A 517112-nucleotide genomic window follows, 5' to 3' on the forward strand; every position below is an offset into this window, starting at 1 on the left:
GCCCGGATGAACACTATGAACTTTTCTTTTCCCCCACAACATCAGTGAGCTCTCATTGCTACTTATGCCATAATGGGGTGAACTTGCTGCCCCCACCCTGGGAATAACCATGTAACAACACCTGGATCTAGAGGACTCGAATCGGAGGATAAACATGAGTCGCATTGAGACCCAGTTTATCTTCAATATAATTTTGCTTTGGATGCTAGTAATGATGGAGATGGGATTACTAGCTCCCACGCTGTGTGACGACCATCCTACCGCGACTTCTGTCCGGCCGCCAAGCTATCACAGTGGAATGCTTCCTGGACAGGTGAAGTGCGATAAGCTACGGGATGTCGGAAGCAACAGGAATAATCGTACAGTTGAAGATGTACGTATTCGTCTGGAGCATCCATTTCTGTCAGTGGACAATGGAGTTGTACCATCAACCTCTTACCAAGGTAGGAAATGTGGATAGTATTTTATATACAAGACTCGTTTTATCGTATTTATCGATTTACACCGTTCGGCTTGAGAATGTGTGGGTGATGTCGTCGAGGGAACCCTGCCAACAAAATATACGGAAATTAGTTGCGCTAGTTTCAAACAAAACGTCCGTGGTCAGCGAAAGCAACAGTCCTTCGCTAACAATAATTAAATAGTGAGGGAATTGACAAACATTACCGCTTCAGGAGAGTGCAATATTAAGTGGTGCTGAATTATCTCTCGCATTTCATATTTTTTTGAAAAATAAATATTAGGTAGCGATAGTTAACGGATCGTACAGTCAGTTATCTGGATATGTTTACGATGGTGGTACGTTTTCTTTGTTAATGAAATAGTTTTCGTAATGAATTAATTAAATATGGATAACACTAATTAAAATGCGTTAGCCGTTATAAAGTGAATTTTATTGTGTAAAAATGTTACAATATATAAGTTAAACCCCGCACAATAGAACTTAATAATTAGTGATGTTTTTGGATTCCACATTTGATCCTGTTATGAAGAAGGAAAAACCTTTCAGGAAAGATTTGGTGGCTGTTAATAAACTGTACAGAGCAGAAGAACCCAGAAACATCGCCCGTTATAAACTAGTTCTGTTTTGTGTAAATTTAAATTACTTGATGCAATACTTTAAATTACATAATACAATTCACAAGATAATAATTTACATGGTTGAATTAGTGTTATTCACATTTAACTGATTCGTTATGTAAAGTACCTGTAAAGTACTTCTCCATGAAATATATATAAATATATATATTTTTTTTTTTGTCGTTGTTTTTGCACGAAAATAACTAAAACTGTAAGGTATCACTGTGTTATGTTAATAAATTGTACATTCTTTGGTTTCTTCCGTTTTCCTGATTTTTCTGCAGGAAAAATTTAGTTTTCGGATGGGGAGGGGGGCATGAAATTCCCACCCGAGACTGACTGACTTGCCAAGGTGTAAAAAAGAGCGTGACCGAATTCAAACCCTGACCTTTTTCACACAGTGAGGAAGGACCACTGTGCCCTCCCGTCATTGAGGGATTCGAATTTAGGTCTTTTCCACCCGATGTTGGCAGGATGGTGATTATACCAACGAGCGAATTGGATGGGCGAAACAAACACTGACGTGAATTTAGGCGGCTTTAAGGGAAATAGATATCAGTAAATATTGTTATTAACGGCCTCAAGCGTGCGCTCATAACCGTAAGTATATTATGTCTGTAAAGTGTGTGTTCGTGGGTTGATTTCGTGTGGGCTGAAATACCATAAATAACTCACGGGAGAAAACCTTTGCCCGAGATCGGCCGACTACAGTCTCGAATGAAGCGGACTTGGGAAATTCCTGTCATCGACGTGAGTCGAAACTCAGCCTTTCCAAACGATTGACAGATGGCGATGTATCATGCCGGCTGGCACGATAGAAGAAGGTGGGGGGGGGGAGTCAACACAGAAATAAAAGTGAATTGGAGAAAGTAAGAAAAGAATAGAAAATTGGAATGTCATATAAATGTTGTTCACATACATGATATGCATGAGGGAGAGACAGAGTGAACGTGGTATGCTTTCTGACGTAGGAATTAGATAAACATCAATTAAAAATCTGCATATGAGAACAGCGTGTTTGTGAGTATATTAAGTTTAAAGGCAGCTAAGGCCATGAGGTGCCAGTATATTATGTTTCTGTGTGTGTGTGTGTGTGTTCTTCGGTTAGTCTGCTTGCATGGTTTTTTCTTCCTTGTTTCTGGAAGGAAAAACCTTTCAACCTTTGCCTGAGCCCAACTAATTTGGCGACAGTGTGAAAAGAAGCCCATAAAAATTCTCTCTCTCTCGACTGGATTAGAATCTAGGTCTTTCCTACATCGTATGGAACGATGGTGATTGTAACCGCAATGCTAACAGGACGAGAATACCTCTGCTAGCATAGATGCAGAACAAAATGAGGTGTGCAGTCGGTTGGAAGAGTTGTGTAATTACTTGATGGAGTAACCACTCGTTAAAAGCATTTCTTTCTTCCATAAATAGAATTATCTTTCCTTTCTTCAAATGCATATTTTTGTCATTTAAACGTCAGCAAGTGGATAAAGAAGGGCATGCCATGCATATTGATGCTGAAATTCTTTTCTTGCTCATTAAGGATTCTTATTATCATTATCATTAAATGGGAGGAGATTAATTTTCCTTTTTGTCACTCAAAGACCCGCCATCTGCGAGAGAGCTAAATATAGAATGAGTGAGACGTACTGACAATAGATTCCTTTAAATCGGTGTAATTATATGGAAACGTTAAATGGATAGAATCGATCTGACTATAAAATTCTTTGAATCCATAGAAGCAATTTCCTTTGTCCTCTTTAGTTTTCTTCTCCCCCACCTCCTGTTACTTTCTAAGTGTTCTTTATTTTCCGTGTTTTTTTGTTTTTTTTTAGAGGCATTAGCAACTACCATATTGCTCCGGGAATATGCTGTGGTCATTCCCTGACCTTTCCGCATTCTCCGTATTTGGTGGTGACGGACTCGAACCCCGGTCTAATCAAGAAGCGTGTGCTACGCACTGCTGCTTCCCACCTGGCTACGGAGGCGCCTATTTTCCGTGTAATTATGCACACCAAAAATTGCCACTACAATACTTTCCTTTAGTCAAAAAAAAAAAAAAAGCGAAGGCAACAGTCCGATCAACCTTCATCATTCCTGTATATTTGAAGCTGACTTCAAATCCCAATCTGTCTTGCAAAAAGTGCTTTTTTTGTTTTTTTCGAGCCAATGGAAGAAGAGGGCGAGGCAAATAATTACATTGTTGTCTTCCATTGAAAGACAACAGCCTCCATAACGTTCACCAACCTCGTGCACGTGCTTCATTATCTGATACATGACCACGCACGGCATCATTTGATGTTCCATTGTAATGTCAGCTGATAGTTTGTATATTTGTAAATAGTTTAATATTTTATAAATATTTTAAATATTTGTATAGTTTGTAAATATTTTAGTCCTGCTCTTTCGGATGCAACAATATTCATGCATTATCGAACCAATCGAAAGGCCTTTTCTTAAGTGACCTATGTAAAAGCAGGTAAATAATTACTTAGTGATATTTATTCTATCTTGAGAATGCCACGTGGTGGAGTGTAGCCAGTGGGAGAAGTGGGATGCAGGTTACGTAGTACAAGTGGGCGGGGAAATTATCACTACAAATGCACTGGTTAATAATTACATAGGTCATTTCCCGATTAGATATCGATCATAGTGGCATAGTGTTTGGGTAAGGCGCCACCTGTGGTTTCCCACATGTGCACAATCAGTACTCTTGGAATGAATACAGAACCTCTGTAAAAGCCAGAAAAGTGTTGCGCGTTGTAGTTTAGGGTTGGATTCTGTTTTTTGTGCTGGCTTCTTGGCCGCAGGACCCCTAGTGGGACTCCACGTTGCCCGCAACCACTACTCGGAGGTGAGTCAGGCTGTCCACAGTACTCTGGCTGCTCTCCATCAGGGTTTTGCCTGAGCTTCCTGACAGAGAACAAAAGAAAAATAAAGGATGAGTGAAGGAGATAGCTAAAGGATGGGAGTAAAAAAGGGGGAGGAAGAACATCGGTGCGTTTCAACGGGTTTGTCTTTTATGTACAAAAGATTTGACTTTCTCCGTCATACCTCTGCATTTTACGTAGAAAAGTATGTGCGGGTGTTGGCAAGCAAAGCGAGCAGGGGATGAACCCACTATTAAAATAAAATTTCTACATAATCATTTTTATTAAGCAACTATGTATATAATTAGTATTCGGTAACCGGTTGGTCAGCTGCATTGACAAGTAACTAGGCTTTTAGTGCGGAAAAAATATTAATTGGAAAAACTTCCATCTCGGCGTTAGTAGGATGCAAAATTCAAATTATTATATGAGGGTTACCCGTAATTGATTACATAAACCCGTATTTCTGTCTGTAAATTGCCTGTTTTGCTGGACGAAAAAACCCCAGTTTCTGGGGGGGGGGAGGATTCCTTGCTCTCTATGCCTGAGACCAACTAACTCAGCCACGGAGTGAAAAAACCCCATTCAAGTTCCTCGCGTCATCAACGGGATTCGAACCCGAGCCTTTTCCACCCGGTGTGGGGAAGACTGTGACGATACCACTGTGCTACTGCGCAGTATTAGTAGGACACATAGTGTGCATAGTGTTAGGCGCCACCTGTGGTTTCCCACATCTGCGCCATATGTACTCTGTGAAGAGATATAGTACTCCTGTAAATTCCAGAAAGGTGTTGTGTGTTGAATGTGTAGTTTTCTGTGTTGGGTTCTGTTGTGTGTCCTGGCATTTGGCCGCGGGCCCCCCAGTGGGACCCCACGTTGCCCGCACACACCACTAGGATGTAGCCAGGCTGTCCATTTTTCTCTGGCTAGTCTCTGTCAGGGTTGCCTGAGCTTCCTGAGCGAAGACCAAGTAAAAAAGAAATAATAAATAAAATAAAATAAAAATTAATAATAATAACAAAAAAAAATAAATAATAATAGTAGGATTGCAGCAGAGCGTTGTCTATGTTGAAAAATAAGCGATCGTGTAACTAATACGCCACGACATCCTGACAGCCCGAAGAATGACCGAGACTGGTCTCGGTCATTCTTCGAGCTGTCAGGATGCACTTCTTAACCTCAGTGTGAATGGAAATCATCTCCTTTCGGCGGATTCTGTTAAATTTTCTCGAGATAATTCTTGATACTTTTCATGAGCATTGCGAGCATTTTGGTTATTAAAACTTGATTCACGTTTTGTCACAGATAGGACAGTTATTTTAAGTATTTACCTATATTTAAATATGTACTATTTCTAAAAACATATGCCACAGTCGTTTGGCCAACTGCTACAAAATCAGCTTTGAATCACCTCTTTCAATGAAATTCTTCTGCTTGTCATGGAGATCACAATTTGTACCTACACCTTTAACTGATAGATAATTAAGCTGATTGACAGGTTATGGAAAATTGGATGCTTCCTTTTCTGGGAGTTTGTAAGGTGGAGGATTTCACTGTATGAAATCTAGAGAGCAGTCTGATTTGTATTCACTTCCGGCAGGATCCGGATAAGGGCTATTGTAAGAAGAATTTTGAACTTTTGATTAATTTTTTCTAGTGTTTTTATTAGTAGTAGTATTAGGTTCAAGTTTTGTTTTGTATCCTCACTGCAAGTCCCTCTAGAAGATTTTGCGTCACGGTATTGCCTTTTAGACTTGTTAGCATATATGCATAATTCTTCATCATGCCCATCCATTCGTCTAGAATCACTCGGCTCCTAGTGGATGGATTTTCATGAAATTTTATATTTTGGCCTCTTAAAAAATATTTTTCATGCCAGTCTGAATTTAACTATAGTTGGACTAATTGAAATCCAGAAATTATTATATAGTTTTTTTATACATATCACATAAGCCATCCATATCCGTTTGCACAGTTATTACAAAGGAACTTAACTTCTACAAAACTGCCCTGTTATTAGTAGTGTTGTAGATACAATTAATGGGCATATAGCAGTAAAAAGAGATAGCCAAAGGAGTGAATTTTTTTTAAACAATTAGAAATTATGTCTGCCACTACTAGAGGCATCGCAGTCGCATTAACAAAATAGCAGTGCCGAAAAAGCAGACACAATTTATACTTGTCAAAACCAGCAACAACAGTTCAGAAACGATTTCGCAATCTTGTTTTAGAAGGTTTTTAATTAATAGTTGCTGTCATGTTATATGACGTTATATAAGAAAACTCATTTTATGAAGAAGCTTCTCAGAAAAAATTCCGTCTACGATGGCAATTATTTTAAGTATTTATCAATTTTTAAATATGTACTATGTTTTTCGTGAATACTGGATGTAGTGTGTAACTCGTGCAAATAAAACAGGCAAACCAAGTGTGAGTGATCAAACGGTGGAAGAAGTGAAACGTTCAGTTCAACCGTTTGGAAAGTGCAGCAGCCGAAGTAGCTACAACGGTTGCAGCCGAAAGTGCTACAGCGTTTGCAGCCAAGTATCTACAGCGTTTGCAGCCAAGTATCTACAGCGTTTGCAGCCAAGTAGCTACAGCGTTTGCAGCCAAGTAGCTACAGCGTTTGCAGCCAAGTAGCTACAGCGTTTGCAGCCGAAAGAGCTACAGCGTTCGCAGCCGAAAGAGCTACAGCGTTTGCAACTGTAAGTGTTACAACGTTTTCAGCTGAAGTCTCACCGCTCAAGTGGTGCAAGCGAACCACTGGATAGCGCTCAGGCCTTCATGATGAAGGCGAAATGAAGCGTACCAATTTGTGGGGAAATTGTTACGCTTTACCAACAATGTGGTTGAACTGAAATTGGTACCGTTACCAAGGAATGTGGTTGAACTGAAGGCTAGGATCACTGCTGCCACAGCAAAAGTAACCACCTGAAACTGCGCAAAGTGTAAGAAGCTTGATTTTCCATGGGATGTTTGTCAAATAACCGCTGGTTTCCATATTAAAAATCTGTAGCTGTAGATCAAAATTTTAATTGTTCCTCTTTAATGCGATATATTTGCCTTCCCCCATTTCTAAAATTATGATGCTTACGAATGTTTAAAGTTGTTAAGCTACTTTGTAATAACCCTGTATTGCAGTTGAATTGCTAGTTTGTATGTTTGTTGCCGTGCGCTGGTTAGAGTAATGAATGGGCAGTGCAGCGGATACGCAGAAACGAAATGTTTTTGGTTCGCACATAAAAATAGTTGCTTTTGACTTTTTTTTCTGTTATAAATCCGTAATTCTGTTCTTGCAATGCAAGAACAGTTACGGATCAAGTTAAAACCAATTACAGTAGAAGCTCTAGATTGATATCCGCTAAATTGATCACTCCCTTTAAACACACTCTATCTAATGTCCACGGCAGCACACAGAATCAGTACTCACAGCACACTGCAGTGTGCTGTGGTTACTGATTCAGCGTGCTTGCGGCTAGTCTAGTACATCACCCATTGAGTTATATGCGTTCCGAGAGGTCAATTGTGTTTGTTCTAAATCGCGTTTGCACAAGTAAAATTATTTGTTATTATAATTAGAGTAATAAATGAAAATGTATTCCTTGTTATAAATCTTTTTGGTGTAGAAAAATTTATAGCAAGTGACGGATAGCTTAGATGTTAAATAAAAGTCATGGTATTCGTTTTATTGAGTATTAGCAGGGAAAGAAAGATTATCTGCTGAACAACTTGCTAAACAAAACTTTTACAGAAGATTTAAGGTCATTTATCAACGGAAAAATAATTGCAAAGCAACTTGACAGTATCAGCGCCACAAGGATAAATTATAAGATATTATCTACAAATGTTACAGGAAAAAAAAAAAAAACCAGAGCCTACCACAGCAGGATACAAAAATTCGAAGATTTTTTTTTTTTTTTTTTTTTGATTTGGTAGTTGTTGGCGCATCGGCTTCTGTGGCCATATTGCACCTCCCAAGGTTTTTGCAGTACTTTGATCCAAGCCCGAGGCGCGAATCGAACCCGCGACCTTTGGGTTGCCGGGCAGGTACTTTACCCCCTCGGCTAGCCCGGTCGGCTTAAGAAAGGATCACGGTATTCGCCAGAGAAAATGCGACTGCAATTCATACACTGGTGTTCAAAGAAAGTTCATCAGCTAGGAATTTCGCAGTTCTAAACCTTTTTCGCGTGGTATGTTGCATTAATGACTAGCATCACAAATAGAAATATAAACAAATTATATTTATTAATAGTTAAAACAAAGCTAAGTAATATTTGACAGGTGCTCTCAAAATATTCCAAAATTAGCATTTTAAACCTTTATAACAACAGTTTTGATAAACAGGACAATTATGACTGAAATGTTATCAGAAGCCCTCAGTTTGCTTCAGTTTATCATTTTTAATTGAAAATAAAATGAAAACTTCACCAGGTGCAAACTAATATTTAGTTGAACCTCCTCTGGCCCTGCTGATAGCAGCAGCACACCGTCGAGGCATTGACAAGATTAATTTCTGAAGATAATAAACTATAGATAGTTCGTGGTTCCAAACACGAATTATGGCTTCCTGAAGTTCACAAAACAAAGGGTCTTTGATTTCTTTCTGGCAACTGCAGATTCCACACAATGCCAACAGTTCTCTATAGTATTCAGGTTCGGGCTGTTTCCTGCCCAGCTAAGAGTTGTAATGGGCCGTTCTTCCAACGATTTTTTCACCTGTAACAAATGTAAACACATTACTGTCGAACCTGTAATGCAGAAATGAAGCTAAACTACAGAAGTGCCTACTTACACTTTTCGCCAGATGACAAGGAGCAGATTCGTCCTGAAAGATGCAGTTACTTGGCAGGTTGAAATGGTCTCTAACGGTTGGCAGCAATTTGCCTTCCAATATAGCCAAGTATCAATTGACATTTACGGAACCTTACGGACATTTACGAATCGTTTGTCTCCAATCAGAGCCATGCAGATTGAATTTCTTCTCATCCGAGAAAATAACTGACTTCCACTGCTTCCCCGAGCAGTGGAAGTCAGTTCCCAGTTCGAATCCCGTCAATGACGCGAGGAACTTTAATGGGCTTCTTTAACTCCGTGGCTGAGTTAGTCGATCTCAGGCGTAGATAGCAAGGTTTTCCCCCAGAATCTGGGTTTTTTCGTCCAGCAAAACAGACAAATCGACCATAGAACACACGCAATTAATAATAGTTTGGTTTTTTTAGTGGAAGTCAGTTATTTCCATTTGACATGCTCCTTACACCAAATTAATCGGGCCTTTTTCATTTTTTGTGTGAGGAGCGGCTTCTCTTAGGACGATAGCCTACACGTCCATTTTTAAAGTGGCATCCGCTGACTGTTACTGCACTTGCTACCACTCCTTTATGTTTTTCCTATTCTCTTTTCAGCCCAGACTAAGAAGTTTTACGGTTTTTAAGGCATAAGCGCTTCAAAACGCGATCCTGTTTTAGCGTAGAGACTAGTTTGCATCCGGTTCCTTTTTTTCCTATCAGCAGAACCAGTATTCTTGAGTTTGGAAAGAGTTATATGCGTTCCGAGAGGTCAATTGTGTTTGTTCTAAATCGCGTTTGCACAAGTAAAATTATTTGTTATTATAATTAGAGTAATAAATGAAAATGTATTCCTTGTTATAAATCTTTTTGGTGTAGAAAAATTTATAGCAAGTGACGGATAGCTTAGATGTTAAATAAAAGTCATGGTATTCGTTTTATTGAGTATTAGCAGGGAAAGAAAGATTATCTGCTGAACAACTTGCTAAACAAAACTTTTACAGAAGATTTAAGGTCATTTATCAACGGAAAAATAATTGCAAAGCAACTTGACAGTATCAGCGCCACAAGGATAAATTATAAGATATTATCTACAAATGTTACAGGAAAAAAAAAAAAAACCAGAGCCTACCACAGCAGGATACAAAAATTCGAAGATTTTTTTTTTTTTTTTTTTTTGATTTGGTAGTTGTTGGCGCATCGGCTTCTGTGGCCATATTGCACCTCCCAAGGTTTTTGCAGTACTTTGATCCAAGCCCGAGGCGGGAATCGAACCCGCGACCTTTGGGTTGCCGGGCAGGTACTTTACCCCCTCGGCTAGCCCGGTCGGCTTAAGAAAGGATCACGGTATTCGCCAGAGAAAATGCGACTGCAATTCATACACTGGTGTTCAAAGAAAGTTCATCAGCTAGGAATTTCGCAGTTCTAAACCTTTTTCGCGTGGTATGTTGCATTAATGACTAGCATCACAAATAGAAATATAAACAAATTATATTTATTAATAGTTAAAACAAAGCTAAGTAATATTTGACAGGTGCTCTCAAAATATTCCAAAATTAGCATTTTAAACCTTTATAACAACAGTTTTGATAAACAGGACAATTATGACTGAAATGTTATCAGAAGCCCTCAGTTTGCTTCAGTTTATCATTTTTAATTGAAAATAAAATGAAAACTTCACCAGGTGCAAACTAATATTTAGTTGAACCTCCTCTGGCCCTGCTGATAGCAGCAGCACACCGTCGAGGCATTGACAAGATTAATTTCTGAAGATAATAAACTATAGATAGTTCGTGGTTCCAAACACGAATTATGGCTTCCTGAAGTTCACAAAACAAAGGGTCTTTGATTTCTTTCTGGCAACTGCAGATTCCACACAATGCCAACAGTTCTCTATAGTATTCAGGTTCGGGCTGTTTCCTGCCCAGCTAAGAGTTGTAATGGGCCGTTCTTCCAACGATTTTTTCACCTGTAACAAATGTAAACACATTACTGTCGAACCTGTAATGCAGAAATGAAGCTAAACTACAGAAGTGCCTACTTACACTTTTCGCCAGATGACAAGGAGCAGATTCGTCCTGAAAGATGCAGTTACTTGGCAGGTTGAAATGGTCTCTAACGGTTGGCAGCAATTTGCCTTCCAATATAGCCAAGTATCAATTGACATTTACGGAACCTTACGGACATTTACGAATCGTTTGTCTCCAATCAGAGCCATGCAGATTGAATTTCTTCTCATCCGAGAAAATAACTGACTTCCACTGCTTCCCCGAGCAGTGGAAGTCAGTTCCCAGTTCGAATCCCGTCAATGACGCGAGGAACTTTAATGGGCTTCTTTAACTCCGTGGCTGAGTTAGTCGATCTCAGGCGTAGATAGCAAGGTTTTCCCCCAGAATCTGGGTTTTTTCGTCCAGCAAAACAGACAAATCGACCATAGAACACACGCAATTAATAATAGTTTGGTTTTTTTAGTGGAAGTCAGTTATTTCCATTTGACATGCTCCTTACACCAAATTAATCGGGCCTTTTTCATTTTTTGTGTGAGGAGCGGCTTCTCTTAGGACGATAGCCTACACGTCCATTTTTAAAGTGGCATCCGCTGACTGTTACTGCACTTGCTACCACTCCTTTATGTTTTTCCTATTCTCTTTTCAGCCCAGACTAAGAAGTTTTACGGTTTTTAAGGCATAAGCGCTTCAAAACGCGATCCTGTTTTAGCGTAGAGACTAGTTTGCATCCGGTTCCTTTTTTTCCTATCAGCAGAACCAGTATTCTTGAGTTTGGAAAGAATTCTACCCACTTTCGACTGATTACAAGACACTCTATAAGCAGTATGACGGGAAGAACATCCTTCCTCACTTAAAGCAACAATAGCACTCTTTCTTCGTGACGTCAACTGCATATAACTCGCCATCCTGACACAATCAAGGAATGGCTGCAACTCTTGCAGAGCGTGCTTATATAGCTGAAAGTAACAGCTGATGCAATATTACGTCATCACATATGCGTGTCAATCTTATCTGATGCAACCTGTAAGAAATATTGCAATTACAACAATTACAATTTTAAGGGGTGATGCATTTTCTTTGAACACCAGTGTAAATTGTTTTTTGTTGTCAGTAAATCCACTTAATTCTAGAGCTTTTAAAAAATAAAAATTGTTCTTCCTTACCAGTATACTATTACTAACAAAAATCACATGGATGGCTTCTGCATTTTTCAAAGAATGTTTTTTTTTTTTTTCATGAATTTGTCTCTTCTGTACCAAGAGGGTACAAATTTGTATCAAGTTTTGCACTGTTGATAGTTGCGTTGTTCAATTGAAAGCCATCGCAATTTCTCTCGAAAGCATTAATCGCAATTCGGGTAAAAATGAATCGTTGCAGTGTGGAGTTGGTCCGAAACGACGGAAAGACATTCATTGGAGGTAACACGACCTTTTAAATGGCATGAGCAGACCCAGTCCATACTGAAAGAACATAGATACCATCTCCAGCTGCTTGAGTGGTGGATACGAGACAGTTTTGATGCATGGCTTTGTGAGCTCACGTCACACTTTCACCCTGCCATTGGTGCAAAAAGTGTTAATCGAGACTCTTCAGCCCACTTGATCTTTTTCCACTGTTCCATAGTCCAGTCTTGGCTTTGGCTGTATCATTGCAGTCGAATCTTTTGATTGTTTTAGAGAAAGAATTGGCTTTCGTATTGGCACAGACATCACAGATTGTTCAATTCTCACTGCATAGTTTGGTTAGGAATGGATCTTCCTTTGCCAAAATTAAATTTTTCAGTCATTTTCTGCACACTGGACCATCTATACTGAGGCACAATTCGCTTTAAATTCCTGCAGTCTCATTCTTGGAGTATCGACTTTCGTGCTGCATTTCTTATTTTTAGAGCTGCATTCACTCATTGTGTACTATTGAGAGGTATTATTATTAATATCAATTTATTTCCAAAGAAATGTCCCTTTACAGCTATCCAGCACAGGGTTACATGATAATGAATAAATATTGCCATACTATTTACAATCTATGTACTGAGTATTCAAATGAATTGATACAATATATGGCCTAAAACAGCATCTGATTACATAAATACATAATCGTAGATACATAAATATAACAATAAATGGATAATATAGCATCCCGGAAGTTATATCACCTACAGTTTGACCAGGACATACATATCTGCCAGAGAGACAGATCTGTACGTTTTGTCCTTGCAGAGCTTCTGACAGTCAATGGATAACCTGTTAAATATTTCCATGGAATTAAATCGAAACATGTTATCCAGGGAGGTCATGCTGCGCAGCTTGGATCTGAATGGCAATGCGCTGGTATGACATCTATTACGATCAGACGATCTAGCAATAATATCCCATATATCAGGTGAGCTTAATTTTCCGGAGAGAAGCTGGGCGAAGATCACGAGGTTCCTGGAGATTATATGATACTTCCAAGGTAGCATATTTAGATTAGAGAGCATGACAGATTTTGATATTGTAGGTTGTAGGCATGCGACATTATTTAGCCATTTTAAAATCCAGTATTCCAGGGATAGGAATCTGGTTTGGTAAGCTGGAGGTGCCGAGGACCATATCGTTGAGGCATACAATGGAATTGGGGTTATACAACGGAGAATATAGTTAGTGATAAGATGTGGGTTATGGAAGTTGGAGATCTTAGCTTTCGCCACACCGGTATTTTCCTTTGTCTTCTCATTTGTAGCTCCTAATGAACGTGCTCTAACAATAATAACACCTTACTGAAAATCGGAAAGATCACTCGTCTTCCCCATGACCAGATTGACTAAGAAGCCCGAGAAAAATGTACAATATTTATCTGATACTATGGAACTTTTAATCATATCATGTGACAATTTACATTTGTATACCGTAAGTTTAATTATCTGTTGATGTCAATTACAATATTATTTATATTTTTTTGGCCAGTGAGTGTCTGTTTTAAATTAATAAAAAATTCTTAAGGAACTTACTTATGCTTTTTTTTTAATTCTCTGCTTTATAAAGCCCTCGAGGAGAGCGAAGCGCAGCGCGTATAAGCACCGTCCTCCCCATCCCGATTGGAAAATTCCCGGGTTTGAATCCCGTCATTGACTCGAGGAATTTTTATGGGATGGGCTTTTTTCACAATGTAGCTGAGTTAACCGGTCTCGGGGGGAGTGTTACGTCGCTCTCCTCCCCAGAACTTCGGGTTTTTCTTTCAGCAAACAAGCAAATCGATCATACAAACATCAATCGATCATACAAACAAGCAAATCGATCATAAATCGAACATACTCAATTTAAACACATAATATAGTCTAAATCGCTGATGAGCTCAAAACTCTACAAGAAAAACAACAACCCCTCTTTAATCGATTACTGGTCCCGATTAAGTCGGATAAAAAGGTTTCTACTGTACAAGTATTCAGAGTTATTCCGAGTCTGTTAAAAATCTCTGATGAATTTATGGATAATTTCAAGTAATCGGTTTATTTCAACTTCTTTGAAAATTGTTATGCAAATTTTATATTGTAACATTCATTTACTTGTTACACAATCGAGCACACAAAAATTGCTTTAAAAAAAAAAAAACACCTTTCTTTTATTGACATGTTGCTAGAATAGTAATCGATTTGACGACTGTTATATGTTTATGTTGTTTCTAGATTGTCTTTGGAATAATTCAGTTTCCAGTTTCTTCTCGTTGTTTGTTCATTTTGTGAACAAACGACGAAAGGTAATGTGATGAAACAAGTAGTACAACGACAGCAATTTATAATTTACAAGACACGACGCTGTGAACAGGCGTGTGGGCTCAATAGTGCGCGAATATTAGCAAACAATTACACAACCGTTATTGTCGAATGATTGCGTGTGTTTGTGTGTTAATACGTGTTATACACGACATCCCATTTAGTGTTACTGTTGTACTGTGATATGGACAGTTGTGAGTAATGCTTATACACGTATAACTTTGAACAATGGCTCACAGGTATTCCGTTGTTTGGTGGTCACACGACCCACACTGGCGCATGTGAAATCTTCAGTTCTTAGCTGTAATTGATAGGGAAAAAAAAAAAAAAAGTTTACATTTAAGAAGAAATCAGCTAACAGTTTTCTGTGGGATAGGGAAGAAACAGGCAGCGCTAAGCAAGGTTTTAGAGAACGAAATGTGTTCTACTGTGTAAGTTGAACATCGATTATATACAAGTAACGAGGAAGATATCAGCGAGAATTTGGAGGGCGAGATTTTAACTTGTCAGTTTGGTAACTGAATAATTTCATACCACATTAATTCATTAAATATGAGTATTAACGAATTAAATTCTTGTAACTATATTGAATACAGTGACTTCAGGTAAGCACCTAGTACGACGGGAGGGCGGAGGGGAGAAAGGGAACATATAATAAGCCAAGGGCTTTTTAAGAGTTGATCTCTGAGAACAATCAGCTGTACATCGACTTTGAAAATAGATACTAAAATCATTAAGTTGAACAGATTCATTCACGATTTGCCAGCCTTCTACATAGTGTGGAAATGGGCTGGGTTCGAATTCTTTTAAGGCGGGAGTAACATTTTTGAGCACATTTCACACTCTGTTCGAGTTAGCTGTCTCTGGCCAAGATTGCACAGTTTCATTATCCGGAAACTTGTGTTTTTCATTCCTCACTGACATACACTGTGCTGCCACTTTATTAGGTACACCTATCTAGTAGCGTGTTGAGCCTCCTTCAGCCTTCAAAACAACCTGAATTCGTCTAGGCATGGATTGAACAAGATGCTGAAAACGTTGTGCAGGAATGGAGTACGATGCAGACATGAGTTTGTCACGCAGTTCCTTGAGATTCGACAGAGGTGTAGGCCTGCAGCGAACATACCTTTCCAGCTCATCCCAAAAATGTTCAATAGAATTGAGATCCGTGGATTGAGTGGGCTACTGTAGCAAAGAAAAGTCATTGCCATTTTTCTGGAACTGTTTCATAGTGATTCGGGCTTTGTGCACCGGCGCATTATCCAGCTGGAAGTAACCATCTGATTGAGGATAAACTGTCAACATGAACGGATGCACTTGGTCAGCAACAATGTTTAGGTACGATGTGGCATTCACACGTGAATCTATAGGTATCAATATACCCAACGTGTGCCAAGAAAACATTCACCACACCATAATACTGCCCCCACCACCTTGCACAGTAGTCGTCAGACATGACGGGTCCATGGATTCATGTTGTTTTTGCCAAATTCTGAGCCTTCCATCAACATGATGCACCAGGAACTTCGACTCGTCAGACCAAGCAGCTCTTTTGCAATCCTCGATAGTCCAGTGTTGGTGTTCCCACAAGAGGCGTGTTCTCTTGTTCTTCATTGATAACAAAGGTACGCGATGTGGCCGTCGGCTGTTGTAGTCCATTCGCGACAAAATGCAACTAGTGGTCCGTTGCGATATTTTGTTCTGCTCATCAAGGTTGTATTCTGACGTGATGTGCGGCATTGTGTTCCGTCTGTTTGCTTGCACAATTCTAGCCATCCTCCTCTGACCTCTCTCTCTCATCAACAAGCGATTTTCTTCCATAGGAGTGCCGTTGAGAGGATGTTTTCCGTTCGTTACACTATTCTTGATACACCTTTGAAACTGTGATGCGTGAAAAGTTCTGGAGAGCTGCCGTTTCAGAGATGCTTTGTCCAGCACGTCTTGCACCTACTACCATGCCACGTTCGAAGTCCGTTAGATCACTCCTTTTCCCCATTCTTGCTGCGGTTTGTACGCTTAACTGATACTAGAAAGGTTGTTCTACCGCATTTATATCCACAACTGTGATCATGTGACTTGCAATGTTGTGGGACAAACCATCGTAAGGGGGTGGGGGGGATCATGGCGACCAGAGTTTTGAGTTTTTTTTTTTTAAGAACGCCTCCTGCGTTCTTTTTCTTTAGTTTCAATTTTTTGACTAAGGGGGCATACGCCCCTTCTGCTCACCCCTGAATACGCCCCTGTGAGAGAGCTGTTAAGCCGACCGGGCTAGCCAGGTGGGTAAAGTGCCTGCCTGGCAACTCAAAGGTCGCGGGTTCGAATCCCGCCTCGGGCTTGTATCAAAGTACTGCAAAAACCTTGGGTGGTGCACTATGGCCACAGAAGCCGATGCGCCAACAACTACAAAAAAAAAAAAAAAAAAAAAGAAAAAAAAAAAGAGAGCTGTTAATCGGTTACTGAACTAGAGCCACGAATATAAGTAAGAGGTGACGAAGGTTGAAGTTCGATCAGTTAAAAAATTTCTTAATTTCCAAGGCAAAGAAGCAAAACAATCTATGAGGAGATGAAAAGTGTTTATTGGGAGGATTTCCCAGCATGTAAAACTGTGAAAAATTAGAAAACACAGTTCAAGTGTGAGAAGCAGTGTTCACGATTACCCAAGACAATAACAGCCATCTCAGCCATTGACCCTGCTACTGTGGCTGAAGTGGAACAACTTATCCACGAAAACATACGTCTAAATTTTATAGCAGAGAAAGTGAACATTAGCTACAGGTCTGTTTTCGCCATAATGCACGAGTCCCTGTATATGTTTACGGTGACAGCCCGATTGGTTCATAAATTGTTAACACATCTTCAAAAGCTTCACAGGAAAGAGTGTTCCGCACAATTGTTGGAGTTTTGCAGAGAGAATGTTGATGTTGTTTTGACCAAATTGTGACGATGAAGAATATTGGATACGTCATAATGGCCCAGAAACAATAGTTGAGAAAACAATGGAAACCTTCATTCTCACCAACCCTCAAAAAAGCCAAGATTCAATTGTCTGCCATCAAGATGATATTGTCAGTCTTCTGGGACTCTAAAGATACCATTCTTAAAAAAAATATCTCGCAAAAGGCAACAACATCACTGTGGGTACTGTAGAAACCTCCTGGGAAAGTTAAGAAAGGCTATTAAGTTGTAGACGCGGGAAGCTATCTAAAGGTGTTCGCCTCCTGGCCGACATTGCTCTTGTTCACAAGGCTGCTATCACAGTGCCCACCTTGCAATCAGGTATAGCTTCGAAAATTTGCAGCACCAACCTTATTCATCCGAACGCCTTGAGACTTCTCCTCTTTTTTAAAATGAAGAAAATCTGCAGTTCCGTTATGAAACCGCAGATTTCAGGTTAATAATTTTCTGCTCATGAGTGACGAGTTATATTCGAGGCGTGAAAGAGCTTATCCACAAAGAGGAAAATTGTGTAGATCTAGACGGTAGCAACATGGAAAAGTATGAAATTGCCAGCCGAATTTCAAACGCCTAAATAAAATATTTATATATGAGGGTAAATACTTATTCACCTAGATCAAATTCCTAGATCAAATATTTCTAGGTAAATACTTATTCACCTAGATCAAATATTTCTAGGTAAATACTTATTTACCTAGAAATATTCGAGTTAGGGATTTAAGAATACATGCAATTTACAGAGTTCATGGCTGTGGTTGCCTTTGTCATAGATTACACCAATTTACAAGACACAATGTTTCATGGCCTTAGTTGCCTTGGAGAAAATTCAGAATATAACAACGATTTAAATTTACAGAATGCTTCTTCATCTTTTATGAAATCTTGCAGGTTTGTCATTGTAAACGACCCACAACCAACCCACCGTTACTCCATGATTTTGTTTCTGCGTCTTGCGTTGGGTCAAATCAACATTTTCTGTGAATAATAAAACTAAAATCTAATCTCAATTTAGCGAGCCATTCATACCCTTGGCATCACATGTTTCTTCAGATCTGATTCAGAGACATTCTGATGCAATATATCTGTTTATTTTCGGAAAGGTGGATGTCAATTATAGGTAAGTATTATCACTCTTGCTTCGCGAGAATTGAAAAACTTTATCGTGCAGTAATTACATCTGCTAATCAAAGGGTAATGAACGAATGTACTTAAGGAATTAAGTTAAAAAAAAAAACAAGAACTGGGTTTCGAAACATAGGGTACCATTTTTTTTAATTCTGTAAATGTTTAATTCGTTAAATGAATGAATGAATGTAGTTAAGAAATTCAAAACGAAAACAAAACTGGGTTTCTAAACGTACAGCATCATCTTTTTAAAATTCTCTAAGTCCATTTCCTGCTTATCAATGTTTCTTTAGTTAATGTTTTTTTTTAAACAATTAGCTAATGTTTTTTTTTTCCCTCCTTCCGTACTCTTTCAGAGCAAGTGTGATAACTGCCTGTCTATAAATTATTAACCATAACTTCGGTACTCTCATTAGCTTATGGAGGATTTAAAGTAATGGCAACTTTTCCCCTGGCACAAAATAATTGTGGTTCTTTAATGGGATACAATGCCCTGTTGTACTGTTTTTTTCTTTCTTTTTTTTAAGTGTCCTAATATATTTAAAAACAATTTTTAAAGTTAATTTTCATGGCAATTAAATTGGCAGTCATCCGACTCATAGTGGTCCATTAGATTCAGTTAATGAACAACAGTTTAGTCTGGAATGAGGAATAGAGTTTCGTTCATGAAAGGATGAGGAGCAGGAGCTTCTTCTATCTAACTTTCTTAACGTAAAATCATCTCGGAAAATGGTTTTACTGCTAAGATTAAAGAAGATTGAGATTCAATGAAAGAAAGTTAAAAAAAAATGAACATTCTGAGTAAGTTCTAAAGTCGTGAGAAGGACATGCAAGTCAAATGAGTGTGATAGAATGGGGTTAAGAGATTGTGAGCAGAGGAAGATAAAAAAAAAAAAAAACAAGTTAGTTGTTAATGGACTTCGTGCGTTATTTCAGGTGCATTAGCAAATGGTAAACAATTCATGATTTTATAAGTCAATCCATCGACATGAAAATTTATTACAATGATTTCTAAAATATTCTAAGTAAGCATTGAAATTTTAAAATGGACCAGATGGATGGCTCTTATTCCAAATTTATAGTAATATTGCTGTAGACGAAACTGAGGAGGGAATGTATTGAAATTAGAATTGAATGTAGAACCTTCCCACGGTTAACAGAAATGTTGAAAATGAGGGATGTGAAATTGTAACTAGATCTGAAATTTTCCCAAGGACCAACAGAGCACAGGTTGAAAATTTGGCGTCGATCCGACTTTTCGTTCTAGAATAATACGAGAAATATACTTTTATTTATATGAATAGGTTTCTGTAGTCGGGAGGAGTCAGGGGAGTCTATGATTGATCTTAAAAGCATTCCAGGGACCAACTGAACATACGTTGAAAATATGACATCGTTCAAACTTTTGCTTATAATGTATGAACATCTGATTACATACTTCCTTACAAGTTAGGTAACGTACGCAGTGATTTATATTTCAGGGGCATTCTATTTTTTTTCTTAAAATTAATTGAATCTTTTTTTTCTTTTCCTCTGATTAACTGAAATGAAAAGTAAATCTAGTTATCTTATCAATTAATTACTAAGATTATTACTTTATAGAACACAATAAAATTCTATAGTTTTCGCTTAGCAGTTCAGTTGAATTCCAATTGTATAATATTTATTGCCCTTTCTCCATATATCTTTAAGTTTCTTTTCTCTATATATACAATGTCCTTGAAATCTAGTTGGATATTTATTGAGGGAATGGTTCATTAAAACTTAAGAAGCCAAGTCTACACTCAGTTTGCAGTAGGAGCTGGAGGTCTGCACGTGCCGAGATTTTACAATTTTACCCGGACCGACCCGAAGGCTACTGTTCCTACCCGATCGTACTCGGTCCTCGACTGAGTGGGGCCGAAACGTGAAGACCAGCTCCGCCGAGCCCGTCAATAAGTCTAGTTGTGTGCCTTTCCATACAACCAGCAGTTTCGTTAAGATTTTTTCCTACATCGTAGCTGTATCATGTGATTAATCAAGTTATAACTCCAACTGATGTTTGTTCTTTAAAAGCAACGACAATTTATACTCTCCCTTTTTCGTGTGCCTTAAAGACCGAACGTATTAAATGAAATCAATATTGACTCATTCCATTTTTGCGCTAAAGTTTTAGCAGTCACTAATTGCACGGAAATACTACTCTTAGATCAAAACTGGAATACATCAATTTACGTAATTTTGTAAAATTATTCCACCTACCAGGAAACCTCTGCGTAAGCTTGTCTGATGGTATGCACTTATGAGGTGTTGTAAGTTTTATGTTTTTATGATGGTGTATCCTCGACCGTATTGTAGAATTACAAACAGGTACCATTCTGAACATTGTGTGTGACTGTAAATAAATGCAGAAGTGAAACATGGAGCTAAAGGAGGTGGCAAACGAACTAAGCAAATCCTTAGCCAAGCCATAATTATGAAAGCATCCTTGGACAAAGGGGAAGTCTCCACGGACTAGAGATGGGCAAGTGTATCCCCAATTCACAAAGGGGCAGGGTGACACGAGTAATTACAGATCAGTTTAACTTCTGTTCCGGGTAAAATAATAAAGTCACTGGTTAAAGATGCATTGCAGCACCATCTAAACAAGACTGCAGCAATAATTCAGACACAGCATGGGTTTGTTAAGGGAAAGTCTTGTCTAAGAAATTTGATTGGATACTATGATGTGGTTACAAAGGAACTAATTTTATTAAACAAAACAACAAGCGGCCCCTAGCCAGGAACTGGAAAATCCGCTATATACATACGGTACATACATATATTATATACGGTGATATACGTAGAATCATGTTAATTACAATGTCATAAGTGTAATTAGCATTAGCATTAGTAGAGGCATTTGATGCAAGAAAGCAAGCTTATGCAGCATCAGCCAAAAAAAAAAAAAAAAAACCACTTCCACTTCACCCCTCTGTTCGTTCAAAATACCTGTCCAGCTGAGCCTTAAACTTATTTAGGCTATCAACTTCCACGACAAGGGTTGGAAGTCTGTTCCACCAACCAACCACCCGCTGGCTAAAGGCAAATTTCCGCACGTCTATCCTACATCTGTCTTTCCTCAATTTGAATTTATGCCCTCTCAGGTGATTATTCTGAGCGAGAGGAAGAATCCCATCAGCATTGAGCATGCTCAAACCATTCAAGGCTTTATACACCTCTATCAGATCACCTAGTCTCCAGACACTGTAATTTGCAAAACTTAAGCCTTTCTTCGTAAGAAAGTCACTAATCTTGTTGCCCTTCTCTGTACTCGTTCCAGCAGCTCTACATCCTTCTTGAAATGAGACCTCCAGACCTGTATACAGTACTCTAGGTGTGGCCTGACCATTGCCTTATACAAGGGAATAATCACCTCCTTATCCCTGCTAGAAAAATTCCTATATATCATTGACAATACACCATGAGCTACTCTTGCAGCCCGTCTGCACTGCTCAGAAAACTTCATATCTGCCTGTACAACCACCCCCAGGTCCCTTTCATTCTCTACTACTGTCAGTGTAGTACCACAGAGTTGATACGTTGCTCTGGGGTTGCTGTTTCCCATGTGTAGTACTCTACATTTGTCAACTTTAAACTCATTTGCCACCTCTCAGCCCATCTGCTCAACCTTTCCAGATCCTGTTGCAGCAGCATAGTGTCAGTAGTGTCCTTGACAACCCTGCCTACCTTTGTATCGTCTGCAAACTTCGACATTAAGCTTGATATGCTATAATCAATATCATTTATGAATACAGAAAACAATAATGGACCAAACACTGAGCCCTGAGGGACTCCACTAATAACATTAGTCCACGACGAGCAGTGTCCATTGATTACCACTCTCTGTCTTCTCTCCCTCAGCCACCCCTTTATCCACAGCAGCAATTTGCCTCCAGTGTCACACTGCTCAATTTGTGCAGCAGTCTTCCATGTGCAACAGTATCAAAAGCCTTTCTAAGATCCAAGTATATAATATCAAAGTTATTCCCTGCATCCAGTTCCTTTGTGACTGCATCATAGTATCCAATCAAATTGGTCAGGCAAGACTTCCCCTTAACAAAACCATGCTGTGTCCGAGCTATAACTGAAGTCTTGTCTAAATGATCCTGCAGTGCTTCTTTAACTAGTGCCTCCATTAATTTTCCTGGAACAGAAGTTAAACTCACAGGTCTATAATTACTTGTGTCAGCCTTTGATCCTCCTTTGTGAATTGGGGTCACATTTGCACATCTCCAGCCTGTGGGTACCTCCCCTGAGTCCAAGGAAGCTCTCATAATTATGACTAAGGGTTTGCTTACTTCCTCTGCTGCCTCCTTTAATATAACTGGATAGATCCCATCCACCCCGGGTGCCTTTCTTTTGTTTATCTTCAACAATTTCTCCTCCACTTTACTCTCAGTTATTACAAGATTCTCTAGCTTACTGCTAGAGTTGAATACACCTCTGGCTTTCCCCTCGCTATATAGCTCCTCATGTGTGAATGTCGATGCAAAATATTCATTTAGTTTGTTAGCTACCTGAGCAGGATCATCAACAGTTGACCCATCGATATCAAGTGGTCCAATCTGATTCATCCCCTTCCTTCTAGAGTTTACATAAGTAAAGAACTCTTTGCTGTTTTTCTTTGCATCCCTTGCCAAAGATTTCTCATAATCTGCCTTCGCCTGCCTAACCTCCTTTGTAACTTGGTTACAGACCAGCTTATGTCTATCATAGGCCTGTGTCACATGTTAATTTATATGTATCCCATTCATGTTTCTTCTCTGCCATATGCCTCATCAGTTCATCTGACATCCATTTAGGCTTAAACCTTGAACAATATTTCTTGGTTGGTATGTAAAGCCTAGTAGCTTCCAAGATACGTTCTTTGAATGCTTCCCATTTTTAATTTGCTGTTGGTAACATCATCAGTTGGTTCCACTGTATAGAATTTAAATACTGTCTCAGTCCATCGTAGTCGCCTTTACGAAAGCAATAACCCTTCCCTTTACCCCTAATGATAGTTACCTCTTTGAGTAAATCCCACTTCAGCACACTGTGATCACTGCCACCTAGTGGTTCATTTATCTGCAGATTCTTAATGCATGAAGAATCACTGCTGATAATCAAATCAAGAGTATTCCTCCCTCTAGTTGCCTCCCGAACATGCTGATGTAGAAAACAATCATCCAATAAATCCACAAAAGCCTTGCTAGTGTGTGAGTGACCAGCCCCCAAATTCCAGTCAATATCTGGGAAATTAAAATCTCCCATTATAAGACTCTCTGATTTACTGGCCCACTCTATTTCCCTGTACAGTTCCTTATTATACTCATCAGAGTCATTAGGCCTATTGCACACTCCTACTCTCAATTTTGATCTCCCAATGCTTATGTCACACCAAACTGACTCGACACTGCACAGTCCAGCGATGTCCACTGGCTTCACTTCCTTGGATTTTATGTATTTCTTAACTAATAGCATAACCCCCCCCCCTCCCTTCCTATCCAGTCTATCCTTTCTGTAGACGTTGTACTCCCCAAATTCCAGTTCTGCATTCCTTATATCTGTGTGACACCACGTCTCTGATATCCTAACAATATCTGCCTTTGATGTTTTGAGCAATACCTCAAATTCATCAAATTTATTTACTAAACTCCTAGCATTGGTTTACACGCAAGTATACATGCACCTATTTCTATTCTTAGCTACCCTAACACAACCCATGTGTTTACTTGTACAGCAATGACTCCCAGCAGTCTCTGAAATATCCTGCATCTTGTTTTTAGGCTTCTGCTCATTCCAATAGAAGCAGTGCAAGAGTGTCTTTCACCTCTGCCAGTGGCTACTGTTAATCTATTCGTCTTTGTCTCACCCCAAGCTAGCAGTTTTCCGACCCACCTAACACTGCCTCGATAGCAACAGCAAATATTCTTGCACCCTTTCTATTTAAGTGTATCCCATCCCTGTAGAAGCAATCTCTCCTGTTAACAAGTACAGTCCAGGCTGAAAAAAATTCTACCCCTTGAGCCTTGCACAATCTTTCCAGGGCCGAATTGATCGACAAGGCTGTCATCATATACTCCCTCCTATCGTGTCTGGGCAGAATTGCAGACACTTTCAAATTCAACCCTATTTCACGCCTTTTTTTCAACAGTGACCTGTACTTGTTAAGCAATTCTGCCGGTCTCCTACTCTTGATATCATTAGTGCCAACGTGTACAACTATATCACCTTTTGTGCCCTTAAAAGATGATATCTGCTCTACAACGTCATGAACCTTTGCCCCTGGCAGACATGTTAATGAACATGTAACATGTCCACACAGAAAATCACATCACGAAACTAATCAGAAGAATGAATTGTGGCACAAGGAACCACAGGATAGCAGTCTTTTCCTATCTTAGGAAGGACTAACGAAAACCGCACCCACTGGAGGTAGTGCTATACCAGTGGGTGGTAGCTAATCCCGTACCCACAGCTGCCCAAACTGGGATACCAGCTAAGAAAAAAAAAAGAGATAGCAGGTGATATCAGTTTTAAGAGATATCGATAGACATAGCAGGTGTTGGTTTGGTTCCTTGTTGTTGAGATGATGATAGACTCGAAGAGAGTTGCTTTCTTTTGTTGAAAACAGCAGAGGAGAATTGTTGTAGAGCTGAGAACGATTGAGAATTTTTAGTCAGTGCCACTTCATTTCCTTCGGAAAAGTTGCTAACAGCAGTTTGTAATGTAGATCTGTTGTCGTGGTACAGGTTGCAGCGATACAAAATGTGCGTCCAAGTTTCCTCAGCACCACACAAGCAGAGATTGGTGTCAGACAAGCCAAATTAAAATAGTTTGGAGTTGATGGAGCCGTGTCCAGTAAGTATATATGATGTTGTTAAGCTGGAAGAAAACAGGGAAGTTAACTGCAGGAACAAAAGAGCGGGTGACTTGATCAGTAGTACTGGAACCCCATTGTGATTGCCACACATTGATAAGTTCATTCCAGATTCTCCGTTACTCGTCTGATGTTAGCAGTTAGGTTGCATGAGATGCCGAGAGTCTCGCCAGGAACCCTGTGCTTTAAAGCCTAGTCCTTTGAAAATGACATGCAGGTCTAGTGGCAAGACTCCTGCAAGGAACTGCAGAGCAGCAGAGGACACTGTCCTGCAGGCCCGGAGCATGGCAAGCAGCATAATCCGTTGAATGGAGATGAACTTGGAACGGAGTTTAACATTAACGGCTCTATGGATCCAGACTCCCTAAGCATATGTTGTTATTGGTACGAATACTGCTCTATAATATAGTATGAGAGTCTTCTTATTTAGTCCCCAGTCCAATTTGGAAATGCGGATAATTGCTGCAGTGAACTTCTTAATCTTCGAGGCGAGGTGATTAATATGAGAGGAGAAGGTTAACTTGTCATCTAAAATTACGCCAAGGTGTTTTAATTCAGGTACAAAAGGGATTTGCTTACAGTCTATATATTAGGAGGTCTTCTGTAATCTAAGAATTGGAGATACAGTGGCACATCTTCAATCTGCGGTGACCTTCTCTGAATCCAAGGATGCTCTCATAATTATGGCTAAGGGTTTGCTTATTTCCTTAGCTGCCTCTCTTAATATAATTGGATAGATCCCATTCACCCCAGGTGCCTTTCTTATGTTTACGTCAACAATTTCTCTTCCACTTTCTTCTCAGTTATTATAAAATCATTTAGCTCCCTGTAAAGAATATAGAATTCCTCATATGTGAATGTAGATGCAAAATACTCATTCCGTTTATCAGCACCTGAGCAGATCATCAATAATCAAACCATAGATATTATGTGCATAGTGTTAGGGTCAGACTCCACTCGTGATTTCCCACATATGCGCCATATGTACGCTGTAAAGAGATACAGTACTACTGTAAATGGCAGAAAAGCGTTGCTTGTTGAATGTGTAGTTCTTTTGCGTGTCCTGGAATTTGGCCGCAGAGCCCCTAGTGGGACCCCACGTTGCCCGCACACACCACCAGGAGGTAGTCAGGCTGCCTATTTTTCTCTGGCTGGTCTCCGTCAGATCGCCTGAGCTTCCTGAGCGGAGACCAAATAAAAAAGAAAAAAAAAAGCATAGGGATTATCTATTATGCTCAAGGAAGTCAATTTTTGGTTGATCGAACTATGGCCAGTTATTCGATAAGTTGCGTAAAGACCTGGGGAGAACCACGGTGGAGCTTTGGGGAAAACAAGTGAAAAGTCGGGAATAAATGTTTTTGTAATTTGACCCTTGTCAGTGTCTGTCCATGTGGCCTGCCAGGTCTGTAGAAGTTTGGCTGCAATTAGTCTATTCTCAGTCTTACTCTTGAGGGTATTAATGGTATACCCAAGAATGGACATTCGTAAACCCTGGACAAGTAATAATAGAGACCTCGACGGATGACTATCTAGATCGAGCGGAGGGACGCCCGCAAGGACCTGTGGGCGGCCGAACTGACTGTGCAGCAGGCCCTGGTGGTAGTAGTATACGTCGCGGGATAGTTTTTAGCTTGCGCTGCTTGCGGATCAATGTAACTTGGTGAAATCAGACTCCGGAGCCGTATGTAATGATTGGTAGAAAGATGGATTTGTAGAGCAATTTAAGCCTGCGGCTGTTTAACCGTATGACCGGCTGTCCGAACAGTGAGAGCTGTATAATTCCTGACTTTGGTATGGAGATGAGAAATATGCGGGAAAAAGGTGAGCGTGGAATCCAAGACGATGCCCAGGTCTTTAAGTTCTAAACGAACGTTTATTGTTGTGGATTTACTGATGACCATGTTTAGTACATGTTTAGTATTAAAAGTTGTTTAAATGGCACACAGAAGAAAATATGCCCACGGCATGTAAAAGGCTTCGAAGGATTTGAAAAAAACGAATTATACGAAGAGGTTACAGATAAGATTGTAAAGGTTGCAGAGCTACTTCAGTTGAAGGTTGATGCCAAAGACGTGGAGGAGTTAATAGAGGAAGAAGAGAAGGAATTATCTAACGAAGAACGTATTGACTTGCAGGCAGCGATAGCGAAAGAAGAAAATGCTGACGAAGCTCAAGATGAACTAAATGAGGAGCCGACACGCTTCATCACCAGAGAGATGGAATGACATTTCGTGAAATTGCATCGGCAATGGTGGATGGATCCTGACAGCGAACGATTCTTAAATGTTAACAGAGGGGTGAATGATATACAAATGTACTTGCTTGCTGCAAAGAAATCTACGATTAAAAGAAAAAAGCCACCGTCCAGTCATCCATTAATATGTTCTTTCGTAAGGTTGAGCGGCCGACCCCTTCTAAATCTTCACAGCCCTCAACCTTCGCAGCGGCTTACTTATTAGCTGAAGACTTCGATTCTGGCAATGATGCTCGAGAGGTAAAACTTACTGATGTTATGCCTGTCTCCTCTCTTTTCTTGTAATTTTATAATTTGAATTTTTTTTTAAATTGCACACTTTTGTAATTTTTCCTGCACATGAGATAAAAAATTGAATAAATACAATAAATAATTCTATTTATGTTCGTCGAACATTTATTTTTTGATTCAATCAATTCAGCGAGCACAGTTGCGCGTGCTGCACAAGCATGGAGGAAATTCCGATTTACGTAGCGTTCCGTGGAACGCAAGCCTTACGTAAGTCGGGGAGTTCCTGTATATGCAAAACGCTAGAAGCTGTAATGACGTCACTAATCTGTTTAACGATTTAACTCAAAACCTATTGCTCCTACTTCAAACTCAGTCTAGACTTTTCTTGTATTTTGATGAACCATTCCTTCAATAAATATAGACGCGATTTCAAGGACACCCTGTATATGTACTCTTCAAAGCGACTCAACGTTCACGAGTCTTAAATAATGTATGCTAAGCGTGCAACGACTGTCTAAAGCTAACAATATTGCATTAAAACCACATTTAATCTATGAATTTCTTTCTTTTCGTACAGTGCATGGAAAAAAAGAAAGAATAATTGCCGAAAAATAATTCTGTTTGTCCGAGTTTAATGAAATTTGGGATGGCTCGGTAAACCTTTCTTATATGAACCAAATGTAATATTTCATAAAAATCTGTTGACGGGGTGTCCCTCTTACATGCGGACAGACATGGTGAAGACAATAGGTGCTTATGCATATATGCTAATGCGCCTAAAAAAGAGATTTTAAATGAGGAAATCGCTTAAAAAATCCCTAAGCGACATGTACATAGGTATTGCATTTATAATTAACGCAATCATACACTAGAATGAGTAATTAGAACAACTGAGATGAGCTGCCGTTGAGGAAATCGAGGAAATATAAGGTTGATTTAGAGGATTAAAGAACGGAATGGACTTCGTTGATATTAGAATTGAGAATGCACGCTTTTCTTGAACATAATTTAACTCTTGGGGATCGAATGTCGTAAATAAATGTCACAATGGTTTAACTACTACGATTATTACATTGTTCTCAGAGAAGTATGAGGGCACAAAAAATGCACGCGCTTTGAGGGACTTTGGTTCAAGCTCCCTGTGGCAGTTAAATATGTTTTGTACAGTATTCTCTTTATCTTGTAAATTCCTCTGACCTTATATGGTCGTCCCAGCTATAAACAGAAAAATTTAATTTATTTTTATTTATCATACGTCAAACTTTCTCACTGTATTCAGACATCAATTCCAGCTTCATTCAAATAAATTTTAGAATTTCCCCGCTCTGTCCAAACTTCATTTTCAGCTTCATTCAAGCAATTTTTTGACTGATGTAGAAAAGGTGCGCTTCCTTGCATCATTTGGCCATTCTAATACAAAATTTTCAACTTTCTTCACTGTATTCTTGTACTTGAATATTACAATAACATAGTATTTGAATATCTTTGCAGTATAGCAAATGAAGCTCACTGTTATAGACATTAAATTGTAGAATTCTTGCCTTCTTCTGATTATCTTTTTCATCTGTTCAAGTAATGAAATTTGTGATATTAAATGTTCATGTAGTAATGCGACGTCAGTTGAGTTCAGTCTGATGAGCAATGAGGCTCGTCTTTGTAAACTCGTAGTTCCATAGATATTAAAAATCTTTGTAACTTTTTTTTTTTGTTTCTTTTTAAAATAACTTCATGACACATTTTGAGAGGGTACATGTTCAAAATATCACATAAATTTACTCTTGAAATCATTAAGTCGTTAAAATGTTAATTTATTCCGAGTCAAAGGGTTTGAAAGAATTCTATTATTAAGGCACATTTACTTGGTGGCATTGATGTTTCAAGCTAACTGTTAATGTAGAACAGCATGACCAACTCTGGCATGTTGATGATCTTTTGAGCTGCCTGTTTTCGCTTTAGCATCGATTGTTATTTTGTTTTGTTTTGTTTTTGGTCCTAAACAACTAAAGCATGTATTTGTATCTGTAAACTACGTATATTATGGTCTGTTTTCCTAGATAGAAAGAACCTGTGCACCGCTCGGCCGAGCTGGCTGACTAAGCCATAGTGTTGTGTTTGTGATGATAAGAAGTTGTACCTATTATTATTATGTACCTAAGCACTGCAAACTGTCAGCAGGTGTAATCTCTTTATAGGCTGAGGCATTCAAACAAATGAACGCTGCTGGATTAAAGTATAAAAACAAAATACAAAGTTTAAACAAACAACATTTCATGTTTCTTTAAAGTAGCCACGCTATTTCATTGCGACCTTATATCTGTGTTATCCATAATTAATGCCTATGCTCATGAAAATTTAATATTTTCATCCCGAAGTGCGTTAGGCACTACGTAAAGGATAATAATTCAAGCACACTATAGTTTATTCAAGGGATATGTGAATTATGTATAAACTTAATGCTGCAACCTTTAATGTTTTAACTTAGGTCGCTTTCCCGCTGTACGTTCACGGTGACGTATTGAAAGTTTCTGATAGACTGTTTTGCAGGTTTTGGATTACCATATTCTGGGAAGAAATACTAACCATTTTCTTTACCGAAAATGGAAAATAACTATACTTTTCAGCCATACGATTGTAATATTATTGCAGTATATTAAAATGTGTGTGTGTGTATGGGTGATTAATATACTGAATGTTCGATGAAACAACAACGTGCAAATAACTCAGCCACTTTACTATTACTGGTTTTGCTATTACTCAACTAATATACGATTCTAATTGATTTGGGTCCTTGCGGGTATCACAGTGGTTATAATTTTTTCACAACGTGGCCGAGTTAGTCGGTTGGCATAGGTCACGGGCACAATATACTGATGTATTCACCATCGTCCTACGTGGCTTCTGTAGTAGAGGATGCTCCTTCTCCTGTTCCAGTCAGCCTACAGCATCCTGCCGGCATTCGCACTCTTTTTAGCATACACGTAGCATTTGATTTGGGGCTTAGCATACACGTAGCATTTGATTTGGCGCTTAGCATACACGTAGCATTTGATTTGGCGCTTAGCATGCACGTAGCATTTGATTTGGCGCTTAGCATGCACACAGTATTTGCTTTACAGCTAAGCATACACACAGTATTTGCTTTACAGCCAAGCATACACATAGTATTTGCTTTGGCAATAAGCCTACACAGTATATGCTTTGGCGCTCAACACACACACACACACACACACACACACACACACACACACACACACACACACACACACACACACACACACGCGTAACAGTATTTGCTTTGGCGCTTAACACACACCCAGTGAAAGTCATCAACGAGTTATACAAGAAATACAGAGTTTGCATGTATGACTTTCCCACGTTTATGATTAAAATTTCCAATGTTTTCATTACTTCCAACAAACTTCCATCTGTCGTTGTGGAAGTTGATAGGTTAAATAAATTTAAGGAGGAACTGGACAGGCAATTGGAGCAGAATGGTATTAAGGGTAAGTTGCTACAATGGATAAAAGGATGGTTAAGTGGGAGAAGACAGAGGGTGGTAATCAATGGGTGCTGCTCTTCGTGGACTAATGTTATTAGTGGAGTCCCACAGGGTTCGGTGTTGGGTCCACTGTTGTTTTGTATATTTATCAATGATATTGATGAAGGTATATCAGGCTTAATGTCGAAGTTTGCAGATGACACGAAGGTTGGCAGGGTTGTTAATGACAGTAATGGCAGTGTGCTACTGCAACAGGATCTAGATAATTTGGGCAGATGGGCTAAGAAGTGGCAATTGAAGTTTAACCTTGACAAATGCAAAGTACTGCATATGGGTAGAAGTAACCCCAGAGAAACGTACCAACTGTGTGGTACTACACTTAAGGTGGTAGAAAATGAAAAAGACCTGGGAGTAATTGTGCAGTCAGATATGAAGTTTTCTGAGCAATGTAGACAGGCTGCTAGGACAGGTCATGGGGTTTTGTCAATGATATATAGGAATTTTGCTAGCAGGGAAAAGGAGGTGATTGTCCCTCTGTATAAGGCAATGGTCAGGCCACGCCTTGAGTACTGCGTACAGGTCTGGAGGCCTCATTTTAGGAAGGATGTAGATTTGCTTGAGCGTGTACAGAGAAGAGCAACACGATTGGTGAGGGGAATGAAGGGATCCTCTTACCAAGAGAGGCTTAAGTTCTGCAAATTGCAGTGGCTGGAGACTCGGCACCTGCGCGGTGATCTGATTGAGGTCTATAAGGCCTTGAATGGGTTGAGCACGCTGAATTCTGATGGGATCCTCCCACTTGTTCAGAATACGAACCTACGGGGACATAAGTTCAAATTAAGAAAGGACAGATGTAGAATAGATGTGCGGAAATTTGCCTTTAGCCAGCGGGTGGTTAATTGCTGGAACAAACTTCCATCTGTCGTTGTGGAAGTTGATAGGTTAAATAAATTTAAGGAGGAACTGGACAGGCAATTGGAGGGTATGGTGTGATTTTTTTTTTTTTTTTTTTTTTTTTGGCTGATGCTGCATAAGCTCCTACACTTGCTTTCTTGCATCAAGTGCCACTACTACTACTACTACTACTACTACTATTACAGTTATTCTTTTACACATCTTCAGTGAAACTTTAAGAACAGCTTCCGTTTCCCAAAGTGGGGAACAGTACTGCCTAAAACCCATCCCGAATAATAAAGACCTGAGATTCGGTTGCGAACTGAGATCAGTTGAAAATCCCTTGATGTTTTAGGTTTGTGAGAAGACCCTCCCGACTCGACGTAAGTCACTTCTTACGTCGTATTCTTTTCTACCTTCATTCCGTTATCTCTGCTGGCTCTACGCAACTAACCTACTCGAAACTATTTTGAACGTACAGACAAAAATTCAGTTCGTGAAGCGCAGCTTGAATCAATTTTCCCGTAAAATCAGCATATGATAGGGTTTAAGTTGAAGCCTTATTTAAAATACAAGAAAAACCACTTTATGGTCTGTAGTAACCACCTTAATCATTCGCTGTAATTCGAAAATGTGTTATGGGAAAAACAACTCCTTGTAGTTCACAATGCATTCGCTCGATTATTTTCTGTCTCAAGAGGAGGATTCCATGTTGTAGCATAGTGTCTTGTCTGAAGCCACATTTTTTAGCAGAATCCCCTCCTGACAAAGTTCCAATACATGCTATATGCCAATATTAATATTATATGCCAATGGTTTGATTTTATTCATTCCCTCAAACAGTCCAAATAGTTGCAATTCAGCATCAACATGGCGTGTTCCTTAAATGAGTTAGATTTAGTTAACTTTGAAATATCGGTCCAGATGTCTCTTTCAAAGAGGAGAAAGACAAACCCCATGCCTAACGCTATCCCCGCTTACAAGATTAGAAACATCATCTATCACAAGGCCTTAGTGTGGTTCTTGCGATTGTTGATTCCTGGAACAGGATCTTCCCTTTCCAAAGTGTCTGATGAACGTAAGGGTTAAATTCTTCGTTCTCTCCAGTCTACACGACAGGAACTGTTCGCCGACCGGGCTAGCCGGGCGGGTAAAGTGCCTACCTGACAACCCAAAGGTTTCGGGTTCGAATCCTGCCTCGGGCTTAGATCAGAGTAGAAAATGCGAAAACCTTGGGAGGTGCAATATGGCCACAGAAGCCGATGCGCTAACAACTAACAAAAAAAAAAAAAATAATAATAATAAAAAAATAAAAATTAGGAGCTGTTTAGTTTCGACAATACCAAACTTATTGCTCTGTTTAACCATGTGGGGTAATAGTGGTGTAGCTCGTTATGCATCAATGTTTGGTCATTTACTCCACCAGCATAAAAATAAATAAAAGTATTGGTATTAACTGCCCCCAAGAGTGGGGGCAGTTAATACCAATATGCGCTCATAACCGTAAATATATTATATTTTTAGAAGTGCATATTCACAGGCCGACTTGCATGTTATGAGAACTGAAAAACCGACGGGGAAACACTGCATTCGCCTGAGATCGGATAACTATGCGTATTTTGCATCTACATTCATACATGAGGAGTTATTAAGGTAGGAAAATGCCAGAAGTTTATCCAATTGTAACAGAATGCTTAATGATTTTGTAATAACTGAGAGCAAAGTGGAGGATAAATTGTTGAAGCTAAACATAAGAAAGGCACCTGGGGTGGATGGGATCTATCCAGTTATATTAAAGGAGGCGGCAAAGGAAGTAAGCAAACCCCTTAGCCATAATTATGTTTTGTTTGTTTGTTTTGTTTTGTTTTTATTGGCGCATTAGCTACGGAGGCTATAATGCGCCAAGACCAAGTCGTATATAAAAAATTTTTAAACTTTCAGTGACCTACATAGTTAGGTCACTATGTCAAGATGTATAAAAGAAACATGTAAATTTTATATAAGATCAAAAATGTTTATTGACTTTAAAAAGGTAAAAACAGCAGACACATGGTCATTGTCAGATAAAATCTGATTGAGTGTATACGGCTCAGTCAGATGATTAAAAGCGGTAAAACGGATATTACCAAAATCTGGACAATCAATTAAAATGTGTCTCACAGTTAAAATTGTGCCACAGGACACACACATAGGAGGGTCATCAGCCCTCAGCAGAAACGAATGAGTCAAATGACTGTGTCCTATGCGGGTCCGGGCAAGAACAACTTCCTCCTTACGATTCCCGCGCAGACTAGACTGCCACGGTTCAATTACAGGCTTTATATTAAGGGAAATGATTTGGCTGCGGCGTCAGCCAAATCAATTCCCTTAATCCCAACGTGGCTCGGAATCCAGCAGAAGCGGATATCATATTCACGTTCCCGGAGGAAGTGAATCTTCTGCTGAATGCAAGACAGAACCGGATGAGGATTATATATCACAGATGTTAAAGCCTGTAACACACTGAGAGAGTCAGAATATAAAATGAACCGTTGGTGTTGGCATTCACTAATGTGTTCCAAGGCTAACTCTATAGCGTGCAGCTCTGCAGTAAAGATACTGCATTCAGAGGGAATCTGCTCCGATGTAGTGGTGTCTGTAAAGACAGCAGCAGATCCCACATATAATTCCGACTTCGAACCGTCTGTGTAAACTGGCGCGAAGTCAGAATGTTCAGCTCGGTGTGCTGAATGAAGCTGCAGGTAGACAGACGATGGAGTGTCCGACTTTCCCCAATTCCTAAGGGACAAGTCACATGCTGAGAAATGAGCATGCCAGGGTGGAAGGGGTTGCTTCGGTGTTTGGGCAACCTTGTCTACCTTGATATTAAGTTCTTTGAGTAGCTCTTGGAGACGAATACCAAAAGGTCGGTTGGCAGTCTTACGGGTGTTGTACAAATTTTCCCATCGTGGCTCAAAAACGGATAGCCACGTAGGATGGTCTGGCAGGGATTTCAGTTTTAAGGCGTAGTTTAGAGACAACTGCTTACGTCGAAGCGATAACGGCGATTCGTTTGCTTCGACGTATAAGCTCTGGACTGGAGATGTTCGATATGCTCCAATAGCAGTACGGAGAGCCAGATGATGGACAGGATCCAGCCAACGAAGTACACAGTCTCTGGCCGAATTGTATACCAGGGACCCGTAATATAGTCTGGATCGTACAAGTGCACGGTAGATGCGTAGTAGGGTGCATCGATCGGCACCCCAAGATGTAGAGGAAAGAGAGCGCAAAATATTCAGCCCTCTTGTGCACCTTGTTCGGAGTTGACGGATGTGATCCAGAAAGGTCAACTTTTTGTCAAATACGAGTCCCAAGAATTTTGTATCTGCTGCTATTGGAATAGAATTTTGTCCGAGCCTTAATTCAGGTTCAGGATGAAGATTACGCTTACGACAAAAATGTACGCAAACGGTCTTCTCCGGCGAGAACCTGAAGCCATTTGCAAGTGCCCAGGAGTTGAGACGATCAATGCCTTTCTGCAGTTGTCTTTCAATAACCCTCATGTTGCATGACTGACAAAATATGCTAAAGTCATCAACATAGAGGGCACTGTTTACGTTGGAGGAAGTTGTTCTGTAATGGAATTTACTTTGATGGCAAAAACGTGACACTTAATACTGATCCTTGTGGTACTCCCTCCTCTTGGCTAAAGGAACGAGAGAGTGAGGATCCCATACGAACTTGGAAAGATCGATTGGCTAAAAAGTTTTTAATAAAAATGGGGAGTTGCCCCCTAAGACCCAGGCTATGCAGATCTTTTAAGATGCCAAATCTCCAAGTTGTGTCATACGCTTTCTCCATGTCAAAGAACACCGACACCAAGTGTTCGCGTTTTAGGAAAGCATCCCGGATGGATGTTTCCAGTCTAATAAGATGGTCCAAAGTGGACCGGTTCCTTCGGAAGCCGCACTGGATATTGGAGAGAAGGTCATTCGATTCTAAGTACCATGTTAAACGAGAATTGACCATTCTCTCCAGGATTTTGCACAGACAGCTAGTCAGAGCAATAGGACGATAATTTCTAGTGACTTTTGGATCCTTTCCTGGCTTAGGAAAGGCAAGAACGATTGCCTTGCGCCAGGAATCCGGAAACTGCCCTTCAATGAAGATTCTGTTATACAGAGAGAGCAGATAATCCATAGATTTTGGTGAAAGATGTTTAACCATTTCATAATGGATGCCATCTGGTCCAACAGCACTTGCTTTGGAAAGGGCGAGGGCTCTTTTCAGTTCCTGAATAGTAAACGACTCATTGTAGGGGTAGATGTTCTTAGACTGAAAATTAAGAGCCTGTTTTTCCAGTTTATGTTTCAGGACCAGGAACTCTGGGGAATACGAAGATGTTGCAGAGATGTTAGAGAATGTTTCCCCAAGAGCATTGGCTATTGCAGTTGGATCTGCAATAGCGCATCCATTATAATCTAGGATTGAAGAAGGGTGGGATGTATATTTTCCCTTCATTTTCCGGATTTTATCCCAGACTACTTTAGAATTGGTAGTCTGGTTAATAGATGATGTGAAACGGATCCATGATTCCTTCTGACTCTGACGGCGAATGTTGCGTGCTTTGGCTCGTGCACGCTTGAAGGCTATTAGATTAACAGTGGTAGGATATCGACGGAATATCCCCCACGCTTTGTTTTGAGCCTTTTTTGCTGCTGTGCATTGGGAATTCCACCAAGGTTTGGGATATGGTGGAAACCGGGCAGATGTTTTTGGAACAGAATTTGCAGCTGCTTGGACAATGATTTCTGTGATGTACGTTACTGCGTCACTGATAGGCTCCTGACTGACTGTACTGAGGTCAAAATTTGCCTGATGTTCGAAGGCATTCCAGTCAGCCTGATCAAACTTCCACCGTGGTAACCTAAAAGGAAGACATGGTCTCCCACTGTGTAACAAGGTTAGCACAGGGAAGTGATCACTTCCGTATGGATTCTCCTCCACTTCCCAAGTGAGGGAAGGGAGTAGAGTAGGGGAGCAGATAGAGAGATCAATGGCAGAGAACGTACGGGTAGGCATGTGGAAGAAGGTGTTTTTTCCAGTATTTACAAGGGAAAGGGCATTGTCATTGAGCATACGCTCTATGACCCGTCCCCTTCCATTGATGTTAGCACTACCCCACAGGGTGTTATGTCCATTAAAATCCCCAAGAAGTAAGAAAGGGGGTGGCAACTGCGTTACAAGATCATCAAGGTCTTCCTGGGAGATGTCAGTCCCAGGTGGCAAATAAATAGAGCAGACTGTTAATAAAAATCCCACTGTAAGGCGAATTGCAACAGCCTCTATGCTGGATGTAATTAGCAAGGGCTGAACTGGGGTCTGATTACTCACAAGGATAGCCACTCCTCCATGAGCAGGACCATCCGCAATTCTATCCTTACGAAAGATTGTGATGTTATACATGGTGGGATCATCATTTGCTTTTAGATACGTCTCCTGCAAGCAAAAGCAAACTGGCTCGTGCTTTTGCAGGAGGGCCTTGATGTCATCAGTATTTCGCCGGAATCCACGACAATTCCATTGTAGGAATTTAGCCATTATTTTGGCTTGGTGGGTCCATCAGGCGGCTTCCGAAGTGCTGAGGGCTTGATTTTATCAGTCTTGGCTTTATCGTTTTTGGGGAAGAATGGACGCTGTCCCGTGTCCATTTCTTCCTCCGCAAAGAGTTCCAAGACTGATTCATCCGGTACCTCCTTGTGCTCGACATCCATTGTTTCTGTTATTACTGTTGGCTCTTTACCACTTGGTTTTGGTAGTGGTGGAGCATTGGGAGGTACGGATATAGGAGTGGCAGCTGACTGCGTTTTTTTGGTGGGCTTTTGTGAGCTCAATAAATAGCGGGCAATCGGTGTGAATGACTCTCTTGGTGGTACAGTCATCTCAGTCTGCGTACCGATAGTGCACTTCGCAGAAACCTTCTGGGCATATGAAGGTTTCCCGCTATTTATTGGTTGAATGCGTTTTCTTGCCTCTGGGTAGGAGATATTCAGCTCCGTTTTCAATTTCTGGATCTCTTTTTCATCCTTCCACCGCTGGCATGCTCTGGAGTATGCAGGGTGCTCTCCTTGGCAATTTACACAGATCGGTTTAGAAGCCGAACATTCCTTGCTCTCGTGGTCTTTTGCACCACATCGAGCACAGGCAGGGTTACCACGACAAGCCGTTTGTGAGTGTCCGTATTTTTGGCATTTAAAACACCTCAGTGGGTTTGGAATATAGATCCTCACTGGGCAGTTTAAATACCCTGCCTTGATGGAACTTGGAGGCCGTGGGGTGTTAAATGTTAGGATGAGAACTCGGGTAGGGACGAGATTCCCTTCCTTCCGCATTGATATTCTCTTTACAGCTGTCACTCCTTGATCTTTTAGTTCAGAGCAGATCTCTTCAGAGACATGAAGAAGATCCCACTCTGAAATGACACCGCGTGAAGAGTTCAAAGTTTTATGGGGTGTTACATTGATCGGTATTCCCCCTATGGATGTCGCGTTTAACATTCTTTCTGCCTGCTTTGTGTTTGAAGCTTCGATTAAAAGATCACCAGAACGCAGCCGTTTAACGGATTTTGGTGATCCTGCCAACCCTTCTAATCCTTTCTGGATGAAGAAGGGTGACATCTTCCCAATTGACTGCTCTCCGGTGGAATGGAGAATGAGGAAAAGCGGAGTTATAGATGGTGGTTTATCCTCAGTTCTGGCTCTTTTGGCAGAATTGGTGTCATTCTCATCTGATCGGTTAGGTAGGGGCCTTGTTGGGGCCCCAGAAGAAATTGGATTTAAATTACTCATGAGAGTAAAGAAAAAATGTCTGATGCCTAAGTACCTCACCCACCACGGAGCCCTACGAGGGGACGCCCACTCGTGAACTAGCAGGTACTGCGTACACGAATGGGACGCCGAGTTCGCTTAGAACACCATACCCACGTTACCAATAAGTCTTTATCCCGTCCCAGGACCATAGGGAGGGAGACTTATTGGAACGCAGTTGACCCTAGCAGTATAATACCACCCGCCGATTGATCCCAGTCGAGCCGGTCCGGGACCACCCGTCTCGTCGAAGCAGGGGCCAAAGTGGTGTATTAAGGCTGGGCCCCTTAACCACCAGGATCCCCCTTTCCGCTTCCACGGGTCGCGGCGCACGGCTGCACACGCCGGATTCCAATGTTGTAACCCTGGAACCAAGGTATGGGCGTTGGATCCCAGCGATGCTAATCTGGAAAACCAGCAGCATCACTGGGAGGTCCCCTCACCACGTACAGGTGCCCACGTTGAGGGGCCATAATTATGAGAGAATCCTTGGACTCAGGGGAATTCCCCACGGACTGGAATGTGTAAATGTATCCCCAATTCACAAATAGAGATCTAAGGGTGACACGAGTAATTACAGACCAGTTAGTTTAACTTCTGTTCCGGGGAAAATAATGGAGTCACTTGTTAAAGATGCATTGCAGGATCATCTAGACGAGACTGTAGTGGCACCTCCGTAGCCAGGTGGGCAGGAGCAGCAGTGCGTAGCACACGCTTCTTGATCAGACCGGGGTTCGAGCCCGTGACCACCAAATACGGAGGATGCGGAAAGGTCAGGGAATGACCACCGCATATCCCCGGAGCAATATGGCCTTAGTTGCTAATGCTCCTAAAAATCAAATAACAAACAACAAAAAAAATAAATAAATAACGAGACTGTAGGTAATAATTCAGACACAGCATGTTAAGCGAAAATCTTTTCTGACAAATTTAATTGGATACTATGGTTACAAAGGAACTAGATGCAAAAATAATTTTGATATCATATACTTGGATTTCAGGAAAGCTCTTGATACTGTTGCGCATGGAAGACTACTGTACAAATTGGAGCAGTATGGTATTAAAGGTAAGTTGCTACAATGGATAAAAGAGTGGTGAGTGGGAGCAGACAGAGGGTGGTAATCAATGGACGCTGCTCTTCGTGAACTAATGTTATTAGTGGAGCCCTCCCAGGGTTAGGTGTTGGGCCCACTGTTGTTTTGTATATTTATCAATGATATTGATGAAGGTATATCAGGCTTAATGTCGAAATTTGCAGATGATACAAAAGTTGGCAGGGTTGTTAATGACAGTGTGCTACTGCAACAGTATCTAGAAAATTTGGACAGGTGGGCTGACAAGTGGCAACTGAAGTTTAACATTGACAAATGCAAAGTACTGCATATGGGTAGAAGTAACCCCACAGAAACTTACCAACTATGTAGTACTACACTTAGGGTGGTAGAAATTGAAAAAGATTAAAATTTCTGGGAATAATTGTGCAGTGAGATATGAAGTTTTCTGAGCAATGCAGACAGGCTGCTAGAGCAGGTCATGGGGGTATTGACAATAATATACAGGAATTTTGCTAGTAGGGAAAAAGGAATGATTATCCCTTTGTATAAGAAAATGGTCAGGCCACGTCTTGAGTACTGGAGGCCTCGTTTTAGGAAGGATGTGAAGTTGATTGAGCTTGTACCGAGAAGGGCAACAAGATTGGTGAAGGGACCGAAGGGGTCCTCTTACCAAGAAAGGCTTAAGTTCTGCAAATTGCACTACGAGGTGATCTGATTGAGGTGTATAAGGCCTTGAATGGGTTGAGCACGCTGAATTCTGATGGGATTCTTCCTCTTTTCTCAGATTATGAACCTGAGGGGGCATAAATTCAAATTGAGGAAAGACAGTTGTAGAATAGATGTGCGGAAATTTTCCTTTAACCAGCGGGTGGTTAATTGTTGGAACAAACTTCCATCTGCCGTTGTGGAAGTTGATAACTTAAATAAATTCAAGGAGGGACTGGACAAACGTTTAAAGGGAATGGATATATGAATTTTTTTTTTTTTTTTTTTGCTAATGCTTCACAAGCTCATGCGCTTGCTTTCTTGCATCACATGCCTCCATTACTACTACTACTAACTGCAATTTCGGATCAAGATGATTTTACAAATTTCTTCTGTCGTTGACCAGTATCGAATGCAGATTCCCCAAACGAGTGGCAGATGGTGATGTATCGTTCTGACTAGACTGTTACAGAGAGCCCTCCGCCAGCATACTTAGGGCAGTTCTTTGGGGTTTGAGTAGTGGCTTTTGAGATCCCTTAATATTGTATACACTAGAGGTCGGAAAATGGTATATCGCACTGCATAGAAATAAAAATATAATTTTCGAGAACGCCAATGCTATAAATCTCATCAAACAAATGATTTTTTAAACATTTAAAGTTACAATTTTAATACAGTTTAAACTTTATTCGCTTGGAGAGGTCAGAGTTCAAAGCCCGTCAAAGACTGGAACAATTCGTAAAGGTCTCTTCAATCGGGACTGTCGTGTTAGTCAGTCCTAGAAGGAAGGAGCGAGTATATTTCCAATGGTTATTCAGGATGGTTTCCACACCCGCGACATGAAAATCAGTCCGTGAATGCACACTCATTCCGCCGACCGGGCTAGCCGAGTGGGTAAAGTACCTGCCCGGCAACCCAAAGGTCGCGGGTTCGATTCCCGCCTCGGGCTTGGATCAAAGTACTGCAAAAACCTTGGGAGGTGCAATATGGCCACAGAAGCCGATGCGCCAACAACTACCAAATCAAATCAAAGCACACTCATTCCTTCTGTTTAGATTTATCGATTCACTGTAGTTATCACTGAAAATTGTATTTTTTATGTGTGTTTATTTTAACTATAGAGGATGCCATGGCATACATGTTATGCCTCTTAGTGTAGTTTGTTCGTTTCTTTCTTGTATCTAGATCTTATGGAAACCACCATGGACAGACATCCTTTCGATTTTATTATTGAATTCATTTTCCAGTGTTTTATGTTAATTGTATTCTATTCTTTCATTGTAAGTGCAGATGTTCGTCTTTGGTTGGTGGGGACGTATTTTCTTGAACGTTCAGTCGTGCGATTTCATTACTAGAGATGGGTATCAGTATTCATGATTAGCCTTCTTTTATTAATATGGTTGTTTTGATTAATTTGTTTTAATTTGTCAAGGTAGTTTGAGATACATGCATGTTTTAATTATATTTTATTTATATTAGGTGGTCCTAGCATTTAGGAACGTTTCGGAATCCCGCCTCAAGCTGCTTCTTGAATATAGTTACTATTGTAGTTCAAGGAGCTACCATTAGATTTACTCACTGTCACCCAAACAAAATCCTCACAATACTATCATTATATTGTTATACAAGGTGTCTCAAAAATACATGGCATAACTTCAGGAATGAGTTCCTCATATGTAGACAATAAAAATATTTTATATCAGCATAGTTCCAGAAATGCTTGGTTTCCGAGTTTTGAAGGTCTGTCTATGACACTTAATTGTTCACATCACCTTATAGTAATTGTTCAAAATGTCCACCTTCTGCCTGAATACAGGCCTCACATCGCCGTCTCATGGACTCACGAAGACGATACCAAATTCCTGTCATGTTTCCTATTGTCTAACAACCTGCCACAATTCGATTGCGGAGAGTTTCTACATCAGCTACCGGAGTCGAATACACCAATGACTTTAAATGGCCCCACAAGAAGAAATCTACTGGGTTTAAATCAGTGAGCGTGGAGGCCAGGCAGTTTGTCCACCCCTCTACTTCAGGAGTCGTAGATCTTGGTAGCCTTCTGTCGGCAGCACGAGGTGTAAAGGTCCCATGTTCACAAAGGCGGCGATGGATACCTTCAAACGTTTTCCTGTCTGGACATCTGCGTTCTGGGAACCTTTCGTGGTACAAACGATGAGCCTCCAGAGCATTGCCGTCCGCCAAACCGTACACAAAGTGCATATCCGCTTGCTCCTGATTTGAGTACATGGTCGGAATGGAAAACCACCAGATTCTGTCAGTACCTTGTGATAGAGGGCGCTGTATCGTCCAGTGTGGCTCATGTGTTCTGAATGTGCTCCTGCTTTTTGAGATATTTAATGCGTTCATTGACAACCCCCTTATGTGTAAATATGTTTTCCTAGAAGTTAAAGTTGTGGTGAGTTCATAGGTGATTTTTTGGTTGTTGGGACCGTGGGGTTGTGGAATTATTTGCATGAGATTATATTACAAACTGAGTAATTGATTTCATAGTGCTTATACATATATCACTGAAATCTCCCATAGAGATACCATTATCCCATAGACTTTGTATGGATGATAATGGCGACTTGAAATATTCCTTTTTTTTGAAATTAGTCATGGAGACGGAAAACATTTACTAGCGCCATCGCAGTATTTTGACTTAATATCGTTTGTTCATTAGTTTACTTAAGCCTTCTGCTGGATAACATTGTGGGCTTGTTTGGGCTATCATTTCTCAATCTTAAAGTTGATATTTCTCCTCATCTATTGGTCCTTGGGACCCCGTTATTGGTAGGTGAGGATCTTATAAAAATACTTAATTTCAAGAATTTTTCTGGCGCCCTCAGGCTATTAGGGACTGAGATCTAGACACTGCTTTTCGAAGATTTCAGAACTTCCCTTCCACTTTCCATCCAGCTGGATAAGTGAAATACATATTAAACATAGACCTATTGATATAACTCTGTCTTTAGGGTACTAATGAGTATCCTATTAGGATTGAGAAGACAAGTTTAGAACAAGAGGATAGACAATAGTCGTGTGGTTTTTTTTTTTTTTTTTTTTTTTGCCTACACTTATCTGACATGGATACTGACTTGGACCATGACCAAGTTAGGATACTGACACAAGATATTGACATTGAGAATTCTTCTGGATCAGAGTCTACGGATTCATCTAAGAAAAAAAAGGGATGCAGGGGGAAGAAAACTCCCAAAACTCCTAGAATTACTCAAGCTCGAGGAGATAAAAACATTGTGGTGGAGAGTCCCTCTGTTTCGTTGGCTTCTGAGCCGCCGATGGTCATTGTCGATAGTAACTCGATTCCAACAGAATCTTCTGAAGATCTTTCTCTAACAGAGGGATTGGACCTGGGTGGGTCTTTGAATGCTTCAATTGTATATGCGACGGTTGCCAAAATCAGGAAAGCTCTGGGAGAGTTTCTATCAAAGGATTCTAGCAAGATAACTAAGTCTGCCTCTAACCGCATTCATAGTCTATGGGCGGATCTAGAGGCAGTTACCACCGCAATCTTAATTGACAATGAACGACTTAAGACCAAAGCATCTGAATTGGAAATCAGAGCAGGTCTTTTGGACAAGATGATACAGATCCAACGTGATCTACATCCTCATAAGACTTTTACGGAAGTTGTTCGTGGTGGGACAAAGCGAAATAGACAGACTCCTGAAATAACAGAGATTCCTCTGCTAACGTCTTCAGTGGAGGTGGCAGCTTCTTCGGGCAGACCAATTGCTGATGAAGATAGGATGGATTCCGGAAGTGGGATCTCTGATTCCGAAAACATACTAATACTTAGGCCCTCAGCAGAATCTTCCCTGGCGTCTAGCCAGGATATCAGGAAGGCAGTTACTGAAGTGATTAAAAAAGATCACAAGGACATGAAAATCAAGGGTGTACGTCTTTTGAGAAATAAAGGTGTGTTGTTAGAGACAACAAATCCTGATGATGCCAAGAAGATCTCAAGTGCTTCTGCATTAAAAAAAGCAGGATTATCAATAGAAAAACCCAGATTGTCCGATCCTACAATTTTGATCTACGGTGTCCCGAAGGAATATTCTAAGGAGGATATTTTGGAGGATTTAATTAATAAAAATTTAAAAGACTTTGGTTTTAGCCAGGAGGAAGTTAAGAATGAGATTACATTCAGATTTAACTCTGGCACCGGAACCAGAGTGACCAATTGGGTTATTGGTTTCAGCCCACGCCTTATGGGACACGTGATTCAGAGTGACAAAATTTATCTAGGTTTCACGTCACATAGATTTCGTAAGTTTACACTTGTAAGCAAATGCTTCAGATGTCTAGGATATGGTCACAGTGCGCAGTTCTGTTCCCATAAAGCTGTATCTTGTGGCCACTGCGGGGGTGGAGGCCATGTTTTTTCTGACTGTATTCACAAGGAGGAACCACCACAGTGTGTTAATTGTAAACGTAGAGGTAGGGATTGTAATCACTCGGTCAGGGATAATAAATGCCCTGAGTATCTTAAAGCTATTGAATTGACAGACCGAAGAACCAGACATGAATAATACAACGGTAATTGATTCAACAAGTGTTAACCTGCAATACGGCGAAAAAAAATTCTTCAGATTAATGGGCAAAGATCTCGTGCAGCGGCGGACGAGATTAGGAAAGCTGCTGATGATCTGGGGTTTGATATTGTATGCTTGCAGGAACCGTATTACTCTTCTCAGGTAGGGGGTTCAGCGTATAAAGTTATAGGATATCCAATTTCGGCAAGGATTATTGCCTCAAGTGACGATCGACCCAAGGCCGCCATAATTATCTTTAACAGTGAACTAGTAATAACAACTATATCAAGTGAATGTTCTGCTACCACAGTTTGTATCCTGGTTTCCTCCAGGGACCAGTCGTTTTATCTGGTTTCCCAGTATTTTCCTCCCTCAGAAGATATTCAGCCAGCCTTACACAGACTTGACAGGGTATGTAGCAGATTTTCAGCTAAAAACCTACTAATTACAGCAGATTTCAACGCTAAGTCTACACTTTGGAACAGCGGCTTTTCTGATGCTCGAGGCGAGCAGTTGGTGGATCTGATCTTGGATCATAATCTCTGTGTAAAGAACTTGCCAAATAAACCATATACATTCTCGACGACAAATGGTGAATCTAATATAGATGCTACTTTAACCTCCATTAATCTGGTGGATAGGGTGCAAAATTGGGACGTCAATCCGTATCTAATTAATAGTGACCATCGAGCAATCACCTTCTCGATTTTACCGGAGGATAGGCAAGTGAATATAACAATAAGGGATTTAAGGCGTTTTCGGATGGACAGGGTGAACTGGACCAAGTTTCGTGAATATCTGAATACAATTTTTAATGGAGATAACAAAGTAATCATTAACACCTTAACAGCAAAAGAATATGTTTTTCTGGTTCAATATCATTTATATCAAGCGATGGCCTACTCGACGAAAAGAAAACAGACAGGAAGAACTTCTGTCCCATGGTGGTCTTCGACACTAGCTGAATTGAGACAACAAACTCAACAAGCACGAAAAGCATACCAAAGGAATAGGCATCTATCGGACGCAGACACTCAGGCTTTGAAAAATGATTACAGAGACTTGAGGAAGAGGTACCATAAAGCAATTGCTGATAGCAGGCAAAATTGTTGGCAACGTCTGGTGAAGGAAACAGGAAATGCTGACCCTTGGGGTATAATCTATAAGCTTTCAAGAAATAAACTTTTGTGTGGTGAAATTTACAACACGATAATTAGAGAGAATCAAGAAACTTCGGACTGGGAATCTACAGTCGAAGGGATAGTGAGTAGCCTATTTCCGGAAGATTTGCCGTTTATGGACAGCCCTGATCAAGCGGAAATTAGACGCATTAATCGTGAATATAAGGGGACAACCGAAACTGCCATTTTTAATATGCTTGAGCTAGGTGCTGCAGTAGCTAAACTGAACCATAAAAAATGTCCTGGCATTGACCTCATTGAGAATCAAGTAATTGGAAAATTTTATGAATTCTTCCCTGAGATTTTATTAAACTTATTTAATAAATGCCTGCTAGAAGGGCTTTTCCCTCTCGAATGGAAGCTTGCGCTCTTAAAAATCTTGCATAAACCGGGAAAGCCAAAAACAAACCCCAGAGCATACAGGCCAATCTCTTTATTGGCAAATCTTGGCAAATTATTTGAAAGGATGATTGCCCCAAGGATTTTTAAATTATTTACAGAACATAATCTCTCCTCTGATTGCCAGTTTGGATTCAAAAAAGGACGTTCCACTGAGGACGCAATCTCAACCCTGCTGACTTACATTCAGGAGGCAAACAGCAAATATGTTCTTGCTGTTTTTATTGACTTTGAGGGCGCTTTCGATTCCCTTTGGTGGGAGAGTGCTCTCAGGTCACTGCAACTGGCAAAGTGTGATGACTACCTGTTCAGAGTCCTCAGATCTTACTTTAAGGATCGACAAATTAGAGTATGTGCAAAGCATTTATCATACACGACTACCGTTTCAAGAGGATGCCCTCAAGGTTCAGTCTTGGGACCTCTCTTTTGGAATGCAGTGCTAGACCAGTGGCTCACGAAGGATAGCGATGAGTTCATCAAAGTTGCATATGCAGATGACTTGGTGGTGGCGGTGCAGGGAGGATCAAGACAAATTCTCGAACAAAAAATTCAGTCAGTTTTGAATAATTTAGTGGCATGGGCGGGTTTGAATAAACTAAAGATTTCTGTCACCAAGACCAATTTCATGGTGTTTAAACACCACTTCGATTATGGAAGGCCGCCAAAGGTAACCCTATATGGTACTCAAATTCCATATGTACAGAACACCAAATATCTGGGTTTAACTTTAGATGATCGTCTCAGGTTTCATGTACATGTCACTAAAATCAATGAAAAAATCAAAAAGTTCGTAGCTGCAGTTGTTAGAATTTCCCGCAAGGAATGGGGTTTATCCAAAAAAACTCTGGTATTGTACTACAAGACGATATTTCTTCCCATTGTAGATTATGGTGCTGGTATTTGGTTTGCGGCTGCTACCAAGGTTACAACTAAAGCCAAGCTTCTGTCCCTGCAACGTACAATGTTGCTTACAGTTATACGCGCTCCAAGGACAGTGTCGACAAATGCCTTACAGGTTATTGCAGGTACCATCCCCTTGGATTTACACATTATTTTCCGAGGTATTGTATATAACTTAAAGAAGGGAAGGGCGTTACAAATATTGAATATCACCTCTAATCCAAATAACAACATAAAGGAGGAAAAACGTAGAATTTGGGGCGAGCTTGTGAATTGCTGGCAGCAACGTTGGGATTTCAGTGAGTATGGAACCATTACAAGAGGCTTCATTCCAGCCGTAAGCTTTGCAATGGACAGGAGGGTGTCGTCTTGGTTTGCTCCCACCATGACAACGAGTTACTTAATCACTGGACATGGCTTAAGGGCCAAACTATTTGAAAGAGGATTAGAACCTGACCCCTACTGTTCGTGCGGTGAGGTGGAATCTTGGAGACATGTCATCCTTGAATGCGGACTGTATACTTCAGACAGGCAGGAATTACTAAATAGGTTGCCAAACCTCACGGAGAATAATTTACCTCTCTTGGTTCAGAGGTGGGACATCTTTGCTTTGCTTCAGGAATTCTCGGCCAAAGTTTTTAAAAGAAGACAGGAGCTAAGAAATCTATTGCAGGATACCAATTAAGGGAAGTGCTGCACATTTGACGACAGAACACTTCGTGTAATGTCATCTTTATAGGATGTTTCTTGTCTACAGCGAGATGATCTTCTGCTCCTGGACACCCAATTCAGGCTTGCATTTGTGGATGGACTCTAAAATGGAGATAATGTTAATGTTTCTAAGTGTTAAATTAATGTAAGTGTATGTATTTGCTATTTGCATGTAAATAATCGTATAATGTTGCTTTTTTTTTTTTTTTTCAACAAGTGTACATTGTTCTTAGTTGGAAAATTTTTATTCTTATTTTTTATTTTATTTTTATTTTTTATTTTATTTTTATTTTTATTTATTAATTTTTTTTTTTTTTTTTTTTTTTTTTCGCTGGCCTCCAAGTTTGGGCAGCCTTGGGGGCGGGATTGCTGGCACCTACCAGTATAGCACTACTTCCGGTAGGTGCAGGATTTGTGCATTACAGCACACATAGAGAATGGTGGATCCAGGTGTTAGTTAATCCCTGGTGGCGAAATGGCCTGACATAATGCTCTTTTTTTCAGGCCTGTTTTGCAGACGTTCTGAGCTTTCTCAGGAGTAAAAGGTGGAGATGGGCTTGTGTCTAGGAGCCACCCTTCATATCAGGACACACACAATCAATGTACAGAAAGACTACAGTATATATAAGAGCATGTATATAAATCTGTATATAAATATTGTATATAAATTGATTAATATTGTATGTAAATTGATTAAGATAACTTGAGAATGTATATACAGTTGTGTGTTAATAAATAAATAAATAAAATAAATAAGTACCTTGTGATGAAGGAAATCACCTGCGGGAGTAAGACATTCCGGTTAATAACTCGGGAACCAAGCATTTCCGGAACTATGTTGATATAAAATATTTTTATTGTCTACATATGAGGAACTCATTCCTGAAGTTATGCCGTGTATTTTTGAGACACCCTGTATACTATGAACATAATCTTCTTCGTGAATATCTGTAGATATTCATACTCGTACCATAATGACATCCGCTTCTCAAGAACTGAGGCAGCACTATGAACTGTCAGACGATCCATTGAATACACGATCCAATCTGAAGCACCATGAACCCCTAATATTCATATCCACAGATATGGCATTGCTGCTGTGAAGGGTCTATTGTATATACCACGTTTGTATACAATAAAGATTATATATATCTTAGTGCGAGAACTAGGCAGCAACATGAACTGCCATTAAACAGACGATGGATGCGGAACACACCATCAATTCACCGGTGGGTGCAGGATTATTGTGTTTAACTGCACAGAATGAGATAGTGAACCCAGGTCCGTCTCCTTGTGCCAGGGACGGTAGCCGGGTTGCGTTTATCTATTGATGTCTGTTCACTGGTGGTAGAGAGACCTAAATACGGTTGAGAATTTTCTTTTGTTTTTATATATAGTGAACACAGGTGGAGATGGGCGTAAGCCTGGGAGCACACCTCTGTTGTCATTTAACATTAGGAGTAAGTTGCTCACCATATAATTAACCATGTAATACGTCCATGTTTATTCCAAACCGGTAAATATCATGTCATACTGAATTTCTACTGGAATTCTGCGTCAACCAGATATTATCTCTTTATCAACTAGAAATGGCTTCATAACGCAGCAACGTCCTGAATCTTTTAAATGTCGATCTCGCAAAGTCTTGGAATGCCATAAGGTTCTCTCGAGATTCTACCAATACCTGCTTATCACTTTCTCTCAGGTTATTTAGGCCTAGAATTTTCGATATTAACTGCAACCTGAAGTCCTCATACCCTTGAAATTGATATAATATGTGCTCCCAAGTCACCTCTAAGCCCAAAAGCAGTTAATTCGTTCAGATAAGGCAAATTTATGCAGTTTAGCAAAGATTGACCTATGAGCAGACAGAAGGAAATACAAGGAAGATTCACAGCAAACTAACTATTCCTTAAATATGCTGGATTCTTTACGCATGGGATTTTGGTTGGTTGTTTTAGGATTTTATGGTGCATTAGTATCTAAGGCTATAATGCGCCATTACGCATGGGAAAAATTTACGGGTAATCTTCCCCTTAACTGAATGAGTTAAGCACTCTTGCCATTCCATCATTAAATATCCCCTCATCCTATTTTTTTCTCTTTTTGAAGACTGCGAAATAGAATGACAGAATAGAACTGAACGAAGAATGACATTGCCCTAAATATCTGATGTAAGTCGATGGTCAGTTCCCCACCAACTACTTGAAGTGCTGGTGTTGGGACGGTTCGACCTGCTCCAGTTATCCTTAACAGTATAGTTTTTTAATTGGAGAACAATTTCCTTACCACTGAAGTGTTTTCTGTATGTTGATACCAAACAGAAGCCGCATATGTAGCTATTGGTATAAAAATGCAAAATACACCAAATGTAAGCTTTTTCCTTTTATGCCCCATTCTGACTGCGTCATTCTTGAAATCGTTGCCTCACTGCATTATTTTTTGACATAGTTTCTTTGTTTTTTTGTGTAAACACCGTTAATTTATGAATTGTGCACCAATATGATAAATCGTGCATCAGGATTCGTGATTTAACTTCAATCTGAGATCTAGATTCACCCTCCACCAACGCTTCCATATCATCTGCGTAAGCAATCATATTTATCTGATTGCTTAATGCAGGTTGCCTACATTAGGCAATCAGATAAATCAAATCGTCACGCAGCCAGTTTTCCAAAACCAGCAACATTTAAGCCTGTTAGAAGATATCTATTCCAAACGCGATTTTTTTTTTTTTTTTTTTTTTTTTTGTAGTTGTTGGCGCATCAGCTTCTGTGGCCATAATGCACCTCCCAAGGTTTTGCAGTATTTTGATCCAAGCCTGAGGCGGGATTCGAACCCGCAACCTTTGGGTTACTATTCAGGCACTTTACCCACCCGGCTAGCCCGGTCGGCCCAAACGTGATCGAAAGCCTGAGAATAACAAGAAAAAATTCATGGATTTCTTCAAACGTTTCCATATAATTTGTCCATTTCGCTAGTAGATCAGCACTGATGGAATTCATATTAGCAATTGTTGATTTGATGAAAAGTTTCAAGACGATATAAGATTAGTTCACGGTTGATATATTTCTCCGTTACTTTTGAAAACTATTTAGGAGGTAAGCGCAAAGGATTGACAATTAGTAAATAATTGCCTAGTTGGCAAATAGTAATAATTCATAATTTATAACAAATATGAGCGAAAAAGCAATGGGTTTTTATGGGAGAACCGAGAAAATTTTGTTTCTGCACATCCGTCACATTGCTCATTCACTTCTCTGACCAGCGCATGGCAGCAAACATAATCTTGTGCCTCAGCTGTAATATGCGGTATGCGGATAGCCTATGCGATGTGTATAAAAAAAATAATTGCCGGATTTCTATTGGTTCGAGTTTAATGAAATTCGAAAAGGGTTCGCAACTCTTCCTGAAAGGTCCAAATATAAAATTTCTTGAAAATCCATCCACTAGAAGTCGAGTTATTACATGCAGATGGATGGACAAAGAAATAATAATTATTGGATTACTATTGGTCCGATTTTATTGAAATTCTGGATGGCTCTAGAAGTCTGTAAAAGTCCCAGATATAACATTTCATGAAAATCTGTCCACTGAGTTTTAAGGAGCACAAAATAAGAAATAATAATTGCCCGATATCTATTTATGGAAACAGATTTTACAAATTATTTTAATAAAATATGGGAAGGTTATTCTTCTAAATACGATAAATATTTTTCATGCAAATCCATCCAGGGGAAGTCGAGTTGTTAAATGGTCCGATTTTAATGAAATTTCGGATGGCTAGACAAAAAATAGTTAGAAGGTCAAAATTTAAAATTTTGAAAATCCGTCCACTGGAAGTCGAGTTATATCTGGAAGATGAACGGACAGGGTGGGGACAATAGGCACTTTATGCTTATATGCTAACGCGCATTAAAAAGGAGAGCGAATCAGATAGTCCCCTTATTTTATCGAATTTGGAAAGTTATAGAAAGCCTAGCAGAAGGGGTGACCAGTTGAATATATACTTTTCAACGACCGTTAGAGTCGAACCACGAGGGATGGTGAAAAGCAATCAAACTGTTGTAAATTAAATGGTATCAATCTCGGAAAATTAAATGTAATGAAATTGATATAAATTAAATTATATTTGATCCAGTTATACTAAAAAGGATGCATGTGAATGTATCATCCTGTTCAGGATGTTAATGATATTATCGTTTGACTCGGGGAGATCCCCCTGGACTGGAAAAGTGCTAACACCTCCCCAATCCACCAAAGAGATGCGAAAGACGTGCTAGACAACCGTAGACCAGTGAATGATTTGACTTCAATAGTGCGTAAGATCATGGAGTCTCTGGTTAAGGATACAATGTGGGCCCATCTCGATAGGAATATGCTTAAAGGACCACAACATGGGTTCGTGAGGAAAGGGGCTTGCCTGACCAACCTACTCGTAGTTAATTGTTATGGGCTAACTGCACCCCTAAAAAAGTCGCACGTAGGATTCGAGGATCTGTTCTCGGTACCTCTGCGCATTTATGATACCCCTATCAAAAACATGAAGAGGAATGCGTCCGTTGATCGTTATTCCGTCCCACACGAGAACACCGCCTCCACCGTAAGTGTCCCTTTCTCTGATGTTGGAGGGGTGGTACCGAATTTCTCGTTGTCTCCAGATGAAATAACTTCTAGAATCTATTCGTAGGCTAAAACGTGACTCAGAGATACTAACTGTACCCTATTTGTCAGGGCTCCAAGTCACATATTCATGTTACCAGTTTCGACGAGTTCAGCAGTGATTTGGGGTTAAAGGGATGTAAACCATTGGCTTCTTTGTGTCGAGTTGATTTGTATCGCGCTTTCTTAACACAGTCCGGTTTGAAATGTTTTAACCTATGGGTGCAGCAACCAGACAGATGACAGGACATCGTAGGGTTCCGTCTTGCTGTTAGAGCCAGATAGCGGTCTGTTCTCGTGGACGTAGTCTTCGCGAGACCTTGGCCAGCTCTTCCTGTAATGGAGTTCCTGTCTGATGAAACTGCTTCTATAGTGTCGAGAAGACACTGTGTGACACAATAAGCAACATGCCACCTTCGCCTGCAAATGTCCGGCTTGAAGTCGGGCATTTGCAGACGTCTAATGGCCGCCATCTCAAAGAATCATCTAAATGACGATGACTTGCCATCCTGAGTACTGGAGATGTGGCTGTCCCACTGAGCAAGCCAAAAAAAAAAAAAACGGGAATGAAGTGATATGGTTGCAACCAATGTTTTTATAGGCATGAATAATTTTCATAATGTGCGACTCCGTAAGGTGGTAGATCGATTTCTATTGGATATTCGGAATTTAGATCCCAGAGTGCCTATTATATCAAATGTTCGCCTTCGGCGTCACTGTTCACAATAAAATATTTTTAAAAAAACATTTTGTTCTATTAATTTTGTCGATCAGTTTAATACTAAGTCTGTAAGTTTCGATTCACGACCATACTGACTTTTAATGTACGGCTGTAAGGGTAGACGGAAGAAATTTTATTGATCATTGGCAGACAAAAAACCTGCATCACCTTAAAAAAGTAACATTTGTAGTGAAACGTATAAGGTATTGTTTGATTACAGTCATTTTCTTTGTCGCAAAGCAAAGGTATTGTGTCAGATAACGCTTCTATTGCATCAGACAGTAATTGCAAGGTATTGCGTCAGATAACGCTTCTATTGCATCAGACAGTAATTGCAAGGTATTGCAATTACTGTCTGATGTATCCTGTAGTATTCTGTTTTACGGATGTGTAAGCATGGCTCCATATGTTCAGTTGACACAAAAAAAAAAAAAAAAGTGTAGCTGCTGCTCTGTCCCAGGAAGGACTTTCTACGCATGCTATCGCTGATAAAATAGGCTGCACCAGTCAACAGTATCCCGGGTGCTGAAATTAAAGCGTGAAAAGACCTGGAGAAGGCTGCAAGAGAGATTACGCGTTCCCAAGATCGATACTGGAATCGGCTACGCCTTCGTAATCGCAATGCTAGTGCCCCTGATCGAAAACGACGGGTATACAAAATGGCCTCTGGTGTTGAAACAAGTGCACTAACTGTCCAAAGACGGCTTTCGGAATGTGGTCTGCATGCCTATCAGCCAAAGAAGAAGCCTTTGTTGACCCAACAAATGAGGAAAAGCGACTTGCTTGGCCTAAAACACATGTTTCATGGACAAAAGAGCAATGAGAGCGTCATCTTTTCTGACGAATCGAAATTCAACCTGCATGGCGCGGATGGGAAGTGATACGTTAGAAGACAAAAATCGGAGGCATACCATCCTGAGTGCATAACACCGACTGTAAAGTTCCCCGTCGGTTAGATGGTCTGGGGATGCATAACAATCAAAGGGGTGGGGCGAATTATGTTTATTAACAGAACGGTGAATGCAGAAACCTACACTGCTATCTTGGAGGAGTGCCTAAAACCCATTGTTAGGAATCACCACACAGACCTCCAAAACTGCACTTTCAACAGGACTCAGCACCTTGCCACACAGCAAAATTGGTCAGTTTTATGCTATTTAGATTTAATGATGAGTTTGTCTTCTTGTCTCACAAGGCTTAAAACGTACTTACATTCCAATGTTTTCCGTCGTTTTTCTCCCTTAAGGTGCAGTCATACCTCAGAGATGCTGGAATTACAGTATTGGACTGGCCTGGCAACAGTGCAGATTTGAACCCTGTTGAAAATTTCTGGTACATAATGTCGTGTAAAATTGCTCAGGAGAAGCCAACAAGTAAGATTCAGCTGCAGCAGAGCATTGTAAGGGTGTGGTACCACGAAATTGGGCAATCGTATATCCAGAAGTTGATTAACTCTATGCCAGATCGTTGCAAGGCTGTAATTGCAGCTCGAGGAGGAACAACAAAATATTGAGGACTTATTTTGCTGATTTATAGTACATAATACTATTACGTTAACTTGTTATTTCAGTTTGTACACGTAAATGCAATAAAATGTATATTTGGTTGTCATGATTGCCATTTGTATGATTTCTGATATTTCCATTAATTACTAATTTTACTCTTTGGGAAGATATTTATGGCAATTAGGTAATTAGGTGGAATCTCTTTATGGGATTTCATTCACAGAGATAGATATCCCATCTAACAAATACATTTCTGCATCCCACAATGCTGCGCAAAACGTATCATTTGCAAAATTCATTGTCAGCCACTGCATATCTTAGTGGATACGTGATTTCGTGATTGCGGGATTTCTGACAGTACACAATTTTCTTGAAGAGATATTTGAATCCTTTAATCGTGCAGTGTATTTCTTTACTGATTTCTAATTCTTTCTTCTGCTTCATTTTGCTGTTTTAGGACTTTATCATCTTCAAATGTTAGATGACACGTAGAAGCATTTCGCTATCTGCATTAACATTAATGTTTTATAGTAATGTAATATAGATCGCGGTATATTTAATGCTTTTCGCTATCCAGTTTAGTTTTTCAAAATGTATTTTCCAGAATAGTTCTGTGATCATTGATTTTCATTTTTTGGCATTCACTTTTAATTGGTATCTCCTCAATCTCTTGCAGTTTCTTCCTTCCTTGTATATCTTCAAGAGTGTTCCTTGCCTATTGCACTCTTTCGCGTACGCTGGACTGGCAATCTCACTTTATGCAAATATTAATTCCTTAATAAATAATTTAGCTTTACTTCCTTGCGCTTTAATTGTTAACAAAAGAAGATATATACGAATATTCGAACACCTTTTTCTTTTTATCCAAGTGATCTTTCCAAATCGTAACCGTAATCAGGTTAGTCTGTTTTGCTGAATAATAGCATTAAGGAATTTTTTTAAATAAAATGCTATCTTCTTCCCTTTACATGTTTTGAAGTAGGCGTTAAATTAATTAATTTTTAGATGATTTTTTTTATAGAAGAGTGGTTTTTGCACGTTGTTTTTATATCGATCTAGTTCCGAGCTGTGTTTTTTTTTTTTTTCAGAGCTTTTCATGTTGTCATTTATCAATTTTCTCTCCTAATGCCTTGCAGACGGTGAGAATGACATTGTTCATCAGTGGTTTGAATCTCATTTTTATTCTGCGGATGCGTGCTGTTTCCATGGCAAGTAGTTTTTAAAGTAGTAACCCCCAAGCATTCACGGTTTTTATTGTTACATGTCCGATCACCACTTTGCGAGTAGCACTGAATTAGCTATTTCTGCACTTGCATCTACATCACTACAATTAATCACAGTGCACTTCTGTGAGCTCTACAGATGCGCATTGTTCTGGCGCACCATAGAGCCAACAGTTGCGCTTGCAGGAGACCGATCGATATGAACGGTATGGAGCAGGTGGTTTTGTCACGTTGATCAAAACTTTTGTGAGAGTAGTTATTTGGGTGACCTTTTTGGTGTCTCACGAAGGCCGTGCGTTTGCTATGAAAGATCTATCAACAGAAAGAGAACTCAATACAGTTGGGTGGAGGCCACTAGTTGTAGGTGCTGAAAAACTATTACCTAAATAGCAAAGGTCCATGGATATGTTTAACGGCACTTTTCGATCACCCTCACGTGGAACTGAGGAAAATATTTTAGATAAAACTTTCATATAACGGATGTTGAATGGCCACTGAAAAAGAGTGAAGGTAGAGCGGTCACTTACTTTTATTTTACCATTATAAAAGGTTTAAAATTATGAATTCAATTTTTTTCTGAGTAAATTTGCTTAGCTGCATTGCAGAAAATGATGCCACTTGTTTTTCGGACGCGAAATATCGAGCTCTCCCCACCCCACGCGGTTGGGATCTTCCTATGCCTATCACTGTTTTGTCGCATATTCTCCAGAATTCAATAACATACTGACCTTTTTTCTTGTACCATTATTTACTTGACTGTAAGTTTAATAAAATTCCTCCTTTCAATAATCTTAATTCAAAAATCACACGGTATAATAGTATTTTATTTCTTTAATTATTCATTAATAATGACACATCATGTGTCGTCTCCTTCTTAACATATTAACTTCTAATATCCACGAAATTTGACGTTTCCAGAGACGGATAGTGGTATCAACGAACTTTCTTATTGATCACTTTTCCTTTGACCAAGTGTCATCAGATAATCAATCTCTGTGATGCATTGGAAAGACTAATTGGGCTCGTTGATCTCCTCTTAGAACTTTCTATACACTATAACCTGCTATGGCACAGAATGAAATAAACGGAATGAAAAGTCCTTTGAGAGTTTTTTGGTACCAGACGTAATCATACTCCCTATTATACGGCTTAATTATGTAGCACTGCCCTCCGAGTTCTGGATAGACCTAATGTCATGAGTTTCAAGAAAATAGAGATACTCCTTTAAATTCAATATAACTGAGTTTTACAATAATATTTTTCGTGAGAAATATTTGACCGTTTGAGATTAAATAAATATGAACACATTCTTTACATCTCAAATTTTTTGGTGTACCCTAGCTCTGGGACAGCAGTACATGTTCTGTTGCTATCATCACTGTAATATTTCTTCTGTTGTAATACACTGGTGTTCAAAGAAAGTGCATCACCTAGGAATTTCACATCACTAACCCCTTTTCGCGATGGTATATTACATTGATGACTAGCACCACAAATAGAAATATAAACAAAAGATATTTATTAGTAGTTAAGGCAAAGCTAAGTAAAATTTGACAAGTGCTCTCAAAATATTCCAAAATAAGCATTTGTAACCTTTATACAACAGTTTTGGTAAACACGACAATTATGGCTGAATTGTTATCAGAAGCTCTTAGTTTGCTGCAGTTTATCATTTTAAATGGAAAATAAAATGAAACGTTCACCAGGTGTAAATTAATATTTAGTTGAACCGCCTCTCGCCCTGATGACAGCAGCACACCATCGAGGCATTGACAAGGTCAGTGAAGATAATCAACTGATAGTTCGTGGTTCCAAAACGAATTATGGCTTCCTGAAGTTCAGGGTCTTTGGTTTCTTTCTGGCAACTGCAGATTCCATACGATGCCAACAGTTCTCTATATGATTCAGGTGTGGGCTGTTTCTTGGTCAGCTAAGAGCTATAATAAACCGTTCTTCCAGCCATTTTTTAGCCTGTAACAAATGTAAACACATTACTGTCGAACCTCTAATGCATAAATGAAGCTAAAGTAACTACAGAAGTGCCTACTTACACTTTTCGCCCGATGACAAGGAGCAGAGTCATCCTGAAAGATGCAGTTACTTGGCAGGTTGAAATGGTCTCTAATGGTTGGCAGCAATTTGCCTTCCAATATAGCCAGGTATGCATTGGCATTAACGGAACCTTTTATAAACTGCAGGTGACCCACACCGCGATACGAAATGCACCCCAATATTATTTGGCTGGTAGCGAATTTCACTGTAGACACGATACAGTCTGGATGGTATTCTTCATCACGTCTACGGCAAATCGTTTGTCTCCCATCAGAGACATGCAGGTTGAATTTCTTCTCATCCGAGAAAATAACTGAATTCCACTGCTCCCCCGAGCAGTGGAAGTCAGTTATTTCCATTTGATATGCTCCTTACACCAAATTAATCGGGCCTTTTTCATTCTTTGTGTGAGGAGGGCTTCTCCTTAGGACGACGGGCTACAAGTCCATTTTTGAAGAGGCGTCTTCTGACTGTTACTGCACTTGTTACCACTCCTGTATGTTCTTCCCATTCTCTTTTCAGCTCAGACGAAGAAGCTTTACGGTTTTTAAGGCATAAGCGCTTCAAAATGCGGTCCTGTTTCAGCGTAGAAACTAGTTTGCGTACGATTCTTTTTTTCCTATCAGCAGAACCAGTATCCTTCAGTTTGGAAAGAAGTCTACTGACTGTCAACTGATTGCAAGACACTCTATAAGCAATATGACGGGCATAACATCCTTCCTCACGTAAAGCAACAATAGCACTCTTCATGGCGTCAACTGCATATTATCGCGCCATCCTGACACATGCAAGGAATGACTGCAACTCCTGCAGAGCAGCGTGCTTATATAGCTAAAAGTAACAGCTGATGCAATATTACGTCATCACCCACGCGTGTCAATCTTATCTGATGCAATATATAAGAAATATTGCCATACACGTACGTTGTTCGGATGGCAATTAAACTTTAAGGGGTGATGCACTTTCTTTGAACACCAGTGTAGTAGTAGAGGATGTGATGGAAGAAAGCAAGCTTATGTTGCATCAGCCAAAAAAAAAAAAAAAACATTTCCCATTTCTTAAATACATTTCCTCTAAACATTTGTCCCGTTCCTAATTGAATTTATTTAAGCTATCAACTTCCATAATTTATTTAGGGCAATAGCCTCAGGTTAAGAAAAAAGTTAACTAACGTATAGGTTTGTGCTATAGCATCATGTTTATACGTAGCCAACTATTAAGTAGTTAAAAATTGGCATCATTTAAATATATCTCATATTGTGAATGCCTTCACAACCAGTTGCCATGGTATTGCACTACATCAAATAAGTAACGCTTCTCTAATAGAGAAGACTACTGTTACTTATTCTCGACGGATATCACCACCCAGACAGCATTGTTTCAGAGCTTATATTTCAGCTCTGAAAACGGTGATATATATTTAAATTATGCCAATTTTGTAACTACTTAGTAGTTGGCTATGTATAAACATGATGCTATAGCACAAACCTATACGTTAGCTATCAACTTCCACAACGACAGATGGAAGTTTGTTCCAGCAATCAGCTACCCGCTGGCTAAAGGCAAATTTCCGCACATCTATTCTATAACTGTCTTTCCTAGATTTGAATTTATTCCCACTCAGTTTCGTAATCTGAGCAAGCGGAAGAATTCCATCAGAATTCAGCGTGTTCAACCCATTTCAGGCCTTATACACCTCAGTCAGATCACCTCGCAGGTGCCTAGTCTCCAGCCTCTGCAATTTGCAGAACTTAAGCCATTCTTGGTAAGAGGACCCTTTCGTTCCCCTCACCAGTCTTGTTGCAATTCTCTGTACAGGCTCAAGCAACTCTACATCCTTCCTAAAATGAGGCCTCCAGACCTGTACGCAGTACTCAAGACGTGGCCTGGCCATAGCTTTATACAAATGGATAATCATCTCCTTTTTCCCTACTAGAAAAAATCCTGTATATCTTTGACAATACTCATAACCTCTGGCAGCATGTCTGCATTGTTCAGAAAACTTCATATCTGACTGCACAATCACTCCCAGATCTTTTTCATTTTCTACCAACCTAAGTGTAGTACCACACAGTTGGTATGTTTCTCTGGGTTTACTTCTACCCATATGCAGTACTTTGCATTTGTCAATGTTAAACTTCAGTTGCCACTTCTCAGCCCATCTGCCAAAATTTTCTAGATCCTGTTGAAATAGCACACTGTCATTAACAACCCTGCCAACCTTTGTATCATCTGCAAACTTGGACATTAAGCCTGATATACCTTCATCAATATCATTGATAAATATACAAAACAACAGTAAGCCGAACGCCGAACCCTTGGGGACTCCACCAGGGTTCGGTTTTGGGCTAATGTTCAATGACATTAGTGCACGAAGAGCAGCGTCCATTGATTACCACTCTCTGTTCTTCTTCCACTCAACAATCCTTTTATCCCTTGCAGCAACTTACACTTAATACCATACTATATGCATAGTTGTTGTTGCAGGGTCTTAGGCGCACCAGCATTTCAGGTCATGTGCTCTATAATATGTCTCTAAATTGCGTGTGTTCTGTAGTCGATTATCTGTTTTGCTGGACGAAAAAAAAAAGTTTCTGACAGAAAAAAAAAAATGTTGCACTCGCATTAGGCCGACTAACTCACACACGTTGTGAAAAATACCCATAACCATTCTTCGCGTCATTGACGGGATTCGAACTCAGTTCTTTTCCACCCCGTGTGGGGGGGTGGTAATTATACCAACTATGCTATCCATGAGGGCCATATATGCATAACACGCCTATTATCTTCACCATGTCCATCTGTCTCTCCTCATGTAACAGCTCGACTACCAATTGACTGATTTTCATGAAATTTGAAATTCGGACCTTTTAATGATTTGTCGAGATATCCTGATTGTCATTTTCCTTGTGTAATAACCTCTGTTTTTCCTCATACTTTCAGTGTTTAGGCGCTCTAGCATATTTGAATAACGCGCCTATTGTCTTTCTCATATCTTTCCCTCTGTCCGCACATCGGTCCATCCACATTTAAAAGTTTACCTCCCAATGGACGAATTTTCGTAAAATTTTAAATTTGGACCTTTTAAAAGATTTATATAGCTGTTCCAAATTTGATTAAAATCGGACCAATAGAAATTCGATAATTATTATTATTTATTTTTCATACACATCACATAGGCCCATATACCATATACTGTAGATGAGCAATAGATATTATGTTTTTTGTTGATATGCGTTGGTTAGCGGAATCAATAGGCAATATGGCAGATGCTAGAAACGATTTTTTGGTTCGCGCATAAAAGTTTTGCTTTTCTCTTTTTTTTTTGTTGTAAATCGTGAATTATTACTATCTGAAATGGAACGCACTGCGTACATTAACTGTCTTGTTTTTCTCTGTTGATGGATTTATATTTAAAACCAATAAATAGTAGACATCACAAGCACACAAGGTTGCTTGCGATAAGGTTTCTAAAGCTGAAGATACTTCTACTGTAATCATGTACAGACTTTGTAGTGTACGGAGCTGCAATCAGTAAAACAAGCATGAATGATTAACAAAGGCCCTATTAAGCACGTACAACATGTACAAGCAAGCGTGCTATGTTAGAGACCTAAAGAAAAATTGCTGGCAAATCCTTTGAGTTGAGTTTAAATGGGGAATATTCCTTTATCATACTGCATGATCGTCTTCGGAATCAAAATATTAACGGGCGCTGCACAAGCAAGAAAAATCAAAAGAGCGGCATCTACACAGCAATTTAAATGGGTGCGGTTGCAATGATTATTTTTTCACATGCTTTTACTGGTGGTGTTGCCTGGGTTTAGTCAGTAACGGTGTATAGTTGCTGAAAGAGAAGGCCTTCGATTCGAATTCCATTGGCAGGATAATTTTTCTGATTATTTTCACTGGGTGATGAGAGGCCAGCCTCAGAAGAAGGTAATGGAGTTCATAGCAGGATAACTCCGATGCTTTTCAAGGCATCGGAGTATATGAGATTATATGAGTATATTGTGGCTTGATATTCCTTTGCAAATATCAAAATAATTTAACCTAACACTACTGATGTGCTTTCTGAATGTTAGTGAAGTTTTTTCAGATGTTGGGAACACATAGTCAGATTTATTGATTATTTTTGAATGCTTAACACTCAGATACTTGTGTGAATCGAGACATTTTACTGTTTCGTTTTCTCTTGCAGTTATCCTGGACCTGAGCGAATTCCAAGATGTACATACGATGCGGCTCGCCTTGTCATCCCTACCTTCTGGGGATTTTCATGACCTATCGGAAACCGCAGTGCCTTGTGACGGGACCAACAGCGTCGTGTTCACTTTGCCTTCGAAATCGAGTGAGCTGAGAATAATGTGGAAAACCCCTGCGACTGCGAACGACACAGTCACCATAATGCAAGTGATGTCACATGATTTTTATTTTAGTAAAAAAAAGAACTCTGTTGTAACGTTAATATGTTGCTATACATCCTTGTCCCTCCTTTCTGTGCAGAAAAGCGGATATATCTTTAGCTGTCGGCTAAACAGAGACGTGGTCGATCGTATAACCAAAGTATCAGAAATACTTTGTTTATACTTCGGGACAGCCGCATAAGGCTACAGAAGCTTACACGAGCGAAATAGAGGATGCATTAGTTTGAACAAATCGAAAGGTCTGGGTTTGATTCTCTTCGGAACGGGAACAAGTTTATGGACATTTTTCACGCTGTGGCCAACCAAGTCGGTCTCAGGATAAATTATTTCGTTTCTCCCCCGGAAATTGGAGTTTTTCATTCAATAAAACAGACGAATCAGCTACAGAATACACGTAATTTACTGTTATTTTAAACATATTGATGCCTCATAGCCTTAGTTGCTTTCGCGCAAAATTCAAAATAACAAAACATTTTACTTAAGATGAGATTCTTAATTAGTTTCCAATATTTTGTCAAAATATCGTCGAGATTATTTTTCTGTGGTTGTCTGTTTTCGGCATCAAGAGCTGTATTTTTGCAGTCCTCGTTTACTTCGGCTTCGCTGTTTTTCGCTTTCTGCTCCTAATGACGACTGTCCAGGAAGAAGACTAGACACATACTTTAAAAATGAATCGGCGTTCTTGTTTCAGCCTTATTTTTCTCTGTTTTATTCAGAATGAAAGTAATGCAACCTTCGGCGTGTTAACTAAATGGCTATTCCGTTTAATAAGACTGAACGCTGTCGTCCGGGCATAAAAGAGCTGCGTGGCAGAGAAGCTGTCACCTTTGCTGCCGCTTCGAATGCTGAACAAATCTAAGCAACTGTTTATGAAAACAGAAGGATCTTCTTTTCTTTCGATCTATGCCTGAGCTCTCTAAATTATTCCTGAGGCAAATGGATGCGACAGGTAGGAATGTAAAATTTTAACTGCATGTGCCAGGTGCAATCATAAATATTTAAGATTTTCGTTTTTTTTACGATCACGTCGTGGAGAGGTGCGTAATGATATATTCGCGACTCCGAGAGGAATGTACTTCTGCTCAAAGATACAGTTCAGCTACACTTCTGTATCATTTTAAATGAAGATCTTTTACAGCTCTCTTCAGTTAGGGTCCAGTACTGTTAGTGAGACTTTTTTTAAATTGTATTTTGAAGTGCTTTCCTTTTATTCCGACCACCACTACCAGAGTTAGTGTTTTTACGTTGTATCATTTCTTCAGAATATATTTGGTTTATAAATGAGTCTAATTACACCTAAATTCTATTAGTAAAGGCAAAATGATGCAAGAAAACAAAGCTTTATCAGCTTGCGTGTGTGTCATAGAGAAAAAAAAAATGTGAAGGTCCTAAAGTCTCGAAACTTTATTAGACTGTTGGACAGACAACTTGAGTAGTCGAGACCCGCTAATTTTCGTAAAATCGGATAAATGCTAATAATTGATTGTAATTTTTCCTTGTAGAGGATCTGCGATCTCATTATGGATTTAAAATAAACTTTGTGGAGATTTTGAAAACTGCAGTACAGGTTATTTTTGGAAATTTTAAAGGAATATTATATATTTTATTTTAAGGCAGAAGAATACTCTTACTTGGGGTTTTAGCGTTAGCATTAGCATTAGCATTAGTAGAGGCATTTGATGCAAGAAAGCAAGCTTATGCAGCATCAGCCAAAAAAAAAAAAAAAAAAAAAACCCACTTCCACTTCACCCCTCTGTTCATTCAAAATACCTGTCCAGCTGAGCCTTAAACTTATTTAGGCTATCAACCTCCACCACAAGGGATGGAAGTCTGTTTTCTTCAGGGACGGCTGCATCCGGGAGAGGTGTAATTCAGAAGGTGTTGAAATTGCAATTATATGGAAGGAGGACGAAGGAAAAAGCCAGCTTTTGTCCTAAATCCTTGACGTCCTGAAGCCTGATGGGGACTTTTCGTTAATGCCATCTTCAAAGGAGGGTGAATACGTGTTGAGGCCGTCTTTTATAGCTCGGGCACGTTCCATTGCTGTATTTCAAAAGCGTGGTGGGGGGGATTGAGTTTTGCTAACCACCGGATTGCTAACCACCCTTCCGACCAAAATCTTCAACAAACTTGGAAAGCTTATCTTGGATACCCTTGTAAATATCATTTATGAAAATTAGAAATAGGAGGGATCCAACACTGATCTTGAGGGTCACCACTTGTCACGCTTATCCACTCTGAAGTCTATTTACGGCAACTCTGTTTCTCCTATCTTTTAGCTATCCTGCAATCCACTGTAGGATCTTACCGGTAGCTTCAGCTTCTTCCATTTTATATAGCAGCCTTCAGTGAGGGGCTGATCTCCCCTTAATGAACCCATGATGGGATTTATTCAGGATACCATTCTTGTCCAGATGATCCTGAATGGCATCCTTAACCATAGTCTCTGGTTTTCCCTACCACAGATGTTAAACTCTGTGGCTTATCGTTACCTACCTCCTCTTTGGCACTACTGTTGATTTGGGAAACATTAGCACTTCTCCAGTCCAACGGAATCTTTACGAAGTCCTGTACACTCTCATTAATATTCCCAAAAGTTTGATACCTATGCAGCATTTTAAATTACTACTGAATATATACTACTTCCCTTGGAGCCTTTCCCGCCTTTAATCTCAGTAGCTTTTATAAGAAACGCTTGTTTGAGATCATTATATCGCTTATTTTACAACAGTTTGATACGTTAACGTTCTCCAGAGTTTCAAGTTTGTTTTCGAATGTAAATATTGATGAGAAATATCTGTTCAACTCATCTGCCGTGTTTGCTGGGATTTCTAAGGATCCTCCTCAGCAACCAATTAAGGTACCTATTAAAGTTGCTCTCTTCTTTCTCGTGTTCACCCATGAGAAGAATCCCTTATCCTCGTTCTTAGCTCTCTTTGCTTTCTTATAATCAGCTTTTGCCATCAGTCCTACTCCATCAGTGACTTTGTTACATATTCTCTTATAATGCTTATACAAATCGGAATCACGCGAGTGTCTGTTACTATCTCATGCTTGTTTCTTTTGCTCAATAAAAGTCTTAACCTCACCCGTTATCCATTTCTTTGTTTTACGTTTATGGAATTTTACCACTGGTATGATTACTTTTGTAGCTTCAAGGACGAATCCTTCAACATTTCCCATAATATATTTGTATCCAATACTACGACAGTAGTGGCCGACCGGGCTAGCCGGGTTGGTAAAGTGCCTGCCTAGCAACCCAAAGTGTAAAGTGTAAAGTGTAAAGTGTGTTTAGGGTCAAACGGCACCAGGGGTTTCCTCCATCTCCGCGTTGCTTTCATTGTGAGTGAACCAGTTCTCTGGGAAATGCCAGAGATTTAAAAGTGTATGGATATTGTATATGTGTAATGTCATGTACCGTTGTTCATCTGGTCGTTTAGCCGCTGGACCCCTACTGAGGCCCAACGTTGCCCCACTTTCGCCCCGTGGAGGCAGACCAGGAAACACCAGTAGACTAAGATTTACTCTGGCAGGTCCTGCCGCTTAATTTCCTGAGATTTCGGCGGCTAGGACCTAAAAAAAAAAAAAAAAAAAAAAAAGAGGAAAAGAAAGTTAAAAAATAAACTAAGATATATATATATATATATATATATATATTTTTTTTTTTTTTTTTTTGGTAAATTCTATGGGGAATAACGCTAAATTTTTGAAACGCCGAGTGTATGGGCGAAAAACGTAATTTGGAGATGATTAAATCAATTCCGATGTGTAGGGCATTCGCTTGCGTATGTGCAGGTAGAGTGGGTGGGGAGACTGAAGTCTGGGGGGAAAAGACAGAAGTATGGAGCCGAGAGAGGAGGCAACTCCAAGTCACAGTGGGGCATGCCCATGCCCCACCAGAAAGGAAAGTGGGAATGGCGAGAAGGGGATGAGACAGTAAGACCGTCTCTCCCCCCCACCGGGGATATGGGTATTAAAGATGAAGGAGGCTAGGGTGCCCTCTTCAAGTCGCCAAATGGCGTTTGGCAGCTGTGCTGCGTTAAGTCTCTTTTCTTCAATATTGAGTCGATTTCAGTCCAGTCGCTCATGGGGTAAGCTCCGTCCTTGTGTTTTTCACTCACTTGTCTCAAGGTTTTTCTCTGTAGTAACTCTGTTGAATAGTATTTTATGGTCTTGTACAGTTTAACTTGTGGTGATCTTTCTTCAGACACGATTTATGGTAATTAGCAGTTTTCTCCTCTCGAAGAGGTCCTGCGCATATTGAGAAAGTGCTCTGTATTCCTCTTCTGTGTCAGTGAAGTGGGATTCCAGTCCTTTCGGAAGGTAGTGTATCTTTGTGATCAGGATGCCTCTGAGATCTTCGTATTCTGGGCAGTCGTAGACCAAGTGGTTCCAGTTCTCGATCTCCCCACATGTGCAGTTGGGGTCCTCAACAAGGCAGAACCCAAGCAGCTTCTCCTTAAAGGGACCATGACCAGTAAGGAGCGAAGTCAAATGCTTCCCCGGAAAGTACCAGGCTGGTTGCTTGGGATATATTTTGCTGAGGTTGGGAAGGAATTTTCTTGTGATTTCTCCTTTTGTTGTATCGGTCCATCTTTGTTGCCACTCCCGAAGTAGGTAAGCCTGTAATCGGACTTTTTCTGTTTTTGTACTACTCGCTGGGTCAATTATGAAATCCTGGAAGGTGGCAGCAACCCCCCCTGGCATGCAGGAAGAGCAAGCCAGCTTTTACAGTCTCCAAATCGAGGGGGAGCGCTCCAGCAAGCACCTGCAACGCTGGTGTGCTTACTGTTCTGCATGCTCGTGTGGTTGTTAGTAAAATGGTCCTTTGTATCGTATCCAGAGTTCTCCTATTGACTGCAAGCGTCGTTTTGCTGTACCACACTGCAGCAGCATAAGTTATCGCAGGGATGAAGGTTGCCTTATAATACAACATTAGTGCTGTTTTTTTTAATCCCCAGTCTTTTCTCGTAACCCTCGCCACCAGTGCCGAGTAACGTCTTATCTTCGTCCTTATATATTGTAGGTGAGGTTGAAAGGATAAGTTTTTGTCTAGGATAACTCCTAGATATTTCATTTGGTTGGCAAGTTTAATGGTCACACCTTCTATTTTAATTTGGGGTGGACGCCTTATTTGTAGGGTTCCTTTTAGTAGAATAGATGTGGTTTTCGTCGGTGAAATTTTTAACTGGTTTCTTGTAGCCCAATTTTGTATTTTCTGCAGAGCTTGGTTTGCGGTAGTTTCCAGTTGGGCTCTTGAGTCAGCCTCAATGGTAAGAATAAGGTCGTCTGCAAAGGCCTGGGCTCCGATCAGCCCCAGGTCCAGGTTCAGGAGCTCGTCGAGAACCATATTCCAAAGGAGTGGCCCCAAGACAGACCCCTGCAGGCAGCCCCTGTATACAGATCTTGTGACATTTTGGTAGTTGGCATTTATTTCTACTTTCCTGCAAGATAGATAGTCCTCCATTACCTTGTATAGGTTGATAGGGACTGCAGCCACCCTTAGTCTGGCTAGGACGCTCGGCCACCATAGTGAGTCGAACGCCCCAGCAAAATCAATTGAAATGACTAGTAGGTATTTTTTTCTGCATTCCTGTGCCTTCCGAAGCAGGTTTCCAAGTGCATCCACTGTGGAGGAACCCGGCTTAAATCCGAACTGATTCCTAGCCGCCAGGTTTGTCCTCTCATAGTGGTTTTTGATTCGCTTGTGCAGCAGTCTCTCATATAGTTTGCTGACCACTGAGAGCAGTGCAATAGGTCTATATGACTCTGGGCAGTTTTTAAGGTAACAACTTGGTGTTTGCTGTTTTCCATGCTGTGGGGAATTTGCCTGTTTCCAGGCACCTGTTGTAGAGAGTAAGTAGTAAGTGCGGTGCAAATTCTGCAGTTTTCTTCAAGATCTCTGGTTCGATCATGTCCAGTCCTGGGCATTTGCGATTTCTGATCTTGGTGGCAGCCTCACTGAGCTCTTCCAGGGTGAAGGGGGGTTCAATTGTCGAGGTGTTATAGATTGCGTTGTCCTTGCAAATTTCGTGTTGTTCTTGCATGGTTAATATTGCTGGTTCCTTGAAGATTTTGTCCAGTATGTTGCCCATTGACTGCTCCCAAGTGGTCGTTAGGTTTCCCTCCGGTGTCCTGGTAGTACTAATGACCTCGCCCCTGGGAAGCTTATTGGTTATCACCTTGTAGACTATGCCCCAGGGGTCGGTGTTTCCAGAAGTAGACACTAGGCGCTCTCAAGAACCCTTCTTACTTTTTTTTATGGTGTCTGTGTAACGGTTCCTAGCTTCTCTGTAATGTTGTCTCAGGACCTCCACCTCATCTTCGGGCCAGGTTCTGCGAGCTCTCTGGAAGTCTTTTCTTGTTTTTTGCATTTGTCGTCGTAGTACTGCAATTTCTGGTGTCCACCAGGGTACTGTGCCAGGTTTTGGGTTTTTTTTTTTTATCACTCGATCACTGATGTTTAGTAATAATTTTGTAGTTTCCCTCTGAAGGTCATCCGGGTCGCTCCGGGGGTTTATGTTTTCCAGATTGTGTCTAATTGCCGTGGTGAGCAACTCTCTATACAGTGTCCAGTCTGCATTTGCGACTGCATATCTCATTTGTGGTTGGTTTGTTTGAGTTATTCTTGTTAGTTGTCTTTCAACTGAAAAGGTTATTGCCCGGTGGTCTGAGGTGGTCCATGCTTCCTCCACCCTCCAATTAGTCACATGTCCGGCCATACTCCTGGTGGCCAGGGAGACATCAATTGTGGCCTCCCAGAGGGTGCTCGAAAATGTTGGCAGATGGTGGGGTCGATTTAGTACAGTTAGATAGGATCCTGCAAGGTAGTCTTCTAAGAGTTGTCCATTTCGAGTTCCTCGCCTGTCTGGGGTGAGGCTGTGCCATGCCGGGGAGCGACAGTTGACATCAGCTCCAATGATGACTCTTTTATTTGGTAGGGTGTCCTGTAGGCATCGGAGGTAGTCGATTGCAAAGCCTATATCTTGTCCTGGTCTGCAGTAGAGTGCCACGACATATAGAGATCCTAATGCAGTGCCAAGTTGTGCACAAGCAGCCCATGGAGTACACAGCTGTGTGATTTTAGTTGCGCTGATGTTGGTGTTTCCTACCAGAACGGCAGCCAGCCCATGGGGTGTCGTCATCCGTGTGGATCACCTTATAATTGTGTGGGTACCCTGCGACCTGCTTTAGATGTGTATACGGTTCCTGGACTATAATGACATCCAAGTTTTCGTCTTCGGCTTTGGTCCGTAACTGGTCAGCCACTGATCTGGCCCGTTGTGCGTTAATTTGGATTATTTTCAGCATATTTGTGTTATAATTCTTAATTCTCGTTCCCATAGTTGATCCTGCTTTGGTATAAGGTCTTGGTTCGTTGGTATGTAGGGCATTTCGGGTCCCTAAGTGAGTGCTTGTGGTCTAATTTCATAGTCTTGCAGTTAACGCAGGTGGGTTCCTTATCTTTGTGGGGGCAGGCGTTAAAATCGTGGCCCTTTTCAGAACAGTGGCCACATGTTGGGGTGGTTTGCGCACATGTGTGTGTCGTGTGGCCAAACTTACAGCAACGGTAGCATTTCGGTATGATTACTCGTTCGTGATAGCGGTAGCTTCCCCATTCAATGAAAACCCTTGTTTGGTCTTTCAGGACCTTCCAGGCCTCCGGGGTAAGCTCAACTACCCAATTTTTATTTATTCCGTTTCTCGCTTGTATGAAGTATTTGGGTATTACTGTTTCTTGTGGGTCCTTTCCCGGGATTTTGCTCTGTAAGTTCCTGTGGTACAGCTCAGACGCTAGTTGGTTAGGTGTGACATCCTTGCCTACGTCATAAATTATTATCGCCGGACCTTTTCTTTTTGGTGGCTCAGCTGTTAGGCCCAGGGCAGCAATCTTGGGGTTTTCAATTATCTCTTGCATCTCTTGCTTTGACTCGGTTTCGATCACGAGTCCTACGCTCCTTAGTTTGCGTATTCCTCTTATTCTTGTTTGCTGGAAGTCGTCCTTCATAGTGCTTATTAGTTTGTTTTTGATTTCGTCACTTGTACCAATTTCCTCGGTGTTTTTGGGTCTTAATATTACAAGGTTAGGCGTTGGGAGTAGCGTTTTTTTCTCTGGTTGTTCCTTAGCTGGTATCTTTATTACAGTTGGTGGGTTCCTCAGCGCATTTGCGTAGGTAGGGGCGCGCTGTTGCATTTGTGTGCCCCTACATTCCAGGTAGGCCTCTAATTTGGCCGCGTTTTTTTTTGCCTCGCTGTTGACCTTGTGGAGGACTGTTTCTAGTTTAGTCCAGATTCCCACAATCTCGCCTCTGAGGGCTGCAGTGATTCTGTTCGTTGACTCTTTTAGTTTGTTTTCGAGCTCTACCCGAAGGGCCAGTACCTGGTCTAGCGCAGAGCCTTCCGGCAGCCTGGGGTCAATGTTTGGGGATTCAAGCTGTTTGCTTGCTTCTTCGTTGTTTTCTGTTCGTACATCCTCTTTATCTTGTTGTTCTTTATGTTCGCCTTGAGATCTAGTCTCCCTTCCCAACTTCGGGGTGGCGTATTTCTTGTACTTCTTTTTGGGCGTTGGCTGTGGCAGTGCAACGTTGCAGTCTCCACTTTGCTCTATTATTTGCAATTCGTCGTTTTGATCTTGTTTGTGATGTCCTCTTGTTAGTTTTTCTTCGTCCATAGTTTGTTCTGTGATTTTCTGATTTGAATTACTCATTTTGTCCCAGTTGGTGTCTGACTTCGGATCCTCGAGGCTGTTGCGGATTAACGAGTTCAGGACCTCTCCGTCCGGAAGAGCCTTTGCGATGATAGCAAATGATGCCAACCGTGAGTCCGTGGCAAAATTTGTTGCCTGACAACGTTCAGTTCAAGTTTTTAACTTCCCCCGTTACAATTTGGCGGGGGGGGGGAACGCCCGAGAGGGAAACTAGTCTTTGAGAGATCAAACTAATTTCTGTTGGGGTTTTCTATGACGGAGGTTATAATGGTGAACACAGTTTTTACACTAATGGTGTAGTTACGATGATTTGATCCGTCCATGAGAGTCTATGGCAGATGGGGGGGAAACACTAGAATCATTGTTCCTTGCATTTAAGTCCACAATAAAGTTTCAATTTTGGGGCAGAAGCACTATTCACTGTTACTCTGATTGGGACACCTCCCCAGTCAAGTGCAAATACTCTGTATAGTGCCTTTAGATGGACATTCGCAATTAGTGAAATGCCGCAGTCAAGGTCACAACTGAAGGAATACAGTAGATGTGTTTACTCACTAAGTCCTGCGCCGGAGGGGAATGCTACACATTCCTGTCACACAAGGGGGTATACATTCCATTGTCACACGAGCCTCCCAAGTCAAGTGCAGGGTATTTGCGTGGCAACCACAGTGTAATTGGTGCCTCTCTATAGCCCTGCTGTCAGCCGCATGGTGACCAGTACGGTCTGGCAACAAAGGATACAGATAGAAAACGCAAATAACCTGCAAAGTTCCCAGTAAATGAGCAAAAGTTTCTCACCCTGAGATCCACTGTAGTAATTCTTCTAATTAGTACACTTTTCATTAACTAACAGGCACTGTAAACACATATTCAGAGACAAAACCCAGGAGCGCGGAAAACGTGCGTCCACACTGGACGACGGCCAAACTAATCACCAGTCTAGCAACCCAAAGGTCGCGGGTTCGAATCCCACCTCGGGCTTGGATCAGAGTACTGCAAAAACTTGGGAGGTGCATTATGGCCACAGAAACCGATGCGCCAACAACTAGCTGAAAAAAAAAAAAAAAAAAACGACAGACAGTAGTGACTCCAAGTTAATCAAGCATAAGAAATATCTCATTCCATTATAGGCCCCTCTATTGAATTGAATCTCTCGCCTTTACCTTTAACTACATAGGTTTCCTTAGATACAATCCATTTTATGGATTGTATCTAAGGAAATTTGATTTATGGTATTGTGGTCACTGCTTTCTATTGGTTACACGACTGTCAAGTTTTTGATACAGTTATGCTCCTTAGTGAGTACTAGATCTAGAATATTAGGGTCCCTGTACACTCTCAAACATGCTTGCATAAGTTGCAGTCATCCAGTTTGTTCAGTAACCTGTTATATATAATGTATATCTGGTCCACATTCCAGCTTATAAGCGGTAGGTTGAAGTCGTTCATAATGAGATAGTTGTATTTGCTAGCCCATTCAAATTGTTCTTATGAGATTTTTTTAAAACACCTCAGAGCCATTTGCCTATCACATAATGTACACTCAGGGAAGATTCTTGTTGCCTTCGTGCAGTTTTTTGATTAGAAGAATAACTCTGCCGCCCTCCGTCCTTTCTCCTCTCTCCTTAACACAGTATTAACCAAAATGAAATTCTTTATCTGACTCTGAGTGGCACCACGTATCAGTAAGTCCAAACCACATCGGCATTATTTGACCTGATCAAAAGCTCATATTCATTTAATTTGTTTACAATCCTCCTGGCAATTACACAAATTAAGTTCTTATTTTTTAATTTATTACTTTTGACAATTCTGATGCATCACTTATAGTTACTTAAAAGTGTTTTTTCACGTGCTGCTCTCGACTGATGAATGATTTTACTTCTATTACACTTTCCCTTTCAGTGTTTAAGCTTTCCCTTTCAATGTTTCAATGTTATTAATGGTTGGACTCAAGCGCTGTCAGAGATATGGTGCAAATGTAATTTTATCCCATGCCCAACTGACCTGATGAACATTATGGATTCGGTTTCTGTGAACCCTTAATATACCCTCGATGTCATTAGCAAAATATTTTGCTTGTGCTCTGTTTAAGTGAATACCAGCTTTATAATGTACATCTTTACATATAGATGGTATACTGTTGTGCAAAATTTAAGGACCAGCCAGATTTTCACTTGTAGCTTCTCATAGGAGTGGCCTGGATATGGGAAAAGCATACCAAAGAAACCTCGTGAGGTACAGAAATGATGAAGGAAACAACACCGACACAACAACGGAAACAAAACGGTAGAGAGAAACTTTATTCAAAAATTACAACATAGCACTGGCTGCCATGATACAGGTGCATCACTGCCAAAGATGGAACAAAGGGAAGAGGTGGTGTGGTTCTCAGTAGAAAATTTGCCCACCCCTAATGTCGATGCAGGCTTTTCACCACCTATCCATACTTAGAACAATGTTTTTGATAAGTTCTTGCGGTACCATCGTCCATTCCTCTGTCAGCGCCATCTTCAGCTGGTGAACATTTTCTAGTGGGTGTGGACGTGCCGCTAGGCGTCTCTCCAGAGCGTCCCATATGTGTTCGATGGGATTTAGATCGCAGGAACGAGCAGGCCTATCCATACGAACAATGCCCTCACTTTCCAAAAGCATATCACAGCTGCAGTGCGATGGGGTGTGGCGTTATAATCCATAAACACGAACTCGAGGCCATTGGCACTCGGAAAAAAACGCACATGGGGAAGGATTACCTCAGTACAGTAGCGTGCACCGACTACAGTACCGCCTACCAGTATCTGGAGTTGTGTACGTCCATCCAAGATAACGCCTCCCCAGACAAGAACACCTCGACCGCCAAATCGATCCCTTTCAGTGATGTTTGCGGAGTGATACCGTGTGCCAACCTCTCGCCAGATTAGCTGACGTCCAGAATCGCTGCTGAGACTGAATCTACCCTCATCAGTAAAGAGTACTTTAAGTAAAGCTTTTGTGGTTGTAACCTTTAGAAATAGTTTTTAGTCCTTAAGTTTTGCACGCCAGTTTATTTACATTACATGTAACGTAAATTACGCAACATCTCGACCAGTTGGGTCCGTGTGAGTTGTAAACATTAAAATCACACCAAGGAAAATTACCTCGCTGTTAGGAAAGCTGGACTGGAGAAAGTAAAGTTTCAAAGAGAGAAAGTCAGAGTTCCAAGTGGAGTTGGGAGAACGATAGAGGCAAAAGATGCATTTGACAGAATATGGAAGAGAGAGATTTTAAGCATAGAAAATCGAAAAGAGGAGATTCCAAATTATTAAGTCTCTAACAGGGAACATTAGAACGGACATAAGCAAAAGTACCACCTTTGAAGCGAAAGGAATCATACAACGAATAATTCGGACAACCGAGATGAGCAGTGGTTGAATCAAACGATAGCTGTGATTCTGTCAGAAGCAGTACCTGGGGTTTGGCAGACTGTAAGTGGAAATGGACATCATTGAGATTAGAACTGAGACTACGCATATTTGTGAAATGAAGGCGAGGAAGTGTTTGGGAGGTTTAGATCTTTTTCGCAGATAAGTTTGTTCTATTAATTTGACAATTCACGATGTATTTAGTAGAGTGAAAATGTGGAAAGGTAATGAAATAGATATGAAGTAATGACATTTTTGGATATAGCGTACACATGGGAAGGTTATACTCAGCTCCTTGACATACCCCCTCGACAACCCCCGTACACACTACTCGGACTCCCTCCAGTCACTATCTGTAAGAGTAGAGGTAAAAAAACTAATTATTATATTAGGGTCACCCATAATTGATTACATATACCCATATATGTATTTTGTCTGTAAATTGCGTGTGTTCTCTGGTCGATTTGCCTGTTTTGCTGGACGAAAAAACCTTGCTATCTACTCCTGAGACCGACTAGCGCAGCCACGGAGTGAAAAAAGCCCATTAAAGTTCCTCGCGTCATCGACAGGATTCGAACCCGTGCCTTTTCCACCTGGTGTGGGGATGATGGTGACGATACCACTGTGCTTCTCGCGCAGACGTCAGAGTCGAGGCAGCGAGAGAGTAGAGGTCAGAGAGAGAGAGAGAGAGAGAGACTAGAGTAGGCGTCAGAGTAGAGGAAAAAATGTTACTTGAATATCAGCTCCATCGGCATTTTAGACTCCCAGGTAGCAAGGCATACCTTAGAGAATGTTTGTAACAGCCTCAAGGACCATGGCTATCTACGCCAGAGACCCACTAACTCAGCCACAGAGTGAAAAAAGCCCATAAAAGTTCCTCGTATCATTTAGGAACTCTAACCCGGGCCTTTTTCACTCGATGTGGGGAGAACCACTGCGCTTCTCGCGCTGGCATCTTGGGTAAAGAAATATCTCTCCATTAGCTACCGAAAGCTCGGCATACATGTGACAAAGAGTTTGTAGTTTACTTTGAATACTGTAGTATTCTTTTTAATCGCTTCAGTAAAACCACAGTTTTCTAGCGCAGTTATAAGTTACGTTGGTTTGATACCCAGGATTGTGGACAAAGATGGAGAAGCAGAGATGTATAAACCTTGACTTTAACCTAAAGATGATCAAGATGTTTTGTAAAAGTAATTTTAGAGTAATTACGAGATCGAAGAACTTACAGAAAGAGATCATGGAAAGAGGGTGGAAAGGATGGGTTATATGAAATGCGATTTTTAAGAGCATCATAGTAGGTGATACATCCAGCACGTTTTGTAACAGACCTTAAGAATCCCTGGATTATAGCTTCAAATATTTCTGCCAGGCTGTTCAGTTTTTTTTTTTTTTTTTTTGTTATACTGTCCCTTTCATTTATCGCCCTTCTTGAAAATAGGGATAATGTTGAATCGGTTCTTGATTTAAAGGTAAGCTGGATTAAATGCAAAGTCTGTAATTGGATTACTGAGAAATTTGCTTCCAAAAGGTCATTAGGATTCAATCTGGTATGTAAGAACAATATCAGCAAGAATTTTATTTATTATTTTTTAACAGAATATCGAGTTAGCCTAGAGCTGTGAAAAAAGGGTCAATTCCACAAGTTAGAGAATCCTTGATTCCCCAATTTGCACATTTTATTTCAATATATTTTTAGGTGCTAGTCAAAAACGAAAACGTGTTCACTTCGTTAGGTTATGAATTCGATTGCGTATTTATTTTATTCATTTTTTTATTATCAATGCAATACAGAAAAAACCCGAGTGTTTTGTATTTTGCTTCTTCATTCAGTGTAATTAATGCGTGGAGAAATAAACAAAACATTCTAATAAAATATATATTAAATTATGAAGATACATGCACCATAAATTGCAAGGCATAAACGTTAAATACAGTATAATAAAGGCTAAAGAGCAAAAACAATAAAAAAATCCTATAAAATTGTAAAAAAAAAAAGGATTTAAATATTTTTTAGGATGTGAATTAAGAAACGTGATTTTAATTACTTTTTCAGTTGTCAAACCGTTGATGACACTGTGTCTCTTTTTCCATAAAATTATTTCAACTTCAGTTCTTTCACATGCCACTGAAGTTGCAACTATGCAGAATCTGCTTTTTACTAATTCCGGAAGCCTATGGTAAATGATTTTGTTTTCATTCCTCCAGTGTAGTGGATATTCTTGTCTTTGATATTTAAATTTAGTTCTTCTTCAACAATGTCAGATACTCTAAAGTTTTTTATTTGAAGATGTTCCACAGTGAAATCAAATTCCTGCCAAGTGGAGTTGGATTTAATGTTACTGTGTGAACTCCTCACAATAACTTAGTTTCACAAACCCTAGATATTTTAGAAGTTTAAAGCAATGTTAATTTCAACTATCAGTGATCATATTATAAAGTGAGTTCGACTGTTTTACGTTGAAGCAAATCATTTTCAAGCGCATGCATTTTTCACTTTAACAAATGTTATTATGTTATCAATAATAAAATCAAATTTTACCAATTACGTCTAACTGTATTTTCGATTTTTAATGCTCATATTCACTTACTCATAACGTGCTAGCGTCTGTACTGAGTATCGGGGAAATAGTAATAATACTGTAATGGACATACCGTTAGTGGTCGGTGTAGCTTGAAGAAAATTTATTAGCTTGTGGCAAGCATATTAGGGTATTGTAATGGCAAAATTGACATGTGGACATCAAAGGCCAACATCACCCCAGCCAGAGGGAAAGGAGAAAAGAAAGACCAACCATAAAAAACGTGCTTTCTTAAATTTCTGTTAAAAATCTAAGAGATAAAAATAGAAAAGAAAAACTGGACATTTCCTCTCGTTTTGAGTACTCGTTTTGACTGATATTTTTTGCGGACAAAGCTGGCAGTCACTCTACTATTTCCCGCTCCCGCTTGTGACAAAAATGTGCGATAGGTTAAAGTTCAAGGTTTAAAAACCGGACAAAGGTCGCCTGGTTGAAGGTATAATCCGAAACTAGAAAACATTTTTCGTTTGGAAACTGAACTGTCCTGCCGAAAACAGGCTTTTGGCAAACTATTCGGATTTGTTCGTACGTTTTGAAGCGTGAGATGAATGTATGTGGTTGGATGAGGTCATTTTTCTGTAATTGGAGCTCTTGTATTTCGATTGTCGACATTGTTGCAATGACAGATTGGCTACAGTCCTGATCACAGATTCATTAGATAATAGATGACTCGAGTCAGTCATTCAGCTTTATCACTGATAATTTAGGGTCTGCATGCGCTGTGTGTGTGTGTGTGTGTGTGTGTGTGTGTGTGTGTGTGTGTGTGTGTGTGTGTGTGTGTGTGTGTGTGTGTGTGTGTGGAGTATTAAATAAATACATGTGGCACAATTTCAATGACGGGTAGTATAGCTAAATCATGCAACTATTCTCTATTCTTCCATTCTTGAGTCATGGAAGAACGTACTAAGGCGAGTCAAATGAAAATTATAGAATTTTTTTTTATTACCAGCAACTGGTACTTCATTGTTCAAAGAAATCTACATCACAGTTTAAGCACTTATTCCGTTTGTATACAACATTTGTATAACGTGATCATGATCATGAAACTTTTGGTTTCTGTTTCCACCATGTGATCGCTTCCTGCACTTCGTTGTCCGCATGAAATCATTCGTTCACTCTTCCAAGAATGAAAACGCAAATCGTCAAGTCCGAATACAGAGGGTGCTCAGTTGCTTCCAAGTGTATTTTCTGGATGATTTCTGTAGAGAGTTCGGTTGTTCACTGTCCTTAACAAAATTACACCGTTAGTCCAACGTCGATTCTTTTGTTTTGAAATTTCGCATTTGAATTTTTCGAGTTGATTGTTTTACCTCTATACATGAAATGGCAGAGTAGCAGACTCCATGAGTCGAAGAATAGCATTGCGATCTGTCGCAGATGTCTGTGTAAGCAGTGCTCCACGACAGATATTTTAGCCCCTGACTACATCATCAGCCGTCACATACTGATCCGCCTTGATGATGTTATCTGCCAAGATAATTTTTTCTTCTTTGACAACTTTATGGCCTTTCAGTAAAAATGTTGCTACGCATCATTCCCGCGCATACAGAACAGTTAACTTTTGTCGTTAAAGAACTGCAAAGCTGAACTGCCCTTTTCAATATACACTCCCGCCTAAATGTTTGGAATCACAGCGTATGACAACAATTTTTGTTAATTTTTTTTGAAACTAGCTATGATAATGTAAGGTTTAATATAAAAACAACACACTACAAATTATTTTAAAAGATTTTTTATTGAGCATTCAAAAATTTACAGCAAAAAATATTGAAATGATTAATATTAACAACTATACTGATTTTTATCAAAATATCCTCTACAAGATTTTATCACTACCTTACACATACCTGGTATTCTGGCAATTACTGTTACCTGGTATTGTGGCAATTAATTTTATAACAGTGTCTTGACTATCATTATTCCAAGCGATCTCCAAGGTTTCCCATAAATTTTGTGAAGGTGGGTAGACTCGACGGCCTAGATGATCCTATAAAAGCTTTATTGGATTTAAGTCAGACGACTGGGGTGGGCACACCATAATATGCAATATACCCTCCTGTGCTTCGAGTTATTGTCTTGTTGTAATATAAAGTTTCTTCCACAAAGTCGAAGTCCAGAGGATATTGCATTATGTTGAAGAATGTTTTTATAGCATTCTTTTCTGCAATCTCAGATCGTGATGGAACCACAACCGCGCTTGACTATAGTCACTAAACAATGTGGCACCATTTTCCCTTCAGTTAATCGTCTCACATACGCTTGGATAAAAAATAATTAAATTTGGATTCATCCGTGCACAGTACGTTTTTCCACTCTTCAGTTGTCAAATGTTGATGATTCTTAGCCCAAGCCAACCGTTTGTTTTGATTCTCGGGTTTTAATAAGGGTTTCGGACCGTTACACGACCACGAAGTCCTCCTGCTTGTTTAAGACGATGTTTTACAATAGATGTACGTAGACACGGGAGTTTATCTGTTCCTATTGAACTCAGCTCGGATCAGGTGTTATGGTCTTATCTTGTGCTTCCGTTACGTGCGGTCGTCCTGATCGTTGTTTTTCCTTTAAACTGCCAGTCTCTCTGAATCATCGAAAGATAGTTTGTGCTCCTTTAAATTAACCATCTAGGTTTTTGCCAATACTTCTAATGGAATAATTTATACAGAGTTACTTTCTCTATACAGAGTTATAATAGCACTTTAATTTTTCAACACTTCGTTCCTTATTTCTTGGCATCTTTATCGCGAAACACACAAAACATACAAAAACACTCTTCTGGATGGCAGACGTTATGTCCGATTTTATAAGTTACAGCACTTACTCCTCATTTCATATCATTGCAAAACATTCTAGAATGATCTGCCGTCTTCTGTAATATTGAAACAATACTCCTGTTTTATAGAATCATCTACAACGTTCAGGAATCTTCTACAATGTTCTATCACATTCAGGAATCTTCTACAATGTTCTATCACATTCAGGAATCTTCTACAATGTTCTATCACATTCAGGAATCTTCTACAATGTTCTATCACATTCAGGAATCTTCTACAATGTTCTATCACATTCAGGAGTCTTCTACACCTTTATGGAATATTCCTAAATATTCTAGAAATTTCTTGCATATTATTTCACTTTTTTTGTTTTATACATAATAGAAAATATATTAATAAAAATTGGTAAACAAGTCGTGCGTATTTTAATAAAAAAAACTTTGAAAATTAAGAAAAATGAAATGTGATTCTAAACTTTTAGGCAGGAGTTTATACCAGACATTCTCATGATTCACACCTGGAGAATTAGGCTGCTAAGGTGAATGTTGAAAATCTTGGGAATTTCCTAGAAAAATTCAGACACAGTGCTTTTGTCGTGTGGATAGTTGCGTTTTCGTCTTGAAGGTATCAATCGCAATCCTTGTGAAAAATGAAGCACTGTAAAGTGCTTCATTTTTCGCAAGGATTGCGATTGATACCTGTTTCTGTTCTGTATAACACAATAGAAAGTTATTCACTGGGCATAACACGACTTTATAACGGTACGGGCAGACCCAGTCCATGCCAACAGAACATAACCCATACTATGATACTCCTCCAGCCGCTTCAGTGGTGGACGCAAGAGAGACAAGAGAGTCTGGATGCATGGCTTTATGAGGCTCACGCCACACTTTCACTGTACTATTTGTGCAAAAAAGTGGTAATCGAGACTCGTCAAACCACTAGAACGTTTTCCATTGTACCACAGCCGCGTCATGGCGTTGATGGAACCACTCCAGTTAAATATTTTGATTTTCTACAGAAATAAGTGGCTTTCGTTTTAGACAAACGACTACCAAATCAAAAATTCTTCAATTTGTCATAGAGTGGTGGGAAAATGAGCTTTATTTGCCTAAAATTAATTTTTTCAGTCATTTGCTGCACACACACACACACACACACACACACACACACACACACACACACACACACACACACACACACACACACACACACACACACACACACACACACACACACACACACACACACACACACACGACATTCTATTCTAGAAAAAATTCACTTTAAATTCCTCCGGCCTCGTTCTTGTAATAATGGCTTTCTGCCGCATTTCTTCCTTTTGGAGCTGCATTCTCCTTTCGTCTTCCACTCATTGTGTACTTTTGAGATGGTTGCTTTCTACCCGCTAATGAATTCCTTTGTTTCCTCAATTGTGACTCTCGCTAAAAGTGCTCCAACAATAACGCATTTCTGAAAATCAAAAAGATCACTTCTCTTCCCCATGAGCTGATCGACTAAGAAACCCCAGGAATTCCTTATCAATTCTCGATTCGGAATGAAATAAGAACGCTTCATACCCACGTAATTGGCTTAGATGGCTCTGGATGAAATTGGGTTGACCTGTTGACATTGATTTTGTACCAAAGCCATGATGCCCCACTGTATTTGTGTCTGTGAATTTTGTATTTTCTGGTCAGTTTTCTTGTTTTCTCGGCTGAGCCGAGACCGACTAACTTGTCCACGATGTGAAAAAGATCATAAAAGTTCATCTTGTCGGAGCGGGATTGGAACCAAGGCCAGTCCCCTCAAACCACACCGTATTCACAGTTTTAAAACACGGTTACATAGCTATAAAGGACAGAAAAAAAATTAGGTTTAAAATGGCGTGTAACTTTTTCAAACATGTTCAAATATATACGACTCTTAAGAATATTTTCCATAGAGAAAGTTTTTGATATCTAATTTTTAAGCCTCATGCATACAACAATAATCGTCCACGAGCGCGTCACCTTTGTTTGGCAAATTTATTTCTGCTGTGGTTGTCTTCTCTGTACAAGTTCTGTAGTTTGAATGTTGTTCTTATAATTCCGTAAACGAATTTAATATTTTATTTCCCTAATTTTCTGATCAGTATCTCCGACAAGTATCCTTGAGTATTCAACCTCTCTATTAATATTTCACGAATCGTAGGGGTTGCCGTAAGGGCCTTCAATATGTTATGAGTCGCAGTGAATCCCCGGAGCTGAGCTACTGATCACGATCTTTTTTTGTTAGTTTGAAAACATCAAGAAGACAGTCGTTGCGGAATCACCAAATATATATGAATCAGTTTGGCCTTCATGTTTCACAGCATTCTGCAGAAAATTCGTTCGTGCTGCTGAAAATGAAAATGCCAGACCCCCAAACCATCAGTCACTTTTTCACGGTGGCAGACTGCCAATGGAAAAATGAAGTCTCTTTGAACGTGCTTATTGTACTGTAACGAAGAAGTGAGATGTGGATGTAGGAAATAACCGCTCCTTCTCGGCGTACCGCACGTATAAGTTAACATTAATAATGGACAGAGAATGCATCCGTTGTTAGCAAACTGCTTTTTACTTTTAGATGGTGTGAAGAATAGGGGTAGGTGGGAGGAGAGATAGATTAGGGTAGCCATAGAGGAGGGCAATAAAGATTCTCAGTCAGCTACTCATTCCAAGTTGGAAAGAGGAATCGCAAATGAACACATGTTCTTTTGTGATTCATTGATTGTGGTGATAATAAACTATTGATTCATTGTAGTTGATGATAGACCAAAGATTTTTCAGGCGGAAAAATATGATTGCTGTTTAAGGGTAGTATTTTATTTATTAATTTAGTTTTAGTATACGGTAGTTACCCCGAATACAATACGGTCACCACAGAGCTAGGAGGCTTCGGAATTTCGTTGTATTATATTATATTATATTACTGTATTTTATATTATATTATATTACTGTATTTTATATTATATTATATTACTGTACATTTGTATTTTATATTATATTATGCATCATACATTACATCAATTGTTATACTTAACACTGATATAAGTCCTTTAATTTTACTTTCATGTCAGAGTTTAACCATAATATCTGATTAAAATTAAAAAAAAAAAAAACACACAATCTCTTCAAGGCCTTTTGAACTTTTGCACTTGAACTTTTGTTCCACAGTGTTAGTATACAGGGAGGGAAGTCAAGCAAGTGACCTTGAGAATCTGAATGGAGATCTAGAGACCTCGAAAAATTCCAAATGTTAACCATTGTTTTATGAAATAGAACATAGTTAAGTTTAGGACAAAAGCCTCAAATTATTAAGAGTAGTACAGTACCAAGGCAACTCGTGACGAAGTGCCTACACAATATAAGGTCGATGCACTAAGTGGTAAACCACATTTAATCACACAGCTATGTGCAATAAGAGGCTATGCCCAACATATAATGACTTTCAAAAGAGGAATAAAAAATAACATCCTTCTTCCTGCTAGCAAAGGTCCTGCAGATTATTGATATTACATCCTAGCTGTCTCTTTACACTGCGAGTAAAACTTCAAACTTCCTGCTTGTGTAATAATTGTCACATCTTTCTCATCCTGAACCATATTTAATTCCTTACCCCTAACTAAAGATCACTCCCCCTACCACATTTTTCCCTAACTGGTCCAAGTCATTCGGAAGCAGGATAGCCTGGTCCAATCATTCTGAAGCAGGATAGCCTGGTCCAATCATTCTGAAGCAGGATATCCTGGTCCCGAATATTTACCATTCTACCGACCTTTAAATCATCGCAGACTTTTAAAAATTTCTCTGTATACCCTCATCATTATCACTGAGGAAGGTCACAAACAAGCAGAGCCCAACATCTAACACTAGTCCACTCTGAAGAATGCCCATTGATTACTACCCCCTGCCTCCTTTAACTCAGCCAGCTGTTGATCCACTTAAAGATCTTCCCAGTAATCTCAGCACTCTCCCGTTTGTACAGTAGCCTCTCATGAGTGTAAAGGCGAACCTTGTGGGATGCTGTGTAACACAGAAAGAGGAATTGAAGGAAAAAGGAAGTGAACCTTCGGTAGAAACCGATAAACAACGATAACTAAGAAGTTGTTCGAGCAGATTAAATAAAGTGCCATATACCACAAGTAGAAAGTTTAAAGAAGAAAATGTTGGGATTGTGCTCTGGTCAAATGCGTCTTCACTGTTCCTCTTGCTTCTTTCCTCTCCAGATGTTCCTATATTGCCAGGAACTAAATGGTGACATGAATAAGTTCGCTGTTCATAAGGTATATAGCATACTCTAAAATAAATTTAAATTCATTTTTTCTGTTTACATTCCGGAATGGCCATGTATGATCAGAGGAATTTATAAGAATCAGAATAAAGGAAAATTACCATATTTAGTTCGAACTGTGGTCAGCGCAAACGCGTGTACTATTCTACTCTTGCGCTAACCGTGGCTACCTCAGGCCTATCCATGAGCTAAGGGTTAGGAGGGTTGATTGAATTTTCGCTGTTGATAAACCGTGGCGCTCAGAATCAAGTTCGATCTTGTCTCTTAGCATGCAGTCCTGATGAGAACCTTGTCTCTTAGCATGCAGTCCTGATGAGAACCTTTAATGCTTTTAAGAGTGATTTGTCATATGATGTACCTTGTCATATCTATGTGTCTCTACCTTCTTAATTAGTAAATGATTCTGTAATGTACACATGCACTAGGATATGCTTACTATGTGTCTTTTCTTAAGGTGCTCTCAGTGAGAGCACGTTTTTATAGATGCTCCTTTCCGTTCAGTCACCTCTATTTAGTTTCATGTAATGATTTTTTCGGCAGTTTAAACCCTTCATCAGTTCAACAGGATACAAACTTTTACGATGGTTGCCATGACTACCGCACACTACTTTATTTGAAATGTGGCCATGGTTATCCGTCTATGCTCTGTAAATGGCTGCTGAAATTGTTAAAATATTTATCTTTCTGTTGTTCGTCAGGATTGCGAGAGAATACTGATGATTTTTCCCACATTAAAGAAAATGTCTGACCATAAGAATACCACGACCACCACCGCTCATTTCACGAGATGCCCAAGGAAGGCCTTCAGTATTTCTCTATCCCATTTTATGCTTCCTTGAAGGAGCTGCCTATACTCACTGGAAAGAGATCGATGAGCATCACGCGTCCGAAATAAAGGCGAACTTTTCCATGTTACAATGGTCATATATTAAATTTATCAGTCTCATCGTCAGTGCCAAGCATGGCTATAGATTACGTATCAGAGTTTCTAAGTAGGTCAAACTTCGAAAATGGAGGTTGGTATATCCACATTTTTCGTACATCGCAAAGTCAAGGCTGTAGTATATCTACAATATCCGGTGTATTCCACTTCCGTCTACTATACTGATTTTTTTGTTGTTTGAAAGCGCTCTCCTCCACTTCTGATAAAATTTCGGTCACTGTTCTCGAATCAACAGGTTTGAAGTTGGAATGAGAAAAAAAAAAAAATATATATATATATATATACAAAGGGTACTAGGAAAGTTTTGCAATACAGCTTTGTTTATTTAATTTTTTCAAAGTAATTTCCTCTACATTCAATACACCTCTCCATCCTCCGAAACCAATCTTTAAACCAGTTCTGCCAAGTTTCACTAGGGAGTAAAGCACACTCGTTGTCCCAAGCCCGTAGAAGGTTCTCATCACTGGAAAACCGCCTCCCTTTTAGCTTCATTTTCACATGCGGGAACAGTGCAAAGTCGCAGGGAGCAAGGTCTGGACTGTAGGGAGGGTGCTCGAGAAGTTTCAGTCCTGTCGTGGTCAAATATTCGGTGCGGGCTTTGGCGCGGTGAGCTGGAGCATTTTCGTGATGGAGGTACCAGGTGTCCATTCTTGACTTTGGCCGCACGTTCTTCATAGATCCAATGACTTTAGGCAGGCATTGTTCAGTATACCACTTAGCTGTGACTGTCTTCTGCGTGTCCAAAACGACACGTTCCACAATTCCACTCGATTTGAAAAATACAGCTATCATTTTCTTCTTTACAGATCGGGATTTTCTGACAATTACGGGTGTGTCGTCATCATCAAAGACCCAAACTTTGTTTTGAGCCTTGGTCGGCAGATCGTAATAGTACAGCCAAGTCTCGTCACCTGTCACGATGTTGTTCACATACCGAGATTGTCCCTTATCAAACTTTTTTAACATCTCCCGGCACCAAGTCACACGTCGTGTCATCTGCTCTTCAGTCAGTTGATGCGGCACCCAGAGAGAACAAAGTTTCTTCACGTGCAAATGATCTTGCAGAATCGAACGAATTGCTGGTGCATTTAGGCCTAAAGTATCCTCTATCTGTTGGTAGGTCACTCGCCTGTTTTCGTCAAGCATTTTCCTCACAGCAGTAACGTTTTCCTCCGTAACTGACGTTCATGGCCTTCCCGGCCTCTCAGAATCCTCCAGAGTGAAATTTCCCCTTTGGAATTCTCTATACCACCTGAATATCGTTGTACGATGTGGACAATCATCATCTAGTGCAAGAGTCATTTCTTCTAAGCACTGGTCTATGGTTAAACCACGCACGAAATTATACCGCAAAACTGTCCTTATCTCATTTCGTGACCACGATGCCATCGCAAGCACTTTACACTCTCACTACTAATGAATAACTGAGCCCATCGACTTGGCGCGGCGGCTACTATGCACGTATGAACATGTCTCAACATGTAGCAGAAAGCAGCTTCCTGTGATTCATTGTTGCGTCACATTGCAAAACTTTCCTAGTACCCTTTGTATATATATATATATATATATATATATATAGAGAGAGAGAGAGAGAGAGAGAGAGAGATTTAGAAGAGATACTGCCGCCTCTGTTAGAAACCATCCGTTTTTAACAGAGGTGGTGGTAGTAGAGAATGGGAAAAAGTTGCAGCCAATAGCTTTGTCCGCAACTTTTGACCAAAATGCTCGACTACCGTTTGGAGAAGAAGTAAGTTTTCTACTCGTAGCATGTTTAAAATCTATTTTGGACTTATAATAACTGTTTTAAAATTGTTGCGAGCTTTGGTGTAGGACGAAAGCTCGCAGCAGCGATCTTTCTTCCTATACCAAATGAACATTCTGTGCGAAGCCTTTGTTAATTGCAAAAGCCTCAGTCTCTCTACCAGCAGGGTCCATGTGACTAGAAAACCGAAGCCAGCTGAAGTTGTCACCATTAAAATCACCAAGAAATATTACCTCACTATAAGGAAAGTTGGACCGGAGCAAGTCAAGTTTCAAAGAAAACTTGACTTGCTCTGGTCCAAAAAATCAAAGCGTTCGAAGCGAATAGTGGAGTTGAGAGAATGATAGAGGCAACAGATGAATTTGACAGAATTTGGGTAGAGATATTTTAAGCCAGAGAAGATCGAAAAGTGGAGATTTCAAATTACGACGTCTCTGACAGTGAATATTAAAGCGGACATATGCACAAGGATCACATTTGAAGTGAAAGGAATTCTACAGTGAATAATTGGGATTCTGTCAAAAACAGTAAGTGGTCTTGGCAGACTGCAAAGGGGAATTGGACATCATTGAGATTGTAATTGAGACCAAGTATTTTTGTGAAATTAACAAGGAAGTGTTTGGGAGGTTTAGCTCTTTTCGCAGATAAATTTATTCGATTAGTTTAACTATCCACGATATATTCAACAGTAAGAAAAATTGTATGAAGTTTTGAAATTTTTGTATATGGCTTACAAAAGGCAAGGATATACCAAGTTGCTTGGACATAACGTGGTATTGACAGTGCACCCCCCCCCCCGTTCACATACACACTACTCGGAATCCCGCCAGTACTGGTAGTGTACAGGCACCGAGATTATATTCCAAGCTGATCCTCATGCCTTCTAAAGAGTTACCAGTAGGTTCGGTTCAGTGCACTATCTAGCGTCCGGCATTCGAACGCCGTTTTATGCGAACATCATATTCTCAAAAGATTTCAGTCGTACTGCATGATGAAAGAGATATGGAGCTGCCCGAGCTTTGTTCTGGTGACTAAACGTGGGTTTCAACATTTCAATATAACTGTCCCATTTAAGCTTCATGTATAACTAAGCCATTCTTTATTTATTTTTTTTTTCAGTATTTAATTTCATTTCTTTATATTCGAATTTAAATTCGAATATAAAGAAATGAAAACCATATTTCGAATTAATTCGAATTTTATTATATAACTTGGAAGATTACTTCGAATAAACCAGAACCGTATGTTAACATGCGGTTTCGGTTATGAACTCAAGTGCCACTAAAACTGTCCAGAACGCAATCGATATCTGTGCAGATGACATAGGTCATTGCCGAGGATATATGGACCTGACTGTGTATTCCGATTTGAAAACAGCTTTTTTGTTTTTTCCAGAAGGTACCAGATAACTATGATAGTTTCACTGGTTACGTGTGAAACTACACTGGACTAACGAAATTCTAAATGAAACGAAAAGAAGGGAAAAAAGGACCACCAGTAAGTTTGCTCACTTGACCATGATCTCTCTCTCTCTCTCTCTCTCTCTCTCTCTCTCTCCCCTTTGACAGAGACACGCGTATACATACATGGTTTTCCCACCCTGCTAACGCAATTTTTAGTTATGCTCAGATGCTTTGATTGATGCAAACTAAACGTTTATATTAAAAACAAAGGTTGCACTGCCTGTTTCATTATTATTATTATTATTTATTTTATTTTATTTTTTTTTTTTTGCTTTCTTAAAGATAATTTTATATAGTATAATGTAATGTACATTCGGTTTCCTTGATGTAGGACATGCAGGTGACTAATAATATTACTACCACACTATGAATTCTACAATGGGTTCATATCGGCACAGCACTGGTGTTTCCCCTTTTTAACAACGTAAGAAAACTTAAGATAAAACCGTAAGGAAACAGATCCCCGTATACAGCATAAACACAAACAGCAAGGCGCCTCCGTAGCCAGGTGGGCAGGAGCAGCAATGCGTAGCACACGCTTCTTGATTAGACCGGGGTTCCAGCCCGTCACCACCAAATACGGAGGATGCGGAAAGATCAGGGAATGACCACCGCATATCCCCGGAGCAATATGACCATGGTTGCTAATGCTCCTAAAAATCAAATAACAAACAAACAGCAACAACCAAATATATGCACATATTTAATTGGACTGATTGAGGGATTATTTTATTTTTTATTTTTTTTGAAATTTAAGACAGAGCTGAAATAAGCACTTAAAAGCGGCACAGTTCATCCTCAGATTAAATCGTTTTCAGAGGCATTGAAAGATTTTTTTAGATAGTACTTAGAAGCCCAGCTCCAGATATTACAGCAATTGACGATGCTACTGGCTGGATAATGAGTAAGTTACATCCTTCTACTACTCACATTCTCTGCGGCGATTTTAACCTTCCACCCCCATCTCAGCCCTCTCCTTCAGCGACTAATGAAAAATCTCTGTCCATTAAAGTTTACGATTATCAATGAGGAGCCAACGAGAGGCACCAATCGCCTCGACTTGATTCTATGTTCTGGAATTTGCAGAGTCGACATTCCACCAGAAATGTCCTTCAAATCAGATCACGACCCAATTGTATTACTTCTTGTTCTGCCTATGCCCAGCTTCAATTGCCATAATACTGTAGAAAAGAAAATCATATTTTCTCCGACTTTTCTGGATCCCAAAAAGTGCCTCGAGGCATGTGCTTGATGGATCTGACCTATTCCATGGCACGTTCTTGATGGAACTGACCCAATCCTCTCAGTTGATCTAATCACAAATGGATAAATATGCATCAGCCAACCGTACATATTTCTCCATGAAATGTGTACGCGCAGTTTCCACAAGCAGTACATTCACAGACAGTGGAAAATCTCTGACACAAGCCAAGATCGAATCCTATACTCCAGAGCAAGAGCTATTTTCAACAGACTCAAGTCATCAGCAATAAAGAGATACACCGATGCTACCTTGTCTAAAGGAAAAGCGCCATACTCATCCAGACAGTCTCATTAATTGAAATCTTGATCTAGATAACTGGATGGACTACATTTAAAGATTCAAAGCCAATCCCGCTTCTGATGAAATTCCTCTCCAAAACTCTTAATTTGCTCCTACTGATGACCTTTCCATAATTTTCATCACAAGACAACAACTGATATATGCTATTAACTTCCTGGGTCCATCTAGTACCGCAGGCCGAGATAAGATACCTCATTTCATAATTAAGTTCCTTAGCCCCTACATCCTAGATGCATTGATCTCAATCTACAACTCTGTTCTTTCCACACGAGTTTTCCCTGCTCAATGGTATGGAATGAATACTCTGTGAGTCCACTGCCTAAGGTTAAAGCGCCAACAAGCCTAAAAGATTTCAGACCAATCTCAACTTCTTCCACCCTCCTCAAACTTCTTGAAAAGGTACTCCTTCCAGCATTAAACAAACAGCTGATGCCACAGAAGCCGAAACAGTTCCATTTCGCAGTCGCAAATAGATCCACCATAACAAACCTCATGGCCGCACAGACATCAATTTTTCAAGCCTTGAAAACTAAATCCGAATTAGCTATTGTGTACGCCGATATTGGAGCTGCTTTTGACAGCCTAGACATCACAGCCCTTCTCAGTCTTCTGCAATTCTTCTTCAGGATTAATGGAGACCTATAGCTTTCTTCACCGCCTTATTGAGGAATAGAAGTGTTCACCTCACAATGAAGAAGACCCACTTGAGGAGAAAAATCAATGCAGGAGTCCCACAAGGTGGCGTCTTGTTTGGCCTTCTTTTCTCAGCATTCTAATTCCTTTCATGAGTCCCCGTGATGATGCACTAATATATGCCGACGGTATAAATTTTTTTACCTTAATCCCACCGTCTGCAAACCCAATGGCAATTACGTCTTCAATCACAGAGAACCTGACCGCTCTTTCAACTTACTTGAAGATGTTTGGGTTAAACCTTAACCCTTCAAAATCTGCAATAATGATTTACTCATTGAAACAGCAACCAACAGTAATTCAACCATCAGTTTTGGGTACTCTTATCCCAGTGATTACCTGCCATAAGGATCTCGATGTCTATTTTTATCCGAAGCTGAAATTTAATGTTCACACAGAATACCTCCGGAAGCGATTTAACACCTTACGCTGGAGAGCGAAGCAACACTTACTTCATTCCAACGATGCCGCAACAACTACCAGATATCTTCAAACCACTTCAAACTATCCGGTTATTTAATGCGCTGCTGAAATTTGAGCATCTGCGTCGCCCTCACTTCAAAACCGGTGTTCTTGTGTGAATACTGGACCATGAAATGGGCCACAAATAAGCATCGCCGACCCCCTCAATTGAGAACAACTGACATGGCTGAGCAGCTAAATGTACCCAGGCTCTCGAGGTTAATTGACAGCAGGCGTTTAATGACTACAGTAAAAATGTACACAGCAGTGATAAACGCCCCAAACATCTGGGGTTTCTGTCAGTGGCACAATCCTCTGCCATCCTTGAGGTCAGACCCCACACTAATCCTCATATACAACCGGTTGAAACTGTGTAGTCGGTTCCTACCTGCCCAGGCACTCCCCAAAATTCAGGCACTGCTCCGTCTTGGAGTCAACCTACAGAAAATGGCTACCGACTATAAATTTGCAGATAAAGGAACCACTAGGTGGCAGTGATCACAGTGTGCTGAAGTGGGATTTACTCAAAGAGGTAACTACCGTCAGGGGTAAAGGAAAGGGTTTTTGCTTCCGTAAAGGGGAGTACAGTGGTCTCAGACAGTTTTTAAATTCTGTACAGTGGGATCAACTGACGATGTTACCAACAGTAAATTCTAAGTAGAAAGCATTCAAGGAATTAATCGTGGAAGCTACTAGACTTTATATACCGATTAAGAAATATTGTTCAAGGTTTAGGCCTAAATGGTTATCAAATGAACTAATGAGACTCGTGACAGAGAAGAAAAATGCATGGGATGCATATAAATTATCAGGTGACGCAGAAGCCTGTGGCAGATATAAACTAGTCTGTAATCAGGTCACAAAGGAGGTTCGGCAGGCGAAGGCGGATTACGAGAAATCTTTGGCAAAAGATGCTAAGAAAAACAGCAAGGATTTCTTTACTTATATAAACTCTAAAAGGAAGGGGCTGAATATGATTGGTCCACTTGACATCGATGGTTCGACTGTTGATGATCCTGCTCAGATAGCAAACAAACTGAATGAGTATTTTGCATCTACATTCACACGTGAGGAATTATTACAGTTTGAAAATGGAAGAAGGTTATCAAATTGTAGCAGTGTGCTTAATGATTTTGTAATAACTGAGAGCAAAGTGGAGGAGAAATTGTTGAAGTTAAACATAAGAAAGGCACCTGGGGTGGATGGGATCTATCCAGTTATTTTAAAGGAGGCGGCAAAGCAACTAAGCAAACCCTTAGCCATAATTATGAGAGCATCCTTGGACTCAGGGGAGGTTCCCACGGACTGGAGATGTGCAAATGTGTCCCCAATTCACAAAGGTGGATCGAAGGGGGCCACGAGTAATTACAGACCAGTTAGTTTAACTTCTGTTCCGGGTAAAATAATGGAGTCGCTGGTTAAAGATGCATTGCAGGATCATCTAGACAAGACTGCAGCAATAATTCAAACACAGCATGGGTTTGTTAAGGGAAAGTCTTGTCTGACAAATTTGATTGGTTATTATGATGTGGTCACAAAGGAACTGGATGCAAAAAATAATTTTGATATCATATACTTGGATTTCAGGAAAGCTTTTGACACTGTTGCGCATGGAAGACTACTGTACAAATTGGAGCAGAATGGTATTAAGGGTAAGTTGCTACAATGGATAAAAGGATGGTTAAGTGGGAGAAGACAGAGGGTGGTAATCAATGGGTGCTGCTCTTCGTGGACTAATGTTATTAGTGGAGTCCCACAGGGTTCGGTGTTGGGTCCACTGTTGTTTTGTGTATTTATCAATGATATTGATGAAGGTATATCAAGCTTAATGTCGAAGTTTGCAGATGACACAAAGGTTGGCAGGGTTGTTAATGACAGTAATGGCAGTGTGCTACTGCAACAGGATCTAGATAATTTGGGCAGATGGGCTAAGAAGTGGCAACTGAAGTTCAACCTTGACAAATGCAAAGTACTGCATATGGGTAGAAGTAACCCCAGAGAAACGTACCAACTGTGTGGTACTACACTTAAGGTGGTAGAAAATGAAAAAGACCTGGGAGTAATTGTGCAGTCAGATATGAAGTTTTCTGAGCAATGCAGACAGGCTGCTAGGGCCGATCATGGGGTTTTGTCAATGATATATAGGAATTTTGCTAGCAGGGAAAAGGAGGTGATTGTCCCTCTGCATAAGGCAATGGTCAGGCCACGCCTTGAGTACTGCGTACAGGTCTGGAGGCCTCATTTTAGGAAGGATGTAGATTTGCTTGAGCGTGTACAGAGAAGCGCAACACGATTGGTGAGGGGAATGAAGGGATTCTCTTACCAAGAGAGGCTTAAGTTCTGCAAATTACAGTTGCTGGAGACTAGGCACCTGCGCGGTGGTCTGATTGAGGTCTATAAGGCCTTGAATGGGTTGAGCACGCTGAAATCTGATGGGATCCTTCCACTTGTCCAGATTACGAACCTACGGGGACATAAGTTCAAATTAAGAAAGGACAGATGTAGAATAGATGTGCGGAAATTTGCCTTTAGCCAGCGGGTGGTTAATTGCTGGAACAAACTTCCATCTGTCGTTGTGGAAGTTGATAGATTAAATAAATTTAAGGAGGAACTGGACAGGCATTTGGAGGGAATGGTGTGATTTTTTATTTATTTATTTATTTTTTTTTTTTTGGCTGATGCTGCATAAGCTCCTACACTTGCTTTCTTGCATCATATGCCACTACTACTACTACTACTACTACCGTCACATGCTTCTCGAGTGGATTACATCTGTGGAACTGGGTTACGATGTTCAGTTCCTTTTAATATTTTCCTATTTATTATAATTTAATTTTTACATGTTTAATTTTGTGTAACTCATAATTTCCCATGTAACTGTAATTTTTGCCAATTTAATCACATATATAATGTAAAACTCCTGGCCATGTCGCCGTGATGAGAACTATTGTTACTAGTACATGTACCGTACTTAGCAGCAATAAAGAAGTTTAATTAAGCATTTTGATATGTAAATAATTACCAACGTTGTTACTTAAGATGCAGCGCAAAATGGTAAACTCGGCTTTAAGAGTTCTCTTTGTCTTTTACAGCACCTTGTTCTCAAGGTAACAGGTAGGGATGAAACTGCCCAACTGATTCTCGCAGTGAGTTGCTTTTCGAAATATTTTTATGTGAAAGGTAAATTTAATCCCTCATTTAATCAACCATTCATGATTGATACAAGGAAATTGTTCAACTGATTTGTTGAATAAATGTAAATAAATGATTATGCTCTGGAAGGCTCTTGTTTCTGTGCAATGAGTTCTGCACAATGAAACTGCTCATTTCGCCAGAAGTTAAGTTAAACCACAATAATTGTCAGCAATAACAGCCTTCCTCTATGGCTCTGCTGTTTGTTAGACGATAAAAGGCGGGCTGAGCTATCAGATGATTTCCGACTGACCTCATTCATGATTTGCTTTCATCGATTATGTCATACCTTTATGGTATACTTGGATTTATAATAAATGGCGCATGCTTTAGTAGAATCCTTTATAATCTTTAGTAATCTTTATAATCTTTAGTAAGAGATGCACCAACGGTGCATCTCTTACACGTAAAATTAGAAATATGAGCGCCGCAAATGGATTACATGATAATTTTTCTCTTCACTATTGCTCCACAGAATTCGCACCGCTGTATTATAAGTGGTTTTTTGTTTTTTTTCATTATGATATAAAAGAAATGGCGCGTTAGAAGAAACAAGGTTGACATAGGAATAGCAATTCACGTTTTGCGATTCTTTCGCATGATACGTTTAGAAACTTCTTTGCTGTCTGCTAATCCCTACAATATAATAGAAATAGATGTACAGAAAGGCAAAAACTAAAGCGTAATAAACTGCACTTACAGTTGATGAGTTGTTCGGTTAATCTTGTCAGTAGTATGTTATGTGTGTGCGTGCGAGTGTGTCGGAAGGCCAGCTAGAAAAATAGACACGGTGAGCAAATAAACCATGTGATCCGCTTAATACCAAAACTGAGATGATCTTCGATCCTTCAGTCACTTTTCATTTTGCCGTGTTGACCGAGTGTGTTAGTGTGCTACTGAAGTCTTTAGGTTTGAATTTTATAAAATGCGAGTGAACAGTTTCATTTTATGAAATTACTGGATCGTCTTAAAGTGATTAACAGGTTGCCATTTAAACAATATTTGGAAGTTATCTTTTCTTGAGTATTATAGGCCTATGATTTAATTCAAATAAACAAACTTTTTTTGTAGTTGAAATAGTGAGGTAATTGGATTATGATAATAATTTTCAAGATTCGCATTTTTGAGATATAGCGAATCATTTTTTATCTAAACTTCTCTTTTTCATCCATGGAAATTCATGTTTTTCATCCAGAAAAACAAGAAAACCGATTATGAAATATCCACTACTTACAGACACGCTCAAATTTCAATAGAATTCCAATAAAATCCCGTCCAAGGTGTCTAGTTGATAAGCTCTAAAGATCACATCTTCTAAACCGTTCCACATAGGGATTATGCTTAGTTCTCTTCATGAATCCAGTCACTTCTCCATTGTACCTCTTCTAGAAGTTCTGTATATTTCTTTAGATGCGGCCTCCAGACCTGAATACAGTATTTCATCTGTAGTCACCATCTTCTTATAGAATAAATCATAGAGAGAGAAAACATTGTGTGCCCTTCGTGCCACTGCCACCTGCTTACACTGCATAATGTACTCTATGCCTTTCTCTATTATAATCTCAATTATTTTCTCATGCTGGACATCCTTTAATTCTGCTCTCCCCAAATCTATAAACTACTCTTGGGTTTCTGTTCCCGAGTGCAAGTGCATTTGCACTTGGGAAACAGAACTTTCCATTTGGTATCATTAAAATTAGCTGCCATTTTTCAGCCGATACTTGCAGTTGGTCCAAATCCTTTTATGGCAACATAGCCTGGTTCTGATCGTTAACTACCTTCCCAACTTTTAAGTCATCAACAAACTTTGAAAGCTTTCTATATCCTTTCTATTCCTCATCATTATAATTTTTCTCTCTAGATATAAAATCATTGCACCTGCTATATTTAGGCTCGTTTGCATATATATACCATATTATTTTGTTAAATATACGTACTGTATTAGTTTATGGCGAAGATTATCGTAAAAGACATACCGAGATAAATCTATGGAGAACGCATAGGCGAAGTATGTACTCACAGGAAACATGTACTCAAAGGATAATACACAAAAACGTATCGCTGTATACCTACAATTTGGGTGACTTCTTCCTGGGTCAACCATCCAAATTGAAAGGAAAACAACGATAGGGAATTCTCTTTCTGTAATCAATATGCACTATGGCAAAATCAACTTTGAGGTTATATAACAAATAATATAAATTAGGATTATATAAAACATAATATAAATTAGGATTATATAAAACATAATATAAATTAGGATTATATAAAACATAATATAAATTAGGATTATATAAAACATAATATAAATTAGGATTATATAAAACATAATAGAAATTAAGAAATCTCGATTTTATATAATGCACAGTACATATTGATCGTCGTTGTCCTGACAGAGAACGAAGGATATAAAGTTAAAAACTAAAGCAAGAATAAAGCACGTAAAAGCTAAAACATGAATAAAGCACGTAAAAACTAAAGCATGAATAAAGCACGTAAAACACACAGCACGGCATATGAATTTAAATATTCAGGTGGCCTAATATAATAGGGTTTTTTTTTTTTTTTTTTTGTAAGCCTATGTAGTCTTGGTGGAGGTCATTGTACTGTCTGCCATGGAGTGCCTTCTTCGTCCATCTTTCTGTTTTTGTTTCTTCTGTCTGTGTGAGTGTGGTCTCCTTGTTGAGGTTGAGTGTTGTGTGCTGTTTGTTTTTCTTTTTTTTATGCTTGCTTGATAGATTGGTGCTGTGTTTTCCTTGAAGTAATCCTGCAGGTTCTTAATCGCCTTCTCTCGTTCAGTGAGGTCAGTCAAACCCCTCCCTCCTTCTTTACGCTATGGTCGATCTCTCGATGGCCGACTTCTGGTAGTATTGGCGATCCTTAGTCATCATTATCCTGGTCGATCTCATAATCTCTTCCAGCATGGTGTTGGTCCAATTTACGATCCCGAAGGAGTACGCTGGTACTGGGACTGCGTAAGTGCTTATGGCTGTGACCATGTTCCCACCATGCAGATTTTATTTTAGCAGGCTTCTGTCACTAATGGTATCTCTCAGCCAGGCGGGCCTTGATCTCCTTGTGTTCTAACTGGTGGGTCTGCATCATCTACACATATTTGTATGTCTCTCCCTCTGTCATGGCTTCAATCTCATGACCGGTCTTCAGCTGGTAGTTTCGTCCGACTAAATATCTTTGATGTAATCTTTGGGTCTTGCATTTGTCTAGGCCAAATTCCATTTTGATGTCCGTACTGAACTCTTTGGTGATCGGGAGTAGCTGCTGGACTTGATTCTCAGTTGCGGCATAGAGCTTGATGTCATCAATGTAGATCAGGAGAGAGAGAGAGAGAGAGAGAGAGAGAGAGAGAGAGAGAGAGAGAGAGAGAGAGAGAGAGAGAGAGAGAGAGAGAGTGTACGGGTTCTTCCTCCCTTCTTTTAGGGTATATCCATACTCGCTGTTATTGAGCATGGTAGAACATGGATTGAGTGCTAGACAGAACTATGGTGGACTCAGAGAATCTCCCTGGAAGATTCCTCTTGATGGGATCGTGATGTTCTCGACCTTAATGGTGGTCTTCCATTTTGCCATGGGGTACCCACCGGTATTGCACTACCTCCGGTGTGTGCGGGATCTGTGCAAAAGAACACACACAGATGATGACAACAGAATGCATACTACATTCTGTTGTATGCACCAAACACTAACATATTTTCAGGCTCGCTATACAGTTTCTGTGTGATCACAATGGACAAAGGTGGAGATGGGCATTTGCCTAGGAGCCATCCAGATACAGGAATAACACACACACACACACACACACACCTAGGATAAATATATGTTTGAAAATGTATATAAAATTGTATATAAATCTTGTATTTAAAATTATATATATCTTGAAAATCTACATAAAATTTCTGTGTGTGTAGTAAATTAATGAAAAAAATGAATTTTGCTATGGTGCGCCTGAGATATCGTCTCTCCACACCGGGTGGAAAAGACCCGGGTTCGAATCCCGCCGATAACGCGAGGAACATTAATGGCCTTTTTTCACTGCGTGGCTCAGTTAGTTGGTCTCAGGCGTAGATAGCAAGGTTTCTCCCCAAGAAACTGGGGTTTTTTCGTCCAGCAAAACAGGCAAATCGACCAGAGAACACACGCAATTTATAGATATAATATATAAACGGGTATATGTAAGAAATTACGGGTGGCCCTAATATAGTAATTTTAAATTTGCCATGGTTGCTTTTAGAAAGTTTCTCAATGTTTTATTGGCTTTGTAGATCTTCAATGTCGCTATTAGCTAGCTATGGAGCACGCAGTAGTCGACGTAGGCCGCATACAGGTTGCAGTGCTTCTTGTAGGATTGCTTCCTAACTGCAGCGTCAATAGTCAATTGCTCATCTGCTAACATCCCTTTTGTTGCTCAGTCATGATGTTCTGGCTCTCCAAGTGGTCTGATATTTTCTTAGTTATGCAGTTGGTCGGAATCTTGTACATTTTTGGGAGACAGGTGGAGATTTGGTCTGTACTTTGCAGGGTTTATGACTTCTTTGACCTTAGCGTTCAGGTAGGTAGTTACTTGAGTCAAAGATTCTGGGATTGTGTCAGGGTGCCTTATTATATGGGTTAGCTGTTCCGCTGTGTGCTGTGTGTTTGTTTGTGCAGTTGAACTTCTTGTACCAGAAGCTGTGGATTATTATTTGTAAAAAAACATTTATTATTATTATTATTGCTGCTCGTATATTATTTCTCCCTGATTGGGGGTTCCACCTCATGACGGGTATTGCTGCCAAGTACACAGGGTGGTTGTTATGTCTGATGTTACTGTTGGTCGAGGAACTCTCTGACAATCCTACAGGTGTTCAGCATTGCGACTTTCTGGAGTTCCTTGTAGGTGTTCGCCGGGAGACCTATTGCTGCTAGGCTGTTATGTAGGGTCTTTGGCACCATACCTGTGGTTGATACGATGATTGGGATGGTCGTTACTTGTTGCATATGCCACATCTCTTTGATCTCCTGTCTTAGGTTCGTGTACTTCCTGATTTTTTCCCAATGGATTTTCTGCAGGTTTCCAGTGTTGGGTACCGCTATGTCAATCAGATAGGTAGCCTTTTCCTTCTTATTCACAAGGGTTATGTCCGGTCTGTTGTGCGGGATTGTCCTGTCCATTATTATGGCGCGGTCCAAGTACAGCTTATGGGTTCGGGTCTCTAGTACTGCCTGGGGTTCGTACTTGTAGTACGCTACACTTTCTTTGATCAACTGGTATTTCCTCGCTAGCGTCTGATGTACTATCCTGGTTACCTGGTCGTATCTATGAGTGCTCAGTCTGGGTGATCACCTTGCATCCCGCGGTGATGTGTTGGATCGTTTCTGAGGCCAGGCGGCATCGTCTACATGTGTCATCTAACATTCCGGGCTCCTTGGCAATGTATTTTCTATAGTTCCTGGTATTGATTACCTGGTCTTGGATGGCGAGCATGAATCCGTGAGCCATGCACTGGAAGCAATTTTATCTATGTGACCCAGTCTGCGCTGGTAGCACAGTGATATCGTCACCGTCCTCCCCACACCGGGTGGAAAAGGCCTGGGTTCGAATCCTGTCGATGACGCGAGGAACTTTAATGGGCTTTTTTCACTCCGTGGCTGAGTTAGTTGGTCGCAGGCGTAGATAGCAAGGTTTTTCTCCCCAGTAACTGAGGTTTTTTCGTCCAGCAAAACAGGCAAATCAACCATAGAACATACGCAATTTACAGACACAAATACGGGTTAATGCATTTAATTACGGGCAACCCTAAAATAATAATAATAATTATTATCTATGTGACCCTGATGGAGATCATTGTAGTATCTGCCATGGAGTCTTCTCTGCCCATCTTTCTAGCTTCGTTTGTACCTCCTGGTTGGGGAGGGACCCCTCGCTTAAGTTGAGTGGGGGTATACTGCTTGTCTATCTTCCTTATGGCCTGGTGGAGTGCTGCTGTGTGTTTCTGGAAGTAATCCTTCAGGTTAACTATCGCTGCCTTCTGTTGCTCAATGAGGTGTATCAAGCCCCTTACTCCTTTCCGGGCAATTGTCAGTCTCTCCACGGCAGCTCTCGGGTGGCGTTGGCGGCTCTTGGTCATCATTGTCCTTCTCTTTCTCATGATATCCTCCAGTTCGGTGTTAGTCCAATCTATAACCCCGAAGGAGTATGTTACTCCTTCGGGGTAAGTATGTTACTTATGCACTGGGACTACATAGGTGTTTATGGCTTTAACTGTGTTCCCTCCGTTCAGCTTTGCTTTCAGCAAGCTTCTGAGTTTATGATGGTATTTTTCGGTCAGGCACGCCTTAATTTCCTTGTGCTGTAACTGCTGAGCCTGCATCATCTCCAAGTATTTGTAGGCCTCCCCCTCTGCCATGGCATCGATCTCTTTACCACTCTGCAGCTGGTAGTTTCGGTTGACTAATTTTCCCTGACGCAGTCCGTGGGTCTTGCATTTGTCTAGACCAAATTCCATCCTAATATCCTTGAAGAATTATTTGGTGATCTGGAGTAGTTGCTGAAGGTGCTTCTCGGTTCCCGCGTAGAGCTTGCTGTCATCCATATATATTAGATGGGTGAGGGTGTACAGGTGCTTCCTTCCTTCTTTAAGGTTATATCCATACTTGCTACTGTTGAGCATGGTAGATAGCGGGTTAAGTGCTAGACAGAACCACAATGCAATGAGCTCAGGGCATCTCCCTGAAAGATTCCTCTCCTGATGGGGATTGGCCTGGTTGTGATGTTTTCAACCTTAATGGTGGTACTCCATTTCACCATCGTTTCTCCTAGGACGTTTGTCACTATCGGATTGACTTTGTAGATTTTCAGCGCCTCTATTAGCCAGCTATGAGGCACGGAGTCGAAGGCCTTGCGGTAATCGATATAGGCTGTGTACATGTTGCGGCACTTCTTGTATGCTTGCTCCATAACCGCAGCATCTATGGTTAATTGCTCCCTGCATCCTTTGATCAGCCGCTTACATCCTTTCTGCTGTTCGGCCATTATGCTCTGACTCTCCAAGTGATCTGCTATCTTCCTGGTTATGCAGCTGGTCAGAATCTTGTACATTGTTGGGAGGCAGGTGATTGGCCTATATTTCGCCGGGTTTCTTGTATCTTCGTCTTTAGGCTTCAAATATATGATTCCTTGAGTGAGAAACTTCGGGATTGTCTCTGGGTGCCTTATCATTTGCTCTGCCAGGTGCTTGTGTGTGCAAGTGAGCTCCTTGTACCAGTAGTTGTGGACGTTATCTATTCCTGGAGTTTTCTTGCGTTCTAGTTCTATCCAGGTGGCTCGGCTGTTATGTTTTACTTCCCTGCTCCATATGTTTCCCCAGAAATCCTCAATCGTCTTCTTCTCGGGTGGTCCGTTCCCTTGTTTCCCGTCTTCTCCGAGATTCCTGTAGAAACCTCTTTGGTCCTCATCGAAGATTGGGTTGTTTATTTTACTCTTGGAGCTCTCTTTGTATCGGCGTAGTCTCTTGCTGAGTGCAAGGAGGTTCTGCTTCAATGTGTCCAAGTACTCTCCTATTCTCTGATTTTTTGTCTCATGTTTGCTGTGGACGCTGTCTCTCTTGAGGATACTCTTCACTTTTCCAATTAATTTCTTACTCCTATTGCCCCGTTGGTACTGGGTCAATTGGCCTATCTTGACTCTTAATTCTTCTATCTTCTGTTGAAGTCTTCTTTCCCAAGCTGGTGGTTCCTTCTGTTTTTGGTTCTTCTGCTGCTGGTCTCTCGCTTCTCTTCCATTAATCCTCGTGCCTGCTACCGCAGCACAATACACGGCTATGTGGATGGCCTCCAGTGTTGCTCCATTGCTGTTGAGGTAATGCGGTATTATGTGCCGATTCAGGTGGTCTGTGACTCTCCACAATGTTCTATTCGGCCTCTGCTTCGGTATCACGCGAGTCTTTGTGGGGTTCATTCCTTCGAATTCTGTTAGGGCCTTCTTCCTCTCGTCCTCTATTCTGGATATCATGACCTCGTCTGTTTCCACTGCAGCTGCTGCGGGTTGTATTTCCTCTTGCTCTTCTGCCTTTGGTTCGGCAGAAGAGCAAGAGGAAATTATTATTATTAAAAATTAAAATATCAAATTAAAAATAAAAGTAAAATAAAATAAAATAGAAAAAAATTAAAAAAATATTATTACAAATTATTATTATTATTATTTTATTATTATTATTATTATTATCATTAATAAATTAATAATAATTGATTGTTAGTTCTTGCCTTGTGTATATTTTTATTATGTGCTTAGCAAGTTCTTTTATTTTTCCTTTTTTATTTTATTTTATTGAATTTATATTACAAAGACTTTTATGTACTGTATCAATGCTACTGCATTAAGAATATGACTACTCTCACTTTTTTATGCATACAACTTCTCAATCATACCACTTCTTTTTTATTTGCAATCGACTGAATAGCAATAATTGTTTTGCTTTTATATTGTACATTAAATAATGGTTTGAACTTTAATTAAATTTTTTAAACTTGACCCTGAAAAAATATAGTATTCCTTTACTTTTCTTTTTAATATAATACTAAATTTATGTTCCATTACATTTATGACTATAATGACGCCATATGATGCAACTCATTGTAACCGGGTGCATCGCCTGTAATATGTTTAAATCTAAATAAATAAATAAAATGAACTGCTTTTGGCTTATTTACTTTACTGAAATTTTTTCCGGCTTGGGAATTATCTAAACTTCAATTTTCAACTTATTCATTCTTATAAGAGAAACGACCTAATGCGTAGCTGTTATAGTCAAGGATTAATCGAAAAGTGATTTGTACAGTCTCATTGCCAGTTGGGCGCCTCCGTAGCCAGGTGGGCAGGAGCAGCAGTGCATAGCCCACGCTTCTTGATTAGACCGGGGTTCGAGCCCGTGCCCACCAAATACGGAGCATGTGGAAAGCTCAGGGAATGACCTCTGCATATCCCCGGAACAATATGACCTTGGTTGCTAATGCTCCTAATAAACCAAATAACAAACAACATAACAAACATTGTCAGTTGTGTAAGCGGCAGAGGTTTCCATTCCAATTCTAACAGGCAGTTCAGTTCACAGAAATAGTCTTGACAACAAAACACTGCTGGTTTCCCAGCTAGTAGGAATGGGATCGAGATAAAATCTGCAAGCTTTTTGGCACAGAATACCATAACAGCTACGGATCATCAGCAGACGATTGTTATCTCAATAATATTTTCTGGATATTAGTTCGGGCCCTTTGTGATTAATAAAAGGGGAAATCTCTTCGGTACGATGCTTTAGCATTATCACAATTTCATGGTCGCTTTGTTTATCAAAAGAAAACTGCAATCTGTTTCCACTTATAAGATTAATTCCATTTAAGAGATATACTAGGTTTCCTCCGACACGCAAGTAGTCTTTCCTGCTGCTATTCAGACATAACTTTGCCAAAAACAGAGCATGTGCGCTGAAGAAACGTCAGCTGGCGAGGTTTCCATGGTGAATCTCTCGGTGACACTGTCGCAGCTATTTATATAGATTTTTTTAACCTTGAATCAATCCTGTACAATTCATTATACCGAAGTAAAATTCTGAAATTCTCTTATTAAGAATGATGGAACATTCTTCTTCAATCATTCAGAAGAAGAAATAGTCAACTTTACGTTACTCATGTTCTTTCAGTATGTTCGTGCTCGTTCTGCTAGTTCTCAGTTCTCATTTTATGGCGGGATGTTCTGAAATGGACAGTAAAAAAAATAATTAAAATTATTTTGTACTGCTCATTGTGATTGATGAGATTTTAACCTCAGTAGAGTTAAAGGCGCGTCAGTCACAGCAATGCTCGCTGACCCACTTGTTAAATTACTTTGCGAAAGACTGGGAGAATAGAAACCAAATTATTATTTATATGTAGCACAATCGTCGATGTGGCACAAATTGTGCGTATTTCATAGTCGGCTGCCTGTGTTTCTGGAAGCGAAAATCATGCAGCTCTCGCTTGAGATCAACTATCTCAGCTACGAAGAAAGAAAGAAAGGACATAATGGACATATGTCTCGTGACTTAAATTACGAGACATCATTCGTTTGCCCATGCTGTAGCCGAGTGGTCAAACGAGGTGGCAGAGTAGTATACGCGTTTGAATAAACTGTGATTCTAACTGACGTGGCTACTAAATACGGTGATGTTCTTGTATTTTTTTCTATTTTGTAAAGTCCACTGACCCTGTATGGTCGTTCCGGAGTATGAACAGAAAATTTATTTATTTTATTAAATTCTGGTGCTACAGATATGTAATTAACTCTTTGATAGTCAAAGAACTTTCCACACCGCTTCAAAGTATTCAAATATACGAAAACGTTCTTTCTTCTCAAATGATACCCTCAGAAAGAGAGAGGTTTAAGAATAGAGAATTAATTTCGCTCGACGAAATGAGTTAAGGAAATATTTTATTATCTAAAAATGTTAAAACATGAATTTGGTCTAGTAATTCAGCGAATTTGACCACATAGAAAATCTATGGATGCAATTAAAAAGAAAGGTTAAATGAAAAAAGAAAACCCCCGTTGAGTGCTTATGAGTCGATGTAGGTAATAATTAGAGTATAGTGTTGTGAAATGCCGCAAGAAACATTAAACCTCGTGTGCTCTATGCACAGGTATTGTAAAGTTGTATACATCATTCTCTTGGATATCCGACAAAATATTATGGTCAGTAATAAAACCTCTTTTAAAAACCGCCATTAATTGTTCAGTAATGTCTGATTTATTACTTTTTTGTCGAAGTGGATATTTTCTTCAATGTCACCTTAAGAATATGAGTTTTAACAAATAGATATTTATTTAAAGTATACCCAGTATAAAATAAAATAAAATAAAATATTTCAGTAGCTTTCGGAACTCGTGTCCCTTCGTCAACTGACAAATTTGAATACATTACAAGCAAAGTGTGGCACGTTACTCATTCGTCATTGTTGTAGCACGGACGTGTGCTGCCTTGCGCCAGTGATCATCCATCAATAAAACGGTTGTCTCCAGGATTGGATGTATACGCATGCCTTTCTGGCGATTTAATGCCTTAGGGTTGTTCATTATGTTTAGTGACTCTAGCCATAGGCGGTGGCGAAAGTGTCGCGCGTGGTCCACTATCTCAAAGTCGCGCTTGGGGTCAAGATCGTGGTTGGTAGCCCAAAAATGTTCTGCAAGCGCGGACTGGTCAGTTTCGGCAAGCCGGATTGCTCTGTCGTGTTCCGTGAGGCGATCCTGGAGACGTCTCGATGTCTCACCTACGTAGCAACTGTTACAGGCCCTACAGGTGATACGGTACACTACATTGCTGCGTAAGACAGGTGTGACAGGGGTCTTCACACTGGAGACAAGTGAACGTAGGTTCCTACCTGGTAATTGTACACATTTGATGTTGTAACTTCTCAGGATCTTCGAGATACGTCCTGACACTCCTGGATAGTACGGAATGTAGGCGGATGATATGCCGACTTGCTTCGGAGGTCTTGGGTTGGAAGTAAGTTCTTGTGCCTGTAACAAGCATCTGTTTAGTACATGGGATGGATAACCGCATCTGGTTAGGTCCGCCTTCACACGGGAGATCTCGTTACGTCTAATTGTGTCGGTGCTGGAATGGCTCCAGGCCCCGGAGAACAGGGTGCGGGCAGTGCTATTGAGATGGCTTGGAGCGTGGTCGGACCCGTAGTTGGTGAATTGACCGCACCACATGGGTTTGCGGTATACTGAGGTCTCTAGATGTGGGCCTACGCGATGCACTAGCACGTCCAGAAACGGGAGCGAACCGTCCACCTCTGATTCTACGGTAAACTTGATGAAATTGGATAGAGAGTTGAGGTATTCTAGTAGTACGGTTTCAGAACCACGTGGTATTATGGTAAAAATATCGTCGACATATCTACACCACGTTGTAATAGGTGTAGGTGGGTTCTGGTGTATCTGCTTCTCCAGATCTTCCATGGCGATGTTAGCTACTACGGAACTGACAGGGGCACCCATAGCAGTGCCATGTACTTGTTTGTAGAGTGAGTCTTCAAAGGTGAAGATGCTGCTAGAGAGGCATAGGTTGAGGGCGGTACAGATGTCATCAGTGGATAGTGACGTCCTGGATTGGAGGCTTAAGTCGCTCTCAAGGAGCCTTCTGGCGCAGTGCACGGCCTGTTGGACGGGAATCGAGGTGAATAAAGAAACCACGTCAAATGATGCCATGACAGAGTTATCAGGGATTGAAATGTCCTTAATGGTGTTAATGAATTCACTGCTGTTTTTAACTGTGTGAGACGTATTACCTATAAGAGGCGAGAGGAGGCTCGCGATGTGTTTGGACAGTTCATACGTTGGGGCACTGCAGCAAGACACTATAGGTCTGGGAGGAATACCCGGTTTATGGATCTTTGGTAATCCGTAGAATTGCGGTAGTTGGCAGCCAGTAGCACGCAGAAGATGGTGAGTCGCGGTCGGGATCTTCTTATCTTTAAGCCATGCGTGGACAAGTTTATTAACATTTGCTTCCAGACGTTTCAAGACTTTAACGGGAGGATCAGGTAGAGGTTCATATACGTTAGGATCGAGTAATAGGGCCAAGGCTTTCTCTCGGTAGGCTGATCGGTCCAGCACAACAGTCCGGCGCCCTTTATCCGCAGGAAGTACAACGATGGAGTTGTCTTTTCTTATAGATCCCGACCGCGACTCACCATCTTCTGCGTGCTACTGGCTGCCAACTACCGCAATTCTACGGATTACCAAAGATCCATAAACCGGGTATTCCTCTCAGACCTATAGTGTCTTGCTGCAGTGCCCCAACGTATGAACTGTCCAAACACATCGCGAGCCTCCTCTCGCCTCTTATAGGTAATACGTCTCACACAGTTAAAAACAGCAGTGAATTCATTAACACCATTAAGGACATTTCAATCCCTGATAACTCTGTCATGGCATCATTTGACGTGGTTTCTTTATTCACCTCGATTCCCGTCCAACAGGCCGTGCACTGCGCCAGAAGGCTCCTTGAGAGCGACTTAAGCCTCCAATCCAGGACGTCACTATCCACTGATGACATCTGTACCGCCCTCAACCTATGCCTCTCTAGCAGCATCTTCACCTTTGAAGACTCACTCTACAAACAAGTACATGGCACTGCTATGGGTGCCCCTGTCGGTTCCGTAGTAGCTAACATCGCCATGGAAGATCTGGAGAAGCAGATACACCAGAACCCACCTACACCTATTACAACGTGGTGTAGATATGTCGACGATATTTTTACCATAATACCACGTGGTTCTGAAACCGTACTACTAGAATACCTCAACTCTCTATCCAATTTCATCAAGTTTACCGTAGAATCGGAGGTGGACGGTTCGCTCCCGTTTCTGGACGTGCTAGTGCATCGCGTAGGCCCACATCTAGAGACCTCAGTATACCGCAAACCCATGTGGTGCGGTCAATTCACCAACTACGGGTCCGGCCACGCTCCAAGCCATCTCAATAGCACTGCCCGCACCCTGTTCTCCAGGGCCTGGAGCCATTCCAGCACCGACACAATTAGACGTAACGAGATCTCCCGTGTGAAGGCGGACCTAACCAGATGCGGTTATCCATCCCATGTACTAAACAGATGCTTGTTACAGGCACAAGAACTTACTTCCAACCCAAGACCTCCGAAGCAAGTCGGCATATCATCCGCCTACATTCCGTACTATCCAGGAGTGTCAGGACGTATCTCGAAGATCCTGAGAAGTTACAACATCAAATGTGTACAATTACCAGGTAGGAACCTACGTTCACTTGTCTCCAGTGTGAAGACCCCTGTCACACCTGTCTTACGCAGCAATGTAGTGTACCGTATCACCTGTAGGGCCTGTAACAGTTGCTACGTAGGTGAGACATCGAGACGTCTCCAGGATCGCCTCACGGAACACGACAGAGCAATCCGGCTTGCCGAAACTGACCAGTCCGCGCTTGCAGAACATTTTTGGGCTACCAACCACGATCTTGACCCCAAGCGCGACTTTGAGATAGTGGACCACGCGCGACACTTTCGCCACCGCCTATGGCTAGAGTCACTAAACATAATGAACAACCCTAAGGCATTAAATCGCCAGAAAGGCATGCGTATACATCCAATCCTGGAGACAACCGTTTTATTGATGGATGATCACTGGCGCAAGGCAGCACACGTCCGTGCTACAACAATGACGAATGAGTAACGTGCCACACTTTGCTTGTAATGTATTCAAATTTGTCAGTTGACGAAGGGACACGAGTTCCGAAAGCTACTGAAATATTTTATTTTATTTTATTTTATACTGGGTATACTTTAAATAAATATCTATTTGTTAAACTATGGACCCCAGTACTCCAGGCCCATTTGTCACTAATATGAGTTTTGTTCATAAAAATATTAAAAACGTATTTTTGAGTCAAAAATTTGTTGAAACAGCAAGTTGCTGTTAATTTGCCCGATATTTAATTCCCAACTTCAGCTGACGATGTGGCATTGAACTTATGCGTTTTTCTACGTGGCGTTCAGCAACGTAATCGACTGGTTACCTGCGATAAATAGAAGATACAGGGCTAATTATTCGCTGTAACTCTAAGCAATTGTAACTTTAAAACTACAGTCGAAGGTTTTACAAAACCTTCTTCGCCTGTGGTTCTACAAAAATCTCGTATTCATTTCATATGAGAAGGGATATGACTACAGCAATATGTTGCAATCATGATGATCTGGGAACATTACCTTTGAAGTTGATACCTTCTCTTTCATGAATTGGTTGATCCTTTCATCAACTACTGATCGCGCAAACTTCCCTTCTTTTATTGTTTATAGCCCCTAATGATCGCTACCAGCTTAACGTTGTGTCGAGAGCTTGTAGGCAATTTACAAAAGGTATGCAAACTCTTTAGACTTCAGATGTCTCTTCCCTCAAATTGCTTTTCCTTGTTTTGCCCTATTTTTATGAAGGGAAGAGCGCAGGTAATCTGGACCAAAAGCCACTTTAGAAGATTAACCCACTGGAGAGCAAACCAGAACTACTTTGCCACACTGGAAAGATCCATTTACCTTCGTCTCTTGGGAGGTATTTAGCTCGTGGAGAGGCTCTCTCATTGTTTAGGGTGACATCGACGGAGTAACTCTAAAATCATGCAGTAAAATTTTCTGTTCTTTAAAACCCACCATACATTTTTTAAAAGTTTTCCTTAATGGCGCCATAGCAGACGACATTAACTGTTAGATGAGCATCGCTTATTGCGAAAGTTGAATAGTGGAACAAATTTGCCTGCTTCGAAAATAAAATAAGACGAAAATTAAGGCAAAAGACCGAAATAATTATTCCCCAATCGTTGCGCTGTTGCTATAGTAATTCTGTCTCCCAGACAAAGTTAATAGTTTCTCTAATTGAACACAAACGATCCAGCAAAGAAAAGTTTTCGGATCGGCACTTTTCTCTCCGGTTTACAGCAGACTTGCTTTACAGACCATGAATTTATTTAAAGATTTAAGATGTTATAATAAATTCATAAATCTTAAACTTTATTTATTTATTGTGATGACGATTTCGCTTTGGATAGTAATGAAATCATGAAACCTGCTGTTGTGTGTATATTTAACATGCTATTCTGTCAGGCGATGTGACGTAGCCACATCAATTTTGCGTAAGTCTTTATATTACACTTGATATCTAAACAACGACTGGAAATTTTTTTTGTCTCTTATTACATTCTGTGTATATTTCCATTTTAAGCGTTTTAGATTACTTGTATTGACTTTCCGTTTCTTTAGTAGTTGTATTTTCTATTTAGTATATGTTTTCATAATATAAGATATATGAAATTATTGAATCTTTCTTGAGTAGCTTCTCATGGAAATATTACTTTTAGGGTTCTCGCTGACTTTCCAGATGGCCAATGGACAGCATCTAGAGCAGAATTCATCATGAGAACAGGTAAGATATATGATACCACCAGTTGTTATCTGATTTACTGATAAGTTCTATATGATTTTTTTTGTTTTTGTCTTTTTTTTTGGCTTTTCTACAGGTGAAACGTGTTCTTTTGCCTATAGTACGAACATTTCAAAATAAACGGCAACTCTCCAGAATGTCTTTTCAAGTACCTTCAATATTTACAACAGAAAAGAAGAAATGTGAATGTTTGGACAATGCAAAATAATATACATCAGCATTACCTAAACAGAGGCGGTACTTTATTCCAGAGTAAAGTACTGGCCATCTTTCTCTTTGTTGCTGCTCTTGACCCCATTTATAGGGACTGCCTAGGGATTTCATTTCCTATGCAAATGACCTCAAGATGTTCATTTACTCCCGTGACTCAACAAATGCTTAAACTTCGAAAAGCATCTTGCCACAGCCAACAGGAAACTGGAATGATCCGCAAGATTTCTATTCTTCTTTTCCTTAGTTGGATTACTGTTTTAAATATTCTAGTGTCAATCTTTGCTCAGATCGTGTCAGTGAAATTATTCTTGTTGGGATGAAATCATTTATTCCATACACCACCTTAAACTTTCGTCCTAGCTTAGTGCCGTGAAGGGTTTTGTAAAGTCAGAGTACCTGCTTTGCGCCTTACAATAAAGATCATATTTATTTTGGAAAGCCAAACAGGAGCTTCCTGGAATTTAACACCCATAACTCATCACGCAGTACATTGTCATATGTGTATTCCAGTATTCCCAGATGCCTCTATAATGTCGATCTCAGTACCAACGATCCGTCTTAAATGTCTCCTAGATATCGAGTTCTGGATCTTCCGTTGGCATAAATCGCTCCTTGGGAAGTCTCTTTACCACACCAAAAAAGTATCCTGTATGCTTTCGCAGGATCGTATCATCCCTGGCAAATGTTACCCATAAAGACTAACGTCATCACTCTGACAAGGTTTATCTCCCATAGGATGGAAGTACCCTCTGTGGTAGAAATATTCTAGAAATGCCCACTCAGTCATCTAACCCACGCAGAATTCTATGAAGCAGCGTCTTGCCGTTATTCATAGGAGGAACCTGCCTCAAGTCTCTCCAGAGGATGTGCCTATATCATATATTCGACATCTTTAACTAGCTCACGGTCGACTGTGAACGGGTATGACAGGAGATACAATATAACGCAAAACCATCCTCCCAACAAATCCATCTTTTATTGATTTTCACCTAGTACCGGATGATTATAAAATATCTTTTGCTATTCAGGAAACCCTAGTGTCAAAACAGTTAGAGATAGCGCTGTGAAAATCGGTGGGTATGTCATTTAGGGTATGGGGAAGCGATTTGTAGAAGAAAAAAAAATACTTCAAATTTTCACCACCAGGGGAAAATTAGCACCGTAAGCATTAGACGGAATTCTTAACTTAGGATTAGATTTTAATATCAAAACTTAGAAATCTACAGATATTGTTCTATGTGCTTTCCTTCACTTGAGATGACATTCTGTCGGACTGCGTGCGACACAGTTTCGCGTAGCATCTCGTTGGGGATGTTGGCTACATGCTGTTTAATGCTTGCTTTCAAATCGACAAGCGTCTGTATGCCGCCACGATAAACTCTGCATTTTAGGTATCCCCATAGCCAGAAATCACAGGGATCTGCTGATCGGGCTGGCCAGAACTGCGGACAGTCTTTGGAAATTATTCGATCATTTCCGAATGTTGAACGGAGCAGTCCTGTCACTTGTCGACCAACGTGGGGAAGGGCACCATCTTGCACGAACACTACGGTCTCCAAGCATTGCCTTTCTTGCAGAGCGGGAATCTCTTAGAAGAGCGCAGTACCGTGCACTAGTTACCGTACACCTTACGAGAGGTGGGGGAATGAGGTGTAGACTCTTCAAAGAAAAATGATCCGATTATAAACTCTGCTGTGAATCCACACCATACTGTAATGTATGGACTTTGTAGCGATATTTCATGCATAGCAAATGGACGAGAAGTTCCCCATATTCGGCAGTTTTGTGCATTTACAGCCCATTAAAGAGTGAAATGTGCCTCATCAGACCACAAGATCATTCTAGTCCATGTCTCGTCAAGTTCCATACGAGCCAGAAATCGTAGAGCAAAGTCTATTCGTTGTTGCTGATCACAAAACTTTAGTTCTTGCACTACGTGAACCTTGTATGGGAACTAGCATAAAATTCAGGCACTACTGACTGGTAGTGTTTCGCATTCTGACTATTGCCATCGACACTTCACTAGCTCTAGTTCACTAGCTCCGTTCCGATACGTGGTCGTCCAGTTCCCTGCCTAGAATTACACCTAACTCCCCGGTCGCTTCAGATTTCTTTATAACAGTTTTACTAAAGAGCACGTTCCTTTTTTGTAAGAGCCATAATGGTTATTGACGGTGGCGTCGGCCTTTCTGATTTTATCTAACAGGATGTCATTTGTGTAAGCAGCGTGTCTTGAAGTAAATGACAACTTTTACTTTTGTGCAGCGCCGTTTTCCCCCTGGTGGCGGAAATTTGAAATTTGAACAATTTTTTTTTTTCCTTCTACAAATCGCTTTGAATGCGCTTGCTAGTGTAGTGTGTAGATAAGTGATTTGTATGCTATTCAACTTTTTTTAAAATTTAGATAGTTTCTTTCCGTTTATCAAATCTAAACTTATACTAATAGATGCCTTATTAGATGTTCTTCTCGTCCTTCAACTTATATTACGCAGGTTGTCATCAGGTAACCTTTTATTTTAAAATTTTCCTGTATGATGTGTATATGCGTTAAGATACTCTGTCCGCTGCAATGTGACACAAGGTCAAATAGTTCTCAGCTACAAAGGCTTTATAGTCTAACGGTGGAGAAACACAAGGACAAACATTCCTATTTTTGCAGGTGTTAGAAACAATATGGTGGCGTTGCCTGGTGCACATGTAGTGTTCCTGATATTTTGGTTTATTAGTGCGGTTATATTTGGATTTACTTGTGGATATTGGTGTCATCCTAACCAGGAATGTCTGGTGAGTATGTAAACATAAGATACACCTAGATTGCCCAAGGGGTTGTCTAGATATCAACGTGTTTTGAAAACTGTCAAAACGAAAAATTGCTCTCTATAGACTTACATGTAGTTACTATGTCCATAGGAATACATTATGCAGCCATTTTCACAAGTATTTGTATGGCTAACTGTTACTGTGAGATAGAATTATTTTTCTTCATGGGTTGGTAACGACAACTAGTTTGCTGTGAAAGTGATAAATTTAGAATAGTTGAGAAGACGAAAATGTTCTTCATCTTAGAGACATACTGCCTTTGGTTTAATTAAGTTTTTGTCATCAAAATTGAAAAAAAAAAACTGTATTTAATATCGTAAATACAAAATAAAATACACTGGTTTAATGGCAGCAATGGCGTCTTCCTTCTAAGGTTTTTGGAGGGAAAATTGACTGCGGCCATATTGAGTTTCAGTGCCACCTGGATTTGTGATTCTATAGATTAAACTACAGTTGAAGAAATACTATTGAAAATAATAATATATAATATTAAAGTATATATTGTACACTAAGACTGATAGTGCAACCATAGAAGAGGGCTTTCACAAAATTGCTTTTAAACTTGTGACTCTATCTAAAATATTCGTTGGCTTGGTTATTAAGCCTAACCAATTCAAAATTCATAATTTGGCCATTTATCATGCAGAAAATACCGGGGAAAAAAATCTAAATTATAATATTATTGAATCACCATGGTTCCAGAACATTTGGATAAATCTGGAGGTGTCTTTCCTCCTTTACCAACCTCTTCAAAGACTGTTGATGAAAGTGTTTCAGTGACGTCAGTTAATTCCTCTATTCGTAACGAACCCAGAATAGAATTACAAAGACTTTATCCTAAAGACCTACCACCAGCTGTTGATAAGGTCTCTGTGAGATTGTCTGAGAACCCTGATTCTCCATCACTTGATGAATCTATTCAGATTGCTGACCAATTTCAATCCAGTTTAAATATTTGTGACCATATGGAACAAGAGTTTACACTGAGGTCTGCTCTATCTGCTATTTCAGATGGGGGTAGATTAACCAAACAAGTCACAAGGGAGATCCAGGATACATGGTCTGCCATGGAGCAGATTCTTACCAATGTAATAATAGAAAATGAACGTTTAAATGCCAAACTGGAAGAAAAAAAGTTCCAGTAGAATAAACTACAGGAGACTTAACAACAGATCTGCGGATTCTCATTCTTCATCTGCCTTGCCTTCTATGTCTTATGCTCAGGCAGCACAGCTGTACATATTCGGCTTATAGTGTTGCAACTAAACAAGCAGTAGCTACTAAGCCATCACAGCAGCATCATGTGATCTTAATAAAGGCTCAGGAGGACAGTACCTTGACAACTAGTGAGGAGGTCAGACAATAAATAAAAACTAAGTTGTCTACTGGTATTAAAGATGTTATAATGCGTAAAATTCGGGCAAATGGAGTTTTGATTGAGACAGCAACATCTGAAGACTTGGAAAAAATTAAAAACTGTACTAGATTACAAGAATGTGGGCTTAAGCCTGAAACTCCTAGGAAATTTCTCCCAAATGTGGTGATATACGATATTCATAAAGATGTCAAGATTGATGAAATACTAGAGGATATCTACCAAAAGAATTTGAAGGACCTTGGTTTTACACTCGAGGAGATTAGTGATCAGGTTAAACCACGATTCTCAACGAAGCCTAAACCTAACAAGAATCGGTGTGAACTGGATTCTTGAAGTTACAGGTGCAGTCCGTAAGATTTTTTTAACAGCATGTAGGATTTATTTGGGATGGACATCTCATAGAGTTAAAGATTACATAATTGTTCCCAGGTGTTTTAAATGCCTGGGATATGGTCATTCAGCAAGAGTATGTACTCAAGAATCACAAACATGTGGGCATTGTCGAAATATAGGGCATAATCTAGCTGATTGCCCGAAAAAAGATAAACCGTCCGAGTGTCCAAATTGTAGGAAAAGAAAAAGAAACTGTCACATTCTTTTAAGGACTCAAATGCCAAGAATATTTAAAAGCCATTGAAACGATTCGTTCCAAGACCTTTTATGCATAATAGAACACCTACAAGTAACGATTCAGGAACTATACAAAATTTAAATCTTAAATTTTTAAAATTAAATTGTCCGCGGTGTAAAGCAGTAACAAATGATCTGACTACGATCATTCAGGAGCACTCAATCCAGGTTCTTGCCCTACAGGAGCCTTATTCTTATAAGGGGCTTCCCATCCGTTATCGCATTATCCAGTCTAATCCCACTACAGGCGGAAATGCTCAGTGCAGAATCTGGGCTGCAATTGCCATTTTGGACCCAGCCTTAACCGTTTCAAAAATTTCTGGTCTTTGTACTACACATTCTGTGTGTGTTTGTTTGGAAGATTGGTTTGGTCAGATTTATGTAGTTTCCCTGTACTGTCAGTGTTCTCAGTATGGGGCTTTTATACAGCCTTTTGTAGGTTATCTTGACACAACTTTGCTTGCGATCACTTAACGACAAACACGTCATCATAATGATGGATGCTAATATCTACGCTCTGGAACAGTACTCATACAAATGAAAAATGTGAATTGTTGGAAGATATTATTCTGTCTCATCTATTAACTATCTTAAACACATCAGGCCATCCTCCAACTTGTGTGACGCCATTAGGTAATTCGTATATTGATGTCACTCTGGCAACTGCAAGTGTTGCTCCCCAGACTCAGCAATTGGAATTTGCATACACGCTGGTCGACTAGTGACCACAATGTCATAACATTTCATCTTGGAAGTGATGCCATGCGATCAAGATTGGATTCTACAGATGTCCATAGATTTTATACGAAAAATGCAAAATGGCAGATCTTTGATGGCTACCTTAGGGAGTCTTTTACACAGGAGCAGCTGAACTCTATGAAATCTCTACCTGTCGATGATCAGGTGGATTTTTTACAAGCGAAAATCGTAACAGCTTGTAAAATGTCAATGCATTATAGAAAAAGGAAACCTTATTATGTACCCTGGTGGTCCCCTGTTCTACTTCAGTTGAAATCGTTGACCAGGCAAACAAGGCGAGAGTATCAAAGAGCGAAAATAGATAGATCTCGTTCTTCCCTAGAGATAACTGTGCTGCAGAATAGGTATAAACAGGCAAGAAGGAAATATCATCAGAAGATTTCTAAATAGAAGAAAGCCTCTTGGGAAAACTTGTTGAGTACTCAGGGAAAAGCTGATCCCTGGGGACTTATCGATAAGCTGTTGAACAACAAGGTTCCGCCTGGAGAGGTATTTGCTTCGGTCAGAGCGGCAGATGATCGGGATACTTTGTCTTGGGCACCCGCTATTAATAGGATCCTTGATGTTATTATCCATCAGGTTATAATGAGGATTGTGTTCATCCCACGCAGGGAGAAATCAAGCTGAATAACTCTACCTATACCGGTTCTCCTGATGAATCCCCTCTCTCAATAGAGGAGATTGACTCTGCAATCAAATCAATGCGCTCTGGAAAATGCCCGGATAATGACGGCTTGGAGGTTGATGTGATTAAACGGGTTTAGAAGATTGTTCTAGCTATTATCCTTGCTTTGTTTAACTCTTGCCTTTTGCAGGGCGTTTTTCGTAGGGCAAGATTGCTTATTTGAAGATCTTACTAAAAAAATCAGAAAAGCCTGAGTCTGATCCATCCCCTTACAGGTCTATTGCCTTGCTCTCTCTCTGTTTTGGGCAAGGCACTTGAGAAAGTTATTGCTGGACGTGATTTGATTGCTTACACTAATAAAAGACTTCTGTCTCCAGTGCAATATGGATTTACACGTGGCAAGGGTACGGAGGATGCAATTGCTTCTCTTCAAGCATCACAGGCGGAGACTACAGCTAAATATTTGCTAGGCCTCTTTGTGGACTTCAAAGCGGCCTTTGACACCCTTTGGTGGGAAAGTGTCCTGGAGAGGTCCCGGGAGGCCGAAGTGTCAAGAGCAATATACAATCTTTTGTCAAGCTATTTCTCACATCGTTCCATAAACGTCGAAACAGTGGATCTGTACATGTCCCCAGGAATGTTGCACAAGGATGTCCACAGGGGTCAATATTGGGGCGCCTGTGTTGGAATCTTGTATTGGACTCTTGGCTTAACAGAAAAGTTGAAGCCATCACCATGATTGCATATGCTGATGACATTACCATTCTTGTGCAGGGAAACGCAAGGATATCTTTGGAAGTTCCGGCCAATCACGTACTGCAGGAACTTTCCACTTGGTCTGAAATACACAAACTCCACGTCTCAACGTCTAAAACATCTCAGATGTTGCTGAAGGGTAAGCTAGATAGGGAGCGCCCTCCACTTATCAAGTATCGAGGGCAGTCCATTAAGTATAATTCCACAACTAAGAATTTAGCATATATCTTGATGACACCTTACGTTTTCTGCCTCGTGTAAGGTACATAAAGGAAAAATATAAATCAATTCTAGCAAGATTACGATTAGTAACCAGAAAGGAGTGGGGTCTGAGAGGTCATCAGACAATATTACAGTTGTGTCTTTTTGTCTGTTGTTACATATGGTACTGGTGCTTGGGCTATAGAGCTACTAAGTGTGCTGTGATTAAATAGTTGTTACAGGCCCAGCGTGCTGCCCTCCTGATGATGTCTAGAGCATGTTGGACTACATCTACTGTGGCTTTACAGGTTCTGTTGGGAAAACTACAAGTGTATAATGAGATCCAATACAGATACATGAATTACCATGAAAAGATAGCACGCCGTTTCCTTGGATGTGTGCAGCTTGATTTGAGTGCTTCTTTGGCTTCTGAAAGGAAAAGACTGCGTTCCGCCTACATTGAAAAGTGGCAAAGAGATTGGAATACCTCAGATCTTGGTAGTGTAATGAGAGAATCTTTACCTTTAGTTAGAGAGTTCAAGAAGAAAGAATTTTTATGGTTTTCTCCAGGATTGCACTTCACATTCCTGCTGTCGGGTCATGGCAGCATTAATAGTAAACTGTTTAAACTAGGACTGTCTCCTACTGCACTTTATCTGTGTGGAGCTGAAGAGAGAACGCGGATCATATCTTATTTGACTGTCACTACTATTTGTACTATAGAAAAGAACTTCAACTTACTGCAGGACACTTCACTAGTGAAAATAAACCTTTACTTGTTCGATCTCAGGCTGCATTTAATGCTCTTAATACATTTGTTACACGTGTCTTCAAAAGGAGAGATGAACTTCGATCATTTAACCCAAGATAGACTGTTGTTCTTGTGACTCTTTGTACCTCAGGGTTGGTGTACAGAAAAGTAACTTTAACTACGAGTTCTCACAGTGATTACTTGCATTGGATGGTAACAATGTTATTGTTATACTATATATTAGAACTACTGGATTTCTACTGCCTCTGAAGATTCTACGTTTTGTTCCTTGGTAATGCTACTCCAGTGGATTATCCTTTTGGACGTATTGTTTGGTAAACTGTTGAAGCCAACTAAGACTTGATATTGATTGTACATTGTACTTACAGTATATTTGTTAATGATGAATCTTTCCCTATTAATAGTTTGATGGGGCGAAACTTGATCCATGATATTTGGACTCTTTCCTCAACGAAGAAAATAATGTCTTGAGGAGCTTTCTCTGTTTGCTGATTCTGATACCAGGATGGGACTTTTGGTAAGATGCCAGGCACCCGTCACGATGACAGCAGAACAGAGCACAAAATTTACACACACCAAACATTACACACACATGACCGGTTATGGCGAAAGCCTCACTACAAGGAGTATAAAAGAGGCTAATGGGGGAAACCCTGGGGTCCGCAACAACTACACTTAAATACTTAATAAAAATACTTACTTTTGCAGGTGTTAAAAGTGTCATCCTACCTCCCTGCTAATATCATGTCACCACGAATGTCACCACGACCCCTTACTTGGGGTCGTGGTGACATTCCGATTTGAAGGCGATTAATTAACGGAACACAACAGTTTATTCTGTCAATCGCAGCGACCTTGTTTCCAATGCATTTTTCGGGAACAATTTCCTACACTCTAGCAGGGATTAACATTTATTAATTTGATTGCGTGTTGAACTGTTTTATATAGTGAACTAACTGTGCTGTGTGTTAGGTTGTGCTTATTTAGATTAGTTATGGCCCTGAACATTAATTTGAATATGCAAATTCGCTACACTCCTGGCGGCTTCAGTAGTGCCTCTTGGAAAAATTGGTAGATTTTGGTAGGACTAAAGTATAACCATTGCTTGATAATCTATGCTAAATAAGTGAATGGAACAAAGGGGTGCTCTTACGAAGAAAGGCTTAAGTTTTGCAAATTACAGTGTCTGGAGACTAGGCACCAGCGAGGTGATCTGATAGAGGTGTATAAAGCCTTGAATGGTTTGAGCATGCTCAATGCTGATGGGATTCTTCCTCTCGCTCAGAATAATCACCTGAGAGGGCATAAATTCAAATTGAGGAAAGACAGATGTAGGATAGACGTGCGGAAATTTGCCTTTAGCCAGCGGGTGGTTGGTTGGTGGAACAGACTTCCATCCCTTGTCGTGGAAGTTGATAGCCTAAATAAGTTTAAGGCTCAGCTGGACAGGTATTTCGAACGAACAGAGGGATGAAGTGGAAGTGGTTTTTTTTTTTTTTTTTTTTGGCTGATGCTGCATAAGCTTGCTTTCTTACATCAAATGCCTCTACTAATGCTAATGCTAATGCTAATGCTAATCTTTTGGCTATACAGGGTGTTTCAGTTAAACGTTTCAGAACTTTTAAGAGGGGTAGGGTACATCCTGACAACTCGAAATCATATAGCAATGTGGGGTCGGAAATGCTTTCCTGAAGCGGTGTTGTACACAGAAGCACCATGAAGAAAAGAGACCGTAAGTGAGAAATCGTTTTAATAATACATGAAAAGAAGCAAAAGGTACATGGATTAAAGTAAGTGTTCGAAGTTTCTTCCACGGGCTACAATGCACGCCCCACATCTCCGACGCATGGACATCCGAACATTCTGGAATACTCCAGGCGAATTTCGAATTTCTTCGGCAGCTACTGCGACTCTTGCAACCAGCTCCTCAGCATTGTCAACAGGGGTGTCATAAACTAGCGATTTCATATGACCCCAGAAATAAAAATCAAGACATGCTAGGTCGGGTGACCGAGCAGGCCAACGCACGGGACCACCACGTCCGATCCACTGTTGACCAAATGTGACATCCAGGTAGTTACGAACATCTCCGCTATAATGGGCAGGGGCTCCATCGTGTTGGAACCACAGTGTCTGTTGCGTCGATGCAGAAATCTGTTCATCTCTCAAAAGTTGTGGCAATACTTGCTGCAGAAAGATCAAGTAGATAGGTCCGGTTAGACGACACGGTAACAGGTAAGGTCCGATGAGGTGATCTCCCATAATACCGGCCCATACATTGACCGAAAATCGAATCTGTGCTGCACGACGTCGTATTGCATGCGGGTTCTCGACCGCCCAGATATGGTCGTTATGCGTGTTGAAAATTCCTTCCCTTGTGAAGGATGTCTCATCGAAAAACAACACTTCAGCAGGAAAAAGGGGATTTGTAGCACATTTTACAAGGTACCACTGTGCGAAAGCAATACGAGGTGCATAATCCTCCGGTTGCTGTGTCTGGACACGCTGCCTGGAGTATTCCAGAATGTTCGGATGTCCATGCGTCGGAGATGTGAGGCGTGCATTGTAGCCCGTGGAAGAAACTTTGAACACTTACTTTAATCCATGTACCTTTTGCTTCTTTTCATGTATTATTAAAACCATTTCTCACTTACGGTCTCTTTTCTTTATGGTGCTTTTGTGTAGAACACCGCTTCAGGAAAGCATTTCCGAACCCACATTGCTATATGATTTCGAGTTGTCAGGATGTAGTCTACCCCTCTTAGAAGTTCTGAAACGTTTAACTGAAACACCCTGTATACTCCTTATTTTCATACTGAGATGTGACAACTGTTTTAAATGAGTGCAAGAGAAAGTTCCAGTTCCCCAAGTGAGGAGGAACCTGATTCAGGAAGGCCCCCTCCACAGACCACTACTCCTAAGATCCCAGTGAACAGTGGTTATCTGTCAATAAAGAAAAAGAAAGAGAAAAAGAAAGATAATAATAATAAGTGCAAGGAAGCAAAGGTGGCCTGGGCCACATTTTGTGCGGAACAAGCAGTGCAGGATGAGGGGTATGACAAACCCTTGGTGATTGATCAAGGTCCGGATGATACGTTTCCTCGTGATTCGGAATCCAAAGGGGCCATGGCCTCAGCATCGCCCATTGCCACCGTTCCTGCTACAGCTTCTCCATCTGCCACAGCTGCTGCATCTGCAGCCGCTGCTCTTCCCATAGCTCATGCTCCTCAACTGGAAGCCAAAAGCACTACAAGTTCAAACTCCAACAGCCCTTGCAAATGCCATTGCAGCTGGGCTAAAACCCTCTACAAGATTAGGAATTCCACCATCCAGCAGTGAAATTGACAGGGGACCCATGATTGGGCCAGTGTCCCTATACCAAATAATCTCACTGCTCCACGGACATCTAATTGCATTCTTAAACAACGACTCAAATAGATTTCAGAAAGTAGCTGCAGTAGCTGGGAACCACATCCAGAAACTTTGGTCCAGCCTGCAGTCCATAACAATTGAGTTGCTGACAGACCATGAAAGGCTAAAAGCCATAAACGATGAGCTCAGATCAAAAACCACAGTGCTGGAGGAAGTGATCAACACCTTTACTAAACTTCCAGCCTCTACCGACCATGAATGTATAGCTGCCAAGGATACCACCACCTCTGAACTTCCCATTGGAACCACATCCTATGCTGGATCTGGCATACCTAGGTCTTCCACCCATGTGGAAATGAGGACCCTACAGCCCCAGCCTGCAGAAAAGACAACAGCATCTCCTTCTACGAGCGAGCGAAAACTCGGAATTAAGAACAAGTAGCGGGGTGAAAGGGTTGATACAGAATACCATTAGAATGGAATATAAGAACCTAAAGGTTAAGTCCCTCCAGCCGATCAGAAATAAAGAAGTGCTGCTGGAGACAGCTACCCAAGAGGAGCTGAGGTCCATTTCAGCCAGTTCTCTCTGTGGCGGAGCTATGGCGACCCCAGCTGTGGAGCTGGAGTCGCCATAGCTCTCCCAAAACAATCCAATCCATCAATCATAGTGTATGACACGCCTAAGGAACTGATAAACGAAGAGGTGCTAGAAGAACTGTTCCATAAGAACCTAGTAGACTACGGGTTTACTTGGGATGAAGTGAAGACAGAGAATACCTTTAGATTCAGAACCAAATCTAAGTGTAGTGCTACTGAACGTAGAGTAATCAGCGTCAGTCCACTAATCTTTAAGTACATGCTCTCTTCAGATCGAAATTACTTAGGCTGCTACACCCACAGATTCAGCTCGTTCACAATAGTTATGAAATGCTTCCTCTGCCTTGGATATTGGCACACCTCCCAGAGCTGTACCCATGATTCCCCATTTTGTGATCACTGTGCCCGAAGTGGTCATGTACATGCTGAGTGTCCGTACTGTGAGGAGGAGCCCAGCTGTGTCAATTGCAAGAGGCACCGCCGCCCCGATAACCACTCAGTCTGGGATACAGTATGCCCGTAACATCAGAAGGCTCTAGAACTCGTACGGCTAATGACTGCTGTTGAATAGCCCCAATCCCATTCCTACCAGAACAAGAGAACGGTCTCCCAGGAATACTCTCTTTCCTCCAATGGACACACCCAGCCACCAATGCCTCAAAGTCATGGAAATCAATGGGCACAGGTCTAGTGCCGTTGGCGATGAGATTCGTCTGGCTGCCGACCGGGCTAGCCGGGTGGGTAAAGTGCCTGCCTAGCAACCCAAAGGTCGCGGGTTCGAATCCCGCCTCGGGCTTGGATCAAAGTACTGCAAAAACCTTGGGAGGCGCATTATGGCCACAGAAGCTGATGCGCCAACAACTACAAAAAAAAAAAAAAAAAAAATTCGTCTGGCTGCTGAGTTGCATGCAGTGGATGTGATTGCAATCCAGGTGCCTTATGCTGCTAAAAACCATTCCAACCACACATCCAAACTCACCGGCTTCTCAATGCACACTCAAGTCATCCAGCCTATCGTGGAGGATCCAAAGACATGCATCGTCGTTCTAAACAAGGATTTCGATGTCCTCGTAATACATGGCCTCTCCAATCAGTTTGCCACTTGTGTGCAGATCACAAATGCCACACGTTGATTATTCCTGCTGTCCCTGTATTGTTCCCCTTCTGCTGATTTTAACAACTCACTAAACTTCCTGGAATATGCTCTCGACTTCCTCAGCTCAAAATGGTCCTTGAGGTTGTCACAGACATTCTCTCAGATATGCCAGACAAGCAGTACCTGATACCTGGAGTCTAAATCGCTGATGGAACTGATATTCGGGTGAAATTCAAGTCAAGTGGACCCAATTTTGGCGACGTCCGGACTGTCTCTGACAGCCAAATACTCTGCTTGCACCTTTACGATGGTGGGACTGTTAGTAACCCTGGGTATAAACTCCATGGACATGCACACTGTGGGTGTCCACCCAGGTGTGAACTAACGTAAGCAGGGGTCGAGGTGTGGCGCCCACACCACATCGAGGAATGCTACCCCTCTGTGTTGCCAGGCAATGCTATGTGGTAGTTGACTCTCATCAACCGGTGCAATACCACCACTTTGCTTCTTGGAGGCTTCAAGTGGTGGAACCCATGTTTAGTCTCCAGAGCTAAGTTCCGGTTAACCCTTCCCCATCTCTTCCATCATGCAGTATGACTGATGACTTTTGAAGTCATGATGAACGTCATGGCGAGATCCAATCTTCCTTGCATTTCGAGGGTACAGCTCTAAAACGGTATTCCCAGGCCGACCGCTAGTTAGTACACCGGACCGAACTTATTAGTAACTCTTTAGGAGGCTTCCGGATCAGCTAGTGTATAATCTTGCTACCTCTACTCTGCCAGATAATGACTGCTGGGAGTCCGAGTAGTGTGTATGCGGGGGGCATTGTCGAGGCCACGTTATGTCAAGGATCTGGGTATGTATTCTTACCATGCGTACGCCATATCGAAAAATTGCATTACTTCATACAGCATGTCCCCCCCCCACACACACTTTTTCTTACTATCGAATACACCATGAATTCTCAAACTAATGGAGTAAGCTTATCTGCGAAAAGATCTAAACCTCCCAAACACTTCCTAGTTCCTTTCACAAATATACGTGGTCTCAATTCTAATCTCAACGATATCCATTTCCACTTGCAGTCTGCCAAACCCCATGTACTTTTTCTGACAGAATCTCAGTTATCGGTTGATTCGACCACTGCTCATCTCAGTTGCCCAAATTATTCGCTGTATGATTCCTTTCGCCTCAAAAGTGGTACATGTGCATACGTCCGTTCCGATATTCCCTGTCAGAGACTTGGTAATTTAGAATCTCCTCGTTTCGATCTTCTCTGGCTTAAAATCTCACTATCTCATTGTGTCAAATTCATCTGTTGTCTCTATCGTTCTCCCAACTTCACTAATCACTTGAAGCTCTTTGACTTCCTCTCTTTGCAACTTGACTTTCTCCAGTCCAACTTTCCTAACAGTGAGGTAATTTTCCTTGGTGATTTTAATGTTCTCGACTCCAACTGGCTTCCGTTTTCTAGTCACACCGACCCAGCTGGTCGAAATGCTGAGGCTTTTGCAATTACTAATGAGCTTGCACAGATTGTTCATTTACCTACAGAATATCAGACAATACTAACCATGCAGACAACACGCTTGATCTTTTTCTCACAAACAACCCTTCTAAGTATACGGTCGAAGTGAGTGGTCCTTTAGGCACCTCAGATCACAACTTAGTGATTGCCTTTTTTCCAAAGGAGCCTTTATCTCGTGGCTATTCCCAACCTCGTATTGTTTGGCATTACAAGAATGCAAAATGGGATGATCTGCGAGATTTATTTTCTTCTTTTCCTTTGGTTGGATTGCTGTTTCAAAACTTCTGATGTCAATGCAATCTAACAAGTGATGCACACCCGATTCGGGCCTCAAAACAGAAAAACCAAGTGCAAACTACTCTGGTGAAAAAGGACATTGTTTTATTAGGAGACTCCATTGTCAGGGAAACGGGGAATATTTTTTGTAATAAGGATAGGTGGAGTAGAACCAGGGTATGTCTGCCGGGAGCAGTTATTAATGATGTCACCAACAGATTGTCAGATTTTAAGGGGGATAAAGAGAATATTATTATTCATGTGGGGACAAATGACATTAAACGTACACGATCTGACGATTTGTTGGAAAAATACAGGACCATGCTGAGGAAATGCCGCGAGCTAGGCCACAATGTCTATGTGTCTGCCAAATTCCTATGAATCCACGCAAGCCAACGAACTGGTAATTCTGCGGGGAGCTAAATGATTTTGTGACAACTGAAAGTAAAGTGGAAGAGAAATTGTTGAAGCTAAACACAAAAAGGCGCCTGGAGTGGAATCCATCCAGTTATATTAAAAGAAGCAGCAAATCAGGTAGGCAAACCCTCAGCCATAATTTTGAGAGTAACCTCAGATTCAGGGAAGGTCTCTATGGACAGGGGATGTACGAATGTATCCAAAATTCCCAAGGGGGGGGGGATCAAAAGGTGACCTGATAATTACAGATCGGATAGGTTAACTTCTGCTCCAGGGAAAATAATGGAGTCACTGGTTAAAGAAGTAATAAAAGATTCAATCACATTGGGCTGTTTGATGGAGAGGAGCGCAATTATACTGTCACAGCATGGATTTGTTAACAGGCGGTCTTGTCTGGCCAATCTGAATAGATAATATAATACGGTAACAAAGGAAACGATTTTGATATCATATACAGTACTTGGTTTTTTTTTTTTTTTTTTTATTTTGGTAGTTATTGGCGCATCGGCTTCTGTGGCCATAATGCACCTCCCAAGGTTTTTGCAGTACTTCATATACTTGGATTTCAGGAAGTCTTTTGATACAGTTGTACGTAAAAGACTGCTGTACAAACTGGAACAATGTAGTATTAAAGGCAAGTTACTGCTATGGATAAAGGGATTGCTCAGTAGGAGAAGACATAGAGTGGTTATCTGTGGGCACTAGTTATCGTGTAGTGCTGGGCCTATTCTTTTCAGTATTGATGAAAGTATATTAGGCTTAGTGTCTAATTTTGCAGATGATATAAAGGTTGGCAGGGTGGTTAATGACAGTAATCAAGGTAAGCTGCTGCAAGGAATTAGGAAAATTAAGGCGATGGGCTGAGAAATGGCAGTTGAAGTTTAATATTGACAAATGCAAGGTATTCGGGTAGCAGTAATCCCGGGTGAATATACCAACGTGTGTGGTATTTCAGTCAGAATAATGAAAAATGAAAAAGACCCGGGAGTGTAGTCAAATCTGAAGTTCTCTGAGCAGGGCAGACAGGCTGCCAGAGAGCTCATCGGATTTTGGCAATAATATACAGGAACTTTGCCAGCAGGGATAAAGAGGTAATTAGCCCTTTGTATAAGGCCGCCAAATTTAGGCTGCACCTTGAGTACAGGTCTGCAGGTCTCACTTTAGGAAGAATGTAGAACTGCTGGAACGGGTGCAGAGAAGCGCAACCAGATTAGTGAAGAGAACAAAAGGATGCTTGATGTTCAATGGAAATAGATTTTTGCTTATCCACCAAAGGAGGATGTGCTACATTTTTCTGACCTGGTGTAGTTTCTGAATGGTCTGGCCATTTTTTTAACCTGTATTGGGAATCCTTCGCTCGGCTGTCCCACTCGCGTAACAAACGAGCAGCAGTATTTACTGTATCCACCTTGCAACCCAGTCAGAAAAGCTACCACTTTTAGATCTGCACAGATATTCTATTTGTATTCTTGATAGTATATTTTTTTGCAAAAGTACCTATAGATTCTCGTACGTTTCCTTCATGTGAACTGCATGGGCCAATTGTATAGTGGATACTTATTTCCATTTGGAAGTAAAACTCTTTGAATCTGACCTTGGATGAATCAATGAAAAGCCGCCTCTGCCACTGCTCTGGGACGTGCTCCAGATGTAACTCTTTCATTAATTCCTGGTCATTGTTAAAATAAACCAAGCACCATCCATGGAGTAATAGGTCGGTATTAGATTGCCTCTTCCTATAAAAAGATATCTTGACACCTTTTTCAAGAAGATTCCACTGCTGAAGCGTGAACCTAGTAATTTATCCCTGGTTTCGGAGAGATCCAAATCTCTGACTAAATCGTTCAATTCTGCCTGAGTGATGCAGCTTTGCAATATCAAGAGTTGAAAAGTCTGAATCTGTACTCCTTCTGGGTTTTGCATCTACTTAAGATTCCTTTTCCAATCCTGAATCAGAGTCAAGTCCATAAGTTTTTGGTGGCTTTAGCACTGGCATTGTACCATCGTGAGGAACCAGCCTTAGAGCAGAAGGTATTTTGGAACACTACTTTATGCTTAGATTTCCCAGAAAATCCAGAAATTTTGGTCATTCAAAAGTAACAATCGTTTATGTGGTCTCGAGATTCTCGCCATATCACTGGAACAGCAAAAGGCATCGACTACCTCTAAGCCAGCGTGTTATATGTCCTTGAACACGAGCTACAGGAAATCTTTGGAGCCCATACTTTCTTGATCTCCGACCTTACCTCCAAAATCAAGTTCATAGGCTTTTCTTACAAGTTGTGACAGTGGCTTCCGCTGCGATTTTAATACCACTTCTCCACAAATGTAGCAAAATTTATCAAAATTTATCAGGCTTATTTCGGCAAGAACGCTACATATTTCATGTACACAAATAAGAAATCGTAGATTTTTTCTAATTTAAACACATTCACGATTTACACTAATGCACACAACACTTGTTTACAAACATTAATTCACTAACTTGTTTACAAACACTAATTCACTAAAACACTTGTTCACTTTGTTCACCACTCGCTCTCTGAAACCCATACGCATTTCGAAATATGAAAATGCTTGCTTGGTACAGAACCCACTTGTATACATACGGTAAAGAAGTTTCTAGATGTCTCACAGTATTTCTAGAGAACTCCGTCGAAAGTTATAGAACCTTCCAGAAACATCGTGACCTTTCTTCCGCGCGCGACAATATCTAGAACGTTCAGGAACATTCTAGAAATGTAGAAATTCTCGAATGTTTTAGAAAAAGAATTTAAAAAATAAATAGTTAGAATAGATGACTAAACCAACTGCAGGTCTTAAGTTTCGGTCATTAACCCACGATATTTGAAAACTGAGGGTTGTTGTTATTTGGTTTTTAGGAGCATTAGCAACTAAGCCCATATTGTTCCGTGATATGCGGTGGTCATTCCCTTGACCTTTCCGCATCCTCCGTATTTGATGGTGACGGGTTCGAACCCCGGTCTAATCAAGAAGCATGTGCACTGCTGCTGCTCCTTCCCACCTGGCTACGGAGGCGCCTAAGAGGGTGATGAATACCTTTAAGCATATATCTGAGTTTTTGAACATATTTCCTACGAGAATCTGTCGAATTTATTTCAGGGGGAAATTGATTGATAGGAAAAGTGTTATCAAAGTATAATTTCTTTTAATTCCTCTATACAGCGGTGAAATTTCCTATAATATTACGAAAGTATTTTTACTTCCGGTCATTTTTTCCTCATTGCTTGACAGTTCTACACCCTAAATGTCAACTCTGCGCGATTAGTCGTTTTACATCTGCAGGCCAGCTCTTCTGGGTATCACAGTGGTTATAATCACTGTCTTCCCACACCGGATGGAAGAGGCCTGGGTTTGAATTCGGTCAATAACGTGAAGAATTTTTCTGAGCTTTTTCGCAACGTAGCTGATTTAATCGGTGATCTGCAGATTTTGTTTTTCTTCCAGCAGACCGACCGAAGAATACCGACAATTACAAATAATATGCTGACGCCTCATATCCTTAGTTTCTTTGGCACGAGCACACACACACACACACACACACACACACACACACACACACACACACACACACACACACACACACACACACACACACACACACCAAGAGTACAGATGATGCAGTTGTGGGAAACCACAGGTAGCGCCTTACCCTAAATACTATATGGTCTTTTAATTTAATTACAACTACCTTGTATTCTGTAATTTGGTTACCTGTTTAAGAGATGGAAATTCGAGTTTCCGTGAAGACAAAAAAAAAAAAATAAAATAAAATAAAATAAAAGCATCCATCGTCGCAATGTCAAAAATAAAATAATGGAAAATGAATTGCTGTGTTGTTGAAACACAGACTTTCCAGGTTTCATAAAATGGATCTCTCAAGATTTAGTGCTACTATGACATTTTTATTAGAATACAAATTTCTGGCGTACATTTCGAAGTAGATACCCAGAATTATAATTTCTTTTGCATGCTATGAAATTTTTCTCATGTATCAATTTTCTTATCTAAAGACTCTCCTCCAGCTATTAAATAAAACAATCCTATGGAAAATGCACCACTACGAATGATTTTTAGCGATTAGCGAGAAATGTACTCCCTGCATAGATCATTGGTGTTATTAAACCTTCAGAAATTTTATCCTCCGAACAGTACAAAAGTAATTTTACGTGTGTCTGAAATATGGCTACGGGCTGATCACATGAAAGCCTGACGCAGCTTAATGATCCGTGCAGTAGTGCACACGTGTGAGTTTATCGTGGTTCGAGCTCACTAGTTTGTTGAATACAGTGTAATGATAATATTCTTGCCGAAAGAATTATTTGTCCGCTTGCTCTGTGATCCACGTAGTCGTGGTGGAGTATAAACATAAATTTCAACTGGGTATTGTTATCTAACTTTAATCAGTAGCTACTTGTAACATCTGTGGAAATATTTTTCCTAATGGGTGTTTGCATATATACTGTGTGTATGAAGATGGAAGTTGTAATTAGCTATTGCAATTTGAAGCAATTCCGTTAACGTGGTGTATTTCGATTCATTATTTGATTATTCATCTGTTTCGTGGATAATATTCTAAATGGAGGTGCTGTTTTTAACTTAATGGAAGCATGCTTAGGGTATAGAAGTTAAAATTTGTTATGGATCATCACTTTCACTTATAATAGTCACGTCTCTAACTCGTCCCTCTTTTGGTCAATCTTCAACTCTGAATATTAGCTGGCGCTGACCGCATATTACTTCACGCTATGCACTCACCGATATCATTTCAGAAATTACCTTGCTGCTATGCAAATATAAAGGTGATCAGCGGTTAGCCAGGAATTCATTTTTAATGAATGCCGAACAAGAGCACACGAAAAGAGCTAGCACAGTTTCAGAGGGCAATGACAGTTGGATAATGCGGATGACAGCGTTCCAAATCACAAAGCAAGGCTTATGCACATCTAGTTTGAAGAGAATAACATCGGAACATTGCAATAGCCAGCACAGAGCGACGGCCTCAACCAATTGAATATCTTTTGAGATCAATTGGAACGCAGAATTAGTACAAAGTCAGGACGCCTCTCTTCGTAACAGGAGTTCATGAACGTCTTAAAGGAGGCAGAATATCAAGATCTCTCTCTCTCTCTCTCACACACACACACACACACACACACACACACACACACACACACACACACACACACACACACACACACACACACACTCGCGATTTTGTCTTTCACTCGTCTCTTCACCATGTCTTCTCATATGCTCATAAAAGGAAAGGATATCAAAACTTACTGAAAATCATAAGTAGGAACTGAGGAATCAAAATAGGGGGAAAAAAGTAAAGTCTTCTTCCGAATAATTCTCATAACTTTTAAAGAACCATCCAGTCAACTGTAAGTTTAAGATTATTATTATTATCTAGCACAGAACTTCTGTCGTCCTGTTTTTTTATTACAGTATATTGAAGTATTTTGATAAATGACTGATTAGTAGCAGTCTGAAATTCGTCTTTCCCCGCAGTTGGTAGTTAGTTTTGTGGTTATCTTGAACCAGCTGGATACATACAACGCCTATCTTTCTTACATTTGCTGAAAGCTTTTTTTCTGTCAGTCTTTCCCCCCAATGTGAGACCACCTCTTCACTTGACTGTGATGAAACTCTTACTACCAAAAAATAGACCGAAACGTTTTCTAGATTGCTTTTCCATGTTCCATGGTTGCACAATGATGGAAGTCTCGAGAGGAAAGCTTGCTGTATTCTTTTATTACATGTGCAGCTGGTCAACCTTTGCGGCAGAGTGTTTTAGTGTTTCGTTTCTCGGTCGATAGTAGTGTAAAGATGTACTTGTGCCCTTACTTTAGTCTTGACTCGCCTATATATCAGAGAAACGCGATATGAGCACTTCAGTGGTTTTCTAAGGAAGCTACAACTGTTTTAAAACATATTGATCTAGAAGAAAAATAAAATGTGGGGAAAAATTCTTTGTTATCTTACTATTTAAGAACGAATACAGTAGTGGCTGCTATAGTAGAAACAGGAAGTAGTAGTAGTCGATGTGACTTTTGGGTCTGCGTTATAGAGAAACGAAAGCGCTGCACTGAACAGTGTGCTAAATATCAGTTGATTTTGTTTCAAGTCCCTAAAGACTAGTGGACACGTGCTTGAAGGTTAAGTGTAACTTCGTATGAATTGTGATATTATTTTATTCATACAATCTCGAAGCAAATGATAGCATTCATACTACAGCTAAGCTGCACTCTTAAGAAAGAAATCTTACCATTACTATCATTACTATTCTTACGCAACTTGCTCTCTCTCGTAAATAAGAATATCCCAGCAGGAAAGTATCTAGTCGCATTATCTAAACTAAATCCACTGGAGTATCTTCCCTGATGAGATAGAACATGCATTGAAGAAAATGAAGAATCAAAAAGCCCCGGTGAAGGTGAGGTTACTGTACAGTTGTTAAAATTGGGAGGAGGAGACATAACACAGAAACTGGCAAGACTCTTCTCAAAATACATTAGGAAAGGTGTGACGCCTAAGAGTGGAATAATGCGATCATGATTTTGCTGCATAAGAAAGGAGGTAAATCAAAAATTGGAAATTTCTGATTTATCTCCTTTCTGATTTATGATATAACAGATTAGAAAGAATACTTAATGAGAATCAACCGAAAGAGCAAGCTGGTTTTAGGGCAGGATTCTCAACTATAGATCACCTTCACGTAATATCACAGCTAATGGAGAAAGCAAATGAATATAAAACTCCATTATGCCTGGCATTTGTGGATTACGAAAAGGCATTTGACCCCATACAGCATAAGGCAATGTTTCGGGCACTGGAAAGACGAGGCATAGACATCCCATACATTATGATTTTGAAGAAAATGTATGAGAATGCTACCTCCTTTATTAGACTAGACAAAGACAGTAACAAATTTAAAATTGAGAGAGGAGGAGTTCGACAAGGAGACACAATATCTCCGAAGTTGTTTACTGCTGTCCTTGAGGAAGCTTTCAGAAGATTGGACTGGTCGCAGAAAGGAGTCAATGTGAATAGAGAGAGCCTAAACCATTTACGATTTGCAAATCACATTGTGATCATAAGCCACGATCTTGAAGAATTAGAGGAAAATCTTAATCAGTTTTGCAGAGTTAGTAAGGATTTCGGACTAAAGACGAATATGGCTAAAACAAAAGTAATGATGAACAAGTGTGCCACAGAAATTAATATAATCGATGGAGTAGAAATTGAAAAGGTGGATTCATAAACTAATCTAAGACAACTCATTATCTGTAACAATAATAAATGGCTGTAAGTCAAGAGAAGAATAAATTTTGGATGGACAGCATTAAGAAATATAGTCACATACTGAGGAGCAATACCCCAATTTGTCTGAAACGTAAAATAATGAACCAATGTATACTCCCCACCATGACTTACAGAAGTGAAACTTGAGAGCCCACCAACCAAAAGAATGGGAGAGAAGCTAAAAACAACACAGCGAAGAATGGAACGAATTATATTAGGAATCAGACTGTTGGATAAGAAGAGAATCGTGGATTAGGCAGCAAAAACAAGTAAAGGACATTCTTATCAAAACCAAAGAACTGAAATGAACTTTGACAGGAAACATACCTCGAAGACATGATGACAGATCGACTAAGAAAATAACAGAATGGTACCCAAGAGGAGCTAAAAGAAAACCTGGAAGACAACAATGGAGATGGATAGATGAAATTTAAGAGTTCGTGGGTAGAAAATGGATGGCCATTGCACAAAATAGAAGGAACTGGAAAGTTGCTGGAGAGGCCTTCATCCTGCAGTGGATTGAAAATGGCTGATGATGAAGGATCAATTACGATATGTTGTGCGGCAGATAAGTCAACTGTTCATTGCATGCTGTATTATTTGGTTTGTTTTTTGCAACTCTTCTGTAAAATTCGTTGCTTTGCGACTCTCCACGTATCATTCTTTTACAAGTATTAGTTCCTGTGCCTTCGTGAACTCTTTGTTGACAGCATAGGGAGGCGTGAAAGGTATTTAGCTTTACTGGTTGGTTGGGGCAATAAGCGCTGCAATATCGCTTCTATGCCGCGTGTGTGAAGGCACACACACACACACACACACACACACACACACACACACACACACACACACACACACACACACACACACACACACACACACACACACACACACATTGTCGTCATTATTAATCCATAAGGTACCATGTGGTTCAAGTACAGAATTCTTACTCATCCGAACGAAAAGCGGACTGCCATCATGAAACGGACAAGTTATAAATATGAGCCACGAATATAAGTATGAATCAAGAGATCAGTCGCGTACTTTGAAACCCTACTGTAGTTAACATTAAATAGACTATTGTAAACATAGTGAATAGTGTGTTACCTGCATTGAGCTTTGGTTTATCGTTGCTTTACATCTATTCAACCTCTGTATTAGAACAGTTAACTTTATTTTAACTTGGGATGGAGCCAAAGTAGCCTTGCCAGCTACATTTAATACAACAGTGGAACCATCTTATTTTGTGTGAAAATGTCATACGGAAGCTCGTATACACTATATTGTCAAAAGGAACCGGACATCAGCATGTTTCAAGGAACCTTTTATTGGTGCAATATTTAATAGCTCATCAATCAACTTTGGTCTTAAGTATTGTACCTTCGTTGAAAGACTCCGAACCAATCTTTAATAACATGAAAGCGGTGTTTTGGCCCACTCATCCTTGAAAATAGTGCTGGTTAGCTATTTCGGCCCTATTATCCTAGCCCGAAGCCAACAATTTTGAGTTCGTTTATTTTTTATTCAATACATCCCGTTCACCAAACAAAATGCAGTTGCATTTATACCTATTTCTGGACACTTACAGGGCGAGTATGGTTCATTTTTATCAAATCTTAGGGATATTCCGATACGTTTGTCGATATAGTATAATTGACAATATTATTTACATATATAATACATAGTATGAATCAGAGCTGTAATATTCAATACGTTCAACGTTGATAATAATATTTGTAAAATAATAAGAGGAGTTTACCTCAATATAGTACGTAGAACACTTCCGTATGATACCCTCCAGAAATCGTTTTGAATATTTTCGTTAGATTCTTTTAATTGCGTTAATTTGATTTTTAATTGTTTTAAATTTGATTTTTAATTGTTTTAAATTTGATTTTTAATTGTTTTAAATTCGATTTGAATTGTGTTAAATTGGTTTTTTAATTATTTAATTATTTATATTTTACTCTAATGTACTGGTAAGTTGTCGATTTTTTCGTTTTTCCCGTTTTAATTTCTGGAGGGTATCATACGGAAGTGTTCTACGTACTATATTGAGCTAAACTCCTCTTATTATTTTACAAATATAAAATACATTTAAGTCCATTAGTGAATTTGTGTTTGTGTGCTTTGCGTGTTTGTGTGTTTTGCGCACTTTACATAGTCAGTGCAATATACTGACACCTCGTGATATTAAAAATATTGTCACTACCTTGTCACTTATTCTAAATAATCCAAACTGAAGATTTGATTGTTGTTTTGGTGTTGCCATAATAACAAGTAACTCTGACAACATTCTATAATTTCCATAGTTAACGTAAATAAGCATTATACTGATAAAAATATCCTACATGTAATTCAATGGTTTTAACTGTACTTTATGTTTATATAAACAATGCATTTTGCAGGTATAATTCTGTTGCTATGCATAGCAATTATCCGTTAATTTTTACGAAAATGAAGTGGTATATATGGCGCTTCCAGAAACATATTTACGATTTGCTAAAGTTCTTTCTGAATCCATTCCAATACGTACAACGATGCTTGTGTTCCACAGCTTTGTTTCTCTGTTGGGATTTTTCATAAAGTAGACCCAGGTTCTACGAATGCTGTTCTCCTATCGGAATTCTTATTTTCTAAAGCAGAGGATCGAGGTTGTCGTCATATTTATTAGGGTGAAAGCAAGTCTGTTGCTGCAGTCTCTATATTCACTTCCATATTACGAAGAGTGCTGTCAAGTGACCTTTAGAAAGCATAGATGATGATTGATGGAAGTGCTTACACAAGATATGGACAGATTCAGGTTTCTCGGACCGATCTACAACATTGCACTCCGCCTTCCGTTGCCCAGACAACGCAGAGATCTGTGAGTGTAAAGTATCAGTCACCCTAGGAAACTAAAAATCTATAAACAGCGATATTTCACGTGCAAATACATCGCCTCTTAGAAGATATTTGAGTAGCGAAGTAGAAAGAAAATGCCAAAAAGGATGCTATTGAAAAATGTGCTCGCAGAAGTGTATTGTACTTGGTTGTTATGGTAGCAGCAGGTACTAAAATATTTCAGTATATTCACTGGCCTCCCACGTTCTTTACCACTTTCCTCCCCTTCAAAGTAAAGTGGAGTGAAGTTTTGTTGGTTAGGGGTTCCAGACACCTTTCTTCCTGTAGTAGTAGGAGAAGAAGAGCGTTATTGGTAAAATAATAGGACTTCCAACTGTCTACAAATGGCTTTGACTTATTTGATACAAGGTAGAGGAATATTGCTCTACAAAACCAAGGTGTTCTGATATTGCCTCGTGTGATATCAGAATACACAAGTATCTTTATAATAACTGCATTCATTTTGCTATTTTCCTCTACATGAGATAAGACAGCGAAAACGTTTATATGTATGCATATTTGGTACTGATATTTAGCGTGTTAGTTTTATAGACATTTGGAACGATTATTTAATGATTGATGTAATGTTAATTTATTTAGTGTAGTTTGCTTATCAATTTATTTAAATGTAACTTGAATCGTATATTAATTGTATCTTTGTTGAGTTAGGTTTGATTAATGATTAAATTAATCCATTCTTACTTCAGTTGATGTCTTATTCGTAGTTTAAAGTGCCTGCTTGACATTGTCTCAAAAACTTAAATCAATCATTTTTGATCGTATTAATAGGATTAAATTGCAATTAATAACAATGATAGAGTTTACCTAAATATCCCAATATGTCATACAAAGTCTATATAATGGAATAAAAGTCATTTTAGATTTAATTATCAGTAATCCAGAGGAAATCAGGACGTAAGACAGACAAGGTTTTTGTAGATCTTTAACTGTTTTTAGTATCCGCAGGAAATGATTTCATCAAAGAATACGTTAAGCCCGGATTATTTGATGTAGTGAAATTACCCATACAAACAATGCTTATTTTGTTTGTTTATTCTTTGGTTTTTAGGAGCATTAGCAACTAAGGCCATATTGCTCCGGAAATATGCGGTGGTTATTCCCTTGACCTTTCCGCATCCTCCGTATTTGGTGCTTATTTTGTCTGGTTGGTTGTTTTAGGGTTTTAGGCGCATCAGCAACTTTGGCCACATCGCGCTGTATATATAATGTCAGTAAATTGCGTGTGTTCGCTGGTCGATTTGCTATTTTCTGGACGAAAAACTCGAGTTTCCAGAAGAAAACCGGTACTCACTCCTGAGACCGACTAACTCAGCCACGTTGTGAAAAAAATCCATAAGAATTCTTCGCATCATTGACGGGTCTTCGCATGTTTTCTGGTGATAAAATAATACAAGATAATTAAAATATTTGCTAAAATATGTATAAATTGAATAAAATATGACACGGAACAAACGTTGCAGACTACATAAACTCTTAAAGCAGTAACTGTCCATTTCGACAGAAAAAGAGAAAAAGTTTCTTTTGTGAACCTTAAGTTTTGTGACGACCCAGGTAAAATAGACAAAGTGTACGCTGTGGTTTCATGAAACGTAATCTCCAAATTTAATCCCCATCCAATTTGACCTTTTTTTAATAAACATTTCGTTAAACATTACGTATATGTACACTCACTGGACAAAAAGTTAGAAACCTTTTTGCAATTTAACATATAACTAAAAGTATGTTATGCAATTGTGGTCACATGGTATAAGATAAATAGTGTACGCTTTCTTGAGTGCTTTTTAGCCGATCTGGTCATGAGGGAAACGAGGTTTCCGAGCACGTTTAGAAAGAGCCACAATTGAGAAAACAAAGGCCTGACGTAGCCCAGTGGTCAGGAGCGAGAGTGCGTAGCACGCGTTCTTTGAGTGACCGGGGTTCAAGCCCGTGACCACTAAATACGATAAATATTTGTATTGACGATTTATTGTAAACTCTACTGACTTGGTTGTCGTGCCCGAGTATAAACAGAAAATTTATTTATTCAAAGGAAATCATTACTGTGCGTGTCGAAAGCAGCCATCTGAAGTGTATACAATGAGTGGAAGACGAAACGAGAATACAACTCTAAAAGAAAAAAATTCTTCAGAAAGTCGATACTATAAGAATGAGACCTCAGAAATTTAAAGCGAATTGTGTGTCAAAGTAGAAGATCCAGTGTGCAGAAATGGCTGAAAAATTCAGTTTAGGCAAAGAAAGACCCATTTCCAACTTAACTATGAATAAAAACTAGAAATGTTCCACATTTCTAGTTTTTCACGAACTGTTTCACAGTCTAGGCTTGGCGTTGGCTGAGCAGTTGGCGGACGTTGGTGGAAGTCCAGCTTTGGAAAAAGATCATGTGGTCTGACGAGTCAGTGATGATAAGGTGAAAGCCATACATCCAAAGTTTTTCGCGTCTACCGCTCAAGCGGTGGTATTATGGTATAGAGTATATTTTGTTCGTATGGACCAGGTCCGTGCAAACCTCCCATTTTAAATACTTTGGATATAAGGGTCACCCGGAATATGCATTCATTTACTGAAGTGAATTGTGCTCGTGAATTGCATGTGTTCTCTGGTCGATTTGCCTGTTTGCTGGACGAAAAAAAAACAGATTTTCCGAGCGGGGGGGGAAGACCTTGTTGTCTACGCCTGGGACCGACTAGCTTAGTCAGAGTGAAAAATGTCCATAAAAGTTCCTCACGTCATTGACAGGATCCGAATCGGGACTTTTTCACCCGGTGTGGGAAGGACGGTTACGCTGCTACTATTCTACCCGTGCAGAAAAATATTAGGGATATGATATCACATTCGAAACTGATGTTAATAATTCGCCTGTGTGCAGAAGCACATAGAGAGGTTGATTTGTACTTGCTTACTGGCTTTTACAACTCGCTCGAACCCTTCTAAATAAACTTTGACCAGAGTTACGAAAAGATAGAAGAATGAAGGTAATGCAACAATCAGAAAATGATCTAATAGGCTAAGAACAACTATAGAGAGGGTTTATTTGCATTTTCTGCTAGAGGAACTAAGACCGTAAGCATCATTGTACTGTGTTTGTGAATTACATGTATTCTGTGATCCCTTTTTCTGTTTTGCAGGATGAAAATTCCGACTTTCCATTGAAAAAAAAAAAAAAAAATGGGACAGTTTCGTCCCAGACTGACAGACTTGACCAAACTCTGAAAAAGCCCAAATATTCTTCTCATCTTGATGGTATTCGAACCCAGACGTTTTCCACACGGTGTGGATAGTAAATGTAATTATTGGGCTACAGGCGAGAGTTATGGAAAGGGATAAGCCGTCTCTGACACAGTTCGCCCTGTGGAGGGCAGTGATGAATCCCAGTGCACAATATTCAAGTCAAATAATGATGGAGTGTGGATTTTGGTAAATTCTCGGGGAACTCTAGGTGCTGTAGTGTATTGTCTCGACCATGAAGCAAGAAGAAGAGGTGGAACAATGTAGGAATGCTCTACTGTTTTGGGCTGAGTCTTGCACACTTTGAAATTTGCGATAACCCCGAATCAAGACATGAATATGGTACCCTTCATCCCTGCAGTTGAAGAAGTGGAGAAAAATATCAGCTGTTGTTACCGTAAATTAGCCCAAAGTATTCCTAGAAGACTCCTGAATTCCATTCGGGATAAAGTAGATAGAGGTATGTTAATTTCCTAAAAAAATATTCATTGTCTTGAATCGTACTGGTGTGCAAATATTTATTTATATAATAGTATGTATGGTAGGATCACTATTGCAACTTATGGTTGAAAGTACACTGAGTGGACAGAAATCATGGAATACCTACCTAGTAACTGGTAGGCCCACCTTTTGCCCGGATAAGGGCATTCTCACGGCGAGGCATTGAGTGCACTAGTTCACGAAAGCGTTCCACAGGTATTTCCATACATGCTTGCTGCACCGCTATCAATAATTCCGTCGCGGTCCTGGGTGGCAGTCCGACCGTATGTAAAATACATAACACGCTTTCAAAACTAGCAAAGCGAAAGCAGAACATAAGATTCTGCTGGGTTCCCGGACATGTAGGAATAGATGGCAATGAACAGGCAGACCAAGCAGCAAAACAAGCAGAAGGCCCAATCAACAATAGCATAAAAATACCATACCAGGACTATAAAACTACAATTCGAAATAGTGGCGAAAAGCAGTGGCAACAAAAATGGCAGGAACAGGCTGGTAACAAATTATTACAGATAAAACCGCTGTTACAACAATGGAAAACCAGTAGAAGAACCAACAGACAAGAAGAAGTTATACTGAGCAGATTAAGAATAGGACACACCAATGTTACCCACTCCTATCTACTCCGAGCCGAATCTCCGCCGCAGTGCTCCGACTGTCAAACAGTGCAAACGATCCAACATATCCTACTTGACTGCCCTAACTTCACACGACAGCGTCAGATTACCTTTAAATCCTTAAAAGGAATGGACACATTTTCATTAAGAACAATATTGTCAGATAAATCTAATATATCCGAAGTCTTCCAGTTTCTCAAACGGATTAACTACTATAATTTGATATAAAATTCATAACAAAAGACATCATTGAATAAGCCATAAATCATAAGTTTGGCGCATTATAGCCATAGAAGCTGATGCGCCAGTAAAATATCCAATCCAACCAACCTGGGTGGCAGATCCAAAGCTTGAAGCTCGAACGGACCTTTCCACAGCATTCCAAAGATGCTCCACAGGGTTCATCTCCGGTGTACGGGGAGGCCATTCCATGGTGGTAAAATCTGCAGAATGCTCTTCGAACCATGTTCTAATCACCACGGCTCTGTGGAGAGGCGCATTGTCCTGCTGGAAGAGTCCATTGCCCTGTGGGTGCACGATGGCCATGAAGGGATGCAGATGGTCTGCAAGGATGTACACGTAACCTGGACCGTTCAGAGATGCGGCTAGACGTATCAGAGGTCCCAACGTGTGCCAGTTGAACACACCCCAGACCATTACCGACCGTCCACATGCCTGAACAGTTCCTTGTTGACATTACAGGTGCATAACTTCGTGCGGTTTCCGCCAGGTACGCACCCTCCCATCCGCTCGAATTAACTGGAAATGGGACTCATCGGATCAGGGCTCCATCTCCAATCATCCAAGGTCCAGTGCTGATGTTCTTTCGCCCAGTTGAGACGTAGAGTCGTGTTTCGTGGTGTTAGCAATGGAACTCCGGTGGATCGGCGGCTCCTATTGCGGCTAATGATCCCCTGATGGTCTTGGTGGAGACGTTTCTGGCACCTCCCTCGTTGAGGTCGGCGGTGATTTGTGCCACTGTCACTCTCTGGTTGGCTGAAACAATGTGAGAGAGATGTCGACGGCCATATTCATCCACCACCTTTCTCCGCCCACAGCGCTGTCCACGATGAGATGTTATTCCGGAAATGGCGTATTCCCGATACACTGTTAATACTGTCGAACAGGGATAGTGCAATTTCCGTACCACCTGAGCGATAGAGTGACCCATGCGTCGGGCACCCACTATCCTCCCTCTTTCAAAGTCGGTTAACTCACAACGGTTATCCATACTGACATCGAATTACTGTCTACGTGATGCAGTATATCTGTATACTATACCTGCCAAGCGGTGGGTTCGTCCACTAGCGAGATTGATGGCAGCGTCGCGTTGCCCAGGAACCAGGTATCCCATGAATTCTGTCCTTTGAGTGTACTATGTACTATAGTGGAGAAAAAATCTCAGTGGTTGAAGGTCATTCGTTAGTTGCCCTCGTTTTTCTTTCATTCCGTGTATCTTTTACCCGCATAATTCGTGGTACCTTACTGCTTACATGAGCAGTGCGTTTTTTAGACTAAGATTTATTGTTTCATGAGAAGGGCTCGAATGGTAGTGTGAATGTGCCATGGAATATCTAGTGAATGATCTTGACCGCCTGTTGAAATTCTCCGTTCTATAGTTTGAAAAGACTTAAGTTCTTTAGAATTTGCTCCAAGTAAACTACGGCCATAAAGTATCAGTGTCTCGTGTCTGTAACCAGTTCTGAATATGCGATTTATAGATTATGCCATAGGGTGCAGTCAGCTATTCGATTCTGCTTCTCTCCCACTTGTTAGCTAGATATTCATGTCTGTTGTGACGGTTACCAAATGAACTCGTCTGAGACTTATTGGATGTATGTGCCGAGTACAAAAGCAGCCGTGGAGTCAGAAAGGAAAAATGATTTGTTTATAAGTTAAAATGAAGAGTTCCAATAATTATTGAAACTGCATTGTTGCAATGCATACAGTCATCACTACTAATATTTCTAATTCATTGTACGAAATCAATTTTCAGCTTGCTTCCATGTAATGGAGGGATCCGAGGGTGTCCTCAGCTCCGAAACTTTGCAGAAGGTTATGGATGACTGCGATCAAGGAAAAATATTGATCCGTTCACCCAAAGAGACTATTTTGACTCTCCAGGTGAGTAAATAATCCTTTTATTCTTTTTAGTGAAATCTTTCATGAAACGTTGCGAAACTTATTCTCTGTATCAAAAGTCACTGTGGATTTTTTTTCTAAAGAGAGCACTGCATTTATCTGCAATCAACCATCTGATTCTAAATGCAGTAAAAAAATAAATTCAGACTAAATTTATTTTTAGACTTCAGACTAAAATAAATAAATTTTCTTTATTCTAAAACTAGATAAACTACATGTATTTTTTCGCTAATTTCTCATCGATCCAAAATAATGCTACAAATGACAACTATCAATATAGTTAACTTCGGCGATCTTCTACCTGTCAAGGAGGAAATCGTTGTTTCTAATTTACCGATCCGCGTAACCCTCCTTGGAAAAATGGGCGATACTGGCAGCGTAGAACAGTGTAGCAGAATGATTTGACCTTTATGTAGTTTCTCTCCTTCGTGATAGCGAATCACATGACGTAGTTCAAAGGATACCTTTTGTAAAACGGCAACGATCTACGAACACAAGTCGTTCTCAGCCACACCTAGTCCTAATTACGATCCATATCCATTTGACACACAGATCAATAGATTCGGACTATGGCGATGACCTTATTACCGCTACAATAGACTATTAACACTTGAGCGAGCCTCTTCCCTGTCGACTGCTGCAAGTACGGAACTTCCGTCACCAGTCGTGACGATAGGAATTTTCCTAGAGAGTGTGGGCTCTTTTTTGTAGTGCACCAGCAGATGCTGTAAATAGAAAGGTCATTACGCAGAACTGAAACTTGTGCGCGAAAGAAAACACCAGTTAGGAAGCTGTTGTAAATCGTTTGGCGATTACAAAATCATATCTTGCTTATTTATTTATTTATTTTCTGGAGCTATTTAAAAACTATGTACATATTAACTAACAGCGTACTTCTAAATAGATAAGCTGTTCATAAATTGAACCACCCCTCCGTCCTTTTCTCTAAATATACTTATAAGGTTACCAATTTTTATTATTTTTTTTAACAAAAGTGAAATAAAGAAAAGGGACGGGGTTAAGAGTGAGGTTCCTTTACATAAACACTTGCTAAAACAAATGTTTTAGCATTGTGTATTTACTGGAAAATGGGTAAAAATTCTCAGCTCCTTCATTTCAAAGTTCTTAATTCAGTAGCTTAGATTAGCTTCGATTTTTTCGAATTTAAAATACTACTATACTACATTGAAGAGATAATTGCAAACTGCAAGTAGTCATCCTGGCGAGGTTCCAAGTGCATGTGCATACGAGCAAAAATTAAAATAAAAATTAGAACGTTTCAGAAATAAAAAAATAAATAAGCAGAAACCTACTCTCACCCAGAGAAGCAGAGCGCCACGGTGTCCTCCTTAAAATGTGGCTCAACTGCTGCCGGAAACAATCTCGAAATCTCCCAATTCATTTAAACCTAACTGACGATTGCAAACATCCGCTAAAGAACATTCTGCTTATTAATTTATATTTGAAATGTTCTAATTTTTCTCGTATGCTGGGAGCTGATGTTATGTGATGTTATTATTTAGGAGCATTAGCAACTAAGGCCATATTGCTCTAGGGATATGCCGTGGTCATTCCCTGACCTTTCCGCATCCTCTGTATTTGGTGACTCACGGGCTCGAACTCCGGTCTAATCAAGAAGCATGTGCTACGCACTGCTGCTCCTGCCCACCTGGCTACGGAGACGCCTGCTGGGAGCAGTTGGTAACTCCTCAGCAGGACTTGTTTCTTTGTTTGTTGTAAAGTATTTTTAGGCGCATCAGCCACTAAGACCATATGGCAACGCATATATTATGCTTGTAAATTGAGTGTGTGCTGTAGTCGATCTGATCTATTTGCCTCAACGAAAACCCCGAGTTTTCGGGAGTAAAAACCAGGCAACCACCGCCTGAGACCGACTTCAGCGACGTTGTGAAAAAAAGCCCATCAAAATTCCTCGCGACATTGACGGAATTCGAACACAGGCGTTTCCCTCCCGTGTGGAGAAAGCAGTGTTTATATATACTGTTGCTACCCGGGAGGGTTCAGGATGACTGATTGCTGCATTTTCAAACATCTGTTAAACATTCTATAACAGTGCTATTTAGTTTCGCAAAAAAAGCGTTATTTGAACACCATTTATTTTCAACTTTTACTGAACTCAGACACTGTTGTTTGCGTTTACTATTGTTCTTATGCCTACTCCCCCTTCTCTTTACGATCTTATTCTTGATGTTACTCCATTGTAATTCTTTATTAATTTATTAGTATTTCAACATGTTTTTAAAGTTTATGTGTTTGATTATCCAGTTAAGCTAATTTTTAAGATTAACTTGCACTTTTTTGTTTAATTTCAGTTAGTAATGTTAGATTGCATATTTGCATTTTGGTTTGGCTTGTCGATTGCACGATTAGCATCTGCTATCATAATTTTTCGTTTAGTTTGTTTTCCGAGTTATTGGGATAACCATATTTAAGGTGTGTTCCGTTTTCGTGGCTGTCCTAATCGCTCGCATCGGGACGTCCATGGTTAGTTTGCTGTTAGCAAATCTGACAGTTATGAGAGTACTTCGAAATTTCCTTTAGTGGGTGTCTGTATTCGCCCATCTGGTTAAGTGGAGCGAAGGGAGGGGGGTTTCCTATCTTATTTTCGGCAGCAGTTGCGCCATTCTAGCAGCAGGCCGCGCCGTTGTACTTTCCTGATGAAGGTCTGCATATTTATTTATTTCTGAAGCGTTCGAAGTTTTATTTTAATGTTGCTCGTGTGCAGGTGGCAGTTAGCACGTCGTCAGCATGACTAGTTGCAGTTTTCAACTATTTCTTCAACGTCGTATAATAGTGTTTTAATTTCAGAAAAATCGTTATTTATCATACCATGTTTTATTTTCAACTCTTAGTGAACTCATTTACTTTGTAAACTGTATTTAAATTTGGTATTTAAGTTTCAGAGCAAGCGGAAGAGCATGCAGAAAACAAAGGGCTCCCAAAAATATATATGAATACTCTATCCATGTATATCCCTATATAAGTCTATATACACGGAGAGACCCAATGAAATAGCCACAGAGAAGGACTTGGCTAAATAACTGCAGAGGATGTATTAGAATATTAAAAGTGCAAAACTCAACCTGTCTGTATAGTAATGCTAGGAGTGTTATAAATGAACTTGAACTCGGACTTTAATTTCTCTCATATAGATTGGAAATCGTGGGCATGCAGTAAAATAAGAAGGTTCTTGAATCAACTAGATTTGAACATTTGAACTAAGTCAAATATTCTTGACTTAGTACTCACCAAGGATCCAGGCGTTATCAAAAATATGACGGTTCGGGAACCGATAGTGGGGAGTGATCATAATGTCAAAAAATGGGTAGCATCCAAAGGAATTTCGATGTTCAAAGAGAAAGATAAGGTTTTCATTTATTTCATAATAACATACACTACAGTGACTAAGTCACTAGTTACTAGATCTCATTTATGTACATAAGATGAAATTATAAAACATAATAAAATGCATTAATATATAAAATATTAAAGAAAATAAAAAAATATTAAATAAAATAAAAATATATATAAACACAGAATAAAAATATATTCAAAATTCTATAAAGAGTAAGAACAATGAGAGTATGAGAGCAAGAACTTTTGAGAGTAAGACAATGAACTATTTAAATACAGCTAGAGACTGCAAATCTAAAATCATTTTTACCAATAAAAATGTCAACTTGATATTTGTTAATTAATCTCATTGAATAAAATAAAGGGCTAGAAGAATAATAATTCGTGCGAAAAATGCGCAAGGAAAACTTAGAGTGAAATCTCGAATTGAGACGAAGAACTAAAAAATTTACCATTGATAAGAGACTGGGAAAATCAATAAAATTATTAACGAAATTGTAATTAATACAAAGGCTATGCAGATCATGTCGAAAATGGAGAGAGAGAGAGAGAGAGAGAGAGAGAGAGAGAGAGAGAGAGAGAGAGAGAGAGAGCAAACTGTATTAGGTATTAGGTATGTTCAGGGTCTGACGGCACCTGGGATTTCTCCCATCTCCGGGTATGTTCTCTGTATCGGACAAGCCAGAGATTTAAAAGTGTGTGGGATATGCACTATGTGTTTGTTGTGCCCATTGTTTGTCCCTCCTGTTAGCCACCGGACCCCTAGTGAGACCCGACGTTACCAATACCCGCCACAGAGAGGCCGGCCGGGTGTTACCAATATTTGTACTCTGGCTGGTCTTGCCACTTACTTTCCTGGGATTTCAGTGGCTAGGACCAAAAAAAAAAAAAAAAATCGCGGTTGATATTAGTGATACTTAACAAGTTAGTATTAATAGTATGCGACGTGGGGTTGTGCGGTGGAAGTGAGTTTTATAAACCAAATAGGTTCGGGCAAGAATTTTGATGTTCTCTTTTGATTTTGAAATGTAGGGCTAAACGCTGTGCAAGACAAAAGTTTGGGGTAGGATGAAGACTGGGGGGAAGAAATTGGAAATAAGGGGCCGACAGAGTAGATGGCCCCTGCAGGTAGTGAGGCATGCCCGTGCCCCACTAGAGTGAGAAAATTGGGGAGGCAAGGAGAGGCAAGCCTCTCCTCCCCAGGAGTTTGGAAAGAAAGATCCGCTCAAGAGAGTGCGGATTTGGGTCGCCAATAGGCTGTTCCGGCGGGAGAGTGCCACCGTATGTCGTCTCCATCAGTTTGCAGGCCCTAAAAAGCTGGCCGTTGAGTCTCATCTAGGTGGGACACTAATAGGGGGTTAAATCTGGGATTTCATCCTTCCAGACTGCATGTGGTCTGGGTCCCATTTTCTGGTCATTATCTTGGGGTCATAATCAAGTCTACTGGCTGTCATTATGGGGTTTTATCAATTCCGTGATGTTTGCTAGTTCTCACACTACCTTTTGTCATTATGTAGTGGGTCTATGCTGCAAGGTCTTGGGACAGTGTCCCTTTGTTCTGATGTCACGACTATTTAAAGGTGTTTTTTCGCTTCCATTGGCGGTAATCATGACTCTTGTGGTTAGACAATATATTGCCACTTGTCTTTTCCCAGTGCATTTTGTAGTCAGTCCAAGGTCTGTATAGTCGGCTCCTCTGTGTCGATAATTTCTGCGATGAAATGTTACGTGATTCCTACAGCGTAGAAATCGAAGAAGTTTTACTTGGATTCGCCAAACATTATCGGACAAATACTGTTGATTATGGCAATGTCAGAATAGTCTAGTGTAAGAAGAATAAATTTCTTGTGCAGCATCAAAATAGAATCCCCTCTACAAAAAGATGCCGAGAATTTGATTAAACCCAGTAACTTGAATGCTCGGGAACGGTGGTATTAATGTGAGAAAGATGAAAATCATAATGAAATGTAATGATATCGTGGTGAAATGTAATGATCCTAGGCACCCTTTCCTTTACTTGCAGGCAAGACGACCGATGTGTACCCGGGGTATTTTTTTAAACTATATTAACTGGAGTTATTACTATATACAGTTTGATGTTATAGTAAGTGCTTAAGGGATTTATTCTGGAAGCCACAAACATATTCGTTGTAGTTGAATTACTACTAAAGGAAGACGCGAAAATGGATGACAAAAAAAGCTGAGAGGCTTAAATGTGCAAAATAAAAAAAAATAATAATAATAATAATTAGTGAAAAAAAATAATAGCAGTGGAGAAGCCATTGCGTGACACTGCTTCCTGTGATAATTATACGAAGATTTGTAATAAAACCATTGACGGAGTAAGACTTTCAAAACGTTGTAATAAGTTGAGCACAAGGGTTGCCGGGGTGGAGAGTTTGGAAAAAAGCAGATTGTCGGAACAGTCTTTGGTTAGTTGCTTAAGTTGCAAGATACTTCAAGTGGCTAGAGCATAGTAATTAATATCGAATTACTGAGGGCACAGAGCGAAACGGAGATGGAATAAATTATGACAAGTTTAATAATAGGAAAAACACATACATATACATACATACACATTCCTATTATTAAACTTGTCATAATTTATTCTGTCTTCGTTTCGCTCTGTGTCCACAGTAATTCGATATTAATAATGAATCCAGAGCGCACAAGCCTCTTTAATCATAGAGCATGGTAAACAAAGAGTTAGAAAGAATAGTTGCAGGAGGCAGCTGATCCGATCTTACGGATTACTATTCACGGATAGAATATCTCCACTTACACTTAATGGCAGCCTTGTAAAAATATCTATCTTTATGTGATCTAGTCGGTTGGTCTGAATTTTGCAAAACAAGGTATCCTAACCATAATACGACTGACTCCTGTTATTCTTAGCACTCCTATCAGGAGCATACCCACGGTAATGTCATATCACCATCACATCTCACCTGGTGCGTGGATTCGATTCCTAATTGGATGGTTTGAAGAGTGAACTCGGATCTATGAACCACAACATATAAAATCTAAATCTGCTGCCACGTTTTTGGACCATCATAGCGTTTAAGGGCCAAAATTACATCTACACAAATGAGATAATTGTCTAGCATACATAATTTGGCAGAGTCGTAAATTAGTGTATCGAACATCATTATTTGAAAATTTGCTCCCTCTCTTTTTATTTATAGACTACAGATATTTTTATTTATGGTCCTTATATTTTTAAGGATCATGAAGCCAGCCACCGAGAGGGACAAGCCAGCCTCAATAGGTGCCGGTCCCAAGCTCGGATAAAATGGTGAGGGTTGGCGTCAAGAAGGGCATCCGGCCGTAAAAAAAAAAACTATGCCAAAACAAAAGAAAATCTCTGACCCCATATAAACGTGGGAAGAAGGCGAAGATAAAGAAGAAGATATTTATAAGGATCATAGATATTTTTTCTATGGTTCTTAAATTTATAAGGACCATAGATAAAACTATTACCTGTTATTAGTCTGTAGTGGGCTATAGTAATGTAATTGAATGAAATCTGATTTCTCATTGATTGACACTGCCCCTGTGTTGAAAATATGTAATAAAAGCAGACAAATATGCAGTAAAAGCAGGCGTCAGAAGTGCAGAAAGCAACCAACGAAGTGAACTAGGCGTTGAAACCCAAGGACGAGGTTCGACATAACCAAAGGACCCGCATAAAATGATTACCCGATTTTAGGGAACAGGAAAACACTGGAAGTTAGAGACGGACGAGTTAATGGAACAGTTGATCTACATCGTTGGGAAGACAGTCTCCGCTGGAAGCGAGTCCGTTAGCAAAGAGTGCAACAGTAACGCTGGGAACTGTGGGGGTGGGGGGATTTATGAAAAAGCTTTATTTATTGCATATATTTTCCTTTATATTTGTATATTTTTTATTTATTTATTTATTTATCTATCCCCTTGTGATTAGATCCCCTTTTAAATAACTCCCCGCTTGCGCATCTGACTATTACTTCACAGAAAATTCTAAGTTCAAGGGGAAAAGCTCTTATATGTGTTTAATTCCCTTGGATAGGCCTGTGCCCAGAACAACAAAAGACACACACAAATGATGTATAAAAAAATCAGTTTATCATACATATTTACATGAGCATATTAAAACCAAAAAAATTGAATTCATACATAAGACAACATGATTTAGTCTCACCTACATGTGTATATATATATCATAATCATACATCAGGTAAAATCAATACTAGCTGATATCAATCCCTTCCTTTCTAGATATATTTAATCCTGCATCCTTTACATACCATTAGTAAAAGAAATCCATTCCATTTTTCCCCCTTCTACATGTATAATACTGCATCAGTTAAACAAGAAATATCAATTCCATTCCATTCCTTTCTACATATACTTAATACTGCATCAATTAAACAAGAAATATCAATTCCATTCCATTCCTTCCTACATATACTTAATACTGCATCAATTAAACAAGCAATATCAATTCCATTCTATCCCTTTCTACATGTCATATATCCAACATTCTAAATATCTTATATCTAATAAATTCCCCCCTTTTTAATGTTCTTCCTTCCTGATTCTTCCCTAAACTATCTATACAATTAGGTATTTCTAAAGTCCTGCTGACCAATTTACTGGGTTTCTACAGTTCTTTGTGTATGTGAAGGTACTACTACAATCTAGCGACTTACTTGTAGAACTAGGCGGGGCGTCATCTTTCATCCTTCCTATCAGGTACAGCTTATCTTCACCGTTTGAGGCGGCGTCTTACTATTCTCGAAGAATTTGGCACGGGTGGTAGGGCTGCCAGGCAGGTTTCGGCTTCATTTATTCAGCCCGCTTGATGCACTTCTCCTGTTCCGGAATGGCTACTCTCATGTCGGTCGGGTTTCCGATTCCATCCGATCCAGCACTTTGCTTTCCAAGATTTCAGGAATCTTGTTCTTTAACGGCTGATTTGATTCTACCTTTTTCTTGTGAGAGACTCGTTTATCTTTCACATATTTCTTCTCAACTCCTAGACCTTTCCAAAGAGCCAACATTGACTATGTTCCACTCAAAAAAAGAACTCTGACTTTCTCAACGACTAACCCATTCTTACTAGCACCGACCAAACAAAACTCAACTATGTGTTCCTAAACCATTTCCCTCACACAGACAACAAAAATCTCAACTTAGTGCCCTAAACCATGTTTACTCACCCCACAAAAATCTGAACTTTGTGTGTCTTTTCAATCCTTTCACTGCCTTTTTCCTTCATCTTAGTCCCGAATTTGCCACGCCTCTTCCCAGTGATTTCTTCCAATGTTATATCTCCTTTCGGATTTTATCTCATTCCATTTGTTGGAAAACCCCTTATTCCGCCGGCCCAGTAGCACGTGATCAATACTCCTCTTTTTTTTCTTTACAACCTGCTGGATCTGCGGCCATCCGGTGTGCCTTTTGATGTTGCCGATTGTCCAAAAACAACTCTACCCCTCACATATAACGCCTTGTCTCCATAGCGTTCTAAAACCACAAAAAATGACATTAGTGACCACAGCATCTATCTTTGGAAACTTGTGTGTGCTGTTTAAGAACCGATTTCCTGTCTGCGGTAAATTTCGATCCTGCATAAACCTTAACTTGTTTGTCGCACCGAACCCCCTGCTGTGTTTGCCGTAGTATTCTCCGTCTATTCCCTGCTTTAACGGAAGTTAATGCTAATGGCTCTGTTTTCATTTCTACTACCCACTAATTTTATAATTCTTACTGAATAATTCTTGTTATTGAAACTTCGGATATTACCATTTTATCCTACTAACAAGAATCCAAAGGAAAACTAACTTCCAAAGTCTTTATAAAAAAAAACTATTTTTGTAAGAATTTCAAATCTTACAGAACGTTGTCTCACACTTTGCCGTTGTCTAACGCCACTGTGCATAAAGTGGTTGTGGAAAACTTTTGTTTTAACTCTTGCTCGAAACTCTTATTGTGGAAAACTGTGGTTGTGAAAAACTCTTCGTTGTTATCCTGTCAGTCTGCATGCCAATTCTTCGCTGGCAATCCAGCACCTAGATTTTTCCCACAGAATTTTCCTATACAAATGGAAATGAGAACGGATGGACAAGGAAAATATCTTATAATGTGATTAAATTCAATTTCATTTGATTATTATTAGGCAGGAAAACTTCTTAGGTGCGGCATGAGAGGTAATATTTATATATTCTCGTATTATATACGTAATAGAACGTTTGTGTGGTCGGTTTTGGGAATATTCGTAGCGGAAATTAAAAATTACACAAGGTGTTACACATTTAGAACTTGTTTTCAGTATTATACTCAAAAATTTCAAATAATAACCTATGCGATTGACATATTTTACATTATAAGATACTGAATAAAACGAAACAGGATCTACAAAAGAATTTTATACAAATTCAGAAGTGGGTCATGACAATCATTGCTGTTAGTAAGAAAAAATCATATCATTTTTATTTACTTTTTTATCACCAATTTGTAGAATTTATTCCGGAATCGAAATACACACTCATGTCTGTTTGAATCATGCCAATATTCAAAATATTTTTGCTCTGATTGAACTGATATGTCATGCTTGTGACTTGAGTCTTAGAATTCGTTTATATTCGAATTGAGCAGGTCATATATAAATAACTTAATTAATTATTAATTATCGGACTAACTTCGCTCTGCAACGCTTCATTTTTACCAGGATTGCGATGGATTCTTTCAAGACGACAACGTAACTACCAGCCATGCAAAAATTGCATCTGAATGGTTCGAGAACATTCCCAAGATTTCCAAAATCAACCCTGGCAGCCTAATGCAATACAATAAAGTCATGCCACGACGTGGCATAACTCTCACTAGGTGTCTGACGTCAGACGGGCCGTATTTGCCAAGAGGTGGGCATTCAAGATATTGAATAATGTTTTTCTAATTTTTTGGCCAGTGAGAATATATTCTGAAAATGAGCAGCAACCACTATTTTCCACTTGGTAGTGGTTTTTGAAGCCTTTTGTTTTCTTTCGCATCTTTGAAACACGAAGATACCAAATTTATATTCGATTTATAAATTACTTTGGTTTTCGGAAGCCTATGAAATTATAGACATTTTGCACTTTTAATGTGATGATATGATTACCATCCAGCCTCGGCTGTAGGTGTGGAAGCAATACCGCATCATTTCGTAGTTATCCACTTCACATCTCTGTCCCAAAATGGGTGATTAATTTTGATAACGATCCCTGCTCTTTTGTTTGATTGCAAACTTATGTGTTCTCGAGCCGATATGTATGTTGTGCAGCGATAAATAAAAAAAAAAAAAAAAAACCTCAGGGAAACTTGACAGCCCCAATTGCAGAGGTCTTCAATCGCAGACGGGAATCGACCTCAGACTTCTCCAAAGGAGTGAAAGACATGAAGGATTTTTAATGTCATAAACAAGGTATTACCAAAAAGGATGAATAAATGAGAGAAAGGAACTAGAAGAAAGAAAAAAGAAATGCACACACAAATATTAAGTGAAAAAGAAAAAGCCATAACCCATTTATTCCAGTGCGATCCAAATAAAGTCTGGAAAACTTCCAGTGGCAGGATTATTTTTGTATAAAAGTGCATTCAAAGAAAAATATGCGTACTATTCAAGAAAATAACGTCTGGCTCTGCTCCAGTATCCGGTACAAGACAGTAATAACTATTACTTCCTGATGTTAATCAATGAATACTTGTATTTTGCGTGCTCGTCGAACAATTACAGTACTAGCAAATATTGTCAAACGAGGTATTTGTAATTCATTCCTAATAGCAGCACATTTATAATTATAGTAATCATCGTGGTCAGCTAATAGGTCTGTCATTTTTATTAAAGAAACAAAAGTCCGACCAGTTTTGCCACTGTTTAAGAAAATTCATGCCAGTATACACACTACGAAGGACCGTCCTTACAAGTTTTATGCAAGTACATGTTTGTTTATTTTATGTAGTGCGCACGCGCGTGGTTAATTGAAAATCGAAATATCCTTCCTTCCTTTCTTCCACGCTATCACTTTTCAAAATGCAAATAATACACAATTTAGCCATAACAGTTAGTTTTGGTGATTAAAAGAAAAAAAACTTTTCGCTTTTAATATTTAATGATAAGAAATGTTTGCCTTGATGTAAGATAAACACAGAACGGTACAAAGAAGATATATAAAGAAAGAAAAGTGTAAATGAGTCTTGCTAGCCTTCCAACCCTGCAGAGAAGCCAAATTTTCTTCCAAAGGCAATAGCGGTTATAAATATCCATTATCTTCGCACTGTGTTTATCAGCCCTGAAAATGCTTTTAAATGCTGTTTGCTTCAGCAAAATGGAAACGTCTGGTAAATGATTCGAGATTTTTATAGGCGAAACCTATCATTAAGTATGTGAAGAATGCGTCAATCTATCACCTTTACCAAGGAAATATTTAGAAAGACAAAAACATTAACTTGTGCCATAACAGTACACAATTTACAATTGCAAAAACCATTTAAGTGACTATAGTTGTCATGGCAACTCAGAATGGATAGACTGTTAGGGTAACAGATTATGCGCTTCCATATAGAGAGATATCAAGATTCCGTAAAAGAGACGGGAACTTTATAATTAATGTTACTTGCTGCGGCGTGTGTGTGTGAAAGGGACTGCCCAAATTTCAGTGGCCTTTCAATAGCCAGATGACAGTGGTTAGTCTTGTGGATTATTTCCCATAATAACTCCGCTGTTTGCATTTTTTTGCACTTCTTTCATATCATATGTTGTCTAAAAAGGCTATTGGAACAATTCCAAACTTTTAAAATTAGCAGTAGCACAAAGAAGCCATCAAATATCCTTCAGAGCGCACTATACGTCTTTCTTCCTCTCTCTCTGACCTAGTGCCATCTTTATTTAATACTCAAGCTTTGTATTAGTGAAATTTGTCCCCTCCCCACCGTATAGTATACATATAATCTATTACTTTACTTCTTTACAGATTTCATTTTTTCCATCATCTGTTTGGAGTCGAGCCAAATAGCAGAAGTATGGCAATATTTTATTGGCAATTTTATCAAGCATTAACATAAGAGGAAAATATCGATAAGCCGACAGTTATAAAATTACTGACGATTACGTTGCCGATAATATAATAAAAAATTCACTTTATAATTCTTAATATAACTGATAATAACTTTTAGGCTCGTTGAAGTAGTTTTCTTGATTTAGTCGTCTATTTAATACTATTGGAATTTAGGTTCACTCAATCCACAATGTATCTGCTTTTATTAGGTATTGTTGTTGTCTGAGTCACAATAATCAAAAACTTAACAACGCTATGTGGATGACATGAACTACAACTTTCGTGGTCTTTGGCTACTTTATATCGGTGATAGGACCGGGTCTTTGCAATCACCGTTTTGCGCTCCCACTCATGAAGATTCCAGAACCACGAGAGTCTCACACACGCTAACAGTTACTATGATATTATTGTTTGCTAACTTATTATAAATGTTAACCGGTGATTAGAATCACAGTACCCATAGAAAGAATAAATCCTGCCAAAGCCCTGAAATAAGATTATTTTCCTCTGTTGTAGGACTTGAGGTTCTTCTTGCACATGTGTTTCCGTACTGCGCACTGGAGTCTTTCACCGTACTGGTATAAATAATTCGCATTTGTTCGGTTGCCTAGCAACCTCTGACAATGGCCACGTTTCCCTGTTTGAAATGCATTTATTTCCGAAAGAAGAATTTAATTTTCTGATACCGAGACTTTGAGATATAGTTGCAAAAATTATTTTTTTACGTAATCTGTGTCCAAGGAAAGATAAAAATACGTTTCTTTGGTTGGTTAAACAAATTCCCTTTGTATTAGAAAGCCAAGAAATATTTTATGGTTTAGGATTTTTTAATTAAAATTAAAAACGAAGTCTTTCCGCCTTATTGCGGTATTGTGGCTGGCAACAGCTGCTTGAGATGTTCCCTCGTGTGACCCAGTGTACCGCAATTAAATGTTTTTAATGCAACAGTTTAAGTGTAATTCAAATGAGCGGGAGATTTGTGACGAGGTATTTCAATTGGTTAATGATTAAATTACTGTTAAACTATCTGGAGCGGAATTTTAATCTTTGTTTTTAAAGATCGTACCTTAGAAGCAGCGTAATGCAATAATTTGTTGTCGTAATACGATATTATGTTACTTCGTACGAGATATTGCACAACGAAAGAAATCAAAATAATTTACCGGAACGTTAAATAAACTGAATAACGGAATTGTCATTGATAGTGGATAGGAGCTGTGTTGGTACCGTTTGTTTAAGAGCTCATCGTGTATTTTATTCTTTCATAAGTTGAGGTTTTAGGCGTGAACCTAATTTCTCCATAAACATGTAATATGAATATTTGCCATTATGTTACTGCTAGCGGTCATAAGATTACTAGAAAAATATAACAGTGGATTCCAAACTTTTTCCTGGGTGTCACAGTAAAAAAAAAAAAAAAAATTGTACTTGTGGTTTTGCAATCGCATGACATGCAAAATACCAATCATAGCACGCCACAGCTCTCTCGACGTGGGGTTGTGTTGGCGCGTTATTTCAGAAACGCCGAAAGTAAAAATAAGTATAAGGTGTAAATAAATTAGCATTCGTATTAATAAACGAAAAATCATGCGAGGAAGCATAAGTTGTTTTTTTTTTTTAAAACCCTGTCGTATGATTTCATGCAAGTAGCCACGTGTCTATTCCTTCCTTAAATTTACATAAGCTCTCCCGTTCTGCATAATTAGGTGGAAAGTTGTTTCAGTTGACTATCGTCATATTCGACCAATAGTACCACTGAAATAAGCTGATATCATGAATTTGATATTGCTAAAGGAAATATTTTAAATTTAATAAATCTTTATTGCACCATTGAAAAATTTGCATTATAAGAAATGTACTGTAGTACTCCCTCCACAGCCGATGGCCTAGCGATTCACAATGACTGAATACAGAAGAATGTTATAAACATAATCAAAAATATGTGTGATAATATTAATGGAAAATTATATTAATAATAATATAACACATAGCAAATAATGTATTACTATATTAAGCCACTGTGATGTTGTAGATATTAATAATATCATCCCGCGTTACTACTAATGTCCCGTCACAGTATTAATACATTGTACTGATTCGGTATGGTTCAAGTAAAGCAGTGGTATCCAACCTTTTCCCGTACGGGGCCGTATTCAAAGTTAGATTTGTTTCGCGGGCCGCACAGAGTGATTCGAGAAAAAATTGTGTCCCATTTTCTATATCTTGTTACTCGTAAAAGGAAGTTTATATTTTCATGTTACCGTTTTTCTTTTCAAGCTATATTAAAAAAAAAAAAAAAAAATGCAAATTCTCAGCACTTTTATGTGCAACAAATCTGTGTCAGTGATTTATTTTTTAGATTTTATTAAAATTATAAAAATATGACTTATTTTTTATTATTTTTTTTAAATACTTTACTTTTGTTTCTGTTTGAAATACTGTACTTCACTTTCGTTTAAAATAAAATACTTTTTGCTTTTAAATGCTCATTTTAGAAAATTTACAACCTGAAAAGGATCACTGCTTTTCAGTATTAAGGTGAATAAATAAATATAATGATAAACCTAAAATTGAAATATTCGAAAATTTTATTTTATTAAGTACAATACACAATAACATTTACTGGACAAAAACCTAACGTTTAATGATATGACTGAGGCTGGATATTTTAAAATGATTGTTCAAAATTTGGTTGCAAATTTGTGACGCCAATCTCAATACATAATGAATATTATGTCCTGGTGGTATTTCTCCATGGAGCTCCAGGTCCTGATGGTATTTCTACACTTGTTCTCAAAACCTGCGCTGCTGAACTTACTCCTGTTCTATGCCACCTTTATTCACTTTCTTATTCCTTTGGAATAAGAAAGTGAATTCCACCTTTATTTCTTATTCACTTTCTTTTTCCTTCTGCTTGCAAATTTGCTCATATCCAGCAAGTTCCTAAAAAGGGTGACAAAGCCCTCCCATCCAATTACTTCTATTCTTTCTAAAGTAATGGAGAAATCACTTAAACTGCCAACCCTTAAACCTTCCGTCTGATCAACGATCGCCAGTATAGATTCCGTCAGTGTCGATCGACATTTGATATTCTGGTCTATGCTACCAATTTGTGGACAAATTCTATGGAAAAGTTCGGTGAAACAAGGAGTTGCTCTTGACATCTCAAATTTCGATCGTTTTGGCATAAAGATCTTCTAAACAAGCTTCCATCTTATGGTTTACCAACTGTTTTTAGTAATTGGTTATCCAGTTTTCTCTCTGATCGCTCACTGAGGGTGATGGTAGATGGCTCTCTGTCTTCTAACTTCACTACTAATGCTGTGTTCCCCGAAGGTCCAGTTCTCTCCCTCCATTCTTTTCCTCTTGTATATTAATGAACTTTCATTGATCGGAAATCCTATCCATAGTTTTGCTGATTGTATTCCATTTTCCATTTTGAGAAACCTTGCCTGCTCGACCAGCTTCAACTTCTCAAATATTAGCAATCAGTTCCTTAAATGTCAATCTCCAGGTAATTCTCCAGTGGGGCAAAGACAAATTAGTTGATTTCAATCCTTTAAAACTCAGCCCTGTCTTATATCTCGCAAAAAGGATTCTTCTGCTCCTATGCTTATCTTTGGTGACACTCCGATTTCTAGGCAAGATGATATATCTCTTTTGGGGATTACCCTGACTTCTAATCCCTCTTGACACAGGCACATTACAAATATTGCTTCCTCTGCATCTAAAATAACTTGGTTTTCTCTTTCGCTGTCGGCGTTACTTTTCTTCCAAACAGCTGTTCGCTCTGTACAAATCGCAAATCTGCCCTACAATGGAATATTGTTCCCACATCTGGGGTGGTGCCCCCAAAACCTAACTCAGGCTTCTAGATTCCATTCAGAAGAGGACAGTTAGGCTAATTAATGACTCATCTCTAACAGAGTCTCTCCACTCTCTGTCTCATAGACGTACTGTTTCTGCTGCATGCCTTTTCTACAGATAAAGTATAAAGTGTCAAGTGTGTTTAGGGTCAAACGGCACCAGGGGTTTCCCCCATCTCCGCGTAGTTTACATTGTGGTGTGATACAGTTCACTGTAAAGGCCAGAGATTTAAAAGTATATGGATCTTGAGGTGTGTGATGTTGTGTACCGTTGTTCTTCTGGCCATTTAGCCGCCAGACCCCAGCTGAGGCCCGACGTTGCCCACACTTCGCCCCGTGGAGGCAGACCAGGTACACTAGTATTACAGTTATTTACTCTGGCAGGCCCTGCCACCTAGTTTCCTGAGATTTCAGTGGCAAGGACCTTAAAAAAAGAAAAAAAAACGTTTGCGTGGGTTGATCGCTAGATTGAAAGACCGAAATGTGAGCGAAATTAATTTGGAGCTATTAAATTTTGACCTGTGGGATATACGCTGGCGAGCAGGTAGAGAGGGAGAGGAGACTGAAGACTGGGGGGAGAAAGACAGAAGAAATGGGGTCAATAGAGGAGTTGACCCCATTAAAAGTCAGTGGGGCATGCCCATGCCCCACCAGGAGGAAAACTGGGTTGGCGAGTAGGGGAGGAGGCAGGAGGGGTAACCTCCTGTCTCCTCCCCCACCGCCGAGGGAGGGGGAAAGAAAGTTGGGTCCAGCAAGAGCGCCGGCACCGATTGCCACTATGGCTGGCATATGCAGAAAGCTCTGCGGTCTCATTGGGCTAGTTGGAATTCAGCTGAATAGAAAGTCACTCATGAGGCTGTGTCCCGTCTGGAGGAGGTCCACATATCCGGTGTGCACTTTTCGTGGGTTATGTCCGGTTCGTTTTTCCCTCCTTTTCCCTTCTTCCTCCTTCTTTCTTCCTTTTCCTTTCTTTCCTGAGGCAGTTATTTGTTGGTTTGTACTGTTTGCTCTCATAGGTTATTCATTTCATGGTTGTTGCTGTTGTGGTGGTGGATGCAGGAGAGTCCGCCTTCTTGTGAAGAGGTCTTGCGCATATTGAGTGAAGGCACTATAAGTATCTTTTTCAGTTAGTATTAGATATTCCTAGTCTCTTAGCATTATTTGGGTGGTGGTTATATATCGGCAGCGAAGATCCTCGTACATAAAGTGCCCCCATGTCTCGCGTAGACCGCAGTGGCATGGGGGGGGGTGTCACTCAATCCGAATCAATGGAGTTTTTCTCTTATGGCGCCATGGCCGGTCAACCGGTAGGTGGCGAGAAGACCCGAAGAAAGCCAAGGTGGATAGTTTGGGTACACCAGTTGTAAATCAGGAATAAATTTTTTAGTTATTTCACCTTTGGTTGGCCAGCGGGTTTGCCAGCTCTGGTTGAGATGTGCGAGGAGACGTTTGCGTTCCAATTTGTGGTCAGTTTCAGGGTCCAAAGTGAAGTTCAGATGGTTAGCCTCACGTCCCTTGGAGAGTTGATATATTAGGCCGCGGAAGACTATTTCAAGGTCTAGGGGAAGAGTCCCTGTCAGGGCCTGGAGGGCGTGTGTGCTTACAGTATTGCAGGCTCTTGTTATTATAAGTAATATATACCGTTGCGTGGTGTCCAGTTTTCTTCTGTTGACGGCCGTGGTAGCCTTCCGGTACCACACGCCAGCGGCATACGTTATGGCAGGCAGGAATACGGCTTTATAGAATAGCTTGAGGGCTCTCCTCCGCAGGTCCCAATCCTTGCGGGAGACTCTCATGAACAGAGCAGAGTATCTTCTGATCTTTTTCTGTATGTAGGTCAGATGAGGGGTGAATGAGAGGTTATTATCTAGGACAACCCCGAGGTGTTTTAGTTCCTTTGTCAGCTTAATTGTAGTTCCTTGGATGCGGATTTGTGGTGGTCTCGTGATGTCCAGGTTACCTTTTAACAGTACTGAGCTGGTCTTGGTTGAGGATATGCGGAGATTGTTTTCGTCGGTCCACTTCTGTAGGGTGTCAATGGCACGAGTAGCAGAAGTTTCTAGCCTGGCTCTGCTGTCCTCTCGCAGTACCAGGGTCAGGTCGTCCGCGTATGCCTGAGTTGCCACACGACCTAGGTCTAGATTTAGAAAACCGTCGAGAACGATGTTCCAGAAGAGCGGACCTAAGACTGAGCCCTGTGGGCAGCCTCTGAAGATCTGTCTGGAAATAGAATGATATGGAGTTTCTATAACAACCATTCTGTTGTCAAAATATGTTTTGACGCATTGGTATAGGTTGGCCGGGATGTTGGCCTTCCGGAGCCTGCCGAGGATGCTTGGCCACCACAGGGTGTCAAATGCCCCGGCAAAATCTATTGCGATACAAGTAGATATTTATGGTTTGTTATTTCAGCAGCTCTGGTAATGTTTTCCAGGGCATCCAGAGTGGAGCAGCCCCTCCTAAAGCCAAATTGATTCTGTGATTGTAGGCCTGCAGCCATGTAGCAAATTTCGATTCTATCTTTGAGGAGGTGTTCAAAGAGTTTACTTAGTACAGAGAGAAGGGCTATTGGTCGGTATGACTCCGGAAGGTCCTGTTGCTTGTTTGGACTTTTCAGGATTAAGCGCAATTTGGCAGTCCTCCAAGCTTGTGGAAAGCATCCCTCATTAAGGCAGTGATTAAAGAGGGTGAGTATTACCTCTGGAATTGTCTCGATGGTCTTCTTGACGATTTCAAGCTCCAGTAAGTCGATACCCGGTGATTTCTTGTTGCGCAGTTTTGCTGCAGCAGTATGAAGTTCGGTGATGGTCAGTGGTTCTTCCTTATTGGTGGTAGTATAGGTATCATTGTCTTGACATAATTTTTGCTGTTCTGGTGTAGTGGGAGTAATATGTCCAGGAAACATGCTGTCCAGGATGTTGTTGATATTATCCTGCCAGGTCTTGGTATAAGTGCCTAGCGGCGTCTTTGTTGCAGGGATGACTTCTCCCCTGGGGAGTTTGTTTGTCGTTATTCTGTAGACAACCCCCCAGGGGTGCTCGTTTCCGGTTGTAGAAACTAGTTGCTCCCATGAGCGCTGTTTCCTGAGTCGGATTAGAGCCGTGTACTCATTTCTTGCGGTGCGATAGTGGTCGCGGAGTTGGTCTATTTCTGCTGCTGGCCAGGAAAGTCGTGCTCTCTGGAATAGTCTTCTCCTTGTGTTCACCTCGCGTCTGAGCTGTTGTAGTTCCGGGGACCACCAGGGGTGGCCCCTGGAGTTGGGTTTTTCCTTTTAATTGAGCAGCTTGCAGCGGCAGTGATGAGATCCACCACGGCGGTTTGGTGCTGGTCCGGGCTCAGCCCCTCTATTTGGAGGGTTTGTGCTGCTTCTCTTAAGGTAGTCTGGAAGAGAGACCAGTCTGCCTTCTGTATGGCGTATCTATGTTGGATTTGTCGGGTTGGTTGTTGTCTGTCTATGGTGCGTTGAAGCGTGAAGGTTATGACCCTGTGGTCCGATGTGGTCCAGCTTTCCCTGACCATCCATCCCGAGAGGTGACCAGCCAGAGACCTTGAGGCGAGTGTAATATCGATTGTGGCTTCCCACATTGTGCTGGAAAAGGTGGTGGGGTTATTTGGCTGATTGAGTATAGTGAAGGTACTGTTTGCCAGGAACTCCTCTAGGTGTTGTCCATTTGTGGCGCTGTGATGCCCTCAGGTTTGGCTGAACCACGCCGGGGATCGACAGTTCACATCCGCTCCCACGACGATCCTGGCATTCTGGAATTCTGTGAGTAAACTCTGCAGGTACCTGGTAGCTGGGAGGATATCTCCCCCTGGGCGGCAGTACAGTGAGACTGCATAGAATTCGCCGAGCGAGGTTATAATATGGGCACATGCGGCCCAGGATGTACAGTAACTGGAAATCTTGGTTACAGTGATACTAGGGTTCCTAACCAGGATGCAAGCCCAGGGGTTGTCTCTATTATCCTGAACTATTTTGTAGGATAGGGGATATCCTCTCACCCCCCCGGCTGTGCACATATGGCTCTTGGATAAGTAGGATGTCTAGGTTCTGTTCATTCGCTTTCTTGGTGAGTTGTCCGGCCACGGCCTTAGATCGCTGTGCGTTTAGCTGCGCGAAGTTTACCCTGTCTAGGTTAAAAGGTCTAAGCCGTGCGTCCATAATCAATCCTCATTTGGTATGCACCCTTAGCTTTGATGTAGATGGGACACTGATTGTCCCTGAGTGAGTGGTCCGCTGGCATCTTCTGTGATTTACAGTTTACACAGGTGAGCGGATCATCTTTTTTAGGGCAGGTGCCAAATTCATGGCTTTTCTCTGCACAGTGGCCGCAAGTAGGCTCTGTCTGGGCACAGGTGTGCGTCGTATGTACAAATCGACAGCAACGGAAGCATTTGGGAACAGACACATGCTCTTTGAAGCGATGGCTGCCCCAATGTATGAAAACCCTGGTTGTTTGTGCAATCGTTTTCCATGCCTCTGGTGTAAGTTCAACCACCCAATTTGTGTGGTCTCCTGTCCTGGATTTTGTTTGGAATTTTGGGGTGATTAGTGTCGTTGGTTCCACGTTTGGGTACTCATGCTGAAGGTTCCTGGAATATAGTTCCTTCTGCAGATCTTCTGGTGTTAGATCCTTGCTGGTGTTAAAATGACTATACTGGGGCCCTTTTTCTTGGGGGACGCTGCCTCTAAACCAAGTGTCTGGATCCTTGGGTTGTTGAGGATTTCGTTTGCGTCTTCCTTCGTCTGGGTTTCAATGATGACACCTGTATTCCTTATTTTCTACAGATAGTTCCATGAGCACTGTTCTGAATTGGCTTCTATAATTCCCGCTCTCTCTCTCTCAAAACAGTCCGAACACGTGCCGCCACCAACCAACATCTATTTACTGTCCAACTTCAAACTCACAAAACCAACTTTTCGTCTTCCTCGTTTATTCATTCAACTGCTGTTTTCTGGAACAACCTTCCTTCATATGTCTTTCCTGAAAATTACAGTCTACAGAAGTTCAAGTCTAATGTCAACAAATATCTTCTTTCGTCTTCTCAACCTCCAACCTATGCACGGTACTATAGGTTCTAATACCTCTCGTGTTTGGAGTTTTCATTAAAAAATGCTCGTCTCTTATTCTGTTTCTTTTTAAATATTTATTTGATTTTACGAGTGAAAAAAATCTGCTTGCAAACATACATTGATCTGAACAAAGTAGCCATTTTCATGGCATTTTCTTTTATTAGCAGAAAATATTCAGATGGGAAAGCCTTGTAGAATTCAAATAGTTTATTTTTGCAGTCTATATACTTATTTTTGAATCATATTTTGGCTTGAAGATCAATAATTTCAAGTTGCAATCTGGGATTGCAGTTTTCAGCCATAGAAATAAATGGGTTCTCAAACAAAAGCTTATGTTTTTTCATTTTTTATGTTTTTTATATCAGAAAATTGACTTTCAAACTTGTCAAAAAGAAACTGTAATAACGAAAGGCAACGATTCTTTGGAAATGTTTTTCTCCTTTAGCTCAGTACAACATTCAAAATGAATTAAATTGTCTTGCTCAACTGGGATTTAAATAATAACAACTTATTCTGATATGATTTGATGTCACCAAACAAATCAGACCAATTTTCCTTTCTCTTGTAGTTTTTAATTAAGAGCATTTAAATGACTAGAAATGTATGTATGAATTGCAAGATCAAACAGCTACTCCATATTTGATAGTTATTCTATTGGTTTCCCTTTTTCTGTGTTGAAACATTTGGTGATGTTTCAATAGTCACATTAAGGCCATGTGATCTTGTAAAATTTACAGTTGAAATAACCACATTCATAACGTGTTGGAGATCCAATACTTTCCCATAAAGAGCTACTTGATGCAAAATGCAGTCAATTCCAATCGGAGTTTCAGTTCCGATATCTATAATTTTCTTGGTTATTCTACCCATAAGCCCAATGTTTTTACCAATCATATTTTTTGCACCGCCAGTTGTGACTCCTACCAGGTTTTTAATATTTAATCCTAACGTTTCGATAGATTGGCAAAAATTTTCAAAACGATTTCCACCTGTAGTTGTTCCGTGCATACTCTGTAGTTCAGCTAAACCTTCAATTGGTACAAAATTATCATTAATTCCAGGTATGAAGATGAGGAGTTGGGCTGTGTCATTTGCATCGGTACTGTCATCCAGTGCCACATCAAAATATTTCATTTGTTTTATGTTTTCCAAAAGCTGTTCGAACAATTCTTTCCAATATCTTCTACTTTTCGCATCATTGTTTGTCGAGACACGCTAATACTTTGTATCATTGTTCGTTTCTCCGGACAAATTCTTCCACAACTTTTAACAAACAACGCTTAACAAATTCACCATCATTGAACGGTTTACTTTCAAAAGCGATCAAATGTGCAACTTGATAACTGGCACTTACAGCAGATAAATTTCTTGACTGATACGTTTTCAGTATGTTTTGTTGTTTTCTTAATTCGTTTTGTAACTTTGAACACTTATCTTTAAGCAGCACTCCTTTATGTTGATCGTAAGATTTATGATTGGAATCATTGTCGTTTTAATTATAATCTTTAAAAACTCACAGTCTCCTGACACACCAAACACACTGCTTTTTCGTGGTAATCAATGAAGAAATATTCAGTCCACCTTGGATCAAAATCACGAGACTCCAAATCGATTTTCCCCTTTTGGAACATTTTTAAGAATGATTTTTTTTAATTCAATACAAATTAATAATTAATTCAATGCAATTAACAAGCTATATCAAAATACATAACTGTATTTAGCGTACATATGACTGCACTGAACCACATGTACATGTTTGATACAGTCGAGCTGGACGCTTACATGCCTGAACACGCAGTAGCGATCCATGCTCTGTTTTAGTGCACTTTCCGCACGGGCCTTATAAAAATTATTCGCGGGCCAGATCCAGCCACCACTGATGTAAAGCATTTGACGCACTTGATATCTTTAGCAGCCGGCCACCTTGAGATGAAGCTTTGAGTCAAACACATGTGATACTAAGGTCTGTGCTTTTATCAACCACTTGTAATAACCTCACCATTGAGGATGGACTGAATCATAGCATGGACTGAATCATCACATGTCGATTCTAGCAGGCACATTACTGTCCGCATTATAATTAATATGTATTGTACACGTCCCTCAACGAGGATTCTCCAGTTCCAAGACCCATTTTGTCAAAGACAAATTTCTCAAGGTCTGCATCAAGAGAATGAGCAGGCTTGAGCATTTGGAACTACAAAACCGATCCTGAAATCTGCGAAACAGTATACCTTTTGATTAAAAGATGTACCATTTCTCAAGCTGGGAGCGGAAAACCGAGGATAGATCTTAAAGCTGGAGGAGAGGCTCTCCAACAATTATTTTTACAGTGCTTTTGTTGAGTTTGTCATGAATTAGAATTGAGAGCCATTTAATATCAAAAGATATGGTCAAATATGTTAGAGAGAGAGAGAGAGAAAATGTTGTTTGAGTTATTCACGTGAGTAGCCAGTATTCTGTGGAGTTGGAGCAGCTGATCCCCACACTTCGTAGGCATAAAATAACCCTGGATACTGTTTTATATTGGTGTATCGTTCTGGTAATTGTACAGTTCTGCATGTAAAGCAGATGTTTGATGCACTTGACATCTTTAGCAGCCGGCCATCATGGGTAAGTTCTCGAGGCGGTGGTTGAGATGAAGCATTGAGTCAAACACATGTGATGCTAAGGTCTGTGTTTTTATCAACCACTTGTAATAACCTCACCATTGAGGATGGACTGAATCATAGATGGACAGTTCGAGAGAAAATAGCATTTGTTGAGATTCAGTGGATTGAGTTTAAGATTAAACTGTGCAAGGTTTTCTAGGTTCAGATTTATTTCGTTGCTAATTTTACCATGTCCATCTGTTGGTGCGACCTCCTTGGCCAGAGGGATTATTAGGTGTGAAGAGGAGTCCACATTACACTCCTCATTGAGATACTCCGGAGTTAATGGACTTGTTGACTGATGGATTTTTAGCCTTCATTTACAGTGCTCTATTTTGTAGGGGGGGGGATTTGGCAAAACTCAGATCATCGCTTTATGCTCGAACAGTAATGATACATTTTCTTATCAATAAATTTATAGCTGTTCACTACATTTTGAAATAGTTTGATTAAAAGGAATACAATTCCTGAAGACCATACAACAGTCGATCGTTTTGGGGGTATACTCTTATAAAAGACGTTCAAAGTCTATGCTGGTCAGTATATAACCAAAACAACTCCCCCCCCCCTCGTGGGTAGCACAGTTGGTAAAATCGCCGTCCTTCCCACACCGGGTAGAAAAGATATGAATTCGAATACATACTGTCAATGATGTGAGGAATTTATATGGACATTTTCCACAACGCCGCTGAATTAGTCGGTCTCAGGCGAGGCATAGTGTTTTGTGGAAAACGTCACCGGTGGTTTCCACAAAACACTATCCACATCTGCGCCATGGTACTTTGTGAAGAAGTACAGGAATCTCTGTAAAAGCCATGGTATTATGTTTTGTTGTTGTGTCTCTGGCTGCTTGGCCGCAGAGCACCTAGTGGGACTCCAAGTTGCCCGCCATCACCATTGGGAGGCGAGCCAGACTGCCTATCATACTCTGGCTGGTCTCTGCCAGGGCCGCCTGAGCTTCCTGACAGAGGCCAAGTTTAGAAAAAAAAAAAAAAAAGGAAACATAGAACGGGGGTACAGGTAAGAAGGAACAGAAAGAGGGGAAAGGAGGGTGGACTGAAAGTTGAGGAGGGGTTGGCCCTTTGTGAGTCGAAAATAGGGGTCTGGAAGTGGGAGTTAAAGTTGCAGGAGGATAGGTGCCCCTGCATGATCATCAGACGCCAGTGGAGTCTATATCCCGCACTCAGGGAGTACCAGAAATCCCGCACTTGTACGGTGCCAGCAGTATCCAATCTTTGTGGGTTGGAGTCTAAATCCTGCACTCAGGAGTTCTCCAGAGTACCAGCAATCCCGCACCAGAACGGTGCCAGCGGTGTTCCTACCCTTAGAGGGTTAGCAAGTTGTCGTCAGGGCAGAGTCCTCTAGCAGAGAAGGAGCTAACCCACGCCTCTGATTCAGTTCTTGGGGAACAAAATCCAACATTGTTCTCATTTCAGCAATCTTGGCTCGCCTCAGTGCAAAGATTTCCTGCGTATATACGGTTAGTGCCTTGTACGTGTTTTCATTAAGCAGCAGCGAGGACTCTTGATTATGTTGATACCTTTGAATTGCGATAAAGAATTTGTGTCTACTGTTGTCATAGGCAGGGCACTCATACGCGAGATGTCCCCAGGACTATTATTATCGACAATGGACCGCGGATCTCTTTCAAACCCCATAGCCGTAAGTTTCTGATGGAAGGGGCCGTGTCCAGTGGTGATAAATGTCATGTGCAGACTAGGCGAGAACCAGGGAGAGGGGCTCTGGGTGAGTTTAAATAAATAAAATAAATTTTCTGTTTATACTCCGGGACGACCAAACGGTCAGAGGAGTTTTTACAAGATACACAGAATACAAGAAACAGCACCGTATTCAGCAGTCACGGGCTTGAACCCCGGTCACTCAAGGCACGTGTACTTATGCACGCGCGCCTGACCACTAGGCTACGGCGGCCATGATTATGGTTTGCTTTATATTTGAGCATGGTTTGCTTTATATTTGGGAGGAATCGTCTCGTAATGTCTCCTTTCTGAGTGGTTTCCCAGCTCTGGTGCCACATCGCTTGTAGGTGTTGGATGATTCTCCTCTTCTCTATCTTGGGGTACTTTGCAAGATCTCAGGCGAGGGTAGCATTTGTTCAAAAAACAGAACATCGACTACAGAACACACGCAATTTACAGAGAATATAGACGGAGCAATATGGCCTTAGTCGCTGATGCTCCTAAAAACCCCACAACAACAACTTCTCCCCATCATTCCCCATAAATCTCTACTGCGATCCCAAAAATGTTTAATGATGGATTAAAATTATTGTGAAACAACTCTTCTGTCTGCTTCATCTCAGATGCTGGAAATCTAGCACCTAGTGTTACTGCCTTTTTAAACTTTTGTGTATTTTATTTTTTTTTTGCGATCATGTTATTGTATATTTCTTAACTATTTAATTTATTTGTTTATTGTGATCTACTAAGCTACCATTTCTTGTTAACCTCTGGTGTCCTTGGCCGTGAAGGGCTTGTACAACAGCACTTGAGAGAAAAATGAACAACACTGTTCATTTTTCTCTCCTGATACAATAAAGAGTACACTGTTTATTAATTTTATTTATTTAGAGTTACAAGGCTTTGCTTTGAGAAATAACCCATGACTGGCATGGAAAGGATTGAATACAACATGAATATTGTTTTATTAAGGGACAGATTAAGATTATCACGGCATCAGTTACTCCTCAATTTAAAATTCTTCATTCGTTTATATGAATAACTTATTACAAACACTGAAGTTTAAATTATTATCACCAATTGAATATGATGGCATATGATAAAATGCTGTACAGTGTACAACTTATGAATGTGTAATGTATTACTGTAAATTTGTAGGAAACTTAATTGTCTCATTAGTGTTTTTAATAGTATGTTGAAACGCGATGTATGATTTAAAATAAAATAAATTATATCACTGTGAGGTAGGCCATTGGATAATGTGTTCAATACAAATAAATGGCTCACTTATGCAGGAAACGCTCAGTCGATAAATATGCGAAAAATTAATTATACTAATGATTCACTTCAAAGTAACACTGTTTTCATGTACTATGCTAAGTTATAAATTATCAATTTCGCGTTAGTGACTGTACTTTTAGCTCGTGCAATCAAGTTCAGTATGCTACAAGTAACTTTTCTATGAAACACTCGTCAATTTAAACTGAAACATTTCTTCGCTGAATTTAAACATTGCAAGAGATTTTACAAGAATTATATTATTACAGAATTAGGTTTTGATCTAATTTTGCAAGCTACAGATTACTGAAAATTAATAATAAAATTATCATCAGGAAATCTTAAAGAGAACTCTGAAGAAGAGTGTGAACACTGAGGATTCTCTCATCTCCCACAGTATCCAATGTCATTCATTCTGTGATAGTTCTACGTAATATAATGGACCCCCACCCCTTTTCCTTCATCTTTTCTATTTTTTTCCCTGTTTATCCCGGCTAAATGCAGTTTTCTGTTTATTTGCTTTTCTCATCTCTCTTTCACTATCTTTCATTTGCTCTAAATTTCACTGTATTCTTCTTTTTATTCGTCTTGTCACATTTCACCATTATTTATCTTGTTTCTTCGAGTATCCTGTTTTGATTCTTTTCTCTCTCTCTCTCTCTCTCTCTCTCTCTCTCTCTCTCGCTCGTCCAGATTCCATCAACTTTCACTTGCAGAGCAAGATAAACACATTTTTTTTTTATTTTGAGTTAACATTCGAAACAGTTTCGTCCGATAGAGAGGGAGAAGGGAATATTTACTTGTAGCATACTCAGCTCCTCGATATTAATTACTGGCTAAACACCTTCAAGAAGTAAATCGAAATTAATAAAGTTTTTTCATTCTTCAGGATGGTTAAATTTTAATTTAAAGTAATGAGCAATTCTTTGGCACTATGCTTAATATATCAGATGAAATTAATCCGGTTAGAGGAATCCTGGGAAATTCATCACGACATTATCGCCACTGGCTTAAAGTGACCTTAAAATAACATCATTGTAACGCTAACTGCGTGCATCTTTGCATTGTTAATGTCTCAAGGAAGTAAACACACACACACACACACACACTGTTAAGTTCAAAGCCACAAAGTGTATGAGCGGTAATTATGACAATCTCTATCTGCGTAATGAGATGGCTGGATAAGAGAGGAATGTAATTTAAATGAGTACAGTCTTAAAGAGAATTACAGAACCTTCTAAACTAGAGGGCACCTTCAATAGTCGAAACTTTGTTACAATGCCGCAGAGTTCCTTTTTATTATATTTTGTAATCAGCTTTTGAAAGCAAATTTTTCTAAAATATTTTTGATTAGGTATGCAAACCTGTTTTCCTGCTCTTAAGTTGATTTTAGTTAAATGCTTTGGATTGTATTTCAGGAAGATATCCCAGTTTTATCGAAGTGTTTTATTCAAATATTTTAATATAATTAATTTTTTTATTTTTAAATTGTCGACGTACGCAACAAAAGCAAAGTTCCCAAAAACAGTTATATGTATTTTGGAATCCCCAGAGGAAATTCCCATAAACAGCCCACTCTGCATCGGCCTTAGCACAGTGCTTATGATCGTTAACCTCCCATCCTGTTTAGAATAGGCTTGGGTTCGAATCCCGGTAACACAAGGATTTTTTTGCGCCTTTTTCACCACGTGGCTCATTTATTTCGTCTTATTTGAGGTCTACACGACTCCACCTACGGAACTTCTGTTTTTCATCCAGCAAAACCGACCACAGGTAAAACGCACAGACATGATGCACGAACTCCTCATGGTTTTAGTTGCCTCAGTGTTAATTCTGCCCAACCACCCCACACATATTCGAAGCTCCACATCTCCAAAAAAAAGGGATTATGATTGCTGTGTGGTACAGGGACGAAATACTCGGATTCTGCTATAGACTTAGACGTAGTTGCAATAGGTTCCCAGTTCCTTCTAATGGACTATAATGCTCTCCCAGCTAAAGGTAGTAGAGGAGTTTCTTTTGAGTGGGGAATATTTCTCGAATGGAGTAGCAACCGAGTCACCAAACAAACCGCCTGGTGAACCTGAATCCCTTTGAACATGTATGCAATGAAGGAGACAATTCCAAATTTTGTTAAATTCTAAGTTGTTTTGCAAACTGTTCCAGTTTTTTTATGATTCAGTACTTTAACTTTTTCCCATCTGTGTATTTATGACTAGACGACCAAATAATGTTACTGTACTCTATCAGTGGTAGGAATAACTGTTCGCATATTTCCTAAATTTCTGCTTCTGAAGATAAAACAAGAGACGAACTTTTTATAAGTCGTAGAAACAATAATAATGGCTAATGGATCAATTTTCAAATGAACCATTCGTTTACCATGTGGATAATACAAAGGGTAGTTTATTAAGGCTTTTGAACTAATTCCTAAACTTATTACAATGATGACGTTTCGAGATCTTTGCCGGATCCAATCATCAGACCGTACAGGGCTGTTGACAGCTCCTTATGCCTTGGCCTTGCCAAACTAAGACTGTTTTATGTTGTCCATATAGAATAATAAAAGTATTATTATGTTTCGAGGGATGGAAGGCAAAATTTATATGGACTTTGATCAGCAGAGATCCATAGCTGGAGTAGTAGATTTTTTTGTTTATAAACGCTCTTTCAGATTGAATTGACAGAATTTTCTCTCAATGACATTAATTGTTGCTATTCCATTGCATAAATATTCAGTCATGAATATCATCACGACATTGCTGAAATGTGGCCCTGCCTTCCTTGGGAGGTAACAATGGCCTTATAAATCTTAAGGTCATCGGTAAATAATTACCACAGCCATTTTGTGGTCAGTAGACAGGACAAATAGACAAGAGGGGATCCTGAGGTACCAAACAGCAAAAAAAAAAAAAAAAAAAAAAAAAAAGAAAAAAGAAGTAGAAGCTGTCTGCGCAGCGAAAAATGAGGCTGAACGGTTAAAAATGAACTGTGGCAGTGAAGTTGGTCAAGAAAGAGGAATGTGAATGACTTGGTCAAATTCCTAGAAAAGATTAGGAAAAAAGAACAGCAATAGTGAGCAATGCTACAGCCTTTGTTTAGATGCCATCTGAGATAATTTAATAGCAATCTAAACAAAATCTAAAGTAGCCATTGAGCAGTCGGATGGTGCACAACTCTTTTGCCGTCAAGACATTTTACAAGAACAACGACAGTTACAAAGCCGCTCTACGTTTATTTTGAGTTCACTTTAAGCTTAAGTGTAAGTATCCTGTACCGTCTGCTTATTACATTAAAGCATGGTTATATAATTTTGTAAAAAGCTTCTGAGTAGAATAAAAAGCGCCCACATACCTGGAAACATCACGCCTGTCAGGACATTCCTAATATGGAGTCCAAAGCGTTCTGTACGTCGGCATGCACTGTCGTTGAAGTTATCCAATAGAAATGTACAACAAATATGCACACCATAACTTAAATTACCATCCTTACAAGGTGCAGGTACTACAAGGATTAAAATCTTGCGATCTCTTTACCCGTGAAAACTTTTGTCGAGAAATTCTAAACTCAAATGTATCATGATGGAGACTTTATCTATGATCTATGGATGTCTGATGAAGCTCACTTTCATCTAAACGGTTTTGTGAATGAACTAAACTTCCGTTATTGTTCGGAAGAAAATCCTCGGCAATTACACGATTCAACCAGAAACTACTGCACAGTGACCAGGTAACAGTGGTGTGTGCAATTTCATCTCACGGTATTATCGGCCCATATATTTTTTAAGATGATAATGGAAGGATAATGATTGTGATGTCAGGCCGCTATATAACATGATCTGAACTTTTTTGACTGATGAACTAGCTACTAGGTTTCCTCAAGTTAATAAAGCCATTTGGTTTCAGCAAGATCGCGCGATGTCTAATACCACCAGGATATCATGAACTTTTTTGACTGATGAACTAGCTACTAGGTTTCCTCAAGTTAATGAAGCCATTTGGTTTCAGCAAGATCGCGCGATGTCTCATACCACCAGGATGTCAATGGAGGCCGTTCGACTGCTTTTACATAACCATATCATCTCCAGGAATGGTGATATTTCTTGGGCTCCAAGATCCCTCGACTTAACCAGCATGTAATTTTTTTTTTAATGTGAGCACTTAAAAAGCCATGTGTGTACTGTCATCGCCCACATAATGTTAAAGATCTGAAAGAAAGAATTCGTGAAGATATTGACGGAATTCCTTTGGAGATCCTACGCTTCGTCATGTTTAGAAGGAATGGTGGACGTTTAGACATGCGTGGAAGTTTAGAAAAATATCTGCGCAGAGACGGAGGTCACCTCAAGGATATCATCTTCAAAAAATAAACGACAGGCTAGGTGCGTTAAGATGGCATATTTGTAGTTTGGAAAATACTAGTTCTTTATTTCATTATTGAGTTTTTAAAATCGACAGTTTCTGCCTCACTTCGTATATGCGGCACAACATGGTCTGATCGCTGATGTGCCTAAAACCCTCGTGTAGAATCGCCGTCCTCCCCACACCGGGTACAAAAGACCTGCTTTCGAGACCCGTCAATGAGGGGAAGAATTTTTATGGACCTTTTTCACAACGTGGCTGAGTTAGTCAATCTCAAGCGATGGGTATCACAGTTTTTTTCTCACGGAAACAAGGGTTTTTCGTCAAGCAAAAAAAAGATCGACCACAAAACACACGCAATTTACGCACAGTATACATGGAGCAACATGGCTTTAGTCGCTGATGCTCCTAAAACTTTACTAAAACAATAACAACAAACAGCACCTAAAACCCTACAAAAGACAATCAAATTTGCTCTCCTTTTAATGTAAGGCCGTTACTGTTTAATAGAGAATGCTACAGTATTCTTTTTATATCCAAAATTATTAACAACGCTGTCGATTATTTCCGCTCGTGCAGGCAGCAGCAGCAGCAATTACACACCAGATGGAACAAGGGCCAGCATTTGAATCCCGTAGATGACGTTAAGGACTTTTAAGCGCTTTTTTAACTTCTTGGCTGAGTTAGTTGGTCTCAGGCGAGCGTAGATAGCATGGTTGCCCTTTCCCCCCACCCCCGAAGAATCGGGTTTTTCGTACTCCCAAATCGACCAGAGAACATTCAGTTTATGGACATATTACATATGGGCAGGTGAGTTGGTTCTTGAGTGATCCTAATATGATAGTACACGCCAGTGTCAGCGAGTTTAACGTCGTGCAAATGTTACAGCGCTTGTGCACAGTGGGGAGAGAGGCTGTGTTCATGGTTGTGCCATTTTTATATCGCTTAATGCGTCCAGAGCATTATACAATGTAACTGGGCTTTTGTTAGACCACACTTGGAATACCGTGTTCAAGTATGGAGACCGCACCTAAAGAAAGACATCGAGCTTCTTGAAAGGGTGCAAAGACGGGTAACTCGCCTGGTGAGATCGGCAAAAGGGCATCCTTATGAAGAAAGACTTTGAATATGTGGGTTGCAGAGTTTGGAAACTAGACACCTTAGAGGAGATTTGATTGAGGTGTTAAGGCTCTGAGAGACATCAGTAAAATGAATGAGGAAAATTTTCAAGATTATAAATGATGCTAGAACTAGGGGACATAAATTCGAGTTACGGGGAAGATATTTAGATTGGACTGAAGGAAGTTTTATTTTAGCCATCGAGTTATAAATTACTGAAATAAGTTGCCTACATGGGTGGTAGAGGCTGACAGTTTGGGGAAATTCAAAGATCATCTGGATAGTACCTTCGGGTGAGGGAAACGCATAGGATGATAGGTTTAATTTCCTTTTCTTTTATTAATTATTAGTTGTTTTTTATCATTGTTTTATTCCGTTTTTTTTTTTTTTTTGGCTATAAGCTGCACCAGCCATAGGCTTCCTTGCACAATGCGGCCATTACTAATAATAATACTAATACTAATAACTGAGATGAGCTATGTTTTTCATATGTCATTAGGATACTTTCCCAATTTTAGCATATCTTAGCATTTTTTGTGTAGGGCCAACCTGCATCAGGTCAAGCAGGTATTCGTTACTTATAAACTTTTCAATCTGATATCGGAGTGGTGGTGTCATTTAGGAACTATAGCTCATAATCTAAAGGATTCTATTCAGGCGCATGGCCAGTGATATGCTCAGGCGAGGGATAGACAGCAATGGGAAGAAAGGTGACTGTCAAAAGCTGTTGACACAGTATCGTCTTCCTTCGACAGTATATTTTGATCACTAAATATCAAAATTCGAAATTACTTGTAGACTCGTCCTCTAATGTGAGATTAACATAATATGTATTTCGTGCGGAGCAGATAGGTACCAATACTTGGCATAATTTGACGCTAACTCGAAATATTTTCACAGCAATCACGTAGAAAAAACATGTATGTACGGTCAACCATCACGAGACGCGAAGGGGAGGATAACAGTAAAACGAATGAAGCCGAAATTATCACTGTTATTAATGATTACAAACTAGCTTGTGAGTTCAAATTACGGGGAAGAGATTTACGCTGGATTATATGAAAATTTCTTTTAACCACAAGTTTTTAATTACTAGAATAAGTTACCTCGTAGACAGTTGAGGTGGGCAGCTTGGGGAAATCAGTCAGAAAAGTCAGTTACCCACTTGAAGATGGACTCATAGGTAGATTTTTGCTCTTATATTGTTTATATATTTTATTTTTAAAATTTATTGTTAATTTTATTTATTTTATTTTAACAATAAGATAACATTTTTTAGTGGGTGTAGCAAAAGCCTGTGGCTTCTTTTTACCAATTTTGTTGTTGTTGTTGTAGAGTTTTAGGCACATCAGTAAGTTAGGCCTGTTGCACCGTATATAATAGGTCTGTAAATTGCGTATGTTCTGTGTCAATTTACTGGACGAAAAACTCGAGTTTCCGAGAGAAAAAAACTATGCTACCCTCGTCTGAGACTGACTAACTCAGCCATGTGAAAAAGACCCATAAAAAGTTTTCGTGTTGTTGCACCAAACTCAGTAGCCACTTTATTAGGTAGGTACACCCATACTTTTTGTGAAGTGGAGCGCTCCTTCAATAATAGCGTCTTGTCTTCGTATCGTGCGATGTAAAGCAGATGGGCAGATACGTAGCGATGCTGTATGTGTGTGTGTGCACTTCAAGAAAGACGAAAGTTTTAAGTGACTTTGCGCGTGGCATGTTAGAGTGTGCCAGTTACTCGGATGAGTATTCCATATTACGGGATATTCATTCGCTGGTATAAGTGTTTTGGAAACTCTAACTCTGCTGGGGTTTTCACGTGCAGCTGTGATTCAAGAATGGTTCGGTAGCTAAATAACATCCAGACAACGGCGATCTTCTAGTTGGAAACAGTTCAGTTCGTTGATGTGATAGGCGGACGGTGGCTGACAAGACTTGTGTAGAATAATAGAAAGTCTGCAGTAAGTCCAATAACAACCCAGTAAAACAGCAGCACACAAAAGAGAAGTTTCAGATCGCACAGCTTGTCGTAACTTGTCACCGATTGGATATCGTAGCCGACAACCGAACTGGGTTCCACTCCTATCAGTAAAAAAAAAAGGAGGTACAGTTACAGTGGGCTCAGGAATGCCAGCACTGGACAGTGAAGGATCGGAAAAGCGTTGCCTGGTCAAATGAATCTGATTCCTACAGGACCAGAGTATGGCGTGGAAACAGCACGAGTCACGGACCCATCTTGCAAGTTGTTAACAATGCATGCCGGTAGTGGCGGCGTAATGGCGTGTGGGAAAACATTTTTCGTGGTGTACATTGGGTCCCTTGATAGCAAAATATGGACCACATGTTATCTGGAAACACTTTTTCCGATCAGGTACATCCCTTTATGACTGCCAGTGTATCCATATGCGAATAGATACACCATTGGCAAATCTCAGTTGAATTGAGTACCAGTGAGATGATGTAGAAGAGTTTTTATGAGATCATTAACCATCCAGTTTTCAACAACTGTGGGAAGCATTTGAATCAACGTAGACCTGTGTCCATCTGTCACACTTTCTACATCTCGTTGAGTCCATTCTACGACGAATCCAGGCTGTTTTGAGTGCTAAAGTGGAACCTACTCACCATTAGGTAGGTGTAGATGATAAAGTGACCACTAAGTGTATATGGCCAATACAAATTGCTTTGATTATTATTATTAATGCATAAAATGTCTTCCAAAATAGGCCTATGCCCGTTATGATTATTATAACATCTATCGCACTAAAGTGTAACAGATAAGCAACTGTAATCCGGAAAATAAGCAAATTATTTAGCCGTTGTAACGGCACTAAATCACGCCTTCCTGATGACGGCTTTATGTTATATAAGATCCTCTACTAGATTTCATTCTGAAACTCCCTGCTTCCCTTCAGTGCGCATTACCCTTCCCTATATTTTATATTCTGCCTTCTTCTCTTTTCTTCTTTTTTAGAACACTAAACTCATTTCTTTGTATGGACTGAAATGGATACAGTGCTTTAAGTAAATGAGACGGTGAAGCTAAAACATTTCTCTTAAAGGCTTATATCCATTTGCCAAGGGAAGAGGTTTGTGTGGAGGTAATTGAGTCTTGCTGCATTATTTCTTGCAATATTACTTCAATAGTAAATGTTAGGATTAAACGCGCATTTAATAAGGCATTTTTAAGATTGATGGCGTGTGCCATCAGAAACTTCCCTTCCTCAAGAGTTTCATTTATTTCAATGAGCGTTAAGAAGGAATTAGGCGAGAGATAAAACATAATTACGAATATTTGTCACGTGTCCGCGTACATGAAAGCTTCTCATCGAATTTGTGGAGTCACTAGAAAGGTAATACTTTCTGAATGCTGAGATTATCTGAAGATCTTTCCGTTCTCTTTAAGGTCAGCACTCAACACTTTATCAATATCAGGAAGATAAAGCTCGATGAACAAGACACTGGGGAAAGTGTGTCAGTTGGCACATTTCCAAAGGTTTCTTCTTTCTCATTGCCTTAATGGATGCTAAAGTCTGTGAAAACTGTGTCATTCACAGTTTTTAGTTTGGGAAAAAAGACATTAGGATATGCTTTAAAACCTAAGAAAGATAACTTTGGGATGTTTTGTGGAAAACAACAATTGGGCTAACTTACGACATCGTTGTTGCTATTTATACTTCTTTTTGAATACAACTTCTTTCACAGCTTGCAAAGTAACAAAAACAGAATATTCTTTCTTATGAAAGGTGTATATTTGTTCCGTTAATTTTTTTTAGTAAAAAATGTATTTATGAAAAACTATTAGTATTTCCGACAGCTGTTTTCAAATCAACATAATTACGTATTCTGAATGCTATATTGTTATTTACTGAAGAATATCGCCAAGGTTAGTAATTATATCGAACGTACTGATTGGTCGCGCCAAACAATATACTGTATTTGATATATAGTTATTGAGCATTAGGGGTTATAAGGGCTTCTTACGCTCATGCCCAAATTAGTCCCATGAATTCCATGAAGTATATTTATTCGTATACAGTTTATACTCTGTGATTGGTCTGCCTTTGTCTAGAGGTAAACCAATCACAGAAAAAAGTACAGTGAATGAGTGGGAGACCATATAATCATTCGCTTTAGATCAACTAACTCGGCTACAGAATAAAAATAGGTAGTAAAGGTGCTTCCTGTGTAGATAATGGCCATGTTGCCGTGATGAGTATTACTGTTTCTAGTACAGTGTGCCGTACTTAGCTGCAATAAAGATAATTTATTTATTTTTATAACAATAAAAAATAAACAAATAAATATTTTATATTAAGGTTATTACTAGAGATATCATGTCCGTAAATTGCTTGTTCTCTTGTCAGTTTACCTGATTTTTTTTGATTAAAAAAACCCTGGATCTCAGAGAAAAAAACTTTACTTCCTTGCTTGAGAGTGGCTAACTCACCAACTGTGTGAAAAAGGCCATAAAAGTTCTCGGATTATTAACAGGATTCAAACCCAGTCCTTTTCCATACGGTGTTGGGATGGAACGGGACGGTGGTTATAACCATTGTGTTACCCACGAGGACAGCCTGCAGACGAGAAGCATCTCTCGTCGTCTGCTGGTGACAGGAATCGAACCCAAGCCATTTACATTCTGTGTGAGAAGGTGAGATGCTATGTATTGTGCTACCAATGATGGCTTCAAACACTTTCATCAAAGATTCAAAGTGGATACGGTAATATTTAATTTTTGCTATCAAGCGGTATTAATGCCTATCCGAAATTAGTCTAAATTAGCAGTGGTCAACTATTGTTTGGTCAGGGCTACAATTTTATTATGATTATGATATTTGAAGACTAAATCTTAATATGAATTATACTGATTACCTTAAAAGGATCAAATAAACAAAGCATCTCAGCATGGTGGACATTACATGCAATATTACCTTGAACCTGACAGAATTGCATTGAAGGCTAACAGGCAACGTACTGTTCATCACGAGTTTAAATAATCCAACATGCCATGAGTTACATGCTCAGATATGATAAATAATTCAAACTATTTGTACACTCTTTATAACTAGTAAAAAATTCAGAGCTACAGGGCTCAATAACAACTTCCACGATTTTTAATATATTAAAAAGTAAGAGATCACCTCAACCTTTTTCGTGGAATGCTTCCAGTCAATTATCTTCCATATGTGACGAATAAAATAAGATGAAAAAAGGTGAAAAAAAAACAAATTAATGAATTCCCTCACTCATAGAGACACGGCCAAATCTGATGCGCAACGGAATCGAAAGCCGAGAGCACCAACTCGAAATGCACAGCTGTTTCTCTTCCTGTAGGAAGGGAAACAGCTGTACATTTCGTTTAATTTGAATCTCATCCAAATCGTAATTTTTAATCCGTTTAATTTTAATAGTTTTTAATCTTTTTAATTGTGATTTTAATTATTTATTATCGGAAGCAGTTTTAACTATTTATTGTGACACAATGTCTTCTTGCACTCATGGTCTTGCTGCAGTGGTTTGATGTGTTTCGGGGTTGGGTTGGGGCTCTCGGCTTTCGATTCCGTTGCGCATCGGATTTGGTAATCTCTATGAGTGAGGAAATTCATTAATTCGTTTTTTTCACCTTTTTTTTCATCTTATTTTATTCGTCACATATGGGAGAGAATTGACTGGAAGCATTCCACGAAAAAGATTGAGGTCATCTCTTACTTTTTAACAGCTTTATAACTGAAAATATAATCTACGACAAAATTATAATGCCATTTTGTAATCTTACGGTAAAAGCTAAATTTAAAGGTTAAAGAAATATTCATTTTCACACATACACACACTTATGATAATAAAACCTTGAACTATCTGTGGTTGGTTAGTTATTGTAGGGTTTGAGTGCATTATCAACTTAGGCCTCATTGCGCTGTATATAATATCTATAAATTCCATGTGTTCTGTTGTTGATTTGCTGTTTACTAGACGAAAAACCGGAGTTTCCGGGGAAAAAACTGACTACCTTAGCCACGTTGCGAAAAAGACCAATAAAAATCCACCCCGTCATTGATGGGACTCGAACTCAGACCTTTTCTACGCGGTGTGGGGAGGATGGTGATTATACCAACTGTGCTATTCACGAGGGCTGTGGGTTTTTTTATAGGAAATTTCATTTATCATTGTGGTTTGTATATTAATGATATTGAAAGTAAAATAAAATTGAGACGAACTCAATTTGTTTTTTCATTTTTTTGTTATAGGAGAACGTATGAATCAAAGAAAGTAAAATTTTCATAAATGAGAGAGCTTAAATTTTGCCGGTGACCTTCGCTGTTTTAGCAGCCGTAGTAAGAGTGTGACATCTTTACGTTCCTATCAGTTTCAAAAGAATTTTCCCAAATAATTCTGAGCGGTTCTTAATTGATGTGTTAATTTTTCGTTATATGACTTCGTTATATAATAAAATAAATAAGAATTTCTTTACGCATCTGGTTGCCTTGGCATTTGAAACAATGGAAATAAATTTAATTAGAAGAGTTTTCTTGAAAGAGTAGGTGAGAAATTTAAATAGAACATTTAGCCCTTAATATAGAAAGTTTAAATATTCTCACATCCTGACTTGTTTGAAAATTTTTACTATAACTGCTTACTTGTATAACTTTATATTTAATTTAAAATAAATAATGGGTTCATATTTATGAAAGGATCGAGCTTTCTGATTAGATCAACATAGAAGGAACAGAGAAAGAGAGAAAAGTAAAAAAAAACTGAAATTTTACTGAATCGATATGTATAATTAGTTTAGGAGTAAATTTATATATTCGTATAAAGCAGGAATTCTTAAATTGTGTACAGCAATCTTCTTTGGGAGGTCACTAGCAACTTAGAGGATATCGCTTTTTTTTTGGTATTAAGTTTTGTTTTTTTTTCTTTTATTTCCAATTGAAACGATTTTTTCATATTTTTTCATATTTCTTTGTTTTATTTGATATATAGATTTAATTATAAGCGGTATATTAATTGTTTTTTCAAATGAAATCATTAATTTTATTCATAGCGGAATCACCCAATTGATTTTTCTTTTTTTGGAGATCGCGGTATAGCAAATTTTGAGACCCTCTGATATAAAGTAAAAAATTAATTTTTAGTAAACTCAATGACATTGGTTCCCCCTTGTAAGGCTGCTTCTCTGGTGATGTGAATTGTGCTTCAGCGAAATCATCATATGATAACGGGACTTCAGCGATGGTGTGTTGATCAGAAGCATATAAAATAGAAAATTTTACTATTTGCATAGCCAAAAATTTTTCATGCTATATACCACAGCGGTTAACCTAAATCTGTGATACAAATTTTAGATAGCCACTCTGAATATTATATATATTGCGAAGCGAATATGTCATTGGAAGAAAAAAAAAAGTAATAATAAATAAAAGTTTTCGCGAGACTTTGACAAGTAATGTGCTGTTTAATCTAGAGAGTGAGCTGCCTATCGATTAGTAGGCATTAGATTCAGCATCAGATTCTACAAAGAACATTGCTATTTTTTATATTGTGTGATGATGTTGCAGATTTCAAGTTGAATAAATTAAATAAGTTGGATATTAAGAGATGTAATTTTGTGAAAAGTACAGAAACTCCAAACAGTGAATACGAAAGCATGAAGGAAGGACTCGGTTAGTCTAAATAGATAAGAAACAAATGGAAGTAAATTTAGAATCCGGAAAATTTAGGAAATCTTTAGGTTGCTATGGAAACGGCACAACGTCGTTCAGAAAAGTTATTAAATGGAGCTAATTTCAACAGAATAGTCATTAACGAGACTGCAGTCTTGATGATGTTGTAATCCTATTGTTTCTTCCTTATTCCACAGCTGTGTCTCAAAGTACAACGCACTTAATGAATCATAATTGTACTGCAAGGGATTGTGAAAGTTAGGGATATGCATTTAATTGATACTAATTTTCCGGCCTGCAGCATTCTAACTTAGCGAAACGAACTATCAGCAAGAAATAAGAAATCTACGAATAAGTTAGTTTAGAGTTACTGGATGTTAAAAGGTCAAATACAGTATATTTTTTGATATCTGACTGGCTGGGAATGAAAAGTGCCGGATTTTAAAATTTTCCAAATTTTAAATGAGAAGTAAATCTAGTGATCGAACTTTTTTTGGAGAAGCACATTTCAAAGAAATATAAGCACTGACAACTGAATTTATTTACATCTATAAACAGGCGCCTCCGTAGCTAGGTGAGCACGACCAGCAGTGCGTAGCACATGCTTCTTGATTAGACTGGGGTTCGAGCCCGTGAGCCACCAAATACGGAAGATGCGGAAAAGGTCAGGGAATGACCACGGCATATCCCCGGAGCAATATGGCCTTAGTTGCTAATGCTCCTAAAAACCAAATAACAACGACAACAACATCTATAAACATTAATAATAATGACTAAAAGGTAGTTCTAGTGGTAAAAATGTAAATAACAGTTCAATTTGTTAAATGTAAACAAATGAAAATAAACAAACTCACAACAAATATTTACATGTAAAATTTAAATGCATGCCTAACACAGTATTAGAGAATATATTTATTGATGTGCTAGAGATCAAAAATAACTTTCGCATTGGAAGATTAAAAGAAAAAAACGTCTTCTTAGGAATAATTATAAAAAGGTAAAAACAAATGCGATCGTTGATGAGAGTGCCGGAATGCTTTCTTAATATTTCCGAATTGTAAAATGATGATTTTTTGTAAACTTTTACAGAATTTCCTGTAATTGAACATATTTATAATATTTTGCGCGGGGAAAAATTATTAAAATTTACAAATATAACATTTTAAATGGAGTGTTCATTTATTTACCTCAGCATTGGCGGATGAAGTGGATCACTTGTCTTTTGTGACTTGGGTGAAGCGGATTAATGGAGTAATCTACAAAAAAGGACTCGTGCAAATTCGTATGGGGTTATTATGAAGGATAGGTTATCTGTTTAAAATTATTTAAATATAAAATGTAGAAAATAATTTTAAATTTTTATTTTGTTAATACAGCTAGATAGCTCCCAGAAAAGGAGCATTTAGTTTTTACTCCAACAATTCTTGGAACATAAGTTCGTAACTACCGAACTGAATTCACTGAAACAGTTCTGATGTAGTTGCTTCATACTATGAGGGCTGGTCAATAAAGGATGATCATAATTTTTCATGAACAACTGTACTTCTTGCTATTTCTAGCTGAGCTGCAGAATTTAAGACCAAATCATGCTGCATTATACAGAAACTGCGCAGGTGAATCGTGCGCACGGTGTGACCTTGGCGGTCGGTAAAGTTTATGCCTGTTCAGTTTCGCCTACGTAACAATGGACCTGGAACACATGTGGAACAGTATGCTGCTCTCAAATTTTGTGTCCTTCTCAAGAAGACATCAGCTGAGGTGTACGAAATGTTAAAAGAGGCGTATGGTAAATCTACGTATCCACAGCACACCCCGCAGGTGGTTTATAATGTTTTAAGAAGAACATGACTCAGTCACAAAAATCGACAGTCCCCCAACCACTGCTCTCACCACCACAGAAACCATAAACACTGCTTCCGTAATCGTGAGAGAAGATCGTTATAACAGTAAGGAAACCGGCCGAGATGTTGAGAATATCAGTAGGAAGCACGCACAGTATTCTCCATGACCATTTGCATATGACACGTGTTTTTGCACTCTGAATTCCAAGACTCTCACACTTCATGTGAACGGAACTGGAAAGTTGCTGGAGAGGTCTTCATCCTGCAGTGGATTGAAAATGGCTGATGATGATGATTGCTTATCAAATTGATTGTTCGGTTTTTTATTGCTTAAAAACTGGTCGTATTACTAGTAAAAGGCCTTGAGTGTCAGGAATAAGCATACCGAAAATAAATATTGCTGCCACCGACGAAACATTAAAATAAAACTTTGTTAAAAATATTCAGTGAGAATTAAGAAATAAAAATAAAAATTTAATAAAAGAATAAAATATACGGAGACTTAAACTATTAAAATGGGCGTATATTATACTACTGTGGGATTATATTGGGAATCAGACTGTTAGATAAGAAGAGAAACACGTGGATTAAAAATGTGAATCGTCCCTTCTTGTCTAAGTTGATAAAGGGGTACATCGCTCCCTAAGCTCCTTGGTGGATATTTGTTTTAACGCTCTTAGTCTTTATATTTTATCGCTTTCAGTATATTTATTTTTGGTATTTATTTGTTTGTACAAAGTATTTTAATAGTTTCCATATATTTTCTTCTTCTGTTAAATTTTTATTTCTTAATTCTTTCTGCATATTTTTAATATCAAGTTTTATTTTAACGTTTCGTCGGTTGTAGCAATATTTATTTCCGGTATGGGCGTATTGCTTTTAGCTCTACACAGAGGAGTAGGGGAAGGAGGAGCTTTACTACATCCAGTAAACAAATTTAAGTTTAAAATACACCAGAAAAATTCCATTAAATAATAACATGATCACTTTCGCTTGTTACATTAATGGCCTACGAAAAATTAAAAAAAAAAAAAAAAAAAAAAGATGCGCACCATATTTGCACATTTTATCGTACGAGAGATAGCGGACTGCAAGAATTAAACTGACTTCAAACAAATTGTAGTAAACTTGCAGACTAGTAGCTCCGATTCAAGAAACTTACCTTCAAAAGAAACATTTCAGAAAAAACGATAAAACGTTTATCAAGAAAGAGTGCTAACCTCTTTTCAGGCGCTGCTCACCTGATTGCTACCTGTATGAGCGCTGCTTCATGCTTGAATGGTGTGAAAGATAGAAGGTTTATATGTTCTCCGAAATGCACAGAGTTCATCTGCTTGTATCAGTGCAATTCGAGCTCTAACCGTTGCGAGAGAAACCCGAGGCCTTTTCAAATGAAGCATTTAGTCGGTCTCGGACTGAGGCTTAGAGCTTTTATCGACATATACTCTTGTTTTTCATCCTTCAAACAGAAAAATCAGCCTTAAATCATGTTTACATGTGACACACTGCCCTTCATGGCCGGAGCCGTCTTCTTAACCTGAAACAACTAACCAGCCAATCCTTTTAAATATTTACATTCATCAGTTGACTGCATTTCTTAGAAAGCACTTTACGATGTATTTGTAAAGGCATTGCATATTCAGGATAATGATTAAGCACTGCTAGATTTTCCGTCGCTTTAGGCTAGCGGCAGCCTAGCAGTGAACTATTAGTGAGATTAACTTTCCATAATCAGTTACATCACCGTGGGCAAACAAGTAACGCTCCCCGCTTATTAAGCGACTAATAGCCTCCTCTATTAAGGATAGCGTATAGTATCAGTAATCGCCCACACATGGAAGGTGATCTGGTAAACAAACCTTCAGGTGGCTGCTATTTGAAATCATAGCAAATATCAATTAGTCAATCGATCGGTGTTTTAATCTTTTGAAATCGTGCGTTCATGGAACTGCCTTTCTGCAAAGCAGCAGCAAAATAAACAGCATGCCTAGTTAGGCATGTTATATTGTTAAATATTGTAACATTTCATTTTTGTAGGAGTTTTTTTATATTTCAGTACTGTCACTAGAAGACATTAGTATGATTCTGCAGAAGCCTAAAATTTAAAGTGAGCAGAATGTCACTATGGCTTTAACATATTTGTGACAGTCCCAAAGTTTAACTTGGGAGTTTAAATTTGCGTTATATGATTTAATTTAAACAGCATTTATTGTAAGGTCACAATACTGAGAAATTAGGGCTCTGTTCGTTTTTTCATGCAGGATACATTTAAGGCCATTCTTAACCCCCGATTTCTCTTACTTAGCTTTCTCCTGCCTTACTCCACCTGTGGTTTAATTACATGCATGCTTATAATTCTCATAAATCGATGTCTTTCGATCGTTTGCAACTGTCCAACGCGTTTTTTTTGCTTTCCCTCTTTTTTATCGATTTTGACGTCTTTCTTTTGTGGAACTTCTCCACTTGAACGAGTACCTATGTGTTTACCAAAAGATGAATCGTTTGGTTCCCCCCTCATAATAATTTTTTTTTCTTTAACAGCTTATATTTATCCCTCCGTTTAAAAGAGCCAAGAAATTCCTCAATCCATTATAGTCTCCGCTCTTGAAATTGAATTGTTCGCAATTTCCTTTGAACACAGAAAGCTCTTTGAATACTGATCATTTTATGACTTTTTGGTTAGTATTAGATTGACTAAATAATTAGAGAAGAGGGGTTTTTTTCTGACTCTTCCAAAAAAAACTCATTTATACCTTACCATCTCCAAAAAGTGCTTATTCAATTCCTCTTTGAACCAAACTATCATCCACGACTACCGATACAAGCGATTTACAACTTTGCCCGGAAGAAAATTTCGGGCAGCGTTGTAGGTCATTAGAGCAAAGAGTCAGCCTTCTGTTTCTCCCCAAATTTTGTATTTGTGCCCCCAGGTTCTTTTTATTTTGTGAAAACATACTTCTCTCGTTCATTTAACTGATTCCCTTCAGGGCCTTATATACCTCTATCAGGTCCCACTTGAACGTTTATGGTGTTTTGCTTCCTGCATTGTTGTCTTTTTTATGTACTTTGAGAACCAGATGGATTACTGACTCGTAATGATTCAGTTAGTGACAGTTACTGATTCGATACTTTATACACATTAAAATAAATGTTTGTGTTAAAAATGGTAAGTTATTTGTTTCCTGTTACTGTAATTTTTGCGGAACTCTAGGGTTCCACAGAACAGTTTAAATTAAACCAATCTTAACTTTTTTTTTTATTTTCTTTATTACTTTTCTTTATAGAAGTTAAAATAGCGATTGAGAGAGAGGGAGAGAATTTTTAAAAGAAAAAGGATAACTAAAAAAATTTTCTCAAAACGTTTGTGATAAAGCGAAAATATAGAGTCAAGTAATAAAAGGATTTAGGATAAATTTGGTTACTCTGGAAGTTAACGCACACAAGTTAAAAAGTGTTTGTTTTTTTTTTCATACGATAAAAGTGGTGTTTCTTTAATAATGAAGTCTCGTGTGATGTGTAATAAAAATTTAAACGGTTTGAATGAAATCTTGCGAATTTTAATTGGAGATGTTTAACCAGAATACAAAATCTAGTATAAGAGAAAGGCTGTCTTGCGATATCTGAGGATGTTCTGCACTGTATAAAAAAATCCGTAATTCCCGCCAATAATCGAAAAGCTAAAGTGCGGAATAAATATTTGAAGTACGTTTCCCTCCCATTGCTGCTTGAATAGCGAATAGTTGTGCGTGAGGTTGTACAAAGTTAGAACACACGGAGATCACGGCCCGCCTGACTGAGAAACACCATCAGAGACTGAGAAGCCTGTTACAATTAAAGCTGAATGGCGGGAACATGGTCACAGCCATTGTTATTGTTGTTTGGTTTTTAGGAGCATTAGCAACTAAGGCCATATTGCTCCGGGGATACGCGGTGGTCATTCCCTGACCTTTTCGTATCCTCCGTATTTGGTGGTCACGGGCTCGAACCCCGGTCTAATCAAAAAGCGTGTGCTACGCACTGCTGCTGCTCCTGCCAACTTGACTTAAGGAGGCGCCGTCACAACCATAAACATCTTCATAACGGTAAACATGCATCGAGGGTTTCAGATAAAACTCTTTTCCAAGTCTTTCCCCATAATTCTAAAGTTCTTGGAATTCTTTAGTAATGTAACGGTTTCTGTATTCATACAAAAAATTATTGTTAACGCATTGTTTACTTATTTCATTAGATTTTGATTCTGTTGCAATAAGTATTTAATTTTAATACCAAGTCTTCTCTTTTCATATATTTCTCACAAAAGGATCACATCTGCAGTTTCTGCGAGATTTTTCTATCCCTTTTTCACATTTAACTGTATACCGTATTTTATGGGTAGCCATTGCTCGCTGTTGACATTTCAAAGAGCACGCGTCTGCATTTGAATTACCAATAGCTAGCACACTCATCCCTATGGAGTCTATTTCCGTTGCTAAGGCAACAGACGCGAAGAGGCAACAATTACTGCTTTCAGTGCAGCTGGAATGCCGTTTCCTATAGATTATGCCGAGAAGCAGCATGCGAGGTTTGAATGCATAGAGTATAGCTGGGAGACGAATTAGACAAATAACAAATAGCGCCCAATTAGATAAAGTAGATCAAATTGGTCCTTCGGTCCACTGTTGACTAAAGACAGGATGCCATCACCACGATATGAAATCAAATTCTTTAAAAAAAGATTTTCACTTCTTAGAAACTTTTTCTATTCTATGCTAGCGAGAAAAGCAATGTTAGTTGTGGAACGAGCAGAAAGATCATGTTGAATTCATAATTCCTGCCTTTTTTTTTTTTTTTTTTTTTTGGTTGATGATCGATGTACAGAATAGCATTTTTTCTACTATGTGATGTTACTATTTTATCTTTTTTTAAATTTTCTGTACAATTGTGTAAATTAAGTATAAATTTAAAAAATATATATAGTTTATAGTGTTTTATATTTTTCACCATATTTATATTTTTCACCGTTACAGGGGTAACATACTCATGAATCACCTTATATAATTGGAAAAAAATTCGTCAGTCCCAAGTGCATTATTTACTTTTGGATTCAACATTTTTTCCTGCTCTTTCTTCTGAGTTATCACAACATTATTTCGCTCCCAGATATAACTTGGTGTACTTCTGATAAAAAAAATTCTTCACGCGTGAATGTCCGTGTAAAATATTTATTCAGTTTGTCAGCAACCTGATTTCTGATGAGACCGATTAAATGAACATATTGAGAATGATTATACCACTCACATAACTATTCAGCCAGCCAACATGAATATAATAATTATTATTTCATTAATTTTTGTGTTTATGCATTCATATTTATGTAATTGTTTGAATATATCTGTATAATTGGTATAATGAAATAATTAATTTCATAATTTAATTATTTGATTATAAATTGTTTCAAATAAGATTTGGTGTATTAGTGAAATACATTCATAATCATGTCTCGAAAATGTCAAAATTGCCCCTAAAATTTCGCTGTGTATGTGCATGTGCAGCACGTTCCTAGCTGAATCACTACGGCATGGAGTCATGACCGATATTCGGAAAATTTACCAGTTATACTTTAGATTTCGACCTCTTTTTGACCAGAATAAGGCTTAGGCACCATATGTTACCTCACCGATTTTTCGAATATATTGTAACTGATCGAAAAAAAGGAAATAGTCGATGCCTTTTGTTATTATCTCTCTATATATTAAAATAATTTTCCTCCTAGTTATATTTATTCAGCCAATGGGAGAAGTGAGATGCGGGTTACGTGTGCTATGTAATACATAATAAATATGTAACAGAAGCTTGTCTTACTGTGGTAAAACAAGCTTCTGTTCAAGCGTAGTCACATGGTATGTTTATCGAACATGACCACGAGATACCATGCTTGATTTCCATATGTAACATGCACTGGTGTGCAAAACTTAAGGACTAACACTATTTCTAAACGTTACAACCATAAAATCTTTACTTAAAGTACTCTTCACTGATGAGTAAATCCAGTCTCAGCAGCGATTCTGGACGTCAGCTAATCTGGAGAGTGGTTGATATACGGTACCACCCCCGCAAACATCACCGAAAGGGATCAATATGGCGGTCGAGGTGTTCTCGTCTGGGGAGGAGTTATCTTGGATGGACGTACACAACTCCAGATACTGTGTGTGTGTGTGTGTGTGATTTGGTTTTTAGGGGCATTAGCAACTAAGGCCATATTGCTCCGGGAAATGCGGTGGTCATTCCCTGACCTTTCCGCATCGTCCGTATTTGGTGGTGACGGTCTCGAACCCCGGTCTAATCAAGAAGCGTGTGTTACACACTGCTGCTCCTTCCTACCTGGCTACGGAGGCGCCCTCCAGATACTGGAAGGCGGTACTGTAACCGGAGCACGCTACTGTACTGAGGTACTCCTTCCCCATGTGCCGACCGGGCTAGCCGGGTGGGTAAAGCGCCTGCCTGGCAACCCAAAGGTCGCGGGTTCGAATCCCGCCTCGGGCTTGGATCAAAGTACTGCAAAAAACCTTGGGAGGTGCAATATGGCCACAGAAGCCGATGCGCCAATAACTACCAAACAAACAAAACAAAACCTTCCCCATGTGCGTCTATTCCGAGGTGCCATTGGCCCCGAGTTCGTGTTTATGGATGATATCGCCACACCCCATCACACTGCAGCTGTTGATATGCTTTTGGAAAGTGAGGACATTGTTCGTATGGATTAGCCTGCCCGTTCCACCGATCCAAATCCCATCGAACCCATATGGGAAGCTCTGGCGAGATGCCTAGCGGTACGTCCGCACCCACCAGAAAATGTTCACCAGCCGAAGATGGCGCTGACAGAAGAATAGACGATGTTAACGCAAGAACTTATCAACAACATTGTTCTAAGTATGGACAGGCAGTGCAAAGCCTGTATCGATATTAGGGGTGGCCATATCTCCTACTAAGGACCACCTCTTCATTCTGTTCCATCTTTGGCAGTGATGTATCTGTATCATGGCAGCCAGTGTTCTGTTGCCATTTTTGAATAAAGTTCCTCTGTACCGTTTTGTTTCCGTTGTTGTGTCGGTGTTGTTTCCTTCATCATTTCTGTACCTCACGAGGTTCCTTTGGTATGCTTTTCCCATATCCAGGCCACTCCTATGAGAAGCTACAGGTCAAAACCTGACTGGTCCTTAAATTTTGCACACCAGTGTATTTATGTATTCGTAGCAGAGGAAGAGATAGACAATGTCAAAAGCTTCTTTAAGTATTTTATTTTACTTTATCAAAAGAAGCGAGCTCAACTAGCCCCCTAGTTATTATTATTATTATTGCTCTTATATTATTTCTCCCTGATTGAGGATTCCACCTCGTGTCGGGTATTGCTACCGAGTACACAGGGTGGTTGTTATGTCTTGTGATTATGTTGATCGAGGAACTCTCTGATATCCTGCAGGTGTTCAGGATTGCGACTTTCTGGAGTTCTTTGTAGGTGTTCGCTGGGAGACCTATTGCTGCTATGCAGTTATATAGGCGCCTCCGTAGCCATGTGGGAAGGAGCAGCAGTGCGTAGCACACGCTTCTTGATTAGACCCGGGTTTGAGCCCATCACCACCAAATGCGGAGGATGCGGAAAGGTCAGGGAATGACCACCGCATATCCCCGGAGCAATATGGCCTTAGTTGCTAATACTCTCAAAAAACAAACAAACAAACAAGTTGCTGTTATGTAGGGTCTTTATGTAGGTTACTATTATTATTATTATTATTATTATTATTATTATTATTGCTGCTCTTATATTATTTCTCCCTGATTGGGGGTTCCACCTCATGACGGGTATTGCTACCAAGTACACAGGGTGGTTGTTGTTATGTCTGATGTTACTGTTGGTCGAGGAACTCTCTGACAATCCTACAGGTGTTCAGCATTGCGACTTTCTGGAGTTCCTTGTAGGTGTTCGCTGGGACCCTACATAACAGCCTATCAGCTATTTCTGATAGGCTGTTATGTAGGGTCTTTGGCACCATACCTGTGGTTGACACGATGATCAGCATGGTCGTTACTTGTTGCATATGCCACATCTCTTTGATCTCCTGTCTTAGGTTCGTGTACTTCCTGATTTTTTTCCCATGGCTTTTTTGTAGGTTGCCAATGTTGGGTACCGCTATATCAATCAGATAGGTAGCCTTTTCCTTCGTGTCCACAAGGGTTATATCCGGTCTGTTGTGCGGGATTGTCCTATCCGTTATTATGGCGCGGCCAGTACAGCTTGTAGGTTGGGGGTCTCTAGTACTGCCTGGGGTTCGTGCTTGTAGTACGGTACCCTTTCTTCGATCAACTGGTATTTCCTTGCTAGCTTCTGATGCATTATCCTGGCTACCTGGTCGTGTCTGTGAGTTTACTCAGTCTGGGTGATCACCTTGCATCCCGCGGTGATGTATTGGATCGTTTCTGAGACTGGGTGGCATCGTCGACATGTGTCATCTGACATTCCGGGCTCCTTTGTGATGTATTTTGTATAGTTTCTGGTGTTGACTACCTGGCCTTGGATGGCCAGCATGAATCCTTCAGCCTTGGGGAAGAGCGGCCCGCTTGTGAGCCATGCATTGAAAGCAATGTTATCGATGTTATCTAATGGAGGTCATTGTAGTGTCTGCCATGGAGTGTCTTCTTTGCCCATCTTGCTAACTTCGTTTCTTTTGCCGACTGGGCGGGAGAGGATTCCTCGCTTAGTTTGAGTCTGGTGGAGTGCTGCTGTGTGTTTCTGGAAGTAATCCTTCAGGTTAACTATCGCTGTCTTCTGTTGCTCAATGAGGTCTATCAGGTCCCTTCCTCCTTCTTCCCCGGCAATTGTCAGTCTTTCCACGGCAGCTTTCGGGTGGTGTTGGCGGCTCTTGGTCATCATTGTCCTTCTCTTTTTCATGATATCCTCCAGCTCGGTGTTAGTCCAATCTCTGACCCCGAAGGAGTATGTTAGCACTGGGACTGCATAGGTATTTATGGCTTTAACTGTGTTCCCTCCGTTCAGCTTTGCTTTCAGCAGGCTTCAGTCTCTGATGGTATTTTTCGGTCAACAGGCCTGAATTTCCTTGTGCTGTAACTGCTGAGCCTGCATCATCCCCAAGTATTTGTAGGCCTCTCCCTCTGCTGTGACTTCGATCTCTTTACCACTCTGCAGCTGGTAGTTTCAGTTGACTAATTTTCCCTGACTCAAGCCGTGGGTTATTATTATTATTATTAAAAAACGTTGTTATTTCTCCCTGATTGGGGGATTCCACTCCGTGACGGGTACTGCTACCAAGTACATAGGGTGGTTGTAATGTCTGGTGTTAATTTTGGTCGAGAAATCTTTGACTATAATACAGTTGATCAGAATTGCGACTTTCTGGAGTTCCTTGTAGGTGTTCTCTGGGAGACCTATTGCTGCTAGGCTGCTATGTACAGTCTTTGGCACCATACTGGTGATTGACACGATTATCGGGATGGTCGATACTTCTTGCATATGCCACATTTCTTACATATATCCGTATTTGTGTCTGTAAATTGTCCTCTGGTCGATTTGCCTTTTTTTTCTGGACCAAAAAAAACCCAAATTCCTGGGAGAAAAACGTTGCTGCTATCTGCGCCTGAGACTGACTAACTCAGCCACGAAATGAAAAAAGCCGATTAAAGTTCCTCGCATCATCGACGGGATTCAAACACGGGCCTTTTCCACCCAACAAGTAGAGTGGACCTGTATAGTTCTATTATCGCAGCCATTTGAAACCTAACATATTCCTACTCTCATTTTTGTTTTCACAGTGCTTACGTCACACCAAACTGACTAGACATTATACTGGCCACACACTTCAACTGGGTAATTTCCTTAGATTCTGTGCTTCAAGAATCACAAAATCACTAAGTGAATAACCCTTCTATTCCTTTTCTGTTTCTATAATTTTTCTTTAATTTATTCAAATTCCTCATCGCCCCTATGCTTGAGTGGCACAATGTTTCCGGTATCCTTATAATATCCACATTTGATGATTTAATCAATACTTCAGATTCATAAAATTTATTTATTATTATATTTCTGGCATTCGTGGATACGCTTGCATATAAAGGACCGTGCTAGTTTTTGTTCTTAATAATCCAGCCCATAATTTGCTTTTCCCATGAGGATCCCAGCAGGCTGTGTAACTTCTACTCCCCTACGTCTTCTAATGGGACATAGAGAAACCTGTGCGTCCCATTAGGAGCAGTACATGAATCAATTTTACTTACGCTTTCATCCCGCTGAACCAGTTTTATGACCCACCTAACAATGCTAGCTAACATCAGCAGATGTTATATCACTCTTCTGTTTAAGTTTATTTCATCGCTATAGAAACAGTTTTTCTGTTAACAGCCTTTTGTTAACAGATTGCGACAATAAATTCTATCCTGTGAGCCTTTCAATCTCTTCCGGGCCGAATGATTTAAAATGCTCTCATCGTGTACTCCTTCCTATTGTGTTCAGCAGAATTGTAAACACTTTCTTATTTAATCCTAACTTTCAACTTTTTCTGAACATTGCCTTATACATGTTAAGTTGGTTGTTTGTAGGAGAGTTTTAGGCGCATCAGCAACTTAGGCGCCGTATACTCGTATAATATAAATATATACATACAGATATACACTGCGTGATCACTGAATTATGACCACCCCTATGAAAACTGAATGCGATCCGTTGACCACGTGAGGTACGAGAGTGTGCAGTTAGTCGACATACGTAGCATAAATAAGGTGTCAATGGTTCAGTAGGTAGTACAATTCCGAACATGATGGTTAAAAGGAAGGATTTATCAGACTTTGATAAAGGACAGATTGTGAGTGCTCGACAAGCTGGTGCCTCAATTTCCCAAACGGCTGAACTGATGGAGTGTTGGAGAGCTACCGTAGTTAAAGTATTAAAGTGAAAAATGGTTAAACAACGACCCGACCGAAAGGTTGATGCTGGGTCCAGTGCCTCGTACAGGCGAACAGGCGCAGCACTGTTGAAGAGTTGACTACCCAATACAACATGGACCAACTCGGAACAAAATTGAGCATGACCATTTGTCGCATGCTCGCACGTATGGGCTGTATGGGCTGTACCAGCAGAGTACCCCTACGGCATCTTCTCCTAACCAAGGTTCATCGATGTAAAAGACTCCTGTTGCAAAAAGCATGCACGTCGGACGTTAGAAGACTTGGAGGTTTGCTGGTCGGATGTGTCACGTTATGTACTCCACACTGTGGATGATCGTTTACGGATTTGGTGTCAACAACATGAAGCTCTTCATCCACCATGCATGGTATCAAACGTGCAGGTCGGTGGAGGCGGTTGTATAGTGTGCGGCATGTTTCACTGGCAGGAACTTGGCCCCCAGGTGCATGTCGAACAACGTATCAGTGGTCTCTGCTATCGTCAACTGCTCGTTGACTGTGTCACCCCGCTACGTTATTCTTTTTCCCGAATGGCGATGGTGTCTTCCAAGATGACAATACGCCGAGCCATCGGGCACTTGATGTGCAGGAATGGTTTGAGGAACACAGTTCTGACTTCCAGCATATCGATTTGCCTCCGAACTCCCCCGATATCAATCCCATAGAGCACTTGTGGGACACTATGGAAAGGCATATCAGGCGTCTGAATATACCAATCACCTCTATACCTGCATTGCTAGCCGCATTACAATTACACAGCTTGGTTGGCCATACCTCCCGAAGGTTTACGACACCTTGTTGTGTCAATGCCACGTCAGATAGCTGCCGTACTGAGGGTATAAGGACCTACGAAGTATTAGATAGGTGGTCATAATTCAGTGATCACTCAGTGTATAATATAATATATTATATATTTTATATTATATAACGATATACACTGAGTGATCACTGAATTATAACCACCCCTATGAAACCGAATGCGACCCGTTGACCACGTGAAGTACCAGAGTGCGGAGTTAGTCGTCCTACGTAACATAGATAAGATGTCAGTGGCTCAAAAGGTAATATAATTTCCAGCGTGATGGGTAAAAGGACGGATTTTTTCGGACTTTGATAAACGACAAGTTGTGGGTGCTCGACGAGCTGCTGCCACGATTTCCCAAATGGCTGAACTGGTGGAGTGGTCGAGAGCCGCCGTTGTTAAAGTGTACCAGGACTGGCGTAAAAATGGTCAAACAACGACCCGAAGACAAAACTGCAAAGCTCAGCGAAAGGTTGATGTTAAAGGTGAGCGCCGGGTCCAATGACTCGTACAGGCGAACAGGCGCAGCACTGTTGAAGAATTGACTACCCAATACAATGTGGGCCAACCCGGAACAATATCTGGCCTGACCATTAGTCGCGCGCTCGCTCGTATGTGCTATACAAGCAGACAACCTCTACGGCATTCTCTCTAACCAAGGTTCATTGGCGTAAAAGACTCGCCTGGTGCAGGGAGCATGCAAGTTGGTCGTTAGAAGACTGGAAGAAAGTGTGCTGGTCGGATGAGTCATGTTATTTGCTCCACACAATGAATGGTCGTGTACGGATTTGGCGTCAACAACATGAGGCTCTTGATCCATCATGCATGGTATCAAAAGTGCAGGCCGGTGGAGGCGGTTGTATGGTGTGGCGTATGTTTCACTGGCAGGAACTTGGCCCCCAGGTGTATGTGGAACAACGTACCAGTGGTCTACGCTATCGTCAACTGATTGCTGACTGTGTACACCCCGCTATGTTACACTTTTTCGAATGGCGATGGTGTCTTCCAAGATGACAATGCGTTGAGCCATCGGGCACTTGTTTTGCAGGAATGGTTTGAGGAACACTGTTCTGACTTCCAGCATATCGATTGGCCTCCGAACTCCCCCGATATCAATCCCATAGAGCACTTGTGGGACACTATGGAAAGGTATATCAGGCGTCTGGATATACCAGTCACCTCTATACCTGCATCGCTGACCGCATTACACAGCTTGGTTGGCTATACCTCCCAAACGCTTCCGACATCTTGTTGAATCAATGTCGCTTTGGATAGCTGCTGTACTGAGGGAAAAAGTAGGACCTACGTAGTATTATGTAGGTGGTCATAATTCAGTGATCACTCAGTGTATAATACAGATATATTACATATGTAAGTTGCATGTGTTCTGTGGTCGATTTTGCTTTTTGCTGAACGGAATTCGAACTGAGGTCTTTTCCACTCTGTGTGGGGAGGACGGCGATTGTAGACTGTGCCGCCCATGAGGACGTACGTGTTAAGTACATCCTTAGGTGTGCTATTATTAATAGCATTAGTACCAATATATACACAATATCACCTTTTGTTCCCCTAAAAATGATAGCTGCTCTCAACATTAATAACTTAAACGTACCCTGGTCCTGTTTCACCTATTCTTTTTGTGTAATATATTTTCCATCTCTCTGGCAGTGGGATCACCGTCACTAGCTACTTCCTGTGGGACCAGCGCTTTCTACCGGTGAGGATGTCATTGTGCTATCTGTTGCACGAGTGTAGCCTCTGGCGTTATCTAGGCAGCTGAATCTTTGTTGAGTCCCTAGTTTTAATTCCTTCTAGGACATCAACCCCTAATCTTTAAGCTCCATACTCGCTCGCCTATTCACTGATCTTACGCTTCAGCTCCTGGCGCTCTTTGCAACGAAAACAAATACATTCCGTTTGGCTGTTATGTCCTGCTACAGAGGACTTCTCAAAGTGTGGGTGGTGCACATTTAAAACATCGATTTGTATGAGACTTACGAGACAGTTATCCTACGAATAAGGAAATTTGCCATCGTCAGTCCCCGGCCTCCCCCGAGCCATAATGTTTCCACAACTTTGAACTCTGTTTGCTTTGCTGCTTTAGTCTTAGGCATGATTTTAAATTAAATTGAAATTAAAAAAATACTACATTAAACTAAGATATACATAAGTACAAATCGGCTGCTAATACTACCCAGCGAGGGTAGCATGGTTTTTTCTCTTGGCAACTCGAGTTTTTTTGGTTCAGAAAAACAGAAAATCGACCACGGAACACACGCAGTTTAGAAAACCACAAATTTACGACACTGGGACGTCACCTCTTAATTTATGCGGTGCAATATGGCCTTAGTCGCTGATGTGCCAAAAATCCTATAACAACAACTAGCTTTACTACGTCAATCACTGCTCTTTCTCTCTCTCTCTCTGAAAATATAAAACAAAGAAAGCCATCAGTTTGTTCTGGGACACGCTGTATAACAAACGGACTGATGAATTTCTTGTTTTATCCTTCAGATCAATAGAGTTTCTATAGACTATCATGTATTATTATAGGTTCATACCTTATCGATACCACGAGAAGACCCACTCAGAAGGACCCCAACCCTTGTGATTCACACTAAGACAGAAGATTTGGAAGGATTCGCCCTTAAATCAGATTCGGTGAACCACAAGTTTACGACATTGGGGCGTCACCTCTTAATCCGGAGCTTTGCGTGCACATTGTGTAGACTTGAAGCTTCATACACTGCTCTCCATAGGTACTCAGGTAAGGAAACTATATTTAATTCAGCAATTCATAGTTTACAATTTTGTTCAGCACTTCGTTCCTTAAAATAAATTTTAATGTAATGGTAATGTTTCTATTTCAAAGTATTTTTTTCAATGTAAGTAATCTATCAATAATACGAGGGGTTTTCGAAAAGTAAGGTAATACATTTTTTTTCTTAATAATGGTGAAAGGGAATCAGGTGAAACGCGGTGAACAGATAGACCCGTAATAACGTTCAAAAAGGCCGCCAGTGCAGTGTTGCGGTACTGTCGCCTCACAGCAGATTTAAGTTGCAAAATGGCGGATACCGTGCGAGTGTGGTCTAAAACAGGTGTTCGTGAAGTTATTCGCTTTTTGCAAGCAAAATGGGTTTTCACCAAGTGACATTCACCGTGAACTGGTTGCTGTGTATGGCGAAAAGGTGAAGACAAAGAAGCAGGTGTGTTTTTGGTGCAATCAATTTAAAGCGGGCCGACATCATGGAGATCGACATCATGGGCACAGTGTTCTGGGATCGCCAAGGCGTTCTGTTGGTGGATTTTTTGCCAAAGGGAGGAACAATCAATGCACAGCTTTACTGTGCAACGTTAGAAAAACTGAAAGCCAACATTCAACGGAAACGACCAGCACTCCTGACAAACGGCGTGATTTTGTTGCACGCCAACGCAACTCCACACACTGCCCACACTACACGTGAATGGTTGCGCCGTAATCGTTGGGAAACTCTGTCACATACCCTCTACAGCCTATTCACTGATCTTTCAGAGGGCCAAAAAAACACCTTTCAGGTAAGTATTTCACCACGAATGAGGAAGCTCATCAGGCGGTGGGATGTTGGTTACTGCATGTGGGCACGATCTTCTTCAGTACTGGTATTGATAAACTGATCCATCGTTGGGACAAGTACGTCAATAAAACTGGAGACTTTGTGGAGAAGTATTACATGTTCACTTATTTCTTGGTGCGTAATTTCAACTTCGTATTATTAAACATCAACGAGAGGAAAAATGTGTTACCTTACTTTTCGGAAACCCCTCCTATTAAAAATTAAAAATAATATGAAAAAAAAAAAATTCATTTGAATAAAATCACAGTTTTCGAGGTGAAGATGCGATCATGCAAGTTATCTAGAAATGTAGCGATGGTGAAATTTTTTTTTCAATTATGTCGTCTAAACTAATACACTTGCATTTATTCTGCATAATAGGTAGTGTGTGTGTGTGTGTGTGTGTGTGTGTGGAAGGAATAATGTAAATAATATAAATAATTCGGTCCCTTAGATTTATTAAAGATATTTTTTCATGTGTAGAACCGATATTCAGGTTCTACTAATGAGTCATGTGGACCAAATTTCCGCAATGTCTGGCCTTTTCTGACTACAAAATCTCCTGCTTGCGTCATCACGATGGCGTCAAACTGGTTAACTGATTAGTCAACCTGGTTGTAGTTGTAGTAGGGTTTAGGCTCATCAGCAACTTGAACATTTTGCGCTGTATATAATATGTCTGTATATTGGTGTATTCTGTGGTCGATTTTCTGTTTGCTGGACGAAAAGGCCCAGTTTCCCGGAGAAAAAACCATGCTATCACCGCCTAAGACTCATTAACTCAGCGACGTTGTGAAAAATGCCCATAAAAATTTCTCCCATCATTGACGGGATTCGAACTCAGGTCTTTTCCATTGGCGTGGGGAGAACGGTTATTATACCACCTGTGCTATTACGAGGGCTAATCTTGTTAGAACTCCATATTCAAGGTCAGGAACACTGCACCTGGGAAGTCACTGGTTCAAAGGGCACGTGGCAGTCCCTAAGTGCGTAGTGTGCCGATTTGGGCACACTACGCACAGTGCTCCCAGGCTGAATCCACCTGCAGACACTGTGGAGAAAGGAGACATGAATTTGGTAACTGTCCAAACAAATCTGCCGAGCCTGTCTGTGCAACCTGCAAGGCACAGAAAATAGATTACAACCATTCCATAAGAAATAATAAATGCTTGACTTACGAAAAGGCTAGAGGGTACACCAAACCCGCATTGATTATGGGGACACTGCCTAAAAAATATAACACAACACAGCTGAAATTTCTGTAAATCAATGCACAGCGGGCTCGTGCAGTAGTGGAACAAATCAGACTAAAGGCAAATGAAGAGAACCTAGACGTTTTACTTTAAGAGGGACCTTATATGCACAGTAAAGCGGTTAGGGGGATACCCCCTGGCCTACAAAGTCATACATACCAATGATGACACGCCGTGGGCGGCCATAGTGATGAGAAACCCAGATGTCACCTGCACTAAGATCGCTCATCTGTTTACTGCCTGGGCTGCCTGCCCATCTGGTAAATCCACTTGGTGAGCTTTTTGTAGTCTGGCTGTATTGTAGGCTAGGGCAAGACATAATCCCCGCAATAAATTACTTGCAGCTTGTACTGGCAGAAATTACTCATTATACTCATAGGCGAAAATACTCATAGGCACTGATGTTAACTACCGCTCCAGAATGTGGCACATTTTTTTAAATTTATTTATTGTACAAGGCGGTCCTAGCCAGATTTTCTGGCATCACCGCCACTAATCACAATACTGTACAGATATTTACACTTACATTCAGGCCAATCTCTTGCTCTTCCAGCCTCTTAAAACTTATGGAGAAGGTATTACTTTCAACCATCACCAATCAAATCTTGCCTCAAAAACCCCCACAAATTCACTATGCCATTCCCGGAAGATCCACAGTCACCAATATAACATCTATTACCAGCACCATTCTCAGAGCACTAGAAGCTAAAGCAGAACGTGCCGTCACGAACGACGACCTGGAAGTTGTCTTCGACTCAATCAGCATTCCCTCGCTCGTTCACCTCCTAGAAAATTACTTCCATATAAAAGGTGACACGTTGTGGTTTATCACAACCCTGTTATCAGACAGAATCATTGTTCTTACAGCGGATCAAGATATAATCTCAAGAAAAATCACTGCGGGAGTCCCCCAAGGCGGAGTCATCTCCGGAGCATTATTTACTGCAGTCATTATTCCATTTGTTCAAGAGAGATAAGACATAATCTGCTATGCTGACGATATTAAGCTACACACCCAGATTAACCCGGGCGAACATATCTCAAAAATTAACGAAAACATCAATCGAAAACTACACAACTTAGAATCCTATCTCCATCAATTTGGACTACTTATTAATCCTGAAAAATCAGCCAAAATTGTCTTTTCTTTGAAGCACCAACCCACTGAAGTCCAAGCTTCTCTAGATGGCATTCTCCTTCCAGTGGTAAATATACATTCGGACTTGGGAGTAGTTTTCGATTGCAAACTGACCTTCAAGCCCCACATTAACAAGCTCATAACAAAATGCGGTGGATTGCCAAACAACAACTACTTCACATTAAGGATCTGGATGTGACTCGGCGGTACGTATACACCTCTGTATACTCTGTCGTGTTATACGCCTCAGAAATATGGGCCTCTGCAGCCCCCAACGAATATCAAGCGTGTGTACTCCTCCGAATACTGGCTCCTTCGTTGGATCACACATAAACATCATCGTCCACCCCAGCAAAGAACAACTGCGATGGCAACCGCACTGAACTTTGCCCGACTGCCAAACCTTATAATGGAAAGACGCCTCATACTAACTGCCAAAATGACCACTGGAATAATCTCGGAGCCAAACATATGGGAACTGTGCAGCTGGAGAATCCCTCAACCCGGACTGAGGTCAGCTCCAACACTATGGACTGAGGTCAGCTCCAACACTATAGCCAACCATAATAGACTAGCCCTTAGCGAACGTTTTCTTCCCAAGCAGATGCTCGCTACAGTCCAAGCAATCGACGGCGACCTCTACAAATTTGCCAAGGATCGCAAATACCGGAAACAGATCCTTGATGACCTAAACTCAACCAGGCAAACTGCACAGTAATGTTGCAGTATAATACATTTAAAAAGGATGTCTGTATAATGTTGTATATAATGTCAAAAATACTGTATAATATCTTTATGAATATATTGTGAATAATTTAACTGAAACTTATTATATTGTTAGCCCTGGGGGATGAACCCGAACTTCGATGTGGGCCTCGTACTCAAGGCCTTTGTCCACCAGCCAATGTGAAGCCCCTGGCATTCCTGCCGTGAAGGGTACATTGTATACATCCTTTTGTACACAATAAAGATTATATATATATATATATTAAAGTTTTGCACTTCATGTTCCCGCACAAGTATAAGAAATCCTTCATCAAAAATTCTTCCCTCCTATGTGGCATGTCTATATAGTAAGATCGCTGCCAAAAATACGCTCTCCTTCTCAGTCCTCTCACTTCCGTCCGATTTCTTCTGCATCAAGCCTATTAAAGCTCTTTGAGAAATCTCTTCTGAAAACGTTACCACATCAGCCACCGCAGATCCACTATGTTACCCGATCAAGATCCACCGCTACAAATCTAGTCACCACCACTACCAAGATCCTCGAGGCATTTGAGCACTGTTCGGAAATCACCGTTACTTATATCGACGTCCAGGCGGCATTTGATTCCGTATCCGTTCACGCGTTGGCAAGGCTACTCCGTGAGTATTACCTCTTCGGCGGATACGTGCTCTGGTTAATTCAGACAATGTTTGAGAACAGGACTGTTATTGTTCGCGATGCCAATCGGCGCTACAGCAGAACTATTACAGCTGGCGTCCCACAAGATCGGGTCCTCTCTGGTATGCTGTTCTCAGCTGTTCTTCTGCCTTTAGTGATGGGCCGAACTGATATTATCAACTTCGCTGATGATATAAAGCTGTTCACTGCTATCAACCGTGAACTACACAAATGCCTTAATCCAGTGGCGTAGGAACTTAGCATTGGGGCAGGTGCCAAGGGCGCCGACAGGAGAAGGGCGCCACTGACAGACTACATCAGTACAGTGTCAAGCTATTTCGACACCTGAGGCTAGCTGACGAAATGGCGCCCCTCGATGATGTCGAATCAAGATAGCACAGGGAGGGTGAAAATTAATTTTCTCACGGTGATTCAAGCCTGCATGCATTCTTATATCTGAGTACATACTGAATAATATCAATAGATCTATTTGCTGTCCAGAATGTAACTTTGAAGGGACCAGTCAGACGATCGCTTCATCAGCACATGATCGAATGTATAATAGTTCACAATTCACGCATTATGTACAAACTGAATAAGTTATAAGTTATAGTGATTTTGTGATTGCTATATAAACAGGTAATGGTGAATATTGTGATTTATAATTTAAATAAAACAATAAAGGCCAAATTAATTTTAGACATGCCACCAAAGAAAAAAGTGGAACGACTGTATAAAGAGGAAATTAGAAAAAAACATTCCGCTGGTTTACAAAACTGGCTTACAAAAAGCCACTCCAAACCTGAAAGTGACGAAGAAAACGAACATGATTCGAATTAAGACGAAACAAATGATGATGCCACTGAAATGGAAGTCCAATAAAAAAAAATAAAAAAATAAAAAAGCTCAACCAGTTGAAGTTACTTTAACAGAATTAGAAAGTGTGGACAGTAGCCAACAACAGTTGGCAGAAGAAAATGATGGCAGCAGTAATATTAACATGGAACATGTAAGTCTGAATTTTAATGATCCGACCACATGGAACTTTAATACCCACAAAAACAGATCTCTTATGGTGCAACACGGTCCCGAACACACAGTCTTAAATACGTATCCTGTCACTAATGGCCGATGTTTCAATAATTGGTGGAAATACAAAAATGAAGGTATTGAAAAAAAAAAGAGAGAGGAAATGATTATTTTATTGCAAAAACAAAGATGCAATATATTGTTTTCCGTGCCTCATATTTGTATCTGGCACAAATAATGTTCCATATTGCAGCTCAGATGGATTTAAGGATTGGAAACATCTAAATCCAAACGTTCTTTTTCATGAGAATTCATTAAAACACATAAACAATTTCATAAAATGGAAATTATTAGAAAAGGGTCTTCAAAAAGGTGAACTAATTGACGACGCTGCACAAGCAGCACTAAGAAGCGAAATTTCGAAATTGCGTCATATATTGAAATGTATATTGTTCTGTGCTAAAAATAATTTGGCATTTCGTGGACATGCTAGTAATATCGATACCGAAGAAAAAAATTGTGGCCTATATTTAAACTTGATAAAATTTGTCAGCCAATTTGACGTTGGTATCAAAAATGCTCTGGAATCACATATTAAACACAACGCGGTTGTCACAGACATTCTCTCAGATATGCCAGACAAGCTGTACTTGCTACCTGGGAGACTAAAACGCTGATGGAACTGATATTCGGGTGACACTCAAGTCAAGTGGACCCAATTTCGGCGAAGTCCGGACTGTCTGTGACAGCCAAATCCTCTGCTTGCACCTTCACGATGGTGGGACTGTTAGTAATCCTGGGTATAACTTCCATGCACAAGTACATGGTGGGTGACCACCCAGGTGTGAACCAACGTAAGCAGGGGTCGAGGTGTGGCCCACACCACATGGAGGAACGCCGCCCCTCTATGTTAACAGGCAGTACTAGGTGGTAGATGACTCTCATCAGCCGGTGAAATACCACCACTTTGCTTATTGGAGGCTTGAAGTGGTGGAACCCATGTTTAGTCTCTAGAGGTAAGTTCCGGTCAACCCTTCCCTATCTCTTCCATCATGCAGTATGATTGATGACTTTTGAGGTTATGATGAACGTTGTGGCGAGATCAAATATTCCTTACATTTCGAGGGTACAGCTCTAAAACGGTGTTCGCAGGCCGGCCGCTAGCTAGTACACCGGACCGAACCTATTGGTAACTCTCTAGGAGACCTCCGGATCAGCTAGTGTATAATCTTGCTACCTCTACTCTGCCAGATAGTGACTGGAGGGAGTCCGAGTAGTGTGTATGCGGGGACCATTATCGAGGCCACGTTATGTCAAGGATCTGGGTATATTCTTACCACGTGTACGGCATATCCAAAAATTTCATTACTTCATACAGCATCTCTCACCCACTTTTTCTTACTATTGAATACACCATGAATTGTCAAAATAATAGAGCAAGCTCATCTACGAAAAGATCTAAACCTCCCAAGCACTTCCTAATTAATTTCACAAATATACGTGGTCTCAATTCTAATCTCAACGATGTCTATTTCCACTTGCAGTCTGCCAAACCCCATGTACTTTTTCTGACAGAATCTCAGTTATCGGTTGATTCAACTACTGCTCATCTCAGTTGCCCAAATTATTCGCTGTATGATTCCTTTCGCCTCAAAGGTGGTACTTGTGCATATGTCCGTTCTGATATTCCCTGTCAGAGACTTGCCAATTTGGAATCTCCTCTCTTTGATCTTCTCTGGCTTAAAATCTCTCTACCTCATTGTGTCAAATTCATCTGTTGTCTCTACCGTTCTCCAAACTCCACTAATCACTTGGAGCTGTTTGACTTCCTCCCTTTGCAACTTGACTTTCTCCAGTCCAACTTTCCTAAGAGTGAGGTAATTTTCCTTTGTGATTTTAATGTTCACAACTCCAGCTGTCTTCCGTTTTCTAGTCATACCGACCCAGCAGGTCGAGATGCTGAAGCTTTTGCAATTACTAATGACCTAGCACAGATTGTTCATTACATACAAGAATACTGGACAATCCTAATCATACGGCCAATACGCTTGATCGTTTTCTCACAAACAACCGTTCTAAGTACTCGTTTGAAGTGAAAGGTCCTTTAGGCACTTCAGATCACAACTTAGTGATTGTCTCTTCTCCAATGGAACCTTTATCTCATGGCTATTCCCAACCTCGTGTTGTTTGGCATTACAAGAATACAAAATGGGATGACCTGCGAGACTTCTTTTCTTCTTTTCCTTGGTCGGATTACTGTTTCAAAACTTCTGATGTCAACGTTTGCTCAGATCGTGTCAGTGAAATTATTCTTGCAGGAATGGAATCCTTTATCCCACATTCCACTTTAAAATCTCGTCCTTTATCTAAACCTTGGCTTTCCAATAAATGTGCTAAGACTGTTCAAGAGAAGAATGTTGCATATCGTAATTGGCTTGTTTCTAATTCTTCAGTTTCATTTTCTGCCTGCACCAAAGCTCGCAACAATTGTAAAGCAGTTATTAATCAGTCGTAACTAGAGTTTGAACAGGCTAAGAGTAGAAAACTTGCTTCTTGCTCTAATCGTAGCCGAGCATTCTGGTCTCTTGCCAAAGCTATTGGCCGCGACTTTTGCTCATCTTTGCTCCCACCTCTGTCCAAACTAGATGGTTCTGTTGCCACTTCAGCCAAGGATAAAGCTGACCTGCTAGCATCCCATCTTTCTTCCAGCTCATGTATTAATGATCTTGGTAAAACACCTCCCACCATTCCCAACACGCTCCATTCAATGCCTCCTGTGGTCTTCCGTCAAAAGGATGTCAGAATGATTTTGACGAATCTTGATGCTAAGAATGCTCCAGGTCCCGATGATATTTCTACACTTGTTCTCAAAATCTGTGGTCTTGAACTTACTCCTGTTCTTTGCAGTCTTTTTTCACTTTCTTATTCCAGAGGTGTTTTTCCTTCTTCTTGGAAATTTGCTCATATTCAGCCAGTTCCTAAAAAGGGTGACAAATCCCTCCCATCCAAATATCGTCCCATTGAATTTACTTCTACTCTTTCTAAAGTAATGGAGAAATCAATTAACCGCCAACTCTTAAACTACCTAGAAACCTTCCGTCTGATCATCGACCGCCAGTATGGTATGGATTCCGTCAATGTCTATCCACCGGTGATATTCTGGCTTATGTTACCATTTATGGACTAATTCAATGGAAATGTTTGGTGAAACACAAGTAGTTGCTCTTGACATCTCAAAGGCTTTTGATCGTGTTTGGCATAAAGGTCTTCTAAACAAGCTTCCATCTTATGGTTTGCCAACTGTTTTTAGTAATTGGTTATCCAGTTTTCTCTCTGATCGCTCACTGAGGGTGATGGTAGATGGCTCTCTGTCTTCTAACTTCTCCACTAATGCCGGTGTCCCCCAAGGTTCAGTTCTTTCCCCCACTTTTTTCCTCTTGTATATTAATGACCTTCTTCCATTGACCGGAAATCCTATCCATAGTTTTGCCGATGATAGCAGATTGCATTCCACTTTCCATTTTGAGAAACCTTGTCCTGCTCAATAAGCTTCAACTTCTCGAAAATCTGCTACTAATTCCTTAAATGCCGATCTTCAGGTAATTCTCGAGTGGGGCAAAGACAACGTAGTTGATTTCAACCCTTCTAAAACTCAGTCTTGTCTTATATCTCGCAAAAAAGGATTCTTCTGCTCCAATGCTTATCTTTAGTGACACTCCGATTTCTAGGCAAAATGATATATCTCTTTTGGGGATTACCCTGACTCCTAATCTCTCTTGCCACAAGCACATTACAAATATTGCTTCCTCTGCATCTAAAAAACTTGGTTTTCTCTTTCGCTCTCGGCGTTACTTTTCTTCCAAACAGCTGCTCGCTCTGTATAAATCGCAAATCCCCCTGTCGTGGAATATTGTTCTCACATCTGGGGTGGTACCCCCAAAACCTCTCTCAGGCTTCTTGATTCCATTCAGAAGAAGGCAGTTAGGTTAATTAATGAATCATCTCTAACAGTCTCTCCACTCGCTGTCTCATAGACGCAGTGTTTCTGCTGCATGCCTCTTCTACAGATATTTCCATGAGCACTGTTCCTCTGAATTGGCTTCTATAATTCCCGCTCTCTCTTTCAAAACAGTCCGAACACGTGCAACCACCAGCCAACATCCATTTACTGTCCAACTTCAAACCCACAGAACCAACTTTTCATCTTCCTCATTTATTCATTCCATTGCCATTTTCTGGAATAACCTTCCTTCATACGTATTTCCTGAAAATTACAATCTACAGAAGTTCAAGTCCAATGTCAACAAATATCTTCTTTCGTCTTTTCAACCTCCAACCCAAGCACGGTACTAAGTACTATAGGTTCTATTACCTCTCGTGTTTGGGATTCACATAAAAAAAAAAAAGAAAAAGAAATTCAGAATGAATTTATTAATGTGTTAGCAACAAAAGTTCGAAGTGGAATAATTTAAAATAACTAAATGCAACAAGGCATAATATGCTAAGAGTAAGAGTTTTATATCTATATAATATCGGTGTGGATACACCATAGATAACTCTTAAGAAAAAACTACGATAGTAGTGTGGGAGGCATCGTTTCCTCTGTATCTCATATTGTGCTGGATGGTAGGCCAATAGCTTTGAAACGGTGCCGTTTCACTTCCACGAAAGAACAGATGAACCGCTTGTCGGGATAAAGGAAAACCACTCTCTTCTAAATCTCTAACAGGGTGCTTACAATAGAAGGTTGACCAGAGCCTAATGTCTGAATGTTTAATACACCTTGGTCTGCTCACTGGCTATGGATACACAGAAAGTAGTTGAACAGCTCGACTTCTCGGTATGTGGGACAGGTAGACAGATAGGTTTTACGGGTCCCACTGAGTTACAGATGGTAATCTCTTTATCTTTTAATTCGGGTGTAAGAACAGCACTATTGCTTGCTTGAAGGCCATGGGTGCGAATGACGTGTACCCAGTTAAATCTCGTAATGCAGTCGTTATATGGAAAATTTTCTTCTTTCTTCGAACGAAAAAATTTTTGTTTCCATAAAACTAAGATATAAAAAAAAATTTCGTAATGAATAAAATTCTAAAAAAAATTCAGTAAAAAGAAAACATTTATCTCTAAATAGAAAAATTCGCTATAAAGAAGTTTGTTAAACAGAGGTCCTACTGTACTTATTATTTGTCTGGGTGGGTAGCACAGTGGTATCGTCACCGTCATCCCCACACCGGGTGGAAAAGTATTAGTATTAGTGTTAGTATTAGTAACGGCCGCATGGTGCAAGAAAGCCTATGGCTTATGCTGCACCAGCCAAAAAAAAATCCGAACAAAACAATGATAAAAAAAAAAAAAATAAAATAAAATAATAATAATTAATAAATAAAAATATAAAATAAATAAATAAATAAAAAGGAAATTAAACCTATCATCCTATGCGCTTCCCTTACCCGAAAGTACTATCCAGATGACCTTTGAATTTCCCCAAACTGTCGGCCTCTACCACCCATGAAGGCAACTTATTCCAGTAATTTATAACTCGCTGGCTAAAATAAAACTTCCTGCAGTCCAATCTAAACATTTCCCCCCGTAACTTGAATTTCTGTCCCCTAGTTCTAGCATCATTTATAATCTTGAAAATTTTGTCCTCATTCATTTTACTGTTGCCTCTCAGAGCCTTAAACACCTCAATCAAATCTCCTCTAAGGTGTCTAGTTTCCAAACTCTGCAACCCACATATTCGAAGTCTTTCTTCATAAGGACGCCCTTTTGCCGATCTCACTAGGCGAGTTACCCTTCTTTGCACCCTTTCAAGAAGCTCGATGTCTTTCTTTAGGTGCGGTCTCCATACTTGAACACAGTATTCCAAGTGTGGTCTAACATAAGCCTTATATAATGGGATTATCACGTCCCCATCTCTACTTGCAAAAGTTCGATAGATCATCGATAGGACACCATGGGCCTTCCTTGCAACCTGTTTACAATGCTCAGAGAATTTCATGTCTAACCGTATCGTAACACCCAAGTCCCTTTCCTTCAGTACTGGGTTTAGTTGAACTCCACCGAGTGAATAAGTTTTTTTGGGATTACTGTTTCCCAGGTGTAATACCTTACACTTTGTTGGATTAAAGCATAGCTGCCATTTTTCTGACCATTCCTGAAGTCTATCTAGGTCTCTCTGAAGAAGCTCAGCTTGACAGTGATCATTAACTACTCTACCAATTTTAACATCATCTGCAAATTTAGACATCACGCCCTCTATCCCTTCATCAATGTCGTTTATGAAAATTAAAAACAACAGTGGTCCTAATACTGATCCTTGGGGAACCCCACTTCTTACATCAACCCAATCTGAGGAATAGCCATTTATCACAACCCTCTGCCTCCTGCCCTGAAGCCATCCTTCTACCCATCTAAGGATTTTCCCAGTGATTCCAACCTGTTCCAGCTTATAAAGCAACCGCTCATGTGGGACTGAGTCAAAAGCTTTGCTGAAATCTAAATAAACAATGTCGAAATTATTTCCTAAATCCAGCTCGTGAGTGACCCTTTCGAAATAGCGAACCAGATTTTTTAAACATAATTTTCCCTTTACAAAACCATGCTGAGTATCCTTGAGAATTTCAATTCGATCCAAATGATCCTGAATTCCACCCTTGATCATTCCCTCCATGATTTTCCGTACTACTGAAGTCAGACTGACAGGTCGATAATTTCCAACTTCACTTTTAGAGCCACCCTTATGTATGGGAGATACATTTGCACTTTCCCAATCCAAGGGAATCTCCCCAGAGCCTAGTGATGCTCGCATAATTAGCCTCAATGGTTCAATGCACTCGCTTGCCGCCTCTCTTAAGATTATAGGGTATATTCCATCAACTCCAGGAGCCTTACTGGTCTGTAGGCTCGAAAGTTTTTTCATTAAATAATCTTGCGAAATTTCAATATCATTAATTACATATTTTTTAACTTCGCTCCCACAATTTCCCATTGCCACAAAAGGCTTTTCATTTGTAAATATCGATGCAAAATAATTGTTGAGTTCATCTGCAACGGCAGCTGGTGTATTTATTACTATCCCCTTTCCCTTACGTAAAGGTCCGATCTGGTTTGTCCTGCTCTTCTTGGCATTTATATATGTGAAGAATTCTTTATCCCCCCCCCTTTGCTCTGTTTGCTAGTGATTTCTCATAAAATGCGTTTGCCTGTCGAACCTTTTCTGTGGCTCTATTACACATCACCTTGTAGCTGTTATAGGCTTCAGTACTTTTTATTGCTCCGTAACCTTTCCATGCCACCTTTTTCTGCTCAAGTAATGCGACAACTTCACTATTCATCCAACTTGGAACCCTTCTCGTGGAGTATTTTTTTAATGGTATATACGCATTCAAGGCATCTGTGATTAATGTTTTAAAAGCGTACCACAGTTCAATTGTATTCATTCTCTGCGCGATATCTACCCAGTTAATAGAGGCCATGTAGTACCTTAAGGCATCGTAATTTCCTTTTCTGAAATTAAAACCCATTCCTTTGCCTTTTACTTCTGCTACCTCTCTCGTCATCATCCACCGTAGAACTCCGTGATCACTTCCTGTTACTGGTTCCTCTACTGTCAGCCCTGTTATGTCATCTGATTCATGTGTGATGATGAGGTCTAGGATATTCTTTTCTCTAGTACTTTCCCTGACATGTTGTCAGGGAAAGTACTAGAGGAAAATAACAGTCATCTAGTTGATTTAAAAATTTTGTTCCCCCTGTCGAGTTTCCTTCCCATTTACTCCAATCGATTAGAGGCAAATTGAAATCACCCATAATAAGGCATTGACGCTTACTTGCCCATTCCATTTGCATGTGGAGGCTTTTGTCATAATCTTCACAATCACCTGGTCTGTAGATTACTCCTACTCGCATTATACCTTTGTTTCCGACTATCTCACACCATACAGACTCTATACTAGCATGTGAAATGTCTGAATCCGGGAAAGCTATCGTCGCACTCAGGCTGCTTCTGATAAGAAGCATTACCCCACACCCCTTCTATCTAACCTATCCTTCCTAAATACATTATACAAGCCGTACTGAAACTCATCATCCCCAATTTCCGGGTGGCACCACGTCTCTGTAAGCCCTATTATGTCCGCGTTACTTGTTTTAACCAGCAGTTCGGGCGTTACTTGTTTTAACCAGCAGCATGAGCGCTTGTTTTAACCAGCGCTCATTTTATTGACGACACTTCTAACGTTACTGTATAAACAATTAAGATTTACTGTTCTTGTATATTTAACAACCCTAACACAACCCTTGAAGTTTTTTAGGCTCTCTTCCCTGATATTAGCTACCCGCTCACGTGAAACGTCTTTGCCCCCAGAACATCTAGATAATACTTCCAGTTGGGGTAACAGATAAGAACTCTTAAGGTATGTGCAAGAGTTACATTGACCAATATTATCAGATAAACGCGTGTCAGTATTACCCACATCCCCCCTAACTAGCAGTTTCCCTGAACCTTTAAGGTATCCTCAATAATATTGGCAAAAACCTTTGCGCCACCTTTGTTTAAGTGTATCCCGTCTCTACAAAACAAATTCCTTCTACCTACAAGTGTGGGCCATGCTGATAGAAATTTACCCCCTAAAGCCTTGCAGATTCCTTCAAGTCTTGAGTTAATCCACAAGGCTCTTAACATATAATACCTCCTATCGTGTCTGGGCAGAATTGCAGACACATAGACATTATGGCCTAGCTCGCGACATTTCCTCAGCATGGTCCTGTATTTTTCCAACAAATCGTCAGATCGTGTACGTTTAATATCATTTGTCCCCACATGTATAATAATATTTTCTTTACCCCCTTGAAAATCTGACAATCTGTTGGTGACATCATCAATAGTTGCTCCCAGCAGACATACCCTGGTTCTGCTCCACCTATCTTTATTACAAAAAATATTCCCCGTTTCCCTGACAACGGAATCTCCTAATAAAACAATGTCCTTTTTAACCAGAGTAGTTTGCACTTGGTTTTTCTGTTTTGAGGCTCGAATCGGGTGTGCATCACTTGGTAGATTGCTGGAGTTTTGAGTCCCTGACGAGCTCCCAGATGCATTATTCTCGAGGGCAAGCACTCGTTTTTTCAGGGACTCAAATTGTTCCCTCAGTGCACCAAATTGTAATTTAAGATCTGTGCACTCCTTACATCGATCACAAAGAAAAGAATCCCCAGGTGAGGTAGGATTAGTCACCACGTCGACCTTGGAAAACATTCCACAGGTTCCACAACGGATTAAATCATGACTCACCCGTAAATCGCCATCTGCTGTTTCCATATGAGTCACGATACCCTGTGACGTGTTTAAGGCAGATCTTGTAACTTCCATTATAAAATTAAAATTAAAAGGACCGGGTTCGAATCCCGTCGATGACGTGAGGAACTTTAATGGGCTTTTTCCCTCCGTGGCTGAGTTAGTCGATCTCAGGCGTGGATAGCAAGGTTTTTTCCCCAGAAACTGGGATTTTTCGTCCATCAAAACACAATTTACAAACACGTAAATGATTACATAAATAATTACATAAAAGTATATGTAATCATTTACGGGAGACCCTAATATAACAATTTTTGTACTTATTATTTATTATGAGTTTACCAATTATCGAAAAAAGGCGCGTAGCCACGAATTTGCCAAGGGCCCCGAAAACTAGCTACGCGTCTGCCTTAATCCTGCACAAATGCCTGGACTACACAAATGCCTACAGAAAATCCAGAACCTCGAGGCGTTCCTTTCTTGTTTCGGCCTTCACATCAATCCTGAGAAATCGAAACAGTTCACTTTCTCTCTCAAACGGAACCCAACAACGGTGCAACCAATCTAAGAGGATCCGCAATTTCTGCTGTTCAGCAACACACCGATCTGGGCGTTATTTTTGACCAAAAGCTCTCCTTTCTACCACACATACACCACCTCAAATAAAGTTCTGTCGACTCCGGTGGATGCTTAAGCAACAACTATGCATCTCCATGACCAGGCTGTTGGGTGCAGATATATTAAGACGTGTGTCTATCCGGTCATACTTTATGGCGCAGAAGTCTGGACCTCAACTGCCACAACACATCTGAGACGGATTTTCGCGGGCGAATTTTTGCTACTGAAGTGGGCCATATGGAAATTTCGGCTTCCCCCTGGACGACCAAGATGGCGGCAACTCTAAACATCAGACGTCTTTCTGCCATCATCCATGAGAGAAGACCCGTCTTTGCTGTAAAAATGATGGTTAGCATTATTTCGGAACCAGACTTCTGGGCTAACTATGGAGAATCCCTGTACCAACCCTTAGGGCAAATCCAGTTCTTCAGACCACCCCAAACCGGTTAAAGTTATCCGATCGGTTCTTACCCGTGCAAATGCTGCAGTTCATACACTGCTTGGACGGCGACCTCTACAAGTTCGCAGTCGATAAAAAATACAGGCAGAACTTCCTCCATCGACTTCCTTCTCAGGACTACGTCACAGGAAATTAGAACCTGCTCGCGAGCACCTGTCCATCACTACATTGTTCCAACTTTTTCCGCCTGCTCGGATGACTCCAGTACTGTAAAAAGACTGCTCCCTGGAGAATAATTTAACTTGATAACATGCTGTTGTGTACATATTTTCATATCTAAGTAATTCGATGTCAGTATGGATAAACGTCGTGAGTTAACCGACTTTGAAAGAGGGATAATAGTGGGTGCCCGAAGCATGGGTCACTCTATCGCGAAGGTTGTTCAGAAATTACACTGTTCCCGTTCGACAGTATCAAGAGTGCATCGGGAATACCCCATTTCCGGAATAAATCTCATCGTACACAGCGCTGTGGGCGGAAAAAGGTGGTTGATGTACGTGGCCGTCGACGTCTGTCTTGCAACCGGAGACATGTGGACATGTGTGTGTGTGTATAGGTAGGGTGGCTCCTAGAACATCCGTTCAAATCCACCACGTTTCTTTGTAAGTTGAACAGACTCTGCCAGCGTGTAATAGTGTAATGTTGGTGTAGTTAATGCATGTTGTGTTATGCTGACCTCTTGGCTACCTAGAAGCAGCTATCACCAGGAAGGCTGCGACTAGATACTCGTCCACACCACGGGGAAGGTTCCAGTAGAAGGGACGCATAAGGTCTCAGGTTATGAGACAACAAAAAAAAAAAAAAAAAAAAAACCTTTCTGGGGGCACAATCCAGGGTTAAAAAAAAAATAAATAAATAAAATTATATACATTAGCAAAGGCACATGATGCAAGAAAGCAACCTTATATAGCATCAACCAAAAAAAAAAAAAAAAAAACCCTCATTTCACCCATCCACTCGCTCCAAATCTTTGTCAAGTTCTGCCTTGAATTTATTTAAGCTATTCAACTTCTACAACGACAGATGACTTTTTGTTCCAGCAATCAACCGCCCGCTGGCTAAAGGCAGACTTCCGAACATCTATCCTACAACTGTCTTTCCTCAATTTGAATTTATGCCCTCTCAGAAGATTATTCTGAGCAAGAGGAAGAATCCCATCAGCATTGAGCATGCTCAACCTATTCAAGGTTTTATACACCTCAATCAGATCACCTCGCAGGTGCCTAGTTTCCAGACACTATAATTTGCAAAACTTAAGCCTTTCTTCGTAAGAGCAACCCTTTGTTCCATTCACTAATCTTGTTGCCCTTCCTGTACTCGTTCCAACAGCTCTACATCCTTCTTAAAATGAGGCCTCTAGACCTGTATACAGTACTCAAGGTGTGGCCAGACCATCTAGCAGGGATAATCACCTCCTTATCACTGCTAGAAAATTTCCTGTATACCGTTGACAAGACACCGTGAGCTACTCTTGTAGACCGTCTGCACTGCTCAGAAAACTTCATATCTTCCCGCACAGTTACCCCCAGGTCACTGACACTGCTAGAGAATGAAAAGGAATCTGGGGTTACTGCTTCCCATATGTAGTACTTTACATTTGTCAATGTTAAACTTCATTTGCCACCTCTCAGCCCATCTGCTCAACTTTTCTAGATCCTGTTGCAGCAGCGTACTGTCATTAGTGTCATTAACAACCCTGCCAACCTTCGTATTGTCTGCAAACTTGGACATTAAGCCTGATATACCATCATCAATTTCATTTATAAATACAGAAAACAACAATGGACCCAACACTGAACCCCGAGGGACTCCACTAATAACATTAGTCCACGAGAGCAGTGTCCATTGATTACCACTCTGTCTTATCCCACTCAACCATCCCTTTATTCATAGCAGCAATTTGCCTCTAGTGCCACACTGTTCCAATTTGTGCAGCAGTCTGACATGTGCAACAGTATCAAAGGCTTTCCAAATATATGATATCAAAGTTATTCTTTGCATCCAATTCCTTTGTGACTACATCGTAGTATCCAATCAAATTGGTCAGACAAGGCTTATCCACGCTGTGTCCGCGCTATATATATATATAATAATAATAACAAAAAATAAATAAATTTAAAAATATATGTACAGTATATAAAAAAAAAATCCTCATCACCACCATTAGTCTCTTGAGCATTCTGGACATACTTAAATAATCTTTCCAACGCACTATTCTGGTTCAACTGTTTAACAGGCGTTTTCTCAATTCGAAGGCTCCCTTTGTAAAATCCTGGAATAATTGAAATACACTCCTATTAGATAAGAATATCTCTTCCTGACCTAACTCATTCTCAGCAATGATTTCTCTGTTTATTTCCCCTGACACTAACATAAATTGTACAAACATATAACGTATGGTGCTAACTTTCAACCTCGCCACAAAAACAGAGATCTGTATCCGAAAGTCCCAACTGAAATATCTTCGCTTTCATCGAGCCGTGACCTGTTATTACAAACGATATCCGTAAACTTAGGTAAACCAGCTTCGAACTGTTCTGTCACTTAAAATGGTAACATCCGGAATAAATTTCTTTGTCACTCGACCAGAAGATACAGTGCCCCATCTTGTTTGCCACAAGTTAACGATCTCATTTAAACATCATCTCTTCTCTTCTCCCTCTTAATGTCAGAATTTAAATCAAATTCTATGCCAAGTCTAGTAGGTATTTTCTTCTTAATGCCATAGCACAGCCCTCGATAAGCCACGAATAAATCCAAGGGGACTGCCCCAGCCATTACTTGAAGTGCAGTCTTAGCTACAGTTCTACATATCCTTAATATACTGAGAAGCATAGTTCTTTGCATCATCATCATCATCATCATCAGCCATTTTCAATCCACTGCAGGATGAAGGCCTCTCCAGCAACTTTCCAGTTCTTTCTGTTTTGAGCACTGGCCATCCATTTACTACTCAAAAACTCATGAATTTCATCTATCCATCTCCGCCTTTGTCTTCCAGGTTTTCTTCTAGCTCCTCTTGGGTACCATTCTGTTATTTTCTTAGTCCATCTGTCATCATGTCTTCGAGCTATGTGTCCTGCCCAAGACCATTTTAGTTCTTTAGTTTTGATAAGAATGTCCTTTACTTGAGTTTGCTGCCTAATCCATGTGTTTCTCTTCTTATCTAACAGTCTGATTCCCAATATAATTCGTTCCATTCTTCGCTGTGTAGTTCTTAACTTCTCTTCCATTCTTTTGGTTTTGAGTTCTTTGCAGTGAGTTTAATTTAGCCTGAAATCTAACAAGAGCCACTCTGTGAGACCAAACTCCCACTGCATGCGTAACCATAGGCAGAAACACCACTTTATAATATAGAAACAAAGTTTTATTAGAGACACCCCAATCTGCTTTTTATACTCTTATAATATAACCGGCAAATTTCCTGATCTTGTTATGTAGATGGGTTATATGCGCATAATAAGACAACTTTTGATCAATAAAGAGCCCCAAGTATTTAGTTTCAGACACCATAGTCAACAGTCTCCCATTTAATTTTATTTGCTGCGGTCGTCCCAAATAAAGTTTTGTTTTAAAAACTGGGCGGAATAAATCTCATCGTATACAGCGCTGTGGGCGGAGAAAGGTGGTGGTGGATGAACGTGGCTGTTGACTGTCAACCGGAGAGTGTTTCAGCCAACCGGAGAGTGTAGAGTGTGTTTAGTGTCAAATGGCACCAGGGGTTCCCCCATCTCCGCGTACTGTACATTGTGAGTGTGAAACAGAACACTGTCAATGCCAGAGGTTTAAAAGTGTATGGATTTTGTACCTGTGTAGTGTCGTGTACCGTTGTTTCTCCGGTCATTTAGCCGCTGGGCCCCTAATGGGACCAAACGTTGTCCATACTCCGCCTCGTGGAGACAGACCAAGTACACCAGTATTATAGTTATTTACTCTGTCAGGTCCTACAACCTAATTTCCTGAGATTTCAGTGGCTAGAACCTAAAAAAAAAATAAAATAAAATAAAAAAACCGTTATAGATAGGGTCAGACAAAAGAAGTACTATTTTTACGAATTGATGTTATTACGTTTTTGGGTGTAGGGCTCAAGCAATTTAGAGATGATTCGGACACTAGTAATTATAAGTTAGAGGGAGGGGTTGGGAGATTGAAGACTGGGGGAAAAGACAGAGATAAGGATTCCATAGAGAACATGACCCCCAAATCAGTGGAGCAGGTCCATGCCTCACCAGAGGGAAAAGAGGGGCGGCGAGGGGGAAGACCAGGAGGCACCTCCCCCTCCCGCCCAGAGAGTGGAGGCAAAGGACCACGCAAGGCAGCGTGCTTAGGAAGGCCTAATGGAAGCATTTGAGCTGTGCTGGTGGTTGAGTCACTCCTGAAATGAACCAAGGAAGAAGTTGTATGGCACTATTCCGGCGGAGATTTACGGTTCAGGTAAAGTTCGTTGCCCGGCATAGAGAACTTTGTCAAACTTGGAATAGGCGCGGTAATGTTGTTGCTCGTATTCCAGAAGATGGTTTTCTTGATCCTGCGGAAGGTAATGAATCTGTGTGATGAGAATGCGTCGAAGATCTTCGTAAAGCGGGCAATGGTACATAAGGTGGTTCCAGGTTTCCTGGGATCCACAGTTACACAGAGGGTTGTCTGTTATATGGAAACAAGTCAGTTTTGCACGAATGGAACCGTGCCCTGTGAGAAGGAAGGTGGTTTGTAGGGCTGGGGAGAACCATGTCGGGCATTTGGGATAAACTGTTTGGACTTCTGGAAGAAATTTTCGGGTTATCGCTCCGTTTGTAGACTCCGTCCACCTAGTCTGCCAGAATTGCGTTAAATGGGTGATAAGTCTCTTTTCTTCTGCAGTCCTGTTTTTGAGTGGATCAGAGATGAAGTCTAATATTGTGTCTGATTTTCCTTTGGAGAGTTGATAGAGTAGACCTGTGGGGACAATTTCTAGGTCTAAAGGTAGTGCACCTGCTAGGACTTGCAGGGCATGGGTGGAGACTGTACGACAAGCTCTTGTTATTTCTAGGAGGATAAAGCGCTGGATGGTTTCTAGCTTTCGGCGATTGACAACAGTCTGCGTCTTTTCGAACCACACATCGGAGGCGTAAGTGATGGCAGGGATAAAAACGGTCTTATAAAGGAGCGCCAGGGTTCGCTTATTGAGGCCCCAGTCCCGCCGGGTTACCATGGCCACTAGGGCAGTGTAGTTTGTGATCTTCTTACGTAGGTTGACAAGATGCCGTAGGAACGATAGATTTTTAATGATAGATTTCGAACGATAGATTTCATTAACTTTTCTAAAAAAATATTTTCTTGTTAATAAGTCCACAAAAGATTAAAAACATAGGTCAGAAGTCCAATTTTTTAAAAATGTTTAAGCTGACAAGACACTTGGGAATCACATATGATGCCTGAACGTATTACAAAAAACGATTGTGCATCACATGTGATTCCCTGGACAGTGAACGTGTTATGGTGGCCGAGTGTCCTGGGTCGACTCAGATGAACCAACTTCCCGGAGAATCTATATAGCTGCATCGGTAGCTATCTTTCAGATCGAAACATCATGGTGAAGACCCCCTACAGTCACGTTTTAAGACATATATACCGAGGCTGCCCGCAGGATTCCATTCTAGGGCCTCTGCTCTGGAACTAAGTCCTGGATGACTTCTTGAACATCGACCTTGGAGAAGTCCAAACACAAGCGTACGCGGATGACCTGATCTTGATGCTGGGGGCAGACTCCAGGGCTTTCTTAGAGACCTATGCAAATCGTGCGCTGACAGTGGTACAAGAATGGGCTCATAACTGCTAACACCTGCTAAGACCTGCTCTGTCTTACTGACGGGCACGCTTGCACCAACCAGACCGCCGCAGATAAAGATCCATGGCACTACCATAAAACTGCAAGCCGAAATGAAATACCTTGGAGTAGTCATCGACAAAAATCTATCGTTCCTACGGCATCTTGTCAACCTACGTAAGAAGATCACAAACTACACTGCCCTAGTGGGCAGTGTAGTGGGATGGAAATACCCATGGAACGCTTTCGTGAGCTAGTGGATTCAGTGCCTCGCCGTGTGACTGCCCTTATCCGGGCGAAAGGTAGTCTTACCCGTTACTAGGTAGGTATCCCATGATTTCTGTCGACTCAGTGTAGTATACTTTGCTTTTTTTATTAGCTTTGGTTAATTTAGAGGTTATATTGTTATTTGGGGTTATATTGATATTGTTACTAATATTGATATTGTTACTAATATTTGATATAACATATTATTGATATTTGAAGTTATATTGTTCGTTTATTATTAGTTTTTAAAAAAAAGGATGAAGAAATTACCTTGTTTCCTGAAAAGTAGTTTTTATAAAATCAGTGGCTGAATAAAAATGCATTGAATCTGATGCGAACGCAAAAAGTTGCAAGAGATATCTTGAAACTTATAATTTGAGTTGCATGTGTTAGGAAACTGTCGCTTAAATCTACCCTATCCAAATATGGGAACAGCTGTTAAAAAGAACAATAGGTCAAGGGAGAATTATGGGAATGAATTAACTTCGTATTATATTGTTATTTATTTATGTATACTGAAACCTATAAATAGGTTTCAGTATACATAAATATTATCAGTTGTTTTCCAGTATGAAAAGTTTAATACTGCTATCAGTATTTCTGCTCACAGCCATTGGTACCTCTTTCAAAAATAGAATTACCAGCTTAAAAAAATAAAATCATACATTTTCTTTTCTATTCGTTTCTTTACCAAATCAAATAAATTTCGATTTCTTGAAAAAGTGATTTTTTGTTCTTTTTTCATTTCTTTTCTTTTGAGCAGGATGCAACGTCACCATCGATGCTGCTAAAGTGACAGAAGGTGCTATTACCTCTGATTCTTCTTGGAATTCAGTGGTATCTTCCATGCTGTGCATATTTACTGTAGTTGTCTCTAGAGGGAGCTATGTGTACTTATCAGTAGAAAGTATATCAATGGAACGTGACTGTAAACAAGAAGCTCTGACGATTTCTCCGCTTCTGCACCAAGGTTCTGTGTTCCAATTGTGTAACACAATTGGAAGTGTTCCCGGTTCCCAAAGGACGTTGATATCTTTAGGTCACGAAGTTATGCTAGCCTTCCGATCATCAGGGGAATTAAAGCCAAGAGGTCGTTTTCTTGTTCTGTACAACGTGGTCCGACCCTGTTCCGAATACAGGGTCGCCACAGCCATTAGCGATATATGCATCAAAACTTCTGTGAACGTATCCGAAGATATGTGTTTTCATTTTCTTCACGTGCCTTTAAACCATACTTTATGGTTAACCATAATGCATTCTACTCAGCCAAACAGGACATCTTGTGAACGAGGTTATGCACAAATCCATATTGGGGACAAGTCTCTGACTGTGTGTGATTCTTGGACAAGCAAAACATCTCAGCCGCTCCCCACTACAGTACTACTCCGGTTGTACGTAAAGCGCCATCTGCTGGAAAATCCCAATATCCATTTTTGCCTGCGCCATCAGATAACGTCAGCTAACGACTCGATTTATGGGTGTGATTACGGTTGGATAGAAGGCGATCTTTATTGTTACAGTGTTGATTTGACTTCACTCTCCTGGCATGATGCCAACGCTATGTGCCAGTCACGAGGAGGACACCTAGCTAGTGTGACAAGTGCTGATATTGAATCTCTACTGGGCAACTACTTGAGCAGCAGGTAAGTTACTCTGAGCGTTTTCCATTTAATATTGCAAAGTGTTTCTCTGCTTTACGTGCAGGTTCCTCCAGATATAATTCGTTCCTCTCACTCCGTTTCCCCTTTATTTGTGGACAAATGAGCCTCACAAAGTTTACTTGAGTTTTGAATTAGAAAATAACTATTAGCTCTGTGCGAAACATTTAAACCACCTGTTCTCTTTCACAATTTGCAACTTTCCTTCGCATACACGCAGTCCAGAGGGTTGCATTTAATATGAATGCGCACTTGAAGTTTCCATGTATCGTGGTTTGAGTTATTAGTGTTTATCTCAAAGGGAGAGAATATCAGATTTAAAAAAAAAAAAACCATACACATCAAAATACACTGGTGTTCAAAGGAAGTGCATCACCTAGGAATTTCACCTAACCCATTTTCGCGATGGTATGTTACATTAATGACCAGCATCACAAATAGAAATATAAACAAAAGATATTTATTAATAGTTAAGACAAAGCTAAGTAATATTTGACAGGTGCTCTCGAAACATTCCAAAATGAACATTTGTCGTGTTTACCAAGTTTTGGTAAACACGACAATTATGGCTGAAATGTTATCAGAAGCCCTCAATTTGCTTCAGTTTATTATTTTAAATAGAAAGCAAAATGAAAAGTTCACCAGGTGCAAACTAATATTTAGTTGAACCGCCTCTGGCCTTGATGACAGCAGCATACCGTCGAGGCATTGAAAATATCGATTTCTGAAGATAATCAACCGATAGTTCGTGGTTCCAAACACGAATTATGGCTTCCTGAAGTTCACGAAGGGTCTTTGGTTTCTTTCTGGAAACTGCAGATTCCACACGATGCCAACAGTTCTCTATAACATTCAGGTCCGGGCTGTTTCCTGGCCAGCTATGAGTTGTAATGGACCGTTCTTCCAACCATTTTTTCACCTGTAACAAACGTAAACACATTACTGTCGAACATGCAGAAACGAAGCTAAAGTAACTACAGAAGTGCCTACTTACACTTTTCGCCCGATGACGAGGAGCAGAGTCGTCCTGAAAGATGCAGTTACTTGGCAGGTTGAAATGGTCTCTAATGGTTGGCAGCAATTTGCCTTCAAATATAGCCAGGTATCCATTGGCATTTACGGTACGTTTTATAAACTGCAGGTGATATGAAATGCACCCCTATATCATTTGGCTGGTAGGGAATTTCGCTGTAGACACCATACAGTCTGGATAGTATTCTTCACCACGTCTACGGTGAATCGTTTGTCTACCATCAGAGCCATGCAGGTTCAATTTCTTCTCATCTGAGAAAATAACTGACTTAAACTGCTCGGGGGTCCATTTGACATGCTCCTTACACCAAATTAATTGGGCCTTCTTCATTTATTGTGTGAGGAGGGGCTTCTTTTTAAGACGACGGGCTACAAGTCCATTTTTGAAGAGGCGTTTTTTGACTGTTACTGCACTTGCTACCACTCCTGCATGTTCTTCACATTCTCTTTTCAGCTCAGCCAAAGAAGCTTTATGGTTTTTAAGGCATAGCGCTTCAAAACGCGGTCCTGTTTTGGCGTAGAGACTCGTTTGCGTCCGGTTCCTTTTTTTTCTATCAGCAGAACCAGTATTCTTGAGTTTGGAAAGAAATCTACTTACTGTCGACCGATTACAAGACACTCTATAAACAGTATGACGGGAAGAACATCCTTCCTCACGTAACAATAGCACTCTTTCTTCGTGATGTCAACTGCACGTAACTCGCCATCCTGACACAAGCAGGGAATGACTGCAACTCTTGCAGAGCGTGCTTATATAGCTGAAAGTAACAGCTGATCTAATATTATTATTATTACCATCAGTTTATTAACACAAGGTTCACCCCCCCCCCCTGTACAGCTAGTGGGCTAAGAGGGTGTACAGAAATTTTGAAATATACATTATACACTTTTATGCAAATTTTAAGATCTTTACAATATAATTATTGTATAATAACTATTAAATAGATATATACATTTACTTAATTGTATTCACTTTGAAATAACATAGATCTTAATAATTGAAGAGTTAAATACACAGGTTGACTTCTTTATCAGCAACTAACATAACAGATTTATTTATTTTCATTTATTTTGTAGTGTTCAATGGTGTTACATGGGAACATTCCTTTTAGGGAGTCCAAGTTTGATAGCTTCATCCTAAGTGGGTGATGGCTTCTATTTCTTCCTCTTGTTAGTGCGATGATATCGTCTATTGATGGGGCATCAATCTGGCAAGTTAGCAGCTTGGTGAGTGTTGACAGATTTTTTTTGAGGACAGTGAGCGTCCAGGAGGTCATGCCTAGGTTGACTAGGAGAATGGATTTCGAATGGTGAGCGGATTCCCTCCCAGACGGTTCAGCCACCGCAGAATGTAATATTCCATTGACAGGAATTTGTTACATCGAGTGGTAGATGCAGAGGACCAGATTTCTGAGGCTTATAGTGGTATTGATGAGAGACATCTATTAATGTATTGTCCAATCAGTTTGGTGTTGTGACAGCCTGCGAGCTCCTGGCGGATAGCCTAGAAAGCAGCATAGGTCTTCTTTTTTGCCTCTAGGAAGTGTTTCTTGAAATTTAAGTCTTCATTCCAGGTTAGTCCCAGGTCAGTATGAGATGAAACTCTGGGGACTGACTCACCATTAACTGTAATTCGAATGTCATTCTTGACCTTCCTCTTCATGATTGTCATGTCGGCTGACTTGGCATTGTTGAGTTGGAGTCCAGCTCGCTGTAAAAAGCCAATTAACTGTTGAATTTGCTTGTAGGTTTCATTATTAATTTCTTGTATTTGTTTGAGGTCTTTTGAATTGATAAAGAATTTTAGATCATCAGCGAAGGAGCTAAAATTTGGATTTTTTGCGAGGAATGGTTCAAGTAGGATTGAAAAGAGGGTTGTCGACATCACCCCACCTCAAGGTGGGGTGATGTCGACAACCCTCTTTGCAATAATAAGATTTCCAGATTTCCGGTATGGTGCCTGTCTTTAGAATCTTCTGGAAGATATTTAAGAGAAGATCCACAATGTACACAGGGCACGCCTTAACTATAAACAGTGGTATACCGTCAGGGCCCTTAGTAGCTTTGTTGGACAGGACATTTCCCACGTCGATGAGCTGCTGCTTAGTGATAATAACATCATCCATGGCAGAAAGAGTTTTCTGGTTTACACTAGGTAGGGTTGAAACTTCAGTGGTCGCATCTTGATGATCGAAAGATATGCGAGTCCACTCCGCAAATAGCTTTTCATCCAAGTTGAGATGGTTGTTGCACTTTGGGAAAATTCTCCTGGATTTTGTAATTTGGGATAATATATACTGTTGATGTGCTTCTCTCTTGAAGCGAAGGAAACGAGCTCTCTCTCTTTTAAAGGTTTCGTGGTCTGTGCTGCTTCTCTATTTTAACCATTTTCTATATGCCCTCTGCTTACTTCTAAAGGCAATTTTCATATCCGGATGGAACTACCGCTGGGTTCTCTCAGTAATTCTTCCTTGTTTAGACGCTCCGATCGTGGTGATATGTCTCAGCTGGGGTCTGGATTGCCTCTTCAACAGATAGTGAAGATAAATTATCCCAATCAATGGTGGAGAGATGGTTGATAACTATTTCAAGTTTCAGGAATTTTGGAGAAAAAATCAGATCAGAGTGAGTATCCGAATAGTAATTTCTAATTTTCTTTCGCGATAACGTTGGTATGGAGAAGGTACAGGTGAGTGATCTGATGAGAATGAGAAAGGGTTGGGTATGTTATTACAGTTGGGGAAGTTGTGGAATACTAGGTGTAAAGCTTGACCTTTTCTCGTTGGCGGTGTAATATGTCTCCTGAGGTCTAAAGAATTCAAGGTTAACGTTAAGTCTTGTAGAGGTTTTACATGTCTTGGGACTGGCATATTGAAGTCTCCCCCTACAACAGTTTGTTGAGCAGGGGCTAAGCTTGTTACTAACCAGGTCTGGAGTTCAATCCCTGTAACTTCGGAATGGTCAGGAGGGAGGTAAACCAAACAGAGTTGTATTTTCACTTGTCGGTTCACCAGTGTTACACACAAAGCTTCAAAGTTGTTAGACTGGCTTAGTTTAACTCTTGTCGCCTGCCACTGGATTGGAAAGAATTTTGGACACCCCCCTCCTCTTCACATACCTCCGATACCTTTGTAAGGGGTAGTTTGAAGAAGTATATCAATTTGTCGCTCATTTGTCAGCCAGGTCTCCGTTAAACAGATGAGATCAGTTTCTCTGAGAGATAAAAGCTTTTGGAGGGAGTGGAGCTTATTAGATAAACTCCTAACATTTTGTAGGAAATATCGCAATTGCATAGTTTTTGATTCAGTCTCCAAACTAACCATTAGTTGCTACGTTGGATTAGATTGCGAGTTTTGTCTGTGCGCCCTCACGGGGCGTCTTTCTTTAAAAAGCTTAACCAGTGTTCCTGGAGGCCAGTTCTTCTGGTTCATGACAGTATTAGTCGCGTTAGATGTACATATCACTAGGAAGGAAGCATAGCATGGGTGTTTGGTTCTTAATTTCTTGACGTCCACTTCAAACCCATATTCCATCAAAAAGAGACTTTTAATACTCTCTGTTCTTGTCTCAGGGCCCAGTCTGGATACGAAGATCCTTTCTCTGTTGCGAACAGCTGATATATGATATATGTCCGACAGTCTTCTTGCCTGAGTAATGAATGGGAGGTTTGTATCAACTGATACATTAGTAGTTCGCTGAGAGAGACTAGGTTTAGAAGGGACATGCTTAATTTTTTTACTTTGGTTTTCGACTAGGGGAATTTGGACTCTCTCCGCAAATGTGGGATGCTCAATTAAAGTCGAATACGTTATGCTTGTTTTAGGACTTACAGAGGTCTGGGTGGGGACTATGATTCCTCTTGTACATGATGCTTCAGTCACTGCTGGGGAACCTGATGAATCACGTCTTTGCTGACATGGCAGCTAGTGGAGTAGGAATTTTGTTTAGCGAGTTGTTGTTGGCATGTTATTGTTTTTTTCTGAAGTTCAGCACATTCGTTTGCATTCTCTCCTTCGTTCACATGGAGTGGAATCTCAGTGGTAGCAGGCATACTATCCGGAGTGGGCTCTTGAGGTTCGTCGGGGTAAGAATGGTTTAATATTGTTCTATTAGTGAATGTTGACGTTGGAATTCCCACTTCACTAACAAATTGTTTGAAGTCATGCAGTTGTGTTTCTACGTCATTTAGTTTGTCTAAAATTACTTGGTTTTGGAATCTTAAATGTTGGTTTTCTTTAGTTAGATTACTAAGGTTGGTTTGCAGTGGTAACTCCAGCTCCCTAAGTACTCGTTCCAACCAGCTAAGGTGCTCTGAGAGTTGTGCTAGATGGTCAGGACATAGGCAATTATGTATTACGTCATCACCTACGCGTTGTGGTGTTAGTGGAATTTTCTGACGAGTATATATATATATTCATTTTATATTTCCTTCTTGATAGTATAGTACTGTGGTTCTCCATTTGGAGAACGTAAAGGAATTATTCAAAGACTTTTCCTACGGACTGTAGTTAGACAATCTTAGGCAGAGTGAGTTGGATTTCTTCTGAGATATTTCAGATTATTGAACTCTTACAACATGCAAGCTGACTCGTGAGCACACACTCGTATAGATATTATGCTAGAAAAGATCGTGCGAACTGGCAAGTGGTCAATGCCCCAAAAAAATCCCAAATAGCTAACCAGCCACCCAGTTAATATTTTACGTTATAATGGCGTTGCAAGTCTATTGATTCTTATCATGCATGAAACACGTGTAAACCATTAAAAGCTTTGAGCATATAAAGTTCTGAACAGAATAACGCTATGATGGAGTAGCCAAAAAGGACAAGCAAAATATCTCAACTGCTCGCCACTCCAGTGCTATTCCGGTTGTACGTAAAGTGTACAACTGGAGAATATAAATAAATTAATAATCTTTATTCCCATCCAGGCAGATTACCAGGGGTTAAGGGATATGTTTAAGGATATAAAAGTGGAGGACAAGACAGTTGTTTGATAAAAAAAAAGTAACTGAGCACAGTGAAGCAAGGTTTTAATTTTTCTGAAATTGTATCCCGGTTGCTTTGGAACTCCTTTAGGCTTACCTGTAAAAACATATTTTTCTCCATTTTTTTCTCACTTTCTAATGAAAAGTATTTATTTTAACATTCTCCTGGTGCTGAACGTTATAAGATACATTTCAGCAAATTGGCATACTTACCGAAAAGCAGAGGTCTATTGCTAAAAAAAATAGTACCGGAACCCTCGTTCTCCAGAAGATAACGCCACATCAACTGTACAGTAACTGAATCAGTCTTCAGACTCACGGTTCATAGAACAGTCAGTTCTAGCGTTCAGCTCATGGCGAATCAAAATGCAACGTTCGCACGCATCATAGTATATCTCATTCGTTGGATCTCTTTATCTAACACATTGTACTTTAGTAAGAAACGTTCAAGTTTCATTGCGAAATTTATATTTTTGTTTTTAAATAAATTTTTAAAAAAATTATTAATTTTAAAGATTACTATTAATATATATTTTTAGTGGCAATGAGTAAAATAGATATTTCTCCCTCCCCTTTGTTTCATAATGTTAGGTGTATAAATTTGATAGTATGAACCAGAGCTGTAATGCTCAGTATATTCTACGTTGATATCAATATTTATAAAATAATAAGAGAATAAGTTTACCTCAATATAATACGTAGAACACTTCCGTATGGTACTCTACAGCAATTAAACCGAAAAAATCTCAAATTTTACATTACAGTAAAAAATAAAAAATAATTAAAACTCAATCGAACACAATTAAAAATTAAAAAACAATTGAACACAATTAGAACTAAAATGAACACAATTAAAAATCAATGTAACGCAATTAAAAATTAAATTAATTAAAACGAAAAAAATTGCAAAAAACGGTTTTCCTTCCTGAAGCTGCCAACGCTTTCTATCCCTCAAGTAGTGGCGCCTTTGGAGACCTGTTTCCTAGGTTTATTAGTCACAGTAACGCTTTTATTATACGAATCTACCATCTCTTTTTGTTACATCTACTTCTGCATTTTTCTCCATTTTTAGTGTATTGTATTACAAAAATATTGTCTTTATCTGTATTTTTGACCACTAAAAATCTTTTAGCGTTCTGCAGTCTACTTCTTTCAACAAGTTAATGAGCAAAAGTGAGAACAAAAGTTAATGAACAAAAAGAGATAATCATGAACACATTGCCTAGTTGATTTATTCCACCAACAGGAAATGACTCGTGTTCACTAATATTCTCTAACTTTAAAAACAAATCTCAATTATTATTTGAAGGTGGTAGATGATTTTCATCAACCGGTGAAATACCACCACTTTGCTTATTGGAGACTTGAAGTGGTGAAAGCCATGTTTAATCTCTAGAGAAAAGTTTCCGGCGCCCCCCCCCCTCCTATACTTCTCCTTCAACCCATGCACGGTACTAAGTACTATAGGTTTTGATACCTTTCGCGTTTGGGGTTTTCATAAAAAAAAAAAAAAAAAAAAGCAGCTCATGATGCAAGGAAGCAAGCGTATGCAGAATCACCAAAAAAAAAAAAAAAAAAAAAATGCCAATGCACAACCCACCTCATTTGTCCATCCGATCTAACAATATCCATTTTCTCTCCAAATGTTTTCAAACTACCCACTCCACAACACCGCCCCTTAGTTTGTTCCAACGATAGATTATTCTCTGGCTGAAATCAAACTTTTGGACATCCATCCTGCAGCTTTCCTTTTTATTTTCACTTTGTCTCCTTGTATGCATTGTCCGAGAAAGAATCAGAATACCATTATCATTAAGTCCCCGCACTCTTCACAGAATCCTACGTCTGACTGCACGATTATCTGCAGGTCCCTTTTGCTCTCCACCACCCTGAATGTGGTATCACCCAATTGGCATGCTACTCTGGGACCATTTCTGCCCATATGCAGTATCTTGCATTTACTAATGATAAACCTCAATTGTCACTTCTCGTGCCACTGCCTAACTTATCCAGGTCTTATTCCGCAGTAGTCCGCCTTGACTCCCGTCATCAGTCACCCTGCCAGCATCAGCATACTTAGACAACAAGCTTGATTCCTCATCATTATAGTTAGCCAACACTGCAAACAGCATGGAGCCCAATCACTGAACCCTGAGGAACCCCACCACAACATTTAGTTCAATGCCACACTGCTCCAGTTTGTACAGAGCTCTCTTTCTGGCGGAACAGTGTTACAAGGTTTAATACAAACCTTGTAACACTTTGTATAAATATACGATGTTAAAATTATTATTCACATCCGGTTCCTTTGTTACTTCAAGCTTCAGCAATTTCTCTTCCTCTTTCTTCTCAGTTATAAATTCATTTAGTTCCCAGATATAACCCGGTGTACTTCTGGTTATCATCCCTAAAGATGTCTTCATTTGCGATGTATAGATGCAAAATATTTTTTAGTAGTAGTAACCGGCAGAATTGCTTAACAAGTACAGGTCACTGTTGAAAAAAAGCCGTGAAATAGGGTTGAATTTGAAAGTGTCTGCAATTCTGCCCAGACACGATAGGAGGGAGTATATGATGAGAGCCTTGTCGATCAATTCGGCCCTGGAAAGATTGTGCAAGGCTCAAGGGGTAGAATTTTGTTCAGCCTGGTCTGTACTTGTTAACAGGAGAGATTGCTTCTACAGGGATGGGATACACTTAAATAGAAAGGGTGCAAGAATATTTGCTGATGCTATCGAGGCAGTGCTAGGTGGGTCGGAAAACTGCTAGCTTGGGGGGAGACAAAGACGAATAGATTAACAGTAGCCACTGGCAGAGGTGAAAGAGATTCTTGCACTGTTTCTATTGGAATGAGCAGAAGCCTGAAAAACAAGATGCAGGATATTTCAGAGACTGCTGAGAGTCATTGCGGTACAAGTAAACACATGGGTTGTGTTAGGGTAGCTAAGAATAGAAATAGGTGCATGTATACTTGCGTGTACACCAATGCTAGCAGTTTAGTAAATAAATTTGATGAATTTGAGGTATTGCTCAAAACATCAAAGGCAGATATTGTTGGGATATCAGAGACGTGGTGTCACACAGATATAAGGAATGCAGAACTGGAATTTGGGGAGTACAACGTCTACAGAAAGGATTGACTGGATAGGAAAGGAGGAGGGGTTATGCTGTTAGTTAAGAAATACATAAAATCCAAGGAAGTGAAGCCAGTGGACATCGCTGGACAGCGCAGTGTCGAGTCAGTTTGGTGTGACATAAGCATTGGCAGCTCAAAATTGAGTAGGAGTGTGCTATAGGCCTAATGACTCTGATGAGTATAATAAGATACTGTACAGGGAAATAGAGTGGGCCAGTAAATCAGAGAGTCTTATAATAGGAGATTTTAATTTCTCAGATATTGACTGGAATTTGGGGGCTGGTCACTCACACACACTAGCAAGGCTTTTGTGGATTTATTGGATGATTGTTTTCTACATCAGCATGTTCAGGAGGCAACTAGAAGGAAGAATACTCTTGATTTGATTATCAGCAGTGATTCTTCGTGCATTAAGAATCTGCAGATAAATGAATCACTAGGTGGCAGTGATCACAGTGTGCTGAAGTGGGATTTACTCAAAGAGGTAACTACCATTAGGGGTAAAGGGAAGAGTTATTGCTTTCGTAAAGGCGACTACGATGGACTGAGACAGTATTTAAATTCCATACAGTTGGACCAACTGATGATGTTACCAACAGCAAATGCAAAATGGGAAGCATTCAAAGAACTTATCTTGGAAGTTACTAGGCTATACATACCAATTAAGAAATATTGTTCAAGGTTTAGGCCTAAATGGATGTCATATGAACTGATGAGGCATATGGCAGAGAAGAAACATGCATGGGATACATACAAATTAACACATGACACAGAAGCCTATAATAGATACAAGTTGATCTGTAACCAAGTTACAAAGGAGGTTAGGCAGGCGAAGGCAGAAATCTTTGGCAAGGGATGCAAAGAAAAACAGCAAAGAGTTCTTTACTTATGTAAAAACTCTAGAAGGAAGGGAATGAATCAGATTGGTCCACTTGATATCGATGGGTCAACTGTTGATGATCCTGCTCAGGCAGCTAACAAACTAAATGAATATTTTGCATCGACATTCACACATGAAGAGTTACTTAGCGAGGGGAAAGCCAGAGGTGTATTCAACTCTAGCAGTAAGCTAGAGAATCTTGTAATAACTGAGAGTAAAGTGGAGGAGAAATTGTTGAAGATAAACACAAGAAAGGCACTCGGGGTGGATGGGATCTATCCAGTTATATTAAAGGAGGCAGCAAAGGAAGTAAGCAAACCCTTAGCCATAATTATGAGAGCTTCCTTGGACTCAGGGGAGGTACCCACAGACTGGAGATGTGCAAATGTGACCCCAATTCACAAAGGAGGATCAAAGGCTGACACAAGTAATTATAGACCTGTGAGTTTAACTTCTGTTCCAGGAAAATTAATGGAGGCACTAGTTAAAGAAGCACTGCAGGATCAATTAGACAAGACTTCAGCTATAGCTCGGACACAGCATGGTTTTGTTAAGGGGAAGTCTTGCCTGACCAATTTGATTGGATACTATGATGCAGTCACAAAGGAACTGGATGCAGGGAATAACTTTGATATTACAAAGGGTACTAGGAAAGTTTTGCAATATGACGCAACAATGAATCACAGGAAGCTGCTTGTTGCTGCATGTTGAGACATGTTCATACGTGCATAGTAGCCGCCGCGCCAAGTCGATGGGCTCAATTATTCATTAGTAGTGAGAGTGTAAAGTGCTTACGATGGCATCGTGGTCACGAAATGAGATAAGGACAGTTTTGCAGTATAATTTCGTGCGTGGTTTAACCATAGACCAGTGCTTAGAAGAAATGACTCTTGCACTAGATGATGATTGTCCACATCGTACAACGATATTCAGGTGGTATAGAGAATTCCAAAGGGGAAATTTCACTCTGGAGGATTCTGAGAGGCCGGGAAGGCCACGAACGTCAGTTACGGAGGAAAACGTTACTGCTGTGAGGAATATGCTTGACGAAAACAGGCGAGTGACCTACCAACAGATAGAGGATACTTTGGGCCTAAATGCACCAGCAATTCGTTCGATTCTACAAGATCATTTGCACGTGAAGAAACTTTGTTCTCTCTGGGTACCGCATCAACTGACTGAAGAGCAGATGACACGACGTGTGACTTGGTGCCGGGAGATGTTAAAAAAGTTTGATAAGGGACAATCTCGGTATGTGAACAACATCGTGACAGGTGACGAGACTTGGCTGTACTATTACGATCTGCCGACCAAGGCTCAAAACAAAGTTTGGGTCTTTGATGATGACGACACACCCGTAATTGTCAGAAAATCCCGATCTGTAAAGAAGAAAATGATAGCTGTATTTTTCAAATCGAATGGAATTGTGGAACGTGTCGTTTTGGACCCGCAGAAGAGAGTTACAGCTAAGTGGTATACTGAACAATGCCTGCCTAAAGTCATTGGATCTATGAAGAACCTGCGGCCAAAGTCAAGAATGGACACCTGGTACCTCCATCACAATAATGCTCCAGCTCACCGCGCCAAAGCCTTCACCGAATATTTGACCACGACAGGACTGAAACTTCTCGAGCACCCTCCCTACAGTCCAGACCTTGCTCCCTGCGACTTTGCACTGTTCCCGCATGTGAAAATGAAGCTAAAAGAGAGGCGGTTTTCCAGTGATGAGGACCTTCTATGGGCTTGGGACAACGAGTGTGCTTTACTCCCTAGTGAAACTTGGCAGAACTGGTTTAAAGATTGGTTTCGGAGGATGGAGAGGGGTATTGAATGTAGAGGAAATTACTTTGAAAAAATTAAATAAACAAAGCTGTATTGCAAAACTTTCCTAGTACCCTTTGTATATACTTGGATCTTAGAAAGGCTTTTGACACTGTTGCACATGGAAGACTGCTGCACAAATTGGAGCAGTGTGGCATTGGAGGCAAATTGCTGCTGTGGATAAAGGGGTGGCTAAGGGGGAGAAGGCAGAGAGTGGTAATCAATTGACACTGCTCGTCGTGGACTAATGTTATTAGTGGAGTCCCTCAGGGCTCAGTGTTGGTTCCATTATTGTTTTCTGTATTCATAAATGATATTGATGAGGGTATATCAAGCTTAATGTCGAAGTTTGCAGACGATACAAAGGTAGACAGGGTTGTCAAGGACACTACTGACACTATGCTGCTGCAACAGGATCTGGAAAGGTTGAGCAGATGGGCTGAGAGTTGGCAAATGAAGTTTAACATTGACAAATGTAAAGTATTACACATGGGAAACAGCAACCCCAGAGCAACGTATCAACTCTGTGGTACTACACTGACAGTGGTAGAGAATGAAAGGGACCTGGGGGTGGTTGTGCAGGCAGATATGAAGTTCTCTGAGCAGTGCAGACGGGCTGCAAGAGTAGCTCATGGTGTATTGTCAATGATATATAGGAATTTTTCTAGCAGGGATAAGGAGGTGATTATTCCCTTGTATAAGGCAATGGTCAGGCCACACCTAGAGTACTGTATACATGTCTGGAGGCCTCATTTCAAGAAGGATGTAGAGCTGCTGGAACGAGTACAGAGAAGGGCAACAAGATTAGTGAATGGAACAAAAGGGGTGCTCTTACGAAGAAAGGCTTAAGTTTTGCAAATTACAGTGTCTGAAGATTAGGCACCAGCGAGGTAATCTGATAGAGGTGTATAAAGCCTTGAATGGTTTGAGCATGCTCAATGCTGATGGGATTCTTCCTCTCGCTCAGAATAATCACCTGAGAGGACATAAATTCAAATTGAGGAAAGACAGATGTAGGATAGACGTGCGGAAATTTGCCTTTAGCCAGCGGGTGGTTGGTTGGTGGAACAGACTTCCATCCCTTGTCGTGGAAGTTGATAGCCTAAATAAGTTTAAGGCTCAGCTGGACAGGTATTTTGAACGAACAGAGGGGTGAAGTGGAAGTGGTTTTTTTTTTTTTTTTTTTTTTTGGCTGATGCTGTATAAGCTTGCTTTCTTGTATCAAATGCCTCTACTAATGCTAATGCTAATGACAAATTATGAAAGAAAGCAAGCATATATAGCATCAGCCAAAAAATACACACACACAGAGTTCACCCATCCGTACCCTTCAAGAATTTGAATAGTTCTCCATTGAATTTATTCAACCCATCCACTTCCACAACAACAGATGGAAGCCTGTTCCAACAATCAATCACCCTCTGGCTGAAGTCAAACTTCCACACATCTATCCTGCAACCATCCTTACTCAACTTGAATTTGTGCTCCCTCATGAATGTAGTCTCGGAAAGTGGAAGAATAACATTAACATTCAGTTTAATCTATTCAAGGCTTTAAACACCTTAGTCAGATCTCACCGCAGGTACCTGGTCTCTGGATGCAGCAATTTGCTTAATTGAAGCCTTTCTAGGTAAGAGCATCCTTTTGTTCCTTTTACTAATCCGGTTGCCCTTCTCTGCACCCGTTCCAGCAGATCTCCATCCTTCCTAAAGTGAAGCTTGGAGACCTGTACTCAAGGTGCAGCCTAACCATGGTGGTCTTATACAAAGGGATAATAACCTCTTTATCCCTGCTACAAAGTTTCTGTTTATCATTGACAAAACCCCATGAGCTGTCCTGGCAGCATGTCTGCACTGCTTAGAGAATTTCATATCTGACTGCACAATTATCCCCATCTCTTTTTCAATCTCTACTATCCTGAGTGAAATACGCACAGTTTATAAGTTACTCTGAGGTTACTGCTACCCATGTGCAGTCATTGCATTTGTCATTTCTCAGCCAATCAACCCAATTTTCCTAGATCTTGTTGCAGTAGCTCACCCTGGTGACTGTCTTTAACCACTGTGTCAACCTTTGTACCGTCTGCAAACTTAGACATTAAGCCTGACATACTTTCATCGGTATTACTAATAAATATTGAAAACAACAATGGACCCAGCACTGAACCTGGGGAACTCCACTAATAACATAAATCCACGAAGAGCAGTGCCCATAACTTCCATGGTTAAGTGGAAGAAGACTACTCTCTGTCTTCTTCCACTTAACCATCCCTTTATCTATAGCAGTAACTTTCCCTTAATGCCACATTGATCTAGTTTATACAGCAGTATTATATGTGCAATAGTATCACAAGCCATCCTGAAATCCAAGTATATGATGTAAAAATTATTTTTTGCATCCAGTTCCTTGGTCACTTCATCATAGTAGCCTATCAGATTGGTTATCCAAGACTGCCCCTTGAGAAATCCATGCTGTGATTGCAGTATAATTGCATGCCTGTCCAAATAGTCCTGCATTGCATCTTTAATCACTGATTCCATTATTTTCCGTGGAATAGATGTTAAGCTAACAGGTCTGTAATTACTAATATTGCCTTTTGATTCCCCTTTATGAATTGGGAATATTTTCGCACATCTACAGTCCATAGAGATCTCTCCTGAATCCAAGGATGCTCTTATAATTATAGCTAAGGGTTTGCTTACCTACTTTGCTGCCTTCTTATCTTGTCGACAAGTGTGAATGGCATAACTACTGATGATATTGAGCAGGATCATCAATAGTTGGGCCATTCATGTCCAATGGGGCAATGTTATTCATCCCTTTAGTTCTAATGTTAACACCAGCAAAGAATTCTTTGCCCCTTTTTTTTTTTTTTTTTCATTCTTAGCCAAGAACTTCTCATAATGTCTTAGCTTACTTTAACCCCATTAGTGACTTGACTGCAGACTAGTGTGACAGGGGATATGGAAATCAATTTTCTGTTGGATTCCATGCCATCTGCTTATTTATAATCGTCCTACCCTACGCAATTTAATTCCCCGACACTAGTTCCGTCAGTTCATTTGACATTCATTAAATCTAAACCTTGAATTATATCTTTTATTTGGTATGAAAAAGCTTAATAGCCTCTATGATTTCTTCCCTCCCATGAACGCCTCCCTACCTTAATTAAATGAGGAATGCCACCGAACTTACTAAAGGCAAAGTTTAGTTGTTATCACAGGAGTTAGTGGTTTCAATAAACTGATAGCAATGTTTTGAAAATACTGAACATTTCTGCATGGTTTAATCAGTAGTTTTAATAATCATTGAAATATTTAGCATTTCAGCAAATCAGAAGAAGAATGGGGGGGTAAAGTTGAATTTAGTATTAAATTAATTTTAGCAATGAATATATTTAACAGCGAAAATATTTAACATTTTAGTTCAGTTTAATTTAAGAACAGAAGCATCGAACGCTTGAAAAAGCCCTATTATTCCTGCTATCAATAAGGAGTCGAAATAGAAAAGTGTACGAAACGGAACGCTCATTAATAAAATACCTTATTTTCAATAATTAAGTATGTGCAGGACATTGCTGATACATTTGATGAACCCGAACGGTTTTCCGTTTCGCTCCGGTCCATCCGGGTTCTGGAATAAATCACGGTGGTGTTATGATATGTAATGATTTAAGATCTTTGCAAACAAGGTAGCATCAGGCAGTGTACTCTCCATGCTGCAATAGAAAGAACTCCAAAACAAACGCCTACAAAATAGTTGACTAGTAATAACAATTCACAAACATTTGACTACGGAAACCATTTTGCCATTTGAATGCTATGCATAAAAGTTAAATGGTATAGGCAAATCAACTGATATATTATCATGTGGACATCTGGAGGACAACAACAGCAGTAATTAAATATTTCCTCACTGCTGAGGATACATAGACTGAAGTACTGAAGTTGAATCCATGTATGATCCATTGCAGTAGTACTTGCTTGTCGGTAATATATCTTATAATGTTCCGGATCAGGAGAATGCTAAAATGAATACTTTTCGTTAGAAAGTCAGTAAAAATGGCGAGAAATATGTTTTAATAAGAACCAACGCAACCAGGGTACAATGCTAAGGTCAAATCCCGTCAATGACGCTAGGAACTTTTATGGGCAATTTTCATTGTGTGGCTGAGTTAGTTGTGGATAACAAGGTCCCACACCCACCCCCGGAAACTCTGGTTTTTCGTTCAGCAAAACAGGTAAATCGATTGGAGAACACGTGCAATTTATGGAAATAATACACGTGGACAGATAACTCGTGTGTTAATATGACAGTTATTACGACACAAGAGTTTTGGCCCTAATATGACAGTTTTTGTTGTTGTTATGCTCGGTTACTTTTCCATGGGTATTTATGATTATCAGAAGTCAGTCGTTAAGCGTATTTAGCAGTCATTCAGACTTGAACCACGGTCCATTTAAAGAGGGTGTGCAGCTACGCTCTTGCTCCTGACCAGTCGGCGATGTCATCCTCTACTTTTGTATGCTTAAACATATTATCCTTTTTGGTTGCTCTGTCGCAACATTTTTCTATCTATTACTTTATAGTGACAAATCTCAGGGATCAGCATAACAGATTATGCTGATCCCTGAGATTTTCTGACATTCTTCAAGTTATGATTTGTAAGGTTGCTATTAGGAAGTTTAAAACACTGATAGAGTTCATATTTAGTTACGTACGTCAAATTTCGGCAAAGTTCGGTCATTCTGCGACAACCAAATCTCTTCACGTTAGTGGAGCTATTATTAGCACTGAATAAATCCCCCTTGGGTAGCTAAAAGTCGCTACCCAAGAGCGAATCCCTCTTGTGCAACAGTTAAAAATACAGTACTATGGCCACTGTATAGTGTAGGTGACTACCCAAGAGTGAACCAACGTAAGTAGGGGGGGTTGAAGTTTGGTGTATCCAGACGATCCACCATAACGAACTTATTGGTAATGAAAACGAACTTATTTATAATCTTGCTACTTCGACACAAATTAATGCTCATTTCTCGTATTTTAGAAGCTTTTTAGCATTAGCATTAGCATTAGTAGAGGCATTTGATGCAAGAAAGCAAGCTTATGCAGCATCAGCCAAAAAAAAAAAAAAAAAAAAAAACCACTTCCACTTCACCCCTCTGTTCGTTCAAAATACCTGTCCAGCTGAGCCTTAAACTTATTTAGGCTATCAACCTCCACCACAAGGGATGGAAGTCTGTTCCACCAACCAACCACCCGCTGGCTAAAGGCAAATTTCCGCACGTCTATCCTACATCTGTCTTTCCTCAATTTGAATTTATGCCCTCTCAGGTGATTTTTCTGAGCTAGAGGAAGAATCCCATCAGCATTGAGCATGCTTAAACCATTCAAGGCTTTATACACCTCTATCAGATCACCTCGCTGGTGCCTAGTCTCCAGACACTGTAATTTGCAAAACTTAAGCCTTTCTTCGTAAGAGCGCCCCTTTCTTCCATTCACTAATCTTGTTGCCCTTCTCTGTACTCGTTCCAGCAGCTCTACATCCTTCTTGAAATGAGGCCTCCAGACCTGTATACAGTACTCTAGGTGTGGCCTGACCATCGCCTTATACAATGGAATAATCACCTCCTTATCCCTGCTGGAAAAATTCCTGTATATCATTGACAATACTCCATGAGCTACTCTTGCAGCCCGTCTGCACTGCTCAGAGAACTTCATATCTGCCTGCACAACCACCCCCAAGTCCCTTTCATTCTCTACCACTGTCAGTGTTGTACCACAGAGTTGATACGTTGCTCTGGGGTTGCTGTTTCCCATGTGTAGTACTTTACATTTGTCAATGTTAAACTTCATTTGCCACCTCTCAGCCCATCTGCTCAACCTTTCCAGATCCTGTTGCAGCTGCATAGTGTCAGTAGTGTCCTTGACAACCCTGCCAACCTTTGTATCGTCTGCAAACTTGGACATTAAGCCCGATATACCATCATCAATATCATTTATAAATACAGAAAACAATAATGGACCCAACACTGAGCCCTGAGGGACTCCACTAATAACATCAGTCCACGATGAGCAGTGTCCATTGATTACCACTCTCTGTCTTCTCCCCCTCAACCACCCCTTTATCCATAGCAGCAATTTGCCTCCAATGTCACACTGCTCCAATTTGTGTAGCAGTCTTCCATGTGCAACAGTATCAAAAGCCTTTCTAAGATCCAAGTATATAATATCAAAGTTATTCCCTGCATCCAGTTCTTTTGTGACTGCATCATAGTATCCAATCAAGTTGGTCAGGCAAGACTTCCCCTTAACAAAACCATGCTGTGTCTGAGCTATAACTGAAGTCTTGTCTAAATGATCCTGCAGTGCTTCTTTAACCAGTGCCTCCATTAATTTTCCTGGAACAGAAGTTAAGCTCACAGGTCTATAATTACTTGTGTCAGCCTTTGATCCTCCTTTGTGAATTGGGGTCACATTTGCACATTTCCAGTCTATGGGTACCTCCCCTGAGTCCAAGGAAGCTCTCATAATTATGGCTAAGGGTTTGCTTACTTCCTTTGCGCCTCCTTTAATATAACTGGATAGATCCCATCCACGCCGGGTGCCTTTCTTGTGTTTATCTTCAACAGTTTCTCCTCCACTTTACTCCCAGTTATTTCAAGATTCTGTAGCTTACTGCTAGAGTTGAATACACCTCTGGCATTCCCCTCACTGAATAACTCCTCATGTGTGAATGTCGATGCAAAATATTCATTTAGTTTGTTAGCTACCTGAGCAGGATCATCAACACTTGACCCATCAATATCAAGTGGACCAATCTGATTCATCCCCTTCCTTCTAGAGTTTACATAAGTAAAGAACTCTTTGCTGTTTTTCTTTGCATCCCTTGCCAAGGATTTCTCGTAATCTGCCTTCGCCTGCCTAACCTCCTTTGTAACTTGGTTGCATATCAACTTGTATCTATCATAGGCTTCTGTGTCATGTGTTAATTTGTAAGTATCCCATGCATTTTTCTTCTCTGCCATATGCCTCATTAGTTCATCTGACATCCATTTTGGCCTAAACCTTGAACAATATTTCTTAGTTGGTATGTAAAGCCTAGTAGCTTCCAAGATAAGTTCTTTGAATGCTTCCCATTTTGAATTTGCTGTTGGTAACATCATCAGTTGGTCCCACTGTATAGAATTTAAATACTGTCTCAGTCCATCGTAGTCGCCTTTACGGAAGCCATAACCCTTCCCTTTACCCCTAATGGTAGTTACCTCTTTCAGTAAATCCCACTTCAGCACACTGTGATCACTGCCACCTAGTGGTTCATTTATCTGCAGATTCTTAATGCATGAAGTATCACTGCTGATAATCAAATCAAGAGTATTCCTCCCTCTAGTTGCCTCCCGAACATGCTGATGTAGAAAACAATCATCCAATAAATCCACAAAAGCCCTGCTAGTGTGTGAGTAACCAGCCCCCAAAATCCAGTCAATATCTGGGAAATTAAAATCTCCCATTATAAGACACTCTGATTTACTGGCCCACTCTATTTCCCTGTACAGTTCCTTATTATACTCATCAGAGTCATTAGGCCTATAGCACACTCCTACTCTCAATTTTGATCTCCCAATGTTTATGTCACACCAAACTGACTCCACACTGCACTGTCCAGCGATGTCGACTGGCTTCACTTCCTTGGTTTTTATGTGTTTCTTAACTAATAGCATAACACCTCCCCCCTTCCTATCCTGTCTATCCTTTCTGTAGACGTTGTACTCCCCAAATTGCAGTTCCGCATCCCTTATATCTGTGTGACACCACGTCTCTGATATCCCAACAATATCTGCCTTCGATGTTTTGAGCAATACCTCAAATTCATCAAATTTATTTACTAAACTCCTAGCATTGGTGTACACGCAAGTATACCTGCACCTGTTTCTATTCTTAGCTACCCTAACACAACCCATGTGTTTACTTGTGCCGCAATGGCTCCCAGCAGTCTCTGAAATACCATGCATCTTGTTTTTCAGGCTTCTGCTCATTCTAATAGAAGCAGTGCAAGAATCTCTTTCACCTCTGCCAGTGGCTACTGTCAATCTATTGGTCTTTGTCTCCCCCCAAGCTAGCAGTTTTCCGACCCACCTAACACTGCCTCGATAGCATCAGCAAATATTCTTGCACCCTTTCTATTTAAGTGTATCCCATCCCTGTAGAAGCAATCTCTCCTGTTAACAAGTACAGTCCAGGCTGAAAAAAAGTCTACCCCTTGAGCCTTGCACAATCTTTCCAGGGCCGAATTGATCGACAAGGCTCTCATCATATACTCCCTCCTATCGTGTCTGGGCAGAATTGCAGACACTTTCAAATTCAACCCTAATTCTCGGCTTTTGTTCAGCAGTGACCTGTACTTGTTAAGTAATTCTGCCGGCCTCCTACTCTTAATATTATTAGTGCCAACGTGTACGACTATATCACCTTTTGTGCCCTTAAAAGATGATATTCGCTCTACAACGTCATCAACCTTTGCCCCTGGCAGACATACCCTGGTCCTGTTCCACCTATCTTTTTTACAAAGCATGTTCCCCGTTTCCCTGACAATGGAGTCACCAACAACTACTAGTTCCTTCGGGACCAGCGCATTCCGCCTTGGGGGTTGTCTCTGTGTCACGCGATGCCCAAGTGCAAGCTCTGGCGTTGATGTGGGCAGCTGAGAGCTTGATGGGCCCCTCAATTTAGTTTCTTCGAGGGCATCCACCCTGTCCTTCAAGCTCTCATATAGGCCCATAAGAACGCCGAGTTGTTGCCTGATATCGATACACTCCTTGCATCGCGCACACACAAAGACATCCCCCTTGGCAGTATCATGTCCCGTACCCGATTGCTCTGCAAACATCAAGCAAACAGTGCATTTTATAAGGCTGTGAGTCAGAGGACAACTGCCCCCCTCAGTTCTGCTCTGAGCCACAGCACTTCCATTAGCTTGAGCCTTTTGCTTTGCTGCTCTTGTCTGAGTCATGATTCTATTAATTTATTAATTAATTATGTTATTAATTATACTACGTTTGTAATCTAAGTCGTTATATGTATTTATTTAAACGTACAATTTAACTGCTAACGAAGTTCAACTAACGCTATCTAGTACGGTATCACAATGGCGGGAAAATTACTAACGGTAGTTACGAACACGTGGAAACCCTTACCGATACTTTTACAAGGCCGAGTAAAGAATAAATACACCAAATTAATCAACAAATCACAAAATAATGTTATACTACTAAATTTAAATCAAAAGTTTTAGAAAAACAATAATTTCAAATCAATAAATAAGAAAAATCCACTTAGCGGCTTGGAACACGACCGTCACTAGTTGCCTCGTCAGCAGACTTTTGACTTTTACTAAAGTCAAAAGTCTTTAGCTAAACTGTGAGTACAATTACCAGTTGACACATTTCACTTCTTTTAAACTCTATTTAATGTAATCAATGGTTTAAATATCAGCTGATCGAATGATTAACATCAACTGATTGAATGATTAATATCAACTGATTACATGTTTCTCGCAAAAAAAAAAAAAAATAATAATAATCGTAATAATAACATGACAAAGCAAAATTAGCTTAAAATTAATTTCTTTGAAGGGTGTTCCCTTCAAAGAAATTAATTTTAAGCTAAACATCTGCTTTGTCATATTGTTTTTTCCAACGCTTGACGTTCTGTCATTATCAACTGTCCTTTGATTCAGTTGATTAAAGTGACCATTGAGCAAATATCCTCACGCAATCGCTTTATCTTCTCGGTCGATCAGAATATGAACATTTGCGAAAGAATTTTAACTACTCGAAACATTCTACAGCAGAGAATGTAAAGTATGTGGAGATCCAAAGATTAATTAACTGATAAGATTTCTAATTAACACAACAGCATAGCGATGTTATCATGTATGTCTCTCGCCACACAAAAAAGCGGCAACACCAGACAAACAATTTATTAAAGTTTTGCAACATTTAATATGTTTAGACTGATATTTGGTGAAATGTTTCATGTCCCTCAGAGTTCTAAGGAATACGCACTCGGACTCGCATCCCATATTTATTTTCTCTTTGTCTCTACGCTCTCTGTCTCTCTCTCTCTCTCTCTCTCTCTCTCTCTCTATTTTTATATAAATTCCTTAAAAATCTCTTGCACCACCGCGGAATCATAGCTGCAGGGTCTCCTAATTTATGACAGAGACTTTGCAGGTATGGTTATAAGTCTTTTTATCCGTCTTTTTACTTAATCCGTCTTTTCACTTGATTTGACTCCTGCTCCGTCTTATTGTCGTGATACAGTTGATGACAAAAGATTTTTTCGTATTTTGCCAAACATTCAGTTTTTAACAACTTTTTGAAAAAAAAAATAGCAAGGCTACTTTAAAATTGGGAAATTTTTAAAAAGTTAGCGAATATGAATGCGGAATTTGTTTTTTAATGCAAACGCCAAACATGAAATGTATTAGTACCGTGCGTGAATTGAAGACTAAGAAGTTGAAAGAAGATACTCGTTGAGATTAAACTTGAATTTCTATAGATTGTAATTTTCTGGAAATACATATAAAGAAAGGAGAGAGAGGGGATTATAGAACAGTGACCATGAAAATATCTAACAGCAGAAAACTGAACGCCTATGAGACAGAGAATGCTGAGACTTTGTAATAGGTGGGTAATTAATTAACATGACTTACCTCTTTTGAATTGAATCTAGAAACATGAGAGAAGTTTTGGGTGCATCGCCCCAAATGTGGAAACAATATCCCTGTAAGGCGAATTTGGGATTTGCACAGAGAAAAGTTGTTAAGATGAAAAGTAACGCAGAAAGTGAAAGAGAAAACCCGATTTTTTTTTTTTTTTTTTTTGTGATACATAGGAAGCAATATTTGTCATGTGATTGTCTAGAGATAAGAGTGTCGTCGAAGATGAGTATAGAAGCAGAATCCTCCCTTTTGCGAGATATAAGACAGGATTGAGTTTTAGAAGGATTGAAATTAACTAAGTTATCTTTGCCAAATTGGAGAATTACCTGGAGATGAGCATTTAAGGAATTGATAGTGGATATTCGGGAAGATGAAGCTGTTTGCGGAGGGCATTTTATTTCACTTTTCAGTTCAAACTGGGTGAAATGCACTGTGCTATCATTATCAAAACGATGGATAGGATTTGCATTCAGTGGAAAGTTCATTAATGTACAAGATGAAAAGAGTGGGAGAAAGCTGATTACACTGAGTGACCAGAAATCATGGGATACTTACCAAGTAAGTAGGCCCACCTTTCGCCCGGATAAAGGCAGTCGCACGGCGAGGCATTTTGTCCACTAGTTCAAGAAAGCGTTCCACAGGTATTTCCATCCATGCTTGCTGCACTGCTGTCTATAATTCCGCCGCATTACTAGGTGGAGGATCCAAAGCTCGAAAGGACCTTTTCACAGCATCCCAACGATGCTCCAACGGTTCATGTCGGTGAACGGGGAGGCCATTCCATGGTGGTAAAGTCTGCGGATTGCTCTTCGAACCATGTTCTAGTCACCACGGCTCTGTGGGGAAGCGCATTGTCCTACTGGAAGAGTCCATTGCCCTTTGGGTTCGAAGACCATGAAGGGATGCAGATGGTCTGCAAGGATGGACACGTAACCTGAACCGTTCAGAGATGAGTCTAGACAGAATAACATCTCACCACGTGTGCCAGTTGAACACGCCCCAGACCATTACCGACCGCCCACCTGCCTGGACAGTTCCTTGTTGATCAACAAGGAACTGCTAACGTCTGACTATTAACAAGGAACTGTTCACGTCATGTCAACAGTTGACAGGGTGCATAGCTTCATGCGGTTTCCGCCAGATACGCACCCTCCCGACCGCTCGAAATGCCTGAAAACGGGACTCATCGAACCAGAAAACCCGTCTCCAATCATCCAAGGTCCAGTGCCGATGTTCTTTCGCCCGGTTGAGGCTTAGAGTCCTGTATCATGGTGTTAACAATGAGACTGGTGGGTCGGCGGCTTCCATAACCTATTGCAGCTAATGATCGTCTGATGATTTGCGCCTGTTGATTTGTGCCACTGTCGCTTTCTGCTTGGCTGAAACAATGCGAGACAGACGTCGACGGCCAAGTTCCTCCACCAAATTTCTCCACCCACAGCGCTTGTCCGTGATGAGATGTTATTCCGGAAATGGCGTATTCGCGATGCATTCTTGATACTGTCCAACGGGGATAGTGCAATTTCTGCACTACCTCCGCGATAGATGACCCATGCATCGGGACCCACTATTATCCCTCTTTCAAAATCGGCTAACTCACGACGTTTATCCTTACTGACATCGAATTACCGTCTACGTGAATGCAGTGTGTATATATATATATATATATATATATACCTGCCAAGCGGTTCGTTCGTCCACTGGCGAGATGGGTGACAACGTCATTCTGTCCTTTGTTGTTGTTGTTATTTGGTTTTTAGGAGCATTAGCAACAAAGGCCATATTGCTCCGGGATATGCAGTGGTCGTTCCCTGACCTTTCCGGATCCTCCTTATTTGATGGTGACGGGCTCGAATCCTGGTCTGTCCTTTCAGTGTACTTTTCCGATTGGCTCCGACTTATGTTTATTCTCAGGGGACATATTTTCCCCCCTGACATAATTGCGTTTTGATTTGAGGAGAAAAAAGCAAATAATTGTAAGTTCAATTTTAACTCACTTAGAGTTATTCGTGGTGGAACTTTATAGAATACTACACAGACAATATACACTGAGTGATCACTGAATTATGACCATCCCTATGAAAACAGAATGCAACCCATTGACCACATGAGGTACGAGAGTGCGCAGTTAGTCGACCTACCTAGCATAGATATAAGGTGTCAGTGGGTCAGTAGGTAGTACAATTCCGAGCATGATGGTTAAAAGAAAGGATTTATCAGACTTTGATAAAGGACAGATTGTTGGTGCTCGACAAGCTGGTGCCTCAATTTCCCAAACGGCTGAACTGGTGGGGTGTTCGAGAGCGGCGGTAGTTAAAGTGTACCAGGACTGTCGTCAAAATGGTCAAACAACGACCCGACGGCAAAACCAAAGGTCAGCGAAAGGTTGATTTTAGAAGTGAACGCCGAGTGCGACGACTCTTACAGGCGAACAGGCGCAGCACTGTTGAATAGTTGACTACCCAATAGAACATGGGCCAACCGAGAACAATATCTGTCATAACCATGGGTCGCAAGCTCGCACATATGGGCTGTAACAGCAGACGACCCCTACAGCATCCTCTCCTAACCAAGGTCATCGGTGTAAAAGACTCGCCTAGTGCAAAGAGCATGCAAGTTGGACGTTAGAAGACTGGAAGGTGTGCTCTTCGGATGAGTCAAGTTATTTACTCCACACCGTGGATGGTCGTGTACGGATTTGGCGTCAACAACATGAGTCTCTTGATCCATTATACATGGTATCAAAAGTGCAGGCCGATGGAGGCGGTTGTATGGTTTGTGGCATGTTTCACTGCCAGGAACTTGGACCTCTGGTGCATGTGGAACAACGTATCAGTTGTCTCCGCTATCGTCAACCGATTGCTGACTGTGTACACCCCGATATTTACACTTTTTCCCGAATGGCGATGTTGTCTCCCAAGATGGCAATGCCCCGAGCCATTGGGCACTTGTTGTGCAGGAATGGTATTGAGGAACACAGTTCTGACTTCCAGCATGTCGATTGGCCTCCGAACTCCCCGATATCAATCCCATAGAGCACTTGTGGGACACTATGGAAAAGCATATCAGGCGTCTGGATACACCAATCACCTCCATACCTGCATTGCTGACCGTATTACACACAGCTTGGTTGGCCATACCCCCCGAACGTTTCCGACATTGTTGAATCAATGCCAAGTCAGATAGCTGCTGTACTGAATGATCACTCAGTGTATACAGGGTGTCTCAAAAATATACGGCATAACTTCAGGAATGAGTTCCTCATATGTTGACAATAAAAATATTTTATATCAACATAGTTCCGGAAATGCTTGGTTCCCGAGTTACTAACCGGAATGTCTTATCTCCCGCAGATGATTTCCTTCATCACAATGTACATCCATTTGAGAATCCACTCCCTAGGCCTAGGCCTATCCGTGGAGAACGAATGTACATCACAATGTACAGACAGAATCTGGTGGTTTTCCATTCCGACTATGTACTCAAATCAGGAGCAAGCGGATATGCACTTTATGTACGGTTTGGCGGACAGCAATGCTCTGGAGGCTCGTCGTTTGTACCACGAAAGATTCCCAGAACGAAGATGTCCAGACAGGAAAACGTTTGAAGGTATCCATCGCCGCCTTTTTGAACATCGGACCTTTACACCTCGTGCTGCCGACAGAGGACGACCAAGATCTACGACTCCTGAAGTAAAGGAGGAGATTTTGGATGTTGTGCATGCCACTCCTGGAATCAGCACACGCAGAATATCAATGCAATTGACTGTTCAATGTTCGACTATTTGGAGAATGTTGCGAGAACACCAACTGTATCCTTACCATCTGCAACGGGTACAGTCCTTGTCACCAGCAGATTACCCTGCGCGAGTAATGTTGTGCCAGTGGTTCTTGCAGCAGTGTGATACAATTCCTCACTTTCCTGCCTTAGTGATATTCACAGATGAAGCACAGTTCACACGAGACGGAATCCAAAACTTCCACAATCAGTATGTATCGGCTGAGGAAAACCCACTTGCAATTTTGGCAGGTTGTGAGACAATATGAAACATGCCAGGAATTTGGCATCGTGTTCGCGAGTCCATGAGACGTCGATGTGAGGCCTGTATTCAGGAAGAAGGTGAACAATTACTCTTTTGATAAGGTGAATTTTGAACAATTACTATAAGGTGATGTGAACAGTTAAGTGTCATAGACAGACCTTCAAAACTCGGAAAACAATCATTTCCGGAACTATGTTGATATAAAATATTTTTATTGTGTACATATGAGGAATTCTAAGGCCTCCGTAGCCTAGTGGGAGGAGTGCAGTAGCACACGTTCTTTGAGTAGACCAGGGTTCAAGCCCCTGGCTGCTAAATACGGTCGATCTGCCAACCCGCACTGGGCCAGCGTGGCAGATTATGGTCCATTTCCCTCAGCATGAATTGTTGAGGAGGCTTCCATTCTGCAGTGGGTTGATAATGGCTGCAGTTTTTTTTAATGAGGAACTCATTCCTGAAGTTATGCCGTGTATTTTTGAGACACCCTGTATATACAGTGCACCTTTCACAGCCATGACAGGGAATAAACGTGGTTCATGACCAACAGCTGAGACCGTAACAGGTATGCATTAATCTTTTGACAACACTCAAGCAGAGTTGAACTTATTCTTTATTTTTACTCTTTTCTTCTACTTTTAATTGAGTTCAAATTGCAATTTTTTCAATTTAGATAGGAAATTTAGTTCATATCCGACTGTTATTTACTACATTAGTCAGCCGTATCATCATCATCATCTAATGAGAGTAGCATTTGGGTAGGTATAACCCAGGTTCTTTTAATGGGCCTGCAGAAGAGGGAAAGCCGACAGGGCTAGCCGGGTGGGTAAAGTGCCTGCCTAGCAACCCAAAGGTCGCGGGTTCGAATCCCGCCTCGGGCTTGGATCAAAGTACTGCAAAAACTTTGGGAGGTGCATTATGGCCACAGAAGCCGATGCGCCAACAACTAACTAACTAAAAAAAAAAAAAGTACTTCAGTCTGGAGTACGTGTAGCTTTAGCTTCACAGGATGAAGGGCTAACTGAAAGTCAACACTTTCGGAAAAACACAATGCACACTACAAGCAATTCATCGCTCCTCTTTTCCCTCTTTAGCGAAACCCGGCTGCTACTCGCTAGTGTTGTCAGGCCTCTCACGCTTGTTTCAGATCGAGTGGCACACTGGCCGAAGACTTGAAGGAATGTAATCGTATACTGCTTGTAAATAAAGCTTGCTTTTTGCAATAGTGGTTTTCCCACCTTTTTTGAACGACCTCGCATTTCTACTTCACCTACAGTTATACGGTGATGCAAAATAAAATAAAAAAAAGTATTATCGGTTGGTTTCCCGTAGGCTACCGTCACTTTTATCTACGGTATCTGGAAAAAAACAGCTCATCGACTGTGAGACTGCTTTCAGCTGTAAAATAACTGTGATAGCAATAAGACAAAGACGATTAAAGGTGACAAGGATGAAGCGTAACCGCAAGAAAGTAATACACTATTAGAAGTAGTACACCGATAAGAGACATTCCAAAAGCTATTTTGAATTTTGTGCAATGTTACGATTTTTGTCCAGTTCTACACGGTTTGCAAATAATAAAACTGTATTGCAATGAATTTTTTTTCAGGGCTACATCTGTACTATTTTCTACTATTTTTCCCTTGACTTTTACTTTTGTGGGGTTGATCCTTAGCGATGGTACCTTCTAAAGAAACTTCAGCTACATTAAGATTCGTTTGCAATGTATCAGATTAATCATTTCGCGTCGTAGCTCGTCCGAACACGTGAACTGCTGCAAGTCTCTTCCTGCGTGCTTCCTGTTTCAAGAGAAAGTTTCTGTGCAGTCATTGTGAGCACGTTACTACAAGGCGGTGAGTACCCACAGCTTTCTCGTATAGCTGGTAGAACTACTGAAAGAACGTACGGGTAATCTGCCTCTCTGGGCACGCAAAACGCGCGTGACACAGCCTTAATACTAAAGGCCATAGTTGATGCTCTCCCTAAAGCTACATTACAAAAAAGTAATAAAACTAATGAAGCTTCCATGGCTATCTTAGTGTTATTATTGATGATGTTTGCAGCCAGCAAGGTATCCTTCATGCCTTTGGAGACCCTAGAAAGAAAACACTCCTCCCTCTTCTCAAAGGTTGTACAGAGAAACTGATTCTGACCACCTGGTTCTTTCCTTTAAATCAGAAGTTGAACAAATGTTTTTCTAGGCATGTGATTTTTAAAACAGCCGTTCCACCGAAAATAGAGTCCATTAATCATTGCTGTCATCTTGATTTTTTCTTACTCAAGTACGCTTCGCTTGTTCTGTACCGCATAAGCAATTATACACCTTCTGTTCATTGGCAATTTCATTTATCGAAAGCTTTCTATTGTGTTTCTCTTTTTTGAAGATGAAAATACTAGTGACGCGAGACAGAAGGTTAGTGTCGTGATTTGAAATCACTTTCGATTGTGTCTAACACACTTTCGCCGGAGATTTATGACTTACAGTCACTCTGCCCCTTTTTCTGCTTCCTTAACCGTTTCCGCTAAGGTGAAAAAATGAATATTCAGAGATGCACATTTCTGTGCAGCACTTCGTAACAATGTGTTGATTAGGCGAAAATATTTAATTGCCACACAAACCAAGGGAAATTACAATTATGTTTACAATACTCAATATCTTTAAATTATTATTTTACTTCATAGAGCCACACTATTAACGTCAATTACTATTGCACTTTGTCCATTTAATTAGTTTAAATGACCGCACAATACTATTCAAAGACTTTTTTCTGCTGTTATGCATAATTTTCGAGTTACTTGGATTAACAAAACTTTAGAAACACTTGTGATATTTAAGATCATGTAGTTTACATTCACAGACTATACAGTCATCTTTCATTCCAGTATTCCACTGAGAATAGCGCTCATGATTTATCCGTTGCCTTTCAGCCCTGCACATGCTCCGCACCAAGCTTTCTGGATAGGAGCCAATGATATAACTTATGAGAATTATTATCAATGGGCTGATGGACAACCATTCAGTTACACAGGTAATATACCCTTGCAATCATTAATATGTTTATCGTGTTGCCATGATAATGGTGTACTATTTTTGTAATTTTGTATCAGTTCCAAAAAAGGTTAAAATCGATTTAAATAAACATTGGAGTTTATAAAATGAGAATTATTTTATTAATGTAGAAATCTTGCTTAAAGTGGAAAGAATTTGGTAGTGAATCACAGGAACTCGAATGGTATAACAAAAATTTGTAAGAAAAATTTGCATTCGAATGTGTAACAAAATTTGTATTATATTGGTTTTTATGTGTTATGTACCTAATTTAGGTGTGGTAAGTACAATTTTCATTTTTTTTGTTGCACAGTTATGATATTTGGGAGGAATCACATCACTAATTTTGACCTTCCATGATTTCTAGATATGTTATAGAAATTTTTTCAAATTAAATTATAATGTTTATATTTGGTTTCAGATTGCAATGGCTACCTGTAGAGGTTGTAAATTTTCACAAGGATCCTGCTATGTCAGTGATTACTTACTATACTAGCCCCAGTTTGGTCAAGCACAAGACTTTAGGTGGCATGAGGCGCCTCCGTAGCCAGGTTGGAAGAAGCAGCAGTGCGTAGCACACGCTTCTTGATTAGACCGGGGTTCGAGCCCCTCACCACCAAATACGGAGGATGCGGAAAGGTCAGAGAATGACCACCGCATATCCCGGAGCAATATGGCCTTAGTTGCTAATGCTCCTAAAAACCAAATAACAAACAAACAGGTGACATGAAGTTTTGTGCCACCCAAAATCCTGTGCTTGTCTACTTCTGTTGTGATAGCTGTCGCTCAACATTAGTAGGTAAAAGTATATGCCTCCAGTTTGAGAGAGAGAACTAACCACAGTGACTTCTGTTTTTGTATGATGGATATTTCAATGAATACGAAAGCTAAAGATCAAAGAAATGGCATAAATCGGAACGTACCATCCTGTGTTTCCCCAGTGACAACTTTACATTAACCAGTCCACCTTAGAAGAGACTTAGAGGTGGAAGACTGATTAGTGAACAGAACGATTGTTGTGATTTCAGCGATGTTCAAGCAAATCTCCACAATCAGCGAGAATTACGTGACTTACAGAAGGACTTAGGGATTACACAATTCAGTGCAGAGTCACATCTTATCTAAAAGCGGGAATTTGTTGCTTCCTTTATTTTTTATTTATTTATTTATTTATTTTATTTTATTTTTTTTTTTTTTTTGCGGAGGGGGGATTGGCACATCGACTGCTTTGGCCATAGTTCAATTACCCGCGCCATAGTTTTATCAATTTTTATTTCAACTGGTTAAAATGGAAATCCAACAGATGGGATTTTTAATGAAGGTCTATAAACTTAAATTAGAGACAATCATTCCAGTCATCAGCCCTTGCTACGTGCAGCAGTTAGCTGAACATGACATTATCAGTGAAACAGAATGAACACGATAAAGTAACAACTGTTACTGAGATAAACACGGCTGCAGTGCGTTTCACGCAATGCTTTTAGGGTAGGAGTGATGCACGACGCCTAGAGCATGGTTACCGCGATTAGACAGTTCGAATGAGTTAAATTAACAGGAAGTCTAATGATGAAGTATCGATTGGCAGGAAGCCACAATTAGTTTCACCACGTTACAAACTGTTAATTTTTTGGCGGACGAAGTTAAGTTAAAATAACAATCAGCAGGTGATTAATACTTTTCATACCTTCCGGAAGGGGTGTGTAATGAGCAAGAAACAGTTAAAATTATCTGCGCGTTGGACTAAAAATCGTTTAACCAAACAAGGTACGCAGTTCCTTAAGATAGATCTGCTGTCATCAATAATGACACAATGGCGACCAATAGCAATTGTTCTTATCAAGCTAGGAATGACAGGAGAAGTTGAATATATTTCATGAGAACTAAGAAAGGAATTTGCCTATGGAATTAGTTGCATACAGTGCAGCTCAGCACAATGAGAAACATCAAATACATCGTTTACTTTCGAAATATTATCATGTTGTTCAATTTGAACTGTTAAAAACGAACACGAGGATGCTTCCGAAAATTACTTCTGGCTGTTTCTCAGTGGGAAAGAGCAGCTGGGATAAGGTATGGCTCCGCTTGGAGTGCAAACATAAGAGTACGAGGACAGAAAATAATGGCTGTCATTTCAGGTTTCTAATTCATACGCCGAAGCCATGAGTGAAGAGTCTTCATTTGAACCGCAGAATATACTCCCCTCGGAAATTAACGACTGGCAGGAACCGTCATTTATATAGGAGAACGGAATCTGATATATGCTTTCTTTAGGATTAACCCAGAAAGTCTAAAATGATGCAATCCTTAAGGGTTTCTATATAAGCTGAAAAATAGCTAACTCAGTGGGACGCTGTCCAAGCAAAATATATCTGAGCTATATGAACAGTAGCACAATGGCTCTATTGAAAAATTGACGTTTTCAGTAGTAAAATACCTTCCCCCCTCACCTTCTGTTGTTTAGTTGCATGTCTCCTTACTATTAGAGAACTCCAAAGTCACGTAACACACAGTTATGATCTTTCCGAGACCACTTCGAACAAAATTTTAATAGAAACAGGTCTTTGATAGTGATCACTGGTTTAGAGAGGTCTGAGTTCGAATTTTGTCGGAGTCTGTAGGAATTCTTAAAGGCCTCCTCTTGGTCGGACTTGTAGTTAGCCGATCTCAAGTGGAAGGAGTAGGATTTTCTCCCCGCCATTCTGGTTTTTAGTTGCACAACATGTAAATCATCCCCAAAATACGCACATTCTTTATACAGACTTGATGCAAAATATGGATAATTAGACAGCTATCAGACTACTAAAAAGAAAAAAATTGAAACGAACAAACAGAAGCTGAAGTGAAATGAGTTTTCAAAAATGCATATTAGCGAAATAGAAAAAATGGAGCAGTGGGAAAAAAGTAAGAAGCAGTTTCAGTGAGGATTTTTAAAATCTGATATGCAGTGATCGGAAAAGAGACCATCCTCAACGGAGAATACTCAGGAGAAGACTTGGGATTTTCTTTGAGGAAGTAGTGAAGGAGTATCACGGGTAAAACTTACTCGCATATCCATTGTTGTTATTCCAGCTTATTGCCGGCTCGATAAGAAAACCAGTCTTCTCCATTTAGCTCTCTCTCTTCCCCCCTCTCTCTCTCTCATCTAACGCCTCTTTTCTCCATATCGCCCTTTACCTCCTCCTCTCGTTATTTCCTTCTCTGCCTTCCTCTTGGTCTTTTACACTCCATTTCCATTTCTAACATCATTAGCATAGTGCTATCCTCCATTTTCTTTGTATGTCCAAACATCTCAGTCTTTTATTTTAATCGTTCTTCTGCCACTTTCTCCCACGATTCTTATTCTGTCTCTCCTAATTTCACAAACACCTCTCAGAAACTTTATTTCCATTACTTGCATTCTGCTAATATCCTTTTTCCTCATTACCTACGGCTATGATCCATAGATTATTATTGGTAGATAATACCCTCTATATGTCTATAGGGTACCATCTTGTACTACTCAGGTGCCTCCTTTCTCCAACCTAAACTTTTTACACAGTCATAAAACTGTCTTCCTTGATCTGCTTTTCTATATCTCCTTATCAATTCACCCTTCTTTTCTACTGTACTCCCAAAATATCTGAAACTATCCACTGTAAAAACTAACGTTCTTTAATTTCTGACAAGTACAGAAGAATAAAAAGAAAACTGAAACAGAATACGCTGATCTGTTGGTTTAAGGATTTAATTTTCCAATTTTCCGTACAAAAGAGCAGCTGAAGGCCAACTGGTTTGGGCATTCGCTTCTATACCTCTGTAATGCCCTCTTTCGGAGCGATACCCTCGTTAGATATATATATATATTTTTTTTTTTTTTTTATTCAGTCTCATTACTTTTTTTTTGCTTTACCATATATGCATAGGTTAAAGTTCCAAATATGTGATATTTTTTTTTTAATTTCAATTTCATATTATTTCAGTTTTGGTTTCCTAGCCACATATCCTACTTGCAATGATAACATGGGTGTTTCAATTCTCTGCATGTCCCTACTTCGGTAAATCCACGAATTGTTATACATTCACGTGGTCAGTAGTTGCTTTCTTGTTAATATTTGAATGCCACCCTTCAAAATAGTTGTTGTTCTCCGAACAACTATTCAGAATATGAAATATGAATACAGTATAACATTCAGAATATGAAATATGAATACAGTATAACATTCAGAATATGAAAACCATGTTCTTTCACCGTAGTTTTCGTATTCTAAATTTTCATATATATATTTCCATTTAATTATGAAATACACTCCAGCCGAAAAGTTTAGAATCACAGCATATGACAACAGTTTTCATTAATATTTTTTGAAATTAGCTATGGCAATGTACGATTTAATACAGAAAAATATTTCAATATTTCTTGCTGGAAAATTTCCCAGAAAATAAAATTTGAAATGATTAATATTAACAGCGCTACTGATTTTTTATCAAAATATTCTCCACGAGATTTTATCACTGCGTTATACAGGCGTGGCATTTTGGCTATTCATTTTATAGTAGTGCCTTGATTAATATTATTCCAAGCGATCTGCAAGGTTCCCATAAATTTTGTGAAATGGGCAGACTTCACGGACTTGATGGTCTAGAACTCTAGATGATTCTATAAAAGCTCAATTAGGTTTAAGCCAGACGATTTGGGTGGCCACACCACAATTTGTAATACCCCCCCATCACCTTCTGTTGTTTAGTTGCTAGAAAGTCACTGCACAGCTTAGAATTGTGTTTCGAGTCACTGTCTTGTAATATAAAATTTCTTTCAGAGTCGAAGCTCAGTGGATATTGCATTATGCTCAAGAATATATTTATAGCCTTCTTTTCTTAAAATTCCTTCAATTCTGACGATGTTACCCACTTCAGAAAAAGAGAAGCAACCTTAGATCATTATGGGACTACCACCATGCTTGATTGTAGGCACTGAACAATGTGGCACCGTTTTTCCTTCAGTTGATCATCTCACAAACTGTATGATTGAATCCAAAATTTTCAAATTTGGATTCATCCATCTACAGTACGGTTTTTACTTTTCAATTTCCCTATGTTGATGGCTCTTAGCCCAAGCTCACCGTTTCTTTAGATTTTTCAGTTTTAATAAGAATTTTCGTACCGTTACACGACCATCAAGTCCTGCTTCTTTAAGACGAAATTTTACAGTGAGTGTAAACACGGGATGTCTCTATTCCTGTTGAATAGAGTTAGGTTTAAGCTCGGATTTCAGGTTCAAGAAGTCCTCGATTGAGTTTAGAAATCATTGTTATGCTCTTATCTTGTGCTTCCGTTGTTACGCGCTGTCATCTGATCGTGGTTTGTCCTTTAAACTGCCAGTCTCCTTGAATCGTCGAATAGTAGTTTGTACTCCTTTAAATGAAACACCTTGTTTTTTTGCTAACTTTATATATAGTTACGATAGCACTTTTTTTCAACACTCAGTTTCTTAGTTCTTCCATGTTTATCACGAAATACACGAAACTTACACCAAGCACGCTTTCTGAATGACAGATGTTCGATTTATTATGAGTTACATCCCTTACTCCTCAATTTATATTATGTTGCAAAACACTCTAGAATCATCTGTAATCTTCCATAATGTGAACACTTTCTAGAATACACGTATTTCAGAATCTTCTACAACGTTTCACCACATTCAGGAATCTTCTACAACGTTCTACCACATTCAGGAGTCTTCTACACCTTTCTCGGCGCCTCCGTAGCCAGGTGGGCAGGAGCAGCAATGTGTAATACACGCTTCTTGATTAGACCGGGGTTCGAGCTCGTGCCCACCAAATACCGAGTATGCGGAAAGGTCAGGGAATGACCATCGCATATCCCTGGAGCAATATGGCCTTAGTTGCTAATGCTCCCAAAAAATAACAATAACACCTTTCTCAAATGTTCTAGAAACTTCTTAAATATCATTTCAGTTTTTTTTTATTTTATACATAATAGAAAAAATTTTAATAAAAATTGGTAAACAAGTTGGTCGTATTTTAATAAAAATTTTGAAAAACTTAAGAGATATGAAAGTGATTCCAAACTTTTAGGCGGCAGTGTATGTGAAATATGTTTAATTATGAAGTACATAATTAAATATATTTCGCCAAATCATATTCTGAATATTTCATATTCATATTTCATATACTGATTCCACGGGTGGGGGCTTAAATGAATGATTGAAATTAAGGAAGAAATTGATATCAAATAAATGAACACTCGAAAATAGTAAATAATTTATTGATAGATTCAGCACTGATTAATAGCAAGTGTTTGATTTTTAGAAACTGCCACTTATAGAAATGTGAAGATTGCAAATACGCAAAAATAGGTAGAAAATACATATATTTAAAAAAAAAGAAATTATCATATTCAGTATTTCTAAATTCGTTATAGCTTATTAAAGTATAAAACAAATTTGAGAATATATGAAAAAAGTGTTCTCAATCACTTGCACAAAAATTATTGTTAGATTAGGTGTGTGTTAAGCACCAAAACAGCTAAGGCTATTTAGCATCGGTATATGCTGTCTGTAATTGCTTCTGTTCTTCTTCTGTCGGTTTGCTGTTCCTCTAAAACAGGAGTCCCCAACCTTTTTCATCGGAGGGCCACATAGAAAATTCATAACAAATGGCGGGCCGGAGTCGGTGCAATTTTGACGACTAAAAACACTGTAAACCAAAAAACGCAATTTTAGCGACTTCACCAGGTCAAACGGGTTGTACAAGATAGAAAAACTATAAAAAATTATAAACAAGGGATATTTATTATAAATAAAGACATAGTCATATTAAAAATCACAATTTTTATTATTATAATCACATTTGATATTACAGAAATAGCAAATCAATGAGATGTTTGTAGTTGTTTTGATTTAGCAATAATTGAAATGTTAGGTTTAATAGTAGAAGTTCCCAATCTTAAAGTCTTGCAAATGTTCATCTGTCATTCTTGATCGATGTTTGGATTTTATATATTTCAATTTTGAATATGTTTGTTCACGTAGGTAAGTGCTACCAAAAATAGAAATTATTCTTCTTGCTAATTTTTTTTAATTCTGGAAATTCATTTTCTGTCAAAGTTGTATAAAAGTTAATTAATGTTTCATTTTTCAATAATGTTTTCTGGTTATCGTTACTTTGAAGATCTATGATTTCAAATTGTAGATCTTTATCTATTTGTGAAATATTTACATCAAAGGGATTCTGAAATAATGTAAATAATATTCTATTGTTTTCGAAATCAACAAATCGATCAACAAATGTTTCCATCAATAATTCAAGATTTCGGACAAAATTGTCGGTAGAAAAATCACAATTGGGCATATTATTATATAAACTTTCACGACACAAAAAATGGGAAAAATTATTTTGTTCAATTTGATTTTTAAATAATTCTAATTTTGTCTGAAATGCTTTAATATTGTAGAACAAGTTATTTACAAGTAGATCGCGACTTTGAAGTTTTTTATTTAATGTATTCAAATGTTCACAAATATCTGTTAAAAATGCAAGTTCCCATAACCATTTAGAGTCTGTTAATTCTGGGACTGGTTTTAATTTTTCGTTCATGAATATGTCTATTTCGGTTCTGAGTTGAAAAAATCTTTTTAACACATTATCGCGACTCAACCATCGCACCTCCGTATGTTATAACAAATCACCATATTCGCTTTCGATTTCCTCCAAGAAAAATTTGAACTGACGATGGTTCAGGCCATTTTTGCGTATAAAATTCACAATTTTATTCTATAATTAGAATAAAATTCTAATTATAGTCGACATGATTGAGTTCGAAGACAAAAATTTACCGCACAACGATTGCTGGTGAATAACACAATGAAATTGCATAGGTCTTTCGATGTTTTTGGAATCAAAATATTTATAAACCTGGCCAATGAAACCAATATTTTTTCCAACCATATTTCTATTTTGCACCTATGGTCGTAATTGCTGTCAACAATTCCCAATCAAGCTGCAGGTCTTCAAATACTTTTGATACGCTATAAAATGTTTTCACCAGAGGTTCTATTCTTCAAGCTTTCAAGTGCAGCCAGTTCTTCTATGACTTCAAAATTTTGATTTATACCGCGTATGTAAATGAGTAACTGTGCTGTGTTGGTAATATCTTCACTTTCATCAATTGCAATCGAAAAATTTATAAAATCTGTAACTTTTTGTTTCAGCCGATCTTTAACATTAGCAGACAAGTCTTCGATTCTTCTCGCTAAAGTTGACGCTGATAAACTTGTAGCAGCGAAGTGCTTAACTTGATCAGGGCATATTTCTTCTGCAATTGATAGGCACACTCTTTTCACGAACTCGCCATCAGTAAAAGCCCTTCCCTTCTTCAGCAATGATTTGAGATGCTCTCAAACTAGCTCTAATTAAATTTAAATTCTGATTAGTGAAACATGTCATCTGTTGTTGTTGAAATAAAAGCTCAGCTCTTGTAATTTCTTGTTTCGCAACTCTCCTTGAAGTTTATCGTAAGTTGAGGCATGTTTTGTCGTATAATGCCGTTTCAAATTATATTCTTTCAACACAGAAACTGCTTCCTTACATATAAGGCAGGTACATCGGTTATTGCCCCTTATAAAAAAATAATTAATCGACCAAAGTTCATTGAAGACACGACATTCGGAATCAATTTTTCTTTTCCTTGACATCGTGATTCGCTTAAATTAAAATTAAAAACTCAAAGTTAAATAAAATTTAAAATAATATGCATTTATACAAATAGCACTAATAAATTGTTTCGCATGATAATCGGTGCAACGGCCCGACGACTACGGTCTGAATGAGAATAGTTTACCAGGAGAAAGATTAATACGCGTACTCGTCTTTACATTGCAAACTGCAAAGAACGCATTGCATACAATTCTTTCACTTATACTTACTCGATTAATATTTAGATTAAAGTTTAGCAATTGTTTTAAGAGTCGCTTATTTTAACTTTACTATTTCACTTTTTGACAACTCGTGTTCGCCGGAAATACTCGTGGCTATAAACTTAGAGTCTTGGGCACTCGCACTGTTGGGATTTCCGACATCGCAAGAAACAGTGCTGCCAAGTGGAAGCGCACAGAGTTGCAACAATGTTACAAAATTATATTTGGACGCATTTACATTATATTTTGATTAAAAATATTCTTATATACGATATGTAGCAACCAAAAAAGATTTCTATAGAATAAATTTCACGAGGCGGATGAAATAGTCTTTCGGGCCGGATGAAATCATCCGGTCCCCAACCTACGGCCCGCGGGTTGGGGACCCCTGCTCTAGAAGAAAAACCCGAGTTGCGGGAAGATAAAAAAAGAAAAAGAAAAATGCAAACCTCGCCTGAGTACGACTAAGCCACATTTGAAAAAAGCCCATAAAAATTCCTCACGTCATTGTCGGAATTCGAATTTAGCTTCCTTCCATCCACTATTGGAGAACGATGTTTATATCCATCATTCTACCCGCGAAAGCAGTTGTAAAGAATACTTGAATTTCAAATGAGAAACACAGGTATCCTACACTGTATACAGTAAATTTAATGCCCATCTAGCCTCGCCAAAAATTTACAATAACGTTTTTATCCATAGGAGAAAAATTCATAAGAGATTTTATTCTGTAAGCTATACGATTGACCTAGTTTCATTTGGATTTGCAAGTTTATACAATAGAATTTCTGTTTTCCTACAGTAACAATAAGAGATCTCTTTTGAATCCTGTAAAATGCATTTCGATTATGATTTAATTTTTTGTGATAAATTACGCAATCAATAATTGAGGATCAATTTGTTATCATAGATGCAGACTGAAAAGTTTGTATTTATCATCTGTGATAAAGCTGTGATACAGCTTTTAAGTGAGACAAATTTTGATCCAAACTAGCACAGATACAATACTTGAACCCTAAATATAAAATTCATGAGAAGTGTCCATATTCAGATACCTATATTCAAATTTTAAATACCTGGCTTCCCACCGATGGAGTTGAGATTATTATAGAAACTGCCAATTACTGTAATAATTTCCCTATTCTGATAATAAATCTATTTTTAAATATTGTTATTAATTTAGGGCGCATTTTTGAATATTATTTTATCTCGGATAATGAGTATTGTGTAAATATTAGAATCTGTGATTTTTACTTTCTTTTCATGTACTGTTTGCTGTACTAGATGAGCAAACAGCTTTACGTTATTCAGTCTTATTTTTTAGATCTTCATATTGATTAGCAGCTTTGTGGCAACAATTTGCACAACTGCGCTTAGAAAGCCGTTTTAGAAGCATCGACAACTCCTATGCAAGCCACCCAACATTTCTCCAACCTAGTCATAATTTTAATTTTCTGTTTTAAAGAAATAAAAAAAAAATCAAATTATATTAGGGTTACCCGTAATTCAGTACATAAACCCGTATTTGTGTCTGTAAATTGCGTGTCGATTTGCCTGTTTTGCTGGACTTAAAACCCTCAGTTTCTAGAGTGAAAAACCTTGCTATTTACGCCTAAGACTGACTAACTCAGCCACTGAATGAAAACAGCCCATTAAAGTTTCTCGTGTCATCGACGGGGTTCGAGCCTGAGCCTTTTCCACCGGATGTGTGGAGGATGGTGACGATACCACTGTGCTACCCGCGCAGACTAAAAAAAAATATGTAAATATAAGAATAAATATAAACTTAAAGTAAATATAACTACCGCTAATCCTCGTGGGTAGAACAGTAGTTAAAATCACCGCTGTGATGGAAAATTCTGGGTTCGAATCCTGTCAATGATATGAGGAACATTTATGGACTTTTTTCATTACACGGAGTGATAAAGGATAGCATAGCTTTTCTTCTTGAAAACTCGGGAGTTTTATAGACATAATACACATGGATAGAGGTTGTCTCGGGTAACCCTAATAGGACAATTTTTTTACACTTTTGGTCATCTGAATAGGGTTATACTGGAAGGAGAGGCATGTTGCTGAAGAAGTTGACTAATTCTTCTTACAGGCAATATTTCCTAATATTTCATAATTTCCATCTCAATTATGCGATGCATTTTATGCTGCTGAGTTTATAATTAAACTCAGAAGCATAAAATGCATTATGCATCTGAGTTTAATATGCATTAAACTCAGAATCGCCGAAAGAAGGAGGAAGACCTCCATCATGAAATACCTTATTCTTTGTTTTTTTCCGATTAACTCCTAAAGTTTCAGCAAAGTAATAAGATGTAAGTCGCCAGACTTTTTCTTAACAGAGATAAAGTATGGTGTCTCCTCATTCGATGTAATAGGGTAGTAGAGAAAGATTAAGATTTCTATTCTAAAATGCAGCTGGCTGACACGCAAGCCAAGAACGTAGAGCTTAGTGCAGCTTCTATATTTCCGTTCTAAAGAAAACTGCACACATCACTGTTGTCAAACCATCCCTGCCCACCTACACTTATATTGGTCCTTTTGCAGAAGGTTCTCAACTTCATTTCAGGCAGAATAAAGACAGTTTGTTATTAACCAGTGCTGCACTTACCTCACTAAGGATAAAATGATACGATAGCAGATGCCTTAGGGACACACACACAGCTTGTCGTTCTTGGCGATCAATATTCCTTGTATGATGGAGCCTTCTCGGCGGTAATCGCACGGAAAAGACAACTCCTTTCGCCAGCTTTCTTCGCAGAGGCTGGAAGGTTAATGAATCGAAAATAAGGGAGTGGCATGCGGCATTGAGGGAAATATGGTCACCTCATCCTTTATATTGCTATAGATTGCAAAGGAAATTATTTGTAAAATGGAAGAATTTCTTGCTTTTGTCGATTTATTTGTTGAGATAATGGAAAAATTAATTATCGCGGTAACATATGTAATTGAGGGCTACAGTTAAGAATGAAATGTTACAGATTAATTTATTGAAATTCTACGTGTGGCCCGTTGCTATGGGAACTAGCCGGTACCATTTTACAGCTGAAGGAAAGACACTAAACAGAATACACCCCATACTACACGCTGACAACAGCTACAATACTGGATAGAAGACTGTCACGAGCATCCTTTTGCAAGTGATGAATGCATGGACGTTCATTAAGACCCGAGCAATATTACTCATTGTCCTACGTTTTCCAAAGAACTATCAAGTGAATTGCCTATTTTAAAAAAGACATTTAAGAGGTGGCTCTGTACATCTGATGTCTACTTAGAAGAAACAAATCACTCTATTTATACTCTGGAATACCCCATAAATCGATGGCTTTCTTTACATTTACTGGTAGCTACCAAACACAGACGATCTGTTGATAAGTTCTTTCGAAGATGAATGCTCTTTCGTTGCTGTCGCAAAGGGCAAAACTATTTGATAATGCACGGCAACAGACATCAGGGGATAAAACTCAATCGATAAACAAGTTTTATAATATTTTGTAACAGTTTTGTCGCCCTTATTCAATTAATATGATAATTATTAAGTAATCAAAGGCTTAACGAAGATAAATGGCCTGGAAGAATAATTTATGATACTCTGATGGTGGATTAAATATTAATATAAACACGGAGTTCCTTCTAATCAGAGAAGTGATAGATTGCAAAGGCAAGCATTAATAAATCACAGCACATGATTCAGTATATGACATTAAATGGGTACGTCGATTTCCAATTTTGCATGTGTTTGCTCCAGTTGCAGTAGTAGGGTTTAGGAGCACCAGAGACTAAGGCCATATTGCTCTGTGTATATCGGCTGTAAATTGGTGTGTTCTGAGGTCGATTTTCTGTTTGCTGGACGAAAAACCCGATTTTCCGGGAGTAAGTGTTTGCTATAAGTTTGCGAATTAAATTAATGTTAGCTAGTTATCAGGCCATCTGCGCAGATTATGTTTAGTATCCTTGGAAGAGAATTATCAGCTTTCATGCCTACTTTATTCCACCGAATATTATCTACTGAATATTTTGGACAGCTTACTTATTTCTGTTGATCCGTGACAACGCACATTAATTGTAATATTGTGTGAAGAAATTCGTCAAGATTAATCTTCACGGTAATGCATCTGATGATAACCTGAGTTAATCCAGCTTTCTACTTCTACAGGAGTGATTCACATTTTATATTGAAAATACCACATTATCATTTTACCCTTCGTTTACCTGCCAAATAGCGAAATGGGCTTGACAAAATTCTCAAATATAAAAACAGAATTTTTATTTGCGACAGAAAATTGTTATAATATTTTCTTACAATAGGAAATAATTAGTTAAATAAGTTACTTAAAATTCTTTAGTAGTGGTTGTGAAATAAAATAAATAAAATTTTAAAAAATAATAATAATATACTTAAGTAATGCGACTTTTGACTCTGTACAGCAGATACTGAATATTTAATATCGAGTGTAATACTTGCTCAATCGCACAATGGAATTCAAATATATATAAAAATTAAATAAAATAATAAATTAAATGAATATCCCCAATCATACGCTCTTAACTATTGTGTCTGTATAAGCTTGTGTTCGCTCCGAATGTCAACTTGCGCTAGTTGTAAATTGGGTTCAACGTAACCTGTTCTTGTTCATTAGAATTTTAATTGTCACATATATAGTTTGCGTGTTGTGAACAACTTGGAGATATGAAATATTGCAAGTATGCGGTGATGCAGTTTAAGTATAGAAGATGAACAATCACTGCTAATAACCTGATGACCCCATTTCTAATAGCGTGGTGTCACAGTCATTCCCCATACCTACAGTGAAACAATACAACAGTTATGGTTGTGGTCATAAAGGCAAAGCGTCTGGGAAATTTAAAAGTGCTATATAATGCTACTCCACAATACTCGCATGGCCCTTGACATCCAGGCGTAACTTTAACGGTACAAATGGGCTGTACTGCAACACCACCCAACCTACAGTCGCTTGTGACCGTCATATCTTTGATTACCTGTGGAAAATGCACAAAGGTGGTTGTTGGTTTCGCTTGATGAGTTGAAGGAGGTATTCACACATTGGTTTCACCATCAGCCAGCTCGTTTCTACGTTGAGAGAGTGTGGCCAGGTGAAACGATGTAAAAAGGTGAAAAGTAAACACCGCAGCGGTGTTTACTTTTAACGTAGGTGAATCTCTGAACTGTATGAGTCTGTTGTTTCATTTGAACAGCCCTTATGGATTGCAATTTTATCATATATATTGTAAGCAAGTTTGTACATTGTAAATTTAAATTACTAAATATGAAAACACTGTTTAATTTATATAAAAATAAACAAAAAATGAACAAATAGGGAAGGGAAATATGAATCAATTAGATAATTCCATTCCATTTGGGACACGAAAAAGAGAATATCCATAAGAGAGAAGGGTTCCATGGGCGAATAGAACATTAAGAATTTTCATATTTGAAGTAACGAGAGGCAGCTAAGATTAATTCTGTACTTTGAAGGATTGTTGGTAAGACAAAAGAATAAGAGCATATGGTGAATTAGCTAAACACACAATTCAACACACTTTAACAGCTGTGTCGGTTCAACTGAAAATTGGATAAATAGTTGAAGTTCGTGATATTATAATGGAGAAATTCTGGACATATGGGAGAAGTTCCGTGGCTTAGAGCTGAGAGAGCAATTATACATTAAAACGAATTTGAAAGATATTGAATCACAGGAGGATGAAAAAAAAGTTAAAGTGTTATATGAATTGACTAGGAATGTAAACAAACATACACAGACCACCGCCATTACAAGTAGCCAGATGGGCAGGAGCAGCAGTGCGTAGCACACGCTTCTTGATCAGACCGGGGTTCGAGCCCGTGACCACCAAATACGGAGGATGCGGAAAAGTCAAGAAATGATCACAGCATATCCCCGGAGCAGTATGGCCTTAGTTGCTAATGCTCCTAAAAACCAAATAACAACAACAACAACCATTAAAAATTGTATTAATCGTAGATTGAGTAAATAAAGCTAAACAATTGTGGAAGCATTATAAAAAGGGATTGTGTGTAAAGACTGTACCTAGTTTTGCCATAAATACACCAGTTGTTCGTTTCGTTTTTTTTTTTTTTTTTTGTGTGTGTGTGTTTTAAAGGTATCCATCGCCGCCCTTTTGAACATGGGACCTTTACACCTCGTGCTGCCGACAAAGGACAACATCCAAAATCTCCTCCTCTACTTCAGGAGTCGTAGATCTTGGTCATCTTCTGTCGGCAGCACGAGGCGTAAAGGTCCGATGTTCATAAAGGCGGCGATGGATACCTTCAAACGTTTTCCTGTCTGAACATCGTCGTTCTGGGAACCTTTCATGGTACAAACGACGAGCCTCCAGAGCATTGCCGTCCGCCAAACCGTACATAAAGTGCATATCCGCTTGCTCCTGATTTGAGTACCTGGTCGGAATGGAAAACCACCAGATTCTGTCAGTACCTTGTGATGAAGGAAATCACCTGCGGGAGATAAGACATTCCGGTTAATAACTCGGGAACCAAGCATTTACGGAACTATGTTGATATAAAATATTTTTATTGTCTACGTATGAGGAACTCATTCCTGAAGTTATGCCGTGTATTTTTGAGACACTCTGTATATTATTATTTTTAGGCCACTCGAATAAGTAAATTCATCTGCCGTGCTTGTGTCATGTCTGCTAATTGCTTGTGTTCTATGGTTGATTTGTCTACTTTTCTGGACGAAAACCCCCAGTTTCTGGAGGAAAAACCTTGCTATCTACGCCTGAGACCGACTAACTCAGCCACGGAGTGAAAAAAGCCCATTAAAGTTCCTCGTGTCATCTACGGGATTCGAACCTGGGCCTTTTCCACTCGGTGGTAGGCAGGACGGTGACGATACCACTGTGCTACCCACGCACACCATCGGGTTCGCACTAAGTGTAAAGTGTATTCGTGTCTGACGGCACCAAGGGGTTTCCCCCATCTCCGTTCATTGTATGTGTAACAGTTCACTGCAAAAGTCAGAGATTTAGCATTAGCATTAGCATTAGTAGAGGCATTTGATGCAAGAAAGCAAGCTTATGCAGCATCAGCCAAAAAAAAAAAAAAAAAAAAAAAAAAAAAAGTAACATAAATAAATAAAAATAACCACTTCCACTTCACCCCTCTGTTCGTTCGAAATACCTGTCCAGCTGAGCCTTAAACTTATTTAGGCTATCAACTTCCACGACAAGGGATGGAAGTCTGTTCCACCCACCAACCACCCGCTGGCTAAAGGCAAATTTCCGCACATCTATCCTACATCTGTCTTTCCTCAATTTGAATTTATGCCCTCTCAGGTGATTTTTCTGAGCTAGAGGAAGAATCCCATCAGCATTGAGCATGCTCAAACCATTCAAGGCTTTGTACACCTCTATTAGATCACCCCGCTGGTGCCTAGTTTCCAGACACTGTAATTTGCAAAACTTAAGCCTTTCTTCGTAAGAGAACCCCTTTGTCCCATTCACCAATCTAGTTGCCCTTCTCTGTACTCGTTCCAGCAGCTCTACATCCTTCCTGAAATGAGGCCTCCAGGCCTGTATACAGTACTCTAGGTGTGGCCTGACCATTGCCTTATACAAGGGAATAATCACCTCCTTATCCCTGCTAGAAAAATTCCTATATATCATTGACAATACACCATGAGCTACTCTTGCAGCTCGTCTGCACTGCTCAGAGAACTTCATATCTGCCTGCACCACCACCCCCAGGTCCCTTTCATTCTCTACCACTGTCAGTGTAGTACCACAGAGTTGATACGTTGCTCTGGGGTTGCTGTTTCCCATATGTAGTACTTTACATTTGTCAATGTTAAACTTCATTTGCCACCTCGAAGCCCATCTGCTCAACCTTTCCAAATCCTGTTGCAGCAGCATAGTGTCAGTAGTGTCCTTGACAACCCTGCCAACCTTCGTATCGTCTGCAATCTTGGACATTAAGCCTGATATACCATCATCAATATCATTTATAAATACAGAAAACAATAAAGGCCCCAATACTGAACCCTGAGGGACTCCACTAATAACATTAGTCCACGATGAGCAGTGTCCATTGATTACCACTCTCTGTCTTCTCCCCCTCAACCACCCCTTTATCCATAGCAGCAACTTGCCTCCAATGCCACACTGCTCCAATTTGTGCAGCAGTCTTCCATGTGCAACAGTATCAAAAGCCTTTCTAAGATCCAAGTATATAATATCAAAGTTATTCCCTGCATCCAGTTCTTTTGTGACTGCATCATAGTATCCAATCAAATTGGTCAGGCAAGACTTCCCCTTAACAAAACCATGCTGTGTCCTAGCTATAACTGAAGTCTTGTCTAGATGATCCTGCAGTGCTTCTTTCACCAGTGCCTCCATTAATTTTCCGGGAACAGAAGTTAAACTCACAGGTCTATAATTACTTGTGTCAGCCTTTGATCCCCCTTTGTGAATTGGGGTCACATTTGCACATCTCCAGTCAATGGGTACCTCCCCTGAGTCCAAGGAAGCTCTCATAATTATGGCTAAGGGTTTGCGTACCTCCTTTGCTGCCTCCTTTAATATAACTGGATAGATCCCATCCACCCCAGGTGCCTTTCTTGTGTTTATCTTCAACAATTTCTCCTCCACTTTGCTCTCAGTTATTACAAGATTCTCTAGCTTACTGCTAGAGTTGAATACACCTCTGGCATTCCCCTCGCTGAATAACTCCTCATGTGTGAATGTCGATGCAAAATATTCATTTAGTTTGTTAGCTACCCGAGCAGGGTCATCAACAGTTGACCCATCGATCTCAAGTGGACCAATCTGATTCATCCCCTTCCTTCTAGAGTTTACATAAGTAAAGAACTCTTTGCTGTTTTTCTTCGCATCCCTTGCCAAGGATCTCTCGTAATCTGCCTTCGCCTGCCTAACCTCCTTTGTAACTTGGTTACAGATGAACTTGTATCTATCATAGGCGTCCGTGTCACGTGTTAATTTGTATGTATCCCATGCATTTTTCTTCTCTGCCATATGCCTCATTAGTTCATCTGACAACCATTTAGGCCTAAACCTTGAACAATATTTCTTAGTTGGTATGTAAAGCCTAGTAGCTTCCACGATAAGTTCTTTGAATGCTTCCCATTTTGAATTTGCTGTTGGCAATATCATCAGTTGATCCCACTGTATAGAATTTAAATACTGTCTCAGTCCATTGTAGTCGCCTTTACGAAAGCAATACCCCTTCCCTTTACCCCTAATGGTAGTTACCTCTTTGAGTAACTCCCACTTCAGCACACTGTGATCACTGCCACCAAGTGGTTCATTTATCTGCAGATTCTTAATGCATGAAGAATCACTACTGATAATCAAATCAAGAGTATTACTCCCTCTAGTTGCCTCCCGAACATGCTGATGTAGAAAACAATCATCCAATAAATCCACAAAAGCCTTGCTACTGTGTGAGTGACCAGCCCCCAAATTCCAGTCAATATCTGGGAAATTAAAATCCCCCATTATAAGACTCTCTGATTTACTGGCCCACTCTATTTCTCCGAACAGTTTCTTATTATACTCATCAGAGTCATTAGGCCTATAGCACACTCCTACTCTCAATTTAAAAGTGTATGGATTTTTGTAAGTGTTGTGTTATGTATCGTTGTTCTTCTGGTGATTTAGCCGCTAGACCTCTGCCTGGCCCCCACGTTGCCCACACTTGGCCTCGTGGAGGCAGACCAGGTACCCAGTAGCGCTATATTTTACTCTGGCAGGCGCTACCACCTAGTTTCCTGAGATTTCAGTGGCTAGGTCCTTAAAAAAAAACAGCATCGTAGGGGTAGACACTAGATTTTGTAAGGCCTAAAAGTTTGCGTACGTAGTTTAATTTAGATATTGTTAGAGTTTTACAGTGTGGAACGTGCGCTGGCGTATATATAGTGTGGGGGAGGCTGAAGGGTGGGGGGTGAAAGGCAGAAGTATGGAGACGATATAGAAGGCGTTCCCAGATTGTCATGTAGACATGTATATTATCTTGTGTAGGACGGCACCTGAACGTCAGTCCATCGCCTTGGTACAGTGTGATGGATACAGAACTCTGTAAAAGGCCAGAAGTGTGTGCGGTGTTATGTTGTTTAGTTGTTACTGGCCTCTTTGTCACCAGGCAGGCGATAACCTGGAAAGCCTGCCCAATGTCCGTCTACACTACGGGGAGGTCGGCTCGTGGGTCTGTTATTCCCTGTATGTGCTGTATTGCATAAATCCCGCGCCCACCAGAGGAAGTTCTATACCGGTGGGTGCTCCGCAGATTGTCAAAAAGTATTATTTTTAGGCCACCCGAATAATTAAATTCATCTGCTGTGTGTCTTATGTCTGTTAATTGCCTGTGTTCTATGGTCAATTTGTCTGTTTTGCTGGATGAAAATCCCCAGTTTCTGGGGGGGAAAACCTTGCTATCTACGCCTGAGACCGACTAACTCAGCTACGGAGTGAAAAAAGCCCATTAAAGTTCCTCGCGTCATCGACTGGATTCGAACCCGGGACTTTTTCCACCCGGTGTATATAGGACGGTGACGATACCACTGTGTTACCCGCGCAGACTTCCCAGATTGTCATTCATTCATTTTCATTTCATTTATTAATTACACACAATATACAGTCTCAAAATTATGTACATCAAAGTATATACATGATTTTATATATAAAATATATTTACATATATTTAGAAACTCTGTAGTTATCGTTAAATACTCGTGTGTTTGCGTGTAAATGTGTTCTGTACATTTTTTTTTTTTTTTTGTTAGTTGTTGGCACATCGGCTTCTGTGACCATAATGCACCTCCCAAAGTTTTTGCATTTTACTCTGATCCAAGCCCGAGGCTGGATTCGAACCCGCGACCTTTGGGTTGCCAGGCAGCCACTTTACCCACCTATCTAGCCCGGTCGGCATGTTCTGTACAGAGGGTGGCTCCCAGGCATAAGCCCAGCTCCACCTTGAAACCTTTTGAATGTGTAGCGTCTCTACAAAGCGGCAGGTCTCTTTTCCACCAGGGAGCAGCTGCTGCCTGGTATCCGTCCCAAGGCACGAAGAACCGGACCAGGGTCTACAACCATCTGTCGTGTTATAAGGCACAAATCCTGTACCCCGGAAGTAGGGCAATACCAGTGGGTGCCAAATTGTCAGTGAGGCAGGCCCATGCCCCACCAGGCAAAGAACGGGGAGGCAGCGGGGAAGGGAGGAGACCGCGGAAACTGTCTCCTCCCCCCTCCAGGGGGAAGGGAAAGATAGGACTACACAAGGGAGTACGGTCAGGAAAACCAATTTAGCCATATAGCAACGCTCATAGTTTTGGTGCTCCGTTATTTGTTGTGCCGTTTATTGGTTTCAAGTGTCACATTTTCATTTATTTTGTGTCCATTAAGTTCCTCTTTTCAAAATGTGTCCATGGACATCAACTTCGTGAAGATCGGCCAAGGTAATCGAAAGTTATGAAAATTTTTATTAGCGTTGATCTCGCCGGGTCACAACGTGATTTTGCATTGCATATTGTTATATAGCCAATTTTGTTAAAGTGAATAGTATAACAAATAATTCCTAAATATTGATGATAGTAATTATCGGGAACAGTAATTGAACAGTTCTACAACCACATGTAACTTTCATAATGAATTTTGGATATTTTGCTAGTTTTCCTTGTTTGACTTTAGTATGCTGGTTAATAAACAAAGGCCTTTGTTCTCAATTTACACCACGCGGTCAAGCCCTGATTGGTCAAGCCCTGTTTTGAGTGACCGTTAGCGTGAGTTGGTAGCTACGTACCTCAAGACATCTATATCCAGAATATTTATTGGTACTAAATTTATTTGATTTAAAATATGAATAGAAGTTATTAATTTAATTACATTTAAGATATTGAGAACACATATATATATATAATAATATGCGCAGTGCCGTGCTCCCAATGGCTCCCCAGGACGAACAATAAACCAAGCTCGTCATCCAGTATTCTTCATATCTAGGGGTTAAGACTCCCCCCCCTCCCACTCGCAAAACTCTGAACTAAACACTGCACCCCAGCAGCAAAGCAACTGCCCCTCAGAACCTTTCATCCCGCAGATTTCATCCTGCTGCAAAAAAATTATTTTGGCACCATTATCCAATTCTGGGTATGGGAACACAAGACCTGGAGGAGATGCCAGACAGTCAACAAGGCCAGCCAGAGGGTTCCCAGACATCTACCGACAAGCGAGCGGTGAAACCCACCCTGGACAAACCAGAAGAACAAGACGAAACCAGACAAGACACCACCTGCAAGAGGAGAAACAAGAGGTACAATATTGAAAAACCAGACCGGGAAATGAGGAGCAATAGTGAAGCTAGAGATCGACAGGAGCCAAGCAAAAACACAGAAGAGCAAAAACAAGGGGAAAAAATCTTCCCCCCGGATCTCTCATTGCCACAGGGAACAGTCCTTGAGCAAGTGCTCACCCTGCGAGCCACTCTAGAAAACATAATGAGAGATAACAGTAGCAGAATTTCTTCAACCTTAAGAGCAGACATAGTCCTTCAATGGACTAAATTAGAAACAATCCTCCTGCAAACAAATGTGGAGCACCAGAGGGTGCTTGCAGCCCTAGAAGCATATAAAGATGCTGATGGTGGCAAACAAATGCTACAGCGCGCCCCATCATATGCCCAAGCGCTGAGGCATACCCCAAGTGAGAGGGAAAAAACCAGTGAATTACAAGTGCCAAAGAAGAAAGTACTCACAAAAACTCCAAATATAGTGATACTGAGACCTACCGGGGACAGCAACCAATCAAGTGAGCAAATCAAACAAAAAGTCATAGATAATATGAAGGAAGACTTTCAAAACACCAGGATAAAGTCTATCCGCAAAACCAGGAGCCCAGGGATTGTGATCGAGACTGAGAGCGAGAAGGAGATAGAAGAAATAAAAGCAAATGAGAAAATAACCACATTAGGGCTAAAGGCAGAATTACCAAAAAAGAAAGGCCCAACTATACTAATATTTGATGTAGGGTATGACATGGATCCGCAGCAATTAACCAACGAGATTTATAGAAAGAACTTACAGAGCCACTTCCCAGAGTTGGAACCCTCTGAGCTGATTTTTCCAAAGTTCAAAATAAAAGCAAAGAACGGGATGGGAGTAAATTGGACGGTGGAACTGGCGCCATCTGCTTGGCAAATCTTAAGCACCCAAAACAGAATATATATAGAATGGAGCAGCCTGAGATACAGGGAACATATATCCATTCCCAAGTGCTTTCGCTGCTGCAGATATGGCCACACCACTCATACTTGCACACAAAGAGAGCCGACCTGCGGCCACTGCTCTGGCAAAGGGCATGAGTACAATACCTGCCCCAACAAAACCGACGCACCAACCTGCGCAAACTGTAAGAGTCTGAAACTGGAGCACTCACACTCCATCCGCGATACTGGGTGTCCGACATACCAAAAAATCAAGAGTTCCTACCAACAGAGAATAGATTATGGCCACACACCATAAACAATTCAACTCCAGCGTTCTCACATACCACCAGCTCAATGCACAGCGTGCCAGAGCGGTGGCGGAGCAAGTCCGACTAAAAGCTGACGATGAAAATGCTGACATCCTCATAATATTGGAACCGTACAGGCATCAAAAGCAAGTACGGGGGTATCCTATTAAATACAAAATTGTGCAGTACACAGATGAAACCCCATGGGCAACTGTGATAATCAGGAACCCCCATATCACGGTCACAAAAATCCCACAATTCTGCACACCATGGGCAGCATGTGCCCACCTTGTCACCTCTCTGGGAAGTCTTTATGTGGTTGCTCTATACTGCAGGCCAGGGGCAGAAATCGACTATGCGATAACATACCTGGAGAATCTTCAAACTGCACTAAGCGGAAACAAGATAATAGTGGGGGCAGACGTCAACTGCAGATCCCCCCTCTGGCACAGTACCACGCCTGAAAGAAGAGGCTCAACAAATGGGCAAAGGCTCGAGGAGCACCTGGCCAACTCCATATTTGTTGTTAAAAACCAACCCTTCTGCCTCCCGACCTTCTGCAACACCTTATGGGAAGCAGAGATTGACATAACATTATCCACAAGAAACATAGACACCCACATCACAAATTGGACGGTTAAAAATGCCTGGACGACCTCGGACCATCGTACAATAACCTTCACATTAGAAAGGAACTTGACAAGAACAGCTGCCGACAGGCACATGCTAAATAGATTCGCCCTAAGCAAGGCAAACTGGGACACCTTCCGAGAGACTCTACGCACAGTAGGCCAGCAATACCTGCACACACTGAGGGAGCAGGAATGCGGGAGCGAAAACCCGGAACGACTCCAGAAGGATTTAACAAAAATAATAACAGAAGCAGCAGAGAAAGCCATGAAGAGAAGAATCCCCATTGCACGGGCCACGCCCTGGTGGACTCCAGAGCTCACACGAATGAGGAAAATAGTACAACACAGAAGGAAACAATTTCAGAGGGCTAGGAGGAATTGGCCGCAACAAGAAGTCACTGAACTCAGGAACCAATATAGAATCGCTAGAAATTGTTATACTGAACAGATAAAGAAAAATAAAAGAGAATCATGGGAGAGGTTGGTACAAGGGTCAGGAAACAGCAACCCCTGGGGGGTGGTATACAAAATTACCACTCACAAACTCCCCAGGGGGGGAAGTCGTGACAGCCACCAAAACAGCACAAAGAAATTTAACCATAACCTGGGAGGAGTCGATTGGGAACATCCTGGACAACATCCTTCAGGAGCTGCCAACAACACTAACAGATGAGCAGCAGGCTATCTGCCAAGCAAACAATTCCTATAATAATGACCAAATAGAACTCCCCTTCACCTTAGAAGAAATTCAGGATGCAGCAAGCCGCGCGAAAAATAAGAAATGCCCTGGACTGGACCTAATTGAACCGGAGATGGCAAAAGAAGCAACGGAACATATACCTGAATTACTGCTAAAACTATTCAATTGCTGCCTGGAAGCAGGTAAATTTCCACTACAGTGGAAAAAAGCAAATTTAAAACTGATCCTAAAAAACCCAACAAAGCCACCAGAGACACCTAGTTCCTACAGACCCATAGCCCTGCTACCAACCCTCAGTAAAATATTCGAACGGCTGCTACATACAAGAATCACAAGGCATTATAATGAAGCAAATCGTAACATGTCAAAGCAATGCGGATTTACTCCTGGCAAATCCACTATCGAAGCAATACAGAACCTCCTCTCTAGAGTTGCCCATTGTAAAAGGAAATACTTCCTCGTCATCGCAGTGGATTTCGCTGGGGCGTTCGACACCCTCTGGTGGCCGAGCGTCTTGGCGAGACTCAGAGCTGCCAACCTTCCATTGAATCTTTATTATTGCATGAAGGATTACCTGGCTGATAGAGCAGTGCAAGTTACCACACCATATAAATGCCTCAGTCGCCCAGTCCGCAGGGGCTGCCCCCAGGGTTCTGTCCTGGGGCCGCTCCTGTGGAACTTTGTCCTGGACGAATTCCTCGCCATGGATCTGGGTGGTGTGGAGGCCCAGGCCTATGCAGATGACTTGATCTTGACCATCGAGGCTGACAGCAGATCCTCCTTAGAAATCCAAGCAAATGATGCCCTGCAAAAGCTGCTAGATTGGACGAAGCTACACTTGCTCAAACTAGCACCCGACAAGACAAATTCGGTGCTGCTAAAAGGTACGCTAGACATAAGGAGACCACCACAAATTAAAATTGAGAACAAAACAGTTAAGCTGTGCGAACAGATTAAATACCTGGGAATAATCTTGGACAGAAAATTAAATTTCAAGCCACACCTAGAATATATTAAAGAAAAGATAAGAAGATATGCGGCCCTCCTCGCTAGAGTCACTCGCAGGGACTGGGGACTCAGACGTACTACCCTGTCTTTGTACTACAAAGCTCTCTTCATCCCTGCCATCACATATGGCTCCCCTGTCTGGTACGCGAGGGCGGCACTAGAAGTGAATAAACGAATCCTCGAAACCATTCAGAGGACCATCCTCCTTACCATGTCGAGAGCAACTAGAACGATTAGCACGGCTGCCCTCCAAGTCCTGGTAGGAGTTCTACCCCTGGATCTCGAAGCTACCCGCTGTGGTCTGCTCTACCATCTTGCCAGAAACACATCGGCTACGATGTATGACCTCACCACTGACATCACTAATGACCGCAACTATGAGAAGAGAAGAATCACCGACCACCTCATCCAGATTTGGCAGAGGAGATGGAGCAACACAGAAAAAGGTGCAGTGACCAGAAGATTCCTCCCCACTGTCACCAAGCTGTACCCTAAGGCGCCAGTGTGGTTTCACCCTGGTCGAAATACCACCTTCCTCCTTACAGGACATGGCCCGTTTAAAGCTAAACTACACCAACTTGGTATCATAAATAACGCGGACTGTCCCTGTGGCAACCCGGAGTCCTGGAGACACTTAATGTTTGAGTGCGATTTGTATGACGACCTGCGACTACAGCTAATAACGTCAATCCAATATATCCCAGACAACCAAGAACCCAGACTGCTCGACACTCAAGAGGACTACAAGGCACTCAGTCAATATGCCCAGGATCTATTTTCTAGAAGGAAAACAATGATAGAAATATACCAAAGGCAACCCAACTAGAAAGAATGCAGGAGGTCAAACAAGTAAAAAAAAAAAAAAAAAACTCACCATACCACAGAAAGACAAGACTTTAGGATGATTTGAATGGCCTACTGTCGACCCAAAACTGCACTCCCTTGTGCGGGTTTTTTTTTTTTTTTTTTTTTCGGGGAGGGAGAGGGGGAGGGGGTATTTGCTCTTCTCCTCTCCTCGCCTCCCCATATTTTCACTCTGGTGGGGCATGGGCATGCCCCACTGAAAATGGGGGGTCACCTCTCTATCCGACCCCTCTTCTTCCTATTTCATCCCCCCAGTCTTCACCCTCCCCTCCCAACACTTTCTCTTGTACAGCGACTGCCCCACATGTCCAAATTTAAATCACATCAAATTTTGCCCGACCTTTTAGGCTCTCTAGAAATAGTTCTTTCAGCGTAAAACCCCACGCAGCGCTTTCTAAATGCAATTTTACTTAAACCGATAACTCCAACTTAGCGATAACTCCAACCTTTATTTTAGGTCCTCGTCACCGAAATCCCAGGAAAGTAAGTGGCAGGACCTGCCAGAGTATAATTAGTCTCTTGGTACACCCGGCCGGCGTCCCCGTCGCTAGGTATGGTAACGCCGGGTCCCACTGGGGGCCCGGCGGCCAACAGGCCGGATGAACAATGGGCACAACAAACCACATACCACATGACCCATACATTATTTTTAAACCTCTGGCATAGACAGGGTACTGTCACTCGATACAAAGAACATACGCGGAGATGGGAGAAATCCCCGGAGCCGTCAGACCCTCAACATACCTATACCTATAGCAACGCTGCTTCTCTCTTTTGCCGTTATATTATTCCTATCCGGGTCACCAGAATTTGAGGGTCACTCATGGGACCAGATTCCCGTCCGGTGTGGTCAGAGCCCTATAGGCTTTGGTTGCACTTGAGGTGCGGTCTAATCCATTTTCCATTTGTAGGTTGAGTCAACTTCATCTGTGTGGACATATCGTGGTAGGTGAGGCCTAGGAGGTTTTGTTCTCATGCTGGTGCCCCCCCCATCCGGTTGCCACTTGAGAGTAGGTGGAGGTCAGAGCTCTGATACAGCTCAGTGAAAGACCAAGTTCAGTGAGGGTTAGTCTTCGGTCGCTCGTGGGACCTTTGTCCTTTCAGTTCGTTGGTGTATTGCCAACGAGGTGGGTGCACTTTAATTCTTGGGTTTGTAGTTCTGCTTTGTGGTTCCATGCGTCATCAGGTAGCAGGTTCTGTCAACTCCATGGTTCTGTCTCCTTTATGTGACTGTGTCCATCCCTGTGCTGGTAGCGCGTTCCGCTTGTTGTTTTACTGGACTGCTCGCTGTCTTCTTATTGCAAATAGTTTTTGTGCATATTTGCTGAAGGCTTTATATTCATCTTCGGATTCAACGAGTTGGTATTCCCGGTTTTTAGGCAAGTACATGATTTGCGTAATGAGTCGCATCTTAGGTCGTCGTATAGTGTGCATTCGTACATCAAGCTTTTCCATTATTCTTCTTTGCCGCAGGTGCATGCCCCATCTTCAACAACCCCAAGCGCTGTAAGTTTGGCCTTTATCGGTCCGTGTCCCGTCAGCAAGGAGGTTGAATTTAGCCCTGGGGAAAACCGGGGGTGATACACTCAGTCTACGTGCGGTATGAATTTTTTCTTAACTTCTCCCTTTGTGGATGCAGACCAATGGTTCTGCCACATGTACTGTAAATGAGTCAGCAGTCGCTTCTTTTCTGTATTGCAGGGTATGTGTTATATCCAATCAGGTTTGTTGTTTTCCCTTTGGAAAGGTGGTATAACATACCGCAGCGCACGAACTCCAGGTCCAGCCAGGATCTGCAAAGCGTGCATGCTCACTGTCCTGCAGGCTCTCGTTATGGCAAGGAGTATGATTCGCTATATAGTTTCGAGAAGTTTTCTATTAACCACGGTGATCATTTTCTTGTACCAGATGGGTGCTCCGTAGGTGATCACCGGGATGGAAACCGCCTTGTAGTACAGAGACAAGGTGCGTCTATTTAGCTCCCAGTCTCTCTTTGACACCCTGGCAATCATGGCCGCGTATTTTCTTATTTTTTTCTTTTAAGTATAGGAGGTGCGGTTTAAAGGAGAGGTTATCTATGATAAGTCCGAGATATTTCATTTTCTTCATCAGCTTTATCGTGTTCCCTTGGAGCTTAATTTGGGGTTGTCTTCTGATATCAAGCGTGCTCTTCGGTAGGATTGAGCAAGTCTTCTACGAAACAATCGTAATTTTTTGTTTTTTTACTTGAAACTAAACATTTTCAATATAACTTCTAACATTGAAACGTCTTGGACGATTCAGCATTCATAAATCCAATAATAACTTTTTACAACTATAGTTACCCAGGTAGGGTTACCAAAGTATGCACTAGCACTAAGATATACTTGCCTAGGTAAACAGCGGACCTAAAACTCATTCTGCACTGTGTATGGTCTCCTAACGTTGGTCCATACGCACCAGGGATCCTAGTTCTTTCCAGCAGAATATGCTCTATGTTAAGCAATCACCGCCATACATAATGGGTCCAGGGACTCGTGTTGCTTGCGTCACACATGAAGGAGTCCGTCAGCGTGTTTTTACCAGGTATTTGGACTCACCTGACCAGCTTACTCGTTTCCAGTTCTCCACAGTCCAGCTAGCGTGTTGTTGACACCACGGCATTTACCATCGACGATGATCAACGGTGGGTGAGGAGAGGGTGTCTCTTGGGTAGTCTGCTGTGAAATCCCATACGTCTGAGTGTGCGGTGCGGCGCATCGTCATTTGGGATATTGTTTTTGCATTCCCCGTATTGTATTGAGATGTCAACTGTCACACGTTGACAGTTGGGCCCGTACAACACGCTCACCCTTCGCTTATCACGAACATCCACATTGGGTAATCACTTTACAGTTCTGTCAGCTGGAGATGGTTTGACCCGTTCGACACCATTCTTTGTAAACTTTAACCACAGTGGGCCGTGAGCAACAGACAAGACATGCCGTTTCCGATATGGAAGCACCCGACGTACAAACCCCACAATCATGCCCCTTTGATTCGTATCTTTATACGAATCTGTTCGGCTGTTTATACTGCGGGCTATGCGGCATAGTCCATTACGGATGGGGAGGTCATAATTCAGTGATCACGAGTGTATGAGTTATCCTTTAAATACTGTGCGCTAATAATATTGCCATAGATCTTTTTGAAATGGTACAATACCAGTTAGTTAGATATATTGCTTGCAATTTTAGCACATCCCTTTTATCATAGATTTTACTGTTACTATTGTGGTATTTTAATATATCATGGTAGGACACATGCTGAAATCAACATTAGTACTTGTAACAGTTAGGTCAAACGGGTTTATGATGGTTGCTTGATAAGTTCCTAGCCAGCATAGAAGGAGTTATCTGATGTTGACTTTACACTGCTTTTTGATGTAATCTCCTTGTAACTTAATGCACTTTTTAAAGCGATGCTCCAATTTATTATCCTAGCTGAGTAATCACTTTACTTCAAGGTACAGAAAAAAGGAGTTTGAGCCGCCATCAGCTCATCATCCTACACAAATTTCCTTCCAGACAAGTTAGTTTTTAGTTTCGAGAATAAGTGGACAGGACTAGATCTGGTAGGTATGTTGGGCGTGTGGGGCAGCAATTTATAGCCAGCCTGATGAATTGCAGCTATAGTAATAGTCGATGTTTAAAGAGATGCGTTGTTCTAGTAAAAGAAAATACCTTTAATCAGCTTTCTTGGCCTCTTTCACTCGATTGCATCTCACTTGGTTATTAAGTTAACTTAGTATTGTCCGTTTATTGTTTGCTCCTTTGAAAGATAACCTTTTGAATCCCGGAAGACAGATGCCATTACCTTGCTTGTCTATGGGACTGCCTTGGTCTTCTTTGGAGGTGGTGATTCAACGTGTTTCTATCGTCTAGGTTGCAATTTTGACTCCGGTTGAAACTTGGGTTTTTTCGTCCAGCAAACAGCAAATCGACCACAGAACACACGCTGTTTACAGATTATATATACTGCGTAATATGGCCAAAGTCGCTGATGCGCCTTATAAACCCTATAACAACAACAATAACGACGACTCCGGTTGGTGGTGATGAAACCATGTATCATCCATAGTTACATATCTGGCTAGAAAATTTTCAGGATCTGCTTGACAGCTAGGAAAATGTCGCTTTGAAGTCTTTAATCCAAAACGTTTATGACTATCAAAAAGGCAGTAGATCCATGCACAAACCTTTGTTACACTTAATTCATGTGACAGACTACTTTGCACCGTACAATTAAGATGTGTTAGCCTTTACTATTTCTCTAGCAGTTGCTCTTCGATCATCCATCACCATGCATGAATTTTTACTCATATATTATTTTTGATTGTTGCTTGTGATGGGGCAGATTTTCCTAATGTATTTACAATGTTTTCATTAATATCCTTGCTCGGCAATCCTATTTGTGTAAAGATGTTTTTTTATGGCTTCATGTTCAATTGTTTTTTCATTTTATGCAGGCTCGAACCTCAGCGGTTCGAGCCTGCATAAATTGAAAAAAAAAAAAAAAAAAAAGCGTTGTAAGTTATGAACTAAATAACTAAAGGTTCGAAACCCATCATAGCTACAATTTTATGGCTAAATTTCAGTTTATTAAAGATTACAAGATCATCGATAAAATGATACATTTTAACAGAGATGTCCAAAATCTTTTCCTATTGGTGCAGGTATAGAGTGCTACACATACTATACGCAGTAATCTTGTGTGTGGTATGTTTAACATTTACCATTAAATCTGTAATGATGAAACCTATGTTTAAACCTATAAAATTGGTCAGTAAACCCATATAACGTATACACCAATATACAGAGCTAAGTAACTGGATTTTTATCATTTTTTTAATATTTTTAATTGTTATTATAATGATTATGTTTAACCTGAACATTTTTATTGTTATGCCGGCAGTTAATAGTTTTATTTATAATTACGCCATTAAAAAAAATATATATATGTAAATGCAGCCATTATCAACCCACTTCAGGATGGAAGCCTCCTCAACAATTCATACTGAAGAAAATGGACTATAATCAGCCACGCTGGTCGGCAGATCAACCTTATTTAGCAGTCATGGGCTTGAACCCCGGTCTACTCAAAGAGCGTGCTGATGCACTCCCGCTCCTGACCACCCGGCTACGGAAGCCTGCATATTTTTGTCTAAACTACCTTATATGTATTTTTATTATTGTTATTTCATTTTATTTTATTTTTGCCATGTGCTGATCAGACGATCATTTGGATGGTAACCTATAAAATACTGTTATCAGGCATTACGATTCTTATTTGTATTTCCATTTTTTGTGAAATAGGTCAATATATTTAAATTTGATGAAATTAAATTTGTAATACTATAATGTGGTACAAAATTGCCGTTAAAGTTGTGTTAGAAACTGATATATGTTTATGGAAATTATGAAATACATTAGCATGGTTTAAATGTACTATATTTTTAAAATAAAATCAAGAAATGAACACAGGAAATAATAAGCTTGATATAGGAAGAACATAAACTTTAGCAACAGTAATCTCCTTTTAAATACTCCGATTAAACTAGTGTTATGCCTTTTCAAGCAAGTAGTCTCGATTATTGTTCCTTCTTGTTATCTGATAAATTGAATGTTGTCTGAGATCTCTCAGATCGTAACGACTGCACATAACAGGTTCACTTTATCATTTTCAGACTGGTTCCCGGGTTGGTCTCAGCATAGATTCTACAATGCCCAGCCAAGCGACGATGGACTGTCAGAGCAAGACTGTGTTGAGATGAGAAATGTGTTTCGCTATCCAACCAAAGGTCAGGGTCAGGCCGAAGTGTTCTACTGGAATGACAGAGACTGTAGGGTCAAGAATCCATTTATTTGTCAACGCCTGAAGCCAGGAGGTAAACAATACTTTATTTCTACATATTTAACTCAGCATGCTATCGGAGCTAATAATCACACGCTGACGCCCGGTGTAATTACTTCAATTTTATATTAAAAACCCGATCGTGTAAATTAATTTCTTCAGTGCCTGAAGGTGGTGCTGTGGTTTGGATTTTCTGAAGTAAAGGAAGGAGGTCGAACACAATTTTGTAGTTATAAAGCGTTAAACCACTCTCTCTCTCTCTCTCTCTCTCTCTCTCTCTCTCTCTCTCTCTCTCTCTCTCTCTCTCCTACATTAAAAACGATAATAAAAGAGAAAATGAGCCTCTTTTGTCCATTAAAAACTGCTATTAAACTCTTCAAGTTTTATATCCATAGCTAAAGTATTTAGAAAATGAATGGCTATGCTGACCTTGCAACACACTCCACTAGAGAGGTGTGGTGTATCTTATTGGCGACTTCCTGAATTATTAAAAAGGTCGAGAGATATTTTGGGCTGCAATTATTGTACAGGTAATGGAGGCGCCTTTAGATTTGTGATGGATGCAATGGAAAATGTCTGAAGAAGTAGACGTGGAAAATATCGACTTTCTGGCTAACAGTTATAACGAAAATATCACTGAAAATGTTGAAGGACGTGCAATTAAAATGATGATTATTTCACACTGTGCAATTCACCATCAACACAAGGGTTTATTATATTTGATTAATTGTAAATATAGATCTGTCTCCTGTGAACATTTCGGTGAACCAACCAGAACAAAATAAATCTGCACCATACTGCGATGTCGGACACATAAGTCACCTACATCGCAATATAGTGAGTTCAGTCGTTTGACGTTTGCTTTCAGACTGAAGTAATTCTTAAAAAAGGGTCTGTCTCTTCAATTGGAGGTGTAGGAGCTGGACAAAAACTCCGACTCTTCGGTAGAAAAAAAAAAAACATGGCGCCTTCTCCTGATGCTGACTAACTCAGCCAAGTTGTGAAAAAACACAAATTAAAATTTCTGGAATCGTTGATGCGAGAAATTTTGATTTGCGTTTTAATTTTTATTTAAAAGCCGTAGAGTTCGAATCCCGTAGGGTTAGGTGTTTGTTAAGCGCCAAAGTAACTAAGATTATAAGGCGTAAATCTGTAAATTTCATGTATTCTGTGGTCGATTTGCCTGATTTCTGGACGAAGCCCCCCCCCCCAATATCTGGGGTTAAAAATCATGAAACAGTCCTGAGATCGACCAACTCACTACGTTGTGAAAAAAAAAAAAAAAGCCCATAAAAGTTCCTTGCGTCATTGACAGGATTCTAACCTCAATCTTTTTCACCGCTGCACTAAGGGCGTTGATTATATCCACCGTGCTACCTTCGAGGGTGTCGAGAGGATGGTGATTATTTTAACTGTGCTACCTATGAAGGCATGTAATACACCATAAAGGTGACAAGGACCATATGAAGGGATATCATCAAACAATAACAATAAGAATACATAATGGCACACATGTTTGTAACTATAATAAACATTATCCTATTTAAGTCGAATGTATACTAGTAGTGTACATAAACAAGTCGAATGTATATTAGTAGTGTACATAAACAAGTTGAATGTATATTAGTACATAAATAAGTCGAATGCATACTAGTAGTGTACTGCATTAATTAACTGAACGCAACTGATGCCATATTAAACAGAGATTTTGTACCTTAAAATATCTCTTTATTTTGATGACCTCCATGTTTTTTTTTCCTTTTTTTTTCAAGATTTTCTATTTGAAATAACTATATCTTTTATTGTTCTTTTTTAGGATTTTAGCTTGTGAAAGGTGCAATGTGTAAATAAATAAATAAATAATATAATATTTAATATCATATCACCATGTTTCAGAGCAAACCAGCATCGCGTTTCATGTAAATGCAGTACAAGGCATCGATCTTTCAGCGATAGAACAATGTACACAAGTGGTGGACATTTATACAGGGTATATGCTCCCCTAAGGGAAGGAAAGGAGGGGAATATTACATACAACGCGAGTGTATATAAATACACTAATGTTGTATGTAAATATCCGATTTCTGTTTGTCCGATTTTAATTAAACTTGGAACGGCTCGATAAATCTTCCTAAAAGGGCGAAACATAAAATTTCATGAAAATCCATCCACCGGGAATCGAGTTGACACACGAGGACCAACGGACTTGATTAAGACAATAGGCGCTCTGCACGTATTCAACACACCTGAAAATTTAATGGTACAGCCAAAATAACGAATTCTTAAGTGCTACTGTAAGTGAATGAACAGTACAGTTAAAAGTACAGTACAGTACAATTAAATAAAATACAAATACATACAAATACAATATGAGTAAAATAATTTTACAATGCAATACGAAACATGTAACAAACAAATGCTCATTAATCATTTCTGTCCTTAGAGAGAGAGCGAGTTTAACCACGTAAAACTTCAGCAAAAGTAGAAAGTTAGTGATTATTCATCATGATGCTAACAAAGTTGGTAAGCCTCCTTCGCGGCAGATATTTTTGTTGGCTTGAAAAAGCACTTAGATGAAATTGAAAGACGAGAAGAATGAGGAGGAAGATCAGGAAGCGAAATACACTTTTTTTTCATAACATTTTAGCATATTCAGCGAATATATTTGCTTTTATAAAATTAAGTGGGCAACATATTTATCGGATAGGCCTTATATCCATATAGTCTGTTAAAGCGAGGTTTACTTAATTAAGTATTATTTGTAATCTTAACTCATCCACATTTATTTTTATTTTCTGTAATGACTATTCTCCTATATAAGTGGAAATATAATTTCCAGTCACCCTATATCATAATACTGAAATAAGCCGTCATGTTTGGTATCTAACACTCCACCCCAGTAGCGAAGGCGGAGGGAGTGTGGTTTTCCCCGTGAGTTTTTCAGTCCGGACAACCTGCAAATCGGCCTTGAACGAACACACTTGAACAGACATAACACACACACGGAGCGCAATATGGCCTTAAATAACAACAAGAACCCAGTAGCGAATCACATTTGTTTATTTATTTATTTCTATTATGTAGGCTATGTCAGCCAAAAGACAAATCAGCTGTGTAATTGTGGACATCGCATAGTGTAGTGACATGTAATGTTGTTAGTGTTGTTTTGATTGACCACTTAGCTCAGGTGGACAGAAAGTAATTTCCATCGGTGCCATATGGAGGCGGGCCGATTACTATAACCTTACCAAGTCGTACTATCCCACGTTAATTCCTCCATCTTGTCCTTTGCCCATAGAAACAAAGTCAGGTCAGCAGCAGCAGAACGAAAAAAAAAAAAGTAGAAAGGTGCAGAACAAAGAATGCATAAAGATCCCGACATTTGGATTACTAGTACTACATTAGCAGCACTACCCTGAGCTTCTACCAGCATTAGATGAAGCAGCACCATAAACTGTATTAAGTCAAATAAGTGGAAATAAAATCCTAATTTATTACTATCAAAATATAGAGCAGATTAGTTATAGAAAGTAAGAGCGTGGCTCGACACAGCGTTATGCTGTACTGCGAGCATAACGAGTAATTTTCGAAAAACAATCCACGAACTTTATTCACACAAGTTCATCTATTGCCATTGAAACTCTTTTGAAGTTCTTTATAAAAACAATTTATTCAATTAAGGAAATTAATTTCACCCGAAATTCTACTCACAATCCATAAAAATCATCTCTCCGAAGTACCACCACATATGTGGTACCTAGAAGCAGACGTGGATGCTCATCTACTCATAATTGAAGAGAACATCATCCTATCCACGTCTGCATTTAGACACCATATTCTCTCTTTATAGAGTTATAATCAGATTTCACTGTGTATATCCTCCAATATCAACAGCCTTCTTCGTTGTCTAATTGCTTTTATTGAAGGGTAATCTCATAAACGAGAGCGTACCTTGCTCGTTTTCCACCTTAGCAAGACCTCAGGAGCTCTGGCGTATATGTGCCTGTGCGCGCACATTTTTACAGCATAGAATTTATTGTGTAGGTTGCTTACAGAGCATGCCTTGAATAATAAAGTTAACGCAGTATGAAACTTGATAACGCTCAAATATTATGTAAAATGAGAAGTTATTAATAATGTAATATTTAAATGCAATATTCTGAAGTAATATTATAAAATAGAGTTTATAAAGCAAAATTTAATTGTTTGATATAAATACTCAACTTAGTAAATTCTTTTTAACAATGTACGAGGTTTTTGTATAGATTTTTGGAAAGCTATTTGCTTGTCATATTGCACTATTTTGGGAAAATTATTATGCTTTTTAAATCCAACAAGTAGAGTTACGTTATCTATCCCACACAAAAAATACTTCTCTGTTGGACGCTAATAGCGTTACTGGCTGCCCTCTGCTGATACGGCAGTAGACAAGCTATTGGAGAATAGGTGAAATGGGAGGGTTTTTTTTTTTTTTTTTTTTTTTTTTGTCTGATGCTGTAAAAGCTTGCTTTCTTGCATAATTTTCCACCGCTAATACTACTACTACTAACTAATAATCGGTCACCAGATGGGCGCACTGCATTACAAATTAATAGCATTTATATTTTTGGTGGAGGATCTATTCACATTTGCACATTTCTAAGCGAAAACTTGTGCCATTCACTCTATCAGACCACTTCTGCTTTGTTGTTTTCTTGAACTAAAGGTGAAGGTGAAGATGTTTTGGCAATTTCTTTCTGCTAATGCTGTGAATGACTTATTTAAATTCACAGGGCACCGCAGAAGACTGTTCCTCGTTGTCGCTGCATGACAGTTATATCAGCTCAAATGATACCACTGTACAGAGAGTTTAGGCACATTTATGTTTATAAATCATACCCTTGTATGTCTTACGATGTTGGAAAAAAAGGGTATCACCTCTTCTTTTTTCTGTATAACTAAATATTGCTATTTACCAGGATTGGTTTAATAACAGACATACAAGTGTGCTTGCAGATTGATGCAGGTTGCTGTTGGGTTTTAGATCCATCAGCGACTATATAACTTTTCTGTATAACTAGAATATTGCTTCACTGTTGTATTATGTCTGACCAGTGTTTGTTTCCTTCAAAAAAGTGTTATTAATTAAAAAGTTAATGCATCAATTTCGATACTGAATGTGTTACTAAGAGAAGGGCAGTCTGATAGAGTTTTTGGTATGTATAAATAATTTTCAATACAGGACCTTCAGCATACGCAATCCTCTGTAAACGAAGAGCAGGGCTCTCCTCCGTTGTAGACAATATGCCATCATCAGTTTCTTCAGTTAAGTTAAACTTCATCCTAACTCTTTATTGTACGGATAGATAGTTGCAGCAGTAAGTATTCGCCGGAATTCGGACCAGCGAATATTTTGGCTAAAATGAATCAAATTACTCAAACTGTTCTGTAAATTTTTTGTGGGGGAAATCCAATACCATATTCGATATGTGGAGCTGTACACCATCTCGTTACGAAAATGACCGATTCAGATTTCTTGATCCTTAAAGAAAAAGGATTATGAAGTATGTGGCTATGAACTTCATGCTTTATAGAGTGTAAATTTCATGCCGAAAATGTTTTTACATAAGAAAATTCATTAAGAAATAAACATATTTAAAACTTTTAGGTCTCTTTGTGAATAATGTAGAAGTAGCTCGATGGTCCTCTAAATTTCCGAATGTAAGTAATTCTTAATATACCATGCTTATTGAAACAGTGTCAGCAGGCGGGGAGAAAGTTTGTTCAGACAAAAACACATTTTTGTCTGAACAAAAATGTGTTTTTGCATAATTCTCTCTGAAAACTACCTTCTTTCCTGTTGAATAGTTCCTTAATCCGACAAATGCATCGGACTGGCCATCGCCTTTAGATATTAATTTTCACAGGGAATTGCCTTGCGTACTCACCTAATTAACTTCCCCGAGATGTTTAGCGTTGCATTCCTAAACCTTCGCAAAGTGAATGAGAAGCCCAGATAGCATAAAAAAAAAGCAAAGCGTAGCCCCATAGGAAAGGTAAATTAGGTTTATGTCTCATTAAGAAAAACTCCAGGGATGCCAGCGTTCGTACAGACCACTTGAAGTGAAACCGGAGACTGGGAGGCAGAACATAGATGCGATTTGACAGCGTTCTCTTTCAGCTTCTGTACGAGGCTTGTTCTCAATGCTGCTGTTTCTCTGTAACGTTCTTCGCAAGGGCAAATATTATTTAAATTTGTGTACTTTGTGATATAATTTTTCTGATTGTATATGACTATCACAGCATAGAAATGCTTACTTCATTCATATTTTCTTAATAATATTTTTCTTTTCTTATTTTCAGTAACGTTGAAGAAACTTCCAGAAGTCATATGCAATAAAACTATTTATTTGAGTCCAGAACATTCTCAAGATTCTCTAAACAGCCCGAATTTTCCTAGCCCTTATCCAGACAACATTGAATGTCACTACGACATTTACGCTCCCTGGGGACAGAAAATTGATGTTCAGTTTGTTGATTTTCATCTCGAAGATGGAGACAGGTAATTTCACATGACTTACTGAAGTTAAACTTTTAAGAAATCGTGTGAAAGTTTAATGGTAGTGTCACACTTTTGTCTGTTCATTTGCCACTTTACAATGTCTCCTTGCCAACTAAGACTATTTGCTTTTAAATAACATAAGAAATTTTCGCTCTGAAAACTGGCGGCATGAGAATTTCCCCAATTCCAATTCTTTGTTTGCTGTGTTAGGGGGAAAAATGAGGGGCATTTTGTAAACAAATTGAAACTTAGTCAATAGACTGAATTGAACTGTACAGAAACTTCCAATCCCAATACCTCTAAATTCAGAACTGCCATGTAAAGCTGCATACTTCATCACTCCTATTATATTAATTTTTTTACTTCATTCTTTAACGAGCGAACAACACTAAAATAATTTGTATATGGCTGTTAAATCCTTGAAATGAAATTAATAATAATTTGTATATGGCTGTTAAACCCTTGAAATCAAATTCCCAGTTTTAGACACCTATACTTGTTTTATTCAAATTTCATGTATATCTGCGACAGTTTTATTTATTTGATTTTTATTGACACTCACTAATATTCTGTTAGTTTCGTTTAAAATGAGTTCAATAATTACAAACTACTTCTGCCACGAAGTTACTACAAGTCTCAATATTTACTATTAGCACATCTGCTGTCCAGACCGCACGTTACATTCTCTTTATCCCCCTTCCCCCAAGGAAGAGCTAAGGTGTTTTTAGAAAATTCACTAAAGAATTATCTATATTAATGTAGGCACATTAGACTCGAGCGATGTTCTAAAGGATCGAAAATATGTTTTAACAAATGGTTATTAAACCACAACATTAGAAAAACGTAGTGGGGGGAAAGAAATAACCACCTTAGCATCCATTTCAGCGAGAGAGAGAAAGAGAGAGAGATTAAATTCAAAAGATAAAATGTTTGATTCTGTTATAATACAAAAATGAACTCCTTATTTCGATAATGTTTGGTTTCTCTTTATAACATTTTCTCTCTAGCCTTTCGATAAATAGAAATTTATACTGCTTTTGGCAATACACAGAAGAATTTCTTTATTAAAAAAGAAATACTAAACTAATGATTATAGCACTAACTCATAACATTTACCATCACATGTTCTCGAATATCTTTCATTAAATTCAAATTCTCAAAGATATTCTATTACTGATTAACGATAGGAGTCATTACGGTTAATCAATGAAAGAAAACAAAGTTATTTAAAAATAAGAATTAGTACAATGTACAATGCTTGAATTTTAGTTTAGTTTACTTGTTAGTGGCATTTTTAGCTAGAATGCATTACTTAAAAAAATAACTACTACGCTGAAAATAACTGTCGTGATGGACAGCATTTTACAGCATAGTCTTTCCTTGATGGAAGTCTGAGTCTGCTTTGTGATGATTTAATTTGGTGATAAGTGTTTTCGATTGTATTCAGAGATATCTGAGAATTCGTGTTATAAACGGTAAACAGTTCGTACTATGATTACACATTTAGTTCACGTACAACACACTCGTATGCAAAGTAGTCCCGAGATTTACCTGATTCCGTAATCGATTTGTCTGCGATATTTGCGATCCAAGGGAATCGCAGAATGTCGTGGATGTTGGCTATAAAGGTCAGAAATAAAATTCCGTTTAATGTTCAGTGGTTATTTTATTTAATCAGTAAATTCCTTTTCCGTTTACATGCTGTTTTATTTATATCTCTCATTTATTTGTAATTTTTTACAATTCATTATAAAGTTGTTGTAATTCATAAATTATTATAAAGGAGTTGTAATTCATTATATATTGAATTATAATCATTCCTTATTTTTATTTATTTTTTATATCACTTCGTTCAACTTTTCTGTTAAATGAATCAAAGAATAGTTAAAAGAAAACGCCTGCTCCGGAATTTTACGTATCTGTTATCTGATTTACAATATCGGTTAGTTATTTTTGTATCAGCTATTTAATTTCATCTTTAAAAAATTAACTCATTAAATTGGAAAAACTTTAGATTACGGTGCCACTGGGCTTGGCCAACGAACAGTCAAAGTGAATGACGTGATTTCTCCTCCCCTCCTCCTTTCACGTGACCAGTCACAAACAAAGGGCGCGTGACGAACAGAAGATCACGTGACGGACCTGAACTGAGAACCCTGGTTGCAATTAGAAACAAAAAAAAAAAAAAAAAAAATGAAGGAGCAAAATGAAAAGGCGGTAATTTAATAAAAAAAATACTTTTTTCTGGGAGCTTCTACTAATATTCCAGACTATCGAGTAGTGCAGTCACTGCTGCTAAATAATTAAAATCGTCAAGAAACCACATAAACACCAAAAAAAAAAAAAAAAGCAAAAACACTTACCTCATCAGTGGGATGTCCTCATTCACTGCTCTCGCCCTCCGGCTTCTATACTTCTGTAATGGCCGTCCCAAATTAGTGGCATAAACTAACGTAACCTAACCATTTTTCACTAGAAAAAAATGAAAGTCTATTAAAAACATGGCCTTTCCCTGTAATTGTGTTTTTTTCCTTCTAATTTCAACTACTTTTGTCAGTTCAGGGCCTTCACGTGGCCTTTTCCCGTAAGCCGTCACGTGACACGAGGAGGGGACTAGCTATCACGTTCTTCACTTCGACAGGACCAATCACGCCCTTCACTTCCACTGTTCGTCGGCCATGCCCAGTGGCAGCGTAATCTAAAGTAGCCATTAAATTTTGTTAATTCCTCATTGAATAGAGTTTATGTTATATAATTTTCGAATGATATATGATTTGCCTTTGTAGATACAAAATTCGAGGCCAATATCGCGAACAAGGCATGCTATTTTCATTTTTGCACGTAGTTTTCAACCTAGGTAAATTACGTTTAGGAATTATTTTAGATCAAGGCTATATTAGCAACTATATTAACAAAGATATTACTATCATTAAAAATCGCGCAGTTGTGGGAAACCACTGGTGGCACCCCCCTCCCCAAACACTATCATTAAAAAGCTTAATCACATGATTCTGAACCGTCACCACATGGCATCAGCCGACATCTTCAACTGTATTTGTCGCACTTGGAAGATCTGATCTGGCCGAATGGTCAAGCGAGAGAATGCAGAGTAGATGTGGTTCAAGCATGCACGAGGGCTAAAATACAGTTAACGGTTGTATTCATGTGAGAATGGTTAATTGTAAATTCCTTTAACCTTTTGTATCGAAAGAGAGAGCGAGAGTCCTATGAAAAGGCCAGTGTGTGTGGCTGCACAGCTGACTCTCAGTAGTTGTTAAATTCTTCAGGTACCGAACCATAAGTATCACAGGCAACGGCAATAAGTGAAATGATGACAAAACTTAGCATAATTAACATGTTAAAGACTCAAGCCAACAAAAAGGAATCTTAAAGTGCTGCTAAATGCATCGCGTGACTCTTTAACTACTCTATAAGAAAGATAAACAACGCACGCCAAGAATAATTTATTTAGGTTCAGTTTCAAGCTGTTGGGGATGTGTTTATCAAGCCATATGTCAATGCTACGTGCGTACGAAGGGACCCCAGAATGCACAGCAGCGGATTCGTTAAACAGTATTCTGATCGTGCATTTTTCAGCTGTTATCTCTGGAATTGATCTTTTATTCCTCGGAGAATCTTCTAATTGGCGCAAATCACATTACACATCTCTGAGATGTTTAAGTGAATGCTATTTAGTATTCGTGATATGCTGCCCGAGTTGGGGGTTGCTTAAATTTGTAAGGAAGTTTCGTAACGCATGGCCGATGTGCTCGATTACACTAGAGATGCGCCGCGCACTTAAATGATATTGTCATTTAAGTCCATAAGTAGCGTTAGGAAGGCGGTGTCTCTGATGGGTTATTCTGATCGCACACGACTGTAAATCAAACTTTACATCGAATGGTGTTTTGCTGAATATAACTTTCATATGCTAACGTAAATGTTTTCTGTGGCAGGGAAATCAGATGAACCGGGGGGGGGGCAATTATATGCAGTTAGTATTTTTAGTAACAAAATTGTTCCTCGGGGAGATTTCGTTTTTGTCTTAACTGACGGTGGATATTTCTCGAGAATATTCTTTTGAATGAATATTTTCGAAATGATTCTGAGAATATTCTTTCATCACTATTTTTAACAACGACCAATTCTGTAGTGGTGTACCTAATCACCTTTGCTGTTTTCCAAACAGCACATGCAATCACCTTTTGATTAATTAGGTTGGCTTTCGTCGCTGTTTCACTTTTATATACAATATCCCCTCTGCATTTTTACGATACAGTACTAACAGTTATATGCTTGAAGCACTGATTACAGTACTGGTAGCCATAAGACTGAAAAACATTTTACCCTAAATATGAGGTATAATTTCATTCTTGCATGAAGGCAGCAGCATTTTTAGACGCTCTATAAATTCCTGCGCGCCTAACTGCGGAAACAACACATAACAATGATTAAAAAGGTAAACGAGGATGATTTTATTAAATCCAGGAAGAACAATTTTTATTCCATATTTGTCTTAACAAAAATCTACCTTAAGAATTCAAGTTCGGTATGGTTTTGTTTTGTTTTTTTGGTTTTTTTTTTTTTTTTTTTTTGTGCCAAAGCAATTGAGGTTCTGAGGCATCAATGTCTTGTGTTTGTAAATTGCATATATTCTATGGTCGATGTGTCCTAGCATAAGCCATCACCATCAGAACGACCACTGATGGAATCCACATTGACGATTATTGATTACATGGAAGGTTTCAAAATGGTTTAAGAGTTGTCAGTTAATAGATTTCTCCGTTACTGTGGAAAGAGTAGAGGTAAGTGCAATGAGGCGATAGTTGGATGGGAGAGAATTGTCATCATTTTTTAGGAACTGGCTGAATATGAGAAAATTGCCAAACATTAGGAAAAATATCGGCGAAATAAGAAAATGTAAAAAGTCGACACAGAGCAAGAGCAAGCTCGGAAGCACAGAGAACAAGTGTAGAAATAATATCAGAACCTGGAGCTTTCTTGATATCAAAGTTATTCATAATTCTACTGACATCCTTTGAGTGGAGTGTACTGGGAATGGTAAGAGGCGGTTTTCTAAGATCGTAATACAAGAGTTAGAATAAAAGTACGATATTAGTAACTCGATTTTATCTTTAGCCAAGGTGGCAGCAGAACAATTAGGTTTTAAGAGAGTTCGGATTGTAGATGGTCAAAAGTTGCAGCCATTAGCTTTGGCAAGAGATCAGAATGCTCGACTACCATTTCGACAACATCAAGTTTTCTACTCTTAGCCTGTTCAGAATCAAGTTTGAGCTAATTTATGACTGTTTAAATTGTTGTAATGTTTAATGTGATGTTTATTGCGGAAAATGAAGGCGGAGATGTGCGATGGGGTGTGGCGTTATCATCCATTAACACGAATTCGGGGCCAATGGCATCTCGAAACAGACGCATATGGGGAAGGATTACCTCAGTACAGTAGCGTGCACCTGTTACAGTACCGCCTTCCAGTGTCTGGAGTTTTGTACGTCCATCCAAGATAACGGCTCCCCAGACGAGAACATGTCGACCGCCATATCGATCCTTTTCAGTGATGTTTGAAGGGGTGATACCGTGTGCCAACCTCTCGCCAGATTAGCTGACGTCCAGAATCGCTGCTGAGACTGAATCTACTCTCATCAGTAAAGAGTACCTTAGCCCATTGCTTTGCTGTCCAGTCCTTTTGTTCGATGCACCACTGTAAACGGTGTCTCCGATGGGCAGGTGTGTACATCCTGCGTGTGTATGTTAAGGGAACACAGCGTACTTGCCGTCGGGAAAGCAACCCACCTTTGTGGAATCGCCTGGCCATAGTAAACCGCGATATCCTGCGTCCTGTGCAGCTGGTTTGCAATGGATCCCGCTGTCTGTTGTCGGTCCCTCTTATATAGCAGTCATCATTGGACGTTGTTTTTCGTGGACGACCACCTCTGGTCCTTCGAACAGCTGTACCTGTCGTTCTGAAAGCCGACCACGCACACGAGACGATGCTATGGGCGATACCGAACTCTGCAGCCACACTCCTCGCACTTCGACCTTCCCAATTATTCGACCCCGGGTAAAATCATCTAGATATTGTCTACTGGCCATTTCGTTGTCTGTAGCACTGTATGAAACCAATCGAACGTCTGTAATAATCGTGCTCACCATTCGGTAAGCTGAACTGCTGCTTATATCTGTTTATGTGAGCCCTCTCACCACTATTCAAATTTTTCATGTGTACCAGCTTTCTACTGAACGGCCACAGTTATGAAAATCGCCAGAGGCTGTTTAGTTTGATTTTTTTGGTTGTAATCTTTAGAAATAGTGTTGGTCCTTAAGTTTTGCACACCAGTGTACTACATGATGTAAGAGATTGTTGTTGTTGGGGCTCTGGACACTATTCATGGATTTCAGTACACGTATCTCTAATAATCTAAGCGGTAATTAAACATTAACAAAAGCTAACTTTAGTTAGCTTTTGTTAGTGTTTAGTTTAAGGTTAGGGTAGAGAATAATGGTGAGTGAAATTATCAACACATCAAATATGAGATATTTGTATTTCAAAGAAGAATTTTTAGATTTATTAAAAACAGAAATAATTAACATGTATTATAAAGTAGGTTTATTAAAATTTTAATAATAATAATAATTGATGAACATATTTCTATATCTATTTATATATTAATATAAACAACACATTAAAATAAACCATGATGGCTAGTAAAATTCAATTTATTCGAACTTTAGCTCACACTAACTCTTCATCTTCGACTAAATATAATGTTTCAGCTAAATTTCTTCCAATAAATAACATTGCACAATCATTAAGAACATATTCTGTCAATGTTGATCTGCAGCTACACAGAAAAAAAAATAGGATATCGAATTGTTCAACAAACTCTGCATTGTAACTACTAACTCGGCAGGGCTTAAGTCTTGAGAGACTAGGTCAGTATTTGCTTGATTTCACTTACAACGGTCTCAACGTCACTACAACGCTTCTCGGAATATGCACAAGAACTCTTCACTAGACAAAGAACTCTTCCTCAATCTCAGGTCTGGACTGGATAGTTCCACCCTGTGGACTCTCAATGACCCTCCTTCGGATATTGAACTCTACTTCCCTCAAAGCAGGGATCTTAGCTGTAGCACAGTCACCACGCCTATTGAGGCCAGAATTTGACAACTTCTACAAATTCTTCCCACAGCTAGATATCACCAAACTTGTGTGTGAGAAATCATCATGGTTGACACCCTGTCCCAGGAATGACAAGACCGCACATGACTTAGCAAACTAGACTACTCACCATGGGCGGGACCATGTCCCATTAATACTCTGCCTGGATCTGATTCTTCGAACTGGACTCTCTGCTCTCGTCAATGTTCTACCATTCTCTGCCGATTCGAACTAAAAAAAAAAAAATCAAATTATTATATTAGGTTACCCGTAATATAATGTATAAACCCGTATTTGTGTCTGTAAATTGCGTGTGTTCTTGGTCGATTTTCCTGTTTTGCTGGACGAAAAACCCCAGTTTCTTGGGGGGAAAGAAACCTTACTATCTACGCCTGAGACCGACTAATTCAGCCACGGAGTGAAAAAAGCCCACTAAAGTTCTTCGCGTCATCGACGGGATTGGAACCCGGGCCTTTTCCACCCGGTGTGGCAATGGCGGTGACGATACCACTGTACTACCGCGCAGAGCGGCGATCCGAACTGGGCCCCTCTTACCCAGTTCATTTTATATCCCCTTCCCTAGGTGGGGAGGGGGAGAAGACGGTCTCCTCCCCCTCCACACCTCCTCTTTCTCCTAGTGGTGACTTCCCTCACTGCCTTCTCTGGGGTCGTCTTCCCTATCGCCCCCATATTTCTATCTTTCCTCCCAGCCTTCAGTCCCCCGCACTAACTATTCCGACAGCGCACACCCCTAATTTAACCAGCTAAATCCTACTAGTGTTCAAATTCAACTGCACTTTCGTTTCAACTTCATTCGGCCTTATTCTAATTTTCTAGCACCAACCCTTTTTTTTTTTTTTTTCTTATAGGCCCTAGCCACCGAAATCTTCGGAAACTAGGTGGCAGGGCCTGTCAGAGTACTAATATAAACTTCTACTGGGTGCCTCACCTGCCTCCTCTTGGCAAAGTGTGGGCAACGGGGGGGGGTTACAACAGAGGCCCAACGGCTAAAAGGTTAGAGAAATAACATACCACGGCATTACACAACAGAACAACACCCCTACACTTTTTGAAAAAATCTTTGCCCTTAGCAGAGTTCTGTGATACAAAACAGAGTACACAACGCGGAGATGAGGGGAACCCCTGGCCGCTAGACCCTAAACACTTTACACTTTACAACTGTCTCGGGTGCATACAGAATGGTGCATAGTGTTGGGGGAAAGGCGCCTCCGGTGGTTCCCACATAAGCGCAAAAAAAATCTGTGCAGACGAACAGTATCACTGTGAAAGCCAGAAAGTGTCGTGTTGTAAATGAAGTATTGTGCTGGGTTGAACATATTCAACCCAGCACAATACTTCAATACATACTGGGTTGATGGCCCTCTCAATACCCATGGTTGTTTCAATTACTGAAACAACCATGGGTATTGAGAGGGCCATCAATAAATTACCGGAATCCATTGCTAACCACATTCGTGTTAAAACCGTTGCTATATTGAGCCAGCAAAAATGCTGCTTCAAATCTTACCCTTAAACAGAAGAAAGCGTTAGAAGAACTTAAACGGGACGATGATATTGTAATTTTACCAGCAGACAAAGGTAGATCAACTGTTGTACTAAGAAGGAGGATTACCAAAAGAAAGTGTTTGATTTATTACGTGATAGTGATACATACAAGATTATTCATAGAAACACATTGGCTGGTTTAGAACAGCGTGTGAATAAGATGTTACTATCCTGGTTGAAAACGGAGAAGATCTCAAAGGAGAAATACTGGTCCATGCATGCTGCAGGGTGTCGGCTGTACCAGATTTTATGGGTTGCCCAAGATGCACAAAGTAAATGTTCCACTACGACTCATAGTTTCTTTTATTGGTAGCCCCACTTATGCTCTATCTAAATTTCTGGCGCAGCTGATTTCCCCGGTAGTGGGTCGGTCTACGTTGGTCATTAAAGATAGTGTGGAGTTCGTGAATTTTGTAAAGTGTCAAAATATAGGGGAGGATGAGACTGTGATGTCGTTGGATGTTGTATCATTATTCACGTGTATTCCCATAGCGCATGGGGTAGAATGTGTTAAGTTGGCCTTGCAGAAGGATGATACCTTAAGTGCTAGATCCTATCTAAATATGGATATATGCTGTGGTGTCGAATTATGTCTTTCAAGTACTACCTTGGTATTTCAAGGAGTGATGTATAAGCAGGTTCACGGCACAGCTATGGGTTCTCCAATCAGCGCTATTGTCGCAAACTTAGCTATGGAAGAATTAGAAAATAGGATTTTTGCGAGGTTGGAGTTCCCTATGCGTAAGTGGAAACGATATGTGGATGACACATTCACTATAGTAAAAAAGGGGAGAGAGGAAGATGTGGCTTGGTTTCTCAATGGTTTCTCTCCTTTCATACAATTTACCTCAGAGGTAGAAGTAGACGGCACCCTACCATTTTTGGATATACAGTAATGGTGTACAGGGAAGGCCCCAGGGTTAGAACTAAGGTCTATAGGAAATCAATGTGTAGGGGCCAGTACACGCATTATAAGTCGGCTCAGAATGCCCAACATAAAAATAGTGTGGCTAGGGCTCTTATGGGTAGGGTGAAGACACATTGTAGTACCTCTGAGGAGGGAGAGAAAGAAATTAGGCAGGTTATGACGGATCTTATTGTTTGTTTGTTTGTTTGTTTCGGGATTTATTGGGCGCATCGGCAACTATGACCATAGTGCGCCAGACGGATCTTATGAAATGTGGTTACCCCCAGAGAGTCATTGATAAATATAACAGAGAAGAGGAGCTTAATCAGGTAGTTCCGCCTGCACCGCTTACCACAATTTATATTCCCTACTATCCGGGCTTGTCAGATCGCATTGCGAGGATGCTTCGCGACTTTCAGACACCCTGTGTGCAGCTCCCGGGTCGGAGATTGCACACAGTGGTGTCACAGGTAAAAGACCCCATTACTAGGGATTCTAGTAGTGGGGTCGTATATGAGATCAAATGGCCGGGTTGTGGGGAACGGTACGTGGGGGAGACAGGGCGGCGACTTAAGGACTGTCTAGGGGAACATATGAGAGCTATACAGACCGCAGAACTCAATAAGTCCGCCATAGCTGAGCACTATTGGGAGAAACAATATCAGGTATCCCTGAGAATGCTGTCATCCTTGACCGGGCGCATATATTCTGGGACCGCAAGTGGCCGGAGAGTTTGTGGATTGGGTCATCTGGTAACAATAGTATGAATAGAGATAAGGGAGTTCGGCTCCATCCCCATTTGGAGGCTGTGCTCCTTGCCAGAGACAAACGTTTTAATTTGCGACGCTCCCAGACCATTTCCGGTTCCAGTACATGTGAAGGGAGTGTTGAACATGCTCCTGGTCAGACACGTGTGCCGTGAGCCTGATATTTAAGGTTGTGTCACTTGAACTTCATTATTGTTGAGAAAGAAGGCGGATGCCCCCGAAAGCTTCAATGGTGTTTTATCGCTTTTAAATTTATATTTTTAATGCATTTTAAAATTCATCAATTCAATTTTATTCGTTGTAAAGTTTTTGTAAATTATTATTTTACAGTTTTTATTGTATCATTTCAGTATACTGTCCAGTATTATTTTATCATTAAATCAGTTTATTTAAACTGTTGGTGTATTTGTCTAATCTTGTGGTGTGCTGGGTTCTGTTGGGTGTCCTGGTTTTTGGCCGCAGGGCTCCTGGTGGGACCCCACATTTCCCGCATACACTACTAGGAGGTAGCCAGGCTGCCCATAATTCTCTGGCTAGTCTGCTCCAAGTCGCCTGAGCTTCCTGAAAAGAGACCAAGTAAAAAAAAAAAAAAAAAAAGATAGAGTACAGTGAGTACAGCAGAGCGACGGAGGATATAAGGGAAGGCATCCTCCGCAGGTTGGGTGGGATTTCTCCCACCTAAGCGGAAAGTGGAAGAAGAGGGTGTGAAGACAGTCACGTATCAAGAGAGACACGGATTAAACAATTCAAGCGACCTGAGTGTCAAGTCCAGTAGGTATAAGTGGTCACAATCTAGGTGAGTTCACAGTCGGATTAAGACAGTCGAACCTGAGGTGGAGATGTTCAGTATATGAGAAAAGGGTGTCGATCAATGTGCATTAGTTCCAGGGCTCTGTACCAGTGATCTTCTTCTGATGAAGAGATCGTGGGAGAATCCAGAGAAAGTGTGGTACTGGTCTTTCTCATTGATCAGAAAATGTTCATTTCCTCGAGGCAAGGCATGTATTTTTGTTATGAGCAACGTTCGCAGGTCCTCGTAGAGCAGGCAAACATAGAATAGGTGAGATTGGTGTGGTAGGATATCCACTTACTTTGCCTCAAAGGTAATAAGGTTCTTGACTGACCAAATATGAATAAACTTTTCAGAGGTCATATGCCGCAATTCGTCCGTTATCAAACGAGAGTGCTGAGCGTTTATCTCTAGTATAATCGAGTAGTGTTACCATTACCCAGACACGAATAACATTTGGTCATAACAATGAATGGATGGATGAAATTTGTTGGCAGTGAAACTTATGTATAATCATACAAGAGTTTTAGATATTTTATATATTCTTGGACAAAGAACAATAACCCAATTTAAGGAAAATTTCGAATGTGGTGATGTACTAAAACTGAAATTTATCTTTCGTAGATTTCATATTCTTCAAATTTTTATATTAAAAATCCTCTAGGATGTCAGTTTGCCCACATTATAAATAAGGAATGTGCAATTTAATATTTTTGGGGATTCAGATTTCATACTGTGTTGTTCGACAGTAGAAGACGCAGTTTTTATTTAATTCCTTCTTAAAAACGGTTTATAATACTACCCCTTTATTTTATATAACTCTCATTAACCTTATTCTAATAACCTGGAAATCAGATTTCAAAATGTCGACCGGGTTAGCCGGGTGGGTAAAGTGCCCTGGCAACCGAATGGTCGCGGTTTCGATTCCCGCCTCGGGCTTGGATCAAAGTACTGCAAAAACCTTGGGAGGTGCATTATGGCCACAGAAGCCTATGCGCCAACAACTACCAAAAAAAAAAAGATTTCAAAATGCTATAGATCGTGATCTTTACTTCGGCACTTCTTTTCAATTTGGCTTTCATGCGAAGTCTTAAGAATCAACAGCTTTTGGGAGGCTCAGAGTCAGGGCTTACTGAAATAATATTATAAACCTTAGAATATATACGTTTTATGGGCCATTTTCACAACGTGGCTGAGTTAGTCGGTGTCCGGTGAGGGCAGCATAGATTTTCATCCCGGAAACTCGGGTTTTTTGCCCAACAAACGCAAATCAACAACAGAACATAGGCAAATTACAGACATATTATGTCCGGCGCAATATGACCCAACAACAACAACAAGATTTTGAAATAAATGTTCACGGCCAGAAGCAATACGTGGAGTTGTGAAGTGGAGCTGTTTTTACAATATATCAGTTTATGGGTTTATATACGCAAAAAACAACAGCCATACATTTCTGTAGAAAGCGAAAATTCACCCACATCCAGATATAAAACTAGAAAATAAATACATATCCTTGGCCAGAGTCTCGATAAAGTATTTAATTTCTTGGAGCTTATCTTTTAAAAAAGTAAATTTTCTTGGTTTTCTACAAGGACATGAGCAGCTGATCGGTATACATTACTACGCTTAGACCTTACCTGAATCAGATCGAGACTACACTGTGGAACCTCCTCATACTTAAATATTTTACATTAGAGTTACCCGAAAAGACACACCCATGTATATTATGTCCGTAAATTGCAAGGACACTTGTTTTGCTGGATGAAAAAACCCGGATTCCCGGAAGAGGAAACCTTGCTATCTTCACTTGAGATCAACTAACTCAGCCTTCGTAAATTCCGTGTATAACTTATTAAAAAAAAAAAAAAAAACCTGCCCTATTAGGGTCGTCCTACAGCTATCTTATCTGCTCATGTGCATTATGGCCATAAATTATTCGTGCCCTCTGGTCGGTTTGCTTGATTTTCTGGCGAGAACCTGGGTTTCCAGAGAACACACATTTCTGGAAATAATGCACATGGGTGGATGAGGTTGTTCTCAATTATAACTCTAATATGAAATTTTTTATTCTGAATTTTGATGTTTACTTTCAACCATGGGGAATGCTGGTCGGGCACATTTCAGAATTAAACAGGCACCTGCAGACTATTCATCACATTTCTCCTAATATTCGCAACGTTCCCATCTGTCATCTCAACCTTCAGTTTACTCCCGATACCAGAGTAATATGGGTTACAGTACCTTTCATGATTGAGGTCATAGCAACAAAATGCTGCTACGTCAGTTGTTTGCAAGTTTTTCGTGTGATCTGGCCTTATAAAATATTTCAATGCGAAAGCGACACAGCTGGAAGAAATCGCTGTTTTGGTCACTGCTTGTTATTGATGTTCATTTAGCTGGACACTGAATGCTATCTGTTGTGCAAGTTCTAAATTATGTTTAATTTTTTCATTATTCCATATGACATGTAAGATTTGCACATTTTCATGAAATCTTTAACATCTTATTACATATCACATGCAATAATTAAAATTTTGTGTTTCTTGACGCTTGGATCATCTTATGTCCAAAATTTACTTTATTCGAATAAAGTGCTCATTTGAGGTGGAAAACATTCCAGCACTTAGTTTATATCTGCGGCTCTCGCTCTCTCTCCCGAAAAGATTCGAAATTCGACAAAAACTGATTATTTTCCTAATAAAATCCCGAAATACAGATTAATTGCTTGTCTTGACTGATTCGGTTGAATATATTTTTAATGGCAACAGTTAAACTAATGTGCTAGCCATGAGGGCTATGTGAAATTTGGTGGCAATTTTTTGGCCAGGATGAGTGACACAAAAGTATGAGCAGTTGAAAAGGATTTTTGTTTTTGGATCATATACAGGAAAAAAAGTCCGTTTTCCGGCATTGTTTGGCCATTCTAATACTAATACTATTTCTGTGTTCTCTTTGAGCCTCCGTCCTCCCAACATCGGGTGGAAAAGATCGGAGTTCGAATCCTGTCAATGACGCGAGGAATATTTATGGGTCTTTATCGCAACGTGTCTGAAACGTAAAATAATGAACCGATGTATACTCCCCACCATGACTTATGGAAGTGAAACTTGGGCACTCACCAAAAGAATGGAAGAGAAGCTGAGAACTACACAGCGAAGAATGGAACGAATTATATTGGGAATCAGACTGTTAGATAAGAAGAGAAACACATGGATTAGGCAGCAAACTCAAGTAAAGGACATTCTTATCAAAACTAAAGAACTAAAATGGTCTTGGGCAGGACACATAGCTCGAAGACATGATGACAGATGGACTAAGAAAATAACAGAATGGTACCCAAGAGGAGCTAGAAGAAAACCTGGAAGACAAAGGCGGAGATGGATAGATGAAATTCATGAGTTTGTGGGTAGTAAATGGATGGCCAGTGCTCAAAACAGAAGGAACTGGAAAGTTGCTGGAGAGGCCTTCATCCTGCAGTGGATTGAAAATGGCTGATGATGATGATGATGATGATCACAACGTGGCTATGTTAGTCGGTCTCAGGCGAAGATAACATGATGATTTTTTTTTCTCCCCGAACTCGGGTTTTTCGTCTAGCAAATAACAGTTCGACTACGGTACACACGCAGTTTACAAACATACAAGTATCATATACTGCGCAATATGGCCTTAATTGCTGATGTGCCTAAAACCCTACAACAACCAACTGTTCTCTCTGAAACTGTAGAAATGCCCTCCATCGAAAAATTCTGCGTTATGTAAAAACAGCACAATATTCTAGTAACTTTATTTTCTCTTTTTTAATGCAAATGAATATGTCAGTAATAGATATTTTTAGTGGCAGCAATCTTCACTGTTAAATATACTCCACGCTTATCGATTTCTTAAAACATTTGGATATTTGCACCATTTCAAAACGAGAGCTCTCGAATTATATCGCGATGTATATTTAGATACACACATACAGTAATGGAACGGGCTATGTTTGTACGGTACTTGACGTGCGTAACGCGTTGGTTGTAATAATTAGGGATGGTGAAACCATTATGAGACGTTGTTTCCACGGCACTTGTAGCCTTTGTTACTGGTGCTAATGGCATTTCGCACGCCTCTACTGCATGCTATGCCCATTATCTATAAAGCATATTTGCTTGCCTGTTCTGTGCACAGACATCGTGAAACCATTTTGTTATCTCACATCAATTGCTTTGATTATTTTTCCTCGTTCTTACTAATAGGTAGTTCAGTCATTTCTTGTAATTCGCACAGTTTCCGACGATAAATACATTTTACGACGCGCTGCTGCCGATTGGTGTTGCTATCTAGAGAACAATTGGTACTACTGCTTTCTAGATGGCGTGATGTCTTATAGTTTCATTTGACATTATGTTATTCTGTTTTATTTTGTAGAATCAGTGGTTTAACAGTGTTATTTGCTTGGCATATTAAAATACCAGCTAAACGACTTACGTTAATTCGAAGTACGTTTTTTACCTGCTTAAAATAAATTTCAAAAATAACTTTCATAAAAAATTAAACATAAATATATTTAACATAACTAATTGCTTTCTACTGCAGCTCCGCGGCTTTGAATTGCACCATCTCTTTAATGAAATTGAATATGCAATTAAAATGAAGTAGTAAACATTATTATGGATTGTGTCTGTATACTGGTCTGTGTTCGTTTAATCACCTACATGTCTGTCTGTCTAGCCGTATTTAGCACTCTGTCTGATTATTTGTTTACTCAGGTCTGCTTTATGTATTCCATCTTATATTTATAAGATGTGTCTGTCTGTGCCGCAAACGACCTCCTTATGGGTACATAAAAATTAATATTTTAACGGTCGTAACATATATCCTTATAAGTGTACTTTGTCTGTAGAAGTATGTGTTTGCTGGCCGATTTGCAAGTGGTGTTGTCTGAAAATAAACTGGAATAACTGACTGGGATAAAACCACTACTCGCTCTGCCTGAGATCAGCTAAGTACAGTCTTGAGTGAAAAGAACTTTAAAAAATCCTCCGGTCATCGACACGATTCGAACCCAGACCTCTCTAAACGAGTAACAAGTTGAAACCACTATACTATCGTGAAGAACCTCCGTGCTGGTATAAAACTGTCATATTAGGGTTACCTGAGAACAACCTCGTCCATTATTATGTCCATCAATTGCGTGTGTTCTCTGGTCGATTTGCCTGTTTTTCTGGACGAAAAATCCGAGTATCCAAAAGAAAACCTTGCCATCCTCGCCTGAGACCAACTAACTCAGCTACAAATGCGATGTAAAAAAAAAAAAAAAATCCTCCAGACATTGATGGGATTAGAACTCCATCCTGTCCCATTGGGTGTGGGAGGATAGTGATCATATTCATCCATTTGAAAAATTACGAAAACGATCACATTATATATAGTTTCTGTTGTTCAGCAATGTGCTGATTCCTGCAAGTAATACAGAAGACATACTGGCGGAAGAACCTTCGTTTAAGCACCTCGTCGATAAAGTAGAAACTAACTTGAGCGCAACAAGAATCCGCAAAGCTTATTGCCGCTTCACAGCTGAAAATGCAACAACTTACTGACCTGGTGTCGAAAAAATATCTCAATGGTCCAAATCAAGATCCTCCCTCTAACTTAACACAACAGTGTGATCTGTTCGATATCAGTTGGTCTACAGGTGAATAACCGACTCACGATCTATTTAACCTCCGACCACACACCGATATGCATGCAAATGTCTCCGAGGCCTAACTTGCAGAATTGACGGATTATGTATTATGTCTACATCGTAAGAATAAAGAATTAGGCTAATCCTATTGGATATCTTCAATAAAATTGAAGACCTAACAAACTTAACTAACCTGCTGAACTCTGAAGAGCTCTCACGTATTACTCGGAACCATTAGCTAACTACTATTGTGTCAATCTGCTTCTCTTGTCAGAAGAATAAGATTCGTGACTCTTCACGAACAAAATCAAGAGATCGTTAAGCGATTGCTCTTTTCAGCTGGATCGGCCTCTAGTAGAAACAGAAAAGCACAATACAGGTTCGTTAGTTCTTCTCAGGACACTGCCTCTCTCACTCCCTCCATTCCCCCCCTCGCTCGCTCGCTCTTCGTAGATAGACTAATCACCTATCCAAAAGTCTCAGGTGGTGAACAAAAGAATGCAATTTCCCTACCTGCCACGCATAGCCCCAATAGGCCTAATAATCTGTAAACCAATCTGTACCGTGCAGACACCTACTCCAGACATTTTTCATTTTCATTTTTTTATTAACATATATACAAACCGTTTTCTTATACATTCATCCGATTCTGCAGTGAAACTCCTTCTGATTATAGACCATCTGATACAAATCTATAAATAACAATAAAACACTGAAAGACTAAAGATAAACATGTATGCGTGTATACATGTAACTGTTCAGTGTAGCGGCGGCACCTGGAACAGAGTTAAACTCCTCCAGTTATCGCCGTGTTGACACATGTGGTTTGTATATGCCACCTTAACCGGGCTGAGGATGGGCAGCAGCAAAGCCCTACCCATCCTCAGTACGAGGAGGTGGGTCTGTATTAACTTAATTGCCCAAAAAAGTGGCAGATTCCGCACTCACCGAAGGCAGTACTAAATTGGTGGGTGCCAGCAGATTTCTCTGGTGACCCCCAACTAGAGGGAAAAAAAAGAAAGAAAGAAGTCACTAAAGGCGTCGTGGATTTCAGTACTACTACTAAGGATAATCCTGAAAGGCAAGCAGGATGCAAGAAGAAAGCATCCATTCATAATGATACGTCGTTGAAACTCGTCGTAGAAGTTGTCAGTAACCGCCTTCTTCTGTTGAAAACTGTTGAAAATGGTTGAAGTTGGAAACAGTTTCAATAAAAACTTTTCCATTGCCAGTCGAGAACTGCGGACTTTTTCCAGTAGGGAATTTCTAAAGTCATAATAATGACAGTGGAAGACAACGTGCGCCCAGCCTTCTCGCTGCTGACAAAGACAAGTGTCATTGTTTTCTAAACCCAACTGAACAACTTTCTATTTGATGGAACAGTACTGAGAAAGGACGTGTGGACATTTGGAGAGAACCAAGATGAAATTTGTTATCAGAAGTAAACATTATCGATAAAATTTTATGTGATTCTACTCTTGACTGACGTGGTCCAACGATCTTGGTAGATGTTGACAAGTCAGACAAATCAAATTATTATATTAGGATCACCCGTAATTGATTACACATACAGCAGACTCTCGATTTACCGGGATCGGATTAACCGGGACACTTCAAGGCTCCAAATTTAAAAAAAAAAAAAAAACCAACCGGAAATCATAAAATTCAAGTAATAACTAGAATAGGTATAAAGAGATATTTTGCAAGTCGTAAATAAGCGACAAGAATCGGCGTTATAAGTCGTAATTGGGAGATTACTGTACCTATTATCTTGCAACCCCCTCCCCACACTGTCTTCAACACCCGCCGCTCAAAAAAAAAAAAAAAGAAAAAAAAAACAGAGAGACAATGATGGCAAAACAGTTTACATCACTTAGGTATCTACTCAGTTTGCAATAAATATTTTGCACCGTTTCAGGGCTATTTGGCCCTTCTTCGGTGGGTGGGTAGGTACCCAAGTGATGTAATGATGGCAAAACAGTTTATATCACTTGGGTACCTATTCACCCACCGAAGAAGGCCCAAATAGCCCTGAAACGGTGCCGTATGGGTGGTGGTATCCACTGAGAATAAGTAACAATAATCTTCTCCTTTGAGTGAAGTGTTACTTATTCGAAGTAGTGCAATGTCATGGCAATTCGTCGTGAAGGTATTCACAATATGAGATATGACTTAAACGATGCCGTTCTTGCAAATGATTTGCTAATTTAGGATTAGCTGTGTACTAACATGATGCTTTTGCACTAATTTGTACATAGTCAAACTTTCTCGCAGCTTAATTCATATGCCCTAATGCATTATAGTATCGATGCAGTGTATCACAGCAGAGTTGAAGTAACTTCCGGATACGCCCTACATAAGGCACAAAAATTTTTAAAAAATTAAAATAATGTAGATTTTTATTGTAATTTTATTCCTGTTTTTTTTTTTTTTTTTTTCTTTTTACCCAGATAGGGTGAAGAATAACATCCATTAGATTAACATGTAGATAAATATTACTATGTTCCAGAAATATTTCTGCACTAAAAACTGAGAAAATTAATAGAAAACATATTTTCTCTCCTTTTCAAATATACAGAGATGGAAAAAAAAAAAAAAAAAAAAAGGCATAATGAAAATTCTGTCAGTAAATATTCCGGCATTTCGTATCACGGAGTTTTTCATGAATATTATTTTATTATATTTGTTTTTCTGCGTAATATGAATGACTAGAGCTATGGGCGATTCATTCCATCCTAACCCTCTGTGTTCTATCACATTTATTACCATGTAATAAAGTTTGCAATAAATATTTTGCACCGTAAAAATCCGTCGCCCTCAGCAGAGTGGTGAAGTGTATCTTATAAAAGAAGATTACATGCAGAACTCGCGTCTTTCTCTTTCTCTCAGATAATGTACGCCTGTATGTAATCTTTCCATATAGCGTAGAATGAAAACAGCAAGATCAACATTATGACATCATAGCATCTTGTATGGACAGTTTGAGCATCTGTACATGCAGGTTTCTTTAATATCTGTGACACTAAAGTGGGTTATCCTTTGTTCAACTCAGTACGTAATGAAAGCATCTGAGGCTGTGTCTTAATATATCTATGAAGCCGTGTATCATCGCGGCACAGCGGTGTCTGGTCTTGCCGAAACATAAAGCACTGACATTTTTATACGTACAGCCCAGCACAGTCAAATAAACAGTCTAGAGTGTGTCTCAAAATACTATACCATGTGTTGTAAATATGGGTCTACTCTTGTTTGCCACTGTTGTGAGCAGAAGCTTGGGATAAGAGGAGGTAATAACATCCACTGAGCGCACTTCTTTGAATTGTTTTCGTTACTTTCATGCTACTTTTGTAGACAGACATAATTGAATTTATTTTCTAACGTATACTGCGGTGTCTGCAATGCAGCGTTAATGGCTTCAGACATGTGCATGTTTAAAATCCTTCCTTGAAAAGAATTTTCGCGAACAGCGAGCAGTAAAATAATCAGAGCAAACTCGCCTTAATTACGTTTGATGACAGCTGTCGTACGGACGATCTCTTTCGATTAAGCAACTGAAATGGTTTGGGGATTTTAGCTACTTCACTGAATACGAGCAACAGGCTTAGAAAGATAACGAACAAAATCCTCGTCATTCGGCCTTCTCTTATCCCTCTGGCGAGAGAGGAAATCGATAAAAGCCTCATTAGTTTTTTTCCGATTGCAAAAACATCATTTGATGTTCTTTATTGCTTATTCTATCATTAGAGTGCCATAATTTCTCCGTTAGTGAACCTAATGGAGAAATTCCAACTGTTCGGCAATGTGAGGGTATCCATTGCCGAACAGTCGGTCACTTCCTGCAAGTTTGTACAGTTTCCCCACACTTGTTTACATGTGAACGATTCAGTCGCTGTCTTTGCATAAATAATAGTGTCTACAACTATAAAGATCATACGATTTTTTTCTAAATACCCCAATTATCGTGTCAACTTTATATATATATATATATATAAAGTCTGTTTGAAATGCAGCACTGTGCCTTTTTTTTGTTCATATTCTGAAACTGTGCAGGTTATTTTAGACGACAGTAAAAGAGCTTAGACTATCAGCCCAGAAAGATAGATAAATTATGTGTTTTGCGGTCGTTTGTCTGTTTTTGCGAGATGAATGAAAACGGGAGAAATCTGTGAAAAATTCCGAACTTCCAACTGAAACACTACTCTAATAATCTTTATTCGAGCCATACAGTTCAAATCAGACAAAAATATGAAATTCTAAATCTCTTAAGGATCGTGGTTGTGCTTCTGCGTGAAAGACACTCCTTAACTACAGCATCTCAGGAACTAGATAATTTTTTATTTATATTCTGATGATTTAGATGCTATGAGAAGTACTTTAGTTCAAAGCTCATTCATTTTATTAGCTATTTATAGCGATTTGTTTGCATGATAAAACGTAGGAATGAATTTCAAATGTGGGTTAAATTAATGCAAAGGTGATGGTGGCAAGGACGACTACCATTCAGAAATCAGAAAGTAATGTCTTCAACATTTTATTTTCAAAAGTTAGCAAGATACAGAAAAGAAATTGAATATTACAGAGACATGCAGTCTATTTTTCGACGTTTATACCATTGTCGGATGAGACTATTGTCTTCCCCACACTGTTGAGGTAATTGTCGTTAAGGAAATGTTTTCCTGCAAGAAGTGAAAATGATGAGGAAAGTAATTAAAATTATAAAAGTTTTAAGTTAAATCAAGGCTATATAGGAGTTGCTGTAACATGTTCCATCCAATTTGTTGTCAGTTGTGTAGTGTGCGGTCGTTCATTGTCATGCACGACTGCACACTCCTTAACTACAGGCAACGTGATTCCATTATCAAGAAATTGAGGTCGTTCTCATCTGTTATCTTGTACTTGTGGGAGAGCACCCTCGGGTCATTGCGAAAGGCAAAATGTGACCAGTATGTATACTGCGTTCGTATATATGTATACGAACATAGTATGTATACTATGTATAGTAGACATAGTATGTATACTATGTATATGCGTTCTTATTTTAAGGACAGGAGAAACAAAGTTTGTGCAAGACACCTTGAATATAGTACAACTGTTTCCAGAGGATGCCCTCAAGGATCAGTATTGGGGCCTCTCCTCTGGAACGCAGTATTGGACCAGTGGCTGACGAGAGACAACGATGGATATATTAAAATAGCATACGCGGATGACCTTGTGGTTGGAGTGACGGGTAGGTCAAGAACCGTTTTGGAACAACGTATTCAAGCAGTGCTAGATAACCTTTCCGCATGGTCTAACACGAATAAACTAAAAATTTCATCAACAAAAACTAACTTCATGGTGTTCAAAAAGCAGTTTAATTATGGCAGGCCTCCCAGAGTAACATAGAATGGACATCAACTTCCGTACGTTTCTCATACAAAATATTTAGGGATAACAATTGATGATAAATTAAGTTTCCTTACTCATGTTTCCAACATTGCAGTTAAAATTCATACCTTCACTGCCTCTTTGGTTCGGATTACACATAAGGAATGGAGACTGAACAAAAAAAACTTGTTCTTATATTACAGAACCATTTCCTCCCCATCGTCACATATGCTGCAGGAGTGTGGTTTTGGGCAGCTATTAAGTCCAAGATTAAGACAAACCTCCATTCACTCCAGTGTGCAGTACTTTCGTCCTTCCTATAAGCTCCCAGGACTGTATCGAATAACGGACTTCAGGTCATCGCGGGTACTTTACCTTTGGGTCTAGTTGTTATCTTCAGGGGAATAATGTATGAACTGAAGAAGAGTGTTTCTACCAACATTTTGAAAATTGAATCGAATTCTGCAAATAGCTTAAAGGAAGAAAAAAGACGGATATAGGAATAATTGATAAAATGTTGGCAACTAGCCAAACTACAATGCAGCCACCCAGGAACAGGATAAAATCTGTTGACCAGATGCTACCTTCCAATACCATAGGTATATTCTTCACCCTGGACATTGGCTGTGACCAATTTCATAAAGAAAAGAACTACCAGACTGAGATTGTGCATCGCGTGTACACCATCTTGCCCAACAACGACCAGATCGAGATTGGTAAAAGAAAGGTCCAGACCAATTAATCATACATCTCAGGAATACTGTGTTCCGGATGTCAGCTACTGACCTCTAGAGGTTGCCTCTCGAAAGGAAAAATAGTCCATTGTCTAAGTGGGCCCAGATCCCGATACAGAAGCAGACAGAATTCTCAATTTCCATTAAGAATGAAACTCAACAACCTTTCCTTCCTGAACAATATATTTCCAGCATGAGCCACGCCTTAACCTCGTGGAGATGTCTAGTAAGAAAGAACCAACTGTGTTTTTTCCCTTGATCCGAGGAACCAGTGAACTATTCTATCTAAAGTACAGTTCCTTATATTTATGTAAATGTCAAATATCAATTTTACATATGTCTACAGATCAATATTGTCATTGTTTTTTTTTTATTGTAATTATTTTCTGTTGGTTCCTGTTTTGCACCCTTCTAGCTTGTATGCTGTTCTATGGGTGTTTGTTACAAGCAATAAACTGAATAAATAAATAAATAAATAAATAAGATGGACCAATAGTATGCATGGTGAGAATACCAGGAAGTATATTCAACCGGCTGACTTTGCTGAAAAACGCGTCGTGGCAGCTTGGTTTTCTCCAGTCACGACAACTACTTATCTTCTGACAGGTTACGGCTCGCTCAGGACTGAACTCTTCGATAGTGGTCTCGAGCAAGACCCCCCTTCTACTCCTGCGGGAGACTCGAGACATGGAAGCATGTGTTACTGGATTGTAGTAATTATAATAATGAAACATTGGAAATTCTGGAAAAATTACCCACGCTAACAGAGGAAAATGTTAACCTTCTGATGGATACCGCAGATAATTTTGCTGCCTTACAACGATTTTCAGTGGCAGTATTCAAGAAAAGGATCGAACTGAGGGCCCATCTCCAAGAACAAAGGTAGAAATGTGACTCAGTATGTAAAATAGTAATTATATTCAATTTAATAGTTGAGATTTATAAATATTCTCTGATATGAATATTCATGAAGATAAGCTTATGTGAGTTGACATATTATCAAAGGCGCCAACCTATAAATGAGGAAAGAATATAAGTAGATATAGAAATTAACCAGTTAGGAAAAGTAGTGCAGTTTTTCATCCTAGTGAGGACATAGAACTAACAGACAGAAAATAAGTAAATGTTTCTACTGCCATCTTGTAACATAGGTATGTAACTTCTTGTAACATAGGAAACATACTGGTGGTGGACATATTTGCTACAGCGCCACATTAATTATAAAGAAAATCTCTTAAAAACATAAAACTATATTAAACTAGCAAGATTCCTTGCTTGAATTTTGGCTAATACACTGATGTGCAAAACTTAAAGACCAACACTATTTCTAAAGGTTACAACTACAAAATCAAACGAAACAGCCTGTGGCGATTTGCATAACTGTGGCCATTCAGTAGAAAACAGGTGCACATGCAAAAATTTGAATCCTGATGAAAAGGCTCATATAAACAGATAAAAGCAGCAGTTATTTGCAAATTACCAAATGGCGAGCACGATTGTTACAGAAGTTCGATTGGTTTCATACAGTGCTACAGACAACGAAATGACCAATAGGACAACATCTGGATGACTTTACTCGGGGTCGAATAATTGGGAAGCTCGAGGAAGGTCGAAGTGCGAGGAGCGTGGCTGCAGAGATCGGTATCGCCCATAGCATCGTCTCACGTGCGTGGTCGGCCTTCAGAATGACAGGTACAGCTGTTCCAAGGACCAGTGGTGATCGTCCACGAAAAACAACGCCCAATGATGACTCCTACAGGCCAAGAGGGACCGACACTACAGCGGGATCCATTGCAAACCAACTGCACAGGAGCAGGATATCGCGGCGGTTTACTGTGGCCAGGAGACTCCACAGAGGTAGACTGTTTGCCCGACGGCCAGAACGCTGTGTCTCTTTGGCACTTGCCCATCGGAGACACCGTTTACAGTGGTGCATCGAACACAAGGACTGGACAGCAGCGCAATGGGGTAAGGTACTGTTTACTGATGTGAGCAGATTCAGTCCCATCAGCGATTCTGGACGTCAGCTAATCTGGAGAGAGGTTGGCACACGGTATCACTCCTCAAACATCACTGACAGGGATGTTTGAAGAGTGATACCACAAACATCACTGACAGGGATCGAGATGGCGGTCGAGGTGTTCTGGTCTGGAGAACCGCTATCTTGGATGAACATACACAACTCCAGATACTGGAAGGCGATACTGTAACCGGTGCACGCTACTGTACTGAGGTCATCCTTCCCCATGTGCGTCTGTTCCGAGGCGCCATTGGCTCCGAGTTCGCGTTTATGGATGATAACGCCACACCCCATCGCACTGCAGCTGTTGATATGCTTTAGGAAAGTGAGCACATTGTTCTTATGGATTGGCCTGCCCGTACCCCCCGCTATCTAAATCCCATCGAACACATATGGGACGCTGTGGGGAGACACCTAGCGGCGCGTCTACACCCACCAGAAAATGTTTACCAGCTGAAGATGGCGCTGACAGAGGAACGGACGATGTTTCCGCAAGAACTTATCAACAACATTGTTCTAAGTATGGACAGGCAGCGCAAAGTCTACATCGATATTAGGGGTGGCCATATCTCCTACTAAGGACCACCTCTCTTCATTCTGTTCGATCTTTGACAGTGATGCATCTGTATTATGGCAGCCAGCGCTATGTTACCATTTTTGAATAAAGTCCCTCTGCACCGTTTATTTATTTATTATTTACAGGAACCACTTCATAAATAACTGTAGCATATGGAGGCCACTCCTGTGAGAAGCTACAGGTGAAAACTTGACTGGTCCTTAAATTTTGCACACCAGTGTACATATTGGTCATTATATAAATAAGAATGGAATTGGTATTATTGGGCTAGTTTGGGTCCTTGATTCAGCCTTGGATATTTTGCTCCTATTGTTCCTGAGCCCTTCCTCTTTGGTTATTTTAAAGACCAATAAATTATTTAATTTTTCGAATTTTTGCAAAGTCCCTGGGATATAGGAATAAAGATATGAAAATCTCATATATAATATTCTCAATGTTATGTAATTTTCATCCCGGAACTGACATGGGTTCATAATAGAAAAAAGAGTATCATAAAAGAGAATAAGATGAAATAAGAGCTAGAAAATATAATTTGACAAGAAATCTTAATAAAGGATGGGAAATAAATGAGATACTAAAATTACAAGTAGAAGTAGTAAAACGATAAAGAAAGTTGTCGATGATGGTCTTTAGTATAGCAGTGGATATTGATAAGAATGGTGGAAACAAAGGACAAGAAACTAGCCGTAGCCGAGTGGTTAGGCCAGCGTGTGTATAAGTACACGTTCCCTGAGTGACCCGGGTTCAAGCTCGTGACTGCTAAATACGGTGCTGTTTCTTGTATTCTTTCTACCTTGTGAACGCCTCTGACCGTGTGGTCGTCCGCGAATATAAACAGAAAATTTATTTATTTATTATTTACAGGAACCACTTCATAAATAACTAGCATGAATTACGAAGGTGTTAAGTCGGGATTTAATTCCAGGAAAAATGGAATTATGTCATAATCCAAGAAATTCTGCTGTATACGAGTTATACCATATTGTACTTTACAAATTGAAGACGTAAAAATAAATTTGCTGAGAGTAAGTTGAATACAGATTTTTTCCTGACTAGGATAGGACACAATAATAATATTGGACAAGGGTTGACAAATAGATATCGATTGCCTTCTTCTTTGTTTTATCACTGGGTTGTACTACAAGACATGGCATTAAATATTTTTCTGAACTGCGAATATTTTTTGACATAATAACTAAACTAATTGTGTAATTGTAAGTATTAAACAAGAATACAACATCCAGACCTTCTTTTGAGATTTGGACTCTGCAGGGATCCAAACCTGGATTTTATGGGCTTTTATTAACCTGGATTAACCTGGATTTTATGGGCCTGGACATCACGGTAGCGGTGTCATTGTGGCTGCTGCTAAGCTAAACCTTATAGAGAATATTCTTCTTCAGCGTATTTCGTTGGAAAATACAGATGGTGAAGGACTTTAGAGACTAACATGTGGAGAACATATTTTAAGGGCTAAGAACCCAGGTTTCGACCAAGAGATAGACGTTAAAGACATGTGTGAAGAGAACAACGAAGTTTTCGGAGATTTTCTCTTTGCGCCTGCCTGGCCCAAGTATCCTTTCAATATTAATATGTAAATTTTAATTAATGGTATTTTATGTAAACTTGTTTATCAGAAATTCTGAGCTATGTAAATAGAATATTGGTCTTAGTATTACTGAGCTGAACTTGTTTCCACGTAATTTGTTTTTTGCTCCCCACAGGTTTGAGCAACCTAGGGGGGCTTAGAGGGGAACAGGTATCCTGTGTGTTATCAGACACTCAGCCTAAAACACTGATGGATCCAATATCTCTCTATTACAGAAGATTTAGGAGAAGTCCGGTTGGCCTGCCTCCCTAAAATCCACTCATGCACACCTTCTCGATGGCAAGCCCTGTTATGTCACTTAGGTGGCAACGAACGTGTAGAGTGGTTCTCTTCAAGACGCCTGGTCAGCATGAAGAGGAAAAGACCAAACCCTCCAGCATGACAGCACAACAATACAAATGGCCCTCAGTCCCCAGCAGCTTTCACTCTCCCTCTTACGGCAGCGAGAGGATCAGAGTGGAAGCAGAGGGTGCTAAGAATCTCTGCATGGCAGTCTGGTCGTACTCTGGGTACGACCAGGCTGCCATGCACGGAAACTGAACTTGGCCTGTTATAACGTACGATCACTCATCGGTGAAGACAGGATATTAGAGGTGGAAAAGGAATTAGAAAATGTGAATTGGAATATCATCGGTTTGGCTGAAACAAGAAGAAGAAATGAATCACTTATAAGTTTATCAAGTGGAAATCTGCTGTACACTAATGGAAACAGTGAAAGGAGTGAAGGTGGAGTTGGGTTTCTGGTCCATAAAGATTTTAAAAACAACATTTTGGAATTCAAAAGTACATCACCAAGGGTGTCAAGGCTAATACTCAAGATTTCTAAGAGGTACAAGCTAAAGATTATAATGATTTATGCACCAACATCAAGCCATGATGATGAAGAGGTTGAAGAAATGTACACCGAAATTGAGAGTCTTCTAGATGAGCAGAAAACCCACTACACTATTATTATGGGGGACTTCAATGCTAAGGTTGGAAAAAGGCAAAACAGGGCAGAAAGAGGAACTATAGGAAACTTTGGAATTGGTGAAAGAAATAAAAGAGGTGAAAGACTTGTGGAATTTGCAGAATCTCAAGGACTGTCAGTAAGGAACACTTTTTTCAAGAAAAGGGTGAACAGAAAGTGGACATGGAAGAGTCCAAATGGATTAATAACTAATGAAATCGACTTCATCCTCACTAACAGAAGATATATTGTGAATGATGTTACCGTCCTGAATAAGGTAAATGTTGGAAGTGATCACAGAATGGTAAGATGTACACTTGATATTGGAAAGGAAAGGAAAAAACTGACTCGAGTAAATAATACAAAGGTCTTTGAGATAACAGAGGAGGAGAAAAAGCAGTATGTACTGGAACTTAAGAACAAGTTTGAGCTTCTGCAGACTGCTCAGGACCAAGATATCGACGAGGAATATTACAACTTTCTGAAAATGATAAAGCCCAAGAAACCTATAGGGAAACAGAAATCCAAAGAAGAAAAAATTAGTCAAGAAACACTTGTCATGATGAACCGAAGACGACAAATGAAGAGCAAGAAAAACACTGACAGGGAGAAAATTGAGTATACTGAGTTATGCAAAGCCATTAGAAAGAAACTCAGAGAGGACATAAGAAGATTTAACACAAGAAAAGTAGAACAAGCATTAAGGGAAAACAAAGGATTTAAATCAACAGCCTTGAGAAGTAATACAGAAAGACAAATGATACTGAAACTGAAGAATAGCGATGGTGTACTTAAAAACAGCAGAGAAGGCATAATTCAAATAGCAGAAGACTACTATAGAGAATTATACAAGGAGCGAGGGAATGATACCAGCAGTGGGGAAGATGGATTGCAAAGTAGCAACACATATGACATACCCGATATTCTTCCTGATGAGGTAGAACATGCATTGAAGAAAATGAAGAATCGGAAAGCCCCGGGGGAAGATGAAGTTACTGTAGAGTTGTTAAAATTGGGAGGAAGAGGCATAACACAAAAACTGGCAAGGCTCTTCACAAAATACATTAGAAAAGGTGTGACGCCTAAGCAGTGGAATAATGCAATTATAATTTTGCTGCATAAGAAAGGAGATAAATCAGAAATTGGAAATTATAGTCCAATTAGCTTGTTATCCCACAACTACAAGTTGTTCACAAGGGTCATTACTAACAGATTAGAAAGAATACTTGAATGAGAATCAACCAAAAGAGCAAGCTGGCTTTAGGACAGGATTCTCAACTATGGATCACCTTCACGTAATATCACAGCTAATGGAGAAAGCAAATGAATATAAAACACCGTTATGCCTGGAATTTGTGGATTATGAAAAGGCATTTGACTCCATACAGCATAAGGCAATGTTTCGGGCACTGGAAAGACAAGGCATAGATACACCATATATTATGATTTTGAAGAAAATATATGAGAGTGCTACCTCCTTTATTAGACTAGACAAAGACAGTAGCACATTTAAAATCGAGAAAGGAATTCGACAAGGAGACAATATCTCCGAAGCTGTTTACTGCTGCCCTTGAGGAAGCTTTCAGAAGATTAGACTGGTCGCAGAAAGGAGTCAATGTGCACGGAGAATACCTAAACCATTTACGATTTGCAGATGACATTGTGGTTATAAGCCACGTTCCCAAAGAATTAGAGGAAAATCTTAATCAGTTATGCACAGTTAGTAAGGATTTTGGACTAAAGATGAATATGGCTAAAACAAAAGTAATGATGAACAAGTATGCCACGGAAAGGGAAATAATGATTGAAGGAGCAGTAATTGAAAAGGTGGAGTCATATACTTATCTGGAACAAGTTATTAGCTGTAATAATGATAAATGGCTGGAAGTCAAGAGAAGAATAAATTTTGGATGGATAGCATTCAGGAAATAAGAAGAAGAAGAAGAAGAAGAAATCTTTATTGCATACAAAATGCATATGCCGTACACAATACCATTCACGGCTAGAAGCCAGGGGTTTACAGTAAAGGTTAACACAAGGTAAAAGTCTAATATAAAGGTTACAAAGGCTAATACACTGCAATAAACAAGGATGAGATAGGAGAAAAAATAATCTTATTACTAATTATACAAGTGTAATGAAATGAAAGCAAATGGAAAATTTACATATGAACGTAAATACACAACAGCATGTTATCATGCTAATTTATCCTCCAGGGAGCAGTCCTCTTACAGTGTTGGGGTCATCTGAGCAGGCGCAGAAAGTTGGAGCAATGTAGTGAGGGATCCATGGGAGTGATGGACAGGTCCTTGGGAGCAGGTTCTAATGCCCTGTGACATGTTCCTGAGAAGGAAGTCGATGGAGTAAGTTCTGCCTGTATTTTTTATCCAATGCGAACTTGTAGAGGTCGCCATCCAAGGAGTATACTGAAATTTGGGCGTCAGCGGCACCATCAATAAAGAAACCACTCTTTGCCACAGAATTCTGGCTCCTAAAGTGGGCCAACAGGAAGCACAACCTTCCAGCTCTGATTCACACCACGCAGCTTGCCAACTCTCTCGGGATTCCACGGCTTCCCACCTTAGTCGAAGACCAACGCCTCCTAGCAACAGTCAAGATGATAACAGGCATAATCGCAACACCTTCATTCTGGGATACCTGTGGCTGGAGGATCCCCCCCCTGCTGCCCTTAGGGCCAATCCCGAGCTCTACTCGCATTCAGCGCGACTCCATCTCTCGGACAGGTTCCTCCCTCAGCAGATGTTCAAGCAAACCCAGGCACTTGACGCCGACCTGAACAAATTCGCTATTGACCGGACTTACAGGAAAAAAATTATGTCTAGTAGGACTAATCTGCATTGACATGTGTACCTTGCATCTGTTCCTGTCTGATTGAGCTGGTGCTCTTATCTCGATGTTAAGTCAGCTCAATCAGACCTAACTCTCGTAAGGAGTTCTCTCCTTTGTATAAAATATGTTTTCTTTTGTAAAATTACCTGTTTTTGTAAATTAATTGTTCTATTTTCCCGGAAGTTTCGGGAGGTTGTAAAAATGTAAACCCCTGGCTTTTTGGCCGTGAAGGGCATTAAAGATTATCTCTCTCTCTCTATACGTACTGCAGCATTTGCACGGGTATGAAGCGATCGGATAACTTTAACCGGTTTGGGGTGGCCTGGAGGACTGGATTGGCCCGAAGGCTTGGGACCGGGATCCTCCAACCGCAGTTGGCCCAGAAGTCTGGGTGCGAAATAATGCCAACCATCATTTTTACAGAAAAGACGAGTCTTCTCTCATGGATAATGGCAGGAAGACGTCTGATGTTTAGAGATGCTGCTATCTGGGTGGTCCTTCGTGCAGGGGGAAGTCGGAATTTCCATATGGCCCACTTCAATAGCCAAAATTCGCCCGCAAAAATCCGTCTTAGATGCGTTGCGGCAGTTGAGGTCCAGACTTCTGCTCCATAAAGAATGACAGGATAGACACACGTCTTAATATACCTGCACCCAACGGCCTGGTCATGGACATGCATAAGTTGTTGCTTAAGCATCCACCGGAGTCGACAGAATTTTTTTTGCAGGTGGTCTATGTGTGGTATAAAGGAGAGCTATAGTCACATACTGAAGAGCAATATCCCAGTTTGTCTGAAACGTAAAATAATGAACCAATGTATACTCCCCACCATGACTTATGGAAGTGAAACTTGGGCACTCACCAAAAGAATGGAAGAGAAGCTGAGAACTACACAGCGAAGAATGGAACGAATTATATTGGGAATTGGCGCCTCCGTAGCCAGGTGGGAAGGAGCAGCAGTGTGTAGCACACGCTTCTTGATTGGACCGGGGTTCGAGCCCGTCACCACCAAATACGGAGCTTGCGGAAAGGTCAGGGAATGACCACCGCACCGGAGCAATATGGCCTTAGTTGCTAATGCTCTTAAAAAAAAAAAAAACAAAACCAAAAACCAAATATTGGGAATCAGACTGTTAGATAAGAAGAGAAACACATGGATTAGGCAGCAAACTCAAGTAAAGGACATTCTTATCAAAACTAAAGAACTAAAATGGTCTTGGGCAGGACACATAGCTCGAAGACATGATGACAGATGGACTAAGAAAATAACAGAATGGTACCCAAGAGGAGCTAGAAGAAAACCACTTTGGGTAGTAAATGGATGGCCAGTGCTCAAAACAGAAGGAACTGGACAGTTGCTGGAGAGGCCTTCATCCTGCAGTGGATTGAAAATGGCTGATGATGATGAGGGGCGGGATTGCTGGCACCCACCGATATAGCATTTCCTCTGGTGGGTGCGGGATTTGTACAATACAGCACACACACACACAGGGAATAATAGACCCACGAGCTAGTCGAGGTCCGCCACAGCACATGCGCAGTTTTGGGCCACCTCCCCGTGGTGTAGACGGACATTGGGCAAGCTTTCCAGGTGATCGCCTGTCTGGTGACAAAGAGGCCAGAAACAACTAAACAACATACACACTGTACAAACATAACACTACACATATTTCTGGGAGTCAAGTTTGGTAGTCATATTTGGGATGTCATCCATGGGACAGGGGTTCTGTCCACGTTAGTTAGTTGCTGTCTTGATTTGGTTTGCTTTCTTAATCTTCCACTTCTTGGAGGTGGAACTTGCGTCGCGCTTCCTAACCCAAGTTGCTGGTGGTGGTGCCGGGTTTACATCTATTCGCTGATTTATGGTGATGCTAGATTACGGGCTGCAGTAATTTGGCTGCAGTCCTCCTCGCGAACAAACCTGCGCGTAGTTTGAGAAGGCTTGATATTCCTCCCTCGTGTCTAGGAGGTGATGATTTTGTTCCTGTGTTGGATTCTAGTGATGAGGACACTGAGTAGGTCATCATAGAGCTGGCAGTCATGCATGAGGTGCCGCCAGCTCTCCAACCTTCCGCAGGTGCAAGTTGGGTCATCTTGGATTCCGAGTTGTGATAGTTCGGCATTTATTTCCCTTTGCCCAGTCAGGATTTTTGGAGTAATTTGGAGACCTGAGGAGAACCAGGTTGGCGAGATTGGGTAGTTTCGATCGACGTCTGGTAGAAACTTCCTTGTAATGTCTCATTTGTGAGAAGTGGTCCATCTTTCTTGCCACGCCCTCTGCAGGTGAGCGTGTAGCCGTTTCTTTTCCACATTCCTGTTGTTGGTTAAATCAATGGTAAATCCCGTGCAAGTCTGGGGGTACTTTTTTCTGGGTGATACAGAAGGCTCCGTCGGACGATTTCTAAATCCATCGGGAGAACGCCAAGTAGGATCTGGTGATGAGGGTGTGTTCAGTGGGGATGGGGGACCGAATGATGTCCATGAAAAACATCCCCCAAACTACGATACCACCACCGCCGGCCTGTTTCCATCCACCCTACAGTCCGGTTGCAGCTGTTCACTTGCTCACCGTCAAATACACAACCCTCCATCGGCATGATGAAGCTGGCAGCTTGATTCATCACACCAGGCGAATCTTTTGCAGTCGTCCAGTGTTCAGGAAAGGTGCTCCCGTCCCCACTGCAGGCAGATGTGTCGATGACGGTCGGTCAACATGGGCACAGAACAGGTCGCCTATACCGTAGGCCTATCCGCAGCAAGAGCGTCCGCAAGGTGGTTTGCTCGGAAAGGTTTCACTGTGTGCACCAGTTGTAGTTTGCCATTAGTTGAGGGGCAGTGAACCGTCTGCTGTCAACAATTACTGTCATCCAGTGATGGTCTCCTCATTCCGGCATGTTGGTTGGTCGTGTGTCACTGTTCGACTATTCTCGTTGCACCTTCAACTACAGCGGCTCTCGAACAGCCGACACTGTCTCAGGTGCTGAGATGCTGGCCTCCGCCTTCCTAGCGCAGCAAATCATTCCCCATTCAGACTCCGCCAGGTCCTTCCCATTTCCCACTTGCATGAGCTTCCTAATGACGAACTGACAGGCACTATCCGTTAGGACACTATATAGTTAACCCCATCACAGAAGCAATGATTCTGTCCATAGACAAACGCTGGCCGCGTCACCACCATACGTCACAGCCACAAACTTCAACCTCAAACAATTAGCCACGCGCCTCACGCACCAACTTGGCAGTGCACATCTCCATTCTAACTGTCATTTAATATGTTTAACTTAAGAAGGCTGTCTACTCAGCCGAAAGCTTTTTTGTATACTAACCGTTCTCTATATGTATATTCTAGTATTAACCGCTCTGAGGAATTATAATTTTTTCATTTCAATAATATGAATCCGGAGCGCATAGGCCTCTTTCACTATATGTGCTGCGTCGGTCAGTTACATCACGTCTAGGTGCTGTGGAATGCATCTACTCGTGGAGACAGGGGTGTTGTCATGGTTTGTCTGATGATTGTATATTTAAATTGTTTCTGTAACATTTTTGAGCTGCTGCCTTTTTCTTGCCTGTGGTCATAATAAGCTATGAGAAAGAGGTGTCTTCTCTTCTCGCTCTGCGTCCTGTTAGCAAAGCTTCCCCACCGCTGGCTGCCACTGCTGTTTATGTTCTGCTTGCCTGACTGCTGCTTCTGCTGCTGCTGCTTAGTAGGGTTTTAGGAGCATCAGCGATAAGGCCATATTTCTCGGTATATACTGTCTGCATATTCTGTGTTCTGAGATCGATTTTCTGTTTGCTGGACGAAAAACCTGAGTTTCCAGAAGAAAAACCGATGCTAGCCTTGCCTGATTAACTCAGTCACGTTATGAAAAAGGCCCATAAAAATTCCTCCTGTCATCGACGGGACTCGAACTCAGGTCTTTTCCAGCGGTTTCGGGAGGACGGCAATTCTGCTAACTGTGCTACCCACTAGGGATTCTTGCCTGAGGAAGATAGCCACCATCTAATTACAGAAAAACGTGCAATGGAATTAAAATAAAGCGTAGGTCTGCGGTTGCTTCTCATTTTCGATCCTTACCCTATTTCAGATAAGTCTCCTTTTTTCTTCAAGACAAGATTCCTGTACTTATTAAACCGATATCCAAAAGTAAGAGACATCGTTTCTTCATCGAAAGGTTCTGCCTGGCTGCGAGCTCTTTTTTTTTTTTTTTTTTTTTTTTTTCTCGTGGCTAAACCGTGCTACAACACTTCTCTATATCTCATGCGCCACGGCTTTTGTCAGATTAACTTATTTTTGAACAAAATATTCACAGCTTAAATAATTTCGTCTCTCGACGATCTACTCGTTTCTGCTGAATTTGATGTAATGTGCCTCATGGAAATTTGGCTTTCTGAAGGCCACGTTGTTTTAACTGTGACATCTACAAGTAGGTTACGAATGCTTTTTAAAAATCAGGACCTCTGTATATAGCTTTATTATAATAAATATTTATTTCATCCTCCCCCGGTCAGTCTAAATTGCATAACAAATTTGTATATAGCTCCTTTCTTTTTGTAACTTACAGTTGCTTATTCTAATTTCCTTGACCCTACATAATGAACTAAGGAAACTGATTGACAACCAGTTAAACACTGTTGACTTGCTCCAAACCGTCAACTTTCCTATAAAGAAAACAAAATCTTGACCTTGTTTACACTAATAATATATTCTCTCTGCGATCGTAGCCGCTGTCTGCTTTACTTCTGATCATCGGCCCGTTTCCTTCAGGTTTAAAAAATATAATTGCTCTTTTTCCCACATGTCAAGATCTCTTTTCCACTCCCCCTCATTGTACATATTTTGGTGTCAGGCTGCGTCACGATCACATCGGTTATAACTTTCCGTAATCTCCTTTTATTTTGTTTTTATCGAGTTATGATCTTACAGCAGCCAAATATTTATACTGGATAGTCCACAAATACATGTCGCTTAGATAGAAGAAGCTCTTCTATGATTTTCTCTGTCATGAATAAAAATTCCTTTGGATCAAGATAAAGTTTACGCTTCTGAAGACATCACCAAAGATTGCTGTCAAGGCGCGCCGTATTGTCACTCCAGTAGGCGCACGGTATAACAACGAAGTCGCCTTATTCCTTTCTACTGTGAAAATTCTCTAAATTTAAGCTTTTCATTCTAAAGGAGAGGATTGGAGAAGACATTGAGAGCCATTTCAAACTGTTCTTTTTATGTGTTTGTATGTCTTGAAACACTCAAATAAGAGTAGATCAATAAAATTCTCTATGTCCATTCCTAATCCCACGCTTTTATAGCTGCCTTTATCCATAATGTATTTCATAACAATATGTATTCTTGTAAACATGGCTTCTGTTATTATCTAGTTGTTGTTATTTGGTTTTTAGGAGCATTAGCAACTAAGGCCATATTGCTGCGGGGATATGCGGTGGTCATTCCCTGACCTTTCCGTATCCTCCGTATTCGGTGGGCACGGACCCCGGTCTAATAAACTGGCTACGGAGGCGCCTTATTATCTAGAGGGTCTTCGCTGGTAGCAAAGTGGTTGTAATCCTACTCCTCCCACACCGCATGAAAAGGCCCTGGTTCAATTCAGTCAATATAACCATCTTTTTATCCACAGCGGTAACTTTTCCATAATGTCATATTGCTCTAAAACAGTCCATTACTTTTATTTATTTTTAACAGAAAATGATTTTTTTAAATACTAATCGCTGTTTCCACATGCGCATTTCCCATTTCGTCTCGTACATTTTGCATTTGGCTCCACAGACCGTAGAACCCACTCTAGACTCTCCTGACTTTAAATAGTTCGCCTTTTTGCCTCAAGCAGAATGAACAGTTTATAATAAGCCAGTGCATAGGTAGAGTTTATTATCTGAAATGTTGTGCAACACTGCTGTTACTTGAGGACTTTACTAATCTTCATTATCTGCAGTTCTCAAGCACAAAGGTTCTTAGCCTTGCCCTCCCTATTAGGACAGTGATTACAATTGCCATACTACCACTCCGTGTGGAAAAGGTATGTGCTCGAATCCTGTCTTGATGGATGAGAGGAACTTTTATTCGCAACATGGCCGTGTTAGCCGGTTTCTGACATCGTTTTATCTCAGCAAACCGACCGAATGATACATGCAGTTACAGATACAATATACTGACGACTCATAGTTCTTAGTTGCCTTGATGCTTAATAGGGAAACACTAAGTCTTGATTTATTCAACTTTTTACACCATATCACTAAGTAGCAATGAATTCCAGGTCTCATCTGAGTATCGTGCAAGTTATTTCAGAGGAGTAAATAACTTTGAGCATTGGGATGATTCTAAACCAGTTCGGGCATTCAAATATCCAGTCTGCGGCCTGTGCGTCTCACAGGTCGCAAACGGAATATATGTTTCAGTATGTATGTATGTAATGTATTTTATAAATAGTCTTGCTGATTAACTTCAGTACATAATTGTCCAGTCTTCGATATGCATCGTATGGAAGTAAGAAACTGCTTGTTTGTTATTAACGTTCTTTTCTATTTTCAGCTGCAATTATGACTTCCTTGAACTAGATGACGGCGAGTCTTCCAAACAACGTTATTGTGGGGATTGGCGTAGTAGAGTGAAACTACTGAGAAAGGTCACACAGACTCATCATTTGCACGTAATCCTGAGATCAGATTATTCGCACAGTTATTCGGGATTCCGCGCAGAAGTTTTGCTAATGCCAGGTAAGTGTATACAGGGGTGATTCACTACCAGTGCGACAAACTTGCAGGAGTTGTACGGGGCACAAAGACGAATCGGAATCACATAGCATTGCAAGGTCCGAAAAGCTTTCGTCATGAGGACTTTCGTAGAGGACGTTGAACGGGAGGTCGCGTGAACAGCGATCCCGCTGGAAATCAGCATTTGCGAACCGGTTCCCGAGGCAGTAGGATGGAAGAGTATTCAAATGTTGAACTGGCCGACATGCATCCCTCGTATGGAGCTGCGGACTGTAATGGGCGCGCCGCTCTACGCTTGTACCAGGAACGTTTCCCGCACAGGCGTGCTCCTCATCATACGATTTCGCACGTGTGCACAGAAGGTTACGTGAGACTGGTTGTTTCACGAGAGGTACCATGAATCGAGAGCGAACAACGAGGATGCCAGACAATGAGGAGAATGTCCTATGTCTTGCAGAAGACAATCCGAGTACGAGTACTTGAGCGATAGGCCAACAATTGGGTATTTCCCAATCCACTGTATGGAGGATACTGTCAACAAACCAAATGAGTTCATACCATCTGCAACGCGTCCAATCATTGGAGCCTGCAGATTATCCACACCGGAGGACTTTTGCTACTTGGTTTCTTCAACAGAAACGGTTCGCAAATGCTGACTTCCAGCGGGATCGCTGTTCACGCGACCTCCCGTTCAACGTCCTCTACCGCATGACGAAGGCATTTCGGACCCTGCAATGCTATGTGATTCCGCTTCGTCTTTGTGCCCCCTACATCTCCTGCAAGTTTGTAACACTGGTAGTGAATCACCCTGTATATTCCTTTATGCATCATACTATACCCGACTTTTGTTTTTGTTTCTTACTGTTGTCAACTGATATTGCTATTACTTGTATTAACGAATTGTTTGCTCTCAATGGCCTAACTGCTAGAAATCCATTCTATTTTAGGTAATGCAACTCGCAGTCCATGTGATCAAAAGCTCTTCCATTCTTATCAACATCATTGCTATTTGGTGTCTTCCTATCCTGAAGTGTCTTGGTACACTGCTCAGCGGATTTGTGCAGAGTCGCAAGCAAGTCTTGTCATCGTGGAAAATGACGACGAGGAACTGTTTCTCAATTCACTATTGAGAAATACGGATGACTACATGTCAAAGGTCATCTATTGGCTAGGAGGTCACATGCAGAGTACATCCTGGAGGTGGGAGGATGGAAAAGCAATCGATCTCGAAGGTAAGTGACCGTACGATCATTTACATATTAAGTGCGATCATTTCGATCACCTTTCTTTAGTTTCCAGCTCCAGATGAAGGGTTTCCTTTTGATGTCATCATTTTTAAGCTTAGAATTTAATGTGTTTATTTACCTACAATGCATCCTTATATTAACTAATTTTTTTTTCTGTAATTCGTGAATGTCTGTATGCATGAATAAGTATGCAAATATTCACGAAACTGTATGCATAATTTCATGAATGCACATGAGTAACTTTATGTAATGTAGTTCTTAGTCGACTGAAATTTAATCGTTCTAGTGAGATGACTTTATAGACGCGAAACAAAATTTAGTAATAAGTGGGTATTACACACATAGCAAGAAAAACAAATTTCCAACAATAATAGCCAACTGTCGATATTAACGCCGCCTACTGATTACCTTCGGCAACACGATAGCGGAAATTGAATTTGTTAGAGTTGCGATAACAAAGTTAAAATCACTTGGCATCAGAGAATGCTAGGCATTGTTCACTCGCCAAGCAATGTCTCCTAGCAACCATGCATCATCAGTTAGCGACTGTTTAGGTTTAAGAGGAAGGAAAATGAAATCCCATCGGTATATTCTTCGACAATAAATGACTGATAAAGGAAGCCGACAGAGAACACGCAGATAAGTGGCTTCATTATGTCTTCGTTTAATGATTTCACCGCAAAATGTCGGCAGATAAAAATGCATTCGCCATTTAAAAAATAACACGTCTGACTTCTTGATAAAGAGACTTCTGTTTGAAAGTTTTTGCTTTACATGATCCGCGATAGCAACTTATTGCGAATACTCTTCATCGTGTAACAAATGCGCAATAGCAGCGGAACACAGATTGAAATACACAAAACGAAGTGTCCCATATCAGTTTATAAAAAATGACCGCCTACACATTCAGCTGACAGTGAATTATTCTGGATTTTTCAGCTCTAACAACATATAAATTGATCGGTAACCCTGGGATCACACCCTCAGATGTTTTTCTCTATCACAGACAAAAAAAAAAAAAAAAATGTGCCGATATCTGCAACCTCCGATGACATTAAAATAATAATTTGAATTTGAATTTACCATTCTTATATAATTAATATCTTGCTAGCATTTATACTATCCTATCAAAAGTTATTGGGCACTTTGAAAAAGTGTCATAGTGACTTTGGGTACGATAATATACTGTTGTAGATAATGTCAACACTGTGTAAAATTCATTTTTGTACTTGGCCTCATGAATTATTTAACTAAAGTTAGTTGTGAATAATGAAATGAATTAATTTCTTAACTTAAAAAGCTACTAAATGGGAATTTGTTGGACACTCATTTTCCTTAAAATACTTTTTACAGTATAACTCCAAGAAATGTTGTTAAGTAGATGTTAAAGGTGTTTGAATAAATTTGAGTAAAAGATAAATACAAGTTGCTTATTAGCCATATTATTACACACTGTCGTTCCAGCTTTTTGTCGGGTCGATAAGGAAACCAGTCTTCTCCATTTAGCTGATCTTCGCACAATTCCTCTCTCTCTCTCTCTCTCTTTCTCTCACCAGCCCTCTCCGTTAATGCCTCTTCTTTCCACATCACTTTTCAAGTCCCTCGCCATCTTCCTCTTGGCCTTCCTTTTGGTCTTTTACCCTACATTTCCATTTCTAACATCCTCTTTGGCAGTCTCTGCTACCCTTCAATCTCTTTAGATATTCAGATCATCTCAGTCTGTTTGTCCCAATATCTTTTATCGTAATCTTTCTTTTTCACACTTTCTGGCCTCCTTTCTTATTCTCTTTCTTTCTTTTAGTCCCTCCACAAACATTTCAGAAAATTCATTTCCATTGCTTTCTTTCTACTAATATCATTATCATTGATGCTATATTTTTAATAAAAAGTAATTCATAGTATTAAGCGGGAATTTAAGAAAAAATGAAATAATCGTAACTTGGCCACGTTAAATACAAAAAAGACAAGGTTGAAATTTCGTTGAAAAATTTCGAAGAAATACTAAGGAAGTAGTCCTTACATACAGTATAATATGATATGATGTAGTGTTTTGGCATAGCCCTCGCGAGTAGTGCAGTGGCTATAAACACCGTTCTTCTGCACGAGTAGAAAAGTCCTAAGTTTAAATCCACTGGATTTAAACTTAAGGCTTTTTTGCTTGGGCTTTTTATATGAGCCTTTTTCACACCGTGAACGAGTTCATCGATATCGGGCGAGAGTTTCTGTGGTTTTATCTCCCGAAAATTCTAGAGATAAAACCATCGAAAACTTTGTTTCCGTTCAGTCAACATTGGCCTTATATTTCTTGACAATGTCATCAGTTCTTTTGTTATAAATCGTTAGTACTCACATGGATTACCGTACACCCTTTAGTGTCCTTAAAAACTGATAGCTGGTTATTCAGATCGTCTATTTTCGTAGACATACAGAGCATATCTGTGGAAATATACGGTCCATTGTCTTAATTGCAGCATATATCTCCGGTTTCTCCCAGTTGAATTCCAAAATAAGACTACCTCCTTTCACCACTAAATCTTTCTTCGTAATTCTTCGTAGCGTTACTCTCAGATACCCGGGTGGTTATAAAATAAGTTTCCCTATTCAGGAGATCCTAGTGTCAAAACGGTTAGAATTAGCGCTGTGAAAATCAGTGGGTATGTCATTTAGAGTATGGGGAGGCGATTTGTAGAAGAAAAAAAAATAGTTCAAATTTTCGCCACCACATATGTAAAAGTTGTCATTTACTTCAAGTATCTTGAAGTAAATGACACGTTGCTTACACAAATGACATCCTGTTAGATAAAATCAGAAAGGCCGACGTCACCGTCAATAACCATTATGGCTCTTACAAAAAAGGAACGTGCTCTTTTAGTAAAACTGTTCTACCAGAATAATAGTAACGCTAATGCAGCACTACGTGAAACTAAAAGGACCTTTGATGTCAGCGGGGCTTCGAAAACTAATAAAGAAATCTGAAGCGACCGGGGAGTTAGGTGTAATTCCAGGCAGGGGACTGGACGACCACGTATCGGAAGAGGTAGTGGATGAAGTGGCGGTTGCAATGGTTACAATGCGAAGCACTACTAGTCAGTAGTGCCAGAGGTGTGTCAAGATACTTGAACCTTGCTTGGTCTAATGTACGTAAAGTGCTTCGAATAATTTTACGTGTTCCCGTACAAGATTCACGTAGTGCAAGAACTAAAGTCTTGTGATCAGCAACAACGAATAGACTTTGCTCTACGATTTGTGGCTCGTATGGAACTTGCCGATACATGGGCTCGAATGATCTTGTAGTCTGATGAGGCACATTTCACTCTTCATAGGGCTGTAAATGCACAAAACTGCCGAATATTCTCGTCCATCTGCTGTGCATGAAAGACCACTCCAAAGTCCATACGTTACATATGGCGTAGATTCACAGCAGAGTTTATAATCGGACCATTTTTCTTTGAAGAGTCTACACCTCATGCACCCCCCCCCGTAAGATGTACGGTAATTAGTGCACGGTACTGCACTATTCTAAGAGATCACATTATTCCCGCTCTGCCAGAAAGGCAATGCTTGGAGACCGTAGTGTTCATGCAAGATGGTTCCCCTCCCCACGTTGGTGGACAAGTGACGGAACTGCTCCGTTCAATATTCGGAAATGACCGTATCATTTCTACAGACGTCTGGCCAACCCGATTAGCGGATCTCAATCCCTGTGATTTCTGTCTATGGGGACACCTGAAAGACAGAGTTTAACGTGGCGGCATACAGACGCTTGTCGATTTAAAAGCCAGATTAAACAGCATGTAGCCAACATCCCCAATGAGATGCTACGCGAAATTGTGTCGCACGCAGTCCTCCATTTTCAGAAAGTCATCTCAAGTGAAGGAAAGCACAGCACAATATCTGTACATTTCTGAGTTCTGATATTAAAATCTAATCAAGTTAAGTATTCCATCCCATGTTTAGAGTGCCAATTTCTCCCCTGATGGCGGAAATTTGAACTTTTTTTTTTTTTTTTTCTTCTACAGATCGCTTCCCCATACCCTAAATGACATACCCACCGATTTTCACAGCGCTAACTCTAACCGTTTTGACACTAGGGTCTCATGAATAGGGAAACTTATTTTATAAGAATCCGGTAAGTCCTGGGCAGCACTCCGAAGAGCGTCGCTCGTATACAATCAGACACTTGGTTCTCTATCTATCAAACCTCCAATTCGATTTTAATCGAAGGCATCAATTTGTGTTCTCAGTAACTTAATGTCGCCTGACAGTATGCCGAGTTGTAATTTAAGGCTGTCACACTCCCTACATCCAGCACACAGGAAGTAATCTCGATCAGCCAAGAAAGTACTGCATACATGTGACAACGAGTACAAGAAAAAGTACATAACATACAGATGAATTGTCATTGACAATTCGTCCGTCAGGTTGAACATTCTGTGTGACATATGTATACCTTTTTCAGTTAAAACCATAATTACATTTAAGTAAACATTTAAATAATATCAAAATAAACACTAATGAACCATCTTTAGAAATTTAACTAACATTACAAAAATTTTCAGAATATGCTGAATAAGCTTTGGCCACTATTCTGGGCAGTGTTTAAGAAGAGTAATAATGTGGTATCTTCTATTTTCAGTTCAGGTCCAGATGTAAATCCAAATGAACACCTTTGTATGTTTTGGAATTTACAATTGAGAATCATAACAAGGCATAGTAGTTCAGAAAGAACTAGCTACAATCTTGCGAATGAAGAGGCGCAAGATTCCAGTCTCCACATACCAAATATTTGTAGAACATGTCTTAAGAAGTTATTGATGTCATTCTTGTTCATAGGCGTTTATTTATTTATTTGATTGATAACAGGCACTAATTCTCGTGTGTGAACGTAGCATAAAAATAAGCAGTTGGAAATGACATAGTTTGTGATCATTTACCTTCCGTGCCCAACGGAAATAGTTAAATATTAACGATTAAAAAAACCTAAAGGTACCATAGTCAAGTGAGTGGGAGAATTAATAAATTATTTACTAGTTCATAGTTTATATACGAAATAAAGGCGTGGAAATCATGCCGAGGGAGTAAATTAAACTAAGCGCACAGAAAACTATAATTCCTACGATGAAATACTTCATATAAACATAAGCATCAAATAAATTGTATTTTATATTAAAATTTTTCTCAATTCTGTGTGAGAAACGATACTCAAATCCCCGGTAATGATGTGTTTATGTACTTACCACATATGTTTGATATTGAGGCAGAATGTTTTATTTCTCACACAGAATTGAGAAACCTCTTATCTTATGGATTCAAATTTAGGCCTAGTACAAAAAGTATATTAAATATGATTAATAAACAAAAACACATTGACCTAATACAGTTTTGCTTAAATCCGGCGTACAAACATAAAACACCATTGGAAGTTTTCCACACGTGGATTACTCTCACCTATGAAGCTATAGAAAAACATACAGACTTTATGCTAAACAAAACACAACCTACAAAGATATTTGATATGTCTATAATCAAACAGCAATTAAAGAAGATGCAAACTAAGTATATAATAACAACAATAGACAAAGCAGCCAACAATTATAGCATATGTAAAAAAATTATACTTCCACGTTATTAAATGAGCTCAATAATAGGGGAACTTACAAAATGGTAACATCTGAACGCTAACACCATCATTAAGAAATTACTGGCCATGCAAAAGTTAAAATTAAGTAACCCAAACGCCAAATTTCCTTATGTACATTGGTTACCTAACTTCCACAAATCCCCAGTGGGATTCAGATTTATCACATCATGTAGGAACAGCTATGCCAAGCTCCCACATCAAAAACTGGAATCTCTACTAAACATCATATTAAGTAATATAGGTGTATTTAGAATAATTCTTAATAGCACCCCAATATTAGAATGTTTAAATAACAACTCCAATACTATAGAACATATAAGTACATTCGATTTTAAAAACTTATTTACTGGTATTTCCCATAACAACTTAAAATCTGTATTTAATAATTATTATGAGTACAAAAGCATATTACCATGCCAACAGAATTATTGGGAATGCTTAATTATCTATCTTATGTTTATTCAATAGCTACATATTTAATGGTGACACTATATATAAACAACATATAGGTATAGCAATGGGGCCTGCAGCTCATGCTTAATTGCTTACCTCTGTTAAGCACTACCCACCTGAATTAGAGCTAGAATGTACGAATAAGCATAGTACCAGTATAGCTATCTATCTAGATGTAGACATTTACAGAGAAGATAAAATATTATACACTAAAGTATATGACAAGCTCAAAGAATTTAGATTTAAAACAATTAGCCTGACCACTGGCATTCTAATATTTCAAAGAGAATACACAGGAATATCATTGTTTCACAAAGCTTTAGACGGATAAAAATATGTAATAATGCTAATAATATCATAGAATCGCTTATAAACTTGAGGTCTAAGCTTATTAATAATGTATTTCCAGCCAATTTTATCGTTGAACATCTTCACAAAGCCATTTTTATTGCCATTATTAAATGGCACAATAATAAAATAAATCCAAATTACATCGTAGCTAAAGTAGTCTCTACCCTTTGTCCACGTCGTGTCCTATATGGCCAGGCCATCCTTTCCTTTCCTTTCCGTGACGGTCACGGAAATAAGTATTTCAATTCTACTAGTTCAAATAATCAAATTCACTATAATCATGTACTGGTTCACAAAGATTGCTATTACAATTCTATAGTAGCTATTTAAAATCACATTAGTCATTTTGACTGCCTTTGGAGACACTGCCTTTAGAGAATATCACATATAGCTTATGCTCATTGAAAAAGTTGTACCTATATTTGTTCTATATAATATCGGTGTAGATACACCATAGTTGGGCACCTCCGTAGCCAGGTGGGAAGAAGCAGCAGTGCGTAGCACACGCTTCTTGATTAGACCGGGGTTCGAGCCTGTCACCACCAAATACGGAGGATGCGGAAAGGTCAGGGAACGACCACCGCATATCCCGGAGCGATATGGTCTTAGTTGCTAATGCTCCTAAACACCAAACAACAACACCATAGTTAACCCATAAATTTGAACTACGAATGTAGTGTCTCATATTGTGGGTGCCTTCAAAACGAGATAGCTGGTATGGCACTACTTCAAAAAAATAACGCTTCTCTAGTAGTGAAGACTACTGTTATTTATTTTCAGAGGATACCACCACCCAGACGGTCGTTTCGAAGCTATTGGGCTTCATCATCAGTGGGCGGGCAGGTACCCTGGTAATGCAACGTGCCATCACAGTTGCGAAGTTATTTCCAAATATGAGAGATCATATTGTGGAAATAACTGGTTATATAATCTATTATGAAATTTTGGAATAGATGTAAAAGGTATATCAGTTAAGATTAATGCCATCAATTGTAGATTGAACATTACATAAGTGCGTAATTTAATTATTATTGTAAGAGTATAATTGGTACTATATAGCTATTCAAAGTATATTAAAACATTGGCATAAAAGTACTCAGCGGGCCATAAGGCCAAAAGACTAAGATAACCCCTGTTGGTTTACATTGCTATACCCTAGAAATAAACATATAATTAGCAATAAAATAAAAATATATAAAATAGAATAAAATAAAATAATGATTATGCAGCTAATTATTGATAATCGGATACATTGAATGGCACTTTTTCGAGGATATATATATCCTCTTTTAGTCACATAAATGTTAAAATCTGAACACTATATATCCTATACCTTACTTAGATTCCCTTCTTTAATCTCAGAATTTCCAAACCTTAGTTCTTACGATGCCTTTTAGTCATATAAAGTTAACCTTTTCTCTCTCATAACTCTTTCTTTCTAATTAACACAGTTTCACCACTTTATTTTTTCTATTCTAATTAGTTATTTTACAACATTACCTAATTCACTGCTATCTCTGGGTGAGGTTAAGTCTGCCAGTCCTATTCGTACCTTTGTTTCTAAACAGAGTCAGTACTTGGGGACTTACTTTTTTCTTGACCTTTCCTTTCCTCTCCTCAGCCTCCAGTTGGTGATCCTTCGCTCCTGGTTTTTTTTTTTTTTTTCTATGCAGCTGTCTTCCTTAGTCTTGGCCTACTAGACCGCCAGGCGTTCTTCTCTGTAGACGCTCTTGGATTCATCTTTTTGAGAGGTCGATTCTGCATCCAGCTCTCATACTATTGGTTTTCTCATTCAGACGAGGCTCCCGCTTCCAAAACTTTCCTCTGGTCATCTTTCTCCATCCTGCAACTATTTTCACTTCTCCACACTTTCACCTCCAAAACAACAGTACTCCTACATAACTTGTTTTGCCAAACCCTTTCCTCCACTTTTCTCCATTAACCTCACTGAACTGCTCCGTAACTCCCCAGAACTCTCCGTCACGTCCTCTCTCCTCGCGTTTCTCCTTTTTGTTCCACCTCTCCCTTCTTGTTCTTGATCAATCATTTTGATCCTCTCCCTCTGCATTTCTTTTCTTATTCACTCCAGTCTCTACCCTTTGTCCACGTCGTGTCCTCTATGGCCAGGCCATCCTTTCCTTTCCGTGACGGTCACTTCTTTTAATCCCTTTGGTTCCGCGTTTTGCCAGAACCTGCCGTCCATCAGTTTAGAAACGCATTTCAGGGTGGGTATCTTTGTTCCTTCCCGAAGTTCAAGCTATCTGCCATTAGCAGGGTCACGGTTCTTTTCTCTCCTGAAGTACAGAACTTTTCTTTTGACAGAGGTATTTTCCCTCTGCTGGCGTTTCTCAACTAGCCTATTCCTTTTCCTATAGAGTACCGCTTTTTCTTAACTGCTGAACTTACCGTTTCTAAGGAACAATTCGGGGACGGCGTCTTTATTCCTCCCCCAACTCTCATACACCAGTCATTAACAGAATACTGCCCTTTTGCTATCTCCAGATCCATCCTCCAAGCTAATCTAGGAACCACTCCCTGGAGACTTCTCATCACAAGAAATGCACTCACGCTAGCACATTTTATCACAGGCCGAATTGATGCTCCATCTGTATTCTCGTTAATCTCTGGCCCAAAGAAGACGAGGTGAACGCCACGACGCTTGCCACCCTCTGCGGTTTACACTTACAAACATCGATTCCCTTAGCGGCATCTTTCCGGCCAACTGCCTCCAAATCTACAATAAACTGGGCATCAAGCCTGATAAGTTCTGTGAGGACAAGCTCTACAGAAATACGCCGTACTTATCTTATCTATATGTGAACCCCTGGCGCTCGTCGCCGTGATGGGATATTGTGCTGTAACTCTACTTCACAATAAAGATTTATTTATTTATTTAGAAATGAATGCCTCAAGAATTGCTACAAACTCTTGAACCTGTGACGATCACCTACACCTGATCTTTTTGCCTTCTGCATTATTTTTACTTCTGATGTTTATCGCTATAAACTTTGTTTTTATTTCAAATGTATGTAAGTTCAATTCTGTAAATATCTCAGGTCGAGCTTGCATGTACTCTTGTACATTGTACATCAATGTACTCTTGTACATTGATGTACAAGGTTCCTCGCGCCTCGGTATGTAAATCTCACACCCTCCTGGCACACTGCCGTCCCGTTTTCTTCACAGTATTTGCTATATCATCCAATGCTAGTATGAATAGTAGAGTCACTACCCTGTCTCAGTCCATTATAATTTCAAACCAGCTTGTTTTTCTAACCATTGTTTTCGCACAGCTCTCAAGTCCTCTGTATAAAGTATTAATATTCTCATTCTCTATCAACTACATTCCTTCTCCCTGTTTCCTTAACCCATACTTTCCCATACCTTTCTTTTCTCCAAGCTATCATATGCTTTTTGGTAATAATAATAATAATAATAATATGGAACAACTAATGACCACCCGGTCACCGTGTCAACCATTAGCATGATGCCAAAGAGCCTCCATGAGAACCTAGCAGCAATAGGCCTCCCATAGAGCTGCGATTCGGAACACCTATAGGAAGGTAGGACAGTTCCTCGGCCAACAGTAATAATAAAATAGTAACCGGATACAACCAACCACCCCATGCACTTCGTAGCAGTACCTGTCACTGGGCGAAAAATTCCCATAAAGGAGAAAAAGGTTTATAATAATAATAATTGGAACTTCGGAGTCTACCGACGAGCGTCAGATCAAAGGTAGGCTGACGGAGGTGACAAATTACTTTTAAGCAGAACTCGGCTGGAAGGAAAGGAGATGGTACTTTTCCTAAGGAAGAGTTCAGCGATACAAAGCAAAAGAGGAAGTGTGTGTGTGTGTGTGTGTGTGTGTGTGTGTGTGTGTGTGTGTGTGTGTGTGTGTGTGTGTGTGTGTGTGTGTGTGTGTGTGTGTGGAAAAGTAGTCTCTACCTGATACTGAATCCTTAGATAGAGGGAGATGGACTTTGCGATATGAGCCACTGCTCATATCGCAAAGAGAGAGAGAGAGAGAGAGAGAGGTGATATTAAATTGCTGTTGAAATCGGCTTCAAGTCAGCAAAATCAAGCTGTTTGAACTGGGTCTGTTATTGGCAAACTTAGTATATAAGTAGTGCGTGACAGAATCGAGCAACCAGAAAAAAATAGCACACCAGAGTGACTTTGAATATTAATTCAAAATAGCGGAGATGGGGTGTACCTGACCTGCTTCCCAGGGGCATAGTGTGGAAAAAGGTGGGCCCATGGTGCGGCTCAACGGCGAAAAGGTCAGATGAACAACGGTAGACAACACAACACAACACGCTACAATATCCATACACTTTTAAATTTCTGGCGTCTACAGTTGTCGTGTGATACTGAAAACTATTTCCGGGTATGCTACCCGGAAATAGGGGAACCCCTGGTGCTGTTACACCCTAAACACACTATACACTATAGTGGAGATTGGGTCTACGCGTGTAGCACAGTGCTACCGTCACCATCCTCTCCACACCAGGTGGAAAAAGTCCGGGTTCGAATCCCATCGATGACGCGAGGAACTTTAATGGGATTTTTTCACTCCGTTGCTGAGTTAGTCGGTCTCAGGCGTAGACAGCAACGTTTTTTTTTTTTTTTTTTTTTTTCTTCCCGGAAACGGGTTTTTTCGTCTAGCAAAACAGTCAGATCGACCTGAGAACACGCAATTTACAGACACAAATACAGGTTTATGTAATCAATTACATGTAACCCTAATATAATAATAATTCCTTATGTTACTGCTGAGCCTGCATCATCCCCAGGTGTTTGTAGGCCTCTCAATCTCTTTACCAGTTTGCAGCTGGTAGTTTCCGTTCACTAATTTTGCACCAGGGAAAATTAGTCAACCGAAACTGCCAACTGCAGACTGGTAAAAAGATCGAAGCCGTGACAGAGGGAGAGACCTACAAATACCTGGGGATGATGCAGGCTCAGCAGTTACAGTACAAGGAAATCAAGGCCTGCCTGACCGAAAAATACCATCAGAGACTCAGAAGCCTGCTGAAAGCAAAGCTGAACGGAAGAAACACAGTTAAAGCCATAAACACCTATGCAGTCCCAGTACTAACATATACTTTCGGAGTAATAGATTGGACTAACACCGAGCTGGAAGATATCATGACAAAGACAAGACAATGATGACCAAGGGCCACCAACACCACCCGAAATCAGCCGTGGAGAGACTGACGATTGCTCGGAAAGAAAGAGGAAGGGGACTGATTCACCTCATCGAACAACAGAAAACAGCGATTGCTAACCTGAAACACACAGCAGCACTCCACTAAGCCATAAGGAAAAGACAAACGGTATATCCCATTCAACCTAAGCAAGGAGTCCATCCCAATTAGGAGGCACAAACGAAGCTAGAAAGATAGACAAAGAACACACAATCATCTCCATCAAGAACACAGATAAAATGGCTTCCAATGCATGGCTAACGAGCGGGACGCTCTTCCCCGAGACTGAAAGATTCATGCTCGCCATCCAAGACCAGGTAATCAACACCAGAAACTATAGACAATACATCACCAAGGAGCTCGGAGTGAACGATGACACGTGTAGACGATGCCACGTGGCCTCAGAAACGATCCAAAACATCACTCCGGGATGCAAGGTGTCACCTAGACTGAGTACACTCGCAGACACGACCAGGTAGCCAGGATAATACATCAGAAGCTAGCAAGGAAATACCAGTTGATCAAACAAAAGTGTACCGTACTACAAGTACGAACCCCAGGCAGTACTAGAGATCCCAACCCACAAGCTGTACTGGGACCACACCATAATAACTGACAAGACAACTCCGCACAACAGACCGGGCTTAACCCTTGGTGACAAGGAGGAAAAGGCTACCTGTCGGATTGACAGAGCGGTACTCAACACTGACAACCTGCAGAAAACCCATGAGGAAAAAATCAGGAAGTACACGAACCTAAGACAGGAAATCAAAGAGATGTAGCATGTGCAACAAGTAATAACCATCCCAATCACCGTGTCAACCACCGGTATGGTGCCAAAGACCCTACATAACAGCCTAGCAGCAATAGGTCTCCCAGCGGACACCTACAAGGAACTCCAGAAAGTAGCATTCCTGAACACCTGCAGGATAGTCAGAGAGTTCCTGGACCAACAGTAACATCAGACATAACATCAACCACCCCGCGTACTTGGTAGAAATACCCGTCGCGAGGTGGAATTCCCAATCAGTGAGAAATAATAATAATAGCGGAGATGGAGGAAACCCCCTGGTGCTGTTAGATACTAAATACACAAATACCCAAATGTATTGCAAATCGACCAGAGAATGCAATTTACTGCACAAAATACGGGTTTATGTAATTAATTACGGGGGACCCTAATATAATAATTTAATTTGATACTCAAGTGTATTATGATCGGGAATTGCGTGTGGTCTCTGGTCGATTTGCCTCTTTTGCTAGACAAAAAATCCGCTTTTCAGGGGAAAACCCTTGCTGTCTACGCCTGAGACCGACTGAATCAGCCACGAAGTGACAAAAGCCCATAAAAGATTCTCGCGTCATTGGTAGGACTCCAACCCGGGCCTTTTCACTTGAGTGAGAAAGACTGCGACGATGCCACTGTGCTATCCGCGCAGACAGCAACGTGAACGGTAGAAACTATCGTGTCTGCGCGTGTTGCGCAGTGGCATCGTCACCGTCCTCCCCACACCGCATGGAAAAGGCCCGGGTTCGAATCTCGTCGAAGACGCGAGGAACTTTAGTGGGCTTTTTTTCATTAATGGCTGAGTTAGTCAGTCTCAGGCGTAGATAGCAAGGTTTTCCCCCCCAAAAACTGGGGTGTTTTCGTCCAGAAAATGGGCCAATCGACCAGGAGCACACGCAATTTACAAACATAATGCACAATGCACGAAAGATGAATTTAATTATTCGAATGGCCTAAAAATAATAGTTTGGTTTTTTGGTAGGAACTATCGTCTTTCAATAATTGCGATGTCATTGCGCATAAGTTCGGCACTCTCAGTGTTGGTAATGGAATATTCCAATCACAGACATGACTCCTAATTGACTATAATGTAATTAGCACTCTCCTGGCACTTTGCCGTCCGGGGGTGGTTTCCGTTTGTGGAATAAACAGACAATAATAATAATAATCAAGATATCATCTTGATAGTAGTTAGCCAGTCGTCACATATTTTCCGGGCTTATAATCCGTGTAGACTTAAAACTTTAGTATGTGAGGAGAATGTAATGCTGGTGACTTTTTTGTTGAAGCTGTATTTTAAATATTTCCTTGTGTCTTATGCTAGCAATACATCTAGAGTATTTTTGTATAGGCAGGCCACTGGTCTCTAGAAATGGTGCTATTACTTCAATTCCTTACTGCCTTGCCATTCAGTGGGAACGGTGGGAAAATAGTAGCGACCTCTATTGGGTATCTAAGCCCTGTCAAAGGCATGGACGATATGTATGCAAAAAACGGACGTTTGGTAAGTGACCTTCATCTCATCTCATTTCTTTGGGTAGTTCTAAGTTGCTTTAATTACTGGTTTAGTTACAAAGTTTGCGTGTGTTTCCTTATTGAAATTTTTAGCAGCTAAAGTGTTCAAGGCAGGTTTCCATATATTAATGTAGTACATCAACTTACATTGAGTAAGTTGGCCATCATTCTGGCACATTCCTGGGCGGAGGATCCAAAGCTCGAACGGATCTTTCCACAGCATCCCAAAGATGCTCCAAAAGGTTCATATCCGGAGGGAGGCCATTCCATAGTGGTAAAATCTGCGAAATGCTCTTCTCACCATGTTCTAGTCATCACAACTCTGTGGGAAAGCGCATTATCCTGCTGGAAGAGTCTATTGCCCTGTGGGTGCACGATTGACCATGAAGGGATGCAGATGGTCTGCATGGATGGACACGTAACCTGGACCGTTCAGAGATGCGTCTAGACGTACCAGTGGTCCTAACGTGTGCTAGTTGAACACGCACCAGACCTTTACCGACCGTCCACCTGCCTGAACAGTTCCTTGTTGACATGACGGGTGCATAGCTTCGTGCGGTTTCCGCCAGGTACGCACCCTCCCGTCCGCTCGAATTAACTGGAAACGGGACTCATCGGACCACGGCTCCATCTCCAATCATCCAAAGGCTAGTGCAATGTTCTTTCCCCCAGTTGAGACGTAGAGTCATGTGTCCTGGTGTTAGCAATAGCACTCTGGGGGTAGGGGGGCTCCTATTGCGGCTAATGATCGCCTGATGGTCCTTATTGGAGACGTTTCTGGCACCTCCCTCATTGAAGTCGGCGGTGATTTGTGCCACTGTCGCTATCCGGTTGGCTGAAACAATGCGAGACAGACGTCGACAGCCACGTTCATCCATTACCTTTCTCCTCCCATAATGAGATGTTATTCCGGAAATGGCGTATTCCCGATACACTGTTGATACTGTCGAACGGGGACAGTGCAATTTCTGTACCACCTCCACGATAGAGTGACCCATGCGTCTGGCACCCACTATCATCCCTCTCTTACAGCCAGTTAACTCACGACGTTTATCCATACTGACATCGAATTACCGTCTACGTGAATGCAGTGTACCTATATACCTGCCAAGCGGTGGGTTCGTCCACTAGCGAGAGGAGTGACAGTGTCGCGTTGCACAGGAACCAGGTATCCCATGAATTCTGTCCTTTCAGTGTACATTATACAGTTCAACAGCCTGAGAATACTTTTACGCTGAGAAAGCTTTGTATCCCCAACAACCACAACTGTGCCCTCACAGGTGGCAAGTCGTTTGTTTCTCCTCAGCCCCTAATAGGCGCTAATTTCATTCCCATAAATTTATTACTATTAATGTAGTTTATAAATCACAAAGATTAGTTTATAAATGTAAAAACATGAATACTGTCGGATTTTGTTTTATTTATTTATTTTTATTTTATTTTATTTTCTCTATTTTTATTTTATTTTATTTTCTCTATTTTTATTTTATTTTATTTTCTCTATTTTTATTTTATTTTATTTTCTCTATTTTTATTTACTTCTTGATTTTATTTTATTCTGCTTATTTTTACTAATTTATTTATTTACTACTTTTTTTATTCTATTTGTATTTTAAAATATGTTATTTTACTTATTTTTAAAATTTATTGATTATTATATTTTTAAATTACAATCTCACTCCCTCTTTTCTTTTCTGATTCTGCCATCCTGTGTTGGGTGGTATCTTTTTTATTACTACATTAATAGTAATAAATTTATGTGAATTTCATTCACATAAATTTATTACTATTAATGTAGTTTATAAATCACAAAGAATAGTTTGTAAATGTAAAAAATATGTATAAATAAAATACAAATACAATAAAAAGATATAAATATGTAATGATATACGTATCTATATACAATATTTATATTTCATTCATACGGTAGAATGAATTATATTTACAATAATTATTAAATTTTGAATAATTACATCACACTCTAAACGACAATATTAAAATTTTGAATAAAACCGAAGAAGTGCGTAGCATGACCAGCAAAAAAGAGCCACGGCAGTTTAGTCTGAAGGAGATGAACAGTGTGTAACGCTGTCCAAAGCATTCAATTTCCGTCCAGACCTCGCGGAGGTATGACGTATGTAGATAGACTTCTGGCTCTTCTTTTAAAACCTTATTTATAAACTCTAAAAAATAATTTAAATAAACTTTTATCTAAAGATAATTCTGGAAGAGAACCATCATTCAATACAAAAGTACTTCTTTCTAATTCAGATCTAATATCCAAGTAATTAAAACAATTGAGGGCAACGTGAAGACCAGTCTCCACCGCCTCGCACTCACACAGACCAGACGGAACCAAGCCAAACCGGTTCAGCCTGGACCTCCAGCCATGCCCCGTGAGGAGAAAGCACGCGTTCAAGCCAAACTGAAGCGGGGCCGCAACTTAAAATTTACTGTCGAGACAGAGGTCAGAAACACAAACGTCTCTCTCTCTGAAATTCTCAGAACAGTTCCATCTGTCTTGCCAGATATTCATGAGTTCATCATTTATTCTCCGCCTCTCAGTAGCCATCTGATGGGAATTGAACGCGGCCCCCACCACTGAGCACGACCGGACGCTCCAAATTTCAGTTGAAATGCTTCTTCTCAGACTTTAACTCAACCCAGATCTTATTACCAATAAGTCGGCAGGTAATTTACCCTAAATTACCCGTAAAGTATCAGTTGCCACTGCACGGAAATCCCTTGTCACACATAGAACAGCGAACCTCTGAGCCGAAAATAGATACTTTTTAATTATCACCTTCGTAACGCATTCAAACCAAGCTCCAAGGGCATACTTCAGAATGGGTAAAAAACAGATTCGTATAACATATTTAGGACATCCCCTTTATTCTCCATTTAACCCTGACCCTCCGGAGCTTGGCATATAAATGCTTAAGTTTTACTTTCAAATATTTTACGTGGTCTGTGAAAAAGAGACGCTCTTCCAGGTGCAACCCCAGGCACCGAGCATTAGAGATGTTCCTCAAATAAACACCTCCACTTTTAATAACTGGCAGCCTAGAACGGGTTAGCCTACCCTTCAATAACATGGCCACGGTTTTTTCTTTAAAATTGGAGAGCTTTTGAAGGACACTCCAAACTAACAACTTGCTTAAGGTTATACTACTTTTCTCCTTAATTTATTTCCTGGAGTCATCCGACACAACCAACACCAAGTCATCGGCGTAGGCGATGGCAGTAGCGTCATCCTCTAAAAATTCATCCATCACCATTGTCCATATGTAGGGGCCAAGTATGGATCCCTGGGGACAACCTCGTTGAACTTTATATGTTATTTGATCAAATTTTAAAGTATAAACAGAAATTTTATTTCATTTATTTAGTTACTTCTTTAAGTAGATCCACATAAATACTGTATATTGTGATCACTGCCACTTAGTGGTTCCTTTATCTGGATATTCTTAATGCACGAATGAACAAGACAAAAACAGACTAGTTTGTCTTGTTGCTTTCTAACATGCTGCTGCAGAAAACCGTCATCTGATAAATCTAGAGACTTGAGTGTAACCAATCTATAAGTTCCATTCAATATCTAGAACGTTGAAGTGCCCCATTATAAGATATATTCCGCTCTGCAGTCCCACTCTGCTTGGTGGTAAAAGTGTTCATTGTTTCATTTATGCTTAACACAGTCCTTCGGCCTATAGAAAACTTCTACTCATATTTTCTTTTCGCAGTGCTAATTTCACGCACCAAAGTTTCCCAACATTGCACTGGCCAGCCATATCATTTCAGTGTACTGTCTTAGATTCTATGCTCTTTTAACCAAAACCATTGCTCCTTTTCCTCCTGTGCTGCTGTGTCATTTGTGTACAGTATTCGGAGGTAGCACGGCGGGTAGCGTAGCGCTTATAACACCATCCTTCTCACACTGGATGTAAAAGCTCGGGTTAGAATGTCATCAATGACACAAGGACCTTTAGGACTTTTTTCACTCTGTTGTTAGTTGACTCAAGCAAGGATATTATGGTTTTTCTCCCCGGCAGCTCGGATATCGTCGGTTTGTGGCGAAACATGCAAACCGACCGGAGCACACACACACATGATGTACACGGGTAGATAAAGTAATTCTCGAGTGGCAGTAATATGACATGTTTTTTGCCTTCCTGTACATTCAACGTATTCAGATTCCGCATCACTTATGTCTGAGCGACACCATGTCATCCATATCTCCGCAATGTCTGCATTTGATGATTAGACCGATACTTGAAATTCATCAAATTTGTTTACTAACTCCTAAAATTAGTGTACTAGCAACTATAAATGCATCTGTTTTTGCTTTCAGTAACCCTAACACAGCCCACATATTTCTTCTTTCCATGAAGACCCTCAGCAGGCCTTTTAAGGTTTTTGCTGGTTTCCAGGCTGCTGCATGTTCCGCTAGAAGCAGTGCAAGAATCACTTTTACTTCTGCTTCAGGCTGCTGTTAATCTGCGAATATTAGTCTGTGTATTCTCCACACTAGGCTAACAGTTTTCTGACCCATCCAACACTGCCTCCATAGTATCTGCAAATATTTTTGCACTCTTTCTATTTAAGTGTATCCCACCCCTGTAAAAAACATCTCTACTGCATAGATCACGCTGAAAAAAATTCAACTCCATGAGCCTTGCACAGTCCTCTCCAGAGCCGAATTCTTTGACAAGGCTCTCGTCGTGTATCCCTTCCTATCGTATCTGGGCAGAATTGCAGACACTTTCAAATTAATTATAATTCGCGACTTTTTCTCGATGCTGCCCTGTACGTGTTAAGAAAGTCCTCAGATCTCCTGTGCTTAATGTATTTAGAACTAACGTGCACAGTATCATCTTTTGTTCTCTTCCTTCAAAGGGTATCAACCTTGTTCTTCAATCCCTCATAGAAGCCCATCATATTGCCCAATTTGCTCTTAATCTCATGCTCTTTATAAATTATTCATTTATTGCAAATAAAGCAAGCCCATCATAGCACTAGGCAAGGGGCATAAATTCAGTACAAAGGAGACAAATATAAAAACAAGTACATAGCATATTCTATATATACATTAACAACGAATATGAATTATAGTGATCAAAAATATATATTGCAGAACATCACATTTGGCTCTCGGATGCAGTTACTGGGTTGCAGGCAGGCAGCTGTTTGTATTTCTCATATTTTGATTGGAAATGAGACTCCTTTAGGCTTCAGAGTTGAGCAACCTCTTACAATCAATGTTGTGATAATTTATGATATGAAGGGATGCATTGGGGAACATCCTGTCCATTTGTTTGAGTCTGGAGAGTTTGGATTCGAATTGTTGTTGGTTTCTTGAATTTCCTCTGCTGTTGGAGCTATTATATTGGCTAAGTTTGGTGAATCGGTTGCAGAGGTAATTAACTTTGCAAGAAGCATGGCTCCAGACTCGTTGATCATCTGTTGCAGAGGCTTTGTTTTTAAGTTTTTATAAAGCTGTTGCCTGTATATTGTATGTGGAAAACGAAGTTTACTGTTCAGCCATATAAGAACCCAACTCTAGGGCAAAGAATTTCTTCACGGTTTCTTGAGGAGCACCAGACCAGATTTCGGAGGCATAAGACAGAATGGGAAAAATGCATCTCTGATGACTGTTTTTGACTGTTTTTCTATCTTGAATCGCCGCTGTTTCTTGCTTGATCAGCCATTTTGCTTTTTCAATTTTTTAGCAACATATACATGTGAGAATTAAAGGAAACATTTTTGTCAAAAACAACTCCTAGGTCTTTGTGTGCATATACATTTGGAATTGAAACATCTGCAATATTAATTTCTATGTGGTTTGGTTGTTTCAATTAACTTATTCCGTTGTAAGGAATAAGTTAATTCAGCAGATTTGTTTGCATTTATAGTCAGATTGAGATTCTTTAGATACTTGATGATTCCGCACATCCGTAAATTCGCATCATGGCTAACCTTGCAAATGTCATCACAGGATTTGGAAATAATAAACAACTTTAAGTCATCGGCATAAACCATCAGATTTGGATTTTCTTGTAGAATTGGTTGTAGAGATGCTGGAAATATAGTACTGGAAAGAACGCCTCCTTGAGGAATGCCTGTTGTGGTTGTAATTGTGACGAGAATATTATCGGTATTAGTGAGGAAGATGAGATTTCTGTGATTTAGGCTGTACTGTAGACAGGATATAACCATTGTGTCAATGAGGAAATGCTTTTTTAGTATTTCAATGGCTTTCTTGTGATCAATGTTATCGAAAGCACCTTTATGTCTAAGTAAAAGACATCGCATTGTGCTTTTACCTGAAACGCAATTTGGATGCGCACAGTGATGTCAGCTAGGCTTGTTTTTGTGGAGCGCCCTCTAGGACCAAAATGCATATTGACAGGTGCATTTGCGAAGATGGCAGCATGATTTTATCAATAATTTTAGCGATTATTGATTATTAGTTATTACTACTAGACTGTTTCAGAATCAGGGTAATTCTAAAAGTCTTCCATAGTCTTGGAGGGAATGGCTGTAAAATGCACCTGGAAGTAATATGAACTAAAGAATCAATGAGGAATGCACTGGACATTTTAATAATAAAACTAGAGATGCTGTCAGGGCCTTCACTACGATCAATTCGTAATTGGTTAATAATTTTCTGAACTGTATTCTTGTTTATAAGTTGGTTGATTAGCAGGGCTTGACTAGAAAGCGTTTCATGTTGCACGCGATTTGTGCGTTTATAAGAATTGAAAATTTTAAATCTGCTTTGCATATCTTCAGTGCAGAGGTAAAAATTGCATGTTTCCATATTGAATTTTATCCATTCAAAAGTCTGGTCATGCTGCAAAGTAGCTCTTGTTTTTGAAGAAAGTGTTCTTTTATTATGCTTGAGCCTGAACGTTAAATAATTTTTGTACGCCTGAATTTTTTGAGCTGAAACAATGCTCTTCTCTTTTTATACTTTATGTATGTTGATGAAGTGCCGTACTTCTTCCACTACCTGTGGCATTTTTGTTTCCTTTAAAAGTATGGTTTTAGATGGGATTTGAACCACGGTTTTAATTGAAAAGAACCTTACGAGTTTGGATGCCGACTCTGTTTTTAATTGATTCAACCATTTTATTAGTAGAAACGTGGCGTCCTGAATATATATTTTTGAGATACTCCCACGGGTAATATTTCAAGAGTTGTAAAAACTTTTCTTTCTGAAGGAATTTAACTGATGATATTCTTCTGGTGATTTCCAGAGGGGGACGAGGATTTACACAGCAAATTGCTGTTTGCAGTTGTATACTTTTGTGGTCAGATCTAAGTGTAATGTTGCTGCTATGTTTTTCTTGAAGTTGAAGATTAGAGCACACAAGATCAAGCGCTTGATTACCTCTTGTAACAGGGACGTTGATATTTTTAGCACCTAGAACTAATAAGGAGTCGGACAGCAACTTCATTTTTCATTTGTAAATTATATTTGGGCAGGGGGAGATTAAAGTCGCCCATTATAATTATGTTAGATTGAGACTTATGAACAGTGGTGATCCAGGTTATTACTTCATTAATAATATCATCAGTAGGTATAGGCGGAATATAAATATTATATATTTGAAGCAGTGAAACTTTAACTTGGATCACAAGAGAAATTCCTTCAAAGTTGTAGGAACAGGAGTTGTAGGTGTTAATAACTTTAATGTTGGATTTTAAAATAATTGCTGACCCTTCACTTCTTCGATTAATCCTATATGTCATGTATGGCGTATAGTTGAGATTTTTATGCAGTAGAAAAACATCCTGAATAGGTTCCTGCATACATATTTCAACTAAACAAATTATGTCATGAGTTTCTTCAACCAAAAGTGCTATAAGCGTAGACAGTTTATTTTTTACAGTTCTTACATTCTGAAGAAAAATGTTGAGATTAACATAAGTATTAGAAGGATGTTCGCAAGTATTAGGAGGAAGGATAAATGATGGATATGTTGCGAACCTGGACTTGTATTCTCTAGCTATGCACAGTTCAACAGATTGAGAGTTAGACGTTAACTTCTCACTAGAGTTGTTGTCAGAACCTAGAATAGTTCCATAAAATGGCGTGACGAGTAGACCATTCGGCCAGATATTAGGATTAATGAGAATGCACACAAAGGAATCCTCTTTGGGTGTATCATCGGGCTACAGGTAGTTTTGCAAAAGTGCAATATGCAGCGCGCGCACACACACACACACACGCACACACACACACACACGCACACACGCGCTCACACACACACACACACACACACACACACACACACACACACACACACACACACACACACACACACACACACACACACACACACACACACACACAAAGGAAGCATTAGACAGATTATTAGAGGGGATGGAGAGATGAGGTATATATATATATATATATTTTTTTTTTTTCCTTTTTTGGCTGATGATGTCTAAGTTGCTTCTTTGCATCATTTGTACATAACTACAACATTAGGGACATCTTTCTGAGTTTGGACAGCGTGAGGACTGGTTGTTGCAATTCAGTTGGAGAGCATATTTAAAGAGACATGCTAAATCCTTCTTAAAGGGACATTTCCATTACATCAAGAATCTCAGTGCTCTTATTATAGTGCACATTATCCTAGTGCATTTTGGATTAGAACACGACTCTCACATCTGAAATGGACCCTCCAGACTTATGCTGATACTATTAAAATGGTGCAGGATTTGTGAAGCATATCTGTTTCAGAACTGGCCTGGTGTATCATAGGTTTGGACACAACCAACAGTGCTCAATACACAAACTGGTAGATCGTACTCATTACCTTGACACCTTCTTTTACTGGGAAACCTGATATAATGGCATTTCAGGTTGTGCCTGATGAAGCTGTTTGCCAAAGGAAGAACTCACTGTGCCACTCATTGAGGGCCAGAACAAGATTGACATCGTTCTTTAACTTATCCTGAACCATATCAGAGCTAATATCCTCTAGAATGAATAGGAGGATGAGGAGAGAAGTCCTCTAGAGAGGATACAACCTTTCGCACTCTCTTCGGGCTCTTCGTCACAATCTCTATGAGCTGTATGGAAGCTTTTGCTTTGATGATATTACTCGAGTATGCCTTCTAGTAGACAGTAATTATTACAAGCGTATCATTTAATTCGCGGAATAGCAGCGCCAACATACAACCACTCAAGTTTCGACTAACTGCTGGTAGATGGCTGGAGAGTGCGAAAGTGTATGTCTAAGAATACGTTAATACTGTTGCAAGTCCAGATATATTATCTGATAGTTGCAAAGTGGTGTTTAGTTATATGCTGTAAGTGTAAACCTTACAACCGTTTTGTGGAATGCACAATGAAAGATCTGAAGAGAGAGAAACGTCTTGTTGTACACTGTTGTTTTCGACATGGTATGAATGCGACAGAGACTGAATTGAGACTTCAAGAAATTTCATTTGAGTAAACTTTGCTCCAAGAGATGCCTACTTGGTTCAATCAGCCCGTATGTATCAAAATCTCATTCTGTTCTAACTTCTAAAAATGTATTAGTAGATTCAAAAAGGCCTGACTTAGCCGAGTCAGGCCTTTTTGAACTGGTCAGGAGCGTGAGTGCAGTAGCACGCGCTCTTTGAGTGCGTCGGGATTCAAGCCGTGACTGCTAAATACGATTAACGTTTGTATCCGTGATTTATTGTAAACTCTACAGACCTGGTGGTCGCGCCGGAGTATAAACAAGAACAAATGCACTAACACACCTTAATCGAAACGAAACAGCAATGAACCACCAGTCAGCTCAATGAAACTCAATAATATTGAGAGCTTGGCCATTTGGCCTCGTGGCGGGGACGGGCACTTCACAACCCTACCACGAAGAGGTAGGCCTCTACTGTCTAATGTCACTCTTATTTGAAAACATGTCTAATATACTTTTATAAGAAACCAAATGCCTTTGGTCTCTAAAAATTCACAGTGTCCTCATGCAGAAAGAGAATGTGTCGCTCTAGCTGAGTACGGTTGGTTGGTTGGGTTTTATTGGCGCATCAGCAACTAAGGCTATAATGCGCCAAAACCTTGTCATAAAAAAAGTAAAAACTGCTGAGTACGCAGGTCGACTGGGAGAAACATTATAAGTTTACGGAGGCAAATGTGTGAAGAAAACTACAATTTTCAAATAGCACAGGTTGAAGTTGTGCAGAGAAATGCTAACGGTTTGCTAGAAACGCAGAAGAATTTCTTACTCTCATAGTAACTGATAACTTAAGGCTGCAGCTCATAAAACGGTTAACAATTGCAGCACGTAACTTAAAGCCACTTTTGCAAATGCCGGACGTGTTAGAACTTGCAGCTGTATCAGCGTATTCTTGGACATACACACACTCTCATGCCATCAACAGACCGGTGGCTGAAACTTGAATGGTTGTACGGCGGCGCTGCCATTTCGCCAATTAAATGGTCAGCCCGTGTACATAGCGTGACTACGTTCTTTTCATTAATTTAATCTGCTGCATCATGTCAGATCGATTTTTTCCCCATTCTTATCTTCATTCACTTGTTTTTAGTTCACTTATGTTAAAATATTTTTTTCTCACGTCATCTCTGTGCCTGTTTCGCTCTTGGTGTTCCTTACATCTATTATATGATTGCTCTAGTATTAATTAGAGTTACCATGGTTTACTTATATACAGCTTAAATAAATAAATAAAATGCTTCTGATGTCATTCATTTTACTGGGACAGTGTGTCATATTTATTTGATATATGCTAATTATCTCAACGATTAAAAACTACTCAGACGTTTCATCTCCCTCAAGGCAAAACAAAAAACAGTCAGGAAAGATGTATTTTCGTTGTTTGTGTTATGAGAGAAACCGAACGAGTACAAAGCTTTATTATAACTGAACTTCACACCATAGGATAAAGCACATAATTAAAACAAAATGAACAAACGTTTATTTTCATTAAATTCTCGACAAGGATTCTTACTACTGTTTCTTTAGAATTGTATAAGAAATAGATGCCGTACATAATGGATGCAGTGTTTTAAGTCTTCCGTATTTTTTTAAAGAAGTACAATCTGTATAACGACTGTAATAGAAGAAAATCCTGAAGTTCAATCAAAGGACTTTGATGCTGATTCTGAAGAGCGTAGATTGGAACCGACACAGCCAAGACATCGTCAGTGGTGTCTTTGGGCTAGGAGTTTTGCTGGTTTTATCTGAACGTTATCTTCTGATACAAAAATGCGAGGCAAGGTTTACTCGTTAACTTTACGCCATTGATCAAAGGAAAAGAAGCCAATCAGTAGTATACATCTGTTCCCAAGCGATCGGCATTTTAGTCGCAATAGCGTAGTGTCACTCACATAATTATATGAGTGACAGATATTATCGCACTTATTATCTGGAAACACTTATTGCTTAATTTTGTGCAGTAGTGAAGCTTGGAATCAACGATCTTCTGAACTTCATTCCGGCATATTACAACTAGGCTACACATTTCTTTACTTTGTTTAGAAATTGAGTTTACATTTTAATAATTATTTGTTGAAAACTCGGTATTAAATTTTTAAAAACAGTAAATTTGAGGAATATCATCAATGATATAAGATTTTTATAGTGAATAGTTTAATTATAATAGTAAAGCTCAATAAAAATCGAAATTAATAACAGTAATAATTTTTTTTTCTGATGATTAAGCTTAATGAGTGAATAGGGCTAACTGTGTTGACTGTAGCATAAAACAATCACCTTTCTATTCTAACAAATCAGTATTCTTTTAAACTTCATTCTTTCCTCTCTCCAGACGTTCCAGATGACTTAAACGCCACGCGCACTGCAGCCACAGGCATTTTAACATCCGCCAACTTTCCACATCAATATCCCGATGATCTAAACTATACTGCAAGGATCGTAGGTCCCTCGTCGTCTCGCATACTCGTCACCTTCCAACATCTCAACTTGGAGTGGCAGGAGGAATGCTTGTACGATTACCTGATGCTCCAGAGCGACGTCACTATGCCAGGCACCAGACTCTGCGGCTACCATGACGACGAGCTGCATAGGTGGGTGATACAGGTGAATTGCCTGAAATAGCATCGCTCAACAAATTTACTATCATGTGTGAGCAATAATTTCATTTCATAACCTAAACTTCATCTTTAAGGAGTTCATCCAGTTTAGTAACAAGTAATGTTATGCCAGTTCCCCCAAGTTTTGCAAATTTAATATATCATTCAGTATTCAAATTACATAACATGTTGCCGGTAATCACGTATTTTACATTCTTTCAAATGAATTCATTAAAGTGGAATTCTTGGATAACGTATTCAAAATTTTAAACGTTTACAGAGGTTAAATTTAATTTTATAGAAAGTTGATCTTATTTATCACAGTAGTTAGAGAGAGAGAGAGAGATCATATCAAATTCCTTTGTTTAATGAACAAAGTACAGTGAAGTAATCCTAATTGAGATTGATGTTTTAGAAAGAGTTTCAATTACCCCAAAAATTACGGCATGGTATTCACTTGAGTTCAATCACAGATTTATGATTAAACAATATCCACAAGCAATAGAAGCGGTCAGTCTCAACAATAGATAGAGTAATACTCCAAAAAGAGCAATTTTTTTCCACAGATCGAAAGACAAATTATCCACATGCCACCGAGAACAAAGAACTGCCATTCTAATATGATCCTGCCGATTAAATCGATAACATAGTTAGATTCTCGAAGTCTAGTCAACATGAACAATATTTACTTATATTTTACTTACCGAGTTTGTTGTTCTCGCCATTTGGCTTTATCCATTTGTGTCAGCATGCAATACTTTATACATGTTAATTCCCTACGCCAGGATCAAAAACATTCTGCATATTACCGTCATGTATCTCAGTTCATACCTACCTACTTCATTCGCTGCCCTGCATATTCAGTGCCATTCTCGCTCGGCAGACCTTCTTCTCCGTTGAATGAAACAGTTATTCCCTTGCCAAAAAAGTCAAGCTCCAACCTTTCCGAAATATGTCAGGCTTATTGCCCGAGAGCTCTTGGAGAATATCCTCCCCCCCCCCCCCGTTCTAACGCAGTATCTCGTTTCGGAGGTGCCAATTTTCATTTTGCACTTATCAATATCCACTGTTACCAATCTGCTTACTGTACAAACGTCTTTTCCACCCCTTGACGGGTACCGCTGCAAAGTTCATGGGGTGGTTGGTTGTGTCCGGTTATTATTATGTAATTGTTGTTGATCTAGAAACTCTGACTATCCTACAGGTGTTCAGGATCCCGGCTTTCTGAAGTTCCATGTAAGTGTTCCTGAGAGCCCTTATTACTGCTTACCGTTTACGGTGATCAAGATGATCATTACTTGTTTCATATGCCACATTTCTTTGACCTTAGGTCTTTGTATTACCTGATCATTTCCTCGTAGGTTTTCTGGAGGTTGCTTGTGTTGAGCACCGCTATGTTGACCCATTCCTCCTTGTTGACGAGTCTTATGTCTGGTCTGTTGTAGGGGATCATCGTCTTATCCGTTATTACGGCGCAGTCTCAGTACATTTGTGGGTTGGGGTGTCTAGTACGACCTGGGATTCGTATTTGTAATACGGTAAACTTTCTTTGATCAGCCGGTATTTTTGCGCCAGCTTCTGGTGTATTATACTGGCCTGGTCGTGTCTATGAGTATACTCCATCTGGGTGATCACACTGCATTCTACGGTGATGTGCTGGATTCTTTCTGGTGCCAGGTGGCATTGTCGACGTGTGCCACCTTCTTCTCGTTTTTCTGTCTTCTTTCTTTCGACTGGGTGGATAGGATCTCATCGTTGAGGTTAAGGCCTGTGTTTTCCTGGAAGTTATCCCGTTATCCCAGAAGTTTTAAATCACCTTCTTCTGTTGCTCAGTGAGGTCTCTCAAATCCCCCCCCCCCTTTTTTCTAGACTATTGTCTTTTGATTGCCGACTTCGAGTGATTTTGTCAGCTATTGGCCATCATTATCCTGATCGATCTCATAATTTCCTCCAGCTCGAGGAGTATATTATTAATGGGACTGCGTAAGTATTTATGGCTCTGACTATGTTCCCGCCATTCAGCTGTATTTTTAGCAGGCTGCTGTCTCTGCTAGTATTTCTCGTTCTAACTGTTGAGCCTGCATCGTCCCCAGATATTTCTTTGTTTCTTCCTATGTCATGGCTTCAATCTCTTCACCGGTCTTCAGCTAGTAGTTTCGCCAGACTGGATTTCCCTGATGCAATCCATGCGTCTCGCATTTGTTATTATTGGATTTTTTAGGATCATCGGCAACTAAAGCCATGTTACTCCGTGTATATTGTCTGTAAATTGCGTGAGTTCTGAGGTCGATTTTCTGTTTGCTGGACGAAAAATCCGTGTTTCCGGGAGAAAAAACCATGCTGTCCTCTCCTGAGACTGACTAACTCAGCCATGTTGTGTAAAAGGCCCATATAAATTCCTCCCGTCATCGACGTCATTCGAACTGAGGTCTTTTCACCCGGTATGGGGAGGACAGCGATCCTACCAACTGTGCTTCCCACGAGGGCGCTTGCATTTGTCTAGATTAAATGAAATTCTGATGTCAGTGCTGAACTCTTCGGTGATCCGGAGAGAGCTTTTGGAGTTGTTTCCCAGTTGCTGCGCAGAGCATAATGTCGCCAATTACACTCCCGCCTAAAAGTTTGGAATCACGGCGTATGACTACAGTTGTTATTATTATTATTATTTTTTTTTTTTTGTTATGACAATGTATGGTTTAATAAAAAAACACCCAAAGTATTTTAAGATTTTTTTTATCAAACTTTGAAAATTTACAGCAAAGGAATATTGAAATGGTTAATATTAACCACTTTACTGATTTTTCATCCAAATATTCTCCACCAGATTCTATGACTGACTTACATAGAATTGGGATGCTTGCGATTAACTTTATAATACTGTCTTGACTATTGCAAGCGATCTACAAGGTTCCCCAATATTTTTTTAAGATGGGCAGATTTTCACGGACTTGACTGTCTAGATCCCATAACAGCTCTATTAAGTTTAAGTCAGGCTATTGGAGTGGCCACACCATAATTTGCTATGCCCCTCCTGTTGTTTAGTTGCTAGCAAGTCTATGCACAGCTTACAGCTGTGTTTCGAATCATTGTCTTGTTGTAATATGAAATTCCTTCCACAAAGTCGAAGTCCAGAATATACTCGTAGCTTTCTTTCTTAAAATTCCTTTAATTCTGGCAATGTCATCCACTGCAGAAAAACAGAAGCAGCCCTCAGATCATGATGGAATACCACCGCGCTTGACTGTAAGAACTAAACCTCCTCAACTTAACCACCTAAAGCAGCAGTTCCTTTCTACCGCAGACCTCCGCCTTCTCAGCGGATGCCCAACTCGTGGGTCCAACCAACTTGACCTAATCCTGGCTTCCGCACCCTGCACCATGATCCACTCATGATCCACTCCTATTTGAACTCCCGACCAATCGTCATCCTCTTAATCGGCCAACCAAAGCTATGTCCCACTTCAGCCCAACATTTCTGGACATATCTAGATGCATCGAGGCAGCCTCGCTTATCCCTTGACCGATCCTCGAGTCATGCGATGCCGAGCTAGCTGTCGCCCTGCTTACCAAATGGATTATCTCTGTGACAACCTTGCGGCCACAAGAAAGGTCACAATCACTCCACACTCTAAAGCATGGTAGTCTCATGACCTGAAGAAGCTCTTCGACCTTAAGCAACTTCTGCACAAATTCTGGAAGCAGTCTCAGAGTGATACGGACAAAAGACAAAATTGTCTACTCGAGAGCTCGAGCAGAGTTTACCGCCAGGAATCCAAAGCGGTCAAATCGTACCTTTACAGGACCATACGCACGGAGAGAGTTCCATATAAGGATACTCCTTCACCACGTTTACCGGCATTGTCAACCAAGATGATCTGCTCCAGTTACCAACATCTGACGCCGACTTTGACCCGCCATTATATTAATATCAAGACAACAGCTGATTACTGCCATAAACTCACTGCTAGCAACTGCTACTACTGGACCTGATGGAATCCCTAAATCCTTGCATCCTACAAGCTCTATTACATATTTTTAACTCAGTGCTCTCACACCGCTGCTTCCCATACCAATGGAAGGAATACCTAGTCAAGCCAAGGCCAAAAATTCGAACTCCATCACAGGTGATTCAGGCGATTATTAACTTTATAATAATGTCTTGACTAACATTATTGCAAGCGATCTTCAAGGTTCCCCTAAATTTTTTTTAAGATGGGCAGATTTTCACGGACTTGACTGTCTAGATGATTCCATCACAGACCGATCCCTTCCTCGTTAATCTTTTATTTGTTTTAATTTCTGGAGAGTATCTTATGGAAGTGTTCTATGTATCAAACACATCCTGCCTGTTGAAGCTGTTAGAAACACACAAATTCACTATGCACTTTCACACAGATCAACTTGTGACCAATCTTCTAGAAACTACCAATAGGATCATCACAGCCTTTGAGAATAGAGAAGAACTAGTATCCACCTAGTAGACATCGAATCTGCGTTCAATGCCGTGCACGTCCCATATCTCCTAAAGCTACTAGAGAACCACAATCAGATAGGTGGTGACATCTTAGCTTTCCTGACATCTCTACTGCATAACCGTATATTGAAACTGTCTGCAGATAACACCCAATACAGTGAAGTAATCTCGGTTGGAGTCCCACAAGGGGCAGTACTGTCCGGCCTCCTTTTGACCGCCCTCATTGCTCCACTGGTAACCCAAGAGCCAAATACCCTAATATATGCTGACGACCTAAAGATACTCAAGCCAATTAAAGCAAACCAAGACCCTCACCAAATCTCGGAAGAACTAACATCCACTCTCGCAGTAATATCTAACTACTTCAAGCAATTCGGTCTACGCATAAATCCAGAAAAATCAGAAACCATGGTTTTCTCGCTAAAACAAACCCAACAAAAATCTATCCAGCCCTCAATGGAGCTTCTGTCCCACTTGTTCAAAATCGTACTGACCTAGGAATCAGATTCGACTCAAAGCTTCTGTTCAGCCAACATGTAGACATGCTTGTCGCAAAAGCCGCTAGAATAAAATGGCTCTGCAAGCAGCATCTTCAACATGTACCAGACAAATCCACCATTGTCAGATACATTTCAACAATTGTTTATTCCCCACTTCTCTATGCTGCAGAGATCTGGGCATCCGCATCTCCCTCTACCACTAAACCAGTGTTCTCCTTCGAATATTGGCTCCTGAAATGGGCTTGCCACAAGCTCAGCCTCCCTCCCCAGCTCCGAACCACCGCTATGGCCAACACACTCGACATCCCAAGGCTCACTTGGCTCATTGATGAAAGAAGAATCGCCATTACAGTCAAGCTCATGACTGGTCTCATCTCTTCTCCCTCCTTCTGGGATAACTGTGCGTGGAGGATCTCAGTGGTCCACAGTTATTTCCTCTTCAAACACGCCTTCACCTGTCGGACCGGTTCCTTCCTCAGCAGATGTTATCATGCGTCCAAGGTCTAGATGTCGATTTCAACAGTTTAGTCAGGATCGACATTATATACTCCGTAGCGGGTGGCCAAGGCCACCAATATTATAACCTGAGTCCCGATGTATTCTCTTTACTCATTCTGTAAACACTCACTTAATATTTAGTATACCAAATTCATTTCTCTATTTTTCTGATACTTCATTTAACTTATTCATTATTAGTGCACTCTTTTAATTTTTTGGTTTATTCAGGCAATGTAATTCATATTACATTGTTAACCCCTGGCCACTGTGTCGTGACGGACAGTTGCAACTGCACCACTATGTACATCACTATCTCAGTAAAGATTTCTCTCTCTCTAAACAATGTGGGACATTTTTTTTTTTCTTCAGTTGATCATCTCAAAGAAACTCTTCGCTTGGATCCAAAAATTACAAATTTGGATTCATTCCACCACAGTACGTTGCTTCACTGTTCAGTTGATGGCTTTTAGCCCAAGACAACGGTTTATTTTTATTTCAGGTTTTTTAAGTGTTTTCCGATTACTACCCGACTATAAAGTCCTGCTTGTTTAATACGGAGTTTTACCGTGAATCTAAACACAAGAGTTTCTCTGTTCCTATTGAACTTATCTCGAATTTCAGGTGCAGCTATTCGTCGACTGCGTTCAGAAATCAGTGTTATGGTCTTATCTTGTGCTTCCGTTGTTGCACGAGGTCTTCCTGATCGTGGTTCGTCCTTTGAACTGCCAGTCTCCTTGAATTGTCGAATGGCAGTTCGTACTCCGTTAAATGAAACACCTCGCTCTTTGTCAGTACTTCTCATGAAATAACTTTCTTTATACATAGGTGTTATATACTTATTTTTTCAACGCTCAATTCTTTATTTCTTGCCATGTTTATCACAAAACTTACACCACTCTTTCTGAATGATGGGTGTTCAGTTTTATAAGTCACAGCTCTCATTCCCCAATTTGTATTATTGCAAAATACTCTAGAATCAACTACAGTCTTCCATAATATTGTATCAATACTCCCATCAATACTCACTAAAAAATAGTGTATCAATCTTTTTTAGAATATTATATTCTAGAATCAGCTACAACATTCTGCCATATTTTGGAATTATCTACAGTGTTCTACAATATTCAGGAGTCTTCCACACCTTTCTCAAATATTCTGGAAATTTCTTAAATATTTTTTCTGTTTTTTTTTTTTTTTTATTCCAAACTTATAGGCGGGAGTGTACGTCAGGTGGAAAAGGTGTACAGGTCCTTCCTCTCTTCTTTAAGGGTGTTTTCGTTCTTGCTGGTATTAAACTTGGTGGATAGCAGGTTGAGCGCCAGACAAAACCAGAGTGTGCTCAGGCACTGGAACGTTCCTCTCCTCATGTATATTGATTTGGTCGTGATGTTTCCGTCCTTGTTAGTGGTTCTCCATTTCGCCATAGTTGCTTCTGAGAAGTTTACCACTGTCGAGTAAATTTTATAGATCTTCTGCATTTCTGTCGGTTGGCTGATTTGTTATAGGGTTTTAGGCGTTTCAGCAACTTAGCGATATAACGTTTTATATAATATGACTATGAATTGCGTGTATTCTGTGGTCGATTTGCTGTTTGCTGGGCGAAAAACCATGCTACCTTCGCCTGATACCGACTACTCAGAAACGTTGTGAAAAAGACCCATAAAAATTCTTCGGTCATTGATGGGTTTCGAACTCAAGTCTTTTGTACTCCGTGTGAGGACGGTGATTATACTACCAACTGTGCTGCGCATCAGAGAAAAGGATTTCCCTGGCGGGCAGGATTGTGAAAAGGTGTGTGTGTGTGTGTGTGTGTGTGTGTGTGTGTGTGTGTGTGTGTGTGTGTGTGTGTGTGTGTGTGTGTGTGTGTGTGTGTGTGTGTGTGTGTGTGTGTGTGTGTGTGTGTGTGTGTGTGTGTGTGTGTGTGTGTGCTGTTGAACATCTTGTACCAGGAGTTGTGGATATCGTCTGTTCCTGGGATTCGCTATTTGTGGGACTTCTGGTTCGCCTGTTATATTTCTTCCTGGTGAGTCTCCCATTCTACCATCTCTTCTATGTCCTTGGTTTTCTTCCGTTCTAAGTCTACTCGGGGGATCGGGGCGTTATTTCTAACTTTGCTGCTGTATAGGTTGCCCCAAAACTCCTTGATTACCTTCTGATCGAGAAGTGCATTACTTTGCTTCTCCTCTTGTGAAATGCTCCTGTAAAAGGCTCTTTGGTTTGCATCGAAGTTCCGGTTGTTTGTTTTCCACTGGGCACAACTCTCTGTCGGCGAAGTCTCTTGCTAAGTGCGAGTAGGTTCATCTTCAGGGTGTTTAGGTATTTTTCTATCCTCTGGTTCTTGGTGTTTTGTTTGCCGTGGGTATTATCTACCTTGAGGTTACTCTTCACTTTTTCAATCAGTTTTTTACTTCTCCTTTCGGTTGGTACTGCGTTAGTTGGCCTATCTTGACTCTTAGCTATTCTGTCTTCTGCTGAAACCTTTTTCTCAAGCTGAGGATGCCTTGTTTTTCTTGTTCTGCTGGAACCAGTACTATAGTTCATCCACTGCACGCATATAGATGAATTGTCAAATAAAATCCTGCTACACCTCAACGATCGTTAAATAATTAGATATCATTAAATAAATTTGCTCTGTAGTAATCTTTCGTGAGATGACACATCACCCAGCAACCTTTTGTGAATGTAAAATCTTTCTAATATTGCCCGAGGGTTTTCTGTGCACTATATTGGATTATTATGGCTGTTGATGTGACCGTCCAAATAAAGCCAAGCTACATCAGAGAAAAATAAGTTGTCAGTGCATATTTCGATGGATGATATGACGAAACATTGTGCATGAGCTCAAACAGCAAGTAGGATATGCTCCCTAGCTACTTTATCTGGATACGCTCATGCACAACTTAACTTGATGTTCATGTATCTCAAGGTTTTCGTATCTTGATGTACACTCCCTTTCGACAATCCACGTTTTGCTGTTGGAGCTTCGGTAGAGATTTTTTTTAGAGAATCTCAAAAGCTCTTCATCTTCATCTTCCTGATACCTTTTTCCTTCCATAGCACACGAACAACAGTTCTTTCGCTGCTATATCTTAACACCAACAATCTGTCTCTTCATCTTACTGCAATTCACCTTCCTTTAAAACCATTGACTTAAGGTGCATTATGGTCATTCACACTACCTGTTTGACGAAAACGTTGTACAGTTCAATGAGTAATTGGGTGTAATAAATGTCCAAACAGGTCCAAACAGGCCTGTTTGGACATTTATTACAGAATGTATGTCTCTTGGCAGTAGCAAATATGATTTGGATGCAGGGTAATGTTCCTAGTTAAACACACACGCACTATTCTCCCCAGTGGAAAAGTATTATCCACTGCACTAATAAACATTTTACTTTTACCCGAAACACCGGGTAGTCAAGCCCCAGAGTGCCATAGTATACGAGTTTGCGTGAACCGTGGCTCAACCTGGTGTGACTGTTAATGGTTAATACGTTTAACGATTGTATTCATTATGTATTCATCGAAATGATTAATTGTAGACTCCTCGGACCTAGTAGTCATGATATAAAAAATTATAAATAGATGTAGCTGAGTGGTACCCGAAGGGTAGCTGAAGGAGGTACCCGAGCCTCTGCCTGGGTACCTCCTTCCCTTCTCAGACTTGTATTCCTTTCCTTAATACAGCCTCACTTCACATATGGAATCATCTCATGGGGTACGACCAGTCAATATAACCTTACGAGAATCAATTCAATTGTCAATCGATGTGTTCGTTCAATTTTGGGCCTTCCCTGGAATGCATCGGTGACTTCGAGATATAAGGAAGCGAGACTCTTAAGCATCTACCAACTGATACAAAAAGCTGAAGCGGTCTTTGTCTACAATGCTTTGAAAACACCAAACTTTCCTCCTCTCTTCAGATCCTTTTTTATAACAATAGAAGAAGAAGGAATAAGATATAATTTAAGAAATGAAGCGAACCTGAAGGTTCCGCTTTTCAGAAAAGCCATAGGCCAGAAAAATATAAAATACAGAGGCGCAAAAACCTGGAATAATCTTCCTGAAAACATCAAAAATGCCATTTCACTAAAGAAGTTCAAGAAGCTCCTGACTGAACACATCACCAGGGAGGTCTGATCTAAATCACCTTCCACTCAACTCCTGAACTTGCCACAATGCATACCAGTTTGGAAATTGTGTAAACAAGTTGAAGGAATAGCTGTCATAAATTGTAACATTCTATGCAATTATTTCATAATTTTTCTTTCATACTTGCTATTGTAAAAGTACTCACAATGTAATTATAAGTATGTACTGTTGTTAACCACGCGACATGTGTGGTTGGTTTACGTAGTCTCGGTAATGGAATGTAGAAACATGTCCGATTCATGATGTATCTGTTTTTATTGTTATCTTTTTCAAAGGGAACACCCCCTAAAAAGCCTCTGGCTTATGTGTTCTCCCTCCCTTCTTGCTGTTATCTCCCAACAATTGTAACACAAAATAGGGATAAATAAATTATCAATTCTTATCAATTCTTGGTCAAATGCGAGGGTACATTTGTACCTGCGTTTGAGTTGGCCATTGGTCAAGCCCGCGTAGCTGATAAATACGGTGACGTATTCACTCTGTCTTGTGAATTCCGTTCGCTGTGTGGTCGTCACGGAATATATACAAAAAATTCATTGTTTTTATTTTTTATTTTTTTATTTTCAATATCAATACTCTCACAGTAAACCTGCCTTCTGCCATCTATAAAAATATCTCACTCGCACAGTCCCCGATATCATGTGCTCTCTCTTGCCAATAGCTGTTGATCAGATGGGTTGTGCTGTAATGAAAACTCGATATTAAATTAATTAATTTGTTTATTTTATTATTTTTTTATTTATTTATTTTTATTTTTATTTTTTGTTAATTTTTCGCCTATTTTCATTAGAAAGAGCGAGAATTCCGATAGCAATTGATATTCATGGAACAGCATGCTAATGAGCAGGAACAACTGCTATTCTTTTCTTTTCTCTTTTTTTTTTTTTTTTTTATGAAAATATTTACTTTTAGGCCGCCCTGGCTGACAAATCATAATACTCTATTGCACTTCAATCCTTCAAATGAAACCGTAAATCCTGGTATAAATACAGATGGGATTTGAATTGCTCCCATATGCCCATATAATTAAACTGGTTTTTTTTTTCTTCTTCTTTTTCTTTTTCCGGTATTTGAACACATCAGAAATAAATAATGCTACTGTTAAACTCAGCTTGCAAACGACCTTTCTAATTCGAAAGTTGTTACAGACCAATGAGGTTTCTCTAGTAATCGTCTGTATTTAATTTGCTTGAAATCTCGTGTTGCAGCGCCTGCAGTTGTTATAACAATTAAGTTCGTGTTGATTTCATGGCTGCTTGTGCTCTGGGAGACAAATTTAATCTCCTTCCTGCCTGCTGTTTTAACAAACAATGGAAGCGTGCTTGTTTGCATTTTAATAACAATTTAAGAAATGAAGGCATTTATTTCTACTAGAATGAAAGGCACTCTGAAAAAAAATCTTTTAGACTTTTTAACTGCAAGAAGGGGACTGCTATAATATAAACTATTTTAATATAATATTGAAGTAAATTCCCTTCTTTACTTAAAGAAAGATTTTGAAGCAAAATACTTTTTTTCTCTTAGATTCGATTTTGTTTCTTCAGGAAACGAAGCATTTTTAACCTTCCACTCTGATTTCTCCACCACTGCTATCGGATTCAAAGCTACTTGGGAAATTATTGATCTGTCAAACTGCGGGAACCAACTACTTGACGTGTCCGATCCAGGGTATCTTACAAGTATTCGATTTGGAAAATGGTATTTACCTTTACTTGAATGCAACTTCACCCTTGTATCACCACCTACCGGAAGAGTTGTTTTAATAGTAGTAGAGTTTGATGTTGGTAGACCAGACAAACATGGTCGGTGTCTAAATGATTACGTCCAAGTTTCTTTTGAAGATGAAGAGGAGGGTAGTAGAAGTGTATATCTCTGTGGGAATTCCAGCCTTGTTCCTCGTGGACTACAGTTGATCTCCTATGGATCTTCACTAACTCTGCGATTCTACTCTTCCAAAGAAAAGCATGGCCGACATCGAGGATTTAACATAAGCTATGATCTGTGTAAGTGTATTTTTGCGTTTTAATTCATATTATAAATACACTATAGTTTGTATACATATTTGATTAAATTTCCCCTTCCTCTAAGTGTAGGACGGGCCGTAAAAGAGTTAAACATTTTTGTGTTGATGTTTTTTTGACAATATGGATCGGAATATGATTTAAATTTCCTTACGTTAATGGAGGTAAGAAACATAATGAATCTGTTTAACTTCGAGAAGCACATTTATGATCCACACATTCGAACAAAATTACTGGAGGAAGTGCCGTGAACATTTCGGAAAATATTCAGCATCTTGCATGCCTGTTAAAAATAAATTAATAATTATATAAAAGTTAGTACGGCAAATAAAATAGATAGTTCGTTACTTAATGTCAGCTAGAGGTGTCAGAAGGACAAGTTGGTGGTCATGCCTCAGAAACTATTGAAGCTGTATTGCAACTGTTAGAAAGACGTTCATGTAAATCAAGACTATAGGAAGTGGTCGTATATCGACTTGGCAAATATTGATAAAGAGTGGACTTTTCTGTAGAAAATTCAAATTCAGCTTTTTAAGTGCGCTTGTGAAAACAAAGGTGTAATTTTGAAATTACCTTATTTTCTGTGAGGAAGCCATGTACTGTATCATGTACATGTCATGTCCCCTTAGACATGACTAATAATATTGAATAATTGCATATTCTGTACGTTAGTAAACTCAAAGAAAAAGAAACGAAACGTATCATATCATTCTCCAAAAATAACTATCTGAAACGGATTTCGATTATCGCACGGTCTGTAGTCGTTTTTTATTTGAAGGCCCCCGATACTGGAACGGTAGGAACCATGACATAATCCAGTTATCTTGAATGAAAACGTATATGTGGAACGGGATCAAAATAAAGAAACTCTGTGCTTTCAACAAAATGAGGCTGCTCCACAACTTTCCTAAATTCCCAAAAAATTCCTAATCGTATTTTCAGTCACAGACTGTGCTGATGGCACGGTCTGTGACCGAACTCTTCAGCGCCGCATACCCTGATTTGTCATTGTCGGTTATTTTGATTCAGCCAAATAGGCCGCATAGTGAGTACTGCATAGAGGTCTGGATGCCTCATTTTAGGAAGGATGTAGAGCTGCTGGAACGGCTGCAGGGAAGTGCAACGAGATTGGTGAAGGGAAGGAAAGGGTTGTCTTATGAAGATAGGCTTCATTTCTGCAAATTGCAGCGTCAGGATACTAGGCACCTGCAAGGTGATCTAATTGAAGTATTTAAGGCTTTGAATGGATTGAGCAAGCTCAATGCTGATGGCATTCCCCTCTTACTTAGACTACGCAATAAGGAGATAAAAAAATAAACTTCCTCGTAACTGAGGAAGGATGGTTGCAGGATTGATGGTCGTTCTAGAAATATCTAGAACAAATTCATCTTTTGTTGTGTGGAAGTGAGGAGTTTGAATAAATTCAAGAAGAACTAGAAAAACTATTGGAAGGGATGGACAGGGTAACAGGGGAATGTTTTTTTTTTTTTTTTTTTTTTTTTTTTTGGCTGATGCTTCATAAGGTTTGTTTTTTTGGATTATTTGCCATATTAATACTAACACAAATACGAATCTAATAACTGCTGAATTAAAATATTATTTCTATAGTTTTACAAGATGCCCTTCAGAAAATCAAGCCATTCATAAGAAATTGATCGTGTTTCTTTCATACAAGGTTCATTTAATGTGTAAATTCTCCTAAACCTTTATGATTTAGTCAAAATTGATATAATATTTACAGTGACTATCTCTAATCTTAGAATTTATCTAATCAACCACGGTTTTTTTTTTAATTAAACGATTATTTTCAAATCGCTTTAGAATATAGGCTTATCAGACAAGAAAGCACGTCTATCTACATCAACGTCGAGCACGTCTGATATGCCTGGAAAGCTGCCTTTAAGAAGTAATTCGTTTGAACTTGAAATTGATGCTGCAATAAATGAATAAATAATAGAAATATTTATTTTCTTGTACCAGGAATTCAGAGGTACTCGTATCTTTGAATTACGTGGGAGTAATTCATTATTGATCACTAAATTATACGATTTTTTTTAACTCCACTTTGTAGCAGAGATCGCAACGCACACACATATACTGTATATATGTTGTATGTATAATATGTAAATTAAAATTGTAATTTACATATTTATTTAGTATTTTCCACTAGCATATTTATTGGTAAATACTGAAATATACTACATATTAACAAAAGATTTACTGAATTGCTGTAATTATTATTTCTGTATTACTTTTTTTTTATTTTTAAATATCGTGCAGAATAAACAGTATGACTATCACATCCTAAGCATGATGCAGACAGTAAATAAATAAATATATATATATTTTATTCCTATAAGTTGTAGTAACAGGTTCTGGCAAATATTCCTGATATGTACCCCATAAAAAGCAGCAATTCAGATGTCGAATGAGCTCGCCGTTGAAGTGGAAGTAGGAGAGAATTGCCTGATAAATCATAATTCAAATGGGGATTTTAAAGTAAATTACACAGGGCGAAAATTGTAGAATGGGATTCTATTCTATATTCAAAAGAAAATGAACAGGTGATTCAATGCCATTCATTAGTTCCGCTGTTCTCTCTCTCTCTCTCTCTCTCTCTCTCTCTCTCTCTCTCTCTCTCTCTCTCTCTCTCTCTCTTACTCCGTATCACTTTCACCCACATAATTCGTAGTATCGACTGCTGAAAGTGAGTATTGTTTTTGTTGTTGTAGTAGGGTTTTAGGAGCATCAGTGACTAAAGCCATATATCTCCTTGTATATTGTCTGTAAATTGCTTGTGATCTGAGGTCAGCTTTGTGTTTGCGGGACGAAAAACCCAAGTTTCTGGAAGGAAAAAACAATGCCACCTTCGCCTGAGACCAACTAACTCAACCATGTTATGAAAAAGACCCATAAAAATTTTTCACGTCATCGATTGAACTCGAATTGAGGTCTTTTCCACCCAGTGTGGGAATAACGGCGATCCTACCAACTGTACTAACTACGAAGGCTTTATCGTGCGTAAGCCAACAATTTGTTTAGGAGAATGGGTGACTGGAGTGTGGACCTTTTGTGCACCACAAAAGTGCACCACACTCACGCTGTGAGTGTGGTGCACAAAAGCTATTGAATGACTTTGAACCGCCTTTTTAATAAAATAGTGATTACAATAACTTTTATTCAGTGATTATTATCATTATTATTAACTTAATAATATAAAAAAACTATTATTTTTAGGCCACCCGAATAATTTAATTCATCTGCCGCGCTGTGTGTATTATATCTGTGTAATTGCTTGTGTTTTATGGTCGATTTGTCTCTTTTGCTGGACGAAAAATCCCAGTTTCTGGAGGAAAAACCTTGCTATCTACGTCTGAGACCGACTAACTCAGCCATGCAGTGAAAAAAGCCCATTAAAGTTCCTCGCATCATCGACGGGATTCGAACCCGGGCATTTTCCACCCGGTGTGGGAAGGACGGCGACAACACCACTGTGCTACCCGCGCAAACTGACTTAATAAATAGACATTGCAATAAACGTCGAAGTGCCCTCCTTCTCAAATATTAGCACATATAACTCTTTTCATCTTCTTTACATTATAATTATGGAACGCCTTTAAAGCAGTGGCTTTAGTGTGACCTTTAGTCATAGAAACACCCTCGTGGGTCAGACAGTTGATATAATCACCATCCTCCCCCCTGCCCACACTGAGTAGAAAAGACCTGAGTTCAAATCCCATCAATGACGCGAGGAATTTTTACAGACGTTTTTCACAGCAAGGCCGAGATAGTCGTCAGTCTCAGGCGAGGGTAACATGGTTTTTGCTACCGGAAACTGGCGAATTTTCGTCTACCAAACAATAAAACGACCACAGAACACACACATTTTTACAGACATGTATAGCATCTTATGTAGGACAGCACGTGAACGAAAGTTCAACTCCTCCTTTGTACACTGTGATAATTACAGAGCTCTTTAAAAGGCCAGAAATGTGTGTAATATTATGTTCCTGCAGTATGTGTGTTGTTTAGTTGTTTCTGGCCGTTTTGTCACCAGGCAGGCGATCACCTGGAAAGCCTGCCAGTGTCCGTCTACACCACGGGGAGGTACGCCACAACTACGCATGAACCATGGCCAACGCAAGTTTGGAACCATTCAGAAGAATCCCGTGCCGGCAACAGCGCGTGCACACACACACACACACACACACACACACACACACACACACACACACACACACACACACACACACACACACATTGTATATGGTGCAATAGGGTCTAAGTTGCTGATGCTCCTAAAACCTTACAACAACCAACCGCCCAATCAGAGAAGCCATGAACGGCTTTTATACCATTAAGAAAAATCCAGCCAATTTAATAGAGTATAAAAATATGGCATGAGAAAATTCAAAAGCAATAAAAAGCAGTGACTCCAAATCGATCTGTAGCATTACAGAAAAGGTTATGTTGGCAAAGCCTGATTATAAGAAATTGTTGACCAAGAGAGAAAATAAAGGGGAACAAGGAGCTTTTCTAGTAGATGAATACAAATATGAAGAGAACTTGTCAAATCGGGCCTTTGCGTAATGGGTGCAGGAAAGTCTTACGTAATCCAGTTGATGTTGCAAATGAATTTAACAGGTACTTTGCACCGATTTATAGGAGGAAGGCGTTATGAAGAGAAACTGCGTAAGACGCTCGAAAGCATGAATAAGAAAAAGTTTTGAGCGTAAAGGCAAGTAAGGCTCCTGAAAATGAAGACTTATGCCCAGCAATTTTGGGGAACGCAGCAAGAGTGCATTGTATCAGTAAAATAAAATTAATTACGAGAACTTGGAAGAGATTCCTTTGGATTGGAGATGTGAAAATATATTGCTAATACATAAAGGTGGTTGGTTCTAAGAGCGAAGTAGATAACTATCGACCGATTAGTCTGACTGTAGTAATAAGGAAAATCATAGATTCAATAAGCAAGAGTACAATATAGAGTTATTTAGATAAAAATGAATTTCTATGATACACAACATAGTTTTGTTGAGGCAAAGTCATGTTTAACCAACCTGGTTATCTATTTTCACAGCCACTCAGAGCTGGATGCAGGAAATAATTTCGACATCGTTAAATTGGAATTTAGCAAAGCATTTGACTCGGTCCCGCACAAGAATTTTCTTTATAAGTTGTAACATGTGAACATGTTGAGATCACAAGTAAGGTCATTAGCCGGATTGCAGAATGGCTGCAAGGCAGGAAGTAGAGAATTGTGATTAATGTTTACTCCTCATATTGGGATAACTGTAAGAAGTGGAAACTCCAAGGATCGGCACTTGGACCACCGTTCTATTTCTCTTAAATTACTTCGAAGAGATACACAGAGTGATGTCAAAATTTATATTATACTGGATTACAGGAAGTTTTCTCTTTTCCAACGGGTTGTTAATTAATGAAGTTGCCTCCATGGGTGGGTGGGTGTTTAGGTACGACTGCTTGGGGAAAATTCAGTAGTCAGTTGGATAGGTCCCTGCGTGAAGAGGGAATCACACATGTAGTTTATTTCATTATGTATTTGTTAATTGGCTGACCCTCCTGAAGCTGGGGCTTTTGTGCACCATAGACTAATATTAATTAATAATTAATATTAACTTATTTGTATTATTGATAATTATCAGTAATACAAATACTAATACGAATATTAATTATCACGCTTTTCTTTGCTGAGTTTTGGCATAGTGTTCAAGCAGTTATCGTTGAAATTTCTGAAGAATTAAAAGTCAATTCGATATTGACTTTTAATTCTGCTAATATGTAAAGGTTATTAGCGTATATAGTACCCTCCTTTTAAGTAGCCCGAAAGATAATACTATGGGGTTATTGGATTATGAGCATGTGCTGTTCCTGGAAAATGATTAGTGACTGAAAGCTAAAAACAACAACTTTTGGACATCTGGGGATGGCCAGGTACTATAATAGTTCTAATTAAATTCGCTTCAGCTGTCAATGATAAAATAACGTAATTTGGGTTTCATTAATTTTGAATCTTCCTGTTTATTTGTATATTTATTTGAAATAATTCATATATTACAGTGATTGGTCAGGAGCGTTAGTGCAGTAGCACGCTCTCTTTGAGTGGACAGGGGGTCAAGCCCCAGAGTGACTGCTGTTTCTTGTATTCTCTCTATAATGTGAACTCCCGTAACAGTGTAGTCCTCCCGGAGTATAAACAGAAAATTTATTTTATTTTAAACACTAGTTCACCTGTATGTAGAAATACAAAATGACAGTTAATATGAATGTACAATAATCAATAATATGTAACTGTTTAAAGCTTTGAAGAATATATAATAACATATGAATAATAACGTAAAAAATTGAGAGGCTAAATACCCTTGATCAGTCAACTGTACATAGTAGAATAAATTATAGGTTAATAGTTGAATAAAATAGGTTAATAGTAGAATAAAAATAAGTTACTTTTGCACAGTAGGAAATAACCTAATCTTCCTGAACTACTTGTTGGGAACAAAAATATCAATCCTATGAAAGATTAATTAATTTCATACATGAAATATCGGGCTCAAGGAGAACATGAATTGAAGACGAGAATTGCTCGAGGAGCGTGCCAAGCATAAGTTAAAAGAGCAAGAGAGAGAGTCAATAAAACTGTGAACTAAATTATAAATGAAAGAAGAAGACTGAAGGTTGCATTCTAAATTAAGAAGAATTAAACGAAACCCATTGTATAGTGTTGCAATCTCTGAGATGGAACTCTAAGTGTTTCTTGAAACAAAGGAAACGAATAAATAGATTTGAACACATTCGGGTAGATACGAAAGATATTTCTGGGACTGAGGCCAAATAATGGAATAATTGCCAATGACAGGTAAAATTATTTGCTTGAAAAGGGTCACAGTAGAAACCTCACTATTGAAAGCCGAGGTAATATATTTGATGAGACCAAGAAGTGGAAAAGCTTTGGGAAGGATGTTTATATATGCGCGTCGATGGATGAAGATCTTGACTTATGAAACACCGAGATATGATAACCCCTGGCATGATGCCGTGAAGGGTATTGTATGGTCGTGGTACCTGCGTGTACCGGTGAACTGTACAATAAAGATCTTATTTATTTATTTATATCTGAAGTGATGAGTAACTCCGATCACCATCGACATAATTCAATAGTATTACAGGTTTAAGCCGATGTCTGGGAAAACATCTTGTTTTCACTGAGTCAATATGAGATGAATTCGAGACAAAACTGTAAAATATGAGCATCAGAGATTGAATCGATAACCTTGTAGACTTTAAGGTCATCGGCAAACATTTGACATCGAAAGTCAACTGTAGTTTCAAAGATTGCAGATGTGAATTAATAATTCAGCAGTGCTTCTGTATTATCAGTATTTTCACTCAGTATTTTCTGTCAAGTTTTGTATTTTCTGTAAAGTACGTGGAAAAGGAATAAAATGCAAACTATAGATAAGACATTAAGATCAACGAACAAAACCGTCCTCCGCGACAGTATAGTGATTTCACTACTTGTCACTCCTTTAGAGAAGCCTGGGTTCGATTCCCGTTTATAACCTCAAAATTTCTATGGTCTTCTTCAGTCGCTGCGGTATTTAACTGATCTCAGGCAGAGGAAGTACGGTTTACGGTTTTCCTCCGTAAAATTATAACGGGGAAATTCCGGGCTTTTCCTCGCGCATTGTAAATCGGCCCGTGAACACACTCTTGTACGGAATAATACACAACGGAGCAATATGGTCTAAGTCGCTGATGCGCCTCAAACAGTATAACAACTGTCGTATAAAAATTAGATTGAAGTACGATAAACAAATCACATAGTGAGGAAGATAATTGGAAAACAATGGCTAAACTTTTCTGAATTAACCCATAAATACGCGTGGGAGGAATGATTGTGAATAAATATGGAAGCAACAATGTGCGATGAGAAACGTGTAGTTCTGATTGGGTCCTTGCTTTAGAAATATCCATGGGTATAAGCGAATTTAAAATATTCACTTTTCAGATTTATGTTTCTTAATAGTCAGCGTTTCTGTTATACGTACTTTATATCCATTTGGAGGATTTGACAGTTTCTCTAACTTCACAGAATAGAAGACATAGTGGTCTATCCTCTGAAGTCGGCTACTCTCAACGGAATAGACCATAGTTTCTGTGAAGTTAGGAACAGCCTCCAAATCTTTCCTGATTAACCACGATAACAGGATTCAATATGGAATCTAGAAACGTGGTCAATTACTAAGGAGTTCCACTATGCGGGAGTTTTGCTCAATTAAGAAATTGAAAACTTCACGCATGCTTTACTTTTACACCCTGCTTTACTTAATAATTTTACACAATAAAATTTACTTAATAACGAAAATTCACATGGTTTAATTAGTGTTATTCACATTACTTGATTCATTTTTATGGAAACTGTAATGAAAGTAGGTTCGTGTGTTTGATTTGTCGGAGCGACCATATCTAATATATTTTATCTGGGCAACCTCCTGATAGTTTATTAAGTATACTATATTATTGAGGTTTTAGATGTTATAAGTAACTTTAAGGATTTTTGAAGAACTTATTTTAGAGCACTCAATTGGCAAAAGTAACATTAATATCGGTGAGGCATGAAAGAGGAGTTTAATTTTACCGGTTGTCATATTGCTATACAGATTGGCTACTAACATGTTCAAAGACTAATTGATTTTTATTAGTACTAAAGGGGTTCGCTTATTTTATCCCTGCACTTGTATTTTAACTAACTTGCTGTAATTAATTAATTAAGAGGATGTGACCGAGCATTAAAAGTTGACTTTATGCAAAATTCTGCGCCCCTTCCCCCGCCTTCCTAGTGCCGAAAATCATTCCCTGTCAAATTCCGTCAAGTCCTTTCCTTTCCCCATTGCACGAGTTTCGAACATTGCATGGGTACTGAAAAACTGAGAAGGAGCTACTGATGCCGGCACTATATATGCTGCGCGGGTCGGTGACTCCTATGTGCTGCGAGATGCGTCCACTTGTGGAGACAGGGGCGGTTATAATATTTCGGCTCATGAGTGGATATCAGACGCGGATGAAAGCATTGAATGGTACCAGGAGATTACCATTGTTTATTATTACTGATAATTAAAATCACATCTGCGAAACGTGCAAATATTATGAGTATAACGTGAAATATACTTTTGTGATTCTGGATTTAAGACACTACTTTGACAAGAAGGTTTAACAGAAGTCAACAATATGGGAGGAGAGCCCTTAACGAAACCCTTTTCATCAAATTTGCAGTTCAAATGCCATCAACAAAAAACAAGGTACCTGTTCAGTTAGCAGTATTTCAACATATTCAAAAAAGAGAGTATCAGAGTACCTGCCCACCTACTGATGAGGAGCCAATAAGCTCCGAAACGGTACCGTATGGGTGATGGTGATAACCAGCCAGAACAGATGGTTACTTATTACTTATTATTTTTACTCATCACCCTAGGTTGCCACAGTTACTTCACGATTAATGGCCCAATGACCAGCAAGTCAAGAAGCATCCACAAATACTTCCTTAGAAGCACCATGAACCACAACAAATTTGAGCTCATTTGAAAGATGTCGGATTTGCAGCGTGCACGAACTACCAAACCATTATAAGCCTATATTATTGTCATTTAAGGCTACGCAAACGATGTGGGAACAGCTTTCCCATTGACAAAAAAGCAGTTGATTAGGCAAATTTTAAAATTAGAAACCAAAGTCGTATTCTGTAAATTTTATATCGATTTTGACTAGATATCTTGAAAGAAGTTCTGAAAAAAATAAAGCAAAAATGGTCTCTGCATAAAATTTCCTTGATTCAAAACTAAGCGAATTAACACCTAGTATATGATTACGGTATAGTTTAAGGTTAAAGCCTCAGGTTATGTAAAGAGTTTATTTAACTAATGTACAAGTTAGTGAAATTGCATCATAATTGGCATCATTAAGTAAATCTCATATTGTGAATACCTTCACAACGAGTTGCCATGATATTGCACTACCTCGAATAAGTAACGCTTCACCATAGGAGAAGACTATTGTTACTTATTCTTAGCGGATACCATCACCCACGGTACCTTTTCGGATCTTATTGGCTCCTCATCAATGGGTGGGCAGGTATCCTGGTGTTGCGAAGTTATACCTGCCCACCTACTGATGAGGAGCCAATAAGCTCCGAAACGGTACCGTATGGGTGATGGTATCAGCGGAGAATAATTAACAACAGTCTTCTCCTATGGTGAAGCGTTACTTATTCGAGGTAGAGCAATGTCATGACAACTCGTTGTGAAGGTATTCACAATATGAGATATAATTAATGATGCCAATTATAACTACTTAAGTAGTTGGCTATGTGCTGAAATGATGCAATTTCAGTAACTTGTACACCTAATATATGTTAATGGTCAAAGGAGCAGAAAGCTGATTTTTGGCCATTCTTAACTTTGAATAATCCCCCAACAATAATAGAGAGAGAGAGAGAGAGAGAGAGAGAGAGAGAGAGAGAGAGAGCAAAGAACTGCATTTATACTCTCTTGTTAATTGTACCTTGTGTTAGAGTTCCTGTTGCAATACCATTGCTACCAGTTGTCAAATATTTATTTTTATTTAACACTTTTATAGTTCGTCTTTTATGTATAAGTGGATAGATTAGTGAAACTCGCTTTGCAGCATTTATTATCATTCCTCAAATGGCCTAATGGTAATTATTTTCCCCCAGTTTCTTTCTGTGAAAGAAAACTACTCTGTCTGGGTTATTTCCTTGGAGATTTCTGTCATTTAATTAGACCTAGGTTGTCTCCAAGAAGTTCTCGGTAATCTTGTTTCCTATTTCCTCTAATTAGAACTGCAGATATTTCTTTACTTCACGAGTAACAGGTATGTTTTTGTGTTAACAGTGTTGGAATATTGAGCATTATATGAACTGAGAAATACTTCGATTTGCGGTTCATCATAATTATATTAGAAATAAGCCAATTAAGAAAAAATAAAAAAATCAGAACGTTTAATAAGATCAGTGTGGTTTCTCGGTAAACAGACTCGGACACATATGGCGTAAAGTTAATGAAAGTACCAAATTTCGATTCGGCAATTAAAGTGGGTTAAAATTACGAACAGCGAATTTATTAAGTGAGAAACGAAAGGTTAATTTTTCCATAAAGTTTGCTCTATTTCCGGCTAGTAATTAACTGGGCACAATTAATTAGATGGTTTAATGGCTGTATATATTCAAGGGTTGCTTGGAAACACAAAATATTTTGTCGGCTTTCAGGAAGCAAGTTGGTTATGTCCATTTGTTAACGGCGTGTGGTAAGCAGGTACCCAAAAACTATCGTTCGTGACTAATTAAACTTTAATGATTACCTTAACACCTGCCAAAACTAATTTGATCTAAACTAATTTGAGAGTTCAGCAATGACAGATGACGAGAATATTAGGGGAATATATATTCACAATTTAGAGGATTTTGCTATACAGTTCTCAAGCATTTTAATCTTAACTTGGATGGAAACCTTGCGAAAATATTCATACCGAAAATATTTGGACATACATATTGTAAAGAACGTTTTGTAGTGGGAAGGAGAATGAGCACGACTGAGCAAGTAGCCATGATTGCAATTACAGTTACTTTGAATTAGCAGTAAGGAAATTGAGGAAGGTCACGAGACATCAGTATGTCGCGTCCGTAAATTACAACACTAAAAAAATGCAAATAAAATAAAATAAATAAATAAATAATAATAATAAAATAAAATAAACGAAATATTCCAGGAAGTGGAGGGAAAGAGGCCTTACCTTAAAGGATTGGAGAGTGATATAGCCATTATACTGTCGCAGAAAGGGGACAAAAGTGCGTTGCTCAGAAAAAAGCCACACTGGATAAAAGCAAAATCATTGATATACGTCAATGAAATTTTGTATGGGCGTATATTAGTATTTCGAAATAACTTATTTTCATAATTTTGAAGTAATATGATGCAACACCAACAGTAGAGTGTGTGAAATTATGAGTAAAGCATGTCATTTATGAAATATGTAAATTAGCTCATGCATACTTGAAAATAAATATCCAGACAGCGGAAACCGTCCTCCTAAATGCTGGACGATTATCTTTGACAATTCGTAGCCCTTGAGGTTGTCACAGACATTCTTGGTCCTTGAGGTTGTCACAGACATTCTCTCAGATATGCCAGACATGCTGATCTTGCTACCTGGAAGTCTAAAACACTGATGGAACTGATATTCGGGTGACACTCAAGTCAAAGTGGACCCAATTTCGGTGAAGTCCGGACGGTCTATGACAGCCAAATCCTCTGCTTGCACCTTCACGATGGTGGGACTGTTAGTAATCCTGAGTATAACCTTCATGCACAAGTACATGGTGGGTGACCACCCAGGTGTGAACCAACGTAAGCAGGGGTCGAGGTGTGGCGCCCACACCACATGGAGGAACGCCGCGCCTCTATGTTACCAGGCAGTACTAGGTGGTAGATGACTCTCATCAACCGGTGAAATACCACCACTTTGCTTATTGGAGGCTTGAAGTGGTGGAACCCATGTTTAGTCTCTAGAGCTAAGTTCCGGCCAACCCTTCCCTATCTCTTCCATCATGCAGTATGATTGATGATTTTTGAGGTTATGATGAATGTCGTGGCGAGATCCAATATTCCTTACATTTCGAGGGTACAGCTCTAAAACGGTGTTCGCAGGCCGGCCGCTAGTTAGTACACCGGACTGAACCTGTTGGTAACTCTCTAGGAAGCTTCCGGATCAGCTAGTGTATAATCTTGCTACCTCTACTCTGCCAGATAGTGACTGGAGGGAGTCCGAGTAGTGTGTATGCGGGGAGCATTGTCGAGGCCACGTTATGTCAAGGATCTGGGTATATTCTTACCACATGTACGCCATATCCAAAAATTTCATTTCTTCATACAGCATGTCCCACCCACTTTTTCTTACTATTGAATACACCATGAATTGTCAAAATAATAGAGCAAGCTTATCTGCGAAAAGATCTAAACCTCCCAAGTACTTCCTAATTCATTTCACAAATATACGTGGTCTCAATTCTAATCTCAACGATGTCCATTTCCACTTGCAGTCTTCCAAACCCCATGTACTTTTTCTGACTGAATCTCAGTTATCAGTTGATTCAACTACTGCTCATCTCAGATGTCCAAATTATTTGCTGTATGATTCCTTTCGCCTCAAAGGTGGTACTTGTGCATATGTCCGTTCTGATATTCCCTGTAAAAGACTTGGCAATTTGGAATCTCCTCTCTTTGATCTTCTCTGGCTTAAAATCTCTCTACTTTATTGTGTAAAATTCATCTGTCGTCTCTACCGTTCTCCCAACTCCACTAATCACTTGGAGCTCTTTGACTTCCTCTCTTTGCAACTTGACTTTCTCCAGTCCAACTTTCCTAACAGTGAAGTAATTTTCCTTGGTGATTTTAACGTTCACAACTCCAGCTGGCTTCCGTTTTCTAGTCACACCGACCCAGCAGGTCGAGATGCTGAGGCTTTTGCAATTACTAATGACCTAGCACAGATTGTTCATTTACCTACAAGAATACCGGACAATCCTAATCATACAGCCAATACGCTTGATCTTTTTCTCACAAACAACCCTTCTAAGTACAAGGTTGAAGTGAGAGGTCCTTTAGGCACTTCAGATCACAACTTGGTGATTGTCTCTTCTCCAATGGAATCTTTATCTCATGGCTATTTCGAACCTCGTATTGTTTGGCATTACAAGAATGCAAAATGGGATGACCTGCGAGACTTCTTTTCTTCTTTTCCTTGGTCAGATTACTGTTTCAAAACTTCTGATGTCAACGTTTGCTCAGATCGTGTCAGTGAAATTATTCTTGCAGGAATGGAATCCTTTATCCCACACTCCACTTTAAAATCTCGTCCTTTATCTAAACCTTGGTTTTCCAATAAATGTGCTAAGGCTGTCCAAGAGAAGAACGTTGCATATCGTAATTGGCTTGTTTCTAATTCTTCAGTTTCATTTTCTGCCTACACCAAAGCTCGCAACAATTGTAAAGCAGTTATTAATCAGTCCAAACTAGAGTTTGAACAAGCTAAGAGTAGAAAACTTGCTTCTTGCCCTAATGGTAGCCGAGCATTCTGGTCTCTTGCCAAAGCTATTGGCCGCAACTTTTGCCCATCTCTGCTCCCACCTCTATCCAAACCAGATGGTTCTGTTGTCACTTCAGCCGAGGATAAAGCTGACCTGCTAGCATCCCATTTTAATTCGAGCTCATGTATTAATGATCTTGGTAAAACACCTCCCACCATTCCTAACACGCTCCATTCAATGCCTCCTGTGGTCTTCCGTCAAAAGGATATCAGAAGGATTTTGATGAATCTTGATGCTAAGAAAGCTCCAGGTCCTAATGGTATTTCTCCACTTGTTCTCAAAACCTGTGCTCCTGAACGTACTCGTATTCTTTGCCGCCTTTTTCCACTTTCTTATTCCAAAGGTGTTTTTCCTTCTGCTTGGAAATTTGCTCATATCCAGCCAGTTCCTAAAAAGGGTGACAAATCCCTCCCATCCAATTATCGTCCCATTGCAATTACTTCTACTCTTTCTAAAGTAATGGAGAAATCAATTAACCGCCAACTCTTAAACTACCTAGAAACCTTCCGTCTGATCAACGATCGCCAGTATGGATTCCGTCAGTGTCGATCCACTGGTGATATTCTGGCTTATGTTACCCATTTATGGACTAATTCAATGGAAAGGTTCGGTGAAACACAAGTAGTTGCTCTTGACATCTCAAAGGCTTTTGATCGTGTTTGGCATAAAGGTCTTCTAAACAAGCTTCCATCTTATGGTTTGCCAACTGTTTTTAGTAATTGGTTATCCAGTTTTCTCTCTGATCGCTCACTGAGGGTGATGGTAGATGGCTCTCTGTCTTCTAACTTCTCCACTAATGCCGGTGTCCCCCAAGGTTCAGTTCTTTCCCCCACTCTTTTCCTCTTGTATATCAATGACCTTCTTCCATTGACTGGAAATTCTATCCATAATTTTGCCGATGATAGCACATTGCATTCAACTTTCCATTTTGAGAAACCTTGTCCAGCTCAATCAGCTTCAAGTTCTCGAAAATCTGCTGCCAATTCCTTAAATGCCGATCTTCAGGTGATTCTCCAGTGGGGCAAAGACAACTTAGTTGATTTCAACCCTTCTAAAACTCAATCTTGTCTTATATCTCGCAAAAAGGATTCTTCTGCTCCTATGCTTATCTTTAGTGACACTCCGATTTCTAGGCAAAATGATATATCTCTTTTGGGGATTACCCTGACTTCTAATCTCTCTTGGCACAAGCACATCACAAATATTGCTTCCTCTGCATCTAAAAAACTTGGTTTTCTCTTTCCCTCTCGGCGTTACTTTTCTCCCAAACAGCTGCTCACTCTGTATAAATCGCAAATCCGCCCTGCCATGGAATATTGTTCCCACATCTGGGGTGGTGCCCCCAAAACCTCTCTCAGGCTTCTTGATTCCATTCAGAAGAGGGCAGTTAGGTTAATTAATGATTCATCTCTAACAGAGTCTCTCCACTCGCTTTCTCATAGACGCACTGTTTCTGCTGCATGCCTCTTCTACAGATACTTCCATGAGCACTGTTCTTCTGAATTGGCTTCTATAATTCCCGCTCTCTCTTTCAAAACAGTCCAAACACGTGCCGCCACCAGCCAACATCCATTTACTGTCCAACTTCAAAACCACAGAACCAACTTTTCATCTTCCTCATTTATTCATTCAATTGCCGTTTTCTGGAACAACTGCCTTCATACGTATTTCCTGAAAATTACAATCTACAGAAGTTCAAGTCCAATATCAACAAATATCTTCTTTCGTCTTCTCAACCTCCAACCCAAGCACTGTACTAAGTACTATAGGTTATAATACCTCTCGTGTTTGGGGTTCTCATAAAAAAAAAAAAAAAAAAAGCCCCCATAATAGACTGCCCATTCTAATAAAGTGTAAAGTGTGTTAAGTGTCTAACGACACCAGGGGTTTCCCCCATTTCCTCGTTGCTTTCATTGTGAGTATACCAGTTCACTGGGAAGGCCAGAGATTTAAAAGTGTGTGGATCATGTGAATGTGTTATGTTATGTACCGTTGTTCCTCTGGCCATTTAGACGCTGGACCCTAGCTGAGGCCCACCGTTGCCCGCACTTCGCCCCGTGGAGGCAGACCAGGTAACCACTAGTTTACATTTTCACTCTGGAAGGTCCTGCCACCTAGTTTCCTGAGATTTCAGTGGCTAGGACCTTAAAAAAAACAATTATGGGGATATTGCGCTAGAATTGGAAAAGCCAAAATGGTGGGCGAATAGCGTAATTTAGATACGGTTATTTTTGGCGTGTGTGGCTCAAACCCATTGAGGAGAAGAGATAAACAAGTATCAGAATGGGAAAGGTCTTCTGTAATTTCTTTATGAACATATGGATACCACCAACGAAAAATTGCCCATTCTAATAGGTGTCGTGGTGGTATTGAGGTGTAGTGTATAGTGTTAATTGTAATGGGGTTTCTCCCAACTCCGCGTCAAGCAATGTGATGAACAAACTCTGTAACGGCCAGATTTATGTAGGTTAATGAGTGTTCGTGTAGTGTTAGTGTGAATTGTGTTGGTTGTGTTGTTGTCTGTAGAGTAAAAAAAAAAAAAAAAGTGAAACTCAGAAAGGAATAGTGGGGAGATAGCAAGTGGAGGAGGATTACAGTGGTAGAGAGAAATAGAAGGGGGCAGTAGTGAAGGCGCCCCCACCTGGTTGAAAGGGGGATCAGAAAGGGGCCTCGAGATCAAGATGCCCATGCTGCCCTGGGGTGGGAGTCGATAGTTGATAGTGAGGCGACCCACTGTCAACTATCGACTTAACAAGAATACAGGCGAAGGGGCAAGGTGCCACTTCCCCCACCCCATTCCTACCACCTGTGGTGGTTGTTCTCTCACTTCCCCCATCCCTTCCACCACCCTAATTGGGGGAAAGGGTGGGGAAGTGAGAGAAAAACCAACTCAGGTGGTAGGAATGAAAGATCATAAGGAAAGGGTCCCTACCTTGGAGTTCCATTTTGGGACACTATCCCAAACTGGCCAGGGGTCAAACCCTACTGGCCAGTGTCTACATTCCACACCACACCGGTTAGGTAGTCATGGTAAGGTGTCTGCTTAGATGAGCATGACCCCCTTTCCAACCAGTCAATTGGGAGGGGGAGAGGTAAGAGAGACACATTTTGTTTCATTCATATCTCTCGTTCACACTGCATTCATTCTGATTTTATGCTTTTTTTCTTTAATTTTATATTATACAACTTTTTTTCTGTTAAATTATATGTGTATTCGCCCATGCATCCAATCTCTTTCTCACACCGGGAGGAATGCAATGGTGTGTAGTGAAGTTTGAGATAGAATACTATAAGGTTAACTTAAATAAATCAAAATTTTGAAACAACTACAATAAAGGTTAGTATTGTTAAAGCTTACTAATAATTAAAGTTTGTGTCCATTCTCACTCACACCCATGCTTCCATTCATTCTTTCAAGCATTTGTTTCACTTATTTAATTCCATTTTCTCTGCACTGCATCCTCAGGCCCCTCAACTTACCATTACTGTTCAGTTAGGGTGCAGTCCCGGCTGCATGTCTTGCATGCCAGGAAGGTATGCAGTGAGTATTGATGTTGTTAGTAGCTAAATTCATTTGCTGTGTATATTCTAAAGCTATATATATTTAACAATGTGTTTTCATACTCTCAATTACATTCATACCTTCATTCACTTCCTTTTACCAAAATTCTCATTCACGCTCTTTTGCTTCCTTGCTTGGTCGCTCTCTTTCACCATAACTTCACATTCTTTACCTTTCACCATAATTTCAGTTTCACTCTATAACATTCATGCAGTGCCCAGCACTTTCACTCAGTTCTTTCGCACTCCTGATTCATTCATTCTTCTTTCATTCTACATTGCATCCCCTTGCAACAAGCTTACTAATATTATTCAGCTGAGTTATTTCCTGGCTGCCTGTACATCTCCCTCCCCTTTATATTTACTCTGTCAATGAGTGTGGGGCCACCAGGTCCCTACTCATGGCATGACATGGTAACCTTGGGGGTATCCCAGTCGTCATTTCGGTTGTGTCCAATCTAGGTATCTTACAGCTACCTTGTCAGATTGAAATGTCATCATTCATCCGGGCGTGGTGGGAGACATGGGCAGATTTAGTTGTTTGTTATTGTTTGGCTGCGGGGGAGGCTGCAAAGCCTGTCTCTGCATGTTTATTCTTACTTCAAATACTTGTTGAGTAAAGTTGAAGACTTTATATATATTTTATTCTATTATGAAAAGGTGTTCTTGTCCCTTGGGATATATTTTATTCTATTATGAAAAGGTGTTCTTGTCCCTTGGGGAGGAGGCCAGTCTCTGCTATAAACTGTCTTCTGTGGATTTCATAGATTGTACATTCATAAAGAATCTGTGCCCAGTCTTCACTCTCACCACAAGTTCAATTTGGGGCATCAGTTTAGGGAGCCGTGACCTGTCAATATGAAGGTTGTAAAAAGTCCAGGTGCATACCACTTTGATGGCTTTAGACTAACCATTGCCACCTGTGGCAGAAACCATTTTTGTAACAGCACCTCTGGTTTCCTGCTCCCAATTTGATTGACATTGCTCAAGGAGCTTTGTGGCTATTCTTTTTCTCTCAGCCTTGATGTTATTGACTGTGTCAAAGGCTATCCCCAGAAATTCTATGGGTATACCCTTCCTGATCTATAATATAGGCCCCTTTTGGCTATTTCCAAATTGAGGTGGTATTGAGCTACGTTTGTATGTATGTATATGTACTTGACTAGAGTGGCGCCCAGACATACGTCTGCCTCTACCCATAACATCTATATTCACCTAGAACCTCTACTAATAGGCCTATAGGGTAATATGTATGTTAGTGTAATGTGTAGTATGTATGTTAGTGTAATGTGTAGTATATTGTTAGTGTGTTAGCAAGTCACTTTACCATCAGGAAGCTGACACCACCTAGGTGTCAGCTACCTGGTGCTCATCCCTGGCACGAGAAGCCGGACCTAGTTCTACTAATCTGTCTGTGCAACCCGCCTACTTATCCGAGGAGCCAGCAAAAGCAAAAAAAAAAAAAAAAAAACAGCGAGGTGGATGGGGGAGGGAGAAAAAAATTTTCAATCCCCTACTCGCGCAAAAAAAAGTATACAGTTAGACTCAATGGTATGAGTGACAACTGAAATTAATTTCCTTTTTTGAAAAACCCGTCTATAATATTCTTGGAAAGCCAAATAATGTTCTAAAGAAGAAACCTGACACCGACTAACTCAGCCACGTTGTGAAAAAGAACCATTAAAATTCCTCACGTCATGAACTCTGGTCTTTTCCGTCCCGTGTGGGGAGGACGGCGATTCTACCAACTGTGTTACCCACGAAGGCGATTCTACCAACTGTGTTACCCACGGAGGCATGCATAGTGTGCCAGGCTCTTAGTGGCGCTACGATCATGGCGTAATTTTTGATTTGGACATCCGATGTAGATACATGCCTGTCACAACTCCGAAAACAAGTAGGACGGCTGTTCAGGCAGCCTAGGAACTGATCCAAGCCAGTGTAAAGTCCCAATACCCATTGCTTTGTAAATCAGTTGATAGTGGGGAAGCCCTGGGGGGTAGCACAGTTGGTAAGATCGCTGTCCTCCCGCACTGGGTGGAAAAGACTTGAGTTCGAGTCCTGTCGATGATGTGAGGAATTTTTATGAGCCTTTTTCACAATGTGGCTGAGTTAGTCAGTCTCAGGCGAGGGTACCTTGGTTTTTTATCCAGGAAACTCGGGTTTTTTGTCAAGAGAACAGAAATCGAGTTCAGAATACACTCAATTTATAGACAATATAACACAGAGCAATATGGCCTTAGTCGTTGAGAGAGAGAGAGAGAGAGAGAGAGAGTATCTTCTGGAAGTTCTAGTATGTGTAATGAAAAATATATATATATGTGTATATGTTTTTTTTTTTTCATAATAGTTAATGGGACAACACTGGAATCGTTACTTCATCTTGATCCAGATGGTGCTGGCCTTGCTCGAAACATCAACTTTCCATATCCGCCACCAGAAGGAGTAAATTATACCCAGAAGCTAATAGCCTCCGTTGGGCGCTTGGTGGAAATAGCAGTGTCTAGTACCGTTATGGACAGCATGGCTGATTGTGAAATGATGATAGTAGAAGACAAGTACAGCAGTGAGCAACAATCGATCTGCAGTACGAATGGAGCTTCGAAGGTCATAGTTAGAAATATCATCCGTTCAAAGTTCAATACTCTGTATATCCACACCTTAGCAGGAAATGATACTAGTCACGCCATGATATACAGCATTGCATACAAAACTATGAAAGGTAAATCTCTTCTCACCATTAATAAATTTATAATAAATAGCGTAGTTTTATTAGGGCTTTAATTTATTATTATCTGTGGAATTTTTTCCTGACGTCTTTCCCCCCCTTCTCCATAATCATAGTATAACTAAGTCCGTTATTATGTCTGTAATTCACATTTATTTATTTATTTTATTTAAATCAAGTATATGTAACATGTATTCTACGCACTTTACACTCACATGGAAAAGAAAATAAAAACTATTGTGGGGTGGGCCACTGTTAAGAACAACTCCGAGTGAAAAAAAAATTATAGTCTTATTTCAGACGAGTAGCCCTCGCGTTAGGTCGGTGTTTCCGATTGCTCTTCTTCTTCTGCACATTGTGTAAAAGCCTGAGTTCACTAGTTTCGATGAGAGTAACCTTACATGGATTTTTTCCCCCAATACCGCAGCGTATTGGGGGAAAGATAATTACCAATTGATACACTATATATTACGATTATTACCTTTGTTAGCACCATCACATTTCGGAACTTCAACCAGTCCCTTGGTCTCATGCACTAATCTCGGTGATCGGAATATTCAGGAGATAAAAAGAAGGGAAATATGGCGTCATAAGAGAACGATTGACCTTTAATTGATCAATCTAATTTCATCTCCCTTGCCTTTCTTTCCTGGACATTCGGATCATCGTGAGGAGCAGTCTCTGCCAGTCCCTCGGTTCCATGTGATCAAGGGACTTGGAGAAGCTTCGGAATGTGATACTGCTAATAAAGGTGTAACAGTGTATAGTTAGTAATTATCTCTTAACGAAAATAACCAGCAAAGGAAACGACGCTTTTAAATCCATGATTTGAGGTTTACAAGCTTCGCCCTCATGGATATTAGTTTTTCATTCCGTAATACTGGCAGATCATAAAGAGAATACACCAACTAAAAGACGCCTCGTGACTTTAGTTACTTCTACGCTTAATCCAAAACAACCCAATCCAAACAAGATTCGTTCGGGTTGGGGTGTTTTGGATTGCCGTATCTACTCTTCTATGGAAATCTTCATTTTAAAAAAATTTCTCAAAAAAAAAAAAAAAAACCTAGAATACTGATATTATCGCACATTGGTGCATTATAACACAGTTAATTATTAATTATCTGGAAATGACATTTAACGAATAAATTTGAGCTATGCATTCAACTGTACTGCTGTCAGCCGAAAAGATGGAGAACCGTCAAATACGCGAAGCATCATACTGGAAACAAAGTTATTCTTTTCCTTATGAGCTACTTGAAGTAGAGCGTGATTGCTATCTTGAACTCCTGAATGACCTTAAAGCAATCTTTTATATTGTTTTTGTTCACTGTAAACAATTTCTCGAGATAACTGTTACAAGAAAATGAAGGTATGCTTATAATTTGATCGAAGGAAACTGTGTTCGAAAAATGCAGTTGCCAAACGTTTTTCTGTTTCGCTGCACTGGTTCCCTGCAATGCAGGCAATTTATAACCGACGCAAGGCAACCGCTTTCCACTCCTAATGAATTTTTTCCCATTTTCATGCATAGAATTCTCTCAATGCCTTCCATAACACTTCATTCAAGTACTGCCAAGGGAATATCTTAATCTCTCTCTCTCTCTCTCTCTCTCTCTCTCTCTCTCTCTCTCTCTCTCTCTCTCTCTCTCTCTCTCTCTCTCTCTCATTTTGATATTCCTCATTATTGCTGTCTACGAGAACTATGTGACCGACTAGTTGACAGACGGGCAGCATTTGTGAAACTTAATTAAGTCAGCAACAATCCCTTGGACTTTGTACAGTCTGAATATTCGCTATAGAGTTTTTTTTTTTAAGTTTTAATTATAATGTTAATTAAATGTTTCATTAATCACATCTTTCAGTTTATTTCTTCCTGTAGTCTTTAAGCCTCATTAAGCATATCTGAGAAACTGGCGACTGCAACGTTATGGAAAAACATAACATTGCTCATCGTGAATGACTCCTTGGAGTGATAGTGGATGACAGCATAATAATATATATAAATTCATGTAGACCAGTGTAACTACCCGTTCTTTTTTTATTGTTCTTATTCAGAAAAATACGAAAGTGGTATTTTCATTAATGACGACTTTGAATTAATCGTATTCTTTGTGAGAGTTATTCATCATTTTATCGTGTCATGAGGATTGTAAGTAATCAGCAGTTCTGAATATTTACAATCCTCATGACGCGATAAAATTATCAATAGCTGTTTCGGTGATACAGCCATTTCGAAGAACACTTGGAAACCTTACCTCAAATTTGACAAAACAGTTAATGAAAGAAATGGCTTTACTTTCAATTTACTTATTTAATAAAAGATATACCTAACAATACCGGATCAGAATCCCTGATTAACTTGTATATATATTATCTACAGAAATATGCCGGTGTACCGATATCACCAATTATTCTTTATTAAAGATGTTTATTAAAGATTCTTTATTAAAGATGTAAAGAAATCTTTATTAAAGATGTTAGAGTGTTAAGTTACGGGAAACATATTTAGACAGTAGCGTACAGCAAATAAATGAGAAAGAATAACAGTGCCCTTTCACACGATCAGTTCCACGCCACACCACTCCACCTCAGGTGTATATGAAACAGTGGACCCTTTCAGACGGTCCACCGAAAGTGTTTCCACTCAGCGATTGTCTCCTATTACATCTCATGTGGAGTGGCATCGAGTGGAGTGATGGGAATAACAAGTACTACTGCTCGGCTTCCACGCAGTAAACTTCTCTATATGATACTCTTATATAATCTGTATTATACTCTCAGATCATATGATACATTTCATATAATCTCTAATGTATTTCGCAGTTGATTTTTGAAATAAACGAGTGGAATGGATGGAACCATCCGCTGAGAGGGTTTATGAGTCTAGCATATCTGAGTAGAGGGATGAGCATAAATTGTTTAACGAATAAAAGCATAAAGTTTCGAAACTGCACTATCGATTGTGGTGAAAATAAATTTACTTAAGTGAGTATTGTCGAAGTGGCATCACCCAATTAAATAAAGAGCAATATATAGTCATTGATGGAGCGATGTTTATTTGAAAGTATTTCGATGACGTGATAACTATTCAATAATCGAAAGTTGGCCACTTTCGAAAGAACTGAAACTGCTAACATCCTATCACGAGGATTTTACTTCTTTTCTACATGAATATTCTATTCTTGAATTCATATTTCATATTTTTTGAGTACGTCTGTTTCACCTTGGTTTTCCTAATAATAATAATAATATACAATTGTATTCATCAAACCAAAATCTAAAAATTATTATTATTATTATTATTGCTCTTATATTATTTCTCCCCGATAGGGGGTTCCACCTCGTGACGGGTATTGCTACCAAATACACAGAGTGGTTGTTGTTATGTCTGGTGTTACTGTTGGTCGAGGAACTCTCTGACTATCGAACAGGTGTTCAGGATTGCGACTTTCTGGAGTTCCTTGTAGGTGTTCGCTGGGAGACCTATTGCTGCTAGGCTGTTATGTAGGGTCTTTGGCACCATACCGGTGGTTGTCACGATGATCGGGATGGTCGTTACTTGTTGCATATGCCACATCTTTTTGATCTCCTGTCTTAGGTTCGTGTTCTTCCTGATTTTTCCCCATGGGTTTTCTGCAGGTTGCCAGTGTTGGGTACCGCTAAGTCAATCAGATAGGTAGCCTTTTCCTTCTTGTCCACAAGGGTGATGTCCGGTCGGTTGTGCGGGATTATCCTATCCATTATTATGGCGCGGTCCCAGTAAATCTTGTGGGTTGGGGTCTCTGTACTGCCTGTGCTTCATACTTGTAGTATGGTACACTTTCTTTGGTCAACTGGTATTTCCTCGCTAGCGTCTGATGTATTATCTTTGCTACCTGGTCGTGTCTATGAGTGTACTCAGTCTGGGTGATCACCTTGAACCCCGCGGTAATCTCTTGGATCGTCTCTGAGGCCAGGTGGCATCGTCGACATGTATCATCGGACATTCCGAGCTCCCTAGCGATGTATTTTCTATATTTCTGGTGTTGATTACCTGGTCTTGGATGGCCAGCATGAATCCTTCAGTCTCGGGGAAGAGCGTCCCGCTTGTAAGCCATGCATTGGAAGCAATTTTATCTATGTGATCTTGATGGAGATCATTGTAGTTTCTGCCATGGAGTGTCTTCTCTGCCCATCTTTCTAGCTTCGTTTGTACCTCCTGGTTGGAGGGGGGACTCCTCGCTTATGCTGAGTGGGCTATACCGCTTGTCTATCTTCCTTATGGCCTGGTGGAGTGCTGCTGTGTTTCTGGAAGTAATTCTTCAGGTTAACTATCGCTGCCTTCTGTTGCTCAATGAAGTCTATCAGGCCCCTTCCTCCTTCTCGGGCAATTGTCAGTCTTAGGCGTACTTGTCAGTCTTAGACGTACTGTTTCTGCTGCATGGCTTTTCTACATGGACATGTGTGGACATTTGTATATGTAAGGGCGGCACCTAGAACGTTTGTTGAACTCCGCCTCGTATCTCTGTGAATAACAGTATCACTACAAATGGGCCAGATGTGTGCAACGTAGTTTTGTGTGTATTATGTGTGTGCTCTGTTGTTGTGGCTAGCCGCTTGGCTACCCAGAAGCATCAGTCACCTGGACAGATGATTCTGGGGACTCGTCCACACCACGTGAAGGTGGACCAGTCCCAATAAACACGTACCGTCTCGAAAGAGACTCTGACCCACCTGGTGTTGTAAGTAAGTAGGTGGGCCAGGAACCTCTGGGGGGTCCATTCCAGAGGGAAGAGAGGAGAAAAAACTACAGATACTTCCATGAGCACTTTCTTCTGAATTGGCTTCTATAATTCCCGCTCTTTCTCTCTTTCAAAACAGTCCGAACACGTGCCGCCACCAGCCAACATCGATTTACTGTCCAACTTCAAACTCACAGAACCAACTTTTCATCTTTCTCGTTTATTCATTCAACTGCTGTTTTCTGGAACAACTTCCTTCATATGTATTTCTTGAAAATTATAGTCTACAGAAGTTCAAGTCTAATGTCAACAAATATCTTCTTTCGTCTTCTCAACCTCAAACCCAAGCACGATACTAAGTACTATAGGTTCTAATACCTCTCGTGATTGGGGTTTCCATCTAAAAAAAAAAGTCTCTCCACAACAGATCTCGGATGGTATTGGCGTCTCTTGGTCATCATTGTCCTTGTCTTTCTCATGATATCCTCCAGCTCGGTGTTAGTCCAATCTATGACCCCGAAGGAGTATGTTACCACTGGGACTGCATAGGTGTTTATGCCTTTAACTGTGTTCCCTCCATTCAGCTTTGCTTTCAGCAGGCCCCTGAGTCTCTGATGGTATTTTTCGTTCAGGCACGCCTTAATTTACTTGTGTTGTAACTGCTGAGCCTGCATCATCCCCAAGTATTTGTATGCCTCTCCCTCTGCTATGGCTTCGATCTGTTTACCACTCTGCAGCTTGTAGTTTCGGTTGACTAATTTTCCCTGATGCAATCCGAGGGTCTTGCCTTTCTCCAGACCAAATTCCATCCTAATATCATTACTGAATTCTTCGGTGATCTGGAATAGTTGCTGAAGGTGCTTCTCGATTCCCGCGTAGAGCTTGATGTCATGCCTGTACATCAGGTGGGTGAGGGTGTACAGGTGCTTCCTTCCTTCTTTGAGGTTAAATCCGTACTTGCTACTGTTGAGCATGGTAGATAGTGGGGTAAGTGCTAGACAGAACCACAATGGGCTCAGGGCATCTTCCTGAAAGATTCCTCTCCTGATGGGGATTGGTCTGGTTGTGACGTTTTCGACCTTAATGATGGTACTCCATTTCGCCATCGTTTCTCCTAGGAAGTTTATCACTATCGGGTTGACTTTGTAGATGTTCAGCGCCTCTATTAGCCAGCTATAGGCACGGAGTCGAAGGCCTTGTAAGCGACGTAGTCTGTGTAAATATTGTAAGCGACGTAGTCTGTGTAAATGTTCCGGCGCTTCTTGTGTGTGCTTGCGCCATAACCGCGGCGTCTATGGTTAATTGTTCCTTGCATCCTTTGCTCAGCCGCTTGCATCCTTTGCTCAGCCGCTTGCATCCTTTCTACTGTTCGGCCATTATGTTCTGGCTCTCCAAGTGATCTGATATCTTCCTGGTTATGCAGCTGGTCAGGATCTTGTGCATTGTTGGGAGGCAGGTGATTGGCATATATTTCTCTTGGTTTCCTGTATCTTCGTCTTTAGGCTTGAGATATGTGATTTCTTGAGTGAGAAACTTCGGGATTGTCTCTGAGTGCCTTATTATTATTATTATTTCTACGGTGGCACCTAGACTTCCGTCTACCTCCACCTGAAAAGCTGAATTTACACAGAACTTCTGCAAAACGGGCCTGTATGGAAAAATTAGGAAGTACACGAACCTGAGACATGAGATCAAGGAGATGTGGCATATGCAAGAAGTAACGACAATCCCGATCATCGTGTCAACCACCGGTATGGTGCCAAAGACTTTACATAGCAGCCTAATAGCAATAGGTCTCCCAGAGAACACCTACAAGGAACTCCAGAAAGTCGCAATCCTGAACACCTGTAGGATAGTCAGAGAGTTCCTGGACCAACAGTAACACCAGACATTACAACCACCCTGTGTACTTGGTAGTAGTACTCGTCATGGAGTAGAGTCTCCCAATCAGGGAGAAATAATATAGGAGCAACAACAATAATAATAATAATGATGATGATGATGTATTTTTTTATTATCATCATCATCATCATTATTATTATTGTTGTTGCTCTTATATTATTTTTTATAGAAACAACTTTATTGTTCCTGAAAAATTCAATGGTAATAACTCATAAATTGGGTTCTTCTATCGTTGTTAGTCGTACATAAGTTACATAATGAAACAACTTTAAAATTTGCATATTAACAAGAATCAGTTAATTTCCCAAAAATTAATAAAGAAGGTGTTGTTAGGTATATTTTCTGTTTTAAAATTAACATGTTGAAAAATGCATATGAGTATCATTCTTCCACGAAACAGTTATCACAATGTAGGGTTCCAGATCAATTTAATTTGAGATATTTTATAAATAGATTAAGTCTGGATTGCACAATATATTGTTTAGCAATGCTAAGGTATGCCTTGTCACATATCTATGCAACATATGCAAAGGCGTACAGGTTTCAAAAAATTTCTCATGCTTGCTAAATTAAACTTGCATTTTTACAAAAAAAAATTACATTTTAGTTTCTGACGTTGAAAAAAAATCTTATACTTTAATAACAAAAATTTCCTTTTAGAAACATTATTTCAAATCTTGTTAGCAAAAATTAATTTCGACAACTTTGTCATAAAATTAGTAATCGACTTTAGTTAAATAGGATTAGTTCTGGTCCAGATAATAAAGGCATAATTTATAACAGGGTCTATAAAAGTAAAATAGATTTGAACTTCAGTTTCTTTACCAAAAATGTGTCTTAGATACTAAAATTAATCAATGAAAAACTAAGCTTAGTGATTGGATTTATGCTTAGATACAAGAGTTTGAGTGTGTATGCGGACATTTAAGCTGTATGAAGGTGAAATTTAATTAATAGAAGAAATGTGTAATTTGATGTAAGAGTCTGATCTATTTTGATGACTTATAAAAGTGATTCACCAAAATAGATCAGAATTTGGTAATTATAAAAATTTGTTGATTCAAATGTAATTGATTGTCATGTGTCCATAATTGTAAACGTAATAAATTTTGCAGAACTGATAAGGTCATTGTGTGAAGGTCTTTTCCGACGATATAAATGAAAATATCATCGACATGTAGCTTAATTAATAATAATAATAGTTGTAAATTAATTGTATATCTCCAGGAACTAATACTGTTTCTTTTTCTCTCATAGATCCTCTTTTCCTTAACAAAACGTTGGCCCTCGCAACACCTGGAGTAGATTCATGCAATCCTAGCCCTTGTTTAAACGGTGGCGTTTGCATGGAGAATGAGGTTAACCACTACACTTGCCAATGTCAAGGTTATTTTACTGGTAATTATAAAAAAGTGAGCTAATCATAAAATTTTAATCAGTAAGCATATCAGATAACAGATAGCAACATGACATCTTATTATTCTGTTTATTCATAGGCCTGGAAAAGAAAATCTTTACCTTCGGGTTTCCTTCAAACAGGGTTGTGGCGTGGAGTGAGCGGCGATACCATTTTCAAATTTCCTGATATGAAAATCTTTAAAAAAGTTTAAAACTATTAGTTATTATTATTATTATTTCTCCTTGATGGGGGTTCCACCCCGTAACAAGTACTAGTATAAAGTGAACAGGGTGGTTTTTATGCCTGGTGTTACGCTTGGTGAAGGAACTCTCTGACTATCCTACAGGTGTTCAGGATTGCAACTTTCTGGAGTTCGTTGTACCTGTTGCTGCTAGGTTGCATGTAGGGTATTTGGCACCATACCGGTGGTTGACACAATGATCAGAATGGTCGTTACTTGAGTCCGTGTACTTCGTGACCTTTTCCTCCTCTTAGGTTTTCTGGAGGTTGCCAGTGTTGGGCGCCGCTATGTTAATCAGATAGGTAGCCTTTTCCTTCTTGTCGACAAGGATTAGTTGTGGTTTGTTGTGCGGGATTGTCTTGTCCACTATTATGGCGAACAAGACAGTCCTGCACAATCCAGTACAGTGTGTGGGTTGGGGTCTCTACTACGGCCTGGGGTTCGTACTTGCAATATGGTACACTTTCTTTAATCAACTGGTATTTCCTCGCTGTTTGCGCGTGTGGCATAGTGGTATGCCACACGCGCAAACGTGGTATGCCACGTCACCGTCATCCCCACCCAGGGTGGAAAATGCCAGGGTTCGAATTGCGTCTATGATCCGAGGAACTTTAATGGGCTTTTTTCACTCCGTAGCTGAGTTACTCGGTCTCAGGGGTAGATAGCAAGGTCCCCCCCAAAAACTTGGGTTTTTCGTCAAGCAAAACAGACAAATTGACCATAGAACACACGCAATTAACAGACATAAGACACACAGCACTGCTGATGAATTTAATTATCCGGGTGGCCTAAAAATAATAGTTTGTTTTTTTGGTATTTCCTCTCTAGCTTTCGAGGTATTATCCTGGCGACCTGGTCTTGTCTACGAGTGTATTTATTATTATTATAAACTTTTTTCCTCCTGTTTTTTATATGGGATTTTATATGCCTTTGTTCTCTGCCCGGTCTATTGTTGCTAGGTTCTTATGGAGGCTCTTTGGTACCATGCTGACGATTCGCACGATGATCGGAATGGTATTTGCTTGTTCCATATGCCATATATCTTTGACTTTCTGTCTTAAGCCTGAGTACTTCCATATCTTTTCCTCGTCTGCCCGAGTAGCAGAGTGATATCGTCACCTACCTACACCAGGTGAAAAAGGACCCCGAGTTCGAATCCCGTCGATGACGCGAGGAACTTTAATGGGCTTTTTTTCACTTCGTTGCTGTGTTAGCCGGTCTCAGGCGTTTTTTTCTCCCAGAAACTGTTGTTTTTTTTCATCCAGCGAAATAAACAATTACCAAGAACACACGAAATTTACTGATGTAACACATACAAATATGTGGGTATATGTAAGAAATTACAGGTGGTTTATACCAATAATAATTTGAGTTTTTTTGTAGTTACTGGTGTCTGCGCGGTAGCACAGTGGTATCATCCTCTTCCTCCCCCCCCCCAACCGGGTGCAAATAGCGTGGGTTCGAATCCCGTCGACAACGCGAGAAACTGTTATGGACTTTTTTTTTTTTTTTTCAATCAGTCGGTCTCAGCATAGATAGCAAGGTTTTTTACCCTGGAAAACTAGAGGTTTTCGTCCAGAAAAAGAGGCAAATCGACCAGAGAACACACTAAATTAACAGAGACAATACACATGGGGAGTTGAAAATAAATTTCCAGGTGACACTGATATAATATGTTTTTTAATTAATTTTTTTTTTTTTACTGGCAAACATGAATCGTTCAGTCTCTGGGAAGAGCCTTCTGTTCGTGAACCATGCGTTGGAGGCCATCTCATCTATGTAGTCTTCGTAGAGTTCATTCTAGTATCGACCATGGATTGTCTTCTTCGCCCATCTTTCTGTCTTTGTTTCTTCTGTCTGTGTGAGTATGATCCACTTGTTCAGGTTGAGCGGGGTGTGCTGCCTGTCTATCTTCCATTATGGTTTGATAGATTGGCCATTATATTCCTGGAAGTAATCCCTCAGGTTTTTAATCGCCTTCTTTTGTTGTTCGGTGAGGTTGGTCAAATCCCTCCCTCGTTTTTTCCGGGCTATGGTCAGTCTCTTGATTTGCCGACTTCAGGCGGTTTTGCCGCCTCTTGGCCATCATTATCCTTGTCGATCTCATAATCTCCTCCAGCTCGTTGTTGACCCAATCTATGATCCCGAAGGAATATATTAGTAATGTAACTACTTACGTGTTATGGCTCTGACCATGTTCCCGCCATTCAGCTGTGTTTTTAGCAGGTTTCTCAGTCTCTGATGGTATTTCTCAGTGAGGTGATACTTGGTCTCCTTGTGTTCTCACGTGGGCCTGCATCATTCCGAGATATTTGTATATAAATAAATAAATTTTCTGTTTATACTCCCGGCGACCACACGATCAGAGGAGTTCACAAGGTAGAAAGAATAAAAGAAAGACTGCTATGTTAAACAATCACGGGCTTGAACATCGGTCACTCAAAGCACGTGTACTTATACAACCTCGCGCCTGACTCTCCCTCTGCCAAGGCTTCAGTCTCTTCACCGGTCTTCAGCTGGTAGTTTCGTCTGACTGGATGTCCTTGATGCAATCCATGGGGCTTGGATTTGTCTAGGGCAAATTACAACCTGATGTCAGTGGTAAATTCTTCAGTGATCCGGAGTAGCTGTTGGAATGGAATTGATTCTCGGTTGTGACATAGAGTTTGATGTGATCAAAGTACACCAGGTGAGAGAGGGTGTATAGGTTCTTCCTCCCTTCTTTTAAGGTATGTTCATAATTGCGGTTATTGAGCATGGAGGACAATGGGTTGATTGCTAAATAGAACCATAGTTTGTCCAAGGCATCCCCTGGAAGATTGCTCTTCTGATGGGTATTGGTTTGGTCATGATGTTCTCGACCTTGATGGTTGTTATGGTTGTTGTTGTTGTTGTAGGGTTTTAGGAGCATCAGTGACTATGGTCACATTGCTCCGTGTATATTGTCTGTAAATTGGTATTTTTTGTTTGCTGGACGAAAAATACGAGTTCCAGTAAAAAAAAAAACCATGCTGCCCTCACCTCAGACCAACTAACTCAGCTACGTTGCGAAAAAGGCCCATAAAAATTTCTCCCGTCATCGAGGACTCGAACTCAGCTGTTTTTCACCCCGTGTGTGGAGGACGGCGATCCTACAAACTGTTCCCCCACGAGGACCACCTTGATGGTGGTCCTTCATTTTGCCATGGTTACTTCTAGGAATTGTGTCAGTGTCTGGTTGACTCTGTAGAACTTCAGTGTTTCTATAAGCCAGCTATGGGGACACGGAGTCGAAGGACCTGCGGTAGTCGATGTAGGCCGTGTACAGGTTGCTGTGCTTCTTGTAGGCTTGCTCCGTAATTGCAGCGTCAATAGCCAGTTGCTCCTTACAATCTTTGCTCATCTGCTTACATCCCTTCTGCTGGTCGACCATAATGTTCTGGCTTACCAAATGGTCTGATATCTATCTTAGTTATGCAGGTGGCCACGATCCTGTACATTGTTGGTAGACATGTGATTGGTGTGACTTTGCCGAGTTTGTGATATATTTGTCCTTGGCCGTCAGGTAGGCGATTCTTTGAGTTAGAGACTGTGGGATTGTGTCAGGATGCATTATTATATACTATTATATTAGGGTCACCCGGAAAGTTAATTCATATGTGTATTGTGGCTGTAAATTGCGTGTGTTCTCTGGTCGATTTGCCTGTTTTGCTGGACCAAAAACCCCAGTTTCTGGGGGAAAAACATTGCCATCTATGCCTGAGATTGACTAACACTGACACGGAGTGAAAAAGCCCATAAAAATCCTCGCATCACTGACAGGATTCGAACCCGGGGGTTTTCCACCCGGTATGGGGGAACGGTGAAATTCCCCCACACCGGGGGGGATGTCACTCGTGCTACTCGCGTAAACCCGTTTATTATCTGGGTGAACTGCTCCGATTTGTGCTTGTGTGTGTGCAGCTGAACTTCTCGTTCCAGTAGTTGTGGATGTTATCTATTGGGGTTCGCCAGTTGTAGGACTTCCTGATTGACTGTTCTCCCATCTTCTTCCTCCCGAATCTCCCATTCAGACATGCCTTGTACGTTCTTGGTTTCTAGATCTATCGAGGACGCACGGCCATTATGGATAACTTCACTGCTCACAAGTTTCCGATTTCCTGTAGAAGGCGCTCTGGTTTTCATCTTATGTCCTGTTGTCTGTTTTCCTCTGGGCCCTTTCCCTATAACGACGAAGTCTCTTGCTGAGTACCAAGAGTTTCTGCTTGAGGGTATCAAGGTATTTTTCAATCATCTGATTATATGATTTCATTTGTCTCGAATATATCCCAGGCGCTTGACGAAGGAGAACAAGTCGACTCCATCTTCCTTGACGTAAGCAAAGCCTTCGACAAGGTGTACAATCTCGTCTCACAAATAAACTTGAACGCTCCGACAAGAGCTTTAAGAAACAATCCACTGCTAAACCATCCCATGCGAGAACAAATTATGGATACTACAACTTCTATAACAGGACTGTAAGATCAATCAACAAAGCAAATCTGGAGATATTTGACACTCCTGGGCACTTAAAGCGGCAACTGAAATTGCTAACCTCATCCGTTACCTGAACCTTAAAATTGACTCTTCTTGCAAGTTCTAAGACTCTGATTCTGTAATGTGTGTGAAGAAATACCAGTGCTCAACCTTTCCCTTATCTGTTCACTTAAATTTGACTGATCCCTTTTTTATTTATTTAGTTTTATTTTGTCTGTAGATTTCAATTTCCTGTTTTGTGTTCTCTTTATGTACATTTACTTTTCTCTTTACTTTGGAAATTTATACTCCAAGCTTCTTTTCACTTTTGAGCTGTGTAATTATGCTTTGTAGCTGCACCCTCAGGCATGTTTGATTGCTGTTTTTGTAGCTGTTAATAATAATATAATAATAATAATAGGTCTCTTGTTTGCTGTGGATTTTGTCTGTCTGCGTTGGTAACACAGTTGTATCGTCACCGTCCTCCCCACACCGGGTGGGAAAGGCCCGGGTTCGAATCCCGTCGATGACGCGAGGAACTTTAATGGGCTTTTTACCCTCCGTGGCTGAGTTAGTCGATCTCAGGCATAGATAGCAATGTTTTCTCCCAGAAACTGGGGTTTTTCATCCAGAAAATCAGGCAAATCGACCAGAGAACACACACAATTTACAGACATAATACGTATATGGGTATATGTAAGAAATTACGGGTGGCCCTAATATAATAATTTGAATTTGAATTTGTGGATGTTGTCTTTCTTGAAGATGACCTTCACTTTTGTGATCACCTTCTGACTTCTGTTACCACATTGGTATTAGATCAGTTGGCCTATCTTCGCTCTTATCTCTTCTATTTCCTGCTGTAGTCTTCTTTCCCAGGCTGGCGGTTCCTTGTCTTTGCGTTTTATGTTATGTTGGTTTTTAGTAATCCTACCGTTAATCCTGGTTGCTGCTACAGCGGCACAGTACAAATGGCTGTGCGGTTAGTGTCTAGTCTTACTTCGTTGTTGTTGTTGAGATAATCTGGTATTATTCCTTTATTGAGGTGGTCTGTGATTTGTCGCAGGATTCTGTTGGGTGTCTGTTATAATAATTATTATTATTCTCAGTTTTTTTAGTGAGAACTGTGTGTGTGTGTGTGTGTGTGTGTGTGTTATGGGGTTTTAACGGCGCATAAGCTGCTGTGGCTATAATGCGCCTTAGTGAGAACTAATTTAACTATCAGAAAGAAGCATTCATCTCCAAGCATTAGGTTAATGACTTATTGAAACAGGTGAGCTCAGTTTTTACAGATACAATCAGGACCGGATTAAGGCGTGGGCTTTAGGGGCTACAGCCCAGGGGCTTCCGCCAGCCGAGGGCCTCCAGAGATTAAGTGAAAAGTAATTTCATTTTTGAATGCTGACTCAAAGTTTTTACAGATACAATCAGGACCGGATTAAGGCGTGGGCTTTAGGGGCTACAGCCCAGGGGCTTCCGCCAGCTGGAGGGCCTCCAGAGATTAAGTGAAAAGTAATTTCATTTGTGAATGCTGACTCAAAGTATAAGTACTCTAAATGATCTATTTAAAAGAGGGTTTAATTAATATTTATAGTAAACATACTAGGGCCAAAAGAAACACTGTACTGTATACATATATATTGTATGACGGTTTGTGACGTCATACAGATTTTATAATATGAATAACCGTTTTATTGGTTGGAACCCTGCAAAACGTTCTCTCTAAAGGCATTTTTTATTGTTTTGAATTGCTTTGATCTGACAAGACTGATGTTGGTGTTTACAGTTACTGCGATAAGTTTATAATTATAGTATGTTATTATATCACGTATATCCTAAATTGTTGAGTGTTGTGATTAATTTTTGATAGAGATTTAAGAGAAGACGCTAATAAAGCAGACGTTATTCGGTTTGCTAAGGCCTTATAGTATAATTATTATTATTATTATTATTATTATCTGTTTATTTCCATGAGGAAACCACCCCAGGACGGCAAAGTGCCCAAGAGGGTGGTGCTAAGTACATATCAGGGTACGAGATACTACGTGCAGTGGGTTACATATACTGAACACGTAGTCTCGTCCCGAAATATTATATACACATTTTATGTTTAATATATACAGTATTTACGCATTAATCATTCTACAACTCATATATTTACAATTCACTAATAATTCCATCTATAACTTACATATTTACATAACTGTTACAGAAGGTATATTTTTCCAGTCAACAAATTATTATTGTTCTTAAAGCAGAAAGTTTCACTTTTATTCACAATTCTTTGGTACTTTGCAGCCGATTCATATTTCGGTAAGTCTGTACGAATTCTGAAAGATCTCTTTCCGGTATGCTGCATCCTCACACAGTTTTTCGGCATCTATGTGTAGTGAGTTAAATATTTTTGCTGCATTTGATAGGAAGAATCTTTGCAGGCTACTAAGATTGTTCAGGACGGAACGCAATGGATTATTTACTTCTCCGCAACGTCTAGCAGTGGCACGCGGTTTGACTAAAATATTATCCAGGACTGGAGCATCCACTCTGCCTGTGAGCATTTGTGCGACAGTTTGTATGTTCCTGTTAATTGTCCGCTGCATCCAGGGTGTGATGTTAAGGTTTGAGTAGAGAATGGCCCTTGAGATAGTAAAAGGGTGGCCAGCAACTCTGTTAAGCCATCGCAAGAACTAGTACTCGATCCCAAGGACGGACTTATAATGTGAATCTGGAGCTGAAGACCAGATTTGCGAGGCATACATTGCAATTGGCAGGACACACATTAAAATGTACTTGGTCGCTAGCTGAGGATCCCTAATTTCTACCAGTTCCTGTCTAGTAGCCCATAAAGCGGCGAATATTTTTGTCTTCATATGGGCGAAGTGTTGAGCAAAGGTGAGTCTGTCATCCCACTTAAGACCCAGGTCCAGGTGAGAGTGCACTTTTTCCACACTAGACCCGTTCACAGTGATCGAGATGTCATTTTTATTCTGCTTGTAAGTTATGGTCATTTGGGCAGACTTCTTTGCATTAATACGGAGCCCGATGCAATCCAGGTAGCTCTCAAATTCTCGGATTGTGCTATTTGCCATCTGGCAAATACCTTCTGCTGATTCATAGTCTTTGGAAGTGATGAAGAATTTTACATCGTCAGCATATGTTATAAAATTGTAGTACCGTGCAAGAAACGGCTCCGGGACGGCCGCGAAGAGGGTAGCCGAAAGAACTCCCCCTTGTGGCACTCCTTGCGAGATGGTAAAGCAAGATTGTAGCTTTTGGTGCTTAACAGTAAGTTTTCTATGTTCTAGCAGGCTGGTTATTATAGTTAACAAATTTCCTCTCACATTAAAATAATTCCTTAAAATCGCAATGAGCGCTAGAATTGAGACGGTGTCGTAGGCTGCGGAGATATCCAAAAAAATAATATCAATTTGCTTTTTCTCATTTAGTGCTTTCTGCACGCGAAAAAGGGTTTCCAGTAAGTTTGTTATTGTTGATCTACCCGAAATAACTGAGTGCAAATGTGGTGGTCTATGGCTGAAGCAGTGTTGATTGATGGTGGGAAGCAGCGCTTTTTCGAATACCTTCTGTAGGGTGCAACTAACAGAAATTGGTCTGTAATACTTAGCCAATTTTGGGTGTTTAATCTTTGGTATTGGGATTAACTTGTCAAGCCTAGCGGCAAACTTAATGTAATTTTAATTAAATTAAATTTTTCTTTAACTTTTTTTTTTTTTGAAAATATTACTGGGGGCCTTACAGCACCTGTAGCCCAGGGGTCTACAAAATCTTAATCCGACGTTGGACACAACACGTCATATGTTTTAAATGTCATACTGTATATTTACAGTATGATTTTTCACGTATCGTAGTAGAGGCATGTGATGCAGGAAAGCAAGCGTATGAGCTTATGCAGCATCAACCAAAAAAAAAAAAAAAAATACAATTTCACACAACCGTTTTCTCTAAAAATTTGTCCAGTTCCTCCTTGAATTTATTTAAGCTATCAACTTCCACAACGACAGATGGAAGTTTGTTCCATCAATTAAACCCGCTGTCTAAAGGCAAATTTCCGCACATCTATTCTACATCTGTCTTTCCTCAATTTGAATTTATGCCCCCTTAGGTTCGTAATCTGAGCAAGCGGAAGAATCCCATCAGAATTCAGCGTGCTCAACCCATTTAAAGGTTGAGCACCTTATAACACCTCAATCAGATCACCTTGCAGGTGCCTAGTCTCCAGCCGCTGCAATTTGCAGAACTTAAAGAGGACCCCTTCGTTCCCTCACCAGTCTTGTTGCCCTTCTCTGTACACGCTCAGGCAGCTCTACATCCTTCCTAAACTGAGGCCTTCAGACCTGTACGCAGTACTGAAGGCGTGGCCTGACCATTGCCTTATATAAAAGGACAATCACCTCCTTTTCCCTGCTAGCAAAATTCCTATATATCATTGACAAAAACCCATGACCTGCTCTGGCAGCCTGTCTACATTGCTTGAAAAACTTCCTATCTGACTGCACTATCACTCTCAAGTCTTTTTAATTTCTACCACCCTAAGTGTAGTACCACAACACAGTTGGTACTTTTCTGTGGGGTTACTTCTACATATATGCAGTACTTTTCATTTGTCAATGTTAAGCTGCAGTTGCCATTTCTCAGCCCATCTGCCCAAATTTGATCTCAGGTAAAGCGAGAGAGACAAAGAATGTTGTTTTTAATGCCCGCACAACATCCATTCAGCTTATAAACACAGACGTTGTACCGACAAATGACACATGGTCCGTATTAAATTAGTCAACCAAGTTTGGATGGGGAGGTTAAGTGGGGTATGACTACGAGAGGAAATGAAATTGCTTTCCTGCCCACAGTTGCTGTTGTAAGGTAACCACGAGTAATCATTCATTTATCATATTGATGATAATGTTGTATGAAAAATGAAGTATTCATACATCAATAAATAAATAATAAAAGAGAGTAAAAAATGAAATTTCTTGTGGAGTATGTATATTCTGCTTTCCGGTTGACATTTACATTTATTTCCTGAGAAAGTGCAATGTCAGCTTCTTAATATGCTTTATGTTTTCGTCCACCTTACTGGTGTTGCGTCTAACTACATTTTTTTCTCTCTTTCTATGTAGGTCTCTTTTGCCATGTGACATGGTGCGAGGTTAATCCCTGTGGTATTCATGGACTCTGCAATCTCACCGCTACGAGATATCAGTGTCGTTGTGATACAGGCTACGGAGGCGAGAGATGCGACGAGCCAACTAGCCCATGCAGCCCTGACCCCTGCGGCTCTCATGGAAAGTGTTATGTTGTTAATGGTACTTCATCATGTCGCTGTCACGTATGGTATGAAGGTCAGACCCGTTACCCTTAGTAACACATATAATACTATACATGGAATTGTAAAGGTATTTTTATCAGTTTCCCTCCCTTGTATTTTTTTTTTTTTTTTTTCTGTTCTTTACGGAGGATCAGGTGCTTTCTTACTAATTTTGTTAATCTGTAGCACGATTATTTTGTCCAGGAATTGTGTACGAAGTTAGATTGAAGTTTTAAAAAAAAATTCTGTGAGTATTCCAATCATTGCATTTTCTCAATAGACCAGAGAAAAGAGCTTAATATTTAGGCAGTAAGTGAAAGACGTAAAAATTAGTGTCAAGATCCTTACGAGTCCTCTTGTGATCAATATCTACCACTTGAACTTGCAAAATCAAAGATATTGGCTTTTTTTTTCTTTTTCTTTTTTTTTTATGAAAACCCCAAACACGAGAGATATTAGAACCTATAGTACTTGGTATCGTGCTTCAGTTGGAGGTTGAGAAGATGAAAAAAGATATCTGTTGACATAGACTTGAACTTCTGTAGACTGTAATTTTCAGGAAATACATACGAAGCAAGGTTGTTCCAGAAAACGGCAGTTGAATGAATAAACGAAGAAGATGAAAAGTTGGTTCTGTGAGTTTGAAGTTGAACAGTAATTAGATGTTGGCTGGTACCGTCACGTCTTCGGACTGTTTCGAAAGAGAGAGAGAGAGAGAGAGAGAGAGAGAGAGAGAGAGAGAGAGAGCGGGAATTATAGAAGCCAATTCAAAAGAACAGTGCCCATGGAAGTATCTGTAGAAAAGGCATGCAGAAGAAACAGTACGTCCATGAGACAGCGAGTGGAGAGACTCTGTTAGAGAGGAGTCATTAATTAACCTTACTGCCCTCTTCTGAATGAATCTAGAAGCCCGAGAGAAATTTTGGGGACAAAATTTCAATGGAAAGGCTGATTTGCGATTTGTACAAAGTGAACAGCTGTTTGGAAGAAATGTAACACCGAGAGCGAAGAGAAAACCAAGTTTTTTAGATGCAGAGGAAGCAATATTTGTAATGTGCTTGTGCCAAGACAGATTCGAAGTCAGGGTAATCCCCAAAAGAGATATATCATTTTGCCTAGAAATCGGAGTGTCACCAAAAATAAGCATAGGAGCAGAAGAATCCTTTTTGTGAGATATAAGACAAGACTGAGTTATACAAGGACTGAAATGAACTAAGTTGTCTTTTCCCCACTGTATAATTATCTGGAGATCGGCTTTTAACGAATTGGTAGCAGATATTCGAGAAGTTGAAGCTGATTGAGCAGGGCAAGGTTTCTCGAACTGGAAAGTGGAATACAATGTGCTATCGTCGGCAAAACTATGGATAGGATTTCCATGGAAGGTCATTAATATACAAGAGGAAAAGAGTAGGGAAAAGAACTGAACCTTGGGGGGAAACCAGCATTAGTGGAGAAGTTAGAAGACAGAGAGCCATCTACCATCATCCTCAGTCAGCGATCAGAGAGAAAACTGGATAACCAATTACAAAAACCAGTTGGCAAACCATAAGATGGAAGTTTGTTTAGAAGGACTTTATGCCAAACACAATCGAAAGCCTTTGAGATGTCAAGAGCAACTGCTTGTGTTTCACCGAATTTTTCCATTGAATTTGTCCATAAATGGGTAACATAAGCCAGAATATCACCAGTGAATCGACACTGACGGAATACATACTGGCGATCGTTGATCAGACGGAAGGTTTCGAGGTAGTTTAAGAGTTGGCAGTTAATTGATTTCTCCATTACTTTAGAAAGAGTAGAAGTAATTGCAATGGGACGATAATTGGATGGGAGGGGTTTGTCACCCTTTTTAGGGACTGGCTGGATATGAGCAAATTTCAAAGCAGAAGGAAAAACACCTTTGGAATAAGAAAGTGAAAAAAGGCGACAAAGAATAGGAGTCAGTTCAGGAGCACAGGTTTCGAGAACAAGTGGAAAAATACCATCAGGACCTGAGCATTAAGTTTCGTCAAAATCCTTCTGACATCCTTTTGACAGAAAACCACAGGAGGTGTTGAATAGAGCCTGTTGGAAATGGTGGGAGGTGTTTTACCAAGGTCATTAATAAATGAATACTGGGAATGGTTGGAGGTGTTTTACCAAGGTCATCAATAAATGAATACTGGGAATGGTGGGAGGTGTTTTACCAAGATCATTAATACATGAGTTGGAAGCAAAATGGGATGCTAGAACGTCAGCTTTATCCTTGGCTGAAGCGACAATAGAACCATCTGGTTTTGACAGAGGTGTGAGCAGAGATGGGAATGCTCGGCCACCATTAGGGAAAGAAGCAAGTTTTCTACTCTTGGCCTGTTCAAAATCCAGTTTGGACTGATTAATAACTGCTTTACAATTGTTGCGAGCTTTGGTGTAGGCAGAAAATGAAACGGATGAATTGGAAACAAGCCAATTACGATATGCAGCATTCTTCTCTTGAACAGCCTTAGCATATTTATTGGAAAACCAAGGTTTAGATAAAGGACGAGATATTAAAGTGGAGTGTGGAATACTTCTACAAGAATAATTTCACTAACTCGATCTGAGCAAACGTTGACATCAGAAATTTTGAAACGATAATCCGACCAAGGAAAATATGAAAAGAATCTCGCAGGTCATCCCATTTTGCATCCTTGTAATGCCAAAAAAACACGAATTTGGGAATAGCCATGAGATAAAGACTCCATTGGAGAAGAGACAATCACCAATTTGTGTATTAGAAGGGTTGTTTGCGAGAAAAAGATAAAGCATGTTGGCTGTATGGTTAGGATTGGCCGGTATTCTGGTAGGTAAATGAACAATCTGTGCGAGGTCATTAGTAATTGCAAAAGCCTCAACATCTCGACCAGTTTGCTGTGTGACTAGAAAATGGAAGCTAGCTGTAGTTGTAAACATTAAAATCACCAAGGCAAATTATCTCACTGTTAGGAAAATTGGACTAGAGAAAGTCAAGTTGCAAAGAGAGGAAGTCAAAGAGCTCCAAGTGATTAGTGGAGTTGGGAGAACGTTAGAGACAACAAATTAATTTAACAGAATGAGGTTGAGAGATTTTAAGCCAGAGAAGATCGAAACGAGGAGATTCCAAATTACCAAGTCTCTGACAGGGAATATAGAAACGAACGTATGCAGAAGTACCGCCTTTGAGGCGAAAAGAATCACACAGCGAATAGTTTGGCCAAGTGAGATGAGCACTAGTTGAATCAATCGATAACTGAGATTCTGTCAGAAAAAGTACATGCGGTTTGGCAGACTGTAAGTGGAAATGGACAGCATTGCGATTAGAACTGAGACCACGTATATTTGTGAAATGAACTAGGAAGTGTTTGGGAGGTTTAGATCTTTTCGCAGATAAGCTTACTCTAGTACACTTGCACACCAGTGTACTAGAGTAAGCTTACTCTAGTACACTGGTGTGCAAAACTTAAGGATCATTCAGGTTTTCACCTGTAGCTTCTTACAGGAGTGGCCTGGATATGGGAAAAGCATACCAAAGGAACCTCTTGAGGTAGAGAGATGATGAAGAAAACAACACCGACACAACAACGGAAAGAAAACGGTACAGAGGGATTTTATTAAAAATGGCATGCTAGAACGTCAGCTTTATCCTTGGCTGAAGCGACAACAGAACCATCTGGTTTTGACAGAGGTGTGAGCAGAGATGGGAATGCAACATAGCACTGGCTGCCGTGATACAGATACATCACTGCCAAAGATGGAACAAAGGGAAGAGGTGATCCTCAGTAGGGGATATGGCCACCCCTAATGTCGATGCAAGCTTTGCACCGCCTGTCCATACTTTGAACAATGTTTTTGATCAGGCTTTGCGGTAACATCGTACATTCCTCTGTCAGCGCCATCTACAGCTGGTGAACATTTTCTGGTGGGTTTTGACGTGTCGCTAGGCGTCTAGAACGGGCAGGCCAATCCATACGAACAATGTCCTCACTTTCCAAAAGCAAACCAACAGCTGCAGTGCGATGGGGTGTGGCGTTATCATCCATAAACATGAACTCGGGGCCAATGGCACCTTGGAACAGACGCACATGGGGAAGAAGAATTACCTTAGTACAGTAGCGTGTACTGGTTACAGTACCGCCTTCCAGTATCTGGAGTTGTGTACGTCCATTCAAGATAACGCCTCTTCAGACGAGAACACCTCGACTGCCATATCGATCCCTTTCAGTGATGTTTGAGGGGTGATATCGTGTGCCAACCTCTCGCCAGATTAGCGGACGTCCAGAATCGCTGCTGTGACTGAATCTACTCTCATCAGCAAAGAGTACCTTAAGTAAAGATTTTTTTGTGGTTGTAACCTTTAGAAATAGTGTTGGTCCAATTCATGGTGTATTCAATAGTTAAAAAAAGTGGGGGAGGGGGCTGTATGAAGTAAGGAAATTTTTGAATATAGCGTACACATTTGGTAAGAATATACTCAGATCCTTGACATAACGTGGCCTCGACAATGCCCCTCGCATACACACTACTCGGACTCCCTCCAGTCACTATCTGGCAGAGTAGAGGATCTAGCTGATCCGGAAGCCTCCTAGAGAGAGACCAATAGGTTCGGTCTGGTGTACTAACTAGTGGCCGGTCTGCGAACACCGTTTTAGAGCTGTACCCTCGAAATGTAAGGAAGATTGGATCTCGCCATGGTGTCCATCATAACCTAAAAAGTCATCAGTCATACTCCATGATGTCCATCATAACCTCAGAAGTCATCAGTCATACTCCATGATGGACGAGATGGGAAGGGTTGACCAGAACTTATCTCTGGAGACTAAACACGGGTTCCACCACTTCAAGCCTCCAATAAGCAAAGTGGTGGTATTGTACCGGTTAATGAGAGTCATCTACTACCTAGTATTGCCTGGTAACATAGAGGGGCGGCATACCTCCATGTGGTGTGGGCGCCACACCTCGATCCCCGCTACGTTGGTTCACACCTGGGTGGTCACCCACAGTGTGCTTGAGCATGGGAGTTATACCCAATATTACTAACAGTCCCACCATCGTAAAGGAAGCAGAGGATTCGGCTGACACAGTCCGTCTGGACTTCGCCGAAATTGGGTCCAGTTGACTTGAGTGTCACCCGAATATCAGTTCCATCATCGTTTTAGACTCCCAGGCAGCAAGTACAGCTTGTCTGGCATATCTAAGAGAATGTCTGCGACAACTTCAAGGACCACTTTTAACTCTATTCATAGCAAATGTTGCTTTAAAGATAAAAGGCTTATGATAGGGAATTAATTTCCTACACACAGGCAGTGGCGTATCCAGGTGTCATCGTAAGGAGAGGCATGGCGACCCGACCAGGCTTTTGAGTTTTTTTAGAACGCCTTCTGCGTTCTTTTCTTTTAGTTTAAAAGTTTTGGTTAAGGGGGATATATGTCCCCTCAGCCCGCCCCTGAATACGCCCCTGCACACAGGCAAGCCCTTGTGTATTGGGAAAATAACCTCGTACTTAATAATATTAAAAAATCTGTCGCATACATCCAAATGAAAAAAAGTAATCTTCCCCCCCGTCGCCAAAACAAAACTGCAGTAAAGTAGAGTCCTTTGATCCTTATTAAACCTAGTTTAGCGTAGCGTACTTCAAAATCAACCCAATCAAATAGAGGAAGTATAGGTCTACCTCTTTTGAAACTTAAAAATGTCTGTCCAGAAAACAGAAAATCAACCACAGAATACTCCAATTTACATACAGTATACAGGGAACAATATGGCCTTAGTCGCTGATGCTCCTAAAACCGTACTACAACAACAAATAATCTAATGCTTGTATCATATATAACTTCGCCTTTCATCGCGAGCTCCGTTGGTGCTGCACCATTTATAAACAAATATAATTGCTAATAGTTAATTTTCGATTTATTTAACAGCTGCGACACCGATATGACGACGGTTTCAGGAATTAGTGGCCCCTTACCTTTCATAATTTTGAAGTTAAAACTATATAATAACTTTATGGATTTGATTTGCACAGATATCAAAACAAAATATGTAACTGAAGTTTTTTTTTTGTGCATTTAAATTAATTTAACTAACTATTTAAACATCAGTTGAAAAATTTTAAAACACTTTTCAGTTTTATAGACGACGTTTTATATAGTGGTTATATAGATGCGTTTTATATAGATGCGTTGCATTTTAAATAAATAAATGATTTAACGCTATCTTTATTAATCATATAAAAAATTCCCTGGCCTTGAGGGTTTGTTTTGGATATGAATTTTTATTACTTAATTTTTTTATCTTTTCTTTCAGTGGTTTAAAGAATTTTTATTAATTTTAGTAACCCGCGTTTTCAGATCCGAGTTGTCCCTGATCTCACTAACCTTGGGACTTTTGAGTCTCTATGGTACATCACTTCAGCCTCCACTAATTAAAAAATATCCTATGAAAGTCCAAAAAAAATTCAGTACAGTTACCATCCTTCCCACAAAAGTCAGTCTTACTAATATGTTTTTCGTAACTATAATGGAGCAGTATAACAACTAAAGCTGGTGCCTTTTAATATCTTCAAGAAAAAAAACATACTTTTAACAGATATTTCGTGACAGACACAGAGTTAACTGTTTTCTACTGAAAGCTTCAGTAGAAATCAGTAATTTGGTGTTACAGAAAACAGCGTGTTATTCCATTTCTCTAATTTCCAAGATTACTGCTACCCAATTGCAGCCCTGCGTTTATCAGTGTTCTCTGTTGTTATTTTTCAGTACATCAATATCATTAATAAATATTAAAAACAGTGAAGGGCCCTAAACCGACTCCTGTGGTACACCACTCATCAAATAGTCAGTGAAGAGCAGTGGCCATTTATAACCACGCTTAATTTCCTACCACTTAACCGTCCTTTTATTCGTACTAGTAACTTGCCCCTAATACCACATTGCTCCAATTTGTACAACAATCGTTCGTGTGGAACGGTAGCAAATGCTTTACGGAAATCTAAGCATCTGATGTCGAAATTATTCTTTGCATCAAATTCCTTCGTGACGAATTCATGTGACTAATCAGATAGCTTATGCACGATCTCCCTTTAACAATTCATGCTTATGGACCCACTCCTGCCAAAATGATCTTGCATTAAATTTTAACCTCCGATTACAATATTTTCCCTAGCACTGAAGTTAAACTGACAGATATGTAGTTACGAATTTCACTCTTTGAACCAGCATTGTGAATAGAAGATACATTTTTGCACATTCGCAATCTGTAGAGAGTTTCTGTGAATCTGAGGATGCTCATGATTATGGCTAAAGGTTTGACTACCTCTTTTGCAGCTCCCTGTAATATAATTGTATAGATTCCATCCATTTTTTATGGAATGGCTACATCTAAAAGTGTATTTTATACGTACGGAATTTTTATGGGTCTTTTTCACAACATGGCTGAGTTAGTGTGTCGTGGGCAAGGACAGCATGGTTTTTTCTCCCGGAAACCCGAGTGTCATTTCATATACATGATAATATGGAATGAATTAAAAATGATAAACTATTAGCAGTTTAGGTACAGATTACTCAGACAGATTAATGCAATACATTGCCTTACCCAGGCTCTGGTTTATATACATAAATAAAACAGTGCGAGGAATGTAGCATCACAGATCTTAATTTCTTCTAGAGCTTAACGAGGGCATACATATCTGCAAGAGTGGAAGATCTGTAAGTTTTTCGGTTGCACAGCTTCTGGGAGTCTATGGATAAATTGTTAAAGATTTCGATTGAGTTAAATGAAAACATGTAGTCCAAGAACCATGCTATGCAGCTTAGATCTGTGTGGGAATGCGATGATCCGACCTAGCGATGATCTTCCAGATATCAGGCGCGTTTTTCTTGTTTGCGTTTAAAAACTACAAAAATTTTGTATAATTGTCAAATTCTGTTCCTTACAACTGTATTTGTCTGCGCGTGTAGCACAGTGGTATCGTCACCATCTTCTCTATACCGGGTGGAAAAGGCCCGGGTTCGAGTCCCGTCGATGACGCGAGAAATTTTAATGGACTTTTTTCATTCCTTCGCTGAGTTAGTCGGTCTCAGGCGTAGATAGTAAGGTTTTTCTCCCCAAGAACTGGGGTTTTTTCGTCCAGCAAAACAGGCAAATAGACCATAGAACACACGCAATTTACAGACACAAATACGGGTTAAGGTATTCAATTACAGACAACCTTAAGATAATATATATATTTTTTTTTACAATTGTATTTCATAAATATGTATTGTATTACATTGCATTGTTGCATCATATTGATATTTGAAATCAGTTACAGACTGATTCCATATATCAGTATGACTCATATGCTTAATTGTCCTGTTCATTACCATTAGTAAAGGCATATGATGCAAGAAAGCAAGCTTATACAGCATTAGTGGGGAGAAAAAAATTCCCATTTCACCGATCCATTCGTTCTAATAGTTTATCCACTTCTTCCTTGAATTTATTTAAGCCATCAACTTCCACAACAACAGATGGAAGTTTGTTCCAGCAATCAACTACCCGCTGGTTAAAGGCTAATCTATTCTACACACATCCGCACATCTATTCTACAACTGTCTTTCCTCAATTTGAATTCATGCCCCCCCCTCCCAGGTTCGTAATCCGAGCAATAGGAAAAATCCCATCAGCAATGAGCCTGCTCAAACCATTGAAGGTCTTATATGCTTCAATCAGATCACCTCTCGCAGGTGCTTAGTCTCCAGACGCTGCAATTTGGAGAACTTTCTTGGTAAGAGAACCCTTTCGTTCCCCTCACCAATCTTGTTGCCCTTCTCTGTACTCGTTCTAGCAACTCTACATCCTTCCTAAAATGAGGCCTCCAGACCTGTATGCAGTACTGAAGGTGTGGCGTGACCATTGCCTTATCACCTCCTTATCCTTGCTGGAAATATTCCTGTATATCATTGGCAAGATTCTATGAGCGCTCTGGCAGCCTCTGTACACTGCTCAGAAAACTTCATATCTGACTGCACAATCACTCCAGGTCTTTTTCATTCTCTACCGCCCTGAGTGTAGTACGACACAGTTGGTACGTTCCTCTGGAGTTCTGCTACCCATACGCAGCACTTTGTATTTGTAAATGTTAAACTTCAGTTGCCACTTCTCAGCCCATTTGCCCAAATTTTCTAGATCCTGTTGCAGTAGCACACTGTCATTACTGTCATTAACAACCCTGCCAGCCTCAGAACCATCTGCAAACTTGGACATTAAGCCTGATATACCTTCCTCAATATCATAGATAAATACACAAAACAATAATGGGCCCAACACCGAACCCTGGGGGACTCCAGCAATAACATTAGTCCACGAAGAGCGGCGTCCTTTGATTACCACTCTTTGTCTTCTCCCGCTCAACCATCCTTTTATCCACTGAAGCAACTTGCCCCTAATGCCATACTGCTCCAATTTATACAGTAGGCTTCCATGTGCAACACACCATCAAAAGCTTTACTAAAATTCAAGTATATTTCAAAATTATTTTTTGATCATGATAATGTTCTGTGCTTCAAACTGTAAATAACTCTGTGTATATCTTTATATACACCGATGAGCCAAAACATTATGACACCTATCTAATATGATGTTGGTCCTCCACGTGCAGCCAAAATAGCTCCTACAAGGCGAGGCATGGACGCTACAATCTTTTCTAAATGTGTTTTCTGGTATCTGGTACCAACACGTAATCACCAAATCCTTTAACTCCTATAAAGTCCGTGATTGACACGCTGCAGATCGGAGTTGCTGTTCCAACACCAACCACAGATACCCGATGGGATTGATGTCTGGAGAATTTGGAGGCCAGGGCAATACATGGAAGTCTTCCACATGTTCCGCGAACCAGTCTCGAACAACCCGGGCGGTGTGGCATGGCGCATTATCCTGCTGAAAGACGGCACCGCCAGAGGGAAAGACCGTTGCCATGAAAGGGTGTACCTGGTCAGCAGTGATGTTTAGGTAGATTGTATAATATTTTCTCTAGGACGGCACCTGAACGAAAGTTCAACTCCGCCTTTGTACGTTGTTGTTTGTTTGTTATTTGGTTTTTAGGAGCATTAACAACTAAGGCCATATTGCTCCAGGATATGCGGTGGTCATTCCCTGACCTTTCCGCATCCTCCGTATTTGGTGGTGACGGGCTCTAACCCCGGTCTAATCAAGAAGCGTGTGCTACGCACTGCTGCTCCTTCCCACCGGGCTACGGAGGCGCCAACCCCGCCTTTGTACACCGTGATAGTTATAGAGCACTGTAACAGGCCAGAAATGTGTGCAATATTATGTTCGTGCTGTGTGTGTTGTTGTGCTGTTTAGTTGTTTCTGGCCGTTTTGTCACCAGGCAGGCGATCATCTGGAAAGTCTGCCCAGTGTCTGTCTGTCTACACTACGGGGAGGTAGACCACAACTACGATGTATCATGGCCAACCTCAACAGTCGAGCAATGAATGTCCAAAGAGAGTTGGGAGACATTCATAAGAACCCCGTGCCAGTAAGCCGGCAACAGCACGCGCGCACGCACACACACACACACTGTATGTGTGACGTGACTGATGTACACATTGTATGTGTAACTCAGCCACGGAGTGAAAAAAGCCGATTAAAGTTCCTCGCGTCATCGATTCGCTCGAATCAATGGAAAATTCACCGGGTGGAAAAGGCCCGGGATTCGAACCCAGGCCTTTTCCACCCGGTGTGGGAAGGACGGTGACGATACCACTGTGCTACACGTGCAGTGTCCACATGGTGCAACAGGAAATGTGATTCATCGGAACAGACGATCTTTTTTTTTCCAGTCACTCAAGGTCCAGTTTCGACGCTCGCGTGCCCATTGTAGGCGCTGTCGCCGGTGAACCGTGGTTAGCAGGCCGCTCCGAGTTAGCACTCGGAGCGGCCTGCGGCTACTCAGCTCCATTTTCAGCAGGGTTTAATGTATTGTGTGTTGTGACACATTACTCCCGTCACCAGCATTGCAATTACCGGCTAGCTGCCTCCAGAGTCGCCCTTCTGTTGCCACGTACCATCCTGGAGAGCCTTCGCTCACTTCAGCATCGATGAGCCGTGGTCGTCCAACACCTCGCCGGCTGTTCGTGGATTTCCTCCTCGGTCGGACCACTTTCGGTAGGTACTAACTACGGCTGACCGTGAGCACCCACCAGCCATGCCGTTTCGGATATGCTCTGACCCAGTCGTCTGGCCATTACAATTTTGGCCTTTGTCAAAATGTATTGTCAAACTCGCTTAAGTCCGCTGCCTTTTCCATCTGAAGGACAAGAGTAACACTGATTAACGGAGCTCAGTATCACGTGTTTTTTTATACCGTGTCCCGACCTGCGCACGCGCCGTAGTTCACCTGCAGCTGCTTCAATTTGCATAACGACTCGCTGGTCATAATGTTTTGGCTCATCGGTATATGCAAATAATGCTGGTGGCTGATTAGTAGGGTGTGCTTGTACATTTTGTTATTTATTTTATTTGCGTACAAGTAATGTGCATAAATTAATATGTTTTGAATTTACAAAGAGCAAACCGGATCTTTTGACTTAAAATTTTATGCCTACGTGACTTTCTTGTGTACTAGTTATTGACCTTATAACTCTTTAACTCTATTAACAAATAGACCACTTCTAAGTTTTGTAAATTACGAAAAGGTGAGATTAGAAATTTCACTGAATGGAAAATCAAACCGATTTTCCATTCGGTGCTTAGTACTATAGGTTCTAATATCTGTCGTGTTTGGGGTATCCATAAAGTCTTTTACCATTGATATTTACTGCAGTTCTTGCTAGTCATTTTATCCTAACAAGAACTATCAGTAATAATGGTACACTGAAAGGTTAGTTGAGTTTGGATTGAACAATGAATAGACGTTGCCTATCTGACGTACGTGCTTGAACTAGTTTAAAAGAACGAGATGGAACAGATTCCATTTCAGAAGAACAGCCATGGAAATATTTGTGGAAAAGCATACTACTCCACGTATGTGTAATAAGAAGAATGAATGAGTTAGAGAGGATTAGTAGATTAAACTAATTACCTTCTTTTGCTTTGAGTCATGTATATTTAGAGGTTTTGGAAAGGCCTTGAATGGGTTGAGCACGCTGAATTCTGATGGGATCCTTCCACTTGTTCAGATTACGAACCTAAGGGGGCATAAATTCAAATTAAGAAAAGACAAATGTAGAAAAAATGTGCGGAAATTTGCCTTTAGCCAGCGGGTGGTTAATTGCTGGAACAAACTTCCATCTGTCGTTGTGGAAGTTGATAGGTTGAATAAATTTAAGGAGGAACTGGACAGGCATTTGGAGAGAATGGTGTGATTTTTTTTTTTTTTTTTTTGGCTGATGCTGCATAAGCTCATACACTTGCTTTCTTGCATCACATGCCACTACTACTACTACTACGTCCAGACGTAGGAGTAATATTTCATGGTAGGCAGGAAAAAGTAATTAAACGAGTGAATCAGTCTGCAGTCAAAAAATTTCTCACGTCTTCAGTACGTTGTAATAACCAGATCATTGGTTATATTATTTACAATTATTGTTATTATTATTTACTTTTGCACAAAAGCATCTAAGGCAAAAAAATCCCGCCTTTCTCGGACGCGGGAGGGGAAGACCTTACGGCTCTCGCCTGAGACCTACTAAAACAGCTATTGCGTGAAAAAGGCCATAAAAATTCACCCCCCCTCCTTGACGGGATTCAACTCAGGCCCTTTTCCACTGTATTGAAGAACAGAGATAGACCAGCAGGATTGTAAATACTGCAGAGTGGTGTGTGTGTGTGTGTGTGTGTAAGCGTCAAAGTAACTAAAGTTATGAGGCATCAGTATATTGCGAGTGAAAATTGCGTTTATTTTTCGCTGTTTGATGGAAGTAAAACCCGAGTTCCAGGGAGGTGTATGTTGGGAGAGGGGACGGGGAAATCTTGCAACCCTTACCCGAGACTGACTAACTCAACCACTTGAAAAATGGCCATAAAAATTCCTCACATCATTATAGGAATTTGAACTTGGGCTTTGTCCACTCTTTATGGGAGGACAGTAATTATAACCGCTGTGCTATCCACGAGGACTATTGTAGACGAAGAAAACACACCGAAATTCTCTAATATTTAAAGCATTTGTTGTTTAGCTGTTTTTTGGGAAATTTTTGACACTGAGTACTTTAGTCATACCGCACACCTAAATCATCATTACTCGAGGAATTAGATTACTTAGATTCTTTCTGTTATACCTTCAGAGTATTTACCATAATTTTCGAAATGTTTCTTTTTTTTCCCGTTACTGATATGAGATTTCCAGTTTTTATTTTGCTGTTATAATGTCCCTTTCTCTAATCAAGTTTTCTTTTCCGTTTCTCCTGCTTAGGTTCTCGCTGTGAACTGTATGTTCCTCGAATTCCTTACAAGCCCCTAAGTCAAAGGATGTTAGAAGAACCTTTCTGGCTAGGACTTATTACCGTATCAGCAGTACTTCTTCTAATTCTGTGTGTATACTGCATTAAGAGAAAGTTTGCTGACAAAATAGAGAGATTACTGGCCGATGAGATAGAACGAAGTAAAAACCGTAAGTCTTTTAAGGAAGGGTTTAATTTTAAGGTAAATTAATTTGTAGGGCATGTGTGTATATAAATGTGTATGTTCGTGCTATAGTTCATTCATATTATTAATAACGTTCAACTGATTCAGCTAAACGCTATATGTATTTTTTTAATGGTTTTCGGAACGTTTAACCAATGCACTTCATTCGTGTTATTAATTATTCGTAATGCTCCCTTGATTCAACTAAACGTTACTAACACGTTTCCAATTTTTTTTTTTTTTTTTTTTTTACAATATCTGCGACTGTCCGTCCAAATATGGTTACTCAGAAACTCTATAGCGAAGTTAAAATTTCAAGTTCGGCACTAGGACTTTAGACGTTGTATGTATATCCCAGAATTACATCAAGTACCTACATATCTAGTTAAAATAAACACCTTCTTATTTTCCTCAAGGCAAGGCGATTTATATTCCCGCAGATGAGGCAAATCTGTATTTAATATTGATTATGTCGGGGTGATGTTCCGTTGTAAGCAAAAATTCTCCCCTCCAGTGCAGTGATCTAACACAATTCATTAAATAATGAATACATGCAAAATATTCCTACAAAAGAAATCGATTTTAATAAAAATCAAATACTGTTCCCTATCAAAATACTGTACAGTATTAGAGAGAAGTTAAAACAATGTCAGCATCAAATTTAAGCGGGTTAAAGTAGTGTCAACAGCAAGGATTGCACAGGTATTACTAGAGATTTGTATTTTCGAATTCTGGATTGGATTCAAATCCGTGAACATGTGTGTGATAAGGAAAATATCCGGGTACTTTTCAACCATCCCTTCTTTTCTTGCACCGATTACCCTAGTTCAGGGCCAAGCATTTATCCAAAAAATATCGATTTTTGTCCATCACGTATGCTTTCTTTGAAATAGTTATGTAATTTTATATAATGTTTATGTTAGGTATTCGTACATATTTTTATACAATTTCGTGCCTTTTCTCTACTGTTATATTTCACTGCAGCATATTTATATCCATTTCAGAACTTCGTAATGATGACATCAATGAAACTAAAACTAAAACAAATCATGAGGTTCTCAAAATTTTAGTATTATTATTAATATTAGTGTTGAAAATATGATGCAAGAAAGTAAAGCTTATCAGAACCAGCAAAAAAAAAAAAAAAAAAAAATCATTTATTCATTCCTTTCAATAATTTGGAAAATCCCATCCTTAAATTTATTCAAAACTCTCCACTCCAGAACATTAGGTAGAAGTTGATCCCAACAATTAATTTCGCTTTGGTCGAATGCAAATTTCGGTACGTCTGTTCTAGAGCCATCCCTTTCCAATTTAAATTACCCCTTCTTGTATGTTTCATCTCAAAACAGAAGATCCCATCAGCATTTAGTTTACTTAGCCCTTTTAAAAGCCTTATACACTTGAATTACGTCCCCCCCCCAGATGCCTTGTTGCAATTTGCAGAACTCCAGTCTTCCTTGATAAGAATACCCTTTTGTGCCCGCAACAATCTTGTTGCCCATCTCTGCACCCTTTATAACAGTTCTGGGTCCTTCCTAAAATTAGGTTTCCAAACCTGTATGCAGTATTCCAGATTTGGCCTAACCATTGTTTTACACAAAGGGGATAATCACTTCTTTGTCCCCGCAGACAAAGTTTCTATATACACGCTGTGACATTGAAATTGTAGCACCCTGAAGGAACAGTGATACGTAGAGTAATGATAACCAAGGAGTTAAGGAACACGTAATAACAGTTTCAGACGCAGTTGTGGGTGTGAACACATTTAATGACATAAAATGATGCCTACAATGGGCCGATCAATATGATGTAAACCAAACTATGGTTGCGAATACATTGAGCTAAGCGTCTCGACATTTAGTTGTACCGGTGTCGAATAGCCTCTTGCATCTGGTCCCGCAGAACATCCGTGATCTGTGCTGACTGCGGATGGCTCCTCCAATCATGGCCCACATGTGCTCGATGGAAAAGAAGTCTGAGGTCCGGGCTGGCTAAGACAGTACGTCCAGCCCACAAAGACACAGAAGAAACCCCTGCGGTATGTGTTCGTCCGTTGTCCTGCTAAAAATGGCGTAGCACCCCAGTAAGAAAGGGAAGAGCGAGAGGTTCTATAATCTCGTCCACATAGCAACGAGAAGTCAGATTTCCGTTTAAAACACCAAAGACGACCGACTATCAAAACTGATCGCTCTCCATACCATAACACCAGCAGGGTGTGCAGTATGGCAATCAGAAATGGCTCTGGGATCATTGTGTTCACCACTCTTTTGACACGTGTATGCGGCGATCATCGGTCTCCAAGCAGAAGCGGAATTCATCGCTGAAGACCACTTTACGACATTCTGTATCCCAGGTCTGCTGCCTAAAGACTTTTTTCTTTCTTTTCCCCTGGAACCTGCAGATGTGGATCACATGATGGGATACACTGTTATATATAATCTTGAAAAGATCAGTATGCTCTTCTAAGGGATCGCTAGAATAATTCTGACCTGCTTTCACGTGGCAATGAAGGAAACCAAGTTTTGTACACTCTGCAATCCCCTTGGACTAAGTGGCCAGCCATACAATAAACACAACCCAACACTCCATTACGTCACGTAAAACATCAATACACAAGTTGGCGTTCATCTCTATGAAGACTATTACATGGCAGAGTTGACCGAAGCTGGCTAAGACCTCACACGCAATAAATTTTTGGAAGGAAAAATGTCCTTTGTATTGTACCTACCATATTCAATTTCTGCATCTACTATGACTAAGTGGCACCATGTTTTCTGATCTGGTTATTTCAAAATATGCTCGCGTGATGTACGTATTCATTTCAATGCCCCACTTCATGCGTTGACGTTTTCTTCCTTCCAGAGTGGTCACTAGCGCAGTTGTGCAGGAAGCACTTCCAGTTGGTGGGGCTGGATGGTCTTGCCCTTCTCTTGTGGTAGCCTTACAGGGACAGCAGGACTTGCTCTACTGTCTTGCTCGGGAGGTGTCTCCAACTTTTCGAACCGACCCCTCTGCCTAAGGCCTGAACACGAGTGACTTTATTCTGCACCACACTCGATGCAGTATGAATAATATTTCTCTGCGACATAATCCATCTATGGAGGTGGACTTGTTTAGCTTCGGCTTATGTCTAGTGGTTTATTTATTCATTCATTTAGGTAGTTCTTGCGCGTGACATCAGATGGCGTCACTATCTTCCTCAGCTGTCACTCCGACCGTGGGGAAGGTAAGTCCAATGGGGTAACTTTTGCGATGTTTTTTTTTTTTTAATCATCATTTAATATTATTATTTTATCGGTCTCCCAGCGTATTAGAGCCGCGTTCGCTTCCACCAAGGCGGGATTCGAACCCGGGTTCATCACGCTGATAGTCCAGTGTCTTAACCACTGGGCCATCATGCCCCCATATTAGTAGTAGTATATTTATCTAACACCCCTGTACAGACATTGTCTAGGAGGGTGGCTAATGCAGACATCCTACAACAAATTAGACGCAACATTGAAAATCAGAAAATACATAAGAATAAATAAATCAATAAATACACAAGAATAAATAAATCAATAAGTACACAAGAATAAATACATCAACAGTCACTTGACACAAAAATCGTTCATTACAGTTGATCAAGAGTTCATAGGCACAAATTCCACAGAAATGTATGCTCTCCTCTTCATTAAATTTGTAGTGTAGTATACAAGTCTGCTGCTATCAGCTTCCTGTAGGCTTTGTCATGGCAGTACCTGTTCGGGTCGATTTTGAAGTCTCTAAAGAGCTCCAGAGTATTGACAGAAAACATCCGCCTTAATCCCTCAGTGTGATGTAGAGCGCTTCGGAGACTATGAGGGTAGTAGAGCCAGGTCCCAGAGCGTGGCCTGACCACAAGTTATCAATTTGTGGGGCATCTAAACTCCCAGTCAGAAGTTGTGCAAGAGTGCTGATGTTACGCATGGTGACCATCTGTATCCATGGAGCTACGTTTAAGTTTGTATACAGTATGGATTTTGAAATTGTAAAGGGCTTCCCGGCAATCCTATTCAACCACCAGAGCACCCAGTATTCCACGCTGAGAAACTTCCTAATATAGGTATTTGGGGCAGAAGACCAAATAATTGAGGCATAGAGGGAAACAGGAACAATACATCTTTGGATGTATTGGGCTACTAGTTGTTGATTCCGAATCCTGGTTATCTCCTGTCTTACAGCCCAAATGGCAGCGAGAGTTTTTGTTATGTGTTCTGAAAGTGCCTTTTAAAGGTAAGGCCCTCATCCCACATCAATCCAAGGTCAGTGTAGGTGATGGCTTTCTTAATCTGTGCTCCATTTATAGATAACTCAATTATATTCTTTATTTTCTTATTTGTTATTGTCAGTTGTGCTGACTTGTCAGAGTTTAGTCATAAACCTATTTTACCTAAGTATAAATGCAGATCATGAAGCTGAGCGTTGTCGTGGGAATTGACGTCGGACACAAGGGCGAGTTCGCTAGAGACAACAAAATACTTAATGTCATTGGCGTATGAAATAAAACTATGATTCTGCGATAGAAAAGGTTCCAGAGCGGCCGCGAAAAGCAAAGCTGATAAAACACCTCCCTGAGGGATTCCCCAAGTGAGGGTATATTCTGCACGGAATTCTTCAAGTTGTACAATTAGGTTTCTTGGCTTCAAAATGGTCTTGATAAGCTGTAATAGTTTGTCTTCAATGCGGAAGTAAATTGACAAAATATTTTCAAGGGCGATAAAGAAACATTATCAAAAGTTGCCTTAATGTCAAGGAATATGATATCAATTTGGGCCTTTTCATTTGAGGTTTGAAGTACTCTGAAGAGAGTCTCCAACAAATTAGTAATAGTGGATCTTCTTTGTACTACAGTATGGAGGTGGGGTAGCCTCTGCATAAAACACTGTTGGATTAAAGCAGGGAGGCTGGCTTTTCAAAGAGTTTTAAAAGCGAACAACTGATTGATATGGGCCGAAAGTCTGAAGGGTCTTTAGGGTTCTTCTTTTTTTGGCACCGGCCTCACATAGTAGTGATTCCATCTCCGGGGAGGAACTCCATCTTTCGGGATGTTTTGGAATATGTGCAACAACACATCAACAGTATAGGCGCTACAAATTTTTAAAATAAAAATTGGGAACTGCCGTGGCCGATTGTAGATTTGTTAGGCAATGAATTAATAGCATTGATAAAATCTTCTCTAGGAACAGTGACATCGGATAATGCATTCACACAAACACTGCCATTTGCCAAAAAATGTTGTGCCATGTCCTCCGGCTGATATTCTTGATCATTTGTAGCTTTCCCTTCACCTAGTAGACTTTCAAAGCATTATTTAGCCCAGTGTCTGAATGTAGTTTCATCCATTTCAAATTTAGTAGCCTTTTTGCTGACAATTCGTTTTGAATGTCGTAGTTTTCTTAGAATCTCTTCGTAGCGAGCAAGTCGTTTCTTTTTCAAGAAGATGGCTCTTTTTTTCTTATAGTCCATGAGGTCTTCATTAAATTTGGAATTTTTCCATTTCCGATAAGCCTTTTGCTTGGCCACGAACGTCTTTTTTAAAACCTCGTTGAGACAGTTTTGTTTCAACGAGGTTTGGTTTTGTTTTGTCGGTGATTCTTTCCTCCTTCGAGGCACCCAGGTCAGAAATCAATACGAGCTCTTCCTCAATCAAATTGGTAGCTTCTTTCACCAGTTTATTGTAGAGAGCATCCCAGTGGTAGGTCCAAAGATGTTCTAAAATAATTTCAGGTTTTACAAGCTTCAGGGAGTATATTTTGTTGGTTTGACTTGTTTGCTCATCGATTTGTTGCCCACCTGCTCTATTGGATGAGGAAATTTCACAGCATATTGGGCAGTGATCTGACTGGAATTTAGTTTGAGGGTGACATTTTTTTTGTTATTCAGATTATGATAAAATAGGTCCAAATACTGCTCACCACTAGTCGGAAGCGTACCCAGTAGGGTCAGTCATAAGGTTTCTAAGGTTGCACCAAGGTGTTCTTTAGCATGATCGTGTCTTGGGCTAGGCATGTTAAAGTCTCCAGTTACGATCACAGGAAGGACAATGACAAGATTCTCTGTTATCCACACAAGAAACTCGGTCCGGGTGTCTGCAGTGTGCTCTGGTGGAAGATAGATAAGGCAGACTTTGATTTTTTAGCCTTCTTCCTGAATGAGGCAGAGATAGCTTCGATGTTTTCAGTTTGACTTGATTTTATTCTTGTAGGATGAAGACTTTCATGATATAGGATAGCAACACCTCTATCCTTCTTTTCCTTTCTGCTGTTCCCAATAAATCTGTAACTAGAAGATTGGACCAGCAGATCCAGTTGTCTGTTATGATTTAGCCAAGTCTCCATAATACAGAAAAAATCGTATTCTTCAAGGTATGGAAGGTTTGTAATGTGTGCAGTTTGTTAGCAATACTTATAACATTCTGAATAAAAAGACAAATGGGCTGCATTTGTTCGGAAGGGGGATTTTCTTTCTTTAGTTGCTATAGTGGTTGATGCATACTCCTGATCTCCGCACGAATGCTGTGTTCTTTTTCCGAAATATTTTAACTAATGCACCCAGTGGCCAGTTATTGTATGCAAGGATAAGATTTAGGTCATCAGGTGAGCATGTAATAACAAATGACGAATATGAAGGATGCCTCATTTTCAACTGTCTTACTTCTGTGTGGACTCCGATTCCTGAGCAAACATGGCTTTTATGTCAATTGCCTGTGTGTTCAGAGCAAGCCTGGTATATAGTGTGTTCGTGTCTAACGGCACCAGGGGTTTCCCCCATCTCCGCGTTGCTTTCATTGTGGGTGTAACAGTTCACTGTAAAGGCCAGAGATTTAAAAGTGTATGGATATTGTATGAGTGTAGTGTTGTGTATCGTTGTTCCTCTGGCCATTTAGCCGCTAGACCCCTGCTGGGGCCCAACGTTAGCATTAGCATTAGCATTAGTAGAGGCATTTGATGCAAGAAAGCAAGCTTATGCAGCATCAGCCAAAAAAAAAAAAAAAAAAAAAAAAAGAAAAAAAAAAAAACCTACTTCCACTTCACCCCTCTGTTCGTTCAAAATACCTGTCCAGCTGAGCCTTAAACTTATTTAGGCTATCAACCTCCACCACAAGGGATGGACGTCTGTTCCACCAACCAACCACCCGCTGGCTAAAGGCAAATTTCCGCACGTCTATCCTACATCTGTCTTTCCTCAATTTGAATTTATGCCCTCTCAGGTGATTTTTCTGAGCTAGAGGAAGAATCCCATCAGCATTGAGTATGCTTAAACCATTCAAGGCTTTATACACCTCTATCAGATCACCTCGCTGGTGCCTAGTCTCCAGACACTGTAATTTGCAAAACTTGAGCCTTTCTTCGTAAGAGCACCCCTTTGTTCCATTCACTAATCTTGTTGCCCTTCTCTGTACTCGTTCCAGCAGCTCTACATCCTTCTTGAAATGAGGTCTCCAGACCTGTATACAGTACTCTAGGTGTGGCCTGACCATCGCCTTATACAATGGAATAATCACCCCCTTATCTCTGCTGGAAAAATTCCTGTATATCATTGACAATACTCCATGAGCTACTCTTGCAGCCCGTCTGCACTGCTCAGAGAACTTCATATCTGCCTGCACAACCACCCCCAAGTCCCTTTCATTCTCTACCACTGTCAGTGTAGTACCACAGAGTTGATACGTTGCTCTGGGGTTGCTGTTTCCCATGTGTAGTACTTTACATTTGTCAATGTTAAACTTCATTTGCCACCTCTCAGCCCATCTGCTCAACCTTTCCAGATCCTGTTGCAGCAGCATAGTGTCAGTAGTGTCCTTGACAACCCTGCCAACCTTTGTATCGTCTGCAAACTTGGACATTAAGCCCGATATACCATCATCAATATCATTTATAAATACAGAAAACAATAATGGACCCAACACTGAGCCCTGAGGGACTCGACTAATAACATCAGTCCACGATGAGCAGTGTCCATTGATTACCACTCTCTGTCTTCTCCCCCTCAACCACCCCTTTATCCATAGCAGCAATTTGCCTCCAATGTCACACTGCTCCAATTTGTGTAGCAGTCTTCCATGTGCAACAGTATCAAAAGCCTTTTTAAGATCCAAGTATATAATATCAAAGTTATTCCCTGCATCCAGTTCTTTTGTGACTGCATCATAGTATCCAATCAAGTTGGTCAGGCAAGACTTCCCCTTAACAAAACCATGCTGTGTCTGAGCTATAACTGAAGTCTTGTCTAAATGATCCTGCAGTGCTTCTTTAACCAGTGCCTCCATTAATTTTCCTGGAACAGAAGTTAAGCTCACAGGTCTATAATTACTTGTGTCAGCCTTTGATCCTCCTTTGTGAATTGGGGTCACATTTGCACATTTCCAGTCTATGGGTACCTCCCCTGAGTCCAAGGAAGCTCTCATAATTATGGCTAAGGGTTTGCTTACTTCCTTTGCTGCCTCCTTTAATATAACTGGATAGATCCCATCCACCCCGGGTGCCTTTCTTGTGTTTATCTTCAACAGTTTCTCCACCACTTTACTCCCAGTTATTTCAAGATTCTGTAGCTTACTGCTAGAGTTGAATACACCTCTGGCATTCCCCTCGCTGAATAACTCCTCATGTGTGAATGTCGATGCAAAATATTCATTTAGTTTGTTAGCTACCTGAGCAGGATCATCAACACTTGACCCATCAATATCAAGTGGACCAATCTGATTCATCCCCTTCCTTCTAGAGTTTACATAAGTAAAGAACTCTTTGCTGTTTTTCTTTGCATCCCTTGCCAAGGATTTCTCGTAATCTGCCTTCGACTGCCTAACCTCCTTTGTAACTTGGTTGCATATCAACTTGTATCTATCATAGGCTTCTGTGTCATGTGTTAATTTGTATGTATCCCATGCATTTTTCTTCTCTGCCATATGCCTCATTAGTTCATCTGACATCCATTTTGGCCTAAACCTTGAACAATATTTCTTAGTTGGTATGTAAAGCCTAGTAGCTTCCAAGATAAGTTCTTTGAATGCTTCCCATTTTGAATTTGCTGTTGGTAACATCATCAGTTGGTCCCACTGTATAGAATTTAAATACTGTCTCAGTCCATCGTAGTCGCCTTTACGGAAGCAATAACCCTTCCCTTTACCCCTAATGGTAGTTACCTCTTTGAGTAAATCCCACTTCAGCACACTGTGATCACTGCCACCTAGTGGTTCATTTATCTGCAGATTCTTAATGCATGAAGAATCACTGCTGATAATCAAATCAAGAGTATTACTCCCTCTAGTTGCCTCCCGAACATGCTGATGTAGAAAACAATCATCCAATAAATCCACAAAAGTCCTGCTAGTGTGTGAGTAACCAGCCCCCAAATTCCAGTCAATATCTGGGAAATTAAAATCTCCCATTATAAGACACTCTGATTTACTGGCCCACTCTATTTCCCTGTACAGTTCCTTATTATACTCATCAGAGTCATTAGGCCTATAGCACACTCCTACTCTCAATTTTGATCTCCCAATGTTTATGTCACACCAAACTGACTCCACACTGCACTGTCCAGCGATGTCGACTGGCTTCACTTCCTTGGTTTTTATGTGTTTCTTAACTAATAACATAACCCCTCCTCCCTTCCTATCCTGTCTATCCTTTCTGTAGACGTTGTACTCCCCAAATTGCAGTTCTGCATCCCTTATATCTGTGTGACACCACGTCTCTGATATCCCAACAATATCTGCCTTCGATGTTTTGAGCAATACCTCAAATTCATCAAATTTATTTACTAAACTCCTAGCATTGGTGTACACGCAAGTATACCTGCACCTGTTTCTATTCTTAGCTACCCTAACACAACCCATGTGTTTACTTGTACCGCAATGGCTCCCAGCAGTCTCTGAAATACCATGCATCTTGTTTTTCAGGCTTCTGCTCATTCTAATAGAAGCAGTGCAAGAATCTCTTTCACCTCTGCCAGTGGCTACTGTCAATCTATTGGTCTTTGTCTCCCCCCAAGCTAGCAGTTTTCCGACCCACCTAACACTGCCTCGATAGCATCAGCAAATATTCTTGCACCCTTTCTATTTAAGTGTATCCCATCCCTGTAGAAGCAATCTCTCCTGTTAACAAGTACAGTCCAGGCTGAAAAAAATTCTACCCCTTGAGCCTTGCACAATCTTTCCAGGGCCGAATTGATCGACAAGGCTCTCATCATATACTCCCTCCTATCGTGTCTGGGCAGAATTGCAGACACTTTCAAATTCAACCCTAATTCTCGGCTTTTGTTCGCACGTTGTCCACACTATGCCTCGTGGAGGCAGACCAGGTACACTAGTATTGAAATATTTACTCTGGCAGGTCCTGCCACCTAATTTCCTGAGATTTCAGTGGCTAGGACCTTAAAAAAAAAAATATATATATATATATATTTTTTTTTTTTTTTTTTTTACTTTGCTTTGTTACCAGCTTTTACTTTTACTTTGTTACCAGCAAGCCTGGTAACAAAGACTTTCTCTCTTGTTCTTATGGCCATAATATTCAACCTCCCCACCAAGGAGAGGTTGAATTTTAGAGAGTTTTACATGCGCCGTATCTGCATTAACAGTGTAGTTCGAGGATTGCATAGACCGATATGAGTAATTATTCCGCAATTGGCTACTATAACCATCTGAATTGGAAGATGTTCTCAAGTTGGTTGCCTTCGACAGCCTCTGATTTTGCTCGCTCCCATAAATCTTCTGGGATGAGGTTTTCCTTGTATTCTGGTTAGTGATTTCCGCATACGTCGGCCTGGGAAAATTTTCAGGACACATCACACCATATCAACCTCACATAAAGCCGGGCCGACCGGGCTAGCCGAGTGGGTAAAGTGCCTGCCTGGCAACCCAAAGGTCGCGGGTTCGATTCTCGCCTCGGGCTTGGATCAAAGTACTGCAAAAACCTTGGGAGGTGCATTATGGCCACAGAAGCCTATACGCCAACAACTACAAAAAAAAAAAAAAAAAAAAAAACACATAAAGCCGGAGTATCGGTGGGAGACATACCCTGTGGTAAGGGAGATGGAGAGGCCTGGGTAGGAGCCTTGGATTTTTGGGGAGTAACTGTTGCTCATAATTCTCAGTCATAGGTGGTTGCTCAATGATTCCACTTGTTTCTCTATTTCGTTGGTAGGGAGTGACCGAAGGAATATTAAAAACGGCATCTCGTTGTCTATGTTCCACTGCTAGATCAACATTAATAGCCGAGAAATGTGCACGGGCTTGAGCACCCTCTCCGCATATCTCGAGTTTATCGCCATCATATTCACGACCAGTTTCAGATATTTGAGGCACTCTCAGTTGTTTGGTTAGTTGGCTTACCCCACAGCAACATACTACTCTTCAGGTCAGTCATCTGGTCTTTTAGTGAGCATATTTCCTGTTTAATTTCTTCGTTCTGTGCTCGGAGTTGTTGGTTGAATATGAGAAGGGTGGACAAGCATTCGAAAATTCGGATAAATTTTTCTTCTAGATTATGCATGTACTCTTCTGCTTGCATGGCAATAGGTTTAAGATGTCCCGCAAATACTTCGTCTGTTATGCTTTTAAGCATATACTTCGTGTCGCTAAGATCCGCAGCGTCCTGCTCAGCCATAACATTAATAGGATCTGCCTGTGAGCAGACAGGGCGATTTACATGAAGACAATCCTCGGGACAAATATCACAGCTAAGGACGTTTTGAATATCAGAATCGGGTATAGTTCCTGATCTCACGTGTTTCACATTACTATCCCTGAGACAGTCATTTGTTGGTTTTTGGCCATCAATTTCGTCATCTTTCTTGTCTTATGTATTATTTTCAAAAATATTACTTCCTTCATTGTTTTCCAAGTCACTTCACCCATGAGGTGAAGCAATATCCCCGCCCCACACCTTGCTCTTCGGCTTGCTGAATGTCTCAATAGAAGCAGTTCAAGAATCAGATTCACTTTTGCTTTCGGCTGTCGTTAAACTATTAGTCTGCATATTCCACATGTATATATATACAAATTGTGTATATAATAGATCGTGCATGTGCTCCGTAGCTTCTTAGTCGGCACGACACATTGCAGTCTGGCACATGTTGTCGTGGTTGGTTCGATTCCCTTCGAACCAACCAGATCCCTCCAAATTGGTGGAATTTAGAAATTCCTCTTCAATTAAGACTGCAGTTAGCCGAACTCAGAGGGGGGGGGGGGGTTTCTCCGTGGGTTATTTCGGGTTTTACAGTTAGCACAACGTACACACGCTTCTACAGATATAATTATGAGCGTACATTTGTGGTTGTTATATAACGGTCTGTATATACACCGACTGTTCAAATGCATGTCATGGTATGGTTTTTTCATTATGTGAAGGTAAATTGAGCGTAGGTAAATTAGTTGGAGTTGCTGGCACCATCTGAGGCGGATGAGGGACCATTTTCATTCAAGAATTGTGTTGGTCATGCAGGAGAAGAATTCTCTTGCATGTCCAACACAAAATCACAAACCGTGTTGCCCGTTAGAAAAACAATTGCAAAACAGCTGGACTGCATTGCTCCAAGTACCATATGTACACTCTGGATCTTTCTGCTTTAGAATCATCATTTTAGTTTACTCAAAGGAGCAATTATGACGATGCTGAAGTTGTTGCGAAAAAGTAGATCCGAGAGACTGAAGAAAACCTTTGCCAACAAGTTCTTGAATATGTATTTGTTTATGATATTGTCCTCGAGTTTTGCATCTGAAACGTAAATCATATGTTATTCGATAAGTCTTAACCAGGAACCGAGCGTAAAATATTACAAATTATTAACTAAAATTAATGATTTCATTTTAAAGACAAAATTAAGTAATTAATGCGAAATGACTTTTACTGTCATTATAAATTAGTGCTGTATATTATAAGCACAACGATAAGAACTGAAGTGTAATGGTTAGAAATAAAAAACAAATTTCATATGTTTTTATTATTTCTGGCGTACTTAGATCTTTTCCCTTACTCTTCCTTGAGTCTTTTGACAGAAAAATTGAATGAAATTATATAAATGAGAGATATAAATAAAAAAGAATGTCAATGGGAAAGGAATTTACTGATTAAATAAACTAATCATTCTGAGATCCACTTTTATCATATCACAAAGAAGTCGATCACAGAATCCAGCACACTCCGAGTAAAGTAAAATGACTGTTTTGCTTATGTGTTGAATTATACCTAATGTGTAATCATAGTGCCAGCTCTTAATAATAATTACAACATGAATTCTCGAATATTTTTCTTTATTTATTTAAACAGCTACAAAACTTCAAACAAACATACCTTGGTGTGCAGCAACAAAAATAAAGTTACACAGCTCCAAAGCGAGACTTGAAATACAAATTTCATCCGGTAAATAACGGAAAAAGTAAATAAAAGACCAAAAAAAAGCAATTTAAAGGCTCGGGTGACGGGTGTGGTAAGAGATTTCAGTTGCCTGTTGAAGTGTCCAGGGATATCTCCAAGTTTGCTTTGTTAATTTATCTTACATAGGATGGTTTAAGCAGTAGATGGTTTCTTAAAGTTCTTTTCGGTGCATTGAAGTTAATTTGTGAGACGAGGTGAGGGCAATTTATGGTACCATTTACCAGTTGGTTAAATAGGAGTAGATCGGCTTTGTCGCTTCTTTCTTTCAGCGTTTCAAGTCCAAAAAATATACACCACTCTTGCTAAGATATCTCATTATATTCTAATCCACTTTTGAAACAGATGTATTGCATTGCTCTTTTTTCAATATTTTTCAGTTTCTTGTTTTTGGTAAGCTGCAAGTCGGAACCAGACCTGGGAGGAATATTCTAGGGCTGGCCTAACAAATTTTGTAAAGAAATATGAATAGTGCCAATTAATTCTTTTAAGAAATCCTAGATTTTTTCTAGCTGCCCTCACAATGTTTCAGACATGGACAAATTTTTACCGAACTAACCTTTTTTGATCGCCTTGTTGTTGATATATTTGAATACAGTCAACTTTTGAAAATCATGTATTACCAAATTAAATTATCACAAGGCTTAATCAAATTTCCACCAGGGAAAAGTATATTATTTATCAAGAGGGGGGTTTCCTAAGTAATGCGTTCTAACGAAAAACATAATACCCAAACTAAGCTAAAATTCAATCATTGTACATAAAGGTATTGATAATCCTTATTTTTAAATAACTCAGTTCTCTTTTATTGATTAAATTCTTTTTTTGACTCCTATCTTTAATTTGGCAATAGAATATTTTTGTAAACGTGACTTTATTGACAGATATCTAGGAATGTGCCCTGGTGAATGTTAACAGTTAGTACTGTAATTATAATTTCCGTATTCGTTTAAAAAATCCATATACAAATTAGTACTTTAAACCTAGTGATGGGGCATAATCGGATGATTAATAATCAATTATGTGCAAATCATTTGATTATGAAATCGAAAACAAGAAAAGTTAGAGGGGAAAAAAATGACAGTGGAGGAATTCGAAGTAATTATAAAACCTAATTATGCCCATTAGGGGCTTAGAGGGGAACAGGTATCCTGTGTATTATCAGACACTCAGCCTAAAACACTGATGGATCCAATATCTCTCTATTACAGAAGATTTAGGAGAAGTCCGGTTGGCCTGCCTCCCTAAAATCCACTCATGCACACCTTCTCGATGGTAAGCCCTGTTACGTCACTTAGGTGGCAACGAACGTGTAGAGTGGTTCTCTTCAAGACGCCTGGTCAGCGTGAAGAGGAAAAGACCAAACCCTCCAGCAATGAGAGCACAACAATACAAATGGCCCTCAGTCCCCAGCAGCTTTCACTCTCCCTCTTACGGCAGCGAGAGGATCAGAGTGGAGGCAGAGGGTGCTAAGAATCTCTGGGTACGACCAGGCTGCCATGCACGGAAATTGAACTTGGCCTGTTATAACGTACGATCACTCATCGGTGAAGACAGGATATTAGAGCTGGAAAAGGAATTAGAAAATGTGAATTGGAATATCATCGGTTTGGCTGAAACAAGAAGAAGAAATGAATCACTTATAAGTTTATCAAGTGGAAATCTGCTGTACACCAATGGAAACAGTGAAAGGAGTGAAGGTGGAGTTGGGTTTCTGGTCCATAAAGATTTTAAAAACAACATTTTGGAATTCAAAAGTACATCACCAAGGGTGTCAAGACTAATACTCAAGATTTCTAAGAGGTACAAGCTAAAGATTATAATGATTTATGCACCAACATCGAGCCATGATGATGAAGAGGTTGAAGAAATGTACACTGAAATTGAGAGTCTTCTAGATGAGCATAAAACCCACTACACTATTATTATGGGAGACTTCAATGCTAAGGTTGGAAAAAGGCAGAACAGCGTAGAAAGAGGAACTATAGGAAATTTTGGAATTGGTGAAAGAAATAAAAGAGGTGAAAGACTTGTGGAATTTGCAGAATCTCAAGGAATGTCAGTAATGAACACTTTTTTCAAGAAAAGGGTGAACAGAGAGTGGACATGGAAGAGTCCAAATGGATTAACAACTAATGAAATCGACTTCATCCTCACTAACAGAAGATATATTGTGAATGATGTTACCGTCCTGAATAAGGTAAATGTTGGAAGTGATCACAGAATGGTAAGATGTACACTTGATATAGATGTAGGAAAGGAAAGGAAAAAACTGACTCGAGTAAATAATACAAAGGGCTTTGAAATAACAGAGGAGGAGAAAAAGCAGTATGTACTGGAACTTAAGAACACGTTTGAGCTTCTGCAGACTGCTCAGGACCAAGATATCGACGAGGAATATTACAACTTTCTGAAAGTGATAAAGCCCAAGAAACCTATAGGGAAACAGAAATCCAAAGAAGAAAAAATTAGTCAAGAAACACTTGTCATGATGAACCAAAGACGACAAATGAAGAGCAAGAAAAACACTGACAGGGAGAAAATTGAGTATACTGAGTTATGCAAAGCCATTAGAAAGAGACTCAGAGAGGACAAGATTTAACACAAGAAAAGTAGAACAAGCATTATGGGAAAACAAAGGATTTAAATCAGCAACCATGAGCAGTAATACAGAAAGACAAATGATACTGAAACTAAAGAATAGCAATGGTGTACTTATAAACAGTAGAGAGGGCGTAATTCAAATAGCAGAAGACTACTATAGAGAATTATACAAGGAGCGAGGGAATGATACCAGCAGTGGGGAAGATGGATTGCAAAGTAGCAACACATACGACATACCCGATATTCTTCCTGATGAGGTAGAACATGCATTGAAGAAAATGAAGAATCAGAAAGCCCCGGGGGAAGATGAAGTTACTGTAGAGTTGTTAAAATTGGGAGGAAGAGACATAACACAAAAACTGGCAAGGCTCTTCACAAAGTGCATTAGAAAAGGTGTGATGCCTAAGCAGTGGAATAATGCAATCATAGTTTTGCTGCATAAGAAAGGAGATAAATCAGAAATTGGAAATTATAGACCAATTAGCTTGTTATCCCATATCTACAAGTTGTTCACAAGGGTCATTACTAACAGATTAGAAAGAATACTTGATGAGAATCAACCGAAAGAGCAAGCTGGCTTTCGGACAGGATTCTCAACTATGGATCACCTTCACGTAATATCACAGCTAATGGAGAAAGCAAATGAATATAAAACACCATTATGCCTGGCATTTGTGGATTATGAAAAGGCATTTGACTCCATACAGCATAAGGCAATGTTTCGGGCATGGAAAGACAAGGCATAGATACTCCATATATTATGATTTTGAAGAAAAATATATGAGAGTGCTACCTTCTTTATTAGACTAGACAAAGAAAGTAGGAAATTTAAAATCGAGAAAGGAGTTCGACAAGGAGACACAATATCTCCGAAGCTGTTTACTGCTGCCCTTGAGGAAGCTTTCAGAAGATTAGACTAGTCGCAGAAAGGAGTCAATGTGAACGGAGAATACCTAAAGCATTTACGATTTGCAGATGAAATTGTGGTCATAAGCCACGATCCCAAAGAATCAGAGGAAAATCTTAATCAGTTATGCACAGTTAGTAATGATTTTGGACTAAAGATGAATATGGCTAAAACAAAAGTAATGATGAACAAGTATGCCACGGAAAGGGAAATAATGATTGAAGGAGCAGTAATTGAAAAGGTGGAGTCATATACTTATCTGGGACAAGTTATTAGCTGTAATAATGATAAATGGCTGGAAGTCAAGAGAAGAATAAATTTTGGATGGATAGCATTCAGGAAATATAGTCACATACTGAAGAGCAATATCCCAGTTTGTCTGAAACGTAAAATAATGAATCAATGTATACTCCCCACCATGACTTATGGAAGTGAAACTTGGGCACTCACCAAAAGAATGGAAGAGAAGCTAAGAACTACACAGCGAAGAATGGAACGAATTATATTGGGAATCAGACTGTTAGATAAGAAGAGAAACACATGGATTAGGCAGCAAACTCAAGTAAAGTACATTCTTATCAAAACTAAAGAACTAAAATGGTCTTGGGCAGGACACATAGCTCGAAGACATTATGACAGATGGACTAAGAAAATAACAGAATGGTACCCAAGAGGAGCTAGAAGAAAACCTGGAAGACAAAGGCGGAGATGGATAGATGAAATTCATGAGTTTTTGAGTAGTAAATGGATGGCCAGTGCTCAAAACAGAAGGAACTGGAAACTTGCTGGAGAGGCCTTCATCCTGCAGTGGATTGAAAATGGCTGATGATGATGATGCCCATTACTATTTAAATCTTATCCGATGATACGCTGGGTGAGATAAGTCTGTCAATATAAACAAATAATCTTTATTTCTATAACGGAATATAGATTATTCCTGATTATTTAGGAAACAGGTTAAATATTATTCCTGATAAAGATTGTTCAGGAAATACGGTAATAAAAATTCTCACAGTTTGTAAACGTATCAATGTGCATTAGGGCAAATCAGTTATACACTGCTCGACATTACACTTTTCTGGCAGCCGACCGGGCTAGCCAGATGGGTAAAGTGCCTTCTTGGCAACCCAAAGGTTGCGGGTTTGAATCTCGCCTCGGGCTTGGGAGGTTTTTGCAGTACTTTGAAAAAGTGCATTATGGCCACAGAAGCCGATGCGCCAACAACTACAAAAAAAAAAAAAAAAAAAAAACTTTTCTGGCTTTTAGAGAGATTCTGTACTTCTTCACAAAATACAATGCGCAGATGTGGGAAACCATCGGTGGCGCCTTCCACAAAACACTATGCCACTGTACACTGCTCGACAAAATTAACAGAACAAAATGTTTTTCATTAATATGTTTTTTGTGGAAATTGTTGCTGAAGGCGAATATTTCATGTAGGAATTCCGAGTATTCAATAGAAATCGATCAACCACCTGACAGAGCCGCACATTATGCAAATCAGTCATGCCTATAAAAAATATTGTGTGTGTGCCGAGCACGCACTAAACTTCTTTAGAATATTTTGAAACGTTTATAATTTCAAAGTTTCAGTAGTTTAATATTTTACAAGTTTATTACAAAGTTTTTACAGATTTAATATGGTAACATCGATACAATTAACTTATGATAGCTAAAATATGATACATAAATTTCAGATTTCAAAGTTTGTAAGTGTCGTTGAAATCTCGAAATAGCTTAGATCTCTCCTTTGCACTCAGTGGAGGTGGTTCCGGTTTGTCGCGCTGCACGTATACGTCTCTATACGCCTTTCAACGCTCACTATTAGTCTTCGGCATGTTGAATTATAATTTTTTTCCGTCGAAATTTTTTTTATGAAATACCGTAGAGAATGGCGAAAGAAATATTTTGATTTCTAAATTTTTAAAATCGGACTGCTAGAAGCTGAGATATAACGATTTAAAACGTAAACGCGACACTCATGCTAGTTACACCGCGCTGTAGAGATACTGATTGCGTCATACATCGCTTCTACGTACGGCGGCGCGTCACTCGTGCCTGGTACGCAGTGTACAATGGTGCAGGGCGATGAATCATTTCGTGTCGCATTTTCGTGGCGATTGTTTTCAATCCACGGACACAAGTTACTCCCATGTGAAAACTGGCTGGGGCGCGCCTAAAAAGTTTCACTTCAAAAACACGAGTTGCGATGATATCACTTCATTCCCGTTTTTGACTTGCTCAGTGGGATAGCCACATCTTAAGTACTCAAGATGGCAAGTCATCATCGTTTAAACGATTCTTTGAAATGGCGGGCAGACGGAGGTGGCACGTTACTTAATGTGTCACGCAGTGTCGTCTCGGAACTATGGAAGCAGTTTCAGGAGACATGAACCATTACACGAAGAGATGGCCAAGGTCGCCCGAGGGCAACGCCAACCAGAATGGACCGCTATCTGACTCTAACAGCAAAACGGAACCTTACGATGTCCTGTCATCAACTGTCTCTTGAGGTTGCTGTGGCCACACGTGAAAACATTTCCAACTGGACTGTGCTAAGAAGATTCAATTCAAGTGGACTCTACGCAAGGAAGCCAGTGGTTTGTAGCCCATTAATCCCAAACCATCGCAGAGCTGGTTGAAACTTGTGCCATGAGCATGTGACTTGGAGCCCTGACGAATGCGGCACACTTATAGAATAGAATCTTTAATTGCAGCATGATATACAAACGACTGCCCGTCACGGCTGCCAGGGGTTTACAATACATATTTAGAAAAGAGTTACACATGAGGAAAACATTTTTTTTTTTTTTTTTTTGTCGTTGCCTTTTTCCCATTATTATATGAGGTCAGCGTTTTTACTGTTTGGGCATGAAATTTTTACGGCCGGATGCCCTTCCTGACGCCAACCCTCATCCTTTATCTGGGCTGGGGATATGCAGTGGTCATTCCCTGACCTTCAGCATCCTCCGTATTTGGTGGTCACGGGCTCGAACCCCGGTCTAATCAGGAAGCGTGTGCTACGTACTGCTGCTCCTACCCACCTGGTTACGTAGGCGTGAGAAAAACATATATGTTACATAAATCCAGATTATTGGAAGACAGCAAAGCACAGTTCTACATTTTCAGTTCCACAAGGATTCCCTTCCTGTATTTTATGTTGTTGACCACGTCTTGGAGGTCCCCGTCGATCGTTTGCAATGAGGGCAGCATTTGCTTTGGCAGGAATCTGCCGGTTAGTGCTAGCCGGTTTTGGTTTGCTAGCAGCTGTGCCGAAGACCGAAGATAAGGGGAAGGAATGCGCCAAGAGCAGTGATCCCAGAAGTTCGGCTCTGTAGTTTTACCGGCAGCCATCTTGATGGTGAACAGCAGCCTTCTTTCTCCAACGTAGGATCGGAGTCTGCGCAGTTGAAGGGCGCCTGCTAACTGTGTAGCTCTGAGAGCTGGGGGAAGGTGGAGTTTGGTGTTGGCCCATTTTAGAAGCCAGAATTCGGCAGAAAATATTATTTTAATGTTGGATACGGCAGACAAGGCCCATATCTCTGAAGCATACAGTATTGTCGGGTATAGGTTTGATACGATGTATCTTTTTACCAGGTGTGGGTCGGTAGTGTGGAGCAGCTGTTGTTTGGCGACCCAGAATAGTAAAGTCAGCCTCGACTGTATGAGGTTTACGTGATCGTTGAAGGATAACTGGAGTCGAAAACGACTCCCAGATCTTTGTGCGTTTCACTACTTGAAACTGAGGAACCATTGAGCACAGGCTCCAACGTTGTTGGGCTGCCCTTTAGTGAAAAAAATATTTGTGCCGATTTTAGGGGGTTAATTTGGAGGTTGAAAGCATTAAGGTAGTCAGCCATGTCCTGTAGTTTGCTATTGATTTGCTGAGTAGTTTCGCCTGCCGAATCGGATACCGCCGAGTAAGGAGCCGCCCGCGGGTGGGGGAGGAGACTCGGAGTCACCTCCCCCCACCCGCCCGGGGAGTGGAGGAAAAGGACCTCGCAAGGGAGTATGGCTAGGAAGGCCTGATGGCAGCATCTGAGCTGTGCTGGTGGTTGTCACTCCTGGGACAAATCAAGGAAGGAGTTGTATGCCACCATTCCTGCGGAGATTCACGGGTGAGGTAAAGTTCGTTGCCTGGCAAAAAGGTCTTGGGCAAACTTGGAAAAGGCGCGGTAGTGTTGCTCGTGTTCCAGAAGATGATTTTCTTGATCCTGCGGAAGGTATTGAGTCTGTGTAATGAGAATGCGTCGAAGGTCTTCATAAAGCGGGCAGTGATACATAAGGTGGTCCCAGGTTTCCTAGGATCCACAGTCACAGTTAGCATTAGCATTAGCATTAGTAGAGGCATTTGATGCAAGAAAGCAAGCTTATGCAGCATCAGCCAAAAAAAAAAATAAAATAAATAAATAAATAAAAAATAAAAAAATAAATAAAAAATAACCACTTCCACTTCACCCCTCTGTTCGTTCGAAATACCTGTCCAGCTGAGCCTTAAACTTATTTAGGCTATCAACTTCCACGACAAGGGATGGGAGTCTGTTCCACCAACCAACCACCCGCTGGCTAAAGGCAAATTTCCTCACGTCTATCCTACATCTGTCTTTTCTCAATTTGAATTTATGCCCTCTCAGGTGATTACTCTGAGCAAGAGGAAGAATCCCATCAGCATTGAGTTTGCTCAAACCATTCAAGGCTTTATACACCTCTATCAGATCACCTCGCCAGTGCCTAGTCTCCAGATACTGTAATTTGCAAAACTTAAGCCTTTCTTTGTAAGAGCACCCCTTTGTTCCATTCACTAATCTTGTTGCCCTTCTCTGTACTCGTTCCAGCATCTCTACATCCTTCTTGAAATGAGGCCTCCAGACCTGTATACAGTACTCTAGGTGTGGTCTGACCATTGCCTTATACAAGGGAATAATCACCTCCTTATCCCTTCTAGAAAAATTCCTATATATCATTGACAATACACCATGAGCTACTCTTGCAGCCCGTCTGCACTACTCAGAAAACTTCATATCTGCCTGCACAACCACCCCCAGGTCCCTTTCATTCTCTACCACTGTCAGTGTAGTACCACAGAGTTGATACGTTGCTCTGGGGTTGCTGTTTCCCATATGTAGTACTTTACATTTGTCAAAGTTAAACTTCATTTGCCACCTCTCAGCCCATCTGCTCAATCTTTCCAAATCCTGTTGCAATAGCATAGTGTCAGTAGTGTCCTTGACAACCCTGCCAACTTTCGTATTGTCTGCAAACTTGGACATTAAGCTTGATATACCATCATCAATATCATTTATAAATACAGAAAACAATAATGGACCCAATACTGAACCCTGAGGGACTCCACTAATAACATTAGTCCACGATGAGCAGTGTCCATTGATTACCACTCTGTGTCTTCTCCCCCTAAACCACCCCTTTATCCATAGCAGCAATTTGCCTCCAATGCCACACTGTTCCAATTTGTGCAGCAGTCTTCCATGTGCAACAGTATCAAAAGCCTTTCTAAGATCCAAGTATATAATATCAAAGTTATTCCCTGCATCCAGTTCTTTTGTGACTGCATCATAGTATCCAATCAAATTGGTCAGGCAAGACTTCCCCTTAACAAAACCATGCTGTGTCTGAGCTATGACTGAAGTCTTGTCTAGATGATCCTGCAGTGCTTCTTTAACCAGTGCCTCCATTAAATTTCCAGGAACAGAAGTTAAACTAACAGGTCTATAATTATTTGTGTCACTCTTTGATCCTCCTTTGTGAATTGGGGTCACATTTGCACATCTCCAGTCCATGGGTACTTCCCTTGAGTCCAAGGAATGCTCTCATAATTATGGCTAAGGGTTTGCTTACTTCCTTCCTTACAATTACACAGAGGGTCGTCCGTTATATGGAAATAAGTCAGTTTTGCACGAATGGAACCGTGCCCTGTGAGAAGGAAGGTGGTTTGGAGGCCTGGGGGCAACCATGTTGGGCATTTGGGATAAACTGTTTAGACTTCTGGAAGAAATTCTGTTATGGCACTCTTTGTAGACTCCGTCCACGTAGTCTGCCAGACCTGCGTTAAATTGGTGAAAAGTCCCTTTTCTTCTGCAGTCCTGTTGTTGAGTAGATCAGAGGTGAAGTCTAATATTGTGTCTGATTTTCCTTTGGAGAGTTGATAGAGTAGACCTGTGCGGACAATTTCTAGGTCTAAAGGTTGTGTCACCTGTTAGGACTTGCAGGGCATGGGTTGAGACTGTGCGACAAGCTCGTATTATTGTTAGGAGGATAGAGCGCTGGATGGTTTCTAGCTTTCGGCGATTGATGACAGTCTGCGTCTTTGCGAACCACACCCCGGAGGCGTAAATGATGGCAGGGATGAAAACTGCCTTATAGAAGAGCGCCAGGGTGCGCTTTTTGAGGCCCCAGTCCCGATGAGTTACCCTGGCCACTAGAGCAGTGTAGTTTGTGATCTTACGTAGGTTGACAAGATGCGGTAGGAAAGATAGATTTTTTATCAATGACTACTCCAAGGTGTTTCATTTAGACTTGCAGTTTTATCGTAGCGCCATGGATCTTTATCTGCGGCGGTCTGGTTGATGCAAGCGTACCCCTCAGTAAGACAGAGCAGGTCTTAGCAGGTGAGATGTTCAGTTGGTTATGAGTAGCCCATTCTTGTAGCACTGTTAGCACACGATTTGCATAGGTCTCTAAGAGAGTCCTGGAGTCTTCCCACAGCATCAAGATCAGGTCATCCGCGTACACTTGTGATTGGACTTCTCCAAGGTCGATGTTCAAGAAGTCATCCAGGACGTAGTTCCAGATCAGAGGCCCTAGAACGGAACCCTGCGGACAGCCTCGGTATATATGTCTTGAAACGTGACTGTAGGAGGTTTTCACCATGATGTTTCTATCTGAAAGATAGCTACTGGTGCAGTTATATAGGTTCCCTGGGATGTTGGCTCGTCTGAGTCGACTCAGGACACTCGGCCACCATAAGGCGTCGAATGCCCTGGCGAAGTCCACGGATATTGCCAAGAAGTATTTATTGTTGCAGTTTTTGGCTGTGGCTATAATATTTGCCAGTGCATCAACAGTTGATTTTCCTGTTTTGAAACCAAATTGGTTTGGGACTGCCAGCCCTGAGATTTCGTAGTGGCTTTCTAATCTCTGACGAAGGAGCTGCTCAAACACTTTACTCAGGACGGACAACAGAGCAATAGGCCTATAGGATTCTGGCTGTTCTTGTGGTTTTGACGGATTCTTGAGTATTAGGCGAACTAATGGAGTTTTCCAATCTGTTGGGAATGCCCCCACGTTTCAAGCAGTGGTTATAGAGGTTTATAATGAGATCAGATTCATACTCAATGACTTTTTTGGCAATTTCTGGCTCAATTAGGTCTTTTCTCGGAGATTTCTTATTCCTGATTTTGTAGGCTGCAGCAGTGAGCTCCTGTATAGTGAAGTGTGGTTCTACCAGTGTGGTGTGAAACAAGGCATTTTCCCTCTCCAGTTGAAGTTCTGTACAGAGAAATAGAGTGGGCCAGTAAATCAGAGAGTCTTATAATTGGGGATTTTAATTTCCCAGATATTGACTGGAATTTGGGGGCTGGTCACTCACACACTAGCAAGGCTTTTGTGGATTTATTGGATGATTGTTTTCTACATCAGCATGTTCGGGAGGCAACTAGAGGGAGTAATACTCTTGATTTGATTATCAGTAGTGATTCTTCATGCATTAAGAATCTGCAGATAAATGAACCACTAGGTGGCAGTGATCACAGTGTTCTGAAGTGGGAGTTACTCAAAGAGGTAACTACCATTAGGGGTAAAGGGAAGGGGTATTGCTTTCGTAAAGGCGACTACGATGGACTGAGACAGTATTTAAATTCTATACAGTGGGATCAACTGATGATGTTACCAACAGCAAATTCAAAATGGGAAGCATTCAAAGAACTTATCTTGGAAGCTACTAGGCTTTACATACCAACTAAGAAATATCGTTCAAGGTTTAGGCCTAAGTGGATGTCAGATGAACTAATGAGGCATATGCATGGGATACATACAAATTAACACGTTACACAGAAGCCTATGATAGATACAAGTTGATCGGTAACCAAGTTACAAAGGAGGTTAGGCAGGCGAAGGCAGATTACGAGAAATCCTTGGCAAGGGATGCGAAGAAAAACAGCAAAGGGTTCTTTACTTATGTAAACTCTAGAAGGAAGGGAATGAATCAGATTGGTCCACTTGATATCGATGGGTCAACTGTTGATGACCCTGCTCAGATAGCTAACAAACTAAATGAATATTTTGCATCGACATTCACACATGTGGAGTTATTCAGCGAGGGGAATGCCAGAGGTGTATTCAACTCTGGCAGTAAGCTAGAGAATCTTGTAATAACTGAGAGTAAAGTGGAGGAGAAATTGTTGAAGATAAACACAAGAAAGGCACCTGGGGTGGATGGGATCTATCCAGTTATATTAAAGGAGGCAGCAAAGGAAGTAAGCAAACCCTTAGCCATAATTATGAGAGCTTCCTTGGACTCAGGGGAGGTACCCATGGACTGGAGATGTGCAAATGTGACCCCAATTCACAAGGGAGGATGAAAGGCTGACACAAGTAATTATAGACCTGTGAGTTTAACTTCAGTTCCCGGAAAATTAATGGAGGCACTGGTTAAAGAAGCACTGCAGAATCATCTAGACAAGACTTCAGTTATAGCTCGGACACAGCATGGTTTTGTTAAGGGGAAGTCTTGCCTGACCAATTTGATTGGATACTATGATGCAGTCACAAAAGAACTGGATGCAGGGAATGACTTTGATATTATATACTTGGATCTTAGAAAGGCTTTTGATACTGTTGCACATGGAAGACTGCTGCACAAATTGGAGCAGTGTGGCATTGGAGGCAAATTGCTGCTATGGATAAAGGGGTGGTTGAAGGGGAGAAGACAGAGAGTGGTAATCAATGGACACTGCTCATCGTGGACTAATGTTATTAGTGGAGTCCCTCAGGGTTCAGTATTGGGTCCTTTATTATTCTCTGTATTTATAAATGATATTGATGATGGTATATCAAGCTTAATGTCCAAGTTTGCAGACGATACAAAGGTTGCCAGGGTTGTCAAGGACACTACTGACACTATGCTGCTGCAACAGGATCTGGAAAGGTTGAGCAGATGGGCTGAGAGGTGGCAAATGAAGTTTAACATTGACAAATGTAAAGTACTACATATGGAAAACAGCAACCCCAGAGCAACGTATCAACTCTGTGGTACTACACTGACAGTGGTAGAGAATGAAAGGGACCTGGGGGTGGTTGTGCAGGCAGATATGAAGTTCTCTGAGCAGTGCAGACGGGCTGCAAGAGTAGCTCATGGTGTATTGTCAATGATATATAGGAATGTTTCTAGCAGGGATAAGGAGGTGATTATTCCCTTGTATAAGGCAATGGTCAGGCCACACCTAGAGTACTGTATATAGGTCTGGAGGCCTCATTTCAAGAAGTATGTAGAGCTGCTGGAACAAGTACAGAGAAGAGCAACAAGATTAGTGAATGGAACAAAGGGGTGCTCTTACGAAGAAAGGCTTAAGTTTTGCAAATTACAGTATCTGGAGACTAGGCACTGGCGAGGTGATCTGATAGAGGTGTATAAAGCCTTGAATGGTTTGAGCAAACTCAATGCTGATGGGATTCTTCCTCTTGCTCAGAGTAATCACCTGAGAGGGCATAAATTCAAATTGAGAAAAGACAGATGTAGGATAGACGTGAGGAAATTTGCCTTTAGCCAGCGGGTGGTTGGTTGGTGGAACAGACTCCCATCCCTTGTCGTGGAAGTTGATAGCCTAAATAAGTTTAAGGCTCAGCTGGACAGGTATTTCGAACGAACAGAGGGGTGAAGTGGAAGTGGTTATTTTTTATTTATTTTTTTATTTTTTATTTATTTATTTATTTTATTTTTTTTTTGGCTGATGCTGCATAAGCTTGCTTTCTTGCATCAAATGCCTCTACTAATGCTAATGCTAATGATAAAAAAGTTGTTCGGTAGTGCGATTCAGGCATAGTTGCTTAAAGATGACATCCAAGATATTACGGATGGAGTCCTGCCACGTCATTGTCATCTGTCCTTCAGTTGTCTTCGTGGCGGGAATGACCTCTCCCCTAGGGAGTTTTCTAGTTGTTATGCTATAAACAATCACCCATGGGTCAGAATTGCCCACAGTGGAGACAAGGTGCCCCCAGGACAATTTTTACCTCTGCCTGATCATTGTTCTATAGGAATTCCTTGCCTCCCTGTATTGGTTCCTGAGGTATTCTACTTCTGCCGCAGGCCAGGACCCCCTGGCTCTGTATAATAACCAAATGGGGTTATTTTCCAACTCGATGGAGCGCCGCCACATTGGGCTTTGAGTGTGAGGAAGTCTCGATGACAAGTTTCCTGGCCGTTGGATTGTGGCGTGATGGTCCCATTGCGTAGCCACCACGTTCACCAGATTTATTCCCTTGTCATTTCTTCTTATGGAGATTCATCAAAGTCACAGTCTACAAGACCCCTGTTGCAGACATCGCAGACTAAATTGCAGGATTACAAATGCAATTATCAAGATTAAGCGTGACATCCTTGAAAAAACATGGGATGAACTTTAATACCGATTAGATATTGTTCGTGTGATAAGTGCTGTGCACAGGTTGAATGTCAGTAAAAACTTCAACTGATTTTCTCACATTTAGCGCAGGTTTTGTGTTTCTATCATTAAAATTACATTTGTTACAAACATTTAAATTTGGTCACACCTTTTTGGGACACCCTGTATTTTACAGGGATGACATACACTTAAATAGAAAGGGTGCAAGAATATTTGCTGATGCTATAGAGGCAATGTTAGGTGGGTCGGAAAACTGCTAGCTTGGGGGGAGGTTCACAAACTACTAGAATAACAGTAGCCGCAGGCAGAGGTGGAAATGATTCTTGCACTGTTTCTATTGCAGGGGTCGGCAACCTGCGGCTCTTTTACTTGTAGCCCACATGAACCAAAGTTTGAGATGGAGTTAGAGGACTTAAAAATCAAGGACATGTGGAGTGCAAGACTAAAATGCCCTAAAACTGAAATTGAGGATTTGGAGAAACAAAAGGCTGCCCTTGCAATTCTACATAAATGGATGCAATAGATTAGTTGAAAAAGCAAGACCAAATTGTGTTCGATGTGTGGTGTAGCTTACCGGACACTTATATAATTTTAAAAATATTTGCGTTTGAATTTCTCTTAGTTTTTGGTTCGAAGAATTTCTGCGGGCAAATATTTTCGAATCTGAACTATATTAAAATTATATCGAGAAATCGTCTGAACAATGCGAGTCTCTCAGCATGCTTAAAGATCAAAATTACGGCATACTTCCCTAATGTTGAGAGACTCACTCAAGAAATTCAGCAGCAAAAGTCACATTAATTTCAAAATATATATATTTTTAATAAAATACCTTCCCACTCTATTCCATTTCTTAACCCCCCCCCCCCAGCTTGGGCTGATGTGCGGTTCTCGGATTCTCTTTTTTTTTTTTTTTAATTAGATCAAAAATGGCTCTTCACTCAAAAAGGATGCTAACCCCTGTTCTATTGGAACAGCAAGCCGAAAAGCAAGTTGCTGGGGATTCCAGGAACTGCTGGAGGTCATGAAACAAGTAAATACATGGGCTGTGTTAGAGTAACTAAGAGTGAGAACAGGTGCATGTACTTGCATGTACAACAGTGCTAGCAGTTTGGTAAATAAATTTGATGAATTTTAAGTGCAGGTTAAGACATCCACGGAGAATATTGTTGGGATATCAGAGACGTGCTGCCACTCAGTTATAAGGGATGTAGAATTGGAATTTGGGAAATAGTGTGTACAGAAAGGATAGACAGGATAGGAAGGGAGGGAGGTTATGCTGTTAGTTAAGAAACACATCAAATCTAAGAAAGTGCATCCAGTTGACATAGATGGACAGTGCAATGTTGTGTCAGTTTGGTGCGACATAAGCACTGGGAAAGCAAAAATGAGGACAGGAGTTTGTTATAGGCCTAATAACTCTGATGCGTATAATGAGCAATTGTGCAGAGAAATAGAGTGGGCCAGTAAATCAAGATGTCTTATAATGGGGGATTTTAACTTCCCAGATATAGACTGGAACTTGTTAGTTGGTCACTCGCACCATAGCAAAACTTTTGTGGATTTATTGGATGATTGTTTTCTACAACAGCATGTTAGAGAGTCAACAAGAGGGAGCAACACTCTCTATCTGATTATTAGCAGTGATTATTCATGCATTAAGAATTTACAGATAAAGGAACCACTAGGAGGCAGGGATCACAGTGTACTGATGTGAGATTTATTTAAAGATGTAACTACCATCAGGGGTAAAAGAAAGGGTTTTTGCTTTCGTAAATGTGACTACAGTGGTCTCAGAGATTTTTTAGGTTCTATACAGTGGGACCAACTGATGATGTTACCAACAGCAATTTCTAAATGGGAATTTGCATTCATGGAAGTAATTTTGGAAGGTACTAGGCTTTTTGTTCCAACTAAGAAATACTGCTCTAGGTTTAGACCCAAATGGATGTCAGATGTGACTCGTGGCAAAGAAGAAAAATGCATGAGATGCGCATAAATTGTCAGGCGACCCAGAAGCCTATGGTAGATACAAGCTAGTCAGTAATCAAGTCACAAAAGTAGTTAGGCTAGCGAAGGCAGATTATGAAAAATCTTTGGCAAAGGATGCAAAGAAAAACAGCAAAAACTTCTTTACTTATATAAACTCTAAGAGGAAGAGTTTATATAAAGAAGGAGATTGGTCCACTTGATATCATTGGTTTGACTGTAGATGATCATTCTCATATAGCTGCCCAACTAAATGAGTATTTTGCATCTACATTCACACACGAAGAGTTATTCAAGGAGGAGGAGAGGGCCAGATGTTTATCAAACACTAACGGGGATTTAAATGATTTTTAATAATTTAGAGCAAAGTGGAGAAGAAATTGTTAAAGTTAAACACAAGAAAGGTACCCGGGTAGATGGAAGCTATCCAGTTATATTAAATGAGGGGGCAAAGGAAGTAAGCAAACCCTTAGACATAATTAGGAGAGCATCCTTGGACTCAGAGGAAGTTCCCACGGACTGGAGATGTGCAAATTTATCTCCAATTCAAAAAGGGAGATCAAAGCGTGACACGAATAATTACAGGCCTGTTAGTTTGACTTCTCTTCCAGGCAAAATAATGGAGTCACTGGTTAAAGATGCATTGCAGGATCATCTAGACAAGGCAACAGTAATAATTCAGACAAAGCATGTGTTTGTCAAGGGGAAGTCATGTCTGACCAATTTGATTGAATACTATGACGTGGTCACAAAGGAACTGGATACAAAAAATAATTTTGATATCATATACTTGGATTTCAGGAAAGCATTTGATACTGTTGCACATTGAAGACTACTGTACAAATTGGAGCAGCATGGCATTAAGGGTAAGTTGCTGCAATGGATAAAAGGATGGTTGAGTGGGAAAAGACAGAGGGTGGTAATCAATGGATACTGCTCTACGTGGACTAAGTTATTACTGGTGTCCCTCAGAGTTCGGTGTTGGGCCCATTGTTGTTTTGTATATTTATCAATGATATTGATGAAGGTATGTCAGGCTTAATGTCCAAGTTTTCAGATGATACAAAGGTTGGCAGGATGATTAATAACAGTAATGACAGTATGCTGCCGCAACAGGATCTGGAAAAGTTGGGTAGATGGGCTGAGAAGCGGCCACTGAAGTTTAACATTGACAAATGCTAAGTACTGCATAGCAGCAACCCCAGAGAAATGTACCAACTGGGTGTTGTTACACTCAGGGTAATGGAGAATGAAAGAGATCTAGGGGGAATTGTGCAGTCAGATATGAAGTTTTCTGATTTGTGCAGACAGGCTGCCAGAGTAGGTAATTGGGTCCTTGTGAATGATATACAGGAATTTTGCGAGCAAGGATAAGGAGGTGATTATCCCCTTGTATAAGGCAATGGTCAGGCCACACCCCGAGTACTGCGTACAGGTCTGGAAGCCTCATTTTAGGAAAGATGTAGAGTTTCTAGAACGAGTACCGAGAAGTGCAACAGGACTGGTGAAGGGAACAAAGGGGTGCTCTTATGAAGAAAGGCTTAAGTTCTGCAAATTAGCATTAGCATTAGCATTAGCATTAGCATTAGTAGAGGCATTTGATGCAAGAAAGCAAGCTTATGCAGCATCAGCCAAAAAAAAAAAAAAAAAAAAAACCACTTCCACTTCACCCCTCTGTTCGTTCAAAATACCTGTCCAGCTGAGCCTTAAACTTATTTAGGCTATCAACCTCCACCACAAGGGATGAAAGTCTGTTCCACCAACCAACCACCCGCTGGCTAAAGGCAAATTTCCGCACGTCTATCCTACATCTCTCTTTCCTCAATTTGAATTTATGCCCTCTCAGGTGATTATTCTGAGCTAGAGGAAGAATCCCATCAGCATTGAGCATGCTTAAACCATTCAAGGCTTTATACACCTCTATCAGATCACCTCGCTGGTGCCTAGTCTCCAGACACTGTAATTTGCAAAACTTAAGCCTTTCTTCGTAAGAGCACCCCTTTGTTCCATTCACTAATCTTGTTGCCCTTCTCTGTACTCGTTCCAGCAGCTCTACATCCTTCTTGAAATGAGGCCTCCAGACCTGTATACAGTACTCTAGGTGTGGCCTGACCATCGCCTTATACAAGGGAATAATCACCTCCTTATCCCTGCTGGAAAAATTCCTGTATATCATTGACAATACTCCATGAGCTACTCTTGCAGCCCGTCTGCACTGCTCAGAGAACTTCATATCTGCCTGCACAACCACCCCCAAGTCCCTTTCATTCTCTACCACTGTCAGTGTTGTACCATAGAGTTGATATGTTGCTCTGGAGTTGCTGTTTCCCATGTGTAGTACTTTACATTTGTCAATGTTAAACTTCATTTGCCACCTCTCAGCCCATCTGCTCAACCTTTCCAGATCCTGTTGCAGAAGCATAGTGTCAGTAGTGTCCTTGACAACCCTGCCAACCTTTGTATCGTCTGCAAACTTGGACATTAATCCCGATATACCATCATCAATATCATTTATAAATACAGAAAACAATAATGGACCCAACACTGAGCCCTGAGGGACTCCACTAATAACATCAGTCCACGATGAGCAGTGTCCATTGATTACCACTCTCTGTCTTCTCCCCCTCAACCACCCCTTTATCCATAGCAGCAATTTGCCTCCAATGTCACACTGCTCCAATTTGTGTAGCAGTCTTCCATGTGCAACAGTATCAAAAGCCTTTCTAAGATCCAAGTATATAATATCAAAGTTATTCCCTGCATCCAGTTCTTTTGTGACTGCATCATAGTATCCAATCAAGTTGGTCAGGCAAGACTTCCCCTTAACAAATCCATGCTGTGTCTGAGCTATAACTGAAGTCTTGTCTAAATGATCCTGCAGTGCGTCTTTAACCAGTGCCTCCATTAATTTTCCTGGAACAGAAGTCAAGCTCACAGGTCTATAATTACTTGTGTCAGCCTTTGATCCTCCTTTGTGAATTGGGGTCACATTTGCACATTTCCAGTCTATGGGTACCTCCCCTGAGTCCAAGGAAGCTCTCATAATTATGGCTAAGGGTTTGCTTACTTCCTTTGCTGCCTCCTTTAATATAACTGGATAGATCCCATCCACCCCGGGTGCCTTTCTTGTGTTTATCTTCAACAGTTTCTCCTCCACTTTACTCCCAGTTATTTCAAGATTCTGTAACTTACTGCTAGTGTTGAATACACCTCTGGCATTCCCCTCGCTGAATAACTCCTCATGTGTGAATGTCGATGCAAAATATTCATTTAGTTTGTTAGCCACCTGAGCAGGATCATCAACACTTGACCCATCAATATCAAGTGGACCAATCTGATTCATCCCTTTCCTTCTAGAGTTTACATAAGTAAAGAACTCTTTGCTGTTTTTCTTTGCATCCCTTGCCAAGGATTTCTCGTAATCTGCCTTCGCCTGCCTAACCTCCTTTGTAACTTGGTTGCATATCAACTTGTATCTATCATAGGCTTCTGTGTCATGTGTTAATTTGTAAGTATCCCATGCATTTTTATTCTCTGCCATATGCCTCATTAGTTCATCTGACATCCATTTTGGCCTAAACCTTGAACAATATTTCTTAGTTGGTATGTAAAGCCTAGTAGCTTCCAAGATAAGTTCTTTGAATGCTTCCCATTTTGAATTTGCAGTTGGTAACATCATCAGTTGGTCCCACTGTATAGAATTTAAATACTGTCTCAGTCCATCGTAGTCGCCTTTACGGAAGCAATAACCCTTCCCTTTACCCCTAATGGTAGTTACCTCTTTGAGTAAATCCCACTTCAGCACACTGATCACTGCCACCTAGTGGTTCATTTATCTGCAGATTCTTAATACATGAAGAATCACTGCTGATAATCAAATCAAGAGTATTACTCCCTCTAGTTGCCTCCCGAACATGCTGATGTAGAAAACAATCATCCAATAAATCCACAAACGCCCTGCTAGTGTGTGAGTAACCAGCCCCCAAATTCCAGTCAATATCTGGGAAATTAAAATCTCCCATTATAAGACACTCTAATTTACTGGCCCACTCTATTTCCCTGTACAGTTCCTTATTATACTCATCAGAGTCATTAGGCCTATAGCACACTCCTACTCTCAATTTTGATCTCCCAATGTTTATGTCACACCAAACTGACTCCACACTGCACTGTCCAGCGATGTCGACTGGCTTCACTTCCTTGGTTTTTATGTGTTTCTTAACTAATAGCATAACACCTCCCCCCTTCCTATCCTGTCTATCCTTTCTGTAGACGTTGTACTCCCCAAATTGCAGTTCCGCATCCCTTATATCTGTGTGATACCACGTCTCTGATATCCCAACAATATCTGCCTTCGATGTTTTGAGCAATACCTCAAATTCATCAAATTTATTTACTAAACTCCTAGCATTGGTGAACACGCAAGTATACCTGCACCTGTTTCTATTCTTAGCTACCCTAACACAACCCATGTGTTTACTTGTACCACAATGGCTCCCAGCAGTCTCTGAAATACCATGCATCTTGTTTTTCAGGCTTCTGCTCATTCTAATAGAAGCAGTGCAAGAATCTCTTTCACCTCTGCCAGTGGCTACTGTCAATCTATTGGTCTTTGTCTCTCCCCAAGCTAGCAGTTTTCCGACCCACCTAACACTGCCTCGATAGCATCAGCAAATATTCTTGCACCCTTTCTATTTAAGTGTATCCCATCCCTGTAGAAGCAATCTCTCCTGTTAACAAGTACAGTCCAGGCTGAAAAAAATTCTACCCCTTGAGCCTTGCACAATCTTTCCAGGGCCGAATTGATCGACAAGGCTCTCATCATATACTCCCTCTTATCGTGTCTGGGCAGAATTGCAGACACTTTCAAATTCAACCCTAATTCTCGGCTTTTGTTCAACAGTGACCTGTACTTGTTAAGTAATTCTGCCGGTCTCCTACTGTTAATATTATTAGTGCCAACGTGTACAACTATATCACCTTTTGTGCCCTTAAAAGATGATATTCGCTCTACAACGTCATCAACCTTTGCCCCTGGCAGACATACCCTGGTCCTGTTCCACCTATCTTTTTTACAAAGCATGTTCCCCGTTTCCCTGACAATAGAGTCACCAACAACTACTAGTTCCTTCGGGACCAGCGCATTCTGCCTTGGGGGTTGTCTCTGTGTCACGCGATGCCCAAGTGCAAGCTCTGGCGTTGATGTGGGCAGCTGAGAGCTTGATGGGCCCCTCAATTTAGTTTCTTCGAGGCCATCCACCCTGTCCTTCAAGCTCTCATATAGGCCCATAAGAACGCCGAGTTGTTGCCTGATATCGATACACTCCTTGCATCGCGCACACACAAAGACATCCCCCTTGGCAGTATCATGTCCCGTACCCGATTGCTCTGCAAACATCAAGCAAACAGTGCATTTTATAAGGCTGTGAGTCAGAGGACAACTGCCCCCCTCAGTTCTGCTCTGAGACAAAATTGAAGCTTCTAGAGACTAAGCACCTGCGAGGCGATCTGATTGAGGTGGATAAGGCCTTGAATGGATTGAACAGGCTCAATGCTGATGAGATTCTTCCTCTTGCTCAGATTACAAACCTGAGACTGCATAGATTCAAACTGAGGAAAGACAGTTGTAGAATATATATGCAGAAATTTGGCTTTAGCCAGCGGATAGTTGATTGCCGTAACAAACTTCCATCTATCGTTGTGGAAGTTGATAGCGTACATAAATTCAAAGCCGAACTAGACAAACATTTGAAATGAATGGATTAGTGAAATGGGAAGGGTTTTTTTTTTTTTTTTTTTTGGCTGATGCTGTATAAGCTTGCTTTCTTAAATCATGTGCCTCTACTAATGCTAATGCTAAATACACGCCACGCGGTTTACAGTCATAATAGGCTAATGCTTCTTGACTTAGTGCTTTTGCAAAAAAACAAACAAACAACGAACTGTACGACAGTTGGAAGGAAGTACGCAGTGGAGAATCTCACTTTACCTATGTATTAACTCTGTAAAGAGTTAATACATAGGTAAAGAGTTAAAACTTTTGTGCCATTCTGTCTATATTATAGCTAAAACATTGAAACGTTGAAATATACCATTGTAAAGATCATTATTATTATTCAGATCACTATTAATAATAGCATATGTATTATTGTATATACACACACGAGTTCACTGTGTATGTTACTTATGTGTGTATATTAATCAATAAATATTCATTTTTTGCAAATACAGCAAGCCCATCACAGCATTAGGCTAGGGGCATGAATTCAGTACAAAGGGGACAAATATAAAAACAAATACATAGTATATTCTATATATACAGGGTGTTTCAGTTAAACGTTTCAGAACTTCTAAGAGGGGTAGGGTACATCCTGACAACTCGAAATCATATAGCAATGTGGGGTCGGAAATGCTTTCCTGAAGCGGTGTTGTACACAGAAGCACCATAAAGAAAAGAGACTGTAAGTGAGAAATCGTTTTAATAATACATGAAAAGAAGCAAAAGGTACATGGATTAAAGTAAGTGTTCGAAGTTTCTTCCACGGGCTACAATGCACGCCTCACATCTCCGACGCATGGACATCCGAACATTCTGGAATACTCCAGGCGAATTTCGAATTTCTTCGGCAGCTACTGCGACTCTTGCAACCAGCTCCTCAGCATTGTCAACAGGGGTGTCATAAACTAGCGATTTCATATGATCCCAGAAATAAAAATCAAGACATGATAGGTCGGGTGACCAAGCAGGCCAACGCACGGGACCACCACGTCCGATCCACTGTTGACCAAATGTGACATCCAGGTAGTTACGAACATCTCCGCTATAATGGGTAGGGGCTCCATCGTGTTGGAACCACATTGTCTGTTGCGTCGATGCAGAAATCTGTTCATCTCTCAAAAGTTGTGGCAATACTTGCTGCAGAAAGATCAAGTAGATAGGTCCGGTTAGACGACACGGTAACAGGTAAGGTCCGATGAGGTGATCTCCCATAATACAGGCCCATACATTGACCGAAAATCGAATCTGTGCTGCACGACGTCGTATTGCATGCGGGTTCTCGACCGCCCAGATATGGTCGTTATGCGTGTTGAAAATTCCTTCCCTTGTGAAGGATGCCTCATCGGAAAACAACACTTCAGCAGGAAAAAGGGGATTTGTAGCACATTTTCCAAGTTACCACTGTGCGAAAGCAATACGAGGTGCATAATCCTCCGGTTGCTGTGTCTGGACACTCTGCACGTGAAACGGATGCATATCTTGTTCTCGGAGAATCCTCCAGACGCTGCAATGGGAAACCCCGACTGCGTTTGCTAGACTTCGTGTACTCGTTCTTGGATTCCCCTGTACATGCTGCAGCACATACTGTTCGACGGCTGGAGTCCGTGCTGTTCTTACCCTGTCCCTGTCAGCTCTTTCAAATGAACCTCTCTCAGCTAACCTCTGGTGCAGTCTTGCAAGGAAATTATGACTGGGAATACGCCTCGTCGGATATCGTTCCGCGTACAAACGCTGTGCGGCTGGCCCACTACAATTTGCAGCCCCATACGCCAAATGCATATCGGCTAACTCTGCGTTCGTGTAATCATCCATCCTACTAACTTGGCGTTCTTGTTCAAGAAATTCGAAATTCGCCTGGAGTATTCCAGAATGTTCGGATGTCCATGCGTCGGAGATGTAAGGCGTGCATTGTAGCCCGTGGAAGAAACTTCGAACACTTACTTTAATCCATGTACCTTTTGCTTCTTTTCATGTATTATTAAAACGATTTCTCACTTACGGTCTCTTTTCTTTATGGTGCTTCTGTGTACAACACCGCTTCAGGAAAGCATTTCCGACCCCACATTGCTATATGATTTCGAGTTGTCAGGATGTACCCTACCCCTCTTAGAAGTTCTGAAACGTTTAACTGAAACATCCTGTATATATATTAACAATGAATATGAATTATAATGATCAAAAATATATATTGCAGAAAATCACATTTGGCTCTCGGATGCAGTTACTGGGTTGCAGGCAGGCAACTGTTTTTATTTCTCATCATTTGATTGGAAATGAGACTCCTGTTGGCTTCATAGTTGAGCAACCTCTTGCAATGAACGTTGTGATAATTTATGAGATGAAGGGATGCATTGGGGAACATCCTGTCCATTTGTTTGAGTCTGTAGAGTTTGGATTTGAATTGTTGATTTCTTTAAATTTTCTTTGTTGGTGGGAGCTATTATGTTGGCTAAGTTTGGTGAATCGGTTGCAGAGGTAATTAACTTTGCAAGAAGCATGACTCCAGACTCGTTGATCATCTGTTTGCAGAGGCTTTGTTTTTAAATTTTTATAAAGCTATTACCTGAATATTGTATGTGGAAAACGAAGTTTACTGTTTAGCCATCTAAGAACCCAATACTCTAGGGCAAGGAATTTATTCACGGTTCCTTGAGTAGCACCAGACCAGATTTCGGAAGCATAAGACAGAATGGGAAAAATGCATCTCTGAACATGGTTTATGACTGTTTTTCTGTCTTGAATCGCTGCTGTTTCTTGCTTGATCACCCATTTTGCTTTTTGAATTTTTTTAGCAACATGTGAGAATTAAAGGAAAGATTTTTGTCAAAAACAATTCCTAGGTCTTTGTGAGCATATACATTTGGAACTGAAACATCTGCAATTTTAATTTCTATGTGGTTTGGTTGTTTCTGTAAGGAATAAGTTAATTGAGCAGATTTGTTTGCGTTTATAGTCAGATCGAGATTCTTTAGATACTTGATGATTCCGCACATCTGTAAATTCGCATCATGGCTAACCTTGCAAATGTCATCACAGGATTTGGAAATAATAAACAACTTTAAATCATCGGCATAAATCCAGAAGATTTCGATTTTCTTGTAGAAGTGGTTGTAGAGATGCTGAAAATATAGTACTGGAGAGAACACCTCCTTGAGGAATGCCTGTTGTGGTTGTGACGAGAATATTATTGGTGGGGAATATTAGTGGGGAAGATGAGATTTCTGTGATTTAGGTTGTACTGTAGATAGAATATAATCATTGAGTCAATGAGGAAATGATTTTTTTAGTTTTTCAATGACTTTCTTGTGATCAATGTTGTCGAAAGCACCTTTGATGTCTAAGTAAAAGACATCGCATTGTGCTTATCCTGAAACGTAGTTTGGATGCGCACAATGGTGTCAGCTAGGCTTGTTGTTGTGTAGCGCCCTCTAGGACCCAAATGCATGTTGACAGGTACATTAGCGAAGATTGCATCCTGAAGATATAGCAGCATGATCTTATCAATAATTTTAGCGATTATTGACGATACAGCAATTGGACGATAGCTTATATTGGTATTATTACTAGCCTGTTTTGGAATCAAGGTAATTCTAAAAGTCTTCCATTGTCTTGGAAGGAATGGCTGAAAATGCACCTGGAAATAATATGAACTAAAGAATCAATGATGAATGCACTGGACATTTTAATAATAAAACTAGGGATGCTGTCAGGGCCTTCACTACTACTATCAATTCGTAATTGGTTAATAATTTTCTGAACTGTATTGTTGTTTACAAGTTGGTTGATTAGCAGGGCTTGATTGGGCAGCATTTCATGTTACATGCAATTTATGTGTTTATAAGAATTGAATTCTTTAAATTTGTTTTGCATATCTTCAGTGCAAATGTCAATATTGCATGTTTCCATATTGAATTTTTTCCATTCCAGAGCCTGATCATGCTGCAAGGTAGCTCTTGTTTCTGAAGAAAGTGCTCTTTTATTATGCTTGTGCATGAACATGAAATAATTTTTATACGCCTGAATTTTTTTTGAGCTGAAACAATGCTCTGCTCTTTTTATACTTTATGTATGTTGATGAAGTGCCGTACTTCTTCCACTGCCTGTGGCATTTTTGTTTCCTTTTAAAGTATGGTTTTAAATGGGATTTGAACCACGGTTTGGATTGAAAAGAAAGTCTTACGAGTTTGGATGCCGACTCTGTTTTTAATTGATTCAACCATTTTATTAGTATATACTCAGTGACCACTGAATTAGGGCCATCTTCCTAATAGCACGTCCACCACACTCACGGATAACTGCGCTGTTCGCCTGGGCAGAGACTCCACTAGACGTCTGTAGGGATATACAGCGATGCTGCCTGAATGGCTTTCCACAGTGTCGGAATAGATGACGGTAGCGTGCCCATAAGCCTCACTTCCCTTCCAGAACATCTCAGGTGTTCAGTTGGAATGACGTCAGGCGAATTTGGAGGCTGATCAACATCCATGATATCATCACTGTGTTCCTCGCTTCATTCGTGTCATCGTGCCGGCCCGATGACACGGTGTATTATCGTTTTGGGAAATCCCGTTTCTGTTCGAGAAAAAATGCAACATGTCAGGGTGTTCAATGTTTCACTGGTTCGGTCTACCAGCACCTCTAGCTGCCTGGCTTCCGAACCAATGAAACGTTGGTCCATACGCACCAGGGGTTCTAGTTCATGGCAGCAAAACATGCCCCGTATTAAGTAATCACTGCCACCTGGCTGGACAGTGGGCATGGACTCGTGTTGCTTGCGCTACACACGAAAGCATCCATTGGCGCGTCGCGGCAGGCATCCATATTGTATTGTATGTCAACTGTCGCACAGTGACAGCCGCTAAGCCCGTAAAGCGCGCTGCACCCTTCGCTCACCACGAACAACCACTTTGCATAATCCTTTACAGTTCTGTCTACGGGTGGTGGTTTTACCCGTTCGACACCATTCATTTTTTACACCTTAACCACAGTGGGCGTAAGCAACCGACAAGTTGTGCCGTTTCCGATATGGAAGCACCCGATGGAGTACTCCCGCAATCAAGCCCTTTTTGAAATTCCGTGATATCATAAAAAAAATAAATATCTAATATAAAAAATAAATATATATCGCAACCTTGTTTAAATATATTTAAGGTAACTAATTTACAACTTTGCTTCATGACTGACTGATATAAAATGCCATGATGTAGAAGTATATGAATCTCTTTAACAATCCCTTCTTCCAATTAATAGCATCTTTCATTGATAATAATTCCTGTCAACATTAATTAACGATTTTCGTTGCATACTCTCAATGGGATTTTGTTGCACTTTGTTACTTTATATACATTACTGATGTAAGGTGTCGGTAAGCTTGAATTTCTTACAGTGATATTCTAATAATCAGATGTGTTACGTAATATGTGTCTGTGCTAAGGCATTTATTTGTTATCTTTCAGACTCTTCTCCTCCTGCAACACGATACAGTCTCAGTTCCACGCAGCCCAGCGTAACTCCTGCTAACCTCAGTCCGCAGACTAATACTAAGTCAATTCTCAGCCGCATCCGCAAGCACAGCATCCGCAGCATCCGAGGAGGAAGCACGAGTCCTACCGATATTGACCAAGCATGTCCGTTTACTTTCGATGATATCCTAAAGAAAGCCCAAGCAATTTCTGCAACAAAGAAGAAAGAATCATCCGAATCAGAAAAACCAATACGAGACACCTCGGAAAGAAACGAAGAAGAAAAGTCTCGGATATTACAGTCCCTGGTGACTTCTAACTCTTCTCCAAGTCAAAGACGTATGAGTCTGGATGAATTCTTTCGAATGAGCGAAAGAAAGATTCAAAGCAATTTGAAGCGGGAGAAGTCCCACGATGGCACTTCTCAAACAAAACTAACAGATGACGGGATGGCAGAAACAAGTTTCATGACTACCAAGCTATCACCGCTATTTGCCCGTCAACGGACGCCATCGTTCTCTGAGCTACCAGTACAGGAAATGTCTGTAGAGCAAAATTCATCGTCGGATAGCATGACGGGGGAGCCTAGAACCAGCGAAGTATCTGTTGATATCTCAGTGTCTACTAAGTCTTCCCCGCGACGATCTGACCATGAAGACATTGAAGATGACGAAGCAGACAACAATGAACGTGACAGTGAGGAAGAGAAACCTACAAACCCTCTGCACTTAATCCCCCCAGAAATCAGAATCACTCCTGAAGATTCAAATTGTGATATTTTAATTGAACCGTCACCTGATCCTCAGCCTGACGATTGTACCTTTGATAGCGAAGGCCACTCTGAATCATCAGGTATCTTTCTGGAAGTTCCACAGCCTTATATTCCCCAAGTGCACCAAGATATCCCAAGCAAACCCCTCGATGTGCCTCAGATTAACGTCCTATCCATTCCAGATTCAAAACCCAAAAGAGAGTTTCCAATATCCCGGAAGTATTCCATGGATTTACCTACTCCCAAAATACTCATAACTTCAAACATGAGTTCATGCGATTCCGATGAAATGAGTCCACCTCGCACTCCGAACCCAGTGAAGCCTATGAACTACCTCAGTCCCCTAGCTGTGATTTGTTCAAATTCAGACCGCACCATATCGGAGTCTAATCTCAGTACGTCGGGTTATTCATCTTTGTCTAGTCCTGGACTGTCAAGGTGTAATTCCAGCAGTCCTCTAACGGACGACATAGAACCACAGCATTTATCCACTATCAGCAATAAACTGGCAACACCCCATAAAAGTCCTAATTCGATTTCCCCTTCATATTTAGTACCTAAATATGAAAGACAGTTTCAGTTTCCTCAGCTGTATCATTGCTTCGAAAACTCTGCTCAGGGCATGGCTGCAAAAAGGAGATCCTCTGTAGGAAGTGTGGGCCTAACGATGCGAGAAAACCACCATGGCAAAAATAAGTTACTGTTTAAAAGTCCAGTGCATTCCTTCAGCACTCATGATTCCATCGAAGATGAGGGCATTGGAGTAGAAATAAATTTTCAATGCGCCACACCTGACACAATGCCTGATAGTGTACTAAACCCAAGGGATCGCCTCGCACACCAGAACAACTCTGTAAGCAATACGGAAACTGCAAAGCCTGATGATGTTGCAGAGAAACGTGCAGTCTATGGAAGAGGGACGGAAGCTGTAAACCCCATTGTTTTAGTTGTGCCGCAAGAAAGGGAGGACCCTGCTCCTCGTCTTTTGCTTCACGGCTCAAAACCAGATTACTACGATAGAACAGACAGCGGAGAATACATAGAACATCATAAAAGACGCGAAAAGCGGCCGCCTTTCCTTCGCCACACCTCTTGCTCAAGTCAACTTTCAGAGGAATCGGAAAGTAGTGATCCTCCGGATAGAGATGGATCAGAACAAAGAGAGGAGATTTTGTCTCCTCCAGCTGTAGACATTCCACCCCCTGAGAGAGCGTCGGGTAGGCAGTTTTCACTAAGATGCAAAATCCGTGGTTCGTCAAGTCTTCATCCTGATAAACGGACGTCTGTGGATCATGATGAATCACGGTGTAAGCGAGATGGTCCGAAGACCCAAAAACGATTCTCCTACCCTTTGTCTTCCGCCCCTACAGTACCGCCTGCTGGTCGACAGGGAAGATTACTTCCAATTCAAAGGTAAGTGAAATCTGAGTTGGAAATGATTGTTATTGATATGTAGATACCTGTTGTGGCGGTCTCTCCAAGGTTCACCCATATACCGATATATAGATACCTGTTGTGGCGGTCTCTCCAAGGTTCACCCCTATACCGATATATAGATACTTTTTTTTTTATGTGTTCAAGTTTGTACGTACCTCGGGGTTCTCCCCCCCCCCCCCCACATTTGCTGCTGGGTCATCTGTGGTGTAGCATAATGCCAAAGCCGACTGTTTGTGTGTAGTGTTGGTTTGTGTAGAAATATGCTGTTATGGACCGGCAACTGGCGTCTTAGCAGACAAAAAGTGACGAACAGCAGGTCAGTCACCTCCTGACTTTCATCCCTGACCAGGGATGAAAGTCAGGAGACCTGACCTGGGAGGCGCGTCAGATTTTACTATTAGCTCAGGCTGATCTTTTCCAGAACCAAAGGTCTGGGGAGAAGCCTGGGTAGTCAGAGGAATAGAGTGGGGGGGGGGGGGAACAGGGAAGGAGAAAGTAATAGAAATAATAGAAAGTAATGGAAACTGGGGTGATAGTATGAGGCATCCCCAGAGAAAAGGAAGTGAAGAGGTACAGTAGTCTAGTAAGACAACTAGACAATACATAAAGCAAACATTACGATTTGCATCGTAATGTTTGCTTTATGTATTGCATGTAGGTGTGAGTTTTTCAGTTTCATGGCGAGAAATGCAACGAAAATGCTTTTCGTTGCATTTCTCGTTGCATAAGAATAAGAACCATGAAGGTTCTTATTCTTATTTGCAAACAAATAAGAACAAGAACAATGTACAGTACGCAGAAAGAAATAAGAAAATAGATATGGCATTTCAAAGAATGATAGTGGCCGGTACTGTTTTCGTAATAAAACGAAAAAAAATAAAATAAAAAAAAGTTATAGAACACATCCCGATCTCTCTCTCCATTTATATTATAATTCGAACCCGGTACCCATTATATTACTAGGGTATTAATCGGATTATTATCAGCTTTTACATCAGAACGATGATTCGGCTGCACATGTTACCAGCAGTATGATTGTAGCTTTATTAAATTTGAAATCATTCAATTTACTTATTGATAAATTGTAAATAATATGTATTATTTTAACATTAAATATCACTAGCGTATAGTGTGTATTTTAAATACACATTGAAACAGGTGTATTTTAAATGCTCATTGAAACAGGATCCTGTTTCAATGAGCTTCCAGAATGCCATTGCGGCCCTTTTTTCGCACAAAAATAGACCTGATAGGCTTGCTTTCAGAAATACGTTTTCCGAGAGGGAAGTAACAAAAAAAAAAACTGTTGTGGCGAGAAAAAAACAGCTGGCATTGTTAATGAAAATTGGACAGATAGAAAATTTAAAAAAAAATAAATAAATAGTTGATGGCTTTGAAAATCGTGCTATTTTCGATTCCTACAGAGATCTTGTAATCAAGATGATTCCAAACTGTATACAACAAGATACATACTATTGTGGTGACCTTTCCTAACAAAAAATAGTGGTAAAATCGAAACGGAAGGCATGTGAGATTCTTTCAGAAAACCGGCACTTGATAACGCTCATGTTATGGTAGGCCTGAAAACTAGTCACTGTAGAGGACTGAGCATTTGGTACATAGGCTGACCTTTTCATCTGATTACTTTGTGCGCAGAAAAGAAAGCTACATGTAGGCCTGACGCTCTAACCCCTCGGCTACAAGTGGTTAGCGCAGGAATGCAACAGCAATGCGTATGATTTGACCAAGGTTCAAGTCCACGTGACTAGGAAATACGATTAATGATTGTATTCATTTTCAGAATAATTAATTGTAAACTTCTCTTACTTAGAAGTTGTGCTAGAGTATAAACAGCAATGTTCTTCTGAAAATGGATGAATATTTGGACATTCACTACTATCTAGAAAGAAGTGCTAAAACAAAAGCCAGGTTGAAACAGTTTCAATTAACGCATGCCGCTGAAGTGAAAAAGGTTTTGAACCTTTTTCACCACCTTCGTTTTTAACGCACTGTATCCTCATCGGTAGCCTATGGATCAACTTTTGATAATACAAAAGCAGTATTTTGGTCAGTTTCTCCTTCAGCACAGATCATTTTAGCTGCTGATTGCGACGCTTTGGACCGGCCAGAAGCCGACGTTCCGGTTCATTCGAAAGGTGTTCAGCGGGGTTAAAGCATAGCTCTGAGCAGGTCAATCCTTCTTTTGCACGCCCTTGTCTTCAAACCAAGTCATTACAGTAATGTGCAGTAAGACACGTATACTGTCATGATGAAAAAAAGCGCCCTCCCAATATTGCTTCTACAGTGGAGAAAGTCGGCATTATCATTATGTTAACACTGTATAATAACACGTTTAAGTAAGGGTGAGGATGTTAAATTGTATTAATAATAAAAATGAATTACATAACAACATAATAATATAAATTAGTATGAAACAGATTCAAAACTTATGCCGTCTAAAGTATGCGTATGAGCCGAGACTTAGGCAGCATTTTTAATAGATGCGCAAATTAAATGAAAATACACTTGTCGATTCTCTTACCAAGGACCACTCTACATAAATTTCTTTCTCCTTTCATAATAAATAAATTTTCTGTTTATACTCCGGCACGACAACCAAGTCAGTAGAGTTTACAATAAATCGTCAATACAAATATTTATCGTATTTAGTAGTCACGGGCTTGAACCCCGGTCCACTCAAGAAACGCGTGCGATACACTCTCGCTCCTGACCACTGGGCTACGTCAAGCTTCTGTTATGTCCTCAGTATGAAATTGTTGGATTTGATACTGCAAAACATCTATTGTTCATCTATTTCTTTATATTCAATGAACTGAGAAATGCCGGAAACTGGCCTACACTGCCCGTTGATGAAATTTGTGCTACTTCCGCATTTATAAAACATCACTTTTCTTAGTGGGAACTTGAGCACCATGTAGTCACAAGCAACAATAACATAATTCCCAGTGAATAAAAGAACAGAATCTTCTTCTCTTGTTTTGGATTCTCCATGACCTTGGCAATAGAACTACATACTTATGACTAAGTTGTAATCATCCTTCTGATTTAATCTGGGTAAGGAACTTCCGAAATGGCAGTGAAAGATTTAACAACTATTTGTCTACCAAACTGTTGGTTCTACAACTCTTGTCAAACATTTACCCAAGAACATTAATAATTATTGTGCGGGCGAACCGTTTGGAAATATAGTGTATCTGTGTAATAGAACTTTCAGTGTGTGACCTCTGGCCTTGATCATTTATTATTTGATTCACGTTTAATGGGAGCAGTTGGAGAATCTGGTAAGTGCCAGTGCGAAATGTTTAAAAAAAAGTAATATTAGAAGCTACTATTCTTTCTTATATCTTTAAATAATTATAGTTAAAGACGACCACTAACCTATGAAGTTAATAACAGGAAAGAAAGTTGCGTAGTATGAATTTAAATTGTAAAGTGACAATGAACATTATGAAAAGTACACATTAATCTTAATAAAAATACTCATGGAATTAAGACCTTTCAAGGCAGAGTATAAAAAAACTGTACGAATGTGATAAATAGAGCCAAGTGCGTCATACCAAAATAAGTACCTCAGTTTGGAATACTGGTTGCTCAGATGGATGAACAGGGTGGTGGGCCACCCTCTTACTATCTCCAGATCTATCCACAAGCAAATCTGGGCACCACTCCCTGAAGACATCTCATCACGACAAGAAATGACCTCACGCTTGAGTGCCTACAACGGGAAGAATTGATGCTCCATAGGTGTCCACATTAAACTCTGGCCCAAAGAAGGCAAGAGGGAATCACCTGATTCCTATCTCCCTCTGCGGCTTGCACTGACATATATTGATTCCCTGAGGGACATGTTTCCGGCCAATTAACTTCGGATCTTTAATAAATTTGGCATCCACCCCGATATACTGTATTATGTGAAGACAGGCTCTACAGGAACAAAATCCTTAAGAGCTGTTACCAGATAATGAACCTACGATATTCACCTGCTCCTGGACATGTCTGACTGCTGGATTTTTCTTCCTTTACTTGCCTATCTGTATATGAAAAAGACTTTATTTTTGTTTTCATGCAATTGTAAATTTAATCCTGTAAATTTCCCAGGTCGAGCACGCATGTACTCTTTTACATTGTACATGTATTCCTCGCACCTCAGTTTGTAAATATTCACACTCTTCTGACACATCGCCGTCCCGGGGTAACCCAAGGTTTCTTGTGGTAAATAAATTGATTTTAATAATAATAATAATAATATTTCAGCTTTTGGAGGCCTCTTAAGCCACACTTCGCACGCCTATGTACAAACGCACTTCTGACTCCGAAGGTCTCTTCAGACTTCCCAACGTATAACGTTACCTGTTTATTTATTTATTTGCTGACTTCTAATAATTTATTTATTTACACTGAGTTATCACTGAATTATGGCCACTCCTATGAAAACTGAATGCGACCAGCTGACCACGTGAGGTACGAGAGTGCACAGTTAGTCGACCTACGTAGCATAGATAAGGTGTCAGTGGTTCATTAGGTAATAAAATTCCGAGCGTGATGGGTAAAAGGAAGGATTTATCGGACTTTGATAAAGGACAGATTGTGGGTGCTCGACGAGCTGGTGCCTCGATTTCCCAAACGACTGAACTGGTGGGGTGTTCGAGGGCCGCCGTAGTTAGTGTACCAGGACTGGCGTCAAAATGGTCAAACAACGACCCGACGGCAAAACTGCAAAGGTCAGCGAAAGGTTGATGTTAAAGGTGAGCGCCGGGTCCGACGACTCGTACAGGCGAACAAGCGCAGCACTGTTGAAGATTTGACTACCCAATACAACATGGACCAACCCGGAACAATATCTGGCATGACCATGCGTCGCACGCTCGCATAGCCCATACCAGCAGACAACCCCTGTGGCATCCTCTCGTAACCAAGGTTCATCGGCGTAAAAGACTCGCCTGGAGCATGCAAGTTGGACGTTAAAAGACTGGAAGAAGGTGCGCTGGTCGGATGAGTCACGTTATTTACTCCACACCGTGGATGGTCGTCAACAACATGAGGCTCTCGATCCATCATGCATGGTATCAAAAGTGCAGGCCAGTGGAGCCGGTTGTATGGTGTGGGGCATGTTTCACTGGCAGGAACTTGGACCCCCTAGTGCATGTGGAACAACGTATCACTGGTCTCCGCTATCGTCAACTGCTTGCTGATTGTGTTACGCTTTTTCCCGAATGGCGATGGTTGGTTTTTTGGTTTTGGTTTTTTTTTTTTTTTTTTAGGAGCATTAGCAACTAAGGCCATATTGCTCCGGGGATATGCGGTGGTCATTCCCTGACCTTTCCGCATCCTCCGTATTTGGTGGTCGCGGGTTCGAACCCCGGTCTAATCAAGAAGCGTGTGCTACGCACTGCTGCTCCTGCCCACCTGGCTACGGAGGCGCCAATGGCGATGGTGTATTCCAAGATGACGCGCCGAGCCATCGGGTACTTGTTGTGCAGGAATGGTTTGAGGAACACAATTCTGACTTCCAGCATAGTGGGACGGTCCCCCCGGCGCCCCCTACTTTCTCCTTGTGAGGCATGGGCCTGCCTCACTGACTTCTGGGGTTGCTACTCTATCATCCCCATATTTCTGCCTTAACCCCCCCCCCCCCAGCCTTCTGTCTCCCACCCACTCTATCTTTATGCTAGCGAATGTCCCACACACAAAAACTTAATTATGTCAAAACTACCGTTCGCCCATTCTTCGGCCTTTATTATGCAAGCATTATCCCCCTCACCTAAAGATCATCAAACCGACGATGATGGATATATGTATCGCATATATATGGATCTGTCGGTACGTACGTGCATGTAAAAGAGCGCGCGCGTTTTTTTTTTTTTTTTTTTTTTTTTTTTTATAGGTCCTAGCCTCTGAAATCTTAGGAAATTAGGTGGCAGGACCTGCCAGAGTGAAACTAAAACTACTGGGTTCCTGGTTTGCCTCAGCAGGGGTCCAGCGGCTAAACGACCAAATGAACAACGGTACATGACACTACACATATACAATATCCATACACTTTTAAACTTCTGGCATTTCCAGCAAACTGGCACACCCACAATGAAAGCAACGCGGAGATGGGGGAAACCCCTGGTGCCGTCTGACACTAAATACACCTTAATGTACACCTTAATTAATATCGATTGGCCTTAGACATTACCTTAGACATGCCATCCCAGTTGACTTTTTAGACTTCACTGTTAATATCCACTGCGATCCTAAAACCGAAAAAACTCGTTGCTCGAACCACCTGGTTCAACTCTGCCATGATCGGTGGTCTTCTTCTTCAAAAGGTATGGTCACAAGAAAATTTATTCCATCTGTGTCCTTTGCATTACAAAAGTCTATTCTAAAATGGTTCAGTCCGAGTCTCCACACTCTTTTTCTTCTAACTGTCCATGGTTCCCTTCGTGCTAAACTTGCTATGTTTAACGTGTCTGATTCATCCCTCTGTAACTACGGCAGCCCAGAAGACTGAGAGCATGTTCTTTTCACCTGTCTGTATTACTTGGATCTTCGTCAGCCTCTGTCTACTCTGTGTCAACCATTCTCCCCAGGCAATGAGTCTTCTCTCTTGGACTCCAAAGAAAAATTTCATCGTTTGCAAGATTTTGCACATAAAGTCTTTGCCAGACGTGGACAAATCATCAGTAGTGCCCCAATTTCAGGAACTACGCCTATTCCAGCTCTACCTCCAGTCCAGACCAGCATCTCTACCATCCCCATCTCGTGATACCACCACCATTCGTCACGACCACCATTTTTTTTTTTTTTTTTTTGCTCAAGTACTATCTTAACCACCATCTTCGACTTGGACAGTTGGTTAACAAACGTGTATGACGCCGAGTGACATCACTGTCTTCTTGACTTCTATTTCCTGCAAACTCAGGCGGGGTCTGCACCCTTACACTGGTGCAGGATGATTTTTTTTTATTTTTTATTATTTTTTTCCCATTTTATTAACTTATTTTTATCTTTATTTTTACCGAATTTTATTTTTATTTTTTTTTACTTATTTTTATCTTTAATTTTTCTGATTATTTTATTATTATTATTATTATTATTATTATTAATTTATTGTTAAAATTAACTTTATTTGCTCATACTTTGAATGATTTTGACATTCAGTACGTGACACTCGAGGTTTCCTGCGGTTCGCGCTCAGTTGTGGCCCGCCTCCTCGCGGCGTAGATGGGTATCAGGACGCACCACCGTGCTTGTTGCTTCCTGATAGCAAAGCGGCCAGAAACAACTAAACAACATAGCAAACACTTACACGGCACAAACATAGCAATACACACATTTCTGGCCTTTCTGCAGAGTTTTTGTACATCACAGTGTACCACGGCGGAATTGAACTAGCGTTTGGGAGCCGCCTTACATAAGACACTATACATGTGTACATGTCTACATATCGATTGGCCTCCGAACGCCCCCAATATGATATCAATCCCATAGAGCACTTGTGGGACACTATGGAAAGGCATATCAAGCGTCTGGATACACCAATCACCACCATACCTGCATTGCTGACCGCATTACACACAGTTGGGTTGGCCATACCCCCCCCCCCCAAACGCTTCCGACATCTTGTTGAATCAATGCGACGTCGGATAGCTGCTGTACTGAGGGCAAAGAAGGACCTACGAAGTATTAGGTAGATGTTCATAATTCAGTGCTCACTCAGTGTATATCAAGTAAATAAGGATGTCCCCGGGGGAGGTAAGCACGTGAGACATAAGTACATCGATAGAGTGCGAGCCTCTATAGCAGAAAGGAATCTAAATTGATTGCAGTAATACTTCAGTTATGATCACTTAATGTATGGAATGAAATCCCAAAAGATATTGAAACACATACACGAGAGACATCGGCTATACCGTACTGGGCAGATCCGTAATCATTACTCGTGCGAGTTGAAACATGGCTCTTCTACGTAGTCCTTGGTCCAACATGGTTATTCGAATTCACATCATGCTCGTTGAACACGAGGAAGTGGGCTTCATGTAGAGTTGTCCAATAGTCTTTCTCCACAATATATACGTAAACAGTCGGCCCGGAGATGGTTGAAGGATTTGAGATTGTTGTGTGGAAAGAGCTTTTAGAGAGACTTCAGGCGGTCTCCAGCCAGGAAGAACGGCGAGTTGTTGCTCCATAGGGATCTGCGGGAGTGAGGATGGCCGAGTGAGGATTTCCATCATAGGGGATTCCTCCATCCTATGCGTGACGAGTTTCACTACAGTCAGGATGTTTGTTTTTATGAGTAGAATCTTCCTGTGGAGCGGTTTAGCTAACTGAGGATCCATTATTCGACCCCCCCCATCCTTGGGGCCACTTAAGCTTAGTCGCGTGGACTGAAGTCTATATCACTGAACCGTAATGAGCTACTGGTTGAAGGGGGGAAGATTCCCGTAAGTTTCTATTTGGCCCTCCGCAATGCTCCCAGTGTTTTCCTCCTGGCAGTGGCAAGTACAGTCCAAAGGTCAGCTGGTCATCCTAAACTCTCCCCAAATCGAGGTACCATTGGACTCTTCTGGTGTTGTGTCACTCTAGGGAGACCATCATGTTGTTCTTCCACCCTTTTTATGTCAATAGCGCAAAAAAGCAAAAACCGATAGGGAACAAAATGCACATTAGATAACTTGCCCCTATAAGAAATTAAACAGTCTGTTAAATCAGAAGTTTTTAATTTAACAGACCAAGTTTTGACCAAGATTAATTATTGTTAATGACCTTTCTACAACTCAGTGTTCCATGTTATCTTTCTAATTCGAATTATCAAAATTTTCATTTTTTTTTTTTTTTTTTTTATCTGGATTCGAGTTGGGGAGACAGCATAGGAAAACAGGTGAAAGTAACAGAACAAAACAAGATGCCAAAACGTGCTGCCCGACCCACTTTGCCGCCTTCGGAAAAAAAAAAAAAAAAAACATGGAGGCTGGTTTTGCCCTTGTTAAAGGCTTGTTAAAAGTCATATATTGTGCAAAATATCAAATTCCTAATTCTCTTGTTGCTATCCAGTAATACAAGTAGCCTTTCCTTAGATGAAAAAGTTGTTAACTCGAATTCGAGAGTAATATCGAATTATTGCATTATAGGAAGGTAAAGTAAGCTTGGTAAACAGAAAAATCTATTAAAAAATTCTGATTTAATAGATTCATTTCACTTCTTATAGACATGTAGACATATATAATATCTTATGTAGGACGGCACCTCAACTTCAGTTCAACTCCGCCTTGGTACACTGCGATCAATATGATCAATATGTAAAAGGCCAGAAATGTGTGTAATTATGTTATTGCAGTGTGTGTGTGTGTGTGTGTGTGTGTTGTTGTATCTGAACGTTTTGCCACCAGGAATGCGATCACCCGGGAAGCCTGCCCAGCGACTGTCTACACCGCGAGGAGGAAGGCCACAACTGCGTATGTACCATGGCCAATCTCAACAGTCACGCACTGAATGCCCAAAGCCAGTTTGAAACCATCAAAAGAACCCCGTGTCAGTAAGCCGGCGCTTAGACAGACACACACACACAATTGTATTCCCTTTCACCCAAGAAACAAAACAGCAGAAGACGAAGAAATAAAGAAGAAAAAGTATAGTATGACAAAAGATACTGTTCGACCATGTCTTTATCCAGTGCTGCTCAAAGTAGTCCACAAAGAGAAAAGGTCTTCACTCAAACAGCAGCAGAAAATCATCCAAAATTGTCGATCAGCAAGTTGCAAAATTGTGTACATGACGTCATCAGAACGACAGACGAGACAATAGGTTGTATTTTCATTTATGATGTGTTTTCAGTTTGATTGCTTGCATTAACAACATTCATGTTAAAGTCTTCCTACGGTTAAAAGCAGCATTGCACAAGGTTTCAAGGGCCTGGAAATTATTGATAGATATGAGTAGCTCCTCACATCCAGGAGACAAGTTTGGAACTGTTGCCTTAAGAGCCAATCTTAGGTCCTCGTAAACGGAGCTTTCAAAAAGGACATGAGAAGAGTCTTCCGGTAGCCTACATCGACAGGAGGCCGTATTAGAAAGTCTGAACTGGTAAAGTTTTAGCATTAGCATTAGTAGAGGCATTTGATGCAAGAAAGCAAGCTTATGCAGCATCAGCCAAAAAAAAAAAAAAAATAAAATAAAATAAAATAAAGTAAAATAAATAAATAAAAAATAACCCCTTCCACTTCACCCCTCTGTTCGTTCGAAATACCTGTCCAGCTGAGCCTTAAACTTATTTAGGCTATCAACTTCCACGACAAGGGATGGAAGTCTGTTCCACCTACCAACCACCCGCTGGCTAAAGGCAAATTTCCGCACATCTGTCTTTCATCAATTTGAATTTATGCCCTCTCAGGTGATTATTCTGAGAAAGAGGAAGAATCCCATCAGCATTGAGCATGCTCAAACCATTCAAGGCTTTGTACACCTCTCTCATATTACCTCGCTAGTGCCTAGTCTCCAGACACTGTAATTCGCAAAACTTAAGCCTTTGTTCGTAAGAGCACCCCTTTGTTCCATTCATTAATCTTGTTGCCCTTCTCTGTACTCGTTCCAGCAGCTCTACATCCTTCTTGAAATGAGGCCTCCAGGCCTGTATACAGTACTCTAGGTGTGGCCTGACCATTGCCTTATACAAGGGAATGATCACCTCCTTATCCCTGCTAGAAAAATTCCTATATATCATTGACAATACACCATGAGCTACTCTTGCAGCCCGTCTGCACTGCTCAGAGAACTTCATATTTGCCTGCACAACCACCCCCAGGTCACTTTCATTCTCTACCACTGTCAGTGTAGTACCACAGGTTTGATACGTTGCTCTGGGGTTGCTTTTTCCCATATCATTTGTCAATGTTAAACTTCATTTGCCACCTCTCAGCCCATCTGCTCAACCTTTCCAGATCCTGTTGCAGCAGCATAGTGTCAGTAGTGTCCTTGACAACCCTGCCAACCTTCGTATCGTCTGCAAACTTGGACATTAAGCTTGATATATCATCATCAATATCATTTATAAATACAGAAAACAATAAAGGACCCAATACTGAACCCTGAGGGACTCCACTAATAACATTAGTCCACGATGAGCAGTGTCCATTGATTACCACTCTCTGTCTTCTCCCCCTCAACCACCCCTTTATCCATAGCAGCAATTTGCCTCCAATGCCACACTGCTCCACTTTGTGCAGCAGTCTTCCATGTGCAACAGTATCAAAAGCCTTTCTAAGATCCAAGTATATAATATCAAAGTTATTCCCTGCATCCACTTCTTTTGTGACTACATCATAGTATCCAATCAAGTCCAAGGAAGCTCTCATAATTATGGCTAAGGGTTTGCTTACTTCCTTTGCTGCCTCCTTTAATATGACTGGATAGATCCCATCCACCCCTGGTGCCTTTCTTGTGTTTATCTTCAACAATTTCTCCTCCACTTTACTCTCAGTTATTACAAGATTCTCTACTTACTGCTAGAGTTGAATACACCTCTGGCATTCCCCTCGCTGAATAACTCCTCATGTGTGAATGTCGATGCAAAATATTCATTTAGTTTGTTAGCTACCTGAGCAGGGTCATTAACAGTTGACCCATCGATATCAAGTGGACCAATCTGATTCATCCCCTTCCTTCTAGAGTTTACATAAGTAAAGAACTCTTTGCTGTTTTTCTTCGCATCCCCTGCCAAGGATCTCTCGTAATCTGCCTTCGCCTGCCTAACCTCCTTTGTAACTTGGTTACAGATCAACTTGTATCTATCATAGGCTTCTGTGTCACGTGATAATTTGTATGTATCCCGTGCATATGCCTCATTAGTTCATCTGACATCCATTTAGGCCTAAACCTTGAACAATATTTCTTAGTTGGTATGTAAAGCCTAGTAGCTTCCAAGATAAGTTCTTTGAATGCTTCCCATTTTGAATTTGCTGTTGGTAACATCATCAGTTGATCCCACTGTATAGAATTTAAATACTGTCTCAGTCCATCGTAATCGCCTTTACGAAAGCAATATCCCTTCCCTTTACCCCTAATGGTAGTTACCTCTTTGAGTAACTCCCACTTCAGAACACTGTGATCACTGCCACCTAGTGGTTCATTTATCTGCAGATTCTTAATGCATGAAGAATCACTACTGATAATCAAATCAAGAGTATTACTCCCTCTAGTTGCCTCCCGAACATGCTGATGTAGAAAACAATCATCCAATAAATCCACAAAAGCCTTGCTAGTGTGTGAGTGACCAAACCCACAAATTCCAGTCAATATCTGGGAAATTAAAATCCCCCCATTATAAGACTCTCTGATTTACTGGCCCACTCTATTTCTCTGTACAGTTTCTTATTATACTCATCAGAGTTATTAGGCCTATAGCACACTCCTATCTCAATTTTGATCTCCCAATGCTTATGTCACACCAAACTGACTCGACACTGGACTGTCCAGCGATGTCGACTGGTTTCACTTCCTTGGATTTTATGTGTTTCTTAACTAATAGCATAACCCCCTTCTCCTTTCCTATCCTGTCTATCCTTTCTGTAGACATTGTACTCCCCAAATTCCAGTTCTGCATTCCTTGTATCTGTGTGACACCACGTCTCTGAAATCCCAACAATATCTGCCTTTGATGTTTTGAGCAATACCTGAAATTCATCAATTTTATTTACTAAACTCCTAGCATTGGTGTACACGCAAGTATACATGCACCTGCTCTTCCTCTTAGCCACCCTAACACACCCCATGTGTTCACTTGTACCCCCCATGATTTCCAGCAGTCTCTGAAATATCCTGCATCTTATTTTCCAGGCTGCTGCTCATTCCAATAGAAGCAGTGCAAGAATCACTTTCTCCTCTGCGAGTGGCTACTGTTAATCTATTAGTCCTTGAATCCCCCCCCCCAATCTAGCAGTTTTCCGACCCACCTAACACTGCCTCGATAGCATCAGCAAACATTCTTGCAGTTTTGCCCTTAAGCGAACCGTGTCCAGCTATTCCCTTCTTATTAAGGTGTAAGGTATAATGTTGTCATGCCCCACCAGGGGATTCCCCCATCTACGCGTTGCTTTCTTTGTGGATATACCAGTTTCTGGGAATGCCAGAGGTTTATAAGTGTGTGAGTAATGTCGTGTACCTTTGTTCGAGCCGCTGGATCCCTGCTGGACCCCAACGTTGTCCACCTTTGCCCCGTGGAGGCAGACCAGGAACCCAGTAGACTTAAGTTACTCTAACAGGTCCTGCCGCGTAATTTCCTGAGATTTCGGCGGCTAGCACCTTAAGAAAAAAAAAAAAAAAAGAGAAGAGAGAGATAAGAAAAGAGACGCGGCGACGTAGGGGTAGAATCGCTTGGTTTTTACTAGGCCAATTTATGAGCGTAAGGTAATTTTGACGTTAAGTTTTTGGTGTGTAGGGCTTTCGCTAGCATATAGGTAGACGGGGGGGAGGCAGAAGGCTGGGGGGGGAGAAAGACAGAAATATGGGGCCAATAGAGTAGGTAGCCCTTGCCCCACCAGAGCAGAAGATATGGGATGGAGAGGACGAAAACGTCTCCTCCCAAGGATGTAGGTATAAAGGTGAAGGGGGCTAGAGTGCCCTCTTCAGATCGCCATATGGCTATTGGCAGCTACTGCTGCATTTCTGTTTTCAAGTTTCTTCACTCATGGGGCAAGCCCCGTCCTTTTGCTTGTGTCCCCTCATCTTTAGTTTCAGCCCTTACATTGTCCTGGCTGGTGTCTCAATAGTGGTACTTGATGTCAGTCATTGTAGATCGTGATTAATGTCTTTCTCCTGACGAAGAAGTCTTGTGCGATTTGGGATAATGCTCTATATTCATCCTCAGTATCTATGAAATGGGATTTCAATCCTTTTGGTAGGTATCTTATTTTTATAAATACCCCTCTGAGGTCTTCATATTGTGGGCACTCGGAGACTATGTGATTCCAGCTTTCTGTCTCCCCGCACGTACAGTTGCCGTCCTCAGTGAGTTCGAATCCGTGCAGCTTCTCATTGTAGGGTCCCTGTCCTGTTATTACCCTGGGAAGTACCAGGTCTGCTGTTTTGGGTAGATTTTCTTGAGGTCTGTTAGATATCTTCTGGTTATTTCGCCCTTGGTAGTCTCCGTCCATCTTCTCTGCCGTAATTTTAGCAGGTGGGTAGTCTAGTTTTTTCTGTTTTTAGGTTGTTCGCTGGGTCAGTTGTATGGTCCAGATGTGTGGCCGCCACTTCCCTGGACAGCAAGTAAAGCAGACCTGTGCGAACGACCTCCAGGTCCAAAGGAAGCACTCCAGCGAGTACCTGCAGTGCTGGGGTACTCACTGTGCTACATTCAGGCGTCGTAGTTAAGAGTATTTTATCATGTACAGGATTCTTCTATTCACTGCAAATGCAGTTTTTGGGAACCAAATTGCTGAGGTGTAAGTAATTCCTGGGAGAAATGTTGTCTTGTAATATAGCATCAGGGTTCTTTTTTTGAGTCCCCAATCTTTCCTAGTAACTCTGGCTACCAGTGCAGAATGGCTCCTGATTTTTTTTCTTATGTACTTTAGGTGCAACTGGAACGAGAGGTTGTCCAGGACTATGCCTAGGTACTTAAATTGGTTTACATATTTAAGGGTGACATTGTCAATTTTGATTTGCGGCGGTCGTCACAATTGCAGGGTTCCTTTAAGCAGGATTGAAGAGGTCTTTATGGGTGAAATTTTGAGCAGGTGTTTTGCAGGCCCATTGCTGGAGTTGCTGCAGCGCCTGGTTTGCTTGGGTTTCCAACTGGGCCCGGGAATCCGCTCCCACGATCAATATCAGGTCGTCAGCGAATGCTTTGCCCCGACGGGTCCCAGATCCATCACCAAGAACTCATCTAAGACCATCTTCCACAGGAGTGTTCCCCAGCACCGACCCCTGCGGACAGCCTCTGTGCCTTCCTCTTGTGATCTTTTGATACTCTACATTGATCTCCACTCTTCTATGTGATTAATAGTTTTCCATGACCTTGAATAGGTTGGTTGGCACCCCCCGCCTCCCTCAACCCCGCCAGGACGCTTGGCCACCAATGTGAGTAAAACGCCCTAGCCAATAGCGTAGCTACCCTTTTTCGGGCCCGGAGGCAAGAACATGTTCGGGCCCCTACTTAATTAATGAAAATTGCAAAAAACAAGAGACAGCCAAATACGCCGGGCCCAGAAGCAATAGCCTTGCCTGCCTACATGGTAGCTACGCCACTGGCCACAGAAAAGTCAACCGAGATGAGAAGCAGGTACTAGTTTCTACATTCTTGCACCGTCCTGAGTAGGTTTCCTAGTGCATCCACTCTCGAGGTCCCTGGCTTGAAGTCATACTGATTTGCGGCATGGAGTCCATCTTTTTCGTAGTGGGCAATTATTCTTCTGTGACGTAATCTTTGTTGGGTTTTTTTGGAATTAGTTTTAAGTTGGCCGTTTTCCATGCCTTTGGAAATTGGCCCGCTTCTAGGCATCTGTTGTATAGGGTGAGCAATAGATACGGTGCGTATTCAACAGTTTTCTTTAAGATTTCAGGCTCAATCATGTCGAGATCTGGGCATTTCTTGCTTCTTACTCGACTAGCGGCCGCTCTGAACTCGTCCATGGTAAAGGGGGCTCCACCGCCTGATTGGTGTAACTAGCATTGCTCACGCATATTTGGCTTTGTGCTGGTAGTATCGGCATCGCTGGTTTCTGGTAGATTGTTTCCAGTATGTTGTCCATCGACTGCTCTCAGGTCGTTGTAAGATTTCCCTGCCGGGTTCTGGTGGTGGCATTCACCTCCCATCTGGGCATTTTGTTGGTGACCTTATAGACTAGGACCCAGGGGTCAGTGTTTCCTTCTGTAGATTCTAAGAGCTCACAAGAACGTCGTCTTTTGCTCTTCTTAATGGCACCAGTATAGCGGTTTCTTATCTCTCTATATTGCTGTCTCAGAGCTTCGACTTCGTTTGCAGGCCATGATCTGCGGGCCCTCTGAAAGTCCTTCCTTGCTTTTATCGTTTGCCACCGGAGAGTGGCAATTTCTCGAGTCCACCAGTGTACTGCCCCTAGCTAGGGGTGTTTTTTTTTCTTATTGCTTGGTTACTGATAGTTGTCATAAGTTCCATAGTACCTTTCTGCAGTTCGTCCGGGCTGTTCAGTGGGTTCAGGGTTAGTGGGTTACTGTTGATCGCTGTGTTACTGTGGGTTACTGTTGATCGCTGTGTTAGTGGGTTACTGTTGATCTATGGCATTGTTGGTTGATTGTTGTTGCTCTTATCATTGTTCTTGTTATTGTGCAAGTTATAACTCGGTGATGTGATCCGAGGTGGTCCAGGCTTTCTCCACCCTCCAGTCGGCCACGTGGTTCGCCAGGTTCCTAGTGGCTAAGGATATGTCGATGGTGGCCTTCTAGAGGGTGTTACAGAATGTCGGTAACTGGTGTGGCTGGTTTAGGACCGCTAACTGTGATCCTGTCAGGTAATTCTCAAGTTGTTGTCCGTTTGCTGTCCCTTTTCTATCATCTGTAGCGCTGTATCAAAGCGGGGAGCGGCAGTTTACATCCGCTCCTATTATGATTCTTTCGTTTGGCAGGGTGTTCTGTAGGTAACGTAGATAGTTGATGGCGATCTCTATTTCTTGTCCCGGTCTACTGTATAGAGCCACCACGTAGAGGGAACCCAGTGCTGTAATGAGTTGGGCACAGGCTGCCCAAGCCGTGCATAGTTGCGTTATTGTTATTCTTGTTGCAGTAATTATTCTTGTTTCTGACCAATACCGCGCCCACGAGATGTCTTTCTCTGTGTGGATCACTTTATATTGTAGTGGGTAGCCCGCCACTGGCCTTACATGGACGTACGGCTCCTGAAATATAATAACGTCTATGGTCTCTTCATCAGCCTTGACCCGAATCTGGTCAGCCACCGCTTTTGCTCGCTGGGCATTTGTTTGTATTATTTTGATCATGGTTGTGTTATATTTCTTAATTTTTGTACCCATAAGCGATTCTGTTCTGGTAGGTGCTCTTGGCTTTTATATAGATTGGGCAGTTAGGATCCTTGATTGAGTGTGCATATTCGAGTTTCATTGTTTTACAACTTGCACATGTGGCTTCCTTGTCTTTGTGTGGGCATTCTTTATATTCGTGGCCCTTTTCAGTGCAATGTCCGCATGTTGGGACCGTCTGGGAACAGACGTGGCTGGAGTGGCCGAACTTACAGCATCTAAAACATTTCGATACTGCCACCCGCTCTCGAAAACGATGCTTCCCCATTTTATGTAGACCCTTGACCGGTCCTTTAGGACTTGCCACGCCTCCGAGATAAGTTCCACGCTCCAACTGTTTTTTTAAGCCACCTCTCGCCTTTATGTGGTACTTTGGTGTTATCACTTCTTGCGGCTCCTTGTCCGGGATTTCGCGTTGGAGGTTTCTTTGGTAAAGTTCTTCGGCTAACTGGGTGGCCGTAATTTCTGGGCTAACGTCATAAATTAATATGTTCGGGCCGTTAATCCAAGGGCGTCAATCTTTTGATTTTCAATGATGCTCTGGATTTCCTGCCTGGTCTCTGCCCCTATTACCAGTCCTACGTCTCTCATCTTTCTCATCCCTTTTATTTGTGTCAGCTTCAGGTCCTCCTTCATGTTTTTTATTACTTTTACTTTGAGGTCTTCGCTTGTGGGAATTTTTCCTGTTTGTTTCGGTCTGAGTATCACCAGGTTTGGTGTTGGTAGGAGCGTCTTCCTCTTCTGGTTCATTGTTTTTGTCTGTTTCCGTTGCTGTTGGGGTCCTCAGCGCTTCTGAATATGTTGGGGCGTGCTGTGGCATTTGACTTGCCCCACATTCCATATAGGCCTGTAGCCGTGTGGTAGCTCTCGTTGTCAAGATGTTCATCATGTAGGATTGTCTCCATCTTTTTTTTTTTTTTTTTTTATGAAAACCCCAAACACGAAAGGTATCAAAACCTATAGTACTTAGTACCGTGCATGGGTTGAAGGAGAAGTATGGGGGAAGGGGGATGCCGGAAACTTTGCTCTAGAGACTAAACATGGGTTTCACCACTTCAAGCCTCCAATAAGCAAAGTGGTGGTATTTCACCGGTTGATGAAAGTCATCTACCACCTATCTTGTGGAAGATTGTGACAATCTCAGATCTGAGTGCTGCTGACACTCTATTTGAGTTTTCTTTGAAAATATTCTCAAGTGCGGTTTTGAGAAAGAGCGTCTTTTCATATATGGTGCCCTCTGGTATAGCAGGGTCGAGGGGTGAGTCCTGCTGTTTGTCTTCTTTCGGGTATTTTTGTGATACGACTATTTCTGGCTGTTCTTTCTGTCTGGGAACGTGTTTCCCGCCCCAACTTGGGGATCAGCTGATTGCGATTTTTCCGCTTGGTCAGTTGCAATCCAGAACTGGGGTCCTCCTCTTTTTCCTGGGGTTCCACAATAACAGGGTCATCACTCTGACCCTGGGGATCATTGGGTTTTCCTGTTCTTCCTTCCATTTCACGAAATCCGGATAACTGGTACAGTTCGGATTATCGGGTGTATGGTAGGATAGTAAGATAGGCCACTGAAAATTATGGCAAATGATGCCCACCACAAGTCCGCGGCTTAATTTGAAGGCACACAGTTGGTTATGGGAGTTTTGGGCTATCCCCTCTGTTAGCTGTGGGGGGGGAGAAACACAGGTATGAAAGTGCTCCTAGAAAAATGGGGTTACTTCCTCTTACGGTTTTCGGAGGCACTAATCACGCTGGTGATATCAGTTTTACAACAGTAACGATAATTAGAGAGATCTGTCTCCTCCATGGAATGTCTATGGGGTCGGAAGCACAGCACATGATACATTTAGTTACGCTGGCACTTGGTACATTTAGTTCCGCAAGGATAGAAGTAACACAAAATGGTGGGCACTCTTGCAGCCCAGAGAGCACTAATTATTAGTGGATCCTCCCAAGTCAAGAATCAGATTTGAACGTGGCAGCCGCGTTATATCGGAGCACTCTCCATTACCTCGTTGTGAGCGGCATGGTGACCTGTCTCACAACAAAGGAAATAGATAAAGAACGTAAAAATCTGATTATATTTCCCTAGAAAGTTAGAAAAGTCTCACCTATGAGTCCACTGTAGGTTGATCTTCAACTAGAACCAATCATTTTTAACTGTATTACATTTAAAACACATAATTCAGACAAATTATTGCATAGCGATAAACGGCACATCCGTACTGTAAGGCAGCCATATTGGCGATCATCAGCTCCTTTAACATCCCTTCCTGGCAGGGGGACAAGACGACCAGTCGTCTGGTTGTCCTCCGGACAAAAGTTGATGAATACTGTCTGATAGCGTGTCACCTAAAGATGTTTCCTATAAAATCTAATTTCTCACTTAATGTAGCAAGGAGACCTACATAATTCATCATGTAGAAAAACGGAGATCCAGAAAGAATTAAGTCTTTCCAATTAGTTGGAATTAAGTAAAAAAACTCAGCTAGCACTAATTTGCTTTTAAAATAACTTATTTTTCTTTGTCATAGGACTTATCCTCTGATGTCTAGACAAGGGGAACAGCTTCACTCACTGGATTCGGTTGACAGTTCGATACCTAGCGATAGCGAGGAGGAAGTCACTTCGAGGAGTACAGCTTTCCGTCTTCCGACTGACGGGCCTCACCACCTTTTAAGAAGACAAGAAGCAGTGATGGAAGATGACGATAGGTATGCTTTTTTCTTCTTCTTTTTTTTAATATTTGACAAGTTTGTATAGTCCCTTGTTCATACACGAACTTAGAGTTGCAGGTCTGTTTGACCTGCAACCTATTTAACAAAGAGCTAATTCTTTAATGTGTTGCCATGTAGTGAACTTGAGTATTTAAAAACAAAGTGAATGCCGATTAAGTTTCTACTTTTATTTTATTAACATATGGTAAAAAGACATAATATATTTTGTCTTGTCTAACTAATTTTAAGATATTAGTAAATATAGTACTTTTATTTTAATTTAGTTTATAATACATTATTTTTATCTTAATTTAATTTTTATTAATTTAGTTTATTTTATAAAAAAATATATTTATTTCTTTATTATTTATATTTATTAATTATTTTAATTTTATTTTTATTAATTAATATACCTATATAACTGTTGTATTAATAATTAATTATTTATATTAATGAACAGTCTTTTATCGCAATGCATGCGCACTTCTCAAAGTTACTATTACTAATTTCCACTCTCCTCTTTCTTTTTAATATTGTCACTTCAACCCACCGCGATTCCAACCCTTCCCTGTAGTTAGAGTTCCCATTCACGTTTCTTCCTTCCTTTAGTGATGACTCCAGTGGCGATACAACTGTGCTGCTACGAAAGCCTCCCCATTCCAGTGTCAGCCTCTTACGGAATACTAGGATGACCGATAAAGGAATCACAGGATCAAGCACTTCGGTGGCTACAAGAGTGTCACAGTCCGATTCTTCCAGTGGACCTTCTTTACAGGATAGTCTCGATCCAGCTGTTAAACCGGAACAAACAGCTGCGTCTTCAGACAGCAGTCAGCAAACCGAACACTGCCAGATTACAGAGTGACCGATCTACACTTTGTCATAGCAATCGCTGTTTTCGCTCTTTCCTCTTAGAGAATCTTCTGCTAGTAGGGAATCAAGCGATATTTCTTTATTACCCGAGTTTAAATGTAATTTTTGAAACAAGTTATGTTGCAAGTGGTATTAGTATTTATTCCCCTTTCCTATTTGCGAGTATATTCGCTCTCATAATTGTGTGTGCATGCGTATGCGCGCGTGCAAACTTGGCAGATTTATTTTCATTTTTAACAGCCATTCACAGCGAACAACGTGACAAAAATACTTCACGTTTATATATATATTTAATTTATTTCTAAATTTATAAACTAAACGGTTCTCACTAATAATAATAGTAATAATATAATTTATTTAATAAATATAAATATAAAAAGTAATACCGTTCTTCGCAACTGGACTGGGAAGATTTTTGCACAGTAGTGTCTCTTCTTGTTATTTTTTATTTATTTTTCCCCCATAACTCCGCAATCAACTTCTTTAATTTCATTTTTACACATTTAGGTGTACGTAGATCACCTTGCCATATTTCAGCATTATTCTCAACAGAAATTTTAAACTTTATCGCAGTGAAATTTATTTAAGATTTCTACATTGTGATGAGTGTACGAAAAATTAATATCCTGTTCATCCATTTCTATAACTTTGTACAATGCCATTTCGGCCACCCAAATTCGTTCGGCGTTCTCGTCTTGCCATCTTGCTTTGCAGTATCGCTAATTACTTATAACAACCATAATAGACCAAGAAGGTTTAGATGGCTTGAGTCACCTTCAAGACAACTAAGGTTCTAATAGCATTTTTACAAGCTCCCTGCAAGCCAAAGATCAAAGCTATCACTAGTATATATATTATAATAATAATAATAATAATAAAAATCGCTGTATTTTGATGAAGTTATAAACAAAGACCTTATTATAAAAAGACTAGCGCATAATTTGTCAAAATAATGGAAGAAAGGACATAAATGAAATAAGAAAAAAAAAAAAAGTTTAAAATTGATTCCAGCTTACATTTTATCACATGGGGCCATTCACGTATTACGTAATATATATATATTTTTTGGGATACTTCCTTTTCCGTAACACTTCGTAATAAAACTTTGTTCCCTCCTCAATATGATATTACATATCGAAATATTCGAATTAAAATCATATTACAGCATTTATTATGCAAAATTTTTGCATAATAAATGCTGTAATCGCCACCACAGCCTTTCGTAACACATTATCCCCCTAAGTGTGAAAATTAAACAATTTAGTTCCAGTTCATTCAATACCTAGCAAGTAGCATTGCCTCAACAGTAGCAACTAGCAAGTAGCATTAACTCAACAGTAGCAACTAGCAAGTAGCATTAACTCAACAGTTTCTTTCCATTCTGTGCAAATAGAATAAAACCTCATTCTAGCGAATGAATGTTTTTAAGATTAAATATATATTTTTTAAGGACTAAACAAATTAGCTAGTTCATTTAAGACCCAGCAACACCCCAGTCGAAACGGAGGGTTTGCCCCCCATTCGTTATAATATCCTCTTGCATTCTCTGATATTTATTGAATTATTAGTGATTACAGCTTGACAAGGATTAAGAATAAAATATATAACAAAGTGCAATTATTATTGATTTTAACCAGGAAATTAAAAAATTTAATGATTAATGCGAATTTTCTGACTTTTCCCTATAAGAATGTTAATGCTGGGAAAAAAATATTTCGTTTTTGACTTTATGAATCTCATTTTTGAAAATACCTGTTTTACTTTTGTCTGCTATCAAAGGAGAAAATTTTTTTTTCTTGACTACTCTACTAGCTGAGGAAAACCTTTTTTGAACAGAAGCTTGTAGACTTCCAGGTAATGAAGCGTTGCTTTCTTTCTTTTTAAGGCAGCCATGAAGTTCAATCAATTCCATTTGTATATATTCGAAAGCCCATTCAACGCTGGTATCAATATGAGGACAAGTTATTCCGACTTCTTTCCTCTTCAATTCTTGGAATCTATTTCGATTCATCCAAGAACGTGATTCGTCAGCAGAGGATGCAGCATTGCATTTTCGTGATTTTCATGTATGAAAGTGAAAGCTTTTGATGTTGTTAAATTGTTTCGTACAACGAAATTTTGTTTTGAAAGTATTACAAACTAATACGTATTACTAAAAGATGAAGAATGAAGCAGCCCTTTGCGTGGTAGGTTTATTTCATTAAGATTGGTAGACCTACCAAAAAAAGCAATGTCACATGCTCAGTTGTCATGATTCGATTCGGCTCTGATATTAATTTAATTTTCGATTCAGTAAAATTTTAATTTTTAAATCGTAACATTATTCCTCTGTTCAACCAACACACTTTATAACAGTAAACGATATTTCCGTATTGACTGCTTCGATATCCTTGATAGACTTCAAAAATTCCTTAAATATTAGGAAAATCTCCCAAATGTCAGTTAAAACTATGTTTTCGTACTCTGCTATTCCTGATGCTCTTAATCCTTTCTTATTCTTTATATATTAACAAAAGCTCTGATAGACCTAACCCACCCGCGTGTCTTGGAATGTCCATACCTAGTTTTGCAGTATGGAAAACAAAATCACAAACTCATCTGGCAGTATTACAAATTAATAATTATAAATTTTAATTATAGTGAACGGGATACTTTTATAAATTACTATAAAAGTACATATTACCACATATGTTAAATAACAAGTCAATCCACTCATTAATTAATTTGATAGTGCTCTCATTTTATATACATATCCACTCTTAAATACATTTTCTGTATTGAAAACGATAAATTGTAGTTGTTAGTTAATTATTGGTTTATGCATTTTTTATTATAGACATATTCATTAGCTTGATTTGTTATTACAAATACTGCAAATAATAACGTTCAGTATGTATAAGTTACATATAGAAAGAGATAATTATTTAATAAGTGGGTGGGTGCTTTTCTACTAACCATTTATCCACCTAATTTAGATTTTGCTAACGTTTATTATATGCATACTAAAATTATAAAGTTAAGTAAATGTACAAGTTAGCACATGCTGAATACAGTTAATTAACAATTAAATAAAATATCCAAACTTATGAAAAACGCATTGCTTTTTTTCGCCAGGCAGATGATACGAATGAAAGTTGAATATAATTAAACTTAGGCGAAAGGAAGAGAAGGAGGATAAAGGAAAATTCCCACCCCCTCGTATTTCACTAATAGTTAGGGAATTTGAAAATTTAGAGATTTATAACAGCTTCAAGTTTTTTTGGAGGAAAGAATATGAAAGTTTCCACTGGGAAATCCGGGTGCGTAACTACCCGTCCCCGTTAGTAGAGGTCCTGGATGGCCCTATATATTCTATTTAATATTTTATTTTTATTTGATTTAAAATCAAACCATTTATTTAAATTCAAAATGAGGGCACACAAGAGAAAATCACAATAAGTTAGCATTTGTCCGATTTTATCAATATTAGCGGGTCTCGATTACACAAGTTGTCTGTCCAACATGTCTAGTATCAAGTTTTGAGACAATAGGATTCCCATAATGTTTTTTATACGATGTAAATCAGACGTGATATGGACTCTTATGAGATGACATATACGTCGAAGATTTGGCTATTCTGCTCTTTGCGGCGAAGTGGTAACGACGGCAGTCACTTATGAAATGGCAGGAACATACTACGAAACATCTGATTTCTAGAGGTCTTCGGAATGTTTAGGAGAAACTACTAAAAATTGTAGCGGCGATCTTTCCACTGCTCCTTTCATTTCAGTATAAGTGGACCCCTGCTTTTAACTAATAATTATTAATTGGCTATACTAAGAATAATATTGTTAATACACCTGATAACTACAAACATTTGTTAATATGAAATAGTTTCGCTATATTTGTAATTAAGCACGAGGTATAGTTCTGAATCTCTCATTATCTTAGGAACCCCATCAGTCTTATTTGAAATTGTTTTCTAAATAGACATAGATTTAATTAGTATTATAACTTTCACAGCAATTGATATTAATAAGAAATTAATTAAAATGTATGACTGAATTCCAGCAGAATATATTACCTTTTGTTTTCTTTTTTTTTTTTTTCTGGAAAATGCTTCTACTATCATTATCAATTTTCAAAATTTTGGTCAATTTTAATTTCTTAAATGTCATTTAAAAAAAATCAGTATTGAATATTGCTTGAGAAGTCATCTTCATCCGAATTTCTAGTGTTGGACTCTAATAGGAAAGCTTTGTTAACTAAATATAGTTAACAAGGTTTCCATTTTCAAAATTTAGTACTTCGTTAAATACAAATACTGAATACCTGTGTTTAATGAAGATTCTTTTTATCAGCTGCTAACGAAATTCACTTTTAAGAGTACATACAAAAAAGAAACCGAAATACAGGAGAAGTTTCTTAAAAATGTATTGAAGGGAATGTGAAAACTTAAATTGTGCCTGCTTGAAATGGGACTGCTGACCAAAATTTTCCGTTTTTTTTTTATGATATTAATATTAATATGCGGAATATAATGATAACTGCCTGAACTGCAACTAATCATAAAAATGTTGTAAGATCTCTTTAATTTTTTTTTTTTAAATTTAACCCTTTACATTAATTCCTTTTTGAATGTGTAATAACTTCTCCCTAAAAAAGAAAAAGAATGGTCCTAGAAACAATGCATCTGCGTTCAAGCAAATCGATCTTAACGGAAAAACTAATGACGACAGCGAAACATGAAGAAAAGAATCTCTCAATGGTGCCGACGAAACTCGATTATCTGTTTCTAGAGGGAGCTGGCGTAGAGTAAATATGATATCACCTTACACACTATTGTCTGCTATAAGCCAGATATTGGAATTCAATATGAGAAGGGGTCTGCCAGAAACGAATAATCAATATTGACAGGTGACAGTAGTTCCATCACTACCATTGCGCAGGTGAAAATAAAATAACAAATGCACTGATGAAAATTTAAGTATTTGAAGCTTGTTTTTCGCTCTTGAAAAGACACTTCGAAGAAAGAAAAACTAACAAGAAAATTATCCAAGCTCTGATAATAATAAATTAATTATGGTAAAAATGTAATTTTATTTATGGAGTTTTCGCCTCTTTCCTACTAGCAGAAATTTCCAAAATGGAAAACAGAACGTGTTCCTTTCTCTTCCCACAAACAGCCTATTCCTCTCCTCTCTTGGAATGCATCATCTCCATTTCTATGTACAAAAGACATTTCATGTGCAATCCGTAGGCTTTCTTCATTGGTGTGTGTGTGTGTGTGTGTGTGTGTGTGTGTGTGTGTGTGTGTGTGTGTGTGTGTGTGTGTGTGTGTGTGTGTGTGTGAATACAAGTGACGAATGTAAAGGGAACAATAATGTAATGCCAACAATCCCTATTAAGGCAGCAATAGTGTGTGACTCCTGGTGCCTGAAGGACCATCAGCTCCTACTGTGATAGACTTGTGAAGGAAAAGAAACCCAATGTTCTAATATGCAGAATGGACAATCACATTTCAAAATAACATGCTGCTCTTGTTTTATATAATATATACATAAATAAAATATTCATTATTAATGTGTGGTTTTTATTACACGAGTAGAGTTGTTTTTATTACACGAGTAAAGAATAATAATTGGTTAGTCGCAGGGAACATATTGTAACTGAAATATATTTCATTTAAAATGTTTGTAAGAAAAAAAATCTGTTACACCATTTGATAACTTTGCTTGAGTAAAATCATTTTTTGAACAGTACTGGTTTGACATAACAGTGATTTCCAATTATAAATAAATACCGGTAAACACAGAATTCGCATTCCATCCAATAGTATTCAACTAGATAATCCTCTAGGACTATATCTTATTATAAATAACGCATAGTGTCTGAGTTTTCAGATCGATGGAGATGCTGTTTCCAAGGAAACAACACTTCTCTTTAGTCATTTTTGTCTGGTTAATCCAATCATTGTTCTATGGGAACATGTCAGGTGGGAAGGAGTGCACGTTCTGTTCTACGATGCTGCAATAGATTAGAGAAATGTGGAACATGCTTTGAATGTTAATCTCTTAGTTTAAATATTGTTAAAATGCCGAAGCAAATTAAAAATTAAACAATCATTATACGATAGATTTATCCAGTACTTTTGTTAATCCATTTCTTAAATAGCGCTATTAATTCACTTTTAACTTTCGTTTAAAGACTCCAAAAATAATCTAACCGCATTTTCTTTTATCTAAAGGATAAAAGGAATTATATGCTGATTATTTGTTCCTATGCTGGTTGTTTGTACTTTGTTCCCCGACAATGAAGGCCTTAGAGCAGCCATTCTTGTTTAAGAATGGCTGCTTTAAAGCCTTCGTTGCTAAATCGCGACTCCGGGAGATCACAAGCATCTTGCAGGGGTGAGAAGCATTTTTTTTTTTTTTTTAATTTAATTTTGCCACAGGTTTTAAATTTGATTTTTTTTTTAATTTTTTTCTATTGAAATCGTTTGTTTTATAAAGCTTTGGTTCTATCATTTTTTTAGTTGATATATAGATTAAAATTTAATTATTAAAGGGAAGTAGTGTATTTATTCCTTACCCACTTCTAAACTAAATTAGTTTTATTCTTGTGAGGCAGAGGGCCGCATGAATTCATTTATCATTTTAGAAGGTTGCGCATATCGTAAAGTTTGAGAATGCTTGCTAAAATCTTGACTATGTTATACCTCTAAACTTCATGTATTCATTTGTTGATTTGACTGTTTTATGCGATGAAGAATCCTGAGTTCCCATGATAAAAACTGTGAATCATTAGCCGGATATTGACCCATTGAGGTAGAAAAAATAAGTTTAAAGACAATTTAATAATAAATTGTAAAGCGAACCTAGTGGAACCTACTTTACAATTTCTCTTAATATGGTGAGTAATAATGGAAGTTATTTCACTCTTATTTAAGGATAACAACTAAAAATATAAAGACTTCTCTAAAATATAAAGAATATATAGGCTTCAGTAGGTCAAATGCAACTGAAGGGAGAGTTCCTAGGGACTCTCGTAAATGTGCTCCCAGCATATAATTCATCCTTTCACCTAGCTAGAGAGAGATAAAAGCTGTGACCACATGAAACTAGCGACTTTAGTCGGCAATCTAGGAATTCCTCTTTACCTGAAATATGCAGAAAGTTTAATTGATCCACGTCCGGTAAAAGTTCATGGGTAGTCAATTCATATCGCTGTCATGCTGTTTTCTGGTAATTTTTCTAGTTGTTTGCTTTAGAATAGTAAGAATTTTTCCGATTCTCTTCTCATACTTCAACAGCTGCGCATGTAGGGCAAGTTAAGGCATTCGTGTAGCTTACGTATAGTAAATATCAGGAAAAATATCCGATAGCGAAATTCAGCTCCAATCACTATTCACCTAGAAACGTCCCTAGAAATCTGAGAAGGAGGACAACTAGATTCAAATTGAATGCAGACTCAACTGTATCACTGGATGCCCTGAGATCAGGCAACAAAGAGAAACCTACTCTTTTATATTTTATTTAGACTTTTAAATTGGCTTTTTTTTGTGTATGCTGTTTTCTTATATATGCCGACTTATTTCATATGCACAGTACTGCCATACATACATGAAGGATAAAGGTTAAGATATAAATGACAAAAGTGATATAGTTTGCAAAATAATTGATACAACTCAATGAAATTTGTTATGAAGCTACATTATGATATGACGAAACAGCAACTTGTATAAATTATGAGTAAAGCATGTCATGCCATGTATGACATGCAAATCAGCTGATGCGTAGCCGAAAATTATTACGAACAGAGAGACTGTAGACATTAATAGAGGGTCAATTTCCCCCGACAGCCAGACAATGCTTACAATGGATTTTCATGCTATTAACAAGAGTGTTCATGGGTTGGTTGACGTCCATATGTAGAAGACTTTTTTTTCTATATTTTCTTTAGTACTACTGCTACTCAATCAGTGAACAAATATTGTAATTTCTTTTGACAACAGCTTCCCTTCAAAGCATTAAGACGAACTACGAGGCAGTCTGACTGCTTTTTATTAATTTTCTCAGAGATCAAAACGAGGGCTTAGTGTCACCAACGTTAAGTACAAAATTATTTTATAGCAAACGTTTTTTTAATTAACCAAGAAAAAGTCATTTGACATTTTCTACCGGAAATGTGCTTATATCCCAAGCTAACTTGTAAAGTACTGGAGAGATACAGTTGTGGGGGTTGTTCTTGTTTATTGTGGGGGTTGGGGGTATTATTGTTTTGTCTTGGTTGCCCTAATTTTCTTTATTTTTTAATTATTATAATTTATCCCCTTTTTTATGTATATCCCCGTAGTCCAATCCTCCCACTTAGCATCTGACTTGTTTGTTCTCAGAAGATTACCAGACCCAAAGGGGACCCCAATTATTTTAGGTATTTTTCTACCGGATTGGCTGAGTTTCGGAATGACAGACTCCAACACATGAATGTAAAATAAAACAATGTTTATTAACATATCATACAGAAATTAGCAATAGTATTTGGTCAAACTATATTTGGCTGGTGACTTGTTAATTCATTAACCTTTATATGTGTAAATATCTTGTTCAAACTCAATTGTTTCATCATCTGATATCCTATTCTAATACACATTATTATTAATTATGACATGGTGTCTCTTCATGTTCTTTACAGGGACTTCAATAGGTCGTGTCATACACTTTACATAGATTCTTCCCACTCTTCTCCTGAACAGTCTGTATAATAAACCAACAACTACCTGCCAATGAACTGGCTCACAAAAACCTTCAGAGTTCGTGTCTCAATTTGTAAGAAAATTTCATTTATTCAATCAGACACCCTTTCTGTAATCAGGTCAACAGGAAATATCAATCAATTCAATTTAACATTACCTTTCAGAACAGTTAATCCTCCATACCTTTATATATCACTTATTAATTAGCCCCTACTCAAATCAGAAATACTCTCCACAAATCAACTCATAATAAATTGAAATTTCAACCTTTAATTTCATACATATTATAAAAACCTTTCCCAATCTTAAACAATTCTCAGTTATCTATTATACCCTCTCCTTCCAGCAAGCATTTATATGAGGAGCTTCACTCCAAATTATAGGCTGCGTCCGTCTTAAATACATTACCCCTTTATTCATATATTCATTACTTAAATATACACATTTTTCTCCTAAAGTCCTCTCCTTAATAAATTAAGTACACCTATTTCGGTAAACTCTCTAGCACTTACGTGTTTGGCCTGCAACTTTCCTCTCTGCTCGGCTTCCTTTCATATCGGTCATTCAGGTACTGGAATGCGGGGGCGCTCATTTGGGGATCTCGGTGATTATGGTGTTTCCCTACCGGGTACTGCACGGCTGGAATCAATCAGTGTCGCATACTCTTTACCGGTCAGCATTTCTTCTTACGTGGATAGAGGGGTTTTCGAGTAGGTCAATGGTTCGACCACTCATTCGACTGGCTTTGCCTATATATTTCTCAGGGTGTGATTCTTCCTTCTTCCTCACTACGGCTTCCATGTTTACAGGTGAACATTCCTACGGACTGTCGGGATATGCAGAATTTCTATCACTGCTTCCATCTATCTCAGGTCTGCAGCTATCACCCAAATTAGACTACTGCTCTGCTTAGTATCGTTCTCCAACTCCTTCAATTCATTCTCCAGACCGCTCCGTGAACTTCTTCAGACTCCTCCGAAAACTTCTTCCGAATCTCACGAAAAACTTTTTCAGAATGCCCCAAACTTCTTCAGAATCTCCCTCTCAAAATTCCCTCTACTTTCTTCCTGGCCAATAGGAGATCTGCACATCCTTTTTCCTGTGTTCTCATTTGTCTCCTCTCCTCTTCCGTGGGCGGGTCTTCTTTACTCTTTGTGTCCCAACTTCCGTGGACCTCGAACATACGAGAACAATCCAGAAGGGGAGGCGGAAGTTCCGATCAACTGAGAAGCGTCACAGCTCCTCCCGTGACCTCACGCGCGCACACCTGGTGACGTCGCCTACCTCTAATAGCGTTTCACCGTGAAATCTTTAAGAGGGCCAGCTTAAGCACTCTTGGCCCTTACTATGGTGCATCTGCCTCTGTCTTAAAGGGGATTTGTCATGGTATATTACTTTCACTGACTCGTCAAAGAACTTCCATACAAACAAGCTACAACTACACAAGGAGTGACTGGAAGGTATTTTTGAATTCCAGTGCTACTTAACTCATGTTGTTTTTACCAGAAAACCACTATTCGTATTACAGTTAAATTCTCATAATATTTAACCATTTTTATTAATTAATGTAAGGACGGGTCCTTACACAGTTCTATGACATGATATGCATTGTTATTTGTATAAAGTAAAACTAAAGTTGTCTCAAAACAAAAAATGCAATTTTGTAGTTAACGTTGTTTGACACTAAACCATCGAAATTATCCACGGAATTATGACAGTTATTGAAGATCAAGTGAGATGGCTTGGAATTTTTAACTTAGATATAATGTAAATATGGGCAGAATGTCAGTTTTTGTGAGGAAATGACTCAGACACAAAATAGTATAAAAAAATCTATTTAACAAGAATCAATGATTATTTACATATAACATTCATGCTACAAACATAAACAATACAGAATAACCTTTACCTGTACTTACTTCCTCTTTAAATTCCATTCTGCTTATTTCATCACTTTCCCTTCACTTAAGTTACCTTAATCAGTACCAATCTGAGTCTGTATTAGTAGGCTTGCCTTGAACTCTACTAATCACTAATCTGTTACAATCAATATATTACTTGTAAAATGTCATTCTATATACAAGCTAGTAGTCCATAAGTAAGGAAACTATATTAAGTATCTACTGAAGTATTTGAAAAATAGTTTAGAATCGTATTTTATTGTTTCAGAATAATTTTAACGTAGAAAACGCACCATGAGACTTACAATGAATGAGAGGATATAAATTGTAAAGTGGCATGCAAGTATGAGAGTGCTGCAGAAGTTGCACGCCACTTCAAGAAGTTTACTGGACATAAACCACCCACAGGAAATACCATAAAGCAAATTGTGAAAAAGTTTGATGAAGTGGGAAAAACTAACAACTTATATCTCAAACACATCTGCAAATTTGGAACTTCTAAGAGAGGATATCGAAAGATGTACGAAGGAATTCTCAAAGCGAAGTCTGGAACTTGAATACAAGGTTTATTATCCCATGTTGCTAGAAAATTTGAATGAGGATGACCCAGATAAATGTTTTGAATTTTCACAACAGTTTTGGACATGAGTGTTACAATCCCAAATATCGTTGACAATGTTTTATGGACTGATGAAGTCACATTTAAACTAAATAAAACTGTTAATCTCCGACACTCTGTTTATCTTAACAATCCTCATTTATTCTTTAATGAGGATTTAAATGTTCCTGGCTTGACAGTCTGGGCTGAAATTGGGACAGGTGTTTTAGAACCTTTTTTTCTTTGAGAAAACCGTGACAGGAGAAAGCTACCTGAGACTGCTAAAAGACAATCATTCCATTCATGCACTCCAGAATCAATTCTCGGTATTTGCATTTTTATGCAGGATGTAACACCAATGCAAACGTTGTCCACGAATTCTTAAACGAACCAGGTCGATGGATTGGACAACGGGATCACCGTGCTTCCCGGATTTAACATCCTGTGATTACGTTTTATGGGATTCTTTAAGGATAAAGTATTTAGTAATACTAATAAGCATAAGTCTCCGTTGCAGCTTGACCAGTCAACAGTTAGAGAAAGTGAGAAAATTTCTGATTATTGTAATTAGTGCTTCCGCTTTTGTTGTGTTTTTTTCCCCTTATCGTGGTTTATGCATGTGCAGTGGAAGTGATTACGTAACATCTCGATTTGTTCTTGAGCTCCGACATGTTGCGTGTCTAGTACTGCTTGCTCTTGCTTCGTACAGTTCGAATCAGTTGGTGTCGTTAAACCATTAAATAAAGTACTGTATCTGTAGTGATCTTACTGTTTGACAGGTAGAGAATCAATCCTTTTCTAATTCTGGATTTTAATATATTTATTTAATTTTAAGGGTTTATATGGATTTCCAAAAACATTGTGACAGTTTGTTGATGACTTTCAAACAGTGGACAGTCAAATTAAAGTATTTTATATGGTTGATTTTTTGATTTCTTTCTTTCTGTCCACTTCCGCCTTTTTATATACACATTTCCGCACTGCATCAATAAACAGTTCTGAACAGTTCCATTCTTGTTTCATCAATTATTGATATCAATCGGTTATTGTTATCGATTAAGCTATCCCAAAGTAATCGCAATGTATCCTAAAGTAATCCACTGAATATATTTAAAATATTGTTCTATTTACAGTCAAACATGCTTCTTATTTATGAACCACCCTGTATTTATATACCATGTATCACTATACCCAAATTTGTCTGACTTTGCATTAACATTTCAATGTACAGAATTCTCATGTTCAACCAAAACGCATACATTTATTTTTTTCTCTCATTCAAGTTACAATGACACTGCCATTAATTCCTTGAGAATTAATGGGCAGTATCAGTCGCAATACCTAGTTCTCAGGGAACACGTGCTTCATTCAATTCAGTTATCTCTTTTACTCGAATTACTTGCTATATTCAACAAAAAAAAAAAAAATACACACTTCATTCATCCATACCCTCCAAGAATTTGTCTAGTTCTTCCGTGAATTTATTCGGTTTAGGCACATTGGCAACATAGGCAATATTGCATGCCAATAAAGTGTCCAGGCAGTGTAGAAGCCACTTTTAATGCATTTCGAGTACCTATCTTCCCCCAAATTCTGGGTATTAAACATCAGTGAAAACATCCATAACCTCATAAATCACATAAAAACATCATAAAAAGTAATCGTAAATCCGACTCCAAATTTATGGGGAATATGAGAGCAATGCTAGATTAGTATTAGTAATAGCGGCAGATTACACAAAAAAGCAAGCTTAAACAGTATCAAGAAGAAGCAAAAAAAAAAAAACACTTCCTATATCATCTGTCCATCCCGTCCAATAGCCTGTCTAGTTCTACCATGAATTTATTCACACCACCCATCTCTACAACAGCTGAAGGAAGTTGGTTCCATCAATCAAGTATCCCCTGGCTGAAGGCTAATTTCCGCATATCTATCAATTAAGACAAAGGCTACTTTAAACTCAGTCTAGGGCAATACAAATAGGTAGACGATAATAATTGTTGAAAACATAACAAAAATAGTAAATAAAATGTTTGAGTGTTTTAAATATGACGAATTACTTAACTTTCCATGGTACACGGCCCTGGTGACTTTCAGATCTCAATCGATGAATTAGCATTAGCATTAGTAGAGGCATATTAATGCAAAAAAGCAAGCTTATACAGCAACAGCCAAGAAATAAAAAAAAAAAAAAACCCACTTCCTAAAAGCAAATTTCTGCACATCTATTCTACAACTATCGTTCCTAAATTTGAATTTAAGCCCCCTCAGGTGCGTAATTTGAGGAAGAATCCCATCAGCATTGAGTTTTCTCATACCATTCAAAGCCATTCATTATACACCCCAATCAGATTCACCTCGCAAGTGCCTAGTCTCCAGACGCTGCAATTTGCAGGACTTAAGCCTTTCGCCTATGCGATTTGAAGAGCTTAAACCTTTCTTGGTAAGAGCATCCTTCTTTGTTCTCCTCACCAGTCTTCTTACCCCTCTCTGTACGCGTGCTAACAACTCCACATCCTTCCTAAAATGAGGCTTCCAGATCTGACCATTGCCTTATACAAAGGGATAATCACCTCCTTATCCCTGCTAACAAAATTCCTGTATATCATTGACAAGACCACATGACCTGCTCTGGCTACCTGCCTTGCACTGTTCAAAAAACTTCATACCTGACTGCACAAATACCCCCCCCCAGGTATTTTTCATTCTCCACTATGCTCAGTGTAGTACAGTACAGTTGGTACATTTCTCTGGGGCTAGTGCTACCCATATGCAGTACTTTGCATTTGTCAATGTTAAATTTCAGTTGCCCCTTCTGAGCCCATCTGCCCACTTTTCTAGTCGCATACTGCATTACTGCCATTAACAACCTACCAACCTACCAACTAACCTACCAACCTTTGCATCATCTGCAAACTTCGACATTAAGTCTAATGTACCTTCATCAATATCATTGATAAATATACAAAACAACAATGGCCCCAACACCGCACCCTGGGGGACTCCACCAAAATCATTAGTCCCTGAAGAGCAGTGTCCATTAATTATGTCTCTGTCTTCTCCCACTCAACTATCCTTTTATCAATTGTAGCAACTTGCTCTTAATGCCATACTGTTCCAATTTGTACAGTAGGCTTCCATGTACAACATTACCAAAAGCTTTCCTGAAATCCACGTATACAGTATATCAAAATTATTTTTTGCATCGAGTTCCTTTGTGACCACATCATAGTATCCAATCAAATTCGTCAGACAAGCAGGACCGTCGAAACACGGTAAGAAAGTAAGCAGGGCATACGGGCGCCGAAATTCAAAATTTTTATTATAATGTTTAATAAAAATATCTCAGGGGCGCCAAATACATTTCTGCTTAGGAGCGCCAAAAACCTAGCGCTGTGCCTGCAGACAAGACTTCCCCTTAAGAAACCAATGCTGCGTCTGAACTATAGCTGATGATCCTGAACTTAAACTAACATCTGTAATTACTCGTGTCACCCTTTGATCCCCCTTTGTGAATTGGGAATACATTTGCAGATCTTCAGTCCTTGGGGACCTTCATTCAGTCCAAGGATGCTCTCATAATTATGGCTAAGGGTTTGCTTACTTCCTTTGCTGCCTCCTTTAATATAACTGGATAGATCCCATCCACCCCAGGTACCTTTCTTATGTTTAACTTCAGCAATTTCTCCTCCACTTTGTGAATTGATTACAGACTATCTTGTATCTACCATGAGCATCTGTGTCTCCTGATAATTTTATACGTCACATGCATTTTTCTTCTCTGCCACGCGTCTCAGTTCATCTGACATCCATTTAGGCCTAAACTTTGAACAGTATTTCTTAATTGGTATGAAAAGCCTAGTCGCTTCAAAGATTAATTCCTTGAATGCATCCCATTTAGAATTTTTCTGTTGGCAACATCATCAGTTGGTTGTATATAATTTAAAAACTGTCTGAGACCAATGAAGTCTTCTTTATGAAAGCAAAAACCCTTCCCTTTACTACTGATGTTACATCTTTAAGAGCGCCTCCGTAGCCAGGTGGGAAGGAGCAGCAGTCCGTAGCACACGCTTCTCGATTAGACCGGGGTTCGAGCCCGTCACCACCAAATATGGAGGTTGCGGAAAAGTCAGCGAATAACCACCGCGTATTCCCGCAGCAATATGGCCTTAGTTGCTAATGCTCCTAAAAAATAAATAAATAAATAAAAATAACATCTTTAAGTAAATCCCACATCAGTATACTATGACCACCTATTGGTTTCGTTATCTGCAAATTCTTAATTCATGAATAATCACTGCTGATAATCAGATCAACAGTATTATTTCCTCTAGTTGTCTCTCGAAAATCTTGCTGTAAAAAATAATCATCCAATAAATCCACAAAAGTCTTGCTAGTGTGCGATTGAACAACCCATGTGTTCCAGTCAATATCTGGGAAGTTAAAATCCCATTATAATACTTTCTGATTTTTCAACAGGACTGAGAACCTTGCCACTCAGCAAAATTGGTAATTTTATGCTATTTAGATTTAATGATGATTTTGTCTTCTTGTGCCACAAGGCTTAAAACATACACCAATGTTTTCCCTTGTTTTTCTCCCTTAAGGTGCAATGATACCTCAGAAATGCTGGCATTACAGTGTTGGACTGGCCCGGTAATGATTAAATACTTGGGAATATGTATTGCTAGTGGCATGAACTTTATCCCGCATATTAATTATATATCAGAGAAAGTGAAGAAATTTATTGCAATGACCTCAAGAATAACGCGGGTAGAATGGGGAACAAGGGTGAGTATTAGAATTAGAATTAGTAATGGCCGCATGGTGCAAGAAAGCCTATGTCTTATGCTGTACTAGCCAAAAAAAAAAAAAAAACTGAATAAAACAATGATAAAAAAAACAAATAATTAATAAAAGAAAAGGAAATTAAACCTATCATTCTATGCGTTTCTCTCACTCGAAGGTACTATCCGGATGTCCTTTGAATTTCCCCAAACTGTCAGCCTCTACTACCCATGTAGGCAACTTATTCCAGTAATTTATAACTCGCTGGCTAAAATAAAACTTCTTGCAGTCCAATCTAAACATTTCTCCCCGTAACTTGAATTTATGTCCCCTAGTTCTAGCATCATATATAATCTTGAAAATTTCGTCCTCATTCATTTTACTGATGCCTCTCACAACCTTAAACACCTCAATCAAATCTCCTCTAAGGTGTCTAGTTTCCAAACTCTGCAACCCACATATTCGAAGTCTTTCTTCATAAGGACACCCTTATGCCGATCTCACCAGGCAAGTTACCCGTCTTTGCACCCTTTCAAGAAGCTCGATGTCTTTCTTTAGGTGCGGTCTCCGTACTTGAACACAGTATTCCAAGTGTGGTCTAACAAAAGCCTTATATAATGGGATTATCACATCCCTATCTCTACTTGAGAGTACCTAACGTAAGAACACTCATTGGTGAAGACAGGATATTAGAGCTGGAAAAGGAATTGGAAAATGTGAATTGGAATATCATCGGTTTGGCTGAAACAAGAAGAAATGAATCACTTATAAGTTTATCAAGTGGAAATCTGCTGTACACCAATGGAAACAGTGAAAGGAGTGAAGGTGGAGTTGGGTTTCTGGTCCATAAAGATTTTAAAAACAACATTTTTGAATTCAAAAGTACATCACCAAGAGTGTCAAGACTAATACTCAAGATTTCTAAGAGATACAAGCTAAAGATTATAATGATTTATGCACCAACATCGAGCCATGATAATGAAGAGGTTGAAGAAATGTATACCGAAATTGAGAGTCTTCTAGATGAGCATAAAACCCACTACACTATTATTATGGGAGACTTCAATGCTAAGGTTGGAAAAAGACAAAACAGCGCAGAAAGGGGAACAATAGGAAATTTTGGAATTGGTGAAAGAAATGAAAGAGGTGAAAGACTTGTGGAATTTGCAGAATCTCAAGGATTGTCAGTAATGAACACTTTTTTCAAGAAAAGGGTGAACAGAAAGTGGACATGGAAGAGTCCAAATGAATTAACTACTAATGAAATCGACTTCATCCTCACTAACAGAAGATATATTGTGAATGATGTTACTGTCCTGAATAAGGTAAAAGTGAATCACAGAATGGTAAGATGTACACTTGATATAGATGTAGGAAAGGAAAGTAAAAAACTGACTCGAGTAAATAATACAAAGGTCTTTGAGATAACAGAAGAGGAGAAAAAGCAGTATGTACTGGAACTTAAGAACAAGTATGAGCTTCTGCAGACTGCTGAGGACCAAGATATCGACGAGGAATATTACAACTTTTTGAAAGTGATAAAGCCCAAGAAACCTATAGGGAAAAAGAAATCCAAAGAAGAAAAAATTAGTCAAGAAACACTTGTCGTGATGAACCGAAGACGACAAATGAAAAGCAAGAAAAACACTGACAGGGAGAAAATTGAGTATACTGAGTTATGCAAAGCCATTAGAAAGAGACTCAGAGAGGGCATAAGAAGATTTAACACAAGAAAAGTAGAACAAGCATTAAGGGAAAACAAAGGATTTAAATCAGCAACCATGAGCAGTAATACAGAAAGACAAATGATACTGAAACTGAAGAATAGCGATGGTGTACTGATAAACAGAAGAGAAGGCATAATTCAAATAGCAGAAGACTACTATAGAGAATTATACAAGGATCAGGGGAATGATGCCAGCAGTGGGGAAGATGGATTTCAAAGTAGCAACACATACGACATACCCAATATTCTTCCTGATGAGGTAGAACATGCATTGAAGAAAATGAAGAATCAGAAAGCCCCTGGGGAAGATGAAGTTACTGTAGAGTTGTTAAAATTGGGAGGAAGAGACATAACACAAAAACTGGCAAGGCTCTTCACAAAGTGCATTAGAAAAGGTGTGACACCTAAGCAGTGGAATAATGCAATCATAGTTTTGCTGCATAAGAAAGCAGATAAATCAGAAATTGGAAATTATAGACCAATTAGCTTGCTATCCCACATCTACAAGTTGTTCACAAGGGTCATTACTAACAGATTAGAAAGAATACTTGATGAGAATCAACCGAAAGAGCAAGCTGGCTTTAGGACAGGATTCTCAACTATGGATCACCTTCATGTAATATCACAGCTAATGGAGAAAGCAAATGAATATAAAACACCATTATGCCTGGCATTTGTGGATTATGAAAAGGCATTTGACTCCATACAGCATAAGGCAATGTTTCGAGCACTGGAAAGACAAGGCATTGATACCCCATATATTATGATTTTGAAGAAAATATATGAGAGTACCACCTCCTTTATTAGACTAGACAAAGACAATAGGAAATTTAAAATCGAGAAAGGAGTTCGACAAGGAGACACAATATCTCCGAAGCTGTTTACTGCTGCCCTTGAGGAAGCTTTCAGAGGATTAGACTGGTCGCAGAAAGGAGTCAATGTGAACGGAGAGTACCTAAACCATTTACGATTTGCAGATGACATTGTGGTCATTAGCCACGATCCCAACGAATTAGAGAAAAATCTTAATCAGTTATGCACAGCTAGTAAGGATTTTGGACTAAAGATGAATATGGCTAAAACAAAAGTAATGATGAACAAGTATGCCACAGAAAGGGAAATAATGATTGAAGGAGCAGTAATTGAAAAGGTGGAGTCATATACTTATCTGGGACAAGTCATTAGCTGTAATAATGATAAATGGCTGGAAGTCAAGAGAAGAATAAATTTTGGATGGATAGCATTCAGGAAATATAGTCACATACTGAAGAGCAATATCCCAGTTTGTCTGAAACGTAAAATAATGAATCAATGTATACTCCCCACCATAACTTATGGAAGTGAAACTTGGGCACTAACCAAAAGAATGGAAGAGTAGCTGAGAACTACACAGCGAAGAATGGAACGAATCATATTGGGAATCAGACTGTTAGATAAGAAGAGAAACACATGGATTAGGCAACAAACTCAAGTAAAGGACATTCTGATCAAAACAAAAGAACTAAAATGGTCTTGGGCAGGACACATAGCTCGAAGAAATGATGACAGATGGACTAAGAAAATAACAGAATGGTATCCAAGAGGAGCTAGAAGAAAACCTGGAAGACAAAGGCGTAGATGGATAGATGAAATTCATGAGTTTGTGGGTAGTAAATGGATGGCCAGTGCTCAAAACAGACGGAACTGGAAAGTTGCTGGAGAGGCCGTCATCCTGCAGTGGATTGAAAATGGCTGATGATGATGATCTCTACTTGCAAAAGTTCGGTAGATCATCGATAGAACACCATGGGCTTTCCTTGCAATCTGTTTACAATGCTCAGAGAATTTCATGTCTGACCGTATCGTAACACCCAAGTCCCTTTCCTCCAGTACTAGATTTAGTTGAACTCCACCAAGTGAATGAGTTATTTTGGGATTACTGTTTCCCAGGTGTAATTTAAAATACCTTACATTTTGTTGGATTAAAGCATAGGTGCTATTTTTCTGACCATTCCTGAAGTCTATGTCTCTCTGAAGAAGCTCAGCTTGACAGTGATCATTAACTACTCTACCAATTTTAACATCATCTGCAAATTTAGACATCACGCCTTCTATCCCTTCATCAATGTCGTTTATGAAAATTAAAAACAACAGTGGTCCTAATACTGATCCTTGGGGAACTCCACTTCTTACATCAACCCAATTTGAGAAATAACCATTTATCACAACCCTCTGCCTCCTGCACTGAAGCCATCCTACTATCCATCTAAGGATTTTCCCAGTGATTCCAACCTGTTCCAGCTTATAAAGCAACCGCCCATGTGGTACTGAGTCAAAAGCTTTGCTGAAATATAAATAAACAGTGTCGAAATTATTCCCTAAATCCATCTCATGAGTGACCCTTTCAAAATAGCGAACCAGATTTGTTAAACATAATTTTCCCTTTACAAAACCATGCTGAGTATCCTTGAGAATTTCAATTCTATCCAAATGACCCTGAAAATCCACCCTTCATCATTGCCTCCATGATTTTCCCTACCACTGAAGTGAGACTGACAGGTCGATAATTTCCCACTTCACTCTTAGAACCACCCTTATGTATGGGAGATACATTGGCTCGCATAATTAGCCTCAATGGTTCAATGCACTCATCTGCCGCCTCCCTTAAGATTATAGGGTATATTCCATCAACTCCAGGAGCCTTACTGGCCTGTAGGCTCGAAAGTTTTTTCATTAAATAATCTTGCGAATTTTCAGTATCATTAATTACATATTTTCCAACTTTTATCCCACAATTTCCCATTGGAATAAAGGGAAAAGCGCTCCATATGATTTATGATTCCATTTTCCTTCCGATTTTTACGTATGGTGCATCAATCTGGGTTGGCCATGCAATCAAAGTAAACAACACCAGAAAGCTCTATTCTATACATCAAATTATGTTACTCAAAATGTTAATGGTCTGCAGAACGGTTTCCAAAAGAAGCTTTGCAAGTGTTAGCTGGCAAAATTCCACTTGATTTGCAGTTAGTGTTTGGAAGCCTATCCTTTTATTTGAGAAGAGGTATAAAATCCGAGTTTCTGGGCATCGAAATTAACACTTTAAATGACTTGAGAAACGAAGAGGATTTGGGAGCTCCTTTTACAAAAATTGCAAAACAGATGGAATTGTTCGGAAAAAGGTAGAGTAATATTAAAATTTTTCTCTTATGTTAATGTTGTGAATTATATAAAACCAATTTGGTTAGTACCAAATCTACTTTGTACACTCTTACTAACAGGTCCCGGATCATTTTTTGCTAAACTTAGTAGTCTTGTAATCGAAGCATGATGCAACTGTACATGTGGTGATCTGGAAACATGGGAACATGTTGTGCTTAGTTATTTGGAATATGCTGCTTTGCGTTTGGATTTACTGAATAATGTTGATAATGTAACTCGTCTGTTGGATGGGATTGAGCCATTACTTATTAAAACAAGAGAAAATTTTTTTGCCTTTCAAAATTTTGTAAATTCAGTTTTCTTGAGAAGGAATATACTTTTGCAATTGGAAGAGTTAAGGTTGAATAATGGATGAATTGGTGGACTGTACCCTCTTCTTTACATAGAACAGTATGTTAATTTTCATAGAGGAACAGAGAAAATTCTTTGCAGAGGTGGACAGGATGTTGGTACTCTTTCCTTAATGGGTAGGTGTCCACTTTTGTTCTTGCCAACGCAGTTGGCAAGAAGCCTTAGTTGTTTTTCTTGGATTTGATCCTGCAATAGCACCTTCTTCCAGCTTGGTTTTTCTGGTTAATATGAGTAACTTCTGTTGAGCTCTCTGGCTGCTGGTAGATGGCTGTTCGTTGAACTCTTCATCTTTTGGAGAATACCGGCGATGATCAATTTCTAGGATGTGATTCTTGTGCTCACTGCGAAAGTCTCTTCATCGGTTTCTGTTGTAACTTACTTGTCCAGCTCGTTGTGATGATCAGTCTCTAGGATGTGATGCTTGTGCTCATCTGTGGACAGTGTCACTTCATCAGTTCCTGCTGTAACCTACTTGCCAGGTTGTTGTGCTGTAGCTGAGGGGATGACCATTGCACAGAACAGTTGATTTGTAATGTGAAATTTGTATTGTAAATAATTATATACTGTACTATACTATTTCTATATGTATGGCGGATTTGCCAGATTTCTTTTTGGCTAGGGGCTGCTTTACTCAATAAATGAAAAATGAAAATGAATGAAATGCCTGGCAACATTCAGATTTGAACCCTTTTGAAAATTGCTGGTACATAATGTCATCTAAAATTGCTCAGGAGAAGCCAACAAGTAAGATTCAGCAGCAAGAGAGCATTATAAGGGTGTAGTACCAGAAATTCGGCAACCATATATCCAGAAGTTGATTAACTCTATGCCTGATCGTTGCAAGGCTGTAATTGCAGCTCTAGGAGGAATTGTAATTGTGCTCACTGGAAGAACAAAATATTGAGGACTTATTTGCTGATTTACAGTACATAATACTATAACCTAACTTGTCATTTCAGTTTGTACACGTAAATGCAATAAAATGTATGTTTGGTTGTCATGATTGCCATTTGCATGATTTCTCATATTTCCATTAATTACGCATTTTTCCCTTTGGGAAGATATTTATGGCATTTAGGTATATCAGGTGAAGTCTTTTTATTGTATTTCATTCAAAGAGATATATATCCCATCTAACAAATGCATTCCAAACATTTCTGCGACCCACAATGCAGCGCAAACACATTATTTGCAAAATTCACAAGTGCTGCAGTTTTTTTGTCCGCCACTGTTGTTTGTAGGCTTGAGAGAGAGAGCATCTGAAAAGGGAGGAAACGATCTGTCAGGAAAAGTCTCATAGTCCAAAGGGCCAGGCTCGGAGCAGTCCACAAGGCTGAAGAGCAATTCACCAGCAGCATCAATCCCATGTGGATGAGTCAGAAATAAGTCTCGCAGCCATTTACACCGTGATGACCAGCCTCTGGGAATCAATAAGCTCAAAAATACGGGGAATCCCCCATTGCATTTGTTAATGCTCTCGTTCTGTTTTGCGGTGGCAGATTTGATCATTGACTAATAGTTGACATTGTCAGTGATTCAAATAAAACTGAACTGCTGGAGCAGCTGAAAACCTGCAAGTCCAGCTGTGCTCGGAAGCGTTAAGTACATTCAGTTGTTTCCTGGTCAGAGAAAAATAAACTTATGCAATATTGATAAAAACACTAGGTACACGAGAAATGGGTCTTTTTGTTGGTTGGTTAACATGTTGCATGTCTAGACTCTTGAAAAAGCCCTCAATCAGTCATGAAATGTTTCAAAGTACACCAAAAGGAAAGAATTCATGGAATAACTGATTCCTGGGCAAAGCGATGCTGTCACCCCTCTCTAGTGGATAAACCCCCTGTGTGGCTGGTACACTGCATTCATGATGACGGTAATTCAATGTCAGCATACATAGATGTTGTGAGTTAACCGACTTTGAAAGAGGAATGATAGTGGGGGCCCAATGTATGGGTCACTCTATCACGGAGGTGGTAGAGAATTGCACTATTCCCGTTTGACAGTATCAACAGTGTATCGGGAATATGCCAATTCCGGAATAACATCTCATTGTGGACAGAGCTGTGGGTGGAGAAAGGTGGTCGATGAACATTTGTCAACATTTGTCTCGCATTCTTTCAGTCAACCGGAGAGCAACATTGGCACAGAATCACCACCAACTTCAATGAGGGAGGTGCCAGAAATGTCTCCACCAAGGCAATCATTAGCCACAATAGGTTATGGGAGCCACTGACCCAACAGTCATATTGCTAACACCATGACACAAGATTCTACACCTCAAACGGGTGAAAGAACATCAAACCTTGGCTGACTAGAGATGGGTCTCCTGGTCTGATGAGTCCCATTTCCAATTATTCAAGCTGATGGGAGGGTACGTAACTGACGGAAACTGCACAAAGCTATGCACCCATCATATCAACAAGAAACTGCTTGAGCAGGTGGGCGGCCGGTAATGGTCTGGGGAATGTTCAACTGGCACTTTGGTGGAACCTCTGGTATGTCTAGATGCATCTCTGAACGGTCCAGGTTATGAGACCATCCTTGCAGACCATCTGCATCCCTTCAGGATCACCGTGCACCCAGAAGGCAATGGACTCTTCCAGCAGAACATTGCACCTCCCCACAGAGCCATGGGGGTTTGAACTTGGTTCGATCATTCCACAGATTTTACCACCATAGAATGTCTACCTGTTCACCAGACGTATACCCTGTGGAGGATCTTTGGGATGCTGTGGAAATGTGTTCCAACTCTGGATCTTCCACTCAGGAATGCAACGGCATTATGGACAACGGTGCAGCAAGCCGGGATGCAAAAGGTGGGCCTACCTGTTTCTAGATAGGTATCCCATGATCTCTGTCTACTCAGTGTAGATGGAAAATTAAATTCCCAAAAGACAAGTTTCTCTGGGAAGAGGTGTGAAGTGTATTTGTTAGCCAATCAATGATTTCATCTGTTCACAGTTTGGACAATACCATGCTCCTATGTGGCAATTCTTCGTACACCAGTTTGTTTCAATGAGATAACGACCCTTGTCGTAGCACCTGTGCTGCTCCAGAATGGTTTACGGATATTAGCATTAGCATTACCATTAGTAGAGGCATTTGATGCAAGAAAGCAAGCTTATGCAGCATCAGCCAAAAAAAAAAATAAAGTAAAAAAATAAATAAAAAATAACCACTTCCACTTCACCCCTCTGTTCGTTCGAAATACCTGTCCAGCTGAGCCTTAAACTTATTTAGGCGATCAACTTCCACGACAAGGGATGGAAGTCTGTTCCACCAACCAACCACCCGCTGGCTAAAGGCAAATTTCCTCACGTCTATCCTACATCTGTCTTTGCTCAATTTGAATTTATGCCCTCTCAGGTGATTATTCTGAGCAAGAGGAAGAATCCCATCAGCATTGAGTATACTCAAACCATTCAAGGCTTTGTACACCTCTATCAGATCTCCTTGCTGGTGCCTAGTCTCCAGACACTGTAATTCGCAAAACTTAAGCCTTTCTTCGTAAGAGCACCCCTTTGTTCCATTCACTAATCTTGTTGCTCTTCTCTGTACTCGTTCCAGCAGCTCTACATCCTTCTTGAAATGAGGCCTCCAGCCCTGTATACAGTACTCTAGGTGTGGCCTGACCATTGCCTTTACAAGGGAATAATCACCTCCTTATCCCTGCTAGAAAAATTCCTATATATCATTGACAATACACCATGAGCTACTCTTGCAGCCCGTCTGCACTGCTTCATATCTGCCTGCACAACCACCCCAAGGTCCCTTTCATTCTCTACCACTGTCAGTGTAGTACCACAGAGTTGATACGTTGCTCTGAGGTTGCTGTTTCCCATATGTAGTACTTTACATTTGTCAATGTTAAACTTCATTTGCCACCTCTCAGCCCATCTGCTCAACCTTTCCAGATCCTGTTGCAGCAGCATAGTGTCAGTAGTGTCCTTGACAACCCTGCCAATCTTCGTATCGTCTGCAAACTTGGACATTAAGCTTGATATACCATCATCAATATCCTTTATAAATACAGAGAACATTAAAGGACCCAATACTGAACCCTGAGGGACTCCACTAATAACATTAGTCCACGATGAGCAGTGTCCATTGATTACCACTCTCTGTCTTCTCCCCCTCAACCACCCCTTTATCCATAGCAGCAATTTGCCTCCAATGCCACACTGCTCCAATTTGTGCAGCAGTCTTCCATGTGCAACAGTATCAAAAGTCTTTCTAAGATCCAAGTATATAATATCAAAATTATTCCCTGCATCCAGTTCTTTTGTGACTGCATCATAGTATCCAATCAAATTGGTCAGGCAAGACTTCCCCTTAACAAAACCATGCTGTGTCCGAGCTATAACTGAAGTCTTGTCTAGATGATCTTGCAGTGTTTCTTTAACCAGTGCCTCCATTAATTTTCAGGGAACAGAAGTTAAACTCACAGGTCTATAATTACTTGTGTCAGCCTTTGATCCTCCCTTGTGAATTGGGGTCACATTTGCACATCTCCAGTCCATGGGTACCTCCCCAGAGTCCAAGGAAGCTCTCATAATTATGGCTAAGGGTTTGCTTACTTCCTTTGCTGCCTCTAATATAACTGGATAGATCCCATCCACCCCAGGTGCCTTTCTTGTGTTCATCTTCAACAATTTCTCCTTCACTTTACTCTCAGTTATTACAAGATTCTCTAGCTTACTGCTAGAGTTGAATACACCTCTGGCATTCCGCTCGCTGAATATCTCCAGTGTGAATGTCGATGCAAAATATTCATTTAGTTTGTTAGCTACCTGAGCAGGGTCAACAACAGTTGACCCATCGATATCAAGGGGACCAATCTTATTCATCCCCTTCCTTCTAGAGTTTACGTACGTAAAGAACTCTTTGCTGTTTTTCTTTGCATCCCTTGCCAAGGATCTCTCGTAATCTGCCTTCGCCTGCCTAACCTCCTTTGTAACTTGGTTACAGATCAACTTGTATCTATCATAAGCTTCTGTGTCACGTGTTAATTTGTATGTATCCCATGCATTTTTCTTCTCTGCCATATGCCTCATTAGTTCATCTGACATCCATTTAGGCCTAAACCTTGAACAATATTTCTTAGTTGGTATGTAAAGCCTAGTAGCTTCCAAGATAAGTTCTTTGAATGCTTCCGATTTTGAATTTACTGTTGGTAACATCATCAGTTGATCCCACTGTATAGAATTTAAATACTGTCTCAGTCCATCCTAGTCACCTTTACGAAAGCAATACCCCTTCCCTTTACCCCTAATGGTAGTTACCCCTTTGAGCAACTCCCACTTCAGAACACTGTGATCACTGCCACTTAGTGGTTCATTTATCTGCAGATTCGTAATGCATGAAGAATCACTACTGATAATCAAATCAAGAGTATTACTCCCTCTAGTTGCCTCCCGAACATGCTGATGTAGAAAACAATCATCCAATAAATCCACAAAAGCCTTGCTAGTGTGTGAGTGACCTGCCCCCAAATTCCAGTCAATATCTGGGAAATTAAAATCCCCCATTATAAGACTCTCTGATTTACTGGCCCACTCTATTTCCCTGTACAGTTTCTTATTATACTCATCAGAGTCATTAGGGCTATAGCACACTCCTACTCTCAATTTTGATCTCCCAATGCTTATGTCACAACAAACTGACTCGACACTGGACTGTCCAGCGATGTCGACTGGCTTCACTTCCTTGGATTTTATGTTTCTTAACTAATAGCATAACCCCTCCTCCCTTCCTATCCTGTCTGTCCTTTCTGTAGACATTGTACTCCCCAAATTCCAGTACTGAAATCCCAACAATATCTGCCTTTGATGTTTTGAGCAATAACTCAAATTCATCAAATTTATTTACTAAACTCCTAGCATTGGTGTACACGCAAGTATCCATGCACCTGCTCTTCCTCTTAGCCACCCTAACACAACCCATGTGTTTACTTGTACTCCCATGATTCCCAGCAGTCTCTGTAATATCCTGCATCTTATTTTCCAGGCTGCTGCTCATTCCAATAGAAGCAGTGCAAGAATCACTTTCTCCTCTTCCAGTGGCTACTGTTAATCTATTAGTCATTGTATCCCCCCAATCTAGCAGTTTTCCGACCAACCTAACACTGCCTCGATAGCATCAGCAAATATTCTTGCACCCTTTCTATTTAAGTGTATCCCATCCCTGCAGAAGCAGTCTCTCCTGTTAACAAGTACAGACCAGGCTGAAAAAAATTCAACCCCTTGGGCCCTGCACAATCTTTCCAGGGCCGAATTGATCGACAGGGCTCTCATCATATGCTCCCTCCTATCGTGTCTGGGCAGAATTGCAGACACTTTCAAATTCAACCCTAATTCACGGCTTTTTTCATCAATGACCTGTACTTGTTAAGTAATTCCGCCGGTCTCCTACTCTTAATATCATTAGTGCCAACGTGTACAACTATATCACCTTTTGTGCCCTTAAAAGATGATATCCGCTCTACAACGTCATCAACCTTTGCCCCTAGCAGACATACCCTGGTCCTGTTCCACCTATCCTTTTTACAAAGCATGTTTCCCGTTTCCCTCGACAATAGAGTCACCAACAACTACTAGTTCCTTTGGGACCAGTGCATTCTGCCTTGGGGGTTGCCGCTGTGTTGCACGATGACCAAGTGCAAGCTCTGGAATTGGTGTGGGCAGCTGAGAGCTTGATGGGCCCTCACTTGTAATCCTTCGAGGGCATCCACCCTGTCCATCAAGCTCTCATATAGGCCCATAACAACGCTGAGTTGTTGCCTGATTTCCTTACACTCCTTGCATCGCGCACATACAAAGACATCCCCCACGGCAGTATCATGTCCCATACCTGACTGATCCGCAAACATCAAGCAAATAGTGCATCTTAAAAGGCTGTGATTCAGAGGGCAATTGCCCCCCTCAGTTCTCCCCTGAGCCACAGCATTCTCATTACTTGAGCCTTTTGCTTTGCTGCCCTGGTTTGAGTCATGATTTCGATTTACTTTCAATAAAATTTCAATTTCAGTATAAAATTAAATCCTAAACTTGTATCTCAACACAGTTATAACGCTATATTTATGTTTCAGTAACGAGTGTTATCTACGTTATCTATTTTGTATATTGATATTTGTATATCAATATACAAAAGTTGGAGTGGCTATCTACATTGACCATTCCAACACCTAAAGGATAAAAAGGAACAGTGGGTGTGGGCCAGACAAACATATACCATAGGCCATCTAGTTACTCACTGTTCTGCAGGAGGAACAGAAGGTTGTACTTGCTGAGATTTATCATTCGCTGATGGACAGCCTACTAAGGTTGGTGGACCTTAGTGGCCAAAGGAAAACAATCTATTGAAACAAGTCAGTTTCACATTGACATCACTTACAGTGACATTGTCAGGCTGTATTTTTGGGTACATTTTGGAGGATAACGTAGTCACACTCCTACCCATATGTAGTAATAGAGGCATGTGATGCAAGAAAGCAAGGTATGAGCTTAGGCAACATCAGCCTAAAAAGCTATCAACTTCGATGACAGATGCAAGTTTGTTCCAGCAATTAACCACCTACTGACTAAAGGCAAATTTCCACACATCTATTCTACAACAGTCTTCCCTCAATTTGAATTTATGTCCCCTCAGGTTTGCAATCTGAGCAAGCAAAAGATCCCATCAGAATTCAGCATGCTCAACCCATACAAGGCCTCATACATCCCAATCAGATCACCTCACAGGTGCAGTCTCCAGCCACTGCAATTTGCAGAACTTAAGCTTTTCTTGGTAAGAAGACCCCCTTCGTTTCCCTCACCAATCTTGTTGCCCTTCCTGGACGTGCTCAAGCAACTCTACATCCTGAAATGAGGCCTGCAGACCTGTAAGCAGTACTCAAGGCATAGCCTGACCATTGCCTTATAGAAAGGGATAATTACCTTTTCCCTGCTAGCAAAATTCTTGCACATCATTGACAATACCCCCATGACCTGCTCTGGCAGCCTGTCTGAATTGCTTAGAAAACTTCATATCTAAATGCACAATCTCTCCCAGGTCGTTTTTATTCTCTACCACCCTAAGTGTAGTACCACAACACAGTTGGTACATTCATCTGGGATTACTTCTACCCATATGCAATACTTTGCATTTGTCAATGTTAAACTTCAGTTGCCATTTCTCAGCCCATAATATCCAAATTTTCTAGATCCTGTTGCAGTAGCACACTGCCATTAACAAACTTTGTATCACCTGCAAACTTCGACACTAAGCCTGATATACCTTCATCAATATAATTGATAAATATACAAAACAACAATGCACTCAACACTAAACCCTGGAGGACACCACTAATAACATTAGTCCATGAACAGCAGTGTAAATTGATTACCACTCTGTCTTCTCCCACTCAACCACCCTTTTATCCATTATAGCAACTTACCCTTAATACCATACTGCTCCAATTTGTACAGTAATCGTCCATGCACAACAGTGCCAAAAGCTTTCCCAAAATCTAAAAATATGATATCAAAATTATTTTTTGTATCTAGTTCCTTTGTAAGCACGTCATAGTATCAGACAAGACTTTCCCTTAACAAACCCATGTTGTGTCTGAATTATTACTGCAATCTCGTCTAGATGATCCTGCAATGCATCTTTAACCAGTGACTCCATTATTTTACCCAGAACAGAAGCTAAACTAACTGGTTTGTAATTACTCGTGTCACCCTTAAATCCCAGTTTGTGAATTTGGGATACGTTTGCACATCTCCAGCCTGTGGGAACTTCCCCTGAGTCCAAGGATGCTCTCATAATAATTATGGATAAGGATTTGCTTACTTCCTTTGCCATCTCCTTTAACATAACTGGATAGATCCCATCAACCCCAGGTGCTTTGATGTTTAACTTCAACAATTTCTCCTCCACCTTTCTCTCAGTTATTACAAAATCACTAAGCACCCTGCTACAATTTGGTAAACTTCTGCCATTTTCCTCCCTTAATAACTCGTGTTAATGTAGAGGTAGAATACTCATTCACTTTGTCAGTTTTCTGAGTAGGACCATCAACAGTCGAACCATTGATATCAAGTGGAACAATCTGATTCATCCCCTTCCTTTTAGAGTTTACAGTGGTAGACAAAAAAAAAAAAAAAAAAAAAACAATCACTTGTGAATTTTGCAAATGTGTTTTGCACTGCATTGTGGATTGCAGAAATGTTTGAAATGCATTTGTTAGATGGGATATATACCTCTGTGAATGAAATCCAATAAAAAAAGACTCCGCCTGATCTATCGTTTTTTTGTTTGTTTGTTGTTGGTGCATCAGCTTCTGTGGCCATAATGCACCTTCCTAAGTTTTTGCATTTTACTCCGATTTGAACTCGCAACCTTTGGGTTGCCAGGCAGGCACTTTACTGACCTGGCTAGCCCAGTCGGCATGCATATATATATATATATATATATATAAAAAAAACGATAGATCAGGATATATATAGTTGCCCTAAATATCTTCCCAAAAGGTAAAATGAGTAATTAATGGAAATATGAGAAATCATGCAAATGGCAATCATAACAACCAAACATAAATTTTATTGAATTTATGTGTACAAACTGAAATGACAAATTAATGTAATAATATTATGTACTGTAAATCAGCAAAATAATTCCTCAATATTTTGTTTTTCCTCCTAGAGCTGCAATTACAGCCTTGCAACAATCTGGCCATACAGTTAATCAACTTCTGGATATACAGTTGCCCAATTTCTTGGTACCACACCCTTACAATGCTCTCCTGCAGTTGAATCTTACTTGGCTTCTTCTGAGCAATTTTAGATGACATTATGTACCAGCTATTTTCAATATAGTTCAAATCTGGACTGTTGCAGGGCCAGTCCAGCACAGTAATGCAAACATTTCTGAGGTATGGCTGCACCTTAAGGGAGAAAAACCGAGGGAAAACATTGGTGTATGTTAAGCCTTGTAAGACAAGAAGACAAACTAATCATTAAATCTAAATATCATAAAATTTACCAATTTTGCTGTATGGCAAGGTGCTGAGTCCTGTTATTATTATTATTATTAATATCCATATGATGCAAGGAAGCCTGAGGCTTATGCTGCACCAGGAAAAAAAAAAAAAAAAACAGTTCCCGAGTAACCCAGAGAGAGAGAGAGAGAGAGAGAGAGAGAGAGAGAGTCAAAATTAGAAGGGAATCACCAAGAAAGAGAAGAATGATGATATCCAGCTCAGGACCCTGGGTGTGCCAAGCCCGTACTCACCAGATGTGAGCCCCTGTTGATCAATGCAGTTTTGGATGTCTGCGTGGTGATACCTAATAACGGGTTTGAGGCACTGCTCCAAGGTAGCAGTGTAGGTTTACTTAATTTTCAAACTAAACTTAATTTGCCCCAACCGTTTGCTTGTTATGCATTCCCAGACCATTTGACTAGCGGGGAACTTTACAATCTGTGTTATGCAGTTAGGATGGTATGCCTCCATTTTTCATCTTCTGACATATGAGAATTTCATCACTTCCCATCTGAGTCATGCAGGTTGAATTTCGATTTGCCAGAAAAGATGACGGTGTCCCACTGCTCTCTTGTCCATGAAACATGCGTTTTAGCCCAAGCAAGTCGCTTCTTCCTCATTTATTGGGTCAACAAAGGCTTCTTCATGAGCCGATAAGCATGCAGACCACATTCCGAAAGACATCTTTGGATAGTTTGTGCACTTTTTTCAATACCAGAAGCCATCTCAAAGTCCAGTTTTAAATCAGGAGCACTAGCATGGCAATTATGAAGACAGCCATTTCTAACATCAATCTTGGGAAGGTGTAGTCACTCTCTTACAGCCTGTCCAGGTTTTCTCTTCACATCACTGGTTTCACACTTTGATTTCAGCACCTGGGATACTGTTGACTGGTGGCAGCATATTTTATCAGCAATAGCATGCATAGAAAGCCCTCCCTGGGACAGAGCAACAGCTACACTTTTTTTTTTCTTGGCGTCAACTGAACATATGGAGCCATGCTTACTCATCCGCAAAACAGGATACTAATGAGTGGAGACCCATTACAGGAGACCCTTCAGGAGACCCATTACAGGAGACCCTTCCAACATATTTATAGAAACTGCTGATGCAATACCTTGCAATTACTATCTGATGCAATGGAAGCACTATGTGATGCAATACCTTTGCTTTGCGACAAACAGAATGACTGTAATCAAACAATATCTTATACAGTAATACCCCGAAGTTACGCGATAGGTGGGTCCGACGAAAATCACTTAAGTCGAATTCGCGTAAGTCGGGGTACAACTTTGCATATAAATACATATAAATTTTGTTTAATTGGGCCCAAGGACTAACAAAAACACTAGTTTAGAAGAAAAATATTAATAAAATTGCAGTTCTTTATACATATTAATACAAAATATGTATTAAAAAAATAAATGACTTACGTAAAAAAGTTATTTCGATGTCGATGGCTTCATAAAATCTAACAAATTCGTCTGACGACACAGCGCCTTCTTTTTTTCACGCAGAATTTCTATGTAGCAAGCTAATAATTTTTATTCCTTGCTTTGTAGCTATAACGCGTTCTTCGTTGGAGTCTGTTTTCTAAAATTTTTAAGCCCTTTTCAATTGAGCTGAGACCTTCTGTCAAGATTGCAATTGTCATGTGCTTTTCGCCGTTGCCTCATTTAGGCCTGTAGCACGTGCAATATCACATGGTCTTTCATTTCGCTCAAAGCGTTTCACAATTTCATATTTTTTCTCTATCGACAGAGGTGGACTGGCCATAAGCCTTGCCGGGGAAACCTCGGTGGGCCGGAGTGATTTTGGCCATAAACCATAGTACGAGGCCACTATAAATATTCCCGGGTAAGAATTTTTGACCCAGTCTGCCTCTGTTTATCGATAATTGATTTTCTTTTTCTCTGTGAATCTGCAGTGTCTTCACCAGGACGCTTCCTTTTCACACCTTTTAAGCATTTTACTCATTTTTAGGGAATAAAGCACAATTACAAAATGAGGAGGCACGCTTGATACGCATAAACAAAGCTGCGCGCATGTAGCAACTGAATAAACAACACCATAAAGGCAGAGATACACTATTAACACCTCACATTTCTAGGGGTTACTACCATAAA

General features: G+C 39.9%; 1 protein-coding gene across 1 annotated transcript; it reads left to right on the forward strand.

The window, feature by feature from the left end:
- The first annotated feature begins 75622 nt into the window (after nt 1–75622).
- LOC150080917 (uncharacterized) lies at nt 75623–483911 on the forward strand. Its single transcript, XM_090380855.1, has 20 exons — nt 75623–75731; nt 111011–111100; nt 143131–143258; nt 199588–199801; nt 222650–223529; nt 253046–253191; nt 284573–284773; nt 291082–291280; nt 328815–328999; nt 329944–330228; nt 344037–344189; nt 356009–356267; nt 367422–367900; nt 388012–388383; nt 396273–396413; nt 406285–406506; nt 419866–420063; nt 460853–463043; nt 482611–482790; nt 483403–483911. The coding sequence occupies exons 1-20, from the start codon at nt 75623–75625 to the stop codon at nt 483656–483658; spliced, it is 6888 nt and encodes a 2295-aa protein (XP_090236981.1). The 3' UTR covers nt 483659–483911.
- The last annotated feature ends 33201 nt before the right edge of the window (nt 483912–517112 follow it).

This window comes from Mastigoproctus giganteus, chromosome 9 (assembly GCF_048544385.1).
Source record: "Mastigoproctus giganteus isolate SK-2022 chromosome 9, ASM4854438v1, whole genome shotgun sequence".
Classification (NCBI taxonomy): Eukaryota; Metazoa; Arthropoda; class Arachnida; order Uropygi; family Thelyphonidae; genus Mastigoproctus; species Mastigoproctus giganteus.

What these genes read in the sequence shown, in the direction of transcription:
- LOC150080917 (XM_090380855.1), top strand. Translation starts at nt 75,623, where the DNA reads ATGACATTTTTGGATATAGCGTACACATGGGAAGGTTATACTCAGCTC. An exon ending in TGCATACAAAACTATGAAAG is followed by an intron (nt 388,384 to 396,272) that starts GTAAATCTCTTC and finishes TTTCTCTCATAG; the next exon opens with ATCCTCTTTTCCTTAACAAA. An exon ending in AGATTACTTCCAATTCAAAG is followed by an intron (nt 463,044 to 482,610) that starts GTAAGTGAAATC and finishes TCTTTGTCATAG; the next exon opens with GACTTATCCTCTGATGTCTA.